Source organism: Rhinolophus hipposideros (assembly GCF_964194185.1).
Source record: "Rhinolophus hipposideros genome assembly, chromosome: 15".
Taxonomy (NCBI): Eukaryota; Metazoa; Chordata; class Mammalia; order Chiroptera; family Rhinolophidae; genus Rhinolophus; species Rhinolophus hipposideros.
In genome coordinates this window covers 28,124,298-28,701,013 of record NC_138061.1, presented here as the reverse complement: position 1 = coordinate 28,701,013, position 576,716 = coordinate 28,124,298, and the positions used below count along the sequence as shown (strand labels likewise).

General features: G+C 39.3%; 5 protein-coding genes across 5 annotated transcripts; 4 read left to right on the top strand and 1 right to left on the bottom strand.

Annotated features, from left to right (window-relative positions):
* Positions 1-9,560: 9,560 nt before the first annotated feature.
* On the top strand, positions 9,561-20,157 carry SLC35G1 (solute carrier family 35 member G1). The gene is made up of 3 exons (XM_081075074.1): positions 9,561-9,859; positions 14,725-14,905; positions 16,936-20,157. Exons 1-3 carry the CDS (start codon positions 9,682-9,684, stop codon positions 17,672-17,674), a joined length of 1,098 nt encoding a protein of 365 aa, XP_080931200.1. The 5' UTR covers positions 9,561-9,681; the 3' UTR covers positions 17,675-20,157.
* Positions 20,158-95,767: 75,610 nt separating this feature from the next.
* Positions 95,768-397,309, top strand: PLCE1 (phospholipase C epsilon 1). The gene is made up of 33 exons (XM_081075061.1): positions 95,768-95,967; positions 120,354-121,910; positions 232,002-232,290; positions 267,044-267,360; positions 314,385-314,530; positions 318,914-319,172; positions 320,731-320,936; positions 329,258-329,933; positions 335,281-335,463; positions 336,741-336,858; positions 337,462-337,615; positions 340,312-340,434; positions 340,523-340,659; positions 342,739-342,977; positions 344,523-344,584; positions 344,669-344,834; positions 347,770-347,877; positions 349,367-349,483; positions 352,046-352,204; positions 360,398-360,527; positions 365,796-365,917; positions 366,799-366,916; positions 370,960-371,091; positions 372,114-372,401; positions 377,115-377,278; positions 378,552-378,813; positions 379,927-380,045; positions 383,224-383,352; positions 386,143-386,352; positions 390,665-390,823; positions 392,372-392,590; positions 392,915-393,126; positions 395,829-397,309. The coding sequence occupies exons 2-32, from the start codon at positions 120,708-120,710 to the stop codon at positions 393,101-393,103; spliced, it is 6,903 nt and encodes a 2,300-aa protein (XP_080931187.1). The 5' UTR covers positions 95,768-95,967; positions 120,354-120,707; the 3' UTR covers positions 393,104-393,126; positions 395,829-397,309.
* A 5,246-nt stretch (positions 397,310-402,555) lies between these two features.
* Positions 402,556-431,244, bottom strand: NOC3L (NOC3 like DNA replication regulator). Its single transcript, XM_081075062.1, has 21 exons — positions 431,104-431,244; positions 429,884-430,091; positions 424,265-424,397; positions 423,363-423,520; positions 422,770-422,823; positions 421,598-421,728; positions 419,817-419,978; positions 419,522-419,615; positions 417,045-417,220; positions 416,519-416,647; positions 413,802-413,933; positions 412,277-412,357; positions 411,843-411,943; positions 410,765-410,837; positions 410,613-410,676; positions 410,252-410,323; positions 409,739-409,920; positions 408,587-408,715; positions 407,814-407,911; positions 405,768-405,852; positions 402,556-405,405 (listed from the first exon to the last, which is right to left on the bottom strand). The coding sequence occupies exons 1-21, from the start codon at positions 431,110-431,112 to the stop codon at positions 405,277-405,279; spliced, it is 2,400 nt and encodes a 799-aa protein (XP_080931188.1). The 5' UTR covers positions 431,113-431,244; the 3' UTR covers positions 402,556-405,276.
* A 19,012-nt stretch (positions 431,245-450,256) lies between these two features.
* On the top strand, positions 450,257-537,379 carry TBC1D12 (TBC1 domain family member 12). Its single transcript, XM_081074699.1, has 13 exons — positions 450,257-451,576; positions 474,973-475,096; positions 496,125-496,240; positions 507,458-507,540; positions 508,977-509,094; positions 510,527-510,633; positions 515,107-515,187; positions 517,772-517,860; positions 518,749-518,820; positions 529,556-529,684; positions 529,941-530,050; positions 532,562-532,820; positions 533,588-537,379. The coding sequence occupies exons 1-13, from the start codon at positions 450,408-450,410 to the stop codon at positions 533,654-533,656; spliced, it is 2,526 nt and encodes an 841-aa protein (XP_080930825.1). The 5' UTR covers positions 450,257-450,407; the 3' UTR covers positions 533,657-537,379.
* A 3,459-nt stretch (positions 537,380-540,838) lies between these two features.
* Positions 540,839-575,916, top strand: HELLS (helicase, lymphoid specific). The gene is made up of 22 exons (XM_081074875.1): positions 540,839-541,025; positions 541,440-541,561; positions 544,964-545,086; positions 547,334-547,390; positions 550,062-550,098; positions 550,184-550,248; positions 552,509-552,550; positions 553,321-553,545; positions 553,911-554,093; positions 554,672-554,815; positions 556,881-557,077; positions 559,391-559,487; positions 560,795-560,956; positions 562,037-562,176; positions 562,268-562,406; positions 563,575-563,658; positions 563,741-563,860; positions 565,532-565,648; positions 565,955-566,114; positions 568,376-568,472; positions 568,559-568,635; positions 572,393-575,916. Exons 1-22 carry the CDS (start codon positions 540,995-540,997, stop codon positions 572,485-572,487), a joined length of 2,514 nt encoding a protein of 837 aa, XP_080931001.1. The 5' UTR covers positions 540,839-540,994; the 3' UTR covers positions 572,488-575,916.
* Positions 575,917-576,716: the final 800 nt, after the last annotated feature.

Genomic DNA, 576,716 nt, shown 5'->3' with positions numbered 1-576,716 from the left:
CGATCCCCAAATGGGCCACTGTGAGCTGCACCCTCCTTTAAAAAAAAAAAGTAACAAAAATGTGTATACATTTAAAACAACAACAAAAAAAACCACTATTATTATAAATGTCCAAGGACTTAAAGAAAAACATGCAAACAATGAGGACAGAAATGGAAACTATGAAAAAGATCCAAATGGAACTGCTAGAGTTGAAAAATATAATAGCTGAAATGAAAAATTAATTGGATGAGTTTGACAGATAATTAGACACTACAGAAGAAAAACAAGTGGAATTGAAGGCAGGAAATAGAAACTATCCAAACCAAAGCACACAGAGAAAAGAAAGTTTAAAAATGAATAGAGTATCAGTGATCTGTGAAATAAAATCATGCAGTCTAACATTTGTATAATTAGAATTTCAAAAATTAGGGAGGTAGTATACTAAGGGAGACAGAGAAGATATTTGAGGAAATAATGGCTGCTATTTTTTCCATATTTGATGAAAATATCAACCCAGAGATCCAAAATGATCTTCAAGCAGGGTAAAACCACAGAAAACTATAAATTACACCAACACATTTTGAGAAAAATCAATGATAAAAAGTTGCCAGAGAAAACAAGGGAACAGAGATAAGAAAATCACTGACTTCTCATCAGAGATAATACAAGCCAGAAGAAAATGGAACGAGGTCTTTAAAGGGTTAAAGGAAAAACTATCAACCTATAATTGCATATCCAACAAAAACATCCCTCAAAACAAAAGAGAAATAAGGACATGTATCAGACAAAGACTGAGAGAATTAGTTGCCAGCAGATCTCCTCCACAAGAAATATTTTTAAAAGTTCCTCAGGCTAAAGGAAAATGATACCATACAGACACAAAAAAACACGTGCCGAGATGGTAAATATTTGAGTATATATAAAATATTTTTTTCCTCATTTTTAAATCTCTTTAAAAGATAATTGACTGTCTTGAACAAATTAAAAAATGTATCTATGTATGATGAATCATATAACCTTCCATTTTCCCTCTTCAGGATATCATTGTCATAACTGTCATACATTTTTTTTAAAGATTTTATTGGGGAAGAGGAACAGGACTTTATTGGGGAACAGTGTGCACTTCCAGGCCTTTTTTCCAAGTCAACTTGTTGTCCTTTCAATCTTAGTTGTGGAGGGTGCCGTTCAGCTTCAAGTTGTCCTTTCAGTCTTAGTTGTGGAGGGCGCAACTCAGCTCCAGGCCCAGTTGCCGTTGCTAGTTGCAGCGGGCACACCCCACCATCCCTTGCGGGAGTAGAACCCACAACCTTGTGGTTGAGAGACCACTGGCCCATCTGGGAATTGAACCGGCAGCCTACGGAGTTAGGGGCATGGAGCTCTAACTGCCTGAGCCACTGGGCCAGCCCTGTCATACATTTTATTTCTACATATTATAAATGTGGATACACACACACACACACACACATCTTGCAGGAAGCAGAAAATAGTTACCTTGGCAGAACTATAAACTATACTGGCCTTAAGGCATTTGTTGTTCTAGGACACTAATGACTAAGAATGTAGGCTTGAAGCTAAAGTTGAATAATATGGAACATCAACTATAATTATATATACATATGTATATATATATATATATATTTAAATATATTCACAGGATGTAGAGTACAGCATAGGGAATAGAGTCAATGGAATTGTAACAGCTATGTATGATATCAGAGGGATAGTAGGTTGGGGGAGGGTGTTATCACTTTGTGAGGGGTGTAAATGTCTAACTATTACATTGTCTTGTGTACCTGAAACTAATAATAATAATAAAAAAGAGTGCAGGCTTCAGTGTTTGAGAGTCCAGGTTAAGTCTAGCTGGCCCAGTTACTAACAACACGACTCTGACAAGTTACATAAGTAGCCCAAACCTCAATTTCCTTACCTGTAAGGGGGGGTAGTGTCTATTTACTAGCATGGATATGAAGATTAATTAAATTATCACATTTCATGTGTTAGTATATTGTCTTTCTGGCAAGAATAAAAATTTGACAAAAGGCAATCATTATTACCCTAAAGCCAAACATGTTCCCATCTTGTCAAGCGTCAAGTTGGCCAGAAACCAGTTTGATCAAGAAGATACGATAGGTGGTGGCTGGTTAGCTCAGTTGTTTAGAGAGCGGTGCTCTTAACAACAAGGTTGGATCCCCACATGGGCCACTGTGAGCTGCGCCCTCCACAACTAGATTGAAACAACTCCTTGACTTGGAGCTGATGGGTCCTAGAAAAACACACTTAAATAAAGTTTTTTTTAAAAAAGATTCAAATAGAAATATAGGGCGATGAAATAAATCTCTCGTAATCATAGGACTTCAACATGATTCACATTAAAACATTTAAAAAAAGGAAGATATGACAGGAACAAGGTAAAGTTGGAGGTGGTAAAGGGCACTAAAATCCTTCATCTTCCAAAGCAGAATAAAAAAAAAAAATCACCTAAAGTTGATAAATCAGTAACTAGAGACCTAAGAGTGCGTAAGAGTATAATGGCAACCACCAGAAGAAATTGTTTACAATGATTGTCTCTGAGAAGTGAGATTGGGGGAAGAGAGAAAAGATCTCATTATTCAAAGTATACCCTTTGTACAGTTAAAATATTTATCATGTATTAAATATGGTGTAAAACTTCAAAATCTAGTTCTTTAAAAAGAATATATTGAGCAAGTAGAAAGGTTAAAGTAGAAATGTACCTGGATTTGTATTAAAATGGAACTTCTTGTGCACTTTCTATACTCACCACCACTGAATGTGAAACTGCTGCTGCTTCAGAAGACTAGTGCTGGCCTCTGGTTAGGTGGTGGCAGCCAAGAGCTCTGTGTGTGTGTGTGTGTGTGTGTGTGTGTGTGTGTGTGTGTGTGTGTGTGTGTGTGTGTGTGTGTGTTTCCGTGCAGCTGTTTGTCTCTAAAGTAAATAATGCTTTCTGTTTTAATATTGGAATTCTCTACTCACTGACACTTTGCTTAAGTCTTCTTCTTCTTTGAGATCTCTTCTTATTAAAAATTAATACTTTCCCCTTTTTGTTTGACAGCATGAAAAGTTGGAAGAAGATCAACTCTGGTAATGGGAAAAGAGAAACGGAGCAGACAGCAAGAGAATAGAGGGAAAATAAGAGCGTGGCCAGGACAGGCAGAAGACTTGGGAAGGGACTAAACTCAGGTCTGTGTTACTTGGGGGTAGACGTTCACTTGGCAAATTGCCTATGAATTCTTCCTACCCCCAGGAGCGCTAGCTAAGATTCAGCTTTGAAAAACAGAAGTGAGTTAGGAAGAGATCAGAGCTATGGGCACTGGAGCATAACTGTTCTCATAGCAGATGAGGAAATAGGTTGACTTCTGTTAATATCATTATAAAAATTACTTCTCTTCATCTCATACTATATCACTCTAAAAACGTTTTAAGACGCTACAACATAAGCCCAAGATAAACTACACAGCATCACTGCAGTGTAGAAAGTAGTCATGGAATGTTGCCATAGCAATGGCCTTAAGGTCCAAGTCAGCATATAATGTGAAAGTAACTGCTCTAACAAGGTCCTCTCAGAAATCAGCAAGCCGGGTAATTAAGTCCTTTGATTAGCAGAGTCATCTGGACCACAACTTCAATTTCTGACAGTCCTGGGTTCCAATCCTATCTCTGCCCTTCCCAATCAGTATGACTTTGGCAAGCTGTTTAATATCTCTGAGCCTCAATTTTCTTATCTGTAAAGTGGGGATAATAGAACGCACACATTTTTTTTTAAAAAGAGTACTTACTATCTGGTGTTCTGCATTGTTCTTTTATTTCATTATCACAGAAGCTAGATTCCATTACTACCCCATTTTATAGACATGAGAATAGAGGTTCAAAAAGAGGCTAAGTCACTGCCTGGGTTCCTGTCCTGGCTGCCTTACCAGATGCGTGTCTGAAGTCACGCAGCTGGTAAGGCAGACAGGATGGGAAGTCTGACTCCAGAGCTGTGCTTTTAACCCTTATGCTAAACTGCCCGATACAGCTCACTTGAGAATAAAATGAAATGATGCATCTAAGGGTGCTTGGCAAATTTTGAGCATTTATTGAATGGTAAGTATTAAAATGTGAATTTGGTAGAATCCAAAACTCAAATTACAACACATTCAGGATTAAAGTGCATCATCTTGCACTTTCATCATCTAGAGCCAACTTGCAAGTTCAGGCATCCTCACTCACAGAGAACCTGTAAACAGAAAGCAAGTTCCCACAAGTGTACAGGTGTAGCAGGGAGCCAGAAATCATTTACGAGGAGCTGCCTTTGACAGCATGGGAACAGATGAGAGAAGAAAAGCAAGGACTCATTGGAGAAAGTCAAGGCCCAAAGGGCACTTCTCTGCCCCACAGTGACTGTGTGGGGATCCAGCCTTGTGGCTTCCAAGGTGACAAAACGGGGGCTGAGAGAGCTGAGCAGATGTGTCTAGATCTGCACAACCACACAGAACTCAGTGTCCTGAATCACAGACCAGTGTGTCAAACTGGGAGGGAACAGGAAACTAAACAAACCCACGGGGGCATGGGTTTTGTACGAAGCTAGGTCATTTCTTCTTCCTCCATCATCCCCCACATCATCCCCTGTGAGGACTGCAGCCCTGTCTCCTTTGTTCCCCACTCTGTCTCAGCTAATAATTGTAAATGTCCAGTGCAGGCAGGCAAACAACATTAGTTGAATGAGTTATATGAAAAATGGTGTTGAAATAAACATAAATATACTAAGGAACAGAATGGAAAATTGACATAAATTATTCAAGATGGGACACAGGACTTCAAAGAAACTTCCCATTTATGAAAAGGGCTTTAAACTCTATCCCTAGAAATTAAAGTTTAGAGTTTCAAGTTTGTACTTGTTAGTTATGAGGGATACTTGGATAGAAAAGTTTCAGAAGCCCGGAACACATTATACCACATGTGTTCCTATTATTTCCTTACTTTATTTATGCTCACTGTCCTCTCTCTATAATTATCTGTCAGAACTAAAGAGAGAGCATGGCCAGTGCTAGGGAAAATACCTTGCATGTCTCAGTTTGTATACAGATTCTGGTTTATTTCAATTTTGGATCTACCTTGCTGTCTATTAGCTGTCTATTGCACATTTTCAGAAGGGGGTTCCCTGGCATTTTTTAAAACTTTTTTTATTGTAATAAAATATATACAACATAAAATTTACCGTTTTGACCATTTTTAAGTGTATAGTTCAGTGGCATTAAGTGAATTCACATTGCTGTACAACCATCACCACTATCCATCCACAAAACTCTTTCATCATCCCAAGCTGACACTCTGTACCTATTAAACAATAACTCCTCATTCCTTCCTCCCTGCTCGCCCCTGGTAATAGCCATCCTACTTTCTGTCTCTATGAATTTGACTATTCTAGGCCTCCAGGTACCTTATATTCCTCACATAAGTGGAATCATACAATATTTGTTCTTTGAGGTTTGGCTTATTCCACTTAGCAAGCATAATGTTTTCAAGGTTCATCCACATTGTAACATGTATCAGAATTTCATTCCTTTTTAAGGCTCAATATTTCATTGTATCTATATACCATATTTTGTTCATATATTTATTCGTTGGTGGACATTTGGATTGTGTCCACCTTTTGGCTATTATAACTAATGCTGCACATGAGTGTACAAATATCTGATTCCATACTTTCTTTCAATTCTTCTAGGTATATACCCAGAAGTGGAATTGCTGAATCATGTGGTAATTTTATGTTTAATTTTTTTGAGGAACTGACTGCCAATTTTTGGTCATTGTTGTTATATTTCCAGAGTCAGTTCTTATCATCTATTCAAACAGTTTATTTTGCCTCACCAATGTATCAGCCTACATTCATGCAAATCCACCTCTTTTGCTTGTTTCCTCTTTGATTTACCATGTTTATTTAGAATTATGATCTTATGTTCCACAGTTATTTTCCTAAAAACACAAACATTGGGCATCACTTCTTGGAAATACCATTTCCCAAGTCAGAAGGTACATTAGTTGAAAAAGTAAGAAAATATCTTTGTTTTAAAAATAAAAAGCAGTCTTTCAAATCAGTACCAAGATACCACCAGTCTGGTCTCAATCAGATAGACACACTAGGAAAAGAGAGTTCCTGATTTATAAATGTTTCACTGTTTTGTGCTGGTCTTACCCTATCAATAAACAATGCTGTGGTTGGGCACCTGTGGTTTTTATCATGCTTGCAAGATGCCCTTCAGCAATAACCATCAGGACACTTTGAAAAAATAAAGGTTTATTACTCACAGGACCTGGGAATTATACCTCAGGCCACAGTGAGACCTTGGGTAGAGAGAGAGAGCATGTGCATGAGGCTAGGGTTCTGCTTTTATTGAGCTCGTGGGTGGAGACCTAGGATTCCGGGGTTCACTCTTTATAACATAAGAGAGTAATTTAAAGCAGGAAGAAAAAAAAAACATAAACAAGAAACAAGTGGCCCAAATGGTTAGCTATTGAAATCAACCAAGATGTCTAAAACAAAGGAGGCTCAGTTGAGGGAGGCAGCCTGGTTCTTTATCTAGGGTGTGGTTGGCCAAGATAGCCATCTTTGGAGTGGACACCTTTTTGAAGCTGATACCTCAGCAATCAAAGCTCAAGTCAGGCACTTGCTTTACAAACAAAATAAAACAAAACAAACCCAACTGTCCAGTCTTACACTACACTCACTAGAAGCACACCTGACACACAAACAGTAGTGGAAATCAGGAATCTAACTCCTCCTGCAGTACCTGGAGGTCTCCATCTGCCAACACTGGGATGGTGAGGATCTTGGACATTCATTTGTTTATGAAGGTGTTAGAAGCCACCTGTCCTCTACTTTCGTCTTCCTTCTTCCTTCTTGACACCAGAATTATGGGAGTGCCACCTCCACTGTGATTACCTGCCATCATAGTTAAGAGCTGCTGTTCTCAGTGGAGGACTGCATTCCTTCAGAAGCAGAAGAGTTTCAGTGGGAACGCTGCATGATTTTGCATACAGAAGCTACACTCTTTCACATCTAGTGAACAAATCCTGTCCAGTCCATCCCCCAGCTTCTTCAAAATTAATCTTCTTCCCTGCTTCCTCTGCCTTGAGTCAGAACCTCATCTAGAACACTGCAACGGGATCTTCGCTGGTCTCCCCCACAGTAAGGATTTCTGTCTCATCCTTCACACTATGGGGAAATCCACTTCTTCCCAGCTCAACGTCAGGGTCATCAGGGTCTTGAAATAACAACGCTCCATGCCGCTGCTGGGTGGAGCTGAAACAGCCATTTCTTACTTCTAGCCTGGTCCATACTTTTCTTACCAGTTGCTTTTTATGTTCTCATGGCTCTTGTTTGTTTAGCTAAGATGGAAGAATGACTATGACTGATACCACTCATATATCAAGATCAGCAACAGAGGCAAGGGAAGTTATAGGGAAGATGTAAACCGCCAGACGAAAATCATCCCATAATCCTTTAGTCAGCTTAGTCAGCACTGATGCAGTCCCCATTTTCTTTTCCTTCTCTTCTCCCTTTTTGACCATGGTGTTGAAAGTGAATTGGTCAAGGTACTTGCTGCTCAGATCATCCCAATTTTTTCTTCTTTACACCTCCTAACCACCATCTTCACCATTCAAAGAGGAGGATTCTTTAAACCCTCTGCACATCTAAATCTCAGAATATAGTTGTGAAACTGCACTAGATTTCTAGATGTTTGGAGAAGCTTCTTGATTCTTGCTTCATAATCACGATCTATCACCCTCACTGATCCCTATTATTTTCTCATTTAAACACCACCCACCACAACCCACAACAAAATCAGCTGCATATATTTTGTATGCAACCTTACATTTTTTTACAACAAGGCAAAAGTGTATGTTAATCAAGTTGGAATTCAGGTGACCATTTGTCCCAGTTTGCCTAGGACAACCCCAGTGTATGCCTATAGCTTTGCATAATTTTTTTATTATGAAAAATTGAAAACATATACGGAAGAATAGCATAATGAACCCGCATGTAAACATCACCAGCTTTAGTAGTTATCAACTCATGCCATAGCTTGTTTCATCCAACCAGACCCCCATCCTTTCCCACCCTGGGTTATTTTGGAGTAAATCACAGATATCATACTATCTCATCTGTTATCACTTCAGTATGCATCTCTAAAAGGTAAGGATTCTTAAAATAATAATAATAATAATAATAATAATAATAATAATAATAGCAGTATCGCTATCAGATCTTAAAAATTAACAATAACTTTTAATAGCCTCAAATATTCAGTCATATTTCAAATTTCCCAGATTGTCTCATAAATGTATTTGGATTTTCTCCTTGCTCCAGCTACCTATGAGCTCTGTGATTTAAGAGAACTCTGCATAACTTTGAAAAGACCTCCCCCTCATTCTAAAAAAAAGTTCCAGTTTGGATAATAAATTATATGTTCACCCTCATTCAAAATACACCTTGATTTTCCAGGAAAGTGCTTCCCCAGTGACGTGTTTTTGCCCACATCTTTGCACTTTACTTTCCTAAAAAGTCTGCAAAGAAGAGAAACATTTTCCCTTTATTAAGTAAATGAAGGAGCCAAGCCTTCAAGTAGTACAGCGGTGTCTGTCCAAGGTCACACACTCACTGAGAGAATCAGGGCCAGACCCAGGACTACTGACTTCAAGTCCAGAATTGTTCAGCTGTAGACCACTTTGTGCAAATATCTGAGGAAAGACTAACATCACTCTCTTGTTTGGTAATCTGCTTGTGCTTGGACCTAGAACAGTTTAGACAGGTTCATCCTTGCTGAGACGGTCCCTTCACATTTAAAGCAAGCAAAGAGAGGAGAGAAGAATTATGTACCGGTAAAGAGGCTATTAGTGAATTTTGGAGCTAAATGACATGTATTTTTTATTTTACCAGTGTAATTACATCAGATTACTGGAATCTTACATCTAACCAAAGAGGATGTCTCAGTTAAAAACAAAACGGAAGGAACTAAGGACGAATGCCTACTGTTACAGAGAACATATAAATGGGTTCCACTCCAGTCTTGTATTAATAGATGTATTTTCCCGATGGTTATGCGCTAATCCTTACTTTTTTAAACCTAAATCCAGTAAATTTCTACCCTCCTTGGATAAGTGGCAATGAGAAAGGAGGTTTCGAAAGCGCTTGATCCCTCAAACATAGGCACAGTGCGTGGCGAAGTCTCCAGGGTGACCCAGAGGTGCTGAATATGGCGCCACATCAATAAGTAGACGTACACCCTGCCAACCTCTTGAAGGCCCGCACCCAGAGAGGCCACAGGACCTCTCTCTTTGCAATGCCAGAAAGGGGTCCAGTGTGCCTTGGGAAAGGTATCTCCAAACCGTTGGCCCGTCTAGCCAGACCGCAACCCCGGGGTGGTCGCCTTTGGGCCAGTTGTGGCCACCTCAGCCTGACCAGAGAGGCGGCTGGCCTCCCGCTGCGCTAGAGGAACCGGGAGCTGAAGGTAAGAGGGCAGCAGAGGACGAGCCCCATCCCCGGGAGGAGGGGGGCGGGGAGAGGGAGGGAAGGGGGGGGGAGGACCGCGCGCGCATGCGCGCTGCTGCCACTACCACCGGCCGGAAGAGCCTGGCAACCGAGCCGCGGCTGCCGGCGCCAGACCCCGCGACGGCCGCGGGGAAAGCGCCGGTAGCGCGATGCGGCCCCTGGACGGCACCCAGGCCGCCGAGCGGCAGGAACCCGCGCTGCCGCTTACTGGCGACAGGTCCCCGGGAGCGAGTGAGGAGCCGGCGGCCGCCGACGCAGCAGCAACACCCGGCCCGGGATGGTGCTGGCTGTGCCGCTCTTCGCCGTGCGGCTCGCGCGTGCAGTCTGGTGAGTGCCGGGCGCGGACTCGGGCGCGGGTCTCGCCCCTGGAGGGGCCGGGCAGGCGCCAGCGCGGGGAGCCCCGCAGCCGCAGGCTAGGACGCATTGCGGACCGTGCCCCGCATCCCCACCCTGCCCAGAGCTCGGGAAAACCTGGCGCTGTCACCTGGGGGACAGCAAAGCTGAAGTCCTCTGTCCCCCCCCGCAGGCGCGAAGACCCGAGAAAGTTTCAGATTGTGTTTGGAAACCTTTTTGGATTCTAAAACTGTTCCTATAATTAAAGTGTTGCGGGCAAGACTGTGGAGTCAGATTGCAGTTCAGCGCTCCCGGCCCGAGGTCCGAGGTTGGGGGGTCAGCGAGAAAAGCCATTCCTTAGCTGCCGACGTTGGGAGGAAGCTAACCATGAAAACTGATCTCGGTGGTAAACCTGAAGAGGAAGTTTAAAAGCATAGAGTTTAAAAAAAACGTTTGTGCCAGAGTCTTAGAATCTTGAGAAGGCAGACTTGAGTGGAACCCCAGGTTCTCGACCTTTCTGGGTTAGGAGAACTTTTTAGCAACTGATGCAAAAGAAGGCAGAAGCAGTCTTACATATGTGGTTAAGGGGTTCACAGACTCGTCCCCAAAGCTAAGGACGTGTGAAAAACTCTTGATCTTGTTCAACCTCTTCCTTTGACAGATGAGGAAAATGAGGCCCAGAAAGGTGAGGGCTTTGGGGTTTTTTTGTTTTGTTTTGTTTTTCCAAAGATCTGGCATGTGTGTGGGTGAGACAGGGCACAGGTCCCACCAGCACTAGCTTGCCAGAAACCCAGCCCAGGGCCCTTTCTACTAGCCACAAGCACGTTTCTCCTTGAACTTGGAGCAGCTTCCTGGAAGGAGAGCTAAACAGGCAGATGTCCTTTCAAGACAAAGTTACAGTTTGCACCACCTCTGGGTCGCCTCCACTAAGTGTGCCTCTATCCCCATTTCACCTTCCCTCTCCCCTGTATGCACTTTCCCCAATTTAAAGAGATAAACCCCAGGAAGATAGCTGTTGCTCCATTTTTGTCGTGAATGCCAACAGAAATGATCAGACTTCTAATCATTTACACACAGGCTAGAGCCTCTAGAGCAGGGGTTACCCCAAGCTGGGTTGACCAGATGTGCAGCCTTTGAAAAGGTCAGCTTCTCACCTTATCACCCTATGGTTGAATGTCATTCTGGTGGAATGCTGAGGCAGTCATTGCAAACTCTTAAAGGTTTCCCCTATTTGTGAACTGAACAGGAATAGTACTGGCAAAATGACAAATCTATATAAGGGATTGCACATAAGAATCTTGTGGGATCTTATAATTTCAAAGAAGGTTGCTAACAATAAGACTTAGCAATAGTTATTATAAGGTGACCAGATAATATTCCAAAAACAGGATTGCCATAGAAATACTTTAAACTACAGTACTATTGTCATTGAACTTTGTGACAGTATCATTTTAGCCTCTTGATCCAACTGGCTATCTCAACAAAGCTCATTTTCAAGTTCAGATTGAAACTAACCCATTTTTCTTACATTCTTGGATAACCTTCACAGACAGCATTCAGCTGTCCTAAGACATCTATTTATTTTCTTAAGGGACAGTGTGGATCTTAGACCGAAGCAAGGATTAGAAGTTGTCTTAGGTCTGTGCCTCACATCCTCCTGGAAGGAATGAGTTTTTTAGTAGTGGTTCTCAGACCAGTGGAGCTTTTTACAGTTACAGAGATCCCATTTCAGTGAGTCTGGGGTAGGACTTGGGAATTGAGGTTTAAAAAGTTACTAGTTGATTCCAATTCCCAATCAGGGCCGTGAATCACCAGTTTAGAGGTTAGAGAAACTGAGCAACTTTTCTGTTTTCTTTTAACTCAAGAAATTGCACTGTGGCCACTTACTTAATTTGAATTATTTAGAATTACCAAATTATTAGATATGCTTATAGTGGGATATGAACCTAGAAGCACATTACAAAAGCAAATGCTTCTGGATTATGCTACTCTCTTGCTCATCTCCATTGACAGACAGAATTGAAATTATTATTCAATAAGAGACTGAGGTTTGTCTAAGTAGAATCAGTTCTCATCCTCATTAATAAATAATCAAGTTCAGGTAGGCTTTGTAACAACTGTCCTGTCCCAGTCAGGAAGCATGGGCCTTAAATGTTTAGAGACAAGAAAATATTGAGTGTATGTGTTTTAAAGAAAAGATAATCAGAGCCAGGGGTATGAAATTAAGTTTTCAAATAGTTAAAATATCATGTTAATTAACATATTCCTGGAGAAAAACTAAGAAGTTTAGGTTGGAGAAGATCCTTGAAATAAAGACCAGGGAGATGTTTTCTGTCCTTGATCTTCCCATTCTATTCTGTCTGAGGGTGTAGGTTCTATGTATGGGTTGGGTTTCTTTTAAGAAAAACTATTTTATTTGGGCCTGAATTCTGAAACTTCGGAAGTGAAATTCTAAGGCTGACCACAGCCAAGTCATGTATTTAGTGGTGCTTAACTCCGAAGTCTTTTAAAGCTTCCTTCTCCTGGGCTTAATGAGTATGTGTGGTTTGTTTCCGCGGTATCTGACCATATAATTACAGAATGGAGGATTCTCGCACTTATAATATATAACCTGTAGCATGACAACTCCTAGCTCCAAATCTTCAAGCTCTTCAGCTGTGCACCTAGAACAGGAAGAGGTGGAGGCCTCTGACCAGAAGGACATCGTTTAGTATAAAGGTCAGGTTGTAGAATGCCACTGGAAACACTATGCATCATCATACTTTGGTCGCAATTTGCAAAGTGTCACTTATGGGCAAAGGTATATAGCTGACATGAGGATGTTGAAATAAATTACCTGGTGTTTGCATTTATAAGGGAAGGATATTAAAAGGGAAGAACATTATTATGCAGTATGTTCTATAGCGGAATGATACCCTATAAATTCCTAGATGGGAATAATGCTGGTTTTACTACAAATTGCATGGGCCCACACATCCTTCAGCCCTGCTGTGCTCTTAGCTGATGAGGGCCAGTAGTGTTTCCTTCTTATTCTCCTTTTTTGTGTTAGTTTTAAATATATATAAATATTTAGGTATATATATTTACATATATATACATTCCTCAGTATGTGGCCATTTAAGGAGTTCTCTGCTCATTCTGCTCCATTTTGCTCTCCCCTGAATGTCAGGGGGTAAATTTGAAAACAAATTCTACTCCTGTCTCAGGCAACTAAGACAGAGAAAGTGGCTAAACAAAAGTTTAATGCTCATATAGACTGTCATTAATAGATTGAATACTTGATGGTCTGGAGAAAGCAGAAGTTTCCTGATTCAGATCAAGCCAGGAAGTTGGTTATTAGATGGCAATTCTAATAAAAAATGTTTTTAAAAAGCACTTTGGGGTCAGATAATCCAGCCCCTGTCCTCAAAGACTTTATGCTCTAAATGGAAGATAAGTCATAAACTATGGAAAATTAAATAAAGATTTGACTCATGGATCAAAATAACAAATCGGAGAGCCTTCCTAGATCTGTAGTTGCCAGTAGTGTTACACTCTGCATCTTTCCATGAAGTCCTCTCATATTCTTTGTCTTTTTATTGATAATTTCTAATTTAATTCATTTAAAATGTCAAATATCCATAATTTCAATATATTTTGTTTCTTACATTTAAAAATAAAGAATAGAATGTTGAAACTTGAATTATTTCAATGAGATCAACAACAAAGACTCAAACTCTTACAGTATCATCCAGATACATATAGAACAGATTTTAAAATACATAGTGGAACACTGAAAGTGGCAAATTGAAAACTAAAATACATATGAAGGGTATACATCTTTGAAAAGAAGCAGATTTGCAGTTCTCAGGTATGGAATGTCCATGTCTCATTAATGCATCTAAAATGGTGCCACTTCCTGCTACAAATCTTAATTATCCTGAAAAAGCTGCTTTGAATCAGTTTCTACCATGTTACTTTGGATTTAAAATAACTAAAATTTGAGAGCTGGGAGTTATTTTATGTAACATTTTTTTCTTCACTCATGGCCTAATATCTAATAACAAATTTTTTTTTTTTTTTTTTTTACAAATTTTTCACTGAGTTTTGTGGTCAAGGTTTGGCAGTGCAAAATATCTTTTCTACCAGATAGATTAAAATATGAATAGCAAGCAAGAATCTGGTAAGATCACATGAAGGAATCTTGACCTGTAGGAAATAATTTCCAGTGATTCTCCGATATTGTTATTCATATAAGCACAAAAGTCAGGAAGCAATTGACTAACTTCTCTCTCACATTCTTTCATTCAGCAAATATTTCTTCAGGGTCTTCCATGTGCCAGGCATGAATAAGGCAGCTTATTCATGAGGTCCCAGCCCTGGAGGGGCTCACAGGCTATGGGGAAAGTAAGATAATCAAATAGCCATAGAACACAGTTATAAACTGTTTTCCAGAAAAGAATACTTTCTTCATAAAGTCCAGCTCACTAGTGAGATGATATAAAGTATCATTTGGAAACATTTTTCTCTAGCCATCTTGATAAGCATTTCTTAAAGATTTCTCTCACTGTCTTGCTTGGCAAGCATTTTACTTCTTTTTGACTTGTAGGTGAGGGGATGTTTCTTCAGTGAGCCAAAGGAAATCCATTTTATAGGATGAAACTGCATTTTAAAAAATACAGGTTTAAATTGTTCGCTTTGTCTCTGGTTCTTCATTCTCAGTAGGGGAAATATTTCAGGTCCAAAGAATGGATATGTTTAAGAGGTAATATTTGTAGCTTGTCAGCCATTAATACTGTCCCATATTTCTCCATTTCTAAGTGAAAATGATAAAACATACAGTTGGAAGCAAGGACTAACCAGAATTTAATCTTTTTCAGAAGCCAAGAAGAAAGCACCCTGTCCTGCACTTGGCTTGTTTTACACATTATTGTCTGCCTTCCTTTTCTCAGTGGGCTCTTTATTTGTAAAAAAAGTACAAGACATCCATGCTGTAGAAATCAGTGCGTTCCGATGTGTGTTCCAAATGCTAGTCGTTATCCCTTGCTTAATATACAGAAAGTAAGTATTTCTTAAGTACATAATGTTAATCAATGTTTGTAAATCTTTTGACCTGTTCAAATTACGTATTCACTCTGTAGTATCCGCTTTGTCTCATAGATTTCACCAGTCCCCACACCCTTTGACTCTGATTAATGAAAAGTCACAAGGTTCCAAGCAACGAAGATGCTCATAAGCACAAACCACATGCCCGACAAAGGGGGAAAAAGAGATTCAGTTATTCTCCACCCCTCATTTTGAGAACAAAGCTTTCTTTGTATAATTCCCCCATCTTGTACTACCCTCCTTCTTTGCTTTGGCGCAACTAGTATTTGGAAGAAAAAAAGGAAACAAGAGGAAGTGGTAGTGTCTCCTAGTGTCAGCGGTTTCTTGAAGTAGAACAGGTTGCCCTGTTATCAGGGCAGACAGAAGGCTAGAGTAATAGTGTTTAGGTCTTGCCCATAGGATGCCATGGGGAAGGGGAAAGGGAATCTTGAGTAGTTCAGTGTCCTCATCTGTAATACTGGAGGAAATGATGTTCTTTGTCCTCTACCTTGTGGTTGCAAGGATCAAATGAAATTTATTATGGATCAGAGAGCATTGTGTACAATGTACAGTATATGAAAAGTATTCCCTATCCTTCCTGATCTCTTCCCACCCAGCCCGTTCTCCTTCCATATAGAATCTCCACCCACCCTCCCCAGGTTAACATTATGCTTCTCCCACACCATTGTAACCTCTACACACCCCTGTGTGCTTAGAACCCTGTGTACTTGGACCAGTTGGGTTCCTGGTGGCTGCCTGGTACCTTCTCTCTTTGGGCAAAGATGCTTAAATCCCAGATTAAAAGCTTTAGTTGCTTGCCACCAAAGTGTCCGTGTATCTATAACACGGTGCAGATTCACTTAGAATAGTTTCACTCCATTTCCTGAGGATTTGGTGAAAAGGGTGAAAACCTGCTAAGATCAGTATTGTTGGAAATTCCTGTTTAAGTGTGGACAAGTCACGATGTTTTAGGAAATGATATAAAACTTCAGAAATTTCCAAGGGTGGTAACAAACTACTGATGTTCACACAATGCTCTTCCTCATTTTGGAATAAAAGTATTGATAGGGGAAGCACTAGAAGAATTTTCTTAAATCCTCGGTGTTAATCTGTTTTGACTCATTATCTGTTTCGCTGTCATGGAAGATTCTTTGCTTCTCAAAGTATGGACCAAAGGTGACCACACTTTCATTTCTAACCCCAGACCCCCAGGGTCCCCATGTCAGGCCTGCCTAGATACTGCCCTAAAGATGCCCAGCCCTGGTACACATCTGTGAGTTGCGCCTAGCCAGGAACTTACAGAGTAGTCTGTTTAGGAAATATTTAATTGAAAAAACTTTGAGTAGCAGTTATTATACTTATCCGAATGCTACAGGTTCTTTTTTCAGTGTGTTTTAACTCTTCCTAATGAGAATGAAAAGTCTCTTATTCAATGGCTAAAACAAATTTTAGTGTTGCTTCAGCTTTTATAGAAAAACTCGTAAGATTGGGAATGCATACTATCCAGGACTAAGTTTTCTTATATGGGGCAGCTGAATCTTGAAATTGTATTATTATAAAACAACACATTTTCATATATTTACGTAGTTAGTAGAAAATTTGGAGAAAATAAATATAGAGAAGGAAAATTATCTCTGACTAGAATAAGGTATAACTGCAATGAACATTTTAGTATGTTTTCTTTTTTTTGCAAGCATGTATATGTACATAGGGAAAATAATTCCTATATTTGCTGAATTCAAATTGTACTATTTATGTAGTCCTTTTGTATTTTTTGCTTATACTGTGATCACTTTAGTGTCATTAGCTATACTTAGAAACATTTTTAAAAGGTGTATAATAGTTTTAATTATATGTATTATTATTATTATTATAAAATATAATTAATTTGGTAGTCCTTGTTTTTTGACAATTAGGACTTCTAAAGTAATATTTAATTAAAAACTATAATTTAAAAACAAATACCAAGTTTGTTTTAATATGCATTCCTTCATTTGAATTTACAGAAATGGGTTTATAGGCCCAAAGGGTCAACGAATCTTCCTCTTTCTCAGAGGAGCCCTGGGTTCTACCGCCATGATCCTTTTATACTACGCTGTCCAGACAACATCCCTTGCTGATGCCACAGTTATCTCGTTTAGCTGTCCAGTGTTTACGTCTATATTTGCTTGTATATTTCTCAAGGAAAAATACAGCCTTTGGGATGCTCTCTTCACTGCATTCACCATCACCGGAGTGGTCCTAATCGTGCGGCCGCCGTTTTTGTTTGGTTCCAACGCTGCGGGGATGGCTGAAAGTTACTCAGATCACCTGAAGGGCACGTTCGCATCCGTGGGACATGCCGTGCTTGCTGCCTTGACTCTAGTTATCCTCAGGAAAATGGGGAAATCTGTGGACTACATTTTGAGCATTTGGTATTATGTAATACTTGGCCTCCTGGAATGTGTCATTGTCCTCTTTATATTAGGAGAATGGAGTCTGCCATACTGTGGGTTAGACAGGCTCTTTCTCATACTAATCGGGCTGTTTGGTTTGGGGGGTCAGGTGTTTCTCACCAAAGCCATTCAAATAGAAAAAGCAGGACTAGTAGCAATAATGAAGACAATGGATGTGGTTTTTGCTTTTATTTTTCAGATTATTTTCCTTAATGACATACCCACGTGGTGGACGGTGGGAGGTGCACTCTGTGTAGTAGCCAGCAGTACCGGGGCAGCTGCGCGGAAATTGTGCCAGGGTTCCAAATGAAGCCTCGTTGCTCAAATGGGTATTTTTTTCTTTCAAGTACATCATCACCCAGTTCAGACACACCATATGCACACACCCAGATAATCTGCTTTTACTTCATTGATTATATTTAATACATTTCATAACTAAAGTACCATTTTTTAATATGGTATGTCTTTAGTGAAGCATAGCCAGTCAGTTTGGTCTAGCAATTATTATTATTATTATTTTTGTTGTTGTTGGGGTGGCATTTGTAAGAGGACAGCTCATTAATGGAAGAAACACTGCAAAAAACTTTATGACTCTAATATAAATATGTGTAATTTTTTTGAAGTGTGTTTTTCGTACTGATGGAATATAAGTGGGAGGAAATTTTAGACGCCCTTTGAGTAGTGTAGAGATTGAGAAACTTACTGATAATAATGCTGCTATGATTAGTATTATGTTGAAAATTCATTTGAAACATAATTCCATTTAGGAGGCCAAAACTGAAATTTGGAATAGGTGCCTACTTAATGGTGTTAATAATACAAATGAATTAGCCTTATTTTCAAGGCTTTTATAAATGATTATCATTCTTTTAACCCATATTCGTGCCTTTTGATCTTAATGCCTGAATTTTTATATGTAAACTTTTAAAAAATCACCAAGTTTGACTAATAGTTTCTCTTTCAGTGGCATTTGGGACTGTATCTATCATTCTATAATTTTAATTGTCCTTTTTTTTTTTTGAAACTGCACTAAATTTTTTAAAACTTTCTAAGATTTCAAGCCTTTAAATCGCAAGAGATAAATCTTGGCATGGCCAGTGTGCACATTTCCATCCTTAAGTGTTTTCCCCTCACTAGAAATGTGACTTTCTATAAATTCCCTTTGAATTTATAGAGTGATGCCAAATAAAATTTTCTCAGGATTTTATTAGGTTGAATCATATGAAATTGCTGAAATTTTACCTTTCTAACTTACAAAAACTATAGTTTCTTATGGTTCACCCTAATAGATACCTCCCTTTCACTCTAAACCAAATACTTAGAGGACTTTGGAATATATATTTTTAAAATAACTTTTTAAAGTACAGTCATCCTATTAAATTTATTTTTATAGTCTTTCCCTTATGGAATTATATGTAATAATGTTTCATGTATTATGTTAAATGTAAAGACCTGTGAATTCCATGGTTGATTGACTTTTGTGGTTTCTGGAATAGAAAAAAAGTCACTGTTAAAGTCTAGTATGTCAGTATGATATTAAATGTCAATGCTGCACCATGATACTAACATCATGAATTCAAATGACAAATTTTGTATCTGGAACTTCATCAGGCCAATACGCTATAGTTAAAGAGAGAATTGAATATTTAGGATAGCTGGAGGTTCATCAGGAAGTAGGGAGTCTATGCAAATGATTTTGTCTCAATGAATCCTTTGTTGGTGAGTCTATAATGGTCTCCAACTCTTACTTTGTCAGACCTAGCATCTATTATTATCATAAGCCTGCAAATTTGAAAGATTATAGGCTCTTCCCCACCCTTTCATCACAATTCTTCCAAAGTGAGAAGGAACTTGGCTTCGCAGGTTTATGCCTTAGTGAGAAAGGATCTTCTCCAAAAGTTCCAAGAGGGAATTTTTGACTTACTGATCTTCCCAAATGCTTCCCACCTTACAAATCCTAAAGGAAGTTTATTTAGGGGAGTCACATTGTCATAAGTTTAACCTAATCCACAATATTAGGGCTTAAAGTTGCAAAAGCATCATTTTGCAAGTATCTTAGATAATTACAGAATCAGCATTTTAGAGCTCAAGGGTTAGAAATCCTCTTGTAGGAGCCACGCTTGTAGAGATTCTAGGGAGGGGACCTGTCCAGGATGGGTTTCCAGGGCCTTCTCTCCTCCCTTAGTTCCATGATAAAGTATGGAAAGTAACCACTGTTTGACTTACCTAAGGTAAATTAGCTCTCGAGGATCCCTCTCCTGGTTCTTTACTTTGCACAATAAAAGAATCTATGAGACCTTGAAAGTTAAATTCCCTTGGGCCTGTACACTAGAGACATGTTTTATTTCAACAGTGTGGTTTAAGTACTTGAATGTCACAATATATGACCAAGGTTGGAGAAAAAGTTCTTCTCCCAACTTTTACAGGGTGTGATTCTTAAACACTTTTATAATGTCCAAAGTATATACAAAGATATGTATTGTAACAATTATAGGTGCAAAGATTGTAGTTTATCTTGAAAAGGAAAATATTTTCATAAATTGTTTTTATTTTATAAGTACTAATAAAATTAATATGAAAGAAAGCTGTATATTGGTTTTTATGATTATAGCCAATGTGCTTTCTAATATAACATGCCCTTTTTCATTCACATGCTTCAAAATTCATTTTGTAAGATTGACCTTTAGCCATTCAGCTGTGATGTGCTCTCAAGTTTCTATTTATCTGTCCCTCTGATACTGTTACAGCAAATCCAATATATCTAAAATAAAGGCTTAAATCTTCTGTTCCAGTAAGACCTTCATTGTTCTTGCACTACAAAGCTTGGAGCAGATTTAAACTCTGTCCTTTCTGTTCTCTTAGCTAATTTGTTACTAGGTCCTGGAGTGTCTGTCTGCTTATTATTGTGTGTATTTCTTCTTGGCCATTTCTACTGCTGCAAAGTTAGTCCAAGATTTATCACCTCGCAGCTGAATTACCAGGACCATATCTAATTGGGTTACCCATTTCTAGAGTCTTTCTTCCACTCAGATCCTTGTCCTACTGCCATACTAATCTTTTTAAAGCCCTGCTTTTATTGTGACTCTGGTTCTCATGACACCACATACAACAATGTCTTATTACACACCGTATCACATGCAAATTATTCACCTGGCCCTGTTCTCACTTTTCCAACCTGATTTCCCATGTCCCAACACAAACTTGACACTCAGATACATCTTCCTACCAACTCCCACATTTGCCAAGAGATTCCTTCCCTCGTTCTCCTGCTTTCTTTGCTTTCTCGTCTTTGCCCTCTAAAGCCACTTAGCCTCCAATGGCTCAGCTTGAGCTTTTCTTTCTTCCACTATCTCCAGCTTCTCCCACCCATACTAGTCCACTTCGGAAAAATAGATAAAGCACTGGATTAGGAGTTTGAAGACCTGAGTGTGTTTTTACCACTGTCTAGCTTGGCAAGCCACTGAATATCCCTGAGCCTGTTTTCCTCATTTGCTTCATTTGTTAAATAAAGTAATGTTACTTACTTGCTCAACCCGTGTTATAAATGAGTGCCACACAAAAGACTTGGAGACCATAAAGGAAGACAGAAACACTAAGTATTGAACTGTGGTTAATACTGTAGACTTGAGCATTCACTCTCCTCTTCAAAGTGATGCCTACCCCCAGGGTCCTTCCTCCTGAGTAGTTTCACCAGGAGCTGAAGGGACAGTCTTCTGGATTACAAACCTCACTGGGTTCCCTCCTGCTAGCACAGAATTCCACTGTTGAGCAGCTCTCATTTCCTGGCTGATCCGCCCACGTTCCATTGCCAAGGGTCACCAACCTTTTTATCTTATGCATAGATAGGTGTTACCACCTTTCCAGTTTTGGCTTTAGCTCTGTTTCTCTGTATTACACTTGGCTCTGGCTAGGGCATGAGCCTGATTCTCTGTGCATTTCTCAGGCAGTATTCTCAGCAAAGCTCTTCTAACCCAAAAAACATAACTAGTCTTTTGAAGGTAATCTAGTGGGAAGAGAGCCAGATGTCCCAGATAACATGCTGGCCTCTGATCTAGGTGTATGCGTCATGGTCAGTACTGGGCATTAGAATTCGGTTAGTCTAAGCTGGGCACATGAAACCTGGGCACAACCTCAAGCACACAGTTATGTGGCCCCTTTGGTCACTACATCAAATCTAATACAGCTACCATAATATCTTAGCATTCTGCAAGATAACCTATCGGAGACTCTGTGATCTGCAAAGAAAGACGCACCCAAGTTTTAGCCTATTAGAACACTAGGTTTGGAGCTGGACTTGGAAAACCAGTTCACAGAAAGCTCATGAATCTTGGTGCTGCCCATCCATCTCCTGGAAAATGGGAATGAGGCTTTAAAGTGGGAGGGTAAGGAGCAGACATATCTTGGTGTCATGACAGGGCAAAAGTGTTGTAGCACAGAAATCCAGTCTACAAGAAAATGTTACACCACGTTCCCCAGGGCACCATGCCAGCTATCATTCATTAAGCCAGATTTGCAACAATATAAAACAATATTTTTCTCACTAATTTTTAAAGTTATTTTTTCATAGGAATGCTATTTATGTTAACGTAAAATGGAATAATTTTAAATAAATATATACTTTTTTTTCAGTTTTGCTTTCAAATACGGTAAACATTTCTATGTATAATCCATATAAACAGAAACTGGAGTTCTCAGTGATGCTTAAGAGAGTAAACAAGTACAAAACCAAAAAGTTTCAGAACTGCAGATTTAATAGAATTTTAAAATTTGAAATCTTACAAAAAGATTAAACCCATCATTAAATTTACTAACTTCTTCATGAAGTTCTGACAGTCTGAAAGGCAGCTAAATAACTGTAAATTGTAAATTAATGTAACTGTAAATTAATATGGTGTTCCATTTTAGAATTGTGAAGTTAAACAACTCTAAATATATATGCGATATCCAAATTGTGTACCCGAGAGAGAGAGAAAAGGAACAACAAGCAATCTACTTCGTCCATGGTCATACCAAATTGTCTTTATTACTTCCTTTATAAGTCCTTTTGTTCCTTTGTATGTGATTTTAGAAAAATCAGAAAAGTTTGATGCTTTATAGTTACGTTTGTAGGTAATATGTACTTTGATACAACTTCTATAAGGGGCAATTTGGCAGCATCTATGTATTTACAAATACATATATTTTCATCCAGAAATTCTATTGTAGGAATTTATTTTATACTCGCTTATGCATGATGACATGTACAGATTATTCAGTACTTGTATTACAGTATTACTTATAATAGCAAAAAAAAAAAATAGAACTAGGCAGAAGAAGGGGGTGGAAAATAGAACCAGCTTAAATGTTCCTCAATAGCGTTCTGGTTAAATACGTAATATACATTTTATACATAAAATAAAATGCAATTTAAAAAAATTTAAAAAAGAGCAAGGGAGCTTTCCATGTATGAGTATGTAGTAATCTTCAGGATCGTTTAGTGATAAAAGCGAGAGTCACATAGTAGTACAGTATATGATCATTTGTATAAAAAGCGGGTAAACAGAATATTCCAGGAGGATTCACAAGAAACTGTTAACATTGGTTGCCTGTAGAGAGAAGAATTTGGCAGCTGAAGAACAGGGTGGGGAGACTTCACTGAATCCTCTTTTAAACCTTTTGAATTTTGAACCATGTGGATATATAATCTAGCCAAAAAATAAAAATTAAAAACTGGTGAAGAAAAACAAAGAGATGACTTGCTAGGAAAGGAGAAAAGAAAGGAGGGGGTAAAAGAGAGAGACGGAGACATACGTACACATATGCATGTATGCATGCACGCATAAGTGTTCACTGCTTTAATATGACCTATCACCCTGGCTCACCGTTACTGACGTCCTTTTCCTGTCGTCTCTTTTCCTCATCCAGTCTACAAATCAGACTTAAATTCCATGATTGAAGAAAATGTAAAAGGAAAAACAATTTCAGCTTTTAAATAGAAATATATCCTCCAAGGTCCCAGAAAGCATTGCCCAGCCCTGAGCCAGATGCCTGTCTTCCCACAGCACCCAAACTTTTTTTACTTGGAAAAGAAACTACCATTTATTGAATATGTCCCATCCAGGCCAGGAGCTTCTTGATCTTTGTCTCATTCAATCCTTGCCAACTCTGGGAGATGGGTTAATTGGGAAACTGAAGTTCAAAGAGGTCAAGTAGGTCACCTATCTGGTAAATTCCAGTGCCCTCGCTAGTAAATGATGAAGCTGGGCCACTGCCCTTGGTCTACCTGACCCCAGAGACTTTGACCTTTCCAATACTCCATGTCACCCCTCTACCTGGGGTAGAATGCAGGACAGGGAGTCACTGTAGTGAAATGATTGTTTCTTGACTTTGGGATTTGGAAGTTTGTACTCGTATGCCCTTCTCCTATCTCTTTCCCCTCCATGTAGAAAGAGCTGGATGTGAAAGGTGATGATAATACTGCTGTGTGCATGGGCTACAGGAAGATACTACCAAGAACCTTGAAATGAGACAGCCTCCGGAGGTCTCAAACCAGGAAAGAATGGAATTATGCCATGCTGCCTAAATATACAGCATTGAACTCTGGGCTAGCCTCTTTGAGCCATAACTTCTCTACAACTACCAATGACATTTCTGAAGGTGAAATGTACCAATCAGAAAGCAGCCTCAGAAACAGGACGGGAGGGTGGCTGTGACAGGCATGTTCCCTTTGTAGCGCCTCACGATGGAGAATTCCTAGCTTTTCTCCCTAAAGTGCCCCTAATAGCTGAGAAGAGGCTGGAAGTATAGCTATAATCAGCAACAATAACCACTCTGCTTTAGCATGTCCTTCATGTGTCAGCTACTGTCCTAATGGCTTTGTGTGCTCTTGTGCATTGAGTCTCGCAATTCTGTGAGGAAGAATCTTTATTGTCTTCATTTCATTGTTGAGACAATAGAGGTTTGGAGAAGTTAAGTGACTTGTCCAAGGTCAGATAGCTAAGAAGTGGCAGAGCCTGGGTCTTAAAACGTTGGACTGTCAAACTCCAAGCATAGGCTCTTGACGTTGCTACTGTACTGCTCACCCTAAGCCAGAAGCTGCCCATCTCAAGCTCAAAACTTCTTTGAGGCTTCATGCTGTTTTTTAAGTTTAGGCACCTTTGGGCATTTTAATTAATAACATCTTGGTGTATTTTAGTGTAAAGATATTATTTTAAATTACCAATTCATTTATTTAGCTTTTTACCCCCCAAATCTTTGGTACCCTAGAAAGATGTGCTGAGTTTATCCTGAGTCTTTTGTAACCCCTGGCACCCTGCAGTACAGCCCAAAAGACTCTTGAACTCCATTTTAAGAAATATGATCCAAAGATTAAGCAGTCAAGTCCTCATGCTATTGAACATTGCAATTATAAAATGAATACCCTTTATGCTTTGTATACCCATATTATCAAGTATCCAGTGATTAGATTTGCCTTCTCATATACTTGAAGTACAGAAGAGAATGGACTAAACAAAAGATTGAACTGGTTCCCTAAACTGTTACATTTCTCGTTGTATATTAATAAAGTTGGCATTGTTCCACATATCAATCTTCATGTATTTGGTTATACTGACTCTTCCCAGAGAGATAACTTGTATTTCCAGGACCCCTTATCCCCCTCCCTTTTTTGTAAAAAATAATACACCTGTTTTACTCAAAATAATTATGCTAGCTGCTATAACAAACAACCCCAAAGTCCAGAGATGTACCAATAAAGTGTTATTTCCTGATTACATCACAGTGTGATATAAGTTGTAAACTCTCTCTAGTCACTCCTTACAGTGGTGACTCAGCTTCCAGGCTACTCCATCCTATGATCCTGATTTCTTAAACATATAGGTTCCAAGCTTGAAGCAGATTTTATATCCACACAGACTTGGATATAGAGAATATCACTTCTACCTGCATTCCATTGACCTTAACCTAACTGAAGAGGAAGGTAGGAAATAAGTTTTTTCTTTGTGTCCAGAAAGAGGAAAAGATAACAGAATTTTGTGAACACAAAGCATTGTCTCTGCTACAGTCCCCTTCCATTGGAAAACTGTAATACCAAAACCTAATCCCCACAGTTCTTTGGAACTGGTAATACAGAATCTCACCCTCATGGCCTAAGAAGCTGGTGGACCCGTGACCTGAGGTAAACAAGTCTTTCTTCTGGTCATTTGAATATTAATCCAAGTCGCAAGAGCAGAAGGCACATAGTTGAATTGTATGATGGCAATGCCCAGAGCGGTGGGTCATGCATTGGGCCATGTGTGCTGGCTGCAGAATTCTTGTGGTTGCCTTGGGTCCTTTCCCTCCTAACATCTAGTTGTCCAGCTCTTTTGTCAACTCTGTGAGCTCACCACTGTCATTCCAATGAATCCCCTATTCATGATTAAGTTTCTGTTACTTGCACCCAAAATACCTTAATCAATATCCAGTATTTGCTACCTACATGCTGACCAACAAGATTCTTATTCCCTCATGACTTAACCCTGAACTGTAATAATTTCACTGCGGTGGTGCCTCCCCTTGGGCATATGATGGGGTGTCTAACCAGTCTTTTCCGGTGACACTTCTTTATCTCATTACCTGCTGTCTTTAGTCTTCTATGTATATGTAAAAAGCAATTAACAGTACAAAGCAGATGTTTAAGATGAAATAAGTGGTAAAGACAACATGATATCATCCTCAGCAGGGATGTCAAGTGGGCAATAGAATCGAATCCAGGAGTGATCTCTAAAGAAAGATCCCAGAAAACAATTTGTCAATCTTTTCTATTTCACAGACAAAAATCAAGATTCAACAATAGCACAGTTCAAGAGAAATGTAATCCAAGCTACATGTGTGATAGGGACTGAATGTTTATATCCCTCTAATATTCATAATTTGAAGCCCTAACTCCCAATATAATGATATTAGGAGGTATCTTTTAGGAGGTAATTAGCTTTAGATGAGGTCATGAAGATGGGGCCCCCATTTTGGAATTAGTGTCCTTATAAGAAGAGAAAGAGATCAGAGCCCCATTCTCTCTCCATGTAAAAATACAGCAAGAAGGTGGCCATCTGCAAGCCAGGAAAAGGGCCTTCATCAGGAATCAATTCTACCAGTACCTTGATATTGGACTTCCCAGCCTCTAGAACTGTAAGAAGTAGATATCCATTGTTTAAGTAAACCAGTCTATATGGTATTTTATAATAGCAGGCTGATCTGACAAAGACTATGTAATTTTGAATTTTCTGGTGACTCTATTAAATAATGTAAAAAGAAATAGGTGAAATTAATTTTAATAACATTTTATTTAACTCAGTATACCCAAAATATTATCATTCCAAAATGTGATCAATATAAAATTATTAGTAAGATATTATGCGTTCTTTTTGTCATATTAAGACTTCAAAGACTGGTGCATATTTTACAGTTAGAGCACATCTCATCTGAGACCAGCCACATTTCAGGTGCTCAATGGCCACATGTAGGTAGTGGTTACCATGTTTGACAGCCCAATTCTATAAAGTGCTGGGAGGAAAAAGGGTTATAACAACAACCACTATTTCTTGAGCCTTGCCATGTGCCAGGACATGTCAAAGCTCCTTACACATTTCTCCATTTGATCCTTGGAATAACCTTGTGAGATTGATGTTTTTTTCCCTATTTTAAAAATAAGAAAGATAAGACTTAGAGAGTTTAAGAGACTTGTGTAGTCACACAGTAAGCAAAGGACAGAAGACAGAGCAGATCACATGTGAGTCTATTTAACCCAAAGCACTTTCTAATTAATCTCCTGCTTCCCATTTACAGATATGAGAAGATGAATTGCTCTGGACTTTACCCCAAAGGTTATGAAGCAGGAACGATCCTAAACAAAGCTCAGAGGAACAGGACTAATACTACCAGTAAAGTATGCAATCAAACCTTCTGTTCCCTGTGAAGGCACAGGGCACCTACTATGAGAATTAGTGAAGCAGAAACAAGGTGCTAATAAATTTCCCCAGTCAAAAAAATTCTATAAGAAGCAATGGTGAGGGGATGAATAAGATGAAAACAAAAGGAAATCTACACTAACCAGAAAGAGATAAGTGAGTCTGAACATTGACAAATGGCAGAGTTGGTGATATATAAAAGTAATCATAACCTTGGCAGATACACATGCAATTTCAATAAGCAAGTAGACGTGGGTGCCACAGATCCCATCTGTAAAGTTGCCCCTGGGAGGGGGAGGAACTGGAACCTGGAGCCATGTCAGGGGTTACCTAGATTGACTATGGGGACAAAGGAAAGCAAGTCATAGGAAGAGCCAAGGTCACAACAGAGGAAACAGGAATGTGCAATTAACCAACGTGTGTGAGAGAACACACTGTTCTGGTGGGCTCCACACAGACTACCAGGGCAGACACAGCTGCTTCTATGGACCCAGTTATAAGAAAAAGATGGAGTCCATATACACAATCCTCAGTGAAATGAGAGCATCATGCAAATTTATTAAACACTTTTACATTATGACTTTTCTAAATTTAGAGTTTAAATACCTTTTATTTATGAAATGATGGTTATAATGACTAGCTGTTGTTTGGGTGGCTTTGTTTGTCTGTTTTTTGAAGGTCCTCACTTGTCAAAAGTTGACAACCTTATATTGGTACTCCACTTATATTATTTTTAAAAAAAAATTTAGTGGTATTTAAAATATAAAAAACACTGCCTAAGATTCCATCCTTTCTCATATATATTGGATTTTGCTTCTCTCTGGTATAATTTCAACTACTCTTTTTACCCTAGCTCCATGCCCTCAGCACAAAAATATGCTCAAATTTCTTCCAATTAAACCAGATCAAATGAAATTTTTCTTAAACTCTCCTCTCTTCCTCTTTAGGTACACCCAAGCACCTGTTTCTTCTTTAACTACCATTCTTTTCTCAATTCCCCCAATTGTTTTCCCCCACCCCCCAATTTTTTTACACTGGAAATGGAACACTAAACAATTGTGCAATAGTTTCTCCACTCCACCAAAATAAATATTAACTGAAATCTATTATTTGGTTGTAATGTTTTCCCTTATGGTTGAATCACTATTAAAACAATATTGTGAGAGGGCAGTTCAAGATAGCAACAGAGGAAGACTCTGAACTCATGTCCTCCCATGGACACAACAATTTACAACTACATATGGAATATTTTTTCCCAAAAAAAAAAAGACCTGAAAACTGGATGAACAGTACTTCCACAACAAAGGACAAAAAGACCACATTGAGGTGATTAGGAGAGGCAGAAACACGGTCTTCCTAAAAACCCCATCCCAGGCATGGCAACTCACAATCAGGAGGTATCTCAAAAATATTGAAATTCTCCCTAAGGAACGAGAGGTTTGTGCACCACATCAGGCACCTCAACCTTTGGGTCCAGCACCAGAGAGACTAGTCCTCAAAATGTCTGAAAACCTATGTGGATTACATCCAGGAGAATAATGGAACAGTAGGGAATGGAGAACTCACTCTTAAAGGGCCTGCACACAGACTCACTCTAGGACTCAGCACAAAAGTAGCAGTTTGAAAACATCTACACCATAAGTAAAGGAGACCCACTTACTAATCTTAAACCATCTGCCAGAGACACAAGAACCTTCTGGATCTCTCTTCAGGGACAGAGGCACTGGTGGGCACCATTTTTGCAATCTCATTCTATCTTGCTAGTGCTGGCACTGGCAAGCACCATTTTGGCACTTTCCATCTAACCTGATAGTCAGTGGGCATGCTCCATCCATCTCTGTGCCATAGCTATGCCCTAGATAGGTGAATGCTCTGCCCTTTGGCCCATGCTACAGCCATGGGCCCACCACAGCCAGTAGGCTCAACCCAAACACCTCAACCCGAAAGCACCTGGCTCTGATGGTTAGGGGGAAATTTTGCTTTTGAGCCCCGCAGGACATCTACTAAAGACCGCTCCCACAAGACTGGAAGAAATAGCTATCTTGCCTAATACACAGAGACAAACACAGAGAGTCAAATAAAATGAGGAGGAAAAGGAATATATTACAAATGAAAGAATAAGACAAAATCTCAGAAAAATACTTTAATGAAATGGAGATAAGTAATCTTCCTGATAAAGAGTTCAAAGTATTGTTCATAAATATGCTCACTGAACTTGGGAGAAGAGTGGTTGAAAACAGTGAGAATTTTAACAAAGAGACAGAAAATACAAGAAAATCTCAAACAGAAGTCACAGAACTGAAGAATACAATAACTGAACTGAAGAAAAAAAAACACTAACAGGGTTCAACAGCAGACTGATGAAATGAAAGAAAAAAATCAGCAAGCTGGAAGACAAAGCAACAGAGCTCATTCAGACAGAGCAGCAGAAAGAAAACAGAATTTTAAAGAGTGTAGATACCTTAAGGGACCTATGAGACAATATCAGGAATTTAATATTTGCATTATATGGTTCCCAAAAGGAGAAGAGATAAAAGAGGGCAGAAAACTTATCTAAAGAAATAATGGCTGAAAACTTTCCTCATTGGGGGAAGGAAACAGACATCCAGGTCTAAGAAGCCCAGAGAGTACCAAATAAAATGAACCTAAAGAGATCCACACCAAGACACATTATAATAAAAATGTTAAAAGTTAAAGATAAAGAGAGTATCCTAAAAGCAGCAGGAGGAAAAAAAAAAAAAAACATGTTACATACAAGGGAAACCCTATAAGGCTATCGACAGATTTTTCAGCAGAAACTTTGCCGGTAGTGGGATAACATATTCAAAGTGTGGAAAGGAAAAAAACTTCCAACCAAGAATACTCTACTCTGCAAGGTTATCATTTAGAATTGAAGGATTCATAAAGAGTTTTCCAGATAAGCAAAAGTTAAAATGGTTCATTGCCACTACACCAGCCTTACAAGAAATGTTAAAAAGACTTCTTGAAGCTGAAAAGAAATGGCACTAATTAATAACAAGAAAACATATGAAAGTGAAAATCTCACTGAAAAAAAAATATGTGTGTGTGTGTGTGTGTGTGTGTGTGTGTGTGTGTATGTAAAGATAGTGAAGGTAATGGATTAATCAATCACCTATAAAGCTAATATGATGGTCCCAAAACAAAAGTAGTAAAATTAACTAAAACTACAATAACTAATTAAGGTTAAGATATACTAAAATAAAAATATGTAAAATATGACATCAAAAACATAAAATGTTGGGGGACTAAAAATGTAGTTTTGGAAGTGTTCAAATTTAAGTTGCTATTAACTGAAAATGGACTGTTGTATACATAAGATGTCATATGTGAACCTCACGGAAACTGCAAAGCAAAAACGCATAGTCAAGACACCAAAGAAAATAAAAAAGGAAGCTAAACACAACGCTAAAGAAAGTCATTAAATCACAGGAAAGAGAAGGAGGAAAAAGAAAGGAAAACAGAGGAACTACATAAAACAACCAGAAAACAATTAACAAAATGGTAATAAGTACATACCTATTAATGAGTACTTTAAATGTAAGGGGACTAAATTCTCCAATCATAAGACATAGAATGGCTGAATGGATTAAAAAACAAGACTCATCTATATGCTGCCTACAAAAGACTCACTTCAGAAGTAAGGACACACACAGACTAAAAGTGAAGAGATAGAGAAAGGTATTCCATGCAAATGGAAATGGTGTAGCAGTACTCATAAAAAAATATGCTTTAAAACTAAGACTGCAATAAAAAGGCTAACAAGGGTATTACATAATGACTAAGGGGTCAATCCAAGAACAAGATAAACATTTATAAATATGTATGTAACCAAAATAGAAGCAACAAAATATATAAAGCAAATATTGACACACCTAAAGGAAGAAATTGATAACAATACAATAATAGAAGGGGACTTTAACAGCACACTTATATCAATGGATAGATCCTACAGACAGAAAATCAATAAGGAACATTGCCCTTAAATGACACATTTGACCAAATTAATTTAATAGATACATACAGAACACTCCATCCAAAAGCAGAATATATATTCTTCTCAAGTGCACATGGAACATTCTCTAGGGTAAATCAAATGTTAGGCCACACAACAAGTCTCAATAAATTCAAGAAAATTGAAATTATGTCAAACACCTTTTCCAACACAACAGTATGAAATGAGATATCAATTATAAGAAAAAAGCTAGAAAAACCACAAAACTGTGGAGATTAAACAACGTGGTACTAAACAAATGGGTCATTGATGAAATCAAAGGAGAAATAAAAAAGCACCTAGACACAAATAAAAACAAATATGACATACCAAAATTTATGGAATGTAGTAAAAGTGGTTCTAAGAAGGAAGCTTATAGCAATATAGGCCTACCTCAAGAAATAAGAAAAATCTCAGATAAACAATCTAACTTTACACCTAAAGGAACTAGAAGAACAAATGAAGCCCAAAGTTAATAGACGGAGGGAAATAATAAAGATCAGAGTGGAAATAAATGAAGTAGAGGCTAAAAAAACACAAAGATCAATAAAACTAAGAGCTGGTTCTTTAAAAAGATAAACAAGATTGAGAAACCTTTAGCTTGACTCATCAAGCAAAAGAGAGAGGGCTCAAATAAATAAAACTAGAAATGAAAGAGAAGTTACAACTGATGCCACAGAAATACAAAGGTTCATAAAAGCCTACTTGAACAATTACCAACAAATTAGGCAACCTAGAAGAATTTAATAAATTTCTAGATACATACAATCTTCTAAAACTGAATCACAAAGAAAAAATCAGAACAGACCAATTACTAGCAGAGAGATTGAATCAGTAATAAAAAAAAAACTCCAACAAACAGAAGTCCAGAACCAGATGGCTTCACCGGTGAATTCTACCAAACAGTCAAAGATTCAATACTCATTCTTCTCATACTCTTCCAAAAAAAACTGAAGAGGAGGGAACACTGCCAAACTCATTTTATGAAGCCAGAGTAACCCTGATATCAAAACCAGACAAAGACACCACAGAAAAAGAAAATTACAGGTCAGTATTCCTGAGATGCAAAAATCCTCAAAAAAATATTAGTAAACTGAATTCAACACTACATTAAAAGCATCATCCACCATGATCGAGTGGGATTTATTCCAGGGATGTAGAGATGGTTCAACGTCCTCAAATCAATCAATATAATATACCACATTAACAAAATGAAAGAAAAAAATCATACAATCATCTCAATAGATGGAGAAAAAGCATTTGACAAAATTCAACATCCATTTTGAATTGAAAGAGAAAGACAAATACCATATAACTTCATTTATATGTGGAATTCAAAAATAAAACAAAACAAAACCCAGATTCATAGATACAGAAAACAGATTGGTCGATGCTAGAGGGGTGGGGGTGGGCTAGAAGGGTGAAGCAAATGGGTAAAGGGGATCAAGAAGCACAAACTTCCAGTTATAAAGTAAGTAAGTCATGGGATAAAATGTACAGCATGGGAATATAGTCAGTAATATTGTGTTAATTTTGTATGGCGCCAGATGGTAACTAGATTTATTGTGGTGATCATTTTGCCATGTATACAAATGTTAAATTGCTATGTTGTATATATGAAACTAAAATAACATTGTATGTCAATTATACTTCAATAAAAAATTTAAAAATTTCAAAAATAAAACAGTATTACCTTCTTCCTATTTAATCACCTTGGGAGGGCCCAGTACTTCAGCTATGTATTAAATAGTCCTTTGTCAGATACCTAGGGAACTTAGCCAAATTTATATGCTTGCATATAAAAGAAAAGCCATGTTCCAAACTGGCTTTTAAATATGCTTTGTGTTCCTTTTATCTTTTTATTTTGACATAATTTCAGAATTACAGAAACCTTGCAAATTGTACAAATAATTCCTACTATCTTTCACCCAGATTCCCTAAGAATGAACGTTTGAAACTAAGTTGCAGACATGATGCTATTTATTCATATCAGGGTCCTCCAGAGAAACAAACCAATGATACACACACACACACACACACACACACACACATATATATACATGTATATGTATATATACACATATACATATCTCTTAAGATCTCTCTCTCAAGAGAGAGATTTATTTTAAAGAATGGCTCATACAACGGGGGGCTGGCAAGTCTGAAATTTATAGGGCAAATTCAGGTAAATGTTGCAGTCTTGTGTCTGAATTCCACAGGGCAGCAGGCTGAAAATTTAGGCAGACTTTCTATATTTCAGTCTTGAGGAGATTGCCTTCTTCTTTGGAAAACCTAAGTCTTTGCCCTTAAGGCCCTTCAACTGATTGGATGAGGCCCAGCTACATTACGGAGTATAATCTGGGTTACTCAAAGTCTACTAATTTAAATGTTAATCACATCTTAAAAATACTTTCATACCAACATTTAGACGGGTGTTTAATCAAACAACTGGACATCATAGCCTGGTCAAGTTGACATATAAAATTAGCCATCCCCAAGCCCTAAAATTCTGTAGTGTATATTTCCTTGAAAAGGATATTCTCTCAATAACCACAGGAAAATTTGAAAAATCAGAAAATTAACATCAATACAATGCTATATATAATACAATATACTGACCTTATTCAGATTTCACTAATTTTTTCAATAGCAAAAATTTTTTTTAAATAAAAATAAATATGGAGTGTTCCAGAATAAACAAGAAAAATGTTTAAAAATCAGAAACTATTATCAAGAAAGCAATTTTCATGAAAGGATTATTGATTTTTTTTAAAAAAAATTCTCATTAAGGAAATAAAATGTTGGCAATTCTCTGATGGACCCACCCATTTTTAAAAATTTGATTTTCAAAATCCCTAAATCTTGTAACTGGCTGGAGATTCCATTCTTTTTTATATGCTCCAGTACCTTGTTTTTATAATTCTTTAAACTCTCCATTTCTACGGGCCACTTTTCTTCCACATATAAATATGTTCAGGTCTCTCCTGTCTTCAAGTTAAACAAAAGCAAACAAACCTTTCTCTAATTCCAACCTTTCTCTTTTGCCATTATCCTAGTTCTTCCCATCAAACCTAGACTTCTAGAAAGAATCACCCACACCTGTCTCATTTTCCTCTCTTTCCATTTAACTTCTCAATTACAGAGGACATCAATCAAATCCCTTTACCCTTGTTCACAATCTTAGCTGCAGAGGGTGCAGCTCACTGGCCCATATGGGAAGCGAACCGACCTCAGCGTTAGGAGCACAGCGCTCCATCCACCTGAGCCACAGGGCCAGCCCCAAATAAACCAATTCTTATTAATGAAATGAGAGGGGAAGTCTACAGGCAACATCTCTGGGAAAGGTTTTTGTCGTGCAGGGTCTCAGCTCCCACTCCCCGCCCAAGAACACAGGGCACGGTAAGGCCAAAAAGGAACACCCATGGAGCCATAAGTAGGGGAGTCAAACCAATATATTCTCGCTGGCGTCTGGGCTGGAGACACAGGAAGCAGGATCTACATAATCTGCCTAACAGCAGTCCGCGCTTGCCAGCCACCATCCTCTTGCTAGCCCCCATTCCTCTCTGCTAGCGTAGCCACAGCTGTTATATTAGTGGCCAATGGCCTACGGGTTACAGCTGACGGCCAACTAGCCACAGCTGCTGGCATCTGATCACAGTTGATGGCCATTTACTACCCAAGCCAGCACCTTTCTATGTGAGGCCGAGAGCCTGGAAACTGCTTTTTGGGGTTTTGTCCCCACAGTTTTCTTGCTCTCACAATGAAGCTTCTGCTAAGAACATTCCCTGCTTTGTAATGAGGCGATGCTTGAAGCTGCTGCAGTCTTTTGCAACCATGAGGACACGTAGCCAAATAGGTGACTGATAAAACTCAGTGACACTACAAGAGGTAATTAACATTTTGCAACTAGGCAACCTTCATTAGACAATTAAATAGTCATTTCTCATCCCCCCTCCCCAGAATTTAAGGTACTAAAAACCCGATTATTTAAAAACTTTATTTTTCAGTTTTTAAACATCCTAATTATTTACGAATATTATAAAAGCATTATTTCTTATTCCCCCCACCTTTTTATTTCTTGTTTTGCGAATTCCCAGTATTTCAACTATGTTGTGTAAAATAAGCTATTGATGGATATCTTAAAAATTTAACCACCGGACATGTCATTATGTGTAAGACAAAATTCCGAGGTGGCACACAAATGAACATAATAATAATTCATTTGTGAGCTGGACTGCCCTGGAATCTATCAGTTAATGGCAATTCTATATCCATGGCTTCAAGACTTTCAATTTAATATGAGTTACTTTAATGAAATATTTTCCTAAGGTTCTGTGCACTTTCTTATGTATGGTCCTTTCAAAAGGCTGCCCGGCAGGTTGGTCTATGATTTTTCAGCAAAGATAGCAGTGGTATTTCAAAAGAGCTTTTAAGATTCAGAAATCATTTACAGGGAAGTGATTTTAACGAAGTGGTTCAATAGTTCTCATTATCAAAGAATGTTGATTTGGATGTCTGCCTGGACTACACTTTAGGGAAAAAAGAATTGTCAAAGTACCTTTAAGGCTATATGCCCACTATCTCCTTTGTTTAGTGCTCAATTTTACCAGTAGATGTCACTGTAGGCAGACATGATTTTAGAAAAACACAAAAAGGTGACCTCATTAGTGTTAAAGGATATCAGGGGGAAAAGCAAACAATCTCTTCTATATCTAAACATATGGTCTTTTATTTAAGAAAACACAATAGGCATCTAATAAAAGTTTGCTGAGTGAGTTAATGAACAATCAATGTATATTAATTATTCTGCCTTGAAATCTTTGTGACCGAGTCATGTTCTGATAGGAATATCAGAAGGAAAGCTTTAGAATTTGCACAATAAAAGTGATCTCTAAGATATGAGTGGACAAGTTTAGAAGAAAACAACTTGTTTAGAGTCCATTCATGAGAAAGGGCATGAGACTTCAAGCAATTCTATTTTGCAGACGTTGAATGCACCCACCCTATGTCAGCACTGAGTTAGGTTCTACTGGAAACAAAGAGGGAGTCGTGGTACCTAGAGCTCCATGGGAAAGTGAAGCAGAGGCCATTTGTTTTGTCCTCCGTCTGTGAAATGGGGAAGGGTCAGATTTTCCTGGCACCAGAGACAGGTAAATTCTAAAATCTGGGAGAAGGAGCCAAGAAACAATTCCCACTAGCTCTCCTTCAACACCCACTTTCCTTTTTTAAAAACTGAAGTTTGCCTGCAGATAACATACAGAGATTAAGAAAACAGTTTACAACTCTGGCAAATTATTCTGAGTTTTGATACTAATTACGTATGACAATAAGTATTACATCCATTTTCAGTGCTTCCTAAGTGGCACACTCCATATCAAGTCCTTTATCTGATTTAATCCCCCCAAAAGCAATATGAGGCAGGAATTTTTATTATCCTCATTTTAAGAAATGAAGCCTCTACAAAATAGTAGGGTTGCAGGGGCAGGTTGAGAGGTTCAATAAGTTGTCCAGGATCAACCAATTAACGATCAGTAGAATGAAAGGTAGAACCAGACTCCAACCTAGTCCTGTGTGAAGCACCCTGCCGTGCTTTTTCTTAGTTCATTATGCCAAGGCTCTAGGCAGGGTCTGACTGCAGAGAAAATCTGGAGTCCACATTGTTTAGTTGATTTTGCCCCTTTCATTTTTTAAATCTTAATTATTGAACCATGTCTATGAACCAGACACTCTGCTTTGTGCTAGAAGAATCAATGAGCCAGAAGAAAGGGAATATAATCGCAAGAAAGCCAAATGTCCTTAGGAGAACTAATAATTGAGTGGGAGACAGAGATGGGGGTGTTTAGAGAAGAGGGTAATTTGAATGAGGACAGCCATCCAGTCGGTCTTCTCCTCACAGCTAAGGAGTGTTTGGGGATAGTGGAGAAGATTTGGAGCAGCTGCTGTGAGGAATGTGGTAGGTTAAATAATATGTCTGGAAAAGAGAGGGGTATTTCAGGATCCTTCTTTCCACTCCTCAAAATTAAGTGAGCTTATTTCCCCAGATTTTCCAAAACAAAGTTCACCTCTGGCTAGAGTTCAAGCTTAAAAAATTCCAGCACAGAAGTTAGTCTTGTCTCTTGAAAATTTGTCAGCACTTAAAAAAGTTTGTTATCAAAAAAAAAAAAAAGTTTGTTATCACGAAAACAGATCACTGATAATGCTACTTTAAGGACATGGAAGCTGAAATGCTCGCTTGGCTTTCAATGTTGATTATCTATTTAACTTGCTATTTCTTAATGTCACCTAGTTTCTCAAATCAAGTAAGAAATGTTTCAAAACCACAAGTTGAAATTGTGAGACAAACCTAACAGGTAGATACTTTTGTATTTGTGCTGTCAAGGCACATGAGTTTATTGCTCTAAGTCCTTGGGTTTTAAACAATGTCATCTGCCTGCTTTGTGTTTCTTCATAAATGTGTAGATATTTTCTGGCCCCATCAGGATGTTTTCATTTCTGCCTCCATTCCACTTAAAATATTTTGTTAAATATCTCATTGCATTTTATGTTTAGAAATCCTCTCTCTGAGACATTCCGTCTTGCTTCTGGTGAGGGAGGTAAATCTGGTGGAGTGTTAATTACCAAAGGAATTTCTTCAGACTCAAATCTTCCCCCATACACTTTACCTCAGAGCAGGTAGAAAATGTTACTCTGGAGAAATTATAGGATAAATATCTCTAAAGCAAGGGGTTAATAACCAAGTCCATTATTAGTATATTTTGCCAGAGAGGACTTCACAACTATAAATTCATTATTAAAGCACTCAACAAGAGGGAAAATGCCCCAAACAGGAAACACAAATTGCTAATAAATATATGAAAAATTGTAAATCTTTCTATAAAGAAATAAAGAAAACATTTACAGAGCAATTAGTTCTTTTCACTTTAAGTTATAGTTTTTTTTTAAATGATAATAACTCAATATTGGCAAAAGGGATCAAATTACAGATGGCTCTATAGTTAGCAGTATAAACTGGTAAAATATTTTTGAAAATAAATTTGCAATACGTATCAGGTCCTGTAGCCCAGTATCTCCATTTCCAAGAATCTTTCCTAAGAAAGTAATCTGAACACACACACACACACAAAACCTTTACATAAAGATATTCCTTTTTATAATTTATAACAATAAAAATATAAATAACTATTTCCCTATTTGAGTGTATTAGGTTTTTTAAAAAGCTACATTAATAGATTAGAATATTAGCATCTTTTCACAATTGTGTTTATAAAGAAAGAAGGAAAATAATTGTGATATGATACTAAATGGAAAAATCAAGGGAATAAATAAGTAAACACCTACAAAAACACATATAAAGAATATATGTAATATACATATATACAGGGGGTGCCAAAAAGTGTATACACATTTTAAGAAAAGAAAACTGTATTAAAATTATAATATTCAATATATACCGACAACAAAAGATGAATACAAGTCACATTTGACTTCTGCAACTACAAGAGGTGCTCAAAGTGGTTACCATCAGTATCCAGACACTTCTGATTACGGCGAGCTACTGCTTGAGCAACATTGACCAAAGTGTCCACTTGTAAACATTTTTTGGCACCCTCGGTATACACACGTCCTTTCTGTAAAATGACTAGATGATCTCTGAGGTCCCAAGTGTGAGTCTATAAAGTGAATCTCACAGTGTATTTTCACCACTCACTGGAAACTATAAAATGATGTCAGTGACACCACTTGTATTAGGTCAGATTCCCTAGAAGCAGAGCCTGAGAAAGGCATTGGGGTGTGCATGATTTATTGGGGACATGCTCTTCAGGAAAAGCTTGTGAGGGCATTAAAAGACAGAGACTGGGGAGCGGGAGAGAGGCACGCAAGGAAGTAGTTCAGGTAAAGTCTAGTCTTGGCCTGATTGGGGGTGGGGTGGTGGCGGTGGTGGTGGTGGTGGTGGTGGTGGTGGTGGTGGTGGTGGTGCTCTGGAGCATAAATCACACCACAGCATTGTAAGTGGTGTCCATCCCAAGAGCAGTTCTGGGGGTGTGTGGGACAGGGTAGAATCGATGAGCCATTAACAACAGCCCAGTGCACAGCAGCCAGGCACTGGGTGCAATAGCAAAGGAAAACTGGGCTGGCCCCGTTGTATCTACCAAGCCATCTAGTGCCATTGTGAGAACTAAATGAAGTCACAATTGTGGCCTCATGAGACCCATCAAGGAACACAAGTAGCTTTTCTTACTCTTAATTGTAACTACCTACTGGCTTTTAGAAACCACACCTAATTTTAAATACATATATAAATCGGACTATTTGAGGAAACAAGGTTGAGCCCTCCTTAGTAGCCAGGTGGCCTTGATTTCTCTGGATTGGTTTTCCTCCTGGGTAAAATAAAGTGATTAAATTAAATCAATGAAGGATCCTTAATCAGAGCCTGGAAAATCTCCAGGAGTTGTATTGAAATTCAGTCTTCCAAGCAGTTTTCTGGGATTAAGGTGCATAACTTCCATCAGATTCTTTAAGGAGAGAGTGACCCAAAAGAGCTGACTTCCAAGCTTCCTTCCACTCCAACACTTGATTTTGAGTGTGATAGGAGACTTAGGTCAAAAGAGGAAATTAAGCATTACATTCTTTGTTCTGGTTTTATAAATACCGTCAATTAGAAGAAGGATGTTTTGGCTTCATCTTCCCTCATTCAGATTTAGGAATATTAAAGGCAGGCTCCCAAGACACACTAAATAACTCTCAAGGCTACATCTCCACCATTGCCCTGTCAATCTTTTTACAGAGAAGGAAACTGAGATGCTGGTGCAGTGACTCATCCAAAGTCCAACAGCACCCCCTTGTGGTTAGGATCTAGGTGGTCAGGACTCTTGTGGTTGTCAAATATCCTAGGGAACATATTTGGGATATTTTTGTTTTAAAAAATATGTACCTGTTTTTTTCTCTTTCAAAAGTGATACTTAAAAAATTCAACAACACAGAAATATTTAAGATATAAATGGAAGGCTCAACTTCCCAGTTTACTTCTCTATATGCTAAGTAAAATAGTGGATATTTTTTTTTTATAGAGATACATAAAGAATTGTTTGTTTGATTGAATGTTACAAAACTGGAATCATATTATACACACCATCCGGCAACTTCTGTCCAGAGAGTATATCTTAAGTATTTTTTTCATGTTAAAACATAAAGATGTACCTCACTTATTTGAAAACTGTAATAAGAACAACTTATACATATATCAAAGACCACTCAGATGCTAATTTGAACTGCTAGGTTAAATCGTTTTTTTGAACATCATACGAGTGAAACTTCTGCCAGCTTGGAGAAATTATTCAAACTTCTTATAAACTAATTATAGAGGTCGTAGCTCTGCACTGTTCAAAAAAATTCAGAAACTGTTCTGGACCACTCACAGGACATTGTTCAAGTCAGCCTGTTCCCACAGCCCCAGGGAACTGCCCTCCATTAAGCGTTCAGCAAGGTTCAGGCCCATCTGCTTTGCACAGGTGCTCATCACATCATAATTATAAGCTGTGCAATAGCAAGAGAACGTATCAGCTGCCTTACCATGACTATACTACATTATATTATATTATGTAATGTTATGTTATGTTATGTTATGTTATTATATATTATATATTATATATTATAATGTTTAGCTCTTGTAATTTTTGAATCCTACCATATATCCTTACAGTTTTGTAAATTTTGGACTCTTATGATTTAATAAATGTTATATTTTGGTAGAAGTGAAATAAGTAACCTAAGAACTAGAAGCCAAATGACAGCTAAATAGAAATACATAGATATAGATGCATAATTACTTAACAAATCCGATTAAAACAGACATTTTAATAGTTTCAAAAAGGAAGCTCAATTTGGCAAGGCAGAAACAAATTTTACTTACCCTAAAATGCAAATAAAGTTTCATGGGTGGAATTTTACATATAATATTCTTTTATTCAACCTACAAAACAAACGCAATGTGACGGTTTTGAACCTTTAAGTAAATGCTTGACTTACACAGGCACTGAGAATCTGAACATTTTCAAAATGTCTTGACTATTTCATAATGTTACAATATACATTTTAAAGGTGTGCTTTACCAAGCAAAGAACAGTATAGCATGGTGGTTACTGGTTCCAGCTCTGGAGTCAGAGCAACACAATCTTAGCTTCATTATTAGCTAGGTGACCTTGAGCAAATCACATCACTTTGCTGAACTTCAGTTTCCTCATCTGTGAAATGGGTTTATTAGTTCCCAAATAACAGGAATGTTGCAAGAATTCCATGGGATCCTGGAGGTAAAGAGTTTTGCACAATGCCTAATGCAGAATAAGCATTAAGGACTATTACTGTTTTAAACAAAAGAGAAGCAAAAGCCACCCAGGACTCAGGTGAAGGAGGCTCTTCCCTGAGGTCCTGCTGAGCCACAAGGAGCCCTTCAGGACCTCTTTGTCTCCTCTGTCTAAACCCTACATACTGTGCTTCACTGCATGATCTCACAGTGAGTGTCCATTTCCAGGAAGATGCCTTCAATCATATCTATTTTTCTCCTTTTTTGACATCTGCAAGGAAAAGGGGAAGAAGGTCTTAAAGTTAAGTACCAGAACAGGCACGTGTTAGCAGTCAGAGGAAAGACTCCTGCTGCTGGTCCCTGAGGAAAGACAGCCAGACGAGCTTTGACGGTAACCTGATCTGAAGGAAGAACTTCGTTTCAGGCTAGAATTCACAGTGAATTTAGTCTTTCTTTCTTTTTTTTTTTTTTTTTAATGAAAGTAATGTGTATACTTGGTAAATAAAAAAATGCACAGTACAGAGAAATGCAACATTAAATTTCCTGTCCCCAAATACCTCCACTCCCACTCCCAGGCTCTTGCTCCATTTTAGCTACTGGTTTGGGGCTCTTTGAGGGTCATCTCCATCAGAGGTGGATCTGAACGGAACAATTTCATCCAAGCGTTTGTAAAGCCTGGGGTCAGGATATGCTTAACCAAAGGGAACCAGAGGATTGTTTGTCCTTCTGGTTAAGGCCAGTGTCAGCACTAAGAATTAGCAGACATCATCCTAGCAGGATTTGAAAATGCAATTTGGGAACAAATGAACAGCCCATAGTCAAAAGGGCCAGCGGGGCCAGAGGGAATGGAGTTGGCTTTTCTGTTGACCCCCTCACCTCACCCATCCCCAGAGTCCTGGGCAGAGCCAAACAGATGGCCATCACAAACTAGACAAAGGCTCACTGCTGGTCCAACAAACAAGGCTTGGACCCCAGACTAGGAATCAGTTCCCTTCCTGTTACAACAGGGCACCTGGAATGGTGACAGAATGAACTTGCCCTGAATGGTCCAGACCTGGCACCTAGACAGACCCTTTGAAAAGAAAGAGAGGAGTGAGCCCCATGTGGGGAGATGAAGGATTCCCCTAGTGAAGCCAGCCACATGCAAACTTGGAATGCATCAGGACTCTACTTTTCTTCCCATAGACATACCAGTCAACTTGTGACTTACCTCGCAGGACTCTGGAAGCTGATTAAGGAAATGAAAGCAATCCAAGTTTATTTTATTATGGCCAGATGCCAGCAAAATAAATCTAGATTATCGTTATGTATTTATACCCACAAAGAAAACAACTTGGCATGGATTGCAAGGTATTTAATTATAATTTAGATATATCATGGCAGTCCATGTTTTGTTTCACTGTGCCTTTATTTGTTGGCATGACAACATGACCATAGAAAATTCTAAGTTCCTGCCAGTCCCTCACTGAACCTCTTGTATTGTTAGGAAAAATAAAAATTAGCTGTATAGGAAAAACAAACAAACACTTTCATAAATAGCTTGCAAAGTAAGAACAATGAAACTAGAGAAGAAAAGTGTTTCCTTAACCACACAAGCTCCTTGGAGCTTCTCTGCCTCCTCAAAGGCTCTTCTTCCCATCTCCAAGTTATTCTTTCAGAATTGCCCCTCTTTTAGGCCTTTTGCTTCCCAGCTAGAGTGAGTTTCTCCCCCTTTTCTACTTCTGGGGTGCCCTGTTCTTACTTAACTAATTATATTAGCAATGTGTTCTAATTGCTAAACAATCTGTCTCTCCTAATGGTCATGAGCTCCTCAGAGGGCAACAGACTGCAAGAAATTGTCTTGCTTATGATGGTGTATCCACACCGAGACGTGCCTTGCTGCAGTCAAAGAGAACAAGGAATCGTCAGGCATCAGAGATATGAAAACCAAAGCCTCAATGAGATACTACTGTATACCCGGAAGGATAGCCATAGTCAAGAAGTCAGATAATAACAAATGTTGGCAAGAATGTGGAGAAATCAGAACTTTCATATATTATGAGTGAGATTGTAAAATGGTACAGCTGTTGTGAAAAACAGTCTGGCAGTTCCTCAAAAAAATTAAACATAAATGATCCAGCAATTCTAGTCCTAGGTATATAGCCAAGAGAATTGAAAACATTTGTTCATACAAAAACTTGTACAAGAATATTCATAGCAGCATTATTCATAATAGCTAAAGAGGGGAAATGACTCAAGTATCCATCACTGAAGAACGGAGCAACAAAAGGTGCGATAGCCAAACAATAGAATATTATTTGGTAATAAAATGAACTGAAGTGTTGATACATGATACAACATGGATGAACCTTGAAAACATTATAAGTGAAAGAAGCCAGTTGCAAAGAACTACACATTATATGATTCCATTTAAATGAAAAGTTCAGAGTAGGCAAAACTATAGAGACAGAAAATACTATATTGGTGGTTTCTTAGGGTTGGTGGAATTGAAAGGAATGGTAAGTGAGTGACTGCTAAAGGATATAGATAGAGCTTCTCTTGGGGATGATGGAAATGTTTTAAAATGTATTGTGGTGATGGTCGCACAACTCTGTGAATATACTAAGAACCATTGAATTACATAATGTAAATGAGTGAATTTCTAGTATGTGAATTATATCTCAATAAAGCTACTACTAAAAGAAGAAGAAGAAGAAAGAGCTCTTTAATACCGAAAAGGATGATTTCTAGGATATAAAGGTAATCCCCCAAAAAGGCAAAGTGAAAATTTATAATGTATGTGTAAGAAATGAAGTAAATAAAAATGCATGCATCAGATTATTTTTGCAAAAAGAATCCCAAGAAGAATAAATCAGAAATTAATGATAATGTCCCCTGCAGAGGGAGAGTAAGGAAAGGGTGGGAGGGGAAGCAAAGGTAGTGTCACTTCTCTGAGTAAACTTTTTTGTATGATTTTGACTTTTGGAACTATGTTAATGTTTTTATATATTTAAAAAATTAAATCAACAAGTTAGTCAGAAAACTAAAATTGAGTACAAACAAAAACAAATATATTGAACTGTATATCAAATGGATAACTGCATGGAGAGAAACTAGTTTAGGACTGTTTATATACAAACATAATCTAAAAACAAAAAGAATTACAAATCAATCTTGAACTTTGCTTAGTAGGATTGTCACTGGCAGTGGTTTACGTGTAGACATTCTCAGAGTATTTTACAAATATTGTAGGATAGAGCAAATAACTGAACTTATATTGAAGTTTTTGGAAATCAGAGCTTTTATAGTTGGAAAATGAATATGCAAGTATGAAATGGGAGATGGAGGTGAAGAACCCCGTGCTGTTGGACTGAAAGCAGAGGAATAATTACAAAGTCATGATTTACAATATAGAAGTACAGATTTACTATTTAGAGTAGCTGAAAGGGTCTAGAAGCAATCACAACCCAGCAGCAATAAGCACACTTAGCACCCAGCTCTTGGTTTCTAAATTCCATTTCCCACTATTAGGAACTAGAGCTTTTTGGGAAAAGTGGCTAATTCCAGTAGTGGGCCATGCAAAACACAGAATGGTTATCTTTTTCTATATAGAAGAGTTCAAAGAAGGATGAGGACATGTAGAAAGTTTCCAGAAGCCATCTTGAAGGGGTTCCCTCTTGCCAAATCAGAAACAATTTGAATACCAAAATAAATATCATTAGTAACAGATTATAGCATGTGAAATAAAACAGGAATCCATGAGCCCATACTGATATCAATAGACAGATCATGATAGATGTATAGATACATAGATAAATAGATAATAGATAGATAGATAGATAGATAGATAGATAGATAGATAGATAGCTAACCTCCTTACATTGAATGTCAGTTGAATGTGGCTAGAATGATGGAATTAGAAAATCTCTATTTGGCAACCATCACAGTAATAATAAATTCAGCCAAGAAATATCAGTGAATGTTAAAATTAGTAGGTGAATGTTTAATGAGGAACAGAATACGTCCATGGCCTCAAAATAACTCTCCATAAAATACTTGTTGAGTACAAAGCAAAAGAGAGTAACTATAGTAGAGAAACCTTGCAGCAAATACCACTTTAATTAAGCAATAAAGGTTAATGTTACCATGCTGGGGAAAAGTAAAATTGCATGTCACCTCATAGGATACACTGAGGACACACCACATCACTTCTGAGATATCCCTCCCAAAATACAAGACCCGAATCTAATCACAAGGAAACATAAGGCAAAGTGAAATTCAGGGACATTCTACAAAATAAATAACTGACTTTCAAGAGTATCAAGGTCATAAAAGTCAAGGAAAGATAAACACATACAGCAATGAAACGCAATATATATTCCTGGATTGGATCCTTCTGTTACAAAAGATTTTCATGGAACATTTGGAGAAACATGAATTGGGTCTATGTTAGATGATAGTAATTATCAATGTTAATTTCCTGATTTTAAAGGTTGCATTGTGGTTATGTAGGAGAATGTTCTTGTTTAAAGGAATTCTAAAATATTCAGCGGTAATGGACATTATGTCAGCAACTTTTCCTCAGATGGTACAGTGAGCAAGAACCCTTTGTTCTATCTTTGCACCTTTTCTTTGAGTTTAAATTTATTTCAAAAATGAAAAAAAAAAGATTCCATGAATCCACAGACATAAGTAAAAGAATAGGAGGAGAAAGAAAATTCTAGTTTAGAGAGAAGAATGCCAACTGAATAATGTCTGAGGAACAATAGAGTTTTTAAACCATCTTCAATCACCACATTATTAATTGATTCAGGCAAGAATCATCAATAGAGGCTAAAATTATTGGGCAAAAATTTGTTGGGGACTAGAATACCTATACAGACTTAAAGCATCTTCTTACAAATACTTATTAATTATAAATAAAATGATACTTTTACCAATATGTGGTAGATACTACTTTAGCCAACTGATCAAAATTAATGTCACCCAACATGGTATGAACCAACATCAAATGATTCCTGCTGTGACGCACTAAAGAAAACACACACCATTTATGTCATATTCCTGCCGAGCGCCTATAATCACAGTGAAGTCATAAAAAGGCACTCAGACAAACCTAAAGTGAGGGACATTCAATAGAACAATAGACTCTTAAAATGTTAATGTCATGAAAAACAGTGCAAGGCTGACAGATCATTGTAGATTAAAGGAGACTAAAGAGACATGACAACTAAATGCAATATGTGGTCCTGGGTTAAATCCTCGATTGGTGAAGAAAAGTATTGTTACATGCAATATTGAGACAGTCAGTGAAATTTCACTATAGACCATATGTTAGATAATAATATTGGATCAATGTTAAATTTTTTGAGTTTGATAATAAGAGACTGTCCTAACTGTAAGGAGATACACATTACCAGGAAAGGGTCTTGATCTCTTCAACTTACTCTCTTCAACTTAAATGTTAAATTAAAAAATGTGTGTATGTGTGTATGAGTGTGTGTGTGTGTGTGTACAAATGTATCAAATTGCTAATAAAAGGTAAAGTTTTCAAAATTTTAATTTATAAAGAAATTACCTCACTCAACTCTGTATCTCCAGCACTTTCTAGCACAACCTCTGGAGCATAGTAGATGCTCACTATATGTTTATTAAATGCTTAAATTAAATAACAAAACCCAATCAGGACTCTTTGAACTGCAAGTGATAAAATATACAGATCAAATTACATATGTGACAAAGGAAGTCAGTACTTTTAATTGTAAAGTCAAAGGGTATACTCGCTTCAGGCATAGTTGGATCCAAGGGTTCAATCTATGTTATCAGGATCTGGACTAAACTCCTCTCCTCTCCTCTCCTCTCCTCTCCTCTCCTCTCCTCTCCTCTCCTCTCCTCTCCTCCCCTCCCCTCCCCTCCCCTCCCCTCCCCTCTCCTCCCCTCTCCTCCCCTCCCCTCCTCTCCTTCCTTACTTTTTGTCTAAATGTTCTACACACTTCCACTACTAAAAACATCATCGGACTGGCTTGAATGGTTTGAAAGGATGAAAAAAGCTAATGGGCAGATCTGAGACTTGTGACCTTAACCCAAACCATGTGGAGTAAGAGTTTAATTTAAAGTTTAGTTCTCTAAGGAAAATCAGGGTGTTGTTCCAGAAGAAGGGGAATTGGATGCTGGGCCAGCAAAGCCACAGATGTCCACTTCTGAATCACTGTGTAAACTAAGACATAAGAAACCAGACACTCCCATTGCTCTTCTGAGCTATCTTGGGTCAGGGCCAAAGGCTTGATCAAAACTGGACCATCACTAGCTCCCAGGCTAGACCTGCTCTTCATTTAATTTCAGTCTCCAAGGAAGCCCTGGAAGGAGAATGTTCTCAAATGTGATCTATAGGCCTCGCGGAATGAGCAGCCTGAAGTCTTTCAAAAAACAAAGTCATGCGGTGTTAGAACAGCATCACTGAGAAGAAAAGTTCAGACAAGTTCTCTCTTCTGCTCTTGTCCTCTGTGATCAGCTTTTCCATGAGCCTCCTGGTAAGAAATTGATAGACACCACAAAATTCCCAGAGTGAATCCCTAAAATCCAAACTATTTGTTGTCGAGGTTAATTAACCTATGCTTCAAAATAAAATGTTGCAATTTGAAAGTCAAAGTAAAGAAAGTTCCTTCAATCTCTTTTTCAAAGAACAGTGATGAGAAAGGATTACTTACTCAAATGTGCTCCATTCCATTGAGTATGATACAATCGATTTAATCAATCTAACAGTGGAAATTTTAGAAACTTGGTTCAAGGTCACCTAGGAAAGAGCAGCGAGATTCCAAGAAGCAGAAAACATGGTCCCTGTACTGAAAAAGCTCTCCTTGTAAGTCAAGGGGAGAATTTACACACTGGAGATATTCAGTAAGGATCTGTTACAGTCCCTTGTTGCCAGAGGTGTGGTCGAACTTGAGTTCCTTGCAAGTTCTGTGGATTGGAAGGCAAGGAAAGATCAAGGAAGATTAGGCTGTGGGCTGGACGTGGGTGAGCTTGTTGCCTTTCTAGTCACAGCTATGTCCCATGACTAGAACAGTGTCTGGCACTTCATAAGCATCAATCAACATGTGTTAAATGAAAGAATGGGCTGAGGAAGTCCGGAAAGGCCTTCAGAGAACGTTGGAGGGAAGTGCACGCTGAGTAAGTCTAAACGAGGAGGGATGGTGGCAGGGGAGGGGCTTGAGGGAGGATGGGGACACACTCCAGGCCTGAAAAGACCTGGGGTAGCTGGCAGGATGGGGCAAAGCCAGGCACATTGGAACGAACAATTCATGCTGGTGCCGAAGGGGAGCATAGTGAGCAGCAGATGGTACAGAGTAATGAGCTGTGTAAGGCAGTGGTCACACATCAACAGCCCGCGGGCTAAATAAGCTGGCAGATGTGTTTCATTCGACCCCCCCCCCCCAATGTTTTAAAAATTGGGAAATCATATATAGCACCCAGATTTCTGGCTTCTCTTGAAAAGTCAGAAGACCTGGCAACACTGAGCCCACACTCTCACATGGTGACAAGTGGCTAGAGCGGACCAGCCTTACAGAGAGCACTTCCTCTTCAGTTCACCACAGCCCTGCCACTCCCGATTTGCCTGGCCAAGTCTCTCATTCACATGACCTGAGGGTTCTAGACGCATCGCATCGGAGCTTGTGACAAGTGGAGGTGAGCTGTGAATTCCCCACAGTGACCTCTGAAAACCCACGTCATGCCTTCTTCCTCTGCACCTTTCTCTTTGCATCTTTTTGCTTGCAGTCTGTCCTCAGCACCATTTTAAGTGGAAATTAAACAAAAGAAGTTTTAAAGAAGTAAAAAGGACTCAGAAGTTTGGCGAATAGAAGCGTATGCTTGAAAACTATAAAATAAAGAGGTGGAAACAAATATTTTACTACAATGTGTCTCAAAGAATTCCCGGAGTCCTGCATTAATTAGGAGACTTTAGAAGCCAAGGCCATTGCTGATTCCTACTCCCTTCCCTTCACCCCCACCCAAAATGTTCTAGGACAACAGTCGCTCTAAGGACATCGGTATGAATAGTTTTGCCATCTTTCGTCTCTAGTATTTTCAGAAACTTAACACATGCTGGATGTGGCAGGTGTGATTCTAATTTTAATATGGGTGGGAGTCCGCCTAGCCAACTATTCCAGAAGGGCTTTGGGAATTGTATTGTGTTGCCTGAACAACAGCCCATTTGGGCATAAGTCCATAGAGGGTGGGCCTCCTTCTAGTCAGTTAAACCCCTGCAAGCTATGAATGATTAAAAAAGAAAAAAAAGTTAGCACCTGTTCCAGCTTTGGCAAGAATCCTAAAATAGAGCAACCATTTCTCATGAAAGCTGAACTTCAGTATTTGCAGCTGCTAACTTCCTTATCAAAACCCAATTTCTATTATATAATGTACATACATAGGACGACCTTTCCCCTTTCCCATTCATTACTTTTCTTCCTGATCAAAGGAAATTTTGTGTAGCTTTGGAGCCAATGGGGAAGGTTTTTCTTTTTCTTTTTTTTCTATCAAAACCACTGACGCACTAAAAAGAAGGAATCCACTTACAATTTTTTTTAAGTTGTCCACTTTTAAAAGAAAGCATAGAATTTACTATTCTTTGTTTTTGTTTTCTTTTCTCGCACAACCGGCAAGAGAATGAAGAAAAAGATAAACACAGGAACATAAAACTTTATCCAGTAAATACAACAATCCATAAAACAGCCTACCTTTAATATAATAACATGCATGGAGACATATAGGGAAAATAGATGGCAGGGAAAGGATACGAGAGGGAAAGAGGAATAGAGAGGTAACGAAGGAACAAGTGTACTGAAGATGGAAAGGGAAAAGCCGAAAGCCGATTCCTTGTTCAGACCACTCTCCAGACTCCCAACAACCATAGTTCCCAAACTCATCCTACATCCTAACTGTGCAAATGCCACACCTTCTCGGCCTGGCTCCATGAGCCTCCAGCAGCTCCAGTCCATTCAGTTTGTTCCCGATGCAGTGGTTCCAAACCCGGGCCACCGTGAGAAAATCAGCCACAGGAACTTCTTTCCCCAAACATGCCTCAATCCCCTTCAGCATATGGGCACACTCAGGTGAATACTCTCTCTACAGCACTATTGTTTATCTTAATTATCTAGATCTCTTTGTAGAGAGTGTGTGTGTGGTGCGGGGGGGGGGAGACAAAGCCCCAGAGAGCAGTTTCCAGGCTCTCGGCCTCACGTGGAAAGGTGCTGACTCGGGCCATCGGCTGTAGTTAGTTGACTGTCAGCTGTAGACGGTTAGCCAATTGGCCACTGATATAACTGCCGCGGCTGCGCTGGGGAATTGAGTTGAGTCGGTTGGCTGGCAGGCAGAAAAGCGGACAGCAGGTCGCATGTCGTGTGAATCCAGCCTCCAGTGAGACTATAGTAGTATCACTCCCCTACCTATGGCTCTGTGGGTGTTCCTTTTTGGCCTCGCCACATCCTGTGTTCTTATGTGGGGAGCAGGAGCTGAGACCCTGCAGGCTGCCCCGCACAACACATGGCACAGTGAGCAGGGTCTCCCGCATGACAGCATGCATAATTTCACTGGTTGCTTTTTGAGAGCTCATTTTTAGGCGCTGTGTAAAAGTACATACGCATACCTCATACTTTATAAATTCATCCATTCAACTAGCATTTCCTTATTTCCTGTTGAATGCCATCTGAGAAACAGAGAATGACTGACTAAGGAGGGCATCTGTCACCTCCTATCACATAATTCTCTAGTACTCGGACCACAGGCCATTTGGTCAAAATATCTTGTACGCAGCCCTATGATTTCTTTTATTTAAGGAAACGCACAAGTTGTCAAGAATGAAGTTAGCTAAGCAGAGTAAAAATCTTAGAGGAAAAAAAATCTATTCCTTACACTTCACCTGCAGAAATAGGATGCCTTAGAATGTGTATATTTTTAAAAATAGTTTGATTTGAAATGTAGAGGAAGAAAAAATAGTAGAAATTAGTTCTGAAAAACAATAAGGAATTATAAGTGATCAATAAAGTAAATAAACTTCATCACTTCCTTCCTCCCACTGGTCCTTCTTGCCCTCATTGATTCTGCAGCGGCTCTTGGTAAAAGCACCTAGAGATAGAGAAGTTAAAAACACATAAATAGATTCTAAAGTCTGTGAACTCAGTAACTTATCTTCTTCAGTCTATCCTTTGATTTAGGAAGGAACTCACAAGTCGGCTTCTATTCTCATCTCAAGCAATGGCCTTCCAGTTATATTAGATATAACCTTCCAGTTTTATCAGATAATCCTTTTATGGCCCTGCATTCTTATTGTCAAATACAATTACTGGTTAATCTGATGGCTGCCTCCTCTCATAAATAAAGTTTTTACGAAACGAGATGAAATTGTGTTAGATCTAGCCTGAGCTCCAAGCTCTGCCCTAGCCCCTGGTTCCCACAATGAAGACAGGGCAATGCTCTCAGCAGACCTGGGGGAGGGAGACCTCTACCCTGGTTCCATATATGTTCTTAACTTTAAGCCCAGAAGCGAAGCCAGAAGTTCCTTAGAATACTATTGCTAAATCAGCTAATTTTCTGAACTATTTTAAGAGTAGCAGAGTGATTTGTCTAAAAATCATGTTATGCCTCTGCCCTAAAGCCTCCAGTGGTTGCCCATCTCACTCAGAAAAAAGCCACAGTTCTTCAGGGGCCAACAAGTCACCCCAACAAAGCCCCCCTCAATTCTGTTAACTTTCTAACCTCTTCTTCGACCACCTCCCTTTTGCTATTCCACCAACCATGATCTTGCTTTTTCTCTGACACATCAACCTTGTATTGACCACAGTGCCTTTGCATTTGCTGTGCCCGCTGCCTGGAATGCCCTTCCCCCAAATATCCACAGAGTCACTCCCTAATTCCTTGAGGTCTCTGCTCAAATGTCACATTATCAGTAAGACCTTTCTTGACCACCCTTCCTAAAACAGCAACAGCCCACTCCTGCCCCAGTAGTCCCTATCCAGTTTTTAAACAGCTTGAGAAATAAATTTGCATACCATGCAATTCACCCATTTAAAGTGTACAATCCAATGACTTTCAGTGTATTTAGAGAATTGTGCATCTACCATGCTTCCCCAAAAATAAGACCGAGCCGGACAATCAGCTCTAATGTGTCTTTTGGAGCAAAAATTAATATAAGACCCAGTATTTTATATTATATATATTATATTGTATTATCTTATATTATATTATATTATATTATATTATATTATATTATATTATACCTGGTTTTATGTTATAGTAAAATATATTAATAAAATATATTATATTAATTTTTGCTCCAAAAGACGCATTAGAGCTGATTGTCTGGCTCGGTCTTATTGTCAGGGAAACACGGTGTCTCCACTATCAATTCCAGAACATATTCATCACCCCCAAAAGAAATTCTGTACCCTTTAGTCATCACTCCCCAGTCACCCCAACCTCCCAGCCCTAGGGAACCACCAACCTACTTTCTATATATTTGTCAGTTATGGACTTTTCATGTGAACTGAAAATGGAAAATACATTTTGTAGTCCTTTGTAACTGGCTTCTTAGCATAATGTTGTACCATGTATCAGCACTTCACATCTTTTTATTGCCAGATAATATTCCATTGTATGGATAGACCACATTTTATTGCTCTCTTCATCAGTTGATGGATATTTGGCTTATTTCTTGGTTATTATGAGTACTGTTGTTAAGAACGTTTGTATACGAGTTTCTGTGTGGAACTATGTTATCATCTCTCTTGAGTATACACCTCGGAGTGGGTCCCCATCATTTTTATCTTTTATTTGGGCACTTATTACCACATGATATATTGTATATTTACTTACTTTCTTTTTTCTTGCCTGTCCTTCTCCCACTGGAATATAAGTTCCCTGAAAGCATGATTTGGTCTGTTTTGTTCACTTCTTAGAACAGTGTCTGGCCCATAGTAGCATGCAACACATATACGTTGTATGAATGAAAGAAGGCTAAAATTATTAGGGCAAACTGAGCGGGGAAAGCCTATGAAGTCAGTGAGCTGATTGTGTACACATTAAAAGTCAATTCATGGGAAGAGGTTTGGAATGACAACTTGAGGAGAAGTAAGAAAATCTACAGAGTTTCCACCAGCCTATGCCTTAGTCAAGTGACCTCTCTTTGGCCTCATTTTCTCCCCTTGTAAAATGTCAGAATTAAACCAGTGTTCCTGGCTCCTTCCATCTGCATATTCTATAATCTAATATAAAAATTGACAAGTGACTTGATTTGCTCATACAAATATTTATCTTTCATTCATTCATTCATTCAACAGATATTTATTTAGTGCTTTCAGTTGTCTTATTTGGCATATCAACATTTACAATCCTATTTGGACAATACTTATACCCTTGCTGGCTTAAATTGCTTTCCTTTCCTTGTGTTTATTTTTTTGTTTCAACAAATACAGCTGAGTTAGGCTTTAAAAAATGAAAAACATCTCTTAATTATTTTAAGTTTCTTAGACATAGGCAGAAACTGGCAGTCCAAAAAAAAATCAATGTCAACATAATGAGTTTATTATTTCTTATTTTTGTGCCTTCCAGTTTCACACAAATACAAAATGCATCCATTATCAGAAATAGAGAGGGGGTGGGTGGAAAAAAAGACACTGTCAGACTTAAGGGCTATAGCTTTTGCTGTATGGAACTACCACCTGTCTACTACATTCTGAGCGCTCACCATCAGCAGTTCCAATCTCTTCTTGCACTTTTCTTAGTTTTCATAGGCTGAAGCCTTTTCTACTCCTATTAATATTGTGTTAATGGGCAAGGCACACACTTTGTCTCTCGGTTTCCTCCTTAGTAAGATAGTGGGTTTAGAGCTTAGATGGCAGTCTCTTCCAGGTTGGACTTGACCATCTGTAGAAGTAGAATAATCCAAGTAGATGAGAAGCCAAAGGAATAAGAGGTCCTATTGTACAACGGCCTTGTTTTTGCTGGAGAGATATGCTTGCAAAATCACTGGCTATGTTCCTGGACCAAATAGCTCACAATGTACTTTGTCAGGCCTATTTTCTATGATTAAGTCCCAGGGACCATTTCACATCATCTGCCTACTGCGTACTTTTAAGAAAGCATGTTGGGAGAGCAAAGCAGACGTGAGGAGTAACCCACAAATGCTTCATTCAGATGTCTATTTGCCTACGATGTGCCAGCCTGCAAGCAGGAGGCAGTTTACATTTTCTCATCCAGTCTGCACTGAGTCTCCATGAGATAGATATCACTGGTGTGCTCTGTTTTATTAGGTTGGTGCAAAAGTACTGCAGTTCAAAAGGTTTAAAAAAATAATAATTGCAGAAACCGCAATTACTTTTGCACCAACCTATAAATGAGGAAAGTGAGGCTCTGAGATGTAAATAATCTCCAATACATATTGCACACTTTATGTAATAGTCTGTGGGCCCTCGAAGACTTGACACTCTTTTCTTCCTGTAAAAACCACTCCAATGACATCTTTTACATTCATGATGGCTTTAGAATGTTATCTTTGCATACGAAGTGTGCAATATGTATTGGAGCTACTAGATGCCAATAACTACAATTTCTTTCAGAACCAAGCAAGAAGATACTTTAACCTCCTAGAACTGGAGAATTTTGTGGAAAATTGAAAATTCTGACTAAATTCCTTTATTTTCAATGACCAAATATAAATCATAGGGCACCTCTTTAAAGGAAGAAAAACTCTAGTGAACTTTCTAAGATCTGAGATGCTTGTTCTCAGATTCACGTGAATGAATTATTCACATTTTAATGGGGGGGCACTAAATAGTAAATAAACGGCTCCCTCCCCACCCATCAGAAGTAATTAATAGATAGTTCCCCTAAAACAAAGTCAGTAAGTAGATGATGAGGGCACTGCATGTTACATCAATTCCCCAAACCTCAGTTTCCTCATTTGCATAATGTGAGAGGTAGATGGGAAGATCCGTAATCTAGGTCTACTCTACAGCCCTTTAATGCCATCCTGGGATGTAAGTCACCCTTTGAAATAATTCTGTAAAAATCATAAGAAAGAAAAGTTGGCTATAAAGTAGTTGTATCTGTTAGTCACAAACAATAGAATCAGCTCTTACTACTGTAAAAAACATAATAAAGGAACTCTGGGAGTTTAAGAAAAAGCTACAGAATGAAGCTTAGAAAAGAGCAGGAACTAGGGAGTTCAGAGGCCATAGGTGTTAGAAACAAAAGCCATTACCTTCAAGATAAGCAGGTTTGACTACGTGGGGCCATTATATAGTTTTTGCTGTCCTGCTTCATTCAAGTTTCAGAGAGACAGCATCCGAGTGATTTAGTTTGAGACTTTGGCCCACGCCTTGGCCAGGGGAGATACACATCATATGCATGATAGATCTGTGCTATTTCTGATTGGAGGTGAGCACAGACTCTCCCAAGCAAAAGTTGGGTGCTGCTACCAGAAGAAGGGCGTGGAGGCTGGGCAGGCAAAAACAACAGATGTTCACGAACCTGATGTCAGGAATTTGGCCTCTCCATCCCCTTGGAGGGATCTATGACATGGATTTGAGGCTAAGGACAGATACAAACCATGAATAGACGTGAGGATAAACCCTGGATTAAGCCTGTGGTCCAGGCCAGGAAGGGGCAGGCTGGAGCCAGGGAAGGCAGATGACAGGACAGGGCACTTGGAGCTCTGAGGGCTGAGCAGCTGTATTTCCTGATATGCACTTCATCCAGCCGCCAGCCCCGAGAATGCATCACACGGTCAGTGGAATGGAATGTGGGGCAGACACCAGCCCCTCCGAAGTACACAGAAACCTGATACAATGGCTTCAGCCTAGTGCACGTCCAGGCATTTTCTCTCATTTAATTCCAATTCTTTGTGATGTGCAATAGAACAAAAATGGTCAGGCCAGGTCAAAGGGTCGGACCAGCCACGCCAGAGTATAAAAGCCCAAATTGCACATTTGGGTGAGATGAGGGATGTTAGCTGAGGCTGGGAGAAACCATCCCAGTCCCTTTCTTAGGCTGAGGCTCTCCCAGCTAGCACAGAAAGGGGTCCTGGTTTGGGTGGGAAGCTGCTGGTACCAAAAAGGGTAGAGGAGACTACGGCAATAGATGTATGGATTGTAGGAGCCAAGGACAAGAGCCAAAGGAGGAGTATCAGCAGCCAAATCCAAGAGGTCAGTTTGAGACTGTGGTCAAGACGGAGGCCACATACCAGAATCTGAGATCAGAAGTATATCTGAAAGCACAGTGGGAAGTGGGATGGTTTAAGAAAGTTCAAGATATAGACTGCAGAGCCCCAGGGACCAAAGCCTTATTCTCACTGGGTACTAGTCACATGGCAGGGGGCTTGGCAACCAATCAGACCATTTAATAATATAGAGCTGGGCTGGAAGAAAATGGGCAAATACTATAGGTGGACATAGGCACCTAGTCCAGAGCAGGCAGAAACTGGAGGTCTCAAGGCTGGAACTCAGAGTCCCACAGGTTAGAGAGCCAGCCTGGTGGGCACGAGCCAGTAAGATAGACCTCCACTCCCAATGATCCCCTCCAACTGAAGACACAAGGTCCTCAGACTTGTTGATGTTAATTAAATGTGAGCCGTCTTCTAATTGGGCAAGTACAGGTGCTTAAAAAGAGGCACTGTTTCTGTAAGAGAGTGCTTCCCAACCACGGCTGCACACTGGAGTCACCTGGAACCTTCTGAATAAGCTGATGCCTAGGATCCACTATGAGAGATGCTAGTTTAGTCGGGGGGCACTGCCTGAACTTGAGGAGTTTTAAAAGCTCCCTGGGTGATTCCAATGTGCAGTCAGGACTGAGAACTGCTATCCTACAGCATGGAGTCCCAACCAACATTCCTCAGAATGTGTAGCAGATGACAGCATATAGGTGATATATATATATATATATATATATATATATATATATATATATATATAGAGAGAGAGAGAGAGAGAGAGAGAGAGAGAGAGAGAGAGAGACAGACAGACAGACAGACAGACAGAGACAGAGACAGACAGACAGACAGATAGAGATACTAAGAAATAAGTCCATCTAGGAATTATTGCTGTAACTATCTGTTTAGTGGCAATCTGTTTTCCAAAGTGGTTGTACCATTTTATATTCCTACCAGGAATATACCCCAGCTGGTCCACATCTTGCTGATGATTAAATTTAAATCTTGTTTTTATTTTAGTCATTGCAGTTGATGTGTATCATATTATGGTTTTAATTTGCATTTCCTTGATGAGTGACGATGTCAAGGACCTTTTCATGTACTTACTGACTATTGATATATCTTCTGTGAAGTGTTCCTTCAAGTCTTTTTCCTAACCTTTTGTTTTGTCTTTTAAAATGTTTATCTTTTTATTATTGATTTGTAGGAGTTCTTTATATATTTTGGATATGAGTACTTTGTCAGCTATATGTATTGTGAATAGTTTCTTCCATGCTGTGAATTAATTACCTTTTCACTTTCTCAATTATTTTTTAAAACAAAAACAAAAACCTGTGTCTTGCTTAGTTGATGTTTTTAATTTTGTTGAAGTCAAACGTGGCAATTTTTTGATGTCCTGCTAAGAAATCTTTGCCTACCTCAAGGTCATGAAAATATTTTCCTAGGTTCTCTTCTGGAAGCTTTATAGTTTCAGTTTCCATGTTTAAGTTGATTACCCATCAAAAATTGATTTTTTTAATAGTATATGATTGTTTAACCCAGAATTCTCCAAATATTTTTGGCCATGAAATCAATTTCTCTACATAGCACCTAAGTATATGCCAAGGAACTAACAGCCCAAACACAGTGAGAAACAGATGTTTCCCTAGAGGAATCACTATAACTACCCAAACTGATAAACATGTCTGGATACCATCAAATCCATTTACTATAATTAGGACAAAATGAACAAGACACAAAAGTCAGTAAGTTAAAATGAAGTTGTAGTAGATTCAATGAGGTTGTAATATACTTTGACATACCTAGGATATAACTGTTTTCAATTAGGATTAAAACTAAATATTCAAAACATGGAAAACTATCAAATGTCAGCTCACCTTTCTACCAACAAACTAGCTTCTGATCAGTAACTCAAATGCTCTCTGTGTCTCCTCAGGGACAAGGACCATGTCTCATCCATCTCATTTTCTCTGAGCACCCAAAACAGTTCTGGACATATATTAAACACTCAATAAATATTCTTCACTTGAAATAATATACTTATTATTATATTATAGGGTATACAACAAATGTTAAGTTGTTCTTTGGGTGGCTTCTACAGTTTAATTTTTTTCTTCATTTTTTTAATCTTCATTTTTGTATTTTTCAACAGTGAACATGAATTACTTTTAAATTTAAAAATCTACACATTTAAAAATACTCATTGGGAAGGACTATTAAGTCTTCATCAGGAGCAAAAAAGGAAAAAAATCTCATCATTGCTTAAATATTTCCCAATTTTAACATTAATACTAAGACATCAAAGGTTCTGTTTGAGTTTAAGAAAGTAATAATTGATGGGGCTAAGTGACTATAAGCAATTGGGTATGTTTTGCAAATGCTTACAGGCAGCAACAGCAAATAAGGAAATATATAACTGAATGCTTTACAAAATGGGCCTGAAGTACTGATTACTGTTAAATGAGAACATTTGAACATTTGGTCTGCTGCTTCAATATTTAATGTACCTTCAAATATTCAGCTTCTAAGTTGATAATTACAGAAAATTAATAGAGGTATCACATTAAGATTCCTTTACCTCAAGGAATTCCTAAAAAAACCAAAAAGCTGACTTGTGTTTTGGTGTCTTTAGTAATCTGTAGTGACTCCAAACAAGGATAACCAAATCATGGGTCAGAGTATTCATCATGTTTAATCTGTCACTGGAACAGCTGTATCTTGTAAACTATTTCAAATTCGATTAGAGCTGTGTTTGCCTTTTTCTAAAAGACACTTCATACTCTTCTTGCATTTACTACAAAACCCTGCACTGACAGACAGTGGAACCTAGAGAGGGTGCTCTCGTAAAACCCTGGGTAGTAAGGCTGTTAGGATGCGGGACAACTCGTCACCACAAACGCAAACTTTACAGCCACATGTGAGGGCTTTCGTTTTGCCTCAGAATGTTAAACAGTTTTCCCTACTTCTTTTCTTATTAACGAAGCACACTTTTCAAACTAAAAAAAAAAAAAAAAGTGATAGAGAATATGATAAACTGATATGTATTTATCCCTTTGATCTGTTTTGTAGAATGTGCGGTAAAGCATTGTTGGAATACCTAAGTGATTGCTGTTTACTATTATTTTTTATTAACATGCAAAATGACAAGAGAGAATTCGTTTGGATTTGAAAGGAGTATTGCAGATGACAGACTTCAGTAATTGCTCCAGCAGACTATACAGAAGGATTCGTTTTACAGCAAGAAACTCGGGGTAACCTGGCTAAATATCTCATTCATGTGACTGAGGGGGTTGGAGGTGGGATGGTTGGGAAGTGCTTAGCAGTGGGGGAGACTGTGTCTTGGCTGGTTTGGGCTTCATTTCTCACTCGGAGTCTCAGACTATACAGAACAGCCTCCTCATGCGCCGTGCTCCACTGTGGAATTTGTGGTTCTGTCCCTCAGATAAAGGAGATCTTAAAATGGCAAGGACAGTAGTAGTCCTAGAATCAGCCATTTAAAAGGAGCTGGCTGGCCCACACTGCTAGATGTGAGAGACAGGATAACGTTCTTGTCAAAAGACCAGCCAAGATTCTTTCAAATTTCATTTTCACAAATGCCCTGCATTTAGTCAGCAGTTCCTACTTTCATCCGATGGAGTAGGTGCTAGAAAGCACAAGAGTAGGAAAAAATGAGACTGCTAAGGACCTGGAGAGTGAGGAGGGCTTTGACACCAACTGTAACTTCTTTGGATCCCAGCTGAGTTCTCATTTGGTTCAACAAATGGACCTGAGGTATCAGCGTCTTTTCCATGTTCTTTTGAATACTTTTTCAATGATGGAATATTTATGCTTTCAGTGGTTACATCTAAATTTTGGAAATAACTAAGCCCATTCAATTCTAATCAAGTGAGGCCAATAATAACTTACATTTGGACAGTGTGTTTTATTTCACAAGGCACTATAACAATGCCTTGTTTCATCTCATCTTCAAGACAACCCATGATGTAGGTGCTTTCATTCTTATATTGTAGAGGAGGAAAGTGAGGGTAAGAGGAAGTTAAGGGATATGCAGAGTTATAAAACTAGTAGATTACGGACGTTGGACTTGAATCCAGATCTTCTGATTCCAAAGTCATTGCTCTTTACCCTATATCAGAGGTTCTATTTTTTAATTAAAAAAAAAAATACGAAGCAAGCAGTACTATAAGGGAACCTAACTACTTTTCATCCGACAGCTCAGAATCTCGTGCTAAAAGCAATTCAAAAAGAGGATTTCCAAACCATTGTGAGCCACGGCGTCTTCATCAGAACAAGTATGTGATTTCCTAAGAAATAAATGTATGGCTCTATCTCTCCACACACATGGTTGGATTTTAAAAGTCCCATTGTTGTACTATCATAACTGGTAAGACTTTAAAATGCTTACAACATTTGCTTCCATAAAAATCATTATGCAGGAAAAAATATTGGAGGTATAAGCTGTTTAACAGCTGTGAAAGGAAAAATCGCAAAGAACCTCTCAAGGCATACAAAACCAAACTTGTGGACTACTTGGCTTTTATAAAGTAAAATCTGGGAAAAGAAAAAACATTACCATAATCATATTTATATCTACACGTCTACAAAAGAACCTCATTATACTGAAGGTCTAAGTAAATATATTCTATAGGCTTAGCATATACTTTTATATTCTAGAAATTCCAAGTTAATGAAGAAATATTAAAGGAGTATTCCCCCGATTCATTTTTTCCTCCCATATCTGGCCTTTGTTCCACGCTAGCCACCTTTCTTCTAAGTACACTGACCATACGTAGGAAATCAGGCTGCAATAGCGTTACATCAAGATAAAAGTGTCCTATAGGTGCTATCATGACCGAGTGGTCTGACTCAGGTGTGCTATAGACGCTCAGACCTGACTGTTAAATATTCAGCATTCATTTCTTGTAACTAAATAATAATTTTAAGAGAAAAAATAATCAAACAAGGTCAGATAGATTTGGTCACACCGAGAATTTGACAATGGCCTGTTCAAAGCATAAAACTGACCCATTGACCATATTCATCCTCATTCGTATAGTCTCAACTTGTTTTCCTTTTCTAATTGTCTTAACTTCATTATTGTTTCCAAAAATAAATGAATTTATATCTTGTTGGACTCTGAATTTTCCGTTATTGTACCTGCTTTAAAATACTTTAAAATTAGTTCCTGCTTTGCACTGAAAAGACAAGACAACTCTACTCTAGGATTGGCTAGTTCTTGAAAACCCCAGGGGACTCCTCATTCCAGCTGCGGCAGAACTGACAAATCTTGTCCTGACAAATTGTTCTTGTCAAAGAAAGTTTGTAAGTGAAAAGTTGTTAGTAGAGGAGCTTCTGGAGAATTCTAGCATCAGGGATGCTGGGTTGTATTTCTGGGTTGGCTGTTATAATAAACCATGTTACTTTTGGTTAATCACTTAATCTTTTAAAACCTCATCTGAAAACAGAGATCATATCATGTTTCTGTGACTCTAAGATACACATTTCCCCCCACATTTTATTATTTCTGAAATGGGATGTGTCTAAATAAATTTGACAGCTTCCAGGCCCATTATGGATGCCCCAGTATGAGACATAATTGCCATCTGTATGAGAACTTAGCAGTTTCCATAAAAGGTAGCTGTTCATTTCCTGTCACTTCAGATGAGTTATTTGCATTTGATAGTACCACCTATGTTTATTTGTATTTTATCTTAAAAAGCTATACATTTATATTTATTCTAAGTAAAGCAAACCTTTGCCCCTGGAGGACTGATGAAATCTCCACATTATCTTGTTAAGTAACAACAGACACTCTCTAATTAACTTATGAAATAGATAGTCTTCAATTGATAACATGTTGTAATCAAGGGAAAGGGAAAATAACGCTAATGTTGTTGAAGATGAATAATGTTGTTGAGGATTAAATGAAATTATGCTCATAAAATGATTAGCATATGGGCTGGCGCATCGTAACCACCAAGAAATAACATCATCATTGTCATCATCACACTTTACAGAGATTGACGTAACTTCCCATTGACGTAACCCATTTCTCATTCACAGCCCTGGTGTATGGAAGGCAGTAAGATCTGAGTCGATGGTTCTCAACCTTGACTGAAGCTGAGAATTACCTGGTGGGATTTTGAAAAATACCAGTGCCCTGAGACTGAGGCAAATTCAATTAGAATCTCTAGAGATTGGGCCCAGGCATTCAGTGTCAATAAAGCTTCCCCAGTGATTCTAATGTGTATTATTTTAAGTTAGTGGTTCCTAACATTAGCTGCACTTGAGAGACCTTTGCAGCTCAGATCAACGCAAGAGCATCTCAGGGTGGGGATCTAGGGATCAGTACTTTTTTTTATTCCTAAGTGGTGGATAAAAAACATCAGAATTAACTTGGGGCATTTGTAACTTAATCCAGACTCACATACCCTAGTCCGCCCAAATCCTTATTTAGGTCTCTAGCGAGAGCCTTGCAGTAGGTATTTCTAATAAGTTCCTCAGTTTATGCCGTGGTGTGGATTTGGGAATCACCAATCTATGTTCACTAGGTTGGTAGTTAAAAGACAAGGGATGTAGTCTTGCTCCTACTACCGAGTTCTCCAAATACAGCTTCCTCTGCTATGAAATGAGGTTGAATTAATGCTCTCTGAGATGTTTTAAGTCCCTTCTGACTCCAACATGGGGAAGTCTGGGTCATTGGTCTCCTGTGTGACATCTGCTCTTTGGTGTGTTGAAGCAGCATTCTGTCCACCTCTTCTGGGAAGTTCACGTCTACCCACGTGATTCTAATGGAAGTTGCCGATCTTCTTACAGAAGTCATTTCCCAGGCCACTGTGACTGGTTTAGGGTTGTATATCTTATCCCAACTGGGCCAACTGATGCAATTCTGCAGTAGTTTTGAACTTTAGGTCACAGAACTAAAGACTCTGACCCTTCTGGCCACAAAATGAAAGTTGCCTGTCTGACAGATACCTATTCCCCACCACAACTGAGAAAATGAAGGTGATAATCAGAAAAGCCAAGAGGAGAAGCTGAGAAAATGTAGTCACTAACTCCAGGTTCTGAGGTTTGTTCATGTGAAACAGTAAAGTCTCAGGTTAGGTTTCTATTAATTGCAACCGAAACCAACCAAAAAACAAAAACAAACCTCCCAATGAACACAACTGATCCTCGCTAAAAATGACCCTTCATTGTTTTACAAAGGTTTCGTCTATACTTTCTCTCTACCTCCTAGTGATAGCCCTGTGAAGTAGCCCATGTGTTTTCTTTAAAAATTGAGATGTCATTCACATACCGTAAAATTCACCATTTTAAGGTGTACAATTCAGTGGTTTTTAGCATATTCAGAAGGTGTGTGCAACTATCACCACTACCTAATTCCAGAACATTTTATTATCCCCAAAGAGAAAGCCCATGTTCACTAGAAGTCACACCCCATTCCGTCTGCCCTTCTGCCCTTTGCAACCACAAATCTGCTTTCAGCACAGGTACTGCCATTTCCCATGTAAAGGCAAAGGAGACCTAGAGAGAGTCTAGTGGTTTTCTTAAGAGGCCAGAGATGGGATTAGAACCTGTTAAACCATTCAGCTTCCCTTATGTGGACATATTTATGCCCAGTTTATTTCCTCAGGTTATTATATTTGTTTGCTACTGTAAATGGGAGCGAAGGTCAAAACAGCCACTTGTAAATTGTGGTGGTCATTTAGAAACAGTGTCGGTTTGTTCTGAGAAGTCAACTCACTGAGACCTGACTTGCTTTAATTTTGTTAAGGTTACACTTTCTTAATGAATGAGATCACTTTCGTTTACCTCTCTGCAACTGAAACCCACTTCACCTCCCCAGGAAAGAAAAAATGGCTATTGAAATTAAGTCAATTGAGCTGAAATTGACTTCCCTGTAAATCTAAGGAAGAAAACAAGTTTTAGTCCCCATCAGAGCCATATATCTTAAGTACAGTAATTCTGTTTTAGTGTATTAAGCTTCTGATCATGACAAATAAACCTTATATAAAATTCAGACAGAGTTCAACAGGATTAGAAAGGGGAAGTCAGAGAGAAGATGCGAATATTATATTTTGAATCATTTGGAGTTCAAAAAAACTTGGAGCCTTTTTTTTTTGGCAGATATTATTTTAGTAAGGGTCATTGCCTACCGACTGCTTTAATCTAATTCTAGAAACCAGTAAGTTGCAATCTAATTGTAAAATGATGAAAGACAGTGATTTGGAGAAGTGAATTTGTTTACATGTAGTTTTGTTCAAGTTCATCTTTGTAGAAAAGAGTCAGAAATATCCAATGTCTACTTTAGAGGCAAAAATGCATCCCGGGGTACACACCCATATAGCCGGGTATGTATCTCCCCTTTGTGTGCCTTGCTTTTCCATGCCTGAAAGTCTATTTCTGTCAATGTGGACAATACCAGGCCTGCACACCCAGCCTCCAGGGCCCCTCAGGGTAAAGGGCTAGAGAACAGCAAGTCCCCAGAACAATTGGGGAGCCTGTTCACAGTTTTGGCTGCCTGCATCGCAGCTCTGCCAGTGTGTATGAAGCATGTAGGAAACACCCAGTCTTTGCAGAAGCTTGAACTTGGCATTAGAGAACAAAAATGAATATAGAATAAATTTTCCCTAATGCTGAGAACAGAGGCTTTCACTCTCCTGTCTAATTTCCCGGCCACTCAACTGTGTCTGTACCAAAAGATCTAGCACACATATGTGCTGGGAGAAGGGAGAATGTAGATTCCTTCCCACTCCACCCTGGACATGTTGGATCGAATAGTCTCTCTAACGACCAACAATGAAAGTATGTTCATTTTCTGTTTCTTTTACAAAGCCATGGTGGTCATCAAGCCTCTGCCGTTGGTCCACACTGTCACTCTACTGTAATGTCCACACCTCACTTCTCTCAAGATTGACGCCCCACTGTCCTTCTGGACTCAGCTTGTGCTGTCCTCCTGGGAAGGCTTTCCTAATCCCCCTCACCTGCAGCCTCAGCTATGGCTTTCTTCAGCGCTCTTCCAGTGTCCACCCACTTCTGTTATGTATCCGTCTATTATGATGACTGTTATACACTGTTATTATCTTTTCTTTAAAAAAGAAATCTGTCTCCTTTATTAGCTTGTTTCTACAGGGTGTGGCCTAACATGTTTACCTCTGTATCCTCAAGACCTAATATCATACTTGGCTTCCATTCATTCAAATATATGTACTGGGCACCTACTGTGAGCTAGGTACTGTGTAGGGAGCTACAGCTAACCAGCACGTAGTGCTTGCCAAGTGAAAAGTCTTCCACCTCCTGGTTCTTTGCCGTCTTCTGCAGTGTGGTGGGAAAGAGAGCTTGCCAGGTGGGTTGGGGACTAAGGCCTGAATGGAAAGGACAATCCCCATCTTTATCACCACTTTACAAATAAGTTAACAGGTGTAGAGGATGTTGTTTGTCCAAGGCCATAGCACTAGTAAGTGTAGCTAGGATTCAAAGCCAGGGCATTGTCTATGTTATGTTATGTTATGTTATGTTATGTTATGTTATGTTATGTTATGTTATGTTATTTATGTTATGTTATACATTGGTAGGGTGGAGAAGAAGTATCTTTTTCTGATCTCCATGAATAGAACTTCTTTTCAACCCCAAAAGAGGTGAGTATCCCTCAGATGGAGCAGACTCAGAGCCTGGGCTCTGGGAAGCCAGCTCCAGCAGGCCACCACTCTGCCATGGAGTAACGATGGGTTCTCCCCCCATTAGTAGGCAGTGTGGCATGACAGGTAAAAGCCCAATCTCTGAACCAAACTTTCTGCATGTGAGTCCTGCTTTTACAATGTCCTGGTTCTAGGACTTTGAGTGAGTCCCTAAACCTCTATTTTCTCATCTGTAAAAGGGGGAGAGACAGACTAGAAAAGGGTGAGCAACCTTCCCAGCTTGCCTGGGTCTGCGCCAATTTAAGTGAAAGTCCTATCTCCTAGAAAACCCATTCGTTTCAGGCAAACAGGACGGTTGGTCACTCTAAGCCAACTGTCAACTCATGGGCTGTAAGAGGCCTGTTTGAGTTCAGTATTACCAAGCATGGCCCTTGAAGAGTCTTCTACAGCAGCTCTCACAGGGTAGCCTACATCAGAATCACCTGGAATGTTGTTACAACACAGATCCTGGATCCCAACCCCAGAGTTTTCCGTTCAGCCGTCTTAAGGTAGGCCCTGAGAGTCTGCATTTTAACAAGTTTCCAAATGCTGCTGTTGTTGTTGGTCCCAGGACCACACTTAGAGAATTACTGGTCTATGCATTTTTAAATTGATATGTTATTAGCAAAAAAACAAAACTATACTCGAATAGAATTTAAATTTCAGCTGCCATGAAGAAAAAGGTGAAATTCCATAAATATTTCAGTTTATCTGTCCTCTACATCAGAGTTACCTAAATGTATTAAGATGAAACTATTATAGAGGAAAATATGTGAATAGTTGTGTTAAAGAAAATAGATTTGTTGGTTTAACCACTAAACAAAGCAAATCGGGTTTCTTTCAGTTAATCTTTAACACACTAATACGAAATGTAAATTTCTGAGAGAGATGGCATATTTCCCAAACATTTTGACCACAGAACTATTTGTTCTCCAGTTATCTAGAAACTATTGCTCAATTTACAATGGAGTAGTAAATCATTCTATCAGCTTTACGGCAACATTTAAGCCCCAATTTCTTACTTCCTAATTGGCTGAACAGTTGCAAAATCAGATTACACAGAATTGAAGACAGTAAGAACATTCTTTTTCTACATATTTCCACAGACCACAATGTGTGTCAAATTTAACTTGGGCTATAGACTACCAAAGAAGCCTCCAGAGCAATCTTTATTCTTGCAGTGGACACTTGTTAGAAAGGCTGTATCTCACGTACAAATCCCTTCTCTTAGCGTAGCACCCAATGGCCACGTCTGTGACACCAGACCCTCCCAGCATCCATAGTCTAGGGTGGTCTCCGGACTCAAGCTGGCTGCTCTGTCCCAGGAATTTGGAATTGTGAGCTAAAAGACAGAGGTAAAAAGCCTCTGTACCTTCTTCATATCAATGGCATAGCTCTAGTGATAAGGTCTTTGTGCCTCAGTTTTCCAAGGTGGGAAATGTGGGCAGATAATAGAATCTACCTCATACAGCTGATGTGAGGATTGAATGAGTTAATACACGTGGAGGGGGGGTTGCAGGGCAGTGACTGACACATAGTAAGAGTTTCCTAAGTGTGACTGTTTTTTTTTCCTCATTCCTGCAGCCTGCGCAGCGTATATCTCTGCACTTCCTGCTTCCCTCCTTCCCTGCTTGCCTAATTTGCCCACTTTTACATGATTTCAGTTGTGCATTTCTTAGTCTTGCCTGTCTGCTGTGCAGGGAGTCCTTTGTGGAATTATAGCTGTTCAATTTGTTGTAAATTCCAGGGTAGATTTCAAGACGCTCACCTCATGTTGCCATTTCTATGATGTAATCACTACAATTTATCTTGTCATTGAATAATGATCTATCCTGGATAATATTCCAAATATTCTTGAGTGGAATGTGTATCCTGCTGCTGCTGCCTGGAATGTTTTACATATGTCTGTAACCTTATTTATCTACAGTATTCTTTTATTTATTTATTTATTGGGGTGACAATTGTTAGTAAAATTACATAGATTTCAGGTGTACAATTCTGTATTACATTATCTATAAATCTCATTGTGTGTTCACCACCCAGAGTCAGTTCTCCTTCCATCACCATATATTTGATCCCCCTTACCCTCATCTCCCTCCCCCCCTTACGCTCTGGTAACCACTAAACTATTCTCTGTGTCTATGAGTTTTTGTTTCTCATTTGTTTGTCTTGTTCTTTTGTTGTTTTTGGTTTGTATACCACATATCAGTGAAATCATATGGTTCTCTGCTTTTTCTGTCTGACTTATTTCGCTTAGCATCATACTCTCAAGATCCATCCATGTTGTCACAAATGTTCCTATATCATCTTTTCTTACTGCCAAATAGTATTCCATTGTGTATATATAGCACAACTTCTTTATCCATTCATCTATCGAAGGACATTTTGGTTGTTTCCATGTCTTGGCCACCATAAACAAAGCTGCAATGAACATTAGAGCACACATGTCTTTACATATAAATATTTTTAGATTTTTTGGGGGTAGATACCCAGGAGAGGGACTGCTGGGTCATATGGCAGTTCTATTCGTAATTTTTTCCGGAACCTCCACCACTGCCTTCCATAATGGCTGCACCAGTCTGCATCCCCACCAACAGTGTATGAGGGTTCCGTTTTCTCCACAGCCTCTCCAACACTTGTTACTATTTGTCTTGTTGATGATAGCCATTCTGACTGGGGTGAGATGATATCTCATCGTGGTTTTTATTTGCATTTCTCTGATGATTAGTAATGTTGAGAATTTTTTCATATGTCTATTTGCCATTTGTATGTCCTCTTCAGGTCCTCTGCTCATTTTTCAATTGGGTTGTTTGCTTTTTTATTGTTGAGTTGCATGAGTTGTTTGTATATTTTGGATATTAGCCCCTTATCGGAGGCACTGTTTGCAAAAATCTTCTCCCATTCAGTTGGTTGCCTCTTTATTTTGTCGATGGTTTTTTTTTGCTCTGCAGAAGCTTTCAAGTTTCATATAGTCCCATTCATTTATTTTAGTTTTTACTTCCCTTGCCTTTGGAGTCAAATTCATAAAATGCTCTTTGAACCCAAGGTCCATAAGTTTAGTACCTAGGTTTTCTTCTATACAGTTTATTGTGTCAGGTCTTATGCTTAAGTCTTTGATCCATTTTGAATTAATTTTGGTACGTGGAGACAGATAGCAGTCCAGTTTCATTCTTTGGCACGTGGCTATCCAATTCTCCCAGGACCATTTATTGAAGAGGCTGTCTTTTCTCCATTGTATGTTTTTTGCTTCTTTGTCAAAAATTATCTGTCCATATTTATGCGGTTTTATTTCTGGGTTCTCAATTCTATTCCATTGGTCTATGTGTCTGTTTTTCTGCCAATACCATGCTGTTTTGATCATTGTAGTCCTGTAGTACAAGCTAAAGTCAGGAGTGCGATACGTCCAGTATTGTTCTTTTTTCTTAAGATTGCTTTGGCTATTCGGGGTCTTTTGTGGTTCCAAACAAATCTGATGATTTTTTGTTCTATTTTTTAAAAAAATGCCATTGGGATTTTGATGGGGATTGCATTAAATCTGTACATTGCTTTGGGTAATATGGCTATTTTAACTGTGTTGATTCTTCCAATCCATGAGCATGGAATGTCTTTCCATTTCTTTGTGTCTTTTTCAATTTCTTTTAAAAATGTCTTATAGTTTTCAGTATATAGGTCCTTCACATCCTTGGTTAAGTTTATTCCTAGGTATTTTATTCTTTTTGCTGCAATTGCAAAAGGAATTGTTTTTTGTATTTCTTTTTCTGAGATTTCATTGTTAGTATATAGGAATGCAATGGACTTTTGTACGTTGATTTTGTAGCCAGCAAATTTACTGTATTCGTTGATTGTTTCTAATAGCTTTTGGGTAGAGTCTTTAGGGTTTTCTACATATAGCATCATACCATCTGCAAAGCGTGACAATTTAACTTCTTCATTCCCAATTTGGATGTGTTTTATTTCTTTCTCTTGCCTGATTGCTCTGGCAAGGACTTCCAACACTATGTTGAAAAGTAGAGGTGATAGGAGACAGCCCTGTCGTATTCCTGAACATATAGAAAAGGGTTTCAGTTTTTCACCATTAATTATGAGATTAGCTGAGGATTTGTCACATATGGCCTTAATTATGTTAAGGTATTTTCCTTCTATAACTATTTTATTTAGTTATAATCATAAAAGTTTTAATCATAAAGTTAAAATCATAAAGTTTTAATCATAAATGGATGTTGTATCCTGTCAAATGCTTTTTTTGCATCAATTGATATAATCATATGATTTTTGTCCTTTATTTTGTTTATGTGATGTATCACATTGATGGATTTGCAAATGTTGAACCATCCTTGTGCCCCAGGAATGAACCCCTCTTGGTTGTGATGAATAATATTTTTAATGCATTGTTGTATTCGATTTGCTAGAATTTTGTTGAGGATTTTTGCATCTGTATGCATCAGAGATATTGGTCTGTAGTTTTTTTTTGTGTTGTCCTTACCAGGTTTTGGTATCAAGGTAATGTTGGCCTCATAAAATGAATTAGGGAGTACTGTCTCTTCTTCAATTTTTTTGGAAGAGTTTGAGCATGATTGGTATTAGATCCTCTTTGAAGGTTTGGTAGAATTCACTAGTGAAGCCATCTGGTCCAGGACTTTTGCTTTTGGGAAGGTTTTGGATGACTGATTCAATTTTGTTACTGGTGATGGGTCTCTTTAGATTTTCCAGTTCTTCATGGTTCAGCCTAGGAAGGCTATATGTTTCTAAGAACTTGTCCATTTCTTCTAGGTTATTGAATTTGGTGGCATATAGTCCTTCATAGTATTCTTGGATGATCTTTGTATTTCTGTGGTGTCCGTTATAACTTCCTCTTTTTCATTTCTGATTTGTTAATTAGTGTCTTCTCTCTTTTTATCTTAGTGAGTCTAGCCAAGTGTTTGTCAATTTTGTTAATCTTTTCAAAGAATCAGCTTTGTCTCATTAATTTTTTCTATTGTCTTTTTGTTCTCTATTTCATTTAGTTCTGCTCTGATTTTTGTTATTTCCTTTCTTTTGCTGAACTTAAGTTTCATTTGTTCTTTGTTTTCTAGTTCTTTAAGGTGTAACATGAGGTTATTTGGGGTTTTTCTTGTTTCTTGAGATAGGCCTGTAATGATATAAATTTCCCTCTTAAAACTGCTTTCGCTGCATCCCCCAAATTTTGGTAGGATGTATTTTCATTGCCATTTGTTTCTATGTATCTTTTGATCTCTCCTCTAATTTCTTTTTTGACCTGGTCGTTCTTTAAAAGTATGTTGTTTAATCTCCATGTATTTGTGTTTTTTCCTGCTTTCTTTTTGCTGTTGATATCCAATTTCAAAGCCTTGTGATCAGAGAATATGCTTAGTATAATTTCAATCTTCTTATGTTTGCTGAGGCTAATATTATGTCCCAATATATGGTCTATCCTTGAGAATGTTCCATGTACACTCGAAAATATGTATAGTCTGATGTTTTAGGATGAAGTGCTCTATATATGTCAATTATGTCCATTTCATCTAATGTGTCACTTAGGGCTGCTATTTCGTTATTTATTTTCTGTTTGGATGATCTACCCATAGCTGTCAATGATGTATTTAAGGCCCCTAGTATAATTGTGTTTTGGTCAATTTCTCCCTTTAGTTCTGTTAGTAGTTGCTTGGTATATTTCGGTGCTCCCTGATTGGGGGCATAAACATTGATGATTGTTATGTCTTCCTGTTGTATAGTCCCCTTTACCATTATGAAATGTCCATCTTTATCTCTTGTTACCTTTTTCACCCTGAAATATGTTTCATCTGATATCAATATGACTACACCTGATTTTCTTTGGATACCATTTGCTTGGATTGTCAATTTCCACCCTTTCACTTTGAGTTTATGCTTGTCCTTGTAGCTGAGATGTGTCTCTTGGAGACAGCATATGGTTGGGTTTAGTTTTTTGATCCAATCTGCTACTCTGTGACTTTTTTTTGGTGAGTTCAGTCCATTTACATTTAGGGTGATTATTGATATGTGAGGATTTCCGGTCATTCTATTTAAGTTTTCTGGTAAGGCTGTGTCTCCATTGTTTCTTTGCCTTTTTGTTGTTGTCTATTATTTCTGTGTGGTGGTATTCTATGATTTTTCCCTCTGTTTCTTCTTTTATTACAGTATATATTTTGTTCTGGAGTTTTTTGAGTGGTTACTCTTAATTTTATGTAAAAGAAAGTTTGATATTTAGAGTATTCCATTTTCTTCAGCACGCTTACTTTCTCCATTCCCATATTCCGGTTCAGGCATTTACTCTCCCCCTTTTTATGTTTTGGTTGCTACAAATTGTCCCTGTTGATGGTGGTCGAATAGCCTCCTTTAGTATTTCTTGTAGAGCAGGTCGTGTATTAGAAAATTCCCTCAGTGTCTGTATGTATGTCTGGAAAGGTCTTTAGTCCTCCTTCATATCCAAATGACGTCTTTGCTGGATATATTATTCTTGGCTCATAATTTCTCTCTTTCAATAGTTTGAATATTTGGTTCCACTCCCTCCTGGCATGTAGAGTTTCTGCTGAAAAATCTGATGATAATCTAATGGGCTTTCCTTTGTAGGTTACCGTCTTCTTTTCCCTGGCTGTCTTGAGGATTCTTTCTTTGTCGTTGATTTTAGACAGCTTCAATATAATGTGCCTTAGAGAAGGCCTGTTGGGATTGAGGTAATTAGGTGTTCTATTTGCTTCTTGGATTGAGGATCCAGTTCTGTCCAGAAGTTTGAGAAGTTCTCATCAACAATTTGTTTGAATATATTCTCTGTTCCCTTCTCTCTTTCTTCTTCTGGTATGCCCATTATTCTTATATTGCTCTTTCTGATGGAGTCATAAAATTCTTGTAGAGTTCTTTCATTTCTTTTAAGTCTCAAGTCTCTTTCTTCTTCCATCTGTGTAATTTCCAGGTTTCTATCTTCAATGTCACTGATTCTTTCCTCCATCTGGACAACTCTACTACCTAAGCTGGCTATTTCATTCTTAATTTCTTCTATTGAGTTCTTAATCTCCAGAAATTCTATTTGGTTCTTTTTTAAATTTTTAATCTCTTTCGTAAAATGCTCATGTTGTTCTTTGATTGTGTTTCTGAGTTCATTAAACTGCCTTTCTGTGTTTTCTTGCATCTCGTTGAGTTTTTTCAAAACTGCAATCTTGAATTCTCTGTTATTGAAGTCACATATTTCCATATCCTTAAGTTCCTTTTCTGGAGACTTTTCACTTTCTTTCTGAGCTATCTTGTTGCCTTGGTTATTCATGGCAATTACTGATTTATTATTTCTCTTCCTAGACATCTACAGGAGTGGCTTCTGCAACAGGTTGATAGGAAGAGGTCTTTCTTTTGTTTTCCAGTACTTGTTGGTAGAATGTTTTATTTTCTCTCCGACTGCAGCCTTTTTCTCTCTCTCACATGGTAGTGCTATGTTTTCTCTGCACTATTCCAGCTTCTCACAGAATGGGGGGGATTCCCTGGGAAACGAGTTTCTCCTCTGTTAATAGTTCGTCTGGGTCACAGGGCGCAGTGTCCTTGTGAGTATGAGGAGAGCTTTTGAAGTTCCAAGGTCTTCCTGCACCAGATTTAGAGCCAGTATGTTTCAGCAGTTCTGTTTACTCCTGCAGGGATCCGCCCAGATATATGGGGCCAGGGGCTGGAGTGAGTTGTGAGAGGTGGCCCCGAGCAATGGCAACGACCACCACCACAGCCGGTCCTGCTTCCACAGCTCCCTCCCCTTTGCTGGAACTAGTTGGGCTGCAAAGCTGTGTCTGCGGTCCACAGTTTGCAGAACAGCAAATATTCTGTTCTTTTGATCTGACACTGCTACTGTTCCGTTTCTAGCACCAGGCAGGTGGGAGGGGCGAGCTCTGGGACGGTAGGGAGGGGGTGGCTAGTGTCAGTGCCTAAGGCTTCAGTTATCTGCTCTGCAGTGAGGGCTTAAACCACCGTTTTCAGCCTTCTTCCCTCAGTCTTTTCTCCAAAGTCTCTGCTGTGAGCGTTGTGTTCAGCCGTGTTATATGCTGGTTCCCTCAGTCCTGTGGGCCATAAACAGAGCCCTAGCAGTCTGAATTCTTCCCTCTCCCACAGCTGCGGTAGTTCCAGGATGCAGCAAGCTGGGAGTACTGAGCTAGGTCTGCGTCCTGCACCCGCGCATCTGTCTCCGCACTTCTCCCTTCCCTCCTCCCCCGCTCATGCGATTCGCCCACCTTTAGGTGAATTCAGTAGTGGGCCTCTTCGTCTTGCCTGTGTGCTGTGCAGGGAGTCCTTTGTGGAGTTATAGTTGTTCAATTAGTTGTAAATTCCAGGGGAGATTTACATAGGCTCACCTCATGCCGCCATTTTGATGACGTCCAAGTGTGACTGTTTCTGAATGTTTTTATTAACTCCTAGTGCTCAAGTCCCAAGAGATGACAAGACTCTTACCCTCTCTGAACTTCCGTGGTTTACCTTTCTTGGCTTTCATGAGATAATACAGTGTCCTCCCAAAATATTCCTCTGTGGCATGTGGCAGGCAGAATAATGGCCTCCCAAATGTAGCCATATTCTACTCCCCAGAACCTATGAATCTGTTGCATTACACAGTAAAAGATGTGACTAAATTAAGTATTTTTACATAGGGATTTTATTCCTGGATTATCTGGGTGGGTTCAATGAAATCACAAGAGAAAGAAGGAGACAGATGGTTCAGAGAAGAGATTTCATGATGGGAGCAGAGTCAGAGAGGTTTGAAGATACAATACAGCTGGTTTTGAAGACAGAGGCAGGGGCCACAAGTACAGAACGTAGATAGTCTCTAGAATCTGGAAGAGAACAAGAAAATAGATTTTCTCCTGGAGCCTCTAGAAGAAACGCAGAACTGCCAACACCTTATTTTTAGCCCGGTGAGATCTATTTTGGACTATTTTGGTCCGACCTTCAGACATGCAAGATAATAAAATCGTGTTGCTTTAAGCCACAAAATTAGTGGTCATTTGTTACAATAGCAATAGGAAACTAATACGTGGCATAAATGAGCCAAAGCTGGATTATGTTGCTCACAACAAACAAACAAACAAACACTTTAACCTCAGCGGCTCTACACTCACTAAAAGAGTCTGAAGCATGGGCAGGTCTCTGCTGGGTGATTCTTCAACTCTTTATGGCATCTACTGGGATCAACAGGTGGTATTCTACTTCCAGCTGGATTGATCTGGGGTGAGGAGGGATGTCTAAGATGTCTTTCCTCATATGCCTGCTACCTTAGTGGGGACAGTTGGAAAGCTAGGCCTTTCTCTCTCTCCATGTAGTCTCAGGACCTCTCCATGTGATCTTTCCAACAGGATAGTTGGACCTCATACATGGCAGCTTTGAGCTTCAAGAGTGAGTATTCCAAGAGAACCAGGCAAAAGCTGTAAGGCCAGTCTTGGAAGTACCAGAAAATCACTTTCACCATAGATTACTGGTTAAGGAGTAGTATATGCATTTACTTCCATCAATAAAACACATGGCTAAGAATAGGGGAGGGATGATTTTCCCAAAGCAAGACTGGAGGTGCCTTACCAGTGAAGAGAGAAAGGAGGCTAGAATGAAACCAACAGGAGTTTCCAAATGAAGGTACAGAAGTCATCCAGTTGAGAATAAAGCAACCCCCATAGCCAATGTACTTAAAAAGCTCCTACTTTAAAAAGTGGGTCTTTAAAAGCTTAAAAGATGTAAAGTAAGCGTTGAATGAGTGGTGACTAGGGTTTCATTCTTTGTTTCCTCTTTAAATTACTTTTTAATGTACTGATAAAATAATATCAAGAGAAATAAAAACATCTAGGACCCCACCACATTGGCACATAGTTCTGAGTTTTCTCCTCTCCTTGGCATACATATTTTTCCAATGTTAACTATTTTGTCATTTGATCTTTAGAATACCCACACAACCAAGATACACTAAAGTATGGTGCCTTTATCTACCATTCCATGAAAGTTGATATAGAAATAAATTTAACTTCATTAAGATTATTTTTTATTTATTGCATAAATTGCAATAGTTTTAAATGACTTTAAAAAATAGCATCCATAATTCTGACACTATAATAGAGTGAATTTAATGTTTGTATATCTCAGTGCATACATTCATGCTTTTTTTTTTCAAAGTTGGAATCACAGTTTTGCATTCCCCCCCCCCTTTTTTTAAAGAACTAAATGCTAATCATAATCTTTTGTTTTTTTATTTTAGGAGGTCTTGAAATTGATGTTTAATACTTGACTAATATTCCATCTAGTGGGGACCATAATTCCCAAAAGCAAATCCTTATTCTTAGACATTCAGGTTGTTTCTATTTCTAGTTTTCAGACACAGCATTTCTCTTTTGACAACCTAATTCCTGGAAACAAATCCTCAGGGCAATGACGGCCTCAACCACTATGAATGTGTCCCTGTGCTTGATAAACACTGCTATATTCTCATCCCCATAGGTTGAGCCTATGTTTATACCACTGGCAATTCAACTCTACCAACTTACCACAGCCTTGGCAGTCCTGGTTGTTATTCTAAAAACCAAAGCACACTAAGGTGGGAAGAACTGGTTTAATAGGCATAAAATGGTATTTATCTTTCTTGAACTGTTTATTTTTCTACTGTTATTTTCCTCAACTTTTCATTTTGAAAAATTTTAAACTTACAGAGAAGTTGAAAAAATAATATGTTGAGCCTCATGTCCCCTTCACCTAGACTCACCAATTGTCATATTTTGTCACATTTGCTTTTTCTCTTTCTTTCTCAACACACACACACACAGGCACACACATATTTTTTTTTGCTGAAGCATTTAAAAGCAGCAAACATCATCACACATTATCCCTAAACACTCCATCATGTGTCTCCTACGTAACCAAAATGCCATTATCATACACCAGAAATTTAACACTGATACAAAACAGAATCTAATAAGTATTACATAAATAAATGTCCCCAATAATCCCGAAATGTCTTTAAACTCTGCTTTTTAAAAATCTAGGGTTCAATCAAGGTTCATACATTACATTTTTTTGTTACATCTCTTAAGCTTTCTTTTAGTCTAGACAAGAGTCCTGACCAATTGTTTCCTAGTATATCCCACATTCTGGTTTTGCCACATTGCATTCTCATGATCAAATTCAGGTCAAACACATTTTGGTCAAGAACACTATACTTGTGTTGATGTACGTGTATTTCTCATTGCATCCCACCAGGACATACATAATGTCAGGTTGTCCAATTATTGGTCATGCTAAGTTTTATCAGTGGGTTAAAGTAAAACCCACTGTGTAAAAGCACCTTTTCCCTTTATAATGAGTAAGTAATCTAGAGAGGTGATACTTGGAGACTGTGCGAATTTCATGTTCCCCAACAACATTTCATCCAGAGGGTCTCCATTAGTCTTTAAGCACTTCTTTGCTTTTTTGGCACAAAAAGACATTACAAGCTCACCTTGTGCTTTCACTGACCCAGACCTGGAATGAACAATTTCTCTAAGAAAACCTGACTCCTTTCAGTAGGGTAGTAACCAAGACTTGGGTGGTGGTTATGCTCATTGCTACTGAGTTTCATTGCTTCTAGGCCCATCTGTGGAAAGGCTACAGTGTATGCGTGTGTATTTGTGTTTGTGTGTGGATAAATCTACATATGAAATGATAACATCACACTGATACCTTCAATTTCAATATAACATCACAAAGTTCTTCCTCACCCCCCACTACCCATTTGTTTTTCCCTTATACCACAATGATAGGCCTAGTTCCTCAAATTATCAATATATTTACTCTATCATACAATATATACAAAATGGTCTCAGAGTTACTATGCCAATATCACCAAAATTAAACCTACTTAATAAAATTCAAGATTTTCTTGAAGGTTTTTTGTTTTCTTTAGAGTATATCTTACTATCTCACTAAGGATATACTATTAGGGTATTATGCTCAAATGCTTCTTGGATTACTTTTTTTGTATACTATCAATTTGATATCTGTATTCAGTTTTACAGTTTGGTTTTTTTTTCACCATCCTTATGTAATTTTACTTTTGAAAATATGGAACATTTGCGTGGTTCAAAGGTAAAAACTATATACAAAATGTGATAGACTGTTATATTGGTGGTGCTCAGTGATCCATGCCTTCTGATTTGAGTGCACTGTGTAGTCTTCTCTCACATTGACACTAGACATAGCCATGTGACTTGCTTTCGTCACTGGGACCCTAGCAAGCATGAGTAAGCCAAGGCTTGATTATCTCTTGCACTGAGACTTGTCTTCTGGGAATATTCCTTCTTAAAACCCATCAAGCTGTAAAGAAGTCCAGGCTATCCTACTAGAGATAGAGACCATGTAGAAAGACCTGGGAAAATGAGACACCATGCGGAGAGAGAGGTCAGGTGGAAGAGAACTGAGGCATCCCTGTTGAGCTTCCATTTTAAGGCAGCCATACGGGTGATTCCACCTAACATCACATGAAGCAAAACAACCCTCTAGAATCATGAAAAATTATAAACTGTCATTGTTTTAAACCACTGAGTTTGGGATATTACACTGTAATAGGTAACAAAACAAAAGATATAAAAGTCTCAATTCCATGTTTTCTAGTTGTATGTTGTTACATAAAAAAACTACCCCAAAATTTACAGGCTTAAAACAATAATTTAGTATTATTATTATAGCTCATGATTTAGTGGGTGAAGAATTCAGAAAAGGCATAGACTTTCTGAAGTCCTGATTCTGTTCTACAAAGTGAGACTTCAGCTAAGATGATTTGAATACTGGAGGCTGGAATAGTTGGGAGCTGTTTGCACATCCTCTCTCTCCCCCTCTGCCTCTCTCTCTCTCTCTCTCTCTCTCTCTCTCTCTCTCTCTCTCTCTCTCTCAGCTAGCTAGATATGGCTTATCCATATGACCAACTTAGCAATATGGTAACTTCATGGTTGGTGCTTCTTACATGGCATTTCAGGGCTCCAAGAGTGAATGTTGCAAGAGACAGAAAGTAGAAGCTCTTTTTCTCTTAAGGCCAAGCCTGCAAACTGGCACAGTGTTACTTTCACTGAATTCTGTTGCTCAACACAGTCACAGAATCTGTCTATACTTAAGGGGCAGGAGCAGAGACTCTTCTCTTGTTTTAGTTTGCTATAATAAAATGCCATATAAATTTTATTATAATGCCAAAAGGCTGGCTGGTTTAAACAACAGGCATTTGTTTCTCATAGCTCTGGAGGCTGGGAAGTCCAGGATCAAGGCACCAGCTGATTTGGCTCCTGATGAGAACCCTCCTCCTGGCTTGGAGACAGCTTCCTTGTCGCTGTGTCCTTACTTTGTGGATGTGGGGGGGGGGTCAGGATGCAGAAGCAGGGGAAGGGGCAGAGGCAGAGGGAGATCTCACCTCTCATAAGAACACCATCACAGAGGCCCACTCTCTTAACCTCATCTAAACCTAATTACATCCCAAAGTGTCCACCTCCAAATACCATCACATTGTGGTTTAGTGCTCCAGTGTATGAATTCTGGAGGGATACAAACATTCAGTAAGGTTATTACAAATAAAGCTGTTATGACCATTCATGCCCAAGTCTTTGTATGGACAATTGTTTTTATTTCTCCTGGGTAAATATCTAGGAGTGGGATTCCTGGGTCATATGGTAGTTGTATATGTAACTTTTTAAGAAACTGACAAATGTTTTCCAAAGTATGTGAACCATTTCTTTTTATGCCTACCAGTAATGGATGAAAGATCCAGATGTCTTCGTGTCTTTACCAACACTTGCATTATCAATCTTTGTAATTTTAGCCATTCTATTAGATGAGTCTTGGTATGTGTATTTCATTGTGATTTTATAAATTAACACGTACTCTTCCCTGACAAAGACCTGAAGGAAGTGGGAGATGAAGCCATGGAAATATGTAGGGGAAAAGAAGTATGGAGTCTCTGAAGTAGAAAAATGCCCACTGTTTTCAAAAGCAGCAAGGTTAAGTATGATGGAGATGGAAAGCAGAAAGGAAGAGGTGAGAGCGATGTCAGGGAGACCAGATCATGTAAGGTCTTACAGGCTGACAAAGGACTTCTGGGAAGTGTAGAAAGTAGATGGTAGGAGGCAAGAGCAAAAGCAGACAGAGCAGATAGGAGGCTACCAGCAGTTGTGAAAGGCAAGGGCGGCTCCAGCCAATCGACATGATGAGAAGTGAATGCCATATTTGCAGCCCACGACCGAGCTTCACTACTCATTTCCTGGTGGCTCTTAACTTTCAGAAACCTGTTGCTGAGTGATGAGTGCATCCACAGGCTACTTGAGACACCCATGGTCTCAGATTAGGAACTTCTGGGTTAAGGAAAGCATCTAATCAGAGCAACAGCTCTGTGCTGTATGACATACCAGAATGCATTTAGCTTAATATAGAAGAAAAATGAAAAACTTCAACGAACCATGGCAGAACCTCCAGCCGCTAATAAATCTGAGTATGATTGCTCTTCCAACAGTGGAATTATGCTGAGACTTCAGACCAAATTGCATTAACTGTTGCTTCCATGTACTCAATAAAAAGTAGAAGCATGAGTCACATCCCCAATTTTAAAAGTAATATTTTTCAATGCTGTAGCAAAGCCTGCAGGAACATATCCAGCTGGACCTCAAGGACGGATCTTCTGTGGAGTTACCATGGTCAAGGGCTGGTCCTTGGTTTTGAGTGGTCAGAGATTTAATTTGATTGTTGATGCAAAGCTTCTCGGAAGCTGAAGGAGGCTCCTGGTCTGATTGAGGGTGTATGTGGCCCCAACCAGAGGCCATGTTGGTGTTATACTTGTGGGAACCAGAATCTGAAGAGGATGTCCTGAGATGTCAAGTGTCTTAACTGTAATGCCATGTTCAACACCACGGTGCCCAGGAAGAAGCTGAGTCATCAAAAATCAACAGTGTAGACATTAACTCCACGGAACAACTGCCTGGTTCAAATCCTGATTCTGCTACTTACTAGCTGGGGGGTATTACTTAGTCTTCCTGTGTCTGCATTAAATGAGTTAAAATGTATAAAGAACATGAAATAGTGCCTGGCATAGTGTGTTATTATATGATAATAATAGCATAAGTAAGGGGAAGACCAAAGATAACATAAATCAGGACAGCTACCAAGGGATCAGATTTGGAAAAGAACCCGATATTTTACAAGGTGAGGCCCCAAGACCAGTTCTCCATTGTTAAAATCTGCCTGGATCATACACCCCACAACATCCACATCCTAATCCCCAGAGCCTTGCATCCATCACAAAGGGACTTTGTGGATGTGATTAAGTTAAGGATCTTGAGATGGGAAAATTATTCTGCATTATGCAGGTGAGCCCAAGACCATCACAAAGGGGTCTTACAAGAGGGGGACAAGAGGATCAGAGGAAGACATGTGCCAACAGAAGCAAAGATGAAGATTGGAGTGATGGAGGCCACAAGCCAGGGCATACAGGCAGCCCCTAGAAACTGCAAAAGGCAGGAAAGACTCTCCCCTAACGCCTCCTGAAGGAACCAGCCCTGCTGAAACTGATTTTAACCCAGTGAGACTGAACTTGGACTTCCTAATCTCTACAATGAAAGAAAATACAGTTGTGTTGTTTTAAACCATGAAATCTGTGGTAGTTTGTTACAACAGCAATAGGAAACTAACACAGTCCTCACAACTCAATGAGGTATCGGTACCTCCATTTCACTTCTGGGGTGATACTTCCTGATAACACAGAGGAAGGCTCCCAAATCTCTCCAGTAAGTTCTGTCCAAAGAACACTGTCCGATGGCTATTTCTGGGAGTTTCCTGCAAGCAGCTATTGCGATGCCTGGTGTATGTCTCTGGCCACTTCAGTCACAGAAGATGGTGCTTGTTTTACTTTATCCATTGATTAGATCACATAGTAAAGGATCTATATTCTGGAGCCATGGTCCAAAAATGTCACTGATGAAACACAGGAAAATGTTTAATTGGAAGCATATCTGTATTGAGTCTTATCTTTAAATTATAGATTTCACTTCTGGTCTTTGCTCGTTTATGCACTCATCCTTTCAACTAGTATTTGTAGAAATGCCATTTAGTACCAGCCTGTATCATAGCAGCTGGAAAAACACCATGAGAATGAGTGGAGCTGGACAATAAACAAATAAACAGGAAAATACATCAGGCTGTTAAAAACATCTATGAAGAAACTAAAATAAGATGATGTGGTAAAATTGAAATAAGATTTTATAAATTACGAGATGTGATCTGGAGTTTTTAGTATAAGGAGATCCTCAACTTCATTAGCTATTACCTTCCTACCTGCTCTTCACAATGGTTGTACCAACTTACACTCCCACCAACAGTATAAGAATCCCCGTGTCCTTTAATTCTAACATTTGTTCTTGTCAGACTTTAAATATTTTTGGCCAAGTAGCTGGTGTAAAAAACTATCTAATTTCAAAACTTTTTAGTTTTTCCCAGATTATAAATAAAGTTTAGCGTATTTCCCTATGCTTATTGCCCTTTTGGTTTGTTTTTTCTATAAATGACCTATTCATAACATTGGCCCATTTTCTATTTTGCCTCCTGATTTTAAGACATTCTTTAAAGGACATTAATGATTTGTCTGTTATGTATGTTGCAACTTTATTTTCCCAATCTTTGGATTTTCTTTTAACTTTGGCTATACAGGTTATATGGTCAAAGCCAAATTTAGCAATTTTCTCTCATTACTTAGCTTTTGAAAGAACTCTTTTTCGACTCTGAGACCATAGAGATAGTATCCCAAGTTTTTGTCTAAAAGACATACAGTGTTTATGTTTGGAAGTTTATGTCCCCATCCTTTATCCACTGTCCCAGTCATCTTGGCTTTTGTACATCAGACTTCAAAGAAAACAAAACAGTCCTTTAGATAACCAGAAAAGTGATCACATCATCTAAAAGAAGAAATAAATTAAGATTGGACTCAGACATCTCTTAAATACACCAAGAAAGGATACCAAATACACTGAAGGCTAAATGGGTGTCGTAAGGTCCCTAAAGAAGACACCCAAGGCTGCAAACCTAAACCCTCCACAAAAGAGGCAAAGCGCCAAAGAAAATGACACACCCCATAAGGAAATCCAACAATCTCCCTATTGGAAGAGCCTCAAGAAGTTTGAAAAGCACTTTGTTGGAGGGGGTGGAAAAATCAACACTCACACACATTGCCAATGGAAATATAAATTGTTACAACTCCTATCATGGTCAATCTGGCAGTAGTATTAAAATTTAAAACTTTGAAACCTAGCAGTTCAACTTCTAGCAATTTCTCCTATAGAAATATTACTCATACATGAGTAAAATTATGTGTGTGTACATATATGTATTACATATACATGCATATACACACAATTATGTCTGTGTGTATATATATATATATATATAATATATTTTATACACACACACACGGCTATGGAAACAACTTAATTTCCATCAGCAGAGGACTGAATAAGTAAATGATGGGATGGCTACCTGCTAGAGCACTGTTAAAGGAGACAGTACTCTCTGTACTAATATGGGAAAATCTTTAAGAGATGCTGTGAGGTGAAAAAGTCGAAGCACATATAACACAGCAGGTTATCAATATGTTTTTAAAAAGAAGAGGCTGAAATAAATACTTGAATATGCATAGAACAGTCCTGGGAGGAACCTACATGGTTATGTCTGGATCAGGGAAATGGGTAGTAGAGGATAATAACAGAGAGACTTACTTTTTATACCCTTTGAGTTCCATGTTCCTTGATCTACAGATTCAATGCAATCTCTATCAAAATCCCAGCTGCCATGCTGCAGAAATTGACAAGCTGATCTTGAAATTCATAAGGAAATTCAAGGGACCCAGAATAGCCAAAATAACCTTGAAAAAGAAGTTAGAGGACTCACACTGCCTGCAGTAGCTATTGAAATAAGCAAATTTGCTTTAAAAACATAAATGAAAAATTGTCTATTTTATCTATTCAAAATTAATGGCATAAAGTTTTTCACAGAACTGTCATGTGATCTTTTAGTCTCTACTACAACTCTAGTTGTTCACCTTCTTTAGCATAATGGTAAAGAATAGAGACTCTGGAGCCAGACTGCCTAGGGTTTTTACAACCGGTCATGAAACTTGAGCACATTACTTAATCCCTCTGTTTCTCAGTTTCTTATTGTGTAAATAGGAATTATAATAGTATTTATTTCAAGGCTTGTTCTGAGGGTTAAATGAGCTATGTCAAATACTTAGAAATTTACCTGGCACTAAATCACCTTTCAATAAATATAAACTTTATTATTATTCCTACATTATATATTTGTGTCTTTTTTCTTTTATCTTAATTATTGTTGCTAGAAATTGCCTAGTCTTTTAAAAACTCCAGCTTCTTTTTCATTTTCGATTTAAATAATTTTTTTTACATGTATTATTTCTTCTTTGGGGTTTTCCCTGTTGTTCTTGGGCTAATTTCTTGTGTTGAATGCTTAAGCAATTTATTATACACCTTTCTTCTTTTCTAATAAACGCATTTGAAAGTTATAAATTTTCCATAAGTATTGCTTTAATTACAACCAAGTTGTGGTAATATTTTTTTTAATTGCCATTCACAATTTCTAAATATTTCATAATTTGTTATGATTTTTTCTTAAGTATGATTTTTAAGTATGATTTTTCTTTTCTAAACTGCTCAAGTCAGATTTCTTGGTTGCAAACAAGAAAAAAACTCTAGCCAGTTTAAGTGGAAAAGGAATGCATCATATCAGAATCAGTGAGAAGGCTGGAGAACCAGGCTTAGAAAATGGCTGGAACTAAGGGGGGGCAAGACACAGCAAAACTCACATGACAGGAACAGTCAGCTTAGGACCAGCTGCTGGATTTTCTCCACTGGACACTCACTGTTACCACATTGTTTCTGCCTGTGGACAGTCACTGCTGGGGTTGAAATGTCACCTCTGCTACCTGCTTTTTATCTTTTTTTCAAACATTCTTGTGGCTAATCATTTATTTTTTTAAATGATTTTGTTAAAGGTTTCGTCGAGTTTTTAAAAATTTCTTAATATGAAAATTTTAAACAAAAGCAAAAGTAGAGAGAATACTATAAAGAAATACAATATGATTATCACCTGAGTTTCAGCTATTACCAGCATTTTCTGGCAAGTTTTCAAAAATTCCATTGGAATTTTGTTAAATGTTAAATATTAACTTAGTAGATATTAGCATTTTAAATCTTTAAGTCTTCCCATGAAGGAAATACTGTGTTTCTTCCTATTTAGTAAAATCTCTAATTTCTCCTAAATAATTATACACATACTCATACTTATCCCCAATTAGCATTTTAATGCTTTTGTTGCTATTGTGAATGAGATCTCCCTAACATATCGCTAAGTAAATATTAGTGTTATGTATGTAGAAAAGCTGTTGGTTTTTGAATGTTTGTCTTGTATTTAGCCACTTTTTAGTAAGCTGTCATTAACTCTAAGTATTTTGCAGTTGGTTGTCTTGAAGTTTCTGGCCACATAATCACATTGTCTGTGGGTAATCATAATTTTATCTCTTCGTTTTCAGGATGCATATTTCTATTTTATGTTTTGTATCTTAATATATTGAATAAAACATCAAGACTATATTGAATAATAACCGTCATAATTAGACATTTTTGTTTGGTGTTAATTTTAATGGGTATGCCTCTAAATAGTTCACCATTTGTATGATGATGGTGGCTGTTATTTGTGAAAGGTATTGAAATTCTTTTAAGAACATGCACTTCTGTTTGTTTTAAAAAGACTTTTTCAATCAGTCAGAAAGTGGTTTTCAATTTTATAAAATTATTTTTGATTATTTATTAAGATGATAATTTAGTTCCTTTGATTTATTGACATACATTCTTTTATTAACATGTTACCTAATATTCAAGAATCTTTAAATCCTGTGACAAATCCTGATTTGTCAGAGATTATTTTATATGCTACTGAGTTTAGTTTGCATTATATTTAAGATGTTCACATATAGACTCATAAGTGATACTTTATTATATTTTATTTGCTTTGGAAAATATTTTATGAGCATTTGATTTACACCTACTGAAAGTCTGAAAGAACTGATGGCCCATGGGCAATATTTTCACAGCAAGAGTCCTGTGCAATGTTTTGTAAATTAGGAAATTTCTGGATTAAATAGAGTTATGAGTCAATAATTATTTACCCTAAGATTTCTATAACCTTTAATAGACCTTGTTCCTTAGCTTTTCTCATATTAGTAAAATTTATATTAAAATAATGAATAAAATTAGGTTAAGAGGATTGTTACAAAAACAAGTCATACAAATAAGCCGTATTACCGTGTTTCCCCGAAAATAAGACCTAGCTGGACAATCAGCTCTAATGCGTGTTTTGGAGCAAAAATTAATATAAGACCCGGTTTTATTTTACTATAATATAAAACTGGGTCTTATCATATCATATCATATCATATCATATCATATCATATCATATCATATCATATCATATCATACTGGGTGGGTCTTACATTAATTTTTGCTCCAAAGGACGCATTAGAGCTGATAGTCCAGCTAGGTCTTATTTTCAGGGAAACAGTGTAGTGGGAGAGACAATGATTTAGTGAAAAGAAGAGATCAAAAGGACATTGGAAGGGCTGGGAGAGTAGGAGGAAAGGTGAGCAAAGGGGAGAGGGAGAGTCAGAAGAGAAATACAGGCTTTCAATCAAGGTACTCAGGAGGGCAGGTTTGGTACAAATTTCAGACACTGCACTCTGGTTGATGGAGACATTCTGTGGGGACAGAGTTCCAGAGAGCAGTTTCCAGGCTCTCGGCCTCATGTGGAGAGGTGCTGGCTGTCAGCTGTGGCTGGTTGGCTGTCAGCTATAACCATTGAGCCATTGGCCACAGATATAACTGCCGCGGCTACAGAGGGAAGCCCAGTAGAGTGGAGGAGAGTGGAGGAGAGTGGAGGAGAGTGGAGGAGAGTGGAGGAGAGTGGAGGAGAGTGAAGGAGAGTGAAGGAGAGTCGAGGAGAGTCGGTGGGTTGGCAGCAAAGCAGACAGCAGGTTGCACGTCTGTAAACACAGCCTCCAGTGAGACCATAGTGGTATGACTTCCCTACCTATGGCTCCGTGGTGTTCCTTTTTGGCCTAGCCATATCCTGCGTTCTTATGTGGGGAGCGGGAGCTGAGACCCCGCAGGTAGTCCCGCATGACACATTCATACATCGTTTCCAATGGCTTTGTCAGAGAGAGATAGCATAAGATGAGAAGCTGCTTCTGGAAAATAAGAATGAAGAAAAGAAAGTTTCGGCCTAACAAAGGAAAAGGAAGAAGAGAAGATTGTGATCAAAGAAGGGAATTTCAGAGGTGAGACTTTCGAGGGCTAAGGGGTGACCACTCCTGCGAACAGCTGAGTTTGAGTAGCACTGGAAAGCACTAAGGTGAGGATTTTCTGAGAACTCATTGTTTTTCAGGTATGGTTTTCCATACTGGGGATATACTGGGCACCTGTCCCTGAGCTCATGGAGGGCACCATGTGTTTCCAATATTAGAAGGGAGAGTGGATGTGGAACTCCTCTAGGATAATGCCAGAACAGCCTGAAGAGGAAGATATGAGGTAGATGAAAGGCTTTGGGGAAGATGGGAAGAACCTGGAATATGGGAGCAGGCTGGTAGGAAATAGCTAGCCCTTCCTTCTGCTTCCCTGTTAAGTGGGGGAGAAAATGTAGCTTCACTGTAGAGAACTTCAGGAGGTGATGTGATCTTGGGAGTAAGCAAGTGTGCCCAGCTTTCTTGGGGAGGCCGGGGTAAGAGTATGGCTCCAGAATCAGATTGCACGAGTTCAGGTCTAGATACCTGCATAACCTTGGGCAAGTTATTTAACCTTTCTAAGCTTTGCTTCTCTTTATCTCTAAAATGGAAATAATAATAGTGACTACTCATATGATTTTTGTGACGATAAGTATAAGACATATTGTATGTAAAACATTTAGCACAGTGCACAGTAAGCCTTCATTCTTACTGATTCTCAGTGAGCTCATGTCTTTTCTTTCCTCCTTTCCTGGTTTAATTTTATGGTCAATCATTATACACACTTCTTTGCATGTATCCTACATCCTTGCTTCTTTCTTGCGTTTTTCACAACACTAGTTAAACACAACTCTCCATTTTTTCTTCTCATGTACCCCTGCGGCTAAACCTGTCTGAAGAAAAATGTACAATCATAATGACTGGGCTCACTTTGCATTTATGACCACAATTGAATACTTAATGCCTGGCATTATATCGCCTTAATCTATTCACTCTCTCAACGTCTTTAATGAGTATTTCACTCATTCTCTTTCAAACTTTTTGCACCTCCTACCCTATCTTTACTCTCACCTGACAACATTGTTTATTGTTTCCTTGAGAACATAGAAGAAAGCAGAAGAAAAATTGCACAGACTTCTACCAATTCTACTTACCTCCCAACAGCCACACCTATTGTTCCAGTTATTATAGCTATATAGTAACGTACCCCAAAGTTTGTGGCTTTAAGAAACCAACAACATTATTTTGCTCATAGACCTGCAATTTTGGCAAGGCTTGGCAGGGATAGCTTTTGTCTGCTCTACTTGCGATCACTGGGATGGCTTGAAGACTAGGGACTGGAATGTGCTAAAGGCACGCTCACGCACATGTCTAGGGTGGCTGCTGGCCAGCAGCTAGAATCTTAGCTAAGACTGTCAGCTGGAACGTTACCCATGGCCTCTCTCCAGAGCTGTCTCAGCTTTCATGACTTAGCCATTGTAGCCAGGCAACATCCCCCTTCTACCACTTTCAATGGTTAAGAAGTGGGTAAGTCACCGAGGCTGCCCCTATTCAAGAAGAAGGGAATTAGACCCACCTGTTATCAGTAGTAAAGTTCTGGAAAAGTATATGGGACCAAAACTATTGGTGTGGCCACTTTTTGAAAATACAACCTGCCTTGTCTCCTTTTTCTTTAAATGAACAGTCTGTGCTCTTGTCCACGGCCAGAGTCTTCACTTGAGCACTAGGCCCCATATCCTCTCACCCACTCAAGGATGTTTTTACAGAAATTCTGGCCTCTTTCTTCTGCATTACCCATTTTCCTCTCTCTCCTGGACCCGTCCTATCAATATAGCAACATGCTGTAATCTCTCCTACCTGATAAAAATTCTCCCCTGTTAAGTGGGACTTCACTTAACAGTCCCAAAGTGAGTGGCCCAGGGCTGCTGTGGCAGCTCTGTTTTCTCTGGATGAGGCTTCCATCTCTGAGCCAGTACATTTGCCGCAGATATTGCCAATTCTCAGATAATAGGAAGGGACAAAAGAAATCAAAGGCAAACAGCCTCAACTTTAAGGACATTACTGGACATTGCATACTTACTTTCTGTTAATATACTATTGGCTGGAACTTAGCAAGAGAGGCTGGGAAAGTAGCAGGCAATTGTGGGCCCAGACAAAACAGGGAAGGGAGGAGAAGTTTAATCATTAAAGGAGGAGATCCAAGAGGGAGTAGATAAACACTGTGCCTGTGTCCTTTCATAAACACATTAACATTACAATTAAATTATAGAACAATCAACCTGGAGAGCCATCTGAAATCTAGCCGAGTAGAAGTTCTATAACTAAACATATAACGAAGCCACAGCAAGACCAGTAGTAGGGATGAAGACTGTGAAACGAGCCCGAAATCTTAGTGTGGCGGTTGAGAATCAGGAGACATACTTTGGCCATGGAGGTTCACCACAGATGTCCTCCCCGGAGGAGCAGGGAATCCCAGCCCCATGCCAGCCTCCCCAGCCCAGAGTACTGGTACTAGAAAGAGGAGCCCCCCCCCCCAATATCTGGCTGTGAAAAACAGTGGGGATTCTGACCATCTGGGTGGGATGGAAGGCTGCACAAAACACAGATGTCCTCTTAAACGGCCCGCACATAGACTCATTCACTCGCAGGCACGTACCTTGAGCTCCAGCGAAGGGATGGTGACTTGGGGGACCTCAGAGACATACGGGGGTCAGACTGAGAAGAGTGGCTTCAAGGGGAGTACTGGAGGACAATCGCCATTTTCCCTGTGAGAGGTCCACCTACAATAAAGGCAGCAAGACAGTGCCATCTTTTCTGTGTTGAGCCCTCCCTCACAGGCCAAATCAATCTGAAACTGATTGGCCCGGTGAGCTCTGTTGGGACCCCTCCCCACCCTACTTCCCCTCACACCAGAGGTACTTTCTTCGTAAGCAGCCAGCCCCACCAGCATTGTACTCTTTCTTAGAAAACTATCAGAGTCCGGCAGGCCCCGGGTGGGTGGTGGTCTTAGTATACTCTGAGACTTTTGTTGAGTTGCTCCAGGCTCAGCATTGGCACCAAACTAGAATTTATATTAACCAGCTGACTACAACTCTTCCCACTCAAGTGACTCCATGAGACCCTAACTCATCCAACTTCCATATTGCACGAGGCTCTATCAGTGGCTGAACCTTAAGGGAGCTGACAGGTGGCAGCGGCCTTGGGGTGTCCTGGCTTTTTGCAGAGCCACCCCAGGCCCAGTACTGGTAGCAGATGTCCTCAGTTTGCAACGTGGCCTCTCTCACATGTCTCCAGATTTAGCACAGGCAGCAAGTAACTGCAGATTGCGTTGTAGCTCCTACCAGGTACTTCCTGGCAAGTCACAGGCATTGGGTGACCTGGGCCTACACCAGAACCCCTCCCAAGAGACCCCAGAGCCAATGTGCTTAGAGGTTAGCTTCATACCACAGAAGAGCACCACCCAATTAGCCCCAAAAGCAGCATATACAAAGGGTGTTCTCAACAGGCACGAGAGCCCAGTGGGGTGAATCCCACTCAGTGGGGTAAGCCCACCACACAGCAGCCCATAAGCTAGGGATGTAGGCAAACCCCACAGCCAACCAGCCTGAGGGTCAATTCCACCCACTGACTTATCAACAGCAAGCAATGCTCAACTATAACAGGAGGGCACACTCAACCCTTACAAGGGACATTCCTGGAGCACCTGGAGTACGTGACCAGAAAGACTGTATCAGGGCTCCACAGGGCACCTACTACATAAGGACACCTGGCCAAGACTGAGAGACATAGCAGCCCTACCTAATACATAGAAACAAACACAGAGAGGCAGCCAAAATGAGGAAACAAAGAAGTGTCTCAAATGAAAGAACAGGAGAAAACTTCAGAAAAAGAACTAAATGAAATGGAGGCAAGCAACCTACCAGATACAAAGTACAAAACAATGGTTATAAGTATGCTCAAGGATCTTATGAGAACTTCAACAAACATTTACTTTTCATGGTTATTTTAACTTTGGGGAACAGCCAGAAGACGCTTGGTGCCAGATCCAGTGAATAATGTGGATGAAGACACACCGTAATGTTTTTATTTGACAGAAAATGCCATACCAGAAGCGACGTGTGACAGGGAGCATTGTCATGATGGAGGATGAAGTAAAGACACTCACGAAAGAGGACTTCCATAACTGCTTCAGAAAGTGGCAAGAACGATGGGATAAGTGTGTGCAAAGCGAGGGAGAGTATTTTGAGGGGGATTAATGGCAATGTGTCTTTTACTGTAATACATTTTTAAAATTTAAACATTCACCACATTTTTTTTTCTTTTTTTTCTTTTTTAATCTCATCTCATAACTTGCAGGAGGGCTCATACCTACAGGTTGAATCTGGGATTTCAACTCAAGTGGTCCCACAGTATTAGAGTCTGTGCCCCTAATACTGGCTATGTGAGAGATACTGTGTAGGATGGTTTCTCCTGCTTCACTCACTGTTTCCACCAGACGTCCTCCACCCTCACTCCTAACTACCTCACAGAAGTACAGCTCCCTACTGCTTTAACAAGGTTGTTTTTCATCAACATCAAACTGCCTTAGTACTTCTACTCTCACATATCAGATAACTCTGGGAAGCTTGTTTTTGGCCCTCTCCCCACTGTTTGAACTCACCAGTATATTTGCAGACAGCTGGTAAACCCAGTACAGTCTGATGCAGTGACTTTGAATGTGAGGAAATGGCAACTCCTAAACTAAGGGCTGGCTTGTTCCTTCAGTTCTTCCTTGGCTTTCAAGGCTACCCAGATGTCTGTTGGCAAATTCCTCTACTTGGCAATTAGCTTCCATTTAACAAAGATCAATGCATTTGTCAATGGTGCCTGTACTGACTACTCAGTTCCTAACCTCAGAAGGTTTGTTTGTGGGTTAGCTGATGGCTGGCTTTTGGAGTGTGGCAAAGGGCCAATGTTTTTTTTCCCCTGTAATATGTGTAGTAGGGGATGTGGGGCCTCCTGTTGGCATCAACAACTATGAAGTCAGAGACCATTCCCCCATCTGAAAAATTACAGAATGGAAGAGGAAGAAAGTAGGGATATGATTCCATTTCTTTAAATGATTTTATGACTTAAATTCTGTAGTCCCAACATTCATAACTTATTTAAATCAATTTCCATCGAATGGAGACCATTATGTAACAAGTTCAAAAGAGATGTGCTCTCTGCTGAAATTTCAAATATAGATGCACGATATTTAAATAAAGTTTCCACAGCATTTTTTCTTGGGGCTTTTGTTTTCGTTGTTGTTTTTGACTATGCAGAATGATCTTGTATAGAAAGATGCATAACTAAGTTTATTGAAGCCGAATTTTCCATGGAAACTATCCAGTGCTCCCCCAATTCACAGGCATTTTATCTGACAGTCTTTCTTCCTCCAGATAATGGCTGGCAGCAACCCACAGCATGGAGGTTATATGCTGTACTTTTGAAAAAGTCTTGAATGGAGCCATTGTTCCCCTGAGATGGTCTGCATGTTTCACTGAACAGAGAGCAGGGTGTAAAAAAGGCACCTTGTGTGCAACTGTTGGCGAGGTTGGGGAGTGAATTAAAATCTCCAGAAAGTCTGGGCAGTGCTGTTTAGAGGAGCAATGAACCCTCTGGAAGCACTGTTAGCTCAGACATTCCAATGCGGTGAGGCAGTCTCAGGGACACGGCTCTCTCCAGTCTCATTTGGAGAGGGAGCGAGGGGGCGAGCAAAGGACATTGATCTGGACCTGCTCTCTTTGTAAAGAGTTGGGGAAGGCACCCTTTTCCAGGGATGGGGTGTGATGTTGATGTCACATTCAGATAACTTTCCTGCCCAATGGACCTAGACTTGCCTTGAGTAATAACGGTGCAGTGACTCATTTGGAGGATTCAATGTTAACTGCTTGTGCATCCACCAGTTTGTAACAATCTAATTCCCATGAGCCTAATTTTTTAAAAAAATAGATGTATTTGGGGACTCCAGGTGATTGATTATTTGACGTTACTAGATTCATTAAATGCATTATAAAACCATAACATGAAACTGTATATTAAATAAATAGCCTACCTTGCTTATTGTCAGTGATGCTTCCTTTTTCCCGGCTCCTCCACTTGCCTGTCCAGTACAGTGTAGGCTCAGGAGTTGAAGTAAACGGCCACTCCCAGTTGCTCCAGAGCTAAGATCTCAAGCTCTTAGTAAGCAAAATTTCCTCAAAGTCCTCTGCAGAGAAGGCTCCAAAACCAGCTCACGAGGGGAGGAGGTAATGTTGATTTTCACTAAAATCCTAGTGGTGAAAAAAAAACCCAGCAAAACAGTTTAAGGACCAAGTTGGCATATTTTTCTTATAGGCAGAATTCTTTGGTGCCCTCCTGTGCATTCTTGCTTTCAACCACTCCTGTGCCCTGGAGTCTCAAAGGAAGGGAGGTCACTTTTAAGAGTGGCCTGAAAAAAAGGCCAAACTTCAGCAGCAGGAAAGTGTGTGGGAGGAGGTGGTGATGCTCCAGTTAGAGGCTCAGGCTAAGAAAAGGTACAGAGTTGGAATGGGAGGCATGTTGGATGGTCCATACGAACCAGGACATGTTGGATTTCTACAGTTATAATAGAGAGTTCGTTTGAAAGGCAGTAGGAGGCCAATGAAGGTTTCTGTGCAGAATGAAGTCGCAGAAGAGAAAGCATAATATGGCTGTGGTGTGAGGGATGATTCAGTCCAAGGAGAGGACAGATGGAAGGGAATATGGACCACAGAAACTAGCCCTGACAATGTAGGAGGAGGGGTCAGACCTAAGGAAGGGTCATTTGTCCATTAGAATAGGTAAAGAAAGACAAGGAACAGGTTTAGAGGCAAGGGAGGGGGACGATAATTTGATTTTTCTCCAGGCCCCTGCCTCTCCTGATTGCCAACTGGGTATAATATTGAATGTCAACTATAATTAAATATGTATATGTGTGCATATTGTCACGGGATGTGGAGTCCAGCATAGGGAACAGAGTCAATGGAATTGTAACAGCTACATAGGACATTAGAGGGGTAGTAGCTTAGAGGAGGGGTTATCACTGTGAGGGGTGTAGATGTCTATTACATTGTTTTGTACACCTGAAACTAATTAAAAACAAAAACAAACAAACAAAAACAACACCTCAGCGCTAGGGAAAGCTCCCTGAAGAGCCTATCGTTTCCGGCAGCGGTGACCATCGCCATACTTGCTTTAGTGATGAAAGAGCACTGGATTTGGAGTCCACAGACCTGTGCGGCCACTGTTGCCTAGCAGCAACAGGAGTATCTCCAGAGCCAACGGACTGGGCACATTGTGGTCCTCAATAAATATTTGTTAAAGGAATGAATGACCAAACGCATCGGAGGCTCGGTGCTGTATTTACTAGGGTAACTTGAGTCAACTAATCGAACCGTCCCGCGCCTCAGTTTCCCTGTCAAACAGGGATGGTCCCCTGGGGATACGGGTGAGCCCAAACGCCCTCGGCCCGAGGCGTACCGAGTTCCCGCCCGAGGCGTACCGAGTTCCCGCCCGAGGTGTACCGAGTTCCCGCCCCAGGTGTACCGAGTTCCCGCCCGAGGTGTCCCGAGTTCCCGCCCTCCCCGGAACCGGCGATCAGGCAGCGCTCCCGCCAGCTCCTACCTGGGCCTGGGCCAAGGATGGCCCCCCGGGGCTCTGGGCCGGCTGGGGTCGCGCCGCCAGCGGCCCCGCGGAGGTGGCAGCCGGGCCCGCCCCTCACCCCCGCCTTCTGCGCGCTGCCCGAGGCCGGGGGCGGGCCCGCCTCAGGCCGCTCCCCACGCCGCCCGGCGGCCCGCGGCGGCGCTCGCGGCCTCTCACCCGGGGCGGGCGAGTTCTGGGAAAGCCCGGCCCAGGGCGGGGGCCTCGCTGCCGCCCGCGCCGCCGTCCGGGCAGCGCGCAGAGCTTGGCGGGCGCGCAGCGAGGGAGCGGCGCCCGGCTGGGCGCACACCGGAACGCGGGGCGGGCCGGCGGCGGCGGGGGCCGCGGACCCCGGCGGGCTCGCGGGGCGGGAGCGGCGGCGGGCGGCGCGCCCCGGGCTGTGCCTCCCGGGCACTTGCCTGGTCCTTGCGCTCGCCTGGCAGCCGCGCTGCCGCGGACGCACAGTAGCGGGGACACTCGACGCCGCTAGCGACCGGCGCGTCCAGCGGAGACGCGGCTCTTGGAGACTCCGGCGCGACGGGCCAGAAGGGGAAAGGTGAGCAGACAACTCTCTAGCTCGGATCCTGAAGCCTGGGCAAGGGGCGAGACGGGCTTTGAACCGCTGAGCCCAGGAGGTCCGCCGAGGGGGGTCGCCCAACTCTGTATACCTGGCGGAAGTGTGTCCCCACTCCCTGTGACAGCCCCCTACCGGAACCCCGACCCACACCCGAGGGAATGCAGGCCAGCCCGCCCGGGCTGGAGAACACCCTGCGAAGTGCCTCCTTCTCTCCTCCACGTTTTACCTCGGGTCCCCATTTCATGTCGTGTGTCCGCTGTGGAGGTGGCCCGTGCAAAGAAGAAAATGTAACATCTTTTTGTGGCGGTATTTAACAACCGTGCTCCAAGGAAGGTCCTCAAGAAATTGTTCCTGGAGAGGTTTAAATACTAAGTCCTCGCAAGTACAACCTTGGACGGGGGTCTCCCTTGAAGTGGTACCTAGAAGGATGGTAACTAGCTAAGATCTCAAGCTCTTAGTAAGCAAAGTTTCCTTTGCTACTTCTTCAAGTCCTCTAATGCCATCATGAATAACCTAGAGCTAGAAGTCCTCCGGGGTGGCTAATGTTAAACGCACAGTATAAATAAATGTATGGTTTTTTTCCCCCCTCTTGCCTAGTGCTTAAGCCGTGAGACGCTTGGTTCAATTGACTCAACCAATTGTTCAGCGTAGGAAAAATTCATCATTTCAGGATTTATCAGCATCGTTTTAAGTAGAGAGCTCCCTGAATAGATGTTAATTAAGTAGGGTTCACTACATTGAAACGTTTTATTTGCACATCGTTCATAATTTTAATTGCCTTCTGCAAAATGTGCCGGTGAGTCATTTAGATCTCGGCAAGATTAGTGTGTTTCATGCTTCTTGTAAGAACCCCTGTAGGGACAGAGTGGGGCCACTGCCACAGAATGGGCACTACGGAGGCGAAGAATGCTGACTCCCTCGAGGAGAATTTTTGAGAGTCTGTCTTGGGTGATGGATGCAGGTGACCCTGTAGATAACTGTGCAGGGGCCCGGTTGTCGTTGGGGAGAAGGGGAGGTGGACTATCTCTGGACGCTGTATGCAGCCATGTCTTCACAAATACTTTCTGAAGAATGCCTGGTGATGCTAACCATCTAGAACATCCTTTCCTCTTCCCATACCCTTCCTGCCCCATTTCACCACAATAAATCCTAACCAGTCTTCAGACTGTGTTGTGTGTGTTTTTTGCGGCAGTGACGCCTTCCCTGATACCCCAGCCCCAAATTATCAAGCTTCCCCTGCACTGATTGCTGCAGGACTTTACCCTCCTGCCTTTCTGCTCTCTGCCCTCTTTGAGAGTTATTTATGTAGACGTCTCATTTTTCTCTACTAAAGGCATTTACTGTGGCTTTCTTGGCACAGTGCTTGCACCTAGAAGGCCTTCTAGAAAATAATGATGGGCTGGTATTAAATGTTAAGACTTTGGTTCTTCAACGCAAGTCTCTACTTTGAAGAAGGAGATAATAAAATCAAAAAGATTTAGAGAAAAGCATAATATTTACCATTCTCATTGTCCTCCATTAACAGCCCCACAGTGGAAATTTTCCTTATGCCCAGGAGCTGTGCATAATAATCATCGTTGGTCCATGCCTTGAGACCAAGTAAGCAGTGAGATTGAGCCGGAGGGATGTTCTTCCAGTCTTTCTAGTAACATAAGCTCCTTGGATGTGCTCCAAGGTTGACCTGTGTCATTAAAAATTCTATGCTCAAGTGGGTTGTGGTGAAGCTAGATTCCAGTGAAGGTGGTTGGTTTTCTTTTTCTATTTGTAACTGTTCTTAGTCACAGTCTTCTCTGGGTGTTTGTTGTATATTTTAAAAAATTCATTTGATGTGCGATTTGCTACCTGTAATTTCTAAGTGAATAAAGGGACATTGAACAGAATTGCGCATGATGTTTTCTAAAGCAGAGAGCAGGGAATGTTTTTGATGCTGGGGTAAGAGGAGATATTTGCACAGAGTGAGACTGCTCTGCAAGTGTGTGTGTGTGTGTGTGTGTGTGTGTGTGTGTGTGTGTGTGAGCATTCCCTGCCTTCCACATACCTGGCTGGAAAGCAGCCTATAGAGGAGAACTGCTTCAGTCAGGGCTCCTTCTCTCTCTGCCTGGGCTACCTCTGCTGGGGGGTGGGGTGGGGTCAAGGAGAGGTGTGGTCCAGGGAGAAGACAACAATTGAGAGCTTCTGGGTTCAAAAGGAGAAGCAGGGAAGAAGCCAGCAAAAACAGTAACAACTTAGAGTGTGAATTTGTTTGATCAAGTTACTTTCCTCCCGACATTTGGTTGAGCTCTTGGCTTTGAGCAAGTGGGAATTTGGTTGGGGAGAGGGAAGATAGGTGATTGGGGAGCATAGTACTCCTATAGAAAGGCTGGGTGTATTGATGGGGGCTTAGGGAAGGATGTAGCTAAGTTATGTGGGGTCCCCAAGAGGAGAGTTACAGACGTGATATGGGGAATAGAGAATGAAGATGTCAAAGATGCACTTTGCCATGAGCCAACCATGAGGCCTAGAAAGGAAGAGAAATCTCTCTTCAGTATCATGTGGTCCTCTCTGCTCCCAGGATGCAGAACTCAGACTTGTTTTTAATTAACACTATAATTCATCTGTGTTATGGCTTCAATAGGTATTCATGGGCCAGGATTGGAACCCAGCCCTCTACAGCTGTGCTGTCCAGTATGGTGGCCACAAGCCACATATGGCTATTCCCACTTAAATTTAAATTGATTGGAATTAAATGAACTAAACTAGCTACATTTCAAGTGCTCAGTAGTTACATGTGGCTAGTGGCTAGTGTATTGGACAACAAAGACATAGAACATTTCCGTCATCTCAGAAATCCTGCCCTGGAATTTCGTTCTAATGGGTTAATAATGCCTATGATTTAGGGTACTGATTTCTAACCCAAAGTTAGCCATAAATTAAAATTTTCCTGTTGATAGGCCCCTAGTAAGTCTGCTTTTCTAAAGCAGAGAGCAGGGAATGTTTCCGATGCCGGGACAAGAGGAGGTGTTTGCACAGAGTGAGGCTGCTCTGCGTGTGTGTGTGTGTGGGGGGGGGGCAGGGGGTAGTTGGTTTGGAGCCATTCTCTGTGTAAGAACGGATAGGTAAGAGATCATTCATTGTGGGCATTGGTACAACCACTGGCCCTTGTTGAAACCTATGGCACATGGGGGCTTGTATGCTCATAACTGTTGTGGGGTAGAAGGCAGGGAATGTTTTGGTCCTGGTGTATCCTGACTATTTAGCTATGGGTGGAGCCATTCTGGTGGCCTGCCAGGGTTCTGAGACTTCCTGGTAGGGTTTCAGTGGACCTGGATCCATGAGACTTAGTTGGAAGCCTTTCAGGGGAGACTGTCAGTTTCTCTCTACTTTTGGGAGGTTGACTAGAATTGCAGGGTTGGTCTGGGGTCAGCAATGGACTTTTCACTTTCCCTCCCCAAACAGTGGCAGGCTGAAATGGTCCCTCCATGGATTTTTTGGTCCAAACCTACATTTGAATAAATTCTGGAGTAACCCCAAGATTTCTCCTATAAGAAAATGTTCTGAGTGCTCAGCCGTCCATGTGGACCTTTTAGCATGGGCTCTGCGGTACCCCGGTCTCTCTGTATCCAGAGAGATGTATGCTTCTTGTGGCACCGTATCCAAGACTGCTAATGGTCATGGTGCCCCCCCCCCCAGTTGGAATGGCATAAGGTATAGGGACAAGGCACTCTGTTGATCCAAATATAAGGGCTCTAGAATCAAATTTACCTGGGTTGACATAGGCGTTGCCACCTACTAGCTGTACAACCAATGAACCTTTCTGTAAGGTAGTAATTTTGCAGGGTTGCTATGAGACCTAAGTAAGATAATTCACTTAGAGCACTTTGCATAGCCCCAGGCATATAGTCAGTGTTCAGAAAGTTAGCCATGAACGCTATTGGTTTTTCCCTCTGGGCCTACCTAAATTTTGGCAGTCTGTAATTTTAGGCTTTGGAGAGGCATGTGTGGTAGGCTGAATAATTCTAATGGCCTCCCAAAGGTGTCCAAATCGTAATCTCCACAACCTGTAAGTATACTACTTTGTATGAGAAAAGGGATTTTGCAGATGTGATTAAAGATTTTGAGACGGGATTATCCTGGATTGTCTGGGTAGGCCCAATCTATTCAAGAGGTTTCTTATAATAGGGAGGCAAGAGGATCAGAGTTCCTAGTAGAAGGTAGGGGTAATGTGAGGAAGGGGTCCTGAGCCAAGGAATGCAGGCCACGTCTAGAAGCTGGAAAAAGGAAGAAAACGGATTCTTCCCCAGAGCCTCCAGAAGGAATGCAGCCCTGCCGACCCATTTTAGATTTCTGACCTTCAGAACTGTAAGATAACAAATTTGTATTATGTAAGCCACTAGGTTTGTGGGAATTTGTCGCAGCAACAATAGGAAACTAATAAGGTATGGAAGACAAAAAATGAATATGGTCAGGAGTGAAATGAAAGCTAGCAAAATAAGAGAACAATAATAGGCAGCATTTAGTTCAAACTTAGCTAGGTACTATTCTAAGTACTTTATGTATTAAACTGTCACCCTCGAAGCAACCTTCTGAGATGGGTGCTTTTGTTATCCGCATATCACAGAAGAGAAAACAGGCACGGAGAGGTTAAGCAAATTGCCCAAGGTTACACAGCTAGAACGGGGTAGAGCTGCGATGTGAATCCAAGCAGTGTGGCACTCTTAACTGTTTTCCACACTTCTCCCAATGGCAAGCATTTCTCTCTGTTACATCTGACAGTATCAGCCACCAAATGGTATGTTACTATATGCAAGGAAAAAGCAATATTTTTATCGGTGAGGGGGAGAGCGATATAGGCCCCCACACACATTGGTTATTGAAGTAGTTGGTAAATTTTTGCTATTCCTATCTCATAATACGTGTGGACAGTTTGAAGCCAGAAGGCGCTGGCTCTGGGAGCAGTTCCTGTGCTGGCTTGCTTCTCATGCTCCCACCTCTGTTCCTACAGCAGCCTCCCTCTCTCACCACAGACCGCTGGCCCTGGTGCCCTGTTGGCTCTGCTTCCCACCTCTGCCTTTTTATTGGATTTGCTTCATTCCTGAATCTCTGTTCCAGCCCTGAATTCCACCTCTTCTAGCCCCTCAAATGCTCAAACTTGAGATGGCTAGTGTCAGGGCCCTGATTGTAAGGTACCTCTGTGACTGCTGTTGGAAGGGTTATTTTTCCCTTTTCCTTTGGTTGAGCTGCCTGTTGTTGGTTTTCTAGTTGTGCTTCTTTTGTCTCTTAAGCACATAATTCAGAGTGATATTGGTTTGGACCAAGGGTTTTCAAACTGTGTTCCAGGTATATTTGCAGCCTCTGCTGGGTAAGGGAGATGGTGGGAGACAGGGATCTCGGCTCTTTATCCTGCTTCTACTGAGCAGCCCTGCTCTTACTCATTTTATATATTGGGGTTCTGCCTTAAATTTTGCATGAAATGGGGTTATATTGCTGAAGAGACAGAGGAGTTTGAGATGAACTAAAACCCAAAGTCAAGGCACTATATGTATGACAGCAACTGTAGCCCAAAAACTTGGATCTGTAAGTGTAACACGCTATATTTTCTATAATTGTATTTTATAAATTTGGGATCTGGCGCTTGGTTGCTTCAATTTGTTTACATCCTGGCTCCACTACTTAGGAGTATATACATGCAATCTGTATGGCCTTGTGCGAAATGCTTGGCCTAGTGTGACCTAAACATCCTCCTCTGCAAAATGGAAGGGGTAATAGTAATACCTACCGAATAAATGCTATAATTCATATAAAGGGCTTAGAACAGTGCTTGATATACAGTAAGAATTCAGCAAGCACTATCTCTGATGATCATTTTTATTATTACTGAGTCTCCTAATGGAATGGCAGAAGAATTGAGCCCCTTGTCTTCACAGGGTTCTGCCCTTTGGTGATTTCCGGCTCAGGTGTCTTACTTCCATTATTTCTCTCTCTTTGCCTGGTTGTCACTGAAATGCCCGTGCAGTTACACAGGGCTGCTTCTCGTGGGTGCAGCAGCCTGCGATCCCACTGCCTTCTGCCAGGAAGACCTGGAGGACTTTTCTCCTTTCCTCCCCTGCCTGCCAGCTATAGGGGCCAGGATGGAAGAGCAGAGTGAAACTCCAGTCTTCTCTCTGCTCCTTCTGGAAGACACTTGGTCTACAGTACAGACTTATACTCTCGAATCCTTTCCCCTCTACCCTTAGGGCTTAAGAAAACAACACAAAACCAAATGTAAACATAAACAGGGTGACTAAGTTTGACAGGGTTATTGGTCAAACAGGGCCATTGTCTACCCAGTGTTGGTATTGTTGCCAGCTTTACGGAGTGCTCTGCCATGTGGTGGCCCCAATGAAATGTGCTCCATGTATAAAAATACTGGAAAGTCTCCTTCAAAGGGGCTTATTGTGTATCCATACAAGTCCAGAGTTATAACAAAACATGGTGAGCTTGTATGTATTTTTATGGCTTTGTAAGAACAGCGACATTATAATAATAAAATGGTCAGGCTGCTATATTCAGAATTAGGGAAGAGGCAGAAGCAAGGAGAGACTCTGTTTTGATGACTTCACTTTAAGTTTAAACTATATAGTATAACTGACTATGGAAAATCCAGGGAATGGAAAAAAAATCATTGGGAAAAACACATGTGACCAAGTACACACTATACACATCTGGGATTAAAATATCATATAACACAGTTTAATTCGGATATCACTGGAATTGGTTCAAGTTACTGTCATTTCTAAAGAAAGCCTCAATTCATTTGTTATTATTAATAACAGGAACTCAGATTTCATTGATGAACATATTTTCACCTATGAAACGTTTGCTTGGAAGAACTGAAGCACTCTTTAATAGCCTGGTTTGTCAATCTCAGAGAGTGGATAAAATTCACAGAAGTTAAATATTTGGCCTGAAATTGTATTCCTTTTTTCTCCCCAAAGGCAGAATGAATTTGGATGACAGGGCAGAGCAGGAGCCTCACTTGGTCTGCAGTTTTGTTAACTGCTGGGGTGTGAGCCCACTCAGATTCACGTCTCTGCCTCTCAGCAGGCCAACTAGTTCCTAACTCAGCCTGGTTTATTCCTATGCTTGAAGGTTTTCTTCTACTGCGCCTCCAGCATGGTTTTAAAATTCACAGTGGGAAGGATTGGTAAAGCTTGAGGCAGTGGTGAAAGAAACATTCTCAGTTGTTATTTAAATGTAAGAGAGGAAAGGCAAGAACTTCTTGAGCTATGGGCATAGAAACTATATAAATTGGCAAAAAGAACTCTGGAAAGCGACTTTCCTGTGCCATGTGTGCAACCTAGCAGTCGGACAGCCTTGCAGGTTCTCCCGTGACATCACCTGGATCTGGGTTTTTGACAGCCCTGTCTGTGACGGCTGAGAATGAGCCAGGCCTCACCAACGCCAAGGCATGGGATGGCTGACAACAGGTGAAGCGTGTTCCCGACTCAAGTAGCCAACCCCAGATCAAATTAGTTACAGAGGATAAGAGAGTGTGATTATTTCTGGCCGTGCTGCATTATTTCTAATGAATTATCGTGAAGCAGCCAGGTGGTCTAAAATGCCATTAACTGTTTCCAAACCTTGATTTCAGTGGCTGGGTCTTACTCGAAGGGAGGGCTTACCCTTTCCTCTACTGTTGGATATTTAGTTGTTGATCCTCGATGTTTTTCTGTTCAAAGAACTCTCCATTGTCCAGATCTGTCATTCTTTTCTTTAGCACAGGGTCCTAGAAGTGGAATTATTAGGTCAAGGTGTAGAACTTTTTAAAGGCTCTTGAAACATACCATAGAAATGGTCTCCAAAAAGGTTGTATCAATTTGTACTTCTACTAATGGTGGACTACAGTGGTACAATTTTCCAGTTGTACACCAGTGAAAGATACAGGTTTTGTGGTATCTCTTATTTTTCATTTTTGCCAGTTTTATAAGCAAAACTTGGTATTTCATAGTTTGAATGTGCATTTCTTTGATTACTAGAAATGAAAAACATACATATATATGTATATATGTATATATATATATATATATATATATATATATCATGTGCTTTCTCTTGGTTTATCATTTAAATGTATCCATTTGTCTTCTTTTACTTGAGATTTCTTTAATGAGTTAAGAATACAACATACCTTTATTATATTTTTTTGCAAGCATTTTCCTATCTTTGTCATTTGATGCTGTTTTTCTCAATTAGCACTTTTTCCTGAATAATACAAGTTAATTTTGGATAATTTGGGAAATAGAGAAAAGCACAACAAAGAAGTCCAAAGTCATCTGCAAATCTATCATCTAGAATAATTACTAACATTTGGTTCATGGTTTTCTAGGGTTGTTGTTTTTTTCCTGTTTGTTTTTTCCCCGAATTGAGATCATGCTTACATGTTTTATAACCACTTCTTCACCTAACTTTGTTAATTATAATTAAGTGGACTGTGTTTAGTTACACTATGGGATGCTATATAAATATTAATGAACATCATATTTTTGAAATGTTTATGTTTTTTTAATGTACAGAAAATTTCCATTTCCATATGACAGAGAGATCTATGTTCTTCCCAATGATTGCTTCCATGGCCTTTAAATTTGTAGTTTTTGTCTACTTTCTGTGATTAACTTTATTTTTTAGCTTTTTAGGCTTTTAGTTACATTAAACTTTTCCTTTGGAATCATTTTTGTGTACATATTATGATTTGAATACCTAACTTGTTTTTTAAATACTCAATCTTTCTTAATATGTTTATTTCCTCAAATATATTTATATTCCTTATATAATTTCCTTAAATAATGCATTTATTGGATAATCCTAGGTGATTTCTAACCTCATTTTGTGTATTTTAAAGTCTGTTTTAGGCCTAAGGTATCCATCTGTAAATTATTGAATGAGTACCACACTGTTTTAATTATATGAGCCATATAATGGTATATTAATATCACCTATAGCAAGTTCTCTCTCATTATAATTATCCAAATATTCCTTATTTTTCCTTCCTTATTTTTGCAAATTAAATTTTGAGACATTTTGTGCAAATCTCTAGAATCCACTGTTGATTCTGATTGGGATGATGGTAAATCTATATGATTCAGGAAGAATTAATGTTTACAGTATTTAGTCTTTCTGTACTGGTATATTTCTTAATTTATTCAAATGTTTTTATATCTCACAGTAACGTTTTGTAATAGTGTTCATATATTTCTCACTTTAAAAAAATGTTTTATGTATTTGATTTAATCCACTTAATTTTTTAGCTGATTCTCCTGACGTTTTTAAGTAGAGAATTGTATTGTCCACAAATAAAGATTACTTCTCTTTTAAATCAGAAATTCTAGGACATTAATAATAAAGAGTAAAGATAACATATTTTAATTTTATTCCTGAATTTAATGGAAATGTTTTGCAAATTCACTAGTAAGTATGATGTTGGATTAAAATAGTTTAAATCACTTTGAGGAAGTAGTTTGATATTCATAGATCTTTTTTTTTTAATTTAAGGGAGTTGAGTTTTATCAAATGCCAAAAAAGTAATCTTTGAGCTGATCGTGTGCTTTTTTCACATTTGACCTAATGATATGTTAACAAATATCCTGTAAAGCATGTTTGCAATTTTGTTGTGGCAGTTTGTTATCATTTTGTTAGTGAATTATATAGCGCTAAAATAGAGATTAATCTAGAACACGTTTAGATTTTACTTTGGATTTTTTTAAAAAATAGCTATATTTTAGCCCCGGTCACCAAAGGGATATATTAAAATTAGCTTGCTGCGCCTGAGTATGCATAGGTTGAATTCCAGGAGACCCCCCAGGACTTTCTTGAGAGTGACAGGGGCAGCTTCAGATGGAGTGAGGAACTAAAGACGGTGTTTATGTGGGCGAGAGTAAGGAGAATAAAGTGCCCACCACAGATTGGTTAATTGAGGATTGTGCTCTTGGAGAAAGTATTACTGTTAATCATGGATAGTCTGTAAATTTGCTTATCCTGTGAGATGAAAATGGAATGCCTGTTTTCTTTTTTTCTTTTTTTTTAACTGGGACACTCTCATTTCTTTGTGCTCCTCATAAGATAGGCAGGATTGGAACTCTACTCTTAGAGGGTTAGACACCATCCTTGAGGATCCTAGACACGGAATGTGGATCTTTCTGTGGAGTGATGGGATGTTAAATAGCCAGGAGCAAACCTAAAAGCCAAAGCTTGGGCTGCATCATTACCTTAGAATCTAGGAGTAGTCAAATTTAATGTCAAGTCTTACTTTAAGTGAAAGGTTTTTGTTTTGTTTTTTAAAGTGTTCCTAAAGCATATAGAAAGAAAGAGAGAAAGCAGTTACAAGACTTAAGAATATTAAGGGCAAATACTTTAAATTTGTACCAGAGCCTATAAGCCTGAGAAACTGACCCAACGATTTAGCTACATGTGAATGTCTTTGTGGAGAAATTGAGAATCTGAGCCTAGGATGTAAGGAGGTGGTCCGTTGTCTTTTCACCTTTGCTTTTCTCACACCCTTGCTACTTACATGTTGTCCCTCATTCCCTGTTTTCCCTTTTTTTCTATAATTTTGTTTTTTCCCACTTCTTTTCTTATGGATAGTCAGTAGTCACACATACTTTCAGCAGTCAAATTTTGAGTCACCCCTCTATGTCAGGCTATGCTGGCTGACAGGGGATGCTGGTGAGTATAAGGTTTCCAGGCAGGAATTCCCGCCCGTTCTCAGGAATTTTATCTCACTTTCCCGTTCCCGAATTCGGAGAAAAGTTGGTCGGGAAATGGGGAAAATCAGCTCTTTGAACCCAAGTAATTGGTAGTATTGGCTGTCACTTTGTAGAAATGATTCATCGTGGAGAACAGAAAACAGTCTATATCTCAGGATTCGGGCACGGGAAAGTGAAAAAAATTCCTGAGAATAGGCATGAATTCCCGCTTGGAAATCCTAGGTGAGTAAGACCTGCACAGTTAATGCCCACCTGAGCTTACCGAAGCCAGATGATAATGCAGGTGAGAACCTAATAATTTCTGTAATTTGTGAAACAAGATATTACTCTCCCATTTCTCAATATTTCAGACATTTATTTATCTATCGAAGGATAGTATCAAACACCATGAATGAGGAATCATTCATAAGTTGTAAAATCTGACAATATTTTGGTGAAGGGACTTGGTTAAAACTCCGTGACTTAGCTCATGGGAGAGAGGCTTCTAATTGCTACTCCTTGGTGTTTTCTCTAGTATAACATTTTCATCCTTGTTTCGTTGTTTCTGAAGATATTTCTTTTCAACTTGAAGAATCTGGAAACAAGGGCTGCTGGGACTGAAGGCAGCACATTCCAAGGAATAGACTAGAATGCACAGGAGAGGCAGCAAATGCTCACCTTGTGACTGGCTCTATTCAGGGCAAAGGCTCAGGGGAAAACCTGGGACACTGCCCAGGACATTGTTTGCTGTTGTGTTGAGGAGGGCATTCAGGTTCATCTGGAGGAACTACTTCACATCGATGCTCTGTTACTGATGGATGGCTTTAGTACACTTTGTGAAATTAGTACTACTGGTTGGTTCTGTAAAGAGTATGTGGACTGCGTTCCTCCTTCATTTTATACACAGGATTTGCCATGAAGGATCTTTCAGTCCAGTTAGGGAGACAATGCACAAATACCTGAAATTTTCTCTGTCCTTACCAAGAAACCTCTGAGTCCTGGGCCAGCTGTTACATGGCGTGAGTCCAGGAGAGGGAGCTCTGGGCTGGAGTTTTCTGGTGCAGAGCAATGGCTTGACCTGGGTAGGGTGTGGCTTGATGGAAAGGTGTTTCTGCCTAGGAAGAAGTGAAGCAACCTGAGAAGGCTCACAGGAGAGCATTTGTTGGCCAGGTGGGCAGGGTCTCCTTTGAAGCTCTCTCTTTCCTTGTTCACCCCAACTATACCTATGTTGGGGTTCCTTAGAGTTTCATCTCCATCTCCATGAGTTGAGTTTAACCTTTACATCAATGATTGCAAAGCTCTCTGCAGCCTTCTCCTCATTCTTGAACTCCAACTGCAGATCTATCTTCCTGTGAGACATCTCCCCAAAACTAGTGTCTGAAGTAGAACTCAGTGTTTTCCCAAACCTGTGTCTCCCATGTTCCCCATTGCAGTGAAAAGAACCTTTTTTTGACCCACTTGCTAATACCAAAAACCTCAACTCTCTGAGGCCACCCCCATGGAGTCCATGGTTTCTTAGCTCTGGGGGCTTCTCCTTCCCAGTTCTCCCCACAGTCTGCTACCTTCCATTTTAATGTCTGTATTTCCCAATAAAGCGTATGCTCCATGAAGCCAGGGGCAGGGACTTTTGTTGGTGTCCACTTCTATTATCTTCAGCCCCAGTACAATATTGAGGCTGTGACAAAGGCACTCAGTAAATGCATGTTGATTGTGTGAGTAGAGCTTCCTGTCCATTCTACCTCCTAAATATCTCTTTAGTCAGGCAGACCCTGGTTTTAAATCCAGCTGTGCTGTTTACTAGCTGGATAACCTTTATTAAGCTATTTTTTAAATATTTATTTTGAGATCATCTTTGATGTACAGATTAAGCTATTTTTAATCTCACTACGCATCAGTTTCAGAATCATGAAATTGACATAATTATAGTACTTACCTCATAGATCTGTGGCAAGGATTAAATGAAATAAAGCCTGTAAAACGTTATCACTGTGTTTGCTACATGGTATAGTCTCTACTGTTACAAAGGCAGGTTTGAAGCTAAAAATGTGGAAGGCTCTCGATGCAGATTAAGAGGTGTGTGTTTATCTTCCAGAAGGTGAAGACCCATGGAAGTTTCCAACAATGTGGTGGAAAAACCATGAGCTGTGGAATCAGCAGATATGGTTTCAAATAAAAACTCTACCACTTCATAGCTATGAGGCTTTCCATAGTTACCTAACCATTCTCAACTTCAGTTTTAAAAACCTTTAAAATTAGGATAACAATACCTTGTACCAGGAATTGTTGTAAGGTATATATGAAGAATGTCTGACACTAGTTTTCTTTTTAAGTTACTTTCTTTTCTCCAGTGATAAGCTCTAGATTCCCTTGAAAAGAGATCTGTGGTCCAGAGGCTTGTCTTTGGCTCAGCCCACTTTATTTAACATTTTTATCAAATACTTGGATGAAGGCATAAAAGCTTATTTTCTAAATTTGCAGATGACTCCAAGTTGGGAGGATAACTAATACAATAGGTGATGGAATGGAGGCTCCAAATGACCTCAACAGGCTGGAATGTTGGGCCTTCACCAAATGGGAAGTCAGGCATCTAGCAGGTGGATCAGTGACGTCAGGGGCAAGGAGACCATTCAGAAGGACATTCCACTAGTCCAGGTGACAAATGGAAAGGATCTGAACTAGGGTGGTGTCAATGGCAACAAAAGGGAGTTAACAGTTGGGAAGAACTTTTAGAGAAATCATCAGTATATGACAACTAGCTGGGTGGGTGTGTGGATAAAGGGGGCTATTGATGACTGGGAAGTTTCCTTTCTGGGTTCCTGGGAAAAAGGAGGTACCAGTTAATAGGAAGAAGGAAGTTAGGTGGAAGAATTGAATTAGAGAGAGGAGGGAGGACAGGACTCTGGTTTTATACATGAGGTGTTGGCTCTATCCAACAGGAAGTTGGAAGGTCAGTGGTAGCTCGTGGGAGAGGCTGTGTCTGGAAAGAGGCATTTGGGAGTTATCCACAGAGAGGTGATAGTTGAAACCGTGGGTGGGAGGGAATGGGATGGCCAAGGAGTGGCCACTGCTATTCAGAATCATTGGCATTGTTGGCTCTAACTTGAGATAAGGAGGATCAACAAACCTTTGCCCAAGTGGGAACAGTTCCACTACCTTCCTTCACTCGTTAACTCATTAAAGCAAAGTTCTACAGGATGAAAAAACTCTCATATAATAATTTCAGGTTTTGAAAAAATTATATTTTCAGTTTTTAATTATATAATACATCAACACATTCTTGATTGTAAAGAAGATAAACACTGCAGCTAAAACAAAAGCCCCTATTAATCCCTGTCCAAGTCTCTTTTTTAGAAGTAAGCACTGTTACTAGTTTGGTGGATATGCTTACAAACCTTTTTTCTATGTATTTATATAATTATACACACGTACATCAAGTGTGTGTTTTGTTTTACATAAGTGAGCTCATAATATGTTTGGTTCTTTAATTTATTTTTATTTTTAAAAATGAAACAATATGTTCTGGAACTCTTTCCAGGTAAATTTATCTACTTCTAAGTCAAAACAAAACAAAACAAAACAAAAAACAAAAAAACCTGTTTTCCTGGCTATGATTATACCATGTCTTATTTAATTATTCCCTCACTGATGGAATATACTTTGTTTTCAACTTTTGCCTCTGTCTGTCCTACAGGTATTTATTGCTTGCCGTGTGCAGGAGACTGCCCAGCAGAAACTGGGATGTGTTAGTAAATGGTAAGCCAGGAGTTCACAAGCTGTCAGGGGCAATGAGCAGCACCTAAGGGAGAAGGCAGCTAGGAAATGCGACTCCTGAAAGTTGCCATGTGCTGTGATTGCTGAGGGGAAGGAGACTGTATTCATTGTGAGGCTGTAGAAGTGGACGAGAGCGGCGGAACTATTTGTCTAGGTTTTGCAGGGTGGAAACACGGGGTGGGGTAATTGAGGTGCACTCTACTACTGCCCCTTAGTGCCCTAGTCCCATCCCCTCCTAGCGGTCAACTACGTATATGCCATTGACCTTATTACAGGGAATTTCTGTGTCAGGCTCTGCCACTTGCTGTGTGCAACCTGGCTAGGACTCTCTCAGTGCCATTAAGCTGGAGGAGCTGGAAACAGTGGGGAGAAAGGAAAAAGTGAGTGTATGCTAATGAGATGAGGACTTTCACCTCCATCCCCAGGTTCAAACCAAAGTTGGAGTGATTGATTTGGGGAGGGGTGGGTTGGGTCTGAGAATATATATATATATGTGTGTATATATATGTGTGTGTGTGTGTGTGTGTGTGTATATATGTGTGTGTGTGTGTGTATATATATATGTATATATATATATACTTTTTTTTTTTTTTACAAATATCATCAAAATGAATATATGAAGTTTAAATTTCCCATTTTTGAGAAAACTCACTGAGAGGCCTCACCTTTGTTATAAATAATTTAGTTGCCTTCTGTTTGGATGGTGTCATGCAGGGAGTCACGTGGGGTCTCTGTGGTCCCGCTCCCCACATAAGAACGCAGGACATAGTGAGGCCAAAAAGGAACATCCATGGAGCCATAGGTAAGGGAGTCATACCACTATAGTCTCACTGGCGGCTGGGTTGGAGACACAGGAGGCAGGAGCCACATGATCTGCAATCCACACTCCTTCACACTACGCGCTTGCCAGCCACCATCTTCTTGCTAGCCCCCATTTTCTGCTAGCGTAGCCATAGCAGTTATATTAGTGGTCAGTGGCTCACTGGTTACAGCTGATGGCCAACTAGCCAAAGCTGATGGCCATCCAATCACAGTTGATGGCCATTTACTACCGGAGTGAGCACGTTTCCACGTGAGGCTGAGAGCCTGGAAACTGCACTCCTGGCTCTGTCCCCACATATGGTCTTTTTCGAAGCCTCTGAAAATATATTGCCCTGTGAGAAAATGTGCATTGTTCCCTTTTCTTTTGAGTGCATGGAATTGAGGCAGCTCCAGCCTAAGGATAGCCGAGAAAGGAAAGGAAAGGAGCTTTCTTCTGCACTTGCTTTATCCAGGCCCAACGTCTCCCCCCGCCCCTCTCTCTCTCATTTTCCTACCTTTGATGCTGGAGATCATAGCATGCCTCATAAACAAATTTGTGGCATAAGGATTTTATGTAAAACACCAGGGCCCCAGTTTGCCTTCTGCTCTTTTCTGCTGCCTTGACTCAAGACTCAGAGGAGCTTCTGCTTTGAGCTCAAATGCAGGGAGTTAGCACTGGTTCTTTCTCCTCTTCCCTCTGTTCAGCATGGACTCAGCAACTGTGCACCCTGTCCGGCGGTTAGGAAGCTGCACCATCCCAGGGCGAGCCTGCTGAATGCAGGTGTCACAGGCAATGCTGAATCAATGACATGCGCAGGCCGTGCCCTCCAGCATTTGTGACAAGGCTGGCTGGGAAATTTCTTCCCTTGCTATTTCTCTCTAGTTCCCCAAGCCTAGTCCTTCCCAACTCAAGTCCTCCCTGTTTGGAGCACAGTGAAGTCTGGTCCGTCCTTGCCTTTTCACCTGTTTGTACTCCCAGCCACCGCTAGACTGGCCCTCTGGGCCGGGAGACCAATGAGTGGGCTCCTCTCCACAGGCCTCCACAGGAATGAGTCTGAAACAGCTCTGATCTGCTGCCTGCCGGAGAGTGGCTGATACCCACTTCTCTTCGTACATCTCCCAGCCCACTTTGCCCCCCTCTCTCCCACCTGTCCCCTAGCACCCTGGATACTCCAGCAGTAAAACCCAATGCTTTCACTACTCAGGGCTTTCTAAACACTATGGCTGGTATGTCCATTCTGTGCCTTTCTTTGGGTTGCTCACTCTTCCCAGCCCTCTTTCCTCTGTACTTTAAGTTCAGTCTGGGTGTCAGTCTAGAGCACCTTCCCTGACTTCCCCCAGGCTAGGTTCACCGCATTGACTGAGTTTTCAATTTAGTACTAGCTGTCTCTCCCACTCCACCATGACAGTCTGTCACCTCTCTCTCGGGGGCTGAGCCCAGACCTGGAATATACAGGTCATGTTTGTTAACCCAACTGACCCAGGGCAGGGAGAATCATTGTGGGTCTTCTAGGTTTGCTTTCTTGGTAGATCCCCGACTTTCTAAGCAGCGTATTGTTATTTGAGTCCCGTTTTCGAGAAAACTCACTGAGGGGCCTCACCTTGTCATAAATAATTTAGTTGCATTCTGCTTGGATGGTGTGGGGACAGAGTCCCAGAGAGCAGTTTCCAGCTCTCGGCCTCATGTGGAAAGGTGCTGGCTCGGGTAGTAGATGCCCGTCAGCTGTAACCAGTTAGTCAATTAGCCCCTGATATAACTGCCGCGGCTGCGCTGGTTGGTGGGTCGAATGGAGTTGTCCAGTCAAGTCGATAGGTTGGCGGGTAGAGAAGCGGACAGCAGGTTGCAGGTCGTGTGACTCCAGCCTCCAGTGAGACTATAGTGGTATGACTCCTCTACTTACGGCTCCGTGGGTGTTCCTTTTTGGAGGAGCCCTTTTCTGCATTCTTATGTGGGGAGCGGGACCAGAGATCCTGCAGGCTGCCTCGCATGACAAATGGCGCAGCGAGCAGGGTCTCCCGCATGACAGATCGTCTGCAGGGTTGAGCATCATCATTTTAGATGCCAGACAAATCTGTGGAGAAGTGAGAAGGGGCCACACCACTGTGCCAAGGTCACAGAGGGGTCCCTCGAGGCCCCCAGGGCTTCCTGAACTGCCCTTGCCTACCCAGTGTGGAATCCTCCCTTTTACAGAGCACCTTGGCACACCTGAGCTCATTTGACCTTTTATACAATTCACCCTGGGAAGTGGAAAGACCTGATTAGACACAGTGAAACAGATGAGGCTGATTCATTTATTTAATCTACAAATATTTATTGAGTTCCTAGTATGTCTCCAGCAAGGCCTTGGGAAGATGGCAGTGAATAAAACCAGCACATTCCCAGCTCTCAGGGATTCTGGTTCTAGTCAGGGGAGGCCAACGAGTAACTAATGTACAAATAAATGTAATTTCCAATGGTGGTAAATTCTCAGAAAACAGGCAGGGTAATATTACAGAAAGTGATGGGAGGGAGGGAAGGAGAGGCTATTTTAAGAGCAGGCAAAGCCTTTCTGAGGAGATGGCATATGAGCTGAAATCCGAATGGTAAGAAGGAATGGACTAGGTTACACCTGAGGGAAGTGGGGGAGACTTGCTGAAAAGTCCAGGGTGGAGCTGGCACTGGGGCTCTGCAGAAGGCTCTTTCCCCAGCGTCCCTTGGGCTCCTCTCTTCCCTCTCCACCATGTTCACAGACACCATGAGGCTATCAGGGATAAGCTGTGGTCAGGCAGGGATCAGGTGTGCTTAAGTATGCTCGGAACTCTCCTGTAGCCAGCCGGAAGCAGAAGGGAGGCCACCTGAGGTTCAACTTTGCTTCACTTTGCCTCAATTGTCCCTTTCCCAAGGGATCCCTTAGGACTAAACCTCACCTTTTCCACATGCGCGAGGGAGTATGTCAGGGACACCTTCCCCAAGGCAGCTAAGAGGTTAGAATCCTGCTATTGGTTTTATTATGGTAAAATATACATGACTTTACCATTTTAACCATTTTGAAGTGTACACGTAGTTCAGTGGTATTACGTACATTCACATGGTTGTGCAACCGTCACCGCCATCCATCTCCAGAACATTTTCATCATCCCAAACTGACACTGTGCACATTCAACAAGTCCTTGCCACTTTTTAAAAAGCCCTGTTGGATCATGGGCAATGGGAAAATGAATACCGTTTTACAAAAGCCTCTCCCACTGATGGGTAGAGTTTCCTTCTGGTTAGTGGAGTACCTCTCTGTTTATTCTGAAGACAATTGGTATCCGAATCACCTGGTTGGGGCCAAGGGAGGACGATTAAAAATGTAGATCTTCCCTCCCCTTCCTGAATCAATCTCTTGGGCTAGCACTCAAGCAGGTGTATTTTACCCCCATGATTCTGATGCTGATGGAAATTTGAGAATCACTAGTTCCAGCCTCACGGGAAGAATATTAGGGCAAAAAAGGCTTGCTATGAGGAGATAGCTGCCTGGAATTAAGTGTCTGCTTCACCAGTGGCTAGGTGAATAACTCTGGGCAAACTGCTTCAGCTCTCTAAACCTGTTTTCTTTCCTACACTGGGAATGTGATTATAGTAAGTACCTCACCACAGTTGCTGTGAAATTGAATAAGATGATGCAGATGAGGTGCTCAAGTCGGAGCCTTGCATGAACCATCTCAGGTTTCGATGTAGCTTAGAGGCTCTGAAGGGACCCAAGAGACTGCTTTCCAGTAGTTATGTTTTCTTAGTTATGGGTAAAGCGAATCAAACTTTACTATCTCAGAAGGACTTTAGCTGCCACCCCACTGCAGGAAAGCAACCAAGGTTATTATTCAGGATAGAAAAAATTATATATGCCTGCAGCAACTGAGAAAATACAATGTTTTTATTGAAAAATCTTTTCAGAGATGGATTCACATGGAGAAGTTCCTGAAAGGAATGGTTAGGTGATTAGTAGGAAAGCATGTAGTACTCAGCTGTGGGAAATAATAAAGGAAATGCGGCTCTGGCACATGTCCCGGATACTTACCACCTCCCCACTTTGGAACAAGGGCAGTTAAGGTTGTCTAAAGAGTGTTCTGGATGGTTGATGCAGCAATCCTTTGAAAGAAAGGCTCACAGCCACTGGTCAGAAAAGCTTTCTGAACAGAATGTGTCTCTGCAGAAAGGAAGGTGGAGGGGCCTCGGGAGTGATGAGCAGAACACAGAAGTGGGGGTGGAAACCTGGGAAAAAAGTTATAACAGAACTAGGACTTACGGGATTATCTTACCTTGTCTTTCCTACTTTTTACTTCTCAGCCTTTACTCAAATTTTCTACAGTAAATGTGTATTACTTTTATACTCAGAAAAAAATAACAGATGTTGTTTGTTAAACAGTGTAGAATGTGGTACAGCCCTCTTGTCAAAGTTTGGCTTTTTTATCCCTGGCACTCATCATAAAAATCACAACTGATACTTGAAATAATGATGTAAGGATACTAAAACTCGACTACACCTACTATATTTACTATGCTTACCAAGTGTGGCACTACCTGTGCTGTGCATAGTACATTTGCTGAGGCACTCACAACAGCCAGGTCCTGAGATTGGCCATGTCGTGGCTCCTTGCCTCTGCCTGCACATCTCACGGCCTCCTTGAGGACCCCTCCCCTCCCCCTTCTGTCAGAGGCTCAGGAATGGCTTGAAGTCTGCTAGTTCAGGTCAGACCAGCCCTACTTGCTTCAGTATGTGGACTCAGCAAACAGATCTGTACTGTTTTTTGCCCTGAAAAAATAGCAAAAAATGCCAAGGTATTGGCTACAGATTCAGCAAATTTAAACAACAACACACTTCCCAAAACTTGTTTGCTTCATTATTTTTTCAATCAGGTAAAAAATATGAATAATATTGCTTCTCTCCCATTGGATGATGACTTCTCAGTCGTAGTAAATCAGAAGCACAGCTAAAATGGACTTTGAGTTTTAACAAGGTACTTTATTTGCATTTTTAACTCTACCGAAAACAAGACATTAGAATGACATCAACTGTTTGAGTCAGCTGTTGGTTTGGGCTTCCGCCCAGAATTTGATGTCGTTGTGGGCATCCATGAAGAACAGGAAGAATTTCTTTTTTTTAAATTGGGAATATTGGGGAACAGTGTGTTTTTCCAGGGCCCATCAGCTCCAAGTCAAGTCTTTTCAGTCCTTCAGTCTAGCTGTAGAGGGCGCAGCTCAGCTCCAAGTTCAGTTGCCATTTTCAATCTTAGTTGCAGGGGGCGCAGCCCACCATCCCATGCGGGAATTGAACCGGCAACCTTGTTATAAGCTCGCGTTCTAACCAACTGAACCATCCAGCTGCCCCGAGGAAGAATTTTTTAAGCTTGTTGTCCAGAGGACCTCTGAAGAACCTCACTGATGATGGTGTTAAATGTATTGTAAATATAAAACAAGAAAATGGCTGGATATGGCCATCTTATGCATTAACTATGTGGATTTAAAATGCTTTCCATCTGCTAGGGCTTTGTGGGGGAACCGCTATGAAACTGGAGAGTTAATTAGTCTGGAAAATGTTTTACTTGGTATGATGATGAAATGTAGGCTAAGTATCAGATGTGGGGACCCAGGTAGAAGGGAGCACAGAAAGCACAGCCATGCAGAAAAGTTTGTAGGAGCTGAATCATATTTTGATTAAATCTGGATCATTTTACTGAGAGACTGTAATGTGAGAATGTGTTAGGGTGGTAGAGTGGTTCTATTATGTTTAGCTCATCCAGAGTGAATTAGTTTTCATCACATGTATTTTTAATTCTTTGGAAAGACAATTACATTAATTGGGGAATGACTTGTAAAATACCACTTTGATAAAGACATTTAGTGAATAGGTGTGTTGATATTGCCTAACTATTAATTAATTAAAAGTTGCTTGTAACATGAGCTATAGGTATGCTAGCTAAATGGTGGCAGTTGGCTGTTTGGGGAAGGCCATTATATTTTTGGTGCATGGGATGGGTAATACAAGGACTTCAAGAAAGCCATTCTGTGTCCTTCCCACTTCTCCCCTCCATTGCAAGGCTTCCAAAGTGGGCTGCCTTGACCTGGTCTGAGAACTTTCCAGCACCTGTCAGGGATGGTTTTGTTGTGATTATGCTTAGCAAGAGCAGAGGAGTCTCCACATGCCAGCCAACTCATGACCTTCCATCCCAGCTTTAAGAAACAGCCAAAACTCCCTTTCTCCTGTGTTTCCTCCCCAGCATCACTTCCCAGGACAGGTCTCTTTTACAGACCACGACATTCTCTGGGAAGTCTTTGCTGATGACTTGAGACCATGCTAGCTTCTGCCATCTTTATCTTCCTTCTTTATCTGTTACACAATTAGTACAAACATCGTTGAATGATTCCCCCACTTTTTAGCTGCCTGTACTATATAATTTCACATTTTATGATATTAACTCAGATCCTTAGGTTTTTTTTTTTTTTTTTTTTTTTTTTTATGGCTCTGTAGTCACAAATGATTTCCCTGTAGACAGGGATTGTGTCTTTCTCTTCTTGTGAAGTCATGTGGTACCTTGGCACATGTGCTAAGCACCCAGTAAACTTGTAAAACTTAAAAAATCACTTAGCTGCACGCACTGGATGATACAAGGAAAATTATCACATACTAGCACACAAATAGTATTCTACACAAATATTTTTTGAGTCTTTATCATTATTGTACTGGAAGGTGATTTAAAAGAAATGAACATGGGCCTATATCAGGAAGTAATTTGTGATGACTCAGGAGAAGTTTTTATAATGATAATAAAAGGTACTGTTTTTTGAGGGGTAACTACTTCGTAGGATTATTATGAGGATTATATGAGAAACTGTTATTTCCCCCCATTTTACAGATGTGGAAACTAAGCCTCAGCAAGGTTAAATGAATTGTGTAAGGTTAGCCTATTAAATGGCAGAGGTAGGATCCAAGTTGAGACTAATTGATTCCACTATCCTGGTGCTGTGTGTTCATCTGAAATGATGGCTACTCTATTGGATAGCACTGATCTAGAACTTCAAATAAATGGAATCATTCACTGTCTGGCTTCTTTCACACAACCTAATGTTTCTGAGATTCATCCATATTTATTACATAATCAGGAGACTATTTCTTTTAGTACTAAGCAGTATTCTATTGTATGAATATACCGCATGTTGTTTATTCATCTGTTGATAGACAGATGGGTGTATGCTTTTACTTTAGTTCTCTGAGTGGAATTTTTGGGTAATATGGTAAGTGTACGAGTATGTTTTACGTTGTAAGAAACTGCCAAACCATTTTCCAAAGTGACTGTGTCATTTTACACTCCCACCACAATATTCCAGTTGCTCCACATTCTTACCCACTTTGCGATGGCCAGTCATTTTAATTTTTTAAATTGAAATTTATTGGGGTGACAATGGTTAGTAAAGTTACATAGGTTTCAAGTGTACAATTCTGTAATATATCATCTATATATCACACTCTGTGTTCACCACTCAGGTCAGTTTTTCCATCACCATATATTTGACCCTGTTTACCCTCTTCTACCACCCTTCTCCCCACTTACCAGTCATTTTAATTTTAGCCATTCTAGTGAAAATGAAGTACTATCTCATTGCGATTTTAGTTGGTATTTTCATGATGACCAACGATGCTGAACATCTTTTCATGATCCTGTAGGTCATTTGTATTTCTTTTGTAAAGTGCTTATTCAAACATTTGCCCATGGAAGACTAAGGTTGTTTGTCTTATTATGGAGTTTTAATCGTTCTTTAGATATTCCGGATGCAAGTAGGAAATAATCTCATAACAGTACACTCCCATTTCCCCTTTCTTGATCTTTGTGTTATTATTGTCATACAGTTTACTTCTACATTTGTTAGAACTCCTAGTGTATATTGTTTTTGTTTTTTTTGTTTTTTTTTTTTCATAAATTTATTTATTTATTAGTTTCAGGTGTACAAAACAAGGTAATACTTAGACGTTCATCATCCATATCCCTCACACTGTGAACCCCCCTCCCCCTGTTTTTGTTTTAAATGGTCAATTCTCTTAAGTGATTTAAAAAGTAAAAAAAATTGTATTTACCCACCTATTTAGCATTTTCTATACTCTATTCCTTTGCATAGATACAGATTTCTATCTGTTGTCATTTTCCTTCTGCTTAAAGGAGTTCCTTCACCATTTCTTGTAAGCAGGTTTACGAGTAATAAATCCTTCTAGCTTTTGTATATCTAAAAAGTCTTTATTTCATTTTTATTTTCAGAAGACATTTTTGCTGGGTATAGAATTCTAAGTTGGCAGATTTTTTTTCTGTCAATATTTTAAAGATTTAGTCCATTCTCTTCTGACTTGCATTATTTCTCATGAGAAGCCTGATATCATCTTTATCTTTTCCCCCTCTACTTAATGTGTCTTCTTTTTCTAGCTTCCTTGGCCTCACTGAACTCTCAACTTTTTCTCTTTAAGTAATGCACACTGTTCAGTTCTATCTGAGTTCCACAGCCCTCTCCTGTAGCCTAAAAATTCTCAAGCTGTCAGGTAGGGCTTTTATAGAGCTCACCTCAGTTGTTTTTATTTTTTCAGGGATCACTGTTCTGTGTTGCCAGTTGTTCAATATCTGAAAACCATTTCATTATTTTTTCCCCAGTTGTTTAAGGCAGGAGGATAAATCTAGTCCTTGTTGTGCCATTTTGTCTGGAAACAGAACTTCTGAAATATTAAATCAGAAAAAGACATTAAAATCAACTTAGTTTTTAATTGGATATCTTTAAAATTTTTTAAAAGTTTTCCAATTACATTTAACATAAATATTATATTAGTTTCAGGTGTACAGCACAGTGATTATACATTTATATAATTTACAAAGTGCTCACCCCCAATAATTCTAGTACCCATCTGATATCATCTATAGTTATTACAATATTATTGACTATATGCTGCTCTTTACGTCCCCATGACTATAAAACTAACTTCTGATTGAAAAACTCTTTCCTTAAAATTGGTTCATATTTTGCATTCATTTAAAATTATGAGCTCATTTAAAAAATTTAGTGTCACAGTGTTTGACATTATTCCTTTTTCTTTTTAACAGGAGATATTCAAACTGGATTTTTAAATCATTCTAAATCAGTGATGGATCAGAAGTTGCAGAATGCAATCCCAAATAAAAGTCTTCAAAACAATTGCTTTAAATAACAGGGGAAAGAAAATTGATCTACCACCTTAAAACCCTGATCTAGAAAAACATATTGCACATAACAGTAAGTTATAACTGGAGAAATTTGTTTGGCCCTTAATTCACCTGAATGAAAGGAACTATCACTTTGTTTCTCAGAGGAATTGTATATTTGAGATTATTTTAATAACCAGTTATTTTATTGAAATCTTGACATGATCACCAGAGAGAAGAAACAGAGCAGTAGCTAAAACCTGTGTGTTGGTCAAGATGACTTCTGAAGAAATGACAGCTTCTGTTCTCATTCCTGTGACTCAGAGAAAAGTGATATCTTCTCAGTCAGCTATAGATGAAAATAGTGAAAAGATCTTGGACACCAGTGTTCCAAAGGCATATACTGTCAAGCAGAGTGGGCAGACTTCACATACCATCTCAAAACCAAACAAACTTAAAGAAGAATCTTCAGGAAGCAATTTGCCCAAGATTCTCTCAATAGCAAGGGAGAAAATAATGAGTGATGAGAACAGTAATGAAAAGTTCTGGGAGAAAAGCACGCCAGATTCTGTGGAAAACCTTAACATTAACTGCAACAACATATTGGAAAACCATCAGCGTGGCCTTCCGCAGAGCCAGTTTTATGAAACATGTGATTCTTTCACACAGGAAGGCCTATGTTTGGAAACTGGAATCCCTTCTTCACTGGAAAGAAAGGTGTTCCCTGGAATTCAACTGGAAATAGACAGACCTCCTATGAGCATTAGTCCCTTAGGAAATCAATCGGCGATCTTAGAGTCGGGCAGGGCACGCCCTGACAGCAACATGACGGTATTTCATTTTCATTATGAACTTGACAGACGAATGTCAGACACTTTCTGTACCCTGTCAGATAACTTGATTTTGGATGATTGTGGAAACTGTGTATCGCTGTCTGGTGTTGGTGGGGAGCAAAAGAAAAATTATATGGCATATACTTGTAAGTTGATGGAATTGGCAAAAAACTGTGATAATGAGAATGGCCAGCTGCAGTGTGATCACTGTGACACCTTGAACGAAAAATGCTTGTGCTGCAACAGTTCCTGCAAAAAGGCCAACGTGGTATGCTCAAGTGACAGCTTTTGCAGGGAGGATTTTACTGATAGTCCATCTGCCAAGACCTTTCTGAGCCATTTTGGGGACTTCCCTGATAATTGTGAAGATGTAGAAGATTTTTTTAAAAGTAAAAAGGAGCGGTCCACTTTGTTAGTGAGAAGATTTTGTAAAAATGACAGGGAAGTTAAGAAATCAGTGTATACAGGGACAAGGGCAATTATGAGAACTCTGCCTTCTGGTCATATTGGGCTGGAAGCTTGGAGTTACATTGATCGGAAAAGAAGCGGTCTCTTATTGCCTTGTGGGAGAGTAACGGGACGGCTGTCAACAGTGGTGATTCAGCAAGATGGGAACCAGTGTCTTTCAGAAGCCCAGTGGTATCCGGTAAGAGTTAAAGTTTCTTTTGATCATTTCTTTAAGCTTGATCTTTACAAATCCAAATTGTCTTCATTCATGGAAAATTTTAAGTTCTGTCAAATTACAATTCATAGGGAAAACATTTGAAGTTGTTGGAAACTAGTAGACCTAACAGATGCTCCAACTGATAGCTATCAAAATTGAGTTAACTCTGCAATAATATATGTAATAAAATACACATATATGTATGTCATCAGGAGTGGAGAAATTACAGAAATTCCCTGGTTACTGTGTGTAGAATTACAAGACAGAAACTCCTGGAAGTGGGAAAACTCCATCAATTGATTATCTGCTGTTTCTTTGCAGATACACTCCTATGTCTTCTTTTACTGTGTTTTTAGGTTGCAAAGCCTAAAGGAACTTAAAATCTGGTTTCTTCAACATTTTCCAACCAATGTTTTCAGTTTCTTCCCTCTTGACCTTTTTTGTGCCATGGACCCCCTGGGGCAATTTGGTGAGGGCTATGGACTCAGAAGAATGCTTTTAAAATGCATTAAATGTAATACAAAGCATTCTAAAGGATACAGATCCCATGGGTATACATTTATCAAGATATTTTTTGAAATTATGACATAGCAAGGTAGGTACTTCTTTATTAACGCGCTAAACAGTGGCACCTGGTGACATGCTAGCATCAAAGTAATGATGAACCTGACTAGGAAATGATTTGTCTGAGACTTTCCCAGTTTTAGCACTGCAAGTCCTGCATCCTGGGAAAACCCTCAGTCTTTGGCAAACCAGGGCAGTTGGTCACACTAAATGTAAATACTATTTTACATTCTCTACCATGACTGTGATATACCTGATTTCTGTTGATGATAAGATTACAGATTCTGCTGCTGCTCCTGGTTGGTGGAGGGGGCAGGGGTTGTTGCCTATATTCATAATTGAAGGAAATGCTAAATTTCTAACTCTCACTTTCCAGTGTTTCACAATTCCTTACAATCTAGATCTGTAAATCAGCATCCAGTCTAGGAAAACATCTCTGTTTTTAAACATAACTAGTATATTTTTACTTTCATCATCATCAATCATGATCCCTAATATTTATTGTGCATTTTACATGTGCCAGGCATTGGGCCAAATTATTTAGTCTTGATTTCATGTTATCGTCTCAACTCCCCTCTGGTATTGGTGTGATTATTATTAATATTAGTAGTAGTAGTATTGGTGTGATTATTAACCCCATTGTATTGCTAAGAAAATGGAGTCTCCGAGAAGTTAAGTACCTTGTCTGAGATCACGTAGCTAGTAGTAAGTGGTATAATTAGGAATGTAATCCAGGCAGCCAACACTCTTAGGTCCTCAAGATCCAGAAAGAAATAAAATTTAGAGGAAGCTTTCAAAGGAACAGAAGAATTCTATTAACTTTAGCACTTGTTGATTGAATAGCCACACTCACTGAGGCTTAGGTATCTCAGACTGGCTGCGTTCAATATGGTGGTTCTAAACCTGGTTACACGTTAGAATCTCAGTGTCCAGCCCCCCACTCCCCCAAAGACTCTGAATCAGAATCACTAGGGTAGGGACAGCATGAATATTTTTTCAAAGTTCCCTTGGTGATTCTATGATTCTATGGAGTCGAGAACCACTCACCAGGAGCTTCAACTGAGCTCTTTGCTTTTCAGTCAGGATATTTCTGGAATATTACTCTGCTCTAAAGACCCTGACACTGCTTGGACTCTTAGAAGGGTCAGAGGTGACCTGGGAGCCTGCCTGAAAAGCAAAAGCTTACAGGCCCTTCTCTCTATGCATTCGACCTACCCTTCACCCCAACAAGTGTCATTAGGTTTGTTTTTGCATCTTCACCTGATATCTCATGAAACCTGAGTCACAGTCAAGGTGGTGTCAGCTACCCACGTGCTCCCCAGCTCTTCTGACTGAATTCTGAATTCTGTCCACACAGGGAGAAAGGAGTTCAGCACAGCAGTCTGTCATCCCACTTAAAAATGCAGCGATTGTTAAATTCACGTATACCTGAAGTTGAACTTTAAGAACACAACAGAAATTTAACTATAGCAAAGTGAGTGGAAGTAAATCACTTGAAAACCGATATGAGTTCCCACACATACATATCCAGGCAAGAGGGCTGTGAATCTGGTGTAAATTGCAGGATCATTTTTGGCATGCCTGTACTTATTCCTCCAATTTCTGGAGCTCTGCCTCTTCTTCTTCTAAGAATGTTCACGGGTCCCAAGCTCAAATCTGCCCCTTTCTGTCAGTCAGAGGCCCTGGGATGGGTAATTTCCAATGAGAAGAACCAAACAGATGATGCAAATCTTCTTAGTGCCTGGAGGCTGAGAGAGGTTGCCACACCTCAGTCAGATTGAACTCAGGGATTTGTCTCTCTTCTCTGACTGGGTTTCCAGGAGGCTGTGGGCATTTTTATTAATCCTTAACATGAAGCTGGGGGACGGGCTGACTGTCCTCCTGTCCTTTCTCAGAGGAGATTTCTGAAAGGGAGAGACTTTTTTGAATGTCCATACCATGGCAGGAATGAATCAGTATTTACTAGAACATGGTATTGTCTCTCTGTATTTCGTTTTTTAGATTCGAGTTGGGTGGAAATCCTTCTCAAAAGTTGGGTGGATGAATTGTAGCCACTTTCCCGTAGCTCCTGTAAATTGCTTCCTTCGGCTAAAAAATGCAGACTCTAATGCTGTGCTCCTGTTCCAGTTTTCTGATTATTTCACATGTGTCCCTCCTGGTTCACCAGTCAGATTGTAAATTTATTAAGGGCAAGAGATGGCTCTACTTTTTTTCTACTCTCCATAACGCAAGCATCAAAGTATATAGAAAACAGGATAATGTCATGCTTAGAAACACGGTCTCAAGTCAGTCGGCAGTGGCTGGTGAAGAGTGAGTGACCCTATTCTCCATCTGGCCACTTATTACATGCTTTGTCACGAATCTGGCCCCACCTTTTGTTCTATAGTAGCTTCTCATATAGGGAAGTTTACAGCAGTAGGAATTTGAATGTATGTCCCCCTGTGTATAATACGGCAGTTTGAACAATCCCTCCCACACATTTAAAGAACGTGTCACTTGCCCAGTTAGTTTCTTTGCCTCCCATTAATTGTTTTTTTCCTGTGTGCCTTCATCAAAATGACCCAATTAATTTATATTTGCACAGCTGTGCAGAGGAGCATGGACTTGAATGGGAGACATTAATGAGGATTAATGCTGGCTGACTAACCATATCGGTATCCTCCTCCCTTTGCTTGTAAAAAATTAAAACCTTACGCCTTATCCAGTTACAGCCACACTCCCTCTCTCCTGCTTTCAATTTATTGACTCAAAAACACAGCATATTTTGGCAAGTAGCTAAAGCCTCCAGGTTAAAGATTGGTTAAGGGTGTTTCTCCTTTTTTAAAAAAAATCCTCTCCCTGCCTGAATTTTGGGGACCTTAGGTACCTAGAGTTATTCTAAATACGAAGCACAAGAAGTTGGTGCCTCTGCTGGAATCATTCCTGTAACCTGAGTTCCGTGTGCACTGAATGGTGGAACGTGGGGGAAACGAGGGTGGCCAGGGCAGAAAGTCCACCAGCTCCTGTAATTATTGCTTAATTTCTTTCCCGGCTTTGATCCGCAAGAGAATGTAATGTACAAGAGTATGTATGTCCAGCAATGGGGGATAAAACGAAGTTGCATATTTTTGAAATCAGACTAGAAACTCTTGAAATTAAAAAGGAAAGTAAAAATCAGCTTCTGTGTTGCTAGTTTCCTTTTCTGCTTTCTTCCTTCTAAGACGTGTCTTTCTTCTTCACTTGTACTCTCTAGCGGAGAAAATTAACTTTAAGAGGCAATGAAATTTTTTTGAGTATTTAGCGTAACTATCTTTGTTGATATATATAGCCTCGATTCTGTATTTTCTCTGTTATGTCTAACGGGACCATCCAGTAATAAATTCATTTTCTAAATTGTAACTTTTACGGGTGATCAAATGTCCGTTGAGCCTTGCTGTTTAATGTTGTAATAGATGGCTGTTGAAATAGCGACATGTCTTGTTTTCTCGTCTGGAAATTTGGTCTCCCTGCAGCTTGGGCACAATCTGGACGTTGAAAGAATGAAAAGCTCACAGGCTGCACAAGCTCAGCAGGACGCCTGTGCTTGGTGACATGCCAGGCCGCCTCTTCCATGACTAAGGGTTATGTCAGGTTCATGACATGGGTACAGGACGATGCTGGCCTCTTCCTGCTGAGCACAGTGAAAGGGAATCCAGCCCCCGGCCAGTCCCTCTACAGTTTAGTCACGTCTAGTGCATCAGTGGAAAATGTGACGGGCTGTCAGAGGCCAGCTCTGTGATAACTGAACAACTTTCCCTTATTAGCTGTGTTGGGACAGTTTAGGGTAAATGTACTTCCACACCTCTGTAGTGAGACCAACTCTTTGGCTAGGATTTGTCAAAAAACTGGAATGAAAAAACTGACCCTAGACTTTAGTTTTAAAGGTAAATGTGTCTGTGGCCACTGTTACTCTCATGGTAGCCTTGGGGCAGTATCAGCATTAGGACTTTTTTTCCCTTTCCGTTTCCCCAGATGTCCTGCATAATGGGAATTAGCAGTTGGAGAGCCTCCAGTACTGGAAGTGGGCCATGGTTAGTTAGAAAGTGGTTTGCAAAGAATCAGAACCCACATTCTGGGCAAGGATAGGAGAATAGATGGAGCCCTGATCTAATCCTCACCCTGTACTTTTACATGGGGGAGACTCAGGCTGCCCCTAGAAGGACCTCCCCGTACTACTGATGAGTGACGAAGAGTGTCCCTCTCTCCTTGATTCTCTCCTCCCTCAGTGCTGATTCCAGTACAGCCATCCCCTGGGGGCTTAGAGGCCCCCAGTATAGAGTTTCTTCTCTGGTGACCAAATGACTCAGCATTCAAGGATTGAAGCTTTATTGAGGGTGTGTGTGTGGGAGGTGACCAACCCCTGACCCCTCCATAACTAAACTAACCTATGGCTCAGGCAGGGCCTTCCCCTGAAAAGTTGTTCTCAGACAGAGGTGCTGGGATCATTCTCTGGCCGCGAAAAGCCCCAAGACAGCAAAATGGTGCCCCGTCCAGTGGTGTTGCTCTAGCAGCTGGACACATTCCGAGCCTCAGACTAAATACGGAACCTGCAGAGCTCAGGCATCCAAGTCCCTAACCCCAACACTTGGCCCTTGCTCCCCTCTCATTTAAGCCATTACCCCCATATTCTCAGAACGAAATCAGCAGAAAACCACTTCAGTCTTTCGCAGCACTAAGATACAGTCGTCTTTCAAGGGTAAAGAAAGCTTCTTTGAAACCCTTGGAGGGAAGGAGAACTGCTTTGATTTCTTCTTTTTTAACAGCTTTATTGAGATATAGTTCATATATCATACAATTCACCTATTTAGAGTATACAATTCAGTGGGTTTGGGTATATTCACAGATATGTGCAACCATTACCACAATTGTAGAACTTTTCATCACCTCAGAAGGAAACCCCATACCCTTTAGCTGTCACCCTCAATTCTCCCCATCCCTTCTCTCCTCCCCCAGCCCCTAGCATTCACTAATCTATTCTCTGTCTCTAGATTTCCCTGGTCTGGACTTTCATATGAATGGAATCAGAGGATGAGGTCTTTTGTGACTGGCTTATTTCTCTTAGCATAACGTTTTACAGGTTTAAGTTTCATTTCTATTGTAGTATGTATTAGTACTTTGTTACTTTTTACTATATTCCATTGTATGAATATATACCACATTTTATGTATTCATTCATTAGGCATTGGACACTGGGTTGTTTCCACTTTTTGGCTCTTACAAATCAAGCTACTATGAACATTCATGTGCAAGTTTTTATATGGACATATGTTTTCATTTCTCTTGGGTAAATATCTAGGAGTGGAATTGCTGGGTTACATAACTGTGTTTAATCTTTTGAGGAACTTCCAGACTGTGTTGCAAAGCAGCTGCACCTTTTTACATTCCCACCAGCAGTGTGTGAGGGTTCCAATTGCTCCACGTTCTGGCCAGCATTTCTTAGTGTCTGTCTTTTTGCTTATAGCCATCCTAGTGGGTGTGACGTGATATCTCATTGTAGTTTTTATTTGCATTTTCCTGATGGCTAATGAGGTTGAGCATCTTTTCATGTCCTTATTGGCCATTTGTATATCTTTGGAGGACTGCCTTTTCAAATCCTTTGCCCATTTTTTTTTAATTAAAGTTTGTTGGATGACAAGGGTTAGTAAAGTTACATAGGTTTCAGGTGTACAATTCTTTGCCCATTAAAAAAGCTTTTTTAATTATTGAATTCTTTATATATTCTAAATGTAAGTTTATCAGATATATGATTTGCAACATATATCTATGCATAGGTGTAGATATAGGTATAATGAATGAAAGTCATGAGAGTGGAAAAGAACGTTTACAAACTTAATGCACAATGAAACTTGTTAAACATTTTCTTTGGACGTTGATCTCATTCTCAGTCTTTCTCACACTACCCCACCAGCAACAACTTCCAAGTAAGATTTTTGATTTTTCCTTAGCTCCTAAATTCTCTCCAAACTCCAGTCTGCAGAGTTTTCCCTCCTCTTGTGCCTAAGCTCTATATTATATAGGCCATTTTTCTTTCCAAATTCTGTACCCCAGAGCACTGGCTGGGAACCAGATTGTCATCTGCAAACTTGTGCATCACAAGGAAGCCATCCAAGGCAGTGATGGTTGAGAAGGCGGTGAGCCCCTCACTGTAAAGTGCTCCATTATGCACAGGTAGGAGCAAAGCCAAGCCTAGGGTGAGACAGGCGAGGTTTCTCGGGTGACAAATTTAAGGAGGCACTCACTCTTGGGGCCTCGCAAGTGCCAACCCTCTACTTAGGAGTGTCTCCTTCAGTCATGAGCTGCAGGCAGCTAACTTTTCTCACCCTCGTCCCAGCTGTGGATGCGAGGGTCTAAGGGGATATGTGGTTTAGAAATGTTTGGGAATGGCCTTGATTAAACCCCCCATATATCTTAATGCAGATATTCTTAAATTATAAGCTAAGAATGTTTCCTCATTTTTAAAGGGCTCAAAAAAAATCAAAAGAAGAACAATATTTCATGACTTGTGGTAATTATATGAATTTCAAATTTCAGCGTTCCCAAAATGAAGATTATTGGAACATAGCCACACTCATTCCTTTATGTGTTTTCTATACTTGCTTTCTCTCTGTAACAGGTGAGTTAAGTACCTGCTAGTGAGACCCTATGGCCTGCAAAGACTAAAGTATTTGTTATCTGGTCCTTTACAGTATAAGTTTACTCACCCCTAATTTAGAACACAACTCTCTGCCTGGCTAATTCCTATCCATCCTTCAGTCCTGAACTTGGATTTCACATTCCCTCCGTGACCTTCCCTCAGCCCCTCCCCCTACCATGGACCCCAGTGAAGAGTTTCTCTGACAATTCGTGCTCAATGCATATTTCTTGAGTGACTCCCTGAATTATAAATGAAGAAAGGTGCTTTCTACTCATTGCTGATGTCTCCTTCTCTGCTTCGCCAGACCAAGTGTAGCAGGCTTGTTAGCCATCCTTCCCGTGACTGTCAGAGCTTGGAACCAGTTCCTTTGTGTAATAGCTAGGACAGAATCAGAATTTTCCATTGATATTCAAAAGCGTCTTGAAGTTCTGTGAACCCAGAGATCCATGCCTGTCACCTCCACAGACTTGGTCTAAAAGGCAAAGATGGGATGGATATGTTTGGACCTCCTTATCCCTAGGCCCCATTTCAAATGGCTATAAAAACCCTTGGGAAAGTTTCCAAACGTTTGCCTCTATAAGAGGGCACCTGAGACTGCTGTGATCTGCAATGGCCAGGGAGGGAAGAAACCCCCTCGTCTCAAGATCCCAGAGTTCTGCCCCTGCCCTTCAGAACCCCCAGTTCTTAACAGGCAGGGATTTCCACCATGGACCAGAGGGAATCTAGCTTCTCTCTCTTAGCAGTGGTCAGGAATGGGTTGGTGGTACAGGGATAGGGAGAGCATGCTGGGTTTGTTAGGATGATCATTCCTGGAGTTTGGGAGGTGTTTGGCCTGTTCCTTCAAATCATCTGACTCCCCAATACTCTCATTAATAGACCTGAGGCAGCACTGCCCCCAGCAGCACCACCACCAAGTACCAGTTCCAGCTCTGCCATTAACTGCTGTGTGACCTTAAGCAAGTCATTTTAGTACCTGAGATTTTAGTTCCTTTGGGTATAAAAGAAAGTGAGGACTAACATGTATTCATTGCCTGCTCTGTGTCAGACACTGTGTATATAATTTGCATATATTAACTTAGTGAATTATATTTTACACATTTCCTCTTAACTCTAAAAGCACAGCAGTCTGTGACTTCCTGATTTAAACCTTGACTCTGGGTTTTGGGTTGAGTGAATATTCTACTTTCCTTGGCAATGCCTCCTGGAGGTGTGATTTGGAGAGAAACTTGTCACTCTAACACATGGAATAGTTGGAGGGCAGAGGAGAGAAGCTTCTTTCTCCTGGGCTAAGCCCTGAAATGCCTGTACCAGTAAAACAACAAACCTCTAGTGGGCGCTTACTGTGTGCCAGGCACTGCTTCCCAGACATCTTTCCTCATTTTCTCTCCTTTCACGCTCACAGCAATTGTCTATGAGAGAGCGATGATAAACATCCCCATTTCATGCTCATTATAAGTAATGTGACCAAGGTCACACAGGGTTAGGAATTGAACCCAGGTCTGGCTACCTCTGAAGCCCATGCTTATAACTGTCCCTCAGAAGATCCTCTGGAAGATTCTGATAAAACTCACCCCTATACCTCGGCAGAGGTTCTGTTCTCCTATTAAATGTGCACATGTTGAGCTGGATGAGTCCTTGAGCTGTTTCTTTCTTCAGATGTGAGCTGGGCGTGTGACCTTTGGATGAAATGAGAGACATGGGGAACAATACCAATCCCTAATGTGAGGGGTGTGTTGGCTATTGAAATGGCTAAGATTTATTTTTATGACTCAGCCTTCTAGGGGAGGAAACCAAGCCTGAAGGTTTGAATTTTTTTACTGAATTGCTGTAATTTAGCAGCACATATTAAAAGTTTTATAAGCAAGCAAGGACAAAATCCAAAGAAAACTGCACACATCTGACTCAGAATCTATAGCTTATTCATGATCATGATGAAATGACCGAAACTAGTGGGAACATAATTTAGTATTTTTCCATTGTAATTTAAAGTTTTCTGTGATCTTCAAGGATTCTGACCAACTAATCTGAGTATGAAAAATATTACTCAGTAACATTTCTTTCTGGAGTCACACCATTAAAATGAAGTTTTCACCTACTTCACAAGGTTGTGAGGCTGGAGAAAAAATTAGCTGGTTTCATATTCAAGCGCTTGGCAAACATTGTAAAATGTCCCTGCAATTATAGCTTTTCTTCTCTTTATTCTCTGAGGATTTAAAGTGAGGTACCTGGCGAAAAGGGACTCAAAAACTATTGGGGAGGCAGCTAAACTAAACCAAAGTCAGCTGTTTCCTTTCATAAATGCTGCAAGCATCCCGTCGAACCTGCTTACTGAAACCCAACCCTTTGGTTTTCCTTTCATGATGCTGCCCTAGTTTTAATAACTTCATTTTCAATTTGAAATTAGGTAACTTTTATCACTAACACCTACTTCGTCTTATCCCTATGTTTTAATAGAATAAGGAGTCAATTTGTCAGTAGACCATGTTGAGTTGCCTAGCTTCAGAAAGATTTAGCACCAAATTATAAACGGTGACACTTTAATAGTGAGTGTGGATGTGTCTCAAGAGCCAGCATGTGGGAGTTTGGCAGTTGGAAAGCCCCATGGCTTCAGTTTTTCCAGATTGTGTACCCTTCCATCAAATAGTAATTTCTTCTAGAACAAGGGAAAAGTTCATCCGAGTTCTAAATTGATTAGTTCAACACTTTTTTAGTAGCAAATGCATTATTTTTCTCTTTAATGAGGCCACGAAAATAGTCTCAGGGTCTGGATGGATCAGCCAGTTTTCTTTTTGATGGCCACAAACCAAAAAAGGGCACCGTAATGATGGTGTGACTCTGGCTTGACTGATATTTTGTGAGGGTAATGCTATTATTGTGGCAACCATATTTTCCAAATAAAAAGTGGGGAAGTTTTTATGGAGAGGAGAGAGGGGCAGAATATTTGAAATTCAGACTGACTCAGGAAATCCAAAATGAATGGGCTTGATAGCTACTGATGGCAATATAAAGCAAAAAGAATGTGAGTGAATTAGTGCAAATCTAATTTGTTGCTAGAAAATCAGGAGACTTAAAATGAATGACTTGATAGCAGCGGCAAAGAATTGTTCACATGTAAAGACAACACATTAGAAGCCTAGAATGGAATCCAGCAATTATTTTTCTCAAAGTTTTAGTTTTCCTGTATTTTTGGCAAGTTATCAGGTAGTTACCATGCTTTAGAAGTGGGAAGGTAGTTACATAGATTTCTTTCTTTTTTTTTTCATTTATTGGGGTGACACTTGTTAGTAAAATTACATAGATTTCAGGTATACAATTCTGTAATACATCATCTATAAATCCCATTGTGTGTCCACCACCCAGAGTCAGTTCTCCTTCCATCACCATATATTTGATCCCCCTTACCCTCATCTCCCACCCCCCACCCCTTTACCCTCTGGTAACCACTAAACTATTGTCTGTGTCTATGAGTTTTTGTTTCTCATTTGTTTGTCTAAATAGATATATTTCAAATACCAGGACATGCTCAGTTAAATAAGGGTTGTCTCTTTCTAAGGAATCACATTTAAAGGCTGTCTCCATTTTTCTGTTTATGCCACCATTATGCAAAATACCTTAACCTTTTGAGCTTAGATTGAGATTTTAAAAACAGTCCATTCAAGTATCCTGGCTAATGCTGGTTTGGGTCAGTATTGACGTACAGCTATGAAGGATAGGATTGGTTTCATTGAGGGTCTTATAAACTGGTGGTGAAAGGTGTCTGGAAATGTTTTCAGCAAAGGTAAAATTGTTAAGTTCTATGTTCAACACAACTTGAACCTAAACTTGGCCCTTGTTTCACAGCTCACTGCTTTCCTCCAGCATCGATGGATAGTTCAGAGGCACCCACAAACCCATAATGCACCTTTGGTTTGAACTCAGTCTTATGAGCACAGGGCAGATTGAACTTAGCCTCATTTCCCCTGCCTCTCTTGACCAGGTGCCCTTGTACAAGGTACAAAACACTCAGCCATGTAAGGTGATCCTGGGCAGTCCCATAGGGAAGAGAATCAGAATTGCTACGGAAACCCAAAGTACAATTGTTTTTCTCTTGGATTCCTATGTGCTCAGTACAGTGGAGTCCATTGAGTTCCAATGTTCTGAAATATAAACCAATTAAATTGGTCCAGCATGAATGCTTTTCTAGATGAATATAAAGTAAGTGTTCATGAACTACAGAATTCTGAAGCTAGAAGGCCCATCTTCTATAACTGTATTCACCGTTTCATTTTATGGATAAGGAAGCCATAGCCCTACACAGGCAATGTTACTTGACAAGGTTCTAGTTAACGACGGAATACACACACTAGGATCTGGGTCTCTAGATACTCTGTCTCCTCATCGCCAGAGTAAGATAAAAATATATGGTACAGCCTGTCACACAGTAGCTGCTCTGTTGATGTCAGCTGATGCTGAACCCTAATGCCTGTAGAGTTCCTGGGAGTCATAGGTTCCTGATACACCAGCTGCCCTGGAGTTGTTCACGGTGGGATGTTGGAGGCCAGTGTGCCCGTGCCATCTTCATGTATTCCACCATTTTACCAGCTTGTAAATAATCTCGGTCGGTGTGTACTTTATCAGGTTTTTTCTGTGTGATCTGGTCCATCCCCGTTTTCACAGCTTATCCTCTCTTCAGTTGTTTAAGAAGCTGGCTCATCTTGTTGCAATAACATTGTCAGTTCTTTAAGTACTCAGAGGTGCCCTTTCGATATGAATGTAGCCAAGTTTTGTGAGTTCATTTCTCCCCTCAGTCTAGTTTCTTTCCATCCTTCACTTGGCAAGTGGCTCTCTCTTGTTAACAACCGTAAGTTCTTCAAAGCATACAGATCCCTCCCAGTCTCTCAGGAGGATATTTTCCCTATTTCTTTTTTCTCTTATTTATGGGAAGCAGAGCCAAATGTGAGACACTGAGCCCAGCAGGAGAGGCCAGACCTGGCCCAGGAAGAGCCAGTATGGCCTGGGCTGCAAGGAATTGAGCCAGGAATCTCAGCCTCATAAAACATCAGCACTGGAAGGGCCTTGGAGACCATCAGACTCAACCCTTCATTTTACAGAGAAGGAAAATGAAGGAAACTGAGGCTTAAAGAGAGGCAGTGGCTTTGCCTAAGTCCGGTCAGGCATCAGTTTCAGAGCCAGGCCTAGAACCTTGGTTGCCCTCAAGCCAGCTCTCTCTTACCCTATACCAGAGGCTAAACCCAATTCCTGACTCGTAGGTATAGAGCTGAACTGATTGCACAATAACAGTTAAGTTACTGAGGCTTAGAATTCCATAGTGGTTAAGTGAGTTCAGGTGTCAGATGCCTGGGTTCAAATTCAGACCCTGCACTTACTACTAGCTCTGTGACCTAATGAAAGTTATTTAACCTCTCTGTGCCTCTGTTTCCTCATCTCTAAAGTGGGGATAATCATTTAAGCTACTTCTTTGGGTTGTTGTAAAGATTAATAGGTGGTTACATGCCAAATATTAACATACGTTAACAAAAATGTTCTTAATTTTAAGCATTTAGACAGTGACTGGCACGACTGCTGTTGTTTTGCAGGCCTCAATTTTAACCTGAATTCTATATTATTTCCCGATAAATTGAGATTTTTCTCCAGGGATCCTGCCTGATGGAATAACTCTAAATTATGGTATACAGTATCTAAGAATAGCAGGAGGATTTGTGTAGTGGAAGAAGACTTCCGGAAGAGGAGGTGGGATATCTGCTGAGCTGTCGCAAGTGGGGATAGCTCATCTTCTACCAACGAGAAGGAAAAATGTTCCATTATAAGAAAACGGACCACTTTTCTCACTTGCAGTTTACGTGACTTGTTCCACATATAATGTTGATTTCAGAGGCTGTTTGCCATTTTATTGCAGCCATTTTTTCCCCAAAGAAATTACTTCACATAAAATTTAAAGTGATGTAATTTCTCTCCATAGAATAGAAATTTTCTTGTTTTATTTTCAAAGCACCTACTGTGAAAATTGCCTTCAATACTTCGCAAAAAGTTGTTGACAACATCTGTTGATGTGAGGAGGCAAAGAAGACCAGTTTGCTTATTTGTTTGTGTAATTGGTCATTTTCAATAATGAAACAAGTACCCATGAACTTAGCCAAAACTAAAGCAAGGGGCTTGAAAAACCTTATCACTAGCAATGCGAGTTTCCTCTTTTGGCCATCCCACACCTCCGCTACTCTCGCCCTCCTCCACCCACCCCCCCATTTGTTTATCTTCTTTGATAAAATGTCTCTTGAAATATTTTTGCCCATTTTTATTTTTATTTTTTAAAGATTTCTATTAAAATATAGCTAACATACAATATTATATTAGTTTTAGGTATACACAATACTTACTCAACATTTATATATTTAAAGAAGTGATCACTATGTAAGTCCAACAACCATCTGACACTGTACCACATTATCACAATATTATTGACTGTATTCCTTATGCTGTACATTACATCCCCATGACTACTTTGTAACAACCAATTTGTACTTAAACCCTTCCCTTTTTTCACCCTCCTCCATCCTCCCTTCTGTCTAGCAACCATCAAAATATTCTCTGAATCTGTGAGTTTGTTTCTGTTTTGTGTGTTTTGTTCTTTAGATTTCACATATAAGTGAAATCACATTGCATCTGTCTTTCTCTGTCTAACACTCCACTCAGCACAATACCCTCCAGGCCCATCCATGCTGCGATAGATGGCAAGAACCCATTCCCTTCCCTGGTCGAGCAATATTGCATAGTATATATGTACCACCTACTCTTTATCCATTCATCCATTGATTTATTCTTTATCCATTTATCCATTCATTCAGTCAGGCTGCCCCCACATCTTGGCCGTTGTAAAAAATGATGCAGAGAACATATGGATGCACATTGATACCTCAAAGTAGCATTTTGTGTTTCTTCAGATAAATACTCAGATGTGGGATTACTGGGACCTTCTCTGTCTCTTGTTATAGCCTTTGTTTTAAAGTCTGTTTTGTCTGATATAAGTATTGCTACTCCAGTTTTCTTTTTTCCATTTCCATTTTCATGAAATATCTTTTTCCATCCCTTTACTTTCAGTCTGTGAGTATCTTTTGATCTGAATGAAGTGAGTCTCTTCTAGGCAACCTATATATATGGGTCTTGTTTTCTTATCCAGTTAGCCACCCTGTCTTTTGACTGGGGCATTTAATTCATTTACATTGAAAGTAATTGTTGATAGATATGTAATTATTTCCATTTTATTATTCATATTTTTTATCTTTTGTTGTCGTTGTTGTTCTTCTTCTTAAAGAAGTCCTTTTAAGATTACTTGTAATTCTGGTTAGGTGGTGATGAACTTCTTTAGCTTTTTCCTGTCTTTATCTGTCCTTCGATTCTAAATGATAGCTTTTCTGGGTAGAGTAATCGTGGTTGTAGGTCCTTGATTTTCATCACTTTGAATATTTCCCGCCAATCCCTTCTGGCCTGCAAAGTTTCTGTTGAGAGATAAGCTGATAGTCTTATGGAGCTCCCTTATAAGTTACTAGTTGCTTTTCTCTTGCTTTTAGGATTCTCTCTTTGTCTTTAAGCTTTGTCATTTTAATTATGATGTGTCTTGGTGTGGGCCTCTTTGGATTCATCTTGTTTGGGACTCTCGGTACTTCCTGGGCTTGTATATCTATTTCCTTTGCCAGGTTAGGGAAGTTTCCAGTCATTATTTCTTCAAATAGGTTTTCAATTCCTTGCTCTCTCTCTTCTTCTTCTGGTACCCCTATGATGTGAATGTTGGTACACTTGATGTCCCAGAGGCCCCTTAAACTAGCCTCACTTTTTTTGGATTCTGTTTTCTTTTTGCTGTTCTGTTTGGGTGTCTTATGTTACCTCATCTTCTAACTCGCTGATTCAACTCTGCTTCATCTAATCTATTGATTTCCTCTAATGTGTTCTTCATTTCAGTTATTGTAGTCTTTATTTCTGACTGGTTCTTTTTTGTTTCCTGTCTCTTTGTTGAAGTTCTCCCTGAGATCATTGAGCATCCTTATAACCCATGGTTTGAACTCTGTATCTGGTATATTGCTTGTCTCCATTTTTAGTTCTTTTTCTGGAGCTTTGTTCTGTTCTTTCACCTGGGACATGTTTCTTTGTCTCCCCATTTTGGCTGCCTCCCTCTGTTTGTTTCTCTATATTAGGTAGGGCTGCCATGCCTCCTGGTCTTAGTAGAGTGGCCTTATGTACTAGATGTGCTGTGGGGCTCAGTGGCTCAGTCTTCCTGGTCATTGGAACCAGGTACTTCAGATATGTTCCTTGTATGGGTTGTGTGTGCCCTCCTATTGATTGCTGTTTTCATGTCAATAGGAAGGACTGATCCTCGGGCTGATTGGTTGCGAGGACTGGTTGTGACTACAGTGGAGGAGTTGCCAAGCAGGGTCTGTCTCTATAGAGCAGATTTCACTTTAGCAGGGCTCTGGTGCCAGCCCAGCATGCCCTTGGGTGATTCTTACTCAGGCTGGGTCTGAAGCTGGCCACCAGGTGTGCCAGCTCAGGGGCATCCTGGGAGGGGACTTACCACAGTCCATGTTTAGCTGCAGCCAGTGTCTTGCCCGGGGCCACCTGGTATGAGCCACAAAGCAATCCACAGGTGGCTGTCACTTGTGCTGGGCTTGGAGGTGCCTCAAGAGGCCCAACTGCAAACCAACACCAGGTATCACAGGTGCCTGGCTTAGGGGTGCTCAGCCAGAGGTATGGGACACGCCAAAGCCAAATGCTACTTGTTTGGGTTTGTGAACCTTTGAGAGATTTTAGGACAGTCTGAAGCATGAGCCAAGACAAACCGTTTATATGGAAAAGGCATTGGAAGCAGCTTGAGTGGGTCTGGAAGTTGGGTGGGGCAGGGTGTGAGAGGATCAGGGCCAATGAACAATGTTAGCCAGGTTGATGGATACTGAGATATGGCAGCATCCTGGGTCTGCATGCTGGGAAGGGAGAGGACTCAACAAAGGAATAATGGCTTCTGCCAGCTCCTCTGTCCAGAAGAAAGCTGCCCCTCCAGTCCTTGCTCTGAAGGCAGACGACTCAGTTCCTCCTGGTACATCCCTGGCAGCCATTGAGCCACAGCCCTAGCACTGGAGCTCAGAGCACGTTAGTCTGACAGGAAGTAAGTCTGTGTGCCGGTTCTTTAAGAGGAATGCTGGGAGCTTCAGCCACCCTCTGTCTCAGCCACCGTCTCTGCTGGTTTTTACAGCCAGAAGTTATGGGCACTTCTCTCCCTGGCACTAGAACCCTGGGCTGGGGAGTTTGGTGTGGTGCTGGTACCCCTCATTCCTCCAAGGGGGCCCTCCTGATTTTTAATGGTCACACATAGGTGGGGGGGCCAGCCATTCTTCATCACTGTCCCTCCTAACAGTCTCGAGGTGGTTCTTCTGTAGCATGTTGGTAGTTGTAGGACTTCGGTTCGGCTAGACTTACTAGGTACTATTTTGTGTGTCTTCCTTTACCCAATGTTTATCCATGTTGTTGCATGTAATTGTAGTTTATGCATTCTCATTGCTGTTTACTATTCCATTCCATTTCATGAATATCCTACTCTTTATCCATTCTACTGTTAGCAGTCATTTGGGGTTTCCCACTTTGCACCTATCATAAATAGTGCTATCCTGTTCCTGCCAGCCTCTAAGCCCTTGCTTGAGTTGGTTACCTATTCCGGTCATGCCCCCATTCATTTTACTACTTAAGATTCTGACAATTTTAGAAAGTTGTAGTAATCATGTTCCATCCCTTTTGTGAACCTTTCTTAGTCTACCCAATACACCACATTATACTCTGTCATGGTATTTAAACTTGTGGTCATGAGTTGAACCCTAAGTACAATCTTCAGAAGGTTTTTTGCACAAAAAAAAAAGTTTTCCAAAATAATTATTATCTAGCAAATATGAACTAATAGGGTCTAACTACTCATCAAGAAGGAATTGGAGACGTTTTTTCCTAAATATGTAAACATTGAGTTCACTTGTAGGTATATGCAAGCAAAGAAGACAATGAAAGGCTTCTGAGCGTTTATGTAAGTCAGAAAGGTGATTGGGACAACCAACCTCCATTTCATCTGTTTTTAGGAGAAATGTAGGCCAGGTTCATAGCATGATGTAATGGAGAAAATGACCAAAGTTGTTAATGACTTCTGTGCTTCTGTCCTTAACTACTGCCAGTTTATGGGATGGGATACTGGGACGAAGCTGAAGTGGAGTGTTAGTATTGATTTTAATGTCATCACGTGAGTAGGCAATGGAAACTTGTTGAAAAGATCTCAACTACTTTTTCAGATTAAGGAATTTGGGGGACCAAAAGGCTCTATGAATTCGTAGTGGCTTGAAATGCATCATTTTCTTACTAATGGGATAAGACAACTGGATACACTGAATTAGAAGATGCTAAAGTAAGAGCAAAATTCAAACAAAAATAAGCATAATGCTAATTTGTTCAAATAAGTAAAGATATTCAGGCTCAAATTGGACATAGCGTTTGAACATTCATTCACTCATTCAACCACATTTATCGAGCACCTACTACTACGTGTCAGGTACTATAATATAACCTAGAGGAACAGTAGTAAACAAAATAGAAATGTCCCTGCTCTCTTAAAGTCTATTAGTTAGGATATAGGTTCTGCTGTCTTTAACAGTGACTGAAAATAAAAGTGGCTAAATAAGATAGAAGTGTGTTTCTTTGTCACTTAAAAGTAGTCCTTGGTGGTCCAATTTATTTAGAAATTCTGTCATACATCTGTTATATCTGTTACATTTCCCTCATTCACATGGTCCAAGATCACTCAACATTGTATCCATGTTCTCAGCCACAGGAGAAAGAAAAGGGGAAAGACAGGGCATGCCCACTTCTTTTAAAGGACACACCCCAGAAGTTTTCCACATCACTTTCAAAGATATTTCCCTGGCCAGAATTTTGTTACATGGCCACTACCTGGTTCCCCAAAAAACTGGGAAATTTGTCTTGATTCTGAAAGATCATATACACAGATAAATTCAAGGACTCTATGTCTGTTGGAGAATGGGTAATGGAGGAGTAGCAGTAGTCTCTGCTATGCTCTAGTAGAGGAAAAAACCCAATAGACAAAACACAAATACATCGATAGTGTGTAATCAGATGGTGACGTGTGATAAATAAAGCGGGGTACAGAAATAGAGGATCGAGGATAAAGAGATGCTATTTTAATAAGAGAGGGAAGAGAATAATTCTCTGATGAGGTGATATTTTGTCAAGAAACATATGGAGAATGTATAGTTCACCCATTTATAAATGTTCCTAAGTTCATGGACTTGCAGTTATTTAGAAAATATTGAAGTCATATTGCAGAAGAAACTCACTCTCTTTCATGAGTAAGAATCGTGCTTTAAGAATCGTGCCATCGTATATCTGATGATCTGTTTCACCACTGTTAATTCATTATAAGAGAAACTGATTCATCTGAAAATAAACCATGTTCATCGGAAGGATACATCGTCACATAAATTTTGGAGAGAGGCATACACATCCAAGAACTAGCCAGCAATGTCTGATTATGTGGCTAAACACTGGGCAGTGTTGGAGACCAGTGGGCATTATGCAAGTACATTCCTTATCAGAAGAGTACTGAAAGTGAAATATAAAGTCACCATTAATAAAATAAAACTGAATAGAGAATTGAACTGTGCTGTGGCTGAACACAGTCCGTAGTGCTTGAGAATAATTAGGCATGTAAAACATTGATATTCTTATCAACGCAATTAAAATTGAGCCAGTGACAAGCAAGCCACCTGTAGACCCACGGCTAGACTTATGCTCATCTGACTCAGTTTTTGGATGCCTCAATATTTTTACATGTTATCTCTCTAGCTAAAGCTTTACATTTAAAAAGGGTGGTACACATTCCTTATAAAGAAAATATGGTGCATACAACTTTTTTTTTTTTATGGTGCATACAACTTTTAAAGTAATTGATTCTTCCTTCCTCACTCTTCCCTTCCACCTGCATCCAACCCTCAAGTCAACAGTTTGTTGGTTCTGGTTCCAGTCCTTTTCATATGAATTCTGTATACGTTTTAAGCTTCTGGAGGGCATGGCTTTCTTATTTAGCTTTGTAACTGTCATTCAGGGTGTCATGTGGGGTCCCTGGTCCCGCTCCGCACATAAGAATGCAGGACATGGTGAGGCCAAAAAGGAACAGCCACGGAGCTATAGATAGGGGAGTCACACCACTATATTCTCGCTGGCGACTGGGCTGGAGACACAGGAAGCAGGAGACATATGGTCTGCAATCCGCCATCTGCTTCTCTGCCAACCAACAAACAAACAACCAACCCCTTGCTAACTGCAGTCCTTGCTGGCCAGCCACCATCTTCTTGCTAGCCCCCATTTTCTGCTAGCGTAGCCACAGCAGTTATATTAGTGGCCAATGGCTCACTGGTTACAGCTGATGGCCAACTAGCTACAGTTGATGGCCATCCAATCACAGTTGATGGTCATTTACTATCTGAGCCAGCACCTTTCCACGTGAGGCCAAGAGCCTGGAAACTGCACTCCTGGCTCTGTCCCCACAGTAACCCTTTCTACCTAGAAGAGTGCTTTGCATGCAACAGGTTCTCAGAAGATATTTTTTAAAACTAATGATTGATTAAATAGGGACTGGGAAGGAGAATGCCCATATAGAAACCTAGAGGCTTGTGAGCAAACAAAACCAATGTTTTCAAAATTCAATTCGGTTACATTTGACAAGAGGTATCACCAATAACCTTTGAAGGAACATTCTGATTGGTATTTTTCTGCTTGCTGCTTCGACCTTACTAGGAAATCATAAGGAGATAATAAACAAAACTTTGAGAAAACATATCTTTGATTCCTTCTCTCCCTTCCTCTTTAGAGAGTGAAGAACATGTAGAAAGGGGATGCTGGGCAGGACAGGGGAGAAACCCTCGCAGTAGATAAATGTCTTACTTTCTGTCACCTGACTCTAGCATTTGCTGTGAGTAGTTTTTGGTAATTTCTTTTGCAGATGTCTTTGGAGAAAGTTGGAATTATGTTGGTAAAAATGCATTTAAGACCACGTTGCAGATTGAACATACTGTATTTTATTTCCTAAAGCACAGGACAGGGAACTCTTTTTTTCCACCCCCACCCCCATCCTCGTTCCATTTTGTGTTTTTTTTTTATTGAAAAAATAAAAATAAAATAAAAAGAGCAAAGAAAGTCCAAAATGTCCTTTCCTACCTAGACTGAAAAACTAATTATTGCTTTGGGACTAAAGGTAGTAAGCATCATGTCTCATTCCTAGTCAGTAGTTGCCTTTATATAAAGAACTGACTTTGGAAGACTAAAAAAAATATAGTCTTATGGTGTGATTCATATTATTTCCCCAAGATTTCATTTTTATTTTATTATCCTCCAGCTCCATGACTAAATGTTATTTGGTGCTTGCAAATTGAAAAAGTCTGGAGTACAACAAGCCATTTGCCGTTCCTGATTAATGGCCGTGGATATGCTTTTAAATCCTGCTGGTGAACCTGCAGTGTACTGTCCCAAGGAGTGCTTTCTGAAAACTTTTGGAGGACCTTCATTTCTTTGAGTTTTCATAATAGTGGAATGTGTTATAGAGGCAGCCAAACGAGCAGTTAAGAGTTGGGCTCTGGAAGCAGTCCCGGCTCCACCATTAACTCGCAGTGGAGACTTCAGCAATTTACTTGTTCTCCCTAAGCCTCCATTTTTGTCACCTGTAAAATGAGAATAATGAAAATACACCTAACACATAGAGTCATGAGGACTGGATAGCCGAAAATGCACTATGCATAGCCCATAGAAAGTGTTCCAACAAATTTTAGGGGCTACTATTAATAGTATGATCTCTACAACCATTACTACTAGTAACAAATTGTGAAGTTCTGTAGTAGAGAAATGTGCTCTTTTCTTATGAGCAGGTGGTATACACAATATCAGTATCTTATTTACTATCGTAGCATCTTACATGACATTTTTCCTCTGCTAAGTGGTAGTTGATTATAGTCTGTTGTCACTCCTAGATTGTACACCTGCTCACCGGCTCTTAAATATTAGCCTTTGCATCTGCCAGGAGACTTTTAGGGTGGCTTGCATTGAGCAGGTCCTCTAGAAAGGTTATTGAATTGCAGTGGGAAGTTATTGTAGGGGGTTAGGTTCCAGAATGAGGGCTCCTCTTAGAAATATCCACACAGTCACTGAATAAAGGCTGGGGACAGGGGTTTGGGATTTTCCATTCCAACCAGGAACTGGGGCTGCCACGGTGCTTGTCGCCATAGTAAGAACCACCCTTACAGTCTCTGGGTGAAGTTGAAAAGTAGAACAGATTTGGAAAACAGAAGTTAGTCCGTTTTACAGGGTGGCCAGAGTAGTTTCTTTAATTTTTTTTTCCTAGTAAATATTTTAAATTATGAAAGTGAATGGTCAACTCTTGAGATTTAAATTTGTAAATTGCCAGAATCCTGATTGAAGAAACAGGCAGTAAGAGTGTCAGTATAAATGATGAAATCCTCAAGTGACAAATACAAGTCTGAGAGTCTCAAGATGCAATTAAGCAAGTCTTGCAACATATGATGGGTGGGGACAGTCAGCTCCACGAGCTTCAGCTATAGATGACGATGGCCTCACTGGATCTTCCCAGCCAACAAGGATGAAATCAAACCTAAGCAAACTGAAAAACCATCCAGGTTCTCTGTGCAGTCTGTAAATGAAGAGGTGACAGATCCTCCCTGCTAAGCCCCTGGGCTGCAAGAAGGGTTTGGGAAGAGAGAGAGAGATACAGACATTAAGTCCAACTCTGCGATGGTTGCCTTTCCCTCTGCTGGCCAACACTACCTTTATCTCAGCTCATCTTCACTAAACTTTCCACATCCTGTTTCCCGGTGGACCTCCGCGTTTCTGGTATTTGTGTTAAGAATCTCGAATGTCCCCATTATCCTTCTCAAGTATAACATAACAGTATTTAATAATGATGACTAAATACCTTCTGTGTGGCCAGCGCTGCGTAGGAAGGCTGTCTGATTACAAACTCCATTCACCCCATGACACACAAACTATTTTAAATACAGCTTTTGCTTCATGATTTTGAAGGGATTTTTTATAATTTTGATCCTTTTATATAATAAATTAGTTTGGTTTCTGTGATTTCAGCTGTGTTAAATTTCTACATGACTGTGTCGAGTAAACTTGGAGTTAACTAATTGACGTGATGTTGGGTTTTGAGGAAATTTCATTCATTCATTAATCTTGCTATTGTAGTTTTTCTTTCACATTTTAGCTAATAAATTACTTCTTCAGTTTGTTAGCTGTATGCATGTTATCATGAATAAGAGAAGACATACTCAGTTTCTGCTTTCGTGGAGCTTATGGTCTAGTGCGGCCTTTCTTTAGGCATGGAAATTAAAGATACACCACTCGGTGAAACGAGGTCATGTGGAAGGGTAGCTGGCCCCTTTTTCTGCACGCTCTCTTACAATAGCAGAAGATGGAAAGGTACATATGTGGTGGTCTGTTCTGTGCAGGAGACTGCTTAGCTCTTTGCCAAACCTATTTCCCTTCCTCTTCAGCTCCCAGCTAGACCCCCACATGGTTCCCAGACTCCCCTCCAGTGAGATGCATCCAGATGCTTGTGTTTTGGCCAGTGGAATGTGGACAGAGTGAAGTGTACCACATTTCATTGGGCTCTTTAACAAAACCTCCTAGTCAATCCTCTACACTGTCTTTCTTTTCCCATCCACCTGCTGGAGGGGAAGGAGTGGACAGCCAGGGAGGATGAAGGGTGAGATGCAAGGAGCCTGGTTCCGGAATCCTGCATGGAAGTCTGCCTGCTGAGCACCTGCAGCGGACTGTGTGAGTGCAAAATACACGACTTTTTTTTCCCCCAAGTCAAGTTGTTGTCCTTTCAATCTTAGTTGTGGAGGGTGCCATTCAGCTTCAAGTTGGTGTCCTTTCAGTCTTAGTTGCGGAGGGCGCAGCTCAGCTCCAGGTCCAGTTGCTGTTACTAGTTGCAGGGAGTACAGACCACCATTCTTTGCAGGAGTCAAACCGGCAACCTTGCCGTTGAGAGAATGTGCTCCAACCAACTGAGCCATCTGGGAGCTCAGCAGCAGCTCAGCTCAAGGTGCCGTGTTCAATCTTAGTTGCAGGGGGCGCTGCCCACCATCCCTTGGGGGACTTGAGAAATTGAACCGGCAACCTTGTGGTTGAGAGCCCACTGGCCCATGTGGGAATCGAACCGGCAGCCTTTGGCATTAGGAGCACGGAGCTCCAACCGCCTGAGCCACCGGGCCGGCCCCCAAAATACATTACTTTTTGAAGCCGCTGAGAGTTCAGGGCTTATCTCTTCCAGTAGTCAGATTTACCTTAGTCATTAATAACATTCCCTTATAGTGCTTTTAGTCTATTGGGGTGAACAGACAAAAATTAACTGACCACATCAATTATTCAGGTGAAATTAAAATGCCCCGCTCAATCAGAGCATATGAAGGCAAGCTTAAATAGATTACAGTCATTTTTGAAGAGCTGAAATTTGAGAGCTGAAAGAGAAACATGAACCTTTTATTATGAAAGGAGACAGTAAAATAATGGGGATTATAGTTAGTCCTACATCATAGGGTTGTTCTGAGGATTAGTTAATGTTATATTGTAAATAAACTAGTTAATAGTTATGTAAATTAACAAAACAGAATATTGCCTGAATCGTAGCAAATGTTTATTGTTTTTGTTGTCATACTTTTGAATTATACTTCCTCAGTTCAAATCCTAGCTCTGCCTCTTTCTTGCATCCTGGCAGGTTGCTTAGCCACTCTGAGGTTCAGTTTCCCCACCTATCAAGTGGAGATGTTAAGAATACATACCACGTAGAATTGTGAGGAGTGATACAATAATGTATGGATCCCTCCTCAGTGACTCAAGTAGCACATAACAAATTTATGGCCTTTCTCTTCAAGCTGTTTTAAAACATCTTTTACCTTGAGCTGTCACAGTACTAGGCTCCATAGGAATACTCTGTGATCCCTACTCACAAACATATTACTATCATTTAGGAAGGCAGGACATACACACAGAATGAAATAACCGTTCAAGTCATTATGTGATTTCATGTGACTATGAGTAGTTGTATCACTGTTGTGGCCACATATCAGTGTGAATTATCAAAGGACCTTTGAATCCTGTCTGAGGTGCTGCCTGACTCCAAGTCTATACCCAGTGGATTTCTGTAGTTTGGCTGTTCTATGGCGCTATACAGATATCCATAGAAGAGCCAAACTACAGAAACCCACTGGATTTTATATATATCGCTATACAGATATATATACATATGTATGTGTGTGTGTGTGTGTGTGTGTATATGTATATGTATATAATATGCCATATTATATATGCCATTATTTCTTTAAATAGGCTTTCTACCCCTTTCTCTCTACCTTCTCCTTCTGAGATTTCCATAGTATGTATTATTTCTCTTGATGGTGTCTCATAAGGATTCTTCATTCCTTTTTATTCTTTTTTCCCCCTGTAATTGGATACTTCCAAATTATCTGTCTTCAAGTTAACAGATTATTTCTTCTGATTCGTCAAGTCAATCTCTTAAAGCTCTCTATTGTATTTTTAAATTTTTTTTTGCAAATTGCATTCTTCAGCTCCAGAATTTCTGTTTGGTTCTTTATGATTTCTATCTCTCTGTCAAACTTTATGCTTTGTTCACATTATTGTTTTCCTGATTTCATTGAATTGACTCTGTTCTTATGAAGCTCCTCAGCTTCCTGAGAACAATTATTTAAAAATTTTTGTCAGGTAATTTGTAGATTCCATTTCTGTGGGATCAGTTACTGGAAAATAATTGTGTGCCTACACCAGTGTCATTTTTCCTTTGTGTGTGTGTGTGTGTGTGTGTACTTTGAAGTCTTTTAAAGCTTTCTAGGCTGGTTTTTTTTTTTTGCTAACTTCTATAAAAATATTTCAATTGGAATTATATTGAATCTATACTAGTACAATTTGTATAGAATTGCTATTTTATTTATTTATTTTAAATTCCCATCTCCCCTCCCCTTTGGCAACCATACCTTGTTCTCTGTATCTATGGATCTGTTTCTATTTGGTTTATTTGTTTTGTTTTTGAGAGTCCACATGTAAGTGAAATCATACCATATATGTTTTTCTCTGTCTTACTTATTTTACTTACTATAATACCTTCAGGTCCATCCATGCTGTTACAAATGGCAAAGTTTTATTTTTTATTGCTGAATGATATTCCATTACATACACACACACACACACACACACACACACACACACACACTTCTTTGTCCATTCATATATTGATGGACATCTAGGTTGCTTGTATATATTCGTTATTACTAGTAATGCTGCAGTGAACATAGAGGTGCACATATGTTTTTAGATTAGTGTTTTTTGTTTTCTTTGTATAAATGCCCAGTAGTGAAGTTGCTGGATGGTATGGCAGATCTATTTTTAATTTTTGAGGAATCTTTGTAGTGTTTGCATAGTGTCTGCACTAATTTATGGTACCACCAAAAGTGCACAAGGGTTCCCTTTTCTCCACATCCTCGCCCGCACTTGTTATGTGTTGATTTCTTGATGATAGCCATTCTGATAGGTGTGAGGTGATATCTCATTGTGGTTTTCATTTGCATTTCTGTGATGATTAGTGATGCTGAGCATCTTTTCATACATCTTTTGACCATTTGTATGTCTCCTTTGGAGAAATGTCTATTCAGTTTCTCTGCCCATTTTTAAATTGAATTGTTTGTTGTTTTGGTGTTAAGTTGTAGGAGTTCCTTATCAGATGTATCATTTGCAAATATCTTCTCCCATTCAATAAGTTGTCTTTTTGTTTTGTTGATGGTTTCCTTTGCTGTACAAAAACTTTTTAGTTTGATGCAGGCCCATTTGTTTATTTTTTTTTCTTTTATTTCCTTGATCTTGGAGACATATCTTAAAAGATATTGCTAAAAGCGATGTCAAAGATTTACTGCCTATGTTTTCCTCTAGGAGTTTTATGGTTTTAGGTCTTAGATTTAAGTCTTTAGTCCATTTTGAGTTTATTTTTGCATATGGTATATAAAATGGTCCAATTTCGATTTTTTGCGTGCATCTGTCCAGTTTTCCCAACACCACTTATTGAATAGACTATCTTTACGCCATTGTATATCCTTGCCTCTTTCATCATATATTAATTGACTGTATAAGCAAGGATTTATTTCTGGGCTCTTTATTATACTCCATTGATCTATGCACCTGTTTTTCTGCCAGCACCATACTGTTTTGATTATTGCAGCTTAATAATATAGTTTGATATCAGGGAGCATGATGCTTCCCACTTTGTTCTTTCTCAAAATTTCTTTGGCTATCCAGAGACTTTTGTAGTTCCACACAAATTTTAGGATTAGTTGTTCTAATTCTGAGAAGAATGATTTTAGTATTTTAATAGGGATTGCATTGAATCTGTGTATTGCTTTGGGTAGTAAGGGCTTCTTAACAATATTAATCCTTCCAGTTCATGAGTAAGTTATATTCTTCCATTTATTTGTATCTTCTTCAATTTCTTTCTTCAGTTTCTTATAGTTTTCAGAGTACAAGCCTTTCATCTCTTTGGATAAATTTATTCCAAGCTATTTTTTGCTTTGGGATACAATTGTAACTAGGGTTGTTTTCTTTATTTTTCCTTCTGATTGTTTGTTATTAGTGTATAGAGACACAAGAGATTTATGTATATTAGTTCTAATAGTTTTCTGGTGGAGTCTTTAGGGTTTTCTATATATAGTGTAATGTCATCTGCAATAATGAGAGTTTTACTTCTTCCTTTCCAGTTTGGATGCCTTTGATTTCTTTTTCTTCTCTGATTGCTGTGGCTAGGACTTCTAATACAATGTTGAATAGAAGTGGTGACAGTAGTCATCTTTGTCTTATTCCTGATCTTAAATGAAAGCTTTTAGCTTTTCATCATTGAGTATGATGTTAGCTGTGGGTTTGTCACAGGCAACCTTTATTATGTTGAGATATGTTCCTTCTATACCCACTTCGTTGCACTTCTATATCATAATAGGATGTTGACTTTTGTCAAATGCTTTTTCTGCTTCTACTGAAATAATATGGTTTTTATCCTTTATTTTGTTAATGTGATGTATCACATTGATTGGTTTACAGATGTCAAACCATCCTCACATCCCTGGATGAATGCCACTTGGTCATGGTGTATATCCTTTTAGTGTATTGTTGGTCTGGTTTGCTAATATTTTGTTGAGAGTTTTTACATCGATGTTCATCAATTATATTGGCCTGTAATTTTCTTTTACTGTGATGTCTTTGTCTGGATTTGGTATCATGACAATGCTGGCTTCATAGACTGAGTTTGTAAGCATTACTTCCTCTGCAATTTTTTGAATTAGCTTAAGAAAAATAGGTATAAATTCTTCTTTGAATCTTTGGTAGAATTCACCTGTGAAGCCATCTGGTCCTGGAATTTTGTTGGGAATTTTTTTATTGCTGTTCCAATTTCATTGCTAATAATAGGTTTGTTTAGATTTTGTGTTTCTCCCTGGTTCAGTCTTGGAAGGTTGTATACTTCTATAAATTTATCCACTTCTATATTGTCAGATTTATTGGCATATACTTGTTTGTAGCATTCTTTAGTGATTCTTTGTATTGCAGTAGTGTCATTTGTAACATGCTTTTCATTTATGATTTTATTTATCTGGGCTCTCTCTCTTTTTTTCTTGAGGAGTTTAGCTAAAGATTTGTCAGTTTATCTTTTTAAAGAACCAGCTCTTAGTCTATTGTTCTTTTTAATTTCTATTTTGTTAATTTCTGCTCTGATCTTAAGTATTTCCTTCCTTCTATTTACTTTGGGTTTTGTTTGTGCATCTTTTTCTAGTTCCTTTAGGTGTAGAGTTAGGTTGTTCATTTGGGGCTTTTTTGTTTTTTGAAGTAGGCCTACCTATATGACTATAAATTTCCCTCTTAGAACTGCTTCTGCTGCATTCTGTAAATTTTGAAAAGTTCTATTTTCATTTTCATTCATTTCAAGATAATTTTTGATATTCTGATTAATTTCCCCTTTGAGCCATTGGTTATTTAGTAGCATTTGTTTAGTTGTTGTTGTTGGTTTTTTTTTTTCAGTTTTCTTCCTGTAGTTATTTCTAGTTTCATGCCACTGTGGCCAGAAAAGATGCTGGATATGATTTCAGTCTTCTTGAATTTATTGAGACTTGTTTTATGGCCTAAAATATGATCCATCCTGAAGAATGTTCCTTGTGAACTTAACAAAAATATGTATTCTGCAGTTTTTGAATGAAATGTTCTATAAGTGTCTATGAAGTCTATCTGGTCCAATGTGATAATTAAAGCCATTATTTCCTCATTGTTCTGTCTGGATGATCTATCCATTGATGTGAGTAGAGTATTAAAATCCTTTATCATTATCGTATTACTGTGGATTTCTCCCTTAATCTCCATTAATGATTGCTTTATACATTTAGGTGCTCCTGTGTTGGGTGCATAGATATTTATGATTATTATATCCTCTTCTTGGGTTAACCCCTTTATGTAATGTCATTCCTTGTCTGTTTTACCATTTTTTGTTTTAAAGTCTGTTTTGTCTGATAGGGGTATTTCTACCTCAGCTTTATTTTCATTTCTATTTGCATGGAATATCTCTTTCCATCCCTTCTCTTTGAGCCTGCATGTGTCTTTCCATTTGAAGTGAATCTCTTGTAAGCAATATATAGATGGGTCATTCATCTACCCCATGTCTTTTTATTGGAGCATTTAATCCATTTACATTTAAAGTAATTATTGATATGTCTGTAGTTATTGCCATTTCATTAATTTTTTTGTTTGTTTTTATAGTTCTCCTCTGTTCCTTCTTCTCTTGATCTCTTTCTTTATGGTTTTCTTTAGTATTTTGTTTGGGTTCCTTTATCTTTTTGTATATCTTTTGTAGGTTTTTTGATTTGTGGTTACCATGAGGTTTATATATCATTCTATATCTGTGTCAGTCTATTTTAAACTGATAGACATTTATGTTTGAATATATTCTATAAGGACTACAATTTTATGTTCCCCTCCACACTTTATGTTATTGATGTCATGTTTTAGATCTTTTTGTGTTATATATTTCCTAAGTACTTATTGTAGTGTGAGTTGAGTTTAATACTTTCTTTTGACTTTCACTGTAGCTTTTTAAATGTCTGATTTGCTGTACTTATCAAATATTTGGCTTTACCTGTGAGATTTTTCCTTTCTCGTATGTTCTTATTTCTGGTTATGGCCTTTCCTGCTTAAAGACCCTCTAACACTTCTTGTAAAGCTGTCTTAATGGTAATAAGCACCTTTAGATTTTGCTTGTCCAGGAATCTCTTTACCTCTCCTTCAATTCTGAATGATTACCTTGCTGGGAAAATTATTCTAGCCTTGTGTGTTCCTTTCTTTCAGCACTTTAAAGATGTCCTGCCAGTCCCTTGTGGCCTATAAAATTGATGCTGAGAAATCAGCTGATAGCCTAAAGGGGTTTCCCTTGTGTGTAATTCATTGTTTTCCCTCTCTTCCTTTAAGATTGTCTCTTTATTGTTAATTTTTGCCATTTTAATTATAATATGTCTTGGTGTGGGTCTGCTTGGGTTCATCTTGTTTGGGATACCACATTTTGCTATGTAAAATGCTCACTTTTTTGCCCAGTTTTGTGAGAGAAAATAAGGATGCACATTATACATGTGTAGTACTAATTCCATATCTATATAAATGTTTTAAATTCTTTTATTTCTGCTTATGAGTTAAAAGTGTAACTGTAGAAATCAATAATGATATTTGTATACAGAATAATATCCTGGAATATGATAATTGGTTTTGTTGAACTTATGATGAACTTATATCAACAAAGAGTTCTTGGCCTTCTACCATGTTTCCCCAAAAATAAGACCTAGCCGGACCATCAGCTCTAATGCATCTTTTGGAGCAAAAATTAATATAGGACCAGTCTTATTTTACTACAATATAAGACCCAGTCTTTATAATATAATATAATATAATGTAATATAATATAATATAACAATATAATATAATTAACATAATATAATATACCGTAACATAATACCAGGTCTTATATTAATTTTTGCACCAAAAGATGCATTAGAACTGATGGTCCAGCTACGTCTTATTTTCGGGAAAACATGGTATAAAGCGTAAATATCATAAATTTGCTACTGGTACATAAAATATACTGTACTTTGTATCTGTTTTTGTGTTTTGTAATTATTTGTTACATAAAATTTTTTGTACCATAACATATTAACAAATAAATGTTGAAATTCTTTTATAATACAGAAAACAAGTACCTCAAGGTAAACAAATAAAAATTTAAATAAAAAATTAAAATGAAAGATTTTTTTCCTGAAAGTTTGGGCCAAAAATGTGGGTGTGCATTATACACCAGAGCACATTAGACATGGCAAAATATGGTACTCTGCTTCTTGGACCTAGATGTCCATTTCCTTTTCCAAGTTAGGAAAGTTTTCAGGCATTATTTCTTTAAATAAAGTTTCTGTTCCTTTCTGTCTTTATTTTCCTTCTGTGATCCCTATAATGCAACTGTTTGAGTGCTTGATGTTATCTCAGAGGTCCCCTTGTTTTTTTTAAGTTATTTTTTCTTTTTAGTTGATTTCCACTAGTCTGTCTTCCAGATTGCCAATCTGTTCTTCTTTCTGTATTAGCTTATATGTTGTTGATTCCTTCTAATGTGTTTTTTTAGTTAAGAATAATTTATTGACAAAGAAAAAAGTTAATGATTGATTTCTGTTTCATTTCCATTGTATAAAGAAGGCAATATTGAGGTTCTTTAAAGGGAAAGTCAGTAGCAAGTAATAATTTATTTTAAATATTTAAAGGGTACATTCGTATTTACTGGGTTTTTTTAGAGAAAAATTTGTGGGTGGGGATGCATCTAAATCATAAATTTACACACTTGAACAGATCCAAAATTACTTATTGAAAAATGTTTTGGTGAAATGTGTATCCCCTTCTAATGTATTTTTCATTTCAGTTTTTATATTCTTCAGTTCTGCTTGGTTCATTATGCTTTATAAGTCTTTGTTGAAGTTCTCCTCAAGTTCCTCTATGTCACTCTCAAGTTTGGTGAGCATCCTTATGACTGTTTCTTTTAATTCTTTATCAGGCAAATTACTTAATCTCCATTTCCTTAGGGTTTTTTTTTTTTCCCCCTGGAGATTTTTCTTGTTCCTTCATTTGAGAGCTATTCTTCTGTCTTTTCTTTCTTACTTTCTATGTTTGCTTATAATGCATTAAACAAAACAAAATAGCTGTCTTTCCCACTCTTGAAAAAGTGGCCTTACATAGAAATGGCCTCTGTGTAGTCTGTGTGCCAAGTGGTTTGGGCAGGCTGGTAGGAGCTGAGCAGGTGCTGAAGGCATCCAGGGCACTGGCCCACTGAGTCAGAGTGGCTCTGGGTGGGGAGGCCAGATGCATACATCAATATCCTGTTGACCTGCTTGTTCCCTTTGTTCGGGGAGAAAATGAGCTTGGGCAGTGTGTCGAGGAACACACTGCAGCAACCTTACAGAGAGGCCAGAACGCCTGGATAGAGCTCCTCTCACCCTATGGAGGTAGAGGCAGATATAAACTGTGGTGCTTGGTAAAACTTCCGGTGGCTCAGGCGGTTACAGCTCCGTGCTCCTAACTCCAAAGGCTACTGGTTCGATTCCCACATGGGCCAGTGGGCTCTCAAACACAGGGTTGCCAGTTCAATTCTTTGAGTCCCTCAAGGGATGGTGGGCAGTGCCCCCTGCAACTAAGATTGAACACGGCACCTTGGGCTGAGCTGCCGCTGAGCTCTCAGATGGCTCAGTTGGTTGGAGCGCGTCCTCTCAAACACAAGGTTGCCGATTCGACTCCTGCAAGGGACGGTGGGCTGCGCCCCCTGCAACTAGCAACGGCAACTTGACCTGGAGTTGAGCTGCGCCCTCCACAACTAAGACTGAAAGGACAACAACTTGAAGCTGAACGGCACTGCCCCTCCACAACTAAGATTGAAAGGACAACAACTTGACTTGGAAAAAAGTCCTGGAAATACACACTGTTCCCCAGTAAAGTCCTGTTCCCCTTCCCCAATAAAAATCTTAAACAAACAAACAAAAAAATAGCGGTGCTCACTAGCACCTCCTACTCCGGAGAATTCCCAGAGAATTTCTGCAGTCCCTGGGAGGGTTCCTAGGCTCCTCAGCCTTCGCTATACAGTTGCTCTTTTATTTGTTGTAGAAAAAGTGGGCTTATGTAGAAGCGATGTCTATGTAGGCTTTACGTGCTGGGTAGTTTGAGGAAGCCGGTTGGAGCTGGGCAGGCACTTACAGCGCCTGGGGCACTGGCCTGCTGGGCTGGAGAGGCTCCAGCCCCGGCAGGGAGGCTAGGTGTGTGTGGTGACGCCCTGTTGTTCCTGTTTGCTCCCTTTGTTCGGAGGCAGAAGGCTCTGGCAATCTAGCTGAGAATGTGCTGTGATGATCTTGCAGGTAGGCTGACGCACCGGAATAGAGCTCTGGCCCGCCTTGTCGAAGTGCAGGGGGAGATAAGCAATGGCGCTCACCGGCTGCTCCAGTCCGGAGAATTTCCACAGGCCCAGAGGGCTCCCGCCATTTTCCAGCCTTCTCTATTTGGTCTCTTTCTCTTGTTTGTTGTTCAGAAGCTTTTCATTCAATCTTTAGTTATCTGGCACAAGTTATTGCTCTCTATAGACATGTATTTTGAGTTTGCTCATGGGAGGGGTTGAATTCAGGGTCTTTCTACTCTGCTACCATCTTGGACCTCCACAAGATTATGTTTTTAGCAAGCTCTTTCTATCTCAGTGGGTATGAATTTTACAAAAGGGAAAGATTCATTCTTTTGGTTCCATTTTGAAAAAGTGGCACTAATTTACTCTTAGATTTTTATAACATTAAAAAGAGAGGGTTGAAAAAAAAGATAAAGGGTTGGGCTAGATAAGTGGTTTTTAAATGTGGTTGGAACATCACCCAGAATTTATGCTCCTCTTTGTCAAACACCATGAAATTCTATTTTATGAAACATTAAATAACTAGAAATATCATTATCTACTAAAGTAAGTACCTTCTTATTTAAATACCTTCTTATTTTTGATTCTAGGATAGACTGTGATTGGTAGTATACAAATGTTTAAAGTGATTGATTTTTCAGATTTTAATAGTTACATATCTGTTCTACAAAATTGAGAATACAAGAGAGAGAAAAAGGAAAAAAAAAGATCTGTAACTGAACCACCAAAGAATGGTCAGTGTTAGTATTTGGTGAACTTTGAATATTCTACACATATACTTTTTAAAAAATACATTTGAGTCATCTTATATATAATGATTTTTCTTAGCCTTTTTTAAAAAAGAATAGCTTTATTAAAATATAATTTACATAGCATAAAATTTGCCTTTTAAAAATGTACAATTCAGTGGGTTTTTTTTAGTATATTCAGAGTTGTACAACCGTTACCATAATCAACTTTAGAACATCTTTATCACTCCAAAGAGAAACTTCATACCTATCAGCAGTCACTATTCTGCTTTGTTTCCATGCTTATTATAGGCATTTTATATAAATGGAATCATACAATAGATGGCCTTTTGTGACTGGCGTTTTTTACTTAGCTTAATGTTTTCAAGGTTCATCCATGGGTAGCATTTAGCAGCACTTTGTCCCTTTTTTTTTGGCTGAAAAATATTCCTTTGTATGGGTATTCCAGTTTTTACTGATTCATTCAGTAGTTAGACATTTAGATTATTTCTACTTTTTGGCTACATAAATAATGCTGCTGTGAATATTTTGTAAAGGTTTTTCTGTGGATATGTAGGAGTAGAAATGCTGGGTTGCATAGTAATTCTATGTTTAGAATTTTGAGAAATCACCAAACTACTGTTCAAAATGACTGCACCATTTTCATAATGTTTTACAGGCTACTTTTTCAACTAGCATTATATCACAATCGTTTGCGTGTGTCACTAAATTTTCTTTTAAAACATTTTTAATAGCTGACCTATACTCCAATATATGGTTACACAGTGATTAAGTCAATCATTTTCTTAATGGCAGACTGTTATTATTATTAATAGTAACATTGACATTGTATGTATCTCTTAAGTATTTCTTTTAGAGTAAATTCCTAGAGGTGGCCTGAGACTGGGTCAAAGGGTGTAGACATATTAAGACCCCTAATACTTAGAGCTACATTTTCCTCTGAGAAGGATTAACAACCTACACGTCCACCAAGCTGTGTGCATTGCCCTGGTCATATCCTTTGCTTGTTCTGCGAATGAGAACCTAGCAAAAATCTGTATTAATTTTCTATTGCTGTGTAGCAAACTACCACAAGTACAGGGACTTTAAACAACATGAATTTATCATCTCAGTTTCTGTAGAATAGAAGTCTGGTGTGGTGTGGCTGTATTCTCTGCTCAGATTTTCACTTGGCTGAAATCAAGGTGTCATCCAGAGTCACTGTTCTCATTTGGGGCTCAAGATCTTCTTCCAAGCTCACTGGTTGTTGGTAGAACTCATTTCCTTTTCACACTTTCTATTCATTAAGTTACTGGTTTTTTTTCCTTTTAGTTAAGAAAAAGCACATTGTTATTCACTTTTAGTAGTTGAATACCTACACGATTGTATGTTCTGCAGGTACAGAGTTTGAGAACCAGTGGACTAGATGATTTTAAGATATTTTACCATTCGTTATTTATGTGGTTATTTTTCTGCAACGAAAACCAAACTGTAAGTGAATTGGTGTAACACAGCCTTTCAGGGGGACCTCTCCTATTAACAATGAGACAGAGACATTTTTTAAGGAAGAGTTAATGCTTCATTTGCTTGTGATTATGCGTTAAAAAGATTTTTTAAATTGTCAAGTGCTACATAAACATTAGCTGTTGTTATTGGTGTGTAAATCTGGGGGAGTTCAGTGCAGTCTGTCAATTCTCTTCCCTTTTCAGGGTTGTGCCTGTCTCTGGACTCAGAAACTTCAATGGCAGAGATGTCAATAACTTTAAGCCTTTTCCACAAGTGTGTTCTCTGGAACTCCAGCCCTGCAAAGAATTTTTCTGAGCCAAGCATTCCATGATAACCAACTTTGGGAAACATTACATTTTATAGTTCTATGGAAAGTCATAGTACACATGAACATTTGAAAAGTTCTTCTTCAGTAAAGAACGTGTTTGAATTACTAGACCACGTTTTCCTTGGCTACAGAACAAGCGTACTATAGGCAAAGCTGATTTATGCGTCTCTCTCCCTCCATCAATCAGGGTAAGCAGCGTTGAGTGGGTCACCTAAAACTTGGGTGATGACCAGGAACCTGAAGGAGTAAGTCTGGGCTTTAGAACAAATCACCAACTAGGATGCTAGTTCCTGCTTGGTAAAAGGAGGATGGAGGATTCCTTATGCTTTAAAGTCTCAGTTGTAACATTACGGGATTCTATCATTTACTTTGTTGTAAAAGTATAAGGAAAAACTCATAAACACAGCTTTGCAAAAAATAAATTATAACAAAAACCATACCAAAATAAAAAAATTAAAGTCGTCTGCTATACCTCTAAAAACAATTGGATTATGGGAATTTCTCCTCATTAATTTTTGATTAGTCGCATAGCATGAGCATGTGCATATATCAGCACATAGCTTGTGTGTGATGTCTAGAGGATGAGTTCAGGTGTATGCTTCCGTATAGAAGACCTACAGGGTGGTGATAATGTGAAAGGGAAATGGAGAAAAAAAGTTTGACTGAACAGACATGGATGTGATAGAAAGCAGGAAAATTAGACGTATGAAAAGGAATGTGTTGAGAGCCTAGAGTGACATGAAAGGTGTAGTTTAGATGAATTTCTTAGGTTGTGGTGCATAGGATAGATCAGGAAAGAGAATTGCTGCAAAGACCAGGACTGAGGCGTCATTAGCAGCTTGAGGGGCAGAGATGGGTTCTGTATGTAGAGGCAGGGTTATTGGAACTTGGTAGTTCATGAGGTCTGACTATTGGGGGAGAAGGAGGAACTAGTGGTGACTCAAGGGTGGAGATCCCAGAAAAGGAAGAGGTACCATTGGCCGTGACAGGGAAGGCATGCAGAATTAGTGACTTAGAGGTAATATGTTTTTCGCAAGATACGTTGCGATCTAGAGGGGTAGTGAGACAGCCCCATGGAGCTGGCCAGTAGCAAGTGAGCACGTTGGAAAGTGCGATTGGGAAAAAAGTAACTCCTCTGCTTCACTTATCAGAAACATTTGTGTTACACTTTAACCTTTTTACTTATGTACCATTGCACTAGTAACGTACCTGTATATTCCACCTAACACATCTTCTACCTTGTCTGAGGGTGAATAGTGCTTCAAAACACGTGACATTTATACTGCCTTTTGAGCATTTTATTTCTTTATGTTTCAGTGAATATAATGAGTGGTCCCTGCTTCAACTCGATTACTGAGCAATTTTTTTTTGATCCTGATGGCTTTTTTGTTTGTTTCCATCGTGGCTTTTGAAGAAGTACCTGCGTTTGGTTGAATTGGGCAGAGCATTAAATTACATCAAGTTAGAGTGGAAGTGTTGCTTGTGTTTTTTGTTTGCCTTCTTCAAATGAAACGGCTACTGAAAGCAACATCCATATGAGCATTTTAATTTTAATGATTTTAATGGCATATGGTATGTAGGTCAGGGCTCAGGTGGGGTGAGAGGAGTGTGGCTTTGAAATGAAGGCTTGCTGCATGCCTGGTCTTAGTCAAGTTACTTTCCCTCTCTAAGCTGCAGCTGTTTCAGCTGTAAAATGGCGATAATCATGCTACTTATTTCCTAACATGGTTGTAAGACTTGAGTGAGTTGGTACATATGAGTACTCTAGTAAGTATTCAGTAAATATTATTATTCTTATTATTAGCAATGGAACTATGTGAGGTCTACAGCTGATAGAACTGGTTAGAAATTTTAATTGCGTAGAAAAGAATAAAGACGTAACAAGGAAGGCGAATATGGGAAAATAAGGTTAGCTAGCTCTGAATGTCTGTTTCTTAGTTTTGCGAGGTTGGCAGGACTTTACTTCCCTGTGCTTTGAAGAAATGAGTACTCTGTGGCTTGCCTTACAAGAAAATTACAAGGATTAGTGCATTTATATTGAACTTCTGGACTCTCTGATTGCAAAGTAGGAAATATTTTTTGCAGCTGTGAAGCATTAATGTTAGCATGAACCCAGGCACAATCACTGGACTTGGATTGTTTTTTTCTGCCCCTTTTATGAAATTTTCTGTGTTTCTTGGTTGTGAAACTAAAGAAATGGCAGAGAATGTGCCTCCAAGGGTTCAGGGAGGAGGAAGCCACGGGACGAGAGCACGGGATTCTTAGCATGGCAAGTTTCAAGCGAAACTTGTTTTACTTTTTCTGGTCTGAGAAAATTTTCTGTTAAACATGTTTCTCACTGAGACAAGCTGGAGAAACCAGTTGTGTAGGAATATTATTATAGGTTGTAGTGCAAATGAAGCTCCTTTCCTGGAGATCAGAAGATTAGCGTAAGCAGGTGACCTGTACCTGGTGGTCCTCTAAAGGCCATGGATGTGGGAGCGACCATAGCAAACCAACAGCATGTATCCATGGGTCAGAACTGAAGTGCGCTAACGATCCGACCCTTTAGTAAGGTACCCAGGCCCAGTGAAAAGCAGGGATGAGCAGCACACAAAACAGTAGCTGGATTTCTTATGAAGCGTGTGCCATTAGCCAAAGAGAAATTGCCTTTTGTCCTTAATGTGATCAAGAAAGTCTCCTCCGGGATTTTCTGTCTATATTGTGTTCAGGCAAGTGAAGAAAGTGAAAATGTAACCAATGGTATGTAAACTGTAGCACAATGAGCTCGAGTACAAAGTTAGTTTTTGTTTTTAAATGTCTCCATTTGGAGGGCTCATGTGCAGTTACGGAGAGCAAAGACTCGAGCCAGACCCCCGAGATTGAAACCGTGCTCCACTTCCTCATAGCTGTGTGCCTTCAGGCAAATTCCTTGACCTCTTTGTGCCTCAGTTTCCTCATCCTTGCAATGGCAGAATAACAGTATCTACCTCAGAGTTGTAAGAATGCAGAGTTAATAAATGTGTGGTGTTAAGAATAGTACCTGAGATATAGAGTAAGCAATAGGTATGGCTGAGCTACGATTATCGTGATAAGTCGGTGGCTAACACTGTGGGTTCTGGACTCACACGCCCTGCGTTTGTGGGACAGCTCTCCCACTGTCCTTAGATAAGTTCAGCTGATCTTAGAGAAGTGACTTAACTTCTCATGGTCTATATTTGTTAAATGATCATACTCATAGTACCTACTTTATAGGACAGAGGTGACCATTAAATTTACAAAGCACTTTATAATTCACGCAGGTCTGATATATAGCAAACACTCAATATGTTAGATATTGATTTTTTGATTTTTCTTGTCTTCAGATTTCAAAGACAACATTTTTAGCCCTCAAACAGAAAATGGGAAAATCTGAGGGTGACAGCTAATGGGGGCTTATCTCCACCTTCCATTGCTAGACGATACTTCCCAGGGGCCATGTTGGTCCCTGAACAACATAGTCAATTGTTGTCCTTTTGAATTCACTCTCCAGACCACAGTGTTCTCGATAGCTGATCTTGGCAACACATCAGGTTCCAGGAAAGTACATGAATCATCATAGGACTCTCGACTCTTTACTTCTGAACTTTATAAAAACATGTGACTCTATTAACACATCTTCCACGTATCCTTCTTTCCTGATGTTCTCATTTCCTTTTATCTACTCACTGAAGGGAAGGACCCCCTTCCACTGCTTTCTCATCCCTGATTTCACACCCACCCCTCTATGTGCCTTTCCCTCCTGCTACATTTGGCCCAATGCCAAAAACATATCCAGTCCTTTCTCATTTGGACCCTTTTCCCACCTGCTTCCTTCCTGCTACCTTTTCCTCCTGCTGTCTTCGGAACACCTGCTCTGCTGTGAACAGACCCTGTATTCACCACTCTCCTTCCTGTTCTTCCTTTGCAGCAATTTCATTCTTAACTGAAGACGTGACATACTAGGCTATCTTCACTCGTGGAAGCCTCACCTTCCTGGTGAGGAAGGAGAAGATTTGGCTTTTTCATTGCCCTGTGCTGGGAATAGACATTGAACTGCCACCTTCTCCCGGACTCTCACAGGATGTCCATGTCACCTCTCTGAGATCCCTGCTATATATAGTATGGCCACATTTCATTTCCATAATCTCAGACTGGGCATCTAGAACAAAGCTTGGCACATAGTAGACATTCTGCTCATATGTGTTGAGTGAACCGAATGAATGATGGGTTCTTCCTAAGGAGCTTTATCAACTGGCACATTTTTGCCTACCCTGAACCCATGTACTCATCATTATTTATTTATTCACTCAATAGATATTTATAGAGCTGCAAGGGGTTGTTTCACCACTGGGGGTACCATGGTGAACAAGAAGATATGGTTTTCTCTTTTCTTTAGTCATGCCATTTAGTGAGAAGAAGATATATTGCTTAAATAAATTAATTAGAGTTGTGATACGTGTGTGAAGAAAAAATGAAGGGTTCTATAGGACCTAACCTAGTGGGGAATGGGGTGATTCGTGAGGGCTTTTGTAAGGAAGTGAGGTTACTATTTCCCAGCAGGGGAAATAGTAGTTGCTTAGGCCAAGGTAGGTGGGAAAAGGCGGAGGAAAGAGTATTCCAGGCAGAGTGAGTAGCATGTGCAAAGGCCCTGAGGAAGGAAGGAGGGCAGTGCACGCTGGAAGTGCTGAAGGGAGACCAGAGGTGCAGAAGCAGAAGCAGGGGTAGTGACTGAGCATTGGGAGGAAGTAGGCAAATCCCCCCAGGTCTGGGGACTTCAGTGTTCATTTTTATGATCTGTGATGTTTCTCAACATCATGGCCATCAACTCTGTATAAGGGCATTCATGCCCTACATGTTTCTACACAATGTACATTTTTTATCCCCATAGAAACTCATTTTGCCTTGCCTCCAACTCAGAGTGGTCCCAAGGACTGGACCCAGAGAAATTCATCATGGCTACGGTCATGACTAAGAGCATGAGCCTTGCAATCAGAGCTGTGATTGAATAAATGAGTGCAGTAAAAACGCCCAGCACAGAACTTGGGTTATATTGATTGCTCATTACATCGTCATGCTTGGTGAAGGTTGAGGAATGTTTAGAGCCCCTGTGTCATAGGAAACAGTAACCCAGTCTTTTATCTGCTGCTTCTTGATGTTTCTCAGCAGAGCCCTGAGCAATAACTGCGGTGAGAGTTCAGTGTTTTTGGTGCTTTGTTCTGTAATTGCTCTCTTAGAGTAGGACCCAAAGACGGTTTTCTCATTTTTTTTGTTCTACTCTTAAGGACGTTTGACATCCACATTTAGTCCTGGCCTCTGCTTCTAACTCAGAGAAACTCACTTAGGGAAACTCTATTCTTAGATCTTCTAGCTTGTCTCTGACTGTCACTCCCATGATTATATTTCCCACCCCAGCTGCTCACTCACCCCTGCCTCTACCCATCCTGGGTTCTGGACATTTGTCTGCCCTGGTCATTGAGCTATCTGATGATCTTTGTGTCAATTATCCAGTAATCTGGTCCCAGACTCTTGGATTGCACTGGATAGGTGATACCATACATTCCTTTCTCTTCCTTTGACCTACTGGCTTTGAAGCCAAGGCTCACCTGCCATCTGGGGAAACTTTAAACCCCGTTTTCCAGTCCTAGACCCAGACTTGTGCCCAGCCTTCTGTGGCCTTCCTCCCTATGTATAGAACCTCATTTTTTCCTAAATGAAAGACATGACCTTTGGATTCCCATCACCAATTCTGGCTCAGCATACTGAAAACAGAATTCGCCTCTATCTGCCTCATTCTTTCTGTACTTTGGTCAGGTTGCAGATATAGAATTTATTGCATCATATTTGACTGCCCCATTAAATTATGAAATCTCTGAGGACAGCAGTTGTCCTTAGTTATCTCTGTGTTCCCAGCATTTAGTTCAGGTCCTGTAAAATAAAAGAAGACCTTTAATTAATGGGTTTTTTTGTAATTAATTGGAAATTGTCACCCTGCCAGAAAAGCTAGGGTCAACCTGCGTTATTGGAGAGGAACGAGACCATTGGCTGCTGGAGTGCAGCAAGGACTTTGGAGCAATTTCACAGATGGATGGTATTGTCAACTTCAAATTATTTGGGGGACGTTTCCATGGCCAGCTAATAGCGTCAGGGACATGGCCTCCCTCTGCTTGGGGAGGACTTTCTAGATACCAACATAGTACAAAACTGAGTGTATGAATGTTCACAGCCTTCTTTCCTCCTCTAGCCTGTGAAGATAAGTGTGTGCTTTTTCAGTGTTCCATTTGCCCTCTCTTCCAAAAGAGGTAGTATTCTAGCTGACTACAGAATAACGGACACCCAGGGGGAAGGCGTTGAAGAACAGAAATCACAAAGATCTATGCGGAGAGAGAGTGAACTTGGTAGAGGTCATTTTGCAGAGCTGCTGAAAGGTGAAAAGGAATTGGAGAGGAAAGGGAAGCAGTGAAGGAGCCCCTCTGATGTTCTTTAAGGAAAGCTGATAAAAGATTTGACTTGGCAGTAACCCGTCAGTATATTTTTTATTGCTCTCTTCATTGCCTGGTACATGGAAATTTCTCCAGAAATATTTGTTGAATTATTCCTTAAATATTCCTTAAATGTTGGAACTGTATCTTCAACAGATGATGGTACCCGGACTGTAGGCCTGCATTCACAGCAATCCTAGTATTATGGGGCTGGGCGCATGATCTTTTGATGTCATGAGGCTTGTATGGTGGGGTGTGATGGAGGAACAGGGGAGCCGGTACCAGCCACCCCCCTGCTTCACAGTGAAATGACCATGCCCTGTGTGCGGTGCTAGTTCAGGACCAAGGACAGCACCCAGGACGCTCCCCCTCATGTTTTGTGCAGCTCTTCCCATGCATGTGTGTGAGTTCAGCATCCCGTGCCCTTGTCTTTCCATTACCCCTGCTCTGCCACTTTCCCAACTGAAATCAACCCAATGACTGCCTCCTCCATTTCTAGACATGGACTGCCGAGCAGTGCTGGAGAGAAATGACAAAACTAAGCCCTCGGATGACACCCAAATTCGTCGTCTCTTATCTTGGTTTCACCAAACAGCCTTAAAATGTTCCCTGTCATCACTTTCTACCTCATGTCCCCCCTACATCTCTAGCCCCTACACCTCTGCCTACCTTTTCAGTGACAGTAGATGTCTCCTCCTTCTACTCCCATGAGAAATTGAAGTTACAAGGTGAGGATTCCTTTCATTTTCTTTTTACACTCACTTTGCTTTGTCTGCTTTCAGAGAAAAAGATATCCTTGGGCTTCTCAAAACAAATTCCGCTACCTTTTCTTCTGATTTCTCTCCCCACCCATCCAGGACCAGACCTTGTGCCATTGGCTCTCCTCCCCCCAACTCTGGGTCTCTACTTGATCCTACCCAACATACTGATCGGTGTTCTGGACAACTGTGAGATACCCTCAGAGTCACATGGAGTCCTTATTTAAAGATAATAGATTTTGTGACCCTATTCCAGGGACCCCTACTGAATCCGTCCTCAGTGGTGGGGCCTTGGAATTTATATCGGTAACAAGCATTCCTGGGTTGGGAAGCACTGTTACAAGTTCTGCCTTTATTCTTGCTGCCTCCAAACCATCTTCCACCCAGGAGTAAGAGACCTCTCTAAAGTGCAAATCTGCTCATAACATTTCTTATTAAAGCCTCTTGGGAAATTTTTTATAAGTCAAGGTCAAGGCAGGATACACAAGGCACCCTCAAAATGAGTAATTTGAAGAGTTTGGTGAAGGAGATATTTACAAAGATGTGGCAGTGAGTGGAATACAAGTGAAGGCTAGTGTAGTACCTCAGGGCTAGCAACAGGGTCCCCAAAAGGGGAAGGGAGGAAGTGGTCACTTGTATGAAGAGAGGACTGCCTGACCTGCGCTGTAATTAGTGGAAAGACGCATCCAACCTGCAGGAGTGACAGGAAAGGAGAAAGGACAATAAAGCCCTGGTGTGGCCGGTTAGCTCAGTTGGTTAGAGCACGGTGCTCTTAACAACAAGGTTACCGGTTCGATCCCCACATGGGCCACTGTGAGCTGCGCCCTCCACAACTAGATTGAAACAACTCCTTGACTTAGAGCTGATGGGTCCTGGAAAAACGCACTTAAAAATAAATAAAAGTTAAAAAACAAGAAAAAAATATACTCCTCCTCTCTCTCCTTCTGAATTCTTGCCAGTACTCCCCATTGGATGAGAGTAAGGGAGCTGGTGGGGAAGTCTCTATTGGTCAGCCTCCAGGGCACGGAGCATAGTGGAGAAGGGAAGAGCGTGGGATTTGGGGAAGTGGGGGGTGGCCCACAAATAGAAGTTATCTAGCATGGGTTTCTAACCAGTGCTCGTAGGATATGGGGCCAAACCCTGATGGTGGCACATATGTCCTCTTCCACCAGGCTGTCCCCTCCTGCCTCCCGTTCTCCCCTGCAGCCTCTATAGGCTACACAGGCTCTGGGCAGTCCCAGGCTGCTCCTTTGCTTCTCAGCTTTGCTCATGCAGCCTCCTGTGTTTAGAATGCTCAAGCTGTTCTCGTCCACCTAACAACTGTCAAACTTAGTGCAAAACTAAACTGGAGTGACGCCATCTTTATGGAGCCTTTCTTCAGCCTCCTAACCAAATAGAATTGGTCACTCTTTCCTTTTTGCTCCCATGACACCCACACTTATGACATCATCATCATCATAGTTAACATGTATGGGGTTCTTACTGTGTGCCAGGCTCTGAGGAGTTTGCGTGTGTTGACTAATTAAATCCTCAAAACAAACTTATTATCCCCATTTTACAGATGAGTAAACTGAGGCACAGTGTGGTTAAGTAAAATGGCTCTAGATGACCCAGCTAATAATTGATGGAGCCAGGATTTGAAGCCAGTCGGTCTGACTCTAACCGTTAATCACTCTGCCACAGAGCCGCATGGAACCAGTACCACTTGACTGTATTAATTTGTTTACGTGTCTGCCTTCCTCTACCAAGCCATAAACTCACCAAGGACAGTATGGTGTTTTATTTCTCTTTCCCTCATTACCCTCTTGCCTTACTCCAGTGCTCAGCACAGAGCTTGGCAACCAGCAGATATTTAATAGATGATGAATGAATGAGGAGTGGAGGAAAAGGAATCTTTTGCCAACATCCCCTCTTGAAAATAGAGAAGACTACAACTCAGAGAAGCTAAATACCGCCCGGTTATAACCTGTGCTGTAATTTCAGTCCAGGTGTGCATGACTACGAAGCCCACATTTCCTGCCGCCTCCCCCCATTATACCAGGTTGCTTTCAAGAGGAATACAAACCTTTTATTCTATGCAGTTGTCCCCAAACAAACACATGACAAGCCACCGATTCATTTTATGGAGCTGGCATAACTCGGATAGCTCAATGGAGATTGAATGCTATTTGACTTTCAGACCTAAAGCAGAAATTCTACTCAGGAATAGTAAACTAGCACTGGGGGTAGATACGGGGATATGGGACAGGGAGAAAGTTCTAGGTCAGAATTCAAGGTATTATCCAAGGAGTTGGCATTTAAGAACCACAGTTCTGGAAGTTCTGAGGACAGGCATCTGACCAAATCCCACCTCTTTTGGAAGCCACGACTTGAGTGCATGGGCCATGACTTAAAGGATGTGTCTTCCGAGGAGTGGGGTGGGGGTTGACCAAAGCCAGGTCCACAGGGCAGCTCTCTGGAGGCTCCAGTGCTACAAAAGGTACTAAAATATTACGAGAATATATTGGAAATCATGTGCCAGTTAACTCAGCTTTCCATAGTCAACTCCTAAAATGACAAGGGGACTAGGAGTTTGTCCGTTCTCATGGAAGTCTCCTTCCATCAGGTAAAAGGTGTTTTAAAGCATGCCCACCAGTGCTGGCCATTCCAAGACGTGAGCAAGTATGTAGGCTGCAAGTGCAGCCACACGCACCAGCCTCAACCCCACCGAAGGCCAGCTGTCATCGTCAGGTACGCTCAACCCATTCTGAAACTGAATAGTGCATGGCATGATGCTGACTTATTATCTGCATTTTAAACAGTTAAGATGCCTGGCTTAGGAAAAAAATACATGCCCTCCACCAGTGTAATAAATCCCTTTTTGTGACATAAAGAATGAGGTATATATTTTCTTATTAAAGGACCTGGTTTTTGTCCTTGTGCCAACAAATGTTGAGCAAGTATGTTAAGAACATCAGTATAAGGGGTGCCCAGAGGTCTGCTGCTCCTCCTCTGAACCCACACCGTCTGTTAAGGCTTCATCCTAATGAGGGAGAATGGAACTTCCCTCCCTTCACCAGGAATGTTGATTCCCCAGGTCAGGCCAGTTTGTTCTCCTTCTAGTGCCTCTCAGCCTGCCCCTTCTCTCCCCTTCCTTTATCTCAGTCCAGGCTGTAATTGCCCAATTACTAGGTCAGTTGCCTCTAAGGCATTCTGACATGTTACTCCTTGGCATGGAGATACGCTTTTTTTGAGCAAAACTTGCAAGCCTTTCCGCAATCTGATGCCCCTACATATTACACATTTTTCCTGACTAGTAAGTCCTGCTATTCTCTTTAATTGGGTAAGTTTCCACCCAGTTGGTTGTCACTGACAGAAAATCTGGGCTCATTGTTGCTTCTATGCCTTCAAGAGCTGTCTCCTCAATTTCTACTATCCCCCAGCACCCCAGCCCCCATTCCTGTTTTGCATTTTTCTTCAAATCCTACCCATGTTTTAGGGCCCTCCTTTTCTATAAAAGGTTCCTTGAGTGTATTGGCAAAGTTAGTGTTTTCCTCCTGATGTGACCTTGTACCTGCTATATGCCAGGCTTTGTGCTAAACACTTTACACCATCCACACACTGAATCTTGCCAACCGATCAGGAAGGAGACGTCACTCTCCTCATTTCAGAGATGAGCAAAGTGAAGTTTAGGGAGGCTTAGCAGCTTGGTCGAGATCAGATACCTAGGAAGTGCTGGAGCTGGGATTCGAGCCCCAGTCTTGCACTTATTGTCCGTTCTGAGAAGCTAACACCTCTTCTCTCAGGGCAAGGCCTTTCAACGTGAGTGAGTCCCAGGAGACTCCAAGGGCTGGAAGGGTGCCTCCTGCTTCCTGCTCCCACCACTAGGCCATCCTGGCCCCAACACGATACATTTCCTCTGTGTCAGTGTCATCACTTTGAGCCTGGCTCCTGGCTCTTGTTCTGTCTCCCGTCTGAGAAAAGGTATCCATTACAAATTGTCTTCTCCTCTTGCTGCCTTCCAGTTCACCTCAGCAGTCTTTCCTGCTCTACACACACACACACATACACACACACACATTTTCTTAAACCCCCTTCCCTCTCATTCCTCCTTCCTCTCTCTTTCAGTCCTTATCTGGTTACATCAGAAAGTCTCCTCTTTCATTGTCACCTCATTGCTTCATTGCTTCCCTTTCTCTCTCTTTGTTATCACTCTTATTTTTGCCCTCTCCTTTATGTCAACTCTTGTCTTCCTATTTCCATCCCCTCTTCCACCTCTCTCTCTTTCACTCATTTCATTCCACTGGTGAGGTAAAAAAAAAATACCCAGATGGTGGCTGATTAAGAGAGCTGTACTCCAAGGCTTAGGAGATTAGGATTCATTCTGCCTGGATTTGGTACCCAGCTCTATCACGTTTTTTTACCGTGGACAGATGGCTGAATCTCTTCCTCAACTACTTCATCTGTAAAATGAGCATGAGAGAAGTTACTGAGGCTGAGAAGCAACATTCCTTTAATATTTGGCTTTTGCCATCATTATTTGGATTTAAATATGAATGTTTTTGATGGGACCCATTCTTACCTTTCACCTTCCCTGTTTCCATTACCCATTTCATTTAGCTGCTTGGCTCCTGTAGGTATTTCAGTTTGTGGTGGATACAGACCAAAGCTTAGAAACAACTCAGAATGTCTCCATTTATTTCTGTATTCCAAAATTTCCATTTATTTCTTTATTCTCCTACAATAAACCATTTTTCTCTCAGGCATCAGCAGTGACACTTGTGTTGTGTGTTTTATTACATTTAAGTCCTAGAATTACAATTGCAATAAGGGTTTTCTGTTTTCATTTTCTTATGTAATGATGAGGGTTCAGTGAATTTCGCCTGATGTCGTTAGGTGGCTCTCCTCTGGGAATCGTCCCCAGAAGCTGCCACTGTCCACACGCAAGCATTGCTGAGCAATGTGAAGGCTTATGGAGGAGAGGGTTGGCTTCACATATCCCTCAGCAACAACGTGGACTCCTTGTCTGGCATCTCCAATTCCAAAGTCTCCTCTGCCAGGTGGTACCGTGAGTTCTTTTCTTTCCCTTCCTTGCCCCCAACATCCTGCCCCAGGGAACACCTGGCTCTGCTGGCTCCTGTCTTCATTCTTCTGGTATCCAGCTTCCCACCCCAGCTTTGGGCATTTTCTTGGAGTATAACACCTACCCTCCCAAGCAGCTCATCATAGTTTATCTTTACATGAACATTCTGGCAAATACATTTACTCCCATATTGTTACTTAGGCTTTTATAGATTGGCTTAGGATGCTAGTCAACATTTATATATCTTTTCTGTGCGTAAACATATTCTCAATTCTAAATAACTGTCATATAAACTTATAATTGATGTCTAAAGTCATAGGGAGCTCAGTGAGGACTGGAAATTGTCAGCAGTGGCTTCATGGGAACTGGGCCTTGAGAAACCTACAGGGATGTGTGGGAGTTCAGATCGGGGGATGTTCCAGGTGGGGGAATGAAGGTACAGAAGCAGAACTGATACGGGGCAGTGAAGAGAGAAGGAAACATGTGGAAAGAGTTGTTACTGCTCAGTAAACAGGCGCCAATTGAATGATAATGCCCCCTTCCCTGAGCTTTCTTTAATTTTTAAGTCGGGGATGGCAGTGTGGGCGTGTCTGCTGTATACCCATTGCACCCACGGCAGACCTGACCAATCATCCTGACACTTCTTTTTGCTGAGTTCAGGCATGGCCAAAAAATACTTCATAATGAAGCATCCTGAGCACTTTACCGGTTGATTAGAGTTGGTATGCGGTACGAACCCCATTTGCTAGTCATGTCCTGGGTTTAGTCAACCTGGTGATTTTTGTCTCTAACTGGAAATGTATTATGACTGACTTGATTAAGTGAGAAATGTAAATATCCCTTCATCACAGCATTCGTCGCTTTACATACAGTATCATACTGTCTTGATATAAATACTGTCTTGATATAAATTTCATAGAGATACACCAAAATTCTTTTAACTGATGCTTAAATCCATTTGCTTTTCGAAGGTGACGTTAGGCCAGTTAATAGCTGATGTTACTAGCTTCATTTCCTAAGATTTCAGTTTTGTATTGATCTGTGTTCCAGATCTTGGCATTGATTTTTTTTTTAAAGAATAAATTTTATAACACTAAGTGGGACAGCTAGAGTAGTAACAAGTTCTACTCCTCTCTTATCAAATAGATAGTTTATACTTGGACAGCACGGGTCTACACATACGGTTTTCCATAAAGACAGGAGAATTTCAAGTGCCTGGGCCTTTGTGAATTCTCTTCTTTGCCTCCCCTTTTTCTCCTTTTCCTCCTGGCATTTAATTCTTATCTTTCAAGAACTGGCTCAAGAATCATCTTCCTGTGATACCTTTGCTGAACTTCCCTATCCACTATCAGAATTAATGTCTCTCTCTTCTCAGCTCCATAACACTTTGTTTCTGTACCTTTAACAGGATGGGTAATTGGCCTGGGCATGCCCACCTCTCCAGCGGGACATTGAGCTCTTGGAGGGCAGCCGTGTGTGCCGCTCGTTCCTCTCCCCATCACCTAACACAGTATAGGAACCAGATGCAGCCTTTATTTCTGGTTACAGCAGTAAATCATTTTAAAATACTGGGCTGGTAGAATTTTCATTTTGCTTGAAGTTATCAATGTTCACGCCAATTTAGCTAAGAAAACAAAATTCAGTAGCTGACAAATCCATAAATGTGGATTTGGGAAGTCGTTCACCTGGGAAGCCCGAATACTTTTTCTCCCGACTAAATTGCTGGCATTCTGCTTTTTACAATTGTGCAAGGGGTGAAAGCATTGGTATTGTGTCTAACTATCTCGAGCTGAGCCCACTTTTGTTTGAGCTAAGGGACTGTATTTGGATCATATGACTGGAAACATGCATGTCATGAGACAAATATGCCAGCATTTCTGTTACGGCCGCAGATGATATCCTCTTCCTGAATAAAATGGGAAAAGCAGGGATTTGGAAGAGGCCTGCACCATGACCTGGGTGAGGCAGTAACGTTCAGAATGTTTCTTGATGTTCAAAGTTCCCTTCCTCTGAGCATCACCCTTTACCTCAGTTTCCCATATGGGAAATGGGTGGAAGTCAGTGGAATTACTGTGTAACAAAAATAGCTAGCAGTCATTTCCTACGAGTGCTGAATCCATGGCTCATCTGATCCTAACAACAGCCCTATAATGTGCTATCAGGATCCCCACTTTACAGGAGAGGAAATGGCAACTTGGAGAGGTTAACTGACTTGCTCAAGGTCAACTGCTAGTAAGCAAATAAGTCTGTGATCGAATCCAGGTCTTTCTGTCCATAGGGCCTGTTTTTTGTGTGTTTTCTTTGTTTGTTTTTTGTTTTGCTTTTTCATCTCCATGCTAAGCTGCCTTAGTGGGAGCTCTGGAAGGCCTTGTAAAAAAAAATAAATAGCAGGGGTCAGAGATATCCTTATTAGAATGAGTGTTCAGTAGGAAGTTAATGAAAGTAATAGTGTGTATTTTCTTGAGAGTTCTCTCATCCTAGAGTAAAGACAGATACTATATTAATTGGACAGTAGTTGATTTGATCAATAACTCAGTCTTTTGAATCCAGTTAATCTTCTATTACAGTCAGGTGATTTCTGAGATGTTGGTCCATTGCAGGAGGTCAGAGAACAAAGGTCTTTATTAGGGCAGGACAGGGCTCAATGTTAACTGAGTGTTTGAAGGCTGTGCTGCCTTTTCTGAACTCTGCGTTGTTGTCTTTTTTCCTACCAGTAGGTGGAAATAGAACTGAATCTTTCAGCACTTGCTCTTTCAGCTGAATCCTGGCAGCTTCCTTTAATTGCTGCCTAAAAGAATAACAAAACAAAACAAAACAAAAAGCCCTTAGGAGAAGTTCGGAGTGTGCAGTTAGAGGATTGTTATTCTGCAGAATAGTTTTAGTCTGATGGTCAGATAATGGGCTTAGCCTCTTACAAGGCCAGGGTGCTGGAAGCAGCCCTTGGCAACCATGGGTGTCCTGAGTTCTGCTGGACACCCACCTCAAGGGGAGGTTTTCTCCTCTCCTGACCACACATCCTTTTCCAAGACTTTTATTCCCAGCTTTAAACCTTGTACTCACTGTCAAATTGTGTAGCATGGTTTTGTTTTTCAGAAACTACATTTCTGAAATAAAAATGTACCAAATTGAAACAGTGCATCCATGGGTAAAGTAGAAGAGCAGTGTCCCACCTGTGGTCCGCCCCTCCGCTTCCCAAGGCATGCATTAACAATGTGTTGCATAGAGCTACCCAGACATTTTTCTATACTTACACAAAATATATATGTCCATTTAAATAAGACTGGAATTAGGCATACGTAATACACTGCATCTTGCTTTGTGCACTTGTCAGGCTTTAAGGCTGCCCATGTATGTGATTAGCTCTACAACAGTTCCCAACTGGGGGCAGTTTTGCCCCCCCCCCCAGCTGACACTTGGCAATGACTAGAGGCATTTTTTATTGTCGCCACTAGGATATAGGGTGGGGTTCTACTGGCATCTGGTGGGTAGAGGCCAGGGATGCTGTTACCCATCCTATAGGACAGCCCCCCACTACAGAGAATTCTCTGGCCCTAATGTCAGTGGTGCCAGCCAAGGCTGAGGAACCCTTCTCTAGAGAACCGCATTCTTTGTAGTATGTGGATAGTGTTCTACCCTGTGGATTTCCCATCTTGCATTAATCTGTCTTTCTACTGGCAGTCATTTAAGGCTGTTTCCAACGCTGTGCTGTTAAAAGTGATGTTGCAATAAATATTGTTGTACAGTGTTATGTACCGTGAGTTTATTTCTGCAAGGTAAAGACACAAAAGGAACGCGTGTGGGTATAGGGACTTTATTTTAAAAGTTAAAGTCCTTAAAAACTGAAAGTTTTTCCTTCAGTTCACAGCAAGCTCATTTGGCAAAACCTGACTTGAACTGGCATGGTGCTAATGACAGTCTTTATTTATTCCATTTAATGTGACTATTTAGATGTTTTGTGATTATGGAAAGCTGCCTCCATCTCTGATGCAGATGTTACATAATTTATATTATAAACACCTCAAGGATTTTTCTTAATCTGAAAAAAAAATTCAAAGGCCTTTTAACTTATTAATAAACATTGTGGTGAGGTACAGCATTGAGTCCCTATAATCCTCATGTGTCGGAATGGACACAAAGTGGGGGCTTGGATGATTTTGTTTTCAGCCTCTAAAACCCACCTTTAAAAGATGGTTTTGGTCCTATAAAAAAAATTGAATGTTATCGGGTCATAATTGTTGCCAGTGCCTTGTGAAACCATCAGGAACCATCAGGAACCATCAAGCATGATCTTGAGAAGCCTTTTTTCTTTTACCTTGATATTTATGATATCATTGAAAATATTAGCAAGAGCTACAACAATCGAGTGCTTACTTGCTTCATGCTGAGCAAGCGTTACCAAGTCTGACTTTCCCAGCAACACCTCTAGGAGGGGGGCCTTTTAGCTTCATTTCTACTTCAGGGAATGGGCTCCCGCAAGTTGGTGGCAAAGTAACATCTCTGGGAAGAAGCAGAACCCAAGCCTGCAGTGGTATGTGCTGCATCCTTTCCCAATGTTATTCCAATTCACTTTCCTCCATGTAGACAGAGTTGTCATATTTCTGCACTGGTGGCCATTACAAATTTTTGAGGAAAAAAAATTAGTCCCAAGTTGCTTTTTCTCTCAAGGGGCGACACTTAGACTTGAGGGCAAATAGGTGAATGTCACTCAAGTGAAGTGGATATTTTCATCACAACGTTAAGAGAAAGTCGTTGGAGCAAATCTGAGGTCACACACTCTCCCACCAAAGAATTCTAGCACCGAGCGTTGTTTGAAATGAGGAAATGTTAATGTCTTCCCTGGAGCCTGGATTTGGTATGATATTAGGGGAAAGCGTTCAGTTGTATTTATTTTTCTTGGTTTATTCCCAAGAAGATGTCAGTTTCCATTATGAAAATTGCAGGTGTAAAAAATATTATCTTCTGTTCTCTACAGCAGAGCCAATCCAAGAACCCGCAGGAGAAATTCCTGCCCCAAGCCAACTGGAATTTCTGATTCCTGAAATTTTTGTGTGTGATTAGGTTAGACTGAGGTAGCGTCCAAAAAGGATGCTCCTAGGTTGGTGGTTTTCTAGCTGCCGCTGACATGATCCTGGCTCTAAAAGTTTCTGCAAAAAATAAGTATGCAAAGAACTTACCCATTTCAGTCAGCAGATTCCCATCCTTTAGTGTTCCTTTCCCACTGTGTCCTCTGCAGCTCAGCCTACTGACTTGTTTTAAAGTTCCAAGTTTATAATTGCTTTTACTTCAGTGAAAGGGAGTATTAGGTTATGAACTGTATACAGATCAGTTAAGTATTCTTGTTATTTCTTTTTCTGCCCAGCTTTTGTTGTTTTCAGTTTGTCTTTCAACTCTTTACAACATGGTCCTTCACCCTGGTTCTTTGGTCTTTGAGAAAGACATAGGTACACCCCCAGCTCCTCTTACCCCCCCACCTTTGATCTCTCATTACAGTGACCTTCCTCACAGCACCCTAGAACCTTTCATAGAAGTTTCTAGATTCCGCACTAACACCTGACAGGCCCAGACTCCTTTCTGCCTCAAGGCCTTTGCACATGCTGGTCCGTCTACTTGGGACACACTTTTCTACCTACTAACCTCTTTGTACTTGGTGGTCAACTTCAGTTCGTGTCCTCAGGGAAGCCTTCCCAGGCCACCACACTCCTTCCCCTAACGAAGATCAGCCATTAATTGTGATTATTTCGTAAGTCTGTCTCTATGATAAGACTGGACATGGCATTAGGCCAGATGCTAGGTAAAATATAACAGTACAATAAAGTTTCTGCAGTTGAGTGGACAAGCAAGGCCTGTACTCCTTTGGATTTCCAGAGAACTAGTTCATCTGCTTTTCGACTTTATTTTCTAGACCGCTGTTTTCTCTCAAATACGCATCTTTCTTCACATCACTCACCCGTCCTTCCCACGGCTGCCATCTGCTGACCTTCGCACTGTCCGTCTTTAGAGCATGCTGGTTCCCCATGCTGGGCCCAGCCAGCCCTCTCAAAAACTGACTTGTGTAGGCTCTTTCCTGTTCTGTTGTCCCTCCTCAATAGGACAGTTGTTTCAGATACAGCTTGTTTGCGTGTGTTTATTTATTACGGGTATTCCAAGCATACAAGAAAGCACAGTGAAACATGGCAAATAGATCCTATGTACCCATTGTCCAGAGTTGCAAGTGTCAGCATTTGCATCATGTTTGCCTCAGATTATTTTTTTAAAGACGTAAAGTGTTATCAAGACCATTGTGGGTCCCATTCCCCACTCTTTCCTTCTTCCTCAGAGATAACCACTCTGCAGGCAATGGTCCAAGGTCAATCATTGGAAGGTCTGCAAGTGGAGGAAAATATTTTGGCTGCCTTATGGATGGTAAATATTATTTCACACTGGTTTGCATTTATATTTCCCTGATTACTAGGAAGGTTGAACATTTTTCATGTTTCTTGACTACTTGGGTTGCGCCTGTGAATTGCGTCTTTGTATCTTTTGCCATTTATCTGTTTGGTTGTTTGTCTTTTTCTTATTGGTTGTTCAAGTTCTCTATATAGTTGGATTATTCTATTGCCTGTCATATATGTTGCAAGTACCTTCTTCTCGCCCGTAACTTACCTTTGTCTTTGTTTGTATTATCATATGTTGTATAAAAATTTTAAATTTTAATTTAATCCAGTTAATATTGATGATTTCTCCTTTTTATGTTTAAAGAAATCCTTTCCTATCCCATGATTGTAAAGATAGTCTCCTCAAAATGTTTTAAATATTTTGCTTTTCACATTTTGAATTTTCATCCATCTGGAATTTATTTTCGAAATTAGGTAGAAATCTTATTTTCACCAAGCTGCCACATATAGTTGGGTATTTTCTCCCTTTGCTGTCTTTATTCTTGTTTGTTTTTCTTGTCTCATTATACTGCCTAGTACTTCCACTGCAGTATCCAACAGATGTGTCCTCAGTCCTATGCTAAATCTCATTTAATTTGATTACACTAATAATCAATAACATAGGTGTTATCTCAACTTTATAGATGAAGTAACTGAAACTTGGAGAAGATAAGTAACCTTTCCAGAACCACACAGCTAGTAAGTAAATAATAGAGTCAGGATTCAAACCCAGGTCTGAATGACTTCAAAGTGGAATTGCTTTTACTGCCTCTTAGTCACAAGTGACTTGGGATAAAGCTATCTCTTTCCACCTGGCCTGTTCTTTCCCAAATCCTCTATATCTAATAAGGGAAAAAAATTTATTGAAATGATGCCAGAAAAGCACTTCCAGTATGTCAGAACATAAGTAATTGACTTTGTTTAGTTAGACCTGCCAAAAGCAGATTAAAGAACCTTATAAGTATGAATAAGCATTCACTCAGGTAATAAAGATGGAATAAGCATTCACTCAGGTAATATTCACTCAGGTAATAAAATCACAACTTGATGGCACTTCAGAAATAAGGAGTAGATCTTTATAGTAAGTTAACATTCTCAGGAATACTAACAAGGAACTAAAATTTCCTTCCTTCTTTCCTTCCTTCCTTCCCAACCTCTATCCATAAAAGATCTGAGGAAACTTACAAAGTTCCACCCAAAATAAGATAAAATAAGAAGTTGGGAAAATCAGGAAAAAGAGAAAATAAATATGGCAAAACAAAAATAATTCTTGCCTGAGTATTGCTTGAGTTTGACAACAACATAGCTTGAAGCTAGCCCTAGCAACTGCAGCAAAGAAAACCTGTCCAGCTACACGATTCACAGTGGGCATGGCATCAAAATAGAATTGTTGCTAGGGAATACACAGTGTTCCCTAATTCTGAGACAGAAAGGAACTTCTGCTGCAGCCCTCGTACAGGGACACTGTGTGACGACGTTGGCAGTGTTCACCAGCATCTATTTGAGAAGAGAAGGTACACCTCACCTGCACTCGTTTCCCCTACTCAGCCCCGGGCTGCTTGAGGGGGCAGGCACCATATCTATTTTAGTCTTCATTCTGTACCACAGTCCAGCACAGTGCTTGACACATAGTAGGTACTCATAATGCAATCTTTGAATGAATGAATAGTATTTGTACCATCCACCAATAAAAGCCAACGGCTAGATACAGATTGATATACAAACGTTAATTACGTTTCTTTACACTAGCAATGAACAATTCCAAAATGAAATTAGGAAAACAATTCCATTTATGGTATCAAAAAGATTAAAATACTTAGGAATAAACTTAACAAAAGAGATGCAAGACTTGTACACTGAAAACTACAGAAGATCACTAAAAAGCCAGTGGCCAAAAATTGGAGCACATGTATTAAAAGAAATTTTTTGTGAAGTAAAAATATTGATATTTTAGGTATATACCTTTCTGATGATTGATTTGATCAAAGACTATAATTTAAAACTTTAAGAGGAAAAGATGGGCCCAACACACTTTTGATAATTCTTCATGATTATTACTTTTTCCATCCAAGTTCCTGACGAGAAGGAATAACAGAGAATTCGATTTTACATTCTTGGTCAAAAATCTGAAGGTTAGCTATTGCATGTTGTTGACCATAAAGGGTGCTGCTAGGAACTTAGATGAACCTATAAGATATGGTACCATAATTACTTTGTGAATTGAAAACGTGTATATAAGGTAAAATAAAATCAGACTATATGCAGAAAATGGGAAACTGCTTCAAACGTTTAGCAGCATCTAATTCATATTAGGGACACTTGTATGACTGATTTCAACCATTAATCTCTATTCTGATGTCTGCCCTAAAACACGTGTCTGCTGTCATTAACTGATTTTTATTGAGCCCATAATATGTGCCCGCCACTTTTCTAAACACCTTTACTGCTGTTTCCTCATGTAATGCCCACACTCTACAGAGGGATTGTTCTTACTGTCTCCTTTTACAGAAGAGGAAACTAGGACCTAGAAAGTCAAGCGACTTGCTCAGGGTCACACAGGAGCATGTGACAGGGCCAGCAACCAGCCTCGGGCCTGGGAACTGTGCAGCCTATTCACCTAACCTCCCTGCCGTGTTGTTCCCACTTACTTCCTGCCTCGTGATAGCAAACCCCAGGTTTCTATGATTGGCTAGAAGTGATTTTTCCTGTTCTGTATGGCGTGTGGATGTACTTTGGGGGCCTTGTTTTGATGCTGTCCTCAGGACACCACAATTAAGACCGTTTTTCCAGCAAGTCTCCTAGAACTTCAGGATAATCAGCTACGGTTTATATGACATTTGCCAGGGTGTTGGCCTCAGAAAATGTGTTGCTTCCACAGGGAGTTGGACACAAGCATGCTGCCAGACATGGTTCCTACCTTGCAAAGACTCCCGTTCTGTAGAGGTAATGAGAGTTTGTATTATAGTGACCACCTTAGGCTCTGGAGTCAATCACTAGCATTCAAATCCTGGTTTAGTAATAGAACCTTCCTCATAGCTTTGTTGGACAGGATTAAATGAGGCTATCACTTAGGCACGTAGCACACCGTGGGGCACTTAGGAAGCTTTGAAGAATGGCAGCTGCTAAAACACACAACCTTTTAAAACTGGACCTGGAGGAAGGCATGCATCTCGACATGCAAAAGGCACACCCAACAGTTTAGAGCTGAGAGTGGCTCTGGTTGCAGGCTCCCAAGGCCACCTGGAAGCTCTCCAAGCCAGACTTAAACATTTTCAAATTTCTTTTTAAGCAAACTTCAGGCAAAGGGATTTCCTTAGTGGGTAGGAGGCTGCCATTTCCCAAGGGGAGAGGGACCCAGGGAAACTTCTTCTTGTTAATGGGAGAAATAAGAGAGAAGGTGAGTGTTCAGGATGGGAAGGAAGCACTGGACTGGGGGCCCTGAGACAACAGTCCGTTCAGCTCCCCAGCCACTCTTTCTACTTTTATACAACCGGAGGCCTGAACGGCAGGCCCTTCCAGTGTTGACATTCTGTGAAACCATAACGCCTCCCTCGAGCCACAGTTTAATGCGGGCACTCGGCCTTTATGGAGGGGCTTTGAAAGTCTGGGCTCTTGGAAACATGTCTCTGTATCTCCTTGTCAAGTCCTGGGGAAAGCATTGCCCTTTATGTTCCCCGGTGCCCTATATCCCGGATTATAAATTCCTCTTGAAATTTGGAGCCAGGAAACAGTTTCTTTCAGCTTGATCCCTTCCACTTTTTCTGATTGGATGCCATCTGTGATACCCCTTGGTATGTTTCTCTTATTACTCCATTTGCCAAGAAGCTCCACGCTACATGCCGTGGTTAGCCAAAGTGGCTTCCCTCCTATGACTTGGGTGTCTAAATCCATCTTAGAACTGGACGGTGTTGTTGTTTGATTTTATGGAGTTTAATATAGAAACCACACCAAATTCTTCTGTGGCATTAAACAGGGCATACATCACTCGTGCAGAATGACATAGTTAATAGATGCACAAATACAGTGGTACCTCAGTTTTCAAACGTAATCCGTTCTGGAAGACCATTCGAGTTCTGAAACATTGGAAAACAGCCAACAGCTAGACCTCAGGATCTTGCACTCAGCAGAAGCCACATGACTTGTTCAACTTCCAAGGTGTGTTCAAAAAACGAAGCACTTCGGGTTTACGGTGTTCGTAAACCAAAATGTTCAACGGAGGCGTTCGAAAACCAAGGTACTACTGTGTATGAATTCCCTTCCTCCGCCCCATCATCGGGCTCCTTCCCCACTCCCAATGAGTCTGAAACAACATTTGACATGTAGTCAGAACCCGCTCTGGACCTGGCACTGTTCTAAGTCCTTTATGGGTATTTGCTCATTCAACAACCTTTTGTTTGTGGGTACTGTTATTATCGTTATTTAAAGATGAGGAAAGTGAGGCACTGAAAGATTAAGTAGCCAGACAAGGTCTCACAGCTGGTGAGAGAGCAGCTATGGTGTACAAAGGTGCCCTGGCCAACCCTGATGTTCCCCGGTGTTGCCTGACTTCTAGAGCTAGCGGTAAACGAGGAACCAGTCAGCCCGTTTCACTACCAGTCCTAAGCAGTGTGTATGGTGGCCTCATTAGTGCTTTGCACTCCTCCTCACTCTGAATGCAAGAACAGCAACAAATAGGTACAGGATGGGAAAGGGTCAGAGCCACTCTGGCCAGGGTGACCACCCACGGCCTGACCTAGTAGACAGACTGGGGAAGTACCGTCTCAATTTGGCCATTGGGTTCAGCTGGGAATGTGTCCATGGTCAATGGGCAGATATGTAAATGAGACCAAATAAGAAAACGATTTTTAAAAACAAAGAATCCAGAATTTTTTACATTCAAACCTATCATTCAGTCACCAAATACTGACGGATCGTCCCCCTGTGCCAAGTGCCGTGCCAGATGCTGGGGACAGCTGAGCAGCAAGCTAAGCTGGACCTGCTGATGGGGAGTGCACAGCGAAGAATGCTGCGGGCCGTTGCCTCGGGGGGCCAAGTGCTGTGCTTGGGGACGCCTGGTCTTCTGGAATTGGTTTGAGTAGCTCTGCCTTTAGTCTGGAGATGGTATCTTTGCTGGAAAAGTTGCCCTTTGGGAATTGCCTTCAGAGCTGTCTGGGCCACACAGAAAATCCATCTCAATACTTTACAGCCACACCTAGCTTCTGACCACAAATGGTATCCCCAACTTGACGGCCCACTGTATTTCCCAGACGTGGCTCTGATGGACTTGCCTGTGAGCCCAAATCGCACCCTACCTTTAAGGATGGACATTTACCACCGCTGAGCATGGCAGTGGTAATCTGGATGATTTTGAAATAATGTCTCACTTGCCCCATCGTCTTTGGTGCTTCAATTGTAACACTTACTCCACTCGCCCTGGTGGCAGAGTAATCCCCTCCTAACCCACTAAGTTGGGAGCGTTTGGAAGGTAGGACTATATGTACACCTTCTGCAGTGTCCAGCGTGGAGCATATGTGAAAAAATGTCTGTTTACTAAAATGGGATGTACAGGCTCTGGTGGAGGTTTCCAAAGAGCTGCTGCCAAACTGCTCTGAGCAATGAGAGTTTTGGAGCAGACAGTATATGTGGGCTCTGGAATTGATCCCTTTACCAGCTATGTGACTGGCTCTGCACAAATCACTCATTCACTTTGATCCTCCATTTCCACATCTGTGGAATGGGCATAACTGCCTCTTGGGGGCTTTTATAAGGACAAGCAAGAATATTCACACGATGCCATAAGAACAGTGCCTATTGCATAGTTCACGAATTCAATAAGTAGGATTGGTTATTCTTCTTTTTTTCCTAGAGCTTCTGTAACAAAGTACCACAGACTGGGTGACTATTACTATCTTTATTATTATTATTATTATTATTATTATTATTATACTGGTTTTAAAAAAATATCTCAACCACATCACTTAAAATCATATGTCATAGAAATTTCATGCTGGAAGGAACCCTAGAGTCCACTGAAGTCTAACCTCCTATTTATATTGAGATCCAGAAAAGGAAGTGGATTGATTGAGGTCACACAACTGGTTCATGACCCAACTGGGTCAGGCCAGAATCCTTTTATGTGACATTTGATTCTCAGACCTACATTTGGAGGTTCCACGTTCCTGCCAAGGTCCTGGCAAGCAGGTCAGTAGCTCCGTGGCCTGGCACTCCTGGGCAGCAACAGCCAAGGGTTTGGAATATGCGAACTATTAACAGAGGAGAAGCCCATCTCCCAGGGAATCCCCCCATTGTGTGAGAAACTGGAATAGTGAAGAGAAAACATAGCACTACCGTGTGAGAGAGGGAAAAAAAAAGGCTGCAGTCGGAGAGAAAATAAAACGTCTACCAACAAGTACTGGAAAACAAAAGAAAGACCTCTTCCTATCAACCTTTTGCAGAAGCCACTCCTGTAGATGTCTAGAAAGAGAAATAATAAATCAGTAATTGCCATGAATAGCCAAGGCAACAAGACAGCTCAGAAAGAAGGTAAAAAGTCTCCAGAAAAGCAACTTAAAGATATGGAAATATGTGACTTCAATGAAAGAGAATTCAAAATTGCAGTTCTGAAAAAACTCAACGAGATGCAAGAAAACACAGAAAGGCAGTTTAATGAACTCAGAAACACAATCAAAGAACAACATGAGCATTTTACGAAGAGATTGAAATTTTAAAAAACAACCAAATAGAATTTTTGGAGATTAAGAACTTACTAGAAGAAATTAAGAATGAAATAACCAGCTTAGGTAGTAGAGTTGACCAGATGGAGGAAAGAATCAGTGACATCGAAGATAGAAACCTGGAAATTACACAGATGGAAGAAGAAAGAGACTTGAGACTTAAGAGAAATGAAAGCACTCTACAAGAACTTTCTGACTCCATCAGAAAGAGCAATATAAGAATAATGGGCATACCAGAAGGAGAAGAAAGAGAGAAGGGAACAGAGAATATATCCAAACAAATTGTTGATGAGAACTTCCCAAACTTGTGGACAGAACTGGATCCTCGAATCCAAGAAGCAAATAGAACACCTAATTACCTCAATCCCAACAGGCCTTCTCCAAGGCACATTGTATTGAAGCTGTCTAAAATCAATGACAAAGAAAGGATCCTCAAGGCAGCCAGGGAAAAGAAGATGGTAACCTACAAAGGAAAGCCCATTAGATTTTCATCAGATTTTTCAGCAGAAACTCTACAAGCCAGGAGGGAGTGGAACCAAATATTCAAACTATTGAAAGAGAAATTATGAGCCAAGAATAATATATCCAGCAAAGATATCCGTTAGATATGAAGGAGGAATAAAGACCTTTCCAGACATACAGAAGCTGAGAAGAATTTTCTCATACATGACCTGCATTACAAGAAATACTAAAGGAAGCTATTTGACCACCATCAACAGGGACAATTTGTAGCAACCAAAACATAAAAAGGGGGAGAGTAAAGGCCTGAACTGGAATATGGGAATGGAGAAAGTAAGAGTGCTGAAGAAAATGGAATACTCTAAATAACAAACTTTCTTTTACATAAACTTAAGGGTAACCAACCACTCAAAAAAAATCCTGTACTGTAATAAAAGAAGAAACAGAGGGAAACATCATAGAATACCACCACACAGAAATAATAGACAACAACAAAAAGGCAAAGAAACAATGGAGACACCGCCTTACCAGAAAACTACAGATAGAATGACAGGAAATCCTCACATATCAATAATCACCCTAAATGTAAATGGACTGAACTCACCAATAAAAAGGCACAGAGTAGCAGATTGGATCAAAAAACTAAACCCAACCATATGCTGTCTCCAAGAGACACATCTCAGCTTAAGGACAAACATAGACTCAAAGTGAAAGGGTGGAAATTGACAATCCAAGCAAATGGTACCCAGAGAAAATCAGGTGTAGCCATAATGAAAACAGATGAAACAGACTTCAGGGTGAAAAAGATAACAAGAGACAAAGATGGACATTTCATAATGGTGAAGGGGACTATACAACAAGAAGACATAACAGTCATCAATATTTATGCCCCCAATCAGAGAGCACCGAAATATACCAAGCAACTACTAACAGAACTAAAGGGAGAAATTGACCAAAACACAATTATACTAGGGGCCTTAAATACATCATTGACAGCTATGGATGATTCATCAAAACACAAAATAAATAACAAAAAAGTAGCCCTTAATGACACATTAGATGAAATGGACATAATTGGCATATATAGAACACTTCATCCTAAAACATCAGACTATACATTTTTTTCTAGTGTACATGGAACATTCTCAAGGATAGACCATATATTGGGACATAAAATCAGCCTCAGCAAATTTAAGAAGATTCAAATCATACCAAGCATATTCTCTGATCACAAGACTTCGAAATTGGATATCAACTGCAAAAAAAAGGGGGAAAAACACAAATACATGGAGATTAAACAACATACTTTTAAAGAACGACTGGGTCAAAGAAGAAATTAGAGGAGAGATCATAAGATACATAGAAACAAATGACAATGAAAATACATCCTACCAAAATTTGGGGGATGCAGCGAAAGCAGTTTTAAGAGGGAAATTTACATCATTACAGGCCTATCTCAAGCAACCAGAAAAATCCTAAATAAGTAACCTCATGTTACACCTTAAAGAACTAGAAAAAGAAGAACAAGTGAAACCCAAGGTCAGCAGAAGAAAGGAAATAACAAAAATCAGAGCAGAACTAAATGAAATAGAGAACAAAAAGACAATAGAAAAAATTAATGAGACAAAGCTGATTCTTTGAAAAGATTAACAAAATTGAAAAACCCTTGGCTAGACTCACTAAGATAAAAAGAGAGAAGAAACTAATTAACAAAATCAGAAATGAAAACGGGGAAGTTATCACAGACACCACAGAAATACAAAGGATCAGCCAAGAATACTATGAAGGACTATATGCCACCAAATTTAATAACCTAGAAGAAATGGACAAGTTCTTAGAAACATATAACCTTCCAAGGCTGAACCATGAAGAACTGGAAAATCTAAACAGACCCATCACCAGTAACGAAATTGAATCAGTCATCCAAAACATTCCCAAAAGCAAAAGTCCGGGACCAGATGGCTTCATGTGAATTCTACCAAACCTTCAAAGAGGATTAATACCAATCCTGCTCAAACTCTTCCAAAAAAATTGAAGAAGAGACAGTACTCCCTAACTCATTTTATGAGGCCAACATTACCCTGATACCAAAACCTGGTAAGGACAATACAAAAAAAGAAAACTACAGACCAATATCTCTGATGAATACAGATGCAAAAATCCTCAACAAAATTCTAGCTAATCGAATACAACAATGCATTAAAAAGATTATTCATCACGACCAAGTGGGGTTCATCCCTGGGGCACAAGGATGGTTCAACATCAGCAAATCCAACAGTGTGATACATCACATAAACAAAATATAGGACAAAAATCATATCATTATATCAATTGATGCAGAAAAAGCATTTGACAAGATACAACATCCATTTATTATTAAAACCTTTAATAAAATAGGTATAGAAGGAAAATACTTTAACATAATAAAGGCCATATATGACAAGCCCTCGGCTAATCTCATAATTAATGGTGAAAAACTGAAGCCCTTTGCTCTACATTCAGGAACACGACAGGGCTGTCCCCTTCCACCTCTGCTTTTCAACATAGTGTTGGAAGTCCTTGCCAGAGCAATCAGGGAAAAGAAAGAAATAAAAGGCATCCAAATTGGGAATGAAGAAGTTAAATTATCACTCTTTGCAGATGACATGATGCTATATATAGAAAACCCTAAAGACTCTACCGAAAAGCTATTAAAAACAATCAACGAATACAGTAAAGTTGCTGGCTACAAAATCAACATACAAAAGTCCATTGCATTCCTATATACTAACAATGAAATCTCAGAAAAAGAAATACAAAAAACAAGTCCTTTTGCAATTGCAGCAAAAAGAATAAAATACCTAGGAATAAACTTAACCAAGGATGTGAAGGACCTATATGCTGAAAACTGTAAGACATTTTTGAAAGAAATTGAAAAAGACACAAAGAAATGGAAAGACATTCCATGCTCATGGATTGGAACATTCAACATAGTTAAAATGGCCATATTACCCAAAGCAATATAAAGATTTAATGCAATCCCCATCAAAATCCCAATGGCATTTTTTAAAGAAATAGAACAAAAAATCATCAGATTTGTTTGGAGCCACAAAAGACCCCGAATAGCCAAAGCAATCTTAAGAAAAAAGAACAATGCTCGAGGTATCACACTGCCTGACTTTAGCTTGTACTACAGGGCTACAATAATCAAAACAGCATGGTATTGGCAGAAAAACAGGCACATAGACCAATGGAATAGAATTGAGAACCCAGAAATAAAACCACATAAATATGGACACATAATTTTTGACAAAGAAGCTATAAACATACAATGGAGGAAAGACAGCCTCTTCAATAAATGGTGCTGGCAGAATTGGATAGCCACATGCAAAAGAATGAAACTGGACTGCTATCTGTCACCATGTATCAAAATTAACTCAAAATGGATCAAAGACTTAAGCATAAGACCTGACACAATAAACTGTATAGAAGAAAACATAGGTACTAAACTTACGGACCTTGGGTTCAAAGAGCATTTTATGAATTTGACTCCAAAGGCAATGGAAGTAAAAGCTAAAATAAACGAATGGGACTATATGAAACTTAAAAGCTTCTGCAGAGCAAAAGAAACCATCGACAAAATAAAGAGACAACCAACTGAATGGGAGAAGGTGTTTGCAAACAGTGCCTCCGATAAGGGGCTAATATCCAAAATATACAAGGAACTCATGCAACTCAACAACAAAAAAACAATCAACCCAATTGAAAAATGGGCAGAGGACCTGAAGAGACATTTCTCCAAAGAGGATATACAGGTGGCAAATAGACATGAAAAAATCCTCAACATCACTAATCATCAGAGAAATGCAAATAAAAACCACAATGAGATATCACCTCACCCCAGTCAGAATGGCTATCATCAACAAGACAAATAGTGACAAGTGTTGGAGAGGCTGTGGAGAAAAAGGAACCCTCATACACTGTTGGTGGGAATGCAGACTGGTGCAGCCGTTATGGAAGGCAATGTGGAGGTTCCTGAAAAAATTACGAATAGAATTACCATATGACCCAGCAATCCCTCTCCTGGGTATCTACCCAAAAAATCTGAAAACACTTATACATAAAGACACGTGTGCTCCAATGTTCCAGCTTTGTTTACGGTGGCCAAGACATGGAAACAACCAAAATGTCCTTCGATAGACGAATGGGTAAAGAAGTTGTGGTATATATACACTATGGAATACTATTCGGCAGTAAGAAAAGATGATATAGGAACATTTGTGACAACGTGGATGGATCTTGAGAGTATGATGCTAAGCGAAATAAGTCAGACAGAAAAAGCAGAGAACCATATGATTTCACTGATATGTGGTTTATAAACCAAAAACAACAAAAGAACAAGACAAACAAATGAGAAACAAAAACTCATAGACACAGACAATAGTTTAGTGGTTACCAGAGGGTAAGGGGTGTGGGGGGAGGGAAATGAGGGTAATGGGATCAAATATATGGTGATGGAAGAAGAACTGACTCTGGGTGGTGAACACACAATGGGATTTATAGATGATGTAATACAGAATTGTACACCTGAAATCTATGTCATTTTACTAACAATTGTCACCCCAATAAATTTTAAAAAGTTATAGAAGGAAAAGCAGACTTCTGGCTTAAGGAAACACTACCTTTCATGAGATCTGCCTATACTTTGAAGCGTTTACATCTCTGGTATCCTTCCGCGCACGTCAGGCTCCCACACCGCTGGGGTGGTGCCTTCCACCATTCGCGCCTGGATAGATACCGGGTTCTTTGCTCACAAATACACTTTGTGTTCTGTTTGCTACCTCTTTCTTTTATCTCAATTAAAAGTATAGGTAATTGAAAAGTTCTGAATTTCTGTTTGAAAAACCTGCTATTCTTGTTGAGAACATAGCAATCCAAGTAACCCTAAATTTATAGAAGCCAGTTTCATTAAACCCAAGGATGAAATTATTTTTATCCTCCATCAGGAAAAGTTGCATTTCACAGCAGTTCTTATGATGCCCTGACTCTGGATGGAGGCCCTCCCTTGATTCTGGATATTACATCATTTCATTTTGGCTAATGTAAACACGCATCACCCTGCATGTTGCAGGCTTTTTCAGTGTGGTTTGAGATCGGGCTTTCCTGGGTGGGTTGTTGCAGTGATTAATGGTTTCAGAAGGAAGTGCAGCAGGAAGAGGTTTTGCGGGAATGGAAGAGGTGAGGCAGCTCCATGTGAGATTCTGCAAAGGGATTAAGATTTGGCACCGGGCTTGGTTTCTGTGCAGCCTCTGAGGCAGAGAGCCTCAGGAGAGGGAAGCAGGCTGTCAGCTGGGGCTCTGCATGCTCTCAGCCTGCCTTGAGGGTTGGTTGGCTCTTTCCTCTCTCTGCGGTACCCAATTTTACCTTCGTAAAGGATGGATGTGGATGCTGGACGCTTAAAGAAGACGAGGTAAGAGTTCTTGTTATCCAAGAAGTCCCCCATGTTCTTAATGCCCGGGATCCTGGGGAGGGTTCCTTCACTCACACCGCTGTGCAGTGTTAGCCAAGACACAATTCCTCAGAGACATTTCACAGAGAGGATCAGGGAAGTTTCCTTCCTAGTTAAGAAAGTTTCTAAAATGTTTTAACCCAAAATACTTAACTATAGAGAAGCAGACTTTTCTTTCTTTGAAATCACAGCTGTGAGATGACTTCTTTGCATTTTTAATCTACAAGATTTTGAGAAGAGTCCTGAGGATTTGTTAGATGTTTGTTTTCCTTTTTTTTTTTTATAATGAACTGTGGTTGTAAATCAACATCTCCTTTAACGAAAACTTTTATTTTCTTCAGAATGCTAGCTTTTAAGTAAGTTGATCTTTTTGCAGATCTGATTTGTTTTGTTTTTCTTTTTTATCTTTTGGCTTTTGTGATTATGGTACTGGTCAGGAATTTCTTTAAGTATAACTAGTTTTTAAGAGGAACAAACTATACTTAGTAGTTCAATACGATCATGTTTGATAGCATCCCTGGTTGAAATGAGCTACATATTTTTTTGATGCTTCAAACATATTTCTTAAACATTTTCTTAAGCGTAAATGTCCATAGTTTGTGTGAAAGGTGATGCAGTCTATCTGTGTGGTTAAGCTATTTATTCACAAACATTAAAAGTGTGTTAGACCTTTGATAAGATAGCTCAAGAAGAGATCATTGGAACAGTAGTTTTCTGCTCACCACCAACTCAATTCCAAATTCTGTTCCTTTTCTTAAAAAAAAAAATAAAAATATCTGGAGTTAAAAATAACTCAGAATAAAACTTGAAAACTGTTTTGTTTCTCTGTATTTGGCTAACTTCATTGCAAAGAACTGTGTTTAAGGAATTCAAGCTATGAAGACTACTTTTGAAATGGTTCACAATTCTATCTGTGAATTTCTGTAGCCCTTTTCAAGAGCACATGATGTTTTATGAATATTAGCGTTACAATTATCAATTAAGTGTGCGTGCCTTCTACCACCCTAAGAGATAGATAACAATCCTAGAACGTGAGAAGTCCTGTCAGTTTCCTAATACAAGCTCGTTTTCCTTGTGTCGAAAGTAATGTGGAGTTGTCAAAGTGAGGAAAGGGGGGTACTGGCATAGCTCGTTACAGTGAGGGTGTGAGGTGAAGTGGATGCCTATGGCTGCTGTGGCAAGTGGATAGATGCAGGACTCTGGATCCTATTGTTTATTGAAAGTAAATTGTTTTTGTTAAATATAGAAGACTCTGATCCTACAACTTTGGTTGGATGAGAAGAGATTTGTACATCCCATTGTTTTTTCACTGTTTTTTTAATTGTTGATGAGCCCTTTTAGTTCATGCAGTTCTCTTTTTTCTCTGGGAAACAGATTGGTAGTGGAGTCTTTTGCACTTTGTATTACTTTACCCTAGCATTTCAGCCATTGTGTTTTCGTTCAATGGGATGGCTCATCGTAAGGCAGGCTTGAGGCTCAGTTTGAGAAGGTGTGAGAGCAGCTATAGTCTTTAGGAAAAGAAAATCATCCCAAGGGTTAAAACATGCAAACTCTTAATTGTGCTGTGTCCATTCTCTTCCGATTATTAAGGAACCTATACAAGCTATTACTACAAGAGCTGTCTATAATTGAGCTTAAAAAATAAATCATGCTGTATAGTATGGAAATGATAAAGCCTGATGTTCTAACTTTACTCATTGCCATATTGATATCTTCTTTAGGATTATCCTTAGTCCTCTACTATTTTTAGAAAACCAAAAAATGAAATCTAATTTTGTCAGTGTATTACCTTATCCTCATTTTATCTTCTTCCTCTTTCCCTGTAATTTTGGAGAAAAGGGTAATTATCTAGGTAAACAGTTGAGGGACAATTGCCAGGAGTTATCCTTTTCTTGTTAAAGTGCTCTTGATAAAGTTTCCCTTTATTTGCTTTTTTCTCTTTCTATTGAAATGGTAAGACATGGGGGTGGCTGAAAAAAAATCAAAGACCACAAAGGGTAAATAACGAAAAACCTCCTCCAGGGATTCCAGACACCCCTTTCTCCCCTAGGCAATATCTGAAAGAATTTGGAAAAGTAGTAAACAGTGCTTTAGAACTCCACTCTCACCCCTTATCAGACTTGAGTCTGCATAAGCAATCCTGCATACTGGGGTTAAAACACCGCTTCCTGGGCTCTCCCCCTCACCCCCAGAGATTCTGATTCTAGAAGACTGGGGTTAGGTAGCTCCCTGAATTTACACATCTAGCAGTTTCCCAGGTGCTGATACTGCCTTCGGGACCACACTTGGAAACTGGTGTAAAGTGAAGGCTTCCTTCTTCTGCATCCGTTTTTCACTTTTTCTTCTTCAGTTTTCAGAATGGCTTCTGCTGAAATTAATAGCCACAGTAACCTACTGGGAGAAAACTACCGCAGCAAATAAATCCCAAATCTGCTATCAGAATTTGGGTGGAGAGAGAAAGAGTGATGGAGGAAGATACTGTGTGTGAATGACTGTGGCATGTGACAAGCTGAGTGAAGGGCATTCACTGACTGTTGGTCCACCGTAAATTCTAACCTTTATTGTAGTCAGAAATGATGCCATCAACTAAAGTGAGCACAGCCTCCATTAGAAATCTTTTTATCGGTTGTTATTTTGAAAACATTTACACTAATTATGCACACACATTGGAAATATGCCCCTGACCCTGCCCCCTTCACCTCTGCTCCCACGTGAGTGTCACCACGTCTATTTTGTCCTGTGTATGGCAAGTGACATACATAGGTCTGTTTCACACAAATGCACATGGGTGACACTTTGGTATTGGGCGGAGTGTTTTCCGTGAAAGCAGCCTGAGCTGGAAGCAGGTTTGTTCTCATTGATTTATTGGCTCAGTACATGTTTACTGGGGGCCTTATGTGCCACACGCTGCTGGGCCCTGAGATACAGCAATAAGTTGAGCAGACCTGGTCCCTGCCCTCATGAAGCTTTAGGTATAGTAGAGATTCTTGGAAAAGGAGGAGAGTAGCCCTCTTATCTAGCACGGGGGTGGATAAGGGAGAGAAGTGGGGGGGTCCATAAGGCATGACACACATGATAGGTGTGTAAGCAACTGATTATATGGACAGATTCCTTCCTGTTCACGTTCAGTTGGATTAAACAGTTACTAAGTAAAAGTCCTAATATTAGGACTACAGGGGACACCTGGGATAGTAAATCATAGTTCTTGCCTTCAAGAAGTTTGCCATTCGGAGGCAGGTGATACAACTCCAATAGTCCAGCCTGTGCCATTCAGAGAGTTTCCCTTATATAGTGGTCCCTAGTCCCCACAGTGGCAGTGTGACATGGGCAGAGTAATATAATAGAAGCACTTGTCTCTGGCACCCTCTTCTACTGCTTCTCAAAGGAGCTGTCACTGCAAGAAGAACAAAAATGTGAAGCACCTACTGTGTATTATTTCACACCCTGACATGCCAGGCCACAAGATGCCATTTGAATTAAAACCGCTTAGACAGCTCATGGTAATAATTCTCATGTTCTCACCTGCAACATGGACACATAGAAAGAAGTAGCAGGTGTGTGTTTGTGTGTGTGTGTGTGTGTATGTGTGTGTGGTGAGGGAGAAGGGTTTTGCCAGAGGTTCTGTATGTTCAGTGATGTCTCCATTGGAGTCAGTCCAGCTTAGGAATTCAATGGAGTCAACAAACTGCACCCATTAAGAATGAACTGTGGCAACCACTACAAGCTTAGGCAAGTGAAGGACACAGGAAAGAGGCTTAGGGCTTTCCAGACCAGTGACTCCATTTTTCCAATAGTTGGCAGAGGGAGTTGTTATATAAAGATCATCTGGTGAAAATGATGAGAAGTAGGAAATCAATAGCATGGAAGCTGTCCCATCCATGTCCCAGGGACATCATGCCCAACTCTTTCTTCCCTTCTGTCCACACTACAACTTAGCATACAATTGGAATGTTCTGGGGGCTAATTTGGGCAACTGAGAAAGAGGCTGAGATCAGAACTTTTTGTGGTCATTATATGTATAATGGACTCTATAATACATTTTATACACACACACACACACACACAGCGATAGGACATAGCACTCATGAAATAGGTAAGATTTGAGGGTCCTAGTGAGAGCAGAGGCAGGGCTGTTGAGCTTCTCAGGAATCAAAGGCTCTCGTGAGACAGCTGGCAAAGAAGGGTAAGAAACCAGGGTCATAAAACAGATTATCAATGTAGTGGAGAAATCCAAGGAAACTCAGCAGAAAAAGGCCATCAGGAAATGCCCAGTGGGTAGAAAGAGCCAACAGTTAATGAAAATAATGGCAGTAGAAAGGGGCTATGGGCCACCTGACAAGAATAATGAGATTGAGCTGGAAACTGGAATAGGACTGACCAAGCTAAAAAATGGGGCCAATTAGTAATAATGAGTGTGTTTACTAGCTTGTAGATTGGCAAAATACCTCCCTGGGATGAATTAGTTCAAATGATCATTTCCTGCACTAATGATTTTACAGAAGAAAAGGAAGAGAAGCCCCGCAGAAGGTGCAGGGAGTATCTGTGTGTAACTATTGTAATTTAATGACCCTAATAAGGTTAACAGTCTAGTGCAAGAATGGAAAACCAAGATATTGTATACATAACAGGAAAACTAAGAAAAACATAAACAGTAATTATGAAAAAACATTGTCTGTAAATCTCAAGTATCTTGCCCACTAATTTTTAAAAAACATTACCAAACACTTTTTAGGAAGTACAAAATATGACAAGATTCAAAAGGCCATTTTGGGAGATGGGATTGAGAAGAACGAGCTTCCTTTTTCTAACACACGGCTTTTGGCCAAGATGATAAGAATAAATAACTGTTTGCTAAACACGTACTTTGTCCCAGGCACCGGGCAAAGCCCTCTCTGTGCTTTCCCTCACTGGGCTGTCATGGCCCTGGAGGTTGGGATAATAATTGCTATTTCCAGATGTAGTTCAGAAAAGGTTGCTCAAGGCAAAGACATATTCATACTAAAGAGACATAGAAAGTTAATTCAGTTGGGAAAACGGGAGCCCGCAAAAAGAATCCACACATAATTTAAGGAGCATTCTATAAGGGTCAGATATTAAAAACAAAAAGGTCTTTTAAGGTAATCGGAGTGAAGGAGCCAGCCACAGACCCGGAACTTTTACAGATGATCAGAACACTCCTTTGGAGACAGGAAAAGGAGCCGGCAGGCGTAATACATTGTTTGCCTTGATCTTTTTGGAAAAATCTATCAAAATGAATCTCACTCTTACATCATCTTTAGAAGCAGAAATACTAGATCCAATAGTAGTAGATGTACGGAATTTTCTAGACCTAGTTGTTAAACTAGATGTGGATAAATCATGGGGACAGCTTGGCATTCACCCAAGAGTTTAAAGGAATTCAAGGGTGAAGTCGTGGGGCTGTTGGTTAAAACAACTGACTTTTAGCTTCAAAAAATCCAGCAGCCCCTCCTCAAATCTGCGTTGTCTGCTTGCTGGTTTCATCTCTCTGCACTTTATATTATTTGAACATAAATTATAATATATACATAAAACATGAAATATAGTAAATCAAATAAGAAAACATGTTTTAGACAGCAGTGATTTTGAATTCCCAAACCCTGTCGTGTCACGGTCTTGAAAGTCTTTCTGAACATTTCATTCTTGAAATTGCTGAGAATTAACGCAGCCCCTTAGGACCATGTAAAATACACTGGTAATTATTCATGTGAACTCAGTAGCAAAAGCACAAAGAAACAAATGGGCAGTGACTCAGTGTTTCGAGAAAGTATTCATCATACAGGGCTTCTTCACTAAAGGGGGAGAAGATTCCTGCAGCCTCGGAAACAGACGCTCACTGTCCGTTAATTCAATAAAAGGCATGTGAGGATTTGAAAACTAATCAGCTTTTGAGCCCCTAACGGCACAGTCCAGCTGCCCGATTTGCCTGGTGGTCTGGCCTTGCTCCCAGCTGGTTCAGGCGTTCTTCCCTTTCTCATAGTGGTGACTTCGTCTAGCCCTGCTCCATCAAATAGTCCAGATGTCCTGCTCTGTGCTTTGCAGCAGGTAGCCCTATCCCATCATCCGTGACCTGCTCTGCATAGAGCAGGAGTAGAATGGAGGGAAAAGGGCAGAGTCAGCACAGAATTTGTTCTAGGTTAGTAGAGAGGCCAGTGCAGGGAGTTGGTGAGGGTCAGGCAAGCTGGGGTGGAAGTCATATGGTCATTTAACAGGTCTTTTTTGAGCACCTAGAATGTGCTAGGCATTGTACTGAGGATACAAATATGAATGAGACAGCCATTGCAAAAACGATACAAGTAAACAATTATACTAGAGCAGGGTTTTCCAGTCTCAGGACTGGTGACATTTTGGGCTGGATACTTCTTTTTTGTGGGGCTGAAGTACGCGTTGCTGGATATTTAGCAGCACCCCTGCCCTTTACCCACTAAATACCAGTAGCACCCTCTCACACACACCATTGTGACAACCAAAAGTCTCCAGACATTGCCAAATGTCCCCTGGAGGCGAATCCTGGAGGCAAACCGTCCAGGTTGAGAATCATTAGTCTGAGAAGTGCCTGAATGGAGAAAGAACAGGCAATTGTGGGAGTTTGAGAACCCAGACCTGGTGGGCAGGGGAGACTCCTGCAGGCAGTTTTTTCTAAGAGGAGACCTGCAGGGGGAGTAACCCTCAGGTGCAAGTTTGGAGGAGGAGGGTCAGAAGAGAAGTGCTCCAGGGTGAGGGACTAGCCAGGCCTGGAGGCCAGGAGGAGGAAGGCAGAGGCCACTGGATAGTTACTCACAGGGGTGGACACTCCCTTTCAGTGCACGACTTCATCACTCCCCAAGGGGCTGCGTTGCACAACCAGGGTCCCCCAGCAGGTTAGTGCCTTTCTGACGCTGTGCTTATGCACAAGTACCTGCCACGGGATGAGGAGCAGCGTTGGTTCAGAGATGTTTACCCTTATGGTTGCAGGAACAAGGGGAAGAAATGATATCCCATCATTCATTTTCTTGGTGAATTTTCCATAGAAGGAGAATTCTGACTAATTGCCCCTTTCAGCTCTCATGTCTAGTTTTGATTAGCGAAATCAAATCGGATGAGAACACAATTCAAAACTTTTTAGCAACAAACTTTTCTCACATGGCTGCCCCAGAAATGGTTTCCAATTGCTGGTAACTACAGACTTTCAGAAACTGCTTACCAAAGAATATGTTTTAATCGTCTTTAAAATGCCTCCTTCTAGAACCAACTCTTTTTTCTAGAGAAACTAGTTTTTCTTTATGCCAACAGAGGCCTGTGTGCCACGTGCTGGCTGCACCTCGGGGCTCACACCAGGATGGATACACTGGGGAAAGTGCAGTCTGTGTCTTTGCTTTGGCTGTGTCTCCTCCACAGAACCCCTCTCCTACGGGCTCCTTAATCACCATTGTATGTTGTGGGCCTTTCCATTCCTTAATCATAACTGTTGCTGAGCACTTGCTGTGTGCTCATAGGAGAGGAGAGAGGAGCGCTAGAAAGTGGGGGGAAGAGAAATAATCAGGTCTGGCATCAAGCTCGCTGTTGTCATGTGAGATATTTCATGGAGTCCTCTTAGAAAACTCTTCTTAATGGGTGGTATCCTCCTCATTTACAGATTATTAACAGGCCTGATTTCATATGGGGTACAGATGGGACTTGAGTCCACCTGTGAAACTCTGAATCATGTTCCTTCCAATTCCGTATTCTGGAGGAAGCACGCAGGCCCATGGGCCTTGCTGTGGCCCAGGTCCCTGGTCCAGCTCTTCTCACGCTGCAAGGCAGATCTCAACTTGAGTGAACTCCAGGACTAAAAGGGAGCCTGTCATCTTCAGCTGTTCTTGGGGGCTTCTTGTGATCCAGATTCAGCCTTATTTGGGTCATCGCTTCATTGGTTCTTGCACAGATTGCTGAGATGGCTCCACTAGCCAGGACCCCGGTTCTCTTCACCCTCCCAGCTGTCCTGCTTCCTGCTCCCAGGGGCAGTATGGAATGATGCTTGAGGGTCTAGGATCCCGGGTTAGGAGACAGAGATTCTAGGTACCCCTGCCTTCCCCTTCCTGTTTGGCCTTCAGTGTGTTGCTTATCCAGCTGACTCGTTTACAAAAAGATGAGCCAACCACAAACCCTCCCTGGTTGCCTTGGATATGGAATCACATAGTGGTTATAAAGGCAGACTGAAAAGATGCATAACTTACCTTTGTTAAGAGATACCTAGCGCTAAAAGGGACAAACTACTATTGAATTGGCTCATAGTAGGAACTTCATACATATGAATGGAGTGAAAGAATGAAAGAAACTCCATCAGGAGGTGAATTCCAGAGAGGAACTTCACATCAGCAAGTCTGATTTCCCTGTCAGACAAGCAGCTGGAACCTAAAATAAAGAGGAAGCTCTCTCTACACTGAGGCATATCACACGTTAGGCAGAAGGCATTACGGCTTCTATAAAAGGAAGTACCAAGAAGATTATAACTGACAGGATCCCGCCAGCTACCCAGCCACTCCCTCCTTGCACAGATGATGAAACTGAGGATCAGAGACATTGGTGGCCAGACCAAATTCACATGTAGCCAGAAGTAAAGCTAAGGTTAGTTGACCTATCAGTTAAGGTCTGTTTAGACTGGGTATGTGAGAAAAGAGAAACCCTAGAATATCTTTTATTTGGATTAGCAAATAACATTGGATAAAGTTTCCCAACACAAGTTCTTGAAGATTTAGCCATCATGGGATTGGGGTCGACAAGATTAGGAGCTCTGCTGAAGAGAACACTTCATAGTTAGGCATACATGGAAGGGAAAGTGAAGCCAGTGATTATGTTCTCAGTATTTGCTGGGTGCAAATGTCATTGCGGTTTTTGCCATTTTTTTTAACCTTTTAAACTGCAATGAGTTTTGCACCAACCTAACATTGGCTCATCCACAAATCTATTCATTCAAGTTGTACTTACTGAGCACCTCCAGCAACTGTGTGCCAAGCACTGAGCTAAGTGCTGGGACGTCGTGGGGGACAGAACAGACCCCAGCCTCGACTGAGCTTCCAGTCTAGCTGTAACCAGACTTATTCTCTAGTGGCTGGAGAAGGCATGCAGTGAGCTGCTAAAGGTAGTAAGGCGGAGCTCAACTGTAAGACCTGAGGGCTCTGTCAGTGGACAGAGACAGAACCAGATGGCTTTCAAAACGAGCAACTCCAAGGAAAAACATCAAGTGTGGCAATCTGGAGTTTTGCAAACTCCAAGGGTTTGCACAGAAAGGAGGAAGGTCAAAGGAGGGAGACCTACTAGGAGGCCACTGCAGTGACCCAAGAGTGAGGGGCTGAGGCTTTAGACGGGGTGGGAGCAGTCAAAACGGAGAGGAAGGTTGTCCGTCTGAGGCATGTTGCAGAGCAGAGTATCATTGGCTGCCTGGCCTAAGGCATGAAGGGGAGGAAAGAGGCAAAGGCCGTGCTGAGGTTTCTGCAGAGGAGTGGGAGGAGACAGCAGCCATGGCAGAGCTGGGATGGCAGAGATAGGGAGTTTGTTGGGTGGGAGGTGACAAGGTCAGTTTCAAGCAGGCTGATTGGGAAGGGGCGGCAGACGGTGCAGGTGCTGTCGTCACAACAGGTGCTGAACTTCACTCAGATGAGTACGTTTGGGAACCTTCGTAAGAGGGTGACTTTCCATGTCATCGAGGAAGCTGAGCTCTCTAGGAAGGAAAATAGCTGTAGAATAAAACAGATACTTGCTGGAGACTCACCGTTCATTCTTTCTTTATAACACAAAAACCTGTTGTTGAGTAAATTTTCAAACAAGCACAGAAACATTGAGGATATTATCGTGAACCCCCACATGCCCACCTTGCTTCAAAACTTACCAACATTTGCCAATATTGTTTCATCAGTATCCTCCCAGGAATATTTTTCCTTCCTGCTGTATTTAAAGTAAACCCCACATCTATGTCATTTCATCCATAAACACTTCATTGTATAGTTTTTACAGAGAAAGGCTTTTTAGAAACCATCAGTCCAGTATTATCATACCTAAACAAATAAATAATAATTCCAAATTATTATGTAGTAACATGCCGATGTTTAAATTTTCCTGATTGTATCCAGAATGGCTTTGAAGCTTTGGGTTTTGATTGCTCTGTCTCTTGAGTCTTTTCGTCTCTAACAGATTCCTCTCTTCCTTCACACCGTTTATTGAAGACGCTGTGGTGGTTGTCCTGTAGAACATTCCGTCTTTCTTAAAGCACCTTGAATTACTATGTGAGATGTATTTCTTATAAGTATAATGGGCGGATGATTCTTAGGTGACTCTGGAGTCATCGTTCTTGTATTCCTTCCGTCTTAGGAGTCTCCGTCATCGTGGCTGATGCTGCTCGTGGTTTTCAGGAGTGAGCTGGGCGCCGGGCTGAGCAAGGGCGATCAGTATTTCCTTTACCGGTGGTGTGTTGAGAGCACAGCATGTGTGATGCTGTGCCAGGCCATTTGGGAAATGCAGGGCAAGTGGAATGCTTTTGCTGGGCTCTGAGAACGTATCCCTCAGGTGCAAGGAAGACGATAACATGAAACGAACAGATTCACACAGGCAGTTCGGTGTTGGGAAGTCAGGTTAAGCTGCGCTTGGCTGAGCCTTCAACATTGACATTGAACAGCTGTGTGATCAAGAACAAGGCCTATCACCTTTCTGAACCTAGAAACTATTTCTTTAAACTAGAGATAATAAACTGCCTACTTCAGGATTATATGCTAAGCAGGCAGCATGGGCCCTGCAGTGAGACAATGGAGGGTAGACCCTAAGCTCTGTTTCTTCCTGATATTAAGTAGTCACTGGCACTGGGCATTTGACTCTTTTCTGATTCTATACTCAGGACTTCATGCACGTGACCTCACGTTAGGCCTGTCAGCAGCCCCATTTTATAGATTGCAAAACTGAAGCTTAGAGAAACAGTTGGTGCACATTTCCCTAATTACTGAGCTGAGACTGAACCCAGGCAGACTAATACGGAGCGCACACACTAAACTGTTAGCATAGATTACTTTTTTCAGATGGGTTCATCAAGGTTCGATATCATTTTTGTAAGGAGGGAGATATATTTATTTTATGGAATTATCATGAAAATTAAATAAGAAAAATATATTTAGCAGTTAGCAGAGTCTCTCAAGAGTATTTGTTTTCATGGTTGTTATAAAATAATAAATTATTATACCGGTGGTTGGACAATTCTGTGAAATATTACCATAATCATCATCGCAGTGTAGAGAACGAGAAGTTAACTTGGGTTGAAGCCCGTTTTGCAAGGGAATAGACAGATAGGACCCAGTGGATACCTGACCTTCACAAGAGGTAAAGAGGTTCATTCCAGGAGTGGGGAGCAGCCCAAGCAGGGAGACTGCACTGAAAGCAATATTAGAAATACCCGAGTTAAGCGTCCTAGTTGTCCTTTTAGTACAATGAGTGTTTAAAAGGTTCAGGAGAACATACCTATATGCCCCTGGCCCTTTCTGAAGATTCTGTAGGAAATTACAAAAACAGGCAATGGTTAAGAGCCCAGAGCTCTGGGCGAGTGTCAGCATAACCTCTGGCCTGTCTGTCTGTGATCTCAGCGACTTACTGAACTTTGCGTCTCCTTGTTTCTTCCTAGGTAAAGTGGAGATCTTGAAGGACTTACATCTTAGGGTTGTTGGCAGGCATTGGGGGTTGGGGGGAGGTGGTCGTTACATGAGATAATGTGGGGAAGGAATCCAGAGAAGTTGATTTCCAGAGTTTTTCCATTCCCATCTCCACATCGCCCTTCCTGCCTCTGTTGTGGTCCCCCTGAAGGTCAGACAGGAATCTGGGTCACCCTGGGTCAAAGGCCAGGCTGCTAAAGTAACAAGGTGAGGATCGCAAAGGCTCATTCCTTTTTGCAGAATCAGACCCCCAGGATAAGAACAGGTGTGAATCAGGAGTAAAGGGCTTGGGTATGCTCACCTGGACCTGTTAATTGCTTTGCTCCCTTTATATGCTTGGATAAAAAGTTTATTTCCAATTTTTTTGAAAATTTAGAGGGCCATTCAGTCTAAAATTGTGAAGTCATTTGTCCTTGGACTTTTCCCTTGGGACTTCCCTTCTTCAAATGCTCAGCCCCTGAGTCTTTGCAGGTAGGAGAGATTTTAAAGGTCACTAACAGTCTGGTACGAGTTCATTGCGTCTGCTCTGCCTTCATGCTGCATGCAGACCTCTAGGGAACATGGATGGAAACAGGTAATGCTCTATTGCAAGACTGGTGAGCAATCGCCAACCCAGAGAGAAGACATACAAAGTGCCGCTGGGGACACACAGGAGGGTTCCCTACTGGGGTTTGGAGGCTCGGGTGAGCTTCCGGGAGAAAACACCTAGAGAATAAATGTGACATGGCTAGAGTCATTTACAAAAGGCCAGAAGAGAGATGAACGAGTGAGGGATTTGGGACACTTAGTGGGGAGTTATTTCTGCAGAGCTCCCAGGCCCCTCAGGTCTCTCCATCGAAGCAAACGCAGTCATTGTCTGTCAGAAGCCATGCCTTGCATGACCTTGGCCTGGTTTATCAAGGAAGTGGGGCTCATGGCAGGCTGAGGGGCAGAAGGCGCACCTCCTAGGAGCCCAGCGGTCGCTCCTCTCTCCTGAGTACCTCACGCCTGTGTGAGCACCACAAAGCTTGCCTTAAGGGCCTCAATGTTTTCATGAATGAAATGAAGAATCCATGAGTTCCTTTCAGCTCATTGGTTCCTTGGCTCTCTGAAATTACAGCTGAGAAAAAACAAAAATTAACAACTGAAAACAGGTTTTAGTCCTTCTTAGGTTGCAAAATGGGACCAACCTGGTATTGAGAAAGAATTCAAAGAAACATTTGAGAAACGACATCTTTGATGTTGAAAAGACAAAGGCTCCATGGCAATTCCAGTCAATGCTGAGCTCGAATTACTGAAAAGCAAGAGATGAATCACAGGAGAAATCTGAGGAAGAAGAGCAAAACCCTCTTCAGAAGCACTTGAAAACGAGTGACTGAAGGCCTCCCCAGGGTGGGTTGAGTTACTTGGTACATATGACGGCCAGAGGCAGACACAGAGGAAGTGTAGGATGATGGTGGCAGCGGACATGCATCAGAAAACTGGAGCTCTCAGGAGGGACTGGCTTGTGTTTGCTTGGAGGGAGATTCAGGCAGATGTTGTACAGCACAGGGAGGATGTCCTCCCCAGAGAGGACTGGCACGTGCTGCGTGGCAGTGCGTGTGCGTGTACAGTTGCGTGGTAGGAAATGTTTGTGTGGGGCATGTATGTGGGATTCCCTGGGGTCCTCTGACACCCGGGGTCAGAGTCCCATAGGAAACTGGATGCGTAGGGCACAGCTGAGCAACTGTCTGCTCTGCCTGCCAGGGAGAAGTCAGATTCTGATGAAGAATCCAGGAAAGGAGAAGAGAGTGGGTTTTGTCTTTGGCGGCGTTTTAACATGAGCCAGGCAGAATCCGGCAGCAGTGGCATCGTCCTCATCCTCACCTTCATCTTCTCCACAACAGCACAATAAGCAGCATCTTTCAGCCAAACGTGAGGCTGGTCCACTGTCGACATCATCTCTAAACCTCATAACCCATCAAGTGAGAGTTATTCGTATTAGCCCCATTTCACCCAATGAGGAAATGGAGTCTCAGAAAGGTTGAGTCTCAAAACTAGTGAGTTGCAAAGATAAGGATTCACACCTGAGTTTACCTCCTTCTCTTTCATGAAACACAATATGAATTGTTTACCAATCCCAGCAGTTATACCACTTTGCCGTGCTCCCAGAAATGCAAAAGATAAGCAAAATTGTTCTGTAAATTCTTATTTAATAATGGTAAAAGTGATGTCTTTGTATTCAGAATTTGCATTTCTTTAATAACTAGTGAAGGGAACAATGCATATACTATTTGTTCTCCAGGGTGAACTGTCTTCCTGTTTTTTGCCCATTGCCGGCCCTCTCATGTCACAAATGAAGACTTTACAGTCTGGAGAGTTTAAATGACCTGTTCAAGGTCACACAGCCAGTTATTTGAGGGGCCAAGACCAGAACTCCCCGCATGGGCTCTTCTCATTGACTCCTCTGCCCCTCTGCCCTGGGCTGAGCTCCCAGCACCCCACCTCCACCACATCCCGCAACTCGAAGCCCCACTCATTCCAGCAGCTGTCCAGGGAAAAGAAACAACAGGACAGGCAGCTCCTTGACCAAAGCATCTCAACATGAAATCTTACCTACAAAAAGCCCAGAATCTCTTCTGATGTATATAATAAATAGGCAAACACTCAGAACCACATTAAAATAGCTGATTTATTCTGAAATTTAAAGAAGGAGGAGGAAGAAGAGGAAGAGGAGAAGAGCGGGGAATAACAGTGGAGGAGGCAGATGGCATGTTTTAAAAGAGTTCTCACTGGTGATTTTAAAAGCTAATACGAGGTGCAATCAAACAATATGGTAAATGTTTAAATAAAATAGTTTATTGCAGTAAAAGATACATTGCCATTAATCCCCCTCAAAATACTCCCTCTCTCTTTGAACACACTTCTCTTATCATTCTTCCCACTTTCTGAAACAGTTCTGGAAGTCCTCTTTCATGAGTGTCTTTAGTTGCACTGTCGTGGCTGCCTTGATGTCCTGAATAATATTGACTTTGGGGGAGAGCCAGAAGTTTCACGGTGCCAGATCTGGTGAATAAGGTGGCTGAAGACACACTGTAATGTTTTTGTTTGACAGAAAATGCTGTACCAGAACTATGTGTGACACGGAGTGTTGTCACAATGGAGGATGATTTACAGCACACTTGAAAATACACCTTCTCTCAATCGTAGCTCACACCCGACTGACTGTACCGACCAAGTTGAAACTTGTCACACAGTTTCTAATGTTCGACGTACCACTTCCCGTATTGAAGATCCCTGCCTTTCCATTGGATGGCACTCGGCAGCAACATTCACCGTATTTTGTGATCACAATGGAAAGGCTCCATGTCACACATCGCTTCTGGTACACAGCAATTTCTGTCAAATAAAAACATGATGGTGTGTCCTCATCTACCTTATTCACTGGATCTAGCACTCTGCGACTTCTGGCTTTTTTCCAAAGTGAACATGAAAGGTAAATGTTTACATGAAAGGTAAACATTTTTAATTAATTTAAGACATTGAAGTAGTCAGGACAGAGCAACTGAAGACCCTCACGAGAGAGGACATCCAGAACTGCTTCAGAAAGTGGCAAGAACGTTGGGATAAGTGTGTTCAAAGCGAGGGGGGGTATTTTCAGGGGATTAATGGCAATGTGTCTTTTACTTTAATAATTTTTTTTTGTTTTAGTTTAAACATTCACTGTATTTTATAATCACACATCATATAAAAACCAGCTAATAACTGTCCATCACAATCCAAAGATAAATATACCTAAGATCTCCCTGAGTAACTTGGGGACAAGAACAGCTTTTATTTAGTGACTGTCACGTGTCATGCTAAGTGCTTCTTGATAAGATAGATACTGTTATCATCATGATCACCATTTTACAGTTAGGCAAACTGAGGCTTAGGTTCAGACAATTTTTTAAGGTCACAAGATAATAAGTGGCAAAGCTGGGGTTTGAACGTAGGGCTTGAATTCAATGTTTTTGCTGTTAGCCACTTACGCTACCAGCTACACTGAGGTCATGTCTCAGCCAGCAGAGTGGCAGCAGCCTGCAAGGGGGCAGTCGTTATGAAAACAAATCATACCATCCACTTAGAATCATAGGTCTTCGTCTAGAAAAGAGCACCCAAGAGACTACTTGTCAAGACCATTTTTCAGTTCCAGTAATAAAGGCTCAAGAAATTAGGTAATTTGTTCTAGATCACAATTCTAAGTGTTGGAATCAAAATAACCCAGACTCAGGCATTGAAGCATCATGTCTCCCTCTGAGCTATTACCTTTTCCTCCTACCATGTGTGTGCATACACACACACACACACACACACACACACAATTCAATCACTCACACACCAGAAAAGCTAAGAATAAAATGGGTTCAAATAACTCAAGCAAATAGTTGGTTGAAATTACAGACTCTGAGGCTGGTGGGCACTGTGCCAAGGCATTCTAATTTCATCTCTACCAACAAACTCATATCTCCTTTTCTAAAGAAAAGAGTCATTTTGATTTCAGCAATCTGGACAGGAGGTTTTTTGGTGTAAATTCCTCCCAGACCTTTCTAAGTAAAAATGAAGAACAGCTGGGCCTTGTCTAACATCTGGTTTTCCATGATACGTTTATAAGTGAGTAGGATGAGCAGAGAGGAAGTATCCTTTAAGAGAATCAATGTGCGACTGCTCTCAGCTGCCTTGTGTTGCCTCTAGCAACTAAGATTTATTTTATAAACACATATATAGTGCTTACTGTACAGCAGATGCTATTCAGAGCAATGTAGAAATGGTAATATCCTCATCACAACCCTGTGATGTAGAAACTGATCCAGTAAGGAACTAAGTAACTTGGCCTGAAGTCACCTAGCTGGTTAGTGGCAGAGTTGGGATCAGGGCTCAGGGAGCCTGGCTTCAGTGCCCATGACTCGTGGGTGAAGAAAGTTACAATTTCTTCTAACATAGAGTCGATTGTTTTCATGCAGGGCTTTTCTCACAAGGGCAAGCCTGAAATTCATGCATCCCATGACCCTGGAGGGGAAAAAGAACCAAAGTCCAATAAGCAATGGAAATGAGTCAAAGTCTTATTTTGGTGATTTATTTTGTGAGAGCGATTTGTTCAATGAATGAACAAATCAGAGGTGAGCTTTTCGTGACTTCTCTTTGCCAATTTGATATTTCATAATTTATTTCTTTTGATATTCTAAGCCATCTAATTTGAACACCCACAAATTTAGATATGATGATTTATAATTAGCTTTCAGTCTGCATCTGGCACAGTGGATTCCACTGCATTTCACCCCTTGTGCCTTTAACCTCTTACTCTAAAAATAAGGGCCAGATGCATGCTCATTCTCTTTATGGAACAGACGAGGGTTACACTGGATGAGTATGGTTTATGCTGTAGAACAGCTGCATGTATGGAAGGAAATTATTTGAGTACCCCATTTTCAGACCTTGACGCAGATGTTTTGCTTAAAATTCAACATGTGCTTTCTCAACAAGGAAAGGAATGTAAACAGTCTTTTCATATAGTATCCTGCACATCTGAGTCCTATGTTTTAATGGTTTCTCTTTGGTATATAATATATTGGTGATGGGAAAGGAAGTCCTGTTCATTCGCCTCTTTGTGATGACATGAAAACGAGAGAATTTTAGAGCCCACAGGATCCCTGGAGATCATCGAAGATTATCGTGTCATTTTCTAAGAAGATGCTGAGCCCCAGAGAAGTTTGGTTGTCCAGGGCTCCTTGGTTCAATGGTGGTGAACACGGGAGTGGGACCAGGTCACTCGACTGCAGGCCAACTAACTGGCCGATGCTGAGATGGACTCTGAAAACTTGTCGTCAGAGGTTCTTGGGCCCACCGCACCTTTCCCCTGCCCCTGCCTGATGCCCCCAGCCTCAGCCACCACACCAACAGAAGGATCTCCTGTCTGTTAGCTCAGGCCTTAGATACCTCTTCCAGGCTTGAGGCCTGACTTCCTTTTTATGTATCAGCCCCTCATCACCTGAGCAATGCAATGGCCTCCTGCCTGACAGCACCCCCACGCCCAACCTCACCCTAGTATTCCTGATCATCTCCCATCAAACATGCATATAACACTTTTAAGACCTACATCCATCATACCCCCCAAAACAGTCTTGATTACGTCAGTTCTTTTCTAAAATGCTGTCGTCCGTTTCACTCACTCACGTGTCCCAACCTTGTAGGACAGCGTGTGTCATATAGAAGGCACTCAGCAAATACTTGTTAAATGAATACATGGCTCCTCATTTCCTACTGAATAAATTAATTCTCATTAATTCTGAGCCTGGTGTTCAGGGCCCTTTATCATCTGGCACTCATTTTTTCCCCTTTCTTCCTCTGGTAATTCAAACAAACAAACAAGTAATTCTATTTTTAGACTAACAATTCATCAAATGATTACTATTTCCTGGGCCTTTTCTCACCTCTGTATGTGTGTTAACTCATTTAATTGGCACAACCACCTCATAAGGTTGGTACTATCATTGTTGTCATTTTACAAATGATGAAACTGAGTCGCAGAATGAGTAAGTTACCTGTCACTTCTAGGACAAGGTATTTGGGATTCTAACTCAGGTAGTGTGACCTCAAAGTCCATGCACTGTAGCTTGCTCTCATATTTAATGTATTCTGAATTACAAATTTCAACAATCTAGAAGTACCTGCAGTAAAAAGTAACAATTCTCTATCTCTCCAAAAAAAATTGAGGTAAGACATATGTAACTTTCCAGATGGTTTTCTTATGGTTATGTGAATACATCCCTAGTTTAAAAGCTAAAATTGGCTTATGTTTTACGTATTTCAACTTGCCTTTTTCACTTACTGTATTTTTTAAGTCTTTTCCTGTTAATACACGTATCACTACCTCATTCATTTTCACTGTTGACTAGTATTTCATTGTGTGGATACGCCATAATTTACTTAATCAGGCCCTATTGGTGAACACGTAGGCTATTCCTCATATTTCTTTCTTAGGAACAATGTTGGAATGAACATCATTATACATCTGTCTGTGTAATGGTTAATATTTCTATAATTTAGATTATAGATATATAAAGTTGGACCCGTTTAGCCTCCTGCCAATAGTGTCTTGAAATTCCTCATGATTTTCTTTTCCTCCACATCCAAGTTCAGAAAGAGAACACTTGTTCCCTTCCTAACAATTTCAGTCCTCTGCGACAACTCGTGTTCTCGTGTTCTCGTGTTCTCTGCTTCTTCTGCATCTCTTTGTGCAGATGGAACTTATTTCATCTTCCCACATTGCTTGGCTGTATCGAATTCTCCCGGCTCACTTACTTAGACCTCTCCCTCTTGCTCGCTCTCCCTCTCCCGTTCCCTCTTTCCCTGCCTTCCTTTCTCCCTCCTCTCTCTCTTCTCTTGGTTATGCAAAAACATAATAGAGTGCCTCATCAGGACACGGTTTCTTTGCTGCAAATTTCCTATCAAGGGAACTTAGAAGCTACTTAGACAAGAGTGAACTCTGTGCTCCTGGGTGGAATGACACTTTACGTGGTGCCAGTTGGGGTTGGTGCTTGTAGTCTTGCAGTGCCAGTGTTTGGTTGTGTTGCTAAAGAGGACCCCATCCTCTTGCCTGCCTTATTTGGGGCACAGCAGTGAGCAAGGAACAGAAGTCTATAACGGGAGGCAAAATGAGAGAAGAGCCTGTTACGTGATAAAGGAGATGGAAAAGGAAGGATAAAAGCATAATTCTTGCTGAACCCCTCCTTTATGCCACCTGCCTCGCTTGGTGCTTTGCATACATTATTGCATTTAATCCTCCAGTGAGAACAAACTAAACAGATTAGGAATGTTCTGTCTGGAAAGAGGAGGAGGGAGGATGGGAACAAAGTTTCTAAAGTCATAAATAGTTTTAGTGTCACTACTAGGAAGAAGAAACGATACCCCTCGAGGGCGGTTGGTTGGCTCGGTTGGTTAGAGCGCAGTGCTCATAACACCAAGGTCACTGGTTCGATTCCCACATGGACCAGTGAGCTGCGCCTTCCACAATGAGATGAAAACAATGACTTGACTTGGAGCTGATGGGTCCTGAAAAAACACACTGTTCCCCAATATTCCCCAATAGAAATTTTATTTTAAAAATAAACAAAAACCCTTGAAGTAAGAGCAGAGTGTCTAGGACAAAAGAAAGGTAGTAAGTGGTATCTCTGAACGTGGCTAGTAAAGAGTAGACTCCGTAGCCAAAGACGTGGTGTAAAAGGAAAATTTCAATAGATTTTTTTTTAAGGATTTAGAAAAATGTGTGGTGATGGATTGCTGTTGGAGTTCTAAGGAGAGTTAGAATGCTTGGGGTCCTTAGCCATTCATGTTTATGTGGAGGGTTACACCTGCTTCCAGTCCTGGGGTCCATGAGAGTATTTATGGTGGGAGTGGGGATAAGGAGGGCATTCTGGGCTGCTTCTCTCTTTAAACCAGAATCTCTCTACTTCTTATCTTTTGTAAATTTAGGCTTACACATGAGATTTGTGTTGAAAATACTTTTTGTTATTAAAAAAAAAAATGTCTGCACACCATTCCATTAGTTGTTTGATTTCACTGTCGGAGACAAGCCCTGGGTTGAATGGACTGTGGGTCTAACCCTGTGTCAGATTTTACCCATGGACCAAGGCTCCACCGCTGTTTCTCTCATTGTCATAGTATAGACTAGAGCTTGTTGGCCTCCTGCTCCATTCCCGACCCTGCTCATGGGGGAGAGCAGGAAAGAGAGGGCACCTGTAGCAGCCAGAACTGCTCCCTGTTACCGGAAGAACATTCTCGGTCCATTTGTAAGACCTCCTGGCTCTCCCACCTGGCCCCAGGACCTCTCCCTCCACCGGGACCACAGGTTCACGCCTCCCCCGTGCTGTCACTGAGCTCCTTATTTCACTTCTACGTTTCCCTGGGACTCTGAGTTAGAAGATAGGATTGCAATCTCTGCTTGGCCATTTTGCAGCTGTAAGATTTTGTATGATTACACTGAACCCGTCTCTAAGCCTCAGTCTGGTCTCTGTTTCTGGAACTCCTGTCCGCCGGTTCTGAGGATTGACTGAGATGATGTCAGGGAAACACTTAAAGGAGTGCCTGCAACGTGCTAAACGGGGCATCAGTGGCCCTAGTGGCCGCTGATGTTGTGCCTCTTTCCACTGTCAACGCTAATATCCTGGTTCCTTGACCTGGGACTTGCGAGGGATTTTCGATCCCTGCTGCAATAACTGCTTCTGAACCACGAACTCCGCACCCAGACAGCCATCTGCCTCTTCTTTCCACTCTGTGGTCGCCTGATAAGTACTGACTTTCCTCCCCTTGACCACACCTGGTTGACATCATGAAGGACCGTCCACCATGTATAGGAACGCACAATGACAGCTCGCTGTGTACTGTCGTTGCATTTAGAGAAGCACGTATATCTTCCAAAGCACGTCACATACACTGTTTTGTATTTGATAGTCTTCCTTTTTGAAATTGAACCCTACAAATGTCAGTGACTTGCCCTAAGTCAGGGGCGTGCTCGTGGCACAGTCAAGTGGAATCCTCTGATTCCCAGCTTCTTACCATTCCTGCCATCACTGAGTTCACACATCAAGACACATTGTTTTGTTTTGATTTATATATATGTGTGTAGGTTTTCCTTTGAATCTGGGAGCAAGAAGAAAAGTGAGGGTTTGACTTCTACTTCTCTGTAGCCATACTGGAATCAGCTACTAAAACTTAGGAAACGGGTTTGGGTGTTAATGAAAAAAATTGTTTTGTCTTTGACCTATTTTCAAAACAATCTGAATGTATGCCAACAAACAATTGGTCATATGTTTGTCAAAATCATTGCATTTCCAAAGGTCTAAGTAAATACTGAGATAAAGAAAAAAATCCACGTACAACCAAAGATAATAAAATATAATAGTTAAACCACTTCCATGAACAGAAAATGGCAGTACGCTTATAAAACAGACATTCTAACTAAAATCATTTTGCCTCTGTAACCAGCAAATCCTGCCATCTAAAGGCATATTAGTTATGTCTCCCTGTGCCAAAAATCACAAGACCTTTCACTCTTATTCTCATGATCCACTGCACTGCTCTATTCAGAAAGTGCAGAGATGAATTTTTTTTTCCTGGCTTTGATGTTCCTCAAATGGAGAAACTTTAAATTGCAGGTTTGGAGTATGTTTTTAGACCAAAACAGAGCTGGGGTCCTGGAGAACATTTCACATGGATTTTGATGTTAGAATCCTTTGGCAAATCCTGTTTGCCTTTCAATAATTATGTCAGGAGTAGAGACCCTCTCTGAGATTCATCCAGGAAATAACTACCCTTGCAGAAAAAGTTTTATGCACAAATATGTATTCACAATAGCTTTTATAATAGTGAGAGCCTAGAAACAACTTAAATTTACACTAATAAAAGTTCATTACACAGTGGTTTGATCATAGGAAGGAATCTCACGTAACAATGAAAGTGATGACTTTTAGTAATATGGAAAAAAGATGATTGTCATGTGATGTAAGAGAGAGCAGAATGTAAATTGTACATAGTACAATCACAGCGATATAAAATATACTGTGATTGTGAAATCATTTGCTTTTCTTTATTTTCTGATTTTTCTATTATGAGCATGAATTTTGATACTTGGAGGGGAAAAATTTTTTTGTTTGAAAACAGAAGCATTGTCCTTCTCAGTTTGACTGAGTTTGAAATGCTGCAGCAGATTTCTTTGGTTTCTCTAGATCAGTGTTTCTGCACCTCAGCCAATTCAGGGTTGGCTAATTCTTTGTTATAGGCGCTGCCCGCGCATTATAAGATGTTTAAAAGCGTCATTGGCCTCTATGCATTACATGCTAATAGCATGTCCTCAATTGTGACAACGAAACATGTCTCCACACATTACCAAATGTCCCCTGGAAGGCAAGATGGCCTCTGCTTGAGAACCACTGTTCTAGAATCACATGCTGATACATTTCCAAAGGCCCATTCCCCTGTGCAGGGCATGAAAGACCAGAGAGATGGGCAGGCAGGAAAGAGAATGTCCAGAGATAGATTGGGAGAATTTTGGTGAGAGAGCTGTGCCTGGAGCTTATAAGGTCTTAGGTCATTGTAGCCAAGAAGAAGGGACAGATATAAAGAAAAAGAAGTGACAGAGAAAGGGAGGAGAACTGGAGGCTCTTTAAGGATAAGCAGGTGCTCGGCACGGCCTGGGAGGCCATGCTGGTGTTCAGAGCGCATGCTTTTCACTAAGGACGCCCGGTGGCCAGCACTCCAGGGGGTCAGCCAGCTCAGAGAGACCCACCAAGAGGTAGCAGCAGCTGGTCAGTTGTGTGCAGAAATGGACAAATCTAGGAATTCGTTCATTCCCGAAACACTGGGTTTCCAGAGAGGTGTTTGGCATCAGAAGAGTGTGGCAATGGGTAGCAGGATTCCTTCCAGATACAAGGTGTGATTCGCGGAAAGGACTTCAACCCCTTGCAGGCAGAGGTGACGTGAGTGGACTGGCAAGTCAGCAGGCTCAGAAGGGCTGAGACACAAGCAGTTTGGGTCACAGGAAGGAGGTAGAAGCCTCACTCCCAGCCTGAGATGGAAATGAAAGCAGAAATACAGTTGACTAGACACGGCGGAGCCTGTCCCAGAGAACTAAAGCTCCTTCAGTTCCTCCGGACTTGGAACAGGATTGTCCTCAGAACATAGGGCAGCACGCGGCTTGTAGGCGAAAGGAGCAGAGTCTCGGATGAGGAGGTAGAGGGATGGATTAGAGCCTGGAGGGTACCGCCCAGTCAGAAGTGAGGATGTGCCGGGTCTCTGCTTTAGACAGAGACACTTACACTTGGCCCTGAAGGGGAGAAAGGAACAGAAGCAGTTTCCCTGTAGCAAAGATCACTACAAGTGGATCAAAGGATGTGCACGTTTTGAGTAGGCGTGGGGAGTGCTAAACTGCCTTTCAAACGGACAGTGTAATGATCGATGGGCAAATTATAATTGGGGCGTTTTGTGGTACTTGAATAATAAGTTTATTTTAAATGTTTATAGAGGTTTACAGCTGTTGCAGCTTCACTTTCATGACCTGTTGTTGGTCATATCGCTGATTTATATTTATATGCTGTCTAGTCAGGAACACAATCCCTAATCGTAAAATTTTCCTATGGGAAAATGTAGCTTATTTTATGACAGTCTACTTGATGACATACTTTCCAGAAGTAATGCGTGGCAAAAAGTGAAGGGTGACTAGAAAGTTAGTGTTTGTTTTCTCCGCTGGTGCATTTTCATGCCTTTTGTCTTCCTTAAGGACTGGTTTACTTTCCATCCTCTACTAGAGATACACATTTAATAGTTTGACATGTTCTTTTCAGAAAGCGTGGGAAGCACAAAGATGAATTGGTGGATTAGAAATATGGTGGTTCTGACCAAGTATGATATGTATCTTTTATTTCATTAAATAAATGCCTTCAATTGGGTTGCATGACATGAAATTTTCATTTTATTGCTCAGAAACAGTCAAATATCATCAATTTCATATGGCTCAGTCTAATAGTAATGTTGGCTACAAGGACATTTTTGTGAAATGAATATTCTGTTTTTTATTGCTTTCTTTAAAATTTGGAGATTCATTTCCCTGAAGACAGAGTTGAAAACTTTGGCTGCGTATCATTCTGGGCATGGCTGGAATTCAACGACTCATTCTTGCTTAGAATGGTTGTTTTCATTGGAACACGAGTTCTCAACCCTGGCTGTTCATAGACTCACATTTAAAATTGGGGAACATTAAAAAGCTATTGATGGGCCCCTGCCCTGACTGATAAAGCAGAACTCTGGGACTGGGTGAGAGGAACTGGATCATGGCTCAGTGTTTTTTGTTTCTGCAGGTGACAGTAAGGAACAGCCAGGTTTGAGAACCTCTCACCTAAATTTCAGTTTGAGGAGTCTCAGCAAAGCTTTTCTATGCCTTAGGAGAAACAAAAAGACAACTCTGCTCCTGATCTCTTTCCTGATCTTGCTTCGGATCAAGAAGGTCCCAAGATGCAATGTGAAAACAATATGTTTAACTTGGTTGAACCCATGTTTGGGTTTTCATTCAACAGAACATTTAAGGTGCCTACTATGTACCTGATCCTATGGCTGAATATTTGGGGGGAAGTAGATTAGTGGTAAGTGAAAGAAGAAGAATTTGGCTCCTTTAAAAAAATCAAGGGATTGTGTGAAATGTCCAGAATAGATAAATCTATAGAAATAGAAAATAGATTAGCGGTTTCCTAGGTTTGGGGAGGTTGGGGGAAAATGGGGAGTAACTGCTAATGGGTACAGGTCTTCTTTTGGGGATCATGAAAATGATCTAAAACTGACTGGTGATGATTATACAACTCTGTGAATGTACCAAAAACCACTGACTGTGTGCTTCAAATGGGTGCATTGTATGGCTTGGGAATTATATCTCAATAAAGCTGCTATTACAAAAAAAAAACACACACAAAAACAATAAATAAGTGAATTAGGAACAGCGGAAAAGAAACAGTGCTATACACCCATTCCTTTCAAAATTGACAGAGATTAAAATGGGGACAATAACTGAGAGCGAAATAAAGTAAATCCTGCTTGGAAGCATTTAGTTATCACCCATATTCCAGACAGCACCTGAGTGTTCAGAGGGGAAAATGGGCCAGAAGCCACACAGATGTCCTGGGCCATCCAGTGGGTGAGAAAAAGACAAGAACTTTCACAGAACTCATGGTGTTCCAGGCACTGCTCTAAGTGCTTTCCAAATATTAATTTATTTAATCATCGCACAGTTATCCACATTTCACCACAGTGAAACTGAGGCACAGAGAAGGTAACTGTCCCAAGGTCGTACAACTAGCTAAGTAGTGATGGTAAGACTGCATTAAGGGGTGGGTAAGATTCGGAGAGGATGTGAAGATAAGGGTATGCAAGGTGGTCAGGAAATGGTAGGGCAGGAGGACTCTGCTGTGCGAGGGGGTAGATGGTAAGCAGCTTAGTTTGGCAGGAGCCTGGGTTCATAGAGGCTGATGATGGAGGATGAGGCCAGAGGATAGAACTGGAACGGCTGTTGAGCTCTCACGACCAAGCCAAGGTATCAAGATGCAGCAGGGTGGGCACCCTTGAAGATGGCTGAGTCAAAGCAAGGCGTGAGAAGGCCATGCTCGGTCTTCTCGCTGCACACGTATGTGTGAGTCTGAATGGGTATCTCTCTGGGTCGATTTAAAAGCAGCTGTGTCTGAAGTTCCACTCTGTTCGCTGCATCTCACCTGGTGTGTGGTGCAGACACCATGGGACCTGCCACCCCACCTGGCCCCATGACCTTGTCCTTGGGAAGCAGCCACCAAAAGAAAAGTCACCCAGCATGTGGGAACTGAAAGCCGCCATAGGATCTGCCTTAGAACCATGAATTCTTTGTCCTGATAGCACAGCCCCGGCCAGGGGGACTGTCTAAGCTCAGAAGGCTCAGGACCGTAGGTATCAAGCTGCCTGGACTGCAAGGTGGACGCTCTAAAGGGAAGGGAAAGCCAGCTCTAACTTGATCCCCTCACTCTTCCCAAAGTAGAAGCCCTTGGATTTCCCAGTCTTCCTCTCCCTTCCCATTGAGACACATGGGGACAGACAGTAATGTGGCTAAAAGGGGCACAGGAGGGAGGGCCATGCAGCACCTCGGGCTGACAGTCTGATCTCTAACCCAAATCTGCACTTCGGCGCCAGCAAATTTTCATCCCCATGAACACATTGCCTCCACCTTCCGAGCCCAGCTCTGTCCATCTCAGGGCTTAGTTCATTTGTGAAGGTCTTGCTCTGGTCTCTCCCTGTTCCAGGTTCCTGCCATGCTTGGATTTTTATACCAGCCCTCATAACACCTCACTTGTAGTTAGCTTTGTTTAGTATTATAATCTCGACATTATCCTAGGCAACTGACTTCCCAATACAGCTGTTCTTCCCTTCTTTCTTCATCCCCAGGCCTCACAATACGTCAGTTCTATGATGCCTTAATTTTTTTGCCCTTGCATGATTCTAGGCACCCAGTGAAATCAGCCTGTTCCCAGGTGCCTGAATCTCTCTCTCTTCTCACTTTTTTACTCCTGTCTCATCCTATTAGTTATCTTTCCCTATTATTTTCCTTGCCTTTCCAACCATCCCTGGTCATGGAAGAGACACTCGATGAAGCAGGGGTGAGTCATTGATTTATTGGCAAGCACTTCCTAGTGTTGGGCGATAATTGTCCTGATGTCCACCCAGCGGGTGTCTCCGGAGGACACAGCTTAGACACGTTGTCCTCGATTCTTTTCCTCCGGCCCCTGCCTACCTCTTTCCATCCTTAGCTTCAGAATGTTATCTCTCTGTGATTCTCCCCTTGCCAAACTCCTCTCTTATCCCCACACATCCCAGTTCCTTAACTGCTCACAACATGGATCTCACTTATCCCCTTGTTTGCTAGATATACAGTTCCTCACTTCTTATTTTCTATGCCTTGTGAAAATAATACTATGATTTTTTTAATATTTTTTTTTTTTTAGTTTTTCTGTGTGGCCTCAGATTGATTTTGCAAATGTGGAAAGGACCCATGGCTTTGATAGGAAAAGGTTGCTAAGTCTGTCTTAAGAATTAGGAATGTGTGTGTACAGGGTGAAACAGGGAAGAGCTGATGATGAACGTGGTTGGAGAGGACCAGTGGCGACCAGCATTAGCCCAGCCAGGGATAGCCACACCCTCCCTCCTAATATACAATATGTTCTCCCTCCTAAAAGAGATTGCCTTTGCTTGTCCATGGCTGCAAGCTGAAGAATTGATAAGGGGCCATGTGGAGGGAGGGCATCAAAAGAACTCCTGGAGAGAGAACTCCAGATACCGTCCCTGCACCCCCGCCTTCTCGGGCCATCCCCAGTCCCAGTGCCTCCGCCCCCCGTTTGGTAGCACATCAGCATTACTACTGGGTCACGAAGAGTGGTGATCCAGCTAGCGTGCAGAGGGTCATCTGTGGTCTGTCTGTTCATCGGTATGGCCTGTATGTGCTAGTTCTCCCATCGCGAGCGTAACAGAGAGCTCCCGTTCCCTCTCCTTCGTGCACGCTTGGGGATGGCACAGGATTTTGAGAGAAGAAACCATGGCGCATAAGCTTCTCCAGGAACAAAAGGTGGCCTGACTTTTGGCCCATGGATGATGGAACATTCCGACTGAGCCCTTCTTTGCTCCTGAAAAGACACCCAAAGGTCCAAAGCAGCTGCAGAAACGACTGGGACCTACAAAAAGATATGGCGCCCTCCAAAGGTGCCTTCTTCCAGCTCAGGCCCACCCGCCCTGGGTCTTCTTTGGGTCCTACCTGCGCTGCTGGAAAGCAGCCTCACTGACCCCACCCTTCCCTGCAGCACCCCAGCCGTGGACTCACATGCAGATGCCGGCTGCATCTTCTGCATTTGCCTCCTGCCTTTGACATGGCTGCTAATGTCCAGAAAGTACAGATGCCAAGAGCCAGGTGGAATTAGCGCAAGGACTGTTTTATGAGCTCCAGCTGCATGCAGTACAACATATCCTGGGTGACTGGATCATGGAGAGAAAATCCTCGGGGTAACGACTAGTGGTGGAGCCCGTGGGCTTGGTCGCAGCTGTAATTAGAATATACACAGTGTTGACACTGCTTTTAATTATATGTAGTCACATCTGCACAGTGTCTTTTATCAGCTCTTAGAAAATAATGACTGCGGCCAGTTGTTTAGGGCTCCCACACAGTGAAGGACAGCAGTACTTGATACTGTTTTAAGAAACCCAGAGAATCTGCAGACAGAGAAAGCTCTCACGTCTACTTTTTACACAATAGCGCTTCATACCATTATTCTGTATATAATCTTTTTACCAAAACACTGTCGCCTGTTTCTGTCAACAAAAGACCTCTTTGTTTTGATAGCCAAGAAAAACCTTAAGCTCAGTAGAGACAACAGAACATGCTTTTAAATGACAGGGCATAGGAATAAAATGCCTTGCTTTTGTAATGTAAATTGGAAGCTTTTTTTAAAAAAAACAACAACATATGACTGGTGCCCTCCATTTTGATCAACTTTAGGTTGTTTTTGTGTTTTGTTTTAATGATACTCATGAAGTTCTGGAATGCAGCTCAGGGTAACCGTGTCTCCCTTATCTGACTACAGGGTCGGCACAGGTGAGGTGGAAGGTGATAGCTTTCCCTCACCACTGAGCCCTCTGAGCACATTGTCTTTGACCTTCAAACTTTCAGCCTCATTCTACCTCTGAACATATGTGCTCCTGCACACACATGGCTGAGAGCCCCTGAAACAGGACGGAAGTACTCACTGTCGGGATAGACTGAGTTCCTGACCCATTTCCAGGACCTTGATTACAATTCTGATGCCATCACCTGTTTATTGTTTCGTAGTCCCCAATATTTTGGAAACTTCTTGAAGGCTGACCTTTCTACTGCTGTCTTCCAAAGGTAGAAAGGAAGATAATGTTTTCTTTGGAGCTCCCCCGTCTCTTTCTGGCTCTGTCCCTGCAAGTATTCAGGGAAAGTCCTAAGTCCCCGCCCACCCGTGAGCTGCCTCTGCCCTTGTTGCACGTTGGGTGTGAATGAAGTCCGTCTGTCTCCTACTCCAGGCTGAGAGGTGATGTGGGACACTTTATCCCTTCACTGGTTTCTCTTAATAACAAAGAAACTATCACGTTATAAGAAATGTTAGAAGTGATCGCCACCTCCTTAGTGCCTTAAGAGCTGAGACTGGGATTTGTGTGATGTTGCGTCCTCAGTATTTAGCATGATGCCCCTGGAAGGGTGATGGGTGTCCCCAGGCATAGGATAGACATCCCTCCAGCTGGAAACCTTTTGTTTTTCTTTCCTTTTTTGCTATTGAAGGTATTCCATGGTACTTAGCTTAGAAAATATGCATGAGAGGAAATAGTTCTGGGCTAGCACTCAAAAGGACTCTGGGCTAGCACTTTTATAAGGACTCAAAAGGACCCTTCTTATCTCCCCAGATTCATCGTTCACTCTCTGAGCGCCAAGCATAGGGAGTCCCTTTGCACATACTGTTCCATCTGTTTAGAACATTTACCTGGGTCCTCACCTTTGTCTGGCTAACTCTTACTGTCTTTACATTGTGTCTAGATGTTACCTCCTATGGAAAGCCTCCCACCGCTTCTAAGACCCTCCCCTGCTTCTCCCAGAAGCCTTTGTGCTTACATTGTTGCAGGATTTCATGCTGTAATAGAATTGCCCATTTTCTTGCCTAGGTCCCCTGGTACTTGGTAACTTTCTTGATTACAAAAACGGTTTCATTCTTTGTTTTATCTCCAGTTTCTGGCTACTTTTTGGCACAAAGTAGACATTCAGTAAATATTTGTTGAGCGAATGAATGAATGGAGTCCACACAAGGAAGAGTTTGTAAGCATAGATTTCTTCTCCTTCGGAAATTAAAGTTCGGCCAGAGACTTTGTATCTGCGCTGGGTGCCAGTCCAGGCTTCTCAGAGGATTCCCCTGCGTGAGCAACCTGCCTGGGGCCCCCCCAGAGGCGGCCCTTCTCTGAGTGTGGGCCCAGGATTTCCACACAGGCTGGGCTGTGCTCCTGTTCTATACCCTCCCTCAGCCCCTCCACTCCATCCAGTCCTCTGTTCCTCTCCTTTGTAGAGCCAGCCTTTCTCCGCCCAGGCACCATGTCCTCCTGTCCTTCCTGAGCTCCGTGATGACGCAGGCTCCAAGAAACCTGGTGGTCTCTGCTCACCTGTCACTACCTATTCCATTTGCTCTGCCTGAGGCATGTTTACTAACTGGTCGTTAAGCCTGGGTCTACCTGGGATGGAACCTGAGTGTCTGTACTGCTTGTTCTAGATAGTTCTCAAGGCTTATTGGAAGCATGAGGCTCTAAAGTGAACGCCATTGTGGCTACAGCATAGTTCAGGCCAGAAGCCAGCTTACTTTGCGTCCTGTTTCCGAGGGAGGGTCCAGTGTTGGCTCAACTACCGAGGTCCTCTTCCTTGGGCGTTTGGGGAAAGACTGGCCCCAGCTCCTCTCTAGTGGCCATTCACTTGGCTCCCATCAGAGGAGAGACTTTTAAGAAGTAAATCACTGACGTTTTCCGATAGAAGTACAGTGCCCTCAATAATGACAATAAACAACTGTCCGCTAACAATCAGAGGACGGTCTCCAATTGCAGACTCTGCCAGTCAGCACTCCTCCCTGTTCCTACCCTTTGCCTTTGTCCTTGGAACTGAAGCTCAGAGGAGCCAGATCAAAATGGAGTGAGAAGAAGTGAGGGGTAGAGGAGAGAACTGGGCTATGGGAATAAAGGAAAGACAAGGAGAGAGAGTGAGGAAGACAGGAAGATCAGGACAGAGCAAGACAAAATGGGATGAGAGTAACATGAAAGCAAAATGAGGGATATGAAAATAGGAAGGAATAAAACATGTGAGAAGGAAGAAACCGTGGGGATCCAGAGCAAGTTGGAGGAAACACCTCCAGGAGCAACTTAGAGAGAAAGAAGAGCGCAGAGATGTGAGAATGGAAGAACCCGGGATAGGAGAGGATTCATGCTATAACTCCCATATTAACCAAGAGCGTTAACGAGTTCCCATTTATTCAGTGCCACATACATACCAAGCAGGGGCTAAGGCTTTGCATTTATAGCATCGTGGGTGCAGTAGCCCCAACACTGAATTCAGTGTATGTCTGTGTGTGGAGCTGTGGACCAGAGAATACTCAGACATCTCCACGTGAATCCACATGCAGAAAGCTGGGCAAGCATACTCCTGAGCATGGGAGAGACTGCACCTCCTTGGAACACCAGTGAATAACTAGGCGGTTGGGGGTGGGGGGAGGATGGCTTTCAAGGGTGGAAAGTTGTCTCAGGTCCTGCAGGCAAGCCGCCATGGCCTTGGAGCTCTCAAGATTCGGGCTTTGATGCTAGCATGACTACTTGGCTACTCAAGGGCTGTGTAGCTGGAGACCAAGAAGCCACAGCTATCTCATCTCACAGAATCCTGGCTTATAACCACACTGTGATCACCTCTGTTAAAGAAACACAAGTTGCTTTCCCACTGCGCCTAGATGGTGGCACTGAGTCCAACATGATCGGCATGATGCAAAGACCAGGCCCTTTCCTCTCCTCTAAGGCCTCTGCTCTGCTGTCCCACCTGGTGGTCAGGGCAGTGTGTTTCTGGAGCTTAGCCTCAGGCAGTCTTCTGGCAAAGAGCAGAGGAAGGAAATACAGTCTTAGTTGTTCCCGAATCAATGGCCCAGGCAGAAAGGGGCCTCTGGGAGCCATGAAGACAGATGGCAACACCGCTCCGTTCCAGCTGGGCAGAAGGACGGAGTTTAGAGGCCGGGACAAAGGGAGTGGGGATTCAGCTGGGGCACAGGAAGCAAACAAGCTGGTCCTGTAGGTTGGACTTGGTCCCCTCCACCTGTTGTGGGCACACAGCAGCCTGGAGCCACATTACTTCGGGCACTTGCTGTCCCTCCCAGCTTCACATGGGCACAGCTTAGGGGGAAGGCTGCCCCGGAGCCTCTGGGCCAAGGCATCACAGCCTGTGGGATTTGTGAAAGTTTGTTTTTGTCTTGCACGGGCTTTGTCCCCATGTGATTCATTAATTGACCCGTTGCTCCTTAGAGCTGCAGGGAGCCTGGTAGTTCAGGCCATTAAATCCCTTCTGCTGGCCTCATTCACGGCCTGATATCATAAGCCTCACAACATAATCCATTGGTCCTGATTTGATTTTTTCTTTTCAAGAGGCTTCCTTGGCAGCCAGGTTCTCTCATTACGATGTGATTCATCTGCATGGTAATTCCCATTAGAATGACTATCTCAGACACGATTCATCTTTGGAAATATTAAGCCAGAAGCATCCTTTCAGAAAGGCCTGTTACATTCCCAGGGAATTTCTCCAAGAGATGCCCCTTCAGCGAGCATTTGTCGAGTCTGGCCTGTGCTGGACTCGGAGCTCGGGGCTTTGGGGAATATCCAGATGATAGAACTTTTCTCCTGCCCTCAGGAGCTCCTATTCTAGAAGGAAGGTAACATGGATGTGAGTGCTTATGGGATGGATAATATGAGAAGTGCAGTCTAAGAAAGATGAAAGGTAGTGTGTTCTCCTTAAAGCCTCAGATAGTGGTTCTCAAACCTTAGCAGAATCAAGATCATCTGGAGGGCTTGTTACAACACAGATCTCTGGGCCCCAGACAATTAGAGTCTCACTTGGTTACAGCTGTTTTGAATACTTTGACCCAGACATTTTGATTCAGTGTGTCTGGGGTGGGGCCCAAGAGTTTGCATTTCTAACAAGCTCCCAGGTGATGGGGATGACCTTCCTTTGAGGCCCTGACTCTAAGGTTTTAGTTATTTCTCTGTTGCCCCCCCTCTCCATTGCCCGCAGCATGCTAAGCGGTGTGCTGGACACAAAATGTAGGATGAGGCATAGCCCCTTTCGCCCTGGGAACTCACAGCCTGGAAGGGGAGTAAACAGTGACTCCATGCCTCACAGAAAGTGCCACTATAGAGTTTGCATATAGGGGCTGTTGGACCCCAGAAAGGATGCTTATTTCTTGCTGGAACCCTGGGAAGGCTGCATGGAGGAGGCAAAATTCAAATGCAAGGGTAAAATGTGAATTGAAAGAAGTTATATGGATGGGCATTTCCAAATGTTAAAGAAAATGTCCTGGGCCATCCTTTCATACTCCTTCATAGATGTTTCCTGCAGTAATAGTTTGACTTCCTGTAGGAGCTGGTGGCTTTGCTCTGGTTAATTGGCCTGCCCTGACCAAAGCCTTTATTTTTGGCTCTCTGGGGCTCTGTTTGGTCAGCGTCTCGTGCATGCGTCTCAGTGGAATGGAATTCTCCACACAGGCACTTGAATGGAATGTGGACTCAATAGCAGAGGAAGCGACAGCCTGCTACCGAAGTCCTGCTCCCTGGTGCCACTCAGGTCTCCGAGCTGCCTTGGCTGCCATCCCCCCAACACACAGACACTCACACAAAGAATCACTGTTCTTGTTGACTCTTCAGGAAATGCGTTTGTCCTTATATCACTGCATTTTGTTTAGACACATACACCCATCAGAAATCAAACTTCCAGCATTTTCAGCTTTCTAGAACACTGCTTCTGCATTCCAGGAGTTAGGGAAAGAGCCCATGAGACCAGTAAAAGGGGTTTCCAAACCACAGCTCTCACACATAAGGAAGGCTCCCACATTTTTGCTCAGCCTATTAAGTTACAGTTAACACATAGTTCCACTAAATGAGATTATTTGTTTTTCTAGCCCAAGCTACTTTAAGAATCACATTATGGGGAGGAAATATTGCATTCTCTCTCTCTCTCTCTCTCTCTCTCTCTCTCTCTCTCTCTCTCTCTCTCTCTTTCTCGCTGGCTCGCTCTTATTCTCAAGCATCCACCGTAGTCTCTAACTGCAACTCAACATTTGTTGAGTTGAATTGGGAGAGTCAATATAGGAATCCATATCCTGTTTTTCTTAAGCCCCATCATTCTTTCAAATCACCATTTTCATGAAAATGAGGATGGAGAATAGATCTGATTAAGCATCCTCATTGCTAAGCCAATTAGTAAATGATACTGGAATAATATTAAACTATTGGTAAATTTCTCAGAACAGGTCGCATTTGGTTAGTAGCAATTAGAGTCTCATTTGGCTACAGCTATTCTGAATAGTTTGTAATGATTTTATGCAGTTTCATATGATTTCTGTATCTGGTATTCAACAGTACAGGTGACAATACAGTGCCACCTGTGGTTTAGATGAACACAATAGATTCATCACCAAACTGGAGAATTCTAGCCAAGTTCTTTGCAAAAATACAGAATACAGACATTTATTAATTCAATCAATAACTATATGAGGTCTGACAATTAAGTTCGCAAACTGATACCCTTTTTTGGTATCAGAGGGATTATTTGTTATGAATTTGTACCAAGTGGACAAACAGTTAACCAAGTTTACTCTTTGGAAATGCTGAAAAGGCTGCATGAAAAAGTTAGATGACCTGAACTTTTCGGCAACAATTCATGGCTCTTGTATCACAACAATGCACCAGCTCACACTTCACTGTCTGTGAGTTTTTAGCCAGTAAACAAATAACTGTATTGGAGCACCCTCCCTACTCACTTGATCTGGCCCCCAATGGCTTCTTTCTTTACCCTAAGATAAAGGAAATATTGAAAGGGAGACATTTGGATGACATTGAGGACATCAGGGGTAATATGACAACAACTCTGATGACCATTCCAGAAAAAGAGTTCCAAAATTGCTTTGAAAGGTGGACTAGGTGCTGGCATTGGTGCATAGCTTCCCAAGGGGAGGACTTCGAAGGTGACCGTAGTGATACTCAGCAATGAATTATCTGGCACTTGTTCTGGGATGAGTTCGTGAACTTAATTGTCAGACCTCATATGTTGAGAAATTATAATACCAAATACTTTTAGACACTGGAGACACATAAATGAAAAAAAGAAATAAAGTCCTTGTAAAGGTGACATTCTAGAGGGAGGAGACAGACAATAAACAGAGAGATGGCAGGATCATTACTACAATTACTCCTCTTAAAAGTGGTTTCTTTGATAACTGTACTATAGGATTCTCTGTTAGGTTTGATGGTTAGCAGCACTGGCTAAGAGATGGAGAGTCCTGATGCTGAGTTCTAGCTGTGTGCACATTTGTTTCTTATCTTTAAGTGGTAGTACTAGTGGAACCTCTTCCTAGAGCAGTTCTGACGTTTCAATGAAAGCACGTCTCAGTCCTCAGTGCCTAATTCATTTTAAGCACTCAATAAATGTTGCAGTTCTTATAAGTGTCATCAGCGAGAGTCAGTGGAAACCTAAGTAACCAGCTTTTTTCTTGTTGAAACTTCTCAGAAGATATGCCATCAGATCTTGAAACCTCATGGTTTTATATAACTCTGACCCCAGATAGATAGCTTTTGAAACAGAGCAAGTCCCAAATTGACTCCCCTTAACAAGAACCCTCTTCGACCCCCATACAAGTCACATTAAAGCAAAGTCTTTTCTGGCTGCAAAGAGGAAGCTTTCTTTCTGGGTGAGTGCTGGGAACATGGTGTGTCTGGCTGCTTCATGTCTTCCAGTGCATTTAAAGTCTTTGGCTTTGTCTCCATCTGAATTACCCCCGCTCTCTCCAGCCTTAGACGTTTGTGTGATTTCGTCTGAACTCCATGTCCCAGGGCTGGCTTCTACAAGGAATCCCTCTTTCTTGAGTCACAAGGAATTTCAAATGTTTTCTAAAGTGTTGTCTAATCATTCCTTGCTTTCTTCAAGTAACTTCCTAATAGCAAGGTCTTTCTCCTCAAACACAGCACCTGCCTTAATGGGAGTAATTTAATTCTATGGAGAGGATCCACTCACAGTTCACAGTGGTTGTTAAACATAAAAGGCATGAGGGGTAATGTTTGCAACACTGAGCTATGTAGCTCTCTATAAAAATCTTCAATCTCTAAGAATTTGACAGTCACCGAATGTAGAAACTGTGACTCCAATCCTTTCCTCATTCCCAATATATTGAGTAAGTCCTGTGACTCTAAATATAAAATACACCTAGACTACATGTAGCAGTCTGCAATTTTTAATTCACTTACTTGGTCTACTTATTTATTGTCTACCTCCCCCGTTTAAAATGAAGCAACTGGGCTTCACACAACATAGGGGCCTAATAAATATAACAATTATTGAGTGAACAAATGGACATCTATCTGTTTAGCAAGTTTAGATACCATATTGATTTTATCTCAAAAAAGATATTGGCCTTTATTGGGCAGTAGTCTGTCTGGTTTCATCACCTTCTATTACATCAATCAAGTGAGATAAAGTTCTTTTTTTTTTTTTTTACCTTGTAGTTTAAAACCATAAATCTCCATATAAAGGAAACATTTGGTCATTTGTTAGTCATAACTTGACTATTTTCAAAAGTAATTTAAGGTGACCTTGAAAGGAATTATGGGTAAAAAACAATAACAACTGCAGTATAAACGTTGTTTCAACCTTTTGCCAAATAATGATGTTTTCTTGTTTTTGTTTTTTATGGTGAGACTGATATTTTTAATGTAACAGAATAAAAGTCTTTGGAAAAGAAAGTAAATTTGTATAGATTTCACTGATTTCTGCACCAGTGTAGAAACAAATGCATGGTATTCTTTTCTTTAGAAAAATTCATTTCTTTACCAGATCAAGAGAAGTAGGAGACCGAGGTTCTGGGGCAGCATGTGTGGATTTGTATTTATTAGGCACATATGTTGTGTCAAACCCAATTGTTCAGCCACAGAAGACTCCACTGCAACCTCTGGGACAGGAAGTGTGGGTGTAGTAGGCAGCTTAGCTACATAAGGTTCAGCTGAAACTGCATTAGATGGGCAAAAAGCGCTGCAGGTCGGCTTGGGAGAGGAATGCGGGAGGGAGCCATCCCAGGGGGAGGAGCAGCGAAGCAAATAGGTATGGGAAAACCGGGAACGGGCTTGAGGGGAACTCCAGGAGCACTGAGAATCCAGGGATATGCAGGTGTGCCTGGATCAGGGTCAGGATTCCCAGGGTACCTGGGGAAATGATTCTCTGAAGGATAGACAGGAGTGAAATCATTGTCTGATATGGGGTAAGGGACGTCCAGAGATGGGTTAACCGGGTAAGGATTGTCATTGTAATCCTAACGGAAAGGCAAATCAATTCGAGTTTTCTCTGTTTATGTCTATCCTATCTGTGTGTCACTCATGTTGTGACTCTGATGATACATGATGAATGAATATTATTTTTTAAAAAGAATTCCAATTAAGTCTCTTTCTTAAGGCTGATGTCAATGACAGACACTGTTTATGAACATAGATCCCGTTTTCATGTTTCCAGTGATGCTTCTTGAATCCCACTGTGTGGGCTTTCGGTGAGATCCTGTTTAGGGCAATGAATAAAGTTGGACGGTAGAATTGGACAAACCTAGATTGCAACCCTGGCTGAGCCTCTTATTAGCTGCTAAATCCACCTCTGTAGGCTTATAGGCCCCATCTGCAAAATGAGTCAACCTTTAGGGTCAGTGTGTGGATTCAGATCTCATGCAAGTAAATACTTATCACTGTGCCCAACACATCATCACTGTGTCAGTTAACTTTTTCTTTGTAATGAAGCGGTCCCAAATAAGTGACTTTTAACAATCATTTCTATAGTTCATGTTTCTATGAACTGGCTGGGTGGGCCTCTTCATCCAGATCAGCTAATTTCTGCTGGGCTCTCAGTCATCTATGACGGCAGTCAGACTGGCAAGAGGATGATCTAGGATCTAGAACGGCCTCAGAGTGTGTCTGGCTGTTGGCAGGCTCCCAGCCACAGGGACAAGTGTGAGTGACTGTGCCATGGTCTCTCATTCCCCAGCAGGCGAGCTCTGGCTTTTCCACACGGTAGTTGTTGCCAGGTTCCCAAAAACAGCAAGAGGGAGCAAGCAGGCTCCAGCAAACAAGTATTCTTCAAGGCTTTCCTTGCATCGCATTGGTTAAGCAAATCACAAGACTGGCCCAGAATATGTGATGTGATTACAAAATACTGTAAATGTTTAAGTTAAAAAAAATTTGTTATAGTAAAAGACATTAATTGTCTTTTGCCATTAATCCCTCTCAAAATATTCCCCCTTGCTTCGAACACACTTATCCCATCGTTCTTGCCACTTTCTGAGGCAGTTCTGGAAGTCCTCTTTCGTGAGTGTCTTTAGTTGCGCTGTGCTGAATCAATTCAAAATGTTTACCTTTCATGGTCATTTTGACTTTGGGGAAGAGCCAGAAGTCACACGGTGCCAGATCCCGTGAATAAGGTGGATAAGGACACACCATAATGTTTTTATTTGACAGAAATTACCGTGTACCAGAAGCGATGTGTGACATGGAGCCTTTCCGTTGTGATCACAAAATACAGTGAATGCTGCTGCCGAGTGCCATCCAACAGAAAGGCAGGGATCTTCAATACGGGAAGCGGCGCATCGAACCTTAGTAACAGTGTGTGACAAGTTTCATCTTGTTCGATGTAGTCAGTCGGGTATGAGCTATTGTTGAGAGACGGTATGTTTTAAAGTGTGCTGTAAACCATGGATCACGAACAACACATTTACATGAAATGGGCAGGTGGTTTCATCCTCCATCATGACAACGCTCCATGTCACACATCGCTTCTGGTACAGCAATTTCTGTCAAATAAAGACATTACGGTATGTCCTCATCCACCTTAGTCACCAGATCTGGCACCATATGACCTCTGGCTCTTCCCCAAAGTGAAAATGATTCAGGACATCGAGGCAACCATGACAGTGCAACTAAAGACACTCACAAAAGAGGACTTCCAGAACTGCTTCAGAAAGTGGGAAGCATGATGGTATAAGTGTGTTCAAAGAGAGGGGGAGTATTTTGAGGGGGATTCATGGCAATGTGTCTTTTACTGTAATACATTTTTAAAAAATTAAACAGTCACTGTATTCTTTGATCACATTTCATAGTGTAGGAAATGATTTATGGCCATTTTTGTAGTCTACAACAATCATTGTCACCATCATCACAAAAACTAATATTTGTTGAGCATTTACTAAGTGGTTTATCAAAGCTTGTAATTCTTATGCGCAACCTTATGAGGGAGAAACTGTTCTAACCTCATATTGGAGAAGAGGAAACTGAGGCACAGAATGGCCAAGTAAATTATCCAAGGTCACACAGCTGGGATGCAGGGGATCTAGGATTCAAACCAACACTCCAGAGCCACCCTCATAATGACTTCTATACTGCCTCCTCTTCCCACTCTATACACGTGGGATTTTCCATGATTTCTTCCTGTTTCTTTAAAGTGGATGATCTAATAAGAAGAGGTCATAGCCTGATTTTAACATGTTCCCTGAGCACTGCCAAACTACCACCACTTCATCCACACTTCAGCATTTTCCCAACAAGCACCTTGAATTCAGCTCCTGTGGTATTTGTATGACGAGCATGTGTCAGTCCAAATCTTGGTAGAATCTGTTGATCTTTTTCTGTGTCTCTGTGGATTGGGTGTTAGCAATGGTGATGGCAGCTTAGAGTTTTATTCTTAGAGCTCCTCATCTTTTATTTCTTCAGTCACGTTTGAAGACTTGGAAACAAGTGGCTGACAGCAATGCTGAGTGATTACTTACTAGCATTTACAGATGTTGGAGGCGAGCTGCAATGCACCGTAAGAGCAGAGACCATGGCTTTCTGTCTGTGTCCTTGGCAGCTAGCACAGAGAAGAGCACACACATGACACATCGGAGGAGCTCAGTGTTTATTGTATATATTTACAGCCATGTCCACACCCTATTAAGGCAAGGGTCACAAACACATGTACTAACGGTGACCAGATATTGGCCAGGTGTATCACTAGAGAACGGTGGGGACTGGTGTGAACTGGAGAACTCATGCCCCATCTAAGGTGTAGCCATCTGACAACATATGGGAATGTTCAGTGTTGCCAGATTATTCCGTTTAGCAGGAGATGCAGTAACTTCAGATGTGCAGGTAAACTTTCCTGATTTTAAAACACTGTGTGTCAGATGAAGCATTTCTTTGGGGGTAAGTCTGACCCATGACCAGCCAATTTGTGATCCCCAACATTAGGCACTTGTTGGCAACTTTCTATGGGATTACAACTGTCTGGAAGGCCCCGAGGAAGCAGAGCCACAGAATAAGGCAGAGATGGAGCTGTGAGATGATAAGCGAGGCAGGACTTCAAGGAAGATGGGTAATTGTCTATTTCAAGGATTCTACAGAGGCCAAGGCAAGGAGAATAAGAAAAGGCCATTTGATTAGAGCAAATTATTTGGCACAACACTACATTCACAGGCTGTGTGTTCTTCAAAAAAATTCATGACCAAATAACATGAGTAATACTCAAACACTCAGTGAAGCAAAATAAAATACATTTCTTTACTCTGAATCTTTTAATTGTCTTTAGTATTCTAATGTGGAATGGAAAACTTCAAAAGGAGAACTATGTATTGAGTTTTTCAAACTTACACCATCAAGGAGTCCTTATATCATGCAGTCTCTTTAGATTTAATGAGTTGAGGAAAACCCTTTGGGAAAGCCAGATAAGGGACTGAATGAGACATTAGGAATCTGAAGGCGTGATGTGGAAACTGGAATACATAACGTAATGAGTAGGGGCATCTGAGCCAAAGGAGTAGTTTGGCAAGTAAAGAAAGTAGGTCTACTCACTAAGTAACTAAGAACTGTAAGCATGTTAATCTTTGTAAAGTAAAGCCTTTTTTGCATGACTCCTCTGCTAAAAACAAACAAACCAAAACAAAAACAAAAAAAAAAGAATGAAGAGTTCCCCATCTGTGATGGATTAAACCTCTTTGCTTGACATTCAAGGCTCTCCTTGATCAGGCCAGCTGACCTTTCTGATTTCTTGTCTGCTCTAAATGCCTGCTCTACTCACCGTCCCATTCATTTTCCGGCCTCTTCACCCTTGCTTACCATGTGAGTTGCCTCCCCCAACTGCTCCAATGAGAGCTGTACCTGTTTTCCAAGGCATAGCTCAGATCTATTTTCCCTCTGAAGCCTTCTTTAGCCACCAGACTTCACAGTGGGTTCTTTTCCCTGAACTTCTAGAACATTCATTTCTGAAGGACTCATTTGAAACAGCATGTTGGAGATTGCCTGTATGATTCAGAGCTGAGAGAAGAAAAGCATGTCCTGAGCTCTGCAGCTCTCTACTCCTCCCAATACACCCAAATAAGGCAAGGCTGAAATCATCCAGCAGCACGTAAGAGCAAGGGTATAACCCCATCATGGTGAATGTCATAGACTACGCTTTGTTGTTATACAACCATCTGCTCTTCCTTGAGGCTAGAGGAGTCCATTCTCTTCTTGCCCAATAGTAATGGGCACCATTTCTTGATACCTAGTACTTATTATCTTGGTGAATCCCACAACATCCCTAAGAAGGGGTCTTAGTATCCCCATTTTACAGAAGAGGAAGCTGTCTCTCAACATACAAGTCAGCTTGTTCCTGCTCATGACCAGCTCTGCAGCTGGTCAAGGTAAAGCCAGGTGTACAACCCCATATACCTGATGCCAAAGCCTGAGCTCTTTCTGTCCCAGCATACTACCTCCATGGTCACACTGACCACCAGAAATGTAAGGACAGAAAATGACAGCCAAAGAATTTACACTCTGCCTTCAGGTGCCAAGTATATATCAGTAGGCAGAGGAAGGCAGAGTAGAAATCTAGTTAGGGTCAGCGTAGTTTGACTATCAGGGAGGTTCTAGGTACATTCTGGGATCTCCTAAGGACCTAGCACAGATCCACAGCGGTCCCCTTGAGTGCCCATGGGCCCTGGTTAAGGTGAGATCTGGAGTGTGCAGCGTCATAGGGGCACAGGCATGGCCTAGAGGGCATAGGAAGTCTTCTCTTCCCTAACCTCTCATTGATGTCACCAGAGGGCGTGACTTCTATTTCTACCCTACTATGAACTCTTTTGCTTATCACTAGACTGTGAACTCTTTGAGGGGAGAAGCTGTCTTATTGACCCATTCTTGATGCATGGCTGGAATATAATAAACACATAATGACTATTTGTTGATTGGATGAATGAATAATAAGACAGCAATGGCAAGGTGCTCAAGGTGGCATGATGGAAGCAACACAGTGTAGTCAACCTTTATTCCCCCATCAGAAAACTAGATGAACTCACCCCATGTTATGTTTCTTCCCTATTGTTTATACACTACCCAGAAGTCTCTGGGTTTCCAGAGACCTTGACAAAACCCCAAACCTCTCTGCAATAATGTCAAACCTCATAATTTTCAAGCCTCGTCTTCTAAGTTTGATTGTGAAATCTCGCAGCTCAAAAGATGTGTGTTACTCTTTGTCCATGTCCCACATTTTTCAACGCAGTGCCTCGCACAGAACAGAATGTTTATAAATGCGTGTTAAACGATTGCTTTGGAATGGATTGGAATTATGGTTGAGAACCTGTCCTAGTAGTCCGGTCTCATGGAGATAGTTCTTGGTGACCAGGTTATAAAAGGGAGAGGAAATCAGGGTAGTGACAAGACAGAACAGGAAGAGGGGGCAGGACCTGTCAGCTCATTGGATGTGGGAAGTGAAGCAGGAGGAAGAGGAAAAAGTGTCCAAAGACTTTGATCCAAGCTGATAGATTGAAAATTTATGCCCAAAAGAGAAATATGGAAATTTTTCTTCCCCGTGACCCTCTCACCCTCACTTCTGTTTGAGCATGGAAGAAAGATTCCTCATGAATTTCAGTTGAAGTGTTCCTTGGAGGCAGACTGACCTGGGACAGTCATTCAGGGGAGTCCAAAAAGACAAAAAGAAAGGGTTTGTCTTGGTCCCGCTGTAGAAGAGCTATGCTCTGCTGAGAAGGAGGAAAAGAAATTTGAGCTGAATACATTTTTGGTTGGTACAACTTGTAAGTGTTCTGTTTGATAGCAGGGTTGTTTGGCCTATTTCATAACTACACATAGCTTTTCCAAATAAATGGTGTCTGTAGAATGTTCAGGTTAATACATGAGTCCGGGGCTCAAGTGTTTGTGCTGAGTGACTGAGACTTCTTTCTTAATAAGTCATCTTGGCATTTTGTCAACAAGTAAATTTGCTTTTCTAAGAAACTGGATTAATACTTCCTGTACTTTGTGCTATTCACAGATCTACAATGCAGTGAGAAGGGGAGAAGAAACAGAAGATACAATTGGATCTCTTCTCCATTTCTGCACAAAGCTCCCAGGCTCCGAGACAGCCCATGAAAGGATTAACGTTGGTCCCTGCTTAAAGCAATGTGTCCGAGATACCGTATGTGAGTATCGTGCCACCCTCCAAAGGACTTCTATCTCTCAGTACATCACTGGTTCTCTGCTAGAAGCAACCACATCTTTAGGAGCAAGAAGTGGCCTTCTCAATACTTTTGGAGGATCCACCGGGCGAATGATGCTGAAAGGTATGTCTGAAATTTCACTTTTAACTTTTCACCTTCGAGCACAGAAAAGAACATCAGTTAACATTGTACTTCTGATAAAACATTGTGTTCACTTATTAGCAACTTTAAGTAAAAGTAACTGCTTTCAGAGAATATAAAAAGGTAGCCCTTTATCGAAATCCCATGAGTTGTAAACAGTTCAAATAATAAGCATTAAGATTTTGAAATTTTTTTCCAAAAGAACTAAATGGTTAAAAAGCTATCTTTAATTTTTTTTTTCAATTGTTCAGACAGGTGGTTTCTCCTAGTGGTAGTACATGACAGGTGTCAATTACTGTGATAAGATACTCATAAACAAGTATAGTCACGTGATCACAGTGAAAACCAACGGTGGCTGAGAACAGAGTGAAATATAGTTCTTTTACCTACACAGATTCAGTAGGTTCACGTAGACCAGGAAAGCTAAAGGCTGTCCTCCACTGACTTCCATCTTAAAAGACGAGATAGACAGGCATTCTGCTGAAAAATGAATGCCAATGGAAAATGGGTCCCTCAGCATCAGAGCTTCTCAGCTATTTCCCACGAGTAGCAGACAGGCAGGTCAGAAATGTCAGTGCACCAAAGAACCTTGGAGATTTGCACACTGCACAGCTGTCACAACCTGCTTGGCAGGCTTCCCTGGCAGGAAACTGCCAACCAGACGACGATCACATAGAGCAGCATTCCATTGCCTGGGGGCTGCCAAGAGCTCAGTCAGACATCCAGTCATTTCTCTCAAGGAGAGCAGCTCTTCCTCCACAGCAAGCCCCAGACCCGTGGCTACCAGGCCAGTGACCTTCTGATCCTCCCCCTGCCCCCAGCACACTCTGACACACACCCTGAGCAGGCGAGAGAAGGTACACGCCTCCCTGTGTACCACATGGATGCCATTTTGGTTTGTTTTCTGGAGTCACTTTACATTTTGTTGATCGCTTAACAATGATGAGTGGAGAAAAACAAAAGATGTGGAAACACTAATCCAAGAGACTAAAGGGGAGAAACTTGGTTTCATATGTTTTTCATTCATTCAGCATATGTTTTTGGAGCCTCTACTACGTGCTAGGTGTGGGGTAGGGAACAAAACTGGGGGGTCGTTCCTGCCCTCATGGAGCTTACAGTCTCTAGGTGGGAAGCAGTTTTCCTGGTGCACAGGATTCAAGACTTCTGTTTTCTGCTGTGGCTCCGGGGGACTGGGAAGCTTCCATTCCCCATTCGCACTCTTCCTGGGAAGTTGGGCTGCGACTGGCATTTGGAGTTCACATTGCTTCAGTGATTGTGACTCTGTGTGAAGACCTCATCCTGTGAGATAATGAACATGTGTTTATCAGATACCCACTCTGTGCCCAGCCGTGGGTAGGTGTGAGGAATGATCTTAATGACATGAGTCAGTTTACTTGCCTTTAAGTTGTTTATGACCCTAATGAGGAGGCCAGATTTGCATGCATCAAGAATTCAAAGAATAATATGAGACTGCAGAGAGTTAAGTGCCAAACAATGTGGAGGTGGATCTCAGTGTTCAAAGAATTTGGAGAGGGAATTAATGGACTGTGTGACAAATGGCGTGGCCTGACACTTGAGACCACAAAACAAACAAAAGTCTATGAAAGCCACTTTCTTCCTTCTCCATGAATTGCAAAGCGATATATGTCCCAAACCAGGCAGGCTGCCTCCAGTCTTACACAGACCGTTGGGGAAGAAAACAGGAGGCTGCTGGCTAGTGTGTCTGTTGTCCTGATAGCAACTTAATCTCAATTGCTATTTGCGCTTCCCTGTTCAGATTAGAGCGTCGTAGATCAACATTCCCAGCTCTGGGACTCACTGGACCGGCAGCTAATGTGTTACCTATAAACTGGTGTTTTATGCAAGGGTTGGGAGTTTCTTTCAGCCTCTGTTTTGCAGCTCTATAATGGTTTCTGATATCCCCCTGTAAGTATAATAGCTTACTGCTGAGTAATACAGTTAGCTGGTTGGCTTCTGCTCCAGGCTTACTTCTGTAGCTCGGGCTTGTTTTCTTGGAAAGCTTTTTCAATTTCAGTGTACTCGCAATGGGATTTTCAAAATCTATTATGTGCCACAGTGAAACATATGTTTCTTCAGCATGCAATGGAAGCAAATGTATCAAAAAATTATATGAATTTTGAAGTCACGGAGTGCTTATGGAATCTATAGGTTCAGTGTATTGACTAGTGGGGTCTTGAACTCTGTTGGCCACGTGCTCCAGCGGGGAGTCTGGAAGACATGCCAGCTGCTGTGCCACGATTGTCTGATTCTCTTATTGCTCACTGTGTGTCCTGTGGCATTGAGTTGGTCACCAGCTTTCAGCTCTGTGTTGCTAGTTAGACTCTATGGGAAGTATGTAACACTCACTCAGTCTCCTGTTTATAAGCGGCTTGAATTCCAGCAGTTCAATTCTGAGGAACTTGTAGAACTTAGAACACTTTCCTGGGGAAACAGGATTAAACGCTGTGATTTGGTTCACAGACTCTAGTTGTCAAAAATCTCTTTAACCCGTAACATAGTTCAAATCTGCACACTTCCCGTGGAATAAAGAGAAAGACCCCATTTTTAGATACTGAGAATCACCTCGAAGGAAAAAAGCAATATGAGTTGAAAGACAGGTCTTATTGAGGGGAAATAATTTTGATTAAGATGAGGAGAGAATGAAATATAAAATTTTATGGAGAGTTTGAAAAGAACTTTGGGCCATTTCAGAGATTTTAGATGTTGGCATCTGTAGTTCTTTTATTATGGTTAATTATATTTTGAAACTCATACCTATATGAAAGAATCAAAAAATTATTACCCTAGTAACTTTTCTTCTTCTTCTTCTTCTTCTTCTTCTTCTTCCTCCTCCTCCTCCTCCTCCTCCTCCTCCTCTTCTTCTTCTTCTTCTTCTTCTTGTTCTTCTTCTTCTTCTTCTTCTCCTCCTCCTCCTCCTCCTCCTCCTCCTCCTCCTCCTCCTCCTCCTCCTCCTCCTTCTTCTTCTTCAATGGGATACTTATAAATAGAATGAAGAAGGGAAAAGGGAGGCAGGGCAGTGTTTAATTTTTTTTTTTCCAGAGGGAAAGGGTAAGGAAGAGGGTAAAAAATAACGACCTCTTCCATGAAAGAAATCATGTTTGAAGGAGGTTAAATGGATTTGGGAAAGGTAGAGAAAAAGAAGGAGGGGAAAAGACAAATACTGTATAATTAATTCCATTTATATAGGTTACTCAAAATAGTCAAAATCATAGAGACAGAAAACAGAATAGTGATTGTGAGGGACAGGTTGGGTTGATTGTGAGGGGCAGGGTGGGAGTGGGGAATGGGGAGTTATTGTTTAATGGGTATAGAGTTTCTCTTTTCAAGATGAAAAACGTTCTGGAGATGGATGGTGGTGATGGTTGCGAAACAGTATGAATGTATTTAATACCACTGAACTGTACACTTAAAAAGAGTTAAGGTGCTCAATTTTATGTTATGTATTTTACCTCAAAAAAAAAAAGAATCAAAGATTTTAAATGGAAGAAGAACATGTTATGTAGGTCTTTGGTCCCAGGTCTATGGTACTAAGATGTTAGAAAGAACTGAGGTTGTAGAAAAGAAATATGAAGACAGGTAGCTTTTCGTGTGACCTCCAGGTGGCCCAAGTTAACTTGACTTCCAGAAGTGATTATGATTACAAGGTGAGTGTTGGAGCAGCATGCAACCCTCATGGTAAGAATAGGAGAAGGAACTCTCCAAGCCATTGTACATTATTCACAAAGCGTTCACAAGTCAGGAACTGGTAACTCAAGGATTGATTAGTCAGAGCTCTGCAGCCTTGTAGCTTGACCACAGTCTATAGGATCTGCTAATTCTTCGACTTCTCCATGAACTTGCACACCTTCGGTGGTACAGGTGGCTCTAGAAAGATAGCCAACAATCAGCACACAACATTCCTGGTTTTCTGCCTTCAGGACTACCAAGGATGGTCTGTCTGCTAAGTTCAAAGTTTGCCAAATAATGAGAAACATTTTCTGATATGAAGCATTGATCACCAACGGTATGCCCTTGACTACAAGTGTGCTGTCTCAAAATGAAAAATGGAGAGCTTATACCATCCTGTCAGAGCCTTCCACTAGTTTACTACAATTAAGGGCTTTCTACTTTCTGTCCAGGTCCCCTTCTTCCCCTCCCCATTAACCTTGCTAGAATCTCAGGAGCAGCTCTATATAGCAGTGGCAGTCAAAAGAATTATAGACTTCAGTAATCAGGAAGAAGTTTTCTAAATCTATCACCTGTTTTTGTTTCTTATTTTTCCCAATGTACTACCTACTGAAAATTACAAAATCAAGGTTAAGTAAAAATGTAGAAAAAAGAATGGAATAATGGATAATAATGTAAAGCACTGAAATAGCAAAATTAGAAAAAATTAGTAGTGATAAAGAAGAGGATTTTCAATATAAGACAGCTAGTGTTTTTCAAATGTCTATACTGTACCCACCAATATAATAAATTTAGTTCAATTAAACTCAGTTTTTATTCTCAAAGTGTTTCTTAGTAAGTTTGTAAATTAAAGGATTAAATATTACATATTACCAAGAAAAAGCTTAGTTACCTATTTTTATATTATGTAGAAAAGAAAACGCCACTGTTCATTTTTAACCAGTTTGAGTGTGTGTATGTGAACGTATAGAATAGCGATATTAAAGTTACTGGTCATATACAGACTTTAAATAGAATATTAATATGAAAAAAGAGTGCCCTATATATTTAATATGCTTATTTGAATATGGGAAATATGTTGTTTCTGATAGAAAGGTCTAATACATTATCAACTTATTTTCTTTTACTACAATAAGTACATTATGCTACTTGTCTTTTTCTAAAGTTAATACTTCTGAGTGTGAAAACAAGAAGTCATAATAGGAGTACACCCGCACATTTGAACTATCTGACGGTACCTCGTAAGTAATTAAGTTTATAAAGGCTGTCTTAGTTGACTTCCTCATAAGCAAAACAGTTACCCTTTACATGCCCACCGGGCAGGGGAAGGCAATGCATAGTTCTAATTCCAAGATTTAAGTTTATTTAAAGAAATCCTCTGACTTAGTTTTCTGACCTTGAAAATATTTGCTTGATGGTTAAATGTATGTGTTAATGTAATCTGGGGTATGTTTCTGTACCAGTTAATCAACTAAAACGTATTCATTCACTGCCCACTATGGCCCAGTGCCATGTCACCGCTTGGAAGAATGCAAAAGATCACATCTGGAAGTCTTCAGCTTGTAAAGTATTATTTCTCACTTCAGAAAAAAATGTAATATTAAGTTTCTGGTCTACTGAGGTAGCCCTTACTACCCCGCAAGAAATTCGTAAGTGCCGGGCTACTCCGTTGCTGGTAGAGTCTGTAGCTGGCGGGGCCAGAAAATGTGGTGGGCCCAGGACAGAAGGCATCTTCCTCGAGACCACAGGTGATCAGGTGTCATCCAGGATTGTCACGCCATGCCCAGGTGTGACCAAGGAGTGTGACTCCACACCCCTGCTTATAACCAGGGGGCACTTCTCCAAAGAGCCAGTGGAAAGTGAAATTGCCTACTTTAAATATTACTGGAAACATGATGTTTCTTGATTCAAAACAATTATGCATATTTTTTCTGGAGAAGGAGGGTCAAGCAGGGGAATTACATATCTTTCTTTGAATTTTTTGAAGGCAGCATCTCCATTACTGTTATTTCTAAACTTTTTAAACTCTTCCATTTGAAAACTGAACATATGAGAGGGCTGGAGTTGGATAGAATTACAGTAATACTTGTTTAATTTTTAGTTCTTGCTTGGTACCAGGTATTGCTCTGAGTGCTTTGCGTGTGTGATTTCATTGAAAACCATTCAATAGTCCAATGTGGGAGGTGCTGTTTACTAAGGAAACTGAGGCCCAGAGACATGAATAGCTCCCTAAGGGTGCAAAGGTAGTGACAGTGTCAGTACTTGAACCCAGACAACCTGTTGTGTGCTTACCGTGTTCCAAGCAATGCACCAAGCCCTTCATCTTCATCATTTCATTTTGTCCTTATTGTAGGTTGAGTTTTACCCCCCCCCCCAAGAAAAAAGATATGTTGAAGTCCTAACCCCCAGTACCTATAAATATGGCCTTACTTGGAAATAAAGTCTTGCAGATATAATCAAGTTAAGATGAAACAATTTTCAGTTAGAATGGGCCCTAAACCAGTGTCTGGTTTTCCTTATTAGAAGCAAAGAAGAGACCTAGAGACAGAGCCGTGTTTGGGTGAATCCTGAGTGGTAATGGAGGCAGAAATCGGAGTCATGCAGCTGCAAGCCAAGGACTATCAAGGACTGCTGGCCACGGCCAGGAGCTGGGAAGAGGCAAGAAGGGTTCCAACCGGGGTGTCAGAGGGAGCACACCCTGCCAACACCTTGGTTTTGGACTTGTAGCTTCTAGAACTGTGAGAGGAAAGATTTTTGTTGTTTTAAACCATCCCAGTAGTGGTAATTTGTTACGCAGCGTAGGAAACAAAGACAGTCATTTTGACAATCCTGTGAGGAAGAAATTGTTACAGTATTTCCCCCAAAATAAGACCTAACCAGAAAATAAGCTCTAGCATGATTTTTCAGGATGACATCCCTTGAACATAAGCCCTAATGCATCTGTGGGGACAGAGTCCCAGAGAGCAGTTTCCAGGCTCTCGGCCTCACGTGGGAAGGTGCTGGCTCGGGGCGTAGATGGCCATCGACTGTGACTAGTTGGCCATGGCCGTCAGCTGTTACCGGTTAGCCATTAGCCACTGATATAACTGCGGTGGCTACGCTAACATGCGAGGCAGATTGTGGATTGCGGATTGCAGCTAGCAAGTGAGGTTGGTTGGCAGAGAAGCGGATGGCAGGTTGCGGATCCCATGGCTCCTGCTTCCTGTGTCTCCAACCCAGCCTCCAGCGAGACAATAGTGGTGTGACTCCCCTATCTATGGCTCCGTGGGTGTTCCTTTTTGGCTGTGGGGACAGAGTCCCAGAGAGCAGTTTCCAGGATCTCGGCCTCACATGGAAAGGTGCTGGCTCTGGTAGTAGATGGCCATCAGCTGTGACTAGTTGGCCATCAGCTGTGACCGGTTAGCCATTAGCCACTGATATAACTGCCGTGGCTGGGTTGGGGGGTTGGTTTGTTGGCAGAGAAGTGGATTGCGACTAGCAAATGGGATTAACAAGCGCAGATGGGGGATTGCGGATCGTGTGGATCCTACTTCCTGTGTCTCGCCTGGCCGCCAGCGAGACTGGGGCGCAGGAAGACCCCTTATTGGGGTACTGGCAGATGTTTGCTTTTGTGTCTCGACCAGCTGCCAACGAGAATATAGTGGTATATGTTCCCTACCTATGGCTCCATTGGTATTCCTTTTTGGCCTCACCATATCTTGTGTTCTTGTGCGGGGAGCGGGACCAGAAACCCCGCATGACAGCGTCTTTTGGAGCAAAAATTAGTATAAGACCTGGTCTTATTTTCAGGGAAACATGGTAGCCCCAGGAAACTTAAGCTCAGGGAGGTTAAGTGACTGACCCAAGGCCACACAACTAGTAAGTGTGTACAGCTAACCCAGACTAAAGTTCTCCAAGGCCCTGGATCACAACTCTGACAGAGTCGTGTTTGCAGCTCTCCAGTGGCACGATCCATTTCTGCCTTGTTTTAGTTGGTTTTCTGTTCCCAAGCTCTAACGTGCATCCTGCTCTCGCCGGCGCACCTTGTCTGGCACAGGACCAGGCCTAGAAGAGACAGCCCATAAGCCTTCATGGAATCAAGTGGCAGGCCTGTTCACAGAATCAGGGTACATGTGATCCTTGCTCTTTGATAACACTTATTTGAAAGAAAACACTAACTTAACTGTAGGTTGTACAAACATATGAAACTTATACAAAATGAAAATGCCAGTACATTCAGGAAGTTTCCAAGCTGACACAAGTGCCAATTTTTAGTGTCTTGAAAGCTGTTATCAGCACCAGAGTCCTGGAATGGTTGCAGGGTTATCTCTGGGGCCTTCCTTACTCCTTGGCTGAAGTCCTTTCCCCTCCTTCCCAGGTATCCGCTGCCTCTGGGGGTCTAGAACCCAGCTCACTGTACCACCCCATCCACTCCTCTCTCGCTGCCCCATGAAAACATCATCTCCTGTTTTCTCAGCAGTGGATCTCAGCTGGACTTTGTGGAAGGAGTGAGCTGATGCATGAGAACAGAGACCTGGAGTGTTGCCTGATAGGAAAAGTCCCTCAGGAGGGCTGGGGACAGATGGACGAACTGGTGGTAATTGGCAGTGGCAGTGGGGCCCACAGGTGCAAAGGCATGAGACAGGAAAAGGCACGGTGTGTTCAGGAAGCTGCTGGTCTACCAGGTTGTTCTGGCCAAAGCTTGGGAAGTACACAGGGTAAGTAGGAAGGTGTGGGCTGGGGCAGGGAGAGAAAATAGGTCTCCAGGGGCTGTCTTTCATGATAAAGAGCTTGGATTTTACCTTGTTAGTAACGAGAGACACTGAAGGGTTCTAAGGAAGGCTGTGGTTTGACCAGACTGGTGTTTTAGAAAGATCCATCTGGCTGCAGTGTGGGATGGCTACGCACAGTGCCATCCTTAGCCCACCTGCATCAGAATTGCCCAGCACGAGTGTCCAAAATGTGGCTTTCTGGGCTTCACTCCCGAACCTACTGAATTATAATCTCTGACACTTCATGCTTAGTATGGAAGGTGGTTGGGGGTAAAGGGCAGTGAGAACGGGAGGCATTTAGGAAGCTATTGCTAAGGCAGCATACTGCTGGCACATTTAGTAATGGGTAAAAATTACAAAAAGGCCCCCTCCCCACTCTGCAGAGTGATGCAACCACATTCCCACGCATATCATTTACTTCACAGCACGTGGGCTGGGTTTCAGAGCTCTCCTCCACTCGGCTAAGCACCCTTGAGCAATATGCAACTGTTCCCTGTACCCAAAACTCTAAATCCTTGGGAAGCATCAGAGAGATGTACATGAGAGGTAGAATTGATAGAATGTGGGGACTGAATGGGCTAAAAGGAACTGAGTCTAAGATGATGTTAATTTTATCTTTTAAAAAACATCATTTCAAATCCTTCCAATTTGTTAACGGTTACAATTTAATGTGATTCTTGAATCATATGCCCATCCCCCCTTTCCCCGCCATCACTTCCAGAAATCAGGAAGTTTATTAGAGTTTATTAAATCCTAATTATTGAGTTCAGAAAGGTGATTGGTGAGGACAGCAACCCCAGATCTTCACTTGAGGTTCCCACATTTGAGCTGGTCATAAAACTGTCAAGTCCTACAAGTTTCTTACAGAAACTTGGAATGGGCCATATTCCACAAATTCTCTTGCAAGATAGTTATTTGAAACTCTATACCCAAAGAAACAACAGCAATTAGATTCTAAGGCTTCCCCCCAAAAGCTTGCTTAACACATGTGTAATTGAACTGAATATTTTAAATGAGAAAGATGATTTTTCAACGTCAGTAGTTAAATGTTCCCCCCAAACAAACTGGAATAAGAAATTATTGTATTTATCCTAAAAGAAGCAGGTGTAATTCTAGGATAAAGAGCAGGTAGAATAACCTTGAGGGAGTTAAGAAGTACATTAAAATTGAAGGTAAACTGAGATGTTTAAGAACAATATTAATATTTAAAGCTGAAACAGTTACCAATAGAAAAACAAAATTAAAAATATATAATGGTCCAGTTGCAATAACTGGGAGAATGGACCAAATTCCTCATCTTTCATCAAGGCAATTGAATATGTTCATCTTTAAAAGGACGGGAATTTAAAGAAATAGGGATGTAAGCCTTTTTTTTTGGAGTAAGATAACTGCCATAGAATAGACACAGAAACATGCAAAAATGGTTGCCTCCAAGAGAGGCCTTTTACTTGTTTTCTGCCCATCTAGACTGTTTGAATGTTAATTTCTACGTGCACATACTACATGTATAATGTTTTTGAAGAGGCATTTACAGTCTGTGTGAAGACTGATTGACTCAAGCCCCTCGTTTCCAATACTATTGTTGTCAGCAGCCCCCCTGAAGACCGTTTGGGGCTTACGTTCAAATGAGAAGGGAGACAGATAGGCGAGGACCAGAGGCTTTGTTGAAGTAAAGTAGGAAAAGGGGCGTAAAAGGAATAAAGCAAATGTTATTTGAGGCTCTCTGTGTCCCGCTAGGACTTTCAGCCTCTGAGTTGCTGCATGGTTAGTAGAAATTGAACATGAGCATCATTCTGCCTTGGGTCCAAGTCTTGCCTTCAATACAGTGTCATCTTGAGTAGGTGACGTTATGAGGTGTCAGTGTCTGCATCTGTAAAATGGAAATAGGAGCAACAACTTCGTAGAGTTGTCTTGAAGATGAAATGAGATAACGTATGTAAAGAACTTAGCATAGGATCTGACACTTCCTGTGTGTTCAGTAAGTGTTATGACGATGCAGATGACCCTGAGAATGATGATTGCTGCTGCCACAGGTTACTAGCATCCTGACATGCCAGCCCTCCACTGTCTTAATTCAGACACACTGTGCCATAGACACACACAAGAAGGAAAAATACCCTCCAGGTTTCCCTGGCTGTAGGCCCAGAGCAGTCACATCTTATGGGACACTTAACAGGAGGTATCCAGAGGTCGGCGACCACCCCTGTGTAAAAATCTTTAGGTTTTCCTTAGGACCCATGCATTAGGCCAGTCATTGATTTATTCCTTTAACAAATGTTTGTTGAGCATCTACTATGTACCAAGCACTGTGCTCGCCCCTGAGGATAAAATGGTGAATAAGATACAGTCTTAGATTTAAAGGAATTCACCTAGTAGTGGAGGAGATGGACAGATAAACACGCAATTTTAGGATAGTATAATGTTATAGTTAAAATAAATACAGGGTGTAGGGGCTCAGAGGGAAGGCTGTATCACCTTGAGGGAAGTCTGAGGTTTCTAAAACCATTTAAGAGCCCGGAGAAATATGGACACCTATTTAACTAAGGAAAATGAGCCCTCGCCTGTGTTACGAAGTTTCTGTTATTTCTACTTCATCCTCTGCCTGTATCATATTTCTCCAAAGTAGAAAAGATGCTAAGCATTTATTCCTGGGATTGGGAGCCATGTCCCAATCTAAAAATCTATGATTGGGACAAAATTTAGTGTTCAAGTTATAATTTATATTTTTTTATGAAGGTGCATTACTCATTACAATAAAACAAAGATTTTTTTCAGTGCATGTAACTAACTCTTTTAAATGTTTCTAAATCGTTTATTCTTTTAAGAACAAAAACTCATTTAAGTAAGCTATGAAAATTCTTGTCCATGGGAACATTTATAGAACATAATGGAACATGCTTATATTTTGTTTGTAATAATATGTAAGTCAGTAGCAAATATTTAAGAGGATAAAAAGAGAAGGTCTCAAAACACTCTGAGTCATTATTTAAACTTCTGTTGAAATTGAGTCTTAAAACCAAGAAATCATAAAGAAATTAGTAGTGCAGTTAAAGTACCAAGAGAGCATTTTGAGTGTTTTGTTTTCTATGGACTGAATTTTAACAGAAGATATTTGACCATTTTCAGGAAAGTCTATAATGTTTTGCCGACTTGTAATACGTATTTGGTATTTTGAATCTTTTAACTCTATTTCATTATGACAACAAACTTTGTTTTAAAAATGGCTTCTATGGTATTAATCCTACAAGTGATTCAATGAATGACTGAACACATGTGTGACCCCTCTGAGGCTCTCCCTGTGAATTTCACAGTCACCAGAAACACCCTCGGTAGCAGTGATGGGTATTTTATCCCTGTTTATCCCCACAGTCACATTTTGCATTAATAAGTGCAATCATCTAAAATCCATTTCAACCAGATATTGTTGTGGATTATCTGGGAACAGGGAACTGAGAGTGCTAAACGTTTCAGAGACCCTGGCAACTCACAAGATTTGGAAGATCTACAAAGTCTAGAACCAAAACCTTTACCTGGGGTTGATTAGCTTATAGGGGCAAAGCCAGCATTTGATCCCAAGTCTGTTTGATTCCCAAATCCAAGTTCTTAACTACCAGGAAACACTCCAGTATTACCACCCACTCAGGTCTCAGCCTCTGTGTGTGTGTGTGTACGTACATACATAAGTACAACGTGGAACCCCTGATTTAAACTCAGGTCCATCTGAATACAAAACTGATTATTTTCTTATATGCGTACTGCTCCCTCCTTGACCTAGGAAGACTTCAAGGATGTCTGAAGCATTCTGCGATATGGGCACCTCTGAAGGCTGATGGCGGGGAGGTCCTTCCCGTCTATAGCTGAGTAGTCAGAGCACAGAATGATAGCACCGAATGGGAGAAGAAAGGCCGCCTGTTAGCTAATGGACCAAGCAGATGTAGCCCTCTTTACAAAACGAAGCCACATAGCACCTGGCCCGAGGAAGGGGCTCGGAAAATATTTGCTGAGTGAATGAATGAATGAACGAACACATGCCCAACTCCAGCTGCCTTCCAATTACCTGTCCTAACTCCAGGAAGGAACACTTGAAGCCGTTGGATTTGATCCTCAGAGTATCACCACCAACAAAAGTTCATTTCCCAGCAATGACTAGTTTTCAAGCATCATTTATAGAAATGATTTCAGCTGATCCCAGCCCTGCCCAGTTTGTGACTGAAGAGGTAGGTGGCCGAAGACAGACCTTAGGAAGCACATGTAAGCCTTTGATCTTCATTGGCCTCTGAGCAGGAAAGCCTTGCCCGGTTGGGAGGTATTAACGGCCCACAGTGAAGCAGACAGCCATGGAATGATTTCTGTCTGGTCTGTTTCACTGGTTGCCCAATGTGCCCACATATCCCTGGTCCAGTTGGCAAGTGGTCCTGAGTGTCTTATCTCTGCAAGTAGTCCCACACTGTTGTTGGGAAAAGGACAAAAAGGAAAGAGGCCCCAGTCTCTGTGTTAACCCTGCTTCAGAGGGTCTGGGATCTCTTTCCTGAGCAAAGAGGTGAGGGCACCTCTATTCTCCAGCCATCAAGCCAGGAGAAGAGTCCCCATTTCCTGTATATCTTTGGGGAAGGCCCTATTCCCTAAGGTTATCATTCCCCGGCCATCAAGAAGAGGCCACTGATGGTGGAAATTCATTTACTTTACAAATATTTATTAAATACCTACATGGCCAGGTACCAAAAATAAAACAGACACTGTCCCTACCCACATGGAGCTTACAGACCAATGGGGAATCACGTAATTACAAAAAACAAATGTCTAATTGTGACAATGATACAAGCTGCAAAGAGAGGGACATGGCTGTCCAAGACCCTCTAAAAGGGGGATTTGACCCAGGCAGAGAAGAGCCTCCCTGAGGCAATGATGTTTTAGCTGAAGGCTAAGGATCCAATAGATATTAACTAAGAGAAGAGTGGTTGGCAGTGTGTTCTAGTCAGAAATAATTGTATGTGCAAAAGCCCATTGGCAGAAGGGAGAATGGCAAGTTTGAGGTTTGGATGGAGAGTGGGGAGCTGGAGGGTTTATCAGTAAAGTCTGGAGAAGTCAGAACGCCGAAGGTGAACAGGTGTTGGGCACTCCTGTGTGCCAGGCATTGTGACAAGTGGTTTTTAAAGTGTGACATAATTTTTAAATGTTATTTTTACATATGAGGAAACTAAGGCACAGAGAGGCAAAACAAACTGCCAGATGATATAGACTGTTATTAAGCGTTCTTGGCCTGTATCCCCAGGAGCCATGGGAAGCCATCAGAGGGTTTTAAGCACAAGTGACACAATGAGATCTATGTTTCCAAAGGATGATTCTGATAAAAATAAACTGGATATGCCTCCATATGCACAGCCCCTTCTAGCCCCCGTCATACCCAAAATAAAGATGTTTACTTTTAGAAATTTCATGGATATTGAATCTGAAAATCAATGATTGTTCTGAAGTAACAATCCAGATAGTATTAGCTGAAATGCTGTGTAGTTGTTCTGAGGAAGTGGGAAAAGGAGGAATGGTCTCGTCTCCCAGATCTCTCTGCTATCTGGGAATGGCATCCCACAAGTTTACAAGAGGCTGTGAACAAGAGGGGTATGGAAGACACTCCGCCTCCAGGTCCAGGGGGACTGTTAACGCGCCCCTCACCCCCCAGCACTCACTGAGCACTATGCGTTCAGCAGTGTCCTACTTATACTAGGGGAGCAGAAACCCTGTCAGGGGCCAAATCCAGGACATGGGAGTTTTTCTTTCATAGCTACAGTATTTTTAAAATCGGGCTATTTTGCATTAAATTGTAGAGTTTGGGTTTCTCTGGCCACCATTCTCCCTGGCCCTGTGTTCTGGCCTGAACCCAAGCACCACCCCAAGACAAGACACACCAGCGCCCTACCCTTCTGCTGATACACCTGACCCCATCTCCCAGCTCCGGTCTCATGTTCTCACCTGCCTGGCCTGCAGGCATCTACATTTGGGACCCTTGGATTGTATGCTGAGATTCACACATGCCATCAAGAATATAAGATTTAGGAAGCTGGGCTGGACGTTGGGACAAAGTGGAGAAGGGTTCTAAACACAGAAAGGTCATCTGTGAATTGCGTTCTGGTTGAGGGTCTTGTTCCAGGCAGGAAAAGCACGTGAGGTAAAATGTTAGCGTAGGAATGAGAGCTGCACAGAGAAAACAGTGAGTAAGTGGTTGTCAGCAACCATCTTACTGTGGAGACGGTGAGACACAAGGTTAATTCAGTAGACGTGGTTACAATTCGGAGAGATCAAGCTGAAATTTGGACCAAAAGCATTAGTGAGCCATCGCAGGCTCTTACGCAGGTTGCATTTTAGGAAGGTCAGACCAACAGTTTCATGTCAGGGTCTGCAGCCTGTAGGTGGGGACACCCTTTCTCGGCAGGAGAATGGCTGTTACAAACCTGAATGGTTATTCCTGGGTTAGGAATGGTCTGCTCCAAAGCAAGGGCCAGAAGCCAGTGAGCGCCCATTTCGTTTTCCTTGGCACAGGGTGGTGGTGACATGAAAAAGACTAGTCTTGAAAATTTAGCCTCACCAGGAGAAAAATGAAATGTAATAAAACTTAGAGTTGGTTAAGAATGGAGGCATTTTTGCTGTGACACAGCACCATTGTGAAAATTTCCAAGCTCTTGCCAAGGGGTGGGTGCTGCTAAACCTGTCCCCGAATCGGGACACTGGAGTGCTCTTGGCAGTCGGCTCAGCCCAGTGCCTGGGAGCAGGGCCTCCTTGGGCCTCCGTAAAGCATAGATCTTGCCCAAATGTGGAAAACCTTTAGGGACATGAAAACCATTAGGGATACGTAGCCCTGATTTGAACCAAGCAGAATAAACAAACCCCTGCCCAAATTGGAACTTGCTGGATGCCTTTCAGAGTTATCCAAGGGGAAAGGCTGGAGGCCTCAAGGGTCTTTGAGTGGGTTAATCTCTTGTTCCAGCTGCTTCTCTCCAGTCTGATGAGACTGTGTGCGCTTCGGTCTTTGTCCTTTTTTGAAGTCTCTTAACACCTCAGTTGCAAACCCACAAATGGAATGCATTCTGAACCTATAACATATACAGTACATTCTTTTTTTCCCCCCTGCTAATGGGATGTGAAAGCCCAAGTTAGATCTTCTGGAAGTGTGTTACATATTCCGAAACTGGGTTGGAAAACCTCCAGAGAGCATTCACATTTTCCATAGACAGAGTCTTGGTAAGTTCCCAACCTCCATTTCTATTTTCAATATCCTTTGTCGCTCTTTCCAGCCTAATAGTATACTTAGTTTTCTACATGGATAGTGTAATGTAACTTTCTCTCTTCCCATCCAGCTAAATAGCATGTTTTTGATCCCATATTTTTTTAACTGGGGAGGCAGCTTCGTAGAGAATTATGAATGTTCATTCATTCACTACGTACTGCTGTGGGCTGGACATCAGTAGGCACTGTTTGGGCACGGTGGAGGGAGTGGGTCAAAGAAGGAGAAGCAAGTCCCGTAACTCACTGATGTTCACAGTGTATTAAAAGGTGGAGATGGACGTAAACATGGGAAACCAAGACACAGAGCAGCTGGGAACCAAGCCCTAGATGGTCACAAATTCAGAGATCCCAGAAGCATGATTTGAGCTACTCTCGAGCTAGACTAAGGCTCGTACCCTTTCTCTCAAATATAATATAAATATAATATAGCACAATATGGAAAACATTTACTGAGGGCCAGTGTGGCTTTGTTCTAGCTGGGGATGAAAACAATGGAAAAGAAAGCACTATTCTTAATTTCTAGTTGGTGATTTAGTTGACAGATAACCTGAATTGTGAACATGTGGTTACGCTGTTCTGTGATACAAAGATATGAGGCAAAGATTAGGGGGCTTTGGTGACAGACAGACCACAATCCCAGATCTACCACTTACAAACTGTGTGACCCAGGGCAGAGTACGTAACTCCCCTGTTCCTAAACTTCATCATTTTGCCTATAAAATGGGCACAATGCAGATACTTGCCTCAGAGAACTATAATGAGATAAAATAAATGAACCTAATGAATGTAAAGTGATTGGCCCTCCTTCCCAAGATTCCAAGCCCTGTCAGCTGCACACAGCACCTCACCTGCCTGCGCGGTCTCTCTTATTTCCCCAGCTAGCTCTGTTAGACCATGTGCAGGCACATTCCTTTTGCTCCTTCTCTAGCTCCGCCATGAGGAATCTGGAATTTTTTTAAGGCACACTTCTCCTTTCAAAAGAAAAAGAGAGAAAGGACAGAAGGAAAAGAGGGAGGAGAAAAGGGATGGAAGAAGGGAAAAGGAGGGAAATGAATAGGGGAAAGAGGAGGAACGAGAAGCATATACTGATGGACGAAAGCAGACATGCTCAGCATAGCGTGGACTTACTACCCCATTTATCAGCAGTGGGTCACACGTCAGCCTCACCAATAGTCCATTTGTAAGACTTTCCGTTCTTCTCATCCTTGCTTCTGCCCTGAATGTCTGGACTTGGAGAGATTAAACCAGCTATCTGAGACAGAGTCTGCTGACCTGGCTGCCACATCCCTTCCAGAACCTTCTCACCTCTCCACAGAGAGCCCCAGGTCTTGGATCCCTTTGGCCCTAGGCTGTGTCACATTCCTTGGCATTTATCAGTCTTTCCATCTATTCATTCGGTAGTAGCTCCTGAGTCCCCCTCTCTGCAGGGCCTCTGCCAGGTGTTGGAGATAGCAAGTAATATGTAGGAGGTCCAAACAACAGTGCTGGACTCTGAAAACAGCACCGGGAAAGGACCTACGGCTCCTTTGTATCACGTACCTAGTACCCAGAGGTGACTACTTACTACTTAACTTGAACGCAAATTCTGGTGGTTCTGTTTTTTAAAAAGGCCATTCTTGTACTTTTATCACTTTGGACTTACAAACAAAAAGCCTGTATTGCTTTTAAAATATCGTTATTAAGACTAACCTTATTTACTACTGCTCAGTGAGTACAAATTAATGAGAAACCATGTATTTATGAAGTGGCCCATGGCATAATAAAATAACTTTATTTTAGTCTTCTATGTTGAAGGCAAATTTTTTAGGTACAGTTTCAACAAATCATTCTGGGGGACCTCAGATTTGATGAATCAATCTCTCTGAGCCTTAGTTTTCTGTACCCACAAAGTGCAAATGAGAGGCTTGTCCTCTAAATCAAAGGAACGTAGAGGCATTCGATTTGTTGGCTCTGTTGACTGTAAGCCTTTATACAGATGTAAGCAGCTGTTGCTGCTCTCTAATAATTGTGATGCTAAATAATGACTATGGCTGTGGTCATTGATGTGGGTTTGTGAAGCCAGTGGGCTCGTTCCCTGCTATCTCTGGATGCTTCTTTCCCTGTGGCCACCTCATGTGTGATGGAACTCCTTCACGCAGTGCTTCTCAACTGGCACGGTGCATCTGAGTCTCCTGGGGAGCTTGTTGAAGTGCATGTTTGGATTTACCAGACCATGGGTGAAGACGGAGATTCTGAATTGTTAGGGGATTCCCAGATGATGATGCACTTGCCGCTGCTCAAGACCCGCATGTTAAGTAGCAAGCCTCTAGATTACTTCTAAAGCCCCCTAAAGGGACTTTTCTGTGTCTCGTGGCTTCTGGGTCACCCACCTTTGCCTGAGGAAAACCGTTCATCCTCTGCGGGCCAGGAGCTTCCATGCCAAGAAGGAATCCTGCTCCCTCCCGCGGTAGCACCTTTGGTTGCTGCCACACACAAGAGGCAGCTTTTTATGTTCTCCTGTATGTGTGTTCCATTCTACCTTGAGGTCTAATGCTCAGCTCTGAAGCTGTCTTTGAAGCTTGGTGTGGTCCGTTCGCGCAGACTGAGGCACTGATCTCAGCCAATTAAGTTCACAAAAAACAAAAAACAAGAATGGACTTCTAAGCCCAAATGCTCTTTCCCAATTTCTGAGAGCTACACGCAGCTCAGTCAGTGCAAGTATAGAAACAATTACAACAATAATAACTTCATTGATTGAGTCAGAAACTATACATGCAACAAACTTCTAAGTGCTTTACCACCACCAACCCTCTTGTAACGGAAAGTGTGGCCTCAGAACCAGCAGAAATCTATGGCTCCACCTGAGGCCTCATGAATTAGAATCTGCATTGTTTTTGCATAATTCCCAGGTCAAAAATAACTGAGTTCAAGTCCCAACTATGCCACTCACTAATCTTGCAACCGAAATCTTTTCTCCCCTGCCTTTCATCTTCAATCCCATGTTCTCATTCAGTTTCAAGGTCAACTTTAAAAACCCCAAGTCCCCTCCATTGATAAAGATATTTGAGAATTCCTTTGGTGTCCAGGATTGGTGGTGAAGACTCACTCAGAGTGGCCAAAGGGGAGTTCCGATTTATGACTGTCCCTTCAGAGAGAGCAGCGGCTGGCCAGTTGGGTCCCTTCAGATGAAGAGATTACAGGGTAATTAGATATGATCCACCAGTTGTCAGAGAATATAATCTCTTTGTATTATTTATATCTATATCTGTAACTGTAGGCAAAAGGGAAGTCACCCTGAAAGAAATAACAGATCAGTGAGTAATTGGGCCTTCAGTAGAGTGAAGGAACCACATGTCTGTTGTGTATTAATTACCTATTTCCCCCCTTTGCCAGCTTGCATGTGCTTATAAACAAGTAAATGTTAATGCACTCCCAGGGCATATGACACACTGCCCAGAGTTCATGTGGAAACACGCAGGCCTTCCATTAATGGCCCAGCCACTCTGCTGATTATTTTATATACGTTTCATGTAATTCCCAAAGTCACCTGATGAAGTAGGATCATGATTCCTATTTCAAAGATGAGAAAACTAAGACTTAAGGCTATCAAGTGGGTACCCTTGTTTTACAAGGGGCAGTTAGGGAACCTCACTTCCAACCACCCCCTTCGAACCTCAGAATTTTGCCAGAGTATTCATTCCAGCCATGTATGATATTTCACTTGTGAGGAATTTAGGAAAATTGATTTTCCCTATCTTTTCATATCATAAATGACGTTTTGTGCTCCTTCTAGCTGGAGTTCACAGGAAGCTGAGCAGATGGCCTGTTACTCTGAGAGATGAATTACAAGGTCGAGCACCTAGAGAGTGGCTGAGCAGGGATTTGAACTTGGCTCCATCCCACTTCAGAGCCCGGGCACCTAGGCACCCCTGTATGACATCTGGAGCCCAGGGCTCCTCCGTCACTACATCCGTACCCCATGCCTTTGGTAGGAGGCACATGGATGGAGGTGCCCGAGGCTCTCAGGCACACAGCCCCGGTTTGCATGGTGACAGCTGGCAACAGTCCAGCAGCATGGGCACAGACACCAGATGTTGGTCAGCCTGCGCTGTCCACGTCCGGATGGGGGCGCCAGCACCTCCTTTGTCTCTGCCGCTCAGGCTCACTCGAGAGAGGCCAACAGCTGTTCTTCCAGGTCCTGTGACTATTTTATATGAAATCAGAAAGGAACTGACCTTAAGAAAGAACTGTGAGAGGTCTCTCCCAAATGTGTAAAATCCCTGTGTGTTTTCTTTACATATTTCATTGGGCTGGCCAATACCCTGCTCCCACCTCCCACTGCCGTCAGAGACATCACCTTGCAAGGCCAAATGGCCTTTCTAACCCCTTAGGTGTCAGCTTGTGAGGATTCCTCCTGGTCTTTCACAGCACAGGGTAGTCAGGGTGTAGCTTCAGACATTCCTGCAGGTGGGAGTTGAGGGGAAGCAATGAGGATGGGCTGGAAGGGACCAATTCTTGAGACGACTGGTAGGTGAATGGATGCAAACTCAGCCCGGGACATGAAGGAATGACAAATGCCTCCCAGATTTTGGACCTGGGGAAATGAAGGTGGTACTATGAAAAAGAAAGTGCAAAGTTAGATCCAGTCTGCGTATTTTGACTTTGAGATGCTGGGATGTTCAAGTAGACATTCCCGATAGAAGCATCAGGATTGGATCTGCGGGAGAGGTCAGATTTGGAATTACACATTTGCAAGTCATCTGCTTAGCTGTGATGATTACAGCTTGAGATGAGCCTTCCTAGAAGGAGAGATGAGCAGAGGCCTGAGACCTGTAGAGTTCAGGCTGAGGGGCTGCAGGGAGGCCCAGAAACCACTGCTCTGGCTGGAGAGTTAAGAGGAAAGCCTGAAGAGTATGGTGTCCTGAGCCAGGACTCAAGGAAGGTCCATGGTGTTGGGCTTAGAACTGGAGATTACCAGGCTTTGTCTACTAACAACTCTGGTGATTTTAATGCACCAAGTTATAATGTGCTCGAATCTAATAGTAGCCGCTTTGGCATAGCTATTTTTGTTTCCTGTTAAAGGTGGTTTGATTTCGTAAGATCTTATGCCACCAAACATAATCAAAAGTCATTAACTGCATAATTAAATACAAAACATTCCTGTATGGCCTTGTCTGCTACTAGATAAGGTACATCGCATAGGTTGAATTCACATAGTATTTAATGAGCGCTTGACTCGAAATAGAATTTGGTCAATAAGTGGGGCACTAAATACTATGACTTTCCAGGTTTGGGGCCCATTTTAGTTAAAAAGGAGAACTGAACAGTTTTGAGTCTGTACATAAATTAAGCTCTAGTACCCAAGGTGAAGAAATGGTGAAGAGCATGGACTTCTGAGTGAGATGGTTCTGAGTCAGAATCCTGGCCTCACTACCTGCTACCTGTAAATATTTCTGCAAGTTACTTAACCTCTCTGAGTTTTCTCAGCTGTGAAATGGAATACTAATCACACTTAGGCCTCAGAGTTGCTGGTAGAGCTAAAGGACGTTCTTAAATAAAATGTTAGCAAGTAATACTATCAGTACCATTGTTATTGCCTTTTATAGGCAAAAAAAAAAAAATTCCAGGTCCATATGTGTTTTTCTTATTAAATGATTTGTCCTACCCAAAGTCTAGTACAGGTCATTTCTGCAATAATATGTTCTAAATCCGAAATAACATGTACCAGTTTTCTTTTAAGTCACAGAGCTATTTTAATTGATATTCATATGGTCAAGGGTAGAAAATGTGATTATAATAACAAACAACAATAAAGACTACATGCTCAACATGAATTTTTTAATATGTTTTTTAAAGCAAGCATAATTAAAAAAAATATATTGGCATGTTTGTGATTTGAAGTCATGGTTACAGTCACGTCCCAGTTTGCCATCTGTTCTTGTCCAACTTACAGCTCCAAGTTAGGGCCAGAATTGCAAATAGACAGCAAATGTCTCTTGGTCTTACACAAAGCTCTTCTCCGTTAGACTGTACTTACACATGTAATACAGAAATATAAAAATTAAGGTACATTTAAACGTGAAAATCAAAGTAATGCACCATATTAATAGAATAATGTATAACAACCACATGATCATCTCAAAAGAGACAGAAAAAGCATTTGACAAAATCCAATACCCTTTTATGATAAAAACACTAAATACAAATAGCAGGGAATGTCCCCAACCTGATAACGTGCATCTATGAAAAACCCACAGCTAACGTAATGTATAATGGGGGAAGACTAGTTCCACCTAAAATCAGGAACCAGATAAACATATCCATTTATACCACTTGTATTCAACATTTCCTGAATATTCTAGCCAGGGCAATTAAGCAAAGGAAAGAAATAAAAGGTATCCAGATTGGAAAGGATAGAGTAAAACTATCCCTATTACCATATGATATGATTTCATATGTAGAAAATCCTAAGGAAATCCTAATAGAAAAACACTATTAGAGCTATGAAATGAGTTCAACAAGGATGCAAAATGCAAGCTCAGGTGTATTTCTGTATCCTAGCAGTGAATAACCTGAAAGTGAAGTTAAGAAAACTATCCCATTTATAATAGCATCAAAAAGAATAAAATATTTAAGAATAAAGTTAACAAAACAAGTGCAAGATTTGTATACTAAAAACTGCAAAACATTATTGAAAGAAATTTTAAAAGACCTAACTAATTGGAAAGACACCCTGTGTTCCTGGGTTAAAAGACTTAATATTGTTAAGATGTCAGTACTCCCCAAAGCTATCCACTGAATCAATACAATCCCTATCAAAATTTCAGCTACCGTTTTTGCATAAATTAGCATGCCTATTCTAAAATTTACATGGACTTTCAAAGGATCCAGAACAGACAAAATAATTTTTTAAAAGAAGAATAAAGTTGGAGGACTTACACTTCCAATTTCTAAACTTACTACAAATCTACAGTAATCCAAACAGTGTAGTACTGGCATAAAGACAGACCAATGGAATAGGCCAATGGAATAGACTAGAGAGCCCAAAAATAAACCCTCGCATATGTGGTCAAATAATTTTTGACAAGGGTACCACGACCATTAAGGGACAGTTATTTCAACAAATAGTGCTTGGAAAATTGGGTATCCACGTGCAAAAAAATTAATTTGGACCCCTACCTTACACCATATACAAAAATTAATTCAAAATGGATCAAAGACCTAAGTGTAAGACTATGAAACATAAGGGGAAAACTTCATGACATTGGATTTGGCAATGACTTTTTGGGTCTGACACCAAAGGCATGGGCAACAAAAGACAAAATAGGCAAATTGGGCTTCATCAAATTTAAAACTTTCGTGTATCAAAGAACACTATCAATGCAGTAAAAAGGCAACCCACAGAATGGGATAGAATATCTGCAAATCACACATATGATAAGAGATTAATATCTAGAATATATATAAAATTCAGCAACAAAAAAGCAACTCAATTCAAAAATGGGCAAAAGACTTGCATAGATATTTCTCAAAAGAAGACATACGGGTGGCCAATAAGAACATGGGAAGATGCTCAACATCGTTAGTCATTAGGGGTAAACAAATGGAAACCATGAGCTACCAGTTCACACCCACTAGGATGGCTACACTTTTTGTTTAAATTAAGGAAAACAAGCGTTGACCTGGATGTGGAGAAATATGAGCCCTATACATTGCTGATGGAAATGTAAATTGGTGCAGCCACTGTGAAAAACAAATTGAACATTCTTCAAAAAATGCTAAACATGGAATTACCACATGATCTAGCAATTCTATTCCTAGTTATTTACCCAAGATAAATGAAAACATATGTTCGCACAAAAGTTTTTGCACAAATATTTATAATAGTATTATTATGTTAGTAGTAATATTGTTATTCTGATAGCCAAAAAGTGTAAATAGCCCAAATGCTCATCAATAGATAAACAAAATTTGGGATATTCATAAAATGGAATCTTATTTAGCCATAAAGAAAACCAAAGTACTGATTTGTGCTATAACATTGATGAACCTGAAAAACATTATAATAGGTGAAAGAAGTCAGACACAAAAGGCCACATATTGTATAATTCAGTTATGTGAAATGTACAAAATAGATGCAAATCCATTGAGACAGAAGGTAGATTAGTGGTTGTCGGGCTGGTGTGAGGGGAGCTGTGGTAATGACTGCTAATGTGCGTAGGGGGAGGGAATAAAAATGTTCTAAAATGGATTATGGTGATGGTTGTACAGCTCTATGAATATACTAAAAACCACTGAATTGTACACTTTCACAAATGAATTTTCTGGTATGTGAATTACATCTCAATAAAAAAGAAAGAAGTGACATAAACAGCTCAGCAATATTTTAGCATGGAAGGATTTAACTCTAAGACTGCTCTGACATCTTGATAGGGTCTGCTGATAATACCAAGCTAGAAGGAATATGAATGTTCCCTTCGTAGAGGGAAGAACTACAGAGTAAAGAACAGCAGATTTTTAGGGGAAAAGGGGCTTTTTTATTTTTTTCAATTGGGGAATTTATTGCTACAATGTATGGCAAGATACTATGGACATTTCTTTTTACATGAATAAATGAGGTATTATCGGGGATCTTTAAAAAAATTATTTTCGATGATGGTGGCCAGCACACCAGAGGGTACAAGTTTCAGGTTATAAAAACAAAACAAAAGTTTCCATAGCCTGAAATGTTTTGATATATGACTATCTCCCCATCTGGCTTCTAAGATGAAAGGTCCCAGAATTCCTTCTTCCTCTTTCAAAGGATAAAGTAATGAGGATGTAAAAATGGTTAATTTGTACATCAACTGGGTTAAATACATGTACTGCATCTGCCATCCCTTAGGAATGTGCTGCATAGGAAAAGGACATTCAAACTGTCACCAACACTCCCAAGTTTCCCTCCTGTTAACTTTGAGTCAGTAATGCAATTTTCATCTACACAGCACAACACATTATTATAGTTTACCATATGAATTTTGGCTCAATTAATTTTGTTTACCCAAAGTAATCAGAAATAGGCCATCAGTGAGATACTGATAAAACAGTTCATGTGCTATAAAAAGAAAAGAAACTGCTCCCTGAAAATTTCCCAATATGGTTTGGGGAATTTTTCTCTCTTTTAATGTTACTAGATAACATAGTAAGTACATACATACAGTGATATATTTATAATACTTTTTATCACCATGTTATTTATAATGGTAAAAAAAAATTATAAACATAACATTGACTACCAAAGAGCCGTGAAAATCAAATATTAGAAAACTAGTTTAAGAGTTGGGGAAATATGCACTACAGAGTAAGTCTTTTTTAAAACAGTAGAAAAAAATACGTGTTCTGATCCTAATTTTGTAAATATTCTGTGTATTTATAGAAAAAAACACGAATGCTGCAACAAAAATATTAGCAGAGATCATCTCTGGCATGAGATTATTGTTTATTTTAATTTTCTTCTTTATACTTCTCTAAATTTTCTATACTTTCAGTGAGCTCCTGTTTCTTTGGAAATTAGAGGACAGAACTTATATTTTACTAATAAGAATTCTGTCAGATTTTTTTTTTTTTGCTATGAGGTTCTTCAGTCCAGTAACTGTTTTATCTGAATATGTCTTAATTCGTGATTGAGACATACTGCTTTTCTTCTTTTTTAAAAAATACTGACTTAGAAATAATATGCTTCCAGACACATTTGTTGCGAGATCGATTTGTTACTCTGAAAACCAATAACAGATAATGAGAAAGAGTCACCAATTAACCAACCTTTCTCCACATCCATTACTATCCTGTTGAAAAGCAATTTTCAACTCTGCCTGAGATTTAAGCAAACTCTGGATCTTTTATAAAATAAAAATATCAGCATCTTTCCTCTCCTGTCTTACTTTATATATTTGGACTTGCACCACTCTGACTAGTAAATGTGCAGTTGATGAATCTAATGCTTAATTTAAAAGAATAAAGCCACTGACTACAAAATTAATTAAAAGTTTTTCCTACTTTCTTGTCTCCTTATAATTTGAAGTGACTTTTCAAAAACAATATTGCAATATTTATTGGAACATATTTGAACAGCTCAAACGCTGAACCAGTTTGTCCCATCAGAAGATTGGGATTTTCTTCTGTGGATAAATTCTTCAGACATCATTTTGATATATATATATATATATATATATATATATATATATATATATATATATATATATATATATTTAAATACTGTCATATATACATTAGAAAAAGGTTAAAACAGAACTGTGCAATATTTAAATACTGTTATTAGTTTATAAAATTGTTTTTCCTCCAGTAGGATCATACTCCATTGTTCTCATCTTGGTTTGTTTACCTTTCATCATGAAAAATTTTCAGTGTCAGTACATATAAATGTACCTTACTTTGTCTGTATTTTTGCAACAATTTTTGTTGGATAAAATCCCAGAAGTGGCATTGCTCGGACAAAGGATATGCTATTTACATTTTTGTTCTGCCTTCCAAGAAAGTTTATGCCCATTTCACCACCATTCACAGAAATTGAGAATAAAAGATAATGTTTCAGAAACAGAGCTATGTGGCAAATCGTCCCAAAGGTTGTACCTTTGTAAATAACTAAATAAATAAATTAGATGACAGATGATAGATACCATCAAAATATAATATATATATAGTATCAGGTGTGTACTAGACTTACCAGGGGATCACCTCATAAGTAAGTTATATAAATGTCTAACCACTATGCTGTACCCCTGAAACTAATATAATATTGAAAGTCAACTATAATTGAATATTTTTTTTGATTTTTAAGTATGTAATAGGAGTACTATGCTCTATTTTTGTTAAAGTCAGATTTCTGTAAGGTATAATACTGCCTAACTCACCAACCTCCTCTCTCCTTACCCAGAAACGAAAAGAGAGGGTGTGTGTGTAAGAGAAAGACAGACAGAATTGGCAGGAAAGAATCTGCAGGGGAATCTGCAGAAGATCCCTCAAAACGCTGGGGGTAAATAGAGGATGCACTTCTGGAGTCAGAGCTGACTTTTAGTTCAAGCCCCATCCAGTAGCAGGGTGTCTTTAAGCAAATGCTTAACATTTCTCACCTCTGTTTTGTCATCTGTAAAATGGGGATGATCACACTTGCTTTACAGGATTATTTGTAAGAATTAAATGAGTTACTTGATGCAAAGGGCTAACAAATGGTGAGGAGCAAGAGCTAGGAGAGTAGCTACTGTTGAGATATTAGAACAAGATCAGGGTGACCAAGCCAACAGTATCCTGGACAGTAAAGTTCTGAAAACTTTTACAGAAAAATGTGAGAAAATTACTAACATTCTAGTTAATATATATTACACAATACTGCACCTTCCCCACCTCCATCTGCCATCTCCCCCTTCCGCCACCCACATTATATTATTGTTTATGTGTCTCCCTCCTAGAATGTTCTATATGAACAAGGCTCTTTTCTTGGTCACTAAATCCCAACATCAGTGCAGCTGGAAACAAAACCTGGTACATAATAGACCATTCATTCAATGAATGAATCAAAGAATTTCTCCTTAGCCTTTCTGAAACCCATTCAGCTAATAACCTGGCCTGCGGACACACAGCACACCCAAGATAACTCAGGCTCAGATTGGGGTCATGCAGAGAACTGGGCGAGCAGCCAGAATTTTCTGCTTCTCTCTCAGCTTCTGACAGTTCCAAGGCTGACCAGTCACAAGCTGAATTCTTGGGCAAGTCACGTAGCAACTTAACTCAAGGTTTAGTGGGGAGGAGGAGTTAGTAGATGAGGGTAAAGGGGATCAAATATATGGTGATGGAAGGAGAACTGACTCTGGGTGGTGAACACACAATGTGATAGATGATGTAATACAGAATTGTACACCTGAAATCTATGTAACTTTACTAACAATTGTCACCCCAATAAACTTTAATTAAGAAAATAATAAGATGAGCAATGCCTATTTGTCATGACTCCCTAACATTATGCAATTTATGTGAACTTATTTGGTAAACTCTAGATTTTCTTATGAGGCACAGCAAGATAGACCAAATGCTTTTATTTTATTTTTTATTTATTTATTTTTTGTATAGTAACTTTCTTTATTTAGTAACTGTTGAAATCTTTGACACATTTTTATTGGGTTTTGTAATCAAACACTTTAAGAAGTATTTTATGTAGTCTGAATGTAAGTTATTTATCAGAATACACATTAATAATGTTGTCTCTGAAGCTGTGGTTTATCTACTCATGTTCTTAGTAATGTCCCTGGAAAAGTAGGATTTTAAAAATTATTATTTCAAAGTCAAATTTGTGTCTTTCGTTTTACATTTAGTGTCTTCTGCATCTTGATTAATAAATCATTGCCTATCCTAAGGTTACAAAGCTACTTTTCTTCAGTTTCTTCAAGAAGCATTATATTTTAGCTTTTATGCTTAAGACTATTATATATTTCAAATTGATTTTTGTGTATATGTAAGGTATGGATTGAGGTTCATTTTGCCACCTACAGATAGTCAGTTTTTCTAACACTATGATCAATATATCTATCACGTTGTGTGTTCACCACCCAGAATCCGTTCTCTTTTTATCACCATATATTTGATCCCCTTTACCTTCATCTACCACTTTCCTGCCCCCTGACCCTCTGGTAACCACTAAACTATTGTCTGTGTCTATGAGTTTTTGGTTCTTCCTTTGTTTGTCTCGTTCTTTTGTTGTTTTCAGTTTTATGTACCACATATCAGTGAAATCATATGGTCTCGACTTTTTCTGTCTGACTTATTTCGTTTAGCATAATACTCTGAAGATCCATCCATGTTGTCGCAAATGGCACTATTTCATCTTTTCTTATGGCAGAATAGTATTCCATTGTGTATATATACCACAACTTCTTTACCCATTCATCTATTGAAGGACACTTTGGTTTTTTCCAAATGCTTTTAGTTTTGATAAGGACCAAAAACAAAAAGAGGAATAAATGGGAAGTGGAAGGTTTTGCTGAGCTGTAGCCCAAGCCAGTAACTTTTCCGTGGGCTTGGACTTAAACTAGCATCTCTGAACAAGTGCCAACCCTGAAGGAGGCGACATAATTCTGGGAGAGGGAGTTTCCCAAAGGCACTGTACCCTAAGTCATTGGATGAACAATTATTAAGAAAAAGTGCTCATCAAGTAGAGTGGCTTCTCTGGATATTTCTGGGCTGCACAATTTGTGGATAGGACCTGGGAAGGTCAGCTTATAGACAAGATCAGGAACTTTCTAATCACAAAGAAGGAAGGGAGAGAGGGAGGAAGCGAGGGAAGTAGGGAGGGAGGGAGGAAAGGAAGGAAGGAAACAAGGAAGAAAGGAGGGAGGAAAGGAAGGGAGGAAAGAAGGAGGGAAGGAGAGAGGGAACGGAGGAAGGGAAATAAGGGAGGGAGGGAGGGAGGGAGGGAGGGAAGGAGGGAGGAAGAGAGGGAAGGAAGGAAGGAAGGAAGGAGAAGCCTCTGTGGGAATGGCAGGAGAGAATGCCTCTCAGAGCAACATCCCTGAAGGGATGACTTGGCCCGATTCCCCTCCTTCAAGGTGGGGTGATTTCTACATCCACCCTGAAACCCAAAACTCTAGGGTAAGATTTATTCACATATGTTTTGATCCTCCCACTACCCGCATCTGCCTTTTTTTCCTTCATGAGCCACACTTGTACTGTAGAGCTTTCTAGAAAATAAAGGTGCCTTCCTTGTTTTCTGTAGTGATGCTCTATCTCTCTAAAATATGCTTCAGCCATTGGGAATGGCTCGCAGTTTCCTAAATAAGCTATGGTCTCTTTTCCATTAGACCTTTCCATAGGGTTCCAGCAACGTGGCAGACTAAGCTTCCTTGGAAACTAACTACCTCATGAGCACCTCAGGCCCCATTCTCCCATTGAGAATCACTGAGTGTGGAGCCCGAAGTTTTGAAGGGTCTATAATTCCCGTGTAAGTGACATAGAAATGAACAACAAAGTTGAGGAGAGCTGCATTCCCCTTGTGGGAATTATTTAAGTGTCTGAGAAGTCTTGCAGTTAAAATAGAAAAAGAGAACTTGTTAAGCTTTGTTTAGCCTACTATGCCTCTAAATTATTAACTAAGGAACTGTGTTTTGCACAAATTCAGTGTAACATACTTTGGCAAATGCTAGTTTAAAGCATGGGAGCGTTCTCATGAACTTACAAAAAGGGAAAGGAGAGGACACTTCTAAGTTTCCGTGTACTCCACTCTAACGTAGTTGTAATGGAGTGTTTGAAGTGATGGTTCCAGGCTGACCAAGGAGGGGAACAGTCCACCCTCTAGTGTCAAATCCTTGCCTTTGGCATTTAAAGAGTTCATTTTATAGCTCACTCCAAGTGAACAAGCACAGAAAGTTGATTTATCCTGACTAAAGTCACTTGAGATGCATCTAAACACCAGAATGTCAGGTGTGGCATCTCATTGCTACGTAGACGATACGCTGAGTGATCAGGAACATGAGCTCTGGAGTCAAATAGACCCTGATTCAAACCCCAGCGCCCCAGCTTATTACTTATGTGACCCTACGTGAGCCTCACAGAAAAACACTGTCTACCTCCTGAATTGCTCCACATACAGCACTTAGTTCAGGAAGATCTTATTGGAGCAGGGAATCCGAACTTGAAGATACTGTGTGGTAAATATTTCTAGGCTGTGACAGTACGTAGAGATACAGCGCTACTCCACTATAGAGTAACTATTCCCTGAGGACCATGGGGCTGAGAGCAAACATTGACTGTAAATAAGGTGAATAATTTTATTCACCAGAAGTTTTCTAAAAAAAAATTTTCACAAGAGAATCGTTATAGTTTTCAGTGGGCCTTACGAACTTTGCTCCACAAATAACGAGGAAGGATCATGGGTCATAGAGCTCCTAAGACTTGCATTGTAGGGTTGCCCATGTTATAGAGAGGAAGGTGTGATGGTGACTTACAGCTGAGAGTTGGGGCAATGTGGCATGTGAGGGGGAAGGAGGAAATTACAAAGAAAGGGCAGCAAGAATGAGAGAAAGTGGGAAATACGTTTTTCAGTTCCATTGAGATATAATTGACATGCATCACTGTATAAGCTCAAAGTGTACAGCACAATGGTTTGACTTAGCTGTATTGCGATATGATCACCACAATAAGTTCAGTTAGCCCCCATTATCTTATGTAGATACAATAAAAAGGGAAAGCAAAAAAGAAAAAGGAAATCTTTTCCTTGTAATGAGAATTTTTAAGATTTACGCTTTTAACAGCTTTTCTGTGTATCCTACCGAAGTGTTAAATGTCGTTACCACGTTGCATCACCTTACATTCCTAATACTTATTTATCTTATAACTGGAAGTTTGAATATTTTGACCACCTCCAATCCCTCTCCCGCCACTCCCTGCCTGTCATAACCACAAATCTGAGGGGGGTTTTCTGAGTTTGTTTTTTTAACAGCTGCGGAAGTGTGGAACTTGAAGGACAGAAAATTATGTCCCAGGAAGATTTCTGGGATGTTTCTTTGTGGTGCATGATAAAAATTCCCTGAGTAATGCTGCTTTAAGGAAACTTTCACTAAAGGTTTATATTATGTTTCAAGGTTCCAACATCCGCTTTGTGTTTCCTTTGAGTGTGTTTTCATGCTTCTACTGAGAAACATGGGGCCACTACATTTCTTAGGGTTATACTGACCAGGCTTCTTTTTCTTCTTTCATTCAATTTTTTTAGATCTCCTTTATTGCTATTTCCCGCCAGTCACTAGAGTCTTCATTCATTGTAACAGCATGTGAGTCATATCTCAAGATATATTATAGTTTATAATATGTCATCTTATGTTACGTTATTTACATATTTTATTACATTATCTCTTCTCTTACATATTAGACAAGCAGTTACGTATGATTTCAGAGTTACTTTCGTTTCCTTCACAGGGTGCTATACTTTGAAATCGTGCCTTAGAGTTGGTTACTTCTGGGAAGACTTCCTTTACGTAGCTAATTCCACTCTGCATAAATTATCAGTATCCAGAAATTGCAGTATGCCTCTGTCATCAGGCCACATTCTGACTCAACTTTCAGGAAATCCAGTGACTTTCTAAACTACTCAGAAATTGAAGAATGAGGACATCTAGGCCATATAGACCTGACCAACAGCCTTATTTTTAATTATTTTCAAATATTAGCTTAGAGAGAACCAAATATAATTTGGTAGTCCTTGCTTTTTTTGCTGCAGTCAATTTTTGGTAGCTTGATCCAAAAGATGGATAAAAAATGGTTAGAATAAGTCACTGTACTCCTTACTCACCTGCTCACCTTTTAGAATCAAAGAGAAATAAGAATTTGGATGCTCTAGTTTTTATACAGAAGACAAACGGAAAGTTCAGGGATATATTTAAAGCAAGTTCAGGAAGCCTTCCTCCAAAACGGGGGAGTAACTCAATTAAATAGTAAATACCACCAAGAACTTTTCCTGAGCTATGCTTCAAAGGGGGTGGGCTGCTTGGGAGAGGAGGGGTGAGGGGAGAATTTCAGAGCTCAGACCATCAGCAGAGATGTCCTGTTAACATGGTAATCAGAAAACTAGGAGCGCCTAGGACAGAGCGGTTTCCCGTTTTCTCTCCCACATCCTTACTGGTTTGTTAATTCAAACAGACTGTGCAGCCTGAGTTTTGGATCAGAAGATAACGGTCACCACATTTACACAGGAAGGAATCAAGGAATGTAGACTACCCTCCAGAGAAGGTCCGTGATGAAAGGGAGGCTAGAGAGGATTGGGAGTTTCAGGGAGAAGGGAAGCTTTATTGATTTGTTTGTAAGGGTAAGGGAAACCTAATGTTTGTGCAGGCAAAGAAGAGCCAGTAGAAAGATAGGGTTGAAGGTGGGGATAACCACTGAGACAAGCTGAATAAACAGACTTAATAATCATAGATGAGCCTTGTTGAGGAGGAAGAACTCACCATTCTCAGAGAAGGAGAGAATGGAAGACATAGAGGCATTTGAACTAACTCATGGAGTTCCTGACACTTGGCAATTATCACAGTGTAGTCAGTTAAGAAATGATTGAACAAATGTAAAGAAAGTAAAAGTGGGTTTGGGAGGGTGAGAAGAATAGAAAAGCTATATTGCTGAGGTAAAGACGACAGTGAATTATTTAGGGAAAAATAAATAAATTCATGTAAAATTGAAGCTGTCCTTGGGGCCTCCCTGAAGTTAGATAACACAAATCACAAGGGTCCGATAACGAAGTAGCATAATTGTGCGTGTCATACTGTGACCCAGAAGCCAAGTATGGATGGTTGCATTTGCCTAGGATTGAAGAGTGGAAAGTGCATGTGGTGGAAAGTCAAGGTGACTTGGGAAGGAATCCTGGGAGTTGGTGGGTGCCATGTTAAAATTCTGACCATGTACCCAGGCCAAGGCCAAGGAACTGGAAGTCTACTGAGGACAGAGAAGGTTTAGGGGGAAAGGTAGAAGGGAAGAGGAGGGGAATTCAGGGATGATGAGTCTAATAATGCAGAGACGGAGCACATTGGAATGATGATTCCAAAGTTTGCAGCAATAGAGATTTAAAAAAAAAAACAAAAAAAAAACAAAGAGTCAAGAATATTGATGTCGGAATGTTGAGGAAGTCTTCCTTATGGGTTTTGCTCTTGTCCAGTGTCCAGGCCAGACGACTGTCGGTGGTGAGGAGTACAGTGTCATCAGAAGACAGATAGATTTTATTCTGTCAAAGGGTCAATAGGGGTGCTTTAAGAAACCAGGAATGTAAGAAATATTGTGGGAAAATAGAATGTGGTCCCCTCATGAAGCACCACGAGAAGCCTGAAGGAGGTATGGCCAGGGAGGGACTGCCGGGAATGAAAAGATGTGAACTGGATGGAGAGAGAGAACAGTTTGGCCCTCAGGGCAGCATTTCCTGAAGAGGTTCCAAGCAACTCTAGTTACACAGAATAGTCTAGTAAATGTTATATAAAGTATGGCTCTAGAGAAACACTGGGTCAGACCACGTCAATGGATTTCTTTACTCCCAGACCTCTTAGAGCCTTTAATGGTATATCCCTGTGCCCCATATATTTCCAGGAAGAGAATTTGTGACATGAATATGTGACATTTGCCCAACTTAGCTGGCCACAAAACTGATCATACTTTGGGAAATTGTGTTCTAGGACTCATTGTAGATTTTCAGTTTTTGAATGAATGGATGGATCAATGTAGCCGAATGAATGAATGACATACACGTAGGAAGTTAAGAGACAGATTGTGGAGGTAGTGGTCAAAATAAAGTGAATTTGTGCTAAGGGAATAATATTGAGTCTACAAATGCATTTGGTACTTACATCTGATGCACTTGCCACTTTCCCACTACCATCTCCTTACTACCAGTTGTGGAGTAGGGAATAAGATTTATTTATTTTGTTTGTTTAGATACATCTCCTTGTTATCTATTCACTCCTTACTTTTATAGGTGGTTCTGTCCCTGCAACCCCCTAAATGGATCTCAGTGGAATCGGAGTTTTGAGGGTGAGATATTGGCAGAGTAGACCATGAAGTTTTGAGACCGTGTGCAAAGAGTCCCCAGGTCTCCTACGTGTTTACACGCGTGTACAAATCCCTGCACTTTCCTCTTCCCCTAGAGCCTTCTTTCCTCTTCCATTTCTGTCGCTGCACCCTGATGGTCAGCCCTGGAGGATGAAAAAGTCAAACGGTACTTGACTTCTCTACCACTCTGCGAAGTGCCATAGTGAACTGGCTAGGGCATGGGGTACTAGATCAATTCTGCTTCTGAAAATGGGAAACTCAGCCTCTCCCCCTTACCTGCCCCCCCACCCAGAGGGCAGGAGGGAGCAGGCAAGGCAGATATCAGGTCTCCAGAACAAGAAAGGTAGTATAGAACTATTCACCAAGCAGAAACTTTGCTTAACAAACCTGCAAGATTTTGAATGACTCTCAAGTAAATATCTGTTAGAAGACATACTGGCCTTGGTATGACCACGATTTTTGTGGCTTTATTTCAGAACGCCAAGCAGGTTCCTCTATGGCCAATTCCAGTGCCCTCCCTTCAAGTTCAGCTGGGATCAGCAAGGAACTGATTGAGCTGCAGCCCCTCATCCAGTTCCCAGAGGAAGTCGCCAGCATCCTGATGGAGCAGGAACAGAATATTTACCGAAGGGTCTTGCCGGTTGACTATCTTTGCTTCTTGACCCGGAACTTGGGCACTCCAGAATGCCAGCAGTCGCTTCCCTGCCTCAAAGCATCCATCTCAGCATCAATTCTTACCTCCCAGAACGGAGAGCACAATGCCCTTGAAGATCTTGTGATGAGATTTAATGAGGTAAGAAGCCGCGGTGAGATGTTTCTGTAACAGAATCACTAGTAAGTGACTTTGGAGCATATTTCTCCTTTTAGGCTTGTCTATTACTAATTTCTTATCTACCTGTCTGTCTTGCTACTTCCATGATGGCTGTTTTCCTTCCAGGCAGAGCTACACAACACTTTGTCATCCTCTCTCCCACTTCACTCCAACCAACCCTTAAGCCTAATTGATCCTGTCTCTACCCCATATGACTACCAAGTCCATAGGCCTTCTCCTTTTAGACAACCTGCCCCCCCTTTTATCCCCTCCCTTGCCAAAATACTCTCCCTGGGCCCATTTTCAAATATTCTCCCCCTTGTTCCTAAAGGTGCTTTTAAGACCAGGTGTCCCACTTTTGGTTTCTGACAAGATGCTCCCTGGCCATGGGGTCCGTCTTCCCCACCCCTCTTCCACTGTCAGGCCTGCTCAGCAGACACTAGACACCAACACACGTGGGCCAGGACAGCAGTGAGGAGCATGGGATGAGGGGCAATGAGTCCCCCACTCCTGCTCTCTGCATCCCATCAAGTTCCTGGCCCCAGAACATCCCTCCCAGGCCTCTGAGACCTACCAGAAATCAGTTCTGAAGAGGGCAGCTGTGATTGGAGTCTGGGGACTCTTAAGAGGGAGGCACTATTAGAGGTCCAGGGCCTCACTGGGAGGAAAAGGACCAATGGCTGATGTCGTGCGGCCCTGAAGTGAGGTGACGGACAGGAAGGAGAGGCGGGGCTCCGTGCAGTGCTAGGGTCGGGGTGCTGGGCTTTTGAGTTTACAGAACATTTTTTTCCATAGTATGACCCAGAGTCTCCTGTTCTACGTTTTATGTCTTTTTGATTTAATTTCTTTCTTTTTTTTTTTTTGCCTTGACTATTAAAACACAAAATTTAAGTCTCTGTATTTATTCACTGGTGACTGGTGTACCTCCACAAATACAGCAGTGTCCTATTCCAGTCATCTGGTAAACTAGCTGAATGCTAAGAGGATACTCCCACTCTGGTCCCATATGAGTGTCTCTCTGATTGACAGAGGACCAATCACCTTGTCACTTAAATACTTTGTAAGGATAGCAGCTCACCGTGCAGCCTCTATAGTCTGCCAATCATGAGCCTGATGATAGATGTAAATGTCAGTGACCATGGTAACGCACAGTGGATGGGGAACATGTTAGAGGCTGAGCTCAAGCAGTTCTGTGCCCAGACATGCCAGCACCCCGTTCCTCAAAGGGAGATCCGTCAACCATAGGAATCGCTGATCTCTATCTAGCACTGCTGTGCTAATCATTTACAAGTACCATTTATTTGCACCACACAACAACCCTGGGCGGAGAGGTATTTTCATTAGCCCCTCCTTACCAATGGGGAAACTGAGGCACGAGGAGATGAAGTCATTTGCCCAAAGTTGCACAGGTGGCAGGTGGCAATAGTGAGATTCAAACCCACATAGTCAGGCCCCAGAGCCTGGGCTTTGAAACACGTCAGTATTCTGCCTCCCACCTGTGTCAGGTTCCTGTGGCAACTGATGAAAACACAGATCCATGGTCCTACCCCAACTGGAGTAAGACATGCTCTCTGGGAGTCCACATGAGAGCTTGGGAACCACGCTGCCCCAAAGTTGGTTTTTAAAATAAATCTCCTGACATTCTTGATTTTCATTACTGATAAAACTGGGTGGGAAATGAAAGTTCCAGTAATCGGAATGATTTTATTGATGGATTTTACTGTACTTCGTGAATTATTGTAAACTTTTATATCTAGTCACTCTCACATCTTTAGGACCTTACCCACATCCTTCGTTGTTGTTCTTGTTGTTTTCAATTCCACCTGAACTTAGTGATTTGTCTGAACTTTGAAAATCTCATTTTAAATTACTTTCAGAGGGAAACAACTTAGATTTCTTCCATTCACTACCCTAACCGTGGGAATCAAAGAGGAATCAGTGATTTCAGTAATTCAGAGTTAGTGACGATACGACCTACAGCTGGTTTGAGGCATACTTTGGACTATCTCTGAAAATAGTTTAGCTAAGCAACTTCAGAACGTAAACAAGATTTCTGGGAAAACACTTAAACTACTTAAGAGAACAGTCTGTTTTCAAGTATTCTCAAGCATCTATTTTCATACAAATTATGGGCATGCTGATTAAAAATCAATCGTATATAGCCGTTACAGGCAGATCACAAATGACCTCCACTAGGCAACACTGGGATAGCTGGATTATTGTTACTTTGTATACCTTAGGGTAGAAAACCTGCATTACATTAAAAGAGGATTCTTAAATTCAGATTTTCACCTATATGGAATGGTCTTGCCTGCAAATTAGCGTGGCTTTTCTTTCTGTAAAGAAAGGGAAGGAAATGAGCTAGCATTTATTTACTAGGTGCTCTGGACTGGATATTTTCATATTTTAAAACCCCATTTAATCCTTACAACATTGTGTAAGGCTGTTGTCAGTATTCCAGACTCACAGATGAAGACAGTGGAACTTAAACAACAAAATAAATAATGGTAGTGTTGGATTATGATCCGTAGAACAAAATAAATATTCACGAGTCCGTACTGATATAAGTAATTAAATAAATAAATCAATGGGAGGGGAGGGTAAGGTACAAGTCTTACCTATAAAAGACTGGCAATTAATAAATGTATGTAAAAGGAGTGAAGAAAATAGGAAATCATCATTAGGACACCCCAGGAATAAATTGTTACAGGCAAGAACCTCTGATGAATGCTAAAATTGTTGGACAAAAATGGGATGAGAAACAAGATATTTATGTAGTCTCAAAGTATCTCTCCACAAAATATTTATTAGTTACAAAGGGAAAAATAGAGCAGTGGAGAAACCCTGTAGACACCACCTTACGTAAGTGTGCTCAAGTCAACATGACCAGACAAAACATATTGATGTGTATCTCCTGACGTGATGCGCTAAGAAGGCATGACATCATCTCTTTGGCGTTCCTGCCAAAAAAAGAAAAAGAAAAAAAAGAGCATAAGTTAAACCAATCATGAGAAAAACCATCAGGCAGCCCTAAATTGAGGGACATTTTACTATTCAAAAGTGTCAGGGTGGTGAAAGGAAAGATTGAGGAACGGTCAAAGACTCAAAGAGTCTTTGACAACTAAATGTAGTGTGGGTTCCTATTGGGTCCTGGACTAGAAAAAGGATATTAACAGCAAAACTAGTGAAATGCTAATAAGGCAGGTAGTTTAATTGGTATTCATGAATCAATGTTAATTGATAATGGCCATGGTTATGAAAGATGGTAACATTAGGAGAAGCTGGGTGAACTGTACACAGAAACTCTCGGTACTATTTTTGCAAATTTTCTGTAAAAATAAAATTACTTCAAAATAAAGTTTAAAAAATGGTGAAACTCAGAGAGGTTGAGTCACTTATCCAAGGGCACACAGTGGCTGAGTGAATGTCAGAATCCAGATATCTGTCTTCGAAGTCTATTCTCACCCAACTGCTTTGCCTCTCTACTTATTAAATTACCATGTTCAGGTTTGTAGTTAAACCAGAATTGCTGATTTAGAATTTAATTAGACTTTGGTCTCCTTTCCCTCTCTCCTTCCTCTCTTTCTACTTCTTTTTTCAATCTCCAGTGCATCTGTCTTTTTCTATTCTTTCTGTGTCTATTTTTATCCAATTTTTTATTATCACTTATGAACTCATTCATTCATTCAAGACATTAATTGAGCACATAGTATGTTATTAGCCTTCTCTTTTTTTCAAACATATTCTTTTAAATAAGAAATTATCAATATATGAAGAAAGTTTACAACATGATAATCCCATACTTTGATTCTGTCAAAATTGGATGCACAAAATAAATACACTTTCTTCAGGGGAGGAAGGTATATATTCCTTGGAACACTGGAGAATCTGAAAGACAGGAGGAAGAATACAGAGGGTGCCAAAAAAAATGTATACACATTTAAGAAAGGAAAAAAACTGTATTAAAATTGTAATACAATGAATGACGCTAGCATTCATTTGATTAACTCCATCTTTTGAGGGAACATCATACTACACATTGCTACCATAATTCAATTCAACTTCGAAAAGTAATACATAGATAACATCTCTTAAAATGTATACATTTTTTGGCACCCCCGGTGTTAGCTGTATTGAAGGAGTGCTAGTCACTTAGGGGAGAGGTGAATGCATTTATTCCTGCATTGAAACATGTAGTTAACATATTGTCAGCATTTCTCTGAAGCAGGGCACCACGGTGGATCAGCTCTAAGGAAAGTGAGTAACAGTCTGCGGCTGCAGAACTACCAGTCTTAAATTGTAGTCAGGCACGGGCACAAGTCACTACCAAAAAAGGCAGAAAGTACGTGCAGTGTGAGTGGTACAGACAGTGGGAGCTGAGGTATCTGGGTGGGTGATCAGAGCTCTCTTTGCTCAGCTCTGGAGTGTGGGACTGACTTGAAGGGTGGCTGGGATAGAGGAGGAACAAACATCACTGGGAAAGGAGGACATTCCAGACAAGAAGACAACCACTTCTTGTCATGAGGAAGACTCAAGGTCTAGGGAGGAAGCTTGCTCCTGATTGTCAGTAGAACTTGATCAAGAGCTAGAAGTTTCTTGAATTTTAATAACTCTTGACACAATGACTTATCTACAATGTGGGGAAAGGGAAGAAAATCCCTGATGCCTTTCAGGCAATGTTGCATAATGTTCCTTCTTAGGAAAACATGGTTAAAATGTAATGCAATTTACAATCATGAAATAAATGAAAGGGTTTGGCTTACATTAAGGAACGCCAGGAGATAAGTCACTTAAAAGCAGTTTAGACTGTGGCTGGGAAGCAATGTCTGTCCCCATTCCCCCGTCTCCTGCCTGACATCAAGACTGGTGCATGCCAGAGTAATTTCTGAAAGGAGGCCATCTTTCTATCCTTGCAAGTACACAGAAGCACGTGCAGGAGGTCAGCCCTCAAGCTGGTGGCAGTCAAGGTCTGTGCTCAGGGTGGGTTGAGTCCTGCTTTGCTTGGTTGGGAGGCAAGTCTCCTGAACCCTTTTGATGTGGACACCTCTCCAGAGTCATGTTCCTCATCTAAAATTCCAAGAAGCCAGTGTCCTCTCTTTCTCCTTTCAAATGGAGCAGGCCTCACTTCCTGGCCACCCACGAAGTATCTTGCTTTGACAGCCTCAAAACACATTGTTCTCTCTCCCCCTCATTTTCTTCCTCTATCCAGCCCCTACCTCTAGCCCACATTCCATTTGATCTTACTGTTTTTTTAATTCCTCTTAGAATAAATTCCAGAGCTATTTATCTTTTCTAGAGGAGACAGAGAGCCATTTTTGTAGATAATTTCACCAAAGAAATCATATACTTTAGCACGTGCGGTTGAGAAGAGATGAGAGGCAGAGAGATTGAAGAATCATCCTTTCTCCCTGTGCTTTCACATCTTTTTCTTGCAACGCTCTGTGGTGGAGCATAGCTGGGGAATATGTTCTGGAAATACACTTCTGAGTCACTAGTTCTCAAACCGTATGACCCCCCAATATGGGCTCTGCTTCTGCCCTGTTGTTCACCCATTGATGACCTTTGGGATTAGAAGTCATCGTGGTCTGCATCTATAGCTGGTCCTCAGGATCTGTCAACAGAGTGAATTTTTGGCTCCATAACCTCCCACTGCCCACACCACGGCCAGACACTCTTTTGTGTACTAGATAGTTGACTTCTCTGGCTAGGGACTGCCTTTGGCTTCAAGAGTCTATTAACAGTTAGTAGTTCTTAGCAAGACCATTTGTCTGGGCACTTCTTTCGGACCAGCAGGTCCAAGGGCAAGTCATGAGCCCAAGAATGAGCCCCGTTGTCCTGAGATCCCAGAAGACTCTGGAGGGACTCTACCTGGCTCTTTGCCCCCAATGACCTTGCCCCACGCCCTTCTGTTTGGTCAACCTAAGCAGTCATCAAGCTGCTTCTCCAGCCACACAAACATGGGCAGCCCAAAGTGACACTCAGTTGTTGCTTGTTCCTTCCATCTGATAGGTTTCACCAGATGTCAATTCAACAGTTTAAAGCCCCCTCCCGTACCCCATAAAGAATGCCAAGGTGCAGCGTAACTCCCTGGAAAAGAATTACATGCATAAAGAAACCATCTGGCCAGGAAAGGGCTGTTTGACCCTTGGGTCCTTCCAGCAGAATCCCTCGTAGACTTCATAAGTGATGGTGATCTCTTTGGCACATCCCTACATCTAAAAGTCTGTCTGGTCATGTAGCCAAGGGAACAGCATTTCAGCACAATAAGGAAAAAGGATGATATATTGTCGGTCCTCATGTCCAAATGTGTTCCTTCACTGGAAATATTTTAGAAAAAGATATTGTTTTGAATTTCTACATTCAACCATGTTCGAAAACTTTTCTATCAAGGCTTATTCCCCACCACCTCCTTTTATGCAGACAATCAAGAAAATAATCTGTTCAATGCTGCTATCCTAACTTTCGTCCTCATGTCTGAACACTCATGGAATACTTTGCTGATAAAGCCCCCTCAGGGTTATGGAAATTTCAGCTCACTTTGGAAAACCAGATTTCTCCTTGGGAAAGCACATCTCCCCAGCGGCACACCTCTGAGAGCAGACATTGTATTCATTCCCCAGAGCATTTCACTGCACATTCCTGGCTTAACACAGCTCTTAGTCCAGAAATTTCTGGACTGAAAAAATATAGTAGGTAATTAAACCACAGAGACTGAGCTGTGTAAGGCAGTGTTCTAAGGGCAAGGTATTCATAGGGGGCTCATCTGCCCTCAAGCCGATTGACAGCAAATCATGCTTGATGGTGTTTGACAGTCAGCACTCAGAGGATTCTAGTCACTCACAGAACCACTCAGAAAATGGCAGGGCTGGGATGAGGAGGGTGCTCTCACATCATTCGGGGACAGCTCTGGAGTCAGCCTGCCTGCGTTCTCATCCACCATTCCCAGCTGTGGAACCTCAAGCCAACTATCTAATCCAGGGCTGTCCAAACTGCGGCCCGCAGGCCAACTGCGGCCCGCGATCCATTGTTAATTGGCCCGCAGCAAATTCCGAAAATATATTTAGTTTACTTAAATAAACCAGGTGAGGCAATACGTGCTTCACCTAGAGAGAGTGGCCCAGCTGTTTGTGTATTTTACCGCATATGGCCCTTGGTGAAAAACGTTGAAAAAAGTTTGGACACCTCTGATCTAATCCCTCATCTTTAGATGGGATGATAATAGTACCTACCTCAAATGGTTTCTGTGAGTATTCAGAGCGATGACTGGTGTAAAGAACTCGGTGAGGATCTGAGACACAGTCATGGTTCAATGTGGGTTACAAAGAAAAACAAAACTAAAATAACTGCATTTTCAGAATAATAATAATAGATCCCATTTAAAAAATATTATCCCTTCCCCAATTAACAGATGAGAAAACTGAGGCTCAGAGAGGCTAACTAAATGGCCTGTGGTTTCAGAGCTAGGCTTCGAACCCAGGTGATCTGGTTTCCAGAGCCAGTGTTACTAATGCTATTGAATCAAAAACTGAAGAAGCCTTTTTTCCTTCAACTTGGTTCTCTTACTGTGAATAAAACCATTTTCTTCACTTCAGTAGTCAAAATATTCTTTATGATTTCAACATGTATAACAATACGACCTCTTTCTTGACTTTAACTTATGTGCTCACTTCCTGATACTAACAGTGGGGAATCTCCTTTGAATTCAGAGGCTGAGGTCCTTGAAATGGGAAAAACAATGGCATAGCAAGGTGTTTGAGAATACCTTCCCAGAAGAGTATTAGGATAAGTTGTCATTTCCACAGGACCAGACAGAAAGGGCATTTTAGGTCTTTGGTTTGTAAAGTTCCCTTCTTAACTTTGAGTTACTGGATGCCTGAGAATGTAGGATGTCAAAAAAAAACCCTAATTTTACTGTAGTTCTTTATCTTCCTCTTTTGACCACACCATCTCTGCTATGTTTTTCCTCCTCTCTTTCTATTTTGCATGAAACCTACACCCTCAAGAGTGATTCCTTTGGAAATTCAAAATCTTAAGTCCCACCAATACTTCTAGAAGAACTGGGAGGGAGGAAGAAGGGAGGAAGGCTGTGCTCAAAGTTGGGGCATTAAGAGAAGGTGGTAGAGAAGGGCTGCCAAGCACCTTTTCAATCAGGACCTTCACGTCTGTGCTCATGCTTTAAACATCTAATGTGATTTCCTTAAACAGTGGTTTCCACTGATCAGCCAAATAAGGGCAAGGGCATCAGGATATTTTTAAAATACGTGTGCCTGGAGCCCACCCCGGGGAGTTTCTGGCTCCATGGATACAGGATGAGCACAGGGATCTGTATTTTTTTAAAAATCTACCCAGGGGCTCAGGCTGACAACCTAGGAGTCATCCTTGATTTACTCTTTTCCCAAATCCCCAACATCCAAACCATCAGCAAGTCCCATTTGCTTTACTTACAAAATACATTCTGAATTGGACCATTCCTTAGCATTTTTTTAAAGCTGTACAAGATAATTCTGATGCCACCAATGTTTGAGAATCACTGCTGTAGACTATCCGGACACTTGGGTATTCAAAGTGAAGAACAAAGCTGTGTCCCCATGGGGTCATCCATCAGTGCAGAACTGTCCAGAGTAAATTTAACTACATGTGGGGGCTTATTTGCTTTTCTCCTTTCTTTCTTTCTTTCTTTTTTTTTTCTTTCCTTCCTTCTTTCCTTCCTTCCTTCCTTCCTTCCTTCCTTCCTTCCTTCCTTCCTTCCTTCCTTCCTTCCTCCCTTCCTTTTATCTGTCTATATTTTTAAAAAATTATTATTTGGTCCTCATGCTGTAGTAGAAGGCTTGGTTTTGAAATCTTAAATATTCAGACTATTTTGTTACCATGACAGGATATTTTTATTCTCTTCATTACCCTTCTTAAAGGTTATATCGTGTGTCTAGGATTTAACCAAACTAGAAAGAGAACTGCCAAAGCCATTGACCTGTTGGAGGCCTGTTTTATTCTGTTTAAAGCACTTCAGTTAGTACTTCCATCCCCGGAATGATAGAAATAAGAATATAGCCAATGGAAATTAGCAAATAGACAAAAATTTTGACACATGTGATAATTATTCTTATTCTTCTTATTATTATTATTAGAAATAATAAAAATTAGTCCAAATCTGAATCCAATCCATCAGACATGTCACTTAAATGACACTGAACACTGGGAAAGACCAGGTGTGCTTTCGTCAGAGACTGGGATTTTGAACTTCTCCTCCAGGACTGCATTAACTGACCCTATTTGGATGTTTAATTCGGCTCTTTGAAAAACCACTCTTAGAGATCTTTACTGCACATGTAGGAGCCAAGGAGGAATGTGTTTATGCTTTGCCAAGAATCTACATTCACCCAAGAGGTTTAAACATTCCTAAATCCAGTTGCCTTCTCAATGCCTCTCCTTAGCTTTTTTCATTCAACAAGATTTTATTGAATACCAACTTATGTACGAAGTGCTGTACTTTGTGCACTGGGGCCATAGCACAGAAGAAAGACAGACAGAGCTGAAAGGCATCTCAAATATGGCCAAAATAGAACTATTCACGTCTCCCTCCCCCATTCACATACCAGCCACTGTCTTCCCTACTTACCCCACATCAGGCCCCTCATCTCAGCATCTACCCAGGGGCTCAGGCTGACAACCTAGGAGTCATCCTTGATTTACTCCTTTCCCAAATCCCCAACATCCAAACCATCAGCAAGTCCCATTTGCTTTACTTACAAAATACATTCTGAATCGGACCATTCCTTAGCATTTCACCTGCCATCACCTTGGAGGCAGCCACCATTGCACTCACCTCCAGTACTGCTTTCAAGGTTGCATACCCCATAATCCATTCTTCACCCAGCAACCAGAGTGATCTTTTATAAACCTAAAGCAGAGCAGCTCACTCCCTGTTGCTGAAAATCCCCCAATGGCTTCCCTTTGCATTTGGAATAAAACTCAGAATGCCAAGACTATGCATGATTTGGCCCCTCTGTACTTCTCCAACCTAACTTTGCACCACCCACCCCTCTTTCTTGTTCCGTTCCAGGCACTCTGCCCTTAAGTTTGTTCCTGAACACACTGACCTAGTTTTCCCCACTCGGCCTTTGCACTTGCTGTTCCTTTTGTCGAAGACCTTCCCCTGACTCACACCACAGTTGCTGTTTTCTCTTGGTCGTGTCTCAACTCAAAAGTCAGGGAAGCCATTGACTTGTTTACTTTTTTTCCTTATTTGTTTTTTACATATATTTGTTTAGTTGTTTGCTTTTTTTCCTTAGAAACTTGTGCAACTTGTTCATCGCTATGTGTTTGGTTCTTTGCAAAGTGCCAGCTGTATAGCAGACGCTCAGTAAATAAATACTTAATGAATGGATAATGCTAGTTGGTGTTAACAGTAGTTTATTGAAGTAGATACTATTAGAAATGCAAAGAAAAGCAAGACATGACCCTTTGGTCAAGGAATTTACAATCTAGTTCAAGGCACATGAGACGTAAAATAGTGAATAAATGTACGTAAAAAAGGCAATGCAAAGCATTAACTATCACGTGAGAGGGCATGGTTAGAGAAGTACCATGGGGTGGTGGAAAGAGTATAATTCTATCGCTAAATCTGGATTTGAGTCTAGTTTCTGCCACCAACTCTCTATAGGACTCTGGGCAAGTAAATGACATAAACTGATTTCAGCTTCATAGTTCTCACTTTAACGGGGGATACTTTTATCAATTTCACATGGTTATTGGGACATTTAAGCCAGATAATGTATACAATCGTCTGCCACAGGATAAGTACTCAATAAATGTAACTAGTGTGATCCAATGCAAATGAGAGATAAGAGCTCAAAGTGCCATGAGAAGGAAGGGAGAGACCACAGGGCATGGTGCCCTTGAGGACGACCGAAGGCTTCGGAGCCTTGGAGGTTGGAACGGCTTTTGCCAGACACAATTAGGAACTTTATCCCCAATGAGGTTTCGGCAGTTATGTGCCCCTGTGTGTGACACGTTGTTGAGTTGGCTCCAAGTCCTAGCAACCCTACACATGAGTGACGTCCACCGTGTTTTGTCCTCGACCGTCCTGCTCTTCTAAACTCATGCCTGTGTCTTCTTTTATGGAGTCCATCCATCTCATATTTGGTCTTCCTCTTTTCCTGCTGCCTTCTATTTTTCCCAGCATTAATTATCTTTTCCAAAGAAGCCTGGCTTCTCAGGATGTGCCCAAAGTAGGACAGCTTCATTTCTGTCATTTTCGCCTCCAGCGATGTTTCAGGCTTCATTTGCTCTAGGACCTGCTTGTTCACCTTCCTGGAGGTCTAGGGTATCCTTAGAGCTCGTACGCCTATCATCCACCAAATGTAGGAATCTCTCCCTTGTACGTTCTTACCCAGCTTTTGCTAAAAACTTTCAAAGACAGAGCTCACTCCATTTCAGGGAGCCTATTCTGTTGATGGAGTCCCCAGAGGAATAACAGAAATCGTGTGTTCCTTTGGTTTGTTTCTCTTGAGGCTAGACATTCCCCATCCCATCAAAATTTACATCATTTTTCAATATCCTTTTTAAAAATGAGCTTCTCTAATCTGTTCTGAGGCTCCCTAATCCCCTCTTACAGTTGGATAATTCTCCTGCTGTTACTGCCTGTTAATTTGATTGCTTTTCTCCATCAGCAGTCTCTAATTATTAGCCCAGTTAAGGGACAACTAAAACCCCTAGACATAGGGTCATCAAGCTCATCTTTCCTCTGCGCATGAGTTACTTTGTTGTTTTCTTAAATGGATATAGTATCTTATATTTAAGTCTACTAAATTTTATCTTTTTGGACATTCAAGCCTGTCAAAATAATGTTGAATATAAATCAGTTATGTATTGAATTAACTACCACTGCTGATTTTTTTAATGTTCAGGTTTGGTAAGTGTGGTTCGTGTATATTTATTGAAATTGTTGCAAAAAATGTCAAACCAAATAGGAATTGATAGAAAAACCTGAAGCTAAAGCTGAACAATAATGAACGTCAAGTACAAGTTATTATGAATATATGTATATATATATATATATATATATATATATATATTTACAAGAAGTGGAGTACAGCATTAGGAATAGAGACAGTGGAGATATAATGGCTCTGTGCGATGTCAGAGGGATAGTGGATGGGGGGAGGGGGGTTCACACAGTGTGAAGGATATAAATGATAAACGTCTAACTATTACTTTGTTTTGTGCACCTAAAACTAATAAAATAAAGTAAATAAATAAAAATAAATAAAATCTATTTGTATCTTCCAAAAAAAAAAAAAAAAAACCTATGGCACATCACTAGTGAGTGCTCATTAGGTTGGCCTTGAACCATCAATCCCCTCTTTGCTGAGCGTTTTAAAGCTAGATGGGAATTTCCTTAAGTCTACAATCATCTGATATATGTCTCTCATTCTGTTTCTAGGTATAGCTTGACATATACACTGTGAAATGACTTCCAAGATAAATCCTCGATAAGCAAGTCAAATTATCCCCTCAAAAGAGAAGGAAAAAAATTGGTTAATTTGACAATTAGCTGCTTGAGGATGTCTAATTTTTATTCCATTTATTTAGATAGTAATGATGATGGTGGTGGTAATGATGATAATGGGGAAATTAATAATGTATCCACCGTTAATTCTGTGCCTTGCACTGGGCACTGTGCCAAACACTTAATATACCTAATCACGTTTAGCTTTCCTGCAACCCTGAAAGATGGGAATCAGTGCTTTATTTTACAAATAAAACTGAGGTTTAGAAAGGCTACAGAATTTGCCTAATATCACAAGCTAGGAAGTGACTAAGCCAAGATGAAACTCAGGCTTTTGTGACCCCAAATCCCAAACTCTTTGTTATATTTTTATACATATAATACTGTGCATCTAGTTGCACAATAAATAGTTATGCCATAGGGAAAATACCATGAATAAAGGAATAGGGGCATAAAATGCTGGTTTGTTTGAGGGATTTGGAGGATAACCAAGTAGGACCAGAGCAGCCTCTCATCTCCCAAAGTGAATTGTGCTGGATGTCAGTAAGCATTCTGTGAAAAAGAGCGCCCTGTGGTCTAACACATATGCCTTGTGCTGGGCAAACAATGATAACTGAGGGCGTTTATTTTTCATTACAGGACTTCTCAGGTCCTTTCTTATGCTAATGTCCATGAAGACACTCTCAGAATGCAGCATTTCACAAACATACTTGAATACTGAATGCTTGTAGGCCCAGTACCTATTACAGAACATGCATTGGGAAACTGTCATGTAGGGAGGTATGTGGGTCTGTCATATAGGAGAGAAGATGGGTAGGGGGGCTTTAATGCCTCAGCCTCCCGAAGCACTGTGGCCACAAATCCTCAAGAGCTAGAGAAGGAGCAGGGAAAGAAGTAAGGAATCAGCTCGAGATGAAGCAGGGCAGGTTCTGTGGAAGATGAGGTCTAGGTCGGTCCCTCCTGTCCGGCCATGTGGGTCTGACCTACATGAATTTACAAGGTGAGACCTTCAGCTCATGATTTGGATTTCATAAGCCTCACACCAACACACATTTCATTCCTGTATCATTACACCTCACACTTTAAAAATAGTACAGATGCTAACATTGTGTATAAATCATTAGGGCTGAAAACACGCAGGACTGGCCTGGCACAAAACATGCAGCCAAGGAGGTTGTTGGCATTTCCAACGAGCACACCCTCTCTTCTGGTCTCTGTCCCCTTCTTCCCTTCCCTAGGAACCCACAGCCACCCAATGCCCTCAGGACCCCCTCAACCACCCCAAATCACATTAAAGTCATCTTCTCTTGTTTTCTATGAGTCAGTTTTGTAATTGTAAAATACTCTCCTCCATGAAAAGTGATATCATCATGCATTTATGGCAGTTCTTTATTTTGATCAATCAAATCTATAAATGCAACAAATACTCCCTGGAAGTAGAGAAAATTAAAAACCTGTGTATTTATGGTCCTTTAATCTAATACTTTCTGTGAAGCTCTCTATTTGTATATAAAATGTGATTTCTTACCTTTTCGGTAGAGAAACCAACAGCCAGTCTTGGGGGAAAATTTTTAGACTTAAAACGCTTAATCAAATAAGGTACACATTTACACCGTGCCTTTACACTATGCAGAGCTCTTTATGCACTATCTCATTTGATCCTTATAGGCCACTCTGCTTTGGAACCTGGGGCTCCAATCTGTCCTTCTGACTCCAAGTCTAGGGCTCCTCCCCCTTTACCTCTGTTGCCGAAACAGAATTCATCTGTTTCCTAAGACCTCAAGTGTTGCATGCCTGGCATTTTGATAGACACTCCTAGAGTCACTTTTCCTAAAAGTTGTGCTGCAGTTCCCTGGTTTCTCAACCTACTCTAGAGGAGAAACAAAAAAAAACAAAGACTTATGGTTCAGTTCCTCTCAGAAACACCTTTGCAGCTCTTTTCCCCAGTGTATTGATATTTCCAGTGCACATTAACATAGTGAAAGCTCAAGAATTCTGGCAATAAAGTCACTTACAATTCACCAACTTTTCTCAAATCTCTTTCACCTGGAAGTTCCTTTTCCTGCCCTTTCTCTGTTTTTGTAGAACACACTACTCTTGAAACAAAGACAAAAAATATTAAGGAACGAAAAGTACACATGTGAAATATTTAAATTACATGACACTTGACGTCTGTTCCAGCCTTCCTTATCTCCACCCCTTAGAATGAGGGCTTCAGGTCAGTTAGGCCTGGGCAGTTCCAAGGTGGGTCAAATGAATGAATGGCAAAGAGGTAGATGGCAGGCAGGACCTTTCAAATGAGAGAATCATTTTAATCAAACATATTCTGGGCAGGATCATGCATGATGGATGCAGGAAAACCCATGAGGAGAGACTTGCAGTAAACAAAAAGAGATAACAAGGGACTTGGTGTAGGATGCTGGTGAGAATAAAAGGGGGAAATGGTTCCTGATTGTTTAGAAGAATGCCAACAGTACAGTGATTGGTTGGATAGGAAGGCTGCACAAGAGAGAAGGGTCAAGACTCGCTTCAGGCTTTCTTGGTAGGGCATTTGGAATACAGGTGGCACCTGTGACAACATCTGGGTAGTTACAAAGATCACCCAATGTGATCAAGAGCACATACTTTGATTTATACAAGAGCACGTGACTTAATTCAGGGTTCACATCCTGACCCTGTTACTTATTAGCAGAGTGGGTTTGGCCAAGTCACTTTACTTCTCTGAGTCTATTTCCCTAACTATAAAAGGGGGCTAAGAGCAGTTTCCTTATGGATAAAGGTTAAGTAAGATAATGAGTCTTTATCTTAGGATAATGCCTAGCAGAGTATAGGTGCTCAATAAATGTTTGTTGTTATTTCTATTATCATCATCATCATCATCGTTATCATCTTCTGAGGAGATACTCAGTTTGGGGTATGCAGGTCTTAGGGTGAGAATAAAGTAAGATCTTTAAGTGGGTGCCCTCTAGGCAGTGGGAAGTAGGAGCCTAGAGCTCATGTACTAGGAGATCAAAGCTACAGATACAATTTGGGAATAATCCCTATAGAAGGAATGGCTGAGCCATGAGAATTAATATGTTTCCTAAGACATCAAGTATGAGAGAGATCACAGGCTCCAGGAACAAGCTTTGGTGATCAAGCTTTATCTGCCCTTTTATCACTCAGGGCAGATAAAAGGATCCAGTGAGAAGGAGAATATGGACATCATAAGAAAATCAGGCAGATTGGGTAATAGAAACGAAGGGGGAAGAATTTCCAAGATAAGTACACATTACCCTGAGCCAGGGAAATTGAGAAGTTTAATGATAGAAAGTCCAGAATGGTGGACAGAGTGCAGAAGATATAGCATTACTTTCCTTTCCCCTAAACTGAGCACACCTGAAGTGTGATCTGGGGCCAAAATTGCAGAAAGATTTCCACAGACTGGAGCAGAGAGGATACTAAAAAACAAAAAATAAAAATAAATAAATAAATAAAACTAAACAAATAAACAAACAAAAACTATGTTGTACAAGCAATAGTTGAAGAAACTTGGATTTTACCAAAGTGGTAGACTTCTAAGGTGGTCAGGATAGGTACATTTCGGTATTTGAAGGGTTACCATGAAGATGAAGTTGAGTTATTCGTTGTGACTTTAGCAGGCAGTCATTGACTAGGTCCAGTCATTGCATCTCAGCCTTAGAACGGGACCCTCCTGAGGTAGTGAGCTTCTAATCACTAGAGAAATTTCACACAGAGCCTGGCTAGCTGGCTGCAAAGCTGGGAAGAGACTCCTGATTTGGGCTGGGATGTTAATCTAGACAAACTATAACCTTGACCTATGGGGCCAAATCCATCCTACCACCTGTCTTAGCTTCTGAGCTAAGAATTATTTTTACATTTTTAAATGATTTTTTAAAAAATTAAAATAATAATAATAATATTTTGTGATGGGTGAAAGTTATATGAAATTTAAATTTCAATGTCCACAAAAAAAAATTCTGTTGGAACACAGCCATGTGCATTCGTTCACATATTGTCTATGGACGTTTTCATGCTACAACGACAAAGCCGAGTAGTTGCAACAAAGATTGAATGGCTCACGAAGCCCAAAATATTTATCATCTGACCATTTACAGAAAAAGTTTGCCAAAAAGTTTGATATCATCTCGTGGCCTTTTTTCAACCAGGAGATTCTGTGAGGGAGAAAAGGGTTTGCCTTAGATTTGGATATGAGGCCATGGAACACTTGGAGACCACCATTACAATAGCCTGCAGGGATGGAAAACCAGGGAGCAGTGATGAGAAAATGTAAACACTGGATTGGGAATACTTGTTTGAGAAGCTTGACCAAAAACAGTGGTGAAAACTTGGATGGCAGCTCATCAGACCAGCACAGTACAGGGAATTATCCCGGGGGGATCCGAAGACCTATATATGTTTGTGTCAGAAGAGAGACATAAAAACTTTTCCTGTGCTTGATCAACCCAATGGTTTTCTTTGTATCTGCTTTATTTTATAGCACAGTTAAATATATCTGTTGTCATATCTCTCAGCAAGAAGGGATTTTCTAAATGTTCTTGTTTATAAATGTGCAGAAAATTTTTGCACGGAGAGTCATGCTTTTGTTGGCCAAAGAAAGTGAACACTTGCTGATCTTCTGGCAATCCTAACAAAAATACTGAAGTGTATTTATACTCTGGGGGCCAAAATGAATTTCGAAATGACAGTGCTCAGATACATCATCAGCCCAGCTTTCCTCTTCTGCCTCCACTGGGTTTAACAACTTTGTCAAATCCCTTCCTCTGAAATCCACTTCTGCAAGTGAGTTGAAATTAATTCTCTCTACTGTCGTGTAAACACAAGGCGGGCTTCCCTGCTAGACTCTCAAAAGCTTGGTCCCCAACCAATGGATGAGATAAGCAGGCTAAATCCACAAAAAGTGTGATATGAAACTGTCTTTTTTTAAAAGCAAAGCTTTTATTGCTTCTTACAGTGTGATTTCCTTATTAATGTCTCGTAATTGTCTCAAAAATGTTTACTTCACACTGTTTTGTAGCACAATGGTATTCCCATAGAATTTCAAGCCAAACACAGGAACTTAGTTACTCTTCTAATTCCAAACAAAGCAAGATACCTATTATGTAGTCCAATGTTTGTTATGTGTACCAGTGAGGGAGCCAGATGTTCTGCTAATAAAATTTCACACAGAACCAAATATCTTACTTTGGCTAATAGTTTTGCCATCCTTTCCCAGAGGAATTATGTGACAACTGTTAACAAGCACTACAGTGACCATTTGGTTTTCACATTCACTCCTTGTCCCTGTGCTGACAGCAAGAGATAGTTCTCTGCTCTTCATTCTTTAGTAGCTCCTATTGCCAACCAAATAGTGTTCAGGCATCTTAGCCGCATTCAAGGTGCTCCACAACGTACATGTCCAGTTTTCTGCCCCCTCCTTCCCTCCATGCCCGTTTCACATCTGTCAGCCCGGACAACTGACTGCTGCTCCCTGGGAGAAGTAGCAGAGACACTACACCATCCAGAGGGCGCATTCACATGGCACAGAGTGGTCGCTGTGGATGAGAACACTGGCTCAGAGGTTTGAATTCAAATCCTACTTCCACTATTTACTGTCTGTGAGACCTCAGGCAAATTTCTTCACCATTCTCAGTCATCTCATCTGTAAAATGGTGCTAACACCCACCTAACAAATAGGACTGTTGCAAGAATTAAAAGAGGTAATTTTAGGGGATGTGTTTGCCACAGTCACTGACACTCAGGAATTCAGTAAATAACTAATGATGATGATAATGATGCTAGAAAACTAATAATTGTGAATCACTGACTTTTAAAACAATTAGAAATTTTTCCTTGCTTCCAGTACTATAACATTTTAAGATCACTATTTATAAGTGATCAAGAAATGGAGGGAGTGGAGGTCACCACTTCGAACAGTTCAGTACACCTATGTGGGTGGGCTCTTTGAATGTTTACAAAGGTGGTAGGTAGAGGTACTGAAATTCAAGTTGATTCTACTGTCCATATCTGGATTCATAGAATTGAGAAACTATATCTAAAGTAAAATTTTACTTTTAACCCATTCCTTCTTTCAAAATATTTTTAAAAACTCATATCCACATTTCAATGGGATTTGAAATTTCATAATGTACTTGGTAGCATGAATAAAAGCATTTATAATGTTGGGTATCCAGTTTTTAAATGTTACATGTTCTCCTCGGCCCTACCTGCCCTGCCCCAACCCTGGCCGACTGTCGTCAACAGCCTCCACAAGATGAGAATCAGTCATAGAGACGTGGTGGGGGGCTGGGCCAGATTCCACATGACTTCTAACAGGGCTCTTCTAGTTCTAGGAGTTTATGACCCAAACCGGAAGATCCAAGGCCTCCTCCTAACAAGAAAAAGTCTCTGTGTCCCTGTGGACACAATGAGAGAAGACATGGGAACAGAAGTTTGGGTTCAGGAATGTCATCCTAAGAATTGGGGGCTTTTTTTCCAAGAGGAATAAGATGATATGACATGACATGACATGGCATGTTTGAGGAAGAGAACACCACACCCAGCGATTCCCTTTCTCTTGGGAAAAGGAGACTAGTAGGGAACAAAAAAAGGAAAAAACAAAAAAACATTCTATCAGCAATACAACTCTCTGATAATTGTGAAAAACTTCTTTCTTAGCAATCCTTAAGAAAATAATACACACGCATCTGCTTGGAATAGTTTCATGATGCAAGTTAGCTAACTCTGGACTATGGCTGTGAGGTCCTGACTTCAGGGAATCTCTTCCATATCTGTAAGGAATCTAAAACAGGTCAAGGAAACTTTTAACAAGATCTCGAACCTGGAATCTTCGTTCTGCCTCTAGCCAGCCATGTGATGTTGAGCAAGTCTTTTAGTCTCTGGGCATCAGTTTCTGCCCCATAAAACTAAAGATTAGACCAGATATCTCTACTTCCCTTTAGAACTTGAGCTCTGGAGTCTGATCTCCTCTAGTTTGAATCCCAGCTGATTGTTTACTTGACCTAAGTTACTAAGTCTTTCTAAGTCTCTTTGCCCATCTGTCAAATGAGGATAATACTTCCTTCTAGGTAAGGTTGTTATGATTAATAAATGCCATCCATTGTTACTATAATCCTGATACTTAATGTATAAAGTGAATTGAGTGTAGTACTGAATCCAAAATCCTATACACATTACCCACTTGCTATACCCCTATTTTGGGGAAAGGAACAGGGAGGAACCGAGTCTCCCAGTCAACAGCCAAAGCCCAAGGCTTGGGTGTATGCAGTGGGGTTACAGTGAAGTTCTGCTATTGCTGTGTCCTTTATATTTTAGCATGATATGCTCTCTTCACTCCTTTCAGGTAGAGAAGTTTTGTCTGACCCACCCTCAGCCTGGTTGATCAGCTGGACAGAGTCCCCAGAGGGGAAGCAACTGCACCCTCAGCTCAGAGTGAGGGAAACTTCTTAGGATGGGAGAGGAGGGTCTACAGCCCGCCTTTCAGACATTGAGGGAAAAAGAGTCCCACCCAGGAATAAGGAGACAGGACCTCTCAGCCCAGAATGCCCATCCGTCTTCTAGTGTGCTTTCTCTGCTCCTGGCAACACTTTTTTTATTTGTTTGTTTTTTTATTTCATTAATTTATATGCCGTACACATTTAAAGTATATAGTTCAGTGGTTTTCTTGTATATTCATAGAGTTGTATAACAATCACAATTTTAGAACATGTTCATGGCTAAAAAAAAACATATATATATACACAGACACACACACACACACACACACACACACACACACACACACACACACACACAAACAGTCGCTCCTTAGTTCTCAACAACCCTAGCCTCTGGAAACCACATCTACTTACTGTCTCTATGGATTTGACTATTCTGGACATTTCACACAAATGGAGTCATACAATACATGGTTTGCGTATGGCTTCTTTTAGCATGTTTTCAAGGTTCATCCACGTTGTAGCATGTTATCAGTACTTCATTCCTTTTTATGGCCAGATAATATTCCATTATATAGATATACCTCATTTTATTTATCCATTCATCAGTTGGTGGACATTTTGTGTAATTTTCACATTTTGGTTATTATAAATAATGCTGCTATAAACATTTATGTGTAAATTTTTGTGTGATTGTACATTTGCATTTCTATTGGATACATACCTAGGAGTGGAATTGCTGGGTTATATGTAACTCAATTTTAGCATCTAAGGAACTGCCAAACGTGTTCCAAACTGTCTGCATCATTTTACCTTCCCGCCAGCAACATATGAGGGTTCTGATTGGTCCACATCTTTATCTACACTTGCTATCCTCTGTCTTTTTGTTATTATAGCCTTCCTAGTAGGTGTGACATCAAGATATCATCCTTCATAGATTGACTATTGTCATTCTATGTTCTTGAGAGTGAATGTGTGTCCTAAGTAGGGAAAGTGAGAACTCTGCTTCCAAGTATGGACCCACTCTAACTGGGATCATGTCTATACATAGAGAAAACAGAAAATCAGTTGTTTCCTTGACCTGGACTTGAAGGTGGAAGACCTGGGTTCAATTCCTGGTTCTGCTTAATGACCGTGAACAAGTTGCTTAGTACATAACAGCTTCTTTAAACCTCCTTTCCACTCCTCTTTTTCACTTATCTTCTTTCCTTTTTTTCAATTGAAGTATAATTTACATAAAATAGAATTCACCCTTTTTGGTGTACAATTTTGAGTTTTGACAAATGCATACAGTTATCTAATTACCACCACAATCAAAATAGAAAATATGTCCTTTGTTCCAAAAGCTCCTTTTGCCCCCCTGTAGTCATCTCCTCCCCTCCTGCAAACCTCTGGGAATTACTGATCTGATTGCTCTCTTTATCCTGTTGTCTTTTCCAGAATGTCATATAAATGGAATCTTACAGTAGATAGCCTTTCGAGCTTGGCTTTTTTTCATTTAGCATAACATATTAGAAATTCATCATTGTTATGGCACATATCAGTCATTTGTTCTGAGTACTATTCCACTGTATGTATATCCATCACAGATTATTTGTCCGTTCCTCAGTTGAAGGACATTTGGGTTATTTTCTTTTTTCTTTTTTTTTTTTTGCGATTATGAATTAAGTCACTAAAAACATTCTCACACACGTGAATACAGGTTTTCATTTCTCTTGGGTAAATACTAAACTATTGTGCAAAGTATCTGTATCATTTGGCCTTCCCAACAATATGCGAGAGTTTCAATTGTTCCACATCCTCACCAGCACTTGTTGTCACAAGCCTCAGTTTTTTCATCTGTAAATGGAACGGCAATCCCTGCCTTTTTATTCTCCCACAGTTGTTAGATAGAAATAAAAGTGAAACAGCATAAGCAGAAGTGCTCTGTAAACTGTAAAGTGCTATATACCCAAGTAAGAAATATTGTCGCCTCTGATGATAATGATGAAGCCCACTTATGTGTAAAATGTGTTTCCCACATGAGCTAAATGCTTCACTCCCCCCGTCCCCCTACATCTTGGCAGGAAAAGTCAGTTATAGCAAGTGTGAAGCAGCGAGAGGTTTTGCCTTAGATGCATTCTGGAGTTTGTTTTGGCTCCAGGTTTTGAACTTTTCACAGAAGCAGATAAATGACCAAGATGTAAATCATCAAGGGTGAGTCAGTTTTGTAAAGAAGAATGACCCTGTGTGATGGATGTCAGCAGAAGTGGAGTCAGCAGGACAGACAGCATGACGTGCTGTGGGAGAAGTGGATGCACACCTAACCAGGCAGTGTCCCCAGGGCAACGCATTCAGGACGGCTGCAGCCGTTAAATGCCCCACTGCAGTGGGGGTGGGAAAACTGGCAATAAAAGTAACCATTTCAACTTAGTTTTTCAAATTTGAAATGTACTTTTTTCCATGCTAGAAACAGAAAGGCATAGGAAACAAACAAGCAAAAGGTATTCTCCTTGACATCAGTATGAGCTGATGTTTAACATATTAGACAGATGGTCACACGTAGAAATATTTACAGATATGTACATATTAACCGGTTAGTATACGCGCATATATTTCCTTGCTCCTTCATCTGAAAGGGCCTGGAAACAGCTGACACCCCAGGAGCTATAAGCACACCTAACCCCCATATCTTGGTTTCTAATACCATTTTTCCAATAAAATGGCATCTTGGAGAAATGGCTGATTCTAAGACTGGGGCAGGAAATACACAAGATGAACCTGAAGCATCTGATGGTGCTAGAATGTAAGGAAGTGGTCCAGAAAACCCACAATGATGGGCAATGTCAAAGAGGCACAGGAGCCAAAGCTGGGACAATTTGGGCAACAAAATACAATAGTATTAGATTATAGTCTCTTGTGATTGTGTTAAATTAATCTTCGTCAAATAGAGGCCCAGAGTGTCAGATGGTTAGCCCTGCCTGATTCAATAAAAGGCAGCAAGGGAAAGTGAAATGGAGAAGTTTCTTACTCACGAGTCCTGTAGGAGGCGCTGCATGCCTCAAGCGGCCATGCAGGGAAGTCAAGGCAGTCTACTTAGAGAGGGCAGCAGGACAATATTGACATCCTATGATTAACTAAGTTCCATACTGCACTCATTTCTTTCTCAGTAAAAATGAAAAAGAAATGAGCACAGTATGTAACTTAGTTAATAATTATTAATATTGTTTTATTAGTTGTGACAAATGTACCATACTAACTAAAAATATTAATAATAGGGAAAATTAGGTGCCGGGTATATGGAAATTCTCTGTACTATCCTTGCTATTTTTCTGTAAGTCTAAAAATATTCTAAAATACCAACTTTACTTTTTTGAAAGGTTATCTCCTCACAAAATAAATAATAGAAAGACCTAAAATTTCATTTGTTTATGTAGAACACTTTGTCCCACTGAAAATGATTCTCTGGAGAATATCAATTTAATCTTGATAATATTTTAAACAAGATAAGTTCTTTCAGAGGTTGTATGACATGAATTATGTGAGCTTCAAATGAAACATTTATTATGATGTTTTATTGTTGCTCATGGAGATACTGAAAGAGAAAGATGACTATAGATATTTGGGAAGCATTTCTTTTCTAAAACTTAAGTATAAAGAAGGAATTGGTTTTTAAAAAAAAATCCAGCAGACAATTATTCAGGATATCAGGCACAAAATCAAAGGCCACTCGATCTGCCAAGTTAATAACAAAATCCAACTTGATTTTAGTTTGTCCTCTTAAATGTTATTTAGTTTTGCTTTTCAAATGAACAAATAAGAGCCACTATACAAATAAGATCAACTTACCAGTGTTACAGAACCCAACGTTTGTATAAGGTGACCACGACTTGTAGAATATGTCCACATACAAACATCTGGACCACCATCTGGGTCAGTCGGTCAAGATGTTTGCTACCAAGCAAAACTGCCATATTCCTTTTATCAACTTAATATTTTTTCCTGTGCATGAGTACCCTTTGTCCCTCCCTATGATAATAGTATTGCCTTTAAAGGATATGTCGCATTTTAATCTTTCATTGTTTTCTAGTGAGCTTCAGAAGGAAGCTCCCTTTCTAGTGAGAAACAGAAAGTTTCTGGCAAGATGTTTTTACATTCAGATCCAAATCACTATCTGTGATGAAACTGAGCCCAGAACTTCACCACCACTCCCCACCCCCAAAGAAGCTGATGCTCCCCGACCCCAACCCTTAAGCCTCATGGCTGCCAACCTCTCAGTGTGTGAGGGTTTCTTCTCCTCAGGCTCCAATCTTAGGGCTGTGATCTCTCCCCGTTATTACTGTCCAGGGGCACTTGGACCCATTATATGCTCAGCTGGCCACTTATGACTTGATGACAGTGAAGAAACCTTGGCCCCTCGGCTACAAGCTCTGTAAGTCTGGCAGAGTTAGACAATTACCAGGTATGGAGTTTATTCATTGACTTGATTTATTCTCACGTAAGTCTGGCTCATCATAATTGCAGTATGAAACTTTCATCTCTGCAGCTACCTCTATCCCCAGGCAGTCAAGTGTGTCTTCAGCTAAATGTCCCCAGTGCCTCTTCAGTACCTTTCATGACTGCTGTTCCTCTCAGGTTTTTCTTGATGATTCTTGCCTAGTTGGTTAAGGAAAGTTGTCACTGACTGGCTGTGATGGTTGCTCTGACCTGTCTCAGTCATGGTAACACCACAGTTAGCTGGGAACTTAGCACTACACTGTGTGCTCCATACATGCAGCCTTATCAAAGCCTGTGCACAACCTTAGGGTACAGCTCCTGTTCCCATTTTATCAATGGGAACCCTGAAGCTCAAAGAACTGAGAAAACATGCTGGTGTTCCCCCAGCTGGTACGTGGGAGAGCAGGGTGCCACACATAATGGTACTCTAGGAAGATCATGGCTCCGTCACACTCTCTGCTCCCCCCGACTTGTAACCCCCTGCTCCATAGCACTTATGGACAGCTGTCTGTCTACCCTGAATATCTGTCTAGCTTAGCACTCTTGGGCCCATCTTTAGATTTGCCATATTTTTCTATACAAGGAAACATGAAAGTACAAATAGGAATTTTTTACTTCATATTAATGTTTTAGGTGGGAATTATTTTAAATCCAATCAATCACACTTGCTTTAGGAGTAGAAACAACCTACTTTGAAGTATTTTAAACTTCAAAACTCAGAGTTCTTCAGCTTTCATGTAACTGCTTGTGTCCTCCATTGTGGTGGCCCCACACTCCACGACAAAAATATAACGCTCAGAAACACCTCGATTCCTAAACATATTTTGTATAGATCTTCCTTTTTATGTCTGAAGTCCCAGGTGGATTTGGTAGGTTGCTGAAGCTGGGCCTCCATTAGCAGAGATGAAAGTATGTGAGAAGATACCTCCCCATCCCTCCTGGACCCTGTCAACCTGTGCATTGATGGTGATGAGTTGGGGGGAGGATCAGATAGACCACGCCCCTTGGCTTCTCCCACAAAAACAGAACACAAAGGAAATCAAGCTGAGCAAGTATCTACAATATGTGAAGGCAGGAGAAATATTAGTCTTCAATCTGAAACAATATAGGGTAGTACAAAGGGTGGTCACCCGCCGGGGTCCCCCTGAAAGCTTCTGCTAACCAACTGTTTGTGGCTCTTAGTAAAGACAACCTTTCTGGCCCTTATTTTCCTTACTGGTAAATTGTAAAATGTCAGCATTGGACTGTTCGTTAATGTGTTACTATCCTGTTTCCCTGAAAATAAGACCTATCCGGACAGTCAGCTCTAATGCATCTTTTGGAGCAAAAATTAATATAAGACTCCGTCTTATTTTACTATGATATAACACCTGGACTTATTTTACTCTAATATAAGACCAGGTATAATATAATATAACATAATATAATATAATATATAATATAAAATTAATATATAATATAATATAATGTAATGTAATGTAACATAATATATAATACCAGGTCTTATATTAATTTTTGCTTCAAAAGATGCATTAGAGCTGATTGTCAGGCTAGGTCTTATTTTCGGGTAAACACAGTATGTCTCCTCTGCCCTGCAAAAAAAAAAAAAAAAATCTCAAGAAGTTCTTGAAAACAGTGGAGTAAAAAGTCTACAGTCATTCAAGCAAGTCTAGAATGATGCAAGAAAGAATACCTAGGCAAAAAAAACCTGACACTGTTGATTCCAAAGTTGGTCGACACTTCCTGGTAGCCCAGGCAGAAAGAAAGAGACGAGTTATACTGTCCTCATTATCTGAAAAAGAAGGAGTATGGAGATGAAGGAAAAGAAGACGAAGGAGCGGGAGAAGGCCAAGAAGCAGCAGCATACCAGATCATCAGAAAATGCAAGGTAAACTTTGGGAGGAATTTTTGTACGTGTCCTATTGAAAATGGATACTCCTCAAGAGCAGTTTTGAGGACAAAACATTTGCAGAAACAGTCTCCCACTGGCCATATTTTATATTGACCCTCAATAAAAGGACATAATTAAAAAGCATAGCTTTCTGAAGGTATGCAAGTGGAGAGCTAAAATAATGTGGCCCAGGTGTAGTGCTCCCTGGCCGTCTTACTTGACACAGGGATAAAGCTTAGAAAATCTAAGGAATGAATGTCTGGTATGACCTGTAGGATGTCTTTCTCGAATACCAGTTGCCTCAGCCAAGTTTTTGACAAGTGTGACATGCTACAGACAGCTGAAAATAGAGATTCCTGGCAAGTCCTTTTATATAGAAAAGTGATTCAGATTTGTGAAAGTTCTCTTCCTTTCACCACCATTCTGGTCCCCAGGGGACTCTCAATTATCTATCAGCAGAGAGCACCAATAAATGTTATTATTATGGTGACCCATAGTAAAAGAAGAAGGGAAGGAATTTCCTTTTGTACCCTACAGAATGCTATCTCGTTGGATTTTCTTTTTACAACAAACATGTATTGCTTAAAATAATAAAGATTAAATCAGGACCTGATGAGGGGGAGAGAAGGAGAAGGGAGGGGAGGGGAGTGAAGGGAAAAGAAGGGAAGGGAAGGGAAGGGAAGGGAAGGAGAGGGGAGGGGAGGGGAGGGGAGGGGAGGGGAGGGAAAGGAAGGGAAGGGAAGGGAAGGGAAGGGAAGGGAAGGGAAGGGAAGGGAAGGGAAGGGAAAGGAAAGGAAGGGAAGGAGAGGGGAGGAGAGGGAAAGGAAGGGAAAGGAAGGGAAGGGAAAGGGAAGGAAGGGAAGGGAAGGGAACGGAAGGGAAGGGAAGGGAAGGGAACGGAAGGGAAGGGAAGGGAAGGGAAGGGAAGGGAAGGGAACGGAAGGGAAGGGAAGGGAAGGGAAGGAGAGGGGAGGAGAGGGAAAGGAAGGGAACGGAAGGGAAGGGAAGGGAAAGGAAGGGAAGGGAAGGAGAGGGGAGGAGAGGGAAAGGAAGGGAACGGAAGGGAAGGGAAGGGAAGGGAAGGGAAGGAGAGGGGAGGAGAGGGAAAGGAAGGGAACGGAAGGGAAGGGAAGGGAAGGGAAGGGAAGGGGAGGGAAGGGAAGGGAAGGGAAGGGAAAGGAAAGGAAGGGAAGGAGAGGGGAGGAGAGGGAAAGGAAGGGAACGGAAGGGAAGGGAAGGGAAGGGAAGGGAAGGGAAGGAGAGGGGAGGAGAGGGAAAGGAAGGGAACGGAAGGGAAGGGAAGGGAAGGGAAGGGAAGGGAAAGGAAGGGAAGGGAAGGAGAGGGGAGGAGAGGGAACGGAAGGGAAGGGAAGGGAAGGGAAGGGAAGGGAAAGGAAGGGAAGGGAAGGAGAGGGGAGGAGAGGGAAAGGAAGGGAACGGAAGGGAAGGGAAGGGAAGGGAAGGGAAGGGAAGGGAAGGGAAAGGAAGGGAAGGGAAGGAGAGGGGAGGAGAGGGAAAGGAAGGGAACGGAAGGGAAGGGAAGGGAAGGGAAGGGAAAGGAAGGGAAGGGAAGGAGAGGGGAGGAGAGGGAAAGGAAGGGAACGGAAGGGAAGGGAAAGGGAAGGAAGGGAAGGGAAAGGAAAGCAGGGCAGGTCAGGGCAGGGCGGGAGAGAATGAAGGTGAAATACAGTTGCATGCGTATAAATTTGAAAAGGTCTGTTTAACAGAAAGAATAAAGTTATGCCCATGAAACCCTAGTGCAATCCTGTCACTTGGACATTGCTCCACAAATGTTTGTTGAATGACTAAATAATAGAGCATGGAAGAGAGGAAGAGACTGCCAGCAGGAGTCTGCAGGCGAAGCTGACAGTTGGCCATCTCAACCAGGAAACAAATGTACTGTGGCTTCTTTAAAATACAATGTTGTGAGTCAGGCAGCATCCTAATGCCCTTTCCAGGATGAGCAGCCCCAAAATGCATCCCCCAGTTTCCTAAATGGATTCCTAAATGGGTTCATCCATCAACTAGAATTATGTCAGAGGCAGGCTGCCAAAAATGACTCTTCTGGTCCAACATAATTGAATTGGAAATGAGTTCTTCCTCCTGTCATCAGTCAGCCAGCACTTTTGTTTGCTTCTTGATTTTTCTTGGAATATCATTCATTTTTTTAATTCAGTCATTCACCCAGAAATATTGCTTGAGTGCCTACTATGGGCCAGGCACTGTTCTAGGCTCTAGAAACGCTGCAGTGGAAAAATGGACAAAAATTTCTACCCACAGGGATTACATTCTAGTTAGGTGGAGACAGATGTTAAGATAAGTAAGTAAAACATACGGCATGATAAGTGCTAAGGAGAAAAATAAGGCCAGGAAGAGGGATGTGGGGGTATTGGGGAGGGATGACTATTAGAACCTTCAGTAGGGTGGTAAGTGAAGTCCTCGCTGAGACACTCGTCCTTGAGTAAAGACAGGACAGGGTTGAGGGAGTGAGCTATCTGGATATCTGAAGGAAGAGCAGTCCAGGCAGAAGGAACAGTAAGGTCAGTGTGGCTAGCGTAGAGGAAAGAACAGTACAAAGTGAGGTCATCAGATGGTACAGTTTTGTAGGCCATTGTAACGGCTTTCAATTTTACCCAGAATAATATGGGAAATCATTGGAAGGTTTTGATCACATTGTATGTATTCTTTTCGGATCTGTGCTTTCACTCAACCTTGCTTTTGAAATTCATCCATGTTGATATGTATAGCTATGGTTGATTCATTGTCATTGCTCTATGTTATTTATTCTGTTGGGTACTCTTTACCCTTCTACCATTGAAAGATAGTTGAGTTGTTTCTCAGTTTTTTTGTCAGCATGTATATATCTCTCTCTACTTGCAGTTATGGAGAGTGGGGGGCTTACATCTTATTCACCCCAATGCCATACTGAAATGATTTGAGGATAAGTTAAAAGATAGGGATCTAGGCCATCCTGTTTTTCCTGTGAACAGCTGGAATTTGTGGCATCAATGGGCCAGTCCTATGCAATGCAAGCTTCTGAAGAAGACGGCAGTATACAAATGGATTGAATGTTTTCTGAGGGGAGAGAATGCGTCACTGGTGAAGAGAGGTCAGGGCAGCTAGTAACGAGCAGAACTGACAAAAACATTGCCAAAATTCATTGAATTGTGTGTCAAATCATTGGCTGACTGTGAGAAGCACAGCAGACCAACTAAACATCGATAGAGAAACAATTAGGAAAATCTTACCTGAAAATCTTGGCATGAGAAAGGTGTGTGTGAAAATGGTCCCAAAAGAGCTCTTGCATCACGACAATGCACCAGCTCACATGGCACTGTCTGTGAGGGAGTTTTTAGTCTCTAAACAAATAACTGTATTGGAGTACCCTCCCTACTCACCTGACCTGGCCCCCAATGACTTCTTTCTTTACCCGAAGATAAAGGAAATATTGAAAGGAAGACATTTTAATGATGTTCAGGACATCAAGGGTAATACGACAGCAGCTCTGATGGCCATTTCAGAAAAACAGTTCCAAAATTGCTTTGAAGGGTGGACTAGGTGCTAGCGTTGGTGCATAGCTTCCCAAGGGGAGTACTTTGAAGGTGACTATAGTGACATTCAGCAATGAGGAGGTATGTAGCAGTTTTTCTAGGATGAGTTCGCGAACTTAAGTGTCAGAACTCATATATTGGTGAATTGAAGTGAATATTGACTGTATAGAATAATAGTAATAATGTCGGATGGGTGGGAAACTATGTGTACAATTAAATTAAGTGGTGGACAAAGGAACAACAAAAAAGAAAAGAAATGCAATGTGTGGGTCCCTGGATCAACAGCAGCATCTGAGAACTTGTTGGAAATGCAGAATCTTCCACCTCCACTCATACACCAGACCTAATGAATCAGAAGCTGCATTTTAGCAAAATCCCTATTGATTCTTATGCACATTTAAGCAAACTAAAAAAATGCCTAGGGCCCTAGATCAAATGGTTCCCAGGCTCTATTAGAATCACTTTAGGAGAACTTTGTAGAAAGACAGATTCCTACTTCCCTCCCCAAATCTGCTGAATTAGACGTTCACTGATGACGTCTGCAATTGGGTATTTTTGAGGAAGTCTCACAGGTGGTTCTGATACCAAGGCACATTTAGGAACCACCGGTTCTAGATGGTATTGTCATACATGTCAATGATCGAAGCGGAGTTCCTTCCACACGGGCCTGGAAACACAGATTGAACAATCAACCTCATCATCATAACTCCTACTCGAGCACCAAACTAATACTCCAAGGCAAGCGTGGAATGTAAATAAATATTCAGGAGTTTTCCAGAACATTTAAGTGGAGTTGAAAAATGCTTTTTAAAAGATCATTTGTACAAACACCCTACTCTTTCCAGTCTTGTTTGGCATAGAGTTTAATCAGATTTAAAATGGTGAGTGTTCTTTGTAAGGCTGCATGTTTTCTTCCAGGCCGTGTAAAACAAGACATCTGGGTTTTATCATTAAAATACTAAAACATGCTCAGCATTTTTAGAAAACCTGGGCCTGAGTTTATAAGCTACAGGTATTAGATATATTTGATATTTGATATTTGATAGGAGGCTATAGTCTATTCATTTAGAATTAAAAGGAAAAAAGTCTGCATACCAATTTAGCTTTAGAAAAATATTTGACTAAAACATTTAAGTTTTTATCTGTGTTTTCCAGTACTTAGAAAATTAGGAGAAAATAGGAAGAAATATCTTTGTCAAACTTAGATAAACATATCTAGTTTTCAGATATTCTTTGTTGTATGTTATATACTCAACTCTCATCAGCTCATAGCAAACTTTTGCTTTTGCTCTTGTTAGCATCTGTTATTTTATTTGTAGTACCTCATGGACGTAAAAAGCATCTTTCTTTAGTAATTCCTCCCTTGCCACAGGAAAGATATAAAAATATAGAATTTGAAGAAAGAGTCTGGGTATAATGTAGGCTTATTCTATACGTGGTCCTCAGGCAGAGTGCTCTCTGGTCCCACCATGGAGCAGAGGCGGTACAGCAGATCGGTGACGGAAACATAAAGCTTTAATAAAAAATTGCAATTCCTAAGTTCAAAGAAATACCACATTCCATATAAGTGCCTCAGAAAACCAAATGCCATATCTGGAAATCACTGAATATGTGCCCATTAATATTAGTCGAATTAGCTAACCTTTCTACTGTTCCTATAAGTGTATAAAGCACTTTCACCTTATTTCCTTTAATCCTACAATCCTGTAAGGAAGGTGTTGCTTATAGGCCTGCTTTAAATTGAAAGAATCAAAAAGGAACTGAGTAATTAGCCCACTATCACTCAGTTAGTGAATATTAGAGCTGGGATTTGAATCCAGCACCTGTGATTTCAAACATAGACTGCCCCCCACACTGCATCTACTAGGAAAGAATATGTGTCCAGTCAACGTCCCCAAACCATGATCTTATTTGTTTTGGTTTGCATTGGGGTTTTTTGGGGGGTACGAGTTGGGTTGCTTTCTAATACTTGAATGGTTTTTTTACTTTTAAGTCTCTGTCATCTACACCCTAAGTACTTTCCAAGTAAATATTTCTCTAAAAAGCTTTCTTGTGCCAGATATCAAACATGGTTTTCCCCCTCTGGAGTGAAAACTTATCCTCTCTACAGGAGAAGCGAGGCTTGTATTTGGCCCCTACCCCCTTTTGCCAGAGTTTCATGCAATCTAAATAATCTCCGCACCCCCTACCCCAAACAGGCCTGTCACTTTTTCAGGAACTGTCAACACATCCTCAAAAACTGTCAGCATCTCTCAAACTTCTTTAACTGTCTCTCCTGAAGGAAACGAGCAGGCTTTAACTTCAGCCCATTCAGCCAAATCACTCGGTAAGTCCCGTCAGCCCCACGGTCCCTATCTCCAAAATTAATCCCCTCTTCTGCAGGTCTGCCTCCCCACCTCCAAAGTTTTGAATTTCTGCAGCTCCTATCCTTGGATTTATGCCCACGGAGCTATGATTCAGGGTCCCCAGCCCAAACCCACTGTTGCCACTGATGATCAGCTTCTCTCTCTTTCTGGAAACAGATCTTGGCAGGAATTTTTCCAGGAGGGCTGTTCCTGCTGGACCCCTCTCATCCTGGAAGCAGAGGAGGTTTCTTGCTTCCTCCTTTGACCTCTCCTGCCATCCCTAAGGAAGATAAATAGCAACCGCACCAACTCTTGTTATTTCTTTCCTGTTCTCCTTTCTGCCTCCCTTCCAGAAATTTGCCCCAAATCTTCATTCTCTGGGGTCCTTTCCCTTCTGTAGCCCAGTCTGCAGGTCATAGCTGGAGTCTCCTCTCTGACTGAAGCTGGAGGAGAAATTCAAGCCTGGGCAGATCTGAAACTCTGCAGGCAGGTCTGCTGTCCTTTGCGGGCTGTTCTCATTGCTCTGACCTCGTTTTCTCGTTTTCATTGCTCTGACCCTTTTCCCTTTTGTTCGTTGGGTTTTGCCCAACCAGGATCCTGAGTTAGTGTCTTTAGCAATTCCTGAAGCTCCCAGCTCTCCTCCTCCTCACCATCAGACCGGGTTAGCTCCTGCCTGACATGTGCCACTTGTTCACCATGGTGAGCCTGCCCCTGAGGACCCACGGACAGGAGAGAGGGGTAGCGGCGCATCAAATCCTCTTCACAGAGATCATGGAAGCCCAGTAGGTTGTGACTATAGGATGTCCTGAGGTCAGAGGCCCTGTGGTCTGGCCCTGGCACTGCTACTGAGTAGCTGGGTGACCTTGAGCAAGTCACCTAACCTCTCCAGTTCTTGGGTTTCTTCATCTGTAGCATAAGCAAAATGGGTCCAATAACCTTTAAAGACCTTTGACTTATTAGTTGTCCCATTATGTAGTGGAACCACCTGGCTAAAAGATGGTATGCTCAGCTATTTCCTCTTGACAGCCCTGGCTCTGAAATAATAGTTATGTACATGCCTTAATCTCCTCATTCTGGATTATAAGGAAAATCTTCCTTGTGTCTTGGCTTTAGAATTCCTCCAATGATATATTGATGCTGAATGTATGACACCAGTCATAAATCCATATGCTGCTATTTCTGACAATTTCTACCTCCCAAAGTCCACTCATACCGTGCAGTTTCTAGAGATGAAGGGATGTGTTACTAGGTTAGGCAGGTGCAGGGAACAGTGTCCAGAATTGCTAGTAAAGACGAGTCTCTGGCTATGTCAGCTCTGGGCTAAAGGAGCTTGGAGAGACCCAGTGCCAATATTCTGAAGTCTTTCTAAATGTTAGAGTTCTTTTGGGGCTGGGGGGATCACATGATCAAAAGAATTTGGGAAATTCTGAATATTCGCTCCTTCTTGGAGATTTACCATGTCCATTAGCATAATTTACCCCAGCATTTCCCAAACTAATACGGCCCCGGACACTTTCTTCACAAAATACTTAACATCTGGTAGAACACGACCCAGACACAGTTTGGGAAACATGATCACAAAACGTTGCTGACCTAACTATCTGGGTCTACAGCTGCTGGGATATTTATTGAGCACCTATTGTATGTAGAACACATGGGAATAATTCAAAGTGGCAGATCAAGTGTCTGCCAGCCCAGATTTCAAAATCTAAAGCTGCAGAGGGATAGGAACACGTGAATAAATATGCCAGTCAACAAACAAGACAAATGAAGTGTCAAGTAATGAGGCTTAGAAGTGCTGGAGCCAGTCCACTGGGCAGTTGTTAGAGTTCCCGAATTGAACTTCCATGCTCTCAGCTGTCAGTTTCAAGTTCTCTGCTTTGCCCCATCAGGGCAGTTACATGATGTCATCACAGGACACTCATTGTTTATTTTTATAGATTAGGTAGTTGGTGAGACACACCAAGGAATTTTATCCTCCTAGAATTTTTGCCTTACATGTACAGCTCTGTTGGTTATTATTCGAAATTTGGATCTCTTCTTTCCCTAGAAAAGATGACCTCCTTTTCACAAAGTGAAAAAAGATGTTGAAATGGCCACTGTCACATCCTGTTGTTTAATCCCACTCTGAATCAAATGTGACTGCCGTCTGGTGGACCTGATGTTTCCTGGACAAAGGGCTCTGGGTCCCGTGGGCGACTGCCCTGGTAGAACCTATTTGTGACTCACTGCTATTTTTCCAAGCACTTCCCCTCCCACCAAACCATATCCATGTGCCCCAACTTCCTCAGACAGCCCTCGCCCTGATCCTTCGTCTCTTCTTTCCCACCGCTTCCTGCCAACTTTCCTTAGACTTTCTATTGGTATGTTTTTTTCTGAATTTTTTCTTGTTCCTTTTCCACCTTCCCTCTGCCTCTCCTGTCTGGCATCTTGAAAAGAAACGAAGACTCATTCTTTCTGAGGGTTGAGTCCTTGGGAAGTCCCTCTCTGCTAAACAGAGAAAAGAAGCTGGCGCTTTAATGGAACGGCCAACGTTATTTCTCCAAAGACTACCTCTTGAAGAAGGAGCTGCTTATTGTTATTTTTTAATTATCAATATTAGCTGACATTTACTGAGTGTGAACTCTGCTCCAAGCCCTGAAGCCCTTTACATATATTCTCTCTTTTATTAGTCACCACACCCGTTATGATACAGAATATTTATTATTCCCATTTTATGAGTGAATAATTGAGTCTCAGGGATGGTAAGAAACTTGCTCAAGTTCACATAAATAGCAAAAAAAAAAAGAAAAGAAAAGAAAAACAACAGTGCCAAGAAATGAACCTTCACTTCTTTGGCTCTAAATACTGTGTTCTTCCTCCTCTCCCTCACCCCCATTCTCATTGGAACAAGGAAGTAGAAGAGACAGAATTCTGTTTTTCATCAGATTTATTCCCTAGCAAGTTTCATTCAGGAAAGCGCACCCCTATACAATGTACTGCACAGACAGCAGATTTAATTATGTTTTTCTTTTTTTTTTTTTAATTAATTTTATTGGGGTGACAATTGTTAGTAAATTTACATAGATTTCAGGTGTACAATTCTGTATTACGTCGTCTATAAATCCCATTGTGTGTTCACCACCCAGAGTCAGTTCTCCTTCCATCACCATATATTTGATCCCCTTTACCCTCATCACCCACCCCCCACCCCCTTACCCTCTGGTAACCACTAAATTAATTATCTTTTTCTTAATGATATCTTACATCTACCAGTGTCCAACAGGGCCAGGAGGTATCTTATCTTGGTGGGATGCCATTATCCTTTGCTACTTCACACAGATTTGTCTTCAGAGGAACACGTGACAATAAATGCAAACCATTTTATTCCCTCCTATTCTCTCCTTCCTGCTTGATCAACATCGGTTTAGTTGTTAGTCTCCTGTTACCTGCTCCCCGTCTGCATTGCAATCAGCAAGCATTTGTCATTGGACCCTACAAGTGACATAGTGGTTTCCTGGGCTCACTTTGACTTTGCTGTGACAGGCTTCCACCTGCCCTTGGGCCCAGGGTTATTCACAGCATGCCTCAGAAACTCCTGGACCTGCTCAGTGGCCCTGGAAGACAACCTTCACTCTTCCCCTGTCCCAAGCAGTATGGCCGCTGCCAGTGACTTCCCCATCCGGGGGACTTCCATAACCAGGGAGGTCATTTCCTGTCCATCAGTCAGGACAACTCAGAATGGGCCCTGTTCATTCCAGAGCAGATGAGAAGGCCGCCACTACCTTCCCTCTCTGATGCCCAATAATCTCAGGGAAAATGGAATCTTCCAGTCATGGGTCAAATCACCAATAGGTCTTTTGTGTCATGGCTCTGTTATCCTTTCCCAGCACTGGCCTCTTGAGCCTCTCGGGTGAAGGGCAAGCTGACAGGTGATTACAGGACGGGACTATCAGCCTCAGTTTTCCCACTGCAGCCCCTGGATGCCCTGGGCACTCAGGTGCCCGGATCCTCTTCTGAGAATGGCGACACCAACAGGGAGTTGGCTGCAGTGGCTGCTGTGTTCTATGCATGATTCAAAACCAGAAGCTAGTAAGCACTTATCGTTCGTGCTGGACCCTGTGCTGGGAAACAGGTGCATAAAACAATGCCTGCCTTCAAGGAGCTTGAACTCCAGTGTCAAGGGCCAGAGGGAAAGTAGTCACAGTACAGTGGTAGTTATGTAAGCGCAGAAGACTAATTAACCATGTGAGGATACTCGGTGGATGTGACATCTGGGCTACTTGGCAGCCATTGAATGTGGGAATGGAAGGTGAGGGAAAGTGAAGGACTGGGGCCAGGGTGGGCTGACGGAGCCTTTGGGACCACCGGGTGGAAATGTCGTAATTCCTGGATATACAGGACAAGTGATAGCTATTCAGAGACAGCAGAGAAGTGGATAAAACCACTTCTCTTTACTTAAGTGAAGTAAATTATTTAGGGAGAAGAGGTAGCATAAGAAGGACCCAAGAAAGGCCAAGGACAGAGGCCCAAGAAATGCTAGCATTCAAGAACTGACTCATGCCAGCAGAGGACAATATTATGAGGGTGGGCTCTGGGACTGGGCTGCCTGGGTTGGGATCCCACCTCCATAGCTTGCTAGCTGTGTGACCCTGAACAAGTAACTAAACTTCTCTGTGCTTCCATTTCATCTATAAAATGGAGTGATAATGACATACACCTAATTGAGTTTTGTAAGATTAAATGAATACATGTCAAGTACTTAAAGCCGATTTAAGTGGACTCGATGAGAGCAGTTGATAGCATTATTATTTCACTGATGTCAGAAAAGGACAAACACAGCCTATAACAGAATCAGCCTCTCAGTGCCCACTGGCACTGCCCAGTTGAGATCGTCAGTGAGAAGAAGTAAAGGAGAGCCCCCGTGGGAGCCAGATCACAGCTGGGACAGGAAGGAAGCAGTCGTGCTGGGCGCTGCAGAAGCCGCCATTTCTTGGGAGGACAGGGGCGGTGTTTGCCATGCTTTCACATGCCCAGGGGCCAGAGCAGTGTCCAGTGGGGTGTGAGCTCCTTGAGGGTGGGTGCTCAGTAAAGATTTGCTCAATGAGCATATATCTGCTGCAGGTCCTACACCTTAGCTGGAGTGAAGAGGCTGCAGAGACCAGAGAAAGTGTGTGGGCTACTGCAGTGGAGGCAGCAGCTTGGGAAGCAGGTTTTTGGGGAGCATCTCCTGACTCTCTTGAGCCTGGGACACCTGTCTCCGTGGGTGAGCTGCAGGGATGGACTGTTTCCCAGGCCTTCTTCCACACGCTTCTTCCACTCCCAGACTCTTTAACTCAGGAGGACCCCATCCCATTCTTTGTGTCATACAAAACTTGGAACTGTAGACAGGTGACAGAACAGGAGCGTTGTACCTACAGCACATTCTCTGTCACTCCTCAGAATGCTAACATTCTGTTCTTAAAGGGGATGTGACAGCTCCTCAGATCTTCGAGCTGCGCTCCCAATAGCCTTTGCTCAGTAAAGCATTTCTTTGTTCAGTAGATCAGGCTAAAATCTATAACGAATTCACTATTTGGTCTAATGCTCATAAGAGAAAATGGAAAGTAGTAAAGCATGGTAGTTTAAAACCACAGGTTTCTTTTTTGTTTTTTTTGTTTTTGGTTTTCAAAGCATTTCCTATTTATTCAATAATATGTTTCTAAATTTTTTAAAGAAGTCATTATACGAGATTCCTTCTTTGTGGGAAAGAAGTTATTATGGTCAATTTATCTGTGGATCACTTTCCAAGTTCGATGTGCAAAGATTCATTAAGTTTTATCAAAATTCTTACCTATGGTCAAATTCTCAAGTTTTTATTTATTTTTTTTAAATTTATTTATTTTTTTATAGTTTTATTTTATTTTATTTTATTTTTACATCCCTCACACCGTGAACCCCCCTCCCCCCATCCACCACCACCCCGACCTCACACCGAGCCATCACATTATACACATAAAATTATAGTTTTTGATTTGGCTCATTCCTAGTTTATAGGTTGTACGACCTTGGGCCAGCACAGCCACTCTGAACCTCCTTATCTGTAAATGGGTACAGTATTTACAGGTGTGTAAGGTGGACAGGATTACATGGAGTAAGCAGTGTCACTCTCACCAGTACATGCCCAATACATAGAAGCTGTTCTTATTGTCAGTATTATTATTAAAATCATGCAAAAAGGAAATGAAATTGATTTATAAATGACCCTGCTATAATAGGATCAGGATAGCTTGGAGCTAACAACTCACATCAAGACTTTTTATGTAAACTGCTAACCATGGGTTTTAATCGCATTGTTAAAAGGGGATGAAATGTTAATAACAAAGACCCTATTCTAGGACTGCCAATAAGTTATTTTTACAAAAGGGGAGCATATACATGAAATGAGGCTTACTCTTGAACAGCATTTAATAATTGGCTTCAGAATAAATGATCCATTCAATTGAGTATGGTGAAGAGAGAAGATAGCACATCCTGCATAGGTATTGGCAATCCTCCAGAGTTCATTTAACTAGAAATACTAGCATGTGCATGTCTTAGTCAAAATATTTCCCCTAGTTGATTTTAAAACAGTAAATAGCCATAAAAAAGAATGATATCTTGCCATTTGTGACAATATAGATGGACCTTGAGGGCATGCTACTAAGTGAAATAAGTTAGAGAAAGACAAATGTATGATCTCACTTATATGTGGAATTTAAAAACAGCAAGAACAACAACAAAAACCCAAGCTCATAGATACAGAGAACAGATTGGTGGTTGCCAGAAGGATGAGGAGGGGGGAATACAAACTTCTAGTTATAAAATGAATTAGTCGTGGGAAGGTAATGTACAGCATGGTGACTGTATACTGCATATTTGAAAATTGCTGAGAAAATAGATCTTAAAAGTCCTCATCGCAAGAAAAAAAGTTGTAACTATGTAAGGTGATGGATGTTAACTAGACGTATTGTAGTGATCATTTTGCAATATATACAAATATAGAAGCATTATGTTGTTTACCTGAAACAATGTTATATGTCAATTATACCTCAATTTTTAAAAAGTATAGTGGTGTCACAAAGAGTGGAACAGCAAAATCTTTTAAAGCTTTTAATAAATTTAACCTTTATACAAAAAGGCAGATTAAAGTAAGTCATGTGGAACTGAGGACTTATCAAAACTTCTAGAGTTCACATCCTGAGAACATTTACATGTAACTTATGACACTAACAGTTGGTTAAGTGGAACCAAAATAAAGAAAAATTATTTTTTAAAAAATCAGTAAATAATTCTAGTGAATTTAGAACCTAATTTCTGAGTAGTTAGAGAAATTTTAGTTGAAGAAGTGGAGAATAAACAACTGTCTTTAGCAAACTATGGGAAAGACAATGTGCAAATACTAGAAAGATGGCCAGAATAATATGGTCTCTATCCTTAAGGAGTTGACAATTTAGTAAAGGTGGCCATACATACAAGTGACTTCATCGCAAGGCAGAACATGCTATCTCATTTTCCTATACTTGCTCCAATCCCTCTTGACCCCATAGTACCCAGCAAATTCACAGGTATGCAATCGCTGTTTGTGGAAAGAACAAGTATTACAGAGATATAAATAATTTGCTTTGGGAGGGCAACCAGAATCGAGAAGTGGTGGAAAGACCGAACTTCCAAAGATGGTAGCATATAAATGGGTAAAGTTGGCCTTGAACTTACCCAATCATAATAATTATGTACTTGCTTGTGTTATCTTCCCCCATGAGGCTCCAAGCTCCTCAAGGGCGGATACCATGTCTGTCCCGTTTACTAGTGTCCAGCATGGGGCAGTTATATAGTAGATACTCAATAAGTATTCCTCAGGTGAAAGAGGATCACCAGATATATTTGTCAAGGCTTTGGTTTTGATTTTTGTTTTTTGGATTTTTGCAATGCAACTCAACCATGCTCAGACAAAATAAGGGAATTTTTTGGTATGTATATGGAATCTTCACAGGGCTTCAGGTATGGCTGGATTTAGGAATCTGACCCATGTCCTCAGAAATTTATCTTCATCTTTCTTTTGGGTTGACTTCATTCTCAGGCCAGCTCTCCTGATATCATGGCAAAGATAGCTATTGGTAGCTCCAGGACCATTTCTTTACAGTTTATGATTCCGACGAAAGATTCTGTCTCTTTTCCTGAAGTTTCAGAAAAAGGCTCAAGGAGGGCGCTGGTTGGCCTGGCTTGGGTCATATACCCGTCTCTGAACAAATCCCTGCGAAGGCAGGGGTGAAGCCACCCCAGGTAATCTGTATAGATTAAAATCGAGAAAGGTAAGTCGACCAAGAGATGTTGGACAGCCAAAGCAAAACAAATAAGCAAACAAAATCCCCTATGTATTCACAACACAAGGAACTAGACTGAGTAATACCATAGCGATAGGAGTAGGTGGAGAAGAGAAAATGACACAAAATATAGCAGGATTGGATTGTCAGACAGAGGAGAGGTAGGCAACACTGCAAGTTAGTGCTGGAGAGGTAAATGCAGATCAGGTAGCGCCAGGCGTGAAGACCAAAGAAAGAGGTTTAGAGTTTGTTCTGTGGACAATTATGATACAATTTGAGGGGAACTGGCAGAGTATAATCCAAGAGGTGTTTAGAGCTTCTATAGAAGCTGCCTTCGGTGTCGCCCTTTTCCCCTCTCTGTCTGTCCTAAACAAAGAGTGATGGGTGGAACCATGCCAAACTGGACAAAGAGTTCAAGAGGTTCTTCTGTACCCGCGTCATGTCAAGGAAGATGCCTGGGCAAGTGTATGTTGCTAGCCACATGTCCTGAGTCCTGAGACCCCAGCGTGGGTCAGTCATGGCTTCTGCCATTAAGGAGCTTACAGTTGGGGGAGCTGGTCCAGGACGGGGTACCAGAAACATACCTATATACACATACATATAAATACTTATACACACGTATATATTTGTATGGGACGGGTGATTTAAATAGGAAAAAAAGGGAGGTTATTTTATTCCCAATGAAGACTCAGGGAAGCCTCCAGAGAAGAAGAAACGTGTGAGTTACCCTTCCGTTAGCAAAGGCTCGTCCTCAGGGCACAAACCCTCTCAGGGCCGTCACAGGTTCCTCCTGGTCCAGCCTTGGGCTGCTTCCTTCCTTGTAGTTAGGAAGTGGGACTTAAAGGTTCCTTTCTTCTGGATTTCCATGTTTTGTTTCCTAGAATTCAGCTTCTCTACAACTCAGGTGGCAACAGTAGTAGCAGCACGAACAGCAGTAATCATGTATTGAGTTAACTACACACTAAGCATCACGTTGAGAGCTTTACATACAATCTTCAGTTTCACCTCACAATAACCATCCTGGTTGGGATCGAGGCAGGGGATTGAGGCTGACAGGTTAGGTGCTTGCCTCAGGGACCTGCACAAGGAAACAGTGGAACTGGGAGTGGAATGCAGGTCCACTCACCTCCAGTGCCCGTGTTCTCACTGCCATGCGATACCGCCTCCCCGGGCTTCTCCTTCCTAGTTCCAAACAGGTTACGGCCCTGCCTCCGGTACAGTTACAGAGATGGAGATGTACAGTGTTACACAGAAATGATTCCTGAGCTCTGACTTAAGACTCAAGGGTGCACACAGGCATGCAGAACCCCTGACAGTTCTCCACCTCAGTACGCATAATAACCGCCAGGGAGTTCTCTGAAAATGCAGACTCATGGGCCCTGCTCTTAGAGACTCTGGTTTCCAAGTGTGGGTGACAACTTGGAATCTTCATTTGAACAGACACCTGCCACCCCCAGCAGAGATTCTGATGCAGTGCCCCACATTTGGAAGAGTGTTGCCTAGGCAAATGTGTGCGTGTGTGAGGCCAGGGCAGGTGGGGGGGGGGGGTGTCTGTCAGTCTGGCCTGCATGTGCAGGGATTGTTTCAGCAAAGCTCGATGGAAGGTAGGTGTGTGTGTGTGTGTGTGTGTGTGTGTGGCATGCGTGTGTGTGTGTGAAATGCGCATAAACGACTTGAGAGTAACTTTGTCTAGACTTTCATGTCTTCTTTAGAGTCTACCATTTGAGCCCAGCCTTTGCAGTTAAGGTAACCAGATACCCATTACAAAAGATCATCTTTCTATGAAAACTTCTGCTTTGTGTTTTCAAAAAAACTTTTTGGCAGAAAGTCATTTGTCTCCTTTTTCTGGACCTGGGAACAGCAGTAGGAAGTGTTCAGGCCTTTTCCCAAATATAATCCGTGACCACTGGGAGGCTGAGAATCCTCTCTGCCCTCGGCCTCCTGGGACTCCGGGTGGCCTGCCTATCAGTCAGGGGCACCAGGCGTCCCCACACTGGAGATGTGGGAAAGATGGTCTCTGTCCTTGAGGACTTAAGGTCTGGAAAGGGACACAGAACAGGCCCATGTGAAAGAGTCAGGCACACAAATATAACAAAAATAAACCAGATGGAAATCCACACAGTGGTGAGAAACCAAGTGCAGATGTAACTTTGGACTACAGGTCCAACGTTCAGTCAGAGAGAAACAGGAAGTTGAATGTGAAGTGCTAGGTCATCAGAAAAGCCTTCCTAGAAGAGGTCACATCCACTTATTTGTCGACTCTCATTAAACAGCTCCACAGTGGGCAGTGCTTCTGGTGAGCATGGCAGACCTGATGTCTGCCTTTTGGGGGACACAGTGCTGGCTGTGCAGGGAGCTGGGCATCAAGGAGACATGGTGGCACCACGTCATGCATAGCACATGGACCCAGCCCAGGTGGGAAGTCAGAGCAGGCCTCCTCAGGAACGTGATACTTTCGTCAAAAACAAAACCCCAGGATGAAGCACAAAGAACAAAGTATAAAGGAAGCCCCAGCCTGTGGCCTTTCTATCCTAGCTCTGTGCCTGTGTGTGTATACCTCAGGCCTCACGTTCAAACTCCACAAACACACACACACACACACACACACACACACATATCCTCGGACAGCCTTCAGGCCTAGAGTTATGACCTACCCTGAGGAGGACGGATCCAGGGACAAGGCCCTTGCAGGCCCAGAAGTGGGCTTGGGCTGTTTGGACAGGACGTTCAGATGCTCTGGATCGACAGGGGCGAATAACCTGAAAGTTGGTGCACAGCCAGTGGGCAGATATGTTCCCTCTGCCCCACAGGCTTCTCATTCTATTGAGAGGGGCACAGCTGGAGGAGCCGGTGTGGGCCTTCTAACGTGGGGGGCTCGTGGCAGGGATCCTGACTGCAGGCTCTGGGGACATTTCTGCCTCCAGGATAAGTAGGTGTTTGTTAGCCAAATCAGCAGGGTGTGGGTGTGGGTGTGGGGTGCTTCTCATAGAAGCAACAACCAGTACAAGATCCCTGAGGTAGGGAAAAGCCTTGGTCACCTCCCTAAAAGGGTTAGGGAGCCAGGACATGGGGGAGAGCCAACGTGAGACTGGAGAACGGATAGGGGGACTGCTGGGCCAAGGTAAGGATTCGGCTTTACAAAGGACGTGGTGGTCCAGGGGAAGGTCATTTTGAATGGAACAAGAACATTCCTTCCAAACTGAGCTGTGTGATGTCAATAAGGTATTTGATGTGAGAAGAGAGCGCAAGCTGTTCAGCTTGGCAAGGCCTAAGAGCACTGAGGAAGACAAGAGAAGGAAGAAGATAAACATCTGGAGAGGAGCAGCAGTGGAGGGGTTGTAGGCATGTAGCAAGGGGTCAGGGTCGTCAGAGTCAGCACGGAACCACTGGGAGGACTTGTGCAGAATCGGGCGGGGGCGGGGGACAGACCATTGAAATAAGGAGGAATAACCTGCCACCTTTAACTTCTTCTATTCTAGGGACACTCTCTATGCTTGAGTCGTGGTTCTTCATATGTCCACGAGTTTTGTATTTTTCTGTGTGATTTATGTCCTGGAAATCTTTCTGGATTGGCAACACATCACATTTTCCACTTAGTAAACGTGACCACCGTTTATGCTTTGGGCAACATTTTGCAGTCGTCTCCATAGTCTTTATTTCCTTTTTGTGTCATTTGTTTTTCATAAGTAATGATGACATTCTCAATTAATGCCTTGTGAAGTTATGAATACATTAGGCCGCAATAAGACTTGTCCCTGAAATCTGTAAGCAGATGCTGGGGGTGGAGGGAGGGTGTTTATGATAACAGTGCTTACATAATCTCAACAACCAGGCCCTAGGGACTCACGGTCGATGATGGAACAGTTGGTTTAAATTAGGTTTCCATGTGAAATACGGTATCGCTATTTTTTTTCCTAGCATTGTGGGAAAGTATATGGAAAATGATTTGACTGATAGGAAATAAATCTGGATATGAGATCAGGATTGAGTCACAAGCCACGTGGTGGTCTGCGCCTGCTCTGTGAAGCAGGCTTCTCCAGGAGAAAATGAGTTAACCCTTTGAGGCCACTGGTCTAAGAAGTCACTGTGTGTTACCAGCAAAGCTGGAAAGAGCCATGACTTTCCAGAGACACTGATTTGCCATCACTTTTAACAATAACAACAAAAGAGCTAAAGCCACAGAATGATACAGCCAGAGATCTCAAAAACTCATGCATTGGGTGTCTTTGAAGAACCATTTCAACTTTCCCGGATTTCATTTTTATGTGTAAGGACAAGGGTTTGAATTTTTAGATCAAAAGAGTCAATGATTTTAGGATTCTAAGTGCTTGCTGGTGATTTCCCACAGCAGGATAGGGCTGATCAAAAGCCAGTCACACTAAAGGAAGAATTGGACAGAAGCGCCACCGACACTCAGTGTCTATTGGCAAAAAAATTTCTTGCTCCAGAGAGCCAGGGTTTCACGAAGGTAACTGTTAACTGGTTAACGGTCTTTCATCACCGAAGAGACAAGGCCTGGAGACCGTGAGCAAGGGCTTGCTTATAGCTGCAGGAGAGGGTGGGCTCCACAAATCCCAGAAGGATCTTGTGTGCTCCAAGCAGTCCCAGGAGATCGGAGCAAATGGTCCCCAAGAGGCTCTGATTTCCTTGCAGGATGATGTGGACCAGGGCTCGTCCTGGGGTCTGATTCCAGATCTGTTCTCCTGGTGTTGTACGAGGTCCCAGAGAAGTCCCAGGCAAGCAAAGAGCAGAGGTGCGCGCTCGGAGCCCTGTGGGCTAGTGGTCCACCACGTTTTTGCTTCAGCCGACTTCAGAAGGGAAGAGGCAGACTGTGGCTGCAGTACTCCTGACTGGTACCTGAGCAGAACCGTGTTTCATCACCGAAACAGCCCATTGCTCCTGTTTTCCCTGTTTGTTCCTGTGTACGGAGAAGAAAGGGGTGTTCAGCCTCAGTCTTTTTTCATTTCTTTAACCATTTTTTGGTCCTTTTCTTGGTATCTTTTTTTATTCCAGCTATCCACCAATATTTAGCTTTTAGAGAGAAGGACCTAACCAATGCCAAGTTGAAAGAAACTGTCACCCTTCATCAGATGAAGGAACACTGGACTGGGAGTTCTAGTTTTGACAGCAACAAGAATTGTGACCTCAGAAAGTCACTGCTCCCATGAGCCATAGATTCCTGATCTGGAAAATGGGGTTGGACTGCCCTCCGTGGTTGCTGCCAGCACTAAATGCCATGCATTCCTGTCGTTTTACGGCAGTATGCTATGGACGTTGAAATCTTTGATCCTGCAGTCGTCATGGGTCACCGTGAACTCTGTATTCACTCAGGCCCCGCTCTCACTCCGGCCAGGGAAGTGAGTTGCTCCCCAAGTTTCAGTGCTGTTGCTGAACCAAGTGCAGCAAATGGGCCGTGTGCAGTTAAGACCTGCTTTGATTTGTTAACCACTGAGCTTATCACCACAGACATTAGCCAGGATGGAGAAAGTAACTTAAGTGAACATGAGTGTCTAAGCTCCAAAGTATAGGGAGCAGCAAAATAATCTTTGAGATTACGTAGAGGTTTTTGAGGCTGCAAATCATTACCGGGAGTCTTCATACTGGATTATTATTAAGTATGATACTTCAGTCTATGTAGTGGAAAAAGCAAGTCACATTAGAATAAATTGAAGCCCAGAGCTGGAGGACACAAAAGCACATGTATACACATTAGGCGTTTAGTGAGTGGTTAATAGTGCCACCTCTAGGGCACATACCTACGTTCACATTCTGGCTTTGCCATCTCTTGGTTGGGGACCTTGTGCAGGTCTGTTAGGCCCTTTGTCCCTCAGTTTTCTCCTCCATAAAATGAGGATAATGATAGTCCCTTACTATCATTGGGATTGTTATGAGAGATACATGAGTTAACATATGTAAAGTGCTTAGAGCAGTTCCTGGCACATGCTAAGTACTGTATAAGTATTTGTTCTTCTCTATGGTTTTTGTCATTTGAGGAGGATAATCAATAATGCGTTTGCAAAAGAGAGTTCAAAAATGTGTATTTTTTATTTGACCTGAATTTTATTATTTGATAAGTGTCTCATTTATGAGCTAAGTGCGCTGATTGCATTTAATCTTACTGTCTATCAGTCAAAATATATTTACATCAACATCATCTTTAGGCTTTATTTTTCGTAGTCTCATGGAATGTTACAGATCAAGAGGGATTTTATGAATTACCTTTCGGCCGGCCTCCTTATTTTAAAGATGAAAATGAACACAGAGAGATTAAGCAACTTTCCCAGAATCCCATAGCAAAGCCATGATGGAGCTAGTGTCACCTTCGTCTCTCGTCTGGGTCCTTCATTTCCTAATACTAAACTGATCTTTTAAAAAGAAAACCAGTTTGCTTGTGAAAAAATATGTATCAGGCTTCCAGGACATAGTTTCAGTGAATGCCTCTCTCTGCATTTTCCAGGTGAGCTCCTGGGTGACGTGGCTGATTCTCACGGCGGGCTCCATGGAGGAGAAGCGGGAAGTCTTCTCGTACTTGGTGCATGTGGCCAAATGCTGCTGGAACATGGGAAACTACAACACTGTCATGGAGTTCTTGGCCGGCCTCAGGTATGTGCCGTGGGAATACGGTTATCTGGGCACAGTTTCCCTGACCAATGGAATGGCACCTTTACCCAAACCAGGCAATTGTTTAGGAGAAGTTAAGTTATTCACCCAAGGTCACCTGGGATGTGAATGCAGGTAGCCTTGATTTCAGAGCCCATGCCCTTAACCTCTATGATATCCTGCTCTTATGCCTTCTTCATCAAGCTAATAATTAGATCACCGTTCTGTCAATAAAGTCTCCTGCCATATTCCCTTTCAGCCTCAGGTACCTGGCATAAAGTAACTGCCCTCACTCTTGTGGGAGGCAGTGTGGTATGAGGAAGTACGTGAGTTGTGGAGTCAGAATAATGGAAGCAAATCCTAGCTCCCCCATGCAATAGCTGTGTAATCTGGGCAAGTTACTTGACCTCATTGAACCTCAGTTTCTTCATCTGTAAAATGGGGTAATAATAAAAAGCACCTACTCTTTACATAGGATTTGGTGAGATAATATGAAGTGTTTAGCAGGTGTGTCTGGCATATAGGAAGGTTCCATAAAGAGAACTGTTATTGTTGTCTGAGATTCACCTTCCCGATGAGGGGCCTCACTATAAATAGATCTTGCTTCATAACATTATTGGGATTCTTCTTTGATTCCCCAGGTCCCTACATAGGGATTCAGGGTTGGGAGAGGAGAATTACTCAGATTTGGAAATTTTTTTGTCCTCTTGAACTTTCTTAACTAAGAATAAACTCAAATGATCATGTCATTGGCATTTCAAATGGTTATACAAATGTATATCCCGATGATTTGGTTCTCTTTGTGATAGATTTTCTATTAAAAAGAAAAAAAAAGCCTGTATTACTTTTTAAAAAAAGAATGATTATGACAAAATAGTTCTATTTCACTGATGCTTATCTTTCCCTGCTGACTAGCAAGTTGGTGGTGGCTGTGGGCTGGGACCTCGCCTTCTCTCTTCTGGACATCACTGTCCTCACAACATGGCAGCTGGCTCCCTCCAGAGTCAATGATCCAAGAAAGCAAGGCAGAAGCTGCAGTGCCTTTTATGTCCTAGCCTCAGCAGTCACACACTGTCACTTCTGTCGTATTGTACTGATCGCATAAGACCAGCACTGTTTCATTGTGGGGGGGACTACCCTGCACCCGGAAGTGTGTATCACTGGAGGTCATTTTGGAGGCTGGCAGCCACAAACCATCTATTTGAGATTCTCTTCATACAAGAATGGCCTCAGCATGACCCATAGAGGCCTTGGGTGAATGTGATTTTCAGACCCAACTTAGTTGGAAATCAAAATCCAAAAAGGCCGTATTAGAGCCAGGTGGTTCTCTCTTAAAGGAATAACCTCAAACCAAGCTAAACCTCACTACTAATTCCTGTGTTTTGTCTTACACCCCAGACCAACTGCCACATCTTTTCATACTCTTATATTTGGCTTAAAACTAAACTGATTTTTACAAAAAAAAAACAATGAGTAAAAGTACCAGGTTTAGTAACTCTCGCTAGAAAAATATATACAGGAGATAAGTTGCTAGATATTCTTCTAATAGAATGATTATGGAGGCAGAGCTCATGATGTACTTTCAGGCTTGAAAATATTTAGATTATAAGTAATTTAACTACATCAAGATAACTAAAGGTGGTTTTTTAAAGCAATTAGATAGAAAAGGGGAGTAACCTTATTGTTAAATGACTGGTTTTCTGTAGACATTGTACGTTCTGCTTCCTCAAAATCAATTCTCAGCTGTTTTAAGGAGACAATTAGAACTATGAAGATTTACTATAATGATATTTACTTAATCGTGGTGTCAATTTAAAATAACCCAAATGAACAATAATAGAAAAATAAAGGATATAACATGATACATCCACACAATGGAATATTATTTGGCCGTCAAAAATGTTGTTTATGAAAAATTTTTAATATCATTGGGAAATATGTAACACAAAATGCATAAAAATTATCTGGGAACAAATCTGTCTATACTTAACCTCAGCAATATTTATGCAACAAAATTTATAAAATATTTATACCAGATAGACACAAATAGAATAAATACTGGAAGGAAATATATCTAATGTTGTCAGTGGATAGTAGAGCTATGGATGGATATTCTGTCTTTTTGGTATTTTCCAAGTTTTCTATAATGAGGAGCTAGTGCCTTTATAATCATAAAAAAAATAAAAGTTTTAAAATAGTGCCAATTCTCAATCTAACAAAAAATCATTGATCTTTGCTGAGGTTTGTCATTTGGCCCCAAATGTATCATGACTATTCCATTACTCATGGAAAGAAGAATGATTAAATAATGAGAACCATGTCTCATTCATTTATTTACTTTGTTTATTTATACCTCCTTTTCATGACCAAAAAAAAAAAAGGATTCTCACCAGCTTTTAAGAAACCAGTGGTAGGGCGAGCTGGGCTTTAGTGAGGTGAAATCAGGAAACAATTTTATTTTTCTGACTTCACTGTGTTTCAAATCTGCCTAAGTGGCCCTCCCTCCCTTGGCTCTGGATTATACCTTGGGAGAGCCTGTAGCTTTCCTAGTTACTTGTGTGGTTAATAAGCTGACTCATTCTCCTACACTCATGAGCATGAATGAATCTCAGAAACATATGGCTGTGCAGAAAAAGCAGGTTGCCCAAGAGTAGCTGCAATGTGACACCACTTATATAGCATTTACAAACACACAAGCAATTCTACAAACTGCTTAGTGATATATACACATGTTGGGAGAGTATAAAGCATTATAAGGGAACACAATCATTAACGTCACACCTACAGTCCCCTTTGGCAAAGGAGGGAGGTGTATGTATGTGCTCATGGAGAAATCCACTGGGGCCTCAACCATATTACTATTGTTTTATATGTCTTGAATATCTTATACGTTACATAATGATTTTTTTAATCCAGTCTGATATAAAACAAAGTTGCAACCCCTCATTCAATTTAAAGCTGCAACCTTTCCCACATTCCGGAAGCCAGCCAGTCTCAGAAACCTGCAATGGGGTGGGAAGATAGGGTTTATCTTTTCTCTCCTTCTCCCTCGACCTCAGGGTTCTTGCGGAAAAAGTGAGCAGGAGAAGAACGTGGAAAGGAGGAGGGGTGGAGGGGGCAACAGTCTTACCTGACTGGGACCGTTGTAATATGGCCTAGATGCTCCCACGGAGAGCCATGTGGGGAGCTTCTGAGGTTTCTTCCTAGTTACTCCTCGTAGTTTCCTTCATCCCCTGACCTACTTACCTCCCACTACACCATTATCTGGCAAGAGGCAATGCCCTCAGTCCCGAGGATCCAGCTCTGGAGGTCCTGCCCTCCTAGACTCTTTCCACTAGAGTCACCTCATTTGGCAGGCAGGCCTTTCAAGATAGCTCAGTTCCAACTGCTTGTCACAGCGTCCACGCCTTACTCACTGGAAACACTTAGTGCTTTGCCCTCCCAGACTCTGCAAATGCAACACGCATCCGCTGGAAACTTCCATCACACTGCCATCGGGCAGCTCCAGGCAGCCTCTCATCTTTAGACTTTCCCAGGCAAGAATCACACACCAATCTATGTGATCAACAAACTACCTGGGACACAGGCCCACCTCTCCATGGAGTCCCCTTCAAGCTCCCTGTGCTTGGCGTGATTGCCTCCTTCTCACGTACAGTGCTCTGACAACTCTCCAACGAAATGCTCCTGGCCTCGCTGCTTAGATCCAGTTGTTCTGCGTGGGTTGGTGGAGGGTGAGATGCCACTGAGAGCAGAGCAGTCTGCGTGCCCCTGGTGACGACCTGGCACCTCTCTATAGAAGGTGGGGTACAGTGTCACCTCTTGGTCTCAGCAGCAATTTCAAAATAGGAAAGTCCCATTTAATATCCTGTTATGCAAATAATACTTCAAGATAATGTCCCTTAAGATGGGCTGCTGGCTTAATGTGAAAGCTGGATTCAGTAAAAGCAATTCTACGAAAGAGACCAAAACAGGCTTCATGTGTATCACTAAGGGACTGGTCTGATCCAAGGATAACATTTAAAAAACCAAGAGGAGTAGATGGACCACGTTTTCTGCAGGCAACCCTCCATAAATATTTGTACAAACTATAGGTTTCCCTTGTGGCTCCAGCTGCCAAAATGGCTCAAACCTAACTTCACTGCCTGCCTTGCAAAATTAACTCCTTCCACATGTGTTTTTGTTTGTATCTGCCTTATTTAATTTTGTATTTCAATTATTATGAAAGGAATAATCACATCATTTGGGGAAGCAGGTGGAGACATGAATCCTAAATAAACATTAAAACATAGAACAAACAGGCAAAAACAATGAATTTGTATGGAATTTAGACTATTTACTGTACACCTCCCTCGGTCTGAAAAAAAAAATGTTACTTACTTGCAATAGGTCAAGAAAAGTTTTAAAAATGTGGCAGTTTATGGACCAGTCTGACCTGGAGACCATGAGGAGCCTGAAGGACGCCATGGCTCAGCACGAGTCTTCCTGCGAGTACAAGAAGATGGTGACGCGGGCACTGCACATCCCCGGCTGTAAGGTGGTTCCGTTCTGCGGGGTGTTTCTGAAGGAGCTCTGTGAAGTGCTTGACGGAGCCTCCGGCCTCATGAAGCTTTGCCCGAGGTACAATTCCCAGGAAGAAGCTCTAGAGGTAAGGGCTTTCTGAATCCTCAGGATCTGCGGTGTCACTGTCAGGGTTAACCCTAAAGACTCCACCAAAAAGCTATTAGAAACAATCAGTTGTTACTGTTGCGTCGGTTAACCGTTAGGTCCTTGAAAATGCCAGAGAAAAGAATTGCCAACTAGCGCTGGTTGGGGCTTAACATGGTTAAGTTAGCTTTAGAGGAGCAATGTGTGAGTCCAAGTGAAAATGGGGATTGTTTTCTGATTCTTTTTCTTAAAAGCTGATGAGGTTTCCTTCTCTTTTATTGGGTGGGAATATCTGGAGGTAGGGGTTAATAGACGTCAAGTGAGAGTATTAACTTTCCTGAATCAGCGGATGGAAGAATGTGGGGGAGTCGACAGTGCCTGCCTTTCATCCTTTGGGGGAGAACACTGGAGAAGCGGGTGCCTCATCGAAAGGTGGGCTCCAGCCTCCTAAGCATGGCTGCCTCAGTTGTCCCAGGCCCATCGCTTCTTCCTCTTGACTCCCATAGAGGGAGAGAACCGTGTGAGCTTTGCCTCAGGCCATTGGGCCTTGGAAAGAAGAGACACTGAGAAACTGGAAGAAGATAAGGATATCTCCCTATATGGTGTTTAGAAATGAAAGAAGGGACTAAACTTGGGGGAACTTTATGGAGAACTATGAGGAGTCCCATACTGGGACTCCACACCCAAATGTAGGGTCAGTCTCACCATGGTAGTAGCACCCACTATGGATCTTTCACACACTCTCACATACACCCCCTTCTCCATGGCAATGGGAAGACTATTCTAAAACTTCAGCCTCTTCTGTGTCTCCTGTGAGCAAAGGCCTCGCCTGGTATCCGGGAGACTTGAGAGCCCCCAATGGGTACAGGCAACACTACTGGCTTGCGTCTCTCTGGCTTGTTTAAGGGAGGAAAAAGTGCAAGACATGTAGGAGAAAGCTTAAAGCTAGACCCCTCCCCCCATGCAGCACCCATACCAGTTCCCTCGTGTCTCAGGAGGAGGGAATGCCACATCTCAAGGCCCAGCTGCAGCTCTTACCTCTGATGGGAGAAACTTCCTGTTCAAGAATGCAGCCAATATGAGCCAAACGCCACCAGGAAGCCTCTGGGTTACCATTGGATATCAGGGAAAGAAAGCAAACGTCACCTTTTCTCAATGTTTTCCTTGGGCCCAGTCATTTTATCTGGTTTCATAGAATAGTATACTTTTTCATAGTTTTCTCAATTCTCACTACTAGGATAAAATAACCCTGCTCTTCCTCTGTAAAGTGGCTAGTCTTCTCCCTAGGGAACCTTGGAATAATATTGTTTTTTGTATTTCCAATTCGAAGTGGAGTGTTGATTCCTAGAGGGACTAAAGTTGTCTTAGTGGAAACAAGAGTGAATTTTTATATTTCATACGGTGAAAGGAAATGTTTTTCCTGGTGGTGCTTTTTTCCCCCAGTAAAATAGGCACAAATGCCATTATTTATGACTATGGTTTCATTTCCATAGCCAAGTAGGTTATTTGGATGAATTATATGAAGTTGCAATAACAAGTCTTGATATATTTTTCTGTAGTTTGTAGCCGACTACAGTGGACAAGACAATTTCTTACAACGAGTGGGACAAAATGGCTTAAAGAATTCGGAGAAGGAGTCCACTGTCAACAGCATTTTTCAGATCATCAGGAGCTGCAGTCGAAGTCTGGAGACGGAGGAGGAGGACAGCCCCAGTGAAGGGAACAGCTCTAGGAAAAACTCCTTGAAGGATAAAGCTCGATGGCAGTAAGTTTTACATTTTAACAAGAGGGATGCTCATTGCTTCTTATTCCTACTCCACTTTGGTTTCAGGTAAACACCTAATAAAAACCCACCACCTTTAGCAGTAAGCCGTGTTTCTTTATCTTCACAATTTACAATTCTGAATTGCAGTTTATCTTTTTAATTTGGCTGCATTACGCTAAAATTACTGCTCATAATTTAACTTCTTGCCTTCTGTTATCCCTTTGAAAGACACTAGAGCAGGGGTGTCCAAATTGCGGCCCACGGGCCAACTGCGGCCCACGATCCCTTGTTAATTGGCCCGCAGCAAATTCCAAAAATATATTTAGTTTACTTAAATAAACCAGGTGAGGCACGTACTTCACCTCTAGTGAGTGGCCCGGCTGTTTGTGTATTTTCCCGCATGTGGCCCTTGGTGAAAACCATTGAAAAAAGTGTGGACACCCTTGCACTAGAGCTATTCTGCTGTTTCTAAAAATTTGACTAATTAAATCTCCAGATTAGAACAATGATCTCTCATTTATGTCATAGCTTCTATAAAAATGGTTTTTTTGTGATCACTGAGCGGTACACAGGGACAAGCATTAACATATTTTTTAATAAATTATAGTGATTTAGTAGGGCTAGATTGATACTCAGAAATCAGTATTTTCAGCAGCTCCCCCCAACCTCTATGTCACAGAGTCAAAGCAGAAACACAGCTTTGTGAAGTGGCATCCTCGGCTTTGAAACTGCTCAGATGTTTCAGTTGCTGTCTATCAGCAGTCGTTGCCATCTAGTCAGACATGCTTACCCACAACCAAGTGAGAAGTTCAGAACCCCGTGGTCTTGGGCGTGCATTGCATCTCTTCAAGTCCGTTTTCTCATGGTCAAGCCTCAATCAAATGGCAAATGGCAGAGCCTGGTCTAGCTGGAGGAATCCTTTAGCGCCATCCAAAACTATAAGGTCCTCTGGTTTTGACATCTTCGCCACGAAAGATTTTCTTTGCAGTCAGTATTCATGAGTCATAACCTCGGAGTCCTTATACACACATGTATGCATGGGTAAGACATTGCTGTTTGTTTTGCAAAGGCTTTCCCAGTTGTCTTTGTGTATGGGAGCCTACACAGGGACGGGTGACAGTGTCTTTGAAAAGTAATCTCTTTGAATTGTAGTGCTAGATACTTAGAATTGGTGGTGAACACAGAAATGAATGCCTAATGCTGAATCCCTAATGCTGTTATGTTTTGAGGAGGTAAACCTACATCCCAGATTCCCCCAAAGTCTTTGGGCTTTCTTCCAAACCTTACTTCCTCACTCATTCCCCCATAAAGAGCCCAGGTGCTCAAAGAGTAACTGTTAGTGCCCTCACCACGATGTCCCCCGGCCCTAAAGCTCACAGGTCTCACAAATAGCTTTACCAATTCTTTTGTTTGTTTATCTCAGTTCAAAGATTATTTGAAAGTTTTCTTACTAACATTTTGCTGACATTGGTATTGTACATATAGTATTATACACACACACACGCACACGCGCACACACACACACACACACACACACACTCACAGAGGGTGCCAAAAACATGTATACACATTTTAAGAAAGGAAAACTGTATTAAAATTGTAATACTCAATATATACCAATAACAAAAGATGAATACAAGTCATGTTTGACTTCTGCAATTCCAAGATATTCTCAAAGTGGTTACCATCAGCATCCGGACACTTCTGATTATGGCAAACTACGGTTTGAGCAATATTGACCAAAGTGTCCACTTGCATACATTTTTTGGCACCCCTGGTATATGAGGGGTGATCAAAAATTACGGTAAATGCTGCTGCCGAGTGCCATCCAACAGAAAGGCAGGGATTTTCAATACGTGAAGCAGCATGTAGAACCTTAGTAACAGTGTGTGACAAGTTTCAACTTGTTTGGTGCAGTCAGTCAGATGTGAGCTACTGTTGAGAGAAGGTGTGTTTTAAAGTGTGCTGTAAACCATGGATCACAAACAACGCATTAACATGAAATGGGCAAACAGTTTCATCCTCTATCATGACAATGTTCCATGTCACATATCACTTCTGGTACAGCAATTTCTGTCAAATAGAAACATTATGGTGTGTCCTCATCCACTTTATTCACCGGATCTGGCACCATGCGACTTCTGGCTCTTCCCAAAATCAAAATGACCATGAAAGGTAAACGTTTTGAATCAATTCAGGACATCGAGGCAGCCATGACAGTGCAACTAAAGACACTCATAAAAGAAGACTTCCAGAACTGCTTCAGAAAGTGGCAAAAACGATGGGATAAGTGTGTTCAAAGTGAGGGGAGCATTTTGAGGGGGATTAATGGCAATGGGTGTCTTACTGTCATATTTGTTTTGAAAGCTTATGAATTTATTTGATCCAAACTGACAACAATTGCCAGGAAGCGAAGTCTCAATGGATTGAGAAAATGCTCTGGAAAATGGCTGTTTTGCAACTTATTTTATACATTAGAATCGAAGGAGGAAGGTTCAGCAAATTTTTTTTTAATTTAAACATTCACCATATTTTTCTGTCATACCTCGTATATATTATAGTATTAGTATACAATATAGTATAGCTACATAGAGAGAGAAAGGACCATGTACAAATAAGCACATGTCTGCACAGGAAGCATCTCCTAACCATTAAGTCCTTAACCTGTACCTACCTCCATTTACCTTTTTCTTTACATATAGATACCTATGTATATATTTACCTCCTTCCCAAAAAAATTTGTAGATGCTAACAAGAATAAATATAAATAATTGAAGATCTTAAGGAGAAAATAAAATAGGTTAGGAAAAACAATGTATACAGAAGTGTATACTATACAGACTTTACAGTGACTACATTTTGTTCTGAGATTGTTGGTGGCCAAAGGAAAAAGGGAATCATAATATATTACAAGTCTCACAATATCTGTAAGAAAAGTCAAGCAGATGTTTGGGATGAGCCTTTTCTTCTTACTGAGATCTGGCGTAAATCCTACTATAAGGGAAGCCTCACCCCTGAATAGATAAAATAATGAATTTCATATGGCTCTTTTTTATAACAGCCTTCACTTGGGGCCATGGGGGGTGGGGTAGGGTGTGTTAATTAAAGGTCTCAACCTTTAAAATACTTTTAGGAATGCTACCTTTGGTTGAGCCTCAGAACTTTCCCTGTACCATCCTGTCCTTCTGCTGGAAGAAGTGATACATTTCTTACCTCACCCTATCACCTCTCTTGAAAGTTTTATTTCCAATTTGCTGCTTATTCCCTGTCTTCCTTCCTAACTGTTTTATCATCTACATCCTAAGAACATTTCTCTTCCATTTCCTATTTTCCAGACCAAGCACTCTTAAAAGGGAAACAAAAGCACAAAAATGCAAATATTTATTTTACGAAACCTGTGAGGCCATATTGAAATCTTCACACTGAAACCTGTGTCTCAGTACCAGTAATCGTTTCCTTACCCCCAGGGATTGCCGCTCAGAAATGAAGCACCGAACACACAGGATGGAAGTGGGGTGTTGAATAGAATTCACTGAAGTCAGATCAGCAGGCACTGGTTCCAGGGCCATCTGGCAGGACCTTGGAATCCATTCTTGACCCAGAGCCTTGTATTGACTTTGCAAATACAATCCAGACAGTAATAATATTAGTAATATTTAACATGCTATTAGTATTGAGAGCCTACTTTTAAACAAACACTATCCCAAATACTTCACATATGTTAAAGTATTTAATCCTCACACCACTTCCATTTTATTCAGGCTCTCATACCTAGCAGAGCCAGGATTTAGCCACGGGCAGGCTGGCTTCAAAGTCTACACATTATCCAGGTATAATTTAGAAGCTGCCTGTAGTTGAGGAAAGTGCAAGGTTAATTAAAAGCAAGAATTTGCCAAAAGCAAGCTTAAAACTCTGTATACCTTCAGAAAAGGTGTACATTTTCTTCTATTATACAAAATTAAATTTAGGTTTATCATTTCATGAATCACGTTCATGTTAACATTGTAGGAAGTAATGAACTGTTTTTAACAAATGTATAACCAGGTTGATAAATAGCCCACTTGTCCTCTAATGTAAGATTTTCATCAGAGAACATTAGAAAATGTTTATCTGTCAATTGATGGTTTCTAACTGAAGGATGCTACAGAACTCCATCTGGGGTCGGATATAAACTTTCCTTCTCTTTTTCCTCCTTGGTCCTCTCCTTAACACATATGGCTTACGTTTGACAAGGTAGTTTCTTTGCTGGTAAACCACATGTTTGACCTTTGGTTAATGTGATTTGCTTCCTAAATAAACCCTTTAAGTTCCACCTTATGCCTTCTTGTAAACCCACAGAAACTTGTTTCCTGAGAGAATCCTGCACAGAAGTGCATGAAATTCACTATGTGATCTAAGAGACAAAGCTACTAGTTTCCTTCTTGAAAGGAACTTATTTCATTACAAGCACCCGCCAATTTTATCTTGGGCATTATTTCCTGGAAGAATGCTTTTTAATGGAATTATGAAGAATGCTTTTTAATGGAATTATTAATACCGAGCATTCGTCCTTTTTGTGTTCTGAAATAGAAGCTGATGTTGAGAAAGACGCTGTCTGCTCTCTCCAGTTTACACCATGTCTCCGAGCAGCAGACACAGGCTTCAGAGAAGCCTCATAATTTTTCTTGCCAGACACTGTTTTTCATAATGCTTGTAGTTTTTCACTGGAAAATACTTGATTTAGCTGAGAACTCAAATTATATAGAATATAGAAAACACCATTTCTCTTATTAAATTAAGATCAGAAGTTCTAGGTCTAGATGAACACATGTTGAATTTCATGGGTACTGACACTGACCATTTGTCCTTTTTGTTCTAAAAAAAGAAAAAAACAGAAACAGCAACAATAAGAAGTATGACAAGGAAAGTTAAATGGAAACGTGGAAATGGTTCCAGAGATAGAAAAAAAAAAAAAATATATATATATATATATATATATGTTGAAGAGCTCGGATGTGGCCCTAAAGAAAGCCCCTCTAGATGAACAGCTGGGCTGATTTAGCCTCGGGAAGAGGAATTGGGAAGGAGAAGAGGGAGGATGAAATCTCAGTCTTCCTATATTTAGTCATGATGATATAGTACTTTACAGAGGCGGATGCTGTGCCGAGTTCTTCACAAGTGTCTTATTTGAGCTTCACCATTACTCTGTGAAATAGGCTTTGTCTTTTTTGCCATTGACAGGTAAGTAAAGTGAGGCTCAGAGAAGTTGAATGATTTGACATGGTGATACAGCTAATAGGTGGTGGAGCTGGACATGAAACCCAGGGTGACGTCAAGGCCATGTTCCTTGCTGTATGTCTGAAGCATAGACATAAGTATTCAGGAGGGCCTCGTCTTGGTTTTCCATTGTTACTGAGAGCAATTTCAGAGGATGGAGCTAAGTTAGACACAAAGGATTTTCCTTCTTCACTTTTTATGTTGAAATGTAACATTAAGTTACATTTTACAGTACAAAATAGAATGTATTTTTGTACCTAGCAAGCAGATCTTGATTTCTAATAACATTCTTCAGTAAAAGAAAGCAAAGCTCTTTGGAGAAATGGCTAATTCTAGGAGTGGGGCAGGAAATACATAAGACGAACCTGGAGTGTCTTGTGCCAGAAAGTAAAGAAGTGGTAAAAAAAAAAAAAAAAAAAAGGAGAAGAAGAGAAAAAGAAAAACACAATGATGGGACTATGTCAGTGGAACACAAGAGCCAACTGAAAAAGCTCCCAATGGCCAATACTGGAACAGTTGAGAAACAAAATAACATAGCATTAGATTGTAACCCAAACTATTAAATAAATATCCATGAATTCATATACATAAATTATAAATAAATGGGGAAGAAGAAATAAATCTCCCATGCAGAAGAAATAAGTTATTAAATACTCCACCCTCTGGGAGGTAGAACATAACTCCTTATGCCTTAAATGTGGGCTGTGCATAGTGACTTCCTTCCAAAGAGGACTCTTTAAACCCAAAGAGTTTAAAAAAAAAAAAAAATAACTTTACAGCATGACGAATGCGACCTCAGCCCCGTCAACATCAACAGGATGTGTTGTGTTGATGGTATGTTCCATGGATATGACGTGATGACACCCCCACTCTACCTCTGTGGTGTTCCTGCCCAGAACCCAAGAACCCCAGTCTAATTCTGAGGAAAATATCAGGCAAATTCTAATGGAGGAATATTCTACGAAATACTTGACCAGTGTGCCTCCAAACTGTCAAGATCTCAAAAACAGACCGAGTCTGAGAAACCATCGTATCTAAGAGTAGCCTAAAGAAACATGACAAGTAAATGTAATCTGGTATCCTGGAGAGGATCCTCAAACAGAAAAAGGACATAGGTAAAAAACAAAAAAACAAAAAAACTAAGGTAATCTAAATAGATTATTGACTTTCATTAATGATAATGTGTCAGTGTTGGTTTATGAACTGTGTCAAATATACCACCCTGTTATAAGATGTTAATAATAGGGAAAACTGGATGTGGGCTATACTATCCTTGCAATTTCTCTACAAATCTAAAACTATTCTAAAATTAAAAGTTTTTTTAAAAACACTAATGTATTTGAATAATTATCAAGCAAATGCATACATAACTACTACCCAGAGTGAAAGCATTGCCAAGACCCTTTTCAATTATGTCACTACATTTGTCCCTAGAGAAAAAGTCACTGCTGTGAATTTTATGATAATACATCCTGCTTTTCTTGATAATTTTACCACTGTTGTGCATTTCTACATAATATAGCATGGTTTTGCATGGTTTTGCAATTTACCTTTACACAATGTCATCATGCAGTGCATGTTCCTGTGTGTCTTGCTTATTATTTGTCCCTGTTGCATGTAGCTAACTATTGTGTGTTCATTTCCATTGCTTGGCAGAGTTACATTGTATGAATCCATCAAATTTTATTTATACATTGTATTGTTGCTGGACATTTGGGTGGTTAACTGTGTTTCCAGTGTGGGTCATCTGAAAAGGATATTCTGTCAGATTTGTGAGATCTCCTATAGATGTCTTTTCTTGTTCAAGGGTATCTCTTTCTGGGAGGCAAGGAGGAAGAACCTGCTGTTTGAAAGCAGGAGTGGGCTCTCGCTCAGGGACCAGGATCTAGATAGAGTCCAGGAAGCCCAGTGCTGCTGCGTGTGCCTCTCTGAGAGGCAGAGGGCTGCCCCAGCGCCTCACGACGATGGGAACTTTCCTTCCCAGAGGTGTATGGACCAGCTCCTTCTCAATTTTATTCACCACTTTGCTAAATAATGTCTATGGATCAAACAGCAGAAACCTTGATCTTATTAACAATGCCTCGTGCTTTGCAGAGAATGCATGTCACGTAGGCACGTTCCTACTCAGGGGGGCCAGATAGAAAGGAGGCACTAAAGTCTCCCTTTCCTTCCCGCAGATCCCTATAGCCTGATAATCCAGGTTCCTGACTCAGGGAAGGCAACGTGCTCAATTTTCCAAGCCTTCTTTATGTGCCCATGTGTTTGCACACGCATGCACACACTCCCAAGAGATATCTAAGGTCAAGGGAAGGAGAGCTGGTTTTGCTCCTCTGGCCACACTCATTTCCCAGTGAGTGTCTTTGAACTAATCATATATATATATATATATATATATATATATATATATATATATATATATATATATATATTTTTTTTTTTTTTAAACAGACTCTTCTCAGGCCAGCTTATCAAGTCTTATTTTGCCTATTGTAGCCCAATTATATTCAGGCCATGACTTTTGTTAATGATTCGGTAGAAAGCAAACAAACGTAGTGATAAAGATCCTAGGCTAAAGAGTGAGACAGACCAGAATCCTGCCTGGGGTAAGCCTCTTCTGAACTGGGTAACCTGGAGCGAGTTACTTACCCCTTCTGAGCCTCAGAAGGTATCCTCATAGGTTAAAAAAAGAAGAAGCAAAAGACTAAGAAAACTTACCTTGCAAGTAGGTTGAATTAAGTGCAACAATGTATGTAAAGTATTTAACACAGTTCCTGACACAAGAGGAAAAAACGAATACAGATGAAGATTATTGTTGTTGCTATTAAAAATAAAATGACTGATCTAGTAGTTCCTTATGCCTATGGTGAGCCATATTGCTAAATATAAGGTTTTAGAATGCAACTGTAAAAAAAATTACTCTATGACTTTTAGCATTTTATAGTTGCTATGCTAATTTCACTTCAGTGGGGAATGAAAAGTGATGTCTGTCCAGTGTCAGTGCAAGGCTTTGTGTTGTTCTCACTTCTGATGATAAGACTGACAAAATGTGTACCTCTTTCCATCAGGTTTATAATTGGAGATTTGTTGGATTCCGAAAACGACATCTTTGAGCAGCCCAAAGAATGGGACCCTCATGGATTCGAAGAGCCACAGAAGGCCTTTGAGCACGGGACAGAGCTCATCCCATGGTACGTCCTGTCCATCCGAGCGGACGTGCACCAGTTCCTGCTGCAGGGGGCCACGGTCATCCACTACGACCAGGACACACACCTCTCTGCCCGCTGCTTCCTCCAGCTCCAGCCTGACAACAGCACCTTGACCTGGGTCAAGCCCAGCACAGCCTCTCCAACCAGTGCTAAAGTAAAACTTGGTGTGCTTAGTAACACAGCCGAGCCTGGCAAATTCCCGTCACTGGGCAACGCTGGGTTAAGTGGCCTGGCGGAAGGGGTCTTGGATCTGTTTTCAGCCAAGGCTGTGTACATGGGACACCCTAGCATTGATATACACACTGTGTGTGTTCAAAACAAACTGAGTAGCATGGTTCTCTCAGAGACTGGTGTGACACTGCTGCATGGGCTGCAGACCACAGACAATCGGTTATTGCACTTCGTGGCACCAAGGCACACGGCGAAAATGGTCTTCAGCGGACTGTTGGAACTCACTAGAGCGGTGAGAAAGATGAGGAAGTTCCCTGATCAGAGACAGCAGTGGCTGCGGAAACAGTACGTCAGCCTCTATCAGGTAAGGGGTACAATCTTCCCACTCTCCTCGGCAGCATAATTCTCAAGATATAAAGCTTGTTAAAGCACCCTTGGCAACTAGACCACCAGGGTCCATTCTCGCAGCTCTGTCACTTCCTACCTGAGTGACAGTGGGCAGCTTTTACTTATTAACCTCTCTGTCCTCCGTGTCTTATTTGTAAAATGAGAATAAGAACAATACCCATTCACAGGGTGGCTGTGAGGTTTAATCGAGTTAATATGTGTAAAGCCGTAATGTAAATTTATATGCGTGAAGGACAAGGGCTCGAAACGAACTGAATAAAAAAGAGAAAAGTGAAAAATAAAGAAGAAAGGAGGAGGAGGAAGAGGAAAAGGAGCAGAAGAAAGGCTAGTGGCTCATAGTAGGTCCTATTATTATTTTGTATGAAAATCGTCACTGTGTTCATTGTACTTCTCACATCTGGAAAGAAACCAGTTAATACATTTTCACTTACTCAAAGTTTTCACTGAAGGCATTGTAACCTGAGTGCTTTTATTGTTAATTAAGGATTAACTGACACATTGGAAACCTTCACTTTGGAAAGAGAAATCCTGCTTCATCACCTAATATGCTACGTGACACTCAGAGAGTTATTTCACTGACTGTATCGCTGCCTAATGTTAGAACCTCTAAGATTAAAAGAAACTTTCCCAAATGTGGAGTGACATACGTGGAGTTCTTCCACACAAGGTCTGCAGTGGCAGCAGCCCCTAGGAGTCTGATTCTCACAGTCAGCTTCTCAAGCTGAGTTTCTCATGAACCCTAAATTATCAGGTACTGTAACACTCCAGTGAAGGGTGGCAGCAGGACTGAGCTGAAGGAGGTGGTGAGAAGAGGGCATAACCAGAGTAGCTTGTGGAGGCAGGAGGGCAGAGATTGCTTGGACATTGAGTCATAAACCCCGGCACAGACAGCATTGTCAAATAGGTTGTATCCGAGGATTCAGTTCCTCTTTTGTATGCTTTTCTTTCTTTGGGGGAAAAAATTATCATTTTTTTTTCACTAGTGTCGCAGAACAAATAGAACTATGAATTTAAATGACTACAATGACTGACTTCACGTACGTTTCACAGTTCTCACACACTTCTGACAAGTAAAAACATTTTCCTGTCTGGGATGTTAGTAGAGGCACATAAAATGCTCTTTCTTTCCCTTTTCCCCATGTGCGTGCAATATGTATGAGTAGAGATCAGATCCTGAGTAACTAACTTGATTAATTAATTAATAAGCACCTAGGCCCATATACACGATTGTGCTAATGCTGCACAGCACAAAGCCAATTTTAGTTAATTCATCTAAAATGGAAACCAAAATACCTGCTTCTGTCTACTGCACAGGGAGCTTTCAGTGCAGTCAGCTGCTTGCAAGAAAGGTTTTCAGGAGCTATTATGAATATAATGATTTTTAATTACAGTCATTCCTCATCCTTTAGAATCATGAAAATCCATTCAACTTGGCCACAAACCAAAGTCTTTGAGCTCAATTACAACTACTGTCACAAAGCTTGTGTGATTTATTTCCTCCATTTGTTTTCTTCCCAAGTGTATAGCATAAAGTGCCTGAATTAACCCATAAAGTATGCTTTGTTTCTCATTTCCCGTTAACCTTCAGTTTTTGCTGAAGGAGGCACCAGCTGAATCCAAGAACAGCAGATGAGAAGAGGTAAGAGATACTGCTGGAGCAAAGACACAGGAAATAACCTGGAGCCAATTCAGTGCTAGAGCTGCAAACAGAGCTACAGCTGCAAACAGAGTTACAGCCTACTTTTCCCCCCAGCCTCCATCCCTCCACCCCTGCATGAAACCAAGTGGTTACACTGTAAAGACAGCACAGCTCCATGTACCTCAGTCACTTCTGAAAACATTGGTGATGTTTTTCCTCAAAATATTGTTCTGTGTGAGCCACCCAGGAAGACAGGCAACATGTCTTAGAAACAGGATTTCAAGATTTCTTTTTTTGTAAAAAGTGAAAAAGGTCAATGAACTGAACCTTTTCCAGTCATATAGACCAGTTACCAAACTCAGAGCATCAGAAAGATGCTAATTTGGTACTTGGAGAACAAAAGGTCAAAGAGGCATCATGCTAAATGGCCCCCTTGGTGACTTATAATAAAGCTTAGCACATTTCAGGCTCTGAGAAGTCCTCAAGGACAAAAGAAACCTGTTCAAATGTATCTATAAGTTAAAGAAAGTCTGGCTCTTCCAAACTTCTGTTAACAACCCTACAAGAAACATCTTTATCCCCAGTTTAGGAAGAGCTTATATAGAAAATCTTTCTGACATCAGAGTCCCCTTATGTGATGAATGTATGTGAAGTTACTTTCAAATTACAAGTATTTTTAGTACGAGTAAATATAAATTGGTCTAATGGAAATAGTAACAGGAGACAAAGCAGAAGACAAGAAGAAATAGTGACATTTGTAATGAAGCCTAGGAATACAGGAAAGAATAAGAAAGTAAACCGTGGAGGAAAGAGTAGTATCATAAGCTTTGGCTCAAGGTAATCATGGGCAGAACGGAGAACCCATAATCCTGGGTGTTTGGAAAGATCTCTGGGAAACTGAGAAGGTTAAATAGAGGATTATCAGGTAAACTTTGGTTGTAAGCAACAGAAACAGATTCTGGCTATCTTCAAGGGGAAAAAAGGATTTATTCAAAGGATTAGATGAGTTTAACAGTCTTCAAATTATCATATACAAAGATATGCCAAGAGGTAAAAGTGCATGAATATGTTTTAAGGAATTAATTTCCTAATCCTCGACTTCCACAGGAACTTTTTTCAAAAGCTGAGAATGTGCCTTCACTCACAATAGTCCTCCCAAGTTAAAAATAGAAGGTACAAGGCAGCCAGGTGGCTCAGTTGTGGCTCTGAACCACAGAGTTTCTGGTTCCGGTTCCACATGGGATGGTGGGCTGCATCCCCTGCAACTAAAGACTGAAAACGGCGACTGGACTTTGGCTGAGCTGCACCCTCCACAACTAGACTGAAGGACAACGACTCGGAGCTGATGGGCCCTGGAGAAACACACTGTTCCCCAATATTCCCCCAATAAAGTTTTTTAAAAAATAGAAGGTACATCCTTCACCCATTCCAAACAAGTTTATTGTTTTGTATAAAACAAAAGAAAAATTCAAACTACATTTTAATTCCCAAAGAGTCTCCTTTAAAGAGTAAACGAAGGCATCCTGCCCTTTTCAGGCCTTAAAAATATTTTCATTAAGAGTAAAGTTTGGCCCATGTTGGAATGTTCTGAATTTAGAAAAACCAAAGCAGTAGAGACTGTAATGGGTCTATTACATTTTTTTTATTAAAGGTTTTATTTTTTAGAGCAGTTTTAGGTTGACAATAAAATTGAGAGGAAGTTAGATTTCCCACAAACCTCCTGCCCCCACACATGCATAGGCTTCCCACTATCAGCATCACTTACCAGAATGGTATTTTTTTCACAAAGGACACATCACAATCACCCAAAGTCTGTAGTTTACCTTAGAGTTCACTTTTGGTGGTGTGCTCGCATGCCATCTGTATACCTTCTTTGGTGAAGTGTCTGTTAAGGTCTTTGGCCCACTTTTTTAATCAGGCCATTTGTTTTCTTATTGTTGAGTTTTGAGATTTCTTTGTATGTTTTGGATACCAGTCCTTTATCAGATGTTTCTTTTACAAATATTTTTGCCCAGTCTGTGACTTGTCTTCTAATTCTCTTGAGAGTGTCTTTCGCAGCGCAGAAGTTTTACATCCTAAGGGAGATGTGTTAATTAAAACCCGTAGATAACTTTTTTTACAAAATTTCTTCCAGACTTAATAAGGTAGTTAAAACCTATTTATGAAATTGTGTCCTGAAATGTTTATTCCACTTTGGAGTCAGTTGTAGTGACTTGTTAGCTGGGACTCTCGTCAGCAGACCTGCATCACGTGGAGTGATCGCCAACCATTTTCATTCTCTGTATCACTGCATTCAAGATTCATCTTCCAGAGAGGGAGATTCTGACTGACTGATTTAGAACCGGTGCCAACCATTGGACAAGGAATATTCTACCTTGATTGATAGATCCAAGACGAAAATGAGTGGAAAAGAGATAAAGTAAAATTGGGATATAGTTAGAGAAAAAAGAAATTACTAATGGACAGGCGTAAATCACAGATATCCACTAAAAGAGTCGCCAAAAGGTTTCCCACATCAAGTGTCCAAGTTGCTCGGCATCCTGGTATTCATAACACGATGCAGGAAGTGAGAGGTCACAAGTCAAGTTCATAAAATCAGATAGTCACTGCACATTAAGATGAAGGAGCAAGCAGACACACGCACAAAGTCTCTTTATTATTTGCATATGATCTACAACGAAGAAAAATCTATTTACAAGCACTTCTTTGGAACTGCAAAGGAAAGCTAGCAGAAGGTAAAGACAGCAACTGAAAAGTAATTTTAAAAGAGCCCTTGTATTCAACATACGAAATATCAATATCGTCTTTAATTCATATGAGACTTTTTGTAGTTTTATTAACTGGCCTTCCTGACTTATAGGGAGAATTGTTGACCATCGTTAATTAAACAATCATCGTTAAAATTCATCGTTAAAATTCATCGTTAATTGAATATTTAATTCAATAATTGCATAAATCCCTGCTGCTACTCAGGGCGTGTTACATGGAGTGGCCTCATGAGAAGCAGCTATTATGAACCATCACCTTCCCCTTGAGTATGTTTTCGCTGTTCCCGGCATCATAAATATGCATGGTGTTCTCAGTCCCCTGGGCTCTCTGTTCTTAGATATCAGTCACTCAAGAGCACAGCAGTCCAACTATTTGAGATGCTCCCCAGAGCCCTCCAAAGTGAATTCTGTGTATGCCACATACCCTGTATTTTAAGTCAGACTGTCCCAAGCATCAAACTGGGTGAAAATACACCTAGACTAATTCAATAACAAATAGAACTTGATTTACTTAAATAGACTCACACATACGCGCACACACACCCAAAGTCCTCCAAAGCCCTAATTTGCAAAGTACATCTTAATGATTTTTTTCTACAGTGATCATTCTGGAACATAATCTCTGAAGGGAAGTTTTTTTTCAGTAATCCCATTTGAACACTGCTCTATCAAAGCACACCCCTGGAACTCAGCAGGCATGTGACCAGGACTACAGAAGATGATCAAGTCCCCACCAGAGAGTCCTGACAGTTAGAAAATGGGGCTACTTGGTTGGTTATCCCTCAGTGGCTGCCTGTGCTTTTTCCACCTCTGGGAATTTATTGGAAGCCATTAGTATATTTACTTTCCCATTCCTGGCTGGTCCCTTGTGTATTCAGTGTGTGGTTCTCTTACAGGAGGATGGACGGTTTGAAGGCCCAACCTTGGCTCATGCTGTGGAGTTGTTTGGGGGCAGACGATGGAGCACTCGAAACCCCAGCCCTGGGACATCAGCAAAGAGTGCCGAGAAGCCGAACGTGCAGAGAAACAACACACTAGGCATAAGCACCACCAAGAAAAAGAAGAAAATACTTATGAGGGTAGAGTGCCACTTGTTTATTAAGCATCAGACCCACTCATCTGGGACCACTGTATGGTCTACATTATCATAAACGACCTTAAGTCATTTGGGGTGGGACAAGATGAGATATAAAAAAATGTCATAGACACTGTGTGAGGGATATAAATGATAAATGTCTAACTATTACATTGTTTTGTGCACCTGAAACTAATAAAAAAAATGTTAAAAGGAAAAAAAAGAAGTCTGGAGGAAAAAAAATGAACTAGAAGACTTACAAGTTCAATGCTAGGAACTGAGTGAACACCAGGAAAAAGTCAGGGTCCACAGAGGGCCAAAATGCTAGATGTAGAATACAATACAATGTACTATCACGAGAAGCAGCTTAAATATCCATGCACAGATGAAAGACTAAAAGAAAAAAAAAAGATACATACAATGGAATATTATTCAATCTTTAAAAAGGAGGAAATCCTGTCATATGCTACAATGTGCATGAGTCTTGAGGATATTATCCTAAGTGAAAAAACCTGGCACAAAAAGATAAATACTGCATGATTTCACATATATGAAGTAACTAGCGTGGTCAAACTCTTAGAAGCAGAAAGTATTAGGTTGGCGCAAAAGTAACTGCGGTTTAAAGGGTTAAAAATAATTGCAAAAACCACAATTACTTTTGCACCACCCTAATAGAATGGCAGTTATCAGGGCCTGGAGGGAAGAGGGGAAAGAGAGCTGTTCAATGGGTATAGAGTTTTTGTTTTACAAGATGAGGAAGTTCTAGAGATCTGTTGCAGAACAGGGTATATATATTAGTACTACTCTACTACAAAATGGTTAAGATGGTAAATTTTATTAGAAAGAGAGAGAGAGAGATAGACAGATACATAGATATCACTATATATTTTATATTCCATTATATGTGTTATCGCTATAACATGATAATATATTTTCTCCACGATTATCTAGAAAACGTCTCACTCTGCATATGGGAGGCTGCTGAGGCCTAAGTCAAACTTAATCTGCTTTATAATTCTGTCTCTATATGGAGATTCCAGAGGTCCAGTGCCTGCCTCCTCTTGTCGGACCCCTTCCCTGAGGAGTGCCATTTTATAGTGAAGAACACATGGGATGAAATTACATGAGAATACTTGGTCAGCCTTCATGTGGGTCTTTACTGGCTTCACCAAGGAGAGGCAGCATTGAAGGAGTCAGTCAGAGAATAGGGACCGGCCCGAACTAAAGCAGTGATGAGAGAGAAATGCAGAGTGAGAAACACTGTGAATTCTGTGTTCCCAGGGTGAGAGTGGAGAGGCCACCGACGACGAGACGGCCACCCGAAAGGCCAAAATGCACAAGGAATGTCGGAGCCGGAGTGGTTCTGATCCTCAAGACGTTAATGAGCAAGAAGAATCAGGTAATGGAGCGTATTTTCACAGCTGAGATTTTTTTTTTTAATGGGAAAAAATATGCATTTGGTTTTACATTGTGCTTTAAGTATGGTGGGCATTCTTAACAAAATGCTTTATCTCATTAAATATACTTAACTTTGTTTTTAGCTAGATGATGAAACCCAAGAGGTATTTCTGCAAGTACAGTGTACTTGGAAGAAAGTTCTCATTAATTAACTTGCATGATTGACAGGGAAGATTAACTATGCAAGATACCATTTGATGGATTAGACCAGTGATTCTCAACCCCAGCTGGATAGTAGAGCTTTAAGAAAAAAAACAGCTGAATGCTCTGGACACACCCTTGCCCAACTGACTCAGACACTGTCTGGCTGGGACGTGGGCATCCATACAAGTATACTTGTTAAGCTCCCAGATGACTCTAATGTGTAGCGAGGGTCGAGAACCCACCAGATGAGTCCATTCATCAGAATATTGGATGCTTCTTGTATAGAAATTGCCTACATCGACTGATTTGCCCAGACATTCAGAAGCATTTGGTTTTATTTGATTTCTAAGGGAAAGTATAGTGGAAGTCATTGTCTCTTTTCTGTCTTTCCCTCTCACAGAGGTGAATGCCATCACAAGCCCGCCTAACCTTCTCCCTTCCAGAAGAGCCCACTCTCTGACCGCGGCTGGGTCCCCTAACTTGGCATCCGGGACGTCATCTCCCATCAGGCCAGTGTCCTCCCCTGTGCTGTCTTCAAACAAGAGCCCGTCCAGGTGGGACCTTAACATGATAAAACAGAAGGGCCCATCACTTCCTTCAAGTTGTGTAGGAGGGTGTCTTCTTCCAGTGCTCTATGAAAAAACTGTCTTTAATTGTGACTTAACAATTACAGTGACAACTTAAAAACCCCAAATTTTTAAATGCTCCTAATGTTCCTGATTTTATACTCCCATCTTCTCGTATGACTCTAATTGCTCCTAATTATTTGACTCACCAATCCTTTTCAAATGTCAGTAGCAATAGCAAAACCCAAGCTGTGATTCTGTAAATCTGCACTGTCCAATATACAGGGCAGAGCTCGGGAAGGGGTGGCAGTGAGTGACTAAATTACTTCAAATGAAATGAAATTTAAAATTCAGTTTCTCAGTGACACTGATCACATTAAAAGTGTCTCATAGCCCCAAGTGGCTGGAGACTACTGTCCTGAACAGTGCAGATACCAAACATTTCTATCATTGCAGAAAGTTCCATTAGATAGCACTGCTGTAAATGAAGAATAAATTAAGTTTTAAAGTAAGCCACTTGACCTTTTGCTCATGGGTGAAATATGTTTAATACTCTTCTCATATAAGATAAAATATACATGTCTGGAGACATAAATGTATTACATATAGCAAGGTGGATATGTGTAGATAATTCCAAAGCTGGTGTTATAGTAAATTATTTTATAAAGTCCATGCAAATTACAGATTTAAAGCAACATCTACCCTCTCAGAAGAAATAATATTAACATGAAAGCCTTCCAAAAGATTCAGCATGCCACACCATCTCCCTCAACCCCACACTAAAATTTAAGAAATGCAGAGGTTCCAGACAGAACCAAGGTAAAGCAGGCACTCTGTCTAACAGGAGTGGGAGGAGGAAATGGGTCTGTGCAGACACTGGCTTTGGAAACGTTAATTACACACAGACTTCTCTCCCATTCTCATTCTCTCTCTCTCTCTCTCTCTCTCTCTCTCTCTCTCTCTCTCTCTCTCTCTCTCTGTCTTTCTTTCTCTCTCTCTTCCTCTCTCCCCCTTCTCTCCCTCCCTTTCTGAATCCTACAGGAAATCATCTTTTTAAAGTGAATAATGAACATAATTTATGCTCTACACATTCAGATTTCTACAGTTGGTAAAACTGGGTCATGGGCACATGGGAAATCTTTGTATCACTCTTGTAACTTTTCTGAATGGTTAAGTGTAAGGTTAAGTGTGTACACAAATAAAATTTCCAAAGAATCAGATTTCTTTACATTATATTTCAGCCTGTTGCTGTATCCCAGGTAGATAAAATAACCAGGTAACTGGGATTTAGTGGCCTTTCCCTTTATATCAATCACTTATGAGAGGAAAAGAAAGGATAGAATAAGGGAGGAAAATCTTTTTAAAGAGATAGAAGTAGACACTAACATGTCAAATGCTAGATCACAGGGCCCCACAGAAGGTCCGTGGCCAGGGCCCACTATGTATTCTGAAACAGAAAAGAAAAGACAAGGCAGGAGAAGGCAAATCAGCCTGAGTTCAGTTCAAGGAGAAAGCAATACTGAGCACTAAGAAGGGGAAAGAGTGGACAAATAGAGTTTCCTCAAGTCAGAAGGAGACGAGTGCCTACAGTGGTTAAACCTAGAACTGGAAGAGAGGAAGACAGGAAGTGTACTTGTTAATGTAAATGAAAGCCACTTTACCGGAACTTTTTCCTCTTCCTGAAACTCCACCCACTGTTTCCCCCACCACATGGAGGATCAACAGTCTATGCCTACAAAGTACTAGAAGTCTATCCTTTTGTAATATCCTTCCCTCAATGGACGTGACCTTTAGATGTCAACACAGAATAATTTTCCATGAGTAAACACTGTTAGCAGGATTGAGGGTGAACGAGCTATTCATTACAGTATTCTTTATACTTTCTTATATACTTGAAATATTTCTAAAGTGAAATATAAAAGACAAAAACAAAAGTAAAAGAAAAAGATCCTGTTCATTGATTTGACTAAAAACCAGTCAAAACATTTCTCACACTATGCTGTCAGGGAACCAGTGTAGAAAGTAAAAAATGTTGTGAAACAGCCAGGCTGAATTTTTGATCTAGTTGACTGATATTTTTATATTGAATAGATACAGTCTTGGCAGGTGCAAATACAATCCTAGGCAGAGTTGGCTTCTTTCCATTCTTAATATTTTTCTGAGTCACATTTTCCATTAGTATTAAAAGGCTCTCCCTGTTTTCACCTAAGAACTGGTTAAAAAAGGAAAAAGAGAAGCCATTGATACATTCAAGACTTTCTTCTTAAATGTTTCTATAATTCAGAAGATAGAAAAGAACACACATAATTTTCCATAGGTTATGATGGAGTAATATGGGGCTTTTTTTTTTAATGGCTTTTCTTCAAAAGCACTGAATTTGTTTTTGCCCCACTGATCTGTGATTTCAAAGAACTGTTTTGATTAGAAGCGGTATATGAACCTCAGCCTTGTGCCCTTATTAAATAGGCTGTAAACATGAAGTAGTTTCCATGTATATGTTTTATTTCATCTGAAATACTATATATTCGTTTTGAGAGACATGAAAAGAGAGTCCAGAATAGTCTCCACCTCAAACAACTTGCAATCCATCTTTTTGCTCAGATGGCTAGTCAGAGAATGTCTGTTGGGGCAGAGGGACAGAACTGGCCCCAGCATTGCCCGTTAAGGTCATGTCTTTGTTGCAGTGCTTGGAGCAGCAGCAGCTGGCACGGGCGCATCAAGGGAGGAATGAAAGGCTTTCAGAGTTTCATGGTTTCAGACAGTAACATGAGTTTTGTGGAATTTGTTGAGCTGTTCAAATCATTCAGGTATGTATGACATGCTTTCTTGTTACCCTCTCTCAGCCCCACATTTGAATAAGACACTTAACTGTGACTGTTTTCATTCCTCACACAGTGTAAGGAGCCGCAAGGACCTAAAGGACCTCTTTGACCTCTATGCTGTGCCCTGCAACCGAGCCGGCTCTGAGGCAGCCCCACTCTACACCAACCTAACCATTGACGAAAACACCAGTGGTCTGCAGCCTGACCTAGGTTTGTATAACAGTTGCGTCTTTCCCTTTAATAACTTTCTATCTAAAAACCAAGGTTAGAGATCCAATCATACACTCCCTCCACTGTCCCACATGGCATGCTGTTACCTGGAGAACGGTGAAACACTTAGAGATTTATTGCAAGGTGTCATTGGCATGTGGGACAAGAAAATTTCTCATTGTCTGGGTCTGTCCACGTATTCCAGAATACTTGACCAATAGAGCCCTCCATTCATGCTGACAACCAAAAACCCTTTCCCACCTATTTCCAGAAATCCACTAAGTGTGTGGTGCGTCCCGTTGAGAACCACCATCTCTTCCCCGCCTACCAGCTGATGGATGGGCAACCCTGGGTGGGAGTTGCCCGCCCTTTGACTACATGAGTCTTTAGTGACCTCAGCAGAACACGCCTGTCTGAACATCCAGGACATTTTTTCTCATATGTAAACCAGAATGTCTCATTGTTCTATTCCACTCACCACCACCACCATCATCACCCATGCATTTTAAAGCCTATTATTTTTCTCTTCTGTTCTTCCTGGAAACAATAAACACACACACAAAAAAAGCAAAAGCAAAAAACCTGTCCTTTTTCATGTAGTTGCTTTTTAATTATTTAAAACCTATATTGTCCTTAAGCTAAGAATATTAACCTTGTTTTCAACTTTCGTCGTAAAATGTGCATAACTATGGATTAGCCAACCAGTTGTACTTTTAAAAAATTTAATAGACTTCTTTTAGAGCAGTTTTAGAAAAAATGAGCAGAAAGTACAGAGTTCCAATATACCCTCCCCCTACACACACATACACAGTTTCCCCTATTATTAATATCTTGCTTTAGTGTGGAATATTTGTTACAAGTGAGCCAATATTGATATGTTATTATTACCTGAAGTCCGTAGTTTACATTGCTGTTCACTGTTTGTATTGTACATTCTGTGGGCTTTGACATAAGTGTAATGACATGTATCCACAATTATAGTATTATGAAGACTAGTTTCACTGCCCTAAAAAATCCCCTGTGCTCCATCTTTTCATTCCTCCCACCCTCCTCTGAACCCCTGGCAACCACCAATCTTTTTACTGTCTCTACACTATTGCCTTTTCCAGAATGTCACGTAGCTGGACTCATACAGTATGTAGCCTTTTTAGATTGGCTTTTTTCACTTCACAATATACGTTTCAAGTTCCTCTATGTCTTTTCATGGCTTCATACAGCCTTCCTTTTTATACCTGCATAATATTCCATTGTCCAGTGTGTTTATCCACACAGATGTAGAAGGACGCCTTGGTTGCTTCCAATTACAAATAAAGCTGCTGTAAATACTTGTTTGGAATTTTTTGTGTGGACGTAAGTTTTCAACTCATTGGGGAACACCTAGAAACTCAATTGCTGGATCCTATGATAAGCCCATCTTTAGCTCTGCGTGAAACTGCCAGACTATCTTCCAAAGTGGCTCGAATGGAAATGACTGGCCATACCAAAGTTAGTGCCCTGTGGAGCAACAGGCATTGCTGAGAGGAATGTAAAATGGTACGGCCACTGCGGAAGAGAGTTTGGCAGCTTCTTACAAAACTAAACATACTTTCACCATACGATTCAGCAATTGCACTCCTTGGTATTTACCCAATGAATTGAAAACTTATGTTCATGCAGAAACCTGCACACAAATGTTTATCTTTATACTTGTAAAGTACAGAAAAACTGTACTTTTAAGGGTACATATTTAGTCTGTGCACACATAAAACTACAGTAGTTACTCTCAAAAACCAAAGTCCAAATTCAGCCTAAAATTCCCAACTGAATGTATGTTTAGTTCTTATCTAATACCTAAGCTCGTGGGCTCTCGAAGACATCAATCTAGTTCTCGCTTAGTTTCTTTTACGTATTCATTGATTTATTTTTTTATTTCTTCTATTATGTGAAGCCAGGAATAAGCATTGAGTTTGATGGCTTGTTTAGACAGATCACTGAAAAGTTTCTCCCGCTTAATAATACCACAACACCATTATCTCTAACATGAACTTTAAGAAAGATGCTGGCTAGTTTGTCCATGTTCTGTGTGTGGATCTGTTTCAGATTTGTTGACCAGAAATGTCTCGGATTTGGGGTTGTTCATTAAGAGTAAACAGCAGCTGTCGGACAACCAGAGGCAGATCTCTGATGCCATTGCTGCTGCAAGTATTGTGACAAATGGCACTGGCATCGAGAGCACATCCCTGGGTGTGTTTGGGGTCGGCATACTTCAGCTCAACGACTTTCTAGTGAATTGCCAAGGAGAACACTGCACTTATGATGAAATCCTTAGTATCATCCAGGTATGTTTCGTGTGCATACACATGTGTCAAGCCTCCAACCATTCTGATTATTTCTGTAAACATGTACTCTTTCTACACTGCTTTCCAAAGGCTCCAAGTCTGGGGCAGAAATAGAGGGTTTGGGGTTTGTTTGTTTTTTGAATACCAAATATATGTGTTCTTATTTAACATGTAATTAACATAGGTCCCCTTCTCTTACTCAGTGACTGTGATAAGAATCAGCATATGATATCTTCTTATTGCTGTAGCACATGCAATAGAATTGGTGGGCTAGGTCTTCACCCTCTTTGCTCATTTAACAAATATTTGTTAGCTCCTACTATGAGCCTGGTTTGGTTCTAGGACCTGGGAATATCATAGTAAATAAGTTCAAGTTCTGGCCCTCAACACAGTTTATGTTCAAGTGGGCAGGGCAGACAATAAATAAAGATAGAATGTAATTTTAGATAATGATGGGTTCTGCAAAATATTGAGCAGAGTGAGGGGATGGAGCCGTGCAGGAGGGTTAAGAGGAATAAGCAAAGGCCGCTCTGAGGAGGTGACATTTGGGCTGAGCCCTCAGTGAATAAGCCATTGAAGGTCAGAGGAAAGAACAGACCTTCCAGACAGGGAGCAGCAAGTTCAAAGTCTTAGGCAGGAACGAGGTTGGGGTTTATTAGGAGCAATAAAAAAGCCATGTAATGGGAGCCGCATACACTAGAGGGACAACGGTAGACATGATTTCAGACAGGTAGGCAGGGGCCAAACCATCTCGACATTTTAGGCAACAGTAAGGAGTTGACTTTAATCCATGAGAAGTGGGAAGCTAATGGAAATTTTTGAGCAGGGGAGTAACAGGATTTGATTTATGTTTGTAAGCAGTCACTATGGGTCCACTGGAGAATAAACTGGGAAAGGAATGAAAGCAGAGAGGCAGGATAGGAAGCTTTCCCAGCAATCCAGGCAAGATATGGTGGTGACTTCAACTAGAGGGTGACAGGAAGCAATGGGGTGAGGTAGTTCATTGTGGTTGCGTCACAGGCAACAGAATCAGTCTAGGTTTTCAATCTGCCTTGTCAACTGATTGGGAATCAGTGGATTAGCTCTCCAGCAATTGAATTGGATCACTGGAAATGCTTAAAAGGTAAGATTATTATCACATACTGAGTGCTCACTATAATTTTGAGTATAAGCACTATACTAAGTGTTCTATGAGAATTATCTCATTTCCCCTCTCGTCAATTCTATGGTACCTGCTATTCATATCCCCACGTTCACCTGGATAAACTGATACCATTTGTTTTCATATAAATCAGCCTTATTCTTTTCTCTTGCTCTCTCTTTTTTCTCTTAAATAAATATGCTTCGTATAATAAACTCACTTATAATAAATATTTTCTTTTAGACTGAAAAACTACATCTTACCACTATATAACTAAATTAGTTCAAATATTTGGTTTAGATGTTTCCTGATGAAAACAGAACAGCTTTAAAAAATGATGTGGTGGGGTTATTTTCCCTGTAGTTCCCTTTACCTAAATAACACTCTTTTTGTATCCTTTGCAGAAGTTTGAGCCTAGCATTAGTATGTGTCATCAGGGCCTAATGTCATTTGAAGGATTTGCAAGGTAACTTTTTAAAAATATCTTTTTCCCATCATTTAACCGTTTATATTTTCCCCATGCAGTTCTAAAAAAAATTGTTTCTTCTAGGTTTCTGATGGATAAAGATAATTTTGCCTCGAAAAATGATGAGTCACAAGAGAACATTAAAGACTTGCAGCTGCCCCTCTCCTACTATTACATTGAATCTTCACACAATACCTACCTCACAGGCCATCAGCTCAAAGGAGAATCCTCAGTGGAACTCTACAGCCAGGTACTGAGAATTCCACTTGGAATGTGGTTTTCATTAAACCTATTAATGTAACCCCCAAAGTCACAAAAACTTGACCCCAGACTCCTGTGAAGAACTTAAGAACTACTACATGTGAAATGTGAGGAAACATGATGTGTGGGAAAACTGCCTATACATAAGTTGTTTTCTTGACATCTTTTTGTTTTGTTTCTTCGCCCCTATGTATACTTAACCTTTTTCTGGGCAACCAGAAAAACAAAAAAAGTATTTGTTTGAGACTCATAACTTTTAGATCCTAGTTAGTCTGACCTACTCCCACTAAAATTAGATTTTCCCATGGGAAATTTATCTAATCATTTCCCCAAACGCTAAATAAATCAATATATTATAGTGGGAAAGCATAGTAGAAAATGCAACTTTCTGTGAAGTTATTCCCAAAGTATTGTTTATTTTACTTTGCAATTTGTTGGACAATCAATCCACCCCTATGGTAAGCAACTTAAGAACAAAAGCTGCACAGACTGTAGGCACTGTCCCTATACACTTAATTTATGGGAATGTTCTGGGAAACTCACTAGGTTCTCTGGACTAGAAAACAGCACATCCTTTTGACCTAAACATCTAACTCTCAGTGATCTGCATGTCAGTTGCTTCTCTGTTATATTTTCTGCAACTTCCTAGTATACTCTACCTGTTTTCTGAACTCCTACAAGGAAAGGTAACGAGGAAGGAGCTAGGTTAGGTCCAGAAACTGTAAGTGTTGGCGCAGAGGTCCAAGTGTGAAAATTATAATTGCATTGTTGGCACAAGCCCAGCAGACTTGAGTTCCCTTTGTTCTCCAGATTAGTCCAGATAGTCCTCAAACCATGGGTCAAACTTCAGTGCCAAAGTTTATCTTGTATGGAATGTGGACTTTACACTCCAAAATCTAAGAGGCTTTTATTATGGAATGAAGAAATGTCCTTAGAATAGTAATTTTCAAAATAGGAGCGCTGGCACGGGGACTTAACTGCTGACACTGCAATAAACAAGCCATAGAGTAGAAAGTGTTTCATACCCTGCCCCCCACTGCCGCTGAAGTCCTGCTTGTTTGTGTGCTTTATACCTTGGTCCTGCATTTGCACAGAGAATTCCAAGGTTTAAAAAGTTTGAAATCCATTGTTCTGGGGGAAAGACATGGGGAGGGGGAGAGAGAGAGACAGAGACACAGAGAGAGAGAGAGAATTTCTCCTCCAAAATAAGCAAGGACCAATCAATGTCCTAGCTTTTATTCCTACTTTTGTTCCCTATTTGACTTCAAAGAGTTTATTTTTTTAACTCTTTTAAAAAAGGGTATAATGTACCCCAAGTAGAAATTGTCACAGCTTTCGAATAAGGCATCAGAACCCCTTAAATAGACTCACAGCTCACAGACATGCTTAAACCTAGTATGAATATCCCTTTAACTTTATTTCTTCCCACTCTCATCTCTCCTTCAGGCTTTCTAATGACCTCCTAACATTGCTCTATGGGGCAGATGGGAAGTGAGAAAAAGCCCTGTTCTCATGTGGAATTTCCCACTCTGGTTTTCTTTTTCTAGCCATATATGGAGGTCTTAAGGTCATGCAGACTTTGATAAAGATCTTTAGTCTTTTCATGCTGAAAACCATCTCATCTGCTGCCAGTTGGTGAACATTTTTTCCCAGTATGGCAAGCTCATTACAAAGATGAAGAGCAGCCTCATGTTCCAGTTGTCACATTACACAATTTTCAGCCCAAAGCAACATACTTCTAGAAACCCTGCTGGAAGAGGCTGGTTGCCCTAGGATCTAGGCCACAGAATCAATTTTACCTGAGACAACTGGTCACCCAGGAGCACTGGGTGCTGCATGCTGTGCAATGGGAAGACTCTAGCAAGTATTTCATATAACAATACTAAAATAAGAGGGATTCCACTATCTGAGTTTTGTTGCAGCAGCTCTTGTAGCCACTAAGTCCCCTGTATTAGGTTACTGTCACATGGTAACAGTTATGTGATTCTTAAATCTGTGGGTGGGGTCATTTGGAGATATATCCTCCTCTTGGCTTGGGTTACCCTATCAACTCATGGAAAATTTTTAAGATAGTCTACAGATAGATTCTATGAAAGAAGAGGTTGCTTCAAGCACAGTTACAGAGTTACAACTCAAGCGCGTGTGTCAGGAGCTTGGCTTCCAACTCTAGCTCCAGGACAGCAAATAGGTATCATCTCATCTGATTCGTTGGTAGTGTTTCCTGGCGCACTTTGCCGAAGAAGTTGTGAGATAATGTATCAAAGTTTATGGAGCAAGTGTGCTGTGATTGATTACTGATGTCTGCTAAGGGTATGGGAGAGGCAAGTTTATGGTTTATTTGTCATCTCTGCCTTAGGTTCTATTCTAGGATTAGACAGCAAGGCAGATCCTTGATAAATTCCTTGCTTCTACTCTTCTTACATGCTACATGTATATAGCAAAGTATTAGCCAGCATTTAGACCTAAATTTGGAGGAGATTTTATCCTGATTGGATTTATATAAATGTTAGGACAGATAATTAAGGAATCAGTGGCCTCATTTCCTGTGGGTCCTGGCATCACCTCCACTGACATCTGCCCAGAGAGAACACTGGCCTGGCTCTCTCATTTCAGTGTGTGCCACGTACATACATAGGTCCCCTGAGGGACCAGAGTTGCTGGGAAAAATGGTCAAATGATTTTGACATCAAATTTTACTTTCCAATGGTATTCAGCTCTGGAAAGCACACTTTCCACCTTAATCTGTTCTCTCCCTTCCCCAGCACTGAGCAAATATGACCTTTGACCAAAATGTAATATTTATTTAGATCTTATGCTCATCAGCTTTCACCCCGAATGAATACTGATATGTAGAATCACATGCTGGGTTTAAGGCTTTGTCTCCATTAACTCATCTGGAGTGGATTTATTCATTGATCACACAGGTTCTCTTGCAAGGCTGTAGGAGCGTAGAGTTGGACTGCTGGGATGGAGATGATGGGATGCCCATCATTTATCATGGACATACACTGACAACCAAGATCCCCTTCAAGGTAATACTTTCTTTACCTCTCCTTCAAGATAATACCTTTCTTTAAATCAGATCTCCTGGACAGTCCATCTTTTCAGCTGGAGTAATAGAAACATTGTTCTGTCGTCTCCTGACCATTTCCAGAACGCCTTAGGAAATAAGGGGAGACCAACTCTTCAGTGCTTCTGGAACCACAAATCAGGGATAATAGGATGTCACCTGTCAGTTGTTTGTGTAAAACCGGAAAATATGTAATAGGTCGGGTGTTCTTATCCTGGCTCTGAAGCTTTCCCGAAATTGTTTATAGAGCTGTGTAGGACGTTTGCATGCTCATTTTTCTGGGAGTTGATCTAGAATCCCCATTTCATTTTCATTCAACTAAAGTTTAACAACCATTACCTTAAATTAGTTTTCACATAATAGTGCTATTGTAATTTTTACATTGTAAGGTAATATTGGGGGTCCCAAAAATGTATACAAGTGGACACTTTGGTCAACGTTGCTTAAGCAGTAGTTCGCCTTAACCAGAAGTGTCTGGACACTGATAGGAAACACTTTGAGCACCTCTTATAATTGCGGAAGTCAAACATGACTTGTATTCATCTTTTGTTATCGGTATATATTGAGTATTACAATTTTAATACAGTTTTTCCTTTCTTAAAAGGTGTATACATTTTCTTTGGCACCCTCTGTATATAAAAGACAGGATCCGTCTGCTTGCTATAGGAATTAAACGTCACTTGTCCTGGTATCATGTGTTAAGAGAGGATTAAATAATTAACATTATAAAGTAATGAGAATTGATTCCACCTGGGGAGTTGGTCGGCCAGGAAGACTGGTCTCACTGGATTATCGTTTCAAATTCTAGGTCGTTTGTTAGTTCATTGTGCAATTACCATCCTTATACAGAGGGTCTTTTGCTGTGTAACATCATTTTTCTCTGAACTGTGGCTAGACTGGGAAAGAATGTTATTATTTCTGTCTTATATGTAGAAATAATGGCTAAAATGCATTTTCTCTTTAATTCATTTTCCTATTTGGCCCTGTTAAAACTCTTAGACTCTATATTGAGGAGAAGAAGAGTTGATAACTGTGTTTTCATGAACGCATAAATATATGTCTTATTGCCCCAAGTAGTTTATAAAAACTCCTTGAGAGCAGGAAAGTGTCTTGTGCCTCACTAGTTTTTATGCTGTAACTAAAACCATGTCTTTTACCTACAGTACATTCAATATACACACATTGACGTGTAACATTCAGCACACTGAAAGCTGTTCCTGTAGCATGTGAACAAAACTCAATGTGAACAGTTTAATGTCTTTATGGAAAATAGCTTTGTCCTCTTGCTTAATTTGAAGATACATTTGAAAAGATAAAAACCACTTTGGCCGGAGTCTTCTGAAAACAACAACTTAGATGCTTTCTGTGGCTATAAGTACCTTGCCTTCTGTCACCTTGGACAGATATCTCATTAGAATGAGATAGCTAATGAGCTGTTCTGGCTCTCATAGGAAGTGGTTGAAGCCATCGATCGCAGTGCCTTCATCAACTCTGACCTGCCAATCATCATATCGATTGAGAACCACTGTTCATTGCCTCAGCAACGAAAAATGGCAGAAATTTTTAAGGTAAGCTTTTAGCTGATGAGGCAGGATGGTACACTGGCCTTTGTCTTGCAACTGTTGGGTTTGATGTTGGGTCACCACCGACCACCACAGCTGGATCTCAGCTGTGAAGCACATACAGTTAAGGTCCCTCAGACCTGAGAAGTGGGGGTACCCTGAGAACTCTCCTGGATGGTCCATCTTTTCAGCTGGAGTAGTAGAAGCATTGTTCTGTGGTCTCCAGACCATTTCCAGAAAGCCTCAGGAAATAAGGAGAGACTGGCTCTCCAGTACTTCTGCAACCACAAATCAGGAATGCCAGGATGTCACCTGTCAGTTGTTTGTGGAAAAGCTGAAAATAATCTCATGGCAAAGAAGCCAAATCTTGTGGCCCACACCACAGATTCAGGGATCCAACTTGACAAAGAGCTCAGACTGGCCTCAACAGTTGCTATGTTAATGCTCAGCCCTTCCTTATACAAGGAAACTATAATGCAGACCGATTCAGGGGCAAATATTCCCTCATACTTACCCCTTCCTCCAATGGTCAAGGCATTTGTGGAAACATGGCTCTCAGGGGGAGGGAGGGACATGGCAGCAGGAAATACCCCCAAACACTGATACTACAAAACTAATTAGTCTGTCATATTGTCTTTCCTTAGCCATCATTTAGAATAATGATCTCTAAACGTTTTTGATTGTGTACTCCTAACAATAAAATATGATAACATGTATACCTATTGTGCATTTATTGACTTATTTCTAAATTATATACATGTCCTACTTATTAACATATTTTATACGTGAAAAAGTAGAATGTAAAAGGGAATAAAATAGAAGTGATGAAAGAAAAATAATTTTAATACTATTATTAATGGTATAAAAAACCCTTTTGCTCTCATAAAAAAAATTTTAAGTAACTTTATTATTTATTTATTTAAATTTTTAATGAGAGTAATATGATTGAACATGCTTCATTGTTTTTGAAATTTTTGGTTTAAACTTTGTGATCTTGATGTCTTGGATGACTTGGATGTCTTGTTTTAAGTTTAGTTTATTATTTCTGTATTTGGTTTTAATAGCTACCGTAGCTGATAAAGATACTTTACAAACATACATGCATCTAGATGGAAAAGAGGTGTCAGGAGCTGCACTTGCCAAATCATGGTACCATGTCTTAATTCCATTAATGATGCAAAGGTTTTTGTTGACATTTGGCTAGAAAAGTTGTATGTTTCCTGGTATCAATCAGTTTTTCTTAAAAACTTATTGAGAAGGTGTTGTCTTCTATATGTTTAACAAATGAGTTCAAACTCCACCAAAACCCTTCATTTGGAAGATTTTTTTTTAACGGGAAATCTGCTTTCAAGTTTCTTAAATGTGCATATGTGAGAGTTTTTATTATAACACACATTGTTTCCTACAACAAAATCACATCACAATAGAAATATTTTCAGACATCTGTTTTTAAAATACTCTTTCCAGAACACAAATTTTGTCTAAAAAGCAATAACTAACTCAATGTTTAAACATTACCCTTATCATATAGGAACAGATTAAATGTGATTATTACCATTGTCATCATCATCAAAGTACTGCCCCCCACTGTAAGCAGAAGAAGTCAGAAAATTTAGGACACTTCTTTTAAAAGAAAAATACATAAATTAGAAATACTTCTTTAACTACTTCTTTTGTGATATGAAGTGTGAACTTCTATAATGCATAAAAGATTTTTGTAGTCACTTTTTATCTCATCATAAAATATTTTCAAGAAGCCTTCCTTTTATGAATGAACCACAGTGGTAACATCCTGGGGCATCCAAACTGCAATCATCTCAATAAACTGGTAGCAAACAAAGGCGTGAGGGACCCACTATGGGTCCCTTGGCATCAGGAGATCCCCCCCTTGTCCCTCAGGGACCTTCTTGAACAGCTCTTGGCACACAGACTGAATCCGACTTACTGAATGAGGGAGCCACTTTTAATCAGTACATTAAACGTGAATAAGCTTCCATTTTTTTATTAAAATTAACCAGAAATAGAAATTTCTATGTTTTGTCCTCCCCTTACCCCAATGGATCATCCTGTGCCTGCCCCCACTACCCACTTTCTTAAAGGACACACATTCCATTTGGGAGACTGGGACTCAAAATCTTGGTGAGAATGGTGTCTGCGGTACTGTCTACCAAATGGTGGCAAATGCTCCCTAGTATCTTTCATCTTCGTCCCCACTCCCTACCTATTTCAAGGTTTCCATCCTTTTATCATCTTACCCACATCTGGAATGGGCCATCTTCTACAAAGCACAGCTTCTAACTGGATCTGTTTTCTTCTTTAGTACATCAGACCCCAGAGCATGTTCCTAAATGGTTAGAACTGAACCCACCCGGAGAAGGCCTAGCCCTGTCCTGTGTTAACCACCTCCCTTCCTCCCAGTAAGAAACTTTGGGAAGTGGGGGACATGACGTCTTTCCTAGTTCCTCTCCTAGGATTTTTAAAACAACTCAACTGGACTGAAATGTCCAGTTAAATAATTCAAGTGTGAGTAAGAAGTATTGATTATGTGTTTTCCTTTATTCTTTTTAGACTGTGTTTGGAGAAAAACTGGTGTCTAAATTCTTATTTGAAAGTGATTTCTCAGATGATCCAATGCTTCCCTCACCTGACCAGCTGAGAAGGAAAGTGCTTCTTAAAAATAAGAAGCTAAAAGCCCATCAGACACCGGTGGATATCTTAAAGCAAAAGGTACTCTCTTCTTGTTCAAGAGGTTATGGATCTACTGTGTGCCCAGAACAAAGCAATTAAAAACATTCTAAACTTTCAGATGACCTGCTAGGAAATCAGGTTTTAAAGATTGAGTTTCCTTGAATAATACACTTGATTTTTGACTTCCCACTTTGTAGATCAATAAATATTGTCATCCTTTTCACCTAAAATTTTATTTTGTAAAATTGGTTTCTCATGTAAGATGTACTTCTGTTATATAATTGATTCTGAGTGGGACAGTGTGTAACTCTTGTCTCTGGACCTGGGCTTGACAACTGTCTATCCCACAGTGATTGTTCTCGTGCCCTGTAGGGAGAGCCTCTTGCAGAGAAAGCCCCCTGTAGGGAGAGCTTCCTGCAGGGAAAGCACCTGGACGTGGGGCTGTGAGTCCCGAGGTCCATGGAACCCCATAGCAGCAGCCCTGTGGCCCCAGCATGGAAGTTGGCACAGTGCATCACTGTGGTTTGTAGACTCCAAAACACTCCCGTACCTGCCTCGCCCATGGAGATCTGTATCCCAAACACCGCAAACCCACCTGTGTAGGATGGCCTCAGTCCAAGTATCCCTGAAAACATGTAGGTCCAGAATCACTGAGTCCACATGCCAGGGTACACTTACTTATCCCACAGAATGACAGCTCCCAAAACTCTTTGTTCTACTTAGGAGGGTTCTATTGGGCCTAAAATACAACTTTTGAAATTATAGCAACCCTGAGGTGCTGAACCGACCTCAGCACCCTGCAGGGGCAGAATGGTGCAGCTCCAGCAGCAGAGACAGCCCAGAGCCAAAACTAGATTATGTCCTATAGGCTTTAATTTCTGTGTGCCTTCACCTCCAAGCCTCCAGGCCGTACTCCAGTCCTGCTTTAGTGGTTCCCAGAAAGCACAGAATTATGGATCCTATGGCCCAACAAATTTGGAACCTTTGTCCTCAGTCATTAATAAAAATGTCAAGTCGAATTGAGTCATGTATTCAGTTTGACCTAGTTGAGTAGTCAGTTTGAAGCAATCATCAAATCTTCGAAAAGCTCTAATTTGTAGAACTCCCAGGTAGGGCCAGAGTTTAAAGACAAGTCATATATAACATGATATTAGAGAAAGAACATTGTGAGGGAACCAGAACTACCAGGTTCTAACCACTGGCTTGTCACAAACCTGCTAGATGACCATGAGCCAATCGATCTTTCTGGGCCTCCATTTCTTCATCTATAAAATGGGAATGTTGTGGTGTCTAGCCTCAGAGGACTCTCCTGACACTAAAATCTCACAAAACCTCTCCCAAGATGAATCATGAAACCCCTGTCAGAACTGCAGACCCTCTGGAAACATTTTATCATCCCACTTCTCAAGCTCCATTTCCAGTATTTCTTGCCATTCTAGAACATCACTGCTTCTCCAAGGGACCCTTGGAGCATCCTGTCATCTGCTGTCCTAATATGTACCAGAGAGTTCTCAGATTGCCTGACTCACCTGCAGTGGGCTTCCAGGTGGCCCAAAGTACAGGCTAAGTGAGGGACTTATGTCTCCCGGTAACCTCAGTGATTCACCTCAAGTCTGCTACAGATGCATTCAGGGTGGGGAAGGAAGGTGAGGCCACAGGCTCCATCATCTTTAGACTTACCCTTCTGAGCAGAAAAGCAGGTATTTCCAGAAAGGACCCCCAAACCAGTACAGCCTAGCAGATCCCTGCTGACCAAATTTGCCCTAACTAGAGCTGCTTGGGATTATCACGGATCTGCTAGACCTATGCTCACCAAACACTGTTTGCTCAAGTAGTCCTTAAAAATGTTTTGAAAAACTGTGAACCTCTCTCATCCATTTTTCCCCTAAAATTGTTAAGGTGGCATTAACAATTTTATCACAAGTTTAAATAATTACAAAGGATATATTTTCAGACATATTATTCATCATATATAAATTATATACAAATATAATGTACAAAAACAGTCTTCATTGTCAAAAAAATCAGCTTAGTCAGCCAGACTTACCTTTGGTCAGAAAAGTTCTGACCTTTTTTAAAAAATTCAAATAAACATTGTATTATCATTCGTATGATGACCATCTCACTTTTGGATTTTAATTCTAAGATTGATGGCTAGATGGAGGAAAGACAGAGGAAAGAAGGAAGGGAAGGGAAGGGAAGAAGGATGGATGGATGGATGGATGGATGGATGGATGGATGGATGGATGGATGGATGGATGGATGGATGGATTGGATGGATTGGATGGATTGGATGGATGGATGGATGGATGGATGGATGGATGGATGGATGGATTGGATGGATGGATGGATGGATGGATGGATGGATGGATGGATGGATGGATGGATGGATTGGATGGATGGATGGATGGATGGATGGATGGATAGATAGATTCATGGCACGGAGCCATGAATGTGTTTGGAAGGACCTGGATGAAATAAGATGCTCCCCTCTTTAGTTTCTCCAGACTCTCTCAGCAGTTCTACATTCTCAAATGCCCGTTTGCTGCCTTGGCTAGTTTCTCACCTCATCTCATACACCATAGTAAGACTGTTGATTGATAAGTGAGAGTTATATTTTCTTTAGTAAAGTAGGAGAATAGCAATTACGAAAAGAAGATGTGAAAGGAGAACTAGCTGACCATAAGCTTATTTTCAGGCAGGCCTATTTTTAAAAGAGTACACATAGATGTTGAAAATCTTGAATCTAAAAATTGATTATTTTTAATCTATGAACCTGTATATCTCTACAAGTCTTTGCATATCATAGAGATACACATTACCCAATCTGAAGCTCTACGCCAAGAATAACAAAATCAGACACCGTCAGGGGCCAAGCGAGAGCCAGCTGGATACTGTATATGACAGTTGGAAGTGGTGAGGACAGGAATGGAGCATGCATGCCCTCATAAATGAACAGCTCTAAATAAATTATTTTTAAAACACTGTACCAGACAAACAATTCTAGTCTGAAGGTGAAGGTGGCCCTAAGGGCGTCCAGTGCTAGACCTCAGCTAGGTCTACCTTTGTCCAGACCTGCATTCTCAGAACCACTCCAGAAGGCCTGGCATTTACTTGGGTCCCAGAGCTCATGAGACTTATGCTGATGGGTTTCGTTATGAAGTCATTTAACTATACTTGACTCCAGGCAGCACAGGTTTGAACTGCGTGGGTCCACATATAGGTGGATTTCTTTTCAATAAATCCTGTAAATGCATTTTCTCTTCCTTAGGATTTTTTAATGACATTTTTATTTCTCTAGCTTAATTTATTGTAAGAACACAGTAGATAATACTGTGAGTGTATATTATCTACTGTGTTCTTATATACACAGTATTATCTACTATGTTCTTATATACACAGTATTATCTACTGTGTTCTTATAGACACAGTATTATCTACTGTGTTCTTACATTAAATTAAGCTAGAGAAATGAAAATGTTATTAAAAAATCATAAGGAAGAGAAAATGCATTTACAGAAAATGTGTTATGTATATATATATACATATGTATATATGTGTATGTATGTATAGATATACATACACATATATAACACATAAAATATGTATTTATCAGCTGTTTATGTTATCAGTAAGGCTTCCGATCAACAGTAGGCTATTAGTAGTTAAGTTCTTGGAAAGTCAGAAGTTATTCATGGATTTCTAACTGCATGGGAGAGGGTGCTGGCGCCCCTAACCTCCCACATTGTTCAAGGGTCAACTGTACAATAGTAGTATGTGCTCTCTAATGTCTGGCTCTCCTCAAGTGCTGTCTCAGCAGCTGACTACACAGCACTGGGGGCTCTTTCTTATATAACACTGTTCCTAATGCTCTTTTCTGTGCCCAGCACCTACTCCCACTCCCGACTGCCAAGCAGACACAGCCGCCCTGGGCATACCTCTATGGTCGTCAGGATGTGTGTGAATGTTCTTGGAGCTGTTGCCTTTCCCATTCTTTGCACAGCCATTTGCAGTTACTTATGCAGCCTCCATTCCACTAATGACTTGATCGTGTTGTCACAGAAGTCTTCTTTATGTTGAGCCCAAACCTTCCTTCCTGTTCCTCCTACTCTTTGGCACTACATCTCCCTCTGCAGCTGCACAGACTAATTGCATCGCTAGAAAGCTAGCGTGTCTCCCCACCAGCTTTTCTCCCCTCCAAGCCAAACATTCTCATTGTAGCAACTGTTCCCCCCAGGATGTGGCTGCTAAGACTCTCCACTTTCCATTGAGAATATTTTGGATACTCTTAAATTTGTGGATATTCTTGAATTTGTCCGTCTTAAAACATGATTTCCAGACTTAAGGCAATGCTCCAAATAAGATCTGACAGCATGTGAGGACCGTGAAACTATCACCTCTCTCTTAATTTGAACGTTATACCTCACTGAATGCAGCCTAGGACTATTCTCCTTTTCAAGATTCTTTACTGCACACCAGGCTCATATTGAGCTTCTGGCAAACAAAAGTTCAGTTATTTTCACAAGGACTATTCTTATGCCTAGTCTCCCCCATTTTTCCAGGTTTACAATTAATTTTAACCTTTCACATGCAGGAACCCCATATTTATCACTATTAAATTCACTCTTCATGGTTTTGGTATGCTGTTGCAGCATACAAGGTTCTTTGTGAATTTTGACATCTGTCATCCAGTCTATTGGCAGTTTTTCAAATCGTGCTTTCATTTCAAGTTGCCCTTGAGCCAGACAGCCAAGTGTAGAGAGCAGTGGACCTGCCTACAGAACCTCTCTGGAGTTTAGTGTGTATATCACTCCTGTCTCAGTGCTCTCTTTTCTTGCAGCCCACGTTTCTCCAGAGTCTGCTTTAACTTCTTTATTTATAGAATAGAAAACTGAGACCTAGCCATTTATGTAATGTCCTTAAAGCCACTCAGCTCATAGTGGCAGAGCTAGGATTCAGATTGAATTCTTCAGGAAAAACATTTTCAAACTTCTCAATTCTGAGAAGTCAGAATACGATGAGAATTACTGGGATACTTCCAGATGCATAGGTCCCAAATCTGCCCAACTAAGAAAGGATTTCCCCAAGGAAGGCCTGGTAATCTGTTTTGTTTAAAAATAATTCTTCTCATCCTGGAAGTTTGGAAACACGGCTTATTTATTATTTCCCACAAAGCAAGTTACCTTATCCAAAAAGCCTAAAGAGGTCACCATGTGGGAGATTTGTTCTTAGTAAACCCATGCTAACTCTTGTTAACTACCTCTTTGTTTTCAGTGTTCAAACAGCCAACCAATTAATAATCCATTCTGAATTTTTGTTCAGATAACTTGACAGTTCCTACCACACATTTTCCACAACTTACCTCTTCCTCCTTTTGGAAAAAGGGGACAATGTAATCCCATTTCCCATTTTTTAAGCCCACTTCCTACCCGCCTGATTTCCCAGGGAGTATTGACAATCATATCTGCAAGGACTTTCAGTTGTCTGGCAGGTTGTGGGTCTGGACCTGGTGATTTGCATTCATACCAGGCTTGCTGAATTAATGCCTAGAGCTCCAAGGTGCTCAGTCCCAGTCGTGAACTTAGAAGGCCTGGGTCACTTCCATACAAGTAACTCACCCTCAGGAAGGATGGATTGACCCAGAGCAGGATTTCTGAAGCCACACCCTCTATCTACCTCAAGCTTGTTCTGAGGCTCTTACTGAGACCTCCTGGCTGCACCTCACCAGATCTCCAGCATTCTGACCGTGGTCTCCTGAACTCTAACCTGCTTGACTCAGTGCACACTAGATGACAGTCACCGTACTAGGCATTGAGGGAACAGAGCAGAATAAGACATGGCTCCTGCCCAGACCCGTCTTGAGCCAGACCCCTCCCTCTAATCTCCTGACGTAAATCTGAATTGCTTTTATGCAAGGGCTGGGGTCCTGTTCTTCTGCTTTGGAATACTTAGGCTATTACAGAGAATAAGGTTGTCAGCTTCTGGCTGTCCATTTGGCCACATCTCCCATACTTCCTGCATCAGTAGAAGTATTTGAGTGTCTAAGCAATCTTGGCACTCGCTTTCCAACGTTTGCTAGTCAGTGGGTCTTTGAATGGCATCACTCCTATCATACAGTTCTCACAGTTTTCTACCAGGCTCTTTGCGTTGTCTTTCCCACCACGTGTTTCTACCTTCAGTGCTTGCTGCATCAAGGCCCTTCTCTTATCCGTGACAAATAGCCTTGCTTTTGTGGCCCACTGGTGCCTACAGCAGATTTCCTGAAATTCTGAAGAACACTAATCCTATGAGGTACTCTGAAAAAAAGATTTTAAAATTCCCTAATTAAATAAGCATGGGAAATTTTGCAGTGGAGATCTTTGATGAATCATGATGCCCTGTAGCATCATGATTAAATGAAGGCTGTGTGAAGCTCTGCAGTAGGAATGTGTTTCAGTCTGTTTGAACTGCTGTTTCCAAACTTCCATTGTGTTTTGCGGTTACTGTAATTGTCAATTTTTACATAACAGCTGTTAACACACATGGAGCTAGTGTTCCATATAACCCACGTTGAGAAATCCCAGCCTACACATTGGGCAGTTATTCGAAGTGGAGGTAGATATAGACATTGCCTAAAACTGTATCTTTCTTATATATACATTTTTATTTTACAGGTAATATAACTCCATTTCAAGAAGTTTAGAGAATAGATAATTATTTTTAAATATACATAATTCCAAGGCCAAAACCAACCTGTATTACAGGGATTCTTAACCTTGGTAATATCCATAGATAGAATTCAGGGGGACAGTGAACTTACATGGAATAAAACTTACATCTTCATTTTCACTAACCTCCAGCTGAAATTTAGCATTTACTCTGATTATAAATGTAGGGAACAAACCACAGTAATATTAGCAGGACCTATGTCATTGTCACCAGTAGAAATCATAGAGTTTTCATATTATATCACAGTTGTTGCTAATATCTCTAAAAATTATTTATGCTCATCACTATTTCAAAAACATTACTTGACATACCACTGTGTAATTTTTACTGTATTAATAAAGAAATAGATATTCCTATTGCACATAATTGTTTTTTCAACAGTTGATAACTATATTCAACAACTTTTTTTCCCCTCTGTAATCATATAATTTGATTTTATGCATTAAAAACATTATTCTGAGAAGGTATCCTACCTCACCAGACTGCCAGAGGGGTCTGTATAACAAAAACAGGTCAAAAATTCTGTTGTATTATGTTACCATTTACTATCTAGCCTTTTTATGCATGTCATTTTATATTATTATAGTCATTATATATGTAGACAGATATATAGCTTTGATCAAAGGATGTAGAATTGTATGTATATATTTATATATACATGAATATATGTATATATTTACATATGTAAATATGTACACACAATTCTGTATCCTTTGTTCGATAAATACATATCACAATTATTTTTTCATGTCTCATTCTCTCAGTCGGATATACCATAGTGTACTGGCCCCATTCCCCAATTGTTAGACTTTTATATTGTTTCCTATTTTTAATTCATGCATGTAACTTTTCCTGTATTTTGGATTATTTCCTTATGCTAGAGTCCCAGACTTATATTTATTCTTGTGTCCTGTGATATCCCTTCATGGTAATTCTAGTCGACTGTAGAGGCTTATGACCTCCCAAGCAGCACACATCAAGTTTTTGGAAGTTTCTAAGCCTATCTTGTTAACCTGATGGTGGTTCCGATAAAATCTGTTGAAAAATATTTAAACCAACAACTATTCATTTATTCTCCTTATCCATAGTAATTCTAACATTTTTCTCAAGGTCCAAAGCCTTTAGATATTATTTTAAGAAGGAAAACCGTTTTTTCTTTCTTTTTAAAAGCAGAAATTTGCTTTTCTAAACTTAATGGGCTGACTCACTTCCTCATGATTTGGGATTGATGGTGGTTCTCTGAAGCACCAAGGTTTCTCGTGGAGGGTTTGCCCCTGGGAACCCAGATTCCTTGTGATTTTTCCTAAAATGTCCAGGATCCCTCCTGTAGGGATGTTAACATTCACCCAGTGATTAGCCTTGTAGGTCAAGTGAATTTAGATGTTTGTTTTCTTCCCCAAGTGAACCAACACAGGATAATCCACTTTTAATGACTGTGGTAAGCATGAGGTGGTCACTTCAAAAGCTATAAATGGAAGTTCACTAGCTTAGCGTCTGCGGTCTTTAATTATTGATATCTTACAGGCTCATCAGTTGGCATCCATGCAAGCTCAGGCCTATAATGGTGGAAGTGCCAACCCCCCACCTGCTAATAATGAGGAGGAGGAAGATGAAGAAGACGAATATGATTATGACTACGAATCTCTCTCTGACGGTAAGAGAAACAGAATCCCATGCTTGTGCACAGACGTGCCTGGATAAGGTTTTCTGTTGTTGTTTTGATGGGGTTTTCACCAAAAATAATAATAATAATAATCTGGCACTCCATAGACCAACAAGACAAATTGTTGTAATATTGTCCAAGAGTTTCTGAATCCCATCACTTAGCGAGGAGGACCAAGCAAGGAAAGAGACGTTAGCCACCACTGCCACCATTCAAGGCAAGGAAGGGAAGGTTTGGGAGGCAAACGGGTCATTCTTAAGTGAATTTCTGGAACAAGAGTTGAACTTACAGCGGAGAAACCCCATTCTCACCCTTTCAGTTTCTGGCGTGGCTGATGCTCTTGGTGGCTGAATCTTTGTTGTCTCCTACACCACCTGCAAGGGGGCAGCATCACATTTCTGTACTCTGCTCCGCCCTTCGGCAGCTTTCACTTCTGCTTTCTATTATAGAAGTACAGAAAGGAAAGAAGCATCATTTCCCTATCCTCCTACCTGCCTCTTCACATTACTAAGCCAACCAGACATTTTCTTCTGGCCCCACTGAAGAGACAAAACATCACGGATGGCTAATGTTGCAATACAGAAAGTCACATGAATGATGTTAAATAGAGATTACGGTGAAGGATTTTTTTTTACATAAGAATTAGGTTTCAGGTGTGTTTTGTTTGCTCTAAATTAGTGGCATTTGTTATAGATTGCAAAATGTTTTCTCAGGTACCATTGCTGATGGTAGACTGTTTCATTTTGGCAACTTGAAGGATAACAATGTAGTAATGAAAATTTGCCACAGTTCCTATTTACGTAAGCTGTATATATGTATCCTGTTCCCCCAAAAATAAGACCTAGCTGGGCAATCAGCTCTAATGCGTCTTTTGGAGCAAAAATTAATATAAGACCATGTATTATATAAGATATTATATTATAATTATATTATGGCCAGTATTATATTATATTATATTATATTATATTATATTATATTATATTATATTATATTATACCTGGTATTATACTAAAATAAGACCAGGTCTTATATTAATTTTTACTCTAAAAGACGCATGAGAGCTGGTTGTCCAGCTAGGTCTTATTTTCGGGGAAACAGTAGAATGTATTACTTCTCTATAGGGTAATGGTTTTGCTAATGTGCAGATATGCACAGACCAGCAACCATTTACCACTGGCCTTAAGACAGCCAAGCCACCCTCCACATATCTGCTTCTTGTGCAACAGAATTGTCTCCTAGTCGTGTTTGATTCTGTGACCCTCTATAATGGCCAGCAGGTACAGTCCAGTTTCTTTCTGCCCCACAAATACAATACTGGGCTATGTCCGTTTTTTAAATTACAGTTGACATACGATATTATATCAGGTTCAGGGGTAAAACTCAGTGATCATCATTTATATTCTTTATGATGTGAGCACCACAATAAGTCTAATAACCGTCTGTCACCATACAAGTTACTCTGATAATACTGTTTTTTTTTCTATGCTGTACATTACATCCCCATGACTTTTTTTTAAATAATTGGAGGTTTGTACCTCTTATTCCCCTTCACCTTTTTCACCCATCCTGTCATGCCCCTCCTCTCTGGCAACCGTCAGTTTGTTCTCTATGTCTATGACTCTGTTTCTATTTTGTTTTATTTGTTCATTTGTTTTATTTTTCTAGATTTCACATATAAGTAAAACATATGGTATTTATCTTTCTCTAACTTATTTCATTTAGCATAATATTCTCTAGGTCCATCCATGTTGTTACAAATGGCATGATTTTAGTCTTTTTATGGCTGAGTGATATTCCATTTTGTATATGCACCACATCTTCTTTATCCATTCATCTATTAATGGACACTTACCGTGTTTCCTCGAAAATAAGACCTAGCCAGATCATCAGCTCTAATGCGTCTTTTGGAGCAAAAATTAATATAAGATCTGGTCTTATTTTAATATAATATAAGACCAGGTATAATATAATATAATATAATATAATATAATATAATGTAATATAATGTAATATAATGTAATATAATGTAATATAATGTAATATATAATGTAATATCACATATAATAATGTAATATATTATATTACTATAAGACCAGTCTTATATTAATTTTTGCTGCAAAAGACACATTAGAGCTGATGGTCTGGCTAGGTCTTCTTTTTGGGGAAACATGGTAGTTGTTTCCATATCTTGACTAGTTGTAGTGAACATCAGGGTGCATATATCTTTTCAAATTATTGTTTTTGTTTTCTTCAGAAGTAGAATTGCTGTGTCCATTTAATATTTGTCTTTAGCAATAATTGATTGCTTCATACCATCAACTAAAAGCCAGTTTACTTGACTTGAAATCCCATCAGATAATATGAGGGGCATATTATCTAAAGGGAAGATCAAAAGAAGGAGAAAACAAAAAGGAGTCAAGATAATTTCTTGTATCCTACTCCTGAAAAGTTGTGAGAACATGAACATTTTCATATTAACTTATTCTTCCCCATGGGCCTCTACTACAGTCGTGGTGATGTATTCTCGTAGAACAAATGTGTTCAGATAGAAAGGAAAACGACATTTAAGATACCTCCCAATCCAGATGTCATTTGCTTCTGTAAGAAGTTAGTGCACACTGGAAGATGAATTCATTCTCTGTCATAAATCACGCCTGTGTTTCTCCTGTGCTTTTGAGAACAAGAAAAGAGATGGTGTTTCTTAATTATTAGCATTACTATTATAGGTGTTTAGGCATGCAAATAACAAAATGAACAGGTAGGGGAAGGATCTTTCTGATTTACAGGCATATCTCAGAGATAGTGTGGGTTCGAGTATCACAATAAAACAAGTTGTAACCTTTTGCTGGTGGAGAGTCTTGCCTTCAATTTGTAAAAAAATGCAATATTGGTGAAGTGCAATAAAATGAGGTGTGCCTGCATTTCCAGTTAGGAGAGTACAATTTAACCCCTACCCCACTGAATTTCTCTGATAGCTGAGTGCTTTTTTAAAACTCGCATGTGCTGTGGTGGGGTAGAAATGGAAAGAGGCACCACCAGGTCCTGCTCCAAAGGACTCGGAGACCTCAGTAATGTCCTTTCACCACTCTAGGCCTTAGGGCCATTCCTCCAATGTGTAATGAGAAGGGACTGTTACATGCTGACTAACATTCTCCTTTCTTCCAGCACTAACATCTATAGGATCTATGACAATTAAGTCCACTGTTATTATTTCCCAAGTCATTGGAAGATTCCTGGCTGGCTGATTCCCAAACAGGCCTTGTAGTTATGCTGTGACTTGCTTAAGTTTGTCCTATTTAGGCTTCCTTACGCTACTGTTAAATGGCCAGTGAATCTTCACTTTTGGTTGTGGTTTGTGGTGCTTCGCTCATCTCTGCTTCCTTCTACCATCTTCACTTTCTCCAGCCGAGATGAGAAGAAAATAGAAACATGCCTGATGTGGGTAGGACCATTCCCAGCTTCGTAGGGACAACCTCAAAGGTTTCTTAGCTTTTTGTAATGATGGGTCCTTTTGAGGATGAGATGGAATCTGGACCACTCCACTCGGAGAAATAAACATGTTCTCCAATTTCTACATGAAACTGTTGGCGTGTTCACAGGCCTTCTGAGGCCTTTGCTGGTGTCCCAGGTTAAGAACCTACCTCGAGAATCTGGGTGGCCCAGTTTATCTCTGTAACAGCTCGAGTCCTCAGTTTTCATATCTATAAAATGAAAAAATTAGTCTAAAGCTTCTTTGGCTATAAAAACGTGATGATTCCTAACCACAAAATCGCTTCCAGAAAATCTAAAGGAAGTTGCAAAAGAGGCTCATGTATTGCAGGAACCGCTATACTGCCTTTTAGCTGATAAGTTCTAAAGGACTATTTACTTAATTAAATTTCATTAACTAAATATAGATTAATTTTCCCCAACCTTGTGGTTTATATTGACTAGCTTGGACCATGCACTAGAGTACAGATTTGAATTTGCCACTTAATACATATTTTACGACAATAACTACGTGAGTCTAACAAATTAATAAATTTCTATCCATTTGACCTAATGTATTATTGGGAGTATTACAACACGTCAGAAACTGAAAATATAAAATGTGAATGTGGCCTCATGATTAACACTAACAGTATTTACACTTCTTTTATCACTAGCCCTTGCACCCCTGAAGACTCAAAACATTAAATCGATGGAATGTTTCTCGTTTCATTGATCTTATCACCTAAGCTGTTGTTATTTATGCTTTGCTTTCATATCTTAGTTTATCTGGCTTTTTGTCTTAATTTTTCTTACTTTTATCCCCTTTCCGATTCTGTTTTTCTGTAGCAGATGTCCTTACTGTTTCTCCTGCTTCTAACAGTCAGGAAGGTAAAGCCATTCGAACTGGGCATTTTAACTGCATGAATGTCGGCATTCTGTTTCCAATTTATTAGGCCTGATTAGCATGAAGTTGTGATACTTTATGAATAAAAATTTAATAAAATGTCTTATCTCATTCACGTCTCAGCACCCTGCATGGCCCTGCTTTGCTATAAGGATATTTTGGTCTAAGCATTTGTGGTCTGATGAGATAGGAAATCCTGGGTGAGAAATGAGCTTTCTTGTTTTTCATTTTAAAAGCACATAATCATGACATACCTCTACCAACTTTAAGGTCATTTTGAGTAGAAATACCAAAACGAAAGTATAAAATTAGCTCTCATACTTTAGCTATTTTTAGACATATTTTAATTCCTATCCCAAAGATTTTCACTTAATACACTGACAAACAATTATGAAAACTTGATTTTCCAATTAAGCATAATTGTGAAAACTACATTGCAAATAACAATGGTTTTGACATTTCTAGACGTAAAAGAAGCTAATAGCTTCATTTTAAAGTGAGAGTGATTAAATCCTGTATGTACCATCTAGAAGTGCTTCAACCACTAAATCCTTCCCAAACTTGTGTGCTAAGAGCTTCTTGACACAGGGTATCTTCCATAACGTTTGCACAGTTTCAATCATCTGTATGAAAATGAGCCTTCTCGTTTAGATTATGTCTGTATGGTACCAAAACTACTGACAAATTAATCCATTCAATCAAAAATAAACCTATTATTTAACAAATTTAAAAATTATACTTCAAGCCATCATTTTGGTAACATGTAGCCAGCCTCAGTTTTACAGATAAGCGCAAGCATCTGGATAGCCTTGCAATGATGTAGACATAGCCCTTAAGTGAAGCATTTGGTTCTTGTTCGCTGAAGCCTGCCAACTCATTTTCAGACAACATTCTAGAAGACAGACCTGAAAATAAATCATGTAATGACAAGCTTCAGTTTGAGTATAATGAAGAAATCCCCAAGAGGATAAAGAAAGCAGATAACTCTGCTTGCAACAAAGGAAAGGTGGGTGAATGGTTTCTGTTAAATTCCACTTGGACCATGGTACTCTCATCAGTTTCAGGTGGGATTTCCCTCCCTCCCTATCCCTTCCCTTCACCTTTCCGCTCACTTTCCCTTAGATGCCAAAGCCCACATGGTGATGCTATGGGACACCCACCTGCCATTTGTAGAAGGTTAGTCATTGATTCATCCAACCAATACATACTAAAGGTGTACTGTGTTGCAGGCACTGAGGTGGCACAGAAGGTGGTTTAGAGAAGGAGACAAACCTGTAAATAGTGCTTGTAGATAAGAACAAAGAGCAGTGATTACACAGTGTTATCAGAGCATGGGGAAGAGGATGTTGGAGAAGGAAGATTTGGCCACGCCCACAAAAACGGCATACAGGCCAAGAGGACAGCCTGGTACATTCAAGGAATTGCTAGGAGTTTTAAAGGTGTTTGGGAATCATCAAAAAGGTTAACGGGACAAGATTATGAAGTGTTAACAGAAGTTTGACACAGAATAGAAAGATAAATGAGATACCCAGACCCTACCAACAAGTGCCTCACAGTATGTAGACTCTGAGCAAATCTGTAGACATAATTGCAGTGATATTGTTGGATAACAGAAGAATAAAATATGTGAAAAATGTAATCCACAGAAGATATATACTCAATTATCTATTTATTCAACAAATGTGCATTGACTGTTCCACGTTTATGACACTGGACTATGCCCCATGAGTTAGACTCATCCCTTACTCTCAGAAAGCTTTTACTCTAGGACGGGATAAATGTGGAGCAAGATGAAACACACTGGTGACATGAGAAAGGAACAGATAAAGAGCCTTGGAGTGGTATATACCTTCCATGTCAACTCGTATCATTTTTTTTCCTTGACAGGTTTATGACATGGAACTGGGAGAAGAATTTTATCTTCCTCAGAATAAAAAGGAAAGCAGACAGATTGCCCCAGAGCTTTCTGACCTTGTCATCTATTGCCAAGCAGTAAAATTCCCAGGTAAGAGTAGGCAATGTTGTTTACAACATTTAAAGATACCAAAAGATAAAGTATGCTATTTATTTAACTGGACATTGGGAATACTCTCAAAGTAACGAAACTGTATCCCAAAATCTGTTCCAATACCTCCTATTTATTTATTTATATATTTATTATTTGCCTTGATGTTCATGAGGAAAATACCATATAATGTTTATTTTCCAGATCGTAGTATGTCTTTTTATAATATTTCATAATGATAGTTATTATATTCATAATATATAATAGCTAAAATGTATGAAGCATTTAAGCACTAAGATTTGTGTAAATATTTTACATATATCATCTTATTGACTTCATAATAATTCTATGAGGTAGTGGACTTATCCCTATTTTTAAATAAAGTCTGAGACAGATGAAGTAATTGGCCTGAGATTTCAGAGTGTATTAGTTAAGACTCTTTTGCTTGAAAGTGGCAGAAATTGACTTAAGCAAAGTCAATTGAAGATTGACTTAAGTCAAATGTATTGGCTCATGTATTGAAAAATAAAGGGATACTACTTCAGGCACAGCTTGTTCCAGGTCTTTCTCACTCCCCATTTATCACTCTGCCTACACTGTGTTGGCCCTGTTCCCTTTGTGATTGCAAGGCAGCTACAGCAGGTATTTCCACATTCAGCTTCAGTGTAAGAGTCTCTTCCAGAACTTTCAGCAGTTACTGTTTTTCATTGAGTCCTTTGCCTGTCCCTGAACTAATCACTGTGGCCGAGGTCATGCAGTGTTCTGACAGTCTAGGACCTGTGTCACATGCCCTATCCCTGAGCTGGGTAGCAAGACTCCACCCATACCACAAGGACCAAGGACGTGGTTTCAGTGGGAGAAAAGGTTTCCCCAATTGGCCATTTCTAGAAGTACAGTGAACTTATACTGATAACAGCACTTCCTCTCCCCCAAAAAATGTGCATTTCAGTTAATAAAAGGTAGAACTATGATTGTGAAGCCTGTCTATCTCCACTGCGTTATACTGCCTCTCTTGTTGAGTATGCCATCAGTGAGCTCACCCAATTCTGTGTCCCACAAATGGGGCAGCAGGAGGTAGAGGGCAAATAAGAAAGTTCATAAATGTATGGAAGACAGAAAAATTCATCTCCTTATACTAAGAAAAGGGATTCCCTTGCACAAGATGTCCGAGAACAGAAAAACAGCTGGAATTGGGGGATTGTCTAAATGTTAGTAAACAGGGTATATAAACTTGGCCTGGAGAGGAAGTTAAAATGCCAACCCTCATTGTTCTCAAGAGGGTCAGCATGCAGATCCTGGCTTCCAGAGGTTTATCTTAAGCACCAGTTCTCACACTCTGCCCTGAAAATGGGCCACAGAGGTACTAGGCTATTTATAAATTAGGTAACAGTGGTCTTTTTACACACGGGGGTGTGGAGGAATAATAGACAGAACTTTCTCAATTTTAAGCTTTCTCCCAAGAGCTGTTTGGAATGTTTGGCAGCTGCTCCTGCTTATCCACTCACAAATTCTATTGAGGAGGACATGAATGAATAAGTGACAAGCATTTCTAAGAAATGCAGAAATCTAGCCATTAAGGTTTTATTTCACAGCTCATGACTTTCCATCACATAAGTATAATATGATCATATTTGCGGCTGATGAAATTGTTTTTATGATGAGGTAAAATCTGTGTCTTGTCAAAGAGCTTTGTGACCTGCATGTCCTTCGTCTCGGGAACCAGTTTGAGGGCCACTTCATTCAAGAATCACACTCACTACATCTCTTGTTCTTTATAAATTCAGCTGACACTACATCCAAACCATTCTGCAGGCTTCGTCTTTTCTTCTCAAGCACTTACAAATAAAGATCACAAATTCCCAAAGATATTTGAAGTCACTGTGAAAGATAAAGTTTCTGTCCCAATAGAGAATTGTGGAAGAATGAAAAGGTCACTTAGTGCAGCTTCTGACTTGAGACACAAGCTAAGCATGGGATTGTTTGGCTTATTTTTAAATTCCCAAGTATGCTGTATTTTCACGAGTGTTTATGTAGCATGCATTCTTTATAGGTATACTATATTTTAACTTTTTTAGTAATTGAAGTTTTGTACATTTTTCTTTCCCCAAGTTTATTTCCTCTCTCAAAATAACTAAATTGTGCTGCCAGAATCATTGTTATAATACCCTCTAAATATGTATTGTAATTGTGATTTGTTTTGATGCTCATGAGGAAAAATACCACAAAATAATGCATTTTGCTACACTAGTGATTTTAATTTTTCTACATTAACCATTTCAATGCATCACAAGTCCCTTCCAAGAAGCCATATGCAAAAAAAACAACATCTTTAGCGCAATGAGTGACAATTATGTGTTACGACCTTGCCCCGAAGTAACTTCCCCAAGATCACAACCCACTTCAGTGGCAGGACTCGACTCCTCGGTGACCTTGACTAGGACAGTTATATGACTTCCTTGCACTTCAGATTCCTTATCTGTGAAAGAGACATAACAGTCCTACCTTGCAGGGTTGTTGTAAAAATATAGCACTAAAGTATATAATGTGATTAGCACACTGTCTACAAAATCGTTGGCTTGGTGGAAATTGTGGTTGTGGCCATTATTATTGGTCAGTGACCCAACAGGGCAGATGAAGGCCCTTTGTTGCTCCTTCCATTACTTCTCTGGCTCTCCAGATTTCTCCCCTTTCTTGATCACCCAGCCCTTGTTCTTCCTTCCTCACCCCACCCCAAGAGAACAACCAGGCTCTTCACAGAAGGGCCCACATAACCTGGGGGATATCAACATGTGCCAGGATATGTACAAAACCCCCGGAATGAACACAGCACCTCATTCTGGCCCCTCATCAGTTTTACCTGGGAGAAAATCCCGTTACGCCATTGTGTAGAGGGCAAAACGCACACAAAATTTTAAGATAAAGCATAAGCACTCACTAGTCCAAGTTTCTGCATCTTTGCAGTTACAGATACATCAGAGAAAAAAAATTTAGAAGTCCCACAGCTGCTATGAATTGAGCACTTTCTCTGAACAAGACGCTCTCCTAAGCATGTATATATACATTATCTCCTTTCATCCTAACCACAGCCCTTTTACAGATGAAGGAATGGTGCAGAGAGGTTAAGTAACTTTTGTGAGGTCACGTCGCTAGGAACTGGGTTTACACACCAAAGTCTACACTCTTATTCAACACTCCTTTATCCTGTCTTCTCTATTGATGTCCTTGGAAGGTGTATTCTCATCTCAGAGAGGACCTCCAGAATGCTGCTTCAGCTGAAGGAATTACTCTCTATTAGTACAATTGTAGACAGTGGAAACAGTTTAGAGGCAACTCTGGCTTCCTTGGTGTCTTGAAATCACTCTTCCTGCCCTACATCCGGGTCTGCATGGTGTGCATTTATTTCCTCATTCAGCGAATATCTATTAAGTTGCTCCTGTGCACCAGGCACTGTACCAGACAGGAAGGATCCAGGGAGCGGATGGACCAGGAGTGAGAAAGAGAAGCCATGAAGACTTTTATCACCCTCATATGTTTCCTATTTAATCCTCAGACCAACCCTGTCAGCTCTTATTATTATGCCCGTTTTGTAGCTGAGAAAACTGAAGAACAAAGAAGGCAGCTGTTAAGTCAAAGCTTGTACTGGCAGGAATTGAACCTGGACGATGTGACTCTAAAACTCAAGCCACTCTTTCATCTCTCCAAATAGAGTACTTAGGTCCTGATAATTACATACTGACGGGAGCACTTTGTTTTCGTGAAATTTTTCAAAATCTTTCTGGTACACAATCAAGTGGGGGAGGGTGTGGTTTTGTGATCATTCTGTAATAATCATGCAGCTCTTCTCACATTTGCCTACAGAGATAAAAACTTTGCTATAATTGTCTACAATACTATTATTAACAATGCTAAAAATGCTAGTAGGTTTTCTGTACTGGGTTACAAAGGAGTAGTAGGACTTCAAAATAAACATTAATGGGGATGGAAAATGTTGAGTTCCCTTGCTTGTAGTTTTTGGCTTATTTATTTTCATTTTATGGGAACAGGCCTGTCAACTCTCAATGCATCTGGCTCTAGCAGAGGAAAAGAAAGGAAAAGCAGGAAGTCCATTTTTGGCAACAATCCGGGCAGAATGAGCCCTGGGGAGACAGCATCATTTAACAAGACATCTGGAAAAAGTAAAGTCACCTTCTTACAATATCTTAGCCTGATTCTGCATGCTGGATGATTTTGCTATTTTACTGTCTAAGCACTTCCCTTGCACTTTTTAAGGTTTTTATTTTCATGAATGTGTATATTATCTAAGTGTGGTATCAATATTTTTAAATTATGCATTTACATTTTTAACTTCCTAAAAAATAGTATTTCGCTGAAGATGTTCTAACAGTGTTTGCCTCAAAAGAAAGAAATTGGAACCACCTTGGAACATTCTAGTGGTTCTTGGAACTGCTCGCTTCACCATTATAATTCCAGAAGATATATCCATTTTATTTCTAATTACTTTTTATGATAAAAGTAATAAATTCTCATAGTTAAAAACTCAAACAATACAGGGTATTATTAAAATTCCTTTCCACTCTCAATGGCCCAGTTCTACTCCCCAGAGGTAACCACTGTTAAGTTTATGGTGTTTTGTTCAAGAAACATCCTTTTTAAGATGATCCAAATGGGATATAACTGAACATACTTATGTAACTTGTATATTGCTATAACTTTTCACATTGCTTTCTGTACATATATTTACCTTATTCTCATCAATACCTCTGTGGCTTTTCATTGTGTGTATGCACTGTGATTTATATAACTACTTGCTGGTAGAACATTTGGGTTGTTTCCTGGGGTTTTTCTGTTGCTTTCTTTTTTTCTTTTTCCTTTGCTTTCTTTTTGCTATAAAAAAACAACGCTAGTGAGAACACCTTTGTACATATATTTTGTTTTTGTGCAAATGAGGACAGAGGAGGTTCTGAGGCAAAGGATTTTCAGGCTTTTCATTTAAAACTAGTGTTTCTACACTCATTTTAAAGCTTAGTAGCTATCATTTTGTTTCAAGGTGGTAGACTATCTCACAAGTAACACTCAAGATCTTTTCGGATGTGTTCTGTGGTTATACTTGTTTACCGGGAGGTTGTTCAGGTTTGTCGTTCTAAAATATTTCAAGTTTTCTGCACTAATCTGAGGCTAATCTTTTGGGGGGGTTTAGGTTCCTTTGAAGGAATGCGACAGGCCTGGGAGGAATCTTCCCCCCTCAGCCCAACCACGTCCCTCAGCGCTATCATTAGAACTCCCAAGTGTTACCATATCTCATCGCTGAATGAAAATGCCGCCAAACGTCTGTGTCGCAGGTATTCTCAGAAACTGATCCAGCACACCGCCTGTCAGCTGCTGAGGACATACCCAGCTGCCACCCGCATTGACTCATCCAACCCCAACCCCCTCATGTTCTGGCTGCATGGGATTCAGCTCGTGGCGCTCAACTACCAGACAGATGGTAATGGGCCTACTGCACACACCAGGGTGCCGCCTCACCTTTCTTCTTTGCATCTTCTATTTCAGTAAACGTAGTTAGTTCCACAAATAACACTTTTTTTGAAAGGGGCAAGATTCCAGACTGGGGCATACCATCCATAAGTAAAACTACAGACGACAGAAAACAAGGGAATTTGATAGTGAATTGTACCCTGGATGTTTCAGAGCGAAAGCGATAGAAAAGAACATTGAAGGGGCCCCTAATAATCTCCTGTTCCTACCTCCTTTTGTAAGCACCTTTTAAACCTACGATTGCTCTTGTGTGTCTTTAAACATGACACTGTTTAGGACTGTGTCCAATTTGTTTTTAAAGATCTTTTGGGGTAGAGAGTTCCTAACACCCCTTAGTAAGCTATGGTCAATAAGTAGGTGTCGCTCCAAATGCATTGCAAGTGAAAACTATTTTAGCTTCTTCTCATCCCTTTGAGATTGAAATGGAGAATAATGGTCATTGCTCTAAGAGTAGCTCCGTAACACAAAGAAAACAAGTATGTGAATGACATGAACAGAGAAAGTAGTGTTTGTGTTTTTCCACTGTTGTCAAGACTCTCGTAACAGGGATAACTGATGAAGGCTAAAAGTCCAGAATAAAAGCTACCATACATTATACACTCATTGTGCACCAGGCACTGTGCTAAATTCTTGACCCCTATTATCTCATTTACGCTTTGCAACAGCCCTAAGTGGTCAGTACCTTTATCATCTCCAGTCCTCAGACGAGCAAACCAAGGCACAGAGCAATCAGCTTGCTCAAGGTCACAGAATGATTTATAATAATAAATTCAAGGGCTGTGGGAATTTGGAAGATGAAGTATTTTGTTTCCACTTGGTTATAGGGGCAGGAAAGGAGCTGCAGAAGATTTAAAAAAAAAGAGTACATGAGGAATGTTTCTTCGAAGCTCATTCAAAAACCAGTCTTTGCTTTGAACACTCAAGCAGCCTTCTCATTCCTCTCTGGTGAACTGAATCAGACCCTAAGTAACTGTACTGACCCGTCAACCACAGCATAGCCCTGGCTCAGCCAAGGTCAAACCACACCTTTAGCTCCAGGACCAGCTAACCACCTGGCACTGGCATAACAGTGTGCGTTTGTGCCTGACTGCAGATGTATTTTTTTTGCCCTTATAATATTTGCTTCTTTCAATTGAAATTGAATAAGACAGTGCAGGTGAAGAACCATACTTAGCATAATACCTGGCACATAGAAAGCATTCCACAAATGTTAACTATCATTAAGTGTTTTTGATAAGTTATAAAAACAGTATGCTTTGGACTTACAAGTGGAAATAATAGTGAAATATTTTCAAAGTTGTAAAAATTTCTTTTCAGTCTTCCCCAAGTGGCTTGTGGGCTCACATCTCTGGCCCTGTCTGTAGCCTTATGTCCACTGGCGCCCTTCATTATTATGATTCTGAAATATTTTAAGTAAACTGAAATGACTAGAAAAATGATTTTTCTCAAGGAAATGGAAATGCATTTGGTTTTGGATGCACCCTTTCTCCTGAAGTGCCAAGATTGGGGCAGACACACTGGCTCCACCGATGGCAGAAGGAGCCACAGGTGAAGGGGCCATGGGAAGTGCCCCTCCTTTGGGCCACTCTGCAGTCCAGAAGCAAACACTGAGGTTGCAGCTCGACCTTCACTCACCCTCGAACGCACTGCCTCTCTCCTGAATCAAGTCCAAAGTGCATGTTCGAGCGGCCCCTCTCAGCGGAGGCAAATGGCTGTGTTGATGGTTCATCCTCAAGCTTCTCCACACAATCTTCTAACCCAGGAAAGAGTGCTGCCATAAGACCTCTCTTGATTCAATGCAGTAGGCAGTGATTAAACATCTCCCCATGTAGACCAAACACAAGCACATGCAGCTCCCTCACGTTCATCTGCATAAATGGTCTTCATTTCTGTGAACTGAGGGGTAGAGCCTGGTCAATACCTTGCACACAGTAGATGCTCAATAAATGTGCTCTGCACTGAGCTGAACAGATTGTCCCTGTCAGCCCTACTGTAACCTGCACCTGTGGTTCTTGATTTTTGATTCAGATCTCTTCTAGGTACTTTGCTATGGATTGCAAGTCCAAGTAGACAGATAAGAGTTCACAATGGAATCATTATTTTTTAATTTTTGCAAAGAAAACTTCGGGAGTGCTTGATTTTCCATGAAATATCCCAACCAAATAACAGAACCCCCTCCCAGTGTCCCTCTAGCTTCCAAATATGTTCCGTGGATCATCTTGCCTTACCACTTCCTGAATTTCAGGGGACCCTGATGCCCCAAAGGGGTGTCCCTGGACTTACAGTCATCCCTTCCCAGGATTTCTAATGGCTCCATCAACTACAAGAAAGTTTGCAGCAATCTAGAACCAGGAATAGCCCAGGTCTACATTCAATGAAAAGTAACTCTTTAGTTCAGAAACCAACTTGAGCCTTGTGTGCAAACCTGGTTATTGCTGGCAGCAGTTCCTCAAAGTGCTTTCCACCTGGGACAGAACAATTCCACCTCATGTCCCAGGACCTACAAGTGTGTAGACAGGCAGCCCCAGTGAAAAGAAAGCTTCTATTATTTATTATGCTCTCTTGAATGATGGTTAAACTCTTTAGGATGACTTTTCCAGCCCCAAAATATAGGGATAATTATTAAAGGAATGGTGTCTACTTAATATAGGGTTTTTAAATAAATAGGAGACCATAAAGGTAATAATAAGCTTGGTCTGCCATCACATGCATTGACTGAGAGGAGTGAGTTACATGGATTCATGCACACTTTTTCACTTGGTTAAAACGGGGTTTAAAACTGTAGCCCCAGATGCAGTTCTGCAGCCACTCCTAGGGCACAGTAGGAGGGCTAGATTTGAGGTCCCACCTTTATTCCAAACTGAGCAGCTTCAGTGGGTCTGTTTTACATATTGGATCACCAAATGAGATTGTAGTTAAGAAAAAGTGCATTAAAGTTTTGGAAAGCTACAAGGATAGACACAGAGCTAATGAATCAGACTTCAAACCCAAATGGGTGTTGGCAGGAATCATAATTTAATAGCTGCTGTTTATTGGAGACCTTCTGTGTGCCAAACGCTGGGGTAGGGACTTTCACACATTATCTCACTTATCTTTATGACAGCCCTATGAGATGTACATTATATGGCTCAGAGGTTAAGGCTGGGAACTATGGGTCAGGGTGTCTGGGTTCAAACCCTAGCCTCCATCACTTACTGTGTACTTTGGGTTCTTTCACTTCTTGTGCCTCAGTTTTCTCATCTATAAAAATGAGACTACCACATGGGTTATTGGAAAGCACAAAGTACCAGTGGTTAGAAGCCTGGTACATGGTAAGAGCACAGTTAAGTGTGAGCTGCTATAAATTTCTAGAAATGTATCCATTTCACATTTTCCAACTCTGTGTGAACTAGTTGGCTTCACTCTCTTAGCCACCCTAGCCCATGTTTGTTTCTCTGTCAGAGTGGCCTGGGAAGAGAATTTTCTTTGACTGCAGGCAACAACTGGCCTCAGTGACTCAGTCACATTGAGACTGGAAGGGGCCTGAAAGATGGGGTCTAGAGCACTGATTTTATAAATAAGGAGACCGAGGCCTAAGGAACTTTCATATATCTAAGGCATCTTCCCCAAAGAATTCCAGCACACGATCCTGGCCAACCCCATATATGTGAAAAAATGTTACACACGAGACAAATGGAGGCCAACTTCTTATTACTCCATGGTGCTTACCACACTTCTCTTTGATGTTGGTCCATGTAGCAAAGTTCACTCAGCACATGGAAGGAATCTATCAGAGGGAACATTTATCAGGTGTGTCTTATAAACTTTTTGCTCATTTGGGCAACTTTATACAGACTTGCACCATCAGATGAGCATTTGAGTGTGTAAGGGCCCGAAACACTGCAGAAATGCAGTTGTTCATCAAAGAACTGTGCCAAGTCAAATCTGGCCACAAAAGACTGGAAGCCTTTGTGAGGATTCCCAGAGTTTGTACTTGAGGGGATTGTGAACATGATGTGAATCACATGTGATAATGTTTTGTTTTGTGTGTTTTGTTTTCATATTTATGATTTAAAAAAGAGGTAAGTATTGTAATTTATGGGTTGAAATTGAGATTTCAAAGAAAGATATGTTTTTCTGGCTATCCTCCCAGTCTTTTTTGGACTATTAAAATTTTCTCTTATATTTGAAAAAGCAAAAATTGGTCAAATGATTTTCTGCATGGTTTGGTGTTTGGGGATAAGAAAATTCCATTACTATTCCTTTCTAAAACTCAATATAAAATGAGGTATTTCAAAGGTTGGTGGGTGTTTTTTTTATGTTTTCTGTTTGGTTGATTGATTGGCTTTCTTTTTTTCTTTCTTTTTTTTTGATGGATGTTTTAAGTTTTTATTTGCAAAAGGAGTTTTTAAGTGGCAAAACCTGGGTTGGAGTGAGAACACTGAGCTTATCCCATACACAGAGCGCTCTGTGAAGACAGGGATTTTGTGTCTTGTAATGAGCTGTATTTCTGATGTCTCACACAGCCCGGCACATAGCAGCCACTCAGTCTATGGAATGAATGGATAGTCATCTCTTCTTCATGCTGAAGCTTAGGGACAACCGATACAAAGTTCCTTTAAACTTTAAATCTATAAAGTGACACTGCGACAAGGTAACAAGCTATACTGACTTTGTTTTGCAGATCTCCCTTTACATTTAAATGCTGCCATGTTTGAGGCCAATGGAGGCTGTGGTTATGTTTTGAAACCCCCAGTGCTGTGGGACAAGAGCTGTCCCATGTATCAGAAGTTTTCTCCTTTGGAAAGAGACCTGGACAACATGGAGCCTGCCATTTACTCTTTAACTGTAAGTGTGGCCCCTGTTGTCAGAAGATAGCAAGCACCTTCCTGAATATGAACTGCTTTTGAATTGAAGGCATTACAGAGTTCACATGTCACAGTTTTTTTCGTGCAGGTTTAGTTCCCAAAAGGATTTATCTCTTAAAAGCAGGGCTATGGTTTAGCTATGCTGTCAACAGGCACTATATTTGCCAGTGCCCAATAGGTGAAGTTATGAGCTCCCTTCTTCACTTACCTACTGAAGGTGGTAATTCTCTCTTCCAGGGCCCTCATCGTCACTCTGAGTGCTTCCCATACAAATTGAGCTCCTGGTTAGAGCCGGTCATCTTAAACTCTAACAAGTTCTTATAAAATCAAGCAGTCATCAATATACTAATACAATTAAATATCTTTCTTTCCCCCTTACAGTTCAAACTTCACCATTCATGGGCCTTTCCTTATTCCTTTTATTGCCTAATTCACTAAATGTCCAAACTCCACTGACTGCCCTTAACAACAGCAGCTGATAGCTCATCACTCAACTGTATTTCCCCATTCTTTTGCTCCCTCTTAGTGAACAGAGAAAATGACCACCGGATGGGTGATAGGAAAGCGGGATGAAGTAATCACTCTGTCCTTTGTTAGAACGTGTCCATTTCCTTCCGAAGGAAGAATGCCAAGCAGCTTCTGCTCACAACTCCGGAAACCCCTTTGAGTGAACCCCTCTCACAGACTTTCCTACCACCCCAACTGCTTTTCTCTCTCCCTAAGAGTGGGGCAGTTACCCCTCTTCTATTGACCATTTTAGCTAGACTCGAGTAGTTTCATCAGTTTACAGAAGGCTATGAATGAATTTTTGACAACATTTCCTGTGACTTGCTCCAAAACTAAACTATTCAAAAAAAATGATTTTGAAGTTATAAAATATACACCTACACCTAAAACATTTTGAACAGAATGTTTGTAACAAATTTGTGGTTACCTTTGCATAGGGTCTCCTCTTCTCTCGCCTTCTTGAGAAACTTAATTTCATCTTAATTGCTTGGTTTTTAAAGAAAGTTGCACTCTTTGTTAAAGTGAAAAAGTGAGAGGAGAATGCTATTGACAAAAAAAGCTTTCCCCATGATTCCAGTCATATGATTACCTGATTACAATAATTTTATTAGCAGCTTTGTTAATCATTTCCCTCATCCATTCCAGAGTGTTCTTTGGGTTTCTTTGCGGAGGGAAGCGGTAAGGTGCAGAGGTTGTCTGTTTCTTTTTTCATCTTCAGCAACATTCATCCTTGTTTCCTCCCTCAGATCGTCTCTGGTCAAAACGTGTGCCCAAGTAACAGCACGGGAAGCCCATGTATTGAAGTGGACATCCTGGGAATGCCCCTGGACAGCTGTCATTTCCGCACGAAGCCCATCCACCGAAATACTCTGAACCCCATGTGGAACGAACAGTTTCTGTTCCGGGTTCACTTGGAAGATCTTATATTTCTTCGTTTTGCAGTTGTGGAAAACAACAGCTCAGCGGTCACTGCTCAGAGAATCATTCCACTCAAAGCTTTAAAGCGAGGTAGAAGAGCATTGGTCCTGATGTTAATAGTTATTGTAGCTAAGTGATGGATGCCCAACTCTTCTCTCTGCTTTTGTGTGTGTTTGAAATTTTCACATAAAAAGTTAAAAGAAGAGGCAGCAAGAAATAATGCAAATTTGGACACCGTTGAACCTATCTCAAAAGAGATTTTTCTGTTACATTATCCTAAAATCTGAGGTATTGACAACATTCCTTATGAAGTCTGGCCTGTCCCAGCGCTGCTGATGTTGGCTGTCATTCCCTCACATCCCTTCCCAAATAGCACCCACTGCACTCCTGGCATTTTTAAAGCAGAGATTGAAGTGAGGAGAGCAAACCGAGAGGAGGGAGGGTTGGGGTGTGGGAAGAGGACCAAGGCTGGAATCAGTGCCTGGCGGAAGTTCAGTGTCAGAAGCCTGGGTCGATGTTGGGGGCAGAGCAGGGAGGATGGAGAATCCCCAGCAGAGGCCAGGGCTGTTGGCTTTGCTGTGCCCCCCCCCCCCGAACTTCCACTTATCACACCTGTCCAGGCTGTCCTGCACATCCTCTCAAACCTTAGTGTGCATGGGAGTCGCCTGGGGCTCTTGGTGATAAAATGCAGATTCTGATGCTGTCGTTCTGGAATGGGGCTTGAGATTCTGCATTTCTGACAAGCTCCCAGGGATGCTGGCCTGCTGGTCTACTTGGAATACCAAAGTTCTAGTATATACTTCCTCCCACAGCCACACTCAACCGCCAGCCTCTGAGCTCCACAAACACGTTAGACAGTCTCCAACCTTTTGTTCTTCTCCTGTTCCTCGTCTCCATTGTGCAAGTAGCACATGGTCCCTGGATTAGTCAGCTCGGGCTGCCATAACAAAGTACCACAGACTGGGTGGTTTCAACAACAGAAATTTATTTTCTCACAGTTCTGGAGGCTAGAAGTCTAGAGACACATTAACTACCTCTAAGTGGCCCAAGCCTGTCCCCAGGGGCTGCACTCTCCCGGTGACACCGCCTGCCCACCATCAGGTCTTGTTTCTGCCTGTGGTTCCTGGACCCCCTGGGGCATCCTCCTGGCAGAGTTCCGTAGTGCGTGGCTAACAGGCTTCTCCCCATTCTGCGTTATTCCAGGGTACCGGCACCTTCAGCTTCGAAGCCTCCACAATGAAGTCTTGGAAATCTCTAGTTTATTCATCAACAGCAGAAGGATGGAAGAAAGTTCCTCTGGCAGGACTATGCCGGCCTCTTTGGTAATTAAGTGTTGTTTGACTCAGCAGATTGGTGGGGATTGCTATGCTGGAGGTAGGCTTTCTCACAGTCCAGGAAAGTGATAATTAGCTGGCAATGGAAATCATAACACTAACGGCTGACACTTGGCACTTGGTAAGTGGGTTACACACCCACTAATCCACTTGTGGGGACAGAGCCCCAGAAAGCAGTTTCCAGGCTCTTGGCCTCATGTGGAGAGGTGCTGGCTCGGATAGTAGATGGCCGTCAGCTATGGCTGGTTGGCCATCAGCTGTAGCCTTTAAGCCATTGGTCACTGATATAACTGCCGCGGCTACGGAGGGGAGCCGAGGAGAGTGGAGGAGGAGACTGAAGGAGAGTAAGGAGAGTCGAGGAGAGTTGGTCGGTTGGCAGCAAAGCGGACAGCAGCAGGTCGCACATTGTGTAAACTCAGCCTCCAGTGAGACCATAGTGGTATGACTTCCCTACCTATGTGTCATGCGGGGCGTCCAGCGGGGTCTCTGGTCCCGCTCCCCCCATAAGAACGCAGGACACGGTGAGGCCAAAAAGGAACACCCACGGAGCCATAGATAGGGGAGTCAAACCAACATATTCTCGCTGGCAGCTGGGCTGGAGACACAGGAAGCAGGATCTATATAATCTGCCTAACAGCAGTCTGCGCTTGCCAGCCACCATCTTCTTGCTAGCCCCCATTTTGCTGCTAGCGTAGCCACGCCATTATATTAGTGGCCAATGGCTTACGGGTTACAGCTGACGGCCAACTAGCCACAGCTGCTGGCCATCTGATCACAGTTGATGGCCATTTACTACCCGAGCCAGCACCTTTCTATGTGAGGCTGAGAGCCTGGAAACTGTTTTTGGGGGCTTTGTCCCACATTATGGCTCCGTGGATGTTCCTTTTTGGCCTCACCATGTCCTGCGTTCTTATGTGGGGAGCGGGAGCAGAGACCCCACAGGCCGCCCCGCCGGACACCCCGCACGACACCACTTCATCCGCTTGATGACGTCACAAAAGAGCGATGAGTATCATCGCTGTTGCACAGATGAGCAAGGCGAGAGCGAAGTCCCTCTGAGGTCACGCAGATATAAACCCCAAGTTCATCTAGTGCCAAAGCCCATGCTTTTAACAAGTACATTATAGTGCCTGCCAGAGAAGAGAGCCAAAAATAACAATGTGGGGAAGAGGCAAATTAAGCAAACCTGCTAGGAAGCATTCAATACTTCTAGGAACTTTCAGCTGGACCAGGAAAAACCTTGGATTCTTCAGACCTCACAGGAGACCAGGGTGGGGTGTGCCACCAGGTGCTGCTGGTGATACGGAACAGGTACCCTGGCACTTGGGGAGATGCAGAATCTGCGCTCTTGGGGACAGGAGAGGAACCCTGCAAAAAGTGGAACCATTGCAAAATCAGTGTTTTAACACGTGCCCCAGGGAAGGTTCATGCCCAGTGAAGTTCGAGAACCTAAGACTAGTGTTCACTCCAGTAGTGTAAGTTTGTTTGCTTGAAAAAGCAACACTGCTTTAATTGACTAGTGTCATGTAGGGTGCCATGCGGGGTCTCTGGTCCCGTTCTCCACGTAAGAACACAAGACATGGTGAGGTCAAACAGGAACACCCATGGAGCCATAGATAGGGGAGTCACACCACTATAGTCTCGCTGGCGGCTGGTTTGGAGACACAAGAAGGAGGATCCACTTCTCTCTGCCAAACAACCCCACTTGCTAGCTGCAATCCACCGTGCTAACTGCAATCCGTGCTTGCTAGCTCAGGCACCATCTTCTTGCTAGCCCCCATTTTGCTGCTAGTGTAGCCGCAGCAGTTATATTAGTGGCCAATGGCTTACTGGTTACAGCTGACGGCCAACTAGCCACAGCTGATGGCCTCCCAATCACAGTTGATGGCCATTTACTACCCGAGTGAACACCTTTCCATGTGAGGGCGAGAGCCTGGAAACTGCACTCCTGGCTCTGTCCCCACACTCGTTAATTCCATTCTGCTTGCTCTTTAAAGATGAATTAAAAGGGTGTCCACCGATTGCCTCTTTACATGTTTAATAATCTGATCACTGTCGTATCAATCTTATACTTCGACATAGTCCTACCAACCCTTGGAAAGGCACCTTATATGCTCACAATGAACACTGCCACTTCCAAATAGCCCTGCTTTCTTCTCTCCTTCTCTTTCCCTCACCTCATCAGCTTCCTCTCTCTGTCCCTGACCTTGTTTTCTTTGCTTCTCCTCCTTTTCCCTTCAATGTATGGCCAAGGTTGAGAGCAGCACTTTGGCCAAAGTGGAGGGAGGTATTGCATCGGTCGTGTGCAGAGGAAACAGGAGCAGGGCAGCCTGGTACCTAAGAGCAAGAATCAGGCTTTCAGAAAGGCAAGGCCTGGCTTGCTGCCCGACTCTGGGTTGGCTGCCCTCAATGCCTATGGGAGCAGAGGATTCCACGCTGCTGTGAGTGAACTGTTGTTCCCCACAGTGCTTCAGACACTGAATGTGTGGTGTCTTCTCCAGCTCTCTGACACCAGCTGGCTGTCATACCTTTCAGTTCAATTTGGACACTGTCCACCTGGAGTTAGCATGAGATCCCACAGGTTAAGGGCTCAGTCCCAGAAGACAACTCACATTTCAGCTGCCCACTCACAAGTCCCAGGTTGTCACTGGTACTTCTGACCTACTTCTGAGCTATAAATTCAAGAGACTCCCACAACCCCCTCCTCAGCTTCAGTAATTTGCTAGAATGACTCACAGACGTCAGGAAAGTGCTTTACTTGCTAGACTATGTTATTTGTCGTCTTACCATCCAAAATTCTAGCCCAGTGCCCTAAAGACAGGTGAAATTCAATAGACACTGTTGAATGTCAGTTCATAAGTAAGGACAAACATACATTTTGGATGTCAGTCCCATCATTATAATGGAAAGAGACACTGTTTTGTAAAATAAATTAGTATTTTGGTGGTGTGCTGCTAAATATCCTTCCTATGCTATTCAGGCAAATGCACCATTGCTTCTTTAACCACAAAAAAGTTGTGTCAGGTTATAAAAGGACACTCTGCGTTTGCGTTTACGTGACCTTGTACATACTACATACTAATAACTAGCACTTCTGTGTTGAATAGAGCCTGAAAATTGCATGAGAATGAGAATGAATGGGAAACCATGTGCTCTTCCTTGACAGATGTTTAATACAGAAGAAAGAAAATGTTTGCAGACTCACAGAGTCACGGTGCATGGGGCCCCAGGTCCAGAGCCCTTTACCGTTTTCTCTATAAATGGCAGCACCAAGGCAAAGCAGCTTCTCCAACAAGTAAGTCCACCGAGCCACTCTACGAATGGTCTGAGGGGATCTTGGTTCCACTAAACAATCTACCTTACAGAAAAGTTTTTAAGAATTCTTCAGCCACATGAAAACACTGGGCTCAAGAAGGATAAAGACCAGAACGAGTAGCTTCCCAGCCACTTGTGCTCTTTCCCTCTGAACCCAGACACAGCCTCAGCTGCCCTCGGAACGCAGAGCGTATTCGTCAGCCAGAATTTGCACACGAGCTGAATGAACGCTGTTTGTCACTCTAGGAGTTGGATCAGATTCTTAGAGCATGAGGATGGACCACATAGGCTGAGAAGACATCTTTGGCCCCTCTACCATTAGGCCTTCATTTGCATGTTGAAAACCCCCGCTTCCCCCTTCCCCTGACATTCGATGTTGACTTTTGAGGTCCTATACCTCTAATGATACAAAGAGGTATGGAAGGCCTACAACAAGAGGATAAGAACCTGTTACCCCAAACCCTGTAGCGGAACTGGCCTAAGTCTCCTTAAGCTGTGCCACTTCTGCTCTGGGTCCCCCAGAGATCTTGGTGGTTTCTGCAGGCAGGGACACTCCCCTGTGGGGGGACTGATAAGACTGAGAAATACAGGAACAAAGAGCAGCATCCAGAGAGGAAGGCAGCTCCTCGAAAGGGCAAGGCAGCTACATGTGTAATTCCTTTTCTCTTCACACTAGAAGCTCCACCCTTGCTTGGCACAGTGGCCTAATATCCTTGCAAACTATTTTGTCCTTCACCATTTCAGAGTTCCTTCTTCTACTTGGGAGTAGGCCAAGGGGAGCAGAGACCAAGGGGCATGACCGTGGGGCTCCCCTGAAGTTAGGGCATATGATGAAATGTAATCAGCATTGTAGAACGGTTGAGGGGTGAAAACCCATGGAGGCACCATATATAATACGTGTTAATAAGTAGTGGTGTCCTTTGAGGGGGAGTATCTATGGACAGGCCAACCTTTGCCCAACGTAAAATGTGAAGATGTGAAGCAAGAGAACATTCCCATGGGCCACCCATAAAACGCAGCTCATTGCTTTGTTGTCACCCCACGTGAACAACCACATGGATGTAACGCAAGACTGAGGAGGGAGGGACACTGGCCCCTCAGGGAAGTGACAATGCCACCAGGCCTACTCCTGGAAGCTTCGTGTCCTAATTATTCCTGTAGTCATAGTGGTCTTGCCCCATAGAATGCAGAGCCCAGCATCAATTACGGACCAAGGATTGGGGTGAAGAGAGCAGAGTCTTCCTGACAATCTTCTGCCCCCACCATCCTCAATTCATTCTGCCTTTTCTCCAAGTGGCACACAGCAGTGCCAGGTATTCAGGAGAAGGGTGTTTACCTATCCAGGCCAGATGGTGGCAGCCTTCTCCCGTCACCCACTTCGAGTTTAGCCTTTTGTCAGTAACCCGTACAACAGAAGTGAAAGAATACATCCATAAGAGTAACTATAATGATGGCTAGTGTTTATGAGTTCTCATAATGTGCCTGTTATGCTTTATAACCACTGCCTCAATCATAAAACAAAAGAAAATTAAGAGGTAGTTACTGAGGAGGTAGATAAAGAATTTTCCTCCGACCTTCTAAATTGTTCTGGCTGGACTAATAATCGAATTAACATGAGAAAGATTAACAGGAGAAAATAACCAAATGTATTATATATGTACCTGTAGCGGTTCCATAAGAATGTGAGAAGACCCAAGGATAGATCGGCAGTTAATGCTTATATGTCCTCTTGAGCTAAAGAGAAAGGGGGCTTATATGTCCTCTTGAGCTAAAGAGAAAGGGAGGTTTTGGTGTGACACTTCATAAGGCAGGAAGGCAGTTCTCATGCAGATGGAAAAGCAGACGTTTGGTAAATAAATGTTTGATGGGGCATCTTCCATAGTGAGACAGAGAGAGAACTTTGTAATCAAATGGGTATTGCTCTGTTCACACCTCGTTCATATGAACTTATAGTTATCTATAATGATATTCCCCTTCCTGGAGCTAGTCCCGTCTAAGTCCTTTTAGGCAGTAACATGGAAGGTTAAAATTTCTCTCTGTCGTTTGTTTCTTGAAAATAACCAGCCTAAAGTAATCAATATCCCAAAAGGCATATTTCAGGATGGCAGACTCTGCTTCCCCTCATTTCTCTCACTGTTTCCATTTTATAAGGAGGAACTGAACCTCCAAAGGGTTAAACATCTTGCCCAGCACCTCACAGCCAGTAAGTATTAAAGGCAGACCTCAGACCCAGGTCTGTCTGGCTCCTAAGCCTTGTCTCAACCACTCTGTTTCACTGCCAAGGTCAGTAGCCAACAAAGAAAACAGGCCTCTAGGAACACTGTCAAGAGTTTATTGAAGGGAGAATTCCCAGGAACTTAGATCAAATGCGATTAGAAGATGACTGAGAGATTATCTTAGTAAAAGCTGGATAGGTTCTTTGCCCTAAACCTGTGTTACAAGGTTACAAGAAGCTAAATTCCTAGTTTGGAAAACCTAAAGGTTTTAATTCCATAGGAGTTCGCCTTCCAATATAACTGGGAAAACAAGTTATGCTGCCTGGGGATTATGAATAAATTGTGTCCTTGTCCAGAGTAGACATAAACAATCCTTTTGGACATAAGAAAATCTTTAGACCTTCCAAAAAGAATTATGCAACCCTCCCGAGTAGGTTTCACTTATAAATGGCACCTCAAAGCTATCTGAACCCCATAAAAATAGACATGTTTTGAATTAAAGTTTTTGCCTACTCCTCAGAGGTGTGCTAAATTTGCCTTTGCTTTATGTTCAGATTCTGACCACTGACCAAGACAGCAAACCCATTGTCACAGACTATTTCTTGATGGAAGAAAAATATTTTATATCTAAAGAAAAGAATGAATGCAGAAAACTACCGTTCCAGAGATCCATTGGACCAGAAGAAGAGATCATGCAGATTTTAAGCAGCTGGTTTCCAGAAGAGGGATACGTTGGCAGGATTGTCTTAAAAACCCAGCAGGAAGTAAGTGTACCTGGGCTTAGCCTACACGGGAACAGTTTCATGTCATTAACCACCTCCCCACTGGTTACCTCCCTCAAATTCAGAATTTCTTCTCATTCCAACTTGCTTTATATTATTCTTCTTAAGTACGTGTGGAGAGATGATTTTATTCTTCTGCACATAGTCAGAATGTTATCAATAAATTACAGAAATTCATGCTAAAAATCATCCCTTATCAAACAAAGCCAGCCAAAAACTCAAAGGATTCTTTACACACGTCCTCAGCTGCGTGTCCAGTATTTTATTTGTTTGTGTGAAAAGACGTTGTTGTGAGCGTCACAGAACTGTGTAATGCAAGGCCTGTAGGCATTTTGCATTTGGGGGCTGGTTGCCTTCCTGTTAGTGCCTGTTAAATTTTAGCTAATAAAAGGTTCTGTGTGTATACGTAAAACAACAGTATTTCTTCGACATTTCATCACATCACACAAAGTAAGGATAATCTCTCAGCTTTGGTCAGAATTCATACAAAATTACATACTGTTCACTAATATCCCGCGATGGAGGAAACAAGTACAGTGACTTCGTGTTGACTCCAGAGTGGTTGGCTCCTGTTGGGGTGTGTTGATGGAACCCTTTTTTGTTTCTGAATACGTGCACACTAACTAAACTGCCATTTTAAAAAAACGATGGTAAATTTAAAACATAAGGTTATTGCTCCAGCATTGACAGCCATGCCTCATGATATGTCAATAACCAAGCAATTGAGTCCATTCAACAATTCGATTAAATAAATACTTATTGAGCACCTGATATGTGACAGGCCCTGTTCTGGGCACAGGATCTGCTCCTTTGGGGCATGTAACAGAGCGTGACTTGTCAAATGCCCACCTGTCATCTTTGCTTGTTGGGACACAGTGGAGACGATAAAGAGCCCACTTTTAGCATCATGTGTTACTTTTTTATTCCGTACTTAACTGTGAACATGGCCTGCGGCCTCTGCCAAACTCCAGCATCTCCTCTGAGACCCAGAGCCACTGCCTCCTTCCCTCCTCGCCTTGCTTTAGACCATAAAATGACACTTCATGTAAGCAAAAAATGTAATTGTCTCCCAGCTTCCTCTCCCTATCAGACATGCAAATCGCTAAGCCAGAAGAAAAGCAGTGCTAATAAACAATAGCTTTCTGAGAAAAATACCACAGGGCTCACCTGGACTTTTGAAGCTGTCTTTAATGTCTCTAATTTTTTTTCCTATTTCTAATTGTCTTTGCCATATGTAAAAATGTATCCTGTAAGTGACAATTTCAGTGAATTCTTGAAATCATATAGTTGCATAATGATTTACAGTGTTTGCAGCTCTCCAGCACTCTCTATTTTGAATGATCTCATGATACAATGGAAACCATTCTCCACATAATAAGGAAACGGAGGTTCAGAGAGGTTAAATCACAACAGGGTGAGAAGTAGAAAGAACTGGAGTCTCATGGCTTCCAGCTCAGTGTTGTTTCCACCATCCCTTGCGGCCCAGGCTGGCGTGTCAGTCCTCGTAGCTCATCCACGCCCAGCACCGTGGGAGGCGGTGGACAGAAGGAAACATGAGCGGGCTTTCTCATATGGTTGGAAGGACTGGGGCAGTTAGGGAAGCCCATGTGCAATTTAAAATATATACGACAACAGGCAGTAGTTATCTCAGCACTAAATGTTTAATAAGGGCTGGTGGAAGAGAAACATTTTGAAGAAAAAGGGGGATAAATTAGCAGAGAAGGCAAACAAGCATTTTCTGATGAATGGAATATAGCAAACTCCTTTATATGCCTTTGTTGGGAGGAGATTTTTGAAACAACTGAAATGTATCTCAAAAGATAACAAATCACATTTAATGTATCTAGGTTTACCTGGTGCATGGAGGCACAAAGTGCAGATTTACTGGTGGATAAATGAATTCAACAATTATTGAATGCAAGCAGACGCTAGAATAGTTGATAGATTAGGGTTGTAAGTATTTTCATTTATTTTACTCTGTGGAACTGCTAAGATATATAAGCAGTTTGCCCATATATTAAAAGTCCCCACACTGCTATCTGTGACCTGTCAAGCTAGCAAATATCACATCTTCCTGTGGTCAGTATGCCCTCCTCTGACACCTGCTGGATTTCAAATCAAACATGACTCTGCCACATATTAAGCGACCTTGGAGAGTTCATCTGACTCCTGTAAACTTCTGTGCCCTAATGTCTAAAATCTGTAACAGAAACTACCCTGCTTGACTCAAAAAGACTGTCAAGATACTCATGCCAAACACATTGACAATTCATAGGGAAATGCTTAGTAAACTGTAAAGGGCTATACAAGTGATGGCTACTGTTACGGTCGTTACCTGTGGCTTCCATTGCAGCTGAAAATTCCTTAAAAATAAATCAGCTCTGAATGGGGTTCTAAGGAACTCCTTTAAAAATAAAAGTGCATGGCTGTAAGGATAGTTTATGTGGCAGTTAGAACCTTTTTTGGTTTTTGCTTGCTTGCTTCCTGGTTTTCAGGGCCTTCAAAATTATGTCACGTGAATTACCACCCAACCCCACTCCCTGAGGTTAAGTATATTGTGGTCAATGCAATGACATTAATCCAGTAAACTCTGTAGGAATTGACATGAAATGATGACCACAATATTTCAAGTGGGGAGAAAAAAACAAGGTGTAGAACAGTATAGGTAGTCAAGTACAAACTCATTTTATGTAATAAAAATAGACAATAACTCTCCCCCACCCACCCAAAATCTTCAGTCATGTAAATTGTAGGGACCACGACTGCAAGATTAATGAAATGATTGGGGTGTGTCTGTGTGGCTGGTTGGCAAGAAGCTCCGGGAGGTACTAGTCCTTTCTGGTCCTGGCTAGTTTGGTGCCACCTGGTGGCAGTTGTCCATTTTGACTTTAATATTAATGGGGACAAAAGAACAAGACAAATGAGAAACAAAAACTCATAAACACAGACAGTAATTTAATGGTTACCAGAGGGTAAGGGGGTGGGGGAGAGAGATGAGGGTAAGGGGGATCAAATATATGGTGATGGAAGGAGAACTGACTCTGGGTGGTGAACACACAATGGGATTTATTGATGATGTAATACAGAATTGTACACCTGAAATCTATGTAAATTTACTAACAATTGTCACCCCAATAAATCTAATTAATTTAAAATATATATATATTAATGGGGACAATTCTGGGTCCCGAGGCTGTGGAATTTTCAGGACAGTGATGATTCTTGGGTTCTTCTGGCTGGTTAACACCACTGCAGTGGCCTGATCTGAGGACGTTAGGCTGGCAGAATGCTGGGATCGGAGGACCTTCCTACCAAATCCTCGCTTCCTGAAATAGGTTCCCAGTGCTTACTTGCCCTGCCTCTCCTCCTTCCAGCCCCTCACGCTACCTTCATTTGAGAATGGGGTTAACAAACAGGGGCCATTTGACAATCACATTTTATCTAAATTCACATAATTCCAGGGTTTCATTGTACATATGTATTCACATACACAAAAATACATTTGTATATTCATAGCAGATGTTTAGAAGGATGTATAACCTAACAGTGTTTTTTATGGAGAATGAGAGAGAGAAGGAAAAAGGGTGAGAGTAGGAAGAGTTTGCTTTTTTATTGATATATTTCTGTACTGTTTGAAAATGTTTAATAAGATACATATGTCTATAGCTATATCTAACTATATTATACATATATAGGAATAATTGTATATGTAAAATTCATTGGAGACCAACTCACCAAAAGCCAATCGACCTGATGACCAATTCTCATAATTATTATTTTTTCAATATCCATTCCAATGTGCCTTACCTCCAGCCAAAGTTTTAGCCTTTTGAGTGTGGATTTTGTTCTTCTAGCCTGGCTGAATGCCAGTCTCACATTTCAGATGCCTAGCATTTCTTATGAAAATGGGTGGGTTTTCTCTTACATTTAATTTACTATGTTCTTATATGGCTTTCGGTATTTGCCAAATGGTATATTATCATTTTACAAATGTATCCACAGTTGATCTGGAGTCACACTCCACAGCTACAAAGAGAAGCAGGTCTACTGGCTTTTCCTGGGCCAGACCGTATCGGTTTGTTAACATCAGCAGAAACACTTGCAGAACTTTCTTTCTCTAACGCATGTATGTCCTCTTAGCATCGTTTATGAGATATTAACTAGTGTGTGCAATACACCGCTAAGGAGTTGTGTCACAATGGCAAGATATGGCTCAAATTTTTGTTGGATTGTCCTTCCCTTATTCTGTATCATCTCACCACTTACTCATACTTTTGTTCTTTTTATAACATAGAACCTAGAAGAGAAAAGCCTTGTTCAGGATGACAAAGAGGTGATCCTGAGTTCGGAGGAGGAGAGTTTCTTTGTCCAGGTACATGATGTTTCTCCAGAACAACCTCGAACAGTCATCAAAGCACCCCGCGTCAGCACCGCGCAGGACGTCATTCAGCAGGTCAAAGCCCCTCCCCTCCCCTCAGTCCTGTCCTCAGTGTAAATTAGTGGGACAGATCAGATGTCAGCTCATTTTAGGAATGAAGTTCTAGGCCAATGGGGACCTGAAAAGGGAGAGTATGCCTCTTCAGGCTGGGAAATATTACCTTGTTTCCCCGAAAATAAGCCCTCGCTGGACCATCAGCTCTAAGGCATCTTTTGGAGCAAAAATTAATATAAGACCTGGTCTTATTTTAATATAAGACCTGGTATAATATAATATAATATAATATAATATAATATAATATAATATAATGTAATGTAATGTAATATAATATACAAATATAATAAATATAATACCTGGTCTTACATATTAATTTTTGCTCCAAAAGATGCATTAGAGCTGATGGTCCAGCTAGGTCTTATTTTCAGGGAAACACAGTAGCTCATCCCTTCAACAGATACTTCCCTAGTGTCTGCTGTGAGTCAGGCTCTCTATGCAGCACTAATAATAATGCATTTAGGAGGTAGCTGTGCAGAGTAATTTCATGGTCCCAGAAATGCCTAAGCCAGTACCTAATGAGCGTCTCTCAAGGTCCATCAGAGGACAAGCAGGAGGCCTGCTCTGCCCCTCTCCCCTCCTCTGTGGCATGTGTCTCTGTGTACAGTTGCAGAGAACTGTATTTCCTTTCTTTGAAGCCTTGTCAGGCTTTGTGTTTGCTAAACACCCATTTGAGAAGTGGTATGGCATAATGGTTAATTAACACAGACTCTACTAGATCCAGTTGCTCCAGATTGAAATCCCAGCTCTACTTTACGAGCTCTGAGATCTTGGGCAAGTTATTTAATATCTGTATCTTAGTTCTAGTGGTGTACTGGTAAACTGGCTTCTTAAAAAAAATTTTTTTAACAATAAAAATTAAACAAAGCTCTGATTTGCAGTGTTTGCCAGTTTCTGTTGTATAAATACTCCCACCCTGATTTCACTATCGCGCTCCAGCTGGCTCCAGCATGCTGCTATGTGGTAAGTTACCACACAGATACCATGGAGATAGTATAATAAAACTTCCCTCACAGAGTTGTGATTATTAAGTCAGTAAATATATGTGAGCTGTATAATGCCTCGTACATAAGCACTGTTTAAATACTACTGGCTATTATTGCATGGTAATTTGGTTAATATTAACCTCCGTAATAGGTTTTGAACTCCAAGAGTGCCCAGATGTATGTTTCTTTTGTGCACTTTTGTGTCTCCAAAGCATAATACAGTATCTGGGACACAGTAGGCCCTAACTGAACATTTGACGCATAGACAAATACGTAAGTGAGAGATAATCTTGTACTAAATGAGAAGTGAGACCGAGTACATTTTAAAATGCCTTCCACTTCTAAGACTCTTTGGTGCAGCTACAACCACCCAAGTGTAAAATGAGGAGTGGATGACAGGATCTGAAAAAGCCGCTCCATCTCTAAAAGTTGATGAGTTTTCCACCTTCAGGTTTCATTTAAAATGGATGCAGGTGTTGGAGACATTGAGGCTTTATCCAGTTTATCCTAATTCATCTTTCAGACCTTGTGCAAAGCCAAATACTCCTATAGCATACTGAGCAACCCCAACCCGAGTGACTATGTGCTTCTGGAAGAGGTGGTGAAAGACACTTCGAACAAGAAGTCTGCCCCCGCGAAGTCCTCGCAGCGGGTCCTTTTGGATCAGGAGTGTGTGTTTCAAGCCCAAAGCAAGTGGAGAGGTGCAGGAAAATTCATCCTGAAGCTAAAGGAGCAGGTGCAGGTAAAAGTCATGGTGTTTTTCTCTCTTCACTAATTATTTGATATTCATAACTATGCTGTAATCAGGCGTGGGAGATAGTGAAATCTCGGAAAATGTTTCTGAGTCAAGGAATTTAGGGGCGAGAAAAACGTTTGGCTTTGTTTTCACTGTGGGAAAATAAAAGTATTCCCCTCTGGGGTTAAGCAGTCCTGAGAGGGGAGTCCTCAGTCTTTCTTTCCAAAGCTCTCCTGACAGAAGAGGAAAGGGCTCTTTCTGATATCATGTCAGGTAATGGAGGGCATTGGCTTTATCCTAGTACCAATGGAGAGTTCTTGTTTTCCACAGGCATCCAGAGAGGACAAAAGAAAAGGCATTTCTTTTGCAAGTGAATTCAAGAAGTTCACCAAGTCAACGAAACAGCCCCGAGGAGTCCCATCACCTTCTCAGGTCTTGGCCTCAGAAAGCGTCCAAAACAAGGAGGAAAAACCTGTGGGAGGCTTGTCCTCCAGTGACGCGATAGACTATCGACCGTGACTACGGGTAGCATGTTTTCCCAGGTACATGAAGTCAGTGCACCGTTCGGAAACAGGTCAACTTACACTGTTTTGTAAGGCATAGTTTGCGCAGTATCTTTTGTCTTTTCCGAATGGACAATGTCCCCTAAGGGAGGTAGGCATGGTACCAAAACAAGAAAAGTGCTCTGAAGATATGTGTACCTTCAGCATTTAACGTTAGACTTCCTTATTCTGTAGATAACTCAACAAAGGCCCCCAGAGGACAGCCAGTTTGCCCAAGCTACTACACCAGCCTTATTTCTTCAGATACTGAACTGTCTTAATTATTGGTAACTCACATAAATACTCTTGAGGGGCTGCTTTCAGCTTTCACTCCTTTGGATTTATATAGTTTTATGGTATTACAATTTAGGTTTGATTCAGCCTCACCCACCTCAACTCCTGCCGCCTCATTTAAAAAATAAAAATCTGGGGGGTGGGAGATGAGGATAAGGGGGATCAAATACATGGTGATGGAAGGAGAACTGACTCTGGGTGGTGAACACACAGTGGGATTTATAGATGATGTAATACAGAATTGCACACCTGAAATCTCTGTAATTTCACTAACAACTGTCACCCCAATAAAATAAAAATAAATAGATAAAATAAAATAAAAAATTAAAATCTGTCATTCAGGGCAGGATGATTAAAAAGAAAGCAAAATAACAGAACTGCAATAAATGAGGCCTTTGGTTGCCAGCCCCACCGGTTGGTATTCACATGCAGGGTAACTTTCATTCTACCTTAAAACAAATTTCTTAGATGGAACCTGAATTGTTTTAAAGCAGCAGGTAAGGAAACCAAACATAGATTTCTTCTTTTCACTTAGTTTCTTAATGAACCCAAGGGATTATGAAAGCCTCCTTTTTACCTATTCGGTTGTAGTTCTAAGATTTAAAATGCAGAAGAGACAAAAATAAAACATAAAATTCACACGAGACCAGCAGCACCGGGAAGCTCACTGTGGCTTACACAGCAGAGCGTCATCATGTCTGTCTCAGTCTGGAATTTCTGACACAGAGTTGTAGAAGCTCACACTCAAAGAATTCATTGATACCTCTTCACAGGGCCACTATGATGTGTAACAGCCCAAAAGAAAGGCCCGATACATTGAGCCCATGTTTCTACATTTAAGGAGAAACTCCTAAACTAATTGGTGCCCGCACTACACTTACAAAGCTCTTGCCAAAACAACAGACAAAGCCAAATAAAGGAAATCACCTCCTCCAGAATATCTGCACATCCAGCTACTCTTGACTGTCAGAGTTGTGTAGGTTCTGTAAGCAAAGGTTCATCAGAAAGAAAGGCTGCATGGCGCTCCACACCACATCGCATCAGCTAATAGTGAATATGCCCAGTGCTGGAGCTCCGGGCTGCCCAGACCCTGAGAAGCTTCAGCACCCTTTCTCCATTGCTGGGATCCAGTTGGTATCCCAATGTTTTTAAGTTCCAAACTCACTTCTTTTTCTGCCTTGTGTCACTGAGACAACCAGTGCCTTCTCCAAAAGCCATGAACTTTCGGACTAAGCACCAATGTTGAGCCTCTAACTTAGAAAATGTCTCACCATTGTAGAGGGTCTGTGAACAGGCTGAAAGGATTATAATTTAAAATACTGTTTTCTGTATCAAGAATTTAGCATCAAATAAATCATAGGGGTGATAATGTTATACATATCTCTGTATTATAACCTCTGTTGTGATATAGTGAATTTACACTCTGCACAAAAGCCCTCATTGTGCTACAAGATTACATTAAGTACATAAGAACACAACTCCACCAGAAATCTGACTTAAAAATAATATGCTTATATATGGTGATGGAAGGAGAACTGACTCTGGGTGGTGAACATACAATGTGATACGTAGATGATATATTACAGAATTGTAAACCTGAAACCTATGTAACTTTACTAACAATTTTCACCCCAATAAACTTTAATTAAAAAATAAAAATAATAATAATATGCTTGCTATAACAAGCATTACCAATTGCTTATATTTTAGGAGAGAGAAGGGAGGATAGTCGTGATTTAAACGAATGCCCTTGGACTCAATTTTCCTGTAGCAAGAAAACTTTCAGAATCATCCAGCTGACCTCGACTTTGCTTAAACTTGGAGAAGCTTCTCTTTAAAAATTGCCTTGGGTACATCTATGGGAATATACAGCCCATGTTAAGAACTCCTTTACAAATGGTATATCCAAGAGAGAGCACTTGTGAAAAAGGAAAGGCCTTTCTGAACATGCTAGAAGAAAACAAGTTTAGTATTTTTACTGCTTTCTGAGTAACATATTTCACGTATTTGTTCTAAAATTTTTACCTCTGAAGTTTCAAGTGTTAACCCATTGTAATACTCTAAGAATTTCTAAACGATTATTTACCTTACTTTTATTGGAAGTAATAAATATAGTAGTTGAAGAATTCCACCTTTTTATAAAAAGAAGCTGAACAGTTTGATTGTGGTTTAAATTTTCTTTCTAAATAATATGGTGTTCCAGGACAGAAATGGGCGAACATTCCACCTCCTAGGGACATCATGTTACAACATTGTGAGTTTATAGGAAATAGTCTCGTCCGAAACCCAGCCACCAGAACTGTGGGTTACTGTTGGTCAAAGGACACTTAAACCCTTGCTGCATTGTAAATGTTTCTGCTCCTTCATTTACAATATGTTAACAAGCCTATATGTATACAACTTTACAGGTGATGGTCTTTGGGCAAGAAGTTAAAGTCAAGAACGAACATGGTGGAAACAAATATAATTTCCTTGGGTTCATTCGACTTAAAACTGGAAATTGATGATTTCTGAACTGAAGCCGTCTTCACACATGACGTGAATCCCACACTGAGGACAAGCAACATGGCACAGGGCCGGTTACCAACCATTTTCCTGGTGAATGACGCCTAAGAAGCCCAGGAGATTCCCACTTTACCAAAAAAAAAAGAAAAAAAACCCCATTGCTAAGCTTGCAATAATTGACTTAGAACAGGTGTCAGCAAACTGACTGTAAAGGGCCAGACAGTCACTATTTTAGGCTTTATGGGCCATACGGTCTCTGTTGCAACTACTCAGCTCAGCTATCGTAGTGCAAAAGCAGCCGTAGAAAATAACACATGAATAAGCATGGCTGGGTTCCAATAGAACTACTTATAGACACTGAAATTGGAATTTCGTATAATTTTCGTATATCACAAATATTCTTCTTTGGATTTTTTTCTCAATCATTTAAAAATGTAAAAACTATTCTTAATTCAAGAGCCACACCAAAACCGGTGGCAGGCTGAATTTAGCCCAACGGCCATAGTTTGCTGACTTGACTTAGAAAACTGGGACTAAAAGGCACAGAGGTCTGAAAACAAGCAAGCTAGTTTAGTCATGCATTTTAAGGCTAAGCATTGGAAGCTTCTGGGCATTGCAAATGTAAATATGTCCCATAAGATTCATTAAAGAGTTATGCAATTTAGTTTCTATATTGTGTACCATAGTGTACTCTTCTTTAGGATTTCTTTTTACATATAGAATGATTTGGCGTCTTTTGTTTTTGTTTTTTTAAGTTTATTGCTTATATATGCACAGATTATTCCACTTTTGGTTTTCACAAAATTAATTTAGAATAACGTGTAATTTAATATCTACTGAGTTGTAACATCTTAACAAAAAACTTAACCATCTTTTAAAGCAAAAGTAGATTGAGTTGGTGTTTAAATTTATTTATTTTGCAAGGTTTGTACTTACACTGTACTTATATATTTATTATACAGAGCTTTCTTGATATTGCTTATGAATTGGAAACATTAGTGGTTCTATCTCACTATTTGAAGACAAATTTCATAAAAAGAAAATGTATGCTCTGAATACCTGAAATGGGCCAGAATTTCATGTAAAAAAAGCTTCATTTTCACCTCTGATTCATTTTCACTCAAGAGCTACTGATCCAAGTCATACTTACCACTTAATATAAATTATTTTTAAAACTTTGCAGCGGAAAATTATCATGTTAAGTGTAAAGCATTCTTATTCTTGGTATGGAGCAAATTATAACTTTTAAAATGAAATATGTGTTCCTCTAAAGTAAAATCCAAATTTTATCTTTCTATTGATATTAAAATTTGACATTTTTTTTCCAAATTATAAAACACACTAAAAATCCTAAACTTTGCTTTGAGAAGTTTTCTTTACCAATTAAAAAAAAAAGAATAAAACAATCCCCAAGTTCTTTGCATATTCTAGAAACAGAAGTGTTAAAAATATACCACCCGGCTTTCATGTTATTGGAAGTTCTTACTGACTCAAAAAGCTTTAATGCTATAAGAACCACCATTTGCTTTTCTGCAGAATTCAAGCTATTCCAATTTGACGTACTTTGCTACAGGTTTCTTTTTATTTTTTAAAAGATTTTATTAAAATATAGCTAACAGTTTCAGGTATATACCATGGTTATTCAACATTTATATACCTGAAGTAGTGATCACCATGATAAGTCCAGCAATGATTGGACACTGTACCAAGCTATCACAATATTATTGACTATATTCTCTATGTTGTGCATTATATCTCCATGACTTATTTGTTTTATACCTGGAAATTTGGACCTCTTATTCCCCTTCACCTTTTCCCCCCTTTTTTAATTTTTCAATTACAGGTAACATTCAATATTACTTTGTATTAATTTCAGGTGTACAGCATAGTAAGTAGACATTTATATAATTTAAGAAGTGATCCCGGGGCCGGCCCAGTGGCTCAGGTTGGTTAGAGCTCCATGCTCCTAACTCCGAAGGCTGCCGGTTCGATTCCCACATGGGCCAGTGGGCTCTCAACACACACATACACACACACACACAAAAAGGCAAAAAAAAAATGTAAAAAAATATTTTAAAAAAATAAACCCTTTCTTAAAAAAAAAAAAAAAAAAAAAAAGAAGTGATCCCCTGACTAGGCTAGTACCCACCTGGCACTATACATAGTTATTACCATATCATTGACTATATTTCTCATGCTTTACTTTACACCCTCATGACTATTTTGTAACTATCAGTTTATACTTCTTAATCCCTTCATCTTTTTCGCCCTGCCCCCAAACCTCTCCCATCTATCACCCTGATAAATCTAGTACCTATCTGACACCATAGATAGTTACTACAATATTATTGACTGTATCCCTTATGCTATACCCTACATCCCCATGACTACTGTGTAACAACCAATTTGTACTTCTTAATCCCTTCTTTCACCCACACCCTCAAGCCCCCTCCCTTCTGGCAATCATCAAAATGTTTTCTGTATCTATGAGTTTGTTTCTGTTTTATTTTGTTCTTTACATTCCACATATAAGCAAAATCACATTGCATCTGTCTTTCTCTGTCTGACATACTCCACTCAGCAGAATATCCTCCAAGTCCATCTATGCTGCCGCAGATGGCAAGAACCCATTCCTTTCCAAGGCTGAATAATATTCCATTGTATATATATACCACCTCCTCTTTATCCATTCATCCATCAACAGACACCCAAGCTGCCTCCACATCTTGGCCATTGTAAACAAAGTTGCAATGAACAAATGGATGCATGTGTCCCCTGGAAGGAACATTTAGGTTTCTTCAGATAAATACCCTGAAGTGGAATCCTTCTTTGTCTCTTGTTATAGACTTTATTTTAAAGTCTATTTTGTCTGATATAAGTATTGCTACCTCAGCTTTTTTTTGTTGTTTTTTTCATTTCCATTTTCATGAACTATCTTTTTCTATCCTTTTACTTTCTGTGTGTCTTTCAAACTGAAGTCTTTTGTAGGCAGCACATGTAAGGGTCTTGTTTTCTTATCCACTCAGTCCTCCTATGAGCATTTAATCCATTTACATTGAAAATAATTGGTGATAGATATGTACCTATTGCCATTTTATTATTCATAATTTTTATCTTTTTTTTTCATCATATAGAAGTCCCTCTAAGATTCGTTGTAATACTGGTTTGGTGGTGATGAATTCCTTTAGCTTTTTCTTGTCTGGGAAGCATTACTATCCTAAATGATAGGTTTGCTGGGTAAGTAATTTTGGTTGTAGGTCGTTGCTTTTCATTACGGTGGAGTATTTTGTGCCAATCCTTTCTGGACTGCAAAGTTTCTGTTGAGAAGTCAGCTGACAATCTTATGGGGGTTCCCTTATAATACACTAGTTGCCTTTCTCTTGCTGCTTTTAGGATTCTCTCTGTCTTTAGCCTTTTGCCATTCTAATGCGTCTTGGTGTGGGCCTCTTTGGGTTCATTTGTTTGGGACTATGTGCTTCCTGGACTTGTATGTCAATTTCCTTCACCAGGTAGGGAAAATTTTCAGTTGTTATTTCTTCAAATAGATTCTCAATCCCTTCATTTCTCTCCTCCTTCTGGAACCCCTATGATGCAAATGTTGTTACACTTGATGTTGTCCCAGAGGTCTCTTAAATTATCCTAATATTTTGGATTCTTTTATATTTTTGCTGTTCTGACTGGGTGTTTTCTGCTACCTAAATCTAAATCACTTATTCAGTTCTCTGCTTCATCTATCTGCTGATGATTCCTTCTAGTGTATTCTTCATTTATTTTATGCTTCACTTCTGATTGGTCCTTTTTTATGGTTTCTATGTCCTTTTTAGGTTTCCTATATCTTTGTTGAAGTTCTCACTAAGTTCCTTGAGCATCCTTATAACCATTGTTCTGAATTCTATCTGGTAGGTTGCTTGCCTCCATTTTGTTTAGTTCTTTTTCTGGAATTTTCTCCTGTTCTTTCATTTGGGATGTATTTCTGTTTCCTCATTTGGGATGCCTTTCTGTTCCTATGAATTAGGTAGATCTGCTAGGTGCCCCAGTCTTGGCCAGGTGGCCTTATGTAGTAGGTGCCCTGTGGGGCCCAGTGGCACAATTTCCCTGGTCACCTCTTCCAGGTGCCCCAGAACTGTCCCTTGTGTGGGATGTGTTGCCCTCGTTATAGTTGAGCCTTGGTTGCTATATGCATGCCAGTGGTTGGGATTGACCTTCAGGCTGACTGGCAGTGCGGTTTGGCCATGTTCACGGCTTACAAGCTGCTGTGCAGGGTGGGGCTTAACCCACTGAATGGGATTTGCCCCAGCAGGCTCTGGTGCCTGTTGAGACTGCCCTTTAGGTGTACCACTTGTGGGGCTAATTGGTCAGAGCTCTGCTGTAGTCTGAAGCCAACCTCCAAGTATGTTAGTTCTGGGGCCTCTTGGAAGGGGCTCTACTGCAGATGCAGGTCAGCCACTGTCTGTGACCGGCCAGGGACTACCTTGTAAGAGCTACAAAGTGATCTTCAGTTGTTCGCTACCTGTGCTAGCCCTGGAGGTGCGTGGGAGGCCATGCTACAAACTGAGGATGTCTGCCACCAGTACCAGGCCTAGGGTAGCTCTGCAAAATGCCAGGACATCCTGAGGCCAGCTCTCACCTGTCAGCTCCCTTAAGCTTCAGCCACTGATAAAGCGTTGTGGTACACGAGTTGAGTGAGACCAAGTCTCAGGGAGTCACTAGAATGGGAAGAGTTGTGGTCACCAGGTTAACGTAGATTCAGGTTCAGTGCCAGTGCTGAGCCTGGAGTGACTCAGCAAAAATCTGAGACCCCACGGAGGCCAGTCCCACATGGGGCCTGTAGACCCTGAGTTTTCCAAGAAAAAGTGCAATGTGGCAGGACTGGCTGCGCGGAGAAAATGCCTCCAGCATTGGGGGAGTTGGGTGGAGCAAGGCCCCAGTGGAGCTCACCAGACCAATCAGATTCAGATTTTGCCGTAAACGTAGGGGGCGGGCTCAACACAGGAAAGATGGCGGACACCTGCAGGCTGCACATAAGGACCCCACAGAGATAATGGCGACTGTCCGACAGTCCTTGCAGAAGCCACACAACTCAGTCTACTCTCCGTATGTCTTCAACAACCCCCCGAGATACTGTCCCTCTGCTGGAGCCCAAGGTAAGTGCCTGGGAGTGAGTCTGTGCATGGACCGTTTAAGAGGACGAGGACACCTGGGTTTCCCAGTGCTTTCTGTCCCACTCAGCTAGTTGGAATCCCCAATGTTTTTTCACAGCTGGATGTTATGGGGGGGGCTCTGCTTCGTGGCACCAGTATGCTGGGCTGAGGAGGCCAGTGGGGGCTGCGGTCTCTCACTCCTCCAGGGGGATCCTCTGCGGGTGAGATGTCCCTCCTGATTCTCAACACCACACGCAGGTGTGAGGCATGCCTGTTCCACGTCTCTACCATGCCTATCAGTCTCAGTGTGGCTTCTTCATATCCTTAGTTATAAAACTTCTGTTCAGCAGACTTCAGATGGTTCTCCAGGTTGATTGTTCTATAATTCAGTTGTAATTTTAATTTGTTCATGGAAGGAAGCAGGCACAATGTTTATCTACTCCACCATCTACAGGTTTCTTTTTAAATCAAATTCTGTAACAAATGCACATGCTGCCTCGTTTTAAAAAGTATTCCAGGATCACTTTATGAAGTTTCTACAAACTAATCAGAATTCTCCCCTCTGGTTCTGCTTACTATGTACTGAAGACTGAGTTGCTATCTAACTAATTAGAGTCAAAATGAAAACTGCAGAGTAATGAGATGAAAAGCAAAACTAGTCTCCCCAGGTTTATCATTTGGCCTTGACTCTTTAAGCTCCACCCTACCCCACTCCACAGCCTTTAATTAACATAGCTGATTTGGCTTCAGCACAGAACCTGAAATTTACCTAAGACTGAATGTGAGACAAGCTTTCACCTAGTGAGTGAACCCAGCCTAGTGCCTGCGTTGTAACCCAACTTGGTTGTTCATTCTATTTTGAGGTAAAAGGACATCCTCTACTGTATTTGAGTCGTTGGAGTTTTAGGAAGGACACATTGCTCAAAAATATAAAGGGTCTATTCTACTATTAAAAACTAACCAGCACAAATCTGGTGTTTGCCAAAAATATGAACTTTTTGTTTATGGCTTATCTGAATTATACAGCTATATTAGTACGTATACCAAATGAAAGAAACCATCCTATTATTTAGAATGCATCTAAAATAGCCACCCAGAATTACCCATTACCACTTCATACTTTTCAGACTACTAAAAAATCTGTGTAGCAACCTTTATCATTAAAGTTCATGTGGAAAAGAATCTAAATATGGAAGCTGGGCTTATTATGCAAGATGAGGGGAAAATATTTAAAGTCGCTTCACTAAAAAGGAAAGGAAAGGAACATGAATTCTGTCACTGTTAGGTGGTGCCAACTTTTGAAAAAATCTATAGCTGGCAAGGATTGAAGTAGGAATCCATTGTGATTTGTGATACTGGAAGAAATAGATTAACTTCCTCTCAGTCACCTGTTCATCTGGAATTGGTTTTGCAAAACATAAAATTACAAGATGGTGGTAAGGAATTGAGGGTAACTTTGAAGAAAAATCTGTAGGAAGTAACACTATTTAGGCAGAATACCTCTTTTATTTCTTGAAGGAATACCTCTTTTCATGTCACCCTTAGCAAGTAAAAGTTACTTATAAATTCTTTATTTGGGAGTAAATGGAGTCTAGATTTGACAAAAGTGAAGTTTTAATCAAATTGGTTTTTAATCACATTTGCTTCCATACAAAGGTTTCCCATCTTGATAGCTGCAGACACTGGAGGCTCATTAATAAAAGTGGGTCTCCCCTGCCACTACACATGTACTCTTTTTAACTATATCGTCCCCTTCCTCTGTTCTCTCTCCTTCCACTATCTCTGTCAACCTCTCCTCCTCTGCCCGGACACCCACAGGCCTTGCTTCATTCTGAAAAATAATCAGCTTGCATACTGGTCTGGTAAAATTGAATTACCTCTAAAACAACAAGTTCCACCACTCTGCTCCCATGCCAATATAAGAGTACAATTTTCCTGGCTGGTGTCTTATACTTGGCAGAGTGAGAGCCAGCCTACGGGGAAAGCGCTCTCTAGATGGCTGCCTCCGACCCCTTTCAATTTCTTCTTTCAACCAGCGTGAGGCAAGAAGAGGTGAATACTGGACCCGCCAAAGTTATTACAAAAGGGAGACTTCCTTTTACACAAAGTACAGACTTGGGGCAACATTTCCATAATATAGTACATTAACAATTTAAGTGTTCTCTGCCATCTCTATGTATCAACTTCCTAAAAGCAATCCTTGGCTGATGACTTAAGTATCCTGACAGGAATACCAGAATGTTTTTGAAATACCTGCTGAATCTCCATAATTATCAAGTTATTTGTACACATCTCTTAGATCCAAAACATACTACGCTCAAGCCTGCCATCAAGCAGGCCTCTGAAACCTTCCCTATTTCAGATGGCACAGGTCTCTGAACTTTGCAACAACTCACTCTGACACTGAACTAGGTAATGTTGTATTTTTTAAAGGTGTGTGAATGATTTGTCAGCATGGAAGATCATGGAAGACTGAGGCTATGTCTTATGACCATTATTACCCCAATTCACTTTTAAGTACCTAGCACAGTGCTAGGCACAAAGTAGTTGCTCAGTATTTGTCTAGTTACAAAAATATTAAGGCTGTAGATCAGCATAGCCTCATGGGTGTGTGTGTGTGTGTGTTAATGACTATGATATTCAATTCTGAAAATGAAACTCATCAATACAAAGCTGTAAAGTTAATGCACAAATATAGTTTATCCTCAAATTCATATAGGATATTCAAATACTAGATGTATAATTTTATGGTCCCACTGTGATTCTCTATGGTATAACAAGGTTAAATGCATAACACAAGTGTGAAATAATTGATGAATTTCTATTTTAAAATTGGTTTTTCACCTAAACTACAGTTGTAACATGTATTGGTCACTTGTGCTCTGATGGGGCAAGATCCTTTGGTCATCCAAACTATTCATAACATTCCTGGACTTTGTTTTATATCTAAAAGGTACGTAAAAAGCAAATATGTACATGTTGGATCATACATTCCTCATCATTAAATATTCAAGCCTAAAAAACTGACCTTAGAAATACTTTTTAAAACTACATATAAGAATATGCTAAGAGATTAGCATGCACTGTTAAGCTGATATCCTCCACTCTGCTGGAATGATAAAGGAACTTTCTATTTTCATTTACTTCATGAGAAAAAAAAAGGGACTTTAAGCTCAACCAAAATCACTGGCTTCTATAGCACTGAAGCAGTAACAAATCTATGTAGTTACACTGCTGTGCATTTATTTTTTTTTGTTAATAATTGTCACATCACAAGAATAAGAAGCAAGAAAAAAGCAGTTGTTTTATTCAACTATTCACAGGAGAGAATTTTTTTAATCTGGCCATTTAAACGCTTATTTCATAGGCCATTCCTATAATAATGTAACAGCTATTACATAAAATCCTGCTTTATAATTATATTCCTAAGAATAAGGCATTTTACCTGTCCAAAAAAAATAAAAAGAAAAAAGCCCTTCACTGGGTATCTTTTATCCTTAAAACAGAAGGGTAAAATCGGGAGCTTGGTTTTTCCACCCTGGAGCAATTCTTCCCCCATCATCCTCCAGAGAATCTCAGAAAATGCAAAAAAACTTCAAAGAGACTAGAATTACAAACTTTCTTGGACAGTAGACATAACGAACACTTTTTTAAGGCCAAATTAAGTCACTTCTTAAAGTATGCCATCCAGCAAGAGCCAATTAACCTGGTGTCCAATTTCAAGCTTTTGCTTTTCTCAGAAATCTTCATAAAAATATACTCAGAATTAGAATTCTTTTCACTTCAAACTATGGTGATACAATAAAAAAAATAGATTTACTTGGTTATAAAGAGTATTTGGTTATAAAGAGTAGCTGAACTTTAAAAAAGAAGTCTCACAGTCTTAATTTGTCTGTGCTCTATGCCCTTATTTTAATCTAGCAATTGCATTTCCATTTTTTAAAAATTGTAACTTAATATGTATATTAGATTTTAAAAAGGCAACATCATTAAGAAACACATTTCCAAGTATTAGGGGAAGAAAAGGCTTTTGATTCTCCTTTCTTAATGAAAGGACATTTTCAGAATTGGGGTGGAATCCTGTGACACCAAAGGGTAATTCTTCCTCCTCTGTTAATTTTCTTAGGAAGTTTCCCTTACATAAAAGAGAATGTGTATCTGCACAAACACACAAATATACAAAAAAGTCCACTGACTCTTCATTCTTCTACTACCTCAGTGATCTTTTTAAACATTTGGTGAAATCCAGAGGCAACTGAGTAGCAACTTCATTGCAATGTCTTTTGATTAGTTGATTTAAATCTTCATTCAAAAATGAGTCCCCTTGTAAAACTTTATCCTGAAAAATATTAAAAGTATGAGTTAAAAGTTCTTATGCCATAAGCAAAAGCCAAGCTGAGAGCAAGGCTGAAAATGGCAACAGCTAACACCAAACCAACATGTGAAACATAATAATGACAGGTACTGGGTCAGGTCTTGGACATAATCCTACACTGCATGAAACAATCTCATGACTGTCTCTACATAGAATTCCAACCCCAGAGATCTATCCTACCAACAACTCCTAAATGTAAAAAAAAAAAAAAAAAAAAAAAAAAAAAAATTACCTGTAAAACAATTAGGCAAGTTGGAATCAGTTATTAAGAGATACATTAATTTTTAATTTCATCTTTAAAAAAAATAATGAAAAGTATCACATACCTTCTTTTTGGAGTTTGAAGTTTCAACAGGAGGATTGAATGTCATTGCTGCCATGCTGTAAGCCTCAAAAAGTTCTGTAGCAGATCTATAATCATAAATAGGAAAGTAAGGACACCGCCATACTTGTATAACTTCAAAATTAATTGTGCCGAGAGAATGACTCATTATTCTAAACCTATATATTAAGGTATAACATAATCCTACTTTTGAAACCAATAGATCAACACTCACATAAAATAAATCCTAAATTCCCATACAACGACAACATTATCCAACTAAATCCACCTCAGAGAAGTCTGGTATACATTTAGAAACAGGCCTGGACAGAGAGAAGGCTGAGCTGAAGACCTCATGCTCAATGTGATCAAGTCCCAACTCAACCAGCTATGGAACAATATGCAACTAAGTTTAACTTAGTCATCATGGGAGCCAAAGAAGTGAAGCATGGAGTTATCCTCCGTGGATTTCAAACAGCTTGACCCTTCAATTATTGGCCTGGATTAAAAGCAAGGAGAGGCCGTTCAGGACAGAATAAATGCCTACATCCATGGCATGTGAATGAGTCCTAAATGATTCAGGGTTGGTGCACATTCTCTAAAGGAGTTCGGCAAGGGCCTGCAAGGGTTGTAGTTAGTGTCATACTGCAAGCTCCACTCTCCAAGGGGAAACATCAAAACTTGGGGATAAACCCATTCATCATCTTCCTCCGAAAAAGGAAACCTCTGGCATAAGTGAGGCAAATGGTCAAGATCTCTAGCGAAAACTTGCCAGAAAAGGATTGTGGATAAAAAAAGTTACAAAGAATTGTTTTCTCCTTTTTTTCCCTTTTAAAAAACAAGGCTGGAGGACAGGTGGCAAGGATGAGGGAAGAAAAAGTGGCCATTTTATTATTTTATGGCCCAAAGTTATCTTTATCCTAACCAGAAGGAAAAGGGTTTATGGAAACTACAGTTTATACCTCCTCACTTAGAAGGGTAAGCAGCTAACTACTGCCATGTAAAAAATATAGATCTATTTTTGCCAAATCTCCCAGTATTTTATGAGAATCTAGAAATGTGATTTTTAGGTAAATTATTCCAATATTAAAAAGATAACAATTAATTCAATTTTTGTTCAAACTCTGGAGAGGCCAGAAAATCAGCCTGCTGGCCGACAGGTCACTTGTTTGTGATGTCCGAATTTAAAAAACCAGTGTTTGCAAAGGAGAAAAAGCTACAGAATATTAATTCTGAGTAGTAGATATATTACAAAGGTGTCTTTTATACCATTTTTTCTTCTTTTCTGTATAACAAGTATTTCCTACCAGATTTTTTTGGGGGGTAAGGGGTGGGTGAATAATTATTATTTTTTCAACTTTTCTGTATTTTTGAAATGTTCAGAATAAAAAGTTGGGGAAAAGAAATTTCTTCTAGGAGGACCCTTTTCCTCATCTGCAAGAGTCACAGGAAGTGGCGACCCAAGCTTCTTGCAGATCAGGAGGCCCTGATGGGCCAAGGAGAGAAACTGCGGCACTTCTGGATGGCAGCGTTCCAAAGCAACTCTCTTCTCTCTCTCACTCTCTCTCTCCTCATTTCAACCTTTCTGACACTAGCAGGACCACTCAAGGGGAAAAAAAAAAAAGAAAGAATCATTGTATTAGGTTGGTGCAAAAGTAATTGCAGTTTAAAAGGTTAAAAACCGCAATTACTTTTGCACCAACATAATAGTTGGACTCAAGGATGTTCAAATAAGCAAACATAGCATTATCTTATTAATTGTGGAACCTGAGTAATGGGCATATGGGGAGTCACTATTCTTTCTACTTATCCGTATGTGTGGAAATTTTTATGACAGAAAAAAGTTAGGTGAATTACCCAAAAGCAACTAACAAAATCACATTCAGCATGTTTTCTCTTTAGAACAATTCAAGAATTTGAAGTGAGACCAAATCCAGATAACCAACAGTACTTACATTTTAAAACTATTATTTTATAAAACAGACTTCTCAGAGTAAAGAGCTATCAACTGAAATTTGCAGTTTTATAATCAGGAGGTACTAAATACTACCTTCGGCTCAACTCTGGTTTGAGTGCTTCAGAGCCTTCCAAAGGGGCTCCAGCAATGAGGTGAGCTGCAAATCTCTGCACTATGGGATGGAAATGTCGCTGAAGGGGAAACAGGAAAACCACATTGTGAATAGGTCAGTACTTTATAAAACACTAGCTACAGCAAAGATTTTATTTAATAAACACAAATTTTTTAAAAAATTATAGATGTATGTGTTAATTCATAAGAACCACATAACTACAGGAAACATAACTATTTTTGCTCACAGGATTACAATGCAAATCTGTTCAACGACCAAGTTACCAGTGACATAGCTTAGTCTAGCTTTTACTGTATAAAAAGAAAATTCAAAAGCAACTTCTCTCTCAGAGTGAAAAAGCTGGTTTAGAACAGGTTTCCTGAAACATATTCTCTTCGAGTCTCACTCTAATGCTGTCCACACTGTAGGACCACGACATATGAGTAGATGAAATCCTCTTAAAACTGACGGGCCTATTGAAGTCTCCTTGGATAGGACCCAATGCAAATGTCCCTGGTAAGGGAAAGAGTTCGATCTTACTCCACAAAACTGTCATTTTCAGCTTCCTTAGAAAATGTATCCGAATAGCTTAAAAAGTAGTAAGAGCAAAGTGAAATGTACACTATTAAAACAGGAATTCTAGACAAAGTAGTCCCATAACAAAACATATTAATACTCTTGCAATAATAACTACCTGGGGAAAAACTGAACAAAACTGCTCACAAAATAAAAGGCGGGGTGGGAGGACCCTTACCCGTAGCGCATGCAGCTCCCAGAGAGCAGTGTTCTGAGCATTACAGTACTCAGGTTCGTCCAGCTCAGGAAGAAATACCCCACTTCCCTGAGACTCATTGTCCAGCAACAAATCTGTTTTGGGGAAAGTCTGCAAAAATTTCACATAGGAAGGATTAATTAAATTAATATTGTTAATTTAAAAAAGGTTATTGGGTTCTGTACTTTTATTAAGCAGATGGACTTCATACTTAGTTTCAATTTTTAAAATTTAAGTTTATACCATAAGAGAACAAAAGTTGCAAAAGATTATTTTCTTGGCTTGCTCTAAAAAGAGTATATTTTGCAAGAGAAAATAGAATCTTTTCACTCAGCAATCCCACTTTCAGGAATCTTTCCCATAGAAATAATTACATTAGATACACATAAGGATATTCGTTATAGCATCATTTGTAATAGCAAAAAAGGAAATAACGTATATGTCCATCAAAATAAAAATGAAAAGTCTGAAAGCCAGACTGCCGGAATATGACTCCCACCTCTGCCACTTACCAGCAGTGTCACTTTAGGCAAGTTATTCATTCTCTCTGGACCTCAGTTTTCCCCATCTATTACATGGGAATGATAATAGTAGCTATTTCACAGAATTGTTATGAAAATTAAGTGAGTTAATTTTTTTGTAAAGAATTTTTTACAGTGGCAGGCCCATAGTAAGAACTGTGTATGTTTGTTAAACAAATAACTTACTTACTCATTAAAGAGATAAAGTAGTTATATTTGTACTGACACAAAAATGTATTCATCACCATTAAGTGCTAAAAAAAGTTGTAGAACATTTATATAATAATCCCCTCGATCCCCTTTCCACTAAAAAAAAAAAGTAGTGTTGTCTATGTTTGGTGTCTGCATTTACATATGAAATTTTTAGAAGTCACATGGAAGGATACCCACCAAATGGTAAAAATGGTTACCTCTGGAGGGCGTCAGTAAGGGTGGAATGCTTTCCTTTTGTAATTTATGTACTTCCTTTATCACCTGATCTTATTACAAGTGTGAATTACTTTTACAATGAAAATAATAATGTAAATGGGGGAAAAAGGAGAGACCTCAAACAAAAACAGCACTGTTGCACCACCAGAACTTATTAGCTCTACTCATTCGTATCACTACTTACATGCATTAATATTCTGTTAGTTGCTAAAATGCCAATGCTTGAGTTTGGAAGAACGTGAAGAGCCAGGGTACACAGGCGCTTAATGAAGGCGAGGGCTCGCTGCTGGGAAACTTGCTTTCTGCGCTTAGTTAGCATGACATCAAGGCACCGCAGCACAACCTCAACACCGTCGTTGGTAGCACCTGCAAGAGCAGGTAGACCCTTCCTTACCTTTCATGACGCTGCAGAAAAACCCAGGATCAACTGTCGTCCCTGCCCCGAATCACTTCCCTAACCCATGAGGCAGGCTCTACCGCTCAAGAGAAGCAGTAGGCCGTGCTGCATCTCCAGGCAATTGCAAAACGTCTCTCCCTCCAAGTCTCATGGAGGTTAAACAAGATGTGTGACAGTGGCAGGCCAGCATTTTATATACCAGTGCCTATTTCTCATTTTTCATGGACTGTAATTCTGGTCACAACATATTCTTAAAAGAAATATTTATTAAAGAAAGACACATTATCTAAACATACATACCTGCATGCAATTTGAACAGTGTTTTGTAAAGATGTGTATAGAATTTCATCGGATCAATATTCAGAACATCACCTTTGAAATGACAACAAACACCAATTAGGTACATTACAAGCAAACAAAACTTGATCAAGAAAGGATCTTATCAATGAATGTCAACTATAATTTTATATATGTATGGTCACAGGATGTGGAGTACAGCATAAGGAGTCAGTGGAACTGTTAACAGCTGTATACAGTATCAGAGGGGTACTAGATTGGGGAAGGGGTGTTATCACTTTTTGAAGGGGGGTATAAATGTCTAACTAGTACATTGTTTTGTACACCTGAAACTGAAAAAAAAAAAAAAAAGAAAGGATCTTACCTTGCCCAGAAAGAATATGAAAAGCAGTCTGGACACAGTGAAGACTTTCTTGATAGCTTAAGTTCTTTAAAAAAAAGAAAAAGAAAAAAAGATATTAATAATAATAATACCATTTATATCTTAAAAAGTAATTCATTAATAGAGTTACTTACACCAGACTCAATGAGACTATGTAGAACTACTAATAAATCATCAAAAAACTCCACATTTATAAGATGAGCAAACCTAGAATCAAACAAAACTTAGTTAAAAGACAACCTCAACATAGAAATAAAGCAGCCAAAAATTAAACTTGACTTTAAAATTGTATTTTTAATATTTCATATTACGAAATGTTAGCTATGATGATGGAGATGATTGATACTTCCCATTAACTCAGACAGGCCTTTTTGACAAATCATCCACAGTTGGACGCTATACTCAGCAGGCACTAAATATAGTATTTCAAAAATCCTTCTGCCCTGAGAAACAAGTCGTTAAGAGCAAGCAACTTTGCCGAGGAAAGTTTACCAGGTGTCCAGCACTGTTCTACGTCATAAAGGAGCAAGCAGCTTCTAGGAAAACAGGTGGTGGGAAGAAGGAAAAGAGGAAAGAGGCTGCTATTTATAAAAATATAGACCCTATGAAAGCTTTAAAAATAAAAGGGAAAAGAAGTTGGACCTGTGTCTAGTTCAGAAGTTGAACCTGTGTCTAGTTCAGGCTCTGCAATTAATTATCTATATAATCCTACATAAATCACTTGACTGGACTGGGCCTCTTTCTAGAAATAACTGAGATCACCCAATTGAGTTAAAGAGAAAAAGAATCATGGGAGCTACTTAATGTCAGCCCTCTGCTCACTATAAAATATTAGGCACTGAAGTAGTGAAAGGATATCTCCTCAATATCAGTGCAAGAGTCTTTGACACTATGTAAATCTTAGGACAAGAAAGGACCTCAGAAGTGATACAATCCCCAAGTATTGGTACAACCTTTTGGGGAAGCAATTTGGCAATATTTATCAAAATTTAAAATGAGCAATATAGGAACCCAAATGCATGAAGATATTTCCAGTGTAGCAAAAGGGACTAGCCAAATAAAGCAAAGCAAGTAAAAGCTGGTGACAAAAAGGAAATGAGAACTGAGAAGGACACTGTGTCATCATTAGTAAACGCCGTTTAAAATTCATGGTTACATCAGTCTTATTTATTTAGAAAGAATCTGAAAGATTTCCACCTACACAGCCCTTACTTGGCAAGACCTTCTAGAACTGCTGGCAGAAGAGGTGACCTCTGGGCCTTCTTCAATATTCTGAAGTAGGTTACAAACACAATATTCAAAGTCTCCGTGTGCTGGCAGAAGAAACAGACAACACAGCTTTATTATAACCCAGTATGCTTTCTCCTGAGTTATCATAATTATCACTTTCAAAACACAACCTTTTTGTCCCTTCCCAACCCTCCCCACAATTCAATCTTAGGAGCGTCAACAAAACAGAATGAAGATATACAGCCTGTGATTTCAGAAAACCAGCACTGATCACATTATAACTTCTTGCACATCTCATATCTCTGCCTCATGACATAAACCAAAATTACACAACCACAAGTTGAAACAATAAATCTCTAGTTAAAATTACTTAACAAAATTATTTCAAAAGCATAAGAAAATGTGAAACTGCCTACCAGTTTAAGTTTTTTCTCAGTACTCTCTGAAGCTTCTGCCTCCCGAAGCTCTCGTTCTAGTTTCTCTTCTGCTTTCTTCCACTGAAAATAGATTGAAAAATAAAAGTCTATGCTACTGAGTGAAAAAAGCAGAGAGGCATAATACGTAAATATTATGAAACACACACAGTAATACCACAGATTGTCTATGAGTACAAATGCAAGCAAAAGAAGAAAACACGGATAAAAAGCATACACAAACCAAACTTATGACAGCGGTTGCCTCTGGGGAGGAAAGCAGAAGAATGAGATTGGAGAAACCAAAGGGGATTCTATCACCAACGGTGTCTTTCTTTACAAGAAAAAGTTGAAGTGAGTCTATTAATATTTGTTCATTCAGAAAAGTGGGTACAAAGAATATACTACACTATTCTCTATAGTTTTCTATAATTTAAATTAAAAACTTTCAGAAAAGAAAAAAAAAGGAGGAACATGCTGAGTCCAGAAATAATTCTTAGTGTTAAATCATCTATGACATAGGAACCAGTCATCAACAGTACTTCCCAAACTCACTTATATACAATATAAATAACACCAGCCACTATACAGAAATTCAACAAAATATCAAGGTTTTTCCACTTCCTGATGCTATAAGAGCAGTAATTAAATGGTTGCTAAGCTGTCTGAGACACGGGACTGGCTGAGGAACAGGGTTTCCTTCCCTCACAACAGTGAGGCTGTTAAAAGAGCTGATACGTTCTTACTGGGTGTTTCCCCACAGCTACATACATGCTGTTCTTACCTGGTATATCCAGCTCATGTTAGGGTAGTGTGGTATAAATAATGAAAATATTTACCTTCATTTGTTTACAGTTATAAATCTAATTTGGTATTTCTGTCATGTTTTCAAAATTATTAGACACATTCACAGATGGGTATGACTTTTTTTGTTTTTATAAGCAACTTGATAACCCTAATAAACTGAAGAAGCGATAACAGTAATGATGGTGGTGGTGACTAACAAGTTTATAAAGCACACGCAGTTATGCCCTCTGCTAAAGGCTTTACATGCGTCATCTTACTTAAACTGCACAATGATCCTGTAAGTAGGTGCTATTAATTAGTTCCAGTTTTCAAAAGTTAAAAAACAAAATGTGTCCAAAGTCTCACAGTAAATAAACAAAAGGTTTCAAATACAAATCACCAAAGAAACATGATTCAATTAGCAAAAACCTACTTTGTTGCAAATAACTTGGCATAAATACATCATTTCTGTTAAAGAAGGAATCTTGCCGGTGACCATGACTCTAAGACAATCTTAAAAGCCAGTATGGCCAGAATATCTTTTCACTCACTGCTCTCTTTGCCAATAAATTGTCAGTTTAAACTTATTTAATAACATATTTCTTTTCAATACTAGGAAAAATAAAATTCGCTAAATATTAGATTTTAAAACATTTATAATTATGATTTATAACTATGCCTTTACTGTGCCTAGACTACAATTTTAATATAAAATAAAATTTAAAAAGGAAATAAATCAAACCTTTCTCTGCATTCTTGACAGACTTTTTCTCTTTTCCTTGAAAGTCATGAATTTTTTTGGCTTATTAATGTCCTCTGTATCTTTTTTCACTTCTATTTCCTTGATTCTTAGGCACAAGAATGTTTTTAACATCTAATATTGAAGAAAACACAAATACACATCTTAATATTTATACTGTCTACAAAAACTTCATACAGAAAAATAAGCATTTAACAATGTTATTTCTTTCATGCAAAACAAAAAACAAAAAACCTTGAAATATCTTTTATCACATTTTACACAAAGTACTATTTATCTTTTTGCTAAACATATGGTAATTTGTGTCTATGAAAGATCAACTACTATTTGGTTAAATAAATGTAATATTATTTTGCAGTTTGATGAGAATAAGGACGAGAACACATTATTTGGCATTAGTAGATAGGATTACAAAGAGTAGACAGGCCAAATAAAGGTTCAAACCAGTGTAGGAGGAGAGGATAAAAATCAGCTATGTTCTAAACCAGCTTTAATTTACCAAACCAGCTTCAGTTTTACAGTAAACAGTTCTTCATCTTTTTTTCCCCAATTAAAAAACAACATAAAGACTAGTGCTATTATTGTAAGACTACTTATTTTCCTTCAAACCAATAGGTCCCAACTTTAGCAAACATCAGATCACCTGGAGAACCTGTTTAAAACACAAAGAGCTGAGCCCCAGCCCAGAGTTTCTGATTCAGTAAGTGTGGGGTGGGACCCCAGAACTTGTATTTCTAATTCCCACTGACACCGGTCCAGGGACCACAATGAGGACTATTGCCTTAAGTCATTCAAAAACTTCAGGAACTAATTTGGAAATTGGTGTTTTGCGTGTTACAGCAACCATCCAAACACAAAGACAAAAGGAGTTTAAAATCCTACATTTTCTCCAGCACATACCACTCTACTGACCTCCTACAGTCGCATTCTGAAAAAAACGAGAATTACAGCTTTATATATTTCTACTATGTACATTGGAAGAAAACTGAGTATTTCAGATGACAGGGCTTAAACCACAAAAAGAAAACAGGGAAGAACTAAACGTATAAATAGTGAAACTTCAGTCACTCTAAGTATCAGAAAGATCAACTTGAGTATCTTGTAAGTATTCTATGTGCTCATAAAATATTACCCAAAAATGAAAAATAACTCCAAATTCAAGAATACAGCATATGGTCAACTAATCTTTGGCAAGAGCACCAAGAATACATAATGGGGAAGAACACTCTTCAATAAATGGTGTTGGGAAAAATGGATATGTACACACAGAAGAATGAAATTGGATCCTTATCTTAAACCACTCACAAAAATTAACTCAAAATGGATTACAAACTTATAAGACCTGAAACCATAAGACTCCTAGAAAAATAGTGGGGGAAAAGCTTCTTGACATTGGCCTTAACAATGTTGTTTTTGGATATGACACCAAAAACTCAGGCAAGAAAAACAAAACTAAGCAAGTGATATTACATTGAACTAAAACTTCTGTACAGCAAACCATCAACAGAACAAAAAAGCAACCTACAGAATGGGAGGAAATGTTTGCAATCTGTATATCTGAATAGGGGTTAGTATCCAAAATATGTAAGGATCTCATACAACTGAACAGCAAAAAACAAATAACCCGATTGAAAAATGGGCAAAGAATCCAAACAGACATTTTCCAAAAACATACAAATGGCCAACAAGTATGAAAACATGCTCAACATCACTAATCATCAGGGAAATGCAAATCAAAACCACAATGAGCTATCACCTCACTCCTGTTAGACTGGCTATTATCAAAAAGACAAGCAATAACAAGTATTAGTGAGGGTGTGAAGAAAAGGGAAACTTTGTGCACTGTGGGTAGGAATAAAATTGGTATAGCTATTATGAAAAAGAGTATGAAGGTTCCTCAAAAAATTAAAACCAGAATTATCATATAATCCAGCAGTCCCGCTTCTGGGGATATAGCCAAAGGAAATGAAATCAGTATCTCAAAGAGATATCTGCAACCCCATGTTTACTGCAGCATAGATATAGCCAAGCTATCGAAACAACCTATGTGTCTGTTGTCAAAAAAATGAATAAAATGTAGTATATATATATATATATATATATATATATATATATATACACAATGGAATATTATTCAGCCATTAAGAAAGGATCCTGCCATTTGTAACAACATGAATGAACAGGGAGGAAATTTTACTAAGTGAAATTTAACTCACAAAATACTCACACAAGTATGAAAAAATAATATGGCCAAAATGTTTTCTTCAATGCTGACTAAAGCAACAAAAATCTACAAACAACCCAACTGTCCATCAAGTAGGAGGCTATATATTCACATAACGGAACACTATGACAGACATTCAAAATAATGGGATAGCCTTATACATGAGTCCACGATGTATCAAATGAAAACACCTCCAGAATAATGTCCATAGTATAAAAACATTTTTATTTTAAAATAAACCTATATATGCATAGAAAAACATCTAGAAGGATACAAATCAAAATGTTAAGAGGAATTATCAGCTTAAGAATCAAAAGTAGATGACTAAATGGAAGGTTACATTTGGAGAACTGAGTACTTTCCCTTTCTACTTTGTACACTTCTATAAAAAATAAATTCCTCATGACAACTGAAAATTAGCTTAATAATTTAAAAACAAATACAACGCAAAGTAAAAAAAAAAAGACATGCTTACCTCTGGCCTAACGTCATAATTTCTGCCCTTCACAAAACCAGAAATCACTTTAATTACACCGAGGGAAGCTTGGCCTAATTTATCTTGTTTAAAGAGTTTCTTTACTGCCTCACAACACATTTCAGATATCTGAAAAATAAAAATGTTACATTAAACCAGTTTCTCAACCTCAGTACTACTGACATTTGGGACCAGATAATTATTTGTTGTGGGGGCTGTCCTGTGCATTGTAGGATGTTCAGAAGCCTTTACCCACTAGATGCCAGGAGCAACATGCCCCCACCACTGCAGTCATGACAGCCAAAAATGTCTGCAGACAGCCTTATGTTCCCTGGCGGGCAAAACTGCCTCCTATTCAAAACAAGTGCACTAAACTTACGGTCAAATAATTTTCTTAAAGAGACAGTGTTTAACAAAGTGACTTTTAGCAATAAATAATTAGCTACAAAAGAATTTTGAGAAAAAAATCACATGGTCTGTAATTTTCTGTTAAGCAAGACAGCCACACTCAATTAGAGCAACCCACCGATTTTGACACGTCATTCATGAGAGGGACGATCAATACAATGATGTTGTTGTGAAAGTTGAAATGAGGTAGTGCCACCAACAGCTCACACAGGCTCTTCACAGCCACTTCTGCCAGTCCTTTGTATGCCTTTAAGGAAACGACATTACTTTTCTTCAGCTTCCTTTGCTTCCAGTCTAATTAATGGATAACTATAGTTAGTTACTTTGTTCATTGGTCAAAACTTCAACTGAATTATCTTTCTTTTACAGGAATATGCATTAAAATGAAAACTCAACACACCATCCAAATTCTTAAACATGAGTTGTGTCTACATTCAGACAAATACAAAGGTTATCATTAAATTTTTTCTACACCATTCATCCTCTGACTCTAACCACAATTACCAAAATCTTGGCTTTCTGTGTGTTTTAAGAGATATATTATTAGACGAAAAGGGTACCCAGGGGGTAAAAGAGGGGAGGGGACAGGGAGCTGGATCCCTTAAAGGAGTACCTGCACTGGGCTCTACGAAGGCTTTTCCCAAAACACCTGACTATAAATCAGGAAGCCTGGGTTCAAATCCTAGTCACCCACCAACTGGCTGGTGAATATGAGAAAATTCCAAACTGTCTGAGCCCCAGTCTCTTTCATGTTCCAAAAATCTAGGACGTCATTTCTTTTGACTTCTTGCTGATGCTCACTGTGGTATCTTGACCCAGGAGGTCCAAGAGATTCAAATTCTCCTTCAATATAACTGATGATTCACGGTACCTCTTTGCTAGAAATTTCTATATACATACCGTGACACAGCATCCTGAATATAAGAATCTAAAAATATGCTAGTCTCTCTATAGCAGGTTCAAACCTTCCTCTATCTCATATAATATCTAGCCAGAGATGAGAAAGATGGTATGGATAGTACCTTTATTTTAAACTTGTTTCTCATCTAAATAATTTTTCCCTAAATAGACTGTGTTCACCATAAGTAAGAACGGTATGTTCTATTTACTTAAACCTGACAAAAGTTAATCGACAGATGAATGAATAAACAAAATGTAGTATATACATACAATGGAATATTATTTGACCTTAAAAAAGAAATTCTGGCACATGCTACAACAGGATGAATTTTGAAGATTTCATGCTAACTGAAGTAAGTAAATCACACAAAAAAAATATTGTCTGATTCCATTTATATGAGGTTCCTGGATAGTCAAATTCATAGAAACAGAAAGTAGAATGGTGCTGCCAAGGGCTGGAGGGAGGAAGGGGTAAGGAGATAATGTTTAATGGTTACAGAATTTCAGTTGGGGAAGATAAAAAAGTTTAGAGATGGATAGTGGTGATGGTTGTACAATTATGTGAATTTACTTAATGCCACAGAATTGTATACTTAAAAATAGTTAAAATGATAAATTTTATGATATGTATATTTTACCAAGACATTTTTAAAACTTGGGGGAAAGGGAGCCTTCAATTCACTTAGAAAAGGCCTGTACTGCGTGGTCCAATACAGAGGCCACTGGCCACACGTGCAATTGAGCACTTAAAATGTGGCTAGTCCAACACCTTCATGCCCTAATTGGGCCAACAGGATTCAGCACTCCTGTTCCAGCTGAGGGAGCAACTGCGTAATCTTTAGGCCCAGCACCACTAAAGAAACCAAATTGAGTCAGTGAAAGCACATGGCCTAGGCAACTGAATCCCTTCCCCAATCATGCCCAAATTTTTCCTATGCCCTTCCTTTCCCAAAGGAAAAAAAGAACAATGGTTTGATAGGGAAGTTTATTATCCTGAATAAGTGACTTGTAGGCCATTTTCAAAGCACTCGTTACAAGTAACCTTTCTCGCCTGACTATTCCCTCCAAATAAAAACAGTAGAATAAATTCTAACCATTCATGAATTTAAGAAACATACAACTACTTACTAAACGACTGCAGCAACAATACTAATACCAGATAAAATATAATACAAACTAAGCAAAGTTCTCAGTGTTTTACATCCATAAATTCATTTACTTCTACACAACAATCCTATGAGGTAAGTACTATTATTTTATAGACAGAAAAAGTGAGACACAGAGATTAAATGATGTACTCATCACATATCGTGTTTCCCTAAAAATAAGACCTAGCCAAACAATCAGCTCTAATGCGTCTTTTGGAGCAAAAATTAATATAATTATGTTATGTTATATTTATTACATTATTGTATTATGATACAATACATGATATATGATATGATACTATATTATATCATATAAGACCGAGTCTTATATTAATTTTTGTTCCAAAAGACACACTAGAGCTGATTGTCCAGGTAGGTCTTATTTTCGGGGAAATGCGGTATGTGGTAAGGGGTACCCGAAAGTCTGACTTTAGACTCTTCTCCTGACCGTACACTATAATGATAGTCCACAAACAGCACAGAATATAGAATTCACCTTCCTGACCAAAGCTAAGTATGTTACATGGTTTCAAGATGTTAAATATACCTTTAACTATTTGCTCCAGATTTTCCAAATAAAATTTATATTGGCTAACCAGACCTTCTTCAAATTCTCTTAACTTTTGGGTTTCTTTGCGGATCTGAAAAGATCAAAAAAAAAAATCATTTTTTTAATATCAATATATTGACATCTGAAAATCAGTGCAAAATGTGAGTGCCTGAGTATATACCCAGTCATGTAAAAACAGCCAAACAAACAAAAAAAAAAAAACCCTGTTTCTCCCATCTCTAGCACTCCAAAATTTTCAGCTTATTTTGTATAGTAATTATATTTAGCATACCTTGGTAGATTTTTCTGCTTCTGTTAGCGGCCGGATTTTATATGAAGGAGTAATGTCTTTAAATAACTCCATCAGAGAAATTATCACCAGCTTTCGAACAGTAACAGCCACATCAGGATCCTGTTCCATCAGCATGGAACGTAATTCTTTCAGTTTTTTAACCTGTTAAAGAAATAACGTATAAGGGTGGATAATCATGGCAAAACAATTATGAGCAAAAGCCCCACACCTGGCACAATAAGTGAAATTCACACAGTGACTCATAACGTCTATTCAAGCCATGTACAACTCCAGACACTGCACCCGTTACCAAAAGATAAGTCACTAATGTTAGAAATTGATCATATTTTTATTAAAGTTATAAAAAATACTTTAAAATGTTTAAATGTGTTAATTTACCTATTTTTAGAAATTCATTTTAATTGGATTTTGTTAAAGATGTGTGTCCTATTTGCCTAAAAACACTTTTTGAAACATATTAATGCTATGTATACTAAATATATTATATAATCATGTATAGAAATTAATCAGGAATTAATAATGTATCCACAGTAACTTTAGCTTCAAAGTTAGTCATACAAAGATCATTTGTATGATACAATGCAGAAGTAGAAGATTGGTTTAAACTAATGAGCTTGCTTTAATGAGCTACTCTGCCTGCTGGAGCGGTATCTAGAGTAGCAGCACCCTGGCTGATGAGCAGTGTTTGCCACAGCAGCGAGGAGGACAGGTTTTTCACCACCTATTTGCTATCCCTAATTTATATGAAATGAGCATGGGGCTCCAGAGTTAGAGGACCTGCATTCCAATCCAGTGGCTGTTAAAATCTGGAACAAATCTTGAGTTTTTAAAGGCTCAATTTTACAGCTGTAAAATAAGGTCAGTAGCTCTTATCTGCATGGTTTTATGATTAAGTGAGATAATGCAGGTGAGAAATACTCCAAATTCCCCTCCCCGATTCTGCTCCTCCTCTTCCCGTCATTTTGTTAGAAAAGGACAAGTCCTATTCCAAAGCATACCCACATTAAATTTTTTGTATACATGTAAATAATAGATTTTATGGTTCAGTAAACAAATATTTGGCATAGTAGGATGCTGGGGACACCAATATTAACAAAAATAACAGTATCACTTTATATGACTTCATGTATACTGTATCATTTAATCACCACGGCAGTTTTAAAATAGGTACCATCTCCTTTTAGAAATGGAGAAAATAAGCCTTAGGTAAAAACCTTACCCAAAGTCCAACAGATAGTTAGCAGAGAGCCAAGACTATAGCTGGGGTTTCTTGAGTCCACATGTTATAACTATCACCATCTTCACCACTGTACTCATGGCCCAATTATAACTCTCCCAGTCTATTTCACTTAAAATAGACTCCACTTACAAGTGTTCCTGAACTAATCTCACTGACTTTTGTGTTAGCACGTTCCTTACTAAAAACTCTACAGATCAGTCCAGAAAGTTTACAGGTAAGTTCTTCCTTCCGAGTACAATTAATTTTTATAGACTTACCACTTTTAGAATTACAACATTAAGTCCAACATCTTCATTTTAGAGACTGGGAGCATTTAAGAGACTTTTCTAAGATTACAGAAGAAATTAAGTTCAGACGCAGAATTAGGCTAAGGTTCTGTCTACTCTCTTATTCTAACTCAGTTACTATGTTTTGCTAACACTGTTCCTTTTTGTGTATATTTACAGATAAGAGAATCCTAAAATAGTAGACATTTAGACCAGGTCTAATGTGAAGAGATTAAGAAATAAATGCCACTTACGTTACTTTCTGGATCTGATAATACGGCAGATGCCAAGGCTGCGATACGCATTTTCTTCTCCTGTAGTTTCTTTTTTCTCTCAACTAAATGTTCTTCTATGGTCAGCTCTCTAATGGGATCTTCAATGATCTCTGAAACAGATTAGGTTTTCCCTCTTAAACATGCCATTATTTACCATCATCCAAGAATCTTAATTCATCTTATCCTTTCACCAAACGTATGAGGTATTATCAATATCCCCATCACTAGTACCCAATAAGAGTCGGCCTGTTGGCTCAGTTGGTTAGAGTGCAGTGCTCCTAACACCCAGGTTGCCGGTTCAATTCCCACAGGGGCCAGTGAGCTGCGTCCTCCACAAGTAGATTGAAAACAATAACTTGACTTGGAGTTGATGGGTCCTGGAAAAGCACACTGTTCCCCAAAATTCCTCAATAAAAATTAAAAAACAAAAATAGTACCCAATAAAATGGGTACTATCAATAGCCCCATTTTATAGATAAGGAAACTGAGGCAAAGGGAAAGTAACTTGCCTAGGCTCATAAACCTGGCAGAAATGGGACTCAAACCCAGGTAGCCTGACTCTAGAGCTCATATTCTTAACTACTCTGCTAATAAACCCACAATAATTCAGAGTAAGGGAAAGGGCAATCTGATTTGGTTTTAAGTACAGAATAGTCTATTTTCAACTCTATACAGTCCTTTAAACTACACAAAATATGTTCCCCTTAAGAAACTCATAGAGAACTAGATTTAATAAGTATACAACATAATCTGCAATAAGCTTATCAAAGATGACTGAAAACAGTAAATAATTGACCTGTAATCTCATTTACACATTAATAAGGTTTGCTAAGCAGAAGTAAAATTTAACCAGCTTGTTCTGTCACAAATTCTAAACCAACAGTTTCAAACAATAAAATGTTATTTCAATTTAACTTTGATTAGAACTGTGCTATTAGAAACCCACATGTAATGATCTAAAGCAGATATACACCAAGTACAATTGCTCTAAGAAAGAACCAAAATTATTTCAGACCACAGAATTATTTTTATAATTTTAAGCTAAAGAGGTAAGTTACTTGTAGGCAGATGCTACAATTACGATTAAAAAGAATTCAAAATATGTAATTCTCAATTAACAATTTAGTAACTATAAAGATGTATCCCGTTACCTTCCTCAAGTTCCGTCGCTTCTTGATCTTCTTCATCTTGATTACTGTCAATAACTATGAAAAATATGTATATTATAATGTGATAATATACTAACGTGGTAATACTACAGAGAAAAGTAGGGACATAATTACTTTTGTGAGGAGGGAGCAATTAGTGATTGAGGGGAGCACAAGCGAAGTTTCTGGGTATTTATTTCTTGCCCAGATGATAGTTTTATGGGTGTGCTTTTTGTGATAAACCACGTAACTTCATATCTTTGATTTCTAGGCTTTTCTGTGTAGTATTTTATTTCACAAGAAAAAAGATCCTTATAAAAAAAAGCCTAATAAAGGATGACTAATACACTCCAATTTTAGGAACAAAAAACTTTGGTGAAATACTCTGAAAAGAAACTCACTCATAAGTACAACAGACACCTTAAACAATAATCAACTGTGTTTCTGGTTAAAATTACAAGCTTGATAGATGACTAATTATAGCTACCCCTCTTTTCCAGATATGGGTAAAAGTCAAAATAAAATTCATTTTTTAATGAAAGAAATATGTGATATTAAGGAGGTAAAATTTTAACTAAAACACCGATAAGATTCACCTGGCTTCTCCCTGGTCTGTGGGATTATACCACTTTTATCTTTGATAGGAAGCAAGTGAATCAATTCCTTCTCTGGCACAGTTTGCAGAGTTCTTGGTATTTTTTCATATTTATCTATAACATGCTCATGCTTTCGTTTCTTGGCGTGAATGGGCTCACTGCAGAAAAAATTTAATTTTCAGTTTTAATATATTACAAAGGAACATAGAGACTTATCATTTTTAAAGCACAGAACAATACACCACTAGCCAAACCTCCGATAGGTATATATAGATATTAGCACCTAGATCAGGTACTCAAATAATAAATGACTAAATGAATTGTACAGTCTACCCCAAAGACTCAAACTATGGCTCTTTCTAATTTCCCTTTACATGTAAAATAAAAGGGAAAGTTACAGATTCTTTTTAAAGAATATTGCACAGACCCAAGGGTGACATCATGCTATTTTATGTTCCCAAAAACCTTCAGAGCACAGCATGCACTTACGAGTTAAAAAGATCGAAGTTTAAATTTCAGATCCACTACTTGTGATTGTGGGCAGGTATCAGTTTCCTTTCTGTAAAGGGGAATAATACCTACCTAATAGGGTAATGAGGATTGAGATCTTAGCCATTAAGAGCTCAGGACTGTTCTGCCAATTCCTCAAACAAAGAATAGCATTCTTCCCCATTCACTCTACTTCACTATTCAGACTCAAGAGAAATAAAGATGCTCACTAAATAAACTCAGCTTGTTTTATCCATGAACTTCCTTTATTTAGGAAACAAACTGAATAACAGGGTTTACTCTTTGTAAACACAGTGTTCTGAGCTGAAGTCTTGCACTAACTACCTAGGTTAAATTCAGAACCAACTTTTTAATACTGAAAGGATGTGAATGATTATAGTCTAAATAATTACCTAGAAGACAGATCTCTGGTTAGAAAAGATGCTCTTTGTCCTAAATCCCTCATTAACTGTAAGTCATCTTCATCCATCATATCTAAAGGAAGGGCTTCCTCTTCTTCCTCCTCTTCCCTCTCAATCCTTTTATCTGTTAAAAAAAAAAATCAGAAACAAGTTTTAGAGATGTAGAACTACATTTTTGTGTCTCCAACAGGAAAAGCTTGTGTTTCTAATACTTGAGCCCGGTGCTTGTAAACAGGAGCACTACTCATGTGTTGAACAGGACGCTTCTTTGTTGCACTGGGGTGTACTGAGCTAGGGTGCCCTAACCCCCGAAAATTAACCACCTGGAGCATTCCCAGGCCACTGTAACAATCAAAAAATAAATGTCTCCTCACATCCGACGTTGTCTTTCAGGCCACTCCACTTCAGCTGCCCCCTCCAAGGGCCACATCCCAAACTTTGGCGCTCACCCCTCTCTCTGACCAAAACCTTTTGTCCTTCCAACTCTCACTCAGTTACTTCCACTGCACTTTTGACCAAACAGACCTTCAATCCTTTAACCACTCTACTTCCTATCCTATCTTCATTCCCTCACTTAGACTGTATGGTTATCACTTGAACCACCCTCTTGAACCAACCAACCAGCAAATGTCCTCAGTTAGTTTCCCACTACAGGGTAGGCACTCATATCCAACAACACCCCAAGTATGAATCATTCTTTCTCTCTTTGTCCCTTGTTCTCTTTCTTTCTCTTTTTCAATTGAAAAAAAAAAAAAAAAGAATGCCAACTAAGTGCCAAACACTGTTCTAAGTGCTGAGGATTCAACCATGAACGAGACAGTCTTAGCATCTTCCCAAACAGAACTTGTAATTCTCACTCCAATAACAATCGTAAACATCGCGATATAAATGTACACAATGCACAGAGTGGAACACCTATCTACTTTAAAAGAGCCTGCCATTTCTCAAAACGGACAGCCATTGTTTTATTTCCCTGGTCAACTTTCTCTCTGCCCTAGGGTACCTTTTCAAATCTTTTATCTATCATCACACTTCTCATCACCTACCTCACTTCATAATCATTAGAGGACCTAGCTTTCCAAATTACTGATAAAAGAAAAGCTGTAAGATAGAAAGCACCTTAAATTTCCTACTGAATTCAATAGCACTTGCATGCCTCTTTTCCTTTTTCTTTCTTCTAACACTGAAAAAGGTGCCTCTCCTCCTGTGCTCTGGATCCCAAAAACTCTTGCCTTCTATTGCCTTGTTCTACCGTTTAAGCCTCTCTCAACTGTATCTTCAACCTCTTCAATCTACTGATTTCTTCATATTAGCATTTTAAGATGGACAAGTAAGTCATTTTCCAGGGGGCAATATGTCAATATCTTTCCAAAATTTTAAATGCATTTTATTACTGGTTCAATAAACTTCCATACAAGAAAAAATATGCAGCTGCTAAAAAAATTTGAAGTAATAATCACATCATTTGTTGCACAGATCTTATGTACCATATAGGATATATAGTATTCCACCACCTGTATACAACATTTATATCATTTATTTTAACAATTCCTTGTTGACGGATTTTGATTTTCAGTTTTTGGTGGTGGTAGTGATGGCATTTGTTTTGGTTTGTATTTTTGCTATTTTAACAGTGTTGCAATGAACATGCTTGGGCCTGGATAGTCTTAGCAAATTTTTTTCAAATACCAGGAGTGGTAAAAAACAAATACCAGGAGTGGTAAAAAACATATACAGATGATCTATGTTCATCTTTTGTTATCAGTATGTATTGAGTATTACAATCTTAATAGTTTTTTCCTTTCTTAAAATGTGTGGGTCGGCCCGCTGGCTCAGGCAGTTAGAGCTCCATGCTCCTAACTCTGAAGGCTGCCAGTTCGATTCCCACATGGGCCAGTAGGCTCTCAACCACAAGGTTGACAGTTCAATTCCTCAAGTCCCACAAGGGATGGTGGGCTCCGCCCTCTGCAACTAAGATTGAACCCGGCACCTTGAGCTGAGCTGCCACTGAGCTCCCGGATGGCTCAGTTGCTTGGAATGAGTCCGCTCAACCACAAGGTTGCCGGTTTCGATTCCCGCAAGGGATAGTGGGCTGCACCCCCTGCAACTAGCACCGACAACTGGACCTGGAGCTGAGTTGCGCCCTCCACAACTAAGACTGAAAGGAAAACAACTTGTAGCTGAATGGCACCCTCTACACTAAGATTGAAAAGACAACAACTTGACTTGGAAAAAAGTCCTGGAAGTACACACTGTTCCCCAGTAAAGTCCTATTCCCCTTCCCCAATAACATCTTTTAAAAAATATATATATATATAAAAAAATATTTATTATATGTAAATATATATATATATTATTATATATAAATATATATATAAATATATATAAAAATATATATATATTTTTTTTTTTTTGGCACCCTCTGAATAATCACAGGATGAATTCCTAGCAGTGGGATTAATCCTATGAATTCCTAGCAGTGGGATTATTGGGCCAAAGGAAAGTGCATTTCTTTCCTTTCCCTTCCTCCCTTCCTCCCTTCCTCCCTTCCTCCCTTCCTCCCTTCCTTCCTTTTTTTAATCCTGCCTGTCATTGTTTATATGAGTTTACGAGTACACATATTTTTTGCCTTTTTTATTCAAAGGGTGTAAGCATATCAGACATGTGGTGATAGCCTATAATTTCAAGTGGGTGAAAGCTTCAATATACATTACTTTTCACTTTATTTTTTAAAATTAACTGTTTTGTAGAGTATTTCATGTTAGTACATAGTTTCCTTCTTTCTTGAAACACGCTTCTTTTGATTTCTAAGACACTGTACAATTCTGGTTTTCTTCCTAATTCTCTGGTTCTTCTTCAAACCCCAGGACAGGTTTTTCTTCCTCCACCCATTTCTTAAATGCTGGGGTTCCTTTGAATTCTGTTCTAGGTTCTCTTATTTTCATACAACAGTCTCCACAGTATCTTACCCAAGTGTAAGACTTCAATTACCATCTATATGCTGATATATCACAAAATTACTCTAACACAGATCTTTCATTTGAACCTTATACACTTATATCCAACCACTGATAGACTTCAACATGTAAGAATGAAAAAATCTTTTGCTTATTTTTAATATGTAATTATTAACACATCATGCTTTTTAAATTCTACTGAAATTTAGATGGAAGAAATCTTAAAAAAAATATCTAACTCAATCATTGCATTTTTTAACAGATTAAATACCTGGAGATTAAGTAACTGACTAAGGCCACATCAGTAGTAACAAAATCAAGAAAAAAGCCCAAGTTTCCTGACTTCCAGTTCCATGACCTTTTATACATCACAATAATATGCTGTCAAAAGATCAAACTACCCGGAGTAAGATTTTTACTGATATATCCCCTCGGGCAAGGGAAGTGAAGTAAGAGAAAAAATAAACATGTGGGATTACATCAAACTAAAAAGTTTTTTCACAGCAAAGGAAACCATCAATAAAACAAAAAGGGATCCTACTGAATGGGAAAAGATATTTGCCAATGATATATCTGATAAGGGGTCAAAATCCCAAATTTATAAAAAACTCACTCAACTCAACTCCAAAAAAACAAACAACCCAATTAAAAAATGGACAGAGGACATGAAGAGACATTTTACTAAAAAGAACATACAGATGGCAAACAGACATTAAAAAATGCTCAACTTCACTAACCATTAGAGAAATGCAAATAAAAACCACAATGAGATACCACCTCACCCCAGTCAAAATGGCTGTCATCTCTAAATCAAAAAACATGTGGTAGCGCGGGTGTGGAGAAAAGGGAACGCTTGTGCACTGTGGGTGGGATTGCAGATTGGTGCAGCCACTACGGAAAACAGTATGGAGGTGTCTCAAAAATCTGAAAATGGAACTACCTTATGATCCAACAATTCCACTCCTACGTATTTATCCAGAGAAATCCAAAACTCTAATTCAAAAAAATTTATGCATCCCTATATTTATTGCAGCACTATACACAATAGCCAAGACATGGAAACAACCGAAATGCCCATCGGTAGATGAGTGGATTAAGAAACTGTGGTACATTTATACAATGGAGTATTACGCAGCCATAAAGAATGAAATCTTACCATTTGCAACAACATGGATGGACCTAGAGAACCTTATGTTAAGTGAAATAAGTCAGACACCATATGATCTCACTTATGTGTGGAATCTAAAGAATAAATGAATGAACTAATCAGAAACAGTCTCAGAGACATAGAGGAAAAACTGAGGGTTGCTAGATGGGAGGCAGGGTTGGGATAAAAGGGAAGGTGAGGGGATTAGAAAGCACAATTGGTAACCACAAGATTGCCACGGGGATATGAAAGTCAATTTGGGGAATGTAATCAATAATGTTGTAAAGATTTTGTAGGGTATCCGATGGACACTTGTCTCTTTAGAGAGACCACCTCAGGGATGATGTAGATGCCTGATCACTGCACTGTACACCTGAAGCTGAAGCTGAACAATAATGAATGTCAACTACAATTTATATATATGTATGTATACATAATATATACATATATATACATATATATATATATATACATATATATATACTGTACTCCACTTCTTGTGTGTGTATATATATACACACACACACACACAAGAAGTGGAGTATAGCATTAGGAATAGAGACAGTAGAAATGTAATGGCTGTGTGCGATGTTAGAGGGATAGTGGATGGAGGGAAGGAGGCTGTCACTGTGTGAGGGATATAAATGATAAATGTCTAACTATTATTGTTTTGTGCACCTGAAACTAATAAAAAAAAATTTAAAAAAAAGGAGATCAAACTAAATACCGTGTGTTCCCCAAAATAAGACCTAACCAGAAAATAAGCCCTAGCAGATTTTTCAAGATGATATCACCCCCTGAACATAAGCCCTAAAGCGTCTTTTGGAGCTTACCTTAATATAAGACACGGTCTTATTTTCGGGGAAACACGCTAGGTCAGGATTAAAAAAATGAGATGGACATGGGAAGACAACAGTCAGATACTGTCAAATATGACAACCCTGAAAGTACCAGTAACATTGTAGAAGAACTGGTCTGACTCAAAATGGTCAGATTCCTTACCTACTTTGAGTACTGAGAGTTCTTGGACAGTTTTACAAAAGAATAACCCTGACAATTACAGCTCAATTTCACGCCAAGTTTCCAAGTGAAAAGAAAGTCAGAAGTTGAGAATACTAAATGAACCTTGGCCACACTGTGAAGAATGCACCAGAGAAAAGCAATGTTCTTACCTTAGCAAACTGCCCAGTGAATGGGAAAGTGGCAGCCCTGGCGTGCTGCCCAACATTTATTTACAGGGCTATTCTGAGTTTGTTTTCCCAAGTAGTATATCTTCAGATCTGCTTTCTAGAGCAACTAAAAGCAGAGGCTAGCTCTTTTTCACAATGAATACTATACTGAAATGTTTTTTCATACTGACTGTGATAAAGTATACAGGACTATTATTCTTACCTACTCTTGGGAAGATCTGAGAACAAGAGTGCCTACTAGAAAGCAGTTATTTCATGAAGAACATTTTAGAACAAATCCACGGAAATTAGAGCACATGTATGCCTTCACAATTACCTGGTCGTTTTTTCTTTGGGTCCTCCAATGGAATGGGTTTCTTAGACACAGCATCTTTTACAGCTTGCCTTAGTTTCCTCTGTTCTTTTCGGTACTTCTTGAGAGTGCTTTGTTGTTTAAATTGCTTATTTTTCAGCTTGTTTTCAAGTTTGATCTTACTAGTTTTTAGCAACTTCCGAAAGCTTGGGACCTGTTTTTTATTTCTTCTCTGTAAAACAACAGGAAGAATGCAGCATACCCAGAAATTTAAATTATTTTATTTTTAAAATCAGAGTAAAGAGAATTGATTATAAATTTCGTTACACCCAGTCCACAATTCTAATGTCTCACAACCATGGATCTTGCACATAAAAGCTAAAACCAAGCTAAAGCATTAGTCCTACAGAATGGCACTACAGCACCAGTTATTCAACCAGGGGTCTTCTTGTGACCAAATCCACAGCTGCTCAAAAGGGTCCAGGACAAAACAAAAGGTCAGAACCTCTGACCTATGGGTAAATGGTTATTCAAGGCTTGCTTAACACCTATAGTTTAGCATACTCAAAGCAAAATGCGGGCTGTCAAACAACTGACATTTATATATCGCTTTACTGTTTACAAAGCACTCCAACGTAACTTAACAGCCTAGTAGTTAAGCAGTGATTGCCGTTATCCGCACCTTACTGAAGAAGCTAAGGCTTATAGATTATGTGACTTGTCAAAGACCCTTAAACTAAGAAAGGCAAAGCTGAATTCAGGTGTTTAAATTCCAACTCTCTTGCTGGTGACGCCTCATTCAGAAATCCAAATCCTAGAAGTAGCTCTAATTTTCTGTGAGAACCAGAATTTGCTCTCCTATCTCCTTACCCTTTAAGGGATAAAACGGACTCGTGTCGGTTCCCGTGACTCATACTATAAATTTACTGAGAACATACAAATTCAATACGAGGTTCAAAAGATGGTCTGGAAGAACCCTCCAAAGTCTGACATCCCAGGGATGCAAGACTCGGTGCTTGTCTCATCGTGGCTCCTGAAGTGGAGCGCGAGCACAGTGGGCGTTTCAGGAATCGCCACGTGAAGTGCCAGGAAGAGGACAGCTCACAGAGCCAAGAGGGAGCCCCGAATCTAGGCCACCGCCCCCTAAACAAGGGCAAAATCCCGCCGGACAGCTACACCAGGGTGCGAATCTATCAGCCAAAGGGGCCCTACACCGCGAGAATCGGGCTTCGGAGGACTCTTACCGCCTTCATCCTTAAATCGGGAAGGAGTTCCGGTGCCACAAGTTCACCAAGGTGCAGAGATAATCCAGGAATCCAGAGCCGACGACACACGTGCGGCAACCTCAACACTGCGCAAGACGGAAGCTGCCGCTAGCCCCGCCCCATTCTCCGCCGCCGGAAATGGGGGCGGGACTTCCGTAGACAGGCTCGGGAGCGCGCCTTCTCCCCGGTGAGACTCGCGCGCCTCTGGGCCGGCGTCCCTCGGACGTGCACGAGTATGGACGTGCGCCGAGCCCAGAGCAACGTGGGCCAAAAGGCACTTGGCCTGGGGCGGCACTTTATAAAGTATTTTAATCTTTGACCTTTCCCGAATTTCTTTGAAAGTGGGAAATGGGGCTCCTACTCTCAGGATGAAGGGACTTAGTTTTTTGCAATAACTTCACTGCATTTTGTGCCTCTCCTCACGTAGCTTTTCTTTCTGTTATACATACTGATTTTTGTAGCCTGTCGTCCTTCCGTCAAGTCTTGAGAGCAGAGAAATCTTATTCCGTTTGTGAAATGCCCGCTCCCCGCCTGGCCCTGTTTGTGAAATGCCGAATGATTCCTCGTGATCCCCCCCCCCACGCACACACACTCAAAAGTCTGTGATTCTTGAGGTTTTATTTTGAAACACTTTTTGCCTTAGTAAAAATGGTCTGATAAAGAGTTACATCGGTGAAATCCATCAGCATTTCGATATTTTCCAACTGTTTTACCTTTGTGTAAGTTGTACTGCCTGCTTAGTAATTCCCCGGAATTTTAACGGGAAGGTTTATGCATTGCAAGGATAGGAATGTGGATGACGGAAGGAGCACTGACTCTGGGTGGTGAACACACAATGGGATTTATAGATGATGTAATACAGAGTTGGACGCCTGAAATCGATGTAATTTCACTAACAATTGTCACCCCAATAAATTAAAAAATAATAATAATAAACATATATATAAAAAAAGAATAAGAATGTTTTAAATGATTGTCTCTCAAAGACTTTTTTCATGAATAAATTTAAGAATTCCACTTCCGGTTTGTTTGTTTGTTTTAATTTAAAGTCCATGGTTCTTGAGCACGTGACTGACTCGCAGTCTGGCCTGGCAGTCCTGAGCCAAATGGGAAAAGCCAGTAGAGGCTCAAAAGATTCTGAGCTTCCTGTGGGTGTTGGTTTTATACTGAGAAGACACCTCCCAATTTCTGGATCCCACTTCAAAGACCAAGAATCCCCTTCTATCTGGATTTCTTTCCCTCCCTTTCAGCGTTCCCAATTCACCCCACCCCCTCCTCACACACTCAGAAACAGCAAAGCCTGTCCCCCTGGAGTATTACTTCATCAAGCAAACTGAAAACGTTTGCCTGTGCTCTTCCCAAGTGTCCGAATTCCTTTCCTAACAGCAACTCATCCTTAGTCACTCCCATCTTTCAGCCTTCCCTCCTGTCTCCAAGGATGAGGCATCCACATTTCAGTTTGCAACCAACTTCTAGCTTCATCAGACTTCTGTGTCTCTAATTATCCCTTCTCTCCTGTGTCCTTTCCCTCCCTAATGGCTCCTTCCCCTTGGCCTATAAACGTATTCAAATATCTTCCATCCTTAAATTTTTTTCTAATGACTGTCTCCTTTTAATTGCTGTTCTATTTTCCTCCTTCCCTGCTTGTCCTTCCAATAAAATTAATATTCTCCTGGTGTCTCCATTTCTGTATTATCACAGCCCAATCCTGTGCTAGCTTCTTGGGGAATTAAGTCATACTTTTGGCCCATTTTAAATTTATGATCAACAAAAATCTTTGGATCATTTTTAAGCAGTTGTTGCCAAGCTAAATCTCTCCCATCTTGAATCTGAGCAATCTATTATTTGATGGCAAACTTTAAAATGGAAGTTTATTAATATAATCTTACTGGTTTGTCAATTTTGTGTCATTTCCCACTCAATCAATCCACTGCTAAGCTCAGTTTGGGCTCTAGATCCTCTTGGATCCTCCAGACCTTTCCTGGACAGTTGGGCTGAGAGGAGTCACTGAACTACCCCAAACTAACTTCACAGAGATTGTACCCAGAGATTCCTGTGAGCTCTTTTGAGGGGCCTGTTAACCCAGTTGGCTCTGCCTATAACATCCCACTGAAACTGCTCTCATTAAGTTCATCAAGAACCTCCAAGTTGTGAATTTTTCTTTTATAAGTGTTCACTGAATTATGTCAATTCTTTTCCGTCCTGTCTTTTTTTAACTAGATCTCTGCTGCATTTCTCCTTTGTCAATTAGAATTTCAATTCTCTTGGCTCTCCTAACAGCCTCTCCCCCAGGTTCTCTTCCTACCTCCATTCCTCCTTCCTTTTGCCTCTTCAATATTTGTTGACTCTCGGGTTTCTACATTTGGCCCAGTTTTCTACTTCTCATTCTACTTGCTCTTCCAGTGTGATCTCAACCACCTTCCTATCGCAGAGATTCCCAAATCTTTTGTCCAATCCATACCTCTCCCTCAAAACTCAGTCTTGTAGCCACCTGCCTCCTGGATATCACATGATAACCACAGAACTTGACCAAACTATTGTCCAAAACCAAACTATTTTTTTGACTAGTGCCTCTTCCAACATTCCCTATTTCATTCATTTACCAACAGCTAGAATCCCAATATTCCATAGATCTTTGGAACAAGCCAGGGCTTTCTTGGTCACTCACATATTACAGTTCTTCCATTTTCTATGAACAGACAGGTTTGAAACTGTCACTAAGTAGACACGAGACAATAAAGTTTCTAATGTTACAGTCCCACAGATAATTTATATCAAGGGAACTTGAAGAAACTAAAAGTGAATATAGGCTCGAAATAGATGCTTTATACTTCCTTATAAAAAATTACTAAGTGGTGCCAGATTATAAACATAAATCTCCAAAATCACAACATCAAGAATTTGAAAATATATATGTCATGGTCTCTACCACTGACAATGTTAAAATATAGTTGAGAAAAATATATAGAGTTGAGAAAGATAATTATGCATGGCCAAATAGAGATTAATAAAAGAGATCTCATAGGTGCTAGAAACAAAAAAGATAAAGAAAAGATGCTTTGGAGGAAATGACAGAGCCACATATACTTAAAGGTACCCTTGTAGAAAGAAAGGATCAAGTTCAAATAGGTGGGATAATATTTTCTAAGCAAGGTCACACATGTAGTGTAATTTATATCACAGTCCATAAGGAAATTAGGTTAAAATAACTAATAATTATAACTAATGAGTAATTATTAAATTAAAATTGTTAACAAAAACTCAAACTAATAACAAAAATAATATAGCAGATGTTATTGGTGTCCCATTGACAACCCTCTGAGGACTCCCCATTCCATACATGCCCAAAAAAGTCCTCTACAATTGCTTACAACTTTTTGTTTTCTTTAAGATTTTATTGGGTAAGCGGAACAGGACTTTATTGGGGAACAGTGTGTATTTCCAGGACTTTTTCCAAGTCAAGTTGTTCTTTCAGCCTCAGTTGTGGAGGGCGCAGTTCAGCTCCAGGTCCAGTTGCTGTTGTTAGTTGCAGGGGGCGCAGCCCATCATCGCTTGCAGGAGTCGAGGAGTCGAATCAACCTGGCAGCCTTTGGCATTAGGAGCACAGAGCTCTAACCGCCTGAGTCACTGGGCTGGCCCCTGCAACTTTTAACTTGAGAAAATTTCCTCGACCCCTGCAGGGCAGGCCAAAAATGCTAAGGAATTTTCACCCCTGAGAGCACCCTTTAACCAATTACAAGTGGAAGTTGAAGGATAAATATACTAATTATTGTAGATCGAAAAATGTCTTCCAAAGGTACAAGGTCCTGATCCCTGAGACCTGTGAATATTACCTTATATAGCCAAAGGTATGATTATGATTAAGTTAAGGATCTTGAGATGGGGAGATTATCCTGGGCTATCCAGGGGACCCCTAAAGACAATCATATATGTCCTTATAAGAGATAGGCAGAGGGAGATTTCACACAGACAGAAGAGGAAGAGGCAGTGTGACCACAGAAGCCGATTGTGGTGAAATAGCCAGAAATCAAGAAATGCCAGTAGCCACCAGAAGGGAAAAGGGCAAGGAACAGATTCTCCCCTACAGCCTCTGGAGGGAGCTAGGCCCTGCTGACAGCATCATTCCAGTGATAATGATTTTCAATTTCTGACCTCTAGATCTTTGAGGGAATAAATTTCTGTTGTTCTTCAGCACCACATGTGTGGTCATTTGTTATATCAACCATAGAAAACGAATACACCAATATTCATACTAACAAATATACCAATGTTCTCACTTCTCACAGGTGGGACAACTCTGAGGTACATTCTGTATTCTCTCTTGGAGGTTCACAAGAGGATTGAGCCCCACCTGCCGAGGTATCTTACAGTACTCATCAGCCCACCCTATTACTGTCCTTCTTTTGAAAGTCTCACCTCTCCATCCTGTAATCAGTGGTTCCTGGACTCTCCTTCAAAATGAACCACTTGCACTGATATCCTCATGTATTCGTTTCTTGGAGTTGCCATAACAATGGGCCACAAATTGCTTGACTTACAATAGAAATTTATTCTCTCGCAGTTCTGGAGGTTAGAAGTTAGAAATAAAAGTGTTGGTCAATTTGATTCCGTTTTAGGGCTGTGAAGGAGTATCTGTTCCATGTTTCTCTCCTAGCTTCTGGTAATGGCTGGCAGTCGGCATTCTTTAGCTTGTAGATGCAACACTCCAGTGTCTGCTTCCATCTTTACATGGCATTCTCCCTATGTCTCTTTGTCTTGACATGGCCATCTTCCTCTCATGTAAGGGCACTAGTTATATTTGAATAAGCGCCCACTCTAATGACCTCATCTCAACTTGATGACATCTACAAAGACCCTATTTCCAATTAAGGTCACATTCATAGGTACTGAGGGTTACGATTTTAACATCTTCTGGGAGCGTAAATAATTCAACCCATAACACCTTGACTCGGGGTCAAATTCGGGAGACCCCAATGTAAGACAGTTATCACTTATTAAACACTTTTTTTCCTTTAAATTAAAGTTTATTGGGGCAACAATTGTTAGTAAAGTTACATAGATTTCAGGTGTACAATTCTGTAATACATTATCTATATCTCACATTGTGCGTTCACCACCCAGAGTCAGTTTTCTTTCCATCACCATATATTAGACCGTGTTTTCCCTCTTCTGGAGCTTCCTCCCTTCTCCCCCCGCCTTACCCTCTGGTAACCCCTAAACTATTGTCTATGTCTATGGGTTTTTGTTCTTTCAGTTGTTTGTCTTGTTCTTTTGTTATTAAACACTTTTAATAGTTCTCTACATACAAATTATTTCATTTTATCCTCAATAATTTAGATAAATATTAGCTCCATTTTAAAGTTAATGAATCTGAGGATTAGATATTATAGTGTAGCAAAGTCTGTGTTTACACCAGGTGGGAAATGTAAGTTGTCTGTCCCACCAGTGGGAGTGGTTTTCATCAAAAAGGATCAAATGCCTTAAGCCCTTTTCCTAATCTGCAGTATTATAGATCAGGAAAAAATTACAGAGGAATTTTCCTAAGGTTGTGATATATGTTCTTTTCCACTTAAGATTATTGTTGATAAACTAAACTTCTAAGACATGAAATTTCCTCTTTCTTTACTTGTATTAGCTTTTCAAAGCTTTTTCTTTTTTTTAATTCATTGCTTCCCCAAATCGTTAGGGAAGGGGAAGTAGATTCCATGCACAAAGTCATGTACAGTTTCTGACCGTCCCTTTGGCAGCAATGGTTCCTCACTCTCTTTCCTTTCTGTACCAGACTCTGCTAGGAGCTCTCTGAAAGAATGTTCTGTAAAACAAAGACGCATTGTCTCTAGACTTCTACTCTAAAGCTGTGGGGGAAGTGTAGCTGAGCAGGGAAGAGAGGCTAGAATGAAACTAACATCAAAGACGTGTGTATTATTCTCACACCTCACAATATTGTCCCTGCTTAGTTTGATGTTCTCTACTCCACCTATCACCAAATCTCGAGTCCTTCCTCTGGTTACAAGTGTGGAAATACTTCCACTCATGGGCTTATCCACAAACCCTGAAGACCTGCCTAGGCGGCATTTATGCTTCTAACTGTTTTCCTTCATTTTCCAAAGTGATGCTGCTGATTAGAGTTAAAATCCATTTGGGTGAATAAGTGGATACATAAGTGAAATAAGTAGATATCTATGAATAGATCAATGAGAGATTGGGATGATCCAAAATATCTCCTCCTACGTCTGTCACTCCAGAAAGAAAATAAAGATCCGCTCCTAAGGAATCTCTTCTTTGGGTCCATTAGGAGCAAAAGGACTTTTTAATATTCTATTTAGGACTTTTTAACATCCAGGGGGAAAAAAGGGAATTGATAGCTTCCGGAGGTGGCAAGAATAGGAAGTGGAGGAAGGGAAGGGTATAAGTGAAAGAGCCAGGCTCCAAAACAGCTAGCTTTTAAATATAATAATACGTGGTGTGTGTGTCTGTTTGTGTATCATAATGTAATGATAGTTTCAGGTGCATATGAGTTATCTCTTTCTGCTCTACAAATTACCCTAAAACTTAACAACTTAAAACAATAATAAACATTTATTATTTCACACAGTTTCTGTGGCTCTAGAATTTAGGAATGGGTTAGCAGGATGGTTCTCATTCTAGAAGTTGCAGTCTAGATATTGGACAACGCTACTCTCATCAAGATTTACTAGGACCGAAGAATCAACTTCTAACACGGCTCACTCAGGGGTGTTGGCCAGAGGCTTCAGTGCCTTGCTGGCTGTTGGCAGGATGCTTCAGTTTCTCACTATGCGAGTCTCTCCATAGCAGCTGGAGTCTTCGTGACACAGCAGCTGGCTTCCCCTAGAGCAAGTTGTTATCCAAGAGAGCAAGGGGAACACTCTCGTGCTTTTTAAGATCTAGTCTTGGAAGCCACCACTTCCGCTATTCAATTTGTTAAAAGTACGTTACTCGATTCAGACCATACTCAATGATACGGGAATCAGAGTTCACTTTTTGAAGGGAGGAGTATCATAGAATTTGTGGACATACTTAAAAACCATCAGTGTTAGGTTCAATGAACATTTATTGAGCATCTTTAGATCTGGGTATGCACTGGAATTCAAACATAAATTATTTTCCTAGCACCCAGAACTAAGTAAATCACATTTTTATGTAGGTAGACAAAAAAAAAACACCAATTTTAGAATACAGGACATTATAGGACTATATGATAGGTTTAAAAGCTAACTGGGCATGAAGGCGAGATTTAAATCATGGAGAGCTTTGAGGAACTGATTTCCTACTGAGCAGAAGAGAAAGGTTATTTTGTAACCTGTGTGACTACTCATTCATAAAACTTTGTAGGACCTAAACTGAGAACTAAATACCAAAGTACAGAGATAGTGACTTATTCCATCTTGTAACACCTGACACCTAAGTCATTTTTTATCTACAAATGGTCAATAAATATTTACTGGTTTGTTGAATTAAATTTAACTGATGAGTTAAGATGAATCTTGTGGTAAGTATAGACTCGTGTACCATAGTTCTTATGGGTGTTTTGTTACCAGTTTCTTTGACATGGTCAGCTTTTTTCTCTAGAATTTAGACCAGTCACCGGGTCACAAACTGGAGGCTTATGGGCCAACCTCTACCAGTTGTTTGGTTGAAACAGTGTGTGTGTGTGTGTGTGTGTGTGTGTGTGTGTGTGTGTGATATTATTTTTAATTGATTTTTGAATGCTGTTTGGTGGAGCATATGCTTAGTATGCACTCTCCAATTACCAATACCCCCCCCCACTTCCTGTTGTCTAATATCAATCAGTCTAATTGGTCCCTAAAGGTAGTTTAGTGTAAGACGCATGCATCTAGATTTTAAAGTATAAGATTACACTATTCAACACTAGTTCAGCCTATTCTTACTCTCCATCCCAAGGGTGAGCTGTTTCCTGTAGATCACTTTTGGCTTTAAATCAAAAGTTCTGTTTTGGTAACCACTTCCCTTTTTTGTTTAGTTAGTATCCCCCTGCATTCTGCTAAACCCTTGTTTTCTCTCTCTTCTTTCCGTTCCTTCTAGTCAGCATTCTTAGTGAGTCTCCCTGTCCTACTTCTCTGAAAACCCACATCCTAAATAGTATATGGGAAAAAAGGACAAATTTTTTGTTGAGGACAGAAAGACTTCATTTTTACTAATTTTTAAAATGGGGATAGGAACACCTACCTTTGAGTAAGATCATCTAAATATGGCACCTGGCATGTAAAAGGGGTGCTAAAGTTAAATACATTCTCTGCTTCTTTTGGCAAGGACTTTCAAAGCTTTGTGGCTATTTGCATAGCCCTTCTGCTCTTTTCCTGTCTGTGTTCTTCTCAGCTCATTGATTTATCTTTTTATTAATTCCCTTATTCAACAAATATTAATTGGTGACTTACTCTATGTCCCCTTTTATACTTCACAAACCCACTGTGAGCAAGTCACCGGGGTTCTGTTCTCCCCCCATAGCCGCCATCCAGGGCCAGTTTACCATATTCACAGCACACAGTCGTGTGCTAAAGGTAATCACCGTCTTCTAAAGGAGGTTTCTGCTGTCTTTTCCTAAACATTTAAAGTACTGTAAAATTATCTCTTAGCCCACCATTTGTACACTTCTTCATGGTTCATGTTCAATTCCAAATATTTTTTAGGATTATCTAGTCACTAAGGTGGACTGAAAGCAGGTTGAACCAAAGAAACTCTTGACTGATTTTCCAATGAAGAAATATAAATGGCTAAGTAATATGGGAATAGGATAGAGTGAGGTTCAGTTTCATTAATAGTCAAACAATTTGCAATAGTTAAGAGAAGTCCTTTTATTCATATAAAATTGGGAAATCTTTAAAATGGGATAACCTATCTTTGGTGAGGGTTCAAGCAGATGGGCACTTTGACACAATGGGAAATGTAAAATTGTACAATCTTCCTTGAGAGCAATTTAAAAATATGTACCAAACGACAAAATATCAACTTTACAGTGCAGAAACCTGGCGGGCATCATCTTGACTTAAGTTATTAACGTTAGTCTCCCCAGTATCAGAATAAACCAACATTATGAGCTTCCTGATCCAATGCATTGAGGAGGGCCCAACATCACTTTTGTTGCATTCTTACCGAAAGTACAGTTCCTGAATTTAATTACGAGGAAACAATTAGACCAACCTAAATTAAGGGACATCTCACATAATAATTGACCAATCGGCTTCAAAAGTGTCGAGTCATTCAGGGTCAGCTACATAATTTACAGAGACCAGTTCAAATTCAAATGAGAGGTTCCTTCTTCAGAAATGATTAAAAATTTCAAGACGGCAACGGTAGAGCATTAGAACAATTGTACAGGGCCCTGTGCAACTGGACAGGTAGCATGCCCATGAAGCTGGCCTGAGGTCATGAAAGACAAAGACTGAGACACTGTCCTGCACTGAAGGTGGAGAAGGAGAATGAAAACTGAAAGGAATGTTTGATCTTACACCAGATCAAGGACATTAGTGGGGCAAAATGAAAAATTTGAATATAATAGTAATATGGCAGTGTTAATTTCATTATTTTGATAGTTCTATTGTGGTTATGTTGGATGTTAATTTTTGGAGAATCTGAAGAGCATATGGAAATACTTTGTACTGCTTTTGCAAATTTTTGTAAGTCTCAAATTACTTCAAAATGAACAACAACAAAAAAAAAGACATGGGAGATCAGTGAGCATTGTAGAACTCACTGGAATTTTCTTGGAAAAAGAGCTTAAAGCTGGGTTGTGGAGGATGGATGAGAATTTAATGGATAGGAAGGAGATTTAATTGGACACAGGAAGAAAACATGTAAGGCAATGCAAAATCTTTGCCTTCCAATCAACTAAAAATTTAAAATGTATGTTTATATCATTTTCCCTATAAATTCCATTTCTAATAAATTTTCCTGAGCAAATAACCAAAGATATGTACAAATATTTATATATAAGGAATTAAACTGCAACAGTGTTTGTGATAGTAAACAGTTGGAAACCATCAAAATGTCCAATAATGGGATTGGCTAAATATACTTTATTTCATCCACAGAATGGGAAACAACACAGCAAATTAAATCATGTGTAAAAGTATTCAATTAATATCCAACTAATGTTAAAATTGATTATTGTTGGGTGATGGGATTGTGGCTTTCAAATATTTTCTATATTCTGTTCTGCAAAATGGCTTCCTGTTATACTTTTATAATCACTGGGTGAAAAAAAATATTATATTATATATATTATATATCTCTCTATATTATATACTTCAAGTCTGGCCCCAAACGTTTCTGAACAGGCTAACACTTAACAACTTTAGTCCTCCTTATACTGAATTGATGTAAAAACTATTGCTTGATTATAACAGTAAGAACTATTTGCAGAACCTGTCATTGTTTTTGCAAGTCTGTCTATAGTTTTTAAATGTAGGCTTAGAGATGTTTTTTCCTCCAAATGTAGCTGAATACTCTCCTGGAGCATAAAAAAATATATATATTTGCAACTCTTGTTCTTCACAATTTATAGCTACAGCGGGTATTTGGAAATGCATTTCAAAGCATTCTTTTAAAGAGTTACCATTTAATCACTTTTAAAAATATCATAAAAAAAGGAAAACTCCAAAAAAATTCCATGTTCTCTTTTTATGTCTACCCTTTTTGACCTTTATCCAGCTTACTACACAGTTTATACATCATTGTAATTATACTATGCAATTGTGTATATCTAACTTTTATTTAATATTATTTGTAAAATTTCCCCATATTTCTTCATTTTTATTATTCAATTATCTTCATAATATTTCTATAGAAATATTTGATAGACCTACTTTTTCCTACACTTCTTATATTATTGACAATTGGGGTAATTTCCAATTTTTAACTATTAAACATTTTGCTATAAGCATCTTCGTATAGTTTTTATTTTATTCTTTTGAATGACTTCCTATGACAGATTGCCAGGAGTAGCATTACAGTGCCTCTTGACATTTGGCATGAGTTTGCTTCCCCAAAGGACCAGTGTGCATTTCTAAAGCATTTCATCTGTCTCTTGGTTTGTGGCTGTCCTGCTGTGGCTTACCAAACAACACCTGCTTTGTGATCTTACTGCCATTCATTTCCCACACATATCTCACCCTGCTGAGTTAATCTACCACACGCATCCTTTCAATACTTGTTGTCTAACTCTAATCCACAGACTTAGTCCTAGTCACCCTCTCTTACCAGCTGAGACTTTACCAGGCATGCATGGAATTTAAACTGTTTGTGGAAGTTGAAGATGATTTCTTCTTTTTTATTAGTATCAGGTGCACAAGACAAAGTCCAAGTCGCATAGTCCCACAGAAGATAGTTCATTCCCATTGTTTTACCGACCTTTCTTTTGGATTTTGATACCAAATTTATTCCACGTCTTGTCAACCAATTTTCAGATGGACTTATTGACCACATTTTTGTTTAGTAAGTTCATCATCAAAGACTCACAGCTTTCAGATCAGGTTGAGGACAACCTATGCTTATTTTAGGTTTCACTAGTGCGTACTCATACAAAATAAATCATCTTTAGGCTAAACATTTATCCATAGATTATGAAATTGCATGTGTCCAAAAGTATAAATAGAAATCAGCATCAGGCAGTTTCTGAATCACAGTCTTGAGGATTATAAATATAACTAATCTGTTGAGTTGGAATTTCCTGAGGATAAGACACCTATGTTGATAGTTAATTATTTATCCATTTATTCATGTATTGCTATAATAAATGTTTATTGAACAGATACTATGTGCTTGACATTGTGCTAGATACTATTTGGTAAGATGAACAAAACTGACATACTCTCCTCACAGAGCTTGCATTGTAGTGTGTGTGTGTGTGTGTGTGTGTGTGTGTGTGTGTGTGTGTGTACAAATGTCAGTCAAAAAAAAACACCCATAAAATCATAGGTGTGATACTGACTACAAAGAAAAATGGTGCATGAAAGCATGTAAATAGAGCCTAAGCAGTTGGAGGGGAGGTCAGAGGAGGCAACGTTAAACTGAGACTTGAAGAAAGAGTAGGAGTTAGCCGGGTTGACAAGGTGGGGAAAAGCCCTATAGGCAAGAAGACCAACATGCATGAAGACACTTAGAAAGGGCTTAGCACATAGTTTTAGAAGCAGAGAAAAAGGCAATGTGTCTGAAACATATTAAGTGAGAAGAAGATAAACATGAGATGAGGCTGGAGATGAATATAAAAGTCAGTATAACAAAGACCCAGATCATCATGGAGAACATCGTAGAAAGGGAAGCTTGCAGAAGGGAGTTTGGGAAAGAAATGGGAGCAGAGGATAGACAGGTAGACAAACCATGAAGAGCTTTGTAGGTCATGAAAAAAGATTTTTGTCTCTGACCTTAAGAAAATAGGAAGCCACTGCATTTTGATTAAGGAAGAAGAACCCTCCCAAACAGTACTTGGAAGAAACAGCCAAAAATGGAAACAATATAGTAATGAAAACAAAGGAGAACATGTTTCTCTTAAAGGTCTGAAAGGTTAATATGATGATGACTAAAAAAGCAGGGCAATGACATCAGATTTGTGTTTATAAAAATTTATTTGACTGCAGCATGGAGAATTGTTTGGATGTGGCCCCAAGTGAATGTGGGGAGACCAGTTGGAGGTTAATTCTGTCACCCAGGAATGAGATGATGGTAACTTAAGTCTGGGTGGGTGGATATAGTGTGACGTGAATAAATGTGAAAGACATTTACATGAGATCCTCAGACCTTGTTCACCTCACAGCTGAAAGTTTGTAAGGATCTTTCAGCTATCTAATTTCAGAGGATCTAATGTAAAAGATGGTGACTCCAGTTGATAATATTGTATTATATAATTAAAAAGAAAGATAGTTAGGAGGTGAAGCAGATAGACTTTAGAAACTACTTGGTGTATCAGCTTCCTAGGGCTGTGATAACTAATTACCACAAACTTGGTAGCTCAAAACAACAGGAACCTGTTCTCTTACAAGTTTGGAGACTAAACGTCTGAAATCAAGGTATTGTCAGAATTACTTTCTTCTGAAGACTTTGCGGGGGAATTTACTTCATGCCTCTCTTTAAACTTATGGTGGCTGTCACCAAGCCTTTATGTTCCTTTGCTTGTAGACACATCACCCCAGTGTCTACCCTCATCTTCTCATGCACTTCCCTGTGTCTCTGTGTGTCTTCTCCTTTTCTGTCTTTTATAAGGACATTGTCACATCTGTTTAGTAGCTCTTTGAGGAGAGGGAGTACGTCTAATCCAAGACGATCTCATTTTGAGAGCTTTAATTACATCTGCAGAGACTTTTTTCTAAATAAAGTAACATTTACAGGTACTATGAGTTAGGACTTGGACCTATCTTTTTGAGGGACACAACTTAACCCACTACACTTGGCTAATTGGATAAGGAGAAGGGAAGTAGTAAGGATGACTCTTGGGTTTTAGGTTTGTGCAATGGGATATACAGTCTGCCATTCAGTGAGATATGGAATATTATAATAGGAACAGATTTGGAAGAGGCAGTTATGAGTTTGGAGTTGGACATACTGAGTTTGAGGTGACTTTGAAACCAGCAAACAGCGATATTGGGTACACAGTTGGCATATAAGTTTGGGAGAAACTGAGTAGCTGGTGGTGGGATGTATAAAGATGGAGAATGTTGGAAGAAAACTAGGAGAAACTCATTTTAGTCATGTTATATTTATGATGCTTAGAAATATCCACATGGAAATATCAAGAAGGCATTTGAAGTATAATGTAGCAGCTGTAGATACAAATTCTGGAGTCATCAGTTTATAGGTGATCATCTAAATCATGAGAATTGAAGAGATTGCCTGGGGTAAAGAGTGTTGAATGAGAAGAGAAGAAGGTTCAGAACTATTTCATTAGGAAATTTCAGTTAAGGGGAAAGAAATCCCCCTTTGCCTGAGGAAACTGAGAAGTATTAGCCAAAGAGGTAGGAGGAAAACTGAGAGAGCATGGTGACAATAAAGTAATGAAAACTAAGGAAAAGTGGTGTTTCTTTTAAAAGGGGAAAGAATGCTTCAAAATGGAGGGAGTGATCAACAGTATAAACACTGTTGAAAGATCCCATCAGCCCAAACAGCCACTTTATAGGGTGTAGGGCTGGCTTTTAGAAGTTTCACACACTTCTAACTAGGAGGGGAGAACTCTCTGTTTTACCCTGAAACACTGGCAGCTCTGAAGGGCTTGGTTCTTGGTGAGGGACTTCTGGTTCAACTCTTGTCAGCAACTTGAGCTCCTGCGTGGGTGTGTGGATTGGTTTAATTTGATTTCTCTTTTCATGAAGTTTATTAGAAATCAGACCTATGTGAGAAAACCTTGGCCTACCTCCACTGTCTGCCAAGTGGGGGTGTTTAATCAGTGGTGTTACAATTCACAGAAACACATTCTTGAAATGAAAGGGAAGACAATATACTTACATTGTAAAATGGTTTACAATAAAGTTTGACATCTTACTGCAGTCTTTTAGAAAAGGCGGAGGGGGGAAGATCAAGCAAGTTGGACAGTGAAAACTTTCTGTTGGATTAGGAACAGGGAAGTCATTGAGAATAAAGAATTATGGACAGAACCTAGAATGAAGTAAATGGGAGGTGAGAAAATGGACATGTTTTAAAACATTTTTTGAAAAAACCTTAAACTTACAAAAAGTTGTAAACATGAAAATAGTACAAGGAATACTCATATATCTTTCCCAGATTTACCTACTGTTAACATTTTATCCTATTTACTTTATCACTTGCTCTCTGTGTTATTTGTGCATGCATTTTTTTCTGAATTGTTTTACGATATCTTACATATATCATGGCCCTTTATCTGAAATACTCCAATGTGCATTTCCTAATTGAAATATTTTCTTACAGAACTGATATAGTAATTATCAATTGTAAATACCAATGTTTACATTGAGAACTTTATTTAATCCACTGTGCATATGACAGTTGTGTCTGTTGATCTAACACTGTCCTTCGTAGGACGTTTTTCTTTTCTCTGTCAAGAACAAAACCCAGTGTAAGGGCAGATATCACATGGAATTGTCGTATTGTTTTAATCTTCTTTAATCCTGAACATGTTCATAGCTTTTCTTTGCCTTTTTTGATATTGGCACTTTTTGAAGAATAAAGTCCCCCCGTTTCATTTTTCTAAATAGGATTTTCTTCATTTTGAGTTTGTCAGATGATTTTGTGTGATGAGGTTGAAGTTATACATTCTCGGCCACATCATATCTTTCTCAGGGTGTCACACCTCCAGAGTGTCACATCTGGAGGTGCACAATGTGTAATCTTCACAGCAGCTTGCTTCTTCAGGGAAGCAGAGAGATAAGGTTGTAGCTAGCTGTAAAACAGTATTTCTCAACGTTGGCTGCAAATTAGAATTACTTGAGCAGCTTTTAATATCAGTGTAATGGCCCCTGCTCCAGGGATGTTAAACTTAACTAGACTTAGGTGGGCCCCAGACACCAGCATTTTTAAACTTTTTTTTTTAAGTGTGTTTTTCCAGGACCCATCAGCTCCAAGTTAAGTACTTGTTTCAATCTAGTTGTGGAGGGCACAGCTTACAGTGGCCCATGTATGGATTGAACCAGCAACCTTGTTGTTAAGAGCACTGTGCTCTAACCAACTGAGCTAACTGCCCCCCAACACCAGCATTTTTTAAAACTTCCTAAATGTTACTAATGTGTAGCTAAGTTTGAAGAACATTGCTCTAAGGTTATGTGGGTGGTGATGCTGGTGATTTAACATGGTAGAAGGGAAAGCATGTTTTAATGCAGTTTGGAAATCCAGTATAACAAGAAAAAGGTTGAGGATTAAAGAAAGATATGAGGAATTTTGAGGCCTTTTGTTTGAGGCCTTTAAGAAGTACAGTTGTAGCAAAATAATAATGTGGGATAATGGTACCATATTTCACCCTTCAATAATGAAGATTGGGTCATACATGTAGAATATGACCAACTGTATGTATTTTGAGAACTTCTGTGAAAGTCAAATTTTCTTAGAAAATGTAAGAATCCAAGTATACCAATAGTTTTCCATATTTTAACTAAGTTAATTAACATTTTACAGCAGAGATTGCAAATATTCTTTCTAATCATAACAGTTTCATGACTTACAGGAATGTGCCAGGATGTGTTATCCATGCCCAGAGTTGTAGTTATGTAGTAATAATGGTATCAAAAGTTTTTAATGTCAAGTTCTTAAGTGCAAAAAGGATATGCTACACTTTGAAAACAAATATTTTTTCTTTGTAAAATAAGATATGATATTACTTATCAGATAAGATAGAAACTTATCTTTGAAAGTGGGAAATAAAACCACTAACCACTAACAAGAACCACTAACACAATTTAGGATTATGCAACACACATTATTGTATACAAAGTCACAAAATATAAATGTGTTTCAGTTTTGAAGTTTGCACTGAGAAAATAGTGGGGTTGTATGAGCCAGTATGATTCAGGAAAATCTTTGCTGCTATTGACCATGGGAGAGGAAGGAGATGAACACAATGAACCACTTAGAGAAACTGGACTTTTAAAATGGTCTGATGTCATTGATGGAGAAATAGAGTGGTAGCTAGAAAGGAACGTTAACAAGATAGTTAGGAAAGGTTTGACAGCTGGCAGAAAATTACAAGGATGAATTCTCTAGGCAGAGAGAAAAAGGCTGAAAAGACAAAAGGTTGAGATTAGACCATTATATAACTACACTTATGTCTATACATCTCCTATATTAACTTCAACACTTAATTGAAGTAAAATTCACATAAAGCCATTTAAAATGTACAATTCAGTGGTAGTTAGTACAATCACAATGTCATGAAATCGCCACCTGTATTTCGTTCAAAAACATATTCATCACCCTCGAAAAGAAAATGCCATATTCTTCCCCCAGCCATTGGCAGTCACCAGTCTGCCTTCTTCCTCTGTGAATTTGCCTATTCTGGATAGTTCATATAAATGGAATCATATAGTACGTGACCTTCTGTGTCTGGCTTCTTTCACTCAGCATAATGTTTTTGAGATTCATCCACTTGGTAGCACATATCAGCCCTTCATTCTTTCACGTCTGAGTCATAGTCCATTGTATGGCTGTACCACATTTTTATTATCCATTCCTCTGTTGATGGACATTTGGATTGTTTCCATCTTTTGGTTTTTACGAATAGTGCTGCCGTGAACATTCATGTACAAGTTTTTGTTTGAACATCTTTCAGCTCTTTCAGGTATATACCTAGGAGGGAAATTGCTGGATTCGCTAGTAATTCTATGTTTAACTTATTTAGGAACCATCAAACATTTTCCACAGCAGCTGTACCAAACATTTTCCACTGCTGCTGGTAAGAATTTTACATTTCTACCAGTAATGTATGAGGGTTCTACTTGCTCCGCATCCTCCGAAACACTTATTTTCCACTTTTTTGGATTATAGACATCCTAGGAGGTGTGAGTGCTATCTTATGGCTTTGATTTGCATTTCTCTAGTGACTAATGATAGGGAGCATTATTTTGTATGCTTATTAACAGCTATTAATTAGCATATCTTCTTTGAAGAAATGTCTGTTTAAGTCTTTTACTCATTTTATAATTAGGTTGTTTGTCTTCTTGTTGAGGCGTATGAATTCTTTATATATTCTGGATACTAGACCCTTATCAGATATATGATTTGAAAATATTTTCTGTGTTCCTATATTAACTTTTCCACCTGTGTTCTGGAAGTCATTTCTTCTTCTGAAAGATCTTGACAGTAAATTCATTGCTAACTATGCCCATGCCACTTAGTTGTTTTTTAGGGCCTTCAAAAATGCTCACTATAAGACACACTCTATGATTCTTAAATTGAGTGCTAAGTACATGGATGTCCCTTTTTTAACATATATATTATCACTCATATATAGGTTATATTCATTCTTGTGTATATGTGTATGTTTATAAGAAAAAAATGTTAAATTCTTGATAATACTGCTTCCTCTAATTACAACTCATTCTATTTCTGTCCTCTCTTTCACTTACATACTTCTAAAATGAGTGGTCTATATTTGCTGTTTCATTTTATCCACAACTAGTGCCACTTTAATCCCCTGCAGTACAACTACTTTGTCCATCCTGAAATGACACTTTTGAGTCTTTGCCCCACTTCCATCTTTATTCTTTTTTCTTTGACGATGTCACTCATGACTCTCCTAGTTGCAGTATGCAGATGACTTTTCAATCTGCACCTCGAAACCCAAGTTTTAGACCGCTAACTATATACTGGATAGTCCCAGTCTTTTACTTTACCAGATATATTTTCCCTATTGAGTAAGTTTTTCCAATCCCAATCTATTTCTTCAAACTGCAGCAGTTTTAGTCTCAAGAGTTTTGTAGTAATTGCTGGTTCCTACCTCTTCAATCATTACTCCTTATAACCAGTTATCACGTCTTGTGATTTTTACTTTATTTTTGGTTTGTTTGTTATAATCAATGTTTATTTAAGAATCTGATAAATTAATGTTTTTCACCAACTCGGGGAGCAGAAACCTTCACAGGATTCACAAACTTTTGCTTCAGTGCTACCTTGGTGGGAATCTTAGCAGCAACCATTGCTGTCTTTTTAGATGCTTGATGAGCCTTAAAACTAAGGAACGCCTCACGAATTTGCATGTCATCCTTGAGCAGGGGCCACGCTAATCTTCTTTGTATCATTCCAATTTTAGTGCCCAACCAAGCGCTGATTTTTGGTTAAACACACTTCATTTCCACTCAATGGTTATCACCCGATTTTAATTTATTATCACTGGGTGCTGGAATTATCTCAACAGCCCCTCTCTGCCTAACTCTACTTCCTCTCCCTCCTCGAGTGACAATGGAAATCTTTAAGAAGAGCGATGCTATGAAACATGGTAGTACATAAGAAAGAAAACTTCAGTAGTATTGTGGAAGATGAAGTGGAGAAGGAAGGGTGTTGACATGAGACGATGATGTCCTAAATTGTGGCCATGACGATGGAGAAGGTGGATGTAAAAGTGTCAAGTTGACTGGCAACCAGTTAGAGCTGTAAAGACGGATGTACATCTAACATCTTGTATTCTACTCCCATAAATTAAATCAAGTGAATTTTTGCTAAGTGAGGCATACCCGTGCTTCTCTAAGAACTGTCATGCTGGGAGTGGGCCAACTAACCTCCGCCATCCAGATGGCGGATCCCAGATTGGCCGCCGGAGTGTTACGGAGCGGGGCTCTCTAGCTGCTGTCTCTATGGTTCGCGGAATCTCCAGGTCGGGCCTTGACCGGTCCAGCTTTTGCGCGTGCGCAAGCCCCGGCGCGTGCCCGCCCTCCCGCAACTGCCCACAGCCCGGGTGGGAGGGGTGGGTCTGGGAAGGTTGCGGCGGTGGCCGCCGCGGCCGCAGCACCCGAGGCTGTTCCCGGGCCGAGCCTGCGCCGGGGAGTCTTCCGCCGCCTCCTCGAGTGGCGCGGAGCCGGCCCCAGATGGTTGGTCCAGAGGATGCCGGAGCCTGCTCGAGAAGAAACCCCAAGTTGCCCCCTGTGCCGGCGCCCGAGCCGGCGGGCCAGGACGGGAAGATGATCCGGGCCACGGGAGGCTTCGGCGGAGGCGTCGGCGCTGTGGAGCCGCCGGAGGAGGAGGAGGAGGAGGGGGAGGAAGAGGAGGAGGACGAGACGCCGCCTCAGCAGCTCCTGCGGCGTTACCTCGAGGCGGCCGGGGGGCAGCCGGAGCCAGGGCTGTGCTGCCGTCCGCTCGCCGCCGGCCCGCCCCGCGCCCCTCCGCCCTCGGCCGCCCTGCGCTCGGACGCCGGCCCCCCGGACGAGGGCTCCGAGCGCGGAGGCGCGGAGGCGGCGGGTGCCGGCGTACCGCGGTGCGGCGGCATGACCAACGGGGACTCGGGCTTTCTGCCGGGCCCGGACTGTCGCGACCTGGACGAGACCCACGGGCTGGCCCGCGCGGCCGGCCGGGAGCCGCGCCACCGCCGCCTCCGCCCGGAGGGGCCTGGAGACGAGGGCGCGGACGGCACGGGCGGCAGGGCGGACTGGGCCGCGCCGCTCGAGGACCCGCTGCGGAGCTGCTGCCTGGCGCCGGCCGACGCCGAGGAGCCCGAGGGCGCGGGCGGCGGCAGCGAGGACTCGGAGCGGCCGGGACCCGGCGCTGGGGGTGCCGAGCGGGGCGCGCGCCCCGCCGCCTCGGCCGAGAGGACTAGCGGGGGCGCGGGCGCGGGCGCGGCGCTGCGCCTCGGCTTCTCCGACGTCCACTTGAATCCTCGGAACACGTTCGAGGTGAGCCGCCGCCAGAGCGCCCGCGACCACCTGCCCGCGGCGGGGCCGCCGGTGCCCCCGTCCGCCGCGGAGCAGGGCCCCGCGGGGACCTCGGCCCGGGCTCGTCGGAGCGGTGGCTTCGCCGACTTCTTCGCCAGGTACAGCGCAGGCTGCGCCGGGGCTCGGGGCGGGTTCGGGCCGAGGCCGGAGCGGGCCGAGCGCGGCGTGGGGGCGCCCCGCGCCTGCGCTCGTGCGCGCCGGGACTTCGCTGTGATTTGTCACCCGGGGAAGAGGAACTGGGTCCGCCGCGTGCTGTCTGCAGGAGAAGTTTTGAGCTCTGGGGAGCGGATCTTTCTGTTCCGCTGTGGGCTGGGGGCTGTACCTGCCGTCACACCTGGTGTCTGTGTAGTCAGGGTCCGCCGGCGTGGTAGTGCCCTATCGATGCCTGCAGGTTTGCCTCTTCCGGAAAACCAGGCAGCCCTCACTGTCCTCAATTTAAAGAAAAAAAAATAATTGTGCCACAAGGATGAGGGTGGGCGGGATGGGGGGGGGATGGCCGTACGTGTGCAGGGGTGTGGTTGTGAAAGAGAGAGGGAAGTCATTTTGCAGAGCTGTCTGCGTGGAGTCCAAATCCATTCAAGCAGTCGGGGAATTCTTGAAATCAGAAGAGGCTGTGTTTCATAGTGTTGAACCGTTTCTGTCCTGGCCTTTATTCATACGGAGTTTGGTGTGTAGAATTTGATCCCAGCCTTTAAAGCCAAGTTACTACAGCGGTGTATCTGGAACACCCCTCTTCTCTACTCCTGCTAGATAGGCCTCTACTTTTTCCAGCAGCTAATTTTTAATTTTTTATTGTATTGTGTATATCATTTGACCTGCTGTTCTTGAAATTAAGTTATGATGGACATTGTAGATTTCAGAACGGGGCTTTGTTGGTTTGTCAGAGATAAGTAGTCAGAAAATACTCTCTTTAATGCCCGTTAATGAAAAGCAAAAGCAATCTCCCTTGAGCCAGATTTTGACATACGTTTTTTGAAAAAAAAAAAAAATGTGTAGGCAAATAGGAAAGTATTCTCAACTTGTAAAACCCTCTCAGACTTCTCTTTCCTGTGTTTTTGTTCCTTTTTCAGAGATCTTGACAACAGAAATAAATTCTGTAGCTCAAGTTTTAGAGGATTATACAATTAGTGTGCATTGTAGACGCACTGGCACAGTTTTCTGATTACAATGAATAGTTCTTATTCCTTTTTATATTTTATTAACCCTTGTTTTTTCTGCTTGTATAAATTTAAAAATAAATGACAAAGTTTAAATGAAGATCGGGAAATCCCAATTTTGTATTACTCATCAGACAAGATACATGGAATGCAGTGAGTTCTGCATTTGTGCCTGGAGTAGTTGCAAAAATATGCCTAAAACGTGTAGTGGCAGTATTTTAAAGCTCTCAAGGTGAGTTAAGTGTATGTATTTGTGACCTTGTGTGGCCTTTGGGTGTTTATTGGTCATGTTTTGATGTCAGGTGTCAGGCAATTTCAGGCCTGGAAGGGACTTTGGAGATCACTAATCCAACCTGTATACCCAGAGTGCTTGCTCTGTGCCATCCATTGGGAATGGAGGTGATTTGGACAATGTTCCCTGACTTGAAGATGGAGTGCAGGCTACTGGGGATTAAGTTTGATGACATATATATGTTATATACACACACACACATATATATATATATATATATATATATATATGCATTGCAATTTATGAATAATAACAAGGCAAAGCTATCATAAGAGGCTTTCATATTAACAGTAGGCAGGAATTTTGATAAAATTTTTAAATTTTTCTTTAACTTGTAGATTAATAGGACTTTAATTAATATAGCTAGTTGACATTCATATGGCTACACTAATCGTGTATCAAATCACTGGGTTTGAAGTCAGAAAACTTAGGCACCTTGAAGTTCATTTCACTAAGCCTCATTTTTCTTAATTGAGATCTGAATGTGAAGATTCTAGGTGTCATTGTTTCTTTTATATAACTGGTGGGAAAAGGCAGAGTCTGACAGAGGCACAGTTTTTCTCTTAGCATTTAGCCAAAACCTTGACTGGATTCTGAGTATCTTAATGGCAGAGACTGTGATCTTCATTTCTGAATCTACAATGCCTAGCGCCGGTATGAAGAACCCCACTTAGGTTGTGTTGAATTGGCAACTTGCAAGGATTCCTCCTCTTTACTGTTCTCTAGGTATTAATCTGTACTTAGTAATTTTAAACGCTATTCCATCTTCAGGCAAAATAATCAGAAATTTCCCTTCCCCGCAACCTAAGAGGTTTTTTACTTCCTGTGCACAGTCATTCTCAACTCTGAACCTCTGGGCGAGGGCTCCCTTTGGGGATACCTTGTTCTAGGACGAATTCTTGTTCTTGGGTGCAAGCTCTATCCCCACTTCATTTTCTGATGTGGAAACTCACTGTCTGAAGAAGATAGTTTAGTTAGCTGATGGTAGAGCTGGGATTGTAAACCAGGATTCCTCATTTTCAGTCCTGATTTGTATCCCATCACAATTGCTGTTCACCTGTGGTTCTTTTCTCTCCAACCTGGTTACCCTCCATCTTTCCCTTCTTCCCACTTCCTCTCTTTCCCTTCCCTGGGCAAAAATCTGTAATAGAAATAAATACTCCTAAAGAATAGCTTCATGTTTGTTTCAACTTAAGTAAAGAGGAGAACATTTTACAGCAATATGTCTGTGACTGCAAAGTTGGGTTCAGTTAAGACACATCATTGACAAGAGCTTCACTGAGTAGGGTAGAAATCTTGTAAGGAGAAAGGAATTGATCCTGGGTTGCTCTAGTGATCAGCTTTTCCTTCATTTCAGATGAGGTAAGTTGTAGTTCTGTTCCTGTTGGGGGCTTGCTTCACCTGTGTTGTGGTGACTTAACTAACTCTAGGAGCCCTAGAAGTAACATTCCCTCAGATCCTTGGCGCTTTCCTGTCTGTAAAAGTTTTGAAATGCTGTGTGGATACTACTATCCTCACTGTTACCAACTCAGCAATGAGGAGGAGATGAAAACTTAAAAAAATCTCTTGTGTTTCCAGGCTAGCCTTTGTTCCTCAAGGATCTGTTTATTACTCTGTTTTAAAAATAAAACAGCTTTAAACCATTTTTATGGGTCCTTCAAGCAAATGCATGTCTTCATTGTTTTCAAAGTAGAAGGGTTTATTTTTGAGTAGACATATTTTTAAAGATGTATAGATGTATTTTTTAAAGTCATTTATTACTTTTGAGGCTTGTTAGGAATGCACTGGCATAGTTACTGTTATTTAGAAACACACAAGTATCTATCTGTCCCTGGTAAGGTTGATAATTTTTTGCAAAATCTTCATGATGAATTGTAAAAATGTGGTGGCATTAAAGGGCATAGCTAAGGTAGGGAAGAAAGTATTTCCCCTTCTATTTGAAAGGAAAATTGACTTTATATATAGGTTCTGGAACATATAGATTCATGTAGCTTGCCCTATAATTATTGACTTCTGAAACTTATAAATGTTGTGGAAAAACTATTTTCACAGAGCCCTTTTTATTAGTTAGGCTGAATAGGGAAGACTGAAAACTCTTAGTAATTTCTTTTTATATAGGTAGTTTCCATTCTCCCCGATATGAAAATTGTTGACAATATGTATTCATTTTGTTAACTGTGATATTGAGAATTTAGAATTCCTACAGTTACAATTTTTTTTACTGGTTCTCAGAAACAAAATCAACCACATCTTTTTTTCCACCATAATTTACACTATGGCAAAATCATAATTCACCTGACTGAACCATCATAGACCTCTGTTAGATAGGGCTTCTTTATTTGTTCCATAGTGCGTATTCCTCCCAGCTGACTAAAGTAAAAACTGGTTTCAAAACCAGTTTTAAAAAAAATTCCTTCATCAACATCTTTATTAAGAAAAGGCAAAACTTGATAAGTTTTTATTAAAAAGATTTTTATAGTTCCCCCAAATATGTAGTTTTTGTATACAGGTATGGTGTAAGGAGAATGAAGAAATACCTTGATCTAAATGTTAAATTTAGGGCCGGCCCGGTGGCTCAGGCGGTTAGAGCTCCATGCTCCTAACTCCGAAGGCTGCCGGTTCGATTCCCACATGGGCCAGTGGGCTCTCAACTACAAGGTTGCCAGTTCAACTCCTTGAGTCCCGCAAGGGATGGTGGGCTCTGCCCCCTGCAACTAAGCTTGAACACGGCACCTTGAGCTGAGTTGCCTCCCGGATAGTTCAGTTGGTTGGAGCGCGTCCTCACAAGGTTGCCGACTGAAAGGACCAACAACTTGAAGCTGAACGGCACCCTCCACAATTAAGATTGAAAGGACAACAACTTGACTTGGAAAAAAAGCCTGGAAGTACACACTGTTCCCCAATAAAGTCCTGTTCCCCTTCCCCAATAAAATCTTTAAAAAATAAAAAATAAAAAAAAAATAAATGTTAAATTTAAAAAAGCACAAATTTTGTTACTATAAGAGATTATAAAAATAAATGCAAAAGTATTCATTTCTATATCACTAATAGAACAAACTCCTTTGGACAGCACTTAATATAATTAAAATGTTTAAAATTTTAGAAAAGCTGAAAAGAATGTGTAATTAATTGTAATGTGCAATTAATTAATTGCTCTAGAAAGCAATAATAGTCTATGTAGATTTTTAGAGTATTTATGAAACTACGCATTATAATATTAGATTGGGGAACTAACGGTGCAAGAGCCTTTTGTATCTTTTCCCTGTCTTTGACCTCCTTCCTCCCCCAGCAAGACCTAGTATTGTTTCCCAGTATTTTCTTAAAAAAAAACACAAAAAAACCCAACCAACTACAAAACACTATAGGGATCTACACTAAACCATTGAAGTCCAGCATTGGTTCAAGGACTTTACCTTAGAAACGCGTTTGTGGTTTTAAGGTAGACAGTCTGAGATGTGATAATGTGAATATAAATTAGATAGAACAGTATGGGAAAATTCCTGTTTTTCTGGGACTAAGGTAATTTTAAGTGCTGAAACATATTATTTTGAAATACTAAACTAAATTAATATTTAACGTTACAGCCCAGTAATCAAAGCAGACTATTAACTCATATTAACTTGGTGTTACTTGTTTGGTAGAAATTTTCTGAATGATTCGAAATGGGCATAGAGATTTACTTTTTCTTTTTTCAAATACTTTTTCTAAGAATAGTTTTAGATTTGCAAAACAGTTGCACAGGTAGTACAGAGTTTTGTCGCATACCGCCCACCCAGTTCTTCTACTGTCAACATCACAATACTGTGGTACATTTGTCACAACTTAAAACACAGCATTTGTACAATAAGTTGTCACTTGACATTGTCAATAGGGTCTGTGACTTTAAGTGACAACAATGTATAATGTAACCAATTTTATCATATGCTAATTGATATAAACAAGCATCTCATCAACTTTATAACGAAATGGTGTTAAATGTTATTCGAGGAAATGTTATTCGAATTATTCGAGGACCTACTGTACATGATTATTAATGAAATTTCACACTTTATTTGGCATAGAGTTATTGACTAAAATGTTTTTATTTGAGGAACAGTTGTGTTTTACTGTAAAATCAGAAATGTTTAAAGTAGAAGGAAGCTCAGGGATCACTTTATTCATTGTTTAATACCCTATGGAAAACCGACACTGCTGTTATTTTATTTGCTAAACATCACCTAGTAAAGTGTTATAAATTAAATATTGAAAATGAGTTAGACATGGTAATAAGTTGTTCTTCGGGGGACCTAATGGTTTTCAAAGGTTTTCAGTTGAGACTATTTGGAGCAGTATTTACACTATTTAACAACCAATACTTATTTGCCTCCAGAAAAAATATGAAAGTATATCTTAATTCTACATAATGTCATATTTTTCCAAAATTATTTTTATATGTATTACCTTTGTAAGTTTTCTCTTTTGATTTTTGGAATGTTCCTATCTAGGAGGGGTAGGATTTATTTTTATTTTACAGTATTTGCCCAGAGTTAGATAGTTAATACAAAAATTGGAACTAGACTATAGATCTGATTCCTAGTGTTTGAAGCTAATATGCTGCTATCTATGAAGTATAAGAAGTTTACAAATAAAAACATAGATTTTGGTATAATGAAAATGTTGTTGGCTTGAGAAATAAGAAACTTAGCTTTTGTCTTGGATAGCTTCTTCTGCCATTAAATAATTGTGTGACCTTGGGCAAATCACTAAAATTCATAGACTTCATTTTCCTCATCTGTGAAATTAGGAGATTCAGAGTCCCTTCCAGCTCCAATGTACTTTGATATTATAATACATGATTCTCTCTTGCACACACTGTTGTACACTTTAAATATTTGCTGGCTAAATATTACAAATGTGCACTGACTTAAAGAGCATGCTTAAAAAAACAGGATGTTTTTTCACCTATGTAAAAGGAGAAGGTTGCCAGGATAGAAATACTCCCCTCAACCCTAAATTCTATCGTGAACATTTCTTTCAGTAAAGGTCTGACTCTGCTTCAGAGTAATCATACTAAAATGTCAGTGATCTTTGTGTAGTTTCTCATATGTAGACAGTACAAGCCAGTTCTAATTTTTTTCTTTAGCAAATTTGAGATCTTTTTTTTCTCTTATACTTTCTTTGGAGTAGGGGAGAGAGGTGGGGGGGAGAGAGAAAAAGAGAGGGAGGGATTGAGAGAGAGAGAGAGAGAGAGAGAGAGAGAGAGAGAGAGAGAGAGAGAAGGAGAAAATAGGATAATAAGTAAATTCTAGTTAATGAACTAGAATTTGAGACCTTAACTTTCAGACCATGAGTTATTTCTCAAAGGTTGCCAGTTCTCCACTTTGGCGAACTAATAGCTCAGTGCAAGAGTTCCTAGCCTTTGTTATAATTCAAAATCTCCTAAAAGCACATTAAAAACAATAAAATTCTGCAGAATCACAATCCCTACCTAGTCGGATTCAGGGGACTTGCTTTGGGCAGGTGGCATCTTCAAATTGCAGGATAGTGTAGTGGTTAAAAACCCTTGTTCTGGAGTTAGAGTGCTTTGGTTTGAATTAGCTTACTAGCTGTGTAATTATGGACAAGTTACTTAACCTCTCTGGATCTTAATCAACTCATCCATAAAATGGGAATAATAGTGATACCTACCTTATGGGATTGTCATGAGGGTTAAACGAGATAGTATTCTAAGTGCTTTGTATTTATTATGTGGCATATAGTGAGGATTCAAATTGTACTATTTAAACTACAGCAAGGACACCAACAGTCCCTTCCCCATCCCCATCACTAAAATCCACTGGTTTAAAGAAAGGATGAGACTGGAATGAATTTTTTTGTGTACTATCTGAAGAAACATTACACAAATTGTGTAGTAGATTTTTAAATGTAATTTGTGTTTGGGATTGGATAGGTGTTAAAAATGGATTCTGGTATAGTGATATAAAATTTCCAGAAGTCCTGAAGCTTTGACTAAAACAAATCTGAGAAGGAACTGAAAGGAGAGAATGTTGAGAAAGATTAAAATATTTGTATCTTTTATTGTTTTAAGGAACTCTTATAGACAGGCAAAGCCAATTTTTAAGTTTAAGTTCATGAAATGTTTAATTTGGCTTCCTCATACATTTCATACTTAGAATGTTGTGACATGAAAGCTTTGGGGAAGAGTGGAAACATTTGGGGATTTTGAGGTGATACATCTGTTACCCGTCTCTAAATGTAGTATTCAGAAAGGGAAAGTCAGTCTTTTACGAAGCTGTGTATTTTTTCCTCAGAACTCTGTTGTCCCTAAGAGTTGTCCCCAGGTAGTTTTGGTTGATAGTTGCTTGGACCCTACTACAGTAATTCCTAAATTTTGTATTTAAAATTACAGGGTGGTGGTGATTGTGTTGGTGGTGTTAAGAATGCAGATTCTTGGAGACCCTCCCACCCCCACCACACACACACTTTTGATTCAGTAAATCTTGAATGGGGCTCAGCAGGAACCCAAATATTTACCAAGTATGTACTCCCAAGTGATTCTGATGTAGACAGGTAGTTCCCAGACTATAATTACTGAAGTAATTGTTAACAGGAAGGTCTCCTCAGATAATAACTGAAAGAAGTTACATTTATAGCTCAGATTGCTTTATTTATTTAAAATTGGGTCATATTTATGTACTTGGGTCAACTTATGTAATTGATAAGTACAAATAGAGGTACAATAAAGAACAGATACAAATACAACTGTAGAAGTATTTTGCTGACCTTTACTCATTGAGAAATTATCTCTGCCTAATTAATCTTAGCTTTCTTTTTTATTGGTGGGAAGGGTCCTTTTCTTTCATTTTATGCTGTTTAGATAACTCTGCTTGCCTGTTTTGTGAAAAGCTTTAGCTCACAAAACCTTACTCAGGTCTCTTTAACATGGAGTCATAACTTTGCCTCTCTTTATAATTATGACTTACCAAAAAGGGTGTTAATTTTCCTTCCTTCTGTTGTTAGCTGTAATTCTTTTCTATGCCTTTAAGAAAAAATTCTACGCGTTACACATGGCTATTCCTCTACTGAATTTGCTGCTTCAGCCTTTCTTGTACTTATTTCTGTGGCCAGAAAAAGAAAGAGGGGTTGGAAACCCACGTGACTGTCTGGGTTTTCAGCAGGCTCTTCCTGCAAATGAGAGAAGTTTACCTTAGGAAACTAAGCTAGGAGTTTTGCTCCTACTTAAAGCTAATTTGACAGTGAACTTGGTAATGTGTTTAATTTACTTTTGAATTTTGTTTGTTGATATTTCTTTTAATTTGAATTTTATTTTGGGATATACTCCTTGGTTAAAAATATTTCTATCTGCCTTTCTCTAACCCCATACACATTAAAACATTTTAAGTTTGGAACTGAACATGATAGTTTTGAAATCAAATTATGTGCTATCTTCTCATATTTTCCCAAGTACTATAATGTACAGCTACCATCACACATTGAGCATTATTTAGAATTTCCAAATATGGTTTTCATCTAGACCAGGGGTGTCTAAACTGCGGCCCGCGGGCCAACTGTGGCCCGTGATCCGCTTTTAATTGGCCCACAGCAAATTCCAAAAATATATTTAGTTTACTTAAATAAACCAGGTGAGGCAATAGTACTTCACCTCGAGTGAGTGGGCTGGCTGTTTGTGTATTTTACCGCATATGGCCCTTGGTGAAAACCTTTGAAAAAAGTTTAGACACCCTGATCTAGACTGTTTGTAATCATTTTCTAGTCAAGTAGGGGAAATACTTTTCTGTTGTCCCAAGGAAAAGTTATTCAAAGACTACAACAGTTTAATGTTTTTAGAAAAACATAAAATGCTCATATTATCTGCTTTTGAAAAGGTAGGACTGGGAATATGAAATAAAACTAAATATGTATACTTTGTTTCCATACTATTCCAGTTAAGGTAGTAAGGAAGAAGATAAAATCCCAGGGTGTGGAGGTATGGTTAGAGACAGGAGAAACGTAGAGAAAGATTTTGAAGAGGTTTGTACAGAGAAAAATTGCTGGAGAGAATAAATGTTAGCTGGAAGTTAGCTCTGTACTTTGGTCTGTGGGCTTTAGAGTATTACCACAGATTATCTCCATATTTATTTGCCTACTCTGCTTACCTCAGTGCCTTTGTGGATGTTTCTGGCAACTTCTTTCCTTAAAGGGTATCTGCTGTGCCTCCTCTCTCTTCCCTAATGTTTCCATCCCCTCATGGCCTCTTAACAGGCTATATTGTGCAAATGAAATATTTTTTAATGACAGGTTACATGTATAAGCTTTAATTTAGGCTATAAAAGTTTAGGTTATTAGTATTAAAAAGTACATGTATCAAAAGATAAAATAAATGCAACATATGGTTTTACACAATGTATTCTTACTTGAGTTCCAGTGCTAAGAGGAGAATTTCTCTTACAAGCACCATGGTAAATCTAGTAAACAGAATTAAAATCTCTCTCACCCCTGTGGAGAAAATTGTTCATTACCAGGAAGATATACTGTGTGGAAGTTAAAGTTCTGAAATAAGTTATTGAAGTTTTAAATCAGTAAAAGGTTTCAACTGAGTAAGTAGTTTCTGTGTTTTTGAAAAGTGATAAAATTTAAGTTGCTTTTTTTGTTTAAATGGCCCTTGACACTTCACTCCAACCCTTTTGGACTGACTTTTTAGCTTCATTGGTACTACCTAGAATTAAAGATATTGATAATTCTTGTGTGTTGTTTAGAAAATAAAGGATTTGTTATGATTCAGAATTGGGTCTTGAGCACCCAAATTTGTTATCTAGAGACTAAAACAACTTTTGATAGCTATTATATAACATAACTGACACAACAGTTGACGTATAATCAGAGGATGATGTCCATCTTTGTGACATACTCCCAGAAGCACGTAATGCAGTCAAGAATAGTAGGACAATGAGTAACTTTCAGTCTTGGGCATACTAATAGCTGAGAATTCTACTGCATAAAGGAACATTTTTAGAGGATAACCGCTATGCAACTTTCTTGAGTAAAATAATAACTAGCTACATGTTTTAATGAGGCATGAAGATTGTTTTGCTTTTATGTAAGATCACCAAAATATGATTTTAGTTTTCATTTAGTTGTCCATTCGAAGGAAACACTGTAACACTATGTAGAAAAAAAAGACAACCTGCGTGGAGAGTAGGATTTCAACTATGCTGCTGGCAGATAGGGTTCTACCATAGGTTCTGTCATCAGTTCAGGAACTATTTCTAGGTTAGACATGAGCAAAATGTCAACAAAAGAAAACAAAGTAACAACAACCCTAGAGCTAAATTTCTGGGTTTTTTATTCTTACAGAGTTTTTAGGCCCTTGATAGATGTTATTTAGCCTCTGCTTGAAATCTTTCACTGAGGAGGAACTCAGTTTCCTCAAGGCAGCCTATTGAGGTTATTAATTGTTAGAAGGTTCTTTATGTCCAAGCACAGTGTATCTCTTTGTAATGTTTCTGGTCCTAATTTGCTCTTTAGAGCCACAAAGGACAAGTCAGTTCTTTTACATATACTCCTTTTAGAAATTTAAAGCTTGTCACGGAACCATTTTTAGTTTTGGGGCCCTCCTAGCTAAGCATATATAGTTCTTAAGAGTTAGTTTACAATTTTCTTACCGTTCATTCATATCAATATGAATCAATAGCATTCATTCACAAATGCTATTGAGCTTTATTATTTAAATGAAGCACTAAGGAAATTAGATAAAAGGAATATTAATGAAGTTAAGATGGGGGAGACATGTAAATCAATACTTACAGTATAACCTGATTAGCGTTATAAAAGAAGCTCCAAGTATGTATTAGTAGCGCTGTGGAGTGAGTGATTGACTTTGGGCTGGGAAGTTAGAGCACACTTTATGGAGATTAAACATGAATGCTCGGTCTTGTATTAATGAGGAAGGTTTAGGCTGGAATGAGACTGAGGACAGTGCGGGCACGCAGTGGCACGTGCAGAATTTGTACCGAAGCAGCACAGCACTGTGGGGCCTGCAGATGCTCATTACTTTGACTTTCCTTAGAGCAGATGAGGTAGAGTGTCAAACACAGGACTAAATGATAAAGGAGTTTGTGTGACAGAACTAAGCAATTTGAATTGATTCCATGAGGGGTGGCAGTGCATAGAACCCTTGATGGGTTTTTAAAACATGGGCAACATGCTTTGAATTGCATTTTAGAACAGTGACTCTTGTAAAAGTATCGCGCATGATTTGAAACTTGAGAAACTGGGGTTTGGATACACTTGTGGTAGTTTATGGGAGCTTGTCAGTCTCTATTAAAATATGATATCTAGATAATTGATTGAAGTAACATTAAATTCAAGCCCTGTCAGAGGGAGAGCTAACAAATTGAGTGACATATGCTTCTATCAGTAGACTTTTTGTGAAGCTTTAATGGAGATAAACTTTAAATCCAGTTTTTGTTTTGAAGGAAGTAGGATGATATGAAAGAGTCGTGTGAAAAATTATGTGTATCGTGTTTTGTAAGGAATTTGTTGAGGGAGAAAAGAGCCAGAATAGCTGTTCGACTAGTTGTTTTACTGTCATAGATCAGAAAGGAAACAACTTTAGGAAGAACCCTGAGAGTGTAAAGTTGTAAAATCAAGTTTTTACATCCAATGCACAAGTTCTATATATGGTTGGTGCAAAAGTAATTGCAGTTTAAAAGGTTTAAATGCAAAAACTGCAATGTTTTTTGCACCAACTTAATGCATTGCTTCATAAAAATGGATGGTGGCATATATACCCATCAGCCATTTTTGAGGATTGAATGAGGTAAAGACAAAGTATTGAGACTTCCAAAACTATTGTGTATGTGTCTCTTCTACTAAGATGCAGACTCCCTGGAGATAGGGAATGTGTCTTGTTTGCTTTTTTGTCTCTGCATTGAGATATATTGCCTAATATATAAGAACACAAAGACTTATTGGATTAAAAACTTTTTGAAAGGTACCAAACTTATATAGTCAAATGATTGGAACCTTTGAAATGGTCTGGGAGGCTCTCTATTTATTACTTGAATAGTATAATTTCTCAAAGTATGTTTGGTACCTGTCTTTGGGGGATGTTTCTGTGGGGGAGAAATCAGTTGGGCCAATGTAAGACAGACTGAAGAATTGAACCTTGGAGGGGGACCATAGCTGAAATTCATTAGGAAGCCAGCTAAGCAAGTTCAGTTGTATATTAACTGTAATAAGTACCCGAATATCCTAGGTGTAATAGATTCATCCCAGGCAAATAGTAGACATATTATGTAAATAGTGGAGGTTTGTGCAAACAGGCATAAATGATTTCACCTCTGGTTCTCTTCAAGGAATAAATAAAGTCAGAGACTTGGGTCTGCCACCCTTAAATTTGGTCATCTTTAGGTGGACCTAGCTAAACCAATTTAATTTTGGTAAAGCCTAAAACTCTTTTGTTACCAGTGTGTTTGCAAAATAGTCCATATTTAAAGGACTAACGTAGATTGTGGTAAAATCGTAGTACAATATCAGTAACTGACAATGGTAAATGTTACAATATCAGTAACTGACAATGGTAAATGTAAAAGAAGTATTGGACTTTGTATTATAAATATTGCCTGAATGCTGCTGCTAGTTTTGAAGTACCTTTTATTCTTTTCCACTTGTGAAGTAAACATTTTCTTTAGTCTTTTCTAAATAGCAAAACAAATTACTATCAGTTTTAGTTGAACTAGATGTCTAGCTTTTTCTTGCATTCTATTTTTATACTTTGATCTTTTATGAATAGCAAACATACTGTCATTTAATTCATTCTTATGAGTCTGTACTAAATGAAATATGCGTATGTTTACCATTACTGAGATTTTAATAAATTTTATATATTAACCTGTATTTTACATTTGATAAAACTTAAAAACAGCTCATATAGAATAAGCAGCTTTTGATATGAACAATCATTTTTGTATTTTGTTTAAAAAGCCTTAGCCAGTGGAATTCAGTTTTTTATTTAATATGTTTAATACCAAACAGAGCCAGAAAAAAATTGGATTTTCTTGAAATAGTTCTTATTTTACAAAAATGTGTGGTTTAGCTATGGCTTTTGGTTTGGCGTACTTAATCCTACTGAAAGACATGAGTTTACTCTGTTAATTAAACTGGTGACCATATTTTAAAATTGATCTTTGGAATGTCACTTTTAGAAACCTGTCAAAATTTTTTTACTACGGCAAAATACATACATAAAATTTACCATTAATAACATTTAACACATTCACAGTGTTGTATGCTCATTATTACTGTCTAGTTCTAAAACATTTCATCACTACGAAAAGGAAACGCCATACCCATTAGCAGTCACTTCCCTTCCCTCAACTTCCTCAAGCCCCTAGCAACTAATCTGTCCGGTCTCTATGGATTTGTCTATTCTGGATATTTCATATCAGTGAAATCATACACTACATGGCCTTTTGTGTCTAGCTTCTTTCACTTAATGCTTTCAGAGTTCATTCATGTTGTATGTATTAGTACTTCATTACTTTTGAAGGCTGAATAATTTTCCATTGTAAATTTTGTTTATCTGCTAATCTGTTGATAGACATTTGGGTTGTTTCCATCTTTTGGTTGTTATGCATAGTTTGCCATGAACATTCATGAACAAGTTTTTATTTAACCACCTCTTTTCAGTTCTTTTGGGTATGAGGCCTAAGAGTAACATTGTTGGATCATACAATTCTATGTTTAACTTATTGAGGAATCACCAACTATTTTCCACAGCAACTGCACTATTTTATATTCCCACCAGGAATTTTTTGAGGGTTCCAGTTTCTCTCCACATCCTCTCCAACACTTATTCTTTTTTAAGTTACAGCCATCCTAGTAGGCATGAAGTAGTATTTCACTGTGATTTTGATTTTAATTTCCCTAATGACTGATGATGTTGAGCATCTTTTCATGTACTTGTTGGCCATTTCTGTGTCTTTGGAGAAATGTTTATTCAAGTTCTTTGCCCATTTTTAATTGGGCTGTTTGTATTTTTGTTGTTGAATTATATGAGTTTTTCATATATTCCGGATACTACACCTTTATCAGATACATAATTTGGAAGTATTTTCTGCTATTCTATGGCTTGTCTTTATACATTCTGGATAGTATCATTTGATGGACAAAAGTAGAAACCTTTTAAATTTGGTGTGTTAGTCTTAAGTATGTATAACTAACTTAATTTTTACTTTAATAGGGGAAATATAATGTGTATGTAGCTATCCAGAGGATAGAGGCAGGAAAGTCCAGAATGTGTGAAAAAGAGTAGTTTGGCTTATATGTTAAGGTTTACGTTAGTTATAAGGAAAAGAAGCCCGCTTCAGCTACCTTAAAATGAAGGAAGGTTTATTGTAGGGCATGTAATAGGCATCTTGTGGACATTTTGAAGGTAGAAAATAATGTACCCAGGCTACAGAGTACTTGGAACAGAGGTTTCTCTGCCTTTCAAGCGATGCTTGTTTTTTTGCCTCATCTCTTTTCTGTCTCCTGGTTGTTCAATAAAGTTTCCACCTGCAAAAGTTCAAACATCTACCATCCTTTGATTCACTCAGTCTTTAAGTCTCCTATTTAAAAATCCTGGAAATCTGATTTTCTCAGCCTGTGTATGAATTTGTCCCTGTTTTATCAGCACTCCAATCTAATCAGCACTCACTGATGGCAATGCTATAAGATACAAATATGGCCACTTTGGGCTACTGCTTCAGTGGGGGCTGGGGCAGAGGCGCTGTCGAAGAAGGGGGAGTGGGACGCAGGATGCTAAAGCCACATATCTTGCTCCTAGTTGTAGAAAGAGTAGTAGGAAATGATGTTGGAAATACAATTTGGGTTCAAATTGTGAAGAGCCTTTAATACTAGGATATGGAATTAAAACTTTTCCATAGATATTAGGGAGTGTTGAGGATTTGGGGGCAAGGAAATGAAATGCTCTATTCTTTCCTGCTTGTAGTTGTCGTTTATTCAAGCAGAATGAGTTATCTGTCATTCTTTCCTACTAAGTTCTGTACGTCTAAATCTTCTCTTGTTCATGCAGCAAGCATATTTGAGCACTGACTATACAGCAGGAAAAGGAGCTAGAATAAGACTTTTCTAATAAAGCCAGTGATGATCACACTGCAAACATAAATCGAAGTGCTATGATGTGGTACTATTGTACTAGGTTGGTGCAAAAGTAATTGCGATTTAAAAAGTTAAAAATAATTGCAGAAACCGCAATTACTTTGCACCAACTTAATAGCAGTGAGCATGAGATGGTGAAAGCAAGGTTTACTCCTCTGGTACTGAATCTGGCTTGTAAGTCCTTCTTCGGGCTCGTTTCAGTGCTTTACAGGGGTTAGGGGAGAGGATAACTACAAAGAAGTAACATGATGGAGTTTTTTTGGAGGGCGATGGAACTGTTCTATACCTCGATTGTGGTGGTGGTTGCACAAATTCAAACGTGTTATAAAACTTGTAAAACTGTACACCAGTAGAAAGACAGCCAATTTTTATTGTGTTTAAAAAATAAAATATTTACTGAGTGTTTTAAATACCTTATATGCAGGGTATTGTGAAGGTTACACAAATCCTGTTCTCAGTGCATTTATAATTTAATAAAGTAGCATTCAGATCACCATATAAAGTACAAAGTGAAAAGTATCAGAAGAGAATGATTCCTAGAAGAAATGGCTTATAGAGGGGAAAGCTTCATAGAAATAATGGCTCACCAGACTGCACTCCTTCATTAGACTAATGCTGTAGACTGAATGTGTTGCCCCAAAAGTTGTATGTTGAAACCTAATCCCCAGTGTGGTAGTATTTGGAGGTGGAGCCTTTGGCTTAGGGTGCTTAGGTCATGATGGTGGAGCCCTCTGGAATGGGATTAGTGCCCTTATAAAAGAGGTCTCAGAGAATACTCTGGCTCCTTAAGCCATGTGAGGGCATAGTGAAAAGATGGTGGTCTATGAACCCGGAAATGGGCTCTCACCAGACACTGAATCTGTCACTGCTTTGATTTTGGACTTCCTAGCCTCCAGACTGTAAGAAATATATTCATATTGTTTGTAAGCCACCGAGTATATGGTATTTTGTAATAGCAGCTAGAATTCATTGTAAGACAACTAAGTTTGAGGACAAAAGTGAATTTTTTTCTCTGTAGCCCCCCCCCCCCACTCCCCAAGTTAGCAGACTTACATTCATGTGTGCGAGCACAGTACTAGGGATATAATGGTAACAGAGAGCTCACAGTCTAATACAGTGATAACATCTAAATAAATTTTCAAAATTGTTTTGGCTATTCTACCCCTTTTTCCTTTCCATATCAATTTTAGAATTATTAGTAGCTTGTCTGTATCTGCAGATAATCCTTGTTAATTAACTTGGGGAGAATTGACATTCTTACTATGTTGAATCTTCCAGTCCTTGAATATAGTGTGTCTCTCAAGTTATTTTGGTCTTTTTTTTATTTCCTTCTTTTATATACAAAGTTTTTAGCATACACATCTGCTTATGTTTTGTTAGATTTATATCTAAATGTTTAGTATTTGTTAGAGCTATTATAAATGATATGTATTTCTTAATTTCAGTTTTTAATTATTCATTGCTAGTATATAGAAATATGATTGATTTTTGTTTGCCTTATGTCTAGTAGCTCTGTTAATAAACTTACATATTAGTTCTAGGAGCTTTTTTGTGTGGATTCTATGGGATTGTTTAGATAATAATGTTTGCAAATAGGGAAAATTTAATTTTTTCCCTTCCAATTTATAAGACTTAGTTTTCTTGCCTTATTGCACTGGCTAGGACTTTTGGTATGATTTTGAATGGGAGTGATAAAAGTAGAAATCCTTACCTTGTTTCCGGTCTCCAAAACATTTGTTCTTTCATGATTAAATGTGATATTAGCTGTAGGTTTTTTGGTAGACGCCCATAACTAGGCTAAGGAACTTTTGTACTACTCCTAGTTTTCTGTGTATTTTTTTAAAAATTAGGAATAAATGGATTTATGATATTATCACATGCATCAATTAATATGATCATGTGGTTTTTCTCGTTTAGAATATTAATAGAATATTAATATAAATGAATTACATTGATTCACTTATATACATAGAATATACATAGAATATACATAGAATATTAATATAAGTGAATTACATTGATTAACTTGAATATTGAATGAGCCTTGCATTTCTGGGATAAACCTCATTTGGTTTTGTTATTTTTCTTTTCACATAGTGTAACTATTGATTTTTTTCACTTAAAAAATAACAGCTTTATTGAGATACAATTCACATACAATACAACTTATTCATTTAAAGTGTACAGTTCAGTGGTTTTTAGTACATTCAGAATTGTGCAACTATTACCACAATCAGAACATTTTTATTATCCGTGTACCTATTCTGAAGATTAAATATATGTGAAGCTATTATATTGTAAACAAAACACTAACATAGTTTCTGTTTTATTTATAAAAGAGGCATGAATAGAAAAGTATTCACACATGTTTGGTTTTATTCATCATCATCAGTCATTATCTCACCTTTCTTTCCCAACTTCTTCTTAGGGTTAAAAGATAGCTTATGTCCTGGTGACTGGAGTATTTTGCCCATATTTTGCTGATGTTCCTTTTTACTGTTTATGTTTTTCTTCTAAAAGTTCTTTCATATGCCCTTCCTTTTTTCTTCTTCTGGGGGTTTCTATCTTCCTCGGAATGTCTTAGATACTACATTGGGCTGAAAGCAATGGAGGTTCTCTTTATGAAGCATTCGATACATTGTGTGTAATTAGTATCCAGTACAAAAGTGAGACTTTAAGTTTTTTTCTTTTCTCCTTAATTATATTCAATTTGGTTATCTCCCAGCCACAAAAGGATAAAAAAACTCTATCAGTAAGATATTGCCTGAAACTTAATATAATAAATACACGTAAGACATACCATAAGGTGACTTGCTGACACGAACACAGGAGGAAGAAGAAAATAATTTATATTTTTGAACTGTTTAAATGAATGTCAAGAGGCCTTTTGGCAATGTGTAGGATGAAGGAAAACAGATCGTTATGAACCTCTTCTATCTTGCTTGTTCTCTGGAGGACATGAAAGAGATAAGTGTGATTAGATAGAAAAGGAACTGTGCAAGAGACGTGGCTTGAATACTTGTTAGTGATGTGACCTTGGGAAGTGGCTCATGAACCTTTCTTGAGGGTGGTGGGGTGGCACATTGAATCCTTGGAGAAGTTGATGAAAGCTCTGGACAGCTGCCCAAGAAAAAACGTTCATAAGCACACTGTTTACTTCAAATTGTGCATATAGTTTGAGGACGCTTATGGATCCTCTAGCCCATTCATGTAGGTTCATTGATTCTTTTTTTTTTTTTTTAATGTGTATACATTTTTTATTTATTTTTTTGTTGAGAGCCCACTGGTCCATGTGGGAATCGAACCGGCAGCCTTCGGAGTTAGGAGCACGGAGCTCTAACCGCCTGCGCCACCGGGCCGGCCCGGTTCATTGATTCTTGATGAAGAACCGTTGACCTGGCTGCTCCCTAACGTCCCTGGTAGCTCTAAAATACTTTAAAAAATATATCAATATGTATATTGATTTTATTTATATACACATATATATAAAACCTTTATTTTCAGCCTTGAAATTCTGTTTTTTGACAATGATACTGAGTGAGTAAATGATACTGAGTTCTGTCCTTTTTTGATAGTTCTGATCTATGAAAATAGGTTAGTTAAGCAGTGCGTATTAAGTAAAAATCCACTATTTTTTTAAAAAATTAGGATTTGTAATAATGACAAAGACAAGATCCAGAAACAGCCTGCAAAAGAAAATTCTTGAAATTAAAAAAGCTTAAGTTATCTGGCAAAAAAATTACTTTTTTGTGTGTATAGTCAGCTGAAAGCCTTTTTCAACTGAAAAATGATTGAGGTTTGGAAAGAATGTAAGTAATCTTCATGCCCGATCTTTAATCCAAAATACTCAAGGGTAGCCAAAGTACTGGGTTTTAAAGAGACAGTGCTTCTTTGAATTAATTATGTAGTCAACTGTGACATTCCATAATCACTAGATAATGTTTTCTTTTTGGCCTTCTATTATACTTTGGGGAACTTGAAGTACAAAGTCCGGGAAGTTGATGTGTTTTCAGCGGTCCAGCTTCTCCTGAGACAGTTTGAAGATAAGGTCATGATTTGTAATTTTTTGAATTGATTTTACTATTTTGATTGAAGTCGTTTTTTCTCCTATCTATAAAAATATTTTAACCCCCTTTTAATGTACAGCTCCCTCTAAGTGATGATTAGTCTAAAAAGTTAAAATAGTCGTACAGATGTAAACGTTAGGCAAAAACAGGGAATTTTCTCTATTTTTGGCTAAAGCTGACATTGTTGGCATTAAGAAGATTCAGAATTAGGCAGCCACACTTTACTGTAGTGTCAAATTCCAGTTTGAGAAACTATGGAATTAGGCTTTGTCTCAGTTTATAAGTGGGTTTGCTAATTGTTAAGGACCAAGCATTGGAGATTCTGCTCCTTTAGAAATCATGAGCAGAGAACTTCCATGGTGTAAATAAATTTTGCCCCTTTTGTTAGCTTTGTCCTTTAATAAGGTATAGTAGGCAAGTGGTTTGACTCTTATAGCACATGTAACTCTTTTTGTGTGGTAAAAGAAATCTTGGGAAAAAAGAAAATAGACACAGAGATATGTGATGCAAGTATTAACAAGTATTAACAAGCAAGAGCTATTCATTCATCAACCTTTATTATAAAAGCCACTAAGAGAGAAACCTAGGGCCTTTTTTTCTTTTTCTTCTTTCCTCTTTACATCAGTTATTTCTTGATGTGCCTCTTATTTTTTTATTTTTATGTTTCAGCAATATAGAAACATTGAACTGCTGTTTCTCAACTGGTGCTGTACTTAACTGGTGCAAGAGATTTTCTCAATTTCTTTTTGCTAAAAAGAGTGGGCACTAATTAGTGGAGAGAATGGTAGAGAATGGTGTTTGTGTCTCTGTGTATGTGTAGATAGTTGTGTTTATGAACATAGTGTTGATTTGGGTGGAGAATAGATTTAATGGGGGAAAGATGGATTATCATTGCCATTCCGTTTTCTCAGTATATACTAACAAAATGTGTCACAGAATGAGAAAGACAAAAATAAACCCAAACTAGAAAATACATAGAGTTTAATATTTCCAGCATATCTGAAGCAGTAAGACACTTCAACACAAAAACTTGACGGTTGGGATTTAGGGAAAACCAGTAAATATCCCCTCTTTATCAGCCCATCTGAGTTTGGAATCAGTAGAAAAAAGACATAGGACACAGACAAATGAGACCTCAAAACATCAGCTTTAATACTGATGAAATCTGGACCAAAAGACATGCCTTTGGCTGCATTAGGCCTCCTCATACTTCACCTGAATCAAATTTATCCAGCTAGTTACTAGCACAGGAAGGTCTTTCCTGTGAGGATGGGAGACAGAAGGGTGCAGAGAAAACTTAGCCTCATATTAGGAAAGAAGAACAAGCTGAATTCTCTCTGCTGTTAGGCAATAATGTCTGTCACCAAACCCCACAGATAGAGATGAATAAGGGGGCCGAGAGAAGCTGGGAGTGTCTCTCCCCTGAAACTAGAAGAAGACAGAATAAGAGTGACCCTTTTCCCCAGCATTGCCATATAAATCTCATTCATACAGTCAAGCTCTACCTCCAGAATGTAGACAGAAAAAATTGTCCTCTCTTTTGTGTGTGGGTTCTTGAACACATTTTGTTTGTTTTGTTAAGCCTTTGGTGTTGATTTAAATTTAAGAAATTTGAATATCCTGGGGGATAGGAGAAAGGGAAGTGGGTGGTGGTGGTTGGTGGTGGTGGTTGTGTGTCTGCCTGTTTGTCTGTCTTTGGTTTGAGAAGCTATTGAAGAGGAACCTAGTCTCACACGTTTATTTGCACTGGGATCTCTATTTCACCTGTCCCTGACACGGGGTTGGGGGTAGGGCAAGGAATGGTACATGAGAAGAACAACCATATGACACATTTTTGGCCTACTTAGACCGTTCATGGTTTTTTTCCCTTTAAGATTTAATGAAGTGGTGGTTCTGTTCCTAGGTTAACTAGTAGAAGCCTATTTGATCTGTAATGCTGTTTTAGTACAATTCCATGTATTTGTAACGATATTTTAAAATTACTTTTCATTGCAGATGTTATGCCAGTTAGCTGCATTTATAAATAGTTTACGTGGCAGGAGATAACCAGAAAACCCAATCGAAAATCTCTTAGTGGCATAAGAAATTAATGTGGAACATTATCTGATGGTCTTTCTTAGCAATTGGACACAATGTGGGCTCATATTTCTTTTATGGAAATGTCTTATAGTAACCAAAGTTTATTGGATATATAAACTTAAGGTTTTGGCCTTGTTTTTTTTTTTTTTGATGATTTAATGAGAATTTAAACTTTTTTTCAAACTTATGATTGTAATATTGTGCTGTAATACATATTGGAATCAGGCTTTTTATTGTGGAGCTTATTTATTTATTTATTTTCTTTTTTATCTCTGCCAGTCATAGCAAGATTCTTCAGAAACTACATCCATTGAAAGACCTACTTTTGTTTGGTTTAAGAAGTTAGTATTCCTTGACTCTAATTTTGGAAGTCTAAAATATCCTTATAAATTAATTTTTTACTGAAACACCTACACGCCTTAACAGGTTTTCTTGTGATGCAAGGTCATTTCTAACAGTCTTTACTGAAAGATTCATGTATATTTGGCATTTTGGCTGTGATTTAGAGTTTTGTAATTTACACAGGTCTGATATACAGTATTAATGTGTATAGCCTCTAGTTTTTCATATAAGAATGTGTTTGGTAGGAATTACAATATCTAGTTATAGATAAAGGTATAAAGACATAATCACCCCAGAAAGGTGCCTTGTAAAAAACTCTGCACATGGAGAATTTTTTGATTTAGGGTTATTACTGTCCTTGAGTATAACTGTCTTTCACTTGTGGTCTCCTCATTCTGCTGCTTTGTCTGTTTTCTCAGCCAGGTCACGTTATTTGAAGCTGTGTTTCACTGAATTTGAAAAAAATGCTTATCTCCTTCTAGTTTATGGTTACCCTGCTTTAATTAATTATATATATAACTTTGCATTTCTATTACAGAGAACGAAATGCCATTTTTTCCCCTTATTAGCACGATCTTGTTCATACATTGTGAGGAGACAAGCCATTTAAGGGTTTTTGGATTTCAAACAATTAAGGTTGTTTAAAGATCTGATTCTGGTCAGTGATTAGAGTCGATGGTAGCTCTAGAAAAACAAACAAACTGGTTGTTCCTTTTGGAACTCCTCACCCTACCCCAAGAGCTCGTTATTAGTATGAAGGCTTCTGTTCCACGTCAGTATGTTGATTGGTTGGTATGGGCATGGAGATAATGGATAAAGTCCTTGATCTGTATGTAGCTTTTTTTCAGCTTTTCAGTGATAGACACTTTTCTTTCTTAGTTATATGTTGACTCTTGCAATAAGCTCTTTTGTAAATGTCCTAGAAAAAACTATACAATTTATGTATACATATATTAGAGTAATGGAGGATCAGCGAATACCATTTTATTACAGACAATAACATTATTACTGAAAATAAATAGTATTTTCACAAAATATTATATTTCTTAATCCTTTACATATTTTATACAGGTTCTCTTCAACTTTTTTGTTCTCACATTCTTGGCTTTTATTGTCAAGTGCTTGGTTAGTTAATTCTAGTTACTCTGTAGCTGATTCAAAGCAAATATTTACATTTTACTTATAGCTGTCATTTTCTTCCCAATTTGCTTATCTCTCTAACGTCTCTGTTGATTCTTCCCCTATTTCTATATAGCCAGGTATTCTTAATTGACTCTTGTTTGTCTAATAGTAGTATAAGTAATAGAAATTGTTTTATATGAAAGTATTTTTTGTCTTCGGAATAAAAATACTTTAGAAATTATTATTTCCTTGGTTACCAAAAACACAATTCATGTAATTTTTTTGTGTTTCAGAAACCTTTTTCCAAAAAGGACGAAGGAACTCAAATCAGTTGTGCATAGTGCTCCTGGTTGGAAATTATTTGGTAAAGTCCCTCCCAGAGAGAATCTTCAGAAAACTTCCAAAATTATTCAGCAGGTAGGTAATAATAGAGCTACGTGGTTTGTCTAATTTTTTCAGATATTCTTTTCTTGATAATTAACCATATTTTGCTTTCATTCGTATTTTTCTACATATAAAATTTGGGGATTATAGATATTTGTGGTAATTTTAACATATATATTTTAAAACATGACACGTTATATTTTTAAAACATGACACATTTTTAAAAAGATGTCTTTTGTGATTGTGAAAATTCTTTAAAGCAATAGAACATTGATTTTTTTTGTTTCCTAGTTATTCCTTAATTAGTGTTTTTGTTGTTGTTAGCTAACTACTCTGTCACATGCTTCTAATTGAATATGGTAGCGTTTGCTGATGGCACATATTTTATGGATATAGGTAGTTGTGAACTTACAAAATAGTAAAAAGAAAAAACTGAATAGATTTTGAGGTTGAGATCTTTCTTTGTTACTTTTCTGGTGTTCTGCCTAACCAAGGACTTTGTGAGATGGGTGGGTATATAATCTGTCTCTAGTAATTTAGTAGCCAGTCCTTTTAATATCTGTATTAATATTCATATTATTAAATTCTTAAGAATTTTAGGTCTTCTGACTTCTGAACTTATAGCTCCTCATTACTAGGAAATCAGTGAGACTAGAAAGCAGTGAGACTGGATCAGTTTGTAGCATTTTTTAGTTAAGTTGTTGCTCAGGAGATATATATAAGCAATTTCCTATTTCTCTCCTTCCCCATTGTAGTGTATTAGATTTAACACAGCCAGCATTTCATAGTGTTCCTTTTACTACTCAAAAGAGAAATTGGTTTCTCAAGTGATATAAGAAAATAATTTTTAGATCTTTAAAAACATTTGTTAATTTTATTAGTTAGTTTTATTTACAAGTTATTGAAGTATTGACTAGTGTAAATAGCTGCTGGAACTTAAAACTATGCTTATTTCCAAGGTGTGTCCCCAGGCACCCCATGTGCTGCAGGCAGTGCACAGGGGAATCGTGGCAAACGCAGGGATAGGCCTTCTTTGGCATACGGATGTTAGCTTGCGGTAGGACGCAATTTCAATATTAAATGGCACTGTGTTCTTTTCTGTGGCATATCTTAGTAAATCTGGTTTTCCTGAGGTTGCTTTGATAAAAATCAGAATGTGGAACAGGAAGTGAGGGTGATAGTGTCCAATCTGATTTCAAGTTTTGTGAATTTGTACGGTGCACAGTAGTCATACTGTACAATTAGTAATTAGTAATTGATTGCCATTTAAGAATGAAATAAAACTTTTTCTTTCAATTTATGTGTATTGTTTTTCCAAATGGCGACCAATGGTTAGGACATGAATCCTATTAAATTACTGGACATAACTACTGTAGTTATTAAACAGAATGATTAAGTATTTTTGTTAAACAAGTTTTGCACTGGGGCACAATGAAAAAAATTACTGAGACACTAAAGGCACTGTTAACCAAGAAAGTTCGGGAATCTTTGCTATCTCGACATCTTAAATTTTAACTTTTTTTGGGTAAAGTCTGAAAGTAACCTCTCTTGTCTAGAGTTTTCCAGAAGACCAAGTTCGCCCTCTAGAGGCAAAACAGTGGTCTTGCTATTGAAGGTTTGTATTCATATTTTATGGTAGTTGATGTTAAATATGCATGTGCATACACTTTAATATCTTTATGTAAACTAACATTATGCAATGTTATTTGTTTTTGTTTTTTCACCATAGGTGTCTAAATAAATTACTGGGTGGATAATTATGTTTATTGATTTGTAGTATGCCTCTAAATGGCTCTTTTTGTTTTTAGAAAGCCATGGCTTTCTTCTCTCTTTCTTTTAATATATATTGTGTGAAAATTTAATGCCTGGTCAGGAAAAGAACAGCTCTTATTTTCATATAGGAAGCAGGAGTGGAGTTGAAATACAGTTGCTGTCCTCTGCAGCCTTCTCTCTGGCCTTTTATAGATGATGGTTTTTCCAGATACTACATTTAATTTTTGAGCTTTCCAGTTGTGTGTAGGTACTAGTATGTATTTTGGTGCCTTTTTCATGGTTCTTTTTGCGTTCTGGGAGATGTGATGTATAGTGAAGTCATAGTTCCTCTGACTCTTTTCCACCCTCAAAATATGTCTCTCTTTCATCAAGATATGGACAAATTTCTGCCACTCCTTTTCTGCTTTCTCCTTTCTTATTTCTGTGTGTGTTCTCTACTCCCCATTTGTCCTCTTCTCTGCAGTTGTCATTTTCAAGGTGGTCTTGATAATCTTTTATTAGTAATAATAAATTTACAACTTTGTGTTTCTGTTCCCACCTGAAGACAAGTTTTCACAGCCCTGATTTTTAAACTCTGTACAGCATTATGAATATAAAATTGTATCCTTTACCACATACTCCTTTCAAGTAGATGTTAGGTGTTTGGGATCAGAAATCAAAAATGAAGATATCAGTGAAGATATCATGAAGATACCATGAAGATACCAGTCATGAAGAATGTTAGGACACATCTGCCATGTTTTAGGGTAGGGTCTTAAGCTATTAAGGCAGTAGAAAATGAAGGTAGCTAGTAATTCCAGTGTAAAACTGCCTGAAAAAGTGAGCAGTATGAAAAGCACTAAGGAAAAATAAATTCTTTTGAGCTTTGTAAAGGTACCTTACTTTTTGAGTGGCAAAACAGTAAGATTTATTAGAAGTTTAGAATAGCGGAGTTTAGAATAGCAATATTATTTCATAGGATATTTTTTTTCAGATTTTACTGGGGAGGGGGAACAGGACTTTATTGGGGAACAGAGTGTGCTTCCAGGACTTTTTTCCAAGTCAAGTTGTTGTCCCTTCAGTCTTAGTTGTGGAGGGTGCCATTCAGCTTCAAGTTGTTGTCCTTTCAGTCTTAGCTGTGGAGGGCGCAGCTCAGCTCCAAGTCTAGTTGCCATTGCTAGTTGCAGGGGGCACAGCCCACCATCCCTTACTGGAGTCGAACCAGCAAGCTTGTGGTTGAGAGCCCGCGCTCCAACAAACTGAGCCATCCGGGAGCTCAGTGGCAGCTCAGCTCAAGGTACCGTGTTCAATCTTAGTTGCATGGGGCTCTGCCCATCATTCCTTGCGGGACTCCAGGAGTTGAACCCGCAACCTTGTGGTTGAGAGCCCACTGGCCCATGTGGGAATTGAACCGGCAGCCTTCGGAGTTAGGAGCATGGAGCTCCAACCACCTGAGCCACCGGGCCAGCCCCAGAATTTTTTTTTTTTTTTTTTAGTGGAAAGACATCTAAAAGATTATAACGTAACTATATAGGAAAGTAAGGTTATATTCTGTTTGTAAAATATAAAATATTATAGGAAGATATGTCTCATTTCACTTTACGTCCACATTCTTAGGCCTTTAAAACTTTTCTTTTTGTGTGGAAAAAATAATTATTTTTCTGTTTGTATTATTTTTACACATATATTGTTACATATATTTTTCTATAATTTTTTTCAAAAACAAAATTCCACCGTTTATATGTATATTTTTTGTTTTTCCTTACTTAACTTTACATGTTTTACACCTATAACTTTTCAGGGATACGTGAAGTTCATAAGTGAAAGGTAATTGTAGGTTAAATTTTTTTTTATTTTATTCTTATAGTAAATTTTTTTAAGGTCTGATCAATATTAGTGCTCTCCATGTTAACAGTAAGAGCCATAAAAATCATTTTAGGAGAAGAGCAAAGTCAAACTGATTCAAGTTTGACATTTAATTCGACAGTTCCCAAATCACATGCATATTCATATTATTATTTTATGAAGATTATCACGTGTTCTCTTGCAGGTGTGAAATTCCTGCTTGTGGCCTTTTGAACCAGTTGGTGAGCCATGTTAAAAATTGCATCTATTAATTATCAGTAGTATTTCAGTTATATTGTAGTTCAATTGACCTCAGTTTTTGGTTTTTCTAAATTAATAGGCCGAAGCTGGAATGGAGCTATGTAGTTTGTCTTATGACCTCCAAACTGCAAGTGAGCATGATTACAAATGAGCCATATTATGTATAATTGCATATTAGATTGAATATATCCTATTTATGTCAAACTGACAATCTTTTAGTAGAAAATAATCTTTTTTTGCTAGGCACTGTTTTTTTCTTGGCATCTTGAATGAGAAAATGAGGTTGTAGTACATAGATAATTTTTCAGACTTTTCATCACTTGTGCTTTTTTTCTGAGTGAAGTTTTCATTGAGTGGTTGAATCACTTTCACATAACTTTTGACAGGCAAGGAAAGAAAGTTTTAAAACAATTGCTGATTTCTTTATCTGAGCACTTCAAATTGTCTAAAAGTAGAATAGGTCACTCTCCTCAGTTTATTAAGCCTTTGCTTTTGAAATTTTTTATTGCAGGAACAATAATATGGAAAGGACTAGAATACATGTGCTTTGTGAGCGATAGCTAAATATGTAACATTTTGAAAGTGTTAGAGCTTAATTTTTTTATTACTAACTTTATTAGTATGTGTAGCATTAAAACATGTGAGAACATTTCATTTGCTTTAATTATGCTTAAAGATAGATACCTTTGGTGAGTATTGCAAAAATTAATTACTTCCTTCATTGTTGTTAAATTGTGGAGGGGCTGGACTACATTCAGAATTTAGTTTTGAAAAGTCTTTAAAATTGTTAACACCCTCGCATGTTTTATTTTCATCTGTATTTACCTAATGTATTGTCACCTTGAAAAGGTAGTGAATAATTCCTTTTCCAGCTGCATGTGTCTTCTTTATTTATAGCTAATGATAAATTATTATATTTTTCCTATGTGAGACTAAATTGATTTTGTAAGTTAATCTGTGTGGTCCGAAGATAGAGGGCTCTATGCCTGAGCTCTGGGCCTGAGCTTCTGTGAGAGGCAAGAGGAATGAGCCTGAAGAGAGAAACTTAGCTAAAGAAAACTAAAAGAATGAAAACAAAAGTTCTCAAATTGGGGCTGGCCCGGTGGCTCAGGCGGTTAGAGCTCCATGCTCCTAACTCCGAAGGCTGCCGGCTCGATTCCCACATGGGCCAGTGGGCTGTCAACCACAAGGTTGCCGGTTCAACTCCTCGAGTACAGCAAGGGATGGTGGGCTGTGCCCCCTGCAACTAGCAACGGCAACTGGACCTGGAGCTGAGCTGCGCTCCCCACAGCTAAGACTGAAAGGCCAACAACTTGAAGCTGAATGGCACCCTCCACAACTAAGATTGACAGGACAACAACTTGACTTGGAAAAAAGTCCTGGAATGACACACTGTTCCCCAATAAAGTCCTGTTCCCTTTCCCCAATAAAATCTTTAAAAAAAAGAAAAAGTTCTCAAATTGAGCAGGGTAGGATTTGGGGGAACACTTTTTCCTGTTGTCAGAGACAAACTTAGAAATGGGTTGCAGTTTGAAAATACTCTGACTGCTTGTTATTTGATTCCATAAATACAGTTTGAGTATCAAAGTTATATTAAAAGTTGTATTCATTTTATCTTTGTGTCAGACTTGTATATTATGTTAGGCTTCAAATTAGACTAAACAAGATTGTGCTAATAATTTTGATGACATAAAGTCTACTAATTACTAAAGCACCCCAGTATGCCAGAGGGTGATGAAATGTTTTTCCCCAAGATTTCAGTTAAGCTTGAATTATGGGATTGGTTTTATCTCTCCTAATTCACAGATTCTGAAATAAAATTTAGGATTAGTAATGGCATTATACTCAGCTTAACTTTCTCTACTGCGAGCATGATGGTTTCCATGGCTCTTGGATCAAGTTGTGTAAGAGAGCCTTTTTATCTTGAGCAGACACGGTCTTGAGATGGTAAAGATGTCCACATGGGCACCTTCTTTCATTTCTGAAATTAATCTGTCTCTCTATAAACTGTTCAAGCATATAGAAACATGAAAGTTTACTTACTGATTGTGGGTTTAACATTAACCCCTTTCGGAGAAGTGCTTACTATCCACTGAATCTAAAAGTCAAGTCTCTGTGTGTGTGTGTGTGTGTGTGTGTGTGTGTGTGTGTGTGTATCACGCTATTTTGGTTTTCATATTCTTTGGAAGAGAAGCTCCTATTCTATTCTTTATTATCCCCAGTTCCCATATTTTACTTCTTTAAGAAGCTATTAAAAACTCCTGGCACCTTCCCTTTGAATCCATAGTCTGATCTTTTCTCACATTGCCCTCCTAGTATACCTTTCTGGTAGATCCCTTTAGCTGCAGAGCCCAAGGCATCGGAGTATACTCATAGTAGAATATCATTCTGCCACCAACTTATTGCATGACTTCATGTTAGCAAACTCGAAGTCTTTTCTCTAGCAGAAATTGAAGGACAAAATTTTTGAATACTTCTAGATTCTTCTCTAAGATTGTCTGGCTTTCATTTCAATGAATGTGTGCTTTATTCAACATACATTTATTGTGTATAATACAATAGTCATGGTTCTTGGAATATAAATAAATGCGTCCTCGCCTTTGAATTATTTCCGTGTGTGTGTGTTTGTGTGCATGTGAGTGTGTGAGAGAGAGAGAAGGGGAGGCAGAGAGGTTCATACGTAATTTTAATCTAATGTGGTTAGTACTATAGTTGAGTTGTGAACAAAGTATCAAAGTACAGATGAGTTATTAATTCTTCTCAGAGATGACATGTGAGGTATGTTCTGAAGTGTACTAGTATGAGTTCACCAGGTAGACAAGATGGGGAAAGTCATTCCAGAAAGAAGAAATTGAATGAGCAATCCAAGAATCCACAAGACTTGTTTAGTAGGCCAGTATATTGGCTGTAGGATAGATGGTGATGGGTCATTAGCCACAAGGGTAGAGTTGGGTTTTATAAAAAACACTGTAAAATAAGGTACTCAGACACCAAATTCATGTAATAGGAAAGTAATTTTGGAGGCATTATAGAAGCTAAATTAGAAAATTGCAAATGAGAACCTTAAGATTTGTTGTAATAGTTTATGATTCTGGTTCCCAAACATCATGGATTACCTAGGACATGTTAAGAATACAGATTCTTTGGCCATATACACTGAGTTCTTAATGTCAATTTTGTGTTTTTCAATTCTTGTTTCTAGTTGGTTCTTTTTCTTTCTTTTTTTTTTTTTTTTTTTTGTTGAGAGCCCACTGGCCCATGTGGGAATCAAACCGGCAGCCTTCGGAGTTAGGAGCATGGAGCTCCAACCACCTGCGCCACCCGGCCAGCCCCTAGTTGGTTCTTTTTCAAATTTTGCTATATTATATCACTTTTTACAGTTTATAGTTTCCTACTGAAATTCCAAGCTTGGCCTTGTTGTTTCTTAGCCTGTCTGATAATTCCAATGTCTGGAAATTTATAGGTCTGTTTGTATTGAATATTGTTATTGCTAGTTTTTATTAGCAGATGCTGTTTTATCCCTGTATGTGCCTAGTTATCTTTGTTGGGTGCTGGATATAATATTTGAAACATCATATATAGAAAACAATTTGAAGGCTAAGGTGATGCCATCCTTCAGAGATTTGAATTTATGTCTCTTAGGTGCCTGGTGACACTAGTTGTCTAGTTTTTTCATCCATCCAGAAGAGGCAAAACTCAGATGCAGTCTGTTTTGGCCATTTTTCTTATTAAGTTGTAAAAGTGTTACACCAACTTCGCATTCCTGAGATAAACTCCAGTTAGTCACAGTTATGTATTGTCCATTTTGTATGTTGTTGGATTTAATTTGCATGTGTGTTTTTAAATTAATAAACCTTACTTTTTAGAGCAGTTCTGGATTCACAGCAAAATTGAGCAGAAAGTGCAGAGAGTTTCTATACACCCCTTATCCCCCATACACACAACTTCCTCCACTGTTGACATCTTGCACCACAGTGTGGTGCGTTTGTTAGTCAATGACACGTCATAATCTCCCAAAGTCCATAATTTACTTTAGGGGTTCACTCTTTGTGCTGTACATCCTATGATTCTGGACAAATATATAATGAATGACATGTATCCCCCATTATAGTATACAGAATAATTTCATTCCCCTAAAAATCCTTTCTGTTCTGCTTTTCATCTTTCCCTATCCCCCTAATCCCTCGCAACCAGTTATCTTTTCACTGGATCCATAGTCTTACCTTTTTCAGAATGTCACATAGTTAGAATTAAACAGTATGCAGCCTTTTCAGATTGGCTTCTTTCACTTCACAATACACATTTCAGTTTCCTTCTTGTCTTTTATGGCTTGAAAGCTCATTGTTTTGTTTTGTTTTGTTGTTGTTTTCAAGGAGGGCGCAGCTCACAGTGGTCCATGTGGGGATCGAACCGGCAACCTTGGTGCTGCCAGCACCGCATTCTAACCAATTGAGCTAACTGGCAACCCCTAAAGCTCATTTCTTTTTAGTTAGTGTTGAATAATATTTTATTTTCTGGATGTACCATAGTTTGTTTATCCATTCACATCCTGAAGGACATCTTGGTGGCTTCCAAGTTTTGGCAATAATGAATAAAGCTGTTATAAACATCCGTGTGCAGGTTTTCTCATGGATATAAGTTTTCATTTCTTTTGGGTAAATACCAAGGATCCTGATTGCTGGATTGTATGGTAATAGCATGTTTAGTTTAGTAAGAAACAGCCAAACTGTTTTCCAAAATGGCTGTACCATTTTGCATCCCCACTAGCAATGAATGAAGAGTTCCTGTTGTTTCACATGCTCACTAGCATTTGGTATTGTCAGTATTTTGGAATTTGACCGTTGTAATAGATATGTAGTGGTATCTCATTGTTTAAATTTGCAATTCCTTATTAACATACAAAGTTCAGAACATCTTTTCATATGTTTCATATGTTTACTTGCCATTTGTATCTTCTTTAGTGAGATGTCTCTTCAGACCTTTTGCCATATTTTGATTGGGTTGTTCATTGTCATATAACAGTAAGAACAGAACTCAATAGATTTAAGAGTTCTCTGTATATTTTTATAACAGTCCTTTATCAAATGTCTCTTTTGCAAATATTTCCTCTCAGTTTGTGACTTGTCTTTTCATTCTCATGACGGTCTTTCACAGAGCAGTTTTTAATTTTAATAAAGTCCTACTTTTCAATTATTTATTTCATGAATCATGCTTTTGGTGTTATATCTAAGTAAAGTCATCATTATACCCAGGGTCACCTAGGTTTTCTTCCATCTTCTAAGAGTTTTATAGTTTTTGTTTTATGTTTAGGTCTGTTGAGTTAATTTTCATGAAGAGTGTAAGGTCTGTGTTTAGATTAGTTTATTTTTTCCTGCATGTGGATGTTGTTATTCAGCACCATTTGTTGAAAAGACTGTCTTAGCTTCATTGTATTGCCTTTGCTCTTTTGCAAAAGATCAGTTGACTACATTTATGTGGGTCTATTTCCGTGCTGTCTGTTCCATTGATCTATTTGTCTATTCTTTTGTCAATACCATACTGTCTCGATTACTGTATCTTTATAGTAAGCCTTGAAGTCGGTAGTATTGGTCCTCCAATGTTATTCTTCTCCTTCAATATTGTTTGCTATTCTGGGTCTTTTGCCTCTACATACAAACTTTAGAATCACTTTGTCAATATCCACAAAATAACTTCCTGGGATTTTGGTTGAGATTGTGTTGAATCTATAGATTAAGTTGGAAGAACTGACATCTTTGCAAGTACTATTTCTATCCAGGAACATGGAATAGTTCTCCATTTATTTAGTTCTTCTTTGCTAACTTTCATTAGAATTTTATAGTTTTCTTCATGTAGATCTTGTACATATTTTATTAGATTTATACTAGAGAATTTCATTCTTTGGATGCTAATATGAATGTTAATGTGTTTTAAATTAAAAATTCCATTTTGTTCATTGATGGTGTATAGGAAAGTAATTAACCTTCCTTGTATCCTGCAACCTTGCTATAATTGCTTATTAGTTCCAGGAGTTTTTTTTGTCTATTCTTTCAGAGTTTCTACATAGATGATTATGGCATCTGTAAACACAGTTTTATTTCTTCCTTCCCAGTCAGTATACCTTTAATTTCCTTTTGTTGTCTTATTGCATTATCTAGGACTTCTTATATGATGTTAACAAGCAGTGGTGGGAGGGCACATCCCTGTCTTGTTCTTTTTTTTCAAATTAATTTATATTTAATTTTTGATGATATAAATTTTCTGAATTTTTTTTTCATTTTTTAAGAATATTTGTTTTTAATTTATTGGGGTGACATTTGTTAGTAAAATTACATAGATTTCAGGTGTACAATTCTGTATTACATCATCTATAAATCCTATTGTGTGTTCACCACCCAGAATCAGTTCTCCTTCCATCACCATATATTTCATCCCTGTCTTGTTCTTAATCTAAGCAAGAGAGCTTCAAGTTTTTCACCATTAGATATGATATTAGCTACAGGTTTTTTGTAGATGTTCTTTATCAAGTTGAGAAAGTACCCTTCTATTCCTAGTTAGTGAGAATTTTTGTCCTAAATGGGTATTGAATTTTGTCAAAAGCTCTTTCCGTATCTATTAATATGATCATGTGATTTTTCTCCTTTAGCCTATTGATGTGATGGATCACATTAATTGATTTTCACATGTTGAGCCAGCCTTGCATACCTGGGATAAATCCCCCTTGATCACATTGTATAATCCTTTTTATACATTATTGGATTCAATTTGCTAACATATTTCATCGAGGTTATTTGCATCTGTGTTCATAGGAGATATTGGTCTATAGTTTTTTTTGTAATGTCTTTTCCTATTTGGATATTAGGGTAATGCTGGCCTCAGAGATTAAATTAGGAAGTATTCCCTCTGCTTCTGTTTTCTGGAAGAGATTATAGAAAATTGGTATCGTTTCTTCCTTAACTGTTGGTAGAATTTACCAGGGAACCCATCTGAGCCAGGTGCTCTTGAAAAGACTGTGTATTCTGCAGATGTTGGGTGCATGTTTTGTAAAGGTCAGTTAGGTTATGTTAAATGATAGTGTTGTTCAAGTTTTATATAAGTTTGTTGATTTTCTATCTACTTGTTTTATTAATTACTTACAGAGAAGTAATAAATTCTCCACCATAATCTACTTGGCTTTTTCTCCTTTTGCTCCATGTGTTTTGAAGCTTTGTTTTTATGTCTTCTTGATGAATTGCCTTCTTTACTATTAAATGTCGTATCTTTTATGCTCTGGTAATAATTCTTATTATGAAGTTTTTGTCTGACTTTAATTTATCCACTGCAGCTTGCTTTCCATTAGTGTTTGCATGATATTTGTTTTTCATCCTGTTACTTTTTGTTGGTCTTTAATATTTCAAATGGGTTTCTTGTATACAGCATTTGAGTCTTTTGATGCAGTCTGATCTGCTTTGTAAAGGGAGTGTCACTTAATGCCATTGTTAATATGGATTGGTTTAAATTTACCCTCTTCTTATTTCTTTTCAAGTTGACCCATCTGGTCTTGGTTTTGTGTTTTTTCTTTTCCCACCTTCTTTTGGATTACGTTAGTATTTTTAGTACTCCGTTTTATCTCCACTATTAACTTATTAAATATACCTTTGTTTTCACTTTTCAGTGGTTGCTCTTGGTCCACAGTTCTCAAACGTTTTAGTTTCACAACGCCTTTGTATTTGTAGTTACTAAGGACCTCAAAGAGTTTTTGTTTATGGTGATTATCAGTCATTGCTAACCCCCAAATAAAACTGAAATGTTAAAGTATTTATTAATTCATTAAAAAATAACAATAATAAAGTTATTACATGTTAATATAAGTAACACTTTATTTAAAGAACTATTAAAAAAAAACAGTGGGAAGAGTGGCATTGTTTTACATTTTTGCATATCTGTTTAATGTTTGGCTTAATGATAGAAGGCTAGATTATCATTACTACTGCATTCAATTTCTTGCTATATACTGTTTTAGTTTAAGTATGTGAAGAATATCTGGCCTTACAAAGATAGTATGTAGAGAGTAAAGAGGAGACATTTTAATAGACTTCAAATAATTGTGAGTATTCTTCTTTGATACCATTTCAAAACTCATCAAGTGATAGTTTCTTAAAGGTAAGTAATACTGTGGAATTTGAAATCATATAACTGCTACATTAAAATCTTGCACTTCGAATGAATGTTTTTAGCCCTACCCTATGGTTTTGTAATATCATGCATTGATTTTTGGGAAAATAGTTGTTCACCATATTATGCACATCATCCAAATTTTGTAACATTTCAGTATATAGAATCAAAAAATTACAGTAATGTCACCACTGATTTCATGTGAAAAATTTAAGTATTAGAAACTTATTGTCAAACTGGTGGCTTTTACAAGTTTTGCAGAATTTAATTTTCACTTGAAAGATCAACTTTTATTATTGGCAACAGTTACTTACAGTTGCTTTCCTTTAAAGCATTGGCTCACTTCATCATTTTTTGTTTGTTTTAATGAACTTTTTATGTTGTAATAACTTTAGATTTACAGAAAGTTTGAAAAGAAAATACAGTATTCCTGTATACTCCACCCTCATTTTTCCCGATGTTAACATCTTTCTACTTTGGATATTTATCAAAACTAAGAAACCAACACTGGTATATTACTATTAACTAAACTCCAAACTTCATTTGGATTTTACCAGTTTTTTCACCAATATCCTTTTTGTTTTTTTTAAAGATTTTATTGGGGAAGGGGAACAGGACTTTATTGAGTAACAGTGTGTACTCCAGGACTTTTTCCAAGTCAAGTTGTTGTCGGTTCAATCTTAGTTGTGGAGGGCGTAGCTCAGCTCCAGGTTCAATTGCCATTGTTAGTTGCAGGGGGGCGCAGCCCCCCTTTCCCTTGAGGGAGTTGAACCAGCAACCTTGTGGTTGAGAGCCCACTGGCCCACGTGGGAATCGAACCAGCAGCCTTCGGAGTTAGGAGCACGGAGCACCAACCGCCTTAGCCACCTGGGCCGGCACCTCATCGTAGACATTCTTAAGTGAAACTGCCTCCCCTCCTTTTTAAATTGTGAGTGCATAGATGCAGTCACAAAGAATGCAGTGATTAGCAGTATATTTTGATGTCATTGCTCTGATTTGTGCTAGAGCACCAGTTTTATTCAACATTGCTTTAGCACCATTAAGGCTAGTGTTAATACATTGACAAACTATTAGCACTATTATGAGTATAGTTTTGAATTTGCAGACCCCATGAAAGCATCTCTGGGACACTGTTGAGAACTACTGCAGTAGGGCTTATGTATTTATCTGTAATTTATCACAATCTACCCTCAGTATCATACCACTTTGAGTGCAATATAATAACCTTACAATAGTATACTGCCCTTCTCTCCCTTCTGATTTTGGTATTGTAATTCTCTCAATACATTGGTATTTTTGCTTTAGGTCGTCAGATATCCTTTAAAATTTTTTAAAGTGACTTTTATATTTTTGTCTTTTATTTATGTGTTTTCTAAAATGTTTTTTATATTTATCCATATTTACTATTTTTGGTGCTTTTCATTTCTTCATGTAGATTCATGTTTTCATATGATATATTCTTTCTTCCTGAAAATTTTCCATTAAAATACCTTATAGTGCAGGTCTACAGACAACAGATTTAGCTTTTGTTTAGCTGAAAACAATTTTTATTGTGCTTTCATTTTTGAAAGCTATTTTTTCTTCGCATAGGATTCCAAGTTAGCAGGGTTTTTCCCTTCTCGTTTTTTTCTTTCAGCATTTTAAAGATTATCTTCTGACTTGGCACAATTTCAGATGAGTCTGAATATTCAGGTATTTCCTAAATGTCCTGTTTATTCGGTGAAGACTTTCCATTATGGTTTGTGGGAATGTGAATACTTCTCAGCCCTGAGTGAGTTCTGGGAACTGTTTTTGCTTACTACTCCCCAGCAATTGTTTTTTCCCTAGAAGTTGTTTTTTGTCCTGCTTTATAGTGTTTTGCCTTGCACATGTGGAGATTAGTATTCAGCTAAAGACTCAAGAGAACTCCTATGCAGATTTCTGGAGCTCTTTCTCAATGGAGTGCTTTCTTTTCTGCTACTCTGGCCCTCAAATTCAGCCCCCTCCCCCCCCCCCCCCCCACCGTTTGGCCTTTCCAAACTAACAGCCAGGCTTTCTTTGAGTCCTCGCTTCCTGTACTGATTTCCAGAATTGCCTCCATGCACAACAGTGAGTGATCTTAGGCTCACCTTGTTTGTTTCCCCTTTGTCAGGGATCACATAGGTTGTTTTCAGCAAGGAAGTTGATATGAATTACCCAGTCCACCAAGTGGGAATTTGCCCCATCTTTCTGAAGAATTTTTTTAGTCAACATAAATATATGTAATTTTTAGAACTATACATGAAAATCAAATATTTGTTAAAATTTCTAGTTACATATTCAAATCATATAACATATATTCAGAAAGAGTGCCTTTTTATTGAAAACTGTTGCATATTTATTCAAAACTATGCATACATCATTGACATCAATTTGTTCATTATTACTGTGATCAGTTTTGTAGTTTTTAACTCCCAGCACATCATTTTCATTTTTGTCCGAGTTGCAGGAGATACAGTGCTTTTTAATTCTATGTATTATCTTGTTATGAGAAGTTTCATCTCAAGCCACAAATTTCCAAATGCATTATATTTTTTCTTTCATTTGTCCTATAGGTATAAAATTATCATCTCTACAATGTAGTCTCTTACTATGTTGTTTTTTTTAGTTAATGTTTAAGTCTCTTTATGACAGTTTGCAATTGTATGGTTATATCTCTGGGAACCCTAACTTACTTTGTGTTCAGTTTCTTCCTCTCCCACTCCCAATTTAACAACAAACAACAGAAAAACCTCACTGATCAAAAAGTGACCTTCCAAACTATAGCACTGATTGAGATAATTTCAGGATAATGCATCTTCTCCAAATACTGCTTTGCTGTGTCAAAATTAATAGAGGAAAAGCACCCATGTTTATGAGAGATGTTGTTAAGCAAATATGCTTCCTCTTTTTTTGAGAGATTATTTTGAGGATAAACATCTTTTCCCTTTTTGTGTATATAGGGAAAATATTTTTTTCCTTAGTATTATAAGTCATTTTTTCTACTTTATGTTCTTGGAGATGCCAACAGTTGCCTACCGTCTTTTGATCAGGCTTAGAATTAAGTGCCAATTTGATCAAATCCTTTTTTAAACTTTTATTTATTTTTAGTGTATTTTTCCAGGACCCATCAGCTCCAAGTCAAGTACTTGTTTCAGTCTAGTTGTGGAGGGCGCAGCTCACTGTGGCCCACGTGGGGATCGAACCAGCAACCTTATTGTTAAGAGCACCGTGCTCTAACAACTGAGCTAACGGGTCGCCCCCAAATTTTCTTACAGTAGCTAGAATAAACTATCGTACAGATATTTGCCAGCCTGCCCTTAGCAGTGGTTTCATCAACTATTCTAGTTACACCAATAAAGTAAACATATTTCCTAGGGTAGAATATTTTGAGTAGAAAATGAAGAATACATTAATTAAATGCATTAATTAATACATTAATTTTTAATACATTAATTAAAAAAATAAATAGACTTCATTACAGCATCCCATATAAATACAATTAATATGTTAAAACAAAAACTAAATGCTTCTTATTTTACATTTGTCAGGTGACTAGCTCCCAACCTCTCATAAAACAGATCAGTTAAAACTGAGCTTCGTTGGCAGAAAATGAAGCATATTGAATGGTATTTTCAAACAGTGAGTGTACTATAGATAGCATTATTTACTGATTTCCTTGGATTGTGATTTTTCTAGTTGCTTTTTAACATTGTAAAGTTTCTTTAAAACTTATGAAATTATCAATATTTAGTTCATTAAATTTCTGTAGAAGAAACATGGGGGGTTTATGACGTTCCGTCTGGATTGAAAATGAAAATCTCTTCAGGAATTTCACTCATGAGATGTTATTTGGTTATATTTTTTAATGAATTCTTATGTATTTGAGCTACTTCTCAATAACTTGAGTACTAATATCACTCTCTACTGCCGTGGACTCAAGAGTTAAAGAGTTATGTGATTCGCTTCAGCTGCAGATACGGGCCCTGATTGACTTTAAGTCATCCATAAAGCTTGTTTCTCAGGTTATTGTGATTGCTTGTGGGATGGGATATTTACTGAAAGGATGCTTTCTTTCTCGTAGGAGTTACTAGAAGAGCAACTGGAGGATCTTTGAAAACTATGCTACATAATTGTGACAATTGGCATTGTTGCAGTCCTTTCTCTGAGCAGCAAGCTAGTCTCAGGGGTGTCCAAACTTTTTTCAACGTTTTTCACCAAGGGCCATATGCGGTAAAATACACAAACAGCCGGACCACTCACTCGAGGTGAAGTACGTATTGCCTCACCTGGTTTATTTAAGTAAATTAAATATATTTTTGGAATTTTCTGCGGGCCAATTAACAGTGGATTGGCCGCAGGCCGCAGTTTTGACACCCCTGCGTCTAGATGAAGCCCACACATGAAGAAGGACATAGCTGAGAGAGTGGCTGAGAGTGGGGTCTCTGACTGATGTTACGACCTCTTGGTCAAGCAGTCCAAAATTAGCTAAGTGTGTGGAATATTTAGTCTTGTGATCTGATAAATTTGCCTAAACCAACTTGAATTAGGTTTTTTGTTATAATAGACATCCTAACTAATAAATAGGATATTGCCTTGTGATCAATTTTGGAAGTAGTGATATTTAATATTTTACTATTTCTAATATAATTTGCAATTTTAATTATATTAGAATAGCACCTTTAATTTATTCAGCAAATATTTGAGTCATTCATGGTATATACATCTATACTTTTTCAGATAAGGATGGATTGATACCATGTTTTTAAAGCTTTCTAAAATATTACCCTCTAGAAACTTAAAGCATTTTTATGGTAAGGATCTGTGAGGGGACATGCTAGAATACAACTTTTTTCTCATGGGAAATAATATTTAAGTGACAATTCTGTATAAAGCTTATTCGTAAAGTAGATAAAATGATGTTTAGGTGCCTCATTTCATGGTGCCTTTACATTAAATGTGTACTTTTTCAGTTCATTTTTGAAAGTAATCATGAAAGATTACTTTCATCAAAGCTAGGTTTTATCCAAACTTTCAGTGGCTCTCCATCGTGAATTCCAAATAATTTGACCAGTGAAAGGCTCGATAATTTAGCGTACACCTTTCAAACCTTATTTCTTATCCTTTTTCATATTCAGTGAGATTAATTTTTTCCCCTGATCCTTGCCATTGCTTGAACCTGCCTGCCTCCCCCACCGCTTGTCCTTTCCAATCCTCTCTGCCTGTGTAATTAATACCTATCATTCTTGCCTCAATTCTGATTCCATCTCCTCAGTAAAATCTTTGTTAATAGTCCACCATGAGTATAAGTGATCTCACTTACAATTTCTTGTAAGAAGTCAAACAATACTGAATAATTAACACTGAATTTATTAATACTGAATAATTAATAATACTGAATAAGTAAAACAAGTGCCCCTCGTTCCTAGTCCAGCCCTCTAGAGGAGAACCTCTTAATAGTTCTGATTCCTTGATACTTTTCTCATTATATTTAAACATATATGACTTATTTGGTATCACTTCTTTTAACTACCGTATTGGATAACACAATTCTAGAGGCTTAATCATATTTAAGTTTGGTTTTTCTTTTGGCAAGAATCTTTCAAGAATGGTATATGTTCTTTTGTATTGCAACATAACGGGAAACGTACTGTTTGGTGGTCTTTTCATGTGATGTTTAGATGGATCACTGATTGAAGTATTGTCATCCTGATCTACCCATTAGCCTCTCATTGAATGATTTTATCTATCTCGTTCTTTTAAATTGTCATAGCTAGCTACTTGACTGTTACTATAGTAAGATAATATGTAGCTATTAAAAGGTCAGGCTCTGAAAAAAAAAAAAAAAAAAAAAGGTCAGTTCTGGAGCTACACTGCCTGCCATTTATGACCTTCTCCAAATGGTTTTTGTGCCGCAGTTTCTTCTTTTTTTTTTAGACTATTTATTTTGACATTCAGTTTTATTATATATTAATTTCAGGTGTACAGCATAGTGGTTAGACATTTATATAATTTAAGAAGTGATCACCTTGACTAATCTAATATCCACCTGACATACATAGTTAAGATATTACTGACTATATTCCCTGTGCTATACTTTATATCCCTGTGACTGTTTTATAACTACCAATTTGTACTTCTTAATCCTTCACCTTTTTCACTCTGCCCCCAACCCCTCTTCCATCTATCACTTCCATAAATCCAGTACCCATCTGATACCATACATAGTTATTACAATATTATTGACTATATTCCTGTGCTATACCCTACATCCCCACGACAACTGTGTAACAACCAGTTTGTACTTCTTAATCCCTTCCTGTTTTTCACCCACCTCCAATTCCCCTCCTATCTGGCAACCATCAAAATATTCTCTGTATCTGTGAGTTTGTTTCTATTTTGTTTACTTTGTTTTTTAGATTCCACATGTAAGCAAAATCTCATTGCATCTTTCTCTGACACTCCACTCAGCACAATACCCTCCAGGTCCATCCATGCTGCCTGCAGATGGCAAGATCAGTTTCTTCTACTGTGAGTTTGGTGTCTCACAGGGTTGTTTCAAGGATTAAATGTGTTAAATGTTTAAAACAGTGCATATGGTATGTTGTGTCAATAAATACAAGATGTTACATTGACTTAGAAGTTTCATTTTGCTATTTATACACTAGCATTTTTTTTTTTTGCATGGAAAATGCTTTATTGCATAATACTCACTGTATTCTGTCTGGCACAGAGATCAGGTCACATTGTAGGAAAACAGTACCATTTAAATGATAACAAACCTCACATATATATCTGAGAGTTCGTTTGTATAAATGCATTGAATTTTTAGAGACTTCTTTCTCATATTATATATAGAACTGTGTATGCTCAGTTTTAACTCCATATATATGGTACCTATGATTTTTAATAAGAAAAACGTTACCAGAAAAGGAGATATGTTACACTTGAGTTTGAAATGAAGAAAAGAAACATGGATCGTAATTACATGTATGTCCTAGTTATTAGGAAAGAAAATTTGCAAAAGAAAAAGAAATGAGTGACCCAGTCAAAATGGCTTTTGACTCTGAAAGGCTGTACAATTCTTTGGGATGAGAATTAAAAATGAATGTACACAGTTCTACGAGAAAAAAAATCTCTAAAAATTCAATGCAGTTATGCAAACAAAGGAACTCTCAGATTATTAGAGGTATAGGTGAAAAGAGAGATGCAGAACTGAAAACAAATATAAACTGACAGTACAAACCTTTATAAACAGCAGCAGGACCCATAAAGTAAGCTGAAGTCAGAAAATGCTTAAGACAACATAAATAATTTTTTTAAACTAATATCTCACATCAGATTAAGCTTCAACAAGATTATCAAATTTTTTAAGAGGGATGGAACCATCAGGTCATATTTTATAACTGTCTGATTTGGTAGGGAGAAATAGTTTTTGAGTTGGAAAATCAAATAATATAAAAAGAACTGCAGGCAATGATAGGAAAATAGCCGTAAGTGAAAACAATAGACTTTCAGTACATTGAATGTTCTTCATTTAAATTAGTGTCTTTTCTAGCTCCCAAGGGCTTGCAGATCTCATGAAATCATTGAGTAATCTTTGATAATTTCATGAAAAATATATGTGCTACGTGGTAAAGAGCAAACACTGCCTTGATTTTTTTTTTTTTTTTTATAAAGGGAAAATGTGGTTTCTGAAATTCCAAGCCAGTAATCTTCTTAATTAATGATCGTTGGCAAATTTCTAGAAATAAATTTTAGTGCAAGTTTGTGAACATTTATGAAGATATGCTCAAATGTAGAAATTTAAACATGTCAACCAAGATTGTATATCAAATTAACTTCATTTCTTTTAATAGGATTATCAGCTCAGATGGATTAGAAAAATACTGCACAGTAATTCCATGGGTGATATGTTCCAAGACGCCCAGTGTATGTCTGAAATCATGGATAGTACAGAACTCTCCATATACTATGTTTATTCCTATACATACATACCAATGATCAAGTGTAATTTATAAGTTAGGCACGATAAGAGATTAACAATAATAATTTATAATAAAATAGAACAATTGCAACAATATACTATAATAAAAGCTATGTGAATGTGGTTTCTCTCTCTCAAGATATCTTATTATACTGTACATACCCTTCTTGTGATGATATGAGGTGATACAATGCCTACGTGATGAGAGGAGTGAGGCAAATGAATAGGCACTGTGACATAGCCTTAGGTTGCTATTGACTTGATAAGGGTTACTTGAACACAAGCACAACCATATGATAACCTGGAAGAATACTAAGCGACTGCTACTGATAACCTATAGGACTGCGGAGAAACTCAAAGGGGGGATTCATGTCCCACTGGGATGGTGCAAGATTTCAGCATGCTATTCAAAACTGTGTGCAACTTAAAACTTGTAAATTGTTTCTTTCTGGAATTTTCCATTTAACGTTTTTGGTCTGCGGTTGATGGTGGGTAACTTAAACCACAGAAAGTGAAACCACAGATAAGCGAGTACTACAGTAGTAACAGTGTCTTAATTTTAGTGAAGTATTTTGCTGTCTTTGGCCGTATTTTTGGATATGTTGGTGAATTGTTTAAATTTAGAGTAAGTAGGTAGATTTATAGTAGTTAGATTCAAAGTAGGTTGGAATTCAAAACCAACATTTGATTAGAGATTCAGTGTCACCTTTGAAAGAGATCTTCAAAGCATTACAATGGGATTATTTTGTCAACATCTCCATCATTGATCTGGATGAAAGTTTAGAAAGTGGGCTTATCTACTTATAGATTATTCAAAGCTGGACTTGCATAGCTGGTACCTTATCTTCCTCTCTCTTAATATACTTTGACCCTTTATATGCAATATATAATTTAGTTTCCTTCAGGGGAAAAAGTTACTTTTTTTTGGTCTGCTTGATATTTTTACCAGATTAATGTATGAATTGTTTATGTCCCTTTTATAGCATAATATACTAATGTTACAGATTTAGTAATACAAACTGAAAATTAGAAAGGTCTCTGCATAAAGTATATTTTTATCTACTCTAGGAATACGAAGCACGAACAGGTAGGACCTGTAGACCACAACCTCAGTCTTCAAGACGTAAGAATTTTGAATTTGAGCCGCTTTCTACCACTGCCCTGATTCTTGAGGATCGACCATCGTAAGTATTCTAGTCATCATCAGGCACACTGTTTATATTTTAAACTTAAATTTTAGTTTGCTTACTATTTCACACAAAAGATATCAAGAAATTAGATATAGAAATAGATTTATTTTTTAAAACCTTTAAATTTCAGCCATACATCCTAAAACAAATGTGGAGGCGTATATTGTTGATGTTCAAGTCATAGCCATATTTTCTACAAGTCTCTGTGTATGAGACAAAAATCTTTTTTTTTAATTATTTACTTTTTCAATTACAGTTGACATTTGGTAGTATTTTTATATTAGTGTCAGTTATACAGCATAGTAATATTTATGTAATTTATGCAGTTGTCACTCTATTAGTCTAGTACCCACCAGGCACTGTACGAGTGCATAGCTATTGCAACGTTGTTGACTATATTCTCTGTGCTGTGCTTTACATCCCCATGATTATTTTGTAAATATCAATCTGTGTTTCTTAATCCCTTCAGCTTTTTCACCCAGCTCCCCAACCCCTCTCCCTTTTGGCAACCAGCAGTTTGTTCTCTGTATCTATGAGTCGGTTTCTGTTTTGTTCATTTGTTCTTTATGTTCCACGTGTAGTATAGTATGAGATCATATAGTATATTTGTCTTTCTCAGTTTGACTTATTTCACTTAGCATAATACACGATAGGTCCATACATGTTTGTTACAAATGGTAAGCTTTCATTCTTTTTCATGACCGAGTAATATTCCGTTGTATGTTATACCACATCTGTATCTAGTCGTCTGTTGGGCATTTTGGTTGCTTCCATATCTTGGCTATTGTAATAGCACTGCATTGAACATAGGGGTGCATATATGTTTTTGAATTCGTGTTTCTTTGGATAAATACCCAGAATTGGAATTGCTAGGTCATAAGGTAGCTCTATTTTTAATTTTTTCAGGAAACTCCAAACCATTTTCCGTAGTGGCTGCACCAATTTTCAGTCCCACCAACAATGCACGAGGGTTCCCTTTTCTCCACATCCTTGCTAACACTTGCTATTTGTTGATTTATTGATGATAGCCATTCTGACAGGTATGAGGTGATATCTCATTGTGGTTTTAATTTGAATTTTTCTGATAATTAGTGACATTGAACATCTTTTCATGTTTATTGGCCATCTGTATATCCTCTTTGGAGAAATGTCTATTTAGGTCCTCTGCCCATTTGTCAGTTGGATTGTTTGTTTTTTGGTGTTGAGTCGTATGAGGGTTTTTTTAATAGATTTTGGATATTAACCCCTTATCAGATGTACCATTGGTAAATATTTTCTCCTATTCAGTAGGCTGTTTTTTTGTTTTGTTAGTGATTTCCTTTGCTGTGCAAAAATTTTAGTATTTGATGTAGTCCCATTTGGTTATTTTTAAATTTTTTCCCCTTGCCCGAGGAGACAGATCAGAAAATATGTTACTAAGGGTGATGTCTAAGAGTTTACTGCGTGTGTTTTCTTGTAGGAGATTTATAGTTTTGGGTCTTACATTTAAGCCTCTATAATCCATTTTGAGTTTTTTCTTATATATGGAGTAAGAAGGTAGCCCAGTTTCAGTTTTATGCATGAATCTATCCAGTTTTCTCAGCACCATTTATTGAATAGACTGTCTTTATGCCAATGTATATTCCTGCTTCTTTTTTCATAGATTAAATGACCATATAGGCATGGATTTATTTCTGGGCTCTCTGTCCTGTTTCATTGATCTATGTATTTGTTTTTATGCCAATACCATGCTGTTTTGATTATTATGGCCTTGTAGTACAGTTTGACATCAGGTAGCATGATACCTCCAACTTTGTCCTTCTTTTTCAAGATTTCTGTGGCTGTTGGGAGTCTTTTGTGGTTTCATGTAAATTTTAAGATTAGTTGTTCTAGTTCTGTGAAAAATGCCATTGGTATTTTCATAGGGATTGCATTGAATCTATAGATTGCTTTGGGTAGTATGGACATTTTAATGATGTTATTTCTTCCTATCCATCAGCATGGTATATGCTTCCATTTATTTGTATCTTCTTCAGTTTCTTTCTTCAGTGTCTTATAGTTTTCCAAATATAGGTCTTTTACTTCCTTGGTTAAATTTATTCCTAGGTATTTAGTTTTTTGATGCAGTTATAAATGAGATTGTTTTCTTAATTTCTTTTCCCGATAGTTTGTACTGGTGTATAAAAATGTAACTGATTACTGAATATTAATTTTGCTGAATTCATATGTTCTAATAGTTTTTTTGTGGAATCTTTAGGGTTCTCTCTATACAGAATCATGTCATCTGCAAATAATGACAGTTTTACTTTTTCCTTTCCAGTTTGGATGTCTTTCATTTCATTCTCTTGTATAATTGCTGTGGCGAGGACTTCCAATACTATGTTGAATAAAAGTGGTGAAAGTGAACATCCTTGTCTTGTTCCTTACCTTAAGGAGAACACTTAGCTTTTCCTTGTTGAATATGATGATAGTTGTGTGTTTGTCGTATATGGGCTTTATTATGTGGAGGTATTTTCCCTCTATTCCCACTTTGCTGAGAGTTTTTAATCATAAGTGGATCCTGGATTTTGTCAAACGCTTTTTCTGCATCTATTGATATAATCATATGATTTTTATCTTTCATTTTGTTTATGACATGATATACTTATCATGTCATAAAATCTTGGCTTTTTATATTTGTTCCTATTTCAACCCTCTTCTGCCTTACTGTAACAGGATAGGGCAATTATTTTACCTTTCTTGACATTTCATATGTGTTTAAGATGTATTTGTCTTTGCCTTTTGGACACTTTTTGAAATTGGAACTTAAAATGTTAACTACTGTCAACCAGTTGGTTCACTATTATTAAGAATATATTTCTAATATCAAGCAAACCATCTTAAACTCTTTCCTTCTCATTTCTGCCCTTCCTTCCCTCTCACCCTTCCTCAAAGTTGGTTTTCTTCAGGGGGCTTGGGGGTGGAAGATGAAGGTAAGGGGGATCAAATATATGGTGATGGAAGGAGAACTGATTCTGGGTGGTGAACACACAATGGGATTTATAGATGATGTAATACAGAATTGTACACCTGAAATCTATGTAATTTTACTAACAAATGTCATCCCAATAAATTAAAAAAATAAATAAAATAAATAAAATTAAAATTTAAAAAGTTGGTTTTCTTCAACATGTTGTCTTTGATTATTAAACAAACATGTTGTCTTTGTATTATCAAACAAAACATACCTTCCCTAAAGCAAGACCACTTGATTCTTAACTTCTTTTCCCTTTCTTGGGCTCTCTGGATTTATTTCTTTTCTTCTTCTAGACTTCTCTTTCCTTCCAGAGTAAGAGTTCCTAACCTTTTTTCCATTTTTCTAGTCTGAAGCTTTTTTCTACCCATTATCCTGAGGAGCATAATAAAAGGGTCTGGAGGCTGAATATTTTTTAGATATTGTAAGAGAACAAGGGCTGGATATGAGTATATTATTTTATAATTCTTGTTAACATTTCTTTATGCTGCAGAATTGTGATCCTGATACTCCTTTTTTAGGATTAAATGGATGTGTTCATACTCATTTTTCCACTGGTTAAAAAAAAAAACTTTAGAAATTTTCGCTATGAGAACATGTCAAAGTTTTATTTCAGTCTTGTTGCCAGGGAGAAAGAACCAGGCTGAAGCCAATGCAAAGAGCAGTTAGGTAAGCAAGAAAAGAATACCTGGTTAAAGATCTTCAGACTCTTGACTGACAGCTGAGTAGGTAGATGACTACGTTCCCAAAGTGCTTTTTTAAACTTGTTAAAATTCATCCAAAATGGATTACCAGGAATGTTAATTTTTCCCCAGAAGGAGTTTATAAAAATATTATGCAAAAGTTCTGTTCTAGAGAGTGTTTGGGACACATTTTTCTTTATACCATCCTCTATTTTATAGTCAAATGTATCTAAGTCCTGTCTTCATGCCTTTGCTAATGTTATTGCCCTCACTTGGAATGCAATTATTTTACTATTTCTACTGCTCACCTACCTAATCCTTTAAGGATTAGGCTTTATCTTTTCTATCAAGTAGTTGTCTTCAACCTTCAGTGATATCTGCTTCTCTTAAATTTTTCTTGTAACTTATACAAGCAGTTCCATGAAATTGGAACTTGAAAAAATATACCAGACACAATAACATTATAATATTTCAGTGTACCAAAATGTTTAAACAACTTATAAAATAACTTTTTTCCACTGTACTATTGACTATCTGAAATTAAGAGTGGAATTATAATAAATATTGTGAGTTTTATGCTGTTTCTGGGCAACTTTGCTCGAATGTAATATAGAGATTCAGTGTGATAGCTACTGTTCCAGTCAGCTTTGAAATGCTATAATTTAATTAATAAATTGTTCACTTAAAATTTGAACGGGTCATTTTTTGGGGGATATGATTATATAATTTACACTTATGTAACTAGAAAACAAACTAACAAACAAAGGCTTTCCAGGGTGTCAGAACATGGAATACCTAATCATTACTCAATTCTCCCTCTACTTCAGCAATTAAAATATAGATATAGAGAACAGATTAAGAATGAAAACTTTAGTTTTGTTGAGTATAAAACCAGATGGCAATACATGGATGCAACCTGAGTATTACAATGGCACTTCTACTTTATCTCCCCCAAAATACTCTTGGTAGCAGATTTGGGCCAGCTAATATCCATTCCTTCACAGGCCGAGAAGCTGGAGCAGAGACTTGTATTATCTAGGTTTCTTCTATTTCTGGATGCTGCCAGGTTCTAGTAACAACACTATTTCAACTATGAAGTGGCATCGGTGAAGAGGTGGAGAAAGAGGCAGAAATTTTTACTCGGTAGGAAACTGATGTTGGAAACGTCCTCTTCCATAGATCAAAGTGGTAATAAAAGGAGTGGAGGAGTTTCCCATTGCAAAGGGAGTTTGTGAATTGGTGCTACATTTCCTTTTTTAGCCTCTAATTTGCAGAAGCATCCAAAATCATTGACTACATGGTTTTTATAGTCAAAACTTCTTTACATATGATGCAGTTATAGCATATGTCAATAGCAGCAAATGGACTTCAGCATGATTCACTATCTTAGTCATTACTGGTTTCTTGCCTTGACCACATAACTAATTGACACTGCCATAATACATAGGGATAAACTGTGTCTTTTTCTTACAGTAATTCATTGCTGAGTGAGGTGTTCAGTGTTTACTGATCAATAATATTCACTCAGCTTTTGATTTTCAAGACTGAAGAATTCTATTTTATTTTTTTATTTACTTCTCCGGGCAGATGACTGAAAAATTAGTGCTTTTTCTAAAAAGGAAAAAAAAAACCCACAAAAACAAATCTGTATATATATTTGTTTTTATCCTTTACTCACTGTATAGCTTATAGTTGCTTAGGAATTATGGTACTGAAGCTCTGCTCTTCCTCAGACTGTCAAAGATTGATATATTTACCATAAGGATCATTCTGCTTTGAACCATAAATGTTGAATACCTACTGTGTAACAAGGTTTTTGGATTTATGATTTGAAGAAGTAGACACTAGACTTAGAATAATTATTCATGTACTGTTTTGTTTTAGAGTATGTATATACTCTGTTTCTGAAAAAAAGACCTAGCTGGACCACCTCGGTCTTATTTTCGGAGAAACACAGAAAGTACTCATTAAAAAAAAATGAAATCTCAATTAAAAAACACCTGACGTCGGACTCTCTGAAAAGTTCTGTTTCCTCAACAGTGTTTAATTCCTTTAGCAAATCATTCCATGCTAGTATATAATGATATACGCTAACCTCTTCTTGAAATCTTTCAGGACTAGGTCAGCATAGTTTGGATATCTGTCTGGAATATCAAGGTGTGAATTGTCACTGAAACACTGACATGTCTATAAAGGGATTGTACTCTGTTATTAACTAGGCCTTTGTAACCATGGTTTTGAGACAGTTCTTTGTTTACTTAAAATCTGTGATCTTTGTGTTTATTCAAAGTTTAGTTCCAATCCCTTATGTATATAACCTAGATGGCAGAAACTGCTCCCTCTTTCTCTAGACTCTAGACCTATACTCTCCATTATGGTAGCAACTAATAGCCACATGTGGCTGTCTAAATTTAAGTTGAATTAATTAAAGTTAAATGAAATTAAAAATTCAATCCCTCAGGTACACTAGCCACATTTCAAGTGCTGAGTAGCTACATGTAGCTAGTGACTACTTTAGTGGACAGCACAAAAGAACATTTCCATCATTGCAGGAAGTTTTAACACTGGTCTAGATTATGTGGTAGGGACTGAGGTTGTGCAGAGAAGAGATCTGTGTAGATCTATAAACTCCACCTTCTTAATAAGTAGAACACCAGATCCCCAGAATGCCTGTAATTAAGTCTAGGCAAGTCTTTTGGTGGGACTCGTGGGAACAAAAAAAGAAAGACTGTGAGTACGAAAAGCATTAAGCTTTACACCAGGAGAAGCAGGCAGCATTCTGGCGGAAGGGAATGATCAGGCCCCATTTGGTGGAAGATAATACCTGGTTAGAAATCTTAAGAGTAGATTTGTAGTTTAAAAACTGGAAATGAAATTTGAGTTAAGCTGTTTCTCTGCTGGTAAAACAAAAACTTCTAAAGGTAAATGAAATATATCTATTACTAAAACAATTTTCTGTATATTAAAGGTTCAGAGTCCAATCAGGAAAACAGATACCAATGTAGTAATTTCAAGCAAAGGGGCTTTAATAGAGAAATTCACTTCAAGGTTGTTGTTAGAAGGGCTAGAAAAGCAGAAGAAAAATTCAAAAGATTAATAGCGCCAGAAAAGCACTTACTACTCTGGTCTGGAGACACAAAGAGAAAATAGTATTACCTAGGGTCCAGGATCACTGCTTACTTGAAAACTGTATTTATGTTCAGCTTTTTATTTTTAACTGTGGTCTCATTTTCTTAGCAGTAAGTAAAGTTTTTCTTTTCTTTATGTAATAATAGCATTATTATTATATCTGAAATTCAGGAAAAGTTAAATCCATTCTTCTGTGGAACCAGACTGTATCTATAGAGGCAGGCAGGGTATTTTGTAAAAGGAAATCAGAGTTAAGGGTAGGATTGGAGTTAATGGTTTTGTCCTAAGACCTAGGTAGGAAATGGCTTTGGACAACATCAATTTGAAAATTTAAGGGTAGGCAATACTAGGGATCATAAGGTTAATTAGAGTGGGTGTGAGGGCTGAATTCAGTGGATTGTGAGGACGGTTGGGTCAGGTAGGTGAGATTTGTGATGGTCCCTGATGTTTAGAGCGTCATCATTATTTACCTGATATGTCACTAAGCAGTTTCATTCAACTACAGATAAGAGACTCCAAAGAATAGCTTAAACACACAAGGATTTATTTCCTCATATATGTGTAGCCCATAGTGGGCAGTTCAGGGCTAGTATGGTGCCTCCATGAGTCAAAGACCCAGGTTTATAGCCTTCTGCTCCACCATGTTCAGCAAGTGACTTTATTCTCATACTGACCTCATGCAGTTAGAATAAGTCTGATAGAATAAAAGGCCTCTTGCAGCTGAGTCAGCTCCCCTTTTTGGAAGTCTTCCAAGAAGTTCTACAATCGCTTTTCCTTAAATCTTACTAGAAACAACTCTGTTTAAACCTACATGCTAAGGAGGTAGAAAAATTAGTCTTTTATCATAGGGTGGCAAATCAAGGTTCTATTTTTTTAATTTTTGGCCACCTTTTGGGTAAAATATTTTGTTGACATTTAATTTCATCTATTATTGGTGAATTATGTATTTTTTTTAGTAATTCCTTCACAGTTTACAATATATTGAGTTTTCATAGATTACCTTCAGGTAATATTATGCCATTTTACATTTTAAAGAGCATTACAGTAATATGTATCTACGTGTTTACAAAGTTCATGTGTTATGATTCACCAGGGAAGTGGAAACCACATGTATGTCCTATATATAAAGAGACTTATTATGAGAAAGTGGCTCACATGATTATCAAAACTGAGAAATCAAAGATCCTCAGTCAGCAAGCTGGAGACTCCAGAGTGCTGATGTTATAGATCCAGTCCTAGTTCCAAGGCCTGAAAAACAGGAGAGCTGATGGTGTAATTTACAGCCCAAGTCCAAAGACAGGAGAAGACTGATGTCCCAGCTGGAAGACAGGCAGAGAGAGAGAGAGAATATGAATTCCGCCTTACTGAGCCTTTTTGTTCTATTTAATTAGACCTTCAACAGATTGGATGAGGCCCGCTCACATTGGGGAGGGCTGTCTGCTTTACTCAGTCTACTGATTCAAATGTTAACCTCATCCAGAAACAGTCTCACTGACACACCCAGAATAATGTTTATCCAGATATCTGGGCACCTCGTGGCCCGGTCAAGTTGACACACAAAATTAACCATCATACACCACCATACATTTTTGTTATTTTTTCTTTAAACCTTCTTTTCTGAGAGCTTGTGTAACTAAATTTCCATCTGATGTCATTTCACTCTACGGTATGTTCCTTTTTTTGTTGTGCTGGTCTGTTGTCCGTGAATTCTTTTATTTTGCTTTTGAAGATTTTTCTTTGTGTCCGATTTTCATGATTTGGTTGCAATACACTTCGGTATGGTTTTCCTCATAGTCCTTCTATTGGGGGTTCATTGAGCTTGATGTGTCTGTGCATTTATAGTTTTCTATCAACTTGGGGAAAATTTTAACCTTCAGCTGTTTTTATTTTATTTTACCCCTCCCTCTTTCTTCTGAGATTTCAGTGAACTATATATTGCTTGATATTGTTCATGACCCAGAGCTCATATAGGCTTTTTTCTGTTTTTGTTTCATTTTGTGTAGTTTTCTATTATATCTTAAAGTTCACCTTTTTTTCCTGCAGTTTGTAATCTGCTGTCAGTCCCATATTTTGTGTTTTTCATTTTAGAAATTGTATTTTTCATCTGTAGAAGTTTGATTTGGGTTTTGAGTTTCTCTCTTTATGCTCCTGCCTTCAAGAGTATATTTATAATAGCAGGTTTATCATCCTGATTTATAATCCTATTATCTGACGTTTGTGCACTATTTCTGTTGATTGATTTTTTTTTCCATTATGATTTGTATTTTCCTGCTGATTTGCATCCCTGGTAATTTTTATTGGATACCAGATATTATGATTTTACATAGTTGGGTGCTATACTTTTTCTGTGTTTCTTTAGATATTTTTTGGCTTTAATCTGATATGCAGTTATTTGGAATTGGTTTGTTCCTTTTGATCTATCTAATCATTGTTAGAGTGGTTGCAGGACAGCCTTTAGTTTACAGCTAATTTATTCTTACTACTGACACCCAAAGGATTCCACCTGATTCCCTCTCTGTTTGGAGTTCTTTCTACTCTGACTGGTCCAGTGAGATCTTTGAGCATGTTCTACCTATTTCTTTCTGATATTTCTTTCCCTAGCACCAGAGTTTAATCACACGCACGCATAGATCAGTACCCAGCCAAAGACTTGAGACAACTCCTCTGTAGCTTCCTTCTCTCTGGTACTTTAATCTGCAAAGTCTAGCTGTCTCAGATTCTCCTACTCCGAACTGTTTCCTTAACTCAGCAAGATTGGTAGACTATGTTTAGGTACTCCTAGCACTGAGACCTGAAAGCTCCAGGCTATAAACTCAGGCACTTGTAGGATTACCTTGTTTGTTTCCTTTTTCATAATGATCACTGTCCTGTGCTGCTCATTGTCTGGTGTCTGAACACTGTGGTTTAATATATTTTGTTCATTTTTCTAATTAATTAAGGTGAGAGGGTAAACCAGGTTCCTCTTATTCCATTATTATGTGAAACAGAAGTCTTAACCATTATTCCTCCCTCCTATAACCTACCTGAGGAATCTAACTTGAGAAGAGGAAAAGGTACAACATATGATTTGAAAGTTTGTCACATAAGCTTTCCTCACCCTAGTCTATTGAAAATAATTTGAAAAATTGACTCCAGAAACCAGACATTATTATGATGATACATTTGGATATGTGGTAATACTTAAATATATTTCTTTCTGCATAGTCATATATGTAAATCACTGACTCACTCAGTGAAGCCATTGATTTTATAAACAAAAATATAGTATATGCAAGTGATGAACTGATTATCAAATTTTTATTCAGAATGTTACCTTAAACTCTAAAAGTGCAAAGCTGTTTGTTATAAAAGTATACCTGCACTTACCAAGAATTTTACTCTTAGATATTTAGAGAAAGAGAAATGAAAGCAGATGCCTACACAAGACTTAAATTGAATATTTATAGTAGCTTTTTATTCACAGTGACCCCCGACTGGAAACAGTTTAAAGTTCATCCATGTGCAAAAATGGAACACTACTCACCAATTAAAAGGAATATATTAGTAATACGCAGAACAGCATGGGTTAATTTTAAAAATATGCTGATGAGCAAAAGAAGCAAGACACAAAACTATCCATATGAAACCCTTTAAAAGGCAACTGACTAATGTGTAGTGATAGAAATCAGAGATGTGATTGCCTAAGGTAGGAGGTAGGTAAGTATTGAGTGTAAAGGGTCACAAGGAAACTGTGGAATGATGGAATGTTCTATATCATGATTGGTACGTTATTTGCACAGATATTGTCAAAACTTGTCAAACAGTACGCAATAAACTGTACTCTTAAAGTATGCTTTTCATTTTATACGTAAATTATACCTCCAAAAAGTTGACTTAAAAAAACTGTAGTAAATGGGTTTAACAAATAACCTAGAAATATTGGCTGAAATCTGATATTTTGAAATAATATATAAACATACATATACCAGGGGTGCCAAAAAAAATTGTATACACATTTTAAGAAATGTTATCTATGCTAAAGCAGTAGTTCCCCATAATCAGAAGTTTCTGGATGCTGATGGTAATCACTTTGAACAGCTCTTGTAATTGCAGAAGTCAAACGTGACTTGTATTCATCTTTTGTTATTGGTATATATTTAGTATTACAATTAATAGTTTTTTCCTTTCTTAAAATGTCTATACCTTTTTTGCCACCCTCTGATATATGTGAAACACAAATTATATATGTGTAAAACACAAATCTTAGCAACCTGGATTCTGATTCTTTTCTAAAATACAGACTTCTTTTCAATCTTTTACTTTCTTACTGTATGAAATGAGACAGATAGAAATTCTGGCTATAAAAAGGAAGAAGTTAATACTTTCAAAAGTTAATCTTTTAAAAAATTGACTTAAAATTTATTCCAGAAATCTTCCTGCCAAATCTGTGGAAGAAGCTTTACGTCACCGACAAGAATATGATGAGATGGTAGCTGAGGCTAAAAAACGAGGTATAAATTTAACTCCAATTCATAAATTTACTGATTTCAGAAGGAAGGTGATTTCAACACTGTTAGCTCAAGATGTATTTTTAGAAAATATTACACAGCTATATATATACTTTTAATTTATGCCTTTTTAACAACTGATATCTTCTCCTTGACTTAAGTGATTAGAATATTATAATAGTATCCAGTTGTGTTTTGTGGCACTATTTTGGAAATGAAGTTAATTCTTTAATGTTATAGTAAACCTGGAAGGCCAGTTATATCTTTCTCAGAGGCCTAATTATTTAAACATAGGTTGAGTATATTTTACTGTACAGAATTTGAAATATTTCTAACATACCCAGCAAATTTTAATTGACTCTCAACACTGACTTTACTATTTAATTAATATTTAAGATAGTTATTGATAAGTAGATAAAAACACCATGCTATGATAGGAACCACATTGAATTGGGAAATCAGAAGGTCATAGCTTTAATCCTGTTTGATACTACCTGGGTGTGACACTCTAAGTAGATCTAATGTTGGTTTCCTCATCTGTAAAGTGTTGGGGGAGCAGGTCAACTATATCCGGGCTTTCAAGTCCCTCTGTCAATACTTTTTTTTTAAAAGCAGTGGAACCCTCTCCATCGAAATCTTGCATAGAATCTGAATACATGAAACCAATTTTAAAAAGTGGAACTGCCTACTTAGACTCCTGCTTGCCCCTTACGACAGTTTCAGAGGCACATGTGAAACACAAATTCAGAGCACTTTGGCTAGCTGATCTCTGAAGTTCCCACTGGTTCTAAAATTACATATAACTATATATAATTATATGTGTATATATATATATCTTCTCTATTTTTGAGGTATCTCTTCTTCCGAAATTGTGACTTCTGATTTTTAGAGGGATGTTGTGTGGATGTGTGTGTGTTAGGGGGATTTTCAAATTTCAATCCAATTTGTTAGAGTGAAGCATCATACTAAAAAGGGTTTACTATAATAGCACCATTGGCAAAATCATTTTTTAATGTTGTTTTTATGTGAGGAAGTTCATAAACCCATCATATTAAAAGAAGGGTATTGGTTAGTTGCTCACAGTTGTTTATTTTTTACACAGTTAATGCATGGCAAATTTCAGTTCATTGATTAAGTATAAATAGAATATGTAATATAGTAATCTATTTAGAAGATTTTTTTCTTGCCTTTATTCCATTTTGTAGAATAGGAGATGTTATTTTAAAATTATATTAATCAAGTTTGTTTTCTTTCTCTTTTTTCCCTCCTGCCCTCTCCCCTCTTCTACCTTTCCTCTCCTCTCTCTCTCTCTTTTTTCCTTCCTTCCTGTTATCAGAATATTTTTTTGAGAAAACCTCTTTAGTAGACTTAGGTAGCAAGAGAAGGGAGTTTTGATTTAGCTCTTTTGTATTGAAATAATTTTTACTTATTTAAAACAGAAATTAAAGAAGCACATAAAAGGAAAAAAATAATGAAAGAACGATTTAAACAGGAAGAAAATATAGCAAATGCAATGGTAATTTGGATCAATGAAATACTGCCCAATTGGGAAGTAATGTAAGTAAGCATACTTTTCCTGAATTCCAGTCTGTCTCCAAAGATCTCATGTTACCAATTCTCTACTTTTATTACCGTATTTTTCTCTGTATAATACGTACTTTTTTGCCCAAATTTGTGAGGGAAAAATAAGGATGCACATTATACATGGGTAGTACTAAACAATTAAAACAGAAGATTTTTTCCCCTGGAAGTTTGGGCCAAAAACATGGGTGCACATAATATGCAGGAGCGCATTATACACGGCAAAATATGATACTTCTACCATGTAGCTTATTCTTCGGCTAAATTATATTGTTAACCAATGTCTGAAAAATGTCATGCTTATTTCTGTGCCTTTGCTTTTATAAATCCCTCAGTCTCTATTACCTACTTCCCTTACTGACCGTCCTCTATGCCTGTCAGAATCTTATCTTTCCTTTCAGACCTATCTGAAATGCTAATCAACTCATGAAACTTTTAATTTTTCCTCAGTTACCATATTTAAAAATTCTAACATACTATCTGTAGCAAGATGCACTGTTGATGTAATAGCAGGTTTTTGCAAAGAAAATGTTAAGTATGTACATTCATTGTAAGATGCATTTATTAAATGTTAAATATGAAAGTGGTTTTTAATATGCTCCTTTCCTAATCAGGAGAATATGGTGTATATATATGATGTTTCTTTTCTGTAATGTCCCATTGTACTTTGAGACTTTTTGCTTTACTTTGCCTTTTATTTTTTGATAATATTTTTCTACACGCATTATCTTCCATCTAGACTGGAGGGTAGGAGATGTCTTCTATGCCTAGTATAGGATATGCATTGGGAATTTGTTGAATATTGAACAGTGTGACAGATACTACAGTAGGTTCTTTACCTAAGTAATTGCATTTAATTCTGACAACCTTTACACCCACTTATCTTACAGGGAATCTCAAGGCCAGAAAGGTTAAGTGATTTGCCCAAGGTTATACAATTAATGAATGGTTAAAGCAGATTTGAACTTAAGTCTTTCTGACTCTAAAGCAGACTACACTGCCTCTCAAAGACTAAGGCCTTACCCGTAGTAAATATTTTGTGATTTTCTTTTTGGTACTGAATTGACAACAAAATTGTATTGACAACTGTTTATCCTGTTTTTGCATAATTGTTCACATATTTCTGATTCTCTCATTTTATCAGTGTAAATGGCAGATGTAAAAGGCAGTTTCCTTTAAATTACTGTTGTCTCACTTTAGGGTACTATATTTTTTTAGGTTTTTTGTGGGGTGTTTTTTTTTGGCCTACAAGCGTGAACCCAATGGAAAGAATGCATCACATATTTAACTCCCTATGTTCTTAAAAATCGTTCAGTCACTTGGCCATAGACTAGGTAAACCATCATGCAACTAGTATTTTTGGTATAAAAAGTAACTTTCTCCTTCTTTTCTCCCCCTTTAATTCTAGGCATAGTACAAGAAGAGTTCGAGAATTGTGGTGGCAGGGATTGCCCCCTAGTGTTCGTGGGAAAGTTTGGAGTCTAGCTGTAGGAAATGAACTAAATATCACTCCTGGTTTGTATTCTATATTCAGTTACTCCCACACATACAAATAGCCATCTTCAGAATTACAAAGCAGATTAGTAGATTGGCCATTTAAAAAGGCATTTCCATATATAATGTCATTTTAAGAGCATGCTTCATTCCCCATCCCCTTCTAAAACCTGGTCTGATTTAATAAGTAAGTTACTATATTTCATATTCTCAAAATAAGATCTGTGAGTTTTCCTTTAGTTTACAACTGTCACAATATGCTTGATATCCAAATATCTTAACTGTAGATAACTACAAAAACTTCTGGGATTCTAGGTAGCAGTGGATAAATAAGTATATATAGGGAAAAATAATACAGTATAATTATGGAAAGGGTCCCCCTTTATTTAAAAAAACCCACATAAATATTGGGGGGAAGTCTAGAAATTTCTTTTCCAACGTTATTACCCAAACCAGTCTTTTGCATTATTATTATTTTTTTTGAAATTTTAAACTTAAAAAGAAAAACACAGAAAAGTAAAAAGACTCAAGGAATTGTTTTATTTTCTTAAGTTTCTTAAAACCTTGACGGATTGGAGTAAAATGTAGAGTAGTTTTAATGAAGTGAAAAAAAAAATTAGGATAGTATCAAATAGGGGGAAATGTAAAATAGTTAAATGAAGGTGCTAAGTAGGTCTGAGTGATAGTGATACTGCCAAAGGATGGTGGCACCACAGAAAGACATAGGGACTCTAGTGTAATAATATAAATAATACACTGTTACTTAGAATACTTATTTACATATTTATTGTAAAAGAGTCAAGCAATAAAATACAACCTGTATATTTCTTCCATCTTCTCTACCTAAATTCTGGCTTTTGATCCTACTATAAGTACAAGTAAGCAATTTGGTATATATTCTTCCAGAAATTTTTTCTGTGTACATAAAAAAGTGTATTTCTATGTGTGATGATTTTTTAAGGCTTCTTTTTTTCTTCCTTTTTCCCCACAAAAGAGGAGTTTATACCATGAGATTATTCTATGGCTTGCTGTTTTTCACGCTGTAATCTGTCCTGAACATAGTTTCATGTCATTACATACAAGTGTACATTACATGTACTATAGCTGCACTACATTCCACAGTTTGGCTGTACTATAATTTATTTAACCATTTTCCTAGTGATAGTCAAATCAATGACATATAAGTTAAAAGAATTTCAAGTACTGTATTTTACCTTACAAATGAAAAGTGATAAAAAAGAATGAGAATTACCCACATAAAATGTGACTGAAAATAATTTAGGACAATTTACCAAAAGCCTCAAAAAATATAACTTTTGACCTACTTATTCCAGTTGTAAGAATCTACTCTAAGGAAATAATCAGGATTGGGTGCGAATTTTTCAATAAGGATGTTCATTGCAGCAATCTGCTTTGATTGCTGCTTTGATTACCGGGGGTGCCAAAAAAAATGCATACGCGTTTTAAGAGATGTTATCTTAAAATGCGTATGCATTTTTTGGGCACTTTCCACCCTCTGTATATCTGGACAGATTACAACAATAATCGAAATGTTTACGTTTAAGTTCTAAAAGTGATGCCAACTTTGAATAGTGTGATTATGTATGATTTTTAAAATTGATTTTCACAAATGTCCGGTAATGAACATGTTATTTTAACCAGACTTTTTTTTTAAATTTTAAATATAGAATTTAGAGGAAGAATTTAGAGTTTTTAATTTAGCTAGAAACAGTTAGATTCTACATGACTTAACTATTCTCTCCTGAGGTTTATTTTGCCTTTTGTGCTTAGAGCAGATTAAAAGGAAATGTTTTTTACATTATAGTTAGAGCTTTCAGTTAGATAATTAAAACCCTGGATATTAAGGTGTAATTGTTTTTAAAGTATTAGGAATCTGTTTTGCATACAGATGAGGCAATAAAGTATTGGTGACTATTTGAAGTTTTGTTTCGTTTGCAGTCTTGTTTTGTTGAAAACTTTGACTTTAGATTGTTAGGTATCCTTATAACTTAGTCATTAAAATATTGACTAGTTAGTATTAACCTTTTGTGATACTATACTCAAAAAGTTATTTTTTTGAGCTTGAAATTTATAAAGTTTGTGACATAACTGTATCATTTATTTTCAAAGTAATTTAGGTTTTCTCTACTAAACAATTATGTATTCAGGAATGTATTCCCTTCTTTTTCATTAGTGGTGGGAAGGAAGCCAAATTTCGATTGAATTAAATCTACTTTTGATAATCTTGTTTATTTTCAATGGCTCTAGTAGTTTGACTTTTTATCTGTTGTATTTGTTTTAATCATGACATTTATAATTATTAGAGAATAGTAATTAAGAATAAGGTCCTAAAGTCAGTCAAATATGGTTCAAATCTTGGTTCTACCATATATTAGGTTTGTGACCTTGGGCAAATTACTTAACATCTAGAAGTCTTAGTTTTCTTCATCTGTAAAATGGGGGTAAGATTATTAGTTATCTCATAGGATTTTTCTAAAAGTTTTTTGTGATAATAAACAAAATTATAGTGAAACTGAAATTTGCTGAGAATGTGTACAGTTTGCTGAGAATGTGCATCATTGTCAGAAAATCAGAAAGTGAAATATATACTGATCTCAAGGTATTTTCTGTTCAAGTCCAAGATGTATCTTTAAGTCTCCTTTAAGCTCTACATTCATAGGTTCAAAATAAAATAAGTATGACATGCGGAGTCAAGCAAAGCGTTGAACTGAGATGCATGTCTTATTGTAGATAAGCTCTGTAAATCTTCCCTGGACAGATGTCCTTTGATGTTTTGAAATGCATTACCACATTTTTACTATTGAATCAATTTTGTGACTTCCAAAGTTGATGGATTTGTTTGGTGAGCCTTTCTTTTTCCAAGACAGTTTTAAAATTTGGGTAGAATAGTGAAGCTGGACCTGGCTTGGAAGCAGTTTGAAATAAGAAAGTATCAGCTTCAATTTGGTACCAGATTACTGCAAAAAAAATTGTATACCTACATTTAAAAATTATATCCACCTCTTATACCAAATCGTTGATGGAGTGTGGCACAAATAATAGAAATTTTGAGTTTGATTTTTTAAAAAATTTCTTCTTTCCAAATCATTAATAGTAATGAAAAGTGAACAGAAGAAAGAAGAGATCAGAATAATAAGAATCTGTTTGAAATACATCGATTTCATCACTTATTTTATAATGATCTAATTCTTGGCAATGTAAGAATACTTATTATGGTACAGTCATACATTAGAATACTGTGCAGTTGTTAAAACTAAAGCAGATTTATTCTACTAATCTGTAACAACTTCCAACATAATAAAGCAAGATGCAGATGAGTGCTGTAATTAATATTTTGCTTAAAATATTTGCTTAAACAAATATCTTCATTTAAAAAATGACTGTATATACATGTGCATGCATATTTCATCTTTAGGGCTCTGGTATGCATAGTTGGCATCTGAGGGAAGGAGATTTATTTTTCACTCTATGCTGTTTTGTACTGTTTCAATTTTTTTTAAATCATGTTTCATGTATTACCTTTAAAAAGAAATAAAATTTTTATAAAGATTAACTAAAGCCAAAAATGTTCTTGATATTTTGGACAATATATAAATGTTGATATTTGGGCAAGACATATTTTTTGCTGTTCCTCTGTCATTGAAATTTTTGTATAATTTAAATTACCTGTAATGGTTAGTAGAAATAGAAAGTAAAGACAATTAAAATTTGAGAATTAAGAAAAAAATTTCAATTTTTCTGTTCTTGAAGTTTTAATGAGATCCTGCATGTGGAAGTATAGAGTGGTAGTCTCAAAAAGTCTCAAAAAGCACTTAGAGTAAAAAGATAGGAGAAGAGATCTTATGCATGTAGACTCTGACCAAGTATGTGTGAAGTTTAGGTAGCTTTGGATAGCTTAGGTAGCTTTAGATAGCAATATAGTAATGAAGAAACCAGTTTCAAGAGAGAAGGAAAGCAAGAACCAGCATTTATTGAGGGTCTGTAAGGTGTTAGGAACTCTACAAATGATCTTCTTTAATGATCAGTAACCCCATGAGTAGGTATTATTCTCCTCCAGTTTACAGATGAAGAAAGCCAAGTTCCAGAGTTATCAGGTGACTTTCATGAAGTCCCACAGGTAGTAAGTGGCAGAGCTGGAATTTGAATCTAGGTCTGACTGACTCTAAAAATCATGTTTCTGCTATTCTACAACTATACTCCTTTAGCAGAAGCATCTCTTCCTGCCTCATACATACATTCTATATTGTAGCTATTTGGATGACCGCTCTGCAGTATTTTTATTTGCTGTATTTATAGTTGTGTAATGTATAGTTTTGGTAGAATCAATTGCTTCAATTTGCCACATTTTTCATGCCTGCTACATAAGGGATCTACAATAGGATTTTTATTTTTTATTTTTAAGAGTAAAAATAAAAATATGTGAATATATTTCTTTCCTATTATTTATGGCTTTTTGTTGATGTTTTCTCCCAGAACTTTATGAAATCTTCCTATCAAGAGCAAAAGAACGGTGGAAAAGCTTCAGTGAAACAAGTTCAGAGAACGATACAGAAGGTGTGATTATTTTTTTTAATACAAATTTCTAGATGAAAATCCAGTCACTGAAAACAATAGTGTGACATTTACTGTGTGTCAGGAACTATAGTAATTGCTTTACATACATTATCTCCTTTAATGTTAATAACCTTTTAGGTAGGTAGTATTATCCTGAATGATACAAGTGGAAACTGAAGCTGAAAGTAGTTAACTTGTAAGCAGTGAAACTATGATGTAATAAACACAGGTCCTAGGGCTACAGAGCCCAGGATTTAATCACAACAGTAAGATTAATGGGTGGAGTATTTTTTGGCCAAGTCTTTCTTAACTTAAGCATGGATGATTTTCATACCTCACTTGTGACTTCTTGTCTCCTCTCTCACTGACTTGCACTCACTCCCTAGTATGTTATTTATAATTGTTGTCATGCTTTAATCTTTGTTCATTTAATTCATTTATAGACCCCCATCTTTCCCTCCACTCTGATCATGTTTTTTCCTAATCATTTTGGAGAAAACAGGAACAGTTTTGTTTTTTGTTTTTTTCTATTATCAGCGTTTATGTAAATTAGGTAATTTTTTTCAGTCATCTCTTGTCCTTGAATAATGACATAGAAAGCTATTTGTCTGCTAGTCACTTTTCTTTGTACATTTGTTCTACTTCATAGAAAATAAACTCTTCCCTTGCTTGTAAGTGAAACTCTAAAAATGAACATGGCTTGGGATGGAGAAATGGTGCACATCTCATAGTGATTTTCTATGAGTATAAACAACTCTTAAATTCCTTGATACTCTTTTTTTCTGTTTTAGTAAAGTGAACAGTAGGTTGGGGAAAATTGACTAAACTGGTTTAAAGAGAAGACTTAATTTCGATAAGGGCTCATGTAACCATCATCCTGAGACCTTTTACCTACGTCAGGTATTTGTGAGAAACTGAAGGTGTAAGGAAGATGAAGATGTAACTGTTTCGTCATTCCTTTTAAACTCATTTTTATGAAGTATTGAAAGTATAAGAATTAAAATTAAAAGGATTTGCTTCTGAGGTATTTTGTCATGATTAAGCGTTATAAGTTATACTTTAGTAGAAATTAATTGAATATAAATGAAGAATTGTTCCAATCAGTAGCAATGTTCTATTTAAATTACTGATTTCTTATTTCCTGAGTGTTTATAATTTGCAGTTGTCATTTAACTTTTTTGATTATTATCTTTCCAAATATTACGTCTACCGCATCTCTCCTCTTTTTCTGGGGCTCCAGTTACGTGTATGTTAGCTCATTTAACAGTGTCACAGAAGTCTTTTATACTTAAAAATTTTTTTTTTCTGTGCCTCAGTTTAGATGATTTTTACAGACCTGTAATCCAGTTCACTAATCTTTTTTTCTATATGCAGTCTATTTAGTCTGTCCAATGAGTCTTTAATTTCAGATATTATACTTTGTAATTCTAGAATGTCCACCTCGTTATTTTTGTAGATTCTGTTTCTTTGTGGAAATTCTTCATCTTGCCATCTCGTACATTTCCTCCCATCTTTCCCTCTATATATAACAATTAATGCTCTTGTTTGTTAATTTCAGTACTGGATTATCTGCAGGTCTCCTTCTATTGGCTGTTTTTCCCCTTGATTAGAAGTTACATTTTCATGCTTCTTTGCATTATCTTAAAATTTTTAATTGTATGCCAGTCATATATAAAAAGAATGTATAAGCTGAATCTGATGTTTCCGCTGCAAAGGAAGCATGTTCTTTTGTTAAGCAGTTGGGTCATCGCCTCAGTTCAGTCAGTAACCGAGCTAGGTTGGAGCACGGTTGCAGCTTTAGATAGACTTAGTTCATCTCGAGTTTCCAATTTCTTGATGGGAATAACTGTCCAATTTTGATTACAGCCTCTTTCCTCTATGAGACTTTCTCCCAAGGGCCATGTGATTTTGGGTGATTTCAATTTGTCTTTTCAATCTGTTTTTTTTGCAGTATAGTAGCACTCAGTAAAAGTCCCATAGGGGAAAATGAGCTACACCTCCAGGCTTTGTCTATCACATCAGTCTTATCTGGCTATGAAAAGTTCTTTTGGTTTCTCTTTCCCCAAGCAGAGTACTGTTGTCTATGACATGCTCAATCCTGAGTCCAGGCCCAGACTTGGCAGGTGCCCCAGGAAGAAAAATGGCCACTGGTATCACTCAGCTAGGAAGGGCTCTTCCTTCCTGAGATTTAAATCTCAACCTCTCTGTGTACACAGCTCTCTTGTACCTTTTTAAAGAAACATGTAATATTTGAAATGTGTTTGTTTTTTCCTAGTTATTCTGGGAGCGATAGTGTACCTACTTTCAAAAAAAAATTCCTACGTTCTACCCTCTATCTTCTATAAAAATTGGAAGTGGAAATCCTTCACTATACATCCTTCTGATAAATATAGATATTTTCTTCATCTAAGATGCTCTAATAGAGTTCAAGCAAAAGCTATGTGGCATTTCTTTAAACTTCTTGATTGTTCAGCTTTTAACTTTCCTTAAGTAACGTATATGCTGTATGATTATTCTGTGTTTACAAGCTTGAACTGGGTGTAGCCAAGTAATCACTTTCATTTTATCTACCTGGCAAATACAGGTATATCTGTTGCTGATCGGGAGGCCAGTCTGGAATTAATTAAGTTGGATATATCCCGTACATTTCCATCTCTCTACATCTTTCAGAAGGTGGGAGTTTCTAACTAGTTTTTAACTACTTTTTTTTTAATCCAAGGGAACAGATTCTCTAAATTCATAACTGTTGTTTTTTAAAAAGGCAAAACTATAGAAATTGGTGAACTTAATATAAAAAGTGTGAAACTAGTAGAAAAAGTATTTTATTCTACTGACTGAATGCATTACAGTTAGCATAGCACATAGTGCCTTTTATGTAGTAGGTGCTAGATGAATTTTCGTTAAGGTGAATTTGTTTTTTTATTCTGTAAGATATTTGAATTTTAACATTTTTGCCTAGTAAATTGTTAAAATACAAAGAAATTTGTCCCAAAACTTAAACTTTTTTCAGAATTACTATTGAAATAGGAAAAGGTGTTTTTTTGTGCAGAGGCTGTTATGAAGTTGATTATACTTTATGAGAAATGATTACATTTTACAGGTACTTTATATTTGACTCAAATCTTTACACATCGAATTCCTCTCTTTAGATTGATGAGATAAAAATTTTTACCGTTAAGATTAAAATTATTAATCTTAATTTAGTGTAGCTTGATGGTATCTTTTTTTTGCTGAAATTGTATTATATAAAATTAAACAGTGTTTTCGTCGTAATCTTATTGTCCCAAAATCTAGAAGTCTTTGAAATTGTACATACACTATATAGATTATATCCCTCAAGTGAGTTTGTCTGACTTTTTTTATTGTTCAGGGTTCGGGGTTTTTTAAATTAATTGTTTAGAAAACATTTTAGTAGTGCATTTAGAATATTTCTGACAATGATTAAATATACTAACTAAATCTAGTCACTTAGGAAATGCTAGAGTTTATTAACATGTTGTTTGAGAATTAACTTAGAGTCAAATATTTGTGTAGTTTGACATTTTGTTTTTCTCTCCTAAGGGTGGCCCATATCATGATGTCTTACACAGTATCTTAGGGGCATATACATGTTACAGACCTGATGTTGGTTATGTAAGTATTTGTTTCAATCTGTTTTTTTGAATACAAACATTTTTTTTTAAAGATTTTATTGGGGAAGGGGAACAGGATTTTATTGGGGAACAGTGTGTACTTCCAGAACTTTTTTCCAAGTCAAGTTGTTGTCCTTTCAATCTTAGTTGTGGAGGGCACAGCTCAGTTCCAGGTCCAGTTGCCATTGCTAGTTGCAGGGGGCGCTGCCCACCATCCCTTGCGCGACTCGAGGAATCGAACTGACAGCCTTGTGGTTGAGAGCCCACTGGCCCATGTGGGAATTGAACTGGCAGCCTTCGGAGTTAGGAGTATGGAGCTCTAACCGCCTGAACCACCAGGCCGGCCCTGAATATAAACATTTAATCTTAAATCGAAGTGTATTATTTTGTGTTAGCTCCCAAATGTGTGGGCCTCTGTGTCTTTTTTTCCTTGGACCTATCAACTTACCTAGCCAGAGTGTCATCTTTCCATCTCCTACCAGAGGCTTATGAGATTGGCTGCCAGCTTTTGGGGAGAGCAACTTGGGATTTCTAAACGTTTATTGCCACTGCTGTAGGTGTGGTGCCTCATCCCCTTCTCCCTAACCTGCCTTTTCCTGACTGTACATCCAGAGGTAAACTTCTTATGTACTGCTAGTTTGAGGGAAGGATAGGCACTTGTCTCTTGGATAGGTCAGGGGATTTGCACCTGTTACAGATTCTCAGCCGATCCTAATTTTAGCCCTACCTTCAATTTCAGAGGTATCTGATGACTTCAGTTCCTGAGCCTTCCAGATTTTGTGACTAAATTGGCTTGTTGCTTATTGGCTTTTTCCTCTGCAGATACTTTAGTTTTAACATTCTCCATTTAGTTAAATTAAAATTTCTAAAATGTTATTATCTAGTATTTATGTATTTTTAATTTTCTTTGTCCTCCTACGTTAATATTTTTTCTTTACTGTCAGTTTAGTTGGATTTGGGAGGCAACAAAGAAAAATATGAGTGTTCAATTTGCCATGTTTAACCAGAAGTCTTAAAACCATCTTCTCACGTATGTCTTAAGAATTTTTGAGACTGCACCATAGGGTGGCTACCTCGTACAACTTACTCTATTTTGTTGCATGTTTATTTGTATATTTGTTCATTTATTCATCAGCTAAACAAATTTTTATTGCTGTATGCCAGGCATTGTTCTAAGTACTTGAGATACCTCACTGAATAAAATACACTTATGGTTTAGGAGGAGGAGACAGACAATAAACAACAAACAAATAAATAAATCATGTTATATTAAAAGGTGAAAAGTGCTATGGAACATGCATAGCAGAGTAATAGGGGAAAGTGCCAGATTTGGGGATGGGGCAGGTTGTAGTATTAAAGAATATTGTCAGATAGTTTTTATGGAGAAAGTGAAATTTGAGTGAAGCGTCTACACTCTCTTGTTTATGTATTCTGTAATAGAATTGTAAAAACATTTTGTAACCCCTTCACATTTCAAGTTGACATTAAAATTTTTTCATCATGGGTTTATTTGTAAAGGGTTTAATTTTTACCATTTATGAAATATTGACATTTTAAAATAAAACTTTCTCTTTTAAAAAATGTAACCAGTGGAATTTAAACACTAATGATTTGATATATCATTATCCATTTACAGAAAAATATGAACAAGCTCTTCATTAATATTTTACAGAATACACATTTATTAATTCTTTGAATTTATGTGAAATGACCACCGTATAACCAGTTAGGTTTAACTGGTAATGTTAAGCCTCATTGGCAAGCCAGTCAGCCAAATCAGACTTATTTTATAAGATGAGATAAGAATAATATAAACTATATTGGAATACATATTTCATTATGTAATTTGACAAAATTGTTTGTAGCTGCATTAATGAATAACACATGAATAACAAAACTATAAATAAATGCACAAGTTTTATCTGTGGAATTTATTTAGTACATCTTGAAAAAATATGGTAATAGTTCACATTCCAGTTATAATTAAAAGGACCAAGGTCACCAATCTATATTGCTATTTTCTTTATTTGTTCTCCTGGGACTTTCCCTCAAGGGCTATGCATTCTTTGAGAAAAGGTGTGATATGGAAGAGGTTAGGTCACTAAATAAAAATTGTTATTACTCATCTCTATTCAAATATATAATGGAATTCATATTTTTATTCATTTATATGACAGGGAAGCCAGAGACTTTCCCCAAAGAATATTTGGAATTACCCTTTTGTTTCACATTTCATGCCTCAGAGAAGTTCACCGTAGTATATTTTGTAATGGGTGAGGACTGGCTTTTCTCATCCATTGCACTGTGAATGCAGTGACATTCTCAGGCAGATCATGTTTAGAAAAGAAAACATGTAAATTGAGGATCTGTAAATGGATTCCCTTAAAATAATCAATGACAATGTATGGTGTACTCTTTGGAAAATCTTTATGTACCTCCAGGATACACTTATCCCAGTTTGAAGCCTCTGTTTAGCTTGTGGAATTGTATTCGTTTTTCACCATAAGGAAATGGTTGTAGATTACTTCTGAGTAGAGTAAAACACTTAAGTATTGAGTGTCTGTTTAGGTTCTATGATACAAGCTTTCTCCTTTGAAGCAAGGAGGTAAGGTGGCTATTATTTTGCCTAGATTATATCTACTGGCACATACAGGGAACTGGACCTGAACTATGGTGGGGCCCTAAGGTGGGTGCCTCATAAAAGTGGAAGTGAGAAGACAGACAAAATTTCCCAGTATCTCAGAGGGAGTCAGGAACTATAGATCAGGGCTCAGGCATTACAATAAGAAATTTGTAAGCTTTATAACTTTTCCACATTTTTTTTTTCAGTATAGCTCTCTTATTTCTCTGTAGTGATTATCAGTAAAATCCCTAAAATAAGATCTGTGTGTGTCTGCAAGGATAATAAAGAATTAGGGAACCTGAGTAAATGACCTCCTCCCCAAGTCCTAGCCAGGCATAGGGGAAGGGAGGAAGAAAAAGTGACAGAAAGTATGTGGCTTATACAGGTGCTTCAACAGGTAAAATTTTATTTCTTAAGCTGGGTGGTCTATGTGAGTGTGATCAGTCAATACAGTGAATGTTTAAATAAAAAAAAATTAATTACAGTAAAAGATACATTATCATTAATTCCCCTCAAAATACTCCCCCTCGCTTCAATCACACTTATCCCATCATTCTTGCCACTTTCTGAAGCAGTTCTGGAAGTCCTCTTTCATGAGTGTCTTTAGTTGCTCTGTCTTGGCTGACTCGATGTCCTGAATGAATCATTTTGACTTTGGGGAAGAGCCAGAAGTCACATGGTGCCAGATCCAGTGAATAAGGTGGATAAGGACACACCATAATGTATTTATTTGACAAAGGTTACTGTATACCAGAAATGATGTGTGACACGGAGCATTGTCATCATGGAGGATGATTTATGGCAACACTTTAAAACACACCTTCTCTCGGCCATTGCTCACACCCAACTGACTGCACCGAACAAGTTCAGACTTGTCACACACTGTTACTAAGGTTCGATTCCATGCTTCCGCTATTGAAGATCTCCGCCTTTCCGTTGGATGGCTCTCATCGTATTTTTTGGTCACAGTGGAAAAGCTCTGTGTCACACATCGCTTTTGGTATGGCATTTTCTGTCAAATAAAAACATTACAATGTGTCTTCATCCATCTTATTCACTGTCTCTGGCACCATGAGACTTCTGGCTCTTCCCCAAAGTCAAAATGACCATGAAAGGTAAATGTTTTGAATCGATTCAGGACATCGAGACAGCGCAACTAAACACAGTCATGAAAAAGGACTTCCAGAACTGCTTCAGAAAGTGGTAAGAATGATGGGATAAGTGTGTTTGAAGCGAGGGGGAGTATTTTGAGGGGGATTAATGACAATGTGTCTTTTACTGTAATAAATTTTTTTAAAATTTAAACATTCACCGTATTTTATGATCACACCTCGTATATAGGGTTTTTTTTCTTTGTGTGTTTTTGTTTGTTTCTTAAGATTTTATTTTGAAGATCTTCAAACTAACAGAAAGGTTGCAGTAGCTCCCCTCCATACCCTCTTCTGGGATCCAGGTAGAGTTACATGTGGCATTTAGTTGTCATATGTCCTTAGCCTCCTTTAATTTAGTTTTTTCTATGGTCATGACAGTGATACTTTTGAAGAGTCATGCCTGATGTTTTCACAATGACCCTTTTTAATAAATTTTAGTAGTATTTTTTTGATCATTTCCTCATGATTAGATTTACGTTATACTTTTTTTCTAGAAATACTACATAAGTGATGTGCCAGTGAATCACACTACAAGTTGATAAATACTGTAGAATATTCATAGAAAGTGTAGAGGTAACTTCATTTTTCTTTTCTTTTCATGTACACAAAAGAGTTTTATATGGTAAATCTAAATGAGCTTTAATAGCTCTATGAATATGTATAAAGTACAGATTCTAAGCATTGTAATTTTTTAATTGGCAGCAATTCTTTTTTTAATTATATATAAAATAATATTCGCAATAAACATCATCTTAGATTCAGTCAAATATATTTTTAAATTTATTTTTCAAAGATTTTTTATTAAAATATAGCTAATATACAATATTCTATTAGTTTCAGGTGTACACATAGTTATTCAACATTTATATACCTAAAACAGTGATCATCATGGTACGTCTAGCAACCATCGGACACCATACCACACTATCACAATATTATTGACTATATTCCTATGCTGTATATTACATTCCTAAGATTTATTTGTGTTATACCTGGAAATTTAAACCTATTATTCCCCTTCACCTTCCCCCCAACCTGGTTTTAATTTTTCAATTACAGTTGCCATTGAGTATTATATTAATTTACAGCATAGTGGTTAGACACTTACGTAATTTAAGAAGTGATCCCCCTTCTTAAATCCACCTGGGATTTAAGACAAGTCTAGTTGTATCCACCTGGGACTATGCATAGTTATTACCATATTACTGACTATATTCCCCCTGCTTTACTTTACATCCCTATGATTATTTTGTACGTACCAATGTGTACTTCTTAATCCCTTCAACTTTTTCACCCTGCCCCTAAACCCCTCCCATCTATTACCTCAATAAATCTAGTTAGTACCCATCTGACACCATACATAGTTATTTCCATATTATCGACTGTATTTCTTATGCTGTATCCTACATCCCCATGACTACTTTGTAACAACCAACTTGTACTTCTTAATTCCTTACTCTTTTTCACTCACCCCCCAAGCCCTCTCCCATCTGGCAACTATCAAAATATTCTCTGTATGTATGAGTTTGTTTCTTTATTTTGTTGTTTAGATTCCTCATATAAGTGAAATCACATTGCATCTGCCTTTCTCTGTCTGACATACTCCACTCAGCACAGTACCCTCCAGGTTCATTCATGCCACCCCAGATGGGAAGAACCCGTTCCCTTCCATGGCTGAACAATATTCCATTGTTTATCCGTACGGCCACCTCTTTATCAGTTGATCCATCAGTGGACACCCAGGCTGCCTCCACATTCTGGCTATTGTAAACAATGCTGCCATCAACATACGGATACACACCTTGAAATAGCATTTTGGGTTTCTTCGGATAAATGCCTAGTTGTGGGATTACTGGGTCTTTGTTTCTTGTTATAGCCTTTGTTTTAAAGTCTGTTTTGTCTGGTATAAGTATTGCTACCCCAGTTTTTCGTGTTTTTTTTTTCTTCCATTTCCATTTTCATGAAGTAATCTTTTTCCATCCCTTTACTTTCAGTCTGTGTATGTGTCTTTTGATCTGAAGTGAGTCTCTTATAGGCAGCATACGAAAGGATCTTGTTTTCTTATCCATTCAGCCACCCATCTTTTGATAGGGGCATTTAATCTGTTTTCATTTAAAGTAATTGTTGATAGATATGTAGTTATTCATTTTATTATTCATATATTTGATCTTTTCTTTTTCTTTTTTTTTTTTTAAGATTTTATTGGGGAAGGGGAACAGGACTTTATTGGGGAACAGTGTGTACTTCCAGGACTTTTTTCCAAGTCAAGTTATTGTCCTTTCAATCTTAGTTGTGGAAGGTGCCATTCAGCTTTAGGTTGTTGTCCTTTCAGTCTTAGTTGTGGAGGGCGCAGCTCAGCTCCAGGTCCAGTTGCCGTTGGTAGTTGCAGGGGGCGCAGCCCACCATCCCTTGTGGGAGTCAAACCGGCAACCTTGTGGTTGAGAGGACGCTCCAACCAACTGAGCCATCTGGGAGCTCAGCGGCAGCTCAGCTCAAGGTGCCGTGTTCAATCTTAGTTGCAGGGGGCGGAGCCCACCATCCCTTGTGGGACTCGAGGAATCGAACTGGCAACCTTGTGGTTGAGAGCCTACTGGCCCATGTGGGAATCGAACCAGCAGCCTTCAGAGTTAGGAGCATGGAGCTCTAACCGCCTGAACCACCAGGCCGGCCCATATTTTTCTTCTTAAATAAGTCCCCTTGATGTTTCTTGTAATACTACTGGTTTGGTGGTGATGAGCTCCTTTAGATTTTTCTTGTCTGGGAATTGTTTATCTCTCCTTCAATTTTAAATGATAGTTTTCCTGGGTAGAATAATCTTGGTTGTAGGTCATTGCTTTTCATCACTTTAATATTTTATGCCAGTCCCTTCTTGCTTACAAAGTTTCTTTTGAGAAATCAGTTGACAGTCATATGGGATCTCCCTTGTAGGTAACTAATTGCTTTTCTCATGCTGCTTTTAAGATTCTCTCTTTGTCTTTAATTTTTGGTGTTTTAATTATGATGTGTCTTGGTGTGGGCCTCTTTGGGTTCATCTTGTTTGGGACTCTGTGCACTTCCTGGGCTTTTAGTTCCTTTGCCATGTCAGTGAAGTTTTCCGTCATTATTTCTTCAAATAGGTTTTAAGTTTCTTGTTCTCTGTCTTCTTCTGGTAGCCCTATGATCTGAATATTGGTATGCTTGATGTTGTCCTAGAGGCCCCTTAAACTGTCCTTGTTTTCTTGGATTTTTTTTTCTTTTTGCTGTTCTGAATGGGTGTTTTCTGCTATCTTATCTTCTAAATCGCTGATTTGGGCCTCTGCTCCATCTAATCTACTGTTGATTTCCTCTAATATGTTCTTCATTTCAGTTATTGTACTCTTCATTTTTTTAAAATTAAAGTTTATTGGGGTGACAATTGTTAGTAAAGTTACATAGATTTCAGGTGTACAATTCTGTAATACATCATCTATGTATAGCATTGTGTGTTCACCGAGAGTTAGTTCTCCTTCCATCACCATGTATTTAATCCTCTTTACCTTTATCTATCGCCTCTTCCCTTGTATACTTTATTTTAACTGGTTCTTTTTTATGTTTTCTTCCTCCATCTCTATGTTTCTTATCTCTTTGTTGAAGTTCTCCCGAAATCTTGAGGATCATTATAACCAGTGTTTTGAACTCTGTCTGGTAAATTGCTTGTCTCCATTTTGTTTAGTTCTTATTCTGGAGTTGTGTTCTGTTCTTTCATTTGGGACATGTTTCTTTGTCTCCTCCTTTTGGCTGTCTCCCTGTGTTTGTTTCTATGTATTAGGTAGAGCTGCTGTGTCTCCTGGTCTTAGCAGAGTGGACTTATATAGTAGGTATCCAGTGGCATAGTCTCCCTGGTCAGCTGAGCCAGGTGCTCCAGGTGTGCCCCTCATGTGCCCTGTTGTAGTTGAGCCTTGGTTCCTGTTTGCACATCACTAAAAGTGCTTGACCCCCAGGCTGATTGGTTGTGAGGACTGGCCATGACTACAGTGAAGGAGCTGTTGTGCAGGGGCTGATCCTACAGAGCAGGGTTCACTTTAGCAGGGCCCTGGTGCCTGCCCAATCTTCCCTTTGGGTGTTTCATCCTTGGAGATGGCTGGGTGGTGCTCTGACTTGGTTCAAAGCTGGCTACCCAGTGGGGCAGCCCCAGGGCCTCCTGGGAAGGGCTTCACTACAGGCCAAGTTCAGCCTCAACCTGTGCCCTGCCCAGGGCTACCTGGTATGAGCCACAAAGGAATCTGCAGATGTCTGCCACTTGTGCAGGGCTTGAAGGTGCATCAAGAGGCCAAGCCGTGAACCGATGCCCACTGCCAGTAGTGTCATGCTTGGGGCTGCTTAGCAAGAGGTATGGGAAACATGGTGGCCAGATGCTTCTTGTTTAGGTTTTATGAACCTTTGAGAAATTTTAGGAAAGTCTGCAGGCATGAGCCAAGACAGGCTGTTCATATGGAAAAGTCACTGAAAGCAGCTTGGGTGGGCTCACGATTTGGGTGGGACAGGGTGTAGGGGAATCACCTATGGCTAGGCAGAGGATGGCTGTTAGCCAGGTTGATAGAAACTCAGATACGGTGACCAAGTGTGTCTGAACTTCAGGAATGGGGAGGGCTCAGCAAAGGAATTGTGGCTTCTGCCAGCACTTTGTCTGGTGAAAGCTGCCTCTCCAGTCCTCATCCTGAAACCAGACAACTCAGTTCCTCCCTTTATGTTCTTATGCCTTTTGACCTGGTGCCCCAGCGCTGGAGTTCAGAGTAGTGAATCTGTCAATGAATAAGTCTGTGTATAAGCCCTTTAAGAGGTACTCCAGCCACCCTCGTCTCACTGAGCCATAATCTACTGGTTTTCAGTCAGAAGTTATGGGAACGTCTCTCCTCAGCACTGGAACCCTGGAGTGGGGAGCCTGGTATGGGACTGGGACCCCTAAGTCTCCAGGGCGGATGTCCACAACCGAGATACTCCTAATTTTTAAAGGTTACGTGTGTGTGAGACCAGCCCAGTCCACATCTTCTCATTCCTGCCAATCTCAAGGTGACTTCTTCTGTATGTTCTTAGTTGTAGGACTTTGATTCAGCTAGAGTTCAGGTTATTCTCAATGATGGTTGTTCTATAGTTTAGTTGTAACTTTGCTGTGGTCATGACAGGAGGCAAGCACAGTGTTTACCTGCTCTGCCATCTTGACCAGAATTCCCTCAATTAAATATATTTTAATCCCTTCTATTTGCTTTGCTACCCTTCTATTACAGATGTTTAACAATTTGCTCCTTGCATACATTGAGCACAAATTCTAGTATTAAGAATACAATTGTAAACAAACAGACACAGCCTTGTCTCTGTATTAGTAGTTTCCTATTGTCATAGCAAATGACCCCAGAAATTTAATGGTGTTAAGCAACACAAATTCGATATCTGACAGCTTTGGAGGTTAGCGTTCAAAATAGATTTTACTAGGCTCTAGTCAAAGTATTGATATGGCTGTGTTCCTACTCCAGAAGAGAACAGGATTCTAGAAGAGAATCCATTTCCTTGCCCTTTTTAGCGTCCAGGGGCTGCCTATATTCCTTGGTGCTTCCAAGCCAATAATGTAGCATCCTCAAAACTCTGTTTATTCTCCTGCCTCCCTCTTTCACTTATAGGGACCCTCATGATGATTACATTGGGCCCATCCACCTAATCCAGGATAATCTTCCCATTGCAGGATTTTTAATTTAATCATGTTTGCAGAGTCCCTTTTGCCATTGTTGGTAACATTTTCACAGGGTCAGGATTAGGATGTGGATATCTTCATGGGCAAATAATTCTGCCTGCCTACCACAGGCTCTGTTCTCATAGAATTTATATTCTAGAAAACCAAATAGGCAATTACTGTAGAGTTGCTAAGAGTACTCAGAAAAATCCAGTGAAGTCAGAAGAGAACAAAGAAATATTGGGTCACAGAAGCTAAGGGAATTCTGCTAAGTGGGTAGGAAAGTGCCCATTGGGTTTTATGATAAATATCATTGGTCACTCTGGTAACAGAAGTTTCAAGATTAGTATAATAATGGAATGGGATTTCAGATTGAAGTGCACTCAAAAATTTAAAGGTCCTGAGAAAGTAGAAAGAAACAGAGGTATCATTGCAAATATTCTGAGTGGTGTCTCTGTATTAAGTCTATTATGCAAATTTCTACCAGAAGAAGTAAGTGTTTGATAAATTTTTTTAAATGAAAGAATGAATATTTTTTACAGTATCTATTCCATACTACCTGTCTTCTCAGAAATGTACAATAACTCCCCACAGCTCACAAGCAAGCCTCTGTAGGTAACTTAGCCTTTTACTGAAGGCCTTTCACAATTTGTAAATTCATCCCACCTTTTGTAATTTCTCCCATTATTCCCATTTTAAATCCTGTGCTCCAACTGGGCTGGTTCTGTGTGTCTTGACTCATACATCTTTCCCATCTTGAAATGTTTTTTTTCTTATTTCTTCCTCCTACTTTTCCAGGAATCCAGCCTTACTGTCTTAACCTTCACAACCTCGTCTTTCTTGGAATTTCAACAGCACTTCCCATACATATCTTTTATTCTTAATTCCTCACTTTCTGCCTCAGACAGATATAACAATGAAGACAATCACCTGATTTTCATTAAACTTTGTGATTCTGTGCTTTGAAAGACTTCTGACGGAGAAAATGAAAACTAAGTAATACACTGAGACAGGCTTTTGTAGCATGTAAAAGCTGGTACTTTTTTCTTTTTTCCAAAATTTTTCCTAGTACTTTTTAAACTATACCACATGATTAAGAAATTTAAAGTTAAGGAGATTTCATAATTATTAATGACTTGTTTATATTTACTGCTGTTGGGGAAAAGATATTGGTTAATTTTACCTTGTAATGTCATTTATAATTTTTCAGGAATGCAATAAAATAAACTGCAGAATTATTATAGGCACATTTTGATTAAGTGTTTTTTCCCCTTTGAAGGTCCAAGGGATGTCCTTCATAGCAGCAGTTCTCATTCTCAATCTGGAGGAGTCAGATGCCTTCATTGCCTTTGCAAATCTCCTTAATAAGCCATGCCAACTGGCCTTCTTCCGTGTGGATCACAGCATGGTATGGACTTCGGAAATGAAGCATGTTTTCCTTTGACTGTCAGTTTCAGTAGCTGAATGCCATTTTAGAGTGGAAACAATAGAAGACTAAAATAATCTGATCTAAAATTAGCTTTTCATTGAATTATAGTTTTATTAATGTTTGATGAAAAGATTCAGAGAGAGGTACTAAGATTTTATTAATTTATGATTAAGGATTTAATTTCTCGATTTTTAGAGCATGCTCTTTAATATTTTATTGATATTTCTATCTTTAGATGTTGAAATATTTTGCAACATTCGAAGTATTTTTTGAAGAAAATCTCTCCAAACTATTTCTTCATTTCAAATCTTACAGTCTTACACCAGACATATACTTGATAGACTGGTAAGTCTGACATACATAAAATATAATAATTAAAAAAAACAAAGTATAACTTTTTGTGTGTTTTAGGAACTAGAGTAAATTTCCTACATGGGATCATACATATAAAAAAACACGATTCTCTTACAAATAGAGAAACACTCATATTTTTGTGGAGAGGCATTTGATTAAGACATGGACTATGGAGTTGAAATCAGAATCCCCCAGTTTATGTTTTAATTTCTTATCTATAAAATGGGAATGATAATATTTATATCTTGAGTTGTAATGAGGGTGTTTTACATGGAATATCTCATTCAATGCGTACTACATACTAAGCTTTCATAAAGAGTTAGTTGATTTCTTTTATTTTACTTAACACACTAGGGTTTATGATAGTTATAATAGTGTTTTTTTTTAATTGAGAGCTTTGTTTTTTTCAAGGCTTTATCCAGCTTTCTGACAGAGAAATGATGCCTTATTTAGGTGCTAATGCTCTTCTGTTTTAACTTGGAGGGTTTGCCTCAGACTCTGGTAGCAGTAGCCAGTTGATTATAGAATGTGGGGGTGAGTTTTGCCAAAGAGATGGAACAGTTGGGTTTTTTTTTCCCTCCTTCTTCCGCCTCCCCCACTCCGGTTCAAGCCATTGTTTCTCAGTCTAGTTGTGTAGGACACAGCTCCCTGGCCCATGCTGGTATTATGAGCCTTGCGCTCCCCCCGGCTGAGGCAGTCGGTCGCCAGTCTTCGGTAGACCGCTCACAGCAGCTCATGGCAGCTTTCACCGGCTGCCAGCCACTCACGCTGCTCATTGGCAGCACACGGTAGCCCATAGCCACTCACGCCGACATCACTGCAGCCCAGCTCCAGGGAAGGCTGTTGTTCACATCTTAACTGTAGAGGACGCAACTCACTGGCCCATGTGGGAATCAAACCAGCGACCTAGACATTAGGAGCATGGGCTGGCCTGGAACTGTTGATCTTAAGATAGATTATTAAAAGTATACATAAAATGTTAAACCTTAAATCCTAATCATTTAAAATTATTGGGTTTCATATAAATAATATTAAGTTTTAATGTAGAAAAATAAATAATGATATTGGTTAAATATTATGTCTTCCCATTTGGTTGGGGCTTCTTTTATTTAGACTTTTTTTAAAAAATGAAGTTATTTTTCAGGGTATTCTCTTCCACTTCCCCTAGGAACATTGGAGTTCCTCTGGGAAGGACCCACGGTAATAGGGAGAGGAAGAGTTTTATATCATGGGACCCAGAAGACTAAGATCAAATACTAAATCTGTAAAGAAGGGGGATAAAATAACTCAATTGTCAGTCTTGAGGAATGTGAACACGAGGCAAATCAGGATCACAATTAATACAGGGAGCAGGATGAAACCAATAATGAGGAAGTGATGTATACCAGAAACTGCCAAGGCACTGCTGGGACCCTTTCTCTTTTTGAATAGTGAGTTAGTATTCCATGTGCCACTAGGAGTATTCTTTTTCTTATATAATTAAATGTGTGTTTATAATTTAAGAAGTAGACATGGATTTTTTTCCCATTGCTTCTATTGAACTTACTATATACAAATCCCAAAAACAATTGTGCAAGAAAACAGGAATAAATAAGTGGCGGTGCTAAAGGGTATTCATTTTTTGTGTGTGGGGGAGAGCGTTTGGTTCCCTTTCTGAAGTTTCATCAGGCCTAATCTCAAATAAACAAATTCTGTTTAAAAAATGTGTAGTTTCTTTGCTAAGGCAACTTTAAGAGAAGTTCTCTAGCACCTATTCTCCCTGCTTCCCCAACCAGAATGCCACCCTGAAGCACCACTGGATAATGAATTATATGATCAGACATTGTCAGAAAGGATGGGAAAAAATTTTGATGATTCTGTTGGAGTGTATACATGCTCCAAAAGAAGTAGTAAGTAAAGTTTGGTTAAGGAAAAAAAACAAAACAAAACTGTGTATTTCTGGAAGAAGAAAAGAGAGAAGTAAGATTTTACAATTTTGTACTTAGGTTACTAAAAGGTGATACTTGGGTTTCTCATTCATAATAATAATAACTTTTATTGAGCATTTCTTATGTACCAGACACTGTTCTAAACACTTTAAATATATTAACTCCTTTAATTTTCAGTACAATCCTGAGACGTAGATAGTATTATTATCTTTTGTTTACTAATGAGGAAATTGAGGGACAACAAGGATAAATATCTTGCTCAAGATCACACAAATAATAAGTTGGAAATCTAACTTATTGAATCTAAGATTCAAAGTTAGGCATTCCAGTTTCAGAGCCATACCCTTAAGCACTAGGCTTTCTGCCACTCTAGTTTGTATTAGGCCATATATCTATGTAAGATAGTAAATTCACATAAATACATTCATTTCCTACTACTCAAGCTCTTTGAGGGAAAGAGTCATACGTTGTTTGTGTTTTTATCCGTAATTATTATTCACATAGAGATGCTTAATGAGTAAATGAATCAATAAATGAAAAATTTCAATGACTATTTTTTCCCTCCGGATTTTAGGATCTTCACCTTATATAGCAAATCACTACCACTTGATCTGGCCTGTCGAGTCTGGGATGTATTTTGCAGAGATGGGGAGGAATTTTTATTTAGGACTGGATTAGGGATCCTCCGATTATATGAAGATATTCTCCTACAGATGGATTTTATTCATATAGCACAGTTTCTAACTAAATTGCCAGAAGATATCACATCAGAAAAGCTGTTCAGCTGTATTGCAGCCATTCAGATGCAGAATAGCACCAAAAAATGGACTCAGGTAGAGTGACGTTTTCCTACTTCAAATAGATGTGTTAAAACAATCAGTTGACTTTTTATTAAAAAGTTACGTATTTCTCAAATGTTAGTGCTTAAAAAAATATATATATAATCTTTTAAATAATTTTTAACTGTGAAAAGGCAAGAGTTTAACACAGATTGCTCCTCTTTTATCTATCTAAACCTGTGGATTTATTTTTATGTAAATTCAGTAATATCTTAAGAGGTTAGTGAAGTACAACCTACAGTAGTCATTTATTTGCGAAAGCAAATATATAATTACTTTGTTATTTAAAATAAGACAACATTTGTATTGAACACCTGCTGTGTGCTAAGGATTTGCACTAGAAAGAATATAATGTATGATCCTGGCTTTTTAGATGTGTAGTCTTGTTAGGGAAGCAAACATTGGCAGTCTAACTTAAGTGACATAAAAAAATAGCATTATCATTTGCTCCATGAATGATAGACAGTAGGCATTATAAGCTCAGTTTTATTGCTTGTGAAAATTAAGTGTAAGAATATTGGTCCAGGAAATGTTCTGTTGCCAAATAGTAATTTCAGAATATTTGACAAGTGATGAAAACTGGAATCTAATTATATACTATAAAATTGGGTTGAAACAAATGAGGATTTGAGAATGGCAGTCTTCTGGGACAGAGTTAAGTATACTAAAGCTTTTTCATGTTAATAAACTATAGTTATTTAAATCTCTTTAATCTGCATGGTAGTTTTTTGAGGATTAATCTTTACTCTATGTAATTCCAGGTCTTTGCATCTGTGATGAAGGATATTAAAGAAGGAGACAAGAATATTAGTCCTGCTCTGAAAATCTAATCTTCAAAATTAACAGACTAATTGGAATATAAACTTGTTTTTTGATAAAAGTTTTTCATTTCTTATGTAAAAAGCATGGAAGAAAATGTTGGAGAAATCTAAAAGAATCAAGACATAGAAAACTGCAGATTTTGAATTCCATGGCTGAAGTAAATGAAATAAGTAACCTATTGACAGTATTAGTCAAAAAGAATTTTGTAGGGATAGCCATTTTACAAAGGAAGAAGTTTAAATGGCTAGTTTATACTCCATAATTTGGAGTGAACAGTAATGCAATAATTTTTTTTTAACAGCGTTGGAGATACTTCAAATTTTTACATCTTTTCTTTTCTAACAATTATCATAAAGGCACTTTGGAAGTCAGATCAGGATTGTTAAATACTACTTTAACTTCCAAAATACTATTTGAAATAAACACCTTAATACAAATATTGTCAATCTCCAGTTCTGACCTTTTGAAGATATTATAGACCAAGAGTCAGCAACTTTAGTTGTAAATTATTTAAGTAACTGAAGCTGTTGATCTTAATTCACAGGTTGGGGCAAATTTGGATGGATTGGGAGCTGGAAATATTGGTGGGAAATTGTTTCACATTTGTTTAGGTGTTTTCCCACAGTATCATGTCTATTTCTTTTTGAAGGCAAATTGTTTCTTTCCCTTAAGGAATTCCTATCACTCAAAGAATTTTAGCCTTTCGGTTTCTAGTCTAAGAAGTTGTTCATCTAAGACAGCTAACTGGTAGAAGGAAAGTTGTTTGCACTTTAGTGGACTGAAGATTTGGGACTAAGTCCATAAATATAAATGAGGTTTTTCACTGGTAAGAGTAAAAAGTATGAATTCTGAAAGTTCTTAAGTAGCATGCTACGTGGCAAGACTTTATATTTTTTAGTTAAAATTATTTCACTGTCTGTAGAAACAAAATTTGTTAATTCCAGTTTGAAATTTGAAATCTTAATATGTAGCCAAGTCCGTGACTTGTAAAACACTGTGCATAATTTTCTAATTAATGGAAATAAGAGTTAAAAAAAGATAAAATTAACTTTTTTCTAGTGAGTCTAACTTTGATGGTATAGTGGATAAAGAAATTATTAATTATTGGTAAATTGACATTAAATTTATTTTGTAATATGTTTAATTCTTAAACCTAAAGTAAATTACTTAAATATTATGAATAATATCTATATAACATGCTATTTGGTTAATAATTAGATTTATAGTGTGCTTTTATGTTGTAGTTTGATTTGAAACAACACTTAAGCACACTATTTCTGTTAGTGGTATATTGTCTTCAAACTAACAAGCCTGAGAACCTTGTTAGTGTAGTGACTGCCTCTTTAGGAGTATGGGACCAGATGGTGTCCATATATTTTTACCCCATGGGTCATTCTAACCTAGGGACCACTAGTGGAGCCCTCAGAAGTTAACTCCTGTGATAGGAGCTTGCTTTGTGGAAACTAGTAGTGTAATAAAATATTGAGGGAGTACCCAGGGTCTTAATAGGTTTTAGAATGACTTTTTACTCTGGTAACTACATCCTTCATATTGGTGGCCCTGATAGAGGGAATGTAAGCCTTGGCAGTAATCTCATTGAGGTTATACCACCTGCCTGAATTTAATCTTCCTTTTGTCCATTTGTTTCCTGAGTTGGACCTAAGTTGCTATATTTCTTTTTCTCATTTTTTTTATTGTACAGTTTCTTTATCAATGTGTATATAAAAATGTAAATACAATGAATTCACTGAAAACCACTATTAACAATTACTGTGTAAATAAAACTTGTAAGCAGAGTAATTACTTGAAATGAGTCTTCATTACTTTGGGGATATCTGGTTTATTTAACCACATTTGGAGAAAAAAAGGAATAAACTTTTTTGGCCAAATTTCTCTTCCAAGGGATGAACTAGGTCTTCATCCTCTTGAGATTTACCGCACTGGCAGGTAAAATATTGTACTGTTCCTTCCCTTGAAACTACCATACAGGCAATGTGGGTTTATTCACATGGTCAGTGAATGACGGGTTTTTTTTGTTAAAGTATATTTTCAGTTAAAAAATAACTTTTCCTATAGTCCTCAAGATAATTTGAAATTTAATATGGTGTTTCATTTGTTTCTCTACTTAATATATATATTTTCTACTTCACTGTCCTTTTAGCCTTGGTCTGTATTGTATTATCTAAGTGCTACAAGAAGATTCCAGTAACTAGCATAATTTTCTAAAGTCATAGAACATAGTTATAGTTTTTGCTGATTTCTTTTGCATTTATGACCATCATTTAATGTTATTGGTTTGAATATATGTGACTTAATAAAAGTTAGGTAGCATTTACAAAAGGGCATAGAGGTTTTCAAAGTCTCTGACTTCATGATAACAGCTTTCATTGAAGCTTAGGACTGTGCTATTTTTTATTTAGAAAAGTCAACTTTTTATCGAGTCTACACTGTTGGAGGGTATAATTCTAAAGCATATAATCAGGAATAATTTATCTTCATAATGCGATATGTTTTATTTTGATTTTTCATTTCCTATTTTTGTTTGGATAAGAAAATTATTTTGTATTCCATGAACATATTCAAATAGCAGAGATTGATTTAAAAGAGGCAAAAAAACATGTAAGGGAGCTTTGAAAAATCAGATTTTAATTTGCCATGACTAGTTGACATAGTGTCAAAAAACAGTCTTACCTCTGGGGGAAAATTGATTTTTGTATTGAATTCATATTATTTTGATGTTGTCAAAGCAGTGTCCAAAATATGAATTCCCAAATGTAGTAAAACTTCATTAATTAGAACCTCACTGCTTCACAACATGTAAAAACAAAAATTAGAAGTTTTAAAAAAGATTTCCGGGAAACTAGCCACTTCTAGTGAAAAGAAAGCCTTGCGTTTTAAAAATGCTGTTTACTTACTAACAGTGTAATTGCAATAGAAGTTAAATAGTTGGTAGGTTGAATGAATGCAGGAACATCTATTAGCCCTGATTATGTGCCAAGCACTGCCTCTTAATATTTTGGTGGGCTAAACAAAGGCTTGCAAAGTTAGCAAAATTGCATTTCTTTCTGAACATTCTACCATTCATATTGATCTTTCCTTGGTTCCAATTAGTGGGGTTTTACTATGTGCATTTCATTCTGTGGGTTGGATTTATTTTCTAATAAACACCAGGAAGGAAATCTGATTTTTTAAAAAATTGCATCATAAAAGTGTATCATTTGTTGAACATTTAAGTAAACAGTACTTAATGGTTTCATTTAAGGTAAAATGACTTTTGTACTATTGCAGTGTATTTGGAAAATTTTTGTAACAAAAATGTAAATTGATCAGTATATACTTAGAGTATATAAAATTGACAACAATAGTATATATACATTTGTTCTCATTTTTCATCTTCAGGCATAATATTATACACAATGGTATGATAAAAGCAGAAAGCAAAATTTTAAATTGTCCTGGTCTAGGCAGTATTGATAATCAATGTTGTCAGTAGATGATGTATTTTGATTATCACATAAATCCCAAGGCTTAATTCTAGCATCTATATCCTTAAGAAACTTTGAAAGGGAAGTATTACTTGGACAAAATCTTTGTAGATTGTAAACGGCTTTGAATGCCTGTGTTTAGAATTTAGAAGATAAATCAGAACATGTTTGAATGATAGTGTTTGTTCTGTTCTTAAATTAATACCAAATGATTTTTAAATAAATTGTGCTGCAATAAGGTAATTTCTCATTACTTTGTTGTAATATTATGAATTGATTTTTATAGCCACTTATGGGAGCCCTTGAAAAATAAGTAATTCTCATCAAACTTTTAATTAGACAACATGTTTTATGGGCTTTTAAAATTATAAATCAAATCCTATCATTTCCTTGGTTAAAACCCTCTAGTGTTATTCCTCATAATAAAAATTCAAACTTTGTACCCTGCTCTTCATGGTCCTGTCTGTTCTGGTCTCCCTCTCTCTACAATTTCAACCACTACTCAACTTCATTAACACCACTGTAGACCTAATGGATTTCTTGCCACTTCTCAATCTGCCAGCCTTTGTCTACCTGAGGGCTTTTACTATTGCTGTTTCCTCTGAAATGTTCTTTGCCTAGGTCTTTTTATGGCTTACATTCTCTTTTCATTCAAAACCCTGCTTAATGTCACATCCTCAGAGTTGGATTTTCTCTAATATCCGTCATTCTTATGACCTTACTCTGTGTCTAATACTTATCACTAGCTGACATTGTTTTCTATAGTTGTTTGTCTGTTGCTTCCACTACAGTATAAACTTTGAGGTCAGAAAGCCTCTTTTTTTTAAACCCATTGAATTGCTAGTGCCAAAAATGGTGGACGGCACTACCCAGAATAGATAAGGATGAATAGATTGTTTTATTTTGGGCCATTCTTCAGTGAACTTGATTTAGAATATTTCTATTAGATTATGCATTTAGGTAGAAACTCAGATCATTTACTTAGCTAGAACACTTAAGGTTTGGGTAGAAGAGGATGAACTAGTAGAGTTCAGAATTAGGAATATCAGGAGATAGTGGGGGTCAAAAGAAAAAGGACAAGAGTGTTTCGCTAAAGGAGGGACTGTTAGTGTTATGTGACAGTGAGGTTGAGATGAGTATTTAGAGATGTTCCTTAAATTTAGTTGGTGTGTGTGGAGTGCAGCAGCCAGGTGGTTGAAGAATCAGTGGGAAGCAAGGAATTTAAAGATTGCTAGTGTAGCCAATTCTAAAGTTAGCTGTAAAACGGAAGAGAGCAGATAAATAGCTAGCTGGTGGGGGAAGAGGAGGTTACCACTTAACTTTTTTTAAGATGGGAGAAGTTAAAGTATTTAAATACTAATGGAAAGTATTCAGCAAAGGTTTAAGAAATAGAGAATGGGATAATGTGTAATATAAGATTCTTGAATAGGCTGCATGGAGATGGATTCAGGGCGTATCCTGAGGGAAAATAGAAAAGGTGTTCAGATGCAGGTAGGTTTGTAAATTTGGTGTTGGGAATCTGAAAGAGTTCTGTCTTACAGCTATTGTTTACTTGTGAGGTAGCAGGAAGCAGGGCCATCCAATGTAAGCAAAAGGGAGCAGTGGTTTTGTTTTGGATTTTTTCCCCCCACTTCTATGGTTGGAGGGGTGGTGAAGCCATTAGTATGAAAAGGATTCTAGAAGAGAAAGATATTTTGTGTGTGTAGGGAAAATAATGACTTGTGACATCGGTGCCTCATCTGGACAGTCTATCTCTGACTTTTTGTGCCAGTTGCCCATGCCAACTTTGCTTCAATCAGACTAACCTTTTGATCCTCAAACATAACCGAAGCTTGTTCCTGCCATAGTCTCTGCACTAGCTGCAGATTCTTAATTCTTCCCCTGGGCTAGCTGGCTGCTTGACAGTTGGTTCTCAGCTTAAATGTGTCACTTCCTCAGATAACCTGATTACTCACTTTCAAGTAACTACCCAGATTACTCTCACAACACTTTAATATTTTGCAGAGCATGTCTTACACACTCACTTACACACCCACTTATTTCCTTCAACTTCTGGAATGTAAGTTCCGTATCAACAGGAGTCTTGTCTGTCTAAATTCATTGCTGTATAGCTCCAGAAAAGTTCCAGGAAACGTTTCTATGTGGGCCCGTAAATTAAAAAAGGAATGAACAAAACTTTTCACAGCCTCTCTTAGGGAAGGTTTGCGCAATGTCAGGAAATATACCAGTGCACTTATTAACAAGTGGGGCCAGATATTATATGAGGTGTCTGTCCTTTGAGAATCAGCTGAAACTGCCTTGAACTCTTATCTCAAGGGTGTTTGGACAAATCTTCCCTACTCTCTTTCTAAGGAATTAGAAGGGATGTTGTCAGCCTTGAGCTGATCATTAAAGCCTGTAGAGAAGTTGCTACAAGGAACAAAGTATATAGAGAAAAACAACAGAGGAAAGATGTTGGGAAGTAGGCCACGTCTGAGTTCGAAAGAAGAAACAAGGCAAGATTTTTCAATGCATTAGGGGAAAACATAAAAAGCAGTGTTTCACGTCAGCGGAAGAAATTTTGGAGGATAGTTTGGGGAAAGTCAAAAATCGTCTGTGGAGTGAGACTGATAGCCATTGTCTTTGATTAGGAGAAGACACGATTTAAGAGTAATTATTAATGAAATCTATATTTTAATATAGATGTTTATATTTTCAAATCTATATTTTATCTTAATACTGAACTAGGAATCAAAAGAACTGGGTTTGACTTATCACACAGTGACTGCAGGCTTCTGGGCAAGCCACTTTATTTTCTCTGAGCATCAGTTTTTTCACCTCTAATGTAGGAATAAAAACAATCTCTGCTCACCACAGAGTGTTATGAAGGTTGCTGAAGATGGTTGTGATAGATGTGCACTGTAAACCCTTAAATTTTGTACGAATTATTAAAGTTGTACAGATAACAATTACTGAAGTTGAAGGAAACAGGTGGTTACATGGCAGGTATACCATAAATCCCGAGGTGGGAGGAGCGGGGACACAGGAACGTGCAAGGCATTGCGGACAAGAAAGGATGGGATTGAGGGCTGCGGTGGAACTCCGCGACAAAAGCCCTGCTCCTTCCTTCAGGCGCCCACTCTGTGATCACTGGTCTGTCGAATTCCTGAATCACTGTTCTGCGGGCCACTCCGTTCGGTTTATCGCTGCATTCAGTTCTCCCTTATCCTGAAACAACTGTCTTGAACTCGACCATCATCTTAATTTGCTATTTGTCTCTCCCATCCCACCCACAAAAAACCCTTCTGGATCATTTCGGGTTCTTTTCACTCCCACGTTGAACTGCGCACGGCGGCTGGCGGCGAGGTGGGCAGAATATTTGTTTCTGACATCCTCGTTTGGAGACACATAACATCTTTCCTACCCAAAGGATCATCGGTTGGGAGGACTGCATCCCATCCGGCAGTGTGTGAAGATGCTTTGCCAACTGTTAAGAGCACTACCGAAGTATTCCGTAGTCCGCAACCGTCCTCCAGTACGTGAGGAAGCGAGGCTCCCCACGGTCGGCAGACTCGCCCAGTATCACCGGGCCGCGGAGACGCCGCCTCCGGCACAGGACCCAGCTCCCGAGGTCCAGGTGGGTTCTCCCCACGCCTCAGGTTGGTTTTCTGCGCCAAGTCTCGCGCCGCCGGGGGCGGGGTCGGGGCGGGGAGCACGAAGTATCGCGAGATGACGGTGTTTTCCCGCGAAGGCGAAGCGCGCGTTTTTCTTTGGCCGGAGGTTTGTCCAGAAGACGGGAAGCGGCGGCGGCTGTGAGGGCAGAGCGCGCCGTGTTGCAGGCTCTGAGACGAGGGGACCCTGTGCCGGAGAGTGTGTCCAGCCATGCCCGCCCAGCCGCCGGAGAGCAGCGACGGTGAGTGAGCAGCACCTTCCTCTGGGCGCGTGAGGCGGTGTTCGGGGCGCAGTGGGGGCGCAGCGTGGCGGCTGCAGCCGAGCCTTGAGGGGGAGAGCCGACCCCGGGGAGAGACCAGGGAAAGCTGGGGAGCGTGAGTGGAGGGCACCCGGAATCGCACACATTTGCACGACGTGCGGGAGATTTTACACGGGGGAGAGCTGCGTTTTCCCGAGCATCCCGATTTGTAAAGTCAGGTCCAGGCGACTTGTTGACGCTGTAACGATCTAGGATGCCGTCTGGGGGGATGCTGGCGTCCCCGGGGGGCAGCTTTTGCCTCGGAAGCGTTGGGGAGAAGGCAGCGTTGTTTTCGGTGGGAGTGGAGTCCTTGGTAATTGTCTGAAACTGCAGTGTGGACGCCTTCTCCCCTCTTAGGGCCGCTGGGACCCGGCAGGGCTGCACAGCCGGAGACGGCCGTGATTACCCCGGCCATGCTAGAGGAGGAGCAACAGCTCGAGGCTGCGGGACTGGAGCGGGAGCGGAAGATGCTGGAAAAGGTAATGCAGACTCGGGTTCCTCCCGCTACGGGCACTGGTAGCGCGGTGCTCCCTCCGACGTGTGGCTCGTGTTCTTCGGTGTTTTCTTCCGTAACCTTTAAAACTTTGTTATTTATCTACGTGTGTGTTTACAGATGCTCTCTTTAAGAAACCTTTGCACGTGCTTCGAATGATGCTTCTGGGAGGACGTTTTGGCCTATAAAGTGGCCTCACAACTCTCTTAAGTGGACATTCCAAATTGCTTGTGTACGCGTTATAATTCTTCCTAAATTGGGAGTGCGTTCTTGTAGTGCTGTTTTTCACTATAAGTGATCGACTTGCGTTTTGTTTTAGTTTCTCGGGCTCTATTGCTTAAGTAAGATTCTTCAGGTAAAAATAATAAGTCATGTGTGTGGTTTTCTTGTTCAGAGTAGCTACTTTGTAAATCACTAAAAGCAGTTTTTAACCTCTTAAAAATTCAATTCTTAAAGTGCAGTCCACTCCAATAATAAAGCCCCACCGTGCTGCTTGATGATTGCATGTGCAAGAAAAAGAATGATAGGGAGCCACCATCTCTTACCCACTGCCTACCAAGTGGTTTTCTTGTAATAACTCCTTTACCCTCCTACTAGGACGATGGTCTAGTTACTTTTGAGCCTCCATTTACATACGATGAAACTGAAGTAGTTGGGGGTCATGCACTAATGAACTCAAATTTGAACTCCGCCTGTCTCCAGTTCTTGTCCTTAACGTGATACCCCTCTAAGGAAATATGCAAGTAATAACTCCATGTAATTGCAAAACTACTGAAATTGGGAAACAGGCACTCCAGAGATAAGGCATGAATCAGTTGGCTCCCTGCTATTGTGTATCAACAATGATTTTTTTTTTTGTTAGCATTGTTAATACTTCAGGAGCATTTGTTGTGAGGTACTGTTCTGAATGCTGTACATGCACTGACTCATCAAATCCTCAGCCACTCTATAAAGTAGATACTGTTACTAAACTCATTATTACTATTATTAGCCTCACTAGTTTAATTACTAATATAAACTGTTAAAGTATTCTATGAAGTAGGTTCTACTTTCACCTCTTTTTATGGATGAGGAAACTGAGGCACCTAGAGCTTTCCTGGTTCCCACAGTTTGATAGTAAAATGGCAGAGCCAAAACTGTAATTAAGCCACGTGGTTCCAGAATTCACTTTTTAACCACTATGCTGTACTTTCACTCCAGTAATACCGATGTTGTTATTACTGATCATCCATACTAGACCATAATCAGTTAAGATAAATATGTTAACAAATTTTAATAAAATTGAGAGGTCGACCTTGAACCACCTTTCCTCTTTCTCTGAATTCCCATAGTACTTTTTTTAATTACACGTTATTAACATTACTTGACTCTCACTGTTGCTTGAGGGAGGGCAGGCACATCACTTTTGTTTTTGTAGGCACCTAGCAATCAATCTATGTTTACTGAATTTCTAAGTATGATATACACAATGTATTACATATGTGTTACATTGTACATATGTATACACTATACATATATACAATATGTAGTACATTACATTATGTATTACATCATGTATATAAGATTACATAAATAAAATAAACATACTTATCAGCCATATAACAAGGTGAATTGTAAAAGAGGAGTCCTGGGGCAAGTGTCCAGAATAAACTTTGGAGGTGGTAAGAGTGATAAAGTCTTAATTTTTTTTATCTTCAGTTTTATAACCCATGAAGGTTGTTGGGTAAGGAAATACCATTTGAAGAAAGATGTGAGGTACAATAAGAATACATTTCCAGATTGCGTTAATTCAAAGGAAGAAATATTTTCACAGTGGAAAAATATCTGTCAAAATTTGTAGTACTGTAAGTATTAGCTGATGAAATTAGGGAGTCAAAATGACTTCTACTTTCAGTGAAATTTTTAAGCTTTTGAACAAATATTTTCCAATTAGTCTTAAAGTTTTTTGGCATTGTTATTGTTGAGGGATAGGTATGGTACAGCTATCTTTTCTTTAGCAGTTATGCAATTAAAATAGCAGCTTTTAATCTGCTTTTAGTCCATCTATGATTAAAGTATATAGCTCTAGTTAATCTTTCTACTAATACGAAGGTGTAATTTGCTAAAAACTATTTAGGTCCATTGTTCTTACATGTCTTTACGTACAGTATTGAAAGAATTGATTTACTTTTGCATCTGACACTCATAAATTATTCCCTTAGGTGATTATGGAGAAAAATTCTAAGAATGAGTCATTCCCTACATATCTTTGGGGCCAAAAAGCCTCAGTATACGGAAGTAAAGATTCCTTTCCTTTTGGGAGAATAAAGTATTTATGGGCGTATACTTAAAAATGCTTAAGAGAGGAAGAGCCAGCTTAAATCTTAATGAGGAGCATTTACTTTGCTTTAGGAAATTTAAAGGTTTGTGAAGAGCTTGGGCAATGAATTTGACATTCATGTGCTACAATTATTTTCTTTGGCTTTTCACCAGCATTTCCTTTAGAAAGAAGTCACTGTTAGTCTAGAATACTTACTAAAGAGTAGCGTTTAATGTATCTGTAGTGGGGGAGGGGAAGGTAAGAGTTGGGAATTTTCTTGAAGAGATAAAAGGAAAATAGTTCATATTGTGTAGACTGAAATATAATTTCCTTCCCACCCTCCCCTCACCCCATCCTGGTCATCAGATATGCTCCTCACTAGGCATTCAGTGCTTTCCACAGATGGAGCTACAATTTACCTTAATATAAAATAATAAAATTATTAAGAAAGTAATGGTAGATAAGGTTTACTTCAAAATTATTTTGAAATACAGAAAACTGGGTTTTCTTGCCAAGGTTAACCTTGGCTATAGTATTCTAATCATTAATTACAAATTGTTATTCACCACGGCATCTTAAAGCTTTAATTTAAAAAATGTATGCTGATTTATTTTGAACAGGATTTAAGATAGCAGTTATATGTAAATTAAGCCCGGAATATTTTTACTAAAATTTTAAACAAATTTTAAAAGTTAAAAATTATAAAGTCTAATTTCATCTCCCCATTTAAAATTTCTAATATTTAATTTCAAATACTTTAAGAAAGGACCCTCGACTCAGTAGATGCCAGTAACCATATGTCTAGTATCTGAATTTCAATATTTTGGTATCCAAGCAACATATTACCAGATTGCCTGTTGAACCCAAGAATCATTTTTTTAATGGAAAAAATACGATTTTTCTTTCGGAAAATAAAGCATTTTTCGTAAATAAATTTAATATTATAAAAAACCTGTTTTCATTAATTACACGAAATGTTAAATCCAAAGAACATTCATTTAGTTAGTTTTGTTATCCCTATGCAAAAAAAAAAAAATCAATGTATGTCCGAAAACTTTTAATAATTATGGAAATTTTCTCTATGGATAGGCTCGCATGTCTTGGGATAGAGAGTCCGGGGACATTCGGTACCGTAGACTTCAACATTTGCTTGAAAAAAGCAATATCTACTCCAAATTTTTATTGACTAAAATGGAACAGCAACAATTAGAGGTATGTATATGTGATTGATTATAGCTAATAGCTTAATTTTTTTTAAACCAGCTTTATTGAGATAAAAAATTACATAACAATAAAATGCACACATTTTGAGTTTATAGTTTGATGAGTTTTGACCAATATATAGACTTGTGTAATCATCAGCACAACCAAGATAAAGAACATTTCCGTCATCCCCCAAAGTTCTCTTCTTTTGTGATCCCTATGCCTGGCTGTGGGCAACCACTGAATCGTTTTCTGTCACTAGATTAGTATTCCTTTTTCTAGAATGTCATAAATGAAGTCATATGGTAAGCACTCTGTGTCTTGCTTCTTTAGCTCACCATATTTTTGAGATTCACATGTTTATTCAGTAGGTCTTTTTATTCCTGAGAAATGGCATCCTGAGAAGCATGCCATTGTATGAATATACCACCATTTATTTTATATTCACCTGTTTGACTTTTATCCTGATAATATAAATTATAATTTATATTTATATAATTTAATAAATTATATAAATAAAATATAAAAGTAATATTTCCTGGATACTGAAAATTGTGAATTTTATGTTGCTTAGTCTTGTTTTAAATTGCTTGAGATATAATTGATATACCCCAAACTATACATATTTAAAATGTACAATTTTCTAAGTTTTGACATGTATACACCTATGAAGCCACCACAATCAAAATAATAAACATTGTCAACTCTAAAAAATTATTTCTGTCCCCCCCTTTAATTGAGGTATAATTGACATCAGTTTCAGGTATACAGCATGATTTAGTATTTTACATATTGCGATATTATAATAACCACAATAAGTTAACATCCATCATCATACACATTTAACAATTTTTTTCTTATGAGGACTTCTGAAATTTACTCTTTTATGCTGTACAGTATCATTAACTAGTCATGCTGTACAGTACATCTCCATGACTTATTTTATAATGGAAAATTTGTACCTTTTGACCTTCTTTCTTTATCCAGTCCACCCTCCTACAAGATTGTAAGCAGTCTGGCTGCCTCCCTTAACCCCATTACCTTTCAGACCTCGTTCTAGGTGTTTCCTGCTTTTCGGCCTTTGTACTGGCCGTTTTCTGATTGGGACCCTCTTCTAGATACCTGCATGGCTTACTTCATCATCATTTTCAGGTCTTGGCTTAAATACTTTCTCAATGGGGCCTGCCCTGACAACCTGAAGTGAAGTTGCTACCTGACACCTCCTCTACACTCACACTCCTGATCCCCTTTACCTTGTTTGATTCTTATTGCACTTATCTAAGATACTGTATAGTTTACTTATTGTCCACTAGAATGTATGAAGATACAAAATGTTGTGCAGTTTGAGACTACAATAAATCCTTCTGTCCCCATTATTCAAATTGAATAATTATCAAGCAAGATTTTGCTACATTTACTAACTAAATTCTTTTTCCTTGGTGAAGCCCTTTTCAAACCTTTGTCTGGTAAAGAAACACAGATACATAAAAACAAACCATGTCAAGCTTAATGAGTTATAAGGCAAATACTCTTTTTAACTATCTCTTGGGAATGGTTTGAATCGTTGTCTTTTAAAGCTTTGTTGGGGTGCATTTGGAACAGCTTTTAGCATGGAATAATTTGACCCCACTCCCCATCCGCTCCTGAGCACTCTTGATGCCCTCTATATGAGGAGGCCTTTTTTGCTTTGGCTGATGGAAATATGAACTATTCCTGATATATTGGGAGCATAGGGATTGTTCCACCTGCTTCTTTCTGGTGGCTTTTGCTGGACTTGATTTCCTTAAACTCATATACTGATAAATGCTCAATGAAGACTTGACCGCTGATCTTCAGAGCTTTCTTTGTGTGCAGCTCTCTCCTGGTACTTGACCCTGGGTTTGCTGAGTGCTCTAAGGTTTGCACTCTGTGTTCTCAGAGCTCAGGTCTACTGTTAAGCTCTGTTTCGGTTCTCCCTCCATTGTTTGCTCTTGGAAATGGCCTTCAGGCAGAAAGCTGGGCAATCAAAATTCACCTCCTTTTGTTCATTGTTCTTTGCTGTATGTTGTCTGAAAACCATTGTTTAATATATTTTATCTGGATTTTAGTTGCTTAAGGCAGGAGGGTAAATCTGTTCCCTGTTCCATAAAGTCTTAAAGTGCAAATTCTCCCTTTTTTAAAAACATATATATGTTATATAGTGAATGTAAGTTATATGAGATGTGTGTTTTATACTTTGTATTTCCATTTGTGACACTAAGAAAAATTATCTTACAGGAACAGAAGAAAAAGGAGAAATTAGAGAGAAAAAAGGAGTCTTTAAAAGTTACTAAGGTAATACATAGTAAGCTAGAATATATTGTATACATTGCCTTAAATTCTGAAATTCTTTTGTATTCTTTTTTTTTTTTTTTTAACTTTTATTTATTTAAGTGTGTTTTTCCAGGACCCATCAGCTCCCAGTCAAGGAGTTGTTTCAATCTAGTTGTGGAGGGCGCAGCTCACAGTGGTCCATGCTGGGATCGAACCGGCAACTTTGTTGTTAAGAGCATCAGCTCTAACCAACTGAGTTAACCGGCTGCCCCTTTTGTATTCTTTTGACTTTATTGCTCATATATTTAATTTTAACCTTAATGATAACCTTTGTTACAAGTTGCTGAGGGACATGTAAAATTTTCTCAGTATTTTAGATAGGGAAGGAGAGCTAAAGTGTGACCCCTTCTGCCTCTTATTCTGTGGATTATTTTTCATAAAAACAAAATTTTACTTTCTTATCTGGGAAAAATCTGCAAAAGTTTCATACCTGGATGCATTTTATAAGTGGCCAGATCTTTTGGATTTCTTAATGATTACTCTTTCATGCCTTCAACCTCATCTTGTCATTTTATAGCCATAATAATCTAAATGTGTATCTTATGCATAGCTGCAATAGTGAAACCAAAATTGTAACAGATAGTCATCTCCTAATATTTCAGATACTAGGGTATTCATTTAGGGATAGCCTGAATTTTGTAAAGAATTTTGTAAAGAATATATTTTAACAGTCTCCTTAATGCAGTGTTGATGGGAATTGTATTACATAAAGAACAGTTGTGCTAGTGAAAAGAGAAATAATAAGGGTAACATTTATTGAGTACTTATTGTGTAAGGCATTGGTCTAAGCTTCACGTGTTTTCCTTAATTCTCAAAACAGCTGTTAGGTGCAGATACTGTTATTGTCCCCATTTTACATATAAAGAAGCTGATGCAAGGAAGTGAAGTACAGTCTCATTTGCAGATTCCATATTTGCAAATTTACCTGCTAGCTAAAATTTATTTGTAACCCCAAAAGCAATACTCGCGTTTTTATGGTCATTCATTCACACATGCACGTGAACAACAGCCAAAATGTGAGTCTTCCAACCTGCACATTCCCAGCTGAGGTAAAAGGGGTGATCTGCCTTGTTTAAGCCCTCAGGCTGTAAACAAGCTGGCATACTGTAACAAGTATCCTTTTTGTGATCTATTTAATGCCACGATTTTTTCATTTCTGTGATATTTGTTGATACTGCTGTTTAAAATGGCCCTCAGCCATGTTGTGCTAAAGTGCTTTCTAGTGTTTCTAATGCAAGGAGGCTGTGTTGTGTCTAGTAGAAAAAATAGGTGTGTTAGATAAGCTTCCTTCAGTAGTGAGTACTCTTCTACTCATTTAGTCCTTCAGAGTGACTAGTGAGTGGTCTTGGCTGAGTTCAATGTTAATCAATATATACATTAAAGAAGATAAAACAGCAACACACATAAAATGGGGTTAGGTATTGATTGGTTGATGAAAATGTGATCAGAGCCTTTGCAGGACCCTAAACTTGTATTTGTCCTAGAGGCAGTGATTCAGTGTTCACGGATTCAGTATTCGCAGTGACTAGAGAACATAACTGCTGCAAATGAGAACTGACTGCAACGTGCTGAAGATCACATAGCTAGTAAATAGTAATGTCAGGGTTTGAACCCTGCGTTAGTCTCAGACCCAACAGTGCTATATACTCAACTGCTTTTGTTAGGAAATATCAAAATGCCAATAGGCAAAATAGGTAGGTTATCTTTAAGTCCAGTTATTTGAACCTTAGTGTGGTTAGTGGTGATGTGAATGTACAGTGGATACTCTTGCAACAAAAACAGTTATTAAAAACTGATATAATTTGACTTAGTTGCTAATTCCGGGGACTTATTTTGGTGTTGTTTTATTGTTTTTTTAAAGGACACACACAATACTCGTGATAATTTATTGGCTTAACCATTTATTCCCTACTCTCCATCTTCAGCCATTTGGTTTAATCTAGCCTTCACTTTTGCCCAGCTAAGTTTTTATACCAGAGTTGTTGTTGTTTCCCCACTTTGTTCTAAAGGAACCAAACTTAAAATTCTGCCTACTCCATCTCACTCCCTTTTGGTATTTTCATTTTTAATCCTCTAACTTTTTTACTTCATTTTTAAATTGATCTTATTTCATTGTCATTTTCATTTCTCAAACATGTTGTGTACCTCTTCTTGATCTTCTTTTCCAACTCTCATTTTCAAACTGTTTTTGAATGTCTCTTCCTCTCCCTAATCTTCCTTCACTAATATTTTTTCAGTCAGTATTTCTACTTTCAGTTGTATTTAACTTACTAATTTTACTGGAAATCAGTACTCTTTCCATACCATACACTTGAATATTTGTAGAATAAACATGCAGTTACAGAAGATATATACATAGTAATTTCAAAATAAAAATGCCTTCTATGTTTAATTTTGAAATTTTCTCTTGTGAAATAAAAAATATTGAGGAAAGTAGTCTTTGGGAGAAAGTAAACGGCAATGGTTGCAAATCAGTTACAGTAGGGAATATGGAAGAGTTACATGTTGTAAGTGTAACAGTGAAAGAGTTGTAGATGTAGTTGAATTGCACGTAACATTTACTTAATACCTTTTAATTTGTAATACCATAGTAGTCCTTAGAAAAATAATATTCTAAATCCTTGTTTTGTAGGGTAAAAATTCCATTGATGCAAGTGAGGAGAATCCAGGTAAATTTCCTTGTTCTAGTTTTGAAGGATATGTGTTTATATTTTTGCATTAATTGCTATCAAAATAAAATGATCTTTTTTATAGTTATGAGAAAGAAAAGAGGAAGAGAAGATGAATCCTACAATATTTCAGAGGTCATGTCAAAAGAGGTAAAAATAAAGGGGGAAGGGCACATAAGATTCAATGCTTAGTAAAAACCTATTGTGGGTTTTTTGAACTGCATTAAAGCTGTATGGATTGTTATTATTTACTTGACGTTTCAGCCTGTTAAGTGTTTGGAAGAAGATCATGTCTTGTTAAAGGAGAATGAGCTTTGCCTAATCAGAAATTATAATTTCTTGAAACCTCAAAACCTTATCTTAAGAAAAAATTTTGTTCTTATTCCTTGTTGAAGACCTTTAGGGAACTAAAATCACATACTCATTTCTAAAACCAGGTCCTTTTTTTACCTTCTCAGTTGTTACCTCATAACAGAAATTAATTAAAGAACGTCTTCAATTATGACGAACATTAAATGTTCCTTAAGCACATTTTAATGCATCACATTCTTACATTAAAAATTCTAACTTTATTACTTACATTTTTCTTTTACCTGAAAATCAAATTCTTTAGATCTTTAGAAGGTATAATGTGTCAAGTTTCACGTAATTCTTGTCTTTAGGGTTATTCCCCTCATTTCCATTTAAAAATAATGGTCAGGACCTGCTTAATTGATTATGGAACACACTCAGCCTGCAGTTGAACAACACTATTAATGAGATTTATTGACGTTTAGCCAATCACACGGTTGGTAATTTAATTCATCAAATGTTTGTGGTGTGTCTGCTGTAGGCAAACTTGGTCCAAAGTGGATAAGATCAATTAGTAAAGAAAAGTAACATTTGCCTTAACCTATATCCAGTGAGAAATATATAGTAGTAACTACTGATTATAATGGTTAAATTTGATGGTGTTGCACATATAGGGTTCTTAACTCAGGCATGAGGTTCATAAAGTTTTCATCTAGGAAGTGGCATCTAAGTTGATTGAGACTTAAGTAATAAACGTTAAATCATGTAATAGTGGGGGAGGGATTAATCGGGAAATAGTAAGACACAGGGAAGATAGTGGGTAAGTGTTCTCGGAAGAGATTCTAACCTTTGACAAATGTCCAGAGGCAAGGGAGATCCTGGCAAGTGCAAAACACTTAAAATGAAATTATCTTTGGCTCCAGTTGTATGTAAATAAAAGCGTGTTGAATGAAGCTGTCGAGGTAAGCAGAGTCAGGACTCATCATCAGGTTTAATTTTTACAAGATTACTTCATAGATGGTATTGTGTTCATTTTGATTCATTCACAAATTGTTCTCCAAAAGTTGAGCTTATCTAGTCATTTTAAAAGGCAGCTCTATTCCCTATGTAACATAGATTCGGCTTTAGAATATGAATATCTATACTTAATACTTTACAAACACAACACAAATATGTACATATGGATTTATGTGCCAGCCACCTACTGAAATGTTCTATCATTCTGTGTGTCTTAAATTTGAGGTATGCTTCAAGTTTCTTGAATTTATCATGCTGGATCATCCCCTTTGTCTTCTGTACATAGTCTCTGCTCCCTATCTTTAATGCTATGCTCTGGTAACAGGTTTTTCAGATAATTCGATATAACAATACTCTCCTAAGTCATCAGGTGACCGACACTCAGGTATAGCTTGTCTTCATACCCTTAGCATCTAGTGGGAACTTCACAATCAGAGCACTTATTCTGAGTTTTTAATTTGTCTTTACCTCTTGCTCAGAATTACAAACTCAGGTGACTATCCACAGCGGCCTAAAGTGGGCTGGAGTTCAGACGGTAATACTTTTGGAAGTCAATTCCTGAGTAATTGGAGTAGCCACAACTTGCTTCTAGAGCAGAGTTTGTAAAACTTTTTCACTTTGCGGAGTTTTGTGGGTTAACTACTCAAACCCAAATTTGACCGTTGTAGCCTGAAAGCAAGCATAGATAAACTAAACAAATAAGCCTAACTTTGTTCTAATTAAACTTTATTCCTAAAAACAGATTGCCAGCTTGAGCTGGTCCACAGGATACAGTTTGCCACCCTCTGTACTAGAGGACTATTGGCCATATGCGAATTTGAACCTAGTCTATTCAGGTAAACTGATTAAGGAAAAAAAGGAAAATTCAGGAGTAAATACCGCAATTTTTATGTGTTGCTAACTAATTCAGAATTTTATAAGACACTCTATAGGCTTAATTTCATGTGAGGTCCACCAATTTGAGTCCATTATTTTAATTACCTTGTTGAGCTTATCCCCTTGAGAGCCTTATCCCCATTTCCTCGCATAAAATGAGAACAGTAAATGTTTGTTGAATGAATGAATGAACCACATACATTATTTTGTTTTCTCAATGTTCTAGGAAATTTTGTCTGTGGCTAAAAAAAATAAAAAGGAGAATGAGGTAAGTTAAGATTTATAATAGATATTAAATTTGGGGGTTAATATTTGCTTCCCTGATCATTACCCCCCTTTCTTTTAATCACCAGTGTACTTTTATCCTCACCAGTATACTGTTTGTTAGCCTTTTAAGAAAAGTACCCATTTACTTTTCCAGTTGAATATCCAGTTGTGGCATCATTTAAAAGACTTACCATAAGACTTTTCTTTTGAATTGACTTAATCCTAGTTTTCACATTCTTAAAATGGAGCTGTGGAGGTCACCAACCGGTATAACCTGTCATTGGTCATAAGTTGGTGCTGAGTGTCACAAACAGATAAATTTATATTAAGTGTGATGTAGCGAGTTTTTAAACTTTTTTTGTCCCTTTCCATTTGGAAGTAAATGTTTGTGTTTTTTGAAAGGAAATTTTTAAATTTTTTTTACAGACGTTATCCATTATACTAGTTGCTGTGAGTGAAGGAAATTGTTAAGAAAGTAGTTTAATAAGTTCTTGGATAGCACTTTCTAGCGTTTTGGAAGGGAGGTACAAATGTAAAGTGACTTCAAAATGTAATCTCTAAGGGATATTTGCAGAATTTTTTTCCCCCCAATGGCTTTGCATTGGGGGAATGGAGGTACTGTCTCTAGGGTTTTATTCAACATAACATTTTATTTCTCCATACCTAATGATTATAGGGCTGGGTAAGTTTTAATTAGTAGTTACATTTTCTGGTAAGGAGGGGGTACCAGCATTATGTATCAAACTTCTAATTAAACTTTTTTCTTTATAGGATGAAAGCACCTCTTCTAATCTCTGTGTAGAAAATCTTGAGAAAAACAAAGACTCAAATAGTATGATTAAAGATAGGTTGTCGCAAACAGTTAGGCAGAATACTAAATTCTTCTTTGACCCAGTTCGGAAATACAATGGACAGCCAGTACCCTTTCAACAACCAAAACATTTTACAGGAGGAGTGATGCGATGGTACCAAATAGAAGGCATGGAATGGCTTAGGGTAATGAATTCTCAATTTTAATACAAGAAAAGGGTTCATTTTTATATAATAACTTGTTAATGTAATGTAACCCAACTTGGGTTGTTCCATGTTTCACTGTTATATGTAAAACACCTTCATGTATAAATACTTATTTTCTGATTTATTTACCCAGAATAAATTTTTAAAAATGAAAATTATCTTATTCAAGACTACCAGCATGTTTATGGCTTTGATAACTGTGCTGTTGTAACAAGTGTTATTACAATTTATTGTGTGAACATGTCAGTCTCATAATTATCTTTGGGTTAAAAAAAGATGTAAACAGTTGCTAATTCAATAGGCATTTATATCAATTTAAATACAGTGTATATTATTTTGTCCAGATGCTTTGGGAAAATGGAATTAATGGCATTTTAGCAGATGAAATGGGATTGGGAAAGACAGTTCAGTGCATTGCTACAATTGCACTGATGATTCAGAGAGGAGTACCTGGACCTTTTCTTGTCTGTGGGCCTTTGTCTACACTTCCTAACTGGATGACTGAATTCCAAAGATTTACACCAGAAGTAAGACATGTTTCGTTTCTTAAATATATATCATTTCAAATGTTTATTCTATTTTGTTATTTGAATTAAATTGTAGATCTGTGTAAACACTACATCTTATGTGACTTGCATTTCACTGTTAACAATACCTACTTTAAGTTTATAAAGAAGAATAGGTATTAATAATTTGGGACTTTTTGCCAAAAATATCCCTGGATGATTTTCAGTGTGTTGGATAATTTGATTCACCTGAGACAGACCGAGGTAGAATGTATTCTTTAATTCTGTTTATTATTATGGTGTTTTCCTTCCACAATCTGCTGTGTTGGCCATACCCTTACCTAATGAGAAACATATGTTTTAGAAGTTGCTTTGCCATCTACCTCACCTTATACTTGATTTGTTCTAATGGCTTTTTTATTCTCCCGCAGTAGTCCAATAATAATAATATTAGAATTGATTGACTTGTTTTTTATAGAAAAATAGAACTAAGATTTAATGAAATCATCTTTTTCTTCAAAGTGATTAATTTTATATTTTTCAAATTTTTGATATACTTTGTCTTAAAGTTTGTTATAAACCAATATAAAATTTTTTAGATTCCTACTATGCTATATCATGGGACCCAGGAGGAACGTCGAAAATTGGTAAAGAATATTCACAAACGGAAAGGGACACTGCAGATTCATCCTGTGGTAATCACTTCATTTGAAATAGCCATGAGAGACCGAAATGCATTACAGGTATGAATGGTCTGTTTTCATTGGATTCTTTATAATCCCATAAATCATATTTTTCTTTATAACACTTCGTCACCATTCAGTAGCATTTGTTTAATGTTTTTTTCATGATGGAAGCAATAGGTTGTATAGTGCATATTCACTTGTAAACTGGAGGTTTATTTTAACAGAAAGATTGAGATGAAGGTTGTAGTCTTTAAAAAGAAAATTAAACCCTATGATACTTTAACCTATAGACATAATATCATTGTAAATGTGTTAGAATCAGCCAGATGTAGACCTAATCTGAATATATTACAGATGTCTCTGACATGTGGTTTAAGTATATAGAACTTATCCATTTAATTTTAATCAAGTAAGAATAGAATATATAAAGACAAGTTTTGTGTTTTTTTTTTTAGACTGTTACTTACGGATTTGTGGCATAACATTTTCATATCTGTTTTCTTTGTATTGTAGCTACTTATTTATTAGTACTCAAGTTGGTACAATGCGGTGCGAAAATTGACCTTCTCTCATTGCCTAATCCATGTTTGAACTTCTTTCTTGTCTACCTATTTCATATATAATTCTTGACAGCTTTGTTTTTCCTTTCTCTTACTAGTATATCAGATTTTACCTGTGTGCTGGTGGAACTTTGGATTGTAATTTGCAGTTATGTTATTTTTTTCACAGTAAGAGTAATATGTACTGTTTATAGAAAGAAAACATAGAGAAAGACTTAACTCTACCTGAGAATTACTACTGCTTTATTAAATAACAATTGTTAATATATAGGTATAATTTTATACATAGGGTTGTATTACACATTTTTTCTTGGAACTTCTGTTTTAAAGTAAATAGTATAACATGAAGACCTTTCCAGTTATTTTGCTCTCCCTAACCAGCCCACATTGAAGCATAGGATTCCTTGTCAATTCCATTTGCCAGTTGCTAGAATTTTTGTAATTTTCCCTTTCACTGAGCTTATGTTATTTAAGGATTCCATTTTTAGGAGTTGATGGCACTGGGGTTGCCTGTTCCTGAGTAGTAGCAGAAGTATCTGATTTTACTAATTTAGTTTTAAAATACCTTATCATTTCCATTGTATTGGGTTTTTTCTTTTGCCAATTTATAAAGGATGTTTTGTATGTTGTTTGACTTTTTAAGGTAGATGTCTTATAGTGAGAGGTTATTCAGGTTACCTGGTTTGGCATATACCAGAAAAAGAAGTCCCAAGTTAGTTTTACTAAAGAAGTCACAATATTATAAAAATTTTTGTTTTATTTCTGTATGAATGTATAAAGCAAAATACAAAAGATGCACCATTTCATACTTTCCTCAATTTGCTAATCCTGTTATCCAAGCATATCTACAGTTGCCACTTTTATTTTTATATTTCCCAGAAATATTGCATATTTCTGCATTTTTGCAAACTAAAATAGATTAAGTTTGCCTGGTCAAGATAAAAGTGAAGAACGATGTTAAAAATGAGAAACTAAAACAATTGTCATGACAACATAAAGAAAGTAAATGGATGGCTTTCTGCGAAGATAGAAATTACTAAAATTATCTCTAGAAGAAAGTGAAAACCTAAACAAACCAATAACTATGCAAGAAAGTGAAACCACTAGCAAGTTAAAAAGTGTCAATCTCAGATACAGGCATCAAGAATGAAAATTCTAATGCTATTTAATTTTTCAGAGCATATGGAACTAATAAAGACTTTCAATTCTTTTTTAGTTATCTAGTATGTCACTAATCAACACTTGATTATGCTTTAGAAAGAAAAAACTACAGACTGACTAAAGAATGTGAATGGAGAATCTTAAATACATAATAGCAGGTGGACTTTAATTATTAGTTCATGGCCAAGTGAACATGGCCATGTTCACATCAGGAACACATCAGTTTTAGGAAATGCATCTATCCTTTTAGTAGATCAAAGGAAAACATCATGTCAATAGATAAAGAAATGCTATTTGGTAAAATTGAACATTCATCCCTAATAGAGATTTTATTTTCAGAATGTTTTTAGGAAAAATCCTGTTGTATCATTTTTAAAATCTTCCCTAAATTTATTTTCTAGCATTGCTTTTGGAAATACTTAATAGTAGATGAAGGACACAGAATTAAGAACATGAAGTGCCGTCTAATCAGGGAGTTAAAACGATTCAATGCAGATAACAAACTTCTTTTGACTGGGACCCCCTTGCAAAACAATTTATCAGAACTTTGGTCATTGCTAAACTTTTTGTTGCCAGATGTATTTGATGACTTGAAAAGGTAGGTGATCCAGTTATTTAACTCTTTGTTTTCCTAACCTCACAATCTGCTTTCTTAGTGAAAATGAATTCCTTCTTCTAGATAGCTGAAATAAAATGATAGCTATGGCAAGTTCTTTGTGGTACATATTATACATTTTACTCTAAAATAATGGACATACATCATAGTAAGTTTAAGGTGTGCAGCATGATAATTTGATTTACATATATTGTGAAATGATTACCACAATAGGTTTAGTTAACATCTGTCATCTCATACATGCAGTAAAAGGAAAAAAAATTCTTGTGATGAGAATTGTTAGGATCTACTCTGTTAGCAGCTTACCTACATATCATGCATCAGTGTTAACTGTAGTTGTCATTTTGTATATTACATTCCTAGTACTTATAAAATGGAAGTTTGTACCTTTCTTTCACCAATTCCCTTTACCCCTACTATATGTTCCACTCTTGACATAAATTATGTGAGAGCAAATAAATATTAAAAGTTTTGTTTGCATTGATTAAAGGAAACTGTTGAATTGAAAACAGTGAAAACATTTTGTCAAAATACTGAAAAAAAATTTTATTTGTTTTCCCCTTCTGCCTCCCTCCACTCCAGTTCAAGCCATTGTTTCTCAGTCTAGTTGTGTAGGACACAGCTCCCTGGCCCATGCTGGTATTATGAGCCTTGCGCTCCCCCAGCTGAGGCAGTCAGTCGGCTGCTCACAGCAGCTCGGCAGCACACAGCAGCCCACATCGACCTCTGGCTGCTCATAGCAGCCCAGCTCCAGGGATTGCCATTGTTCAAAATCTTACCTGTAGAGGGCGCAGCTCACTGGCCGATGTGGGAATCAAACCTCCGACCTCGGCATTAGGAGCACGGTGCTCCAACCACCTGAGCCACCGGACCGGCCCCCTAAAATATTTCTATAGGGCTTTTTATTGTGTTAACTTTGTGAAGCCTTCATGGATTTTTCTCATTTTATCATAAAACAACTTAGGGGATAAAGGGTATTATATCACCTATCTCACATATAAGAAAACCTAGCTGTAAAGTTAAAAATAAAACTAGTTAATGCCAGAGCCAAAGTAAAACCAAATTCTCCCAGTTTCAACATAGTGCTTTGTATTCTAGAAACTGTTTAAAACTTAGCTTATATTATGAAAACAAAACAAAAAAAAATTTGTTTTCAGAAAACCATTAGTATGCTCAGAATAGAAGAAAATCTTAATAGAAGTTAAAAATAAGATGGAAATATCAAAATCAGGAGAGCAAAATAATTGGTTTATATTTACTTTGGCATCAGTTAAGAAAGTTAATATGGAAAAATAATTTTTAATATTTTATTTTGAGAATATATTCTACTTCTGGTGACAAAATATTGGCACAAATCAAGGCTCTGCTGTTGTCACTAGGAAACATTTAATTAAGGAAAACATTTCCAGGTCATACACATTCCTACTGAGTTAGAACAGAGAGGTAGAAGCTGGGAATCTGAATGTATAAAATGTGTTTCAGTCAATCAGAGTTTGAAAATATCTGTTCTAACTACTGCATAAATGTTACTAGCATTTTCCCAATTGGATCTACTGACAATATAGTGTTTAATGTAAAATACAAAGCATGCTTATATTTATTTGCTCATTTTAATAATTTTTTTTTTTTTTACATTATGAAGAACTAAAAGTATCTAGTAGATGTCATTATCAAGGTATATATATGTTGGTTGAGACTTTAAAACACTGGTTGTAGCATGTCACAATTATCCCCAGTTCACTGTATTAAAATATTTAATAAAATGTGTACCTTAGGAAATGAGGGCAATCTCACTGACATCTGTCACATCACATTGATCCTGGCTGGTTAAGCAGATGCCCCCTCCCTCCCAGCTCCATGTGCATCCCTCCCAAAGGTGCACACTAAGTTGTAGAGGAAGAGGATGACCTCCCCTGAAAGAGGAGGATTGTTTTTCAGTTAAGGGTATATATGGGTATATATGGGAGTAGCTGTGCTCCCCTGCTAGAATCTCCAAACAAGCTCTAGACGTCCATTTGTAAGAACATAGGGTAGTCAAGCTTCCAAGACTCCAGACACCTCCAAATGAGGTGCCGTGTGTGACAGTCTGCTTAAAAGAAAAAAATATGTACCTTCATGTTGATTTGATTTTCATATTATTGTAAGATTATGTTAATGTAAAAATCAGAAAGAAAAAGTCCCCTTTAAGAAAATACCTGCTGCTTAATGTTCAGGTTAATATAAAATTTAAAATGTAAAACATCATGTTAATATAGTTTATGTGATAGGTTAACATGTAATTAATTCCTCTTATAGCTTTGAATCTTGGTTTGATATCACCGATCTTTCTGAAACTGCTGAAGATATTATTGCTAAAGAAAGAGAACAGAATGTATTGCATATGCTGCACCAGGTTTGGACTTTTTTCTTACCCTGCTTACTGTGGACTCAGAATAAAAAAGGAACCCTAGAGATCAACTGTTCAGCTTTGTAGTAGATTTTTAAAAATGAGGGTCCTCCCAAATTTAACTTATTCCCCCACTACCAGAGTTCACATGGCTTTATAGCAGAACTCAAGTGCTTTTTGAAATTTTGCCCTTTTCATGTATACTCAGTTGACCCCTAATGATTACAGGTATTTGTCAGCCCCAGAATGAAAATGAGTGGTATTAATACAATGTTTGCCAGTAATATTTGCATAATTTACTTTTTGGCATGATCCATTATTACTGTTTTTCATAATCTCCACCCATCCAGCCTATCTTTACTTCAGGCAAACATAATCTCTCAAAGGTCTCCTAAGTCATTTTCATATATGGGCCTGAAAAGTTTCTTAATTGTGCTTTGACAATTCTATTCAAAATTCTTACAATTTTTTTTCACTTTAAAGTTTATACATATTCATGGTGAAAATCTGAAACAGTATAGAAAGTAAATAATATCTTAAATCACACTTATCCCACCAAATCTTTTCCCTTTTTTTCTGGATAATTTCCTGTAAGTATATTTGTTTCTGGACTAATGTCTACAGATACTTTTTCTGAAACAACTGGTGATGTTCTCTTTCTCTGATAAAGTAGTCTCTCTCTGCTTGGCTCTATACCTCTGTGGTATTTACATACAGAGTCTTATAAATGGACTTTGTGTAAATCAATTATTAATTTATATTTAAAGCTAAGGTTAAAAAGGATATAAAATGATTCTAAACAATTTGTGTTTTCTTTTAAAGACCTAAGCAGTTTAATAATGGTATAATCATCTGTTGCTTCTATGTTTTATAAATGTGGAAATTACTTGTCATCACATAGCTAATGAAGGAGAGTAATCTTAAGCCTAAAGTTTTAGAATTCACAGAAGAAAGCTTTCATGTCCACATCGGTGGTTGGTTGATTCTTTGGTTTCCTACTAATCCAAAACCTCACTTTAAAAGCTGTGAGCTATAACTTTAACCCTGAGAAGTACAGGTATCACCTTATTTTAGCTTTTTAAAATATTCAAGATTAGAAAAATTAATAAATTGTGCAATGTTATGGATAAATACTGTGAGTTTTTGTGTGATAGGATGGTCTGGTCTGAAAATTTCAAGGAGATATTTTGTCTCACCTTTTGAGACTTAATATTTAGGAAGTAAAGAGAAAGGGGTAAAGGGGAGTAGGGAGATAGTATTCCCCAAAATTGAGGAATGTCCAATATTCACATTTATTCATGTTTAAATTTTAGATTCTAACACCTTTCTTACTGAGAAGACTTAAATCTGATGTTGCTCTTGAAGTTCCTCCTAAACGAGAAGTAGTCGTTTATGCACCGCTTTCAAAGAAACAAGAGACCTTTTATACAGCCATTGTGAACCGTACAATTGCAAACATGTTTGGATCCAGTGAGGTAGAATGTGGATTTGAAATACACTGTAAATGACCGTTGACATAGAAAATTCCATGGTTGATTTCAGTCTTATTGCTCATCACCTGTTCTCAGGATTTAGTGAGGATGAATTTCTAACTGGAATAAAAAGCATAAGACCAGGAGCAAAAGTGGTCTTCTAGTAATTGTATGATTGTATGGTTTTCCCAAAATTTAAGTGATGGCTCGTGCATTAATTGTTTTATAATCATCAGGAATGCTTGGGAAGAATTTTGATTCCTGTCCTAGATTAACCCTAATTGTGCTATCTGGAGATGGACTTGGACATACTTTTGAACAAGCACACAGTATACTAACAGCTTGCCAACTATACCAATCCCAAATATATAGCTCCTTTACAGGATGTTATTGATAGTCCAAAACCTTAATAGAATATTTGTAAGAAATATCTTATTTAGTCACTTACCATATTGCAAGAGATTGAAGTGGGATGTGATTATCTTACAACTGAAGTTTAGGATCGTTTAAATACCCAGATTTTTTTACTATATGCCATTGACTTGTGTGTTTTTTCAAAATACTTATGGTTATGCATTTCTCTTTTGTACAAGCATTAGACTCTGTTCTCTCATTTTCGTTATGATTAAAGGAGAGGTCTGGCTCTCCTTTAGCTATTTGAAACTTAACAGTAGTTGCATATTGTGAGGAATTACATTGCAGTATTATATGAATCCAAAGAATGGATCTGTGATACAGCTATGTGGAGCCTTTTTTAGCTCTACACTATTAAATCCCTTTACATAAATTCAAAATAATTTTATCCATCCTTAATTTTTCCACCTGAGATATGAAGACATTTACTTTTAATTCTCAGGTATTGTCATCACTGTTAAAATCACTAAATTTCATATTACTCTTGCATTTGGCTATAGTTTGTGTCCTTGATTTTGTGACTTTAGAAATTACCAAACCTGATGAAAGATGAAATTTTTTTCTATTTCTTAAAACATTTTAGACATAAAAACATACCCTACTTTATATATTTACAAATTAAGGGTATAACTTTTTAAACAGATATTCCTTTAATTTGTTCTCTTTCAGAAAGAAAGAGTTCAGCTAAGTTCCACTGGGAGACCAAAACGGCGAACGAGAAAGTTAATAAATTACAGCGAAGCGGGTGATTTCCCTAATGAATTGGAAAAATTGATCAGTCAGATTCAGCCAGAGTTAGATCGAGAAAGGTGTGAGTTTAAAAATAAAGTATCCCTTAAACTGATTCCTCCCTCCCCCACCCCCAAATTTCTCATTTTCATGGATTATGTTTTTTGGTAGAGCTGTTATAGAAGTGAATGTTCCTATAGAATCTGAAGTTAATCTGAAGCTGCAAAATATAATGATGCTACTTCGTAAATGCTGTAATCATCCATATTTGATTGAATACCCTATAGACCCAGTCACACAAGAGTTTAAGGTAAATACCATTTAATAATACACTGTTTTAATTTCTGTGCCTTTTCATGTGGGGGGAAATTATTCTTTTTCGTATTGGAAATACAATTTTTTTAGTAACATAGTTGCTTTCCACTGTTTTACTTGCTGTCTACTTTAGAGACACCTTTAGTTGTCAGCCTTTTTTAGTATTCCTTTTTTAGTTAGTTTTCAACTTATCAAAACCAATCTGGCTGCTCATTGTTTAAATCTCAGCAAATAGTTATAGAAGAGAACCAAAAAGTTGATAGTTGAGTTGCGGGCTTTCAGATTGAATGAAATTGCTTTCTTGGTCGGTTGATGGAAAAATAGCATAGTATTAAAAGAAATCAGTTCTCAGCAACCCTCAATAGCACTGTTTCATAGTAGTTTGTAACACAGTTTCTTATCCCTGGAAACATTATTTTGGTCTGGTATAATACTTGGTTTAGGAGATGCTGTCCTGTGGACTGTAGGCCATTTAGCAGCATCCCTGGCATCTGGCCAATAGATGCCAGTAGTTTCTCCCTCCCCCAGTTGTGACAACCTAAAGTGTATCCAGACACTGCCAAATGCACCCTAATGGTGGAGGGCAGAATGGCCCATATTTGAGAACCACTGCTTTATAGTTTTTCATTTGAGTAAGGAAGAAAATAATCTCTGATGATGTAGTTGATACACACCAAAAGGTGAAAATTTTCTTAATCTTCAAAAAGTACTAGGCTGCTTATAAGCGTCTTTTTTTTTTAATTTCTACTGGAATTCTAGTAATTTTCATGCATATTTTGTTGAAAATATAATCTGCTATAAAGAATAAACCTCAACATATGTACAGTAAGTTGACCTTATTGTTCTCTTATACAGAGCCTTTGGGAGAAGGGTGGGGAGGATAGATCAAGGTTATACTTAAATTGAAATTTGTTTTTGTGAGATTGTGGGTTTTAAATTCTAGAGTATCCTAGAGGAAGAATTATCTTCTGATAAAAAAGAACAAATACACAAATAACAAGGTCAACTTCTAAAATTTTCAGTTTTATAGTGACTTATTTGTCATTGAAGATTGAACTGTTCACCTGTTTTTTATTTTGACAAAACCAAATTATTAGTTATCATAACTATTTTTCTCTTTTTTTGTTTTTGTTTTTGTTTGTTTTTTTCTGCCTAATTTTAAGGTTGATGAAGAATTGGTAACAAATTCTGGGAAATTTTTAATTTTGGATAGAATGCTGCCAGAACTGAAAACCAGAGGTCACAAGGTGGTACTTTTGGTTGGATTTTTTTATTGTTTAATTATTCCTTATTAATTGGTATAAATACTAAGATATATTTAAATTTCAGGTGCTGCTCTTTTCACAAATGACAAGGATGTTGGACATTTTGATAGACTACTGCCATTTTAGAAATTTCAACTTTAGCAGACTTGATGGATCCATGTCTTATTCAGAGAGAGAGAAAAATGTAAGGCTATTTATGTCATACATACCAAGTTCTTTTTTGTAAATGCTATCTTGATTTCTGAAGTAATATTCAAAATAGTCCCACAAATTGATAGATACAAAAGACCAAAATCACTACAGCGGGATCAAAAAATAAGGATTTCGATTCAGTCTTAGTGTTTCTCAAATTATATAGTATATCTTCTGACACAAACTTACTTAATAATATTCTGCTTAACCACCCCTGCAACTATATTAGGATAACAGGAATTTTTTTCTCCATTTTGTCTCTGCCCTCCATTCCCAACATTTTACTGTGAAATTTTCAATTGAAAGAATTTCACAGTAGCCACCTGTGAATCCACCTAGAACCTGCCATTAGAACTTGGCTATTCCTTTTTTATCACACACGTGATACAGCAGCAATGCATTCAACATTCCATCCTTTTCTGGTATATTTCAAAATAAATTACGGATACTTTCTAATTACTTTGGCATATTTTGTCTCTTGCATAGGTAATATTTACATATCTTGAAGGGAATGAAATAAAGTATACGCTTGCTGAGTTTTGATGAATAAATATCTGTATGTGACCCAAGCTCCTACCAAGGTATAGAACATTACCATCAGCTCAGAAAGGTCCCTCATGCCCCCTCTGAGTAACCCACCTTTCCTGCCTACCCCATCTCCTAGCCAACCACTTTTTTTGTTACCATTTTTTGAGGGTAGATGCCCTATACTTTTTTTTTCCTAATATTTTTGTTTTCTAATACTTTTTTCTAATATTACTTAATCTCCTGTGAGCCTCCCTTGTGATGTATGGTGTTTTTTTGTTGTTGTTTTGTTTGTTTGTTTTTTTTTTAAGTTAACATCTTAATAAAAGGTGCTTAGAAAATAACATGAGCAGATATTTTATTGTAATTTTTTTGTAGATCTGAATGATTTGGCCTCTCTTGGAGACGCCTTTAATAGTAGTAATTAAAAATAATTTCCTCAGTTTTTTTGGTTAAAGCTTCTTTCTCTTGCTCTCGCTCTCTGTTATGGTTTGTTACAGTGAAAGATGCAGATTAAAATCCACAAAGAGAAAAGTTGCATAGGTGCAGTCCAGGAGAAACTAAATGTGCGCTTTCTAGTGGGGTCATGCAAATAGGACTTAATTCTCCCAGCAACAGTATGTAACAACATGTGAAGTAAACCAGGGAAACTAACCTGGCTAAGCCTTGGTGTCCAGGGTTTTTATTGAAGGTCAGTCAAGTAGGCATGGAATCCCTGTGTGACTGGCTTGCATTGTTCAGTCTCAAGCTCCTTTGAAGGTCACATTGATACAGCCTGTCCCAGGGCCCCAGGTTTTTTTGCCACAAGCTGGACAGTGGGTATGCTTTTGATTTTTTTTGTTTCATGAGAGGTGAGTCTGGCAAGTTTCTCTTTCCAGAAAATTGGTCTTTTTAAACTTTTATGGCTTCTGGGGTTTTCAGTGTTTGTTTTCCCCACATCGAAAGTCCTTTGGATGCTGAAGAACTCATAGCCAGTTTGAAGAATGCTGGCTTGTTGTATCTATAAACCTTGGCATGCCTCTGCCCTCCCCCTTCCTTTCATGGTTATAAGATGGCTGTTCCACATGTAGCACCATATCCACATTCCAGGCCGGAATAGTTTGTTTAATTCCTGTCTTTACATCCTTTTCGCTTTTAGATGCACAACTTCAACACAGATCCAGATGTGTTTATCTTCTTAGTGAGTACACGAGCTGGTGGCCTGGGCATTAATTTGACTGCAGCAGATACAGTTATCATTTATGATAGTGATTGGGTAAGTTGCAAGTACAGTATATGCTCATTATCTTTCCATCATGAATTTTTAATCTTTCATTGTACACATTACAATTTCATTTATGTTTTGAAAAGATACCCATTTTAAGTAAAATCATTTATCTCGTGTCCTATGTGTTAAGAATTGAACATGTTTTGTCAATAAAACCACTCTAGAAGTCTAAATCGAGTTAAGGCTATTTAAAAGTTTTGATTTGATCATGCATGTTGACTTGACCCACATAGTATGAGTTTGAATAATTTTAATTTTATATTGTTAAATGTTATTTTTCTTTTTAACCTTAAGAACCCCCAGTCCGATCTTCAGGCCCAGGATAGATGTCACAGAATTGGTCAGACAAAGCCCGTTGTTGTATATCGTCTGGTTACAGCAAACACTATTGATCAGAAAATTGTGGAAAGAGCAGCTGCTAAAAGAAAACTGGAAAAGTTGATCATCCACAAAAGTAAATTCTAGTACTTTTTTGCTTCAGTTGTATATTGTGTGTTACAAATTTTTGTTGCTATTTTGTTTATAAAAGAAATTATTGCAGCTTGATTAGTGCAGATTTAATAAATAGGCAGTGGGAAATTTGGAGCTGTAAAGACCTAACTTAAAAGATGACCAGACTTAAAATATGAACACTAGTGAGTGTCTAGATGAAGAACAGAGAAAACAATCAAGGATAATTTTAAAGTGCCATATCCTAAATATGTCACAAGTTTTTGCATAATGTTAAGGTTTATTTTTGATAAGACATTTGCCTGTCAAAAAGATTTCAGAAAACTTTCAAGGCTCTTTTTGCAAGTTAATTACATTAAAAGACTAGAATATTAAAGGTATATTGAAACAATGCTCTAAAAAAACTATTTACTTTGTTTTGAACCACTATTTCAAAAAATACTTGACTCCAGAATGCTCTTTCATATTTTCAATCATGTTTTTTTAAAATTCAGTGTTTCTAATCTAGAAAAGATTTTTTAATATTTTTTTATTGGGGAACAGTGTGTTTCTCCAGGGCCCATCAGCTCCAAGTCATTGTCCTTCAATCTAGTTGTGGAGGGCGCAGCTCAGCTCGAAGTACAGTTGCTGTTTTCAATCTTTAGTTGCAGGGGGTGCAGCCCACCATCCCATGCGGGAATTGAACTGGCAACTTTGTTGTTGAGAGCTCGGGCTCTAACCAACTGAGCCATCTTGCCGCCCCTCTGGAAGCTCAGCAGCAGCTTATTGTCTTCAATCCAGTTGTGGTGGGCGCAGCTCACTGGCCCATGCAGGAATCAAAACAGCAACCCTGTTGTTAAGAGCTTGTGCTTTAACCAACTGAGCCATCTGGCCATCCCGAGAAAAGATTCTGAGTAGGGAAAGTGAAGTAGGTTTTCTGTTCCCTGAGATTTCTTGGAGAAGATCTGTTTTTTTTCATTTAATATAAAATTATATTTAGATAAATGACTTGATGGCTACCTTCAGAAAGGTTGAAAATCATATATGTAAGTTGTGAAGCATAGAGAAATGAGAATATCATAATGTTGAAAATTACCATCAATTTATTTAGTTACTTTTGTACTTGTAGATACATTAAGTCCTAACTTAAAGTCATTGATAAGTTCTGTGTCTTTAAGCAAAGTGACATATAGAACAAAACCAGTTTTCCCAAAGGCTAATTGATATAAACAAGAGTTAAGTTCCTGTGGCATCTCATCAACGATGTGACAAAAGGATGTTATTTGCGGACCTGCTGTACTTTCTTCAGGATATCTGATTTTGAGGGAACTGTGGATTAGATTTTGGACATTTTTAATTTGACTTAATGGAACTTTCAGATTGTAATTAGATATATTGTTATTGGAGTAAAAAAGAGTTTTGTCCTGATAATATTTTGTGCAAATTTTTAAAATTTTTTTCCTGTGTGCTGCTTTAGTAATTTGATGGAAATATATTTTGTTCATTAACTATAGCTAAACTAAGTAAAGTTTATAGTTTTATTTTTCCAAGTTCTATTTTCAGTATTTTGAGAGATTAAAATTTCAAAGAAAAAGTTGAAAGGAATTTAAAAAACATTGACAGTGTTTTATCGAGGTATAATGTACATACAATAAAATGGCCATATTTTAAGTGTACAACTTGATGAATTTTGACATACGTATAGACTCAGGTTAACAGTCGTCTAGATCAAAGTAACAGACATTTTCATCATCCAAGAAAGTTTCTTCATGCATTCCTTCCAGTCATTTTCCATGATTCCTTGCCCCTCATTAGAAGGCAACTACGACACTGGTTTCTGTCACATAGTTTTTATTTTAGCTTCATACATGGATTCATTTATATGTGCATATTTTTTGTTCAGCTACTTGTGTTCAACATAATTTGAGATTCATCTATGTCGTGTGTATTAGAAGTTTGTTCTTTTAATAATTGCTGAATACTTTATTTTTCCATTCTTCTGTTTAATGTTCGAATTGTTTCCAGATTGTGAATCTTGTACAGGTGTTTGTGGATATATGCATTTATTTGTTCTGGGCCTTAGCATATGTATTTGTTTACCTGTAGGAAACTATCAAACTTTTCCCTGGTGGACATACATTTTACACTGTTATCAGCAATGTGTAAGAGTTTGGTTGCTTTTCTTCTTTACCAACACTTGGTTTTATCTGTCCTTATTAATGTTTGTAATGTATTTTGGTTTTAAAAGTAATTTTGAATGTTGAATTTCTTGGAAACTTTTTCTAGATCATTTCAAAGGTGGTAAATCTGGACTGAATCCATCTAAGAACTTCTTAGACCCTAAGGAATTAATGGAATTACTAAAATCTAGAGATTATGAAAGGTAAGATTTTTGTTTTTAATTTTAGAAAAATATAATTCATGTTTTTGATTTATCATATAGACCTGAATGTTGTGGGTTTTTTTTAGGGAAGTAAAAGGATCTAGAGAGAAGGTCATTAGTGATGAAGATCTAGAGTTGTTGTTAGATCGAAGTGATCTCATTGGTAAGTATCTCTAATGCCTTTTTTTTTCCAGAGAAACTTTGAAACATACAAATAAGTGGAAAGAATAGTATACCTGTAATGTCACCCCTATATGTAATTCATTCAGCCGCAGCAGTTCACAGCATTTAGCCAATCTTGTTTCATTGCCATTCTGCTTTGTCAGAATCTTAAAATTATGACATTTTACCCATGACTTTTTTCATGCATCTTTTACCAAGGACATGTTTTCAAACATAGCCACTATGTCATTGTTACATTTAAGAGAATTGGCAGTAATAGCCAATCCATATCCAGATTTTCCTAGTTGTCTGAAATCATTTTATAGTTTGAATTAGGATCCAAATTTCATTGTTATGTCCCTTTTCTTCTATAAAATCCTCCTCACTTATTTTTTCATCCCATTGATTTGCTGGATGGAGAAACCTGTTATGTATCCTATAAAAGGAGTTATATATTCTGGAATGGGCTGATTTTTCCCCCCCCCCATCCCCTTATGTTGTCCTTTGATTTTTTTCCTCAATCAACTTATTTTCTGTGAAGTGGTAAATAGCTCTATAAGCTTAATACATCCAGGTTCCAAATCTTAGGAATACCAGTGCTTTGTTCTCATATTTTAAATCACACCAGGAGGTGCATAATACCTGTGTTTCTTATTTTTATTGAGCTAAGACTGATCAGCACATTCAGGTTGATCTTAATATTATGGTTTCCAGTCAATCTTTTATTTATTTAACCTATGAAACCATCCATTGATGAAGATTGTTTTGAACCATTATTTCCTTAAGGCTTAGAAAATGGTGATTTTCTTTTTCTACCTTTATTGGCTAGAATTTGTTTTATAAGAACTTTTTTTCATCAAGTCTTTGGTTACTCTGACATACAATCTATACAGGTGAGGTAGGATAAATTGCTTCTTTATCAATTTTTAGAATAATGAATTGATGCCTATAGTGGTGACCATAAATTAATTTGAAAACAAATAATATTTAAAACTCATCATTTCCTAATTTATGACATATTACTGATATCTGTGCTCTTGATTATTTATATGTATTATATCTATATGGTGGAAATACTATATATGGTGTGTTACTGCCCAGCTTTTCCCAACATAGCAATATGTTGGTATCTTGATATTAGTGATGGTAGGAATATTTAATACCATGGAAATAGGAAAAAACTACAAACCAGAGCCCTTGGGGGGTGAAGGAGAGCTAATTGTTAAACATTTACCAGCATACCACTTGGTACAGTGTCATGTCTTCAACTTAAGTTTCAAATATCTCTTTAAGATTGTTTTTTTGTCTTCTTTCTAGTGATTTGAAAGAATTTTTACATATTGTAGATACACGTCCTTTATATTTTTTCCCAACCTGTGGCTTATCTTTGCAGTGTCTTAGTATCTTTTGAAGGGCGAAAGGTTTTAATTTCGATGAGCTACAGTTTACCTTTTTTATGTTATCTGTCATGATTTTGATATTGTGCCTAAGTAATCTTTGCTAAACCCAAGATAATGTTTTCTTATAAAAGTTTTAGCACTTACCTTTTGAGTTAATTTTGGGGTAGATTATGAGGTGACGGTCTAAAGTCATCTTTTTTACATGTTATCCAATTGTCCCGGCACCATTTTTTGAAAGGTTATTCTTTCCCTATTGAATTGCCTTGGCACTTTTGTTGAAAATCAATTGATCATAAATGTAAGGGTTTATTTCTATACTCTCAATTCTGCCCCGTTGATCTTTGTCAGTTTTATGCCAGTACCACACTGTCTTAATTACTGTAGCTTTGTGGTGAGTTTTGAAATTGGGAAAAGTGAATCCTTCAATTTTGTTCTTTTTCAAATTAGTTTTACCTATTCTTGGTTCTTTGTATGTTTATATGCATTTTAAGAATCAAATAGTTCAGGAAAAAATATGAGAAAGATAAAGCAGTATGGCCAAAACTTAAATACATTATCAAATAAAAATCAGCAGTGTAGAAGGTATGAAAGGATAGTGTAACATTTGAAAATATTCACATTAACTAAATAAAGGATAACTAGATACTTGAAAACCCATTTGATATAGTATCATAATCAGCCTCATAATCCTTAGACATAGAGAAGAATGTTCTTATCTGATAAAATGTACCCATCTAGGAAGCTACTACTAAAATCAGGAATTTTCAAGGATAACAGCTCTCACTCCTACTGTACATGGACATTTTAACTAATGCTATGAAATAATTAAAATAGGCTGAAGGAATAATAGTAAGAAAGGGCTCAAATTGATTGTATTTACAGATGGTGTAATTATATCCATAGAAAGTCCAAGGGAATCAAGAAGTTTTTAGAGTAGAATTCAAGAAGGTTGCTTATAAATTAATCCTGTGTATCAGCAATAATTGTTTAAAAAACAAGATCTTAACTATAACACTATAACAATTTCTTTAAGGCCTTAAGGAAAAAATTACGAAAGATTAAAGGACATTAACAGAAGGACTGAATAAATGTACAGATTTAAGCAAATTCATAGATTTGAATGTTTAATATTAAAAAATAAGTCAGTATTCCCCAAATTAACTTTCATCCTTTACATTGATCTTCTAATTCAAATCCCAGTATGACTTATTAAAGAACTATGACATGCCGTTTTTAAAATTTACATGGAAAAGGACCAACAGCCAAGACAATTTTGAAGAACAACAAAATAGTCTATGCCAGGTATTAAGACTTTTTAATTAAGCCATAATCAAGACTGTTGAATTAGCATGTGATAAGGTAAATTAACTAGTGGTCCACCAAACTTCCCTGGAAAATCAATAAATGGCAAAAATGGCATTTCTCCAAGCAGAGAGGGGAAATTCCTCCTATTCAATACATGATGCTGGGAGAATTTGTAATCAACAGGGGGAAACCTCAGACCATACGCAGGAACAGATTCTAGATAAATGAACACTATAAGTAGTCAAAACCTAAATATTAAAAGCAAAACCTTTAACTTAAAAAAAATAGGAAAATATATTATGACTTTAAGATAAGAAAGAATTCTTAAACAAGGTAACCGAACTCACAAACTAAATAAATTGTACGTTTTATTACAATAATTTAAAGACGTCTGTAAAAATAGGCAATGCTGTAATAAACAGATAAGAGAACAAACCACAAAAGTTTGCATCACATAACAGATGGGAAGTGTTTAAACATCAACAAGAAAAATGGACAACATATGAGCAGGCTATTATAAGAAGAGGAAGAAATGGCTGGTGAACATACGAAGATGATTTAATCTCCCTAGGAATCAGTATTGCAAATTAAAACCAATAGAGATTTTCTTCCACAGCTGTCATATTGATAAAAATGTTAAAAGTCCCATATTGACAATGCGAGTGTGTATAAAGATAAATTTTCATGATGTCTAGTTACCCAGCTTTTAAAGTAACCATGATTGGACTCCTTTTTTTTTTTTTTCCAAACATCTCTGCGAACCCAATTCAAATGGGTCTGTTTATTTCTCTATGTGTCTTAAATTCAGCAGAAGTGATTTTGATTAGCAAACTGATGTTTCAGTTTGTGTATTCCCTGGAGGCCAGTTATAGTTGTAATAAGACAATAGTATACTTTATTGCTTTTACTAATATGAACTGTTAATGATTAGGGAATAAAGGGGCCCACATTTTTGACAGATGACTCATTTCTTATAACATATTGGACATCTTTTTTAAGATTCCTCTTTAGGCTCTTTTGAAAAATAAACTTGTTTTAATGTTTTTCTCTCAGATCAAATGAATGCCTCAGGACCAATTAAAGAGAAGATGGGGATTTTCAAGATATTAGAAAATTCTGAAGAGTCCAGTCCTGAATGTTTGTTTTAAATTGGAGCTAAAGAATGTCTTTTAAGAATTCTTGTTTACATCTACAGATTTACCTATATATGTAAGTGTTAAAATCCAGCTTGTTCACTTTACTTTTCGGTTATATCAGATTACACAATGTAAATTGCATAATTAATAGATGGTAATTTTCTGAGCCTTATTAAGAACAAAGAAGTATTCACATTAAATTTAGATTTTCAGTTAATTTTTCAGACTCAGTAGTACTCTTGGGTATAGCCTAATGTGTACTTAACCACTGCCAGATATATACAGTCTTCCTGTGGAAGTTTAATGTCTTTTTCCCCTTATTTTCCCTCTTTAGCAGTTTAGTTCATGGGTTTTTGGTGCTTCAGTTATGGAGTAGGCTTTTGATGGGGGAAAGGTTGGGATTGTGATTTCTGTTTAAATAAGAAATTGTTTGAATTTTTTACGGTCTATTCCTATAAAATAGTTTACCAAATAAATGTTCATTGTAAGATCATTTCATCAAATTATTTTTTCAGAAAAAATGGCTCAGGTGAAATAGTAATAGCCAAAGTCTTGACTGACATTGTGATTCAGTATTATTTACCTGACTTGGTTTCATTTATTACTATTCACGTTATATAAAAATTTTAACTGAATATTGAGTTAATGCAAAGAAGGCTCTGGAAGAAACTGTAGGGTTTTGACAAAAGCCCAGAAACTGGAAGTGGCAATATATCATGCAAAACAAGAATAGAACAAGAGAGATGAAACCCTAAAAATTTATAGTAGGGAGGTGAATAGTACCAGAGAGAAGAAAACAAGACCTAAGAATGTAAGTAGTACAAAATCCATAATAGAGGAGCATAAAATGGAAACCATTTATGTCCTGTATGTGTACAGGCTTTGAGGAAGAGAAATCCTGAATGCTCCCTGAATCGTACATTTCTGTGTAGGTGTTTATCATGGAAAAATGTCATTCTTTCTGGCACGTATATTCAAATGTAGATCAGATTGTCTCCACTGTAGGGTGGTGCAACTAGGATAGGACTTGGAAGAAAAAACTGTTTTGAGAGAAGAATATTCAAAGAAAAGAACAGACTACAGAACTGGGGTTTGTTTTAGTTGAAGTGTTTACCAATCACAGTTCATGCTGACTAATTAATCATTGTAACCTTAGTTGCTTAGTAGTTTTTCCTCTAAGTCTTTTGTCTTCCATTCTTCCAAATTCCTTGCATGGTGTGTTCACCTGTGTCCTCACATCTCTTATACCTCCTCCCATTGTACCTTGCTCCCTGTTGGCACTGAGATAATAAAAGTCGGAGAACTTTTGAAAGTTGCCACCACTGCATTCTCTAGAAGCCTACTAGTATCTGCTCATGTAGCCTTCTTTACTATTATTATGGGTATGCTGTCTGTCCTAGCTAGTACCGGCAAGCTCCTCATTCCTTTTTATGGCATACTCCTTGAAAAGTGGTCTGCATTCACCTCTTTGTTTCTCCTCTTCCAGTTTTTTTCCTGAACCCAGTTCAGTTGGGTTTTCATCCCCATTGCTCCATTGAAATTGTTCTTAAGGTTTCCATTGACCTCTGACCTCACTGTACTTTCTCAACAGTATTTCATATAGTTGTTTACTCTCCACTGAACAGTTTCTTTAGTTTGCTAGGTTTCTATCAAATACATTTTCCTGGTTTTCTTTCCTGCTTCTCTAACTCAGTTTTCTCTGCTATTTCTTATGTCTTTGACCTCTAAATATTAGAATGTTCCAAGTAGGACTTGGTGCTCCCTTAATGGTGTTTTCTCATTGCTTTAAGTACCAAGTATGTGGTGATGATTCAACTTTATACTCTCCAGCCAGAATCTTTCTCCTGAACTCATGTCCAGCTGCCTACTTGACATTTTTACCTGGTTACCTGGTTGCCTGGTAATTCAAATTATCCCAAATCTTAACTTATGAACTTGTAATTCTCCAGACTGTTAAGGCTGTCACCACCTATGCATTTATTTTTAGCTTCCAAAATCTTTTGTTATCTCTCTTGTTCTTTTGTCTTGGAGGTTTAATGCCTCTTTCATCCTTTTATTGTTATTTGTTTCCAGATTGTAGTAAGGGACAGAGGCAACAGATATTGTCATTCCGTGGTATTGAAACAAATGCTCCCTGCCTCATCTTACATAAAAAAAGTATTCTCAAACCAGACTTTGTCTTGCATTACTTGATCAAATTTTCATGAAAAATATTAGTTTTATTTGTTTCAGTGAGTCATTCTTCCATATTATCCTGTCCTGAATGTAGTGAGAGGTATAGTGATGATGGTACTTGAACATTTCCAAGCAAATATGTTTGATGGACTCTTTCAATCATGTCTTATCAATTATATATGACTTTTTTTAGTCTTAGCAGTTTGAAGTAATACTTTATTAGAAGCCTGAAAAGCACTAATGTTTATATTCAAAACATGTGTTTCTGTTGGTTTTAAATTCCATGCTCTATTTCAAAGAATTATTTTGCTTTTAAGCTTCTTTTTAAGTTAATGCTGCTAATGATTCTATTTGCTTTATTACCCAGTATATCCACAAATAGCATACTATGTTTTTAATACTTCACCGTCAATTATGATGACAAAAATCAAGTGCAAGAAATCATGGGTAAAATTAAAAACTTGTTCTTCATTTCTTTGGAGTCACATTGTTATTACTTGGTTTATCACTACTGCTTTCAAAGATGTAACTTCTTGTCAATCAAGAAAAACTTGTGTTTTCATTAAATGCCTTTTACATCCCTAATTTAGCTAATAATGTTAACTAAACAGTTGGTTAAAATTAAAATGATTTTCAAAATGAATTATAAAAGCAAATGTTTACATTTTCTCACAGTTTTATATATTTTTGACTTAAAATTGGCAAGCTAAGCTTAAAATACCTTATGTTGTAATGTAGTCCTACTGTGCGGTATTAGGACGTGAGTTCAACAATGCCAAGCAATTGACAGCCAGACAATAAAAGCAGTCTCTCTAGGTGTTACTTGATACCAACATAATTTGCAAGTATGAGCAATAAATTACAGGTAGCTGTACTTGATTGTAAAGTGGTTGGTCATTCGCATGATCTAGAATGTGCTTGTGTAAGTTTTGTTTAGGTTTAACTGAAATACATACTTAACTAATTTCTGAGCTATGTCCACAGGTTCCAGTTTGAGAAATGCAGCCCTAAAGGATAAATTAACTTACATAATTTTTACTAAAATTTGTGACTCTGGGTCTTTTGTTTATTTCTTCCCGAGTCTTACTACTTAGAGAGTCCTCTGTATCCTTTTCTGGCTTGCTAAAATGATAACCAATTGAAGAGATCGTTGATAGTGGGGGGATTATGTGAGCTGTTCCTCTTTAAAGTATTTCAGAACATTTCTAAAGTAATGTATGTGTGTTCTCTTAATTCTCCATACCCAATAAAGATGGTTAGATGGTTTCATTTCTCTTTTAGCTTTTACAAGTTGTTTAAAGAAATATAAAAATAGCATAGTCATTACACAAACATGGCAAATTTCTTTTTTACTACTGAGGTTATAACTTAGACTCAGGAGAGTACAGAAATCTGAAATGCTCAGTTTGGTGTACATGTATGTATCCATTAAAAGTACTGTCCCATCCAGATTACTATGGAGTGTTTCTGGCATTTCAGAAGGCTCTCTATGCCCTAAGTAACAACCCTACCCCAAGGTAACCACTCTTTCAATCTTTATCACCATAGGCTAGTTCTACACATCAAAACCTAAGACAAGTGTAACATATCTCTCAGCACAGATAAAATAAATGGTAAGGAAACCTCTCATGAGAACAGATCAGTTACACATTGATCTTTTCTTTCCTCTTACTCTCGGTACCATTTGTTACCAAGTATTTGAGTAAAGATTTTGGCAGCTGCTGCTACTGCAGCCTCTGCTAACACTCATTTGTTTCTCTTGATACTTGAAAGATGAGATGAATCCCATCTTATAGATGTTTTATCAAAGTGAGATCTCTGATATGACTACCTTTTGCTGGGGAAGGAGACAGACTCATTTAGGAGCATGGGTTGCAGGAAGCTTTCCTTCACCCCATTTATCTCAAGGTTATGCCTTAATCCATCTTTCATTGAATCCTCTGTACCACTAGTCATAACGAGAGTGTACTATTTGGCACAAGACAGGTTTAATCTTTTCATGGGACGGATTAGAAAGTTTAAGGTCAGAGCAGACCAAAGGGGCACAAGTAATGCCAAAACAAAGG

Excerpts from the sequence above, each read along its gene's own strand:
- SLC35G1 (XM_081075074.1), top strand. The coding sequence starts at position 9,682 with ATGCGGCCCCTGGACGGCACCCAGGCCGCCGAGCGGCAGGAACCCGCG. Across the intron at positions 9,860-14,724 it reads CGGCTCGCGCGTGCAGTCTG|AAGCCAAGAAGAAAGCACCC; the intron begins GTGAGTGCCGGG and ends AATCTTTTTCAG. Across the intron at positions 14,906-16,935 it reads CCTTGCTTAATATACAGAAA|AAATGGGTTTATAGGCCCAA; the intron begins GTAAGTATTTCT and ends TTGAATTTACAG.
- PLCE1 (XM_081075061.1), top strand. The coding sequence starts at position 120,708 with ATGACTTCTGAAGAAATGACAGCTTCTGTTCTCATTCCTGTGACTCAG. Across the intron at positions 232,291-267,043 it reads CGGGCGAATGATGCTGAAAG|AACGCCAAGCAGGTTCCTCT; the intron begins GTATGTCTGAAA and ends GCTTTATTTCAG. Across the intron at positions 366,917-370,959 it reads CCAAGCAGTAAAATTCCCAG|GCCTGTCAACTCTCAATGCA; the intron begins GTAAGAGTAGGC and ends TTATGGGAACAG.
- NOC3L (XM_081075062.1), bottom strand. Across the intron at positions 419,616-419,816 it reads AAGCAGAAAAATCTACCAAG|ATCCGCAAAGAAACCCAAAA; the intron begins GTATGCTAAATA and ends TGATCTTTTCAG. Across the intron at positions 417,221-419,521 it reads TCTGGAGCAAATAGTTAAAG|ACTGGAAGCAAAGGAAGCTG; the intron begins GTATATTTAACA and ends TCCATTAATTAG.
- TBC1D12 (XM_081074699.1), top strand. The coding sequence starts at position 450,408 with ATGGTTCGCGGAATCTCCAGGTCGGGCCTTGACCGGTCCAGCTTTTGC. Across the intron at positions 496,241-507,457 it reads ATTCTTGAGGATCGACCATC|AAATCTTCCTGCCAAATCTG; the intron begins GTAAGTATTCTA and ends AATTTATTCCAG. Across the intron at positions 507,541-508,976 it reads AGCTGAGGCTAAAAAACGAG|AAATTAAAGAAGCACATAAA; the intron begins GTATAAATTTAA and ends TATTTAAAACAG.
- HELLS (XM_081074875.1), top strand. The coding sequence starts at position 540,995 with ATGCCCGCCCAGCCGCCGGAGAGCAGCGACG. Across the intron at positions 541,026-541,439 it reads GCCGCCGGAGAGCAGCGACG|GGCCGCTGGGACCCGGCAGG; the intron begins GTGAGTGAGCAG and ends CTCCCCTCTTAG. Across the intron at positions 550,099-550,183 it reads TGCAAGTGAGGAGAATCCAG|TTATGAGAAAGAAAAGAGGA; the intron begins GTAAATTTCCTT and ends TCTTTTTTATAG.